The following is a 573,110-nucleotide window of genomic DNA, read 5'->3' as shown; positions in this document are numbered from 1 at the left end:
GTTCCACTCCCAGCCCTGTATTTCTTTCCTGCTTCCAGCTCTAGCTCTGCCCCTGTGTCTTAATGAGTTCCACTCCCAGCCCTGTATCTGTTCCCTGCTGAGTACCACTCCTAGCTCTGTCCCTGGTTTAGATTCATTCCTAGTTCTGCCCATCACCTGAGCGTCATTCCTATCATCTGCTGAGTACAACCTCTAGTTTGGTCTCTCGTTGAACCCTACTCCCAGCCTTGTATCTCTTCCCTGATGAGTCCCACCCCCAGTCCGTCCTTTTCTCCTGTTTCCTACTCCCAACACTGTCACCTGCTGAGCCCCGCTTTTAGCTCTTCTACTGTCACCTGCCAACTCCCAGTTCTACAACCTCAACAGTTCTTCGATCTGATTCTCTACAGATGCTCTGGAAACGCCCACCTCTCATGACCGACCTATCAAGGAACACAGCAGGTGTCTAGGGGTGGACCCGGGCCGGTCAAATGCACCAGTGGCAAGTTCCCTGGAAAATTCTAACACAGCCCACAAGAATTTCCATCCCCTTAGAGCTGAGAATAAAAGAACTCTATTAAAACTCCCATCCATTAAACAATGAACTTAAAAATGATCTTATTCCATTTGTTCCAATCACACAAATCCTTTAACTGCCTCAGACACCCCCCCCCCCCCCCAATCTCCCTACTCTATGAGTTCCTGGGGAAGAAGAGAGACAACAGCAGCAAAGGTAAAACATCTCTTTATTGACCTCTGCTGGGAGAGGCTGAGACTGCAGGAGCTGAGAGTTCCCCTACACCCAGCACTCCTGCACCATTCCCTACAGTACCTCCTGCTGGGAGAGGCTGGGATTGCAAGAGCAGTGAGCTCCCACCCCTCAATAACCAGTGCTCCTGCACCATTCCCTACAGCACCTCCTGCTGGGAGAGGGTGGGACTGCAGGAGCTATGAGCTCTCCCCATACCCAGCACCATTCCCTACAGCACCTCCTGCTGGGAGAGGGTGGGATTGCAGGAGCTGTGAGCTCTCCCCATACCCAGCACCATTCCCTGCAGCACCTCCTGCTCAGAAAGCTGGGATTGCAGGAGCTGTGAGCTCTCCCCACAGCCAGCGCTTCTGCACCATTCCCTGCAGCACCTCCTGATGGGAAAGACTGGGATTGCAGGAACTGTTAGCTCCCCCCCACAGCCAGCACTCCAGCACCATTTCCTACAGTACCTCCTGATGAGAAAGGCTGGGACTGCAGGAGATGTGAACTCCCCCACAGCCAGCGCTCCTGTAACATTCCCTACAGCACCTCATGCTGGCAGAGGCTGGGACTGCAGGAGCCGTGAGCTCCCCCCACAGCCAGTGCTCCTGTACCATTCCCTGCAGCACCTCCTGCTGGGAGAGGCTGGGATTGCAGGAGCTGTGAACCCTACACCCAATGCTTCTGCACCATTCCCTATAGCACCTCCGGCTGAGAGGGGCTGGGACTGCAGGAGCTGGGAGCTCCCCCTACAGCCAGCGCTACTGCACCATTCCCTGCAGCACCTCCTGCCGGGAGAAGCTGGGATGGCAGGAGCTGGGAGCTCCCCCCACAGCCAGCGCTACTGCACCATTCCCTGCAGCACCTCCTGCCGGGAGAAGCTGGGATGGCAGGAGCTGGGAGCTCCCCCCACAGCCAGTGTGCCTCGAAACCGTGCAGAACAGCAGAGAGTGTCTGGTGCGGCACACGCCTCGAAGGTGCAGGTGAAAGCTGCAGCTGCAGTGTGGGAGGCTTTCAGCCGATCCTTCAATGCTTTCCCCACCACAGCCCTCTGACACCTGGGAAGGACGTACTACACCACATGCACCTGGTGCTAGCACCAAATGTGATGCACTGGGAAACTTCTCTCTACATCCGACTCAGCCATGGAGGCAGTGCCCCTGGGAGTGTGCTAGCAGCCAGCAAGGCCAGAGCGGTCAGAAGGAGGAAGGCAGTGATAACACAGTGTGGAGCAGAGGTAGAGGAGGCAGCAGGCTCTCAGGTGGGTGGCTGATATCTCACCGAAAGGAGAGAACTAAAGACATTTTTAAATGATCATTCTTTTAAAATGTGCTTCATTTGAGAATACTCTCCCACCCGACCCACCCCCAACCAACCCTTCATTCTCATGAGCCATTTTTAGAGTTAATGGGGTAAATGCCGTTTTATTGTTTCTGGGGCAGGAAACCACACGGTGAATGAAGAGCCTGACCCGCTTGTCCCTTGCTTACCCAGCAAGGTGTATGGCCCCGTGGGTAGTGGCACACACGGAGGCTCGGGTTGGATGTTAGAAACATTACTGAGCAGGAGGGGTGCGGCTGTGCCCCCACAGCAGGTGGAGAAGAGGCAGCCCAAACCTCAGGAGAGCATCTGACAGTGTGGAAGGTGCTAACCACGCCGCTGTCACAGTCACACCTTGCACTTACCACAGCGCTGCTTCGGCGCAGATAGAGAAGGGGTAAGCTCCCCACCAAAGCAGAGAAACCAAAAGCAGCCTGCCCCCCCCCCCCCCCCCACCCAACACACACAAAGCTCAGCTCCTCTCTGACTGCAGGTGGCAGGGGCTACAGGGGTCCCCTGCCACATCGCACCAGAAGCGAAGGTCAGAACAGGCTGCACTATTCTAGGTCCAAAGATGGAATCAGTGGAACATAAGCCTCCCCCTGCACTCAGCTCCCCCATGCAAGCACCTAAAGATAAGGAAAGACCTGAGGAAGCCTCCGAGGGACACATAACCCCCACACACCTCCTCCCTCACGCAAGTACCTAAAGATAAGGAAAGACCTGAGGAAGCCTCCCAGGGACACATAACCCCCACACACCTCCTATCCCATGCAAGCACCTAAATATAAGGAAAGACCTGAGGAAGCCTCCCAGGGACACATAACCCCCACACACCTCCTCCCTCACGCAAGTACCTAAATATAAGGAAAGACCTGAAGAAGCCTCCCAGGGACACATAACCCCCACACACCTCCTCCCTCACGCAAGTACCTAAATATAAGGAAAGACCTGAAGAAGCCTCCCAGGGACACATAACCCCCACACACCTCCTATCCCATGCAAGCACCTAAAGATAAGGAAAGACCTGAGGAAGCCTCCCAGGGACACATAACCCCCACACACCTCCTCCCCCATGCAAGTACCTAAAGATAAGGAAAGACCTGAGGAAGCCTCCCAGGGACACATAACCCCCACACACCTCCTATCCCATGCAAGTACCTAAAGATAAGGAAAGACCTGAAGAAGCCTCCCAGGGACACATAACCCCCACACACCTCCTCCCCCATGCAAGTACCTAAAGATAAGGAAAGACCTGAGGAAGCCTCCCAGGGACACATAACCCCCACACACCTCCTATCCCATGCAAGCACCTAAATATAAGGAAAGACCTGAGGAAGCCTCCCAGGGACACATAACCCCCACACACCTCCTCCCTCACGCAAGTACCTAAAGATAAGGAAAGACCTGAGGAAGCCTCCCAGGGACACATAACCCCCACACACCTCCTATCCCATGCAAGCACCTAAATATAAGGAAAGACCTGAGGAAGCCTCCCAGGGACACATAACCCCCACACACCTCCTCCCTCACGCAAGTACCTAAAGATAAGGAAAGACCTGAGGAAGCCTCCCAGGGACACATAACCCCCACACACCTCCTATCCCATGCAAGCACCTAAATATAAGGAAAGACCTGAAGAAGCCTCCCAGGGACATATAACCCCCACACACCTCCTATCCCATGCAAGTACCTAAAGATAAGGAAAGATCTGAGGAAGCCTCCCAGGGACACATAACCCCCACACACCTCCAATCCCATGCAAGCACCTAAAGATAAGGAAAGACCTGAGGAAGCCTCCCAGGGACACATAACCCCCACACACCTCCTCCCTCACGCAAGTACCTAAATATAAGGAAAGACCTGAAGAAGCCTCCCAGGGACATATAACCCCCACACACCTCCTCCCTCACGCAAGTACCTAAATATAAGGAAAGACCTGAAGAAGCCTCCCAGGGACACATAACCCCCACACACCTCCTCTCCCATGCAAGTACCTAAAGATAAGGAAAGATCTGAGGAAGCCTCCCAGGGACACATAACCCCCACACACCTCCTATCCCATGCAAGCACCTAAAGATAAGGAAAGACCTGAGGAAGCCTCCCAGGGACACATAACCCCCACACACCTCCTATCCCATGCAAGTACCTAAATATAAGGAAAGACCTGAAGAAGCCTCCCAGGGACATATAACCCCCACACACCTCCTCCCTCACGCAAGTACCTAAATATAAGGAAAGACCTGAAGAAGCCTCCCAGGGACACATAACCCCCACACACCTCCTATCCCATGCAAGTACCTAAAGATAAGGAAAGATCTGAGGAAGCCTCCCAGGGACACATAACCCCCACACACCTCCTATCTCATGCAAGCACCTAAAGATAAGGAAAGACCTGAGGAAGCCTCCCAGGGACACATAACCCCCACACACCTCCTCTCCCATGCAAGCACCTAAAGATAAGGAAAGACCTGAGGAAGCCTCCCAGGGACACATAACCCCCACACACCTCCTATCCCATGCAAGTACCTAAATATAAGGAAAGACCTGAAGAAGCCTCCCAGGGACACATAACCCCCACACACCTCCTATCCCATGCAAGCGCCTAAAGATAAGGAAAGACCTGAGGAAGCCTCCCAGGGACATATAACCCCCACACACCTCCTCTCCCATGCAAGCGCCTAAAGATAAGGAAAGATCTGAAGAAGTCTCCCAGGGACACATAACCCCCACACACCTCCTATCCCATGCAAGCGCCTAAAGATAAGGAAAGACCTGAGGAAGCCTCCCAGGGACACATAACCCCCACACACCTCCTATCCCATGCAAGCGCCTAAAGATAAGGAAAGACCTGAGGAAGCCTCCCAGGGACACATAACCCCCACACACCTCCTATCCCATGCAAGCACCTAAAGATAAGGAAAGACCTGAGGAAGCCTCCCAGGGACACATAACCCCCACACACCTCCTATCCCATGCAAGTACCTAAATATAAGGAAAGACCTGAGGAAGCCTCCCAGGGACACATAACCCCCACACACCTCCTCTCCCATGCAAGTACCTAAATATAAGGAAAGACCTGAGGAAGCCTCCCAGGGACACATAACCCCCACACACCTCCTCTCCCATGCAAGTACCTAAATATAAGGAAAGACCTGAGGAAGCCTCCCAGGGACACATAACCCCCACACACCTCCTATCCCATGCAAGCACCTAAAGATAAGGAAAGACCTGAGGAAGCCTCCCAGGGACACATAACCCCCACACACCTCCTCTCCCATGCAAGTACCTAAATATAAGGAAAGACCTGAGGAAGCCTCCCAGGGACACATAACCCCCACACACCTCCTCTCCCATGCAAGTACCTAAATATAAGGAAAGACCTGAGGAAGCCTCCCAGGGACATATAACCCCCACACACCTCCTATCCCATGCAAGCGCCTAAAGATAAGGAAAGACCTGAGGAAGCCTCCCAGGGACACATAACCCCCACACACCTCCTATCCCATGCAAGTACCTAAATATAAGGAAAGACCTGAGGAAGGCCCCCCCCCAGGGACACATAACCCCCACACACCTCCTCCCCCATGCAAGTACCTAAATATAAGGAAAGACCTGAGGAAGCCTCCGAGGGACACATAACCCCCACACACCTCCTATCCCATGCAAGCGCCTAAAGATAAGGAAAGACCTGAGGAAGCCTCCCAGGGACACATAACCCCCACACACCTCCTCTCCCATGCAAGCACCTAAAGATAAGGAAAGACCTGAGGAAGGCCCCCCCCCAGGGACACATAACCCCCACACACCTCCTATCCCATGCAAGCACCTAAAGATCTGAAGAAGCCTCCCAGGGACATAGGCAGAGTTGGCTTACCTAATAGGCGCAATGGGCCACGTGCCTAGGGACCCCCCATAGTTAGGGGGCTCCTGTCCCTGTAAGCTGACTGTATTAAAGTCTATATAATAGTCAGCCAATGGGGATGGCATCCCTCAAAGTCTTAATCCTTAATCTGCTACTGGACACATGAATCTCCAGCTTTTCCCATTGCATTAACTCTTTACAGCTTTGTTCTCCTGGACCAGGAGTGAGGGGAAGAGGTCCCATGGGGGTTGTGATGTAGCTACCTCTCCAAGCTCCTCGCCCACATGAGCACTGACTTATGCCACAGATTAAAGCTTTAAGATTTTAAAAAGCCCACACCCTTTTTGTATTGGCCAATATTCCCAACATATATCTACTAGATATTATCTAGCAGGCAGGCCTTGATAATTTTGCATTCATGACATCAGAAGAATATTTGAAATCCAAAAAGCTGGGTCGATGGTAGCAACTGTGTGATGGGATGTGAAGTTTACATTCATCAAAAATCAGAAGACCAACTCCCTAGCTCTAGATTTTATTCTTGTCAGCAACAAATAAACCCAAGGAACACATGTTCATGGTACACACCTCACCGCAGCTGAGAAACATCTATTTAGTGAGCAAGCTGTATTTTGAGAAGCAGGAAGCTGCTGTCAACAAGTCCTCTCTCTTATAAGCTACACTGAATTTGGATTCCACAATGAGCAAAAAAAAAATATGGAAACTCCATGGTGGATCTATCATCTGCCTATGATACTATCTGGAAACACGGCTCCTCCTTCAGCCAGTTCACATCATCAAATAGTGTGAAATGTTTCCTCTGCTTAATGCTTAGTAACCAAACCTTCTGTGTACATCTCCCCGGCAGTACAAGTTGGATGAGCATGATTAAAAATGGCTTGCCCTAAGGGTCAGTATTAGCACCGATCTTACTGAACATCTTCACCAGCGACTTTCTGAAGACCAGGGCTCAGGAATGTGTTTAGGCAGACAATATCGATCTTGCTTTCCAAGGGACAGACACGAACTTAATGAAGTATTGCTCTGAAAACTGAACCCACCAAAAAAAACAACCAAAAAAACATTCTTGCTTCACCATCTCAGCAACCAAGAGGCTGCCACTCAGCAGGAACTCTGATCAAGAACAAGAAATGCCCCAAATATCTGGGTTATGTATTTTATTTATTTTAAAACTTTTCTATACTACCTATACATTATTTAGGTCTAGGTGGTTTTACACAAGTTAACATACATAATAAAGCACTGACATCAAACAAACAAATATAAAAATAATAAAAACAAAGTAAAAGTTAAAAAATAGAAATTAAAAGAAAAACATGCCTAAAATATAACTTTGAATGTAAAAAGTAGAAAAGAGCATAATTAAGCTTGAGGTTCAGTGAAAATTAATAAAAATAAATAAGATTTAATAGCCTTTTTGAATTCATTTCTGAGAAGTCGGCTATAATCAGGTAACAAATTCCGCAGGATAGGGCCTGCCACGGAAAAAATGCATTTTTCGGATAAGGTCTAGCCTAGCTATTTTGATGTTAAGTACTTGGAGTAGATGTTTATCAAGGGAACACTCACATCTTTTGTACAGACTGAATATCTACAATTTATTTAATGTTTGGGTACTTGCCAGGTACATGTAACCTGGATTGGCCATTGTTGGAAACAGGATGCTGGGCTTGATGGACACTTGGTCTGACCCAGTATGGCATGTTCTTATGTTCTTATGTTTATCAGAAGTCTCATTTCTAGGAATCGTATAAAAAAAGTGCATGTCATTAACATGAAGCCAATGGGGTGGAAGTTGGGGTGCCGACGTGGAGAGCCTTTGAATGACTGTGCGATGAGGGGGTGCTCTGGTTCTGGCTACGCGGCACCAACACCCATGGCAGGAATTGAAGATATGCAACAAAAGAAAGAGGACAAAGTGAAGGAATCAAAGCACTTTCAATGCCCTTATTCTAAGATGAGCAAAGCATCAGACAAATGGTGGTGCTTGCTATTACGCTAACCCGCCTCTCGCCTTGCAATGGATACAAAGGTGTCAGACAAAAGCACCTCAAATTCATTTGACGGGTGAATAAACTCCCTCAGTGAGGGAAATAAATGAAGATTATAGGAAAAACATGTGTCATATCAAATGAATATTAAGACTTAGCTCAATAATATCAGACAGCGCAAAGGAAAACATTTTCAAAGGCACTCGGCTCAATTGCACTATAAGACACCACCAAAACTTCTTAGGCCGTGTTTCAGTAAAAAAAAAATTGATTGCCGCAGGGGTTCAAATAATCCAGAGAATACATAAAACACAGATGCATTAAACACAAAAACATTCAAGGGTTTCCCTCCTGAATAACAAAATCCCCAGACACATACATTCCTCCGTAGCTTTCTAAAATGGCATTTAGCTGAAAATGATAAAGCCCCATTACAAATTTAAGGTTCTCTGCTCTTGATTGACAGGACATTAAGAGATCCCATATTCAGCCGCTGTGCAGATAAACCTAACTTAGCCTGTATGCTCAGCAGCATGGGTGCACCACTGAATATACCTAACTATCCTAAAGTTAGGTGGATAAGTCTATCTTTAAGACAGGCCTACGGGACGACCAGACTTATCTGGCTAACTCAGCAACTCCCAGTTACACCCTTGCCCTATGCTACTTAGCTAGCTATCTGTTTAGCTGGATAAGTAGTTATCCGGCTACGTGGCAGCCACTGATGATCCTAGGCACATCTTCAACTGTCACCACTTAACCCAACACTTATCCGGCAAAATGGCACTGAATATGGACCTCCGGATGCCCAGATTAACCGTGCTCTTCAGACAGTGACAAGCATCGGGCAACTTGTTTTATCGAGTGGGATATTAAGTTTTAATAAATTAAATGAAACCCAACCCAGTGGCTGCCTGTCTTGGCTACCATCTTGCCTACCAACCTATGCCGAGAAAATGCAACATTTAAAAAAGGCACAAATTAATATTTATTCAATTTTAACATTTAATAATACAAGATCACTCTTGATTAGGAAAAGCATTTAGGAAGCAAACATAGTTACAAATTTAAATATCAATGCAAAACAATTACATCCACAATGCTGATTCAGTCCTCAATTATAAGGAGACAATTTGAACAAGGTTTCCAAGAAAAATTAAACTTACATCAATAATGTACCTTGCAACGTACTCTATTAATTTATAGGGCTCACTGAACATATTGATCCTACGGAGACTCTAACACAGAATTCCTCACTTGTGTTTTATCACTCAGAAAGATTGATAATTGAGGAGGTGTATAAAACACAAAGGACTTACCCTTGTATCCTATACAGCATTTACAAGGATATTTAAGGCGGTAGGTAGCCCCTATTTGGAGAACCTTTGCCCTATATGAAAGAAATTGTTTCCTCCTCTTTTGTGTTGACTTTGGAAGCAAGTGGCCTACACTGTGGAACTCTGCTGATGTTTTCCCAATAAAATCCTCATTGAGGAGTCCACATGGTTTCCACCTACCAGGACAGATGTAGTGCTCCCTAAATTGTTTTAGAACCTCAGCTGGGTGTTGCACAAGTGAAAATTCAAAGCCAATCCCAAGTGTGATAGGAGTCACCCACAGTAGATGGCGGAGTACATCAGAATATGGCCACTTGCCACACTAGTACCAAGCCAGTCCAAAAGCTTGCAGATCTAACCCTTCTCATCTGATTTGCACACACTTCCCGCACACCAGAAGAAGAGGTGGGCAGGAACGCCCCCCGCCTTCCTACTGCTGAAACCTGGGGAGCAGCTCTGGCTGGAACCACCTCATATTAAACTGAGATCTGATTGGTTATGCAGTGTGTGACATCATGACCAATACTGACAAAAATGTCAGAGTCTTCTGCTGCCTCCCTCCCCGAAAAGCCCTTAGCTTGGATAAAAGTGTCCGGCACTGGGGGACTGGGGGACTGGGGCACATCCCTTTCCCTGATCTGGCATTACCTTCCTCCATGCTCTGACTTGTCCCCGGCCCTTCTGGAGAACTCAGCTGCTAGTCTTTGCGACAGAGAAATTTGATCTGTACTTAACATTGCACGGTGGAGATATTACTGCCGCTGAAGATGCTCAGACCCCAGGCACGCATCACACCAACACATGGAAATCACATCCTCTCGGGCTGAAAAACAGGTCAGGGTTACATGCTGAGCAGGTTCCCGGACCAATGTCTGAATTATGTTCCTTGTGGGTATCCTGAGAAGCTGTTTGCAAGCCTGGAGACGTGGAACCGAGCCCCCATGCCGATGGCAAGTATAAAGAGACCACCACTGAATCGCAGCAACTCCTAGGCATGGAGAGCGCTGGGTCCTGGCTGAATGTGCCATCAGCTAACATTTTCCCTGATTCAGGTGGATCCAGCATGCAGTGGGGCTAGTTTAAACCCAGAACTGGCCCATTGACCTGGAATCATACTGACCTCAAAGAAAAGGGAGAGAGGCCAGGATGGAAAGGAATGGGAGAGGCTGGGGGAGGAGGGATGGGAAGGCTTGGCTGGGAGAGATGGAGAGGCTAGGGTGGAAGGGAGCCTGGAGGAAGAGGGCTAGAGCAGCTTGGGAGGTGGGGTATGGCACAGAGAGGCGGCTTCTCTCTCGTTCAAGCTGTGTCAGCTCTTCCATGGATCTGAGTCACTGTCGGCTCACCCATGGCCACTTCTGCTCTTGCTCACTGGGGCTCAGGGAGGTATTTCCCTTATAGCAGCAGCTGAGAGTTTACTGTTAGAGGGGCATCCTGTATGCAAAACAAAACAAGCATCAAAGGAGCAAGCCCTGTCTGGGATCCATCGCTACCCAGGACTCACAGCATCTGTGCTCTCCGACATCCCTGAGCTCACAGCTGCTTGCTCTCTGACACAGTGCTGCTCCCAGCTGCCTACGCTTCGACACCCTCTTGCAGTCTGACACCCCAGTGCTCACCTCCCCCCCGTGCTCTAATGGCCCAGCACTCACTGCCCTGTCCTCCGACACCTGCCTGCACTCCAATGTGCTGGTGCTCACACCCATCCGGGTTCTGATGCCTCAGGACTCACTGATGCTACAAAGCTCACATCATCTGTGTTTTAATACCACACAGTTTGCCCCACTCAGTCCCACACCATCAGCTCTAATGCCCTAGTGCTCAGCCGAATCAGTTCTGACAGCCACCCCCGAATTACCGGAATCCAGCCCAGTTCTAGGACCTGGCTGCCAGACACTGCTGCTGATCTCTGACCCAAATTGATGTTCGGCTGACAGATGAGGGGAGGTGGGCAGGTGCAAGACAGCATGATCAGGAAGGGGAGCGACTACTGTCACATCCAGCCCTTGACAGTACCTCGCACGTCTCACTTAAATGGCAGAAGTCAGTGGGTAATAATGTACCACCTTGTGTACTTCTGCTCAGTTCTAAGAAATTCATAATGTGTCATGTGACAGCTATTGCTGACAATATAAAATAAATTGTATTTAGCTTTGGTGAAAGGCAGCAATGAAGCTTCAACACTTCTGGACACAGAACACTGGGAAAGCAGAGGGTGCTGTGGAGCAGGAATGAGGTGCATTGGTAGAGCTGTGTGTGTGGGTCTCAGTGCTGGAATCACAGGGGGTGCTGCAGAGCAGGAGTGAGGTGAATTGGCAGAGCAGTGTGTGTCTGTGTGTATGTGTGTGTGTGTGGGGGGGGTTCTTAATGCTGGAATAGATTGGGATTTGCAGGGCATGAGTGAGGTGCTTTGGCAGAGTTGTGTGTGGGGGTCTCAGTACTGGAATAGCAAAGGCTACTGAAGGGCAGGAGTGAGGGGCATTGGCAGAGCTGTGTGTGAGGATCTCAGTACTGGAATAGCAAGGGTGCTGCAGGGCAGGAGTGAGGTGCATTGCCAGAGCTGTGTGTGGGGTCTCAGTACTGGAATAGCAGGGGATGCTGCAGGGCAGGAGTGAGGTGCATTGCCAGAGCTGTGTGTGGGGTCTCAGTACTGGAATAGCAGGGGATGCTGCAGGGCAGGAGTGAGGTGCATTGGCAGAGCTGTGTGTGGGGTCTCAGTACTGGAATAGCAGGGGGTGCTGCAGGGCAGGAGTGAGGTGCATGGGCAGAGCTGTGTGTGGGGGTCTCAGTACTGGAATAGCAGGGGATGCTGCAGGGCAGGAGTGAGGTGCATTGGCAGAGCTGTGTGTGGGGGTCTCAGTACTGGAATAGCAGGGGATGCTGCAGGGCAGGAGTGAGGGGCATTGGCAGAGCTGTGTGTGAGGGTCTCAGTACTGGAATAGCAGGGGGTGCTGCAGGGCAGGAGTGAAGTGCATTGGCAGAGCTGTGTGTAGGGGGTCTCAGTACTGGAATAGCAAAGGCTGCTGCAGAGCAGGAGTGAGGTGCATTGGCAGAGCTGTGTATGGGGTCTCAGTACTATAATAGCAGAGGCTGCTGTAGGGCAGGAGTGAGGTGCATTAGCAGAGCTGTGGAGGGGGTCTCAGTACTGGAATAGCAAAGTTGCTGCAGGGCAGGAGTGAGGTGCATTGGCAGAGCCCTGTGTGCAGGGGTCTCAGTATTGGAATAGCAGGGTACAAATCCAAACCAGCACCTCACTCCTGCCCTGCAGCACCCCCTGCTATTCCAGTACTGAGACCCTCACACACAGCTCTGCCAATGCACCTCACTCCTTCCATGTGGGCACTTTCTTTTGCAGTTTTTTAGCTGTGCTGTGAAGTTTCTTATCTGAGACTAGAACTGCTGAGTGTAGCTGAAACTTTCTAAACCAGGGATGGGCAACTCTGGACCTCGAGTGCTAGCTATCCGCCCTGAATGTGAGATGTTTATGCATGCACTGGCATCTTCGTTATGGCTCATGGCACTCCTAGCCCGTTCCTGATCCTGCAGGCCTCCGGTGACTCATTGCTTGCATTTGTTGTGCCCCCGTTTGGCTCTGCCATACGTGAGATGAGCAGCCAGACTTCGGGGGTGGGGAAACATTTGATGATCAAGAACATTTAACAGCTGCATGCAAAAGTGATTAGCATCTTAGTCTGCTCCCCACTCGGCTCTAGTGATGTGGTGACATGAAGCAGACTTCCCCGGGGAGAGCGAGCTCCCAAGTCAGCCCCTGATGCTGCTTAAACCTGAGAGCTCCTTCACCTAAGAGCTGAGAACCCCTGGCCCACAGCTGTCCCCGGAGCTGCTCAGCAACTGGGGGGGGGGGGGAGTGTAAGAAATTGTCACCTCTAGGCAGTTTAGGATGCTGTGCCTCTAAAACATTCAATGAATGTAAATTAGTGCAAACACCAGTGGAGAAGAATAATGGGGAGCAGTCAGCACTAACAAGAACTGACATTAATACCACCAGGGAGGATGAACACTAGTAGTGCAGTAATACTAACAGTGCAGCCAATGCAGGGCAGGGGCCCCGGCCCCCCTGGGCACTGGATCCTGCAGGGCCCCGGCTCCAGCCTCGCCATGTGGTTCAAGAGTTTGATGCAGACTCAAAAACCTCCGGCTGGCCGTGAGCTTTATCACCATCTTCGGTCCCAATAAAAGTGTTCACAGTCTGCAGAGAGATCAAAAGCCGTTGTGAGAACAGAGAGAAACCATCCAGGAGACAGGCGGAGCAAGAGAGAGAGAGAGAGACAAGCGGCGTGAGCAAGAGACAGAGCGGGAGATGGAGCAAGACAGACAGAGTGAGTGAGAAAGAGAGCACCAAACCACTGACCTACAAACACGGATTAGTGCTGCTCCCCTAATAGTGGGTGCAGAGCAGAAACAGGCCACGCCCCCTTACTATTCCTCACCCAGAAGAGAACCTTTGGATTCTGGTTTCATCTCAGTAACAGCGAGGCAAGCTCCCTCCACCACCAGGCCCTCTGAGACTAGGCAAACCCTAGCAAAAAAAAAAACCCCAAAACACAGCTAGGCAGCACTGCACATATTACACCAGGCTCTCCAGCACCAGTACACCTCCTGTTGGGAAAAGAGAAGAAGCCAGGCTGGTTCAGATCCCTCCCCAGAAACTGCACGCTGGCAAAATCCCTCCCCCTGGTCTCAGACTCACAGAACATGGACAGACCCTTACCCGCCCACAGACTACACGACCAAACACTGGAAAGAGAATGAAATGCGCAGACAAAAAAATGAAGTGGAAATCACAAGAAGCTAGACTCTGCATGCAAGGCTCCCGCCCTGTACAAAATCCAAAGAGAGCAGAGCTATCCCATGACAATCGAAGAATTCCCACAGAAGAATGAGCAAGGGGAGCTGTGTTTATTAATCCTGGGGGAAACCAGCAGGGCTGGGGCAAGGTGTTCTCAGAAACCTGCCTCCAAGTCTTAGCTACTGGCAACAGCTCCTGTACTCATCCCACTGCCAGCGGGATGGACTCTGCTAGTGGCCCTGAGCCCGCACCCTCAGAAAAAGACCGTATGGCCTATCTAGGCTGCCCATCTACCCAACTAATTCCCATCACTGCCTCGGAGAGACCCTGTGCTTGACCCATGCTTTCTTGAGGTCAAATACTGTGCCTGTTTCTACCACCTCCACTGGGAGGCCGTTCCATGCGTCTGCCATCCTCTCTGTAAAGAACTATTTCCTCCCTATTTCAAATAAGGACTCTCCAGGACCAATCTCGCCGCTCTTTTCCTGCTGAAAAAAAAAAAAAGGAGGGGATCGGCGCCAGCCCTAGAAACAGGAGAGAGAGAGCAGCCAGAACCACAAAAGCTGTGGAACCCTGTCCCCCAGGTGACCAGGGACAATTCGGACCACTGTTATGTAGTTTTCTCCTCTTAACCACCGTGACAGCACTTTTGAATCGGTCCACATAGGGTTAGTCTCCAGAGTTTAGCCTGAATTTTCAAAGCTCTCCACAATGGTGGTGCACCCTGTCCCACTTTAGCACTAGTGAACTGGGCTAGTGCGATTAACTCCGTTGGAGTTTGTAGGCTGCTGTTTGCTTTCTCTGTGCTGAAAGAGCTGAGGCAACCAGAAAATGTCAAAAAACCAGGCAGGTGGAAACCATAATCCTCCCCAACACCGTAGCCCCTGTCTGCACCACCGCCTCCCACTGACTAGCGGTTGATGCTTGTATCCTTCTTCTGTCTAATCTTCTATCATGTGGCACTCCGTAGAAATCTCTAAAGACCCAAGATCCTTTGTGAAGCGCAAACTGCAAACATAAGCAACACTGTGACATCACCAAGAGAGCATTATGACCTAATGGAAGCAATGCTATGACATCACAAACAAGCACCAGGGCCTAAAGGAAGAAAGAATGATGTGACCCAAGAGGCAGAGAAGCTGCAGGGAGTGAGAGATTTGGGGAATTATTTTTGTCCCAATCAGTTTTTTATTTTTATTTTTTTTAAACTGTTTTGCTACCATGAGATCATCCAATACATAGGCTTGGGCTCTTTAGCTTAGAAAAGAGAGGGTTGAAAGAGGACTTGATAGAAGTTTATAAAATCATGAGTTGGGTGGAAGGGGTAAGTAGAAAACGGCTATTTACCCTTTCAAATAATATTAAAACAAGGGGACACTGGCAACCAATTCCACTGCTTGCTTGCGTGTTGAGTGAAAAATACTTTCTTCCTTTTAAAATCTGCCAGCCGTTCATTTCAAGGAGTGTCCTCTAGTCCTAGTGTTAACTGAAAAGGTAAATAACCGTCCCATCCCCACTCATGATTTTATAGGCTTCTATCATACCCCATCCTCACTGTCTCTTCTCTAAGCTTGAAGAGTCCTAACCTGCTAAGATTCCATTCCACCTCCTTTATCATCCTTTTTGTCTAATCACCAGGACTGGATGGCCTTTTTGACCGCCGCCTCAGACTGAGCTGAGGATTTCAAGGTGTTATCCACAAGGACTCGGAGCTCCTTGTCCCGGGGTGGTGACTCCTAATATGGAACCCAGCACCGTATAATTGCAGTTGGGATTTTTTTTTTTCCCCTACGTGCATTTCTTTGCATTTTCCATTTAAACGCTCATTCCCACAGTTTCACAAGGTAATTCGGCAGTTCCTCACAACACATTTGTTTTAACATCTCTGAATAATTTTACATCATTTTAGTCATTCATGAACATTTGACAATCTACCTTTTCCAAACTCGTCTCAAGGCAGATTACAATCAGATTTAAAGTCAAATCCCTCCTACAATAACATACAGTTTGCAAGAGCATCTGCAACTGTGATCACCTCACTCATCGCTTCCTTTTCCAGATCATTCATGAATATGCTAAACAGCACAGGTCACAGGGCAGACCCCTGGGGCACTCCACCACTGACTCTTCTCTTTTGGGAAAACTGACCATTTAGCCCTTCTTAATGTTTCCTGTCTTTTAAGCAGTTGCAAATCCACAATAGGACATCACCTCTTATTACGTGATTTTTTTTTCATTTCCCGAGGAGTCAATCACGTTGTCAAACGCCTTCTGAAAATCCAGAACAATCATGTAAACCAGCTCACCTTTATTAACACCTTCAAAAAATCTAATAGATTTGTAAAGCAAGACTTTACATTGTCAAATGTTGTAATCCGGAAGTGGATCCTTAGGCCGACCGTCGTTGGGAGGCGGTTGGGAGGCAGACACGCACAGCCGTGGAAAGCTCTTCGCCTGGAAACCCGTGACGCCCCCAGAGGAGCTGTGAACGCCCGGGTCGCTAGGACTTAGGTGACTTCGCCCTGGAAGTCCGAGGTCCCCCCAGGAGGAGCCCGTAGGGACCCGGACCGCTGGGACTTAGGAGAGAGGCTGGCGTGGAAGGAAACCCGGACCGGAACTGGAACAGGAGTGAAGGCAGGAGAAAAGGTGAAGACAGACTGTGATCAAGGCAGGCAGCTGGAATCAGAAGCGAGAGTCAATCCGTGGTCAAGGCAGGCAGCAGGAATCAGAAGCGGGAGACAATCCGTGGTCAAGGCAGGCAGCAGGAATCAGAAGCGAGGGACAATCCGTGGTCAAGGCAGGCAGCAGGAATCAGAAGCGAGGGACAAACCGTGGTCGAGGCAAGCAGCAGGAATCAGAACAGGAACGCTGAAACTGGCAAGCAGGAACAGGAGAACCTGGAACAGCAACTAACTCACAGAAGTGACCTCGTTGCAAGGCAAAGCAGGAAGGGCTGGAGCCGACTTAAATCCCCCGCCTGTGCTGACATCATCCAGGGGGCGGTTCAGCACATCCGGGTGCTGGACTGTCAAAAGGCCGGTCCTCGCGCGCGCGTTCCCCTCCGGGGGAGGAGTCATCTGCGGGACTCGGCGTCTCCCACGAGGCAAGACCGTCGCCATGCGGCCGGGCCGGCCCCGGATCCCGCGGCTCGCGGCAGGACCCTGGACCCCGCTGAGGAGGTAAGGACCCGGTTGCCAACGCGGCGACCGGGGCCGTAACAGTCAAATGCATATTGGTTCTTCCTTTTTGGGCCATGTCTATCCCTATAGCCAGTAATTTTGTTTTAAAAAAAATAGCATCTACCATTTTGTCCGGCACCAACATCAGGCTCACCAGGCTATAGTTTCCCAGATTACTTCTGGGACCCTTTTCAAAAATTAGCATCACATTGCTCGCTCTCCATTCGTCAGGTACTGTACCTGTTTTTAATTTTTTTTTAATTTGATTTTTATATTCTGCTTTTCAGCCACTTCAGGGCAGATTACATTCAAGTACTGTAGGTATTTCTCTGTCTCCTGAGTTACAGATTACTATAGATTATTACAGATGTACGATTTCATATCTAAGTTCTTTCAGAACTCTGGTGGGAATACCATTCAGTCCTGGTGATTTGTTACTCTTTAGTTAATCTATTTGCTCTACTACATCTTCCATTTCCATGAGGTTTGTTTCAGTTCCTCTGAATTATCGCCATCAAAGAACGTTTCCCCAACATTCTCCTCAGTAAACACAAAGAATTTGCTTTTCTACCATGGCCTTGTCATCCTTGAGTATCCCTTTTGCTAACTGACTCCCTTGCAGACTTCTTGCTTTGAATGTAATTGAAAAAGCTTTTATTAGTTTTTGCCTCTATGACAAGCTTCTTTTCAAATTCTCTGTAGTCTGCCTTCTTAATGTTTTATGTATAATTTGGCAGTGTTTATGCCCTTTCCTATTTCCTTATCTAGATCTACTTTCCATTTACTGAGAGATTTTTATTAAATGTACCTCTACCACAGTACTTTAGGTGAGTTACAGTCTCAAAGCCTTTGGGCTTTAATTGCTTTTTCACCTCATCATTTAACCATTTTGGCAGTTGCTTGGTCTTTCTTCAACCTTTTTTTAATGCATGGAATATTTATTTCTTTTGTTTACAAAACTTCTGTTCCTCCAAATGCAACATAAGTTGTTCTACATTTTATCTGGGTTTCCACTCTGGTATTTTTAAACAATGTCCATGCCTCATGCAAACCTTTAACCTTTCTAACCACTTTTTAGTCTTTTTGTCTAATTTGCTCATGATATTGTATTTATTTTTATTTTATTTATTTAAAAATATTTATATACCGTTTTTTAAAATAAAAATTTGTCAAAATGGTTCACAGAGAATTAAAACAAAAATTAAAATAAAATTTGAGAGTAAAATGTACATAAATTGATAAAAAGCTAGATACATACTAGCATTAAATAAAAGTTTACTTAAATTTTCGGTAGCAGGACCATCTCTTTGGAATTCATTACCTAACCCTCTTCGATTAACATCAAATCTTCATCAATTCAAAAAATCTCTAAAAACATACCTTTTCCAACTTGCATGCAACATTCCACCCAACCATTCTTCTTTCAAAACTGAACCCCTCATTATTTCATCTTCATCCATTTGACATATACAACTGTGATCTTTCATTCATAACCATCATATTTACTTCATCCTTAAGATACATTCATTTAACACATTCACCCCCCCATTCCCCCTTCCTAGATTCCCATCTTCACCCCCCCCCCCCTTTTTATTGATCAATTTTCACCTTCTCTTTCTACCCTCTTTCCTCCCCCCTACCCATTCCCTCTGTCAATCCCTACATTCCCCATGGCATTCTACCCTTATGTTTATTGTAATCTCCCCACTTGCTAAGAAATCTTAAGCCCGCTTCCCTTCACCATTGTCTCATCCAGGCATTAAAACTCCAGAGCTCAGCTGGCCTTTGGGGTCCTGTGCATGGAACAGGGAACATTTCTGAAAATGCAACCCTGGAGGTTCGGGATTTCAATATCCTACTTGAAAACCTAAATTTAGCTTGCAGAACCTCTCTCTATGTCATTGGCTCCTCTCCAGCATTCTAAAATCCTATCTAGGATACAATAATAATGTGTACAACATAAAATGTAATGCTCTTCCGTAGGTGCAGGGATACTGAGGGCACGGCTGTGGAATGATTCTTGCCAAATGTATGCTCTCTCCCTTGTTGGAGGCCCAGCCCCAGTCATTATTAATCTAGGTCTGGGCCTCCCCAATCTGTCCTGGTAACCCCACAGCTAGCCATGTATTCGTTATATCTACATTGAATATGCATGAGATACATTTGCATATTATAGGCCTCAAATGCATATAAATCTATCTCATACATATTCATTGTGAATATCTTAAACGGTCCTGGCTGTTGGGGTCCTCAGGACAGATTTGGGCAATCCTGCTCCAGAGTAAGGTCATTAACCCTTTCAAATAGAACTAAGACTAGAGGCCACGTCATGGAACTAGCAAGAATCAGATTTAAAACAAATCAGAGAAGGCATTTTTTGCACTCAGTGCACAATCAAGCTGTGGAATTTGCTGCCGGAGAATGTAATCAATGCATCTGGCATAGTTGGGTTTAAAAGGGATATGGACAAGTTCCTAGAGGAAAAGTCCATAAACCATTATTATCCAGGAATATTTCGGAAAATCACCGCTTATCCCTGGGATTGATCAACAATCTCTTTGGGATTTGCCAGGTACTTCCTAGTAACCTGAACTGGCCACTGTTAGAAACAGGAAGCTGGACTCTGTGGACCTTTGGTCTGACCCAGCATGAAGACCTCAGTCCTTGGGTTTATTACAAATGTCCTTACATTGAAGGTTTGTCAATGTCATTTTTGTGTCTTATCTAAGTGCATCGTGAATGTTGCAGGGCTTGGATCCTCGGTTATGCCATGTGACATCTGCATTATTAAAGGTGAATTGCTCTGGATGCTTCATGATGTCATCAGCAGTGTGAAAGCTGCTCTGCTGCCATTGGTTGGACACTTTGTGGTGACATCATAGGTTGCAAAAGTTTCAGTTTCTCTGCTGCCATTGGTTGGATGCTGCACGCACATCATTTGCAGACATTCACACTCTGGCGCTCAGTGCTACACCAGAAGCTGTGGATATTGCCCCAAAGGAATGGGTTTTGGTTCATCTTTTGACTTATTCTGTAGGTCTGGCTTCCCCTGATACATTTCTTCATAGCTACTCCCAAGACGACAAGCAATCACTGAGGTCCCATGGGATGGTGTAACAAAGCAGTCACGTTCATAAACCAGAAGGAGTAGGTCACAGACAGACACAGGGAAGGAGCAAATCATAAGCACCCCAGATGCCCCAAAAGTCATGTGCATGACAAAAAAATAAAAGCATGTGGATCTGATAACCCACACCTCTGCCCTGATGCCGCTGCTGGAATGCAGTGAGCTGTTCCAGCTAGGGTCTGCCGAGTTGATAGCTGCTCCTTTCCATGTTTGTTAATAGCAAAGCCCCTACAGGAAGCACTGCGGTGTGCAGCCTCCAGCCCTTGCACAAAAGGCTGACAGAGTACAGAGGGCTAATAGTAGCAGCTGGTGGCTCTTTAACAGATTACCTGAGGAAGGAGCTCTCCAGGATAAGATACCACTTGGTCAGATGACACATGCAGCTGGAGTTGATGCTGGTAGAAACCACAGCCTCCTCCCTATGATACCCAGCCCCTCCATCCAGCCCTCGTGCCTCCCTGCTCTTGGCCGGGCCTGTGGTCGGTCCAGGACAATAGTGATTACATAAGGAGGGCGACGGTTACTTAAATCTTGTGGCTTCCTGTCAACACTAGAATTACTAACTGAAGAGTCTGTGCAAGGCCACAAGCATGGCGAAATCAGCTCAGCTTCCTTCCTCAGTCTTGCAAAGAGACCTGGAGGAGATGCAGACCCCTGGTGTGAAAGCTCCAGCCAAAATGTCAGCTGTTCACCTGGCTTCCCTCCATCTCCAGAGCCTTGCACCCGCCCCGCCCCCCCCCAAAAAAAAAATACAGGACACAGGAATTCACCTGTATGAGGAACATGACTCACTCCAAGAGACACAAAACATATCAAAGGGCCAGATTCAGCAAGTTTTCGTCATCTGCATTCAAGTGTCTGTTCCACTTTCATCTGTGATGTCCGAGGGGCCCTGCCAACGACCCATCTGGTCAAGGAAATCACTCTGACAATGTACGTACGGCCCTTTGGCTGTCTCTGTCTCTTCTCTCCAGGACTCTCATGCCATGGCTCCAGAACACAAGCTCTCAACTCTGGTCCTTGAGGGCTACAAATAGGTCTGATTTTCAGCCCATGCAAAGCAGCTGTGTCCTCAAACTACTCACATGCAAATTTGTCTGAAGGATATTTATTGAGGCTGTCTGAGGTCCTCAGTGAGAAAAAAAACAAGTCATTCTTCTTCATTTACTCTGGGTAGTGCTGTGAGGGAAGGGCTCCATTATCATGACCTTGCCTTCTTGAGTCCTCAGTCAGCCAAACTGGCAGCGGGCAATCCTGCTATCCTCTCAGGGGCTCATCCCTGCAGTCTGCCATCATAATCCTGCCACAGACATAAAGCATCACGACAGGAGCCACGCTACAAGGGGGAGAAGTGAGGACAAGCACCCTCACCAGCAGGCTCTTCCTTGCAGGCTGAATTTCAGGAAAGCACTGAGAAAAAGAGGATACCTTTCAGGAGCAACAACGGGGCTACAATTTACATAGACACAAATACACATTCATAGAAATATAAAGAGATACAGGCAGACTTGTACACACACACACACACACAGACGTGTAGAGATGCAGGAGGGAGTGCACACATACACACACACACACAGACAAACAGAGACGCAGGCAGACGTGTATGCACACACACATATGTACTGAGACAGAGGCAGGACTGTACACATACAAACACACACACAGACATACATGATGCAGGCAGGAGTGTACACACCCACACACAGATGTACATAGACACAGGTGGGAATGTACTCACAGAGACGCAGGCAGGTGTGTACACACACACACACACACACAGACGGGTAGAGATGCAGGAGGGAGTGCACACATACACACACACACACACAGACAAACAGAGACGCAGGCAGACGTGTATGCACACACACATATGTACTGAGACAGGCAGGACTGTACACATACAAACACACACACAGACATACATTATGCAGGCAGGAGTGTACATACACACACACAGATGTACATAGACACAGGTGGGAATGTACTCACAGAGACGCAGGCAGGTGTGTACACACACACACACACAGACGTGTAGAGATGCAGGAGGGAGTGCACACATACACACACACACACACAGACAAACAGAGATGCGGGCAGACATGTATGCACACACACATATGTACTGAGACAGAGGCAGGACTGTACACATACAAACACACACACAGACATACATGATGCAGGCAGGAGTGTACACACCCACACACAGATGTACATAGACACAGGTGGGAATGTACTCACAGAGACACAGGCAGGTGGGTACATACACACACACACACACATACATATGTACAGAGACACAGGTGGAGTGCACGCACACACACATACACACACACACATAGAAGTACAGAGATGCAAGCAGGAGTGTATACATACAAATGTATACAGAAACAGGTGGGAGTGTACACACATAGATATACAGAGACACATGCAGGAGTGTACACATACACATGTACAGAGACATAGGCAGGTGTGTACATACACACACACGTGCGTACAGAGACGCAGGTGGGAGTGCATACACACACACACACACACAGACAAACAGAGACGCAGGCAGATGTGTATGCACACACACATATGTACTGAGACAGAGGCAGGACTGTACACATACAAACACACACACAGACATACATGATGCAGGCAGGAGTGTACACACCCACACACAGATGTACATAGACACAGGTGGGAATGTACTCACAGAGACACAGGCAGGTGTGTACATACACACACACACACACATACATATGTACAGAGACACAGGTGGAGTGCACGCACACACACATACACATACATACATAGAAGTACAGAGATGCAGGCAGGAGTGCATACACACAAATGTATACAGAAACAGGTGGGAGTGTACACACACACACACACACACACATGGATGTAGAGACACATGCAGGAGTGTACACACACACACATACAGAGACATAGGCAGGTGTGTACACACACACACGTGCGTACAGAGACGCAGGTGGGAGTGCACAGACACACATACACAGAGATGTACAGAGATGCAGGAAGGAATGTACACACACACACACACACACACACACATGTACAGATATGCAGGCAGATTTGTGTGCATACACACACACACACACACACACACACACACTTGTACAAAGATGCAGGCATAAGAACATAAGAATTATCATACTAGGTCAGACCAAGGGTCCATCAAGCCCATTATCCTGTTTTCAATAGTGGCCGATCCAGGTCACAAGATCCAAAAGTTGATAGATTCCATGTTGCTTATCCCAGGGATAAGAAGTGAATTTCTGCAACTCCACCTTAATAATGGTTTATAGACTTTTCTTCCAGGGACTTGTCCAAACCTTTTTTAAATGCAGCTGCAATAATAGCTTTCACCACATCCTCTGGCAATGAATTCCAGAGTTTAATTGTTCGCTGAGTGAAAAATAATTTTCTCCAGTTTGTTTCTTAATGTGTCCTAGTTTTGTATTGTTTCTTAGTATCCCATATTTTGTTTTATTTTTTGAAAGAGTAAATAATCAAAATCACAGTTATCTATTCTAGTCCTCTCATGATTTGTAGATCTCTATCATATCCTCCTTCAGTTGTCTTTTCTCCAAGCTGAACAGCCCTAACCTCTTTAGCCTTTCCTCATAGGAGAGTTGTTCCATCTCCTTTATCATTTTGGCTATCCTTCTCCAGTGCAACTATATATTTTTTAGATGTGGCGACCAGAATTATACACAGTATTCAAGGTGCAGTCTCACTATGGAGCGATACAGATGCATTATGAAATTCTCCATTTTATTTGCCATTCCCTTTTTAATAATGTTAAATTTCCTAACATTCTGTTTACTTTTTTGATCGCCACAGCAATTGAGCTGACAATTTCAATGCATTATCCACTATGATGCCCAAATCTTCCTACTATGGAATCTAACACCGTCTAACTACAGCATGGGTTATTTTTCTCTATATGCATCACTTTGCACTTGTCTACATTATATTTCATCTGTCATTTGGACACCCAATCTTCCACTCTTGCAAAGTCCTCCTGCAATTTATCATAATTTGCCTGTGATTTAACTACTCTGAATAATTTTATGTCATCTGCAAATCTGATCCGCTCACTTGTCGTTCCTTTTGTAGATCATTTACAAATTATATTAAAAAGCAGTGGTCCAAGTACAGATCCCTGAGGCTCTCCATTGTTTACCTCTCTCCATTGAGAAAATTGACAATTTAATCCTATTCTCTGTTTCCTGTCTTTTAACCAGTTTGCAATCCACAATAGGGCATCGCCTGCTCCTATCCCATGACTTTTTAATTTTCTTAGAAGCCTCTCATGAGGACTTTGTCAAATGCCTTCTGAAAATCCAAATACACTACATCTACTGGCTTACTGGCTCACCTTTGTCCACCTTTATTCACCCTTCAAAAAAATGTAGCAGATTAGTGAGACAAGACTTCTCTTGGTTAAATCCATGCTGGCTGTGTCCCATTAAACTATGCCTATCTATATGTTCTATGACTTTATTCTTTAGAATAGTTCCTATGAGTTTTCCTGCCACTAAAGTCAGGCTCACTGCTCTATAATTTCCTGGATCACTCCTGGAGCAATTTTTAAAGATCAGGTTTACAATGGCCACTCTCCAATCTTCAGGTACAATTTTAATGATAGGTTGCAAAGACATGGGCAGACACAGACTTGTACAGAGACGCAAATAGGTGTATACACTGACACATGCTCACAAACATGTAAAGAGACACAGACATATTGTACAGAGATGCAGGTAGGAGAGAACACAGACAGGTACAGAGACACAGGCAAGAGTGTACAGAGACATGTAAAGAGATGCAGGCAGGTGGGTACACAGACAGGTAAAGCAGAAGTATATTCAGCCACATGCACACAGACATACAGAGACACAGGCAGGAGTGTAGATAGACAGGTAAAGAGATGCAGGTAGGAGTGTGCACAGACTAAAGAGATGCAGGCAGGAGTTTACACAGACACATACAGAGATGCAGGCAGGAGTGTACATAGACACAACAGAGACACAGGCAGGAGAGACACAGTCACATGCACTCAGATGCACGGAGACACAAGAAGGTTTTCTCACATACAGACATGTACAGAGTTGGAGGCAGGAGTGTGCAGACAGATAAAGAGATGCGCCAGGAGTGTACACAGACACTCACAGGCAGACAAGTATAGAGACACAGGCATGACTATACACAGACACATGCATGCAGACATACAGATACACAGGCAGGAGTGTACATGGACTCATGCATCGAGTTATACTGAGACACAGGAGGGTGTTTTCACAATCAGACACCTACAGAGATGCAGGCAGGAGTGTACAGACATATGTTCTCAGATGTACAGAGACACAGGAAGGTGTTCTCACACACAGACACCTTCAGAGGCACAGGCAGGACTTTACACAGAAATATACATAAATCACATGTATACAAAGAAAACTGAATAGTAATCTATAGCTTTATCCAGGGGACAGGTGGCTTTAATGGAAACTCTGATACACTGAATGGACATTCAGAGAGAAAAGTACACGTGTGTACCCACCACAGAAACGAGGGCATGAGGGGAGACAGGTCACACGTCCCCTCTGGCCGGAAAGTCACCAAACTTTCCCATGAGCTATTGGGGACTCACAGGCTAGAGGATGTTCGCTGCTGGGAGCCAAGTGTCGCTGTCACTTTTCCCACTCAGCCTTCACTGGTTAAACATGACACGAACGGCTCGGCCTTATCTCTGCTTCCATCTCCACAACCCATGCGCACGCGAAACCCAGCGGAAAATCAACAGCTTCACTCCCTGCAGCTCGTCCTCCAGCACCACCAAAACCACTTGAAGGAGATTCAGTTATAAAAGTTTTCCTCTCGCACACCTTTTTCTATTCCGCCCCCCCCCCCCCCCCCCCCTTCTTCCCCTCTCCTAAGTCCTCTCTGGCTTGCATTCGACAGTCCCTGCAGGTTCCCAGGGCTCAAGACAGGATTTCTCCAGCACTGGGGGAGGGGGTCCCGGATCTCCAGCCCAAGTCCGGCCCAGGATCTGCTCTTCTCACCCATCCAGTCCTCCTTACAACAGTCCTTAGCTTCATCGTGCAATATATTAGGATTTTAGATATGTTTTACACACTGATGGAGAATCTGGAGTGTCGTAGGACAGGATAGGAGCTACATTTTTAATAATATTTTAATAATAATTTTAGCTGGAGAAGATTAGTTATAAGTTTTATACTGTATGTTAATTTTATAACATATGATATGTTAATTTTTACTTGTTGTGAACCGTTTCGATGGATTCTGAGCGACGGTATATAAAAGATGTTAAATAAATAAATAACATAAAATATTAAGGGGCATCCATCGCCCGAGGAAGGGACTACAGCAGTCCCAAAAGCGGAATCGTGAAACGTTTAGTAGCTGAATACAAACGTTTACAGCTCACCATATAATGACAGAAGTCTATATTCCAGCACTAGGCGGCTTGCAAAGTTAGCAGGATAAACGTACCTGGGATATTCAGTGGTGAGGCTGCCTCCCCTAAATATGTCAGCCCGATAGTTATGCGGCTAACTTTAGGACTGCTTTACAGCTGAAAATCTGCAGCTATCCAGCTAACTTATGGGCCGATACAGTACAGCTCTGTCGGAGTGCACTGTTAACCCGCCATTGGACGCGCGTTTTCCCTTACCCCTTATTCAGTAAGGGGCGGAAAATGCGCGTCCAACCTGCCAAACCTAATAGCGCCCTATTAGGTATTTGTGTGCGATTCAGAAAGTAAAATGTGCAGCCAAGCTGTGAACCGTTTCGGCACCGGGAAAGTGCACAGAAAAGCAGTAAAAAACTGCTTTTCTGTGCACCCTCTGACTTAATATCATGGCGATATTAAGTCGGAGGTCCCGAAGAGTAAAAAAAGTAAAAAAAAAATTTGAAGTCGGCCGGCGGCTGTCAGGTCGAAAACCGGATTGCCGGCGTCCGGTTTCTGAGCCCGAGAACCGACGCCGGCAAAATTGAGCGTCGGCTGTCAAACCCGCTGACAGCCCCCGCTCCTGTAAAAAAGGAGGCGCTAGGGACGTGCTAGTGTCCCTAGCGCCTCCTACTATGCTGCCAATCTTTCTGGGGAGACCTCCTGCTCCCAGCTGAGACACCCCTTCCTGCTCCCAGCTCTCCCAGGTGAGACACCCCCTGCTCCCAGCTTTCCCAGGTGAAACACCCCCTGCTCTCAGCTCTCCCGGCTGAGACACCCCCTGCTCTCCACTCTCCCAGGTGAGACACCCCCTGCTCCCAGCTCTCCCAGGTGAGACACCCCCTGCTCTCCACTCTCCCGGGTAAGACACCCCCTGCTCTCCGCTCTCCCGAGTAAGACACCCCCTGCTCCCAGCTCTCCCAGGTGAGACACCCCCTGCTCTCAGCTCTCCCGGGTGAGACACCTCCTGCTCCCAGCTCTCCCAGGTGAGACACCCCCTGCTCTCAGCTCTCCCAGGTGAGACACCCCCTGCTCCCAGCTCTCCTTGGTGACACTCCCTGCTCCCCTGATGACACACTCCTGCTCTCAGCTCTCCCTGGTGAAACATCCCCTGCTCCCAGCTCTCCCGGGTGACACAGCCCCTGCTCTCAGCTCTCCCGGGTTAGACACCCCCTGCACTCAGCGCTCCCGGGTTAGACACCTCCTGCTTTCAGCTCTCCTGAGTGAGACCACCCCCTGCTCTCAGCTCTCCCGGGTGAGACACCCCCTGCACTCAGCGCTCCCGGGTTAGACACCCCCTGCTCTCAGCGCTCCCGGGTTAGACACCCCCTGCTCTCAGATCTCCTGGGTGAGACACCCCCTGCTCCCAGCTCTCTCTGGTAAAACATCTCCTGCTCCCCCTGATGACACACTCCTGCTCTCAGCTCTCCCTGGTGAGACATCCCCTGCTCTCAGCTCTCCTGAGTAAGACACCCGTTGTTTCCAGCTCTCCCTGGTGAGACACCCCCTGCTCTCAGCTCTCCCAGGTGAGATGCCCCCCTGCTCTCAGCACTCCCTGGTGAGACACCTGCTGCTCAGTTCTCCCTGGTGAGACACCCTCTGCTCTGAGTTCTCTGGATTAAGACACCCCTTGTTCCCAGCTCTCCCTGCTGAGACACCTCCCAGCTCTACCTGCTGAGACACCCCCCTGCTCTCAGCTCTCCCTGCTGAGAGCACTCAAATGCTGCAGGCTCTCAAGAAAGAGTGCTTGTAAGGTCAGCGATCCCTGGAGGACCAGCACCCTCTGGTGAGGAAGTGCTGTGCATGCCTTGCTGGGTTCATGATTGCGATCGCTGCTGGGACTTCTCTCATCCTTTCACTTGTTATGTGTACTTTCGGTTTTAGTGCTGCTTTTTTTTTTCAAAATTAAAAAATAATTTGCTTATGTGTATGTTTAGTTTTTCTTCCTTAACCATTCAATCTAAAGCAACCACATTTTCAGGATAGATCTACATAAAAAGTAGAACACAAAATAAGGTTTTTCCCATTAAACTTATCTCTGTAACCTAAAATTGAAAAAACAAACCCAAAACAAAATAAATAGACCAGAGAATCATCAATGCTTGCATCCAACAGACCCAGTACCAGTGGCCTTCCTGCTCATAGATTGGAGCTCCTGGATATTGAGACCAAGAATGGCAGATGTTAGTGCTTTCTCTTTGATTCTAATTGTATGGTGGGTGCCGTTTCACAGGGTATGGTTAGTGTTAAAATCTGTTATTTATAACTCGCCTTGAGCTATTCAGGAAAGGTGAAAATAAATCAAACAAATTCAGGAAAGCTCTTTTGGCGTCTATCCTGGAGGCCCTAAGCCATTCAGCTCCAGCAGGGTCCCCCTGCTCCATGGGATTTTGAAGAGCAGCAGGAAAAGGGGCATTCAACTTTTCTGCCCCATCAAAGGGGAAGTAATGTTAGACATCAGAGGGCAGCACCCCCGCCACCCCAGCTCTAACTGATCCCCCGGCCTTACCCAGACTTAAATCAACTTGTCATGTTGTTATGCTTCTATGAATTGCTCTGCAATTCTTTTTCTTACTTGTCCTTTTTATCTGCCAAGTTCCTGCTAATTTTTGTTCCTGTAGTACCACAGATCAATCCAGACTCCTGGGTTTTGCCTCCCTTCCCGCAAATGGAGACAGAGAAAGTTTTGTAGGTACCGCCTCTTAACCTGGTGTGGCACCTGCAGCTCCTCATTATTACTCAGTACCCAAGCATAGAGAGTCAAAAAGGTTTCCAATACCCAACACTATCAGATTCCCCGGAACGAGCAGAGGAAAGAGTAAAATTTATAATGCAATTCAAAAACTCTATTGAAAGGATTAACGAGAAACCTGTGCAACTCTTCAGAGTTATTCAAGAACAATAAACAGATTGAGTGGACTCTTTAAAACTTCTCTAAGAACATAAGAACATAAGAAATTGCCATGCTGGGACAGACCAAGGGTCCATCAAGCCCAGCATCCTGTTTCCAACAGAGGCCAAAAACCAGGCCACAAGAACCTGGCAATTACCCAAACACTAAGAAGAACCCATGCTACTGATCTGTGGCACTACAGGAACGAAAATTAGCAGGTAAAAACCAATTTTCCTTTCCCTGTATGTACCCTGATCAGTCCAGACTCCTGGGATGTACCAAAGCTTCCCTAACCGGGGTGGGACTGTGAAGGTCCCACTCGAAGCACACTTTCACCAAAGCTGTCAATGTCCGTAGCCCAGACGTCCATTCGGTAGTGCCTGGCAAAAGTATGTAAAGACTTCCAAGTAGCCGTCCTGCAAATCTCTTGCGGTGACACCAGTTGGAATTCTGCCCAGGAGGCTGCCTGGGAACGGGTAGAATGAGCCCTTAACCCCTCTGGGATAGGATGACCATGACAGATATATGCAGACCCAATCGCCTCCTTCAAGCACTGCGCAATCATGGACTTCGACGCTTTCTGATCCTTTTTCGCACCACTCCATAGCACAAAAAGATGATCCGACAATCTAAAACTGTTAGTGACCTCCAGATACCACAACAAGGCTCTTCTGACATTCAACCGTCTTAATTCTTTTGCATGAGGCACCACAACCTCCAAATTTGTAAAGGCTGGAAAGCTCCACTGACTGACTTAAGCGGAATGCTGAAACTACCTTCAGCAGAAGAGACAGAACCATCCTCAGAGAGACCCCAAAATCCACAAAAAGGGTTCTCTATATGACAGGGCTTGAAGCTCAGACACCCTTCTGCCTGAACAAATTGCCATGAAAAACCCATCTTCAAAGTCAAATCTTTTATGGGGGCTCTCCTTAGAGGTTCAAATGGCATCTCACACATGATCTTGAGGATCAAATTAAGACTCCAAGAGGGGCACACCTGACGAACAAGGGGGTGCAGATGCTTCGCCCCTTGGAGGAAACAAACTACATCCAGATGCACAGCTAGGGCTGTTCCATGAATCTTGCCTCACAAGCAGCCCAGGGCCAACACATGCACCCTTGGGGAACTAAAGGACAAACCTTTCGTCAGGCCTCTGCAAAAAGGCCAGAATCTGTGCCACCGAAGCTCACAGAGGATCATCCCCCTGCTTCGTACACCAAGCCTCAAAAACTCTCTAAACCCTGACATGTGCCAAGGAAGTAGAAGTTTTACAAGACGCAACAGAGTAGAAATAACATCCTCAGAATAGCCTCTTTCTTTCAAAAGCCAAGACACTAGACAAAAGCAATCTGCTTGATCTGAAAATATAGGGCCCTTTCATAGAAGCTTTGGCAGATGGCCCAGTCTTAAGGGGCCGTCCACTGCTAGATTGACCAAATCTGCAAACCAAGGCCTTCGTGGCCACTCCAGAGCCATGAGAATCACCTTTTGTGGATGACCTCTATTCTCCTCACAACCTTGCCAACCAGGGGCCATGGTGAAAACACATAGATCAGAATGTCATGCGGTCAAGGAAGAACCAGGACATCGACCCCTTCTGCTCCATGCTCTCTTCTGCGGCTGAAGAAGCACGGCACTTTGGCATACCTCTGAATGATGATGTCAGGCATCCCGGATACAAAAGCCTACACTTTTTGCTAGCTAATCGAGTTAGCAAGGGACTCCTTACGGATGAGATTCGCTCTCCGTACCTAGCTAATCTGCCTCTCCAACTTTTGGACTTTATCCTAATGGGGTACCCGCTCCTCGGGGGCCTCTCTCATTTCTTGCAGGTCGCTATCAGGAACCGGTACTCGCTCCTCGAGGGCCCATGTTCCCTGACTCGCTGCCTGAACCTATCTCTTGTGCTTGGAAGAAACCGCTGCCTACATTATCAGTGAGTTACCAACTTTATTTCCTCAGAGCTGTTCCCTGGAACCAGGTACTCGCTCCTCGAGGGCCTGCCTCTATTCCAGCTTCTGTGCCACCTTCCGGGAGAAACCGCTGTGTAACCTTACCAACGAGGCTCAATACCAGAACTCTGTGTATGCTCCACTGTACTCACTATCTCAGTTTTCTCCACTACAGCACAGCCATAGATACTGGAATCGCTGTTCCAGTATCCTGAGGAACCCTAGCCCAGCCGGGCTTCATCTCTACTCACTACTGCCACCTCTAGTGGCTTATCAACTCTGTCTAATAAAAGATATAACTCTGTGTTGTGTGTCCCAAAGCTAAGTCTGACCTGTGGCCCCTCAAGGGACTTCCCCCGAGGGCGTGGTCAGCTGCCACAGTGTCCAAGGGTCCACCCCAAACCTTACAAACAATAACAGCTTGTCCTCTGGTAGCTTGTGCCCTTTATCTCCCAGATGTTTAATCAGCTGCTCCAAGTCTGGCCCAAACAGAAGTTTTCCCTTAAAAGGTAATGCTCCCAGCTGAGCCTTTGATGAAACGCCTGCTGACCAGTTTCATAACCAAAGAAGCCTCTTAGCAGAAACCGTGGACATCATGGTCCTGGAAGAAGTGCGAATGAGGTCATACAAAGCATCCGCACCATAAGCCATTGCAGCCTCCAGTCGCTCCACCTGTTTAGGCTCCTGGGGTGACATATCTCTGGCACTCTGCAACTGCTGTTCCCATCTCAATCTAGCCTGGAGCATGAAGCTGCTACACACAGCTGCATAGATGCCCAGAGCAGACACTTCGAAGATTTTTTTGGATATATCTCGAGCTTCCTGATCTGCAAATCCTTAAGAGCTGCCATACAAGCTGCCAGAATGGTGGTCCTTTTTGTAACAGCTGAGACCGAAGTATCCAACTTCGGCACCCTCAAGAGCTCCAAAGTGTTTTTGGGCAAAGGATAAAGCTTATCCATAGCCCTGCTAACCCTAAGGCCAGTCTTCGGAGTATCCCACTCCCTGACCACAACTCTAACAGACCTGTGAATAGGAAAAGTCTTGGCTGGACTGTTCAAGCCAGTCATGATTTTTTATTTATTTTATTTAAAAGTTTTTTTTTTTATACGGGTATTCGTGGGTACATCATATCGGTTTACAGAGAACTTAGTGAAATGCATAGATCAGATACTTCCTCTAGGTCAGCCTGGTCCTGTGGAATGGTTATTCCCAATTCCGCCAGGATCAGGTGCCCAAGTTTCTCCCTTTGAAACAGGCGAACCATCTTGGGATCGTCGCCTTCCATCTTCAGGACTTTTGTAGCATCCTCTTCCAGATTCTGTGGGCATCGAGAAGGATCAGCATCAGAACCATCCCCAGATAGCAATCCCTGATCAGAGTTCTCTGAGGAACCCTCCTCGGTGGCCCCTGACCCGGAAGGACCAAGGTCCCTCTGAATCCTAGTGGCCCCTGAAAATCTGGACTTCTTCCTGGGGGGAGGTTCTGCTATCCTTTGCTTAGGATAGGGCTGCTCCACGGTCTTGCAAGCTAAAAATGCCTTGTGCATCAACAGGACAAACTCAGGTGAAAAAGGAGAGGCACCATCAGAATCCTCTTCCAGAGGATCAATCTTCTCCTCCAATTGCCCCCCTGTGGGCCTCCCGGGTCTCCTCAATGCGGAACTCAGCTGGAAAAAGCTTGGGCAGGAGATCCCCTCCCCCCACTGCAGCCTTCCCCTCAGCAGCGAGCATATCCAAGATGGCCACCTTTCCAGCTGAGCACGGGAATGAATCATTGGCCCTTCGTATTGCAGCCTTCAGTCCACCAGAGTCGCGCTGCTTCTGGGCTGTTGCCACAGTCCCTTCCAATGTGCCCTTTCCACCAGAGAGGCAACAGGAACAGAGACTGGAACGAGAAAGGTGCGCAGAACTGTCACCACATGTGGTGCATCGGCATCCCTTCGACATGATCAGGCCAGGCTGCGGCCGCGCAGCAGACGCCCAAGGGAGGAAAGGCAGCAGGAGAGCCTAAAACAACATATGCGCTGCTGAAGCTGCCTCCTTCTACCATTCTACAGATTAAAGCAAACGCACCTGCTTCCCTTAATTTACTCTTGTTACTACTCTGTTTTTTATTTTAAACTTTATAAAAGATACAAAAAGAAAAATCTTATCTGAAGTGTGGCAGAGGCTTCTTCCAATCCTCCCAGAGGTGAGGGAACTGGACCACCAGCTTTCACCTCAGGCGAAATCCAGTGAGCAATCTAGGGTCCCCAATCCCTGTTCGCCCACCTCTGCGGCCAGGAGAGATGGTCCCACCAGGACCTGCCAATCTCCTAGGAGAGAAATCTTTGCTCGATCGAAACCTCTTCTTATTTTCTTATTATTATTATTATTTTTTCAGGTACAGAACTGCAGGTTTTGCACCTCCTCCATCTACTGGAGACAGAGAAATACTGAGGATCTGCAGGTGGCACACCGGGTTAAGAGGCGGTGTCTGTGAAACTTTCTCTGTCTCCATCTGCTGGAAGGGAGGCAAAACACAGGAGTCTGGACTGATCTGGGTACATACAGGGAACCTCCATCGCCTCCTGCATTCTGCTACCTGTAGCCCACTCTGTCCCCTGTACATCATAACATGTGCCACTAATGGAATACACCATGAAAATAATAAGGGGGACACAGAGGCCTCAGAATTGTAAAACAGGTTTATTTAGGAGTAAATCAGCAACATCTCCATAATGATCCGGAAGCCACCTGCTCTGGAAGGAACGCTCTAGTAGGGTGCACATGAGCAATACTGAGAAACTGAGTCAAGAGCAGCCCTGCAAGCTCTAGGGAAGCACCATATGAAAATACACCTTGTTATAAAAATAGTCAGGACTTCATTTGAGTTTCTACAACATAAAATCAGTATTTCAAAGCGGAAATGCTTAAAATGGAGATCCCAATGTGGCTCGGTCGGTGGAGAGTGTATGCGTGCGCTTCTGTCACTGGGGGCCTCTCCGTGCTATCTGGGTGTGCATGCCGTATCATCTGGGAGACCGCGTGTCTGGGGTGAGTGGACCTCTCCTTGGCACGGTGGTGGGGAGGGATTCTGTGTGCTTGTGAGTGAGAGGCACAAAGTCCCCAGGGCTGTGAGGTGTGGTGGAATATCAGGGACATGAGCAGTACAAATGGCTGCATCAGACAATACTGGAAAGGAAATCAGCAGGTCCCTTCCTGCAGAAAAGCCCTTGTTGGAAACCGCAGAAAGCTCTCTTCAGTTTGATGGTCACGTGGCTACCTATTAATGAAAAGTGGTGGCCAGATCCTGCGTGGGCAGCTGGCCTTTGCTCAGTTTCTGCAGGTTGACCTCCTTGGCAGGTTCACGAGCACTGCTCGCAGCCCCTTCAGGCAGCTGGGGGTGTTTAGGGATTCAATGGAAGAGCAGCTGAAGAACTTTCACTGTCTTGCTCCATCCTGAACTGCAAAAAGCAAGTGAGAGCAGGGCTGGCAATTTTTCTACCGGGCAATTCAGTTGCAATGTTCTTTCTCCAAAGAGCTTACAAGCAAAATTTGAGCAGAGGGAGCTTAAGCAACCTTCCAGAGGCTGCAACGTGCCAGCTGGATGGCGGAACAGACTGAAGCACCCCCCCCCCCCCCCCCCGAGCAGCCGCGCCTTCTTCAGCTCCGCCAGCTGTGGGGGAATTTGATGGCTGGAACTGGTGTCTCCAACGTCGTAGGTGGGAACGCAACACTGTACCGTGCACAGAAAAGTCATTTGGGGGGGGTTTTCTAGAATCTCTTTTTGTTTCATTTAACTGAAACAAATAACCCCATCCCCCGTACCTGCAGTCTTGCACCGAGCCACGCTGTGAACCCCAGGTTATACTGCCTTATGCCACATTCCCACTGTATGCATCTGCCCCAGGCACTCGTCTCCAACCTAACCAGCTTACCCCCCACCTTTATGAACTGCAGAAAATTGCTTCTTTTCCCCCCCATTGCAACTGGCGTGGAAAGTGGAGGTCGCTGCTGGCCCCGACCAGTACCTTTTATTTTAGAAAATGACCCCTGAGCGCAGCAGCGATTGCTGGGTACACTCTGGGAGAGCAGGCGCGGAGGTTCGAGACGTAATCACTCATTACGACCCTGCTCTCTTCTGGTGAGGCAGCAGCAAGCAGCACGGGAAGAACAACGGGGAGTGTGTCTGACATTTCCAGCTCCTTCTTGAGAAGAGTTTCATGAACTCAATTAGGCAGATCCAATTTAATAAACAAGGCTGAAAAACAGAAGAGGAAGAGGAGGTGACAAGTCTGTCCAGGAACCTCTGGGAAGAGACAAGAAGGTCCAACACCGCACCACCACCATCCCCCGCACACCCAAACGCAGGATTAACCCCCGGATACACAACTAGGATTCGGTGCCTAGCACCGCATCCCCGGCCACGTTCTCTCCGCGTGGGCCCAGCGCAGCACCTCCTGCTTTATCACGCGCGACATAGCCTGGGACAGAAAGCTGGTGAATCCTCCCACTTCTTACCGGTTGCATCTGTGTGGAATTTCTCTCCATCTACACTTCGGATCTCAGTGGTCAGGTAGACTTTGCGGCCCTCAATTTTATCCAACTTGCTCTCCACTATCACAGTGGAGCCCAGCGCGATGGGGCTGTAAATTACAGCACAGGACAGATTTATTTCAATTTCTAAGTTGCTTAATTCAAGGCTGACTCTAGGTGCCAACAAAACACAGATAACAAAGTCACTAAATATAAAACCAAAACAGTAAGCGCAATAATCATGCCCCTGCCAATAATCAACAGTTCCAAAATATGAAAACACTAAAAACAGGGAAAATCAGCTGAAAATGTCCAATTTATTTATTTTTTATTTAACTGTTCTTATATACTGATGGTCGTTGGGAACATCTCATCAGTTAACAAGAAATAAAAAGCAGCAACAGGCTTTACAATGAAGAAGAAACTCACAAATGTAACTGAAAGTATTGGGGGGTGGGGCATAAAAGCTAGATGGGGGGGGGAGACACTGAAGAGTGAACTTGGAGGATTGATTACAATGAAGAGGATTAAGTATCCGAAGGCTACAGGAAACATACAATTAAGAATCATATTTTAGCAAGGATGAGTTAATTACAATTTAGGTTACAATTGACATACACATTTCTGTTCACTTACAAAGGAGATTATTTTTGCGATGTCTATACAGGAGCAATACAACGTGGGAAGCAAGTATAAGGGGGTGAAGAAAGAGGCATAGAAAAAAACGGAGGGGGTAAGAAATGGTATTCACGTGGAGAGAAGAATACATTAAGGGGGGGTGGGTGAAGAGCGGTGTAAACATTGCCTGGACATAAATGTGGTGGAAGTGTACAGTCAGGTGTAAGCCTGCTTAAAGAGCCATGTCTTGAGGCTCTGCTTGAATTTTTTTGGGCAAGATTCTTGGCGGAGGGAAGATGGAGGATTGTTCCATAGGGCAGGACCAGCTATGGAAAATGCACGGTCTTTGGTGGAACTTAGCTTTGTGAGTTTGGGTGAGGGTGTGTGCATAGTTGCTAGATATTGGTTTCTAGTGGGTCTGGGCAGGGGTACGAAAGGTGAGATGTTCTCTAAACCAGTGCACATTTTGGTTGTGAAGAGATCTGTGGATGAGAGGGATTTGTATATGATTCGTGATGCAACGGGTAGCCAGTGCAAATGCTTGAGGACGGAGGTAAGGTGGTCGTTTTTGTGGGTATTAGTGAGGATACGAGCGGCAGCATTTTGGAGCAATTGAAGAGGTTGGATTGCACTTTTGGGTAAGCCCAGGAGCAAAGCATTGCAGTAATCAACTTTCGATAGGATGATGGCTTGGAGTATTATGCGAAAGTCATTAAGGTGTAATAGGGGTTTAAGTTTTTCTTTTTAAGGTGTGCAATTTGAAGAAACAGTCTTTTAATGCGGCGTTGATGAATTTTTTTGAGGTTAAAATGATTATCAAGGGTGATGCCGAGGCAGCGTACGAGTTGAGGAAATGTGATGTTAGAGGGGGGAGTGTTGATCAGTGGGGGAGTCGGGCTAATGTTGTGTGGTGAGATAAGGAGGAGCTCTGTTTTAGCAGTGTTGAGCGCGAGGAAGTTGTTTGATAGCAGGGTGCTGATGTCAGCGAGGGTGGATTTCCAGGTCTCAATAGCTTTGTGTAATGTGTCAGTCACAGGTATCAGGATCTGAACATCATCCGCATATATAAAATGCGGGAAGGCCTAGCTTTGAAAGGAGATGGCAGAGGGGGAGGAAGTATATATTGAAAAGTGTAGAGGAAAGGGAGGAGCCTTGTGGTACACCTTGTGTTAGATATGCAGTTTCCAAATTTGAACACTATATTGTCTATCACACAGGTAAGATTGAAGCCAGTGGAGTGCAGTACCGGCAATGCCAATAGCAATCTGGCGTTCTTTTAATATATTGTGGTTGACTTCATCAAATGTGGAAGAGATGTCAAGAAGGATCAAAATGCGTGAAAGGCCTTTGTCTAGGCTTTTTAGGATATGGTCGGAGAGGGAAATGAGTAGGGTTTCAGTGCTGTGGTGTTTGCGAAAACCGTGTTGTGAGGGTAGGAGAATAATGTGTTCGTCAAGATAGTCTGTTAGTTGTCGGTGGACTGTTTTTTTCTAAAATTTTTGCGATGAAGGGAAATTTAGGAAATACAAGGCACTTACTTAAAAGCTACAGTGAAGAATCAGGCTTTGCAGAGTTTTCTGCGTGTCCTTTGGGGGGGGGGGGGGGGGGGGGGGGGGGGGGGGGGGGGGGAGTCGGTAGAATACCAAGGAGCTTCCTTTCCAACACATCATAGCAATAAACTCCTTCTGTCCTGGGGATCCCCCATCTTGTCCGATTTTCAAGATATACATAAAGAATATGCAAGAGATATATCTGCATTCAAAAAAATGAGGCAATGCATGAAATATCCCTTGTGCATGTTCTTTCTGGCTCTCCTGAAAACCAGATTGGGCAGGAGTTTCCCCAAGGACTGGGTTGAAGGCCACAATAAAAACTGCACCTCAAGCTATAAGGAGATCCAATGGCAAAAATGTTTAGGAAATACAGGACAAAGGGATTAAGTAAAGTGAAAGCTTACATATAGTGAAGACAGCTTAAGTGGCAGAGCTGGTGGCAGTAGAGGGATTCACACTGTGGCCTTCTGGTCCTTTCCCTGCTCTCTTCCACGTAGACCCAGAGGCTGCATCGTATCTCTGGCATCCTTCATGTTCATCATTGCAAAACACAGAATAAAACCCTGAGCCTGAGGCACTCACCTCCTGTAGTTAATGTTGAGGTTTGCAGTCATCACCCGCCCAGAAGTACAGATTGCGCAGGCACCAGATGAGCTATCTATGATGGTTGCAATGGAGCCCCCATGGACAAACCTGACAAACAAGTTACAGAGATTGGCACCTGCCTGGGTCCATCCTTATTCATGCTATAATCATTGGCCTTTCTCAGCCCACTGCACACACTACTGCCAGTCAGCCTGAGGTGTGAAGGAAGTAGCAGGCCCTCAAGAGCTCAGCTGAACCAGCTTGCTGGGCTGAGCCTGAAGCACGCTGATGTGATCGTGTTTCTGTGTGTCTCACACTGTGTTGCTAAAATGTGTTTCTGCTCCTTCTGTGTGCGAGTCCTCCTTACCCGAAGGGCCCCTCCAGATAAGGGCCTGCCTGAAAGATGCACACCGTCCTCTTCTCAGCTTGGTTGTAGAACATGAAATACTCAAAGCCAAGACCTTCCACATCCATGTTCCTGGTGAAGAGACGAGTGGTCACCTTGGGCTTCGCACTGCCTGGACATATCTCTGTTAGAACAGAAGCATCAGTCCTTAAAATTCTCTCACAGCCTGCTCAGCTCGTACCCCAAGCCATGTGATTTCTGCCCGGAATTCCAGATTGAGAGCACAGGCTTGTCACTGTTACCCACTCACCCACCTTGCTCAGGCCTCCTCTCTCAGGCTCTCCCCGTTACTATTTTAGATGGGAAGGATTGATTAGCAGCCCTTTATTTCCCTGCACGCTTAACAGAATTTCTTTAGCAGATTTTTGTAGGGTATTGCAATCTCGCTTGCCTTCTGTGCACACATCCAGAACACTGTGTTTCTTCCTCTGCCATCACTAAAATCCATCCCTTTCTGAACACACTACCAGAATCCTTCTCCATGCACTCATCACTTCCTGGTTAGACTACTGCAAACGGCTCCTCACAGGTCTGCCAAGGAACCATCTCTCTCTGCTACAATCTATCTAAAATTCAGCTCCACGACTTCTCTTTCACAGAAGTGGCTACTCACGTAACCCCCTCTTCTCAAGTCACTATATTGGCTCCCTGTTTTTGCATACAGTCCAAGCTCTTCTTACTCACCCACAAAAGCTTTTTACTCGGCAGCTCATTCCCCCTCCCTACACCCCCTCCTTGTGGGCTCCGCTCATAGGACAAGTCATCCCTATCTACGCCCGTCTCCTTGCTTTCCACCCTGCCGAGACAAATGCCTGGAACAGACATCCGGAATTGGTGTGTCATGCCCCCCTTTTGAGCCTCATTCAATTCCCACCTACACACCTGCCTTTCAGAGGCTCACCCTGATCCTAGCTTTGCTGATTTTTAACGTAATACATAAGTTCCCTGAAGCATCTGATTTGTCTGTGTCCCCTGACTAAACAGTATGCTCCAGAGAGCAGGGGCTCTCGCTTATGTGTCTCTGGGTTTCGTTGCATGTACACAAACAGGATTATAAGTGCATAACGCAATGGGCAAAAACTGGCTGGAACCATTGCTAACGATGTGAGGAATACTCTTCTTAGGCTCCTTTTACCCATTATAACTTGGACACGGGGGGAGGACAAGAAAGGCTCGGTGGGCAAAATCAAGCACCATTTTGGAAGTGACCATAAAGAAATGCTGACACCTCCCCCTCCCCCCCAAACTGTCACCCGAAGCAAAGCCTATGGTAACCATTCTGTTTCTTTTAGGGTCCCTCAGCTACAGAATGAAGGAAGTGTATGACCCAAATATACACCTGCAGGACAGAGAATGATGTAAATGTTAGAAGTTGACAATAAAACACTGGGATAACCTGCATGGAGCAGAGGTTCAATCAAAAAACAATTAAATTTTTGTACTGTACTTCTAAGAAAGGCACAGGGGTAACCTGCACAGAGCGGCAGTTTGGATGGACCATTTCGGTCTCTTTTTTTTGTTTGTTTTTTATCATCACCAACATCACTGGCCACTTCCTGGGGAGAATTTACAAGTCAGGAAGTGAGGAAGAATGTGGTGGTGGTGGTGGTCTCTTCTGCCTTGCCTCCTAAATGAGTGATAGTGGAGTTGTAGGACGGGAGCCGCATCCAGTCCCCACTCTGGCTCAGGATCATGTACTTGCTGTAGAGATTCCTCATGTCCTGGCTCCAGCTGGCGTTGGGAAGGGCGTAGTCCTTGTGGTTCTGAGCATGAGGCCCTGTCACCTGAAAACCCCAAGGAGGAGAGAGAAGTGAAACCACTGCCCTGGGTCTGCAGTTCACTCCCAGCCATAGTGAGAAAGGCATGGACAGGCCAGTAGGGCCTTAGGCTCACTGACTACAGTGCTCTGGGTTAGCCCCATACACATAAATATAGAAAATGGCCGCTCCCTCCAGACACACTGTGTTTAAACAGGAGCACTGGCAAATCCAGAACTCAGAACCATGAAAATCTGTTTTTTTATGAGCATAGTGTTCCTCTTCATCCCGGCACCATCTCACTGCATTTAAAGGATGGTTTCAGTCTGCAGTCATGGGTACTGCTCATACTTTATGTGCAGCACACTATGAAAACATCTGAAATTAAAAGACCACAGAAATGCATACTAAAAGTTCACTTAAATTAAGTATGAGAAGGGTAGCCCAAATATTTCTGCACTACAAAATTATTATGTTGGCATAGTTGAGTCACTTAGATTATAAGCTCTTTGAGGAAGAAACTTATCATATCTTAATACTTATCACCATTGTACAGCACTGCATACATCCAGTAGTGCTACAACAATGTATTATTATTATTATTATAGGTGCACTGGGATACTCACCCTAAGGTCCCGGGAGGGAAGGCAAGCTGCTTGTAGGCCTGTTCTATACAAGAGGAGCGAGAGCACTGGCTGTTTCTGAAGCCAAGCAGGGCTCAATCCCCTAAATAGTCTCATACTGTACCTAAACATGCCTTTAACTAACCCTGTCCTTCAACTGAGCAGTGTCCTATAATCTTACTCCCAGAGAGGAGTTGGCCTCCTGGCACCGTGTTGGCCGTACTTCCAGAAAGGAGCCTGTGTTATGAAGCACCACCACGTCTGCTGTGAAAGTTTATCAGATCTGCTTTCAGATGTTCCCTGGAGAATGTTTCCAAGCCCAATGCATTTGGCAGCAAAGTATTTTTTGTCATAGTGCAGCTATGCTAACACTAATTAGTCAAGCACATCCAAAATCCTCAGTAGCATGACAGCCTTCTAGGTAACGCAGGAAACAGCAGCAGCAGCTACCTAACCAGTCACCAACTCCTCCGAAGATAGAGCAATGCTAGGAAGAGAAATGGAACAGAAATGAAATACAATCAAACACTGAACATCAAAACTGTCTAATCCTAGGACAAACAGCAGCAAAATATGTTCTACCCTACCACCAGGCCAGAAACACGATCAGATAAGGGCTGACAGTGACCAATATCAGAACCCAGGAATTGTCCTTGTGTTTATCATTTCTACAATTTTATTGTACTATTGTCCCTATTTTGTATTTTTAATCTACTTCCTGGAGGGAAGAAGTTTTATGGGATCACCGTGACTATTTTTTGTGTTTCATGTCTTGTCGACACTGAATTTTCAGTATATAACAGGGAATCCTGATGGATTTTTTTTTAATCTGTTACTTTACATAATCCACCTTGGGCCTACCTTTAGAAAATAGCAGAAGATCAGATGCTTCCAAATAAAGAAATGTATAGATGCAGATGCGAGTCCTCCAAGTGTGTGTGTGTGGGATGAGAGTGTGTGTGTGAGAGAGAGAATGTCGGCGGGGGGGGGGGGGGGGGGGGGAGGGGGGGGGCTTGAGCGAGCATGTGTGTGGGGGGGGGGTTGAAAGAAAGCATGTGTGTATGGGGGTTGTGAGAGAGCATGTGTGACAGAGGTGTAAGAGTATGTGTGTATAGGGTGTGTGTATGTGTGGGGTGAAGAGAACATGTGAAGGGGTGAGAGAGAGTGTGTGTGTGTATGTAGGGAATGAGAGAGCATGTGTGTGCATGGGGGGAGGGGGGGGGAGAGAGCATGTGTGTGCATGGGGGGAGGGGGGGAGAGAGCATGTGTGTGCATGGGGGGCACATAGGTGTGTAGGCTCCTTTAGTTCACCTCTTCCTTCTATGTCCCTGTCGGCTTGCTCTCCCTCAAATGCAGAAATCTTTATTGGGCTGACAATTTGTACAGGTCTTGCCAAACCGATGCCTAAAAGAAGAAATAAACAAGATTCTATTTCAGCATAAACTGTTTTTCTTTCATTTACAAAATCAGCCTCCTCCAGCCCCACTCTTCTCTCTCACACCCTCCTATGACTTCTCTCCCCTTCAAATTCAGGAAATTTTATGAACCTGACAACTTGTGCATGTATTGCCAAAATAATAAAGTGATTAAAATAAAAGGAGAAAAATAAGATAATAGTAAAATAAAATGATTAATAGAAGAGAGTAAAAGGGGCAATCCCTGGGTGGTGGCGCTGGTCACTGCTCTCCCTGGTCACCTTACGTTTCTGGCCTAGATCCCACCTTTAGCTGACACTTCTCTCGTTTCCACTAGGATTAAAGTGATTTTCGCCCTCCCGTTCCCTTTTCTCCTGTCTCGCCCCCTCCTCTCCTCATCTGCCCTCTTTCTCTCCTTTTCCATTCCTACCGTCCCTCCTACCCCTCTTCCTCAACTTATCTTCCCTTTTGTTTCTCACTCCCCCCTTACCTCCCCCGCAGATACAGCAGGGATACAGAAGTTACGAGACATCCGACTCGCGCTCCCCTTCACTCTTAAATTCTGTATGACTTTCAGAAACCACCGGCAGCAGCGTTTCCGGGGAACGTGAGGACGCCTGCGGCGAGACGTCATCACGCGCAGAGCCATATCCTCATCGTGTGACGGGAGATCCCTGTTGTCACCATGGTTACGGCAGGCGGGAACCATTCGCTCTGTGGACGCCTGGAGGTGCCCGGTAGTCCTGCTCCTTCCCTCCTCTTAACGCGAGAGGGAGCCTGAGCGTTAGGCCACTGAGCGGTAAAGAGCAGCAACCCTTCTATACGCATGAAACCCGGGACTGAGAGGGAGCAGCAGCGCAAGCTCAAATTCCCTCCTACTCCCACGCACATCTCGGGGCCTCTCCTCCCATCCCGAGCCCACTCACCGCGGGGCCTCTCCTCCAGAGCCTACGTATTCCCTCCCTTCCCCCCCCTCCCCCATTCAGAGCCCTCTCCTTCCCCCTCCAGAGCCTGCAAACCCTGGTGCTGCGCCTCACTTCTCCAAGTCCTCTCCAGAGCCTCCACCGGACTGCACCCCCTTCCCCTCTCCAAAGCATGCAGATCCCAAGCCTAGCCCTCCTTTCTGCATCCTCAGGCAGGCAACTGGACTGCAATTTAGGGACTGAAACTGTTTGTTTTTTTTTTTTTTTAATTAAATACCTAGATCCTTTATTGGAGCAATAGTTGAGTCTCTGTGCACAGGCCCTGTCTGGAAGTGTGCCCGTTTTTGTACTGTTTGGAAATATACAGGACAATGTAGCAAATCGAGCGAGTAGGAGTTAAACGCAGGGCATAGGAATGCGCTCAGACTCTGCCCCGCCTGTATCCCAACCCAAAACCTCAGGACCTCTGTGTCTCAGCAAGAATCAAAACATGGCAGCTAACCAGAGTGAATCATAGTAGAAACACTACCCTCTTATTTTCAGCAAAGCAAGAAGCCAGACTCTTCTGTTAGCTGCAAAGACGGGAGGAGCCCTTGCCTCAGTCACTTCACCTCGCCCCAGCCCTTTTCCATAGAGAGAATCTTGTCACAATGGATCCCTATCACAAAGCCTGTTCAGCCTTCATCTGATAAAGGAATTCCTGGCAGTGCCTCACTGCCCTCATATATAGGGAATCCCATCACAGGGACCCCACCCTGATGGAGGGAATCCTATTACAGTGATCTCCCCACTCCACCTTAATCCTTGCTTTTCCTGGTAGAGGGGTTCTTGTCACAGTGACCCCCCCCCCCCTTTTTTTTTTTTTTTCGTTTTCCACAGTACAGAGATCCCTGACATTCAAACCTGATGATGGGAACCTTGTTACCGTTGGACTGTTCTTTGTGTCCTTTCTCTCAGTTGCTAATGATACTATGTTACAGGAAATCTCTGTATATTTATTTAATTTATTTATAAACTTTTATACACGGTTGTTTGGAACATGCTGTCACAACGGTTTACAAGCAAGAAAAAATAAGCACAAGAAAATGAATGAACTGGAAAATAATAAAAATGAGACAAATCCATTAAAAAGATAATTATTTAAACAACAAGATCTGAATATATAACTTAAAAACGGTTAAGAAATAATTAAATAAGTAAGTACAAGCCTTCAAAAATCAAAAAACTATAACCACTAGGATAAAAATAAGAATTCTAAATACTATATGTCATAGTCTGGTTTAAAGTTTACTAGAGTTCTTTCTATTTACTAGAGTTTACTAGAGTTTACTATTTACTAGAGTTTACTAGAGTTTACTAGAGTTCTTTCTATTTAAACCCCTGCTTCTTTTCTCCGATCCAAGTTATTTTATTCCCTTGTTTTATTGTAACTGCATTCCTTAGCCTTCTCTTGTTTTATGTTTTTTACTACTATTATTATTATTATTTATTACTAAATGTTATTTTTTGACTTTGTTCCCTATCCACTTGTTAATTGTAAACTGACATGATGCGATTTTTATCGCGGATGCCGGTATAGAAAAACTTAAAATAAATAAATAAAATAAATAAACTACTCTCTGATTACAAATACAGTTCAAGCTAATAGCATTATGAAGCAGTGAGATGAAAGTTGTGTATGGCTTGTGTTGGACTCTCAAGAGAGGGAGAGCTAGAAAAGAAATGCATGATGCACGTCTCCAGTCCCTCTCTCCACGACAGTGTAATAACTTCTCCAGCCTTGTGTTAAATTACACCACAAAGTGCAGCTACTGAGACTGAGCGAGGAGGAAACAAATTCAGGAGAGACTGCTGAGGAAGACTATTTATTTATTTATTTAAAACTTTTCTATACCGACTTTCATATACAATATCAAATCGGACTACCAGTGTTTCTTCCCTCTCCCCTGAGATCTGCACCATCTTAAGCATGCAGCCTGTCCCACAGAGTGCCCTTCTTCCCTGATGTGATCTGGATGAGACAGCTCCTGCAGAAGTGGGCTTATGCTATGTAGATGAGAGAAATGGATGCACCCTTTCTGTACTGTCTAATTTAATGTATTATACTTTTTTCATCTCTTCTTTTTTTTTTTTTTTTCCCCACAGGAGGAATGTTTTCAAAGCCATGTACCTAGATAAAAAACAGTTTACACAGGTAAGATGACTTGGCTGAATATTACTGTTATCTATCTGACTAAAAGTTTGTGCGAGTTCCCTACAATGTACGTGCAACCGGATTATAAAGAGGCATTTGTGAGTGTCTTTAACAGCATGTGAAGCTGGCATTTTCAAAAGTATGCATGCTAATTTACTCTTCTCCACCCCCAGCCACCATTACAAACAGGTGAAAATTATGCAGATTTTAAAAATGTATAGTTTGGGACTGTTGGGACTGCTGATTTAGAGGGAAACAACAGTAGTCTACATTGCAGATAATGTGGGCATTCAAAATAGTCCCCTTTTATGTATTTTGTTAGCAATACACACAAATTGTTAGACCAGGATAGTCTCCTGAATGTGAATGAGCAGATGCATATATTAGCCTTTAGCAGAAGGCTTGGAGATTACTACCCTTAACCAATATACCTTGATGCTTGCTTTTTTTTTTTTTTTTAATTTAAAGTTTATTAATGTTTAGTAAAGGTCTAACATGTACAATCCTGAGTTACAAGTATTATGTAAATCAACATACAAAATAATAATGACCAAACAGTTTATCCCTTTCAGTGTTCCTTCTTCCCTCCCTACCCTTTTGATCATTCATCACCTGTTATAAAATGAAGATAAATAGTTGCCCTAATTGAGAGAAGAGAAACAAAAATTGACTATCTTGTGCGCCTTCTATAGCTGAATGATACAAGTCCATGTATCATTCAGCAGCTTTCGATACCCAGTCCTCATAAGGATGCCAGATTTTGTTGACTTTATCTGTGGTGTCCAATTTAATCGCCATCAGCTTATTTAAGTAATAGACAGAAGATGCTTTGTAATGCAACTGCTCGTACAACACACTCAAGGCATGCTACTGAGACTGATGTTAATTTAATGCAACTGCAACAGTGCTCCCCACTTAGATGGCAGGGGGGAAAAAGAGGAATTGGATTCAGACGACAACCAAGGGCCCTGACTTCCATGGTCTGGGATACTGATATGCAGATAAGGAAAAAAGCACAAGACTGCTTCTATGGCCAAGTCCTAAAGGAAATGAAGAAAGCATATATGGGGGTAACTTGCTGGTGCGGCAGTTATTACCCTTAGCAGAAGGCATGGAGATTACTACCCTGACCCAATAAGCCTTGATGCTTTTAATGCAACTGCAACACTGCTCCCCGCTTTGATGGCAGGGGGAAAAGGGGAACTGGATTCAAACAACAACCAAGAGGGCCCCGGCTTCTACTGTCTGAGGTACTGATACGCAGACATAAGGGAAAAGGCACAGGACTGCTTCTACGGTCAAGCCCATTAGCAAAGCACGTCAAGCAGCACTGTCTGAATTTTAAAGAAAGCTCATCACCCAATAAAAAATGTTGCTAGCTGCAATTTTTATGGGTTATCATAGGCTTGGGGATAACTGCATGGAGCAGCATGGCAATAACCTGCACAGAATGGCAGTTACTAGCTTATGAAGCTTGCTGGGCAGACTGGATGGACACTTGGTCCTTTTCTGCCGTCATTTCTATGTTTCTATGTTCCTTGTTACTCTGTTGTTACTATGGCCTGCATTTGTGCTTACACCAAGCATAGTTACCTACTTCCTCTTGCTCTTTGGATAGCCCCAGTATTGATGAGGTGAAGTACAGTGCATGGCACAAGCTGTGCTGAAAGGAAGGTGAGAAAGCCTCGCCCCTACTAGGATGAGTCCATAGAGATCATGTTCCCAGGCAAGTTATTGTGCCAAAGTCCAGCTGCGGACATAAATCTGCAGACTGCGCCAGCAAAAGCAGAGAAACACTTCACCCACTCTGCATTCCTCTCTCTCTCCCCCTCCCCCCTCTCTGTCTGTCTGTCTCCTCTCTCTCTCTTGTCTCTTTCACTCCCTCCCTCTGCCTTCCTCTCCCTCCCTTCTGTTTCTCTCTCTTTCTTGCTTCTTATCTTTCATATCTGTTCTCTCCTCCCTCCCTCCATCTCCCTCCCTTCCTCCATCCAACCCTTCTGTCTCTCTCTCTCCCTCTATCCACATGCGCATGTACATGTGCATACATGTTTTTATCTCTCTCTGCAGTGCTGCCCCATCTTCTGAGCAGGCTGCGGACAAGGCCAGTGCTAGACACACTGAGGCCCAGGTCAGAAACTATGTTGGCCCAGTCATTGTCAGGTGCTCTGCCTCAATATCATTCAGTTATTTATTTTATTTTTGATGATTTATATTCCACCTTTCAGCTACTTCAAAGCGGATTACATTCTAGTACTGTAGGTTTCTTGCCTGTCCCCAAAGGGCTTACAGTCTGCCAAGGGGGCCCCTCGTGGTGCTGGATTCCAGGGCAGTTGTCCTGGTTACCCCTCCCCCACTCCTAAAACCTTTCGGCCGCGGATCCTGGTTCCCTGCGCAGCACATATTGTTACTGCTGTCAGGGCCGTACTCGCAGCATAGCCGGCTTTTATGCTTTAGCCACAAGAGTGTAAGGTTAAGTACGTCTGCCTTTCTAGTTTGTTGTCTTACCCACAGGCTAGTTTTATATGTAACTATGAAAGGTGGGCATTAACCAGCATTATTGATCTGATAGCAGGGCAGATTAATTCTGTTACAGTGTCGACCGTCTGGAAAAGGCTTTCTCTTTTGTGAGGCCGAATCTCAGGCATTTCAGGAGAATAAGATGTTCACCAGCTAATTGACAAATATGAGCAGAGCTTTTACTTTTATTTTTTTATATTTTGTAATTAAATTTAAAGAAAAATTAAGTAAAACTGAAAACATCTCCTTGGCTGGAGATTGCAATACAAAGGAACTGGAGCAGGAAGGTGAATTTAAATTTCTAGGAGCAGAGGATGGTGGAAACATTCAGCATAATACTATAGGAGAGTAACGTTGATATTGAAGAGTACCTTAACAGTGCCAGCTTGCAATCCCTGCATTATCATACAGTTTTGGATTAGTAGACTAACCTAATATATATCTTGAAGAATTGGATGTAAAAGCGAGAAAGCTCCTCCGCGCCCATCAGGAAACTTATAAGAACCAGTGTATGCTGAGATTGTTCATATCTAGGGCTGAAGGTGTTATGGGTCTTATTGATATTGATTACACCTATAGAGCTACATAGTATCATCCATGGACCCAAATACTAAAATAGTTCAGAAGTACAAAAACTAGCAACCATCCTCAGTCTCAGTCTTTAAGCTAGGACAATCATTCTGGTGTATAGAGGGAATGACTAAAGATCCACAGTACACAAAGGTAAAGAAGCTACAGAATTGGCAAGACAAGAAACTCTTTTTAAAGAATTGGACCACCAAACAAGAAAGGATAGTTGGCAGAAGCATAAGTACAGTGGGAAGGTCAGAGACCTACTTCAGTAATCCCATGTGAATCAAGATTTGACCCAGCAATGGTCGAGAAGAGGTGAATTGAAACCTATGGATGAGAGACTGGTAACTATAGCACAGGATAGTAGACTGCAGACGAGATGGTTTAGCCAGCATCGAAAAGAATGATAAAATGGACTAATGCAGATTCTGCGGAGCAGAACTGGAACCAGTGACACATCTCGTTGCCGGATGTGATGTCAGAAGGCCTGTATACAGAGAGGCACAACAAAGTAGCACAGCTTATTCATTGGAAGCTGTGTAAACTTAAGACTTGGCTTTTCCTTCAAGCCTTCCCTTAGTTTTTCTAAACCGTCAATATACCTCCGAATCAGACTCCGCTTACCTGACTAGACGCCCCGCCTAGTCTCAGCGTTACGTTTTTCACACTTAGTTATGCTGTCCTTTTGTTTTCCGGCTTCCCTAGCCCCCCAAGTTCTTTCTCCTTGTTATATGTAATTTTTGCTTCTTGTTAAATGGTTTACCCCATGTTCCATGTAAACCGATTTGATATGAATCTATTCATGAATTGTCGGTATAGAAAAGTGTTAAATAAATAAATAAATAGATTTTTATTAACAGTTGTAATTCACAACAAATTATCACCAAGGTGAACATTAAGAAAATCATAACATAGCAATCATTGCTAAGCCTACCCTATTATCACACACTAAAGAAAATGACATAAATGCATAAATATTCTAACAAATTAAAATAAGTAAAATACTGAAGCAGGCAAGAATAACTATACAGCAAAAAGCCCGTCTCAAACCCTTGTATCCTGTTTTACTCCCTCCCCCACCAATCCCCAATACTTCCCCTTAATCCTCCTATTTATAAAATTTACTGCATCTCCTCACCTTTCCCAGACCCCCCCCGACCCCCAGTAACCCCCCATTCCTCAACCAGTCCACATTATTTACCCTTCCAATGGATGTAAGGTTCCCATATCTTCTCAAAATGATCTCATGTATCATTCTTCAGAGCCGTGAGTTTCCCCATATAATAAACTTGATTCTGGATTTGACCTCAGCTATTGATGGTACCGTCTGTCTACGCCACCAATAAGCGATCTCACACCTTGCGGCCATGACGATTTGAATCATCAGTCGCTGAAGCAATTCTTTTCCTATTTCAACTGGGATAAGAACATAAGAAATTGCCATGCTGGGTCAGACCAAGGGTCCATCAAGCCCAGCATCCTGTTTCCAACAGTGGCCAGTCCAGGCCACAAGTACCTGGCCAGTACCCAAACACTAAGAAGATCCCAGTTCTAACATGTATGATTCCCAAGACTTCCTCCCACACCTTACCTACCATAGGACACAACCACCGGGATGGAACAAGGTGCCCACAGCAACACACCCTTTCCAACACGTGTCGAGAACGTTTTACACAGCCTAGCTGGCGTCAGATTCCACTGGTATAACATTTTATATCCATTCTCTTTTATTATAGCTGACACTGAACTCCTACTGATACCCATAAAACAGCGATTCCATTCCCCCTTTTCCAAGTGAGCTGAAAGGCCATTTTCTTATTAAGTTCCGCATTCAGTAATGCATAAATCAGTGAGATAGGCCTTCTAAGCTTTTCAACTTTTCACAAAAGTTAACGAAGCGTGTTTTACCCTTTTTTAATTCCAAGCCAATTTTTTTCCTTGGTAAAGTAGGGTTACATTTATTTATTTTTTTTATTATTATTGGCTTTTATTGATGTATTTTGTTGGTGTCAATATATTGTACGGTTGAGTATTAATTTATGTACAGTATGTAAATGCTGGGATCCGCGTTGAACATATGGAAATGGCAGAATAGAAAATGGATTACTTAAATAAAAGAAAACTATGGAATTCAATCCCTAAAGAGTTAAGACTGATTGAAGATGTTTTAACTTTTAGAGAAATGTTTAAGCCTGGCTGTTAACACAGCGTGACCAATGTATAAAGTGTAATAATGCAGGTGGTAGTTTTGGACATTCCTTTTGGTCTTGTACGATGGTACTGTTTTGGTATAAAATATTACTTTTTATGACCCAAGTGGTGAGCTTTGATATACCAGCTACCCCGATGCTATTTTATTCGATGAGCTTTCTTGTCTTCCTGTTAAGAATAAGTACCTAAAATTATGGTTAAAGAGGGTATTTTTGTAGGGGGAGAAATAATTTTGCATCATTGGAGAGAGCCTGTCATGGAGAAGAGTAGAACCAAAGATAACTCCTTTAATAAGAAATGTGATTTTTCTGCAAGTCTGTTCTCTATAACTGCATTCTTTGTTTTATAAGTCGAGGACTGTGCTTTTCAACAAATTTTAATTGACTGTTTTTGCTCGGGCTATAGCATGTTGAGACGTTTGCTGAAAATATAACATGAAGATGGGTTTTCTGCAGTTTTCTTTGGGGTGATGGTAGGGACGAGGATTGAAAATTTGGAACATAACTATTGTTTCATTGATGTGGCAAGTACAGGACCATACATTGCTGTGTGGGCTGCCTCAGTGATATCTGGTCACACTAGTCATTTGAGAGTCCTCCACTTGGCATGACAGTCAGGGAGGTGCAATCTTACTCGACTCCACCAGCTTGGAGTCTTGAGACTATTCTTATGGGTCTGAAGATTTCTCTGATCAGAAAATGTCCACAAGCCTCCCCTCAGATCTGTCACCTCCAGAGGCAAAAGGCAGATCCCCTGAGGATCGCTTCTTTTTCAGACTGTGTGTAGGAAATAGCAAAAACCATTCCATTTGAGTTGGAGGTAGAAGGAGAGCACAGGGCATCAATGTTTGGCCTCAAAAAATACTTCAGTGCCGATGTTGATCCTTATTGTGATTTCTGAAGTTAATAAAAATCTTTTTTTTTCCCAAATCTTTTTTATTCAAGTCAAAAGAGGGCAAAACATGTCAATAGATATGCAAAATGTCAAATAAAAATACACATACAGTAATCATTGAACAATAAGAATAATAATCCCTTGTAGCTTGATGGATTTATACATTTTTGTGATCTTAGCATTACTTAGCCTCAGAAATTCAACAAAGTTAATAAAAATCTTAATGGAAAGAAAACCTTCCATGCCCCTAGATAAATGGTGACAGTGACTATTCACTAGGTCCTTCAAGATGCAAAAGAGCAGAAAAGGTGACTATGAAGAGCAGCAAACCATGGGAGGAAACTGGAACGTTTCCTCCCATGGGTTGCTCGAAGCCTAGGCAACAAAAGCCCAGATCTGCAGGCCCTGATGGTGGAGGCAGACTTGGACATTGTTGCTATTATGGTGATTTGGTTCACGGAGTCTCATGATTGGGATACGACCATCCCAGGCTATAACTTGTTAAGGAAGGACAGGGAAGAGTAGCCCTTTATATCAAAAACAATATCAACTTGGTACTGGAAAATGTTATTGACTTGCAAGGACCTTTTCAGGCAACTCAATGGCATGGAGGAATTCTTGTGTGATGTAGATGCACAGAAGAAAGGAATTTCAATTATTTATTGGGGTATCCTGCAAGTTGACTATGGGAAAGTAATACCCCTTGACATAATTACTAGATGGAATAATGATTTGGAGATTCATCTTGATGAGGAAGCATGGAAGTCGATACGGAAAGCCGATCACAGTGCCTCAATTTGGGCCATTAGAGTGGAAGTGGCGATTAAATTGTAGTATAGAAAGTATCGTACGCCAGCTTATTTTTCTAAATTGTTCCCTACATCTGATGATCTGATGCCACTTGGCTGGGATGTGGGAGTGAGGGACCTATATACATATTTGGTGGCACTGTCGAGGAGTAAAGGCTTTCTGGGGTAATGTAGCACAAGAGATTTTAGACATCATTGAATCCACGGTGCAACAGTTACTACTTTTGACAGAATGCCTGGGGGTAACTTGCACAGAATTGCAGTTACTGCAATAAGCAGATTGCTGGGCAGGCTGGATGGACCATTCAGTCTTTATCTGCCATCTTTATTATGTTGTGTTACTATGTACAGATGGCGGTCACTTCAGCCCACAAGGTCAGCTCCAGGTTCTGATGATTTATCCACCTTATATAAAATTTCATCATAATAGGGTGGTTCCATGCCCACATCGCAAGTTCCTGCTTCGAGTGGTGTTGGATTTCCTTCCCAAATCAATCAATTGTCCTTCCAATATTTTTTCCTAGGCCACATATCCACAGGGGTGAACAAACCCTGCACAGTTTGGACTGTAAGAAAGCCTTAGCCTTCTGAAGTGGACTAATGCCATAGAGTTTGTTCCTTTTGACCCTGCTAGGGCTGGGATTGCAGTAACCAAACTCAGTTTGCATATTGTTTTGTTGTGCCCAGGCAGACTTGAAGGTCATGTCAAGTCTCCTAACATTAGAGCTGTGGCAGCATCCATGGACCCCTTGAGGTCAGCCTCCGGGGAGGAGATGTAGAAGGCTGCAACTTGGAGTTCTTTCCACGCATTTATATCATCTTATTGTTAGGACGATGACTTCTGTTATTAATTTGGGTTGTCTTAAAAACAAAACAAAAAACCCCATAAAATACAAATTTGGATACTCCCAACAAAAAATGTTTGCCCATTAAATTGTTGTTCTTTCCCTTATTTTTGTTTGAAGGCACCCCATAACTAGGGATTCCTACTTGTGGGGACTGCTATCCTGCTAGTCTTTGGAGAAAGCAAAGTTACTTACCTGTAATAGGCATTCTCAGAGAACAGTAGGCTAGCAGTCCATATAAATTCATAGGACTGAAGGGGGTACCAGACAAGGGCAATGGTGTGGGAGCATGTGATAAACTCTGGAAGCTTCTGGAGCAGAGAGCCATTCCTGGCTCTGTTTATCATGTTCTTCACTTATGTGGACTGGTATTTTGCTGTCCTCGGCGAACACCTGTTATAGGTAAACAACTTTACCTAAGTAAAGGTGACTAGCATGTATGCTCTCTGCTCCAGCAGTATGGTTGCAGAGAAGGCCTGATCTCACCTGAGCTATTTTGGTAATCAGTAGACTGCAGAGAAGGCCTGATATTCAAGCGCTAGCCGGATATGAAAGTTACCTTCAAATTCCTGTGTACTGCAGTCTTGCAGTACATTTGGGAGCATGCAGTGCCCCATGTACTGGCACTTATCTTGCTATCTCCTCCCCATTTTACCTCTGCCCTGTCCACCACTTAACTGGCTCACTGCTTAGCCAGATAAGTAATTATCTGGCTAAGTGGTGGCCATTGAGCATGGCCTGATATTCAGCTATCTCTACTTAGCTAGATAAGTTAATATTTATTTGGCTAATTGGCGCTAAATATTAGGCCCAGAAGCTCCAACTCAAGGGCTTCATGTATTTGCAAGAACATGATTGTCCCTCCTCTCATATTCCTGTGCACCCTTAGCTCCTCATCGAGCTTTTGATTTTTTCCTCGAAGACAGAGGAAAGAGCCTCTGGTAATTCAGGCCCGCTCGAGATCTAGGGCAAATAAAAATTACATTAAAATAATAGTTACTCTAGCCTTCAACACACCCTGAGCAGGCCAGATCCTTTTCCTCGTTGTCATGGAAATCTCTGAAATATTTTGCAAGAGCTTTTGGAATGAATATGGCTTGGTGAGTCAGTGGTTACAGGGAGAGGAAATGCAGCTGGTTCCAATGAAAACAGAGGCGAGCACACACCGAGCAGGCAGGATTAGGCTGGGATGGCACTCTTGTGTATCTGCAGAGCCCCAGAGAAGCTTCATGTTCCTGTAGTAGGGTTAATCTGCTGCTTTCCATCTGCAGAATCTTCTCCAAAGGGACAGAGAGCCCCAGAGAAGCTTCATGTTCCTGCAGTAGGGTTAATCTGCTGCTTTCCATCTGCAGACCCTCACCAGAGGCACAAAGAGTCCTACAAGAACTTTACAATCCTGTGCACTGTAGTCTTGCCAGCTGCTCGCATTCAGTACATTTGGGACCATGCAGGGCCTCATGTATCCCCCTGCTGTGAGATTTCTCACATCACTGGCAATGATATTAAGGGTTCATTGTGAGCGAATTGGTGGGTATGGGATAAGTGAGCAGGTATGTCTGTGGTCCATAGGGTGACAGGGGGAATGATGCTTTCTGTACAGTATGGGGTAGATTTTCAAAGGGGTACGCGCGTAAGATATGTGCGTACCCCCCGAAAACCTACCCCAAACCCCCCCTGCGCGCCGCCGAGCCTATTTTGCATAGGCTCGGCGGCGCGCGCAAGCCCCGGGACGCGCGTAAGTCCCGGGGCTTGCATGGAGGGGCGTGTCAGGGGGGGCGTGTCGGGGGCTTGTGAGTGATGTGGCGTTTCGGGGGCGGCGCCGCGGGCGTGGTTTCGGCCCGGGGGCATTCCGGGGGCGTGGCCGCGGCCTCCGGACCAGCCCCCGGACCGGAACATGGAGCGCGGCAGCTGGCCCGGCGTGCGCAAAGTTACGCCTGCTTCCAGCAGGCGTAACTTTGCCGACAAAGGTAGGGGGGGGTTTAGATAGGGCCGGGGGGGTGGGTTAGGTAGGGGAAGGGAAGGGAAGGTGCGTGAACAAAAGTACGCGTGTGCGCAGATTTATAAAATCTGCCCCTATGTGTCAGTTAGAACCAGCGCTCCCATGTTTGAAGACTGCTTCCAATATATAACCCATAAGAACATAAGACTTGTCATACTGTGTCAGACCAAAGGTCCATCAAGCCCAGTATCCTGTTTCCAATCCAGGTCTCAAGTACCTGACAGGATCGCAAGGGGCAGATACATCCCAAGCTGCTTATCCAAGGAATAAGCAGTGCATTTCTGCAACTCTCCCTTAATAATTGTTAATGGACTTTTCCTCCAGGAACTTGTCCAAACCTTTTTTGAATCCAGCTACACTAACAGCTTTCACCACATCCTCTGGCAATGAATTCCAGAGATTAGTTGGCATTGAGTGAAAAAAGATTTTCTTTTATTAGTTTTAATTTAAAACATTTTATTAGCACAAAAAAACCTCTTGGGTGCACACACACAAAAAAAACTTTAACATTTTCATTATTTTCATCTTGATACCTCCCAATTCCCCCTAAGAGTCCAAACCAATTTTCTCTTATTGGTTTTAAATGTATTACTTAGTAGCTTCATTGTGTGTCCCCTGGTCTTTTTACTTTTTGAAAGGGTAAATGACTGATTAACATTTATTTGTTCCATTCCACTCATTATTTTATAAATCTCTATCATATCTCCCCCTCAGCTGTCTCTTGTAGTTGAAGAGTCCTAACCTCTTTAACCTTTCTTCATAGGGGAATTGTTCCATCCCCTTTATCGTTTTGGTTGCCCTTCTCTGTACCTTTTCTAATTCTGCTATATCTTTTTTGAGATGTGGTGACCAGAACTGCACACAAGATGAGGTTGAACCATGGAGCGATACAGAGGCATGATGATATTCTCTGTTTTATTCTCCATTTCTTTCCTAATGATCCCTAGCATTCTGTTTGCTTTCTTGACTGCTGCTGCTGCTGCACACTGAGCAGAAGATTTCAACATATAGTGGCAGGAGTGAGGGTAAATCCGCCCAATGCGCTGTGTGGGCTCCGGGCTCCAGACACTAGCAGAGTGCGCAGATCCAGCCCTCATTACACACTGCACAGCAGAAAGAAGACGAATAAACAGGCTGGGACAAGCAGACACACAGCCTTCCCATGCCAGCAGGCACGTTTCCCACCCAGCAGAGCCCACAGTGGCACCTTAAGCCAGAGTTTCTTCAAATCACGGCATTACCTCAGCACTTGGATTCCGCATGATTCTTTGGGAAGGGGAAAAACAATGCTTTCGTCAATTCATGAAAACTTTGGTCAAGCACAAAGAAGTGTTACTGGGGGGAGGGGGAGGCAAAGCCAGTGACTGGGTAGGATCTGCTGAACAGGCCTAGCGGTTGTTATATTTCCATCAGGTTCAATATTTATTACCCAGTAATCATTGTTTAACATGACTAACAGGGAGGTAAAGGGACTGCCCACTGCTGGCGGAGCATTGAGTTCCAGGGTTTTGTATCAGAGGTCGCCTGTGTGTGTTTAGTGTAAATGTTTATGTGGTTAATAGAGGCTGATAAGGGAATGTCCCATCCTGCTAGGTTACTGTCCAGGCGCAGGAAGCCATTCTGCGTAAGTGCTTGCATACAATTGGTCTTGGCAGCTCGTCCAAGGTCAAGGTGACCTTTGTCCAGAAATGCCATTGTGTCCCCTTTGTGTGTGCCTCTTGTGTTGTGAAGATGAAAAGGGTACCAGAGCAAGACGCTTTGAAAAGCACATCCCACGTGTATGGGTCAGATTATTCTTTAAAGTCAGAAGAAAACTCAGCTCCTGTAGCAGAAGAAGGAGGGGTCTCTGGGAGCACTCCGGAGCTGCCTCATGGTGAAGTGCGTGGCCTGGGTGGTGACTGACACAGTGATCTCTGACCAACTTGCATGCCCCTCAGAACCACACTATTGTTTAAGCCTATAACTTTGTACCTCTCAACCCCGCCCCTCCCCATCCCAGCAACCGGCTGACATTTGCCACAACACTTCAACACCCAGAGGCCACCAAAAGAAAAGAGTCAATAGCTAAAGAGATGAGCCAGCGCGCAGAGCGGGCGCCTCCAGAGCTAACCTCCCCCACCACTCCCAGCTGGAGTGGAAGGAAGAAGAGGTGGTGAGGCTGTGCATGGTGCTGGGCAGCCGGACTTTACTGCAGGAGGCTCATCATGGCTGGAAGAGAGCTTGCTAATAGTGAACGGCTGGGATGGGTACAGGGAAGGAGCGTCCCACCTTCCCCTCCGATTGCAGGGAAGTTGTGTCCATTGCCTTGTCCCCCTCCCTTCCATAACAGGGAGGAAGTGCCCCGCCTTCAGTTACAGGAAAGGAATGTCCATCAAGCCCCAGTTACAGGGAGGGAGGGTTTCCCCTCCCCCTATTACAGGGAGAGAATGCCCTTCCTCACCCCTGATTATAGGGAGGGAGTGTTTTTTGTCTCATTACAAGGAGACAGTGCCCCCTCTCACCCCTCCCTTACAGAGAGGAAGTGTTCATTGCTTTCTTCTCACTCTGGGCTATAGGGAGGGAGTGTGCATCATTTTCCCCTCCCTCCACCACAGGGAAGGAGTGTCTATCCTCTATCCCCCCCCTCCCCCTCCCCTGCATACAGGGAGTGACCATCACAAGTCACTGGATGGCTCTGTGCTTTTAAGCTGTGCTATCTGTCCTGCCTTTAGCTGCAAGGGAAAGAGCACACTTCCCTTTTACAGACCTAAATTATTCATGTAGCTGTATGTTCTGCTTTCCCTCCAGCAAACATTTGGGTCTGGTTTTTTTTTTTTTTCTGCTTGGGAAGCAAATCAGGGTGGGGCACTGAGCACAGTCTCCATGCAGACACAGTAGAGATGTGTCTTCGGATCCTGCTATATACTTCGGTCTTCAGCTCAGTCTCTGGGCTTTTTGGTGATGATTTTGGTGCTGTTTTGTGTGAGGCCCTGAGAATGGTCTCATGAAAATCCGATTCTGACGTAGCAAGGAGTTGGCTTGTGCTGCAGAGACCTGGGCTTCTGTTGGCACAGCTGTAGGGTGCAGTGTAGCCAGAACTCACTTAGGCTGGCATAAACACTGTGTCATGAGTGAGTGTGTGCGTGGAACAAGCCCCAGCTTGCACATTAAACACAGAAACCCAAGCAAAAGAGAACATTCCTGAGGTGAGGCCTTCCACAAACAGACATACCCCAGCTCGTCCCCTGGTGGGACACACAATATTTAGGGAGGATCAGGCCAGGTGCTGTGCTTTTTCCTGTATTTTATGCTTGATGTGCAGTTTATAGTTTACTGTGGTATGCACACACACACACTGAGAAGCTGAATACTGTTTTCCAGTAGAGATCAACCATGCATTCCTATGCAGAACCCAATAACAGGAAAGGAACCAAGAGGAATACTATAGCCTCTTCCTGAGGTGAGGGCTGTTCTGGTGCTGCTCTTCCTGGGCTTTTTGCAGCCTGTTTTTAATAGGGTGCTTACAGGACAGGCTCAAAGATTAATGTACAGGGAGTTTGTGTTTTTGTATATGGATCTTGAGTACTTGTACAGAGAGACCGGATTCTAGCTGTGAAGATGGATTGGTTATAGCTGCGGGAGGGGTATTGGGGTTCTAGCTGGAGGATAAACAATACTTTGTGTGGACAGTGTACCTGGGTCGCTGCTGGTTCTGTTATCAGAACCCTAATGTTTAAGCTCCATCCCAGGTGCTGAGCCATGTCTGCCAACACAGATGGGATTTAACATGGACAGACAGGGAGGGCTTTAGTTTTTGGATGGGAGAGATTAAGTCCCTTCAAATCTGAGCTACCTGCCCAGTTGCATGCAGTGTTGTAAACAAAACTGGGCTTCAGGCCCTGCAGTTTTATTTGATTAAACTCTTGAACAAAGTTTTATTAATGCCAGATCTGGATGCCAGCCCCCTCACTGGTGGAAAAGCAGGGGGCTGAGAACCAGGGAAGCCAGGGTTCAAATCCCACTACAGCTCTTTGTCATCTTGGGCATGGGTAGGGATACAGAAACACCTACAGTACCTGAATGTAATCTGCTTTGAAGTGCCTGTTATGCAGAATATTACTCAAATATCCCACTATCAGGCCGATACAGTACGGTGCGCTATTGGCCGTGCGTTTCCGATGCGCGTCTATTACTCCTTATACTGTTAGGGGTAATAGCATGTTGAAAATGCACGGCCAACCCACCGAAAACTAATAGTGCTCATCACATGCAAATGCATGTTGATGAGCCTATTAGTCGCCTGCCCAAGAGATAGTGATATTAAGTCGGAGGAACCAAAAATTAAAATAAATAATAATCTGCCGGTCGGTCAGCGGGTTAGAAAAACGGACGCTCAGTTTTACCGGCGTCCATTTTCTTAACCCGTGGCTGTCAGCGGGTTCGGAAACAGGCGTCAGTTGTCAGGACCCCGCCGACAGCCACCTCTTCGCCAATAAGGAGGCGCTAGGGACGTGCTATTGTCCCTAGCGCCTCCTTGTTAGTGCGCCACCTCATTTAAGTACAGAATCACGCGCCCAGGAGAAGTGGCCGGGCGTACATCGGGAGACCGGGCGTCCAAAACACGGAGCGCCCGCTCTCCCGCGATTCTTATTGTCTGCCTATCTGAACAGGGCTAGTGCAGGGGGGGGGGGGGGGCAGGGGCGTGAACTCTTTGCTAAGAGTTCAGCCATGCAGGGAAAGTAAAGGCTGCATCAGAATCTCTGAACAAATTTCATAGAATCAACTGCTGCTGCAGCTCACTAAATAAAAAAAAGCAGCTCCCCACGGCCTGAAAATAAAGAGAAACCTAGTCGTCGGCTTGTAAAATCACTTTATTTCCAGCAGCACTGAGCTCTGTGTGCTCAGGAACCACACGCTGATCTTGGCCCGTTTCAGAGAGGATCTCTGCAGCCTGCAGGGCCCAGAGGAGCAGGAAGGACCCCGACAAGCCAGGCTAGAAACAAGAAGCTGGCTGGGGATGTTAATACAAAAGGAAAGCTGCGGGGGGGGGGGGGGGGGGGGTTACAGGCTAGCTCCATCCTTCGCATTGTTCCCTGGCGTCCACGCGAGTTCTTTGCACGCACTCAGTGTTTCCTGGGTTTTTGCTTCATGTGGGATACGTAATATTCGTTGCAGGCAGAGGTCAGGCCAGCGATGAGCGAGAAGTAGCTGTGGAAGTTCACACGCCCGTCCCGGCACTGATCCAAGTCCTTCATAATTTTATCCACAGCCAGCGGGTCTTTCTGGTTCTAGGAGCAGAGAACACAGGGCCATGAGATCTGCCTCCCCTGAAGGAGGGCCAGGGACCACCCCACTTTTCTCAGGAGAGCTCTCCCATTTCACTGATTATGAGACCCCGCCCCTTCCTGCTTAGGCTCCTCCTCTTTCCTTTCATGTTTTGTTTGGAGAGTGGCCACTCTATTTCTTAAGAGTTACGGATATTTCGTGTCGAGTGTTTGGGGCGGGGTACAAAGGTAAAACGGAGGGGATAGGAGTGGGGACAGGGCTGGTTTTAATTGGAAGAGGGGAGGGGAGCAATCAGGCAATTGCCTGATGCTTCAGCACCCCAAGGGGCCTTCTTGGCTAAGCTGAATAATCTCTTAGGGTGCCTGACTCAGGCTGAGCCCACTTCCTAGTTGCTATCCTGAGCTCCCCAGTGTGTTTAACATCAACCTTGGGGGGTGGACTAAATAGGAGATGGAATGGAAGGTAGAGGGATGGGAGTGGGACAGGGAGGTAGTGAGGAAGAGAGGAGGAGGTGCAATAGGCCTGCGAGTGAAACAGAAGGTAAAGGGGGGAGAGAGGAAGGGAGCTTGGCTAAGACGTGGAGGACTCTGTATTTACCTTGATAAATTCACTGAAATGCTTGTCCATCATTCTTTTCATATCCTCCTTGTTCATGTAGCCCTTTTCCCCAGCGTGCTCATGGAAAATGAACATTATGTCTTGCATGGCTTGCTCCATCGCGGTGGGAACAACCATCTTTGCAACCGGATGAGGGGAAGTTCACGCGCACCTGCAGGAACAAAGCACACAGAAACCATGCATGTCAGACAGCTGCCTGCGGAAAGAGAATCAGGCGATGCTGTCAGTACCACACCCAGGAGGCAGGGTGGTCGTGCTGCGCCTAGAGGCAGTGCTCAGCCATCCATCGGGACCTTCGTTTTCAGTTTTTATTTTACTTTGCCCGGTAATTTCAGTGTTGGAACAAAAAATAAATCTGTGGGAAAATGAGTTTTCCACTGATTTTTCTCCTGTGTGCTACATCATCATAATTTTTCCACTGACATCTTTTGTTATAACCCTGAAATTCCCATGCAAAACAAAAAATAAACATTGAAAACAAAGGGCCCTATCCATCCAGCAATTAGGCCAAGAAGGGTGAGACTCGGTTCTGACATCCCAGACTTTGCCCAGCATCCTTCCTTGCTCCGCTCACCATCTCTACACTCAGCAAAGAGATGGAGAGTTGGTGATGTCTACACCCTGACAGACTCCAGTGTCCAAGGCCTCCCACACACTCTCACATGGAGAGAGAATTCCATTTAAATACATTGCAGGCGCTGTACCGGGCTCTCCTGTACACCTACACACTGCTTCCATACAGGGGAGGAGAGGGGCTTTTAATTTTCCAGAGCTAAAGCTGGAAGGCAGCTGTTTGGATTAGGAAGACTTCCCCCCTCCCCCCACAGGATGCAACGTGGCTCTGATTAGGGCTGCAAAAGAAAAGCAAAGAGAGAAAAAAAAGCTGACTGTCGGGTCAGGCTCTTGAGAAGTATCTGCAGCATGTTTTTATGTGGCAGTAAGGACAAGCTCACGGCTTCCTCTGCCCCTGCCCACTTCTGAAGGCAGATTTATTCTGGCGCTGCAGCTTCCAGAATCTCTCATACTAAGTAAAGAGGGGAAACCAGTGCCCTCCCAGCCTCAAGGCATGCGTCATATGATTCCCTCCAGCCCACCCAAGGCAGTGACCCTTTCCCCCACGACACAGGCCCACAAGGGTTTCAGCCGTCATCATCCTCATTCAAATGGAAAGGCCACATCTCTGACAGAAGCACAAAATCATAAACTGGGTATCTGCAAAATCCCCCCCACCTGAAAGCCATGAATACTTCACACTTCTTATTAACTACTGCGCCTGAGTCCTGTTGCAACATGCACAGCCTTCGACTCCAGGGATCCCAGCTTAGGAGAAGGTAGAGTTGTTCTTTAGAACTGAGAGCCCTGCTATAGGGCCTGAGTGAGAGCTGGAGCAGCCCCTGACTGGTGCCACTGATTCACAAAGTATAAACTGGCACAACTTACTACTGTGGCTGTTTATTCATCTTGAAACAAAGGAAAGGTTCACACCATTGTGCTGCAAGCCCTGACCACTGAGACTCACCCAGCAATGACCAGAAAATCAGACACCACACACCCTTTAGAACTGGGCCTAGTACCAGAGACTCCGTGCAAAGAGTTCCACACTACAGATGCAAGAGTCCTCACCACTGCTGTATCCAGCACTGCACACCGCACCCCTCCCCACATCCAGCACTGCATGCCACACCCTTCTCTACTCCTGCATCCAGAACTGCACACCAGCCATCTCTCTCTCACACCGCTAAAACCCTCCCGATACAAAAAAAAAAAAAAAGATGTTCACTGGAAAAACAGCAGAAAACTCTACTTTCCCTAGTATTCTCTCAGGCCCCTGCTTTGGATCCTCCATTCTGTTTTTGTGCCTTTCCTGCATGACGAGCTGCACAAATGTATGTATCTAATTCATCTGGAAAAGACACCCAGCAATAGTACTAATGCTGTGAAAATGAGACAAACACTGCCTTGTTTGTACTCTCAAAGGCCCTCTGGTTAGCTACAAAATAAACACATTTACAAACACTTAAGAACAGAAGCCCTGGCTATACCGCCTTTCTCTGCTGTGCTGTGGGGGTGGTCCTCGAGCAGCCCCTGGGCCATGCTGCCCGTGCCTCTTCTTCCAGCCCTAGTACAGTTTATTACAAACTATTTCCGACTTCTTGTTAAAGCCTGCTACAACCTAAATAGAAATACAGTAGTACCAAAATCAACTGCCAAAGTGAGAAGTCCCAGTCGGCTGGGCAGAAGAGTTAACACAAGCCATATGTGATGGGCCCTGCCTGCATTGCTGCTTGGCACACCCCCTACCTGCAGGAGAAGGTAAAATGCCCAGCTCCTAAGACTGCCAGGGATCCTGGACAGTACATCTCTCACTACGGAAAGCACGGGTGCCTTGAAGTACCCGTACGCTCCCAGGCCCGACCATCCCCCAGACCCTGCTGCTGGCCTTGGAGACTCCTGGAATAGATTCTCCCTCTGAGAGAACTACAGCCGCTCACCTGGAGAGAAAGAAAGCAGTCTAAGAGGGCAGGAGCTGCCTGTGGAGTCTGAAAGTGAGGGAGGATGAGAAATGCCTGCTGCCTTATGCAAGCCCTAAGACCAGCCCCTTGTAATCTGAAACTGATACAGGGATTGGCTGCTCTCTCGGTGCATTGCCGCCCTCTCTGGCTTGACCCATCATTCTTTTCTTTAGTTTTCCAAGTGGATATTTTTTCCCTTTCAGATGACTGTTGGAATTTTAGGGCTTCCACACCCACATCTTCCTCTTAAGATACTAAGCACTGCCAAGAATGTTCCTGCTAGTACTGCCAGGGGAGATCAGGGAGCGGCTGGCAGAGTGCAGTTCAGTGGCAGTGCGGGGAGATCAGGGAGTGGCTGGCAGAGAGCAGCTCAGTGACTGGCAGTGCGGGGAGATCAGGGAGCGGCTGGCAGAGTGCAGCTCAGTGACTGGCAGTGCAGGGAAATCAGAGAGCGGCTGGCAGCGTGCACCTCAGTAAATGTCAGTGCGGGGAGATCAGGGAGTGGCTGGCAGAGTGCAGTTCAGTGGCAGTGCGGGGAGATCAGGGAGCGGCTGGCAGAGTGCAGTTCAGTGGCAGTGCGGGGAGATCAGGGAGTGGCTGGCAGAGAGCAACTCAGTGACTGGCAGTGCGGGGAGATCAGGGAGCGGCTGGCAGAGTGCAGCTCAGTGACTGGCAGTGCAGGGAAATCAGAGAGCGGCTGGCAGCGTGCACCTCAGTAAATGTCAGTGCGGGGAGATCAGGGAGTGGCTGGCAGAGTGCAGTTCAGTGGCAGTGCGGGGAGATCAGGGAGCGGCTGGCAGAGTGCAGTTCAGTGGCAGTGCGGGGAGATCAGGGTGCGGCTGGCAGAGTGCAGCTCAGTGACAGTGTGGGGAGATCAGGGAGTGGCTGGCAGAGAGCAGCTCAGTGACTGGCAGTGCGGGGAGATCAGGGAGCGGCTGGCAGAGTGCAGCTCAGTGACTGGCAGTGCAGGGAAATCAGAGAGCGGCTGGCAGCATGCACCTCGGTAAATGTCAGTGCGGGGAGATCAGGGAGTGGCTGGCAGAGTGCAGTTCAGTGACTGGCAGTGCAGAGATTTCAGGGAGTGGCTGGCTGCGTGCGGCTCATGGACTGGCTGTACAGGAGATTAGAGAGCAGCTGAGCTAGTTCTGATTCAGTGATTGCTTACAGGATTGATGGGAGAACCAGAAAAAGGAAAGGAGAGAAGTATGTCTTATAACAAATTTTCCTGTAATCTTTTTAAGTTTTAAATCACCTCAATGTAAAGGAAGGAAATCCCAAACTCACTATCAACTCTAAATTAAAAACCTCTCAAAAGTGGTATCAGAATCATAAATGTGCCTTTAATTAGAATCTGCTGCCTTGTGTCTTGCCGTGGGCTTTAGGCAGACTCCTAAGAGGCATTTACCAGTCTTTTAAATCAATATTCTAAATGTCATCCTTTATGTATGGACAGTAAAAAATTAAAGTACGAGCTTATCTCTTGAAATCGAGCGTAGCAGCCATCCTCAGTCCGTAACACATACATTTTTCTTCCGTAGAGGGTAGATAGTGGACTTTTTATATATTTATGTTTTAAAATGTATATCCTGCACATATCCTTTGTTCACAGTGAGTTACAAATCTCACATACATAATTGTAAAAGCATCAGATGGTAACAAACAGTACAAAAGCACCAGGCTGGGTGATGAAAAAAGATCAATCACGGCTACAGAGGTAGATGAAAACTTAAAAAATAGTAAAGACAACTGTCTACAGCGGCAATGGCCATATCGGGCAAAGTGCTACCTGTAATCTAAGAATTACCAATGGCGAGGCTGAATAAGCAAATCTTCAGCTGTTTCTTAAATTGTCTTTGACAGGTAATTAACCAGAGCTGCTTGGGTGATAGGGAATGCTCTGTCTCGCGTTTCGCCAAGTTGTGCATGGAAACAAGGGATGTCAAGAAACCCAGGTTGGCAGATCATAGGGATCTACCTGGATAATAAATCCATAGAATGGGATTTAAAGGTGTGTTAGCGGATGTATTCAAAGCTGACTCCACTGTACTGGGAGTCAGTGGGAGACTGCAATACTAGGGTTATCTGTCCGTGCAGCTCAGTACCAGTTAATACATGTGCTGCTAAATTTTGAATAATGTGAAGTGGTCTAAGAACTGATGCAGGGAAGCCAAGATATAAGGGATTACAATAATCTAAACCTGTTAAAATGAGAGCTTGTAAAAGGGTCCAGAAGTCATCAGATGATAAAAAATGGCTTCTGTCGTTTTAACATTCTCAGCGGCTCTTGTCACATTATGACTATGACCACCATGCACCTGCATGGAGAAATTGGTTCGAAAATAATACCTAAATTGTATACTTGAGGACTGATTTCAATTTTACAGCCATCAAATATAAGTTCAGATGGTGGATTGACTCCCGGGAATCTGTTCAGGATTGATTGATGTTTAAAAGTAACTTCTTGTGAAGCAACCATTGTTTAACTGCAGATAAGCATATTGTCGCAAACTTTAAAGCATGATCCCAAGAATATTTGACTGGGATGAAGAACTGAATATCATCTGCATAGATTGTATAGCAGACATCTAAACTGGAGAGCAATTTAAAGAGAGGGCAATATAAATGTTGAAGAGCATTGCCGATAAGGCTAAACCCTGAGGAACTGCCTATGGACTATGCATGCCAAGAGGATGCAGTTTTTCCAACATGGATTTGTTGCATCCAGTTACCAGGAAATGGGCAAAAGCAACGAAAAACTTCCAGATATTCCAAGTTCTTGCAGACGTGCTAACAGTATGGTGTGGCTTAGAGCAGTAGTTCTCGACAGGTGTGCCAGGACACATTGGTGTCGTGAGACGACGGACCCTGCAGGAGGCTGCTCTTTCCTCAGTCTGGACAGGAGTTGGTTGATTTCTCCTTTATTGGGGATGAGGGGGAAGTGCTTCCTTCTTTACCTGACTCAGTGGGATGTTTTTCCCCTTCTTTCACCCAGATCAGAGTGAGATATCCACTTCTGTTCATATGGTCCTGGTAGGACACCGACCTTATCTTCCTCTGCCTGGCCTGGCAGTGAGGCTGCAGATGCTCTCTTCACCTCATGGGGCCTGGGCATGAAAGCAGGAGCATGAGGAAGAGAGGTGCCTACGCTATAGATCCACTGCTGCCCCTTCTTCCTCTCCTCAAGGCTTCTTGCTCTCATCTGCTGGATTGGACTGAAGGCTTATGCTGCCTGGGAACCAGGAGGGCGAAATGTGCTGGGCGGGAACATCTTGGGAGGTAGGGAGTCAGGAGTCTGCTGGGTAGGAAGGGGTGGGGGAAAGAGGGACTGGAGGCTGCTGGGCAGGGAGGAGAGATGGCGGAGATGGAGGTTTGGGGATGCTGAGCAGGAAGGGGTGGTCAGAGGTATGCTGGCTAGGGAAGGGGAGGACAGGGAGAGTTGGGCAGGGGAAAGGAGGTACAGGGAAGAGGATGCAGAGATGGGGGTGTCGGAAATGTTGGACAGGGATATGAGCATGTGAAGGGACGATTGAGTAGTTGGGGGAAGTGATGGAGGTCATGGGGGGGAGGGACGGGGTACAAGAGCCATAATACGTCTGTTTTGAGAATAGGCATTTCTTCTATCTTTGAACTTTGCTTAGTGTAGGAGGAAACATTTCTGTTCCTAGTTCTCCAGTTTTGCACAGCATGCTGGTGGTCTTCTTGGGGCTTCCATTCCAGTTTGTTACTGCATGTGTAGTCAGTGGTATTTTATTCTATATTAGGTGAAGGTAGGTCTGTCCGTATTCTGTATGCATGACAGATGAGGTACTATACTAGCAGTCTTTGTTGTATTTTCTCAATATAATATTGCACTGGTGGTGAACTGCTCCCTTTTTATTTCTTGGAGTTAGTGCTGCTGTAGTACGGCAGGTTTGATAAACATGTACAGAGTGGGGTATGTTTGGGGTTTTTTTTCCTGGTTATGTATTATTTTACAATGCACCTGGTAGTAGAGGGAGTTTGTGATGCTGTTATTGAGATATCAGAATATCTTTTTTGTATGGTGAGTTGTACAGAGAAATATCTTAGTTCTGCTCTGCACTCATTGTTAGGAAGCGGGAGATTCCTGTGGATGCAGAGTATATGTTTGTATTAAGTCCCATGATGGTCATGTGTTCAGTGTGTCACACATGTGAGCATCATTTCTCAGGTGTGTCCTGATAGAAAAAAAGGTTGAGAACCACCGGTTTAGAGGGTCAAAAGCTGAGGATTGCATCTGCTGCACTCAGCCAGTAGTAAGTCTAGCAGCTCATTATAGAAACGCCCTCCTGCACACACACACATACACCCCCAGTTATATCTACACACATCTATCTATCTGATTTTTATATTCCACTTTTCGGCACTTCAAAGCGTTTTACATTCAGGTACTGTAGGTATTTCTCTGTCCCCAGAGGCCTCCCAGTCTAAGTTTGTACCTAACCCAGGTCCACATCTAGCCATGCACATAAACACCTAGGCTGCTCACCCTGTAAAAATGTTGCCCAGCAGTAATTTTGTTATGGGTTTGACAGTTGCTTGGTTTTGATTGTTAATATTCCTAACCTTAACAGAATGCATGGGGTTAGCCTGCACGGAGCAGCAGTTACTACCATAAGAAGCTTGCTGGGCAGACTGGATGGACCAGATGGTCTTTTTCTGCCATCATTACCATATTACTATGTTAAACAAATAAAACTTCCAGACACGTACTTGTTTTCAGGGCCATTTACACCCAGACATACACATAAACACTCACATATACACCCAAGCAAGCACACATTAATACACAGCCACGTACATACAAATACACCCTCAAACACAGACATATGTACATTTGTATACACGTGTAAACACATACATATACACAAGTGTGCGCAGACACACACCCCCTCATACACAGACACACGTACATACAAATATACACATCTACTCCCTCAGACATACATACACACACACAAACATATGTACATATATATATATATATATATATATATATATACTTGTGCATACATACCCTCATACACAGACACATAGGTACATTGCTCTGGGTTCTGACTGCAAATACTTAGTTTTACCCAAGGGGCTTCTGCCTGCATGCCAGCAAGAACCCAATATAAACACACGCACAATTATTGGGATTATTCTTGGGGGGCTTGAACCCAGCAGCTTATTCCCCACACAAATACTCACACGCACACTCTGACTCAGTACATTGCTGTTCCAGGTCTTTCTGATAGGTTTATTTAACCAATAAGAGGACAGGACAGAGAATAAATAAAATCAGATAATACAGAAAAGCTGATTGCAAATAATAATTACTAAAGAGAATACCAAAATATGTACCTATATATATCTACAGCAAAGCTTACATTTCCAAAGGATCGGTCTGCTCTGACACGCCCGGGAAGCGATCTCTCTCCCCCTGTAACTATTCTCACTCTTTATACACTAAAAACTGGCAATTGCTTGGGCTGGGGCAACATCCACCCCCTCGGCGCTTCTTATAAGTTCCTGTGATGCTCTGTTTACTTTCCCATCTTGGAACTGCTGGCAATAACTAAAGTTCTCAGATTCTTGCCAGTTTGTAAGCATTTTTCAGCATTTCACAGTCCTAAATAGTAAATATGAGTTCACAAAGAGGTTTACCTGTGGCTTTCAAACTAGGCTCCATAAATTCTATTACATATATACTGTATTCACACACATGCTCACAGACACACACCCCCTCAGACAGACAGACAGACATATGTATGTATGTATGTATGTCTGTAACTGGGAACCATACATACATATGTATGGTTCCCAGTTACATTTAATTGAGTTTATGAAAGTTCTCTTTAATAGTTTTCCTGTATACTTGTGTTAATGTATTCTGCCTTGAGGCGACTGTTTTAATGTATTTCCGCCCTGGAGGCGACTGTTCAGTTCCTTGTAAACCGGTGCGATATGTATTCTTTACAGGAACATCGGTATATAAAAATTAAAAATAAATAAATAAATACACACACATCTTCACCCTCATACAGATATACTTACATAAATACACTACACCCTCATACTGACATACGTACACACATCGACATCCTCATACAGACGTACTTACATACACACGTACTTACACACGTATCTACACCCTCATACAGACATACGTACTTACATACATACATCTACACCCTCATACTGACATACATACTTACATACACACATAGACACCCTCATACAGACATACTTATATACACACTTATCTACACCCTCATACAGACATATATGCTTACATACGTACGCATCTATACCCTTATACAGACATATGTACTTACATACACACATCTACACCCTCATACAGACGTACATACATACCCATACATCTACACCCTCATACAGACATACGTACATACATACATGCACAGACATCTACACCCTCCTACACAGTGATACATACCCACACATCTACACAGTCATACATATATACATACACATAGATCTATACCCTCCTACACATACACATCTGCACCCTCATACACAGACATGTGTACATACATAAACACGTCTACACCCTCATATATAGGCAGACATACGTACATGCATACACATATATCTAGACCCTCATACATACATATGTACATACACACACCTACACCCTCATATAGACATAAATACACATCTACACCCTCATATATAGACATACGTACATGCATACACATACATCTAGACCCTCTTACATAGACATACGTACATACCTACACATCTACATCCTCATACATAGACAAACATATGTACATGCATACACATACATCTAGACCCATACATAGACATATGTACTTACATATACATGCAAACATACGTAAATACATACACACACCTACACACACAAACATACATAGACACGTGCAGACATACATGTACACAGACACACCCTCATACACATATACACAGACATATGTACATATACACATGTGCAGACATATACACAGGCAGGCATATGTACATAGATATACACGTGTGCACAGATACACTCATAGACAGACATATACACTCTTGTGCATAGACACATAGACTCTTATACACTCATACATATAATATAGTAATTGTCTACAGATAAAGACCAATTGGTCCATCCAGTCTGCCCAGAAAGTTTTATTTTTTATTTATACAAACTTCTGTTCCACTGATCTGCAAATCTCAGCGGAGTTCAAAATACAAAATAAAATCAGACAAACAATAACAATTACATAATATTGGCTCTGATAGTAATTGCCACTCTGTGCACATTTCCCTCCGTGCTTTCTGTTAAGGGTAGTAACTGCAGCGCTGTGCAGCTTTCTCCCCTACAAAAATGTTACACCTGAAGTTAATCTACTTTACCCTAGTTCTTCATTCCTATCCTCGAGCCTCTAAGGAGCCACATTTTTTTTTTCCGTGCCCTTTTTAATTCCAGTACTGTTCTCATCCTCATCACCTCTTCCCGGAGGACATTCCAGGCCTTCACCACCCTCTCTGTGAAAAAATATTTTCCGATGATGTTTCTCAGTCTACCCCTCCCTGGAATTTGAGAGTGTGACCTCTAGTTCTACGGTTTTCTTTCCAATGGAAAAGGTCTGAAGTTCATGTATCTTTAACACATTTCAGATATCTGAAGGTCCGCTTCATATCTCCCCTGCGCCTCTTCTCCTCCGAGGTATACTTGTTTACATCCTTCAGCCTCTCCGCATAGGTCTTGCGATACAGACCCCACACCATTTTGGCCACCTTTCTCTGGACCGCGTCTAACCTGTCTCTATCCTTTTGGAGATGTGATCTCCAGACCCGAACATAGTACTCCAGGTGAGGTCTCACCAAAGACCTGTACAAGGGCCTTAACACCTCTCCCCCCCCCCCCCACTGCTGGTTATTCCTCCATGCAGCCCAGCATCCTTCTGGCTTGAGCCACCACCTTATCACATCACTTCGTTGCCTTTAGATCTCCAGACACTTTCATCCCAAGGTCCCTTTTCTGATCCTTGCACATTAGTAGTTCACCCCCCAGTCTCTGTGCACAGACATGAATGCACTGATAGACGCACCCCCGTACGCAGACAGATGGACATAAACGTACATGTGTGCCCAGACATCTCACCCCAGGTCAACCGATCCAGTACTAGTTTTACCTCAGTGCATGCAGGGACTTGTAGTTCGGGGTTTCCCCATTAATTTTCCTAAGAAACAAAATCAGAGTCTTAGCTCTGCATGCAGTGGGGCAATAGCAAGACTGGCTCAGCCTGTTTGGTTGAGCTGGGATGAGGTGGTGACCTAACGCACAGCACATTTATACTCGCACAGATGTCTGCGCACACACTGAGGCATGGGATCAGGTTCCTCAGGCTTCTACTGGAGGTGGATGTTTTGGCCTCTCTCTGCACTAATCCATAAAGAAAGAAATATCCGGTGCCTGTAAATAGAAACAGATTTGATCCTATTCATTATTCATGTGCAATAATTACGAGCCGTTCCAGGAAAAGCAGTGCCTGGGAGCCCAGCACCCTCTGGTGACCAAGAGAGAGAAGCAAGCTGCCGGTTACCTGGCCTGTGCCAATCCCAAGCCTACTCAGTGTGCAGCACCTTAAAGGTATACCCCTCACCACTTTCTCCTGTGCAGCATCGCAGAGGCATCCTGGACATACTCCCCCATCACCACCCAGTACCACTCTGAAGACACTTTCCCTTCCCCACCCAGTGTTCACAACCCCAGACACAACATAGTTGCCTTGGCCATGTCCTCTGGCAACAATTCTACAACTCGATCAGGTTCCCTCCTCTTAGTACATTTGGAGCTGCTGAGTAACCTAGAGCTTAGAGCAGCAGGCTGCTTCATCATCTTCATCAGTGCTTATTTGTTTCATGCATTTCTAGCTAAAGAGTGCAAGGTATGTTGCAGATAGTTCAATAATACAGAGGAGAAACGTATTGGAGGTCAAATGAAGTCAGTGCTATGGGTATATTGAAAGAGCTTACTATGATTATTATGTGCACAAAAACTATGTTTTCTGTGCATAAAAGATGAGCTGTACGCAAAAATCACGTTTGCTGTGTGCTAACCTTGTCTTATGCACAAAGTGTGGTTTGTGTGTTTTTTTTAAACTCCCACTGCATTAGCATACCGTTAGCTTGCTCCAGCAGGAGTTAAAAAAAAATTAGTTTGTGTGTTAAACTATGCTGAATTTCAACACACAGTTTTAATGCTCAGCTTTTTGCATCAGCTGTTTAGACTGTAAGCCCTCTGCGAACAGGGAAAATACCTAGAGTACCTTTTTTTTAATGTGTGGAATACATTTTATACTGGGCTTCCAGTATGGTATTTTTAAACAATGCTTCATGCAGACTTTTAACCCTGGCAATAGTTCCTTTTAGTCTTTTTTTTTCTAATTTATGCCTTCATTTATCATAGTCCTTCTTTTTAAAATTAAGTGCTTATCTATAATGTGGCTACTTGCCCTGTGAATAGTTGGCAATATCAAAAGATCTTTTGCAGTGTGGATCCTGGGTGAGACCAGAGTTATCCTGTTTATGGGTACTGGGTGATATTAGAGACATCCTACGGTACAGATAGCAGGAGTGATAATGATATCCCTTATGGCTACCAGGTGAGGTCAGAGATAGTGGATTAGAGCAGAGCTTTGCAGTATGGATTCTGAGTAAGAATAAAGATATGCTGATGCAAGAATACTGCATAAGTTGAGTTCTCTTGTAGTGGGGATCCTGCGCAAGACCAAAGATAATCCTGCAGGATGGATACAGGTGATATTCAGAGATATTCTTTGTTGTGAATACTGGGTCAAAAGTCTCCTGCACAGTTTATCCTAGACAAGTCCACAGCTATCCTGCTATGTGGATACTGGATATCTGGAATTATGTTCAGTGCAGATAGTGAGGCAATATTAGAGATATCCTGCAGTTTGGATACCAGATGAGATCAGGGTTTTAGAGCATGTGGATATGATCAGCACCTGCAGTGCAAGTAGCCTGTTGGAAGTACACGCAAGGATTATACCTGTGTTGGGTTTGGGTGGGGGAGAGACCACCTTTGCAACCTCAGGTTTCCCTTTGATTAAGGGGTGAAGGAAGATCAGGCTATGGCATCCCATGATCTGCCCTCCTCGTGCCAGCCTCTGTATTTATTAGGGATGTGCATTCATCCTGGTTCGGGGACTCTGAAATTTCAGGAAAAGCTCGTTTTCGGGTTAGCGCGCGCTATCAGGAGTTAGTGCACACTAACCCGAAATTCAGATCCCCTCGAATTTCAAAGGCCCAAACTGTGGGAAATACGATATTTCCTGCGGCAGGCCAAAAACTATCTGTTCAGGCTTTGCACATTCCTAGTCTTTACACTCTCTGTACACTGTATTCAGCTTCCGCTTACAAAAACAGCAGCAGAGCCTGTTAGGGTGATTATAATAAGAGCCTCAGCATAGGGGATGACTCTCTCAATGCAATGACGTCACAGATTTGTTTTAAAAGATTATTGCTGGGGGAGTTCTGCACAAAATAAATGTTAAATTCTGCAAACAAAAACTTAAAATTCTGTATACTTTATAAATGGTCAAAATAACACAAGATACATGACAGTCTTAAGTAATACCCAGACACACAAATAAATCTTCACTTTGCTGTTTTTTGCAATTACTTAACCTTTCATATGGCCATCCTAACAGGCATTACTGGTGTAAAACACCTTTGTCTTACTTATCATTAGCCACTAATATCAATTTTTTGTTATTTTTTCATTTGTATGCACATAAAACTTATCTTAGAATCCTTGTGTAAGCCAAGTCCCAGGATTCCCTGACCATGGGTCCCTGTTTCGAACTTCTTCGGGGGTCGGACAGACAATATCCTAGCGTTAGCATGTTTTCTTTTTATACTGCATTAGTTATGAAATGGTTGCTTCATGCTCCACTCACTTCATTTTTTGGCACCAAAGTAGAATCTATTATGATGGCCATATGAAAGGTTAAGTAATTGCAAAAGACAGCAAAGTGAAGATTTATTTGTGTGTCAGGGGATTAGTTTTCTTCATGCATTTTAGCACCTTTCATCTAAATCACAAGTCTTTAAGAATTTAAAATGCAATTAAATACAGAAAAAAAGTGTATTACTTAAAAAGACACAGAATTTTAAATATATTGAGCAGAATTTCCCCAGAAATTCACTATAAGAGTGTCCCTTCCACTCGCTCTCCCTACTCCCCTGGCCCCTTTGCCCTCTCAGGTCCCAATGCCTCCACCTCTAGGATCAACCCCTTCCAGAGTTTGACCGCTCTCTCAGTACTGCCCCTCACACAGGCTCTCTGTCCTCCTCTCTAGTGCACATACACACCCTCTCATTCTCTTGCACACATACATGCCCTCAGACCAGGTCCCTCTCATACACATACTCCCTCACACACCCCTTCACACAGGCTCCCTCTCACAGACAAGCATCCTCACATACACAATCCCTTTTTCACACACCAGCTCCCACTCTCTCACACACAATCTCCTCACATAGGTTCCTCTCTCCAGAACCCTCACTCGTGCTCTCAGCCCCCCCCCCCAGGCTCGAAATCTCATTTGCGGCATGCTGGGGCCTTCATCTTCATTGCGAACAGGACTGTTTCGCTTGCAGCATGCAGGGGTCTCCTCCATCTTTGCTATTTTCTGCACAGAATTCCCTCCGGGACTAAAAGATGGAGAGAAGTGGTAGGCAAGAGCAAATCTGTGCATATGGGGCTGTGGTATAAGAGTCTAAGTCTTGTCTTCCCCTTGAACACAATATTCTAAATGGCTTACATTGTTGCTCAATGGTCCTATACTAATTGCTCCCCCTACGTTCCTCAATCACTGTCCCCATGGTCAATGCTCCCCAGGCTGAGCCTTCTCCCCCCCTCTGTTCTGTTGATGGGTCCTGGCCTCTCTGTCCCCTAAGCTGAGCAGTCTTCCAGATGATTATACACACTGTTCCCCCCCAGCCCCATTTGTATTGGTTAGAGATTGCTATTCTATGAAAGTGAAAATAGACATTTACTCTCCCCTCCCAGTTGGAGTCTGCCCTGACTGGTTTTACTTTTTAACAAGTTGGAGCAGATTATTTTTGTACCAATTTTATTAACACAAATTAAGCACAGACACAGCTTTACAGGCAGTTGATGTAGATGAGAGAGAGAGACATATAGGAACAGAGCAGGGATAGATAGCTTTTTACAGATAATATTACATACAAATGCAATATTATTTACAACATAAGTCAGATCATTACAAGGTCCCTGCTCAAAAGAGCTTACAATCTACAGCAGAGGACCAGGAGGTTACATGACTTGCTCAAGGTTATAGTGGCGTGATAAGAGGAATTGGAGCTGATCTCAGCCCCCTTCACCCCTTTTGAGCCAGTACTTAATGCTGGCTTCCCTGCTATAAAGGTGAATTCACTTTTTGGTTTTACCTTGATCTGCAAGAATAGATTGGTGGCAGGAGCATGAAAAGCCACCAATAAGATTCAGAAACTCCTGGAAGTCCAGCTGACCATCCTTCTGACCATCTGATGCACTGCCATCCAGTCTACTCATCATCTTCTTCAAGAGATTGGGGTCCTTCTGGTTCTGTAACAAGCGAGGAATAGAAACATGATGGTAGAAAGACCCTATGGCTTACTTAGTCTGCCCATCTACAATCCCACTCAGAGATCCTCCTTTTACCTCACATTTTCTTGCATTTAAATACTGTTCCTTTCTCTATCATCGCCACAGAGCAGCTGTTCATGCATCCATCATCCTCTCTCTAAAGCAGTATTTCCTTAGGTTACTCCTGAGCATTGTCCCTTTCACGCTCACCTCAAGAATACTGCTTCACAGCCTAGGTAGCCATTGTTTAAGCCGATTGGGCAAAGGGAGTGATGTCACAGCTGCAATCCAAGGCCCACGTTACTGGGAAATTAGCACGAGGTCAGAGCAGAGATCTCTCAATAGAAGGCCAGGGCTCCCTCTATCACATGGGCAGGAAAATGTGAGAACAATTCCCAAAGTCCTGCACCAGCAGCAGCTGAGGATTTGGGGGGGTGAATTGAATTCAAACAACCACCAACACGGACCCTGACTTTTAGGGTCTGGGCTACTGATATGCACAGGACTGCTTCTATGGCCAATGCCATAAGCAAAGCACTGTTAATTTTCAAGAACACCCATCACCCAGTAAAAATCTTAGCTAATAGTAAATCTATGGTTACTTAGGGATAACTGCAAGGAGTGGCAGTTTCTACCCTTAAGAGAAACATGGGGGTAACCGGCACAGCTGATACTACCATAAAGAAGCTTGCCGGGCAGATTGGATGGATCATTTGGTCCTTTTCTGCCATAGTTACTATATAAAGTCTAAGAAAAGGAAAGCAAGGTCTCAGTCTGGGATGTAAAATTGGACTTCAGAGCGGGCACCCTGATCCTTAAACCTTACCTATCCAGATAAGGCAACTCTCCCCTCCCAGGAGGGAAGTCTGCTACCCTGGGTTTCCACAGCTACCCCCCTATGGATGCAGATGCAAGCACTCCCCAGGCAGGGACTTCAGGATATTGGAAGCCCCACCACCTCCCTGTATCACGAGGGACAAGCGCACGCACCTGTGTGAAGGCCGCAAGCTCCATTTTCATGAAGTTCTCAAACTCCGCGAAGGACATCTTGCAGCTGTCTTTATCCTTGCCGGCGTAGCTATGGAAGAGGACGATCAGCTTCTCAATGCACCATTCTGTGTCCGTCGAATTTTTGGAGGTGAGCTGAGACTGCACAAAGGAGAAAGGGGGATAAGAGGGCTTTGAAGAGTCTCTCTCTCTCAGTATCCCCTTTAGCACAGCTCAGGAGGTTCAGCTTTTTTATGCGCTAGTCTGATCAGTTCCACTCCATGGCATCGCATGGACACGGACCTAGGGCTGCCTCAGAGGTGCAGCCGTGTGTGAGCCTTGGGGAGCTGTGCCCTCACTTTTACCTCAGTAACAGGGTCTTGTGCCTTCTGAGTCAGCTGTTTAAAGATGCAGCAGTTAGAGGCTCTGGAGGCATTGGCATCACTGCCAGGCAATGATCCCCTGTGCCTTTAAGGAGGCCAAATTGAACAGAAACCACCACTGGGCTTGGGGTAGAAAGGCAAACGTTTGTTTACTTTGGAAAGTATTTTTTTTATCCCTTCCTTCTCTGCCCCTTCAGAAATGCCTGGCCTGGGTGGAAGCCTATTTATATAATTGCTCTGCAGCAGCCTGAGGGATTAACATTTGTGTATAAAATAGGTAGATGTCTTAACCCCAGAGGGAAAAAGAAACAGCAAAGACAGGGCAAGGAGACCGTGAAGAGGTAGGAGATGCAAGGGCATGGGACAAACACAGAAGCTCCCTACTGGCTACATGCTGGAAAAGGAAGAAAAAAAAAGGGGTAACCCGTGTTAGCTGAGGTAACTTGCATGCAGCACAAGTTACAACCTCCCCGCCCCCCAAAAAAAGATCTTGCTAGGCAGACTGGATGAAGCGTTTGGGCCTTTTTCTGTTAACATTTCCCATGAGATAGTGAGTGTTGCCCGACATTAAGAGGCTTTTGTAGCCAGTGCTATGAAGACCCACACTGTATGGGGTAAGGGATGGGAGCATGGCAGGGTGAGGCTGCCACAGACATTCAGTTCTGGCTGTGCCCTCTGTCTTCTGGTAGAAACAGAGAAGGAGGGACATATCCTGTTCTCTGCAGCCCTCCTAGATAAATCTCACCGCACACTTCCTGACCAGTGAAGAATCAAACAGGAAGCAGCCATGTTGCTGTAGAAAGCAGGAACTAGCAGCTCTGCTGCACCCTGGCGCAATGCCATCCTGCACAGGGACCCCTGGGCCACTCTCTTTGGTGGCCGGGCCACTCTTTAGAGCTTTTGCCCGAGGCCTGCCTTCCAGCCCTTGCACTCGGTATCTCTGGAAAGAACTAGAGACCTGTTTGTGTGGGCAGACACTGGAGCTTGGGGATTAAGGCCCGCACCCCCGAAATTGTTCTTGAACTGTGAAAAGGCAGAAGTTACATTGTTTTAAATGAAGGCCTGGAAGAAGGTGGGTGAGGGGAGGGCTGGCTGGGCACAAAGTATTCAGAGTGGGAGAGCTGAGGGCACAGCCCGATCCCCTGCACTGGAGGGGAGGGGGGGGGGGGGGGGGAGAGCACTGTCCTGACTCCAGCAGGATCTGCCACGCCTGGGTTGGGCTTTTCCTGCTGCCTTCTTGCCCCTCCTCCTTTTCTAAAGGTACCTGGCCCTGCCCATTTCTCATTTTGCCTTTTTTGGGAGGAGAGGCAGTATGTAACCCCCCCCCCATATATCAGAAGCCTGTGACCAGGCTGAGTCACTGCCCGGATAAAGGCAGGTCCAGCCCAAGACGAGGTGCTGTCTGGAGACCCTGCCCCATCCTAATGCCCTCCCCCACCCAAGAACCTCTCTTCCTGCTGACCTACAGCCCACTCCCTGACTGCTCCTGGTCAGTACAGAGACCCTCGGGCAGCTCATCTGATTGACTGCTGTTTTGGGATGGAGTGTGGTTTGCAGCTTCAGCCTTGCCATGGTGTGGGTGTGATCAGGGTGAGGGGGGGTGAGCAATGTCTGCTGGAGTCGGGGAAGTGCTGCTGGTTTGCTTGACTACTGTAACGCTTTAAAAACAGGGCAGAGCCGCACTCTCCTCAGATTCCTACACAAAAAACATCTGCCTTCACCTGTTGCATTACTTTACCACCTGCAACCAGAGACTGGTCGCAGGAGACTGTCAAACCACCAGTGAGGTTCAGAAATTCCTGGAAGTCCAGATAACCATCTTTCTGGCCACCCGATGCACTGCCATCCAGGTTGCACATCATCCTCTTCAAGGTATTTGGGTCCTTTTGGTTCTGTAAAGGGACAGAGGAACAGAAATATAGGGACATGATGGCAGGAGACCTCTGCCCATCCACACCAAACTATTCAGATTTACAATGCCACTACTCCCACTCCTAGATCCTGTGTTTATCCCATGCTTTCTTGAATTCAGTTACTGTTCCTGTCTCCACCATGCATCCACTACCCCTCTCTGTGATGCAATATTTCCTTAGGTTACTCCTGAGTATTGTCCCTTTCACCCTCACCCCAAGAAGAGAGTGCTTTATAGTCTGGGTAGCCATTGTTGCAAGCAGATTGGCCAAAGGGAGTGGACTGGTGATGTCACAGCTGCATTACAAGGCCCACGTTGCAGTGAGCTCATGCTGCTTTCCCTGTAGAGATCTCTCAAGAGATGGCCAGTGCTCCCTCTATCACATGGGCAGGAAGATGCGAGAACAATTCCCATAACAAAAAGTCCTGCACCAGCAGCAGCAGCAGCTGAGGACAGGATGTCTTAGCAGAAGCCTAAGAAAAGGAAACCATGCTCTAATTCCGGGATGCAATATTGCACTTCAGAGCTGGCACCCGGATGCTTAGGCCTTTCCTGTCCAGATAAGACTCCCCTCCCCGGAGCTGGAAGGGCAGCCTTCCCTCCTGGCCCTGCCCTACCATTGGTTTCCACAGCTACCCCCATGGATGCAGACACAGCACTCCCCAGGCAGGGGACTTCAGGGGTTTGGAAGGGCTGCACAAGCCCCACCACCTCCCTGTATCACGAGGGACAAGCATACACACCTGTGTGAAGGCCGCAAGCTCTGTTTTCATGTAGTTCTCAAACTCCTGCATCGACATCTTGTTATCCTTGCCGGCGTACCGTTGGAAGACTGTGATGAGCTTCTCAATGCAGCGCATCGTGTCCGTTGGCTGGGTGGAGCAGGGCTGAGACTGAACAGAGGACAAAGGGACGGTGAAAGGGGAACAAATCTCTCTGCACTGCCGGCTGCCAGTCTATGAAAGCTTTTAGGGGTCTTCCAAGAAATGAGGAGTATGAGCGTCTCTCTCCAGATAGGGCTGGATTTACTATAGAAGAGGTGGTAACCACATTAGGGGTTAAACTTGACTCTTGTCATTTAATCCTCGTCTTTCCAGGCTAGATGAAAAGTCCCTTCATTACAGACTCTCTATTCTGAGACTCCAGCCCTGGCTAGATATTTCTTAGTTGCTCTGTTCCATGGCCTTCCTGTGCATGCTATTCATTGCTTACAAACTGATTAAAAAATGCAGCTGCCAAAATAATATTTGGGAAGAGAAAGTTCACTCACAGATCACTACTTTTGCCAGAGTTGCACTGGTTACCTATCGCCTCAGGAATGCAATTTAAAGTTCGTGATTCTATGCAGAGGCTCACCCTCTATCTTCCTAACAAGAGTCATTGAAGCTTCCTTCACTCGCAGATCTTTTTGAAAAGTTTTTCTTCTGCATCTTCCATTTTGGAATTTCTTGCCCTTAGTCCTAGGACTGGAAAAGCATTACTTGATATTTAAAAAAAACAATTAAATGCGTATTTTTGGGGGTTTTTTCCCCAAAAACTCAACAACTTGTGTATGTGATGTTATAGTTGCACAGGTATTAATTTAGACTATTTTTACAAATATTTGTGAGGCTTAGTATTTGTTCCCATCTCAGTGGGAGTCCAAGTGTTTCACATATTAAACAAGGTTTTAGATTTTAATTTTTTCCTCTGTATCATTCATGAAGTGGTTTAACCATTTTAAACCTGATTTTGATTTATAATTTTTACCTAGGTTATAGTGTATATTATGATATTATTTGAGAAATTGTACTATACTATTAGTTGTAAATTGATTTGATTTGTTCTACAGAAATGCAAATAAGAAAATTAAATGAACTAAACTAAAACTAACCAGTATCTCCTTAGCACAGCTCAGGAGGTTCAGCTTTTTTATGCGCTAGTCTGATCAGTTCCACTCCATGGCATCGCATGGACACGGACCTAGGGCTGCCTCAGAGGTGCAGCCGTGTGTGGGCCTTGGGGAGCTGTGCCCTCACTTTTACCTCAGTAACAGGGTCTTGTGCCTTCTGAGTCAGCTGTTTAAAGATGCAGCAGTTAGAGGCTCTGGAGGCATTGGCATCACTGCCAGGCAATGATCCCCTGTGCCTTTAAGGAGGCCAAATTGAACAGAAACCACCACTGGGCTTGGGGTAGAAAGGTAAACGTTTGTTTACTTTGGAAAGTATTTTTTTATCCCTTCCTTCTCTGCCCCTTCAGAAATGCCTGGCCTGGGTGGAAGCCTATTTACATAATTGCTCTGCAGCAGCCTGAGGGATTAACATTTGTGTATAAAGTAGGTAATTACCTTAACCCTAGAGGAAGAGAGAGACAGCAGAGAAAGGGCAGGGAGACTGAAGAGACAGAAGATGCAAGGGCAGGATGTAAGTGAAAAAGAGGGGGGTAACCCGCACAGAGCAGCACTTTCTACCCTTAACCCGGAGGGAGGCATGGAGTAACCCGCACAGAGCAGCACTTTCTACCCTTAACCCGGAGGGAGGCATGGAGTAACCCGCACAGAGCAGCACTTTCTACCCTTAACCCGGAGGGAGGCATGGAGTAACCCACACAGAGCAGCACTTACTACCCTTAACCCGGAGGGAGGCATGGAGTAACCCGCACAGAGCAGCACTTACTACCCTTAACCCGGAGGGAGGCATGGAGTAACCCGTACAGGGGTGCACTTACTACCCTTAACCCGGAGGGAGGCATGGAGTAACCCGCACAGAGCAGCACTTTCTACCCTTAACCCGGAGGGAGGCATGGAGTAACCCGCACAGAGCAGCACTTTCTACCCTTAACCCGGAGGGAGGCATGGAGTAACCCGCACAGAGGTGCACTTACTACCCTTAACCCGGAGGGAGGCATGGAGTAACCCGCACAGAGCAGCACTTACTACCCTTAACCCGGAGGGAGGCATGGAGTAACCCGCACAGAGCAGCACTTACTACCCTTAACCCGGAGGGAGGCATGGAGTAACCCGCACAGAGGTGCACTTACTACCCTTAACCCGGAGGGAGGCATGGAGTAACCCGCACAGAGGTGCACTTACTACCCTTAACCCGGAGGGAGGCATGGAGTAACCCGCACAGCGGTGCACTTACTACCCTTAACCCGGAGGGAGGCATGGAGTAACCCGCACAGAGCAGCACTTTCTACCCTTAACCCGGAGGGAGGCATGGAGTAACCCGCACAGAGGTGCACTTACTACCCTTAACCCGGAGGGAGGCATGGAGTAACCCGCACAGAGCAGCACTTACTACCCTTAACCCGGAGGGAGGCATGGAGTAACCCGCACAGAGGTGCATTTACTACCCTTAACCCGGAGGGAGGCATGGAGTAACCCGCACAGAGCAGCACTTACTACCCTTAACCCGGAGGGAGGCATGGAGTAACCCGCACAGAGCAGCACTTACTACCCTTAACCCGGAGGGAGGCATGGAGTAACCCGCACAGAGCAGCACTTACTACCCTTAACCCGGAGGGAGGCATGGAGTAACCCGCACAGAGCAGCACTTACTACCCTTAACCCGGAGGGAGGCATGGAGTAACCCGCACAGAGGTGCACTTACTACCCTTAACCCGGAGGGAGGCATGGAGTAACCCGCACAGAGGTGCACTTACTACCCTTAACCCGGAGGGAGGCATGGAGTAACCCGCACAGAGCAGCACTTACTACCCTTAACCCGGGGGCATGGAGTAACCCGCACAGAGCAGCACTTACTACCCTTACTTGAAGGCATAAGGGCAGGGCCGATGTTAGCTATTTTGCTGCCCTGTGCGAACAGTTATTGTGCTGTCCCCACCCTACATACTTCATTCAGTCTCAGCCTCAGGTCTGCCAAAAAAAAGCCCATCTGCTTCCAACAACCTAAAGTTTAAAACTGTCACCCCTCTACTCTCTGGGTCTTCACTCCCTCCCCTGGAACCCATTTCTGGTGCAAGAGTATTAGGTGCCCTAGACAAATCTTATACCCTTGCACCCTGCCTCCTGCTCTCTCCATGTACACACTTAAAAATTATGCATTTATAACAGGTTTTACATGAAAAAGAGAATAGTCAAAGTACAGTCTTCTGAGAAACAAAACAACTCAAAAAACTATCAGAAATATTTGGATGCATTTCTTTGGTGCCAATCAGAAAACCCTACAAAAAGATACCTGGAACTCATATAGCATTAGGGCTACTGTAATGCATGTTAGGTGTAGGCTTGATCCTCAAAAAGCCATGAGTAAATTACAATTAAAATGCATATATTATACCAGGCCCTAAAATACCAATACACCTCATATTAAGAAAACAAAATGAAACCCAGCTGTTATATATTCCTAAATGCTAGCAGAATACCCCTCCTCGATCACACATGCAGAACACAGGCAGACCCTCACCAAATACAGGAAAAAGAAACAAGGTATAAATAGAAACATGCAGGCAAAAGCTGAATAGGAAAACCACAACAAGTCAGACTCTATGCAATGCAACAATGGAAAAAACAGAAACTACCAATCTCCAGACATTAAATAAAATCAAGAAATATAATACATTAATCCTAATAGTATAAACATACTAAAAGAATATTTCAAAACAGCTGGTGAATGGAAGATCTAATGCATATAGGAAGATAATGCATATAATGGAATCTAATATAAATCTAATGCATATAGGAAGATAATGCATATAATGGAAGATCTGATGCATATAGGGAAAAATAACCCATGCTATAATTACACGATGTTGGGTTCCATATTAGGTGCTACAACCCAAGAAAGAGATCTAGGTGTCATAGTGGATAACACATTGAAATCGTCGGTTCAGTGTGCTGCGGCAGTCAAAAAAGCAAACAGAATGTTGGGAATTATTAGAAAAGGAATGATGAATAAAACGGAAAATGTCATAATGCCTCTGTATCGCTCCATGGTGAGACCGCACCTTGAATACTGTGTACAATTCTGGTCGCCGCATCTCAAAAATGATATAATTGCGATGGAGAAGGTACAGAGAAGGGCTACCAAAATGATAAGGGGAATGGAACAACTCCCCTATGAGGAAAGACTAAAGAGGTTAGGACTTTTCAGCTTGGAGAAGAGACGACTGAGGGGGGATATGATAGAGGTGTTTAAAATCATGAGAGGTCTAGAACGGGTAGATGTGAATCTGTTATTTACTCTTTCGGATAGTAGAAAGACTAGGGGACACTCCATGAAGTTAGCATGGGGCACATTTAAAACTAATCGGAGAAAGTTCTTTTTTACTCAACGCACAATTAAACTCTGGAATTTGTTGCCAGAGAATGTGGTTCGTGCAGTTAGTATAGCTGTGTTTAAAAAAGGATTGGATAAGTTCTTGGAGGAGAAGTCCATTACCTGCTATTAAGTTCACTTAGAGAATAGCCACTGCCATTAGCAATGGTTACATGGAATAGACTTAGTTTTTGGGTACTTGCCAGGTTCTTATGGCCTGGATTGGCCACTGTTGGAAACAGGATGCTGGGCTTGATGGACCCTTGGTCTGACCCAGTATGGCATTTTCTTATGTTCTTCTTATGTTCTTATGTTCTTAATAATTAAAAACTCAAACTATGTTTTAAATTTCTCAAACACCAATAAAATATTTCAAAACTGCATCCAAAAATTAAAACTAATAAGGATAAAATTATTCACGCTCTCCATACCTACAAACTTTTGATTTCCAGTCATTCCGAGAGTGTAGTGGATTAGTGAGTGAGGGATGCATGAACTCTCTCCTTGCTCTCATTTATTTTATTTGTTTATCGAGTTTTATATACTGTCGTTCGGTTTCGCCATCACAACGGTTTACAAAGTTTCGATGTTTAACAGAGTTTCCAAAGATTCCTGTGATTGTTAGCATGAATATTGTAGGCTTTATATATGAAGCTCAGATTTCAAACTATACAGTTTGTTATGTATTGTATTACGCGCTTGCATTGGTTCCACATGTTTGTATAGTGCCAGTAGGAGTGAAGTAATATCTGAGAGTCATTGGGTGTTTGTTTTGGTAGGCTTTGGTGAACATCCAGGTTTTTAGTTCTTTTTTTGAAGGTTTTTAAATTTTGTTGTGTTCTAAGTTCGGTTGGGAGGGTGTTCCACAGTTTGGGACTTCCTAGGGATATGGCTCTCTTCCGAGTTGAAGTAAGTTGTTTGAAACGAGTAGGTGGAATCTTTATTAGGCCTTTGTTAGCTGAGCGGAGGTTTCTTTTTGGGGAATGTAGTTTTATAGATGTCCTTAGCCAGTTTGTTTGTTTTTTGTATATTATTTTGTGTAATATGGATAGTATTTTGTATTCTATCCTAAATTTTATTGGGAGCCAGTGTAGTGAAATAAGGGTAGGGGTAATGTGATCGTGTTTTTTAGTTCCAGTGAGTATTCTGGTGGCTGTATTTGAGGATTTGGACTGGTCGGATGGTGGTGAGTGGTAAGTTGAATAGCAGGGAGTTGCAGTAGTCCAGGTTGTAAAAGATGAGTAGTTGAAGGACTGTTCTGAAGTCGTTGGGGGATAGGAAAGGTTTTAGACGGCATAGGGTTCAGGGTCTGTGATATCCGTCTGATTTTAGAAGTGATGTGGTTCTTGTCAATTATGACTCCTAGGTTGCAGGCATTAGTGACAGGTGAGATTGCAGCTTTTTAGTTCATTAAGTTGAGAAGCATTGTTCATTTGCTTTCCCCCTCATACACACACACTTTCCCTCTTACATACATTCTCAGATTTTCACACATGTTCACATCTGTTCCCTCCTACATACTCTCACAAGATCCCCCTCTCTCACATAAACATGCTCAGACACATACATGTTCAGTAGGGGTGTGCATTCGGATTGACCGCATTAGTAAAACGCAACTCATATTTTTTTTTTACTTAAAAAATTGATTCGACATAAACGATCGGATTTCCCACATATCGAACATAGATATGTTCGATATGTGGGAAATTGCGATTGTTGAGCCAAAATAAAAATATAAACCCCCTCACCCTCCTTAATCCCCCCCCCCCCGACTTACCACAACTCCCTGGTGATGGAGCGAGGAGTGAGGACGCCATTTCTGCAATCCTTGGCGAGAAGCATGTGACGTCGGCGGCACGTCGAGTGACGCCGGCGTCACGTGATTCCCGGCTCGTTCGCGCCGGATGGCTCGTTCGGCCCAAAAAGAACTTTTGGCCAGCTTGGGGGGGTCAGGAGGCCCCCCCAAGCTGGCCAAAAGTTCTTTTTGGGCCGAACGAGCCGTCCGGCGCGAACGAGCCGGGAATCACGTGACGCTGCGTCACTCGACGTGCCACCGACGTCACATGCTTCTCGCCAAGGATTGCAGAAATGACGTCCTCACTCCTCGCTCGATCACCAGGGAGTTGTGGTAAGTCTGGGGGGGGGGATTAAGGAGGGTGAGGGGGTTTAATTTTTTTTTTTGCACATATGTACATATACCCAACTCATTGGATTTTTTTTATGTCCATATTGGCCGCAAGTGGGACCCCCTTTCGGACATAAAAAATATGAACATAAAATTTTGCTCTGCACATCCCTAATGTTCAGACACACACACACACAAAGAGAACACCCTATGCTTCAATACCTCAACCTTTCCTAATACAAACTAAAGAATTTACTGCTAAAAAAACCCAAACTATTTAGACCTTTTATTCCATCATCCCTAGAGCTTGCATCTATCTGTATTCCCTCACACACACACACACATAGATGCTCAGACACACACATGCTTACACCAAGGCCTCTCCCAGCAGCCCTGGCCCTCCACTTCTGTTGTGGGACAGGTTGGGAACTGTCTTGTGGCTTTTTTTTCCATCTGTCACCTAGGAGTTTGGGAACCATATGGTCCTGCAGGCTGCAACTCCTCATCTTGGCCACGTGGCCCTGCAGCTCCTCCTTATCCTCACCGTGCGGCAGGTTAGGAATCGCTGCACGGCCAGCAGCCCTGCAACTCTATCTTTGCTGCACGGCAGGTTGCGAACCGCCACGTGGCCCTCCAGCTCCTCTTCTTCGCCACGCAGCAGGTTACGAACCACCGCACGGCCCTACGACAGCTCCTCCTTTGTCATGTGGTGGTTTGGGAACCACTGCATGGCCCTGCAACTTCCTCCTGTTCATTGCAGAGCCTTGCAGATCCTCCTTTCTTCTCCTTGCGGCAGTGCCTGCAGCTCACTTAACTCGGTGGTGGTACTCAGGCCGCTGCCCCCTTTAGGCTGCTGCCCTATGCAAATGCACGGCTTGCTCGGTGGGTTGCGCCGGTCCTGCATAGGGGTAACCTGCAGAGATCTGCACTTACTACCCTTATCTGAAGGCACGGAGTAACCTGCACAAAGCAGCATGTACTATTTTAACAGACGGTAATGGGGGTAACTTGATATAGCACAAGTTACAACTTCTTCCCCCCCCAAAAAAAATAAGATATCTTGCTGGGCAGACTGGATGAAGCATTTGGGCCTTTTTCTGTTAACATTTCCCATGAGATAGTGAGTGTTGCCCGACATTAAGAGGCTTTTGCAGCCAAGTGCTATGAAGACCCACACTGTATGGGGTAAGGGATGGGAGCATGGCAGGGTGAGGCTGCCACAGACATTCAGTTCTGGCTGTGCCCTCTGTCTTCTGGTAGAAACAGAGAAGGAGGGACATATCCTGTTCTCTGCAGCCCTCGTAGATAAATCTCACCGCACACTTCCTGACCAGTGAAGAATCAAACAGGAAGCAGCCATGTTGCTGTAGAAAGCAGGAACCTAGCAGCTCTGCTGCACCCTGGCGCAATGCCATCCTGCACACGGAGATCAGCACAGGGACCCCTGGACCACTCTCTTCGGTGGCCGGGCCACTCTTTAGAGCTTTTGCCCGAGGCCTGCCTTCCAGCCCTTGCACTCGGTATCTCTGGAAAGAACTGAAGACCTGTTTTGTGTGGGCAGACACTGGAGCTTGGGGATTAAGGCCCGCACCCCCGAAATTGTTATTGAACTGTGAAAAGGCAGAAGTTACATTGTTTTAAATGAAGGCCTGGAAGGTGGGTGAGGGGAGGGCTGGCTGGGCACAAAGTATTCAGAGTGGGAGAGCTGAGGGCACAGCCCGATCCCCTGCACTGGGGGGGGGTGAGAGACAGCAAGTCTGAAGTGAGTCAGGGAGGGAGGAAAGAACCAGATTATTAAACCAGTAATATGAATGGGGGGGGGGGGGGGGTGAGACAGCAAGTCTGAAGTGAGTCAGGGAGGGAGGAAAGAACCAGATTATTAAACCAGTAATATGAATGGGGGGGGGGGGGGGGGGAGACAGCAAGTCTGAAGTGAGTCAGGGAGGGAGGAAAGAACCAGATTAGGAAAGCAGTAATATGAATAGGGGAGGGGGGGGGGGGGGGGGGAGGAGAGCACTGTCCTGACTCCAGCAGGATCTGCCACGCCTGGGTTGGGCTTTTCCTGCCGCTCCCCCATCATCCCTGCAAGTCCCGGCCCATTTCTCATTTTGCCTTTTTTGGGAGAAGCAGCAGTCTGTACCCCCTCCCCCTCCCCCATCAGAAGCCCGTGACCAGGCTGAGTCATCTCTAGCCCCGCTAGTATCACTGCCCGGATAAAGGCGACTCCAGCCCAAACTTGGGGCGCTGTCCGGAAACCCTCGCCTATCCCGATGTCAGGGAGTGCCACTTCTCTCCAGCTCTTCTCCTCTTCCCCTCTCCCCCCACTCTCTCTGCCCCTGTCCGCTCCGGAGTCCCCCCTCAGGGCAGCTCTCCGGGATGGCTCGCAGCGCCAGACTCACCATGGTGAGCTCGGGGTGCGAGGAGCAGCGTCCGCAGTGATGGAGAGGAGGGGAGCCGTGTCCGCTACTGGCAAGAGGAGGAGTGGGGCGTCCGCTGAAGCGCTTTAAAAGGAGGCCGAGCCGAGCCCGCCCCGCTAGAGCCGCTCCCACATTCCTCTTCTGCACAAACAAGCTCTGCCCTCACCTGCCGCATTTCTGCTCTGCCCCGGAGCCCCGTCCTCTAAAAGAGAGCCAGCGGCCCTGCCCTGAGCCCCTCCCAAGGGCGCCGTCTCAGTCTGCAGATCCTGCAGGGTGCAGTTGTGCGTTTCATCATCCGAAATGCAGACTATTAGTCTGCTAGCGCAGGCTTGAGGCTGCAGCACAGACAGATGTAAAGGGACCTCGGGATAAGGTTAATCAGAAACAGGGGGGATTGCTGTTTTCACAGTTATGGGAGGGGGGCTGTGCATAAAATCCGGACATGCCACCTCTGCAGCGCTTGTGGGTAGCAAGCAAACTTTCAGATGGTTGGAAGTCCGCATGAGGTCAGAAGTACATGCACAAGTGTTTTGTAAGTGCTGTGCCCACATACTGTTACACTTTGTGGAGTCACAGAAATGAAATCGCCCTTTATTTTATTCATATTCTGCTTTTCAAGCACTTGCCTTTTGTATGCAGTTTTGGATAGTGAAGCTGGTGATTAAAAGTACACACATAAGTCTTTTTGTAAATGGAGTAGAGGGTATGTTAGAAAAGACCTGCCTCTGCACATATGTTACAGATATTTAATGCATAAAATATATACATATACCTTTATAAAACCGGTACAGAAACTCTTGCATTAAAAAAAGTGTGCATACTGACACATATGTGTGTACCTTTGGGGCAGGGATATTTGGTATTTTAGAAACCATACCACTGTTGCCATACAGTTTAGATGCAGCGGCTTATGTACATATCTGCTTAGTTACAGACACCACTGGAAGTTACCCTCCCTCTATTCACTTTCCCCTTTACTTCCTGGTGTGTTTCTTAGACTACTGAAAGCATAACACAGAAATAACACCAGCCTTTCTGATACAAAAGAATAGACAGACTCTATTTATTTATTTATTTATTTAACAGTTTTATATACCGAAATTCTTGTAAGGGTTTACAAATCAGTTCGGTTTACATTGAACAGAAACAGTGCTTCAGTAAATGAAAGCAATTACATTGAACATTGACAGAGCTTCAAATGTGAAACAATTACAAAGAACTAAAAATAAAATATCTTATTAACCAAAAACAAGCAGAATAACATTTAACATTTGTACAGAAAACAATGTCTCAAAGAGAGTAAATATAAAACATATGTGATCGCAGAGGCTTAGGTCTTGGACTAAGCTACAGAAAACTAGGGGTTGACGCTAAGGTATAGCACCAAACTGAAATCTTGGAACAGAGGGGCATAAGGGTGTCACTGTACAAATATAATAAACGGCTAGTGGAGTGAGGATTAGGTATGTGAACCGTAGTGAAGGCAACAGGAGCTAAGTAGAGGAGCAAATCTGAACATGAAATTTTTGACTAAGGAGATATAAATGAATAGGAAAAGTGTAAATACTGCTGAGGAACGGGGAGGAATTTAATTCAGAGGATTATCTGAATGGGAAAAGGCCTGATTGAACAACCAGGTTTTGAGTCTTTTCTTAAAAGTAACCGGGCAGTGTTCTAGCCGTAGGTCTGGAGGGAGAGAATTCCAGTGTTTTGGACCAGACGCTGAGAGGGCTCTCATTCCTGAAGTTGTTTTTAGAAAGGGAACTTGGAGGGTGTCTTTATATGCTGCTCTTACTGGCCTGGATGGTAAGTGCAGTCTGAGAGGGAACTTGAGATCCAAAGGTGTGATGTTGAAAATTGCTTTGTGGATGATGGTTAGAACTTTGAACAGTATTCTGAAATTGATAGGGAGCCAGTGGAGGATCTTCAGAATGGGGGTGATGTGGTCCCATTTTTTGGATCTGGTTAGAATCCTGGCAGCGGCATTTTGTACCATCTGTAATGGCTTGATAGTATTTGCAGGGAGGCCGATCAGGAGTGAGTTGCAATAGTCTATCTTTGAGAAAATGATTGCCTGAAGTACTGTATGGAAGTCTTGGAAGTGGAGGAGAGGTCTGAGTCATTTTAAAACTTGGAGTTTGAAAAAGCAGTCCTTGGTGGTGGTGTTGATGAAGCTTTTGAAGTTAAGTTGTTTATCCATGAGGACTCCTAAATTTCTGACTTCGGAGGAGAAGGAAGGAAGGGTTGCAGGAAGTGGGTTAAGCTGTGTGAAATTGCCGTCGTGTGAGATAAGTAGATATTCCATCTTTTTTGTGTTCAGGATCAAGTTAAGGCTTGATAGAAGGTTGTTTATTGACTTGAGGCAGGTGTCCCAAAACTCGAGGGTTTTGCTTAATGATTTGGTAATTGGTAAGAGAATTTGTACGTCGTCTGCGTACAGATAGAAGATTAGATTAAGACTAGTGAGGAGATGGCAGAGAGGGAGGAGGTAGATATTGAAGAGGGTTGGGGATAGCGAAGAGCCCTGGGGAACTCCCAACGTAGAGCCGACAGGTAGGGATTCTTCACTGCTGATTTTGACCTTGTAGGTCCTGTTTTGAAGGAATGACTTGAACCAGCTTAGGGCGGTCCCGACATGATCATGTTTTGAGGAGATGAGAGGTCTTGACGGTGGAGACGCCATTTGAAAGATGTGAGAGGTCCCGACGGTGGAGAAAAAAAAGTTATAAACTCCCCTGATGAAGAAAAAGGATTGTATCGAAACACGATCATGTCGGGAGACACCTGAACAAAAAAGCTAAGCTGATCGGGCGCTCTCTATACGTAGAAATAAGGGGGCGTGTAAATGAATACATAGGTGGCGCATAAAAAAACTGCGGCTGAGAAAATTAAATAACTGTTAACAAAAAATCAGAACAGAGACGCTTTAAGAGACGCTGAGCGAGCATATATATATATAAAATAAAAAAAACTGGGACTCTGAGAAGGTCAGAAGTGACTAATTGTTATGTAGAAACAGGAAACGTTGACGAGGTTAACACCTATTATAACAATTTGCTGAAGACGATGAAACATTCGAATGAACTTTGAATAATATTGAGCTTTGTTAGCCATTTTTAAACACTTTTTCACATAATTTGTTTTTCACGATTTTTTCATACAAAAACTTTTTTCAAAAAAAGATTTCAAGGTAGGATGGAGGTTGGTCTATGATTATAAAATGAAGAATTCTGTGTACAAGGCCGAGGAGGCATGCTGCAGTAATGAGTATGGGGTCTTCCTCATCTTACTAAAAACTTTTTCTATACGAATGGCAAAAATGTTTTTCCTATATGAGTGGGGCAAATCGAGAGTTTGTGGTTTGACAATTTTGACCTCACAAACAGCGGGGATTTAGTGTATATTGTCAGACCAGGCCTCTGACATAGGAATATAGCGGTACAGTGTGGCCAGTTCACTGTTACCATGGCAACACCGTGCTATAGCTGTGCCAAATCTAGGGGCCAATGCAATAACTGAGCGTAGAAAATGGGCACTGAGGGTTGAGTGCCCATTTTTCTAAAGTGCGCCCAGCCACCTCTCCTGGGTGCACAATTCAATATTTAAATGAGGGGTTGCGCTAAAAAGGCAGCGCTAGGGAAAAATGTGCGTCCCTAGCGCCTCCTCGGCTGTCAAGCGAGCTGGGAAAACAGACGCTCAATCAAAGACCTACACTGGCTCCCCATCTCCTCCCGCATCTTGTTCAAAACCCTCACCATCACACATAAAGCTATCTACAACCATAACTCCCTTTGGCTCAATTAACCTTTTCTACCGACTCAATCTGCCCGCCCCACCAGAACGAACCTCAAATGCACCCTACAAGTCCCGACACTTAAGAAAGCCCGAATCTCAGCAACAAGGACCCGTGCTCTATCCATTGAGGGCCCCACTCTTTGGAATTCCCTTCCTCCCGACCTCCGTCTCGAGCAATGCCCTTTTAAATTCCGTAAACTGATAAAAACTTGGCTTTTCCGCCAGGCCTTCCCGGATTAACATCTTGTCACCACCTCCTGCCCCCCTCCAGCCTACATAAACTAATAATTTCAGCAACCATGCTAAACCCCTTGTAATCAGTGTAAAGCAACCCTGTAGACCACGCTATCTTATTCAGCCCCAACTGTAAATTTGTAGATCAAGTAATTTTGTATAATCTGGTTAATCTTGTTACTTCTATCCCACTTCTCTCCTTCATTTAGTTTGTTCAGGGTCCGCTGTTGAAACTCTATCAGTTGTCCTCCTCCCCGCCATCCCTGTTAATTGTACTTTCCACCTTTTTTTGTTATTATGTGAACCGATATGATATGTACTTTAATGTCGGTATAGAAAAGCTGTTAAATAAATAAACAAATAAATAAATAAATAAAAAAAAAATCTTTTTTTTTCTCCCGCTACTGTTATAGACACGCACAAGATACACAGCCTGGACCATTTAACTAAATACTGCTTTATTTGGTTCCTTCTACGTAAAATTCGCCACATTGCAAGGGCTCATTGGTCGTGCAGAAAATTTATTGGATTGCGGGGATTAGCCAATAGCCTCATTTATGTGAATTTACATGTGATGAGCGCTATTAGCTATGTGGTGATTTGGATGCGCTAATCCCGTATTGGATCGGGAGTTATGGACACGCGTCCGAAACGCGCATCTAATCGCCGTGTTAAGCCGTGCGCAGCGGCTAGTGGGCGATATTGCATCGGCCTCCTATTGCTACCATAGCACACTACGCTAACCAGCAGGAAGAAGGACGTGAGAGGGCCCCTGTACAGGTCACTGATCAGGCTGGAACACTGTGTTCAGTTCTGGAGGCCGAATCTCACAAAGGATAGAGCCAGGCTAGAGGCGGTCCAGAGGAAGGTGATCAGAACTGTAAGGGGTCTGCTCGGAAAGCCATATGAGACGAGACTGAAGGACCTAGATACCCAGAGCCTAGAGAAGAGGAGAGACAGCAGGGATATGATGCAAATGTTTATATTCCTGAAAGAAGCTGATACACAAGAATCAAACCTTTGCCAGCGGAAAGGAAGCTGCAGAACAAAGTAAGGGCATGATCTGAAGCTCCAAGGGGGGGATAGACTCAGGAACACCGTTAGGGAATGAGTGTTCTCACCACAGTGTATCAGACCCAGTTATTTTTAAGCATTTGATATTTCGTCTTTTCCTAAAGGTGCACCCAAAACGGATTATGGTAACGTAGGATACCGCACAACAGTGGTGCACTGGCATGTTCAATTCAAAGTAGCATCCCTGATTGAGAAGTTACTGAATACTGACACCCTACTATGAGTTTCCAGGCAGACCAGAGCATTGTGCTCAGCAGTTAAATAGCTATTTATTTATTTAAATTTATTTATGCATTGTGCTTTCCAGATTAAAAATTGCTCAGAGCAATATAGAACCAGTACAGTAATCCAATGCACATCAAATAAACATACATAAACATAAGCAAACATAAAAGATGGTACTGCATCTCTGTATGCCTTCTCCAGATTAGCACATTTTATATCCCCATTTGTAGAGCTCATTACCTGAGTCACTTCGCACTATTCGTTTCAAAAAAGCCCTCTTTTTTTGTCAGGCGTTGATATTATTGAACATTGACCTATGTATGTTTCCAGCAGCATCAGTTAATGAACAATGAGTTTTGGACAGATATAATAGTCCTTGTCTTTTTATTTGTTACAGATGTTTTTAGTTTTAGATGTACATTTGAGTTTTCTAAGATTATTTTTAGTTAATGTGCATGTTTCTGTTTTGTGTCTCTTTTTTAAGTATGTACTATTTTTGTAATCCGCTTCAAGCATGTTTGTATGAACGAAGAATGTAAATCTTTTAAAATCAATCAATCCAAGCTGCAATTTGATGACTTTCGTTTGGTAGTACGGGCAATTAGAAATAGAAATATGGCAGAAAAAGACTGTATGGCCCATCCAGTCTGCTCATCCAACCAATTAATTTAGCGTTATAATTCCCATCACTTCCTTAGCGATCCCTTGCATTTATCCCAGGATTTCTTGAATTCAGATATCGTTTTTGTTTCCACCATCTCCACTGGGAGGCTGTTCTGTACATCCACCACCCTCTTGTAAAGAAATATTTCCTAAGACTACTCCTGAATCTACCCCCTTTCAAGCTCATCTCATGATGCCTCGTTCTAGAGCCTCCTTTCCACTGAAAAAAGCTCACCTGCACCGGACTGTTGCAACTCTGGTTTGCCCAGTGACCACTTTGAAAGCATTGCAGCTGTTGCAGAATGCTAGGGCTCAATTCATTTATGGCTGCAGCATTAGAGCTCACATTAATGCCAGCTCTGTTGGACCTCCACTGGCTCCCAGTTCAGTGGAGGGTCAAATATGAGGTGACGGTGCCCATTCACAGGCTGCTTTCTTTAGACTCCCTTCCCGTGGATGAATTCTCTGCTTAGAATATAGAATCCCACAGGATCATTGGGATCCGCACAGAGGGGGCTTCTAGACGTTGCAACCCTAGATCAGACCCAGCTGGCTAACACTAGGGAATGGCCATTCTCCACACCTCCTCCTCTCCCTTCCATACTGTTCTGTTTCTTCAGGCTGCACTTTAAGAACTAGGGAGGAGGAAAGAAAGAAAGCCTGTTTCTAACATTCCTTAGGTACAGCGGGGAGAGAAGTCTTAGATTGCAGAGGTTACTCAGAGTCCTAGAGGTTTGAAAGCAGAATTTGCCAAAGGCTGGATTTGAATGAAGTTGCTGAACCTGTTGAAACTTGTACAGGCACCAGGACATGAAATTCTTTGTCTGCTGAGTTGTCAAAAGAGCCAGAACAAGTCGACAAGAAATACATGTTAGGTGCATGTACCGTGCACATCACATAGAGCAGACATGTCACATGATCCAGACACACAGTGTGCAATCACACCATGTTGCAGATGTCATACACATTGTGCGCTGCACACATCACATATTGTAGACATGTCTCTCAGTACAGACACAGAGTGTGTATCGCACATATCACATACTGCAGATATGTCACACGATACAGACATGTGGTGTGAACCATGCACATCCATACTGCAGACAAATCACATGGAACAGCGTGCACCGCACATATCACATACTGCAGACATGTCACATGGTACAGATGCACAGTGTGCATTGCACACCTCACATACTGCAGATGTCTTATGGTACAGACACGCAATGTGCACAGCACATCACATTCTGCAGATATGTTATATGGTACAGATACATGCTGTGCACCATGCACAGCACATACTGCAGACATATCACATGGAACAGACACATAGTGTGCACCATGCACATTTCACATACTGCAAAAGTGTCACACGGTACAGCGCATAGTTGCCATTATGCACATTATATTCACGGAAAGGATGGTGGATATCTGGAATGCCCTTCCAGAAGAGGTGGTGAAGACAAAAACAGTAAAAGAATTCAGAGGGGCATGGGATAAACACTGTGGATCCCTAAAGGCTAGAGCATGGAAATGAAAAACAGAGTGCATGGCGGCAACTTGCTGGTGCAGTGGATACTACACTTAATCAATAAGCCTTGATGCTTTTGATGCAACTCCAACATTGCTCTCTGCTTCAACGTCAGGGGGAAAAGGAGAATTGGATTCAGACAGCAACCAAGGGCCCTGACTTTTATGATCCAGGGAACTGTTAAGCATAGGAGTAACCTGCACGGACCAGCAGTTACTACCCTTAGCAGAAGGATTACTACCCTTAACCAATAAGCCTTGATAATTTTGATGCAATTGAAACATCTCTCTCTGCTTTCACCGGGGGGTGGGGATGCAGGGCTGGTGGGAAAGAGGAATTGGATTCAGAGGCAGATGTGTTACACAGTACAGACATGGAAGTATGCATAGAACAGATAAGACATGTCACACGATACAGATGCACAGTGTGCACCTTGCATATCACATACTGCAGACATATCACACAGTACAGACACACAGTGTGCACAGCACATCCTATCCTGTAGTGTGTCATATGGTACAGACACACGGTGTGCACCAAGCACATATCACATGCCACACAGTACAGACACACAGTGTGCACAGCACATCCTATCCTGTAGTGTGTCATATGGTACAGACACACGGTGTGCACCAAGCACATATCACATGCCACACAGTGTGCACAGCACATCCTATCCTGTAGTGTGTCATATGGTACAGACACACGGTGTGCACCAAGCACATATCACATGCCACACAGTACAGACACACAGTGTGCATCGCTCACTTCACATACTGCAGATGTGTCACACGGTACAGACACACGGTGTGCACCAAGCACATATCACATGCCACACAGTGTGCACAGCACATCCTATCCTGTAGTGTGTCATATGGTACAGACACACGGTGTGCACCAAGCACATATCACATGCCACACAGTGCAGACACACAGTGTGCATCGCTCACTTCACATACTGCAGATGTGTCACACGGTACAGACACACGGTGTGCACCAAGCACATATCACATGCCACACAGTACAGACACACAGTGTGCACAGCACATCCTATCCTGTAGTGTGTCATATGGTACAGACACACGGTGTGCACCAAGCACATATCACATGCCACACAGTGTGCACAGCACATCCTATCCTGTAGTGTGTCACACGGTACAGACACACGGTGTGCACCAAGCACATATCACATGCCACACAGTACAGACACACAGTGTGCATCGCTCACTTCACATACTGCAGATGTGTCACACGGTACAGACGCATAGTGTCCACCATGCACAGCATGTTTACAGAGAGGATGGTGGATCCCTGGATGTCCTTCCGGAGGAGGAGGTGAAGATGAAAACAGTCAAAGAATTCAAAGGGGCATGGGATAAACACTATGGATCCCTAAAGGGTGCATGGGGGTAACTTGCTGTTGCAGGAGCTACTACCCTTAACCAAGAAGCCCTGATGTTTTTGATGCAATTACAACATTGCTCTCCATTTCAACAGTGAGGGAAAAGAGGAATTAGATTCAGACAAAAACCAATGAGCTCCCCAACTTTTATGGTCTGGGAAGTTGATAAGCATGGGGGTTATCCTGCACAGAGCAGCAGTTACTCCCCTTAACAGAAGGCATGGGATTACTACCCTTAACCAATAAACCTTGATCATTTCGATGCAACTGAAACATCGCTTTTGCAGCACAACCTACTTCTCACAATTCTGAAAGCTTCCTAAACAACGCCAGAGGGTTCTCGGTTTCCCCCTGAGCAGCTACAGCTGCCCAGCCTGTTGAAATGTATTTTCCAAACTTTCAGTTATTATGTGAACCGGTATGATGTACCCACTAATGCCGGTATATAAAAGTTTCTAAATAAATAAAATAAATAAATGTCCATGGTATACTACCAAACGTACAGGTTGGCCTGCTGTATAAAATGATAAAAGGGGTGCTGTCATGACTGCTGGTACCAATTCAGAAATAATTTCCTGATCCTCTAGGCGAGTGATATTTATTTATTTATTTAAGGTCTCTTTTATACCGACATCCGTTGACACATCGCATCGGTTTACAAAAAACAAAAACTTTTGGGCGGAGCCCTTACATATAACAGCGGAACAAGATTAACTTTTGGGCGGGGCCCTTACGTATAACCAATAGAGTACATTATGATATGAGATCGGATCCTTTCATTCCTGTTTTACGTCTCCTCAAGGGTTTTGATCGAGCACTATAGGCTGGGATCCACAGTCTACAAAAATTAATCAATCCCAAAAGTCCTCTCATTTGTTGTCATAGTTTTGGGTGCGACCGTCCTGCGGACCATTAAATCAGACAGACCTTTAACACTGCTTTGACGAGGGGTGGGAGATGGCAGGAAATAGCAATTAGATTCAGAGGCAACAACACGAGCCCTGACTTTTACAGTCTGGGGTACTGATGCAAAGACAGAAGGGAAAAAGCACAGGACTGCTTCTATGGCCAAGTCCATAAGCAAAGCACGTCAAGCAGCATTGAAGGCTCATCACACAGTAAAAATGTTGCTAGCAGTACATTCTTTTATGGATTAGCATAAGGCTTGAGGATAACTGCAAGGAGCTGCAGTTCCTACCCTTAAGAGAAACATGGGGGTAACTTGTACAGTGCGACAGATACTGCAGACATGTCATACACAACAGACATGCAGTGTGCACCATGCAGATATCACATACTACAGACATGGCACACGGTACAGATGCACAGTGTGTACCATGCATATCACATATTGCAGACTGTCACATGGAACAGATATACAGTGTGCATAAGAACATAACAACATGCCATACTGGGTCAGACCAAGGGTCCATCAAGCCCTTTATCTTGTTTCCAACAGTGGCCAATACAGGCCATAAGAACCTGGCAAGTACCCAAAAACTAAGTCTATCCCATGCTACTGTTGCTTGTAATAGCAGTGGCTATTTTCTAAGTGTCATGATCCCCTATGCTGATGGGAGGAGCAATCAGGAGTGTCAATCTGATGTATTCCGTAGGCGGACTTAGCAATCTGTTGTAATAGACTGCCAGAGATAGTAGTAAGTGGATCCTTGGGCCGGTGGCAGATGACTACGCCCCCGGGGAAAGATCCTGAGAGGGACCACTGGCTAGGCTTAGAGTATGGAGACAGACACACACTAGTTCTTTTATTAAACAGGTCTTGAAACCACCAGAGGTGGCAGTAGTGAGCTGAAGTGCCGGTAGGGCTGAAGACCCTCAGATACTGTAGCAGCGATCCCTGGAAGGCTGAGCTGTTGAGAAACTGTAGACAATGAGTAGGCAGGGTATGCAGAGTTCATGAACAGAACTAGATGACAACACTCACATATTGGTCTCAGGGAGCTCAGGAGCTGGAAAGGATAGGCCCTCGAGGAGCGAGTATCTGGTTCCAGGGAAAGCTCTAAGAGACCTCCGCACCGCCTGACTACTCCGTTGCCTCTCTCCAGACAGAGACCTCTGCATCGCCTGACTACTCCGTTGCCTCTCTCCAGACAGAGACCTCTGCATCGCCTGACTACTCCGTTGCCTCTCTCCAGACAGAGACCTCTGCATCGCCTGACTACTCCGTTGCCTCTCTCCAGACAGAGACCTCTGCATTGCCTGACTACTCCTTTGCCTCTCTCCAGACCCAGACCTCTCCATCGCTTGACTACTCCATTGCCTCTCTCCAGACCCAGACCTCTGCTTTGCCTGACTACTCCGTTGCCTCTCTCCAGACAGAGACCTCTGCATTGCCTGACTACTCCGTTGCCTCTCTCCAGACCCAGACCTCTCCATCGCTTGACTACTCCGTTGCCTCTCTCCAGACAGAGACCTCTGCATTGCCTGACTACTCCATTGCCTCTCCCCAGACCCGGACCTCTGCTTTGCCTGACTACGTTTGACTATCTCTGCGTTCAGACCTCAGCCTTGCTTGCCACTATTTCCAGATTGCTGCCAGCCCTGACTCAAGCTTGCTCTATGACGCCTCTTCAGCCTACGTCCTGGACTTGGCCTATTCAGGCTTTGGCCTGCTCTTGCTCGGACGCCCCCTGTCTGACTTTGTTCCTTTGGCGTCCGGGTCTCCGGGACGCTACCTCGTCCAGTACAAGACTGTACCATCCCTCTGCTGCTGTCTCTGGGCTGACCTCGATCCCTCCATCGACGGCGACATACGGAGGCCCTCCTAAGTCCAGCCAGCCCCTGCACCCAAAGGCTCAACCCGTGAGGAACGAGGGCTGGTGAAGTGCCAGCCGGCCTCTGTCCATCAGCCCTCTTTGCCTGCCAACGGCGGGGATCCGAAGGACCCTTCCTACAGGTTGCGTCAACCTCACCTCGGCCCAAGGGTCCACCTCCGGTGTAACAATTACAGCACATGCCCCCATAATAGGAACTTTTCCTGAGCTTCCCTTTGCTCCACATTAACTTCAGTAGAACAAGTCTCCTGTTATCTGCTTGTGTGTGCCTACCATCACCTTAAAATGATCATGGCCAAAACAGAATGTCTTGATTATCCCCCCCGACCCTGAAGCCGCTTTACTCCCTCCTCATTTCCTATCACTCTGAATAACATTATTATTCTGTCTCTGAGCACATCCAAAACCCTGCTGAAATCACAGAAAGACAGAATCCGATGGCCGACAAAGCTTGCAAGGCCCATCCAGCCTGCCCGAGTTCAGCAGGGAACAGCATCTCTGTCTCTGTACAGTGCCACACCCATCTGGTGTGGCGCTGTGCAGTCATGAGAATCAGTTCTCACACTTTTGGCAGGGGTTAGGTGGAGGCGTGGCACTTTGGAGTCACGTCTTTTCTTCTGCCACAAGATGGCGATGTTGGACCACACTTTCATCCTCCTCAACCTCTGCCATCTCATCCTGCAGGTGAGCTCCCCGCGCTGTCTCCTCCAGCATTCAGAAGTTCCCAAAACAAAGGACTGAGGAGAGAAAGGAATAAAGAGGTCACAAAGAGGCGGACAACAGCTGGCATCAAAGCAAATGGAGCCTCTTTGTTAGAAAAATAGACAAAAGGAAAAAGCGGCTGCTGAAGTTTTCTAAAGAAGCAGTTGAAAGGTTGGCGTTTATAAAGTACAAGAGAAGGCAAAAAGAGGAAGACAGGCGACAATAGCTGGAAAAGGAAATGGGAAAGGAGTCAGGAAAGTCTGAGGGCCAGTGCTTCCATTTGTTCCTGCCTCTCCCCCGTCTTCCTCATAGCAATACTTAAAGTCACAAAAAAATTATAATACAAATACAAAAGGGAACTTTTAGGAGAGTGCCACTTCTGGCTTTTTGGAAGGGGTGGGGGAAACATTTGTATCTGGACTTTTCCATTTTTCCCTCGGCCTTTGCATCTCATTGGGGCCTCCATAGCTCACACTGCCCGCCCTCTCATGTAAAGGGGGTTTATTGATGAATGGGGGCCATGCAGCCACACAGCGTGTCTACTGGGTGGTAGTGGCAAGTGAGAACCATCCAGGGGAAGAAGGTCCTGTTTTTGGCCAGCTGCTGAAGGGGGAAACAGTGGCATGGCTGAAAGTTACAGCTGCAGCGTGAAAGGCACTGGGGGAATGTAGGGGAAGGGAGACACAATGGCAGAGGAGGGCTCGGCAGAGAAGTATAGGCCCGCGCAAGCCGCACTAAAGGCTGCATGGGAAGAGGGAGCAGTGTCACTTAGGCATTCGAAGATCCACAACTTTCCCCTCTCACTCGTACACACACACATTCAATCTCTTCTACATTACCCCCAGCACTCTTCCATCTATCCTCCCCCTGGCTAGGCATGGGCACACAGCCAGAGCTGGTGCAAGAATGTTACTCAGCCGAGGACAGTCCTCTGTTTTCTTCTCCAGCCTCTCCCCTCCCCGGCAGCACACAGGGAATAGGGAGGGAAGGTAGCAGGGATGAGGCTGGAACAGGCTAAATAGCCACCCTGCTTTGTAATCCCTCACCGCAGGAATGAGTTTGGCCTGGACAGAGCAGGGTCCTGCTCCGGGATTCAGCCTCTTTCTCCCAGGCAGCCTGCAGGGAAGGAGAGAGAAGGGGGTCAGATTCCCCACACGCTCTGAGCAGCTGGAGCATGGATTAGTGGTAGTGACACTAGGGCCAGGCAGCACACTCCCACAGCCTGATGCCAGGGGGGCACGGCACCTCTCCCCACCCCCTACCACCTCCTGCCACACTCCTTGAGAAGTGCAAAGGCAGAAAAGCAGCGATGCCAGTGATACGGAGGTGAAGGAGAGGAATGCGGCGAGGCTGATCAGGGGAAAGGGGAATCGCTTAGCAAATGTTTCTGTTCACTGAGGAAGGGGCTTCCAGTGAGATAGAACTCAAACGATTTCCAGACATATAGAAACATGACGGCAGAAAAAGACCATAGGCCCCCCATCAGTCCAATTATAATTCCCAGCACTCCCTCAGAAGGATGTTGGGAGCCATAGACCAGTCAGTTCGACCTCTGTGGTGAGCAAATTAGTGGAATCGCTGCTAAAACAGAGGAAAGTGCAATTTTTGGAATCCAGCGGCTTGCAAGATCCGTGGCGGCACGGTTTTACCAGAGGTCGGACTTGTCAGATGAATCTGATTAACTTCTTTGAATCAGGGAAGTGTGCTGTATGTAGTTTACTGGGATTTCAGTAAGGCCTCTGACCCGGTTCTGCATAGGAGAAATAAACTGAGCGCCCTTGGTATGGACCCTAAAGTGACTGACTGAGAGAGAAACTGGCCGACTGGGAGGCAACAGAGGGTAGTGGTAGATGGAGTTCACTCTGAGGAAAGCGGCGTTACTGATGGTGCGCTTCAGAGAGTGATCCAGGTCAGTCTGGATCCATTTAGCTTTTTCGTACCCATATTGCAGAAGGATTTGTCTTGTTGCAGATTATATACCAAAATCTTCAACAGGTTAGACAGGAAGATGTGGAAAACAGGAGGAGGGATCTGGTGAAGCTTGAGGAACGGGCCTAGAGTTTGGTAGCTAAGATGTAAAGGTAAAAATGAAGGCTCATGCATTTGGATTGCAAAAACCTAAGGGCCCAGTAGGGGGCGGATTCCCGATGACGACCGGCCCGGGGTATTCACCGCCCCGGCCGGCCCAGGAGATGCCACGTGGCCTGCCGAGCGTGGCTCTGTCACAGCTGCGCTCGGTAGACCACGTGACTAGAGCGACCAGCCCACCGGGGGGATGCCCGATTCCCCCCCCCCCCCCCCGATAGGCCAACCCGCCCCTGGGACCAGTACAGTATAGGTATGAAGTTCTGTTGTGCACAGAACAAGAGCAGGATCTGGCAGTGATTGTATTTGATGATCTTAAAGCAGCCAAACAACAACAAAAGCTGGAAGGATGCTTGGCTACATAGGGAGAGGAATAGCCAGTGGTGAAAAAGGAGACAATACTGCCTCTCTATAAGTTATTGGTGAGACCTCGTTTACAGTACTGTGCACAATTCTGGCATCCGTATCTTCAAGACCTGTCCCCTGTCTTTAAAAGCAATCAAGGTGACTGAATACCGAAGCATATGGGGAAAGACTTAAAGGTCTAAACATATACACCCTAGAGAAAAGGCGGGTTAGGCCTCCAAGGCATACATGCCCAGGAGGCCAGCCTCTTTCATGAGAAAGGAGGATCTGGAGCAAGAGGCCATGGGATGAGGGTAAAAGGGGGCAGACTCGGGACTAATCTAAGGAAATATTTCTTTACAGAGAGGGCGCTGTGATGGCTGTGGAGAGAAGAAGAGTGTCCAAATACAAGCAATGGGAGGTCTTTGAAGAAGGGGGAAGGGATTGTAATGGAAGTAAGGATGGGCTTTAGGTTCCTTATCTGCCAGCATTTTCTATGTTTCTACCTCCAAATGCAGGGATTCAGTGCATCTCCCCTGCATCTAATGGGATAACTTGCAGGACTGTACAGTGCAGGAGGCAGTGTAACTCCCCTCTATCTAATACATATCTCGGGGAGTTCCTACAGGGTCTTACAGAATAGGAGAAAGTGTGACTTCCCTGTCTCTAATGCAGGTATTTAGGACTTCCTGCAAGAGACCCATTCATTTCCCCCTGTATGTAAGGTGAATTTCTAGATGTTGTGCTGACTCCTGCAGGAGTTCATGACACGGGGCATGATTTCATGCTGAAACCCTTGATGTACAAAAAACATTATAGCAAATGAATTGATAAATGAACCTCTGTGTTAATAGCAGAAGAAAGCTCAAGGCAGACAGCGGGTCACAGAGAAAACCATACAAAACCAAGTCTAGAAAAGTCTTTTCCATTTTTTTATTGTTAATGATTTACAGAAGCAGGTTTTTCCTCTGAAGCTGAGGGTGGAACAGAGGCAGCCATTGCATCACCGGGATGTTACATTTGGAATTCATTAAACCACATTGCATAGAGGCGTTTAGGATATCTATGAGCACAGCATGCAAGGCATTTGTGATAAAGTGCTTTTCTGTGCTTATTGCATATGCAGCCGTGGAGAGGCAGCAGAGCTGCAGGAGAGCTTTGTTCTCAGGGTACATTCAGTACTAATGACCTGAAGTAGAGTGAATCATACAAGAGAGCCTGGGGAAGACAGGAAAGCTTTGGGGTTTCCCTTCCTCTCCACAACCTATGTTCAGCTCCTCTCAATGAGCTGTTGAGATTTGCTCAGATCTGAAGTACTTGCATGCATGAGCTCACAGTTCACTGTTGTGGATTGGTTGATCCTAGGATGACATCACCCAAGCTGCCCTGCTAGGACTGAGGTGAGCAGGTGATGATGCAGACACTGAAGGTAGAGTGGGAAGCTGGGGAGGGATCTTGGGAGCAGCCTGGAGTGTCAGAAGCTTTACTGACATTAGTAAGAATAATAAGTAAAGAAATGGGCATGGGTGCATTTGAGGGGTTTTGTGTTACCACAAACAGAAAGATTTCTGAGATACAGACCACATAATCCTGAGTCTGGCTGGGACTCCTTGGGCTTTGCTGGTATTGTGTTTGTTTCCTTAGATGGTCCTGTTGTTTTTTTCTACTGGTTTTAGTTCTTTAGATGGTTTCTTTGAAATAACTGGAAAGGGAGCAGGTTTGTTGGAAGTTGAATGAAGCTTTGGTGGTGCTGGTGCCTTTGGTTTTTCTTGAACTGGTATTGGTCTCTAAAATAACTTTTTTGCTGCTGGTTCTTTAGCTGGCTCCTTTGGTTTTTCTTGAACTTGTTTTGTCTCCTGAGCCTTCACTGGTGCTTGTTCCTTTGGTTGTTGTTGTTGTACTTGTTTTGTCTCCTGAGCCTTCACTGGTGCTTGTTCCTTTGGTTGTTGTTGTACTTGTTTTGTCTCCTGAGACTTCACAGGGGCTTGTTCCTTTGGTTGTTGTTGTTGTTGTACTTGTTTTGCCTCCTGAGCCTTCACTGGTGCTTGTTCCTTTGGTTGTTGTTGTACTTGTTTTGTCTCCTGAGTCTTCACTGGTGCTTGTTCCTTTGGTTGTTGTTGTACTTGTTTTGTCTCCTGAGCTTTCACTGGTGCTTGTTCTTTTGGTTGTTGTTGTACTTGTTTTGTCTCCTGAGCCTTCACTGGTGCTTGTTCCTTTGGTTGTTGTTGTACTTGTTTTGTCTCCTGAGTCTTCACTGGTGCTTGTTCCTTTGGTTGTTGTTGTTGTACTTGTTTTGCCTCCTGAGCCTTCACTGGTGCTTGTTCCTTTGGTTGTTGTTGTACTTGTTTTGTCTCCTGAGTCTTCACTGGTGCTTGTTCCTTTGGTTGTTGTTGTACTTGTTTTGTCTCCTGAGCTTTCACTGGTGCTTGTTCTTTTGGTTGTTGTTGTACTTGTTTTGTCTCCTGAGCCTTCACTGGTGCTTGTTCCTTTGGTTTTTCTTGCACTTGTTTGGTCTCTTGAGACTTCACTGGTGCTTGTTCCTTTGTCTCCTGAGTCTTCACTGGTGCTTGTTCCTTTGGTTGTTGTTGTACTTGTTTTGTCTCCTGAGTCTTCACTGGTGCTTGTTCCTTTGGTTGTTGTTGTACTTGTTTTGTCTCCTGAGTCTTCACTGGTGCTTGTTCCTTTGGTTGTTGTTGTTGTACTTGTTTTGTCTCCTGAGTCTTCACTGGTGCTTGTTCCTTTGGTTGTTGTTGTTGTACTTGTTTTGTCTCCTGAGACTTTACTGGTGCTTGCTCCTTTGGTTTTTCTTGCACGTGTTTTGTCTCCTGAGTCTTCACTGGTGCTTGTTCCTTTGGTTGTTGTTGTTGTACTTGTTTTGTCTCCTGAGCCTTCACTGGTGCTTGTTCTTTTGGTTTTTCTTGCACTTGTTTTGTCTCTTGAGTCTTCACTGGTGCTTGTTCCTTTGGTTGTTGTTGTACTTGTTTGGTCTCCTGAGTCTTCACTGGTGCTTGTTCCTTTGGTTGTTGTTGTACTTGTTTTGTCTCCTGAGTCTTTACTGGTGCTTGTTCCTTTGGTTGTTGTTGTACTTGTTTTGTCTCCTGAGTCTTCACTGGTGCTTGCTCCTTTGGTTTTTCTTGCACGTGTTTTGTCTCCTGAGTCTTCACTGGTGCTTGCTCCTTTGGTTTTTCTTGCACTTGTTTTGTCTCCTGAGTCTTCACTGGTGCTTGTTCCTTTGGTTGTTGTTGTTGTTGTACTTGTTTTGTCTCCTGAGCCTTCACTGGTGCTTGTTCTTTTGGTTGATGTTGTACTTGTTTGGTCTCCTGAGTCTTCACTGGTGCTTGTTCTTTTGGTTGTTGTTGTACTTGTTTTGTCTCCTGAGCCTTCACTGGTGCTTGTTCCTTTGGTTGTTGTTGTTGTACTTGTTTTATCTCCTGAGCCTTCACTGGTGCTTGTTCTTTTGGTTGATGTTGCACTTGTTTTGTCTCCTGAGTCTTCACTGGTGCTTGTTCCTTTGTCTCCTGAGTCTTCACTGGTGCTTGCTCCTTTGGTTGTTGTTGTACTTGTTTTGTCTCCTGAGTCTTCACTGGTGCTTGTTCCTTTGGTTGTTGTTGTTGTACTTGTTTTGTCTCCTGAGACTTCACTGGTGCTTGTTCCTTTGGTTTTTCTTGCACTTGTTTGGTCTCTTGAGACTTCACTGGCACTTGTTCCTTTGTCTCCTGAGTCTTCACTGGTGCTTGTTCTTTTGGTTTTTCTTGCACTTGTTTTGTCTCTTGAGTTTTCACTGGTGCTTGTTCCTTTGGTTGTTGTTGTACTTGTTTTGTCTCCTGAGTCTTCACTGGTGCTTGTTCCTTTGGTTGTTGTTGCACTTGTTTTGTCTCCTGAGTCTTCACTGGTGCTTGTTCCTTTGGTTGTTGGTGTACTTGCTTGGTCTCCTGAGTCTTCACTGGTGCTTGTTCCTTTGGTTGTTGTTGTACTTGTTTTGTCTCCTGAGTCTTTACTGGTGCTTGTTCCTTTGGTTGTTGTTGTACTTGTTTTATCTCCTGAGTCTTCACTGGTGCTTGCTCCTTTGGTTTTTCTTGCACTTGTTTTGTCTCCTGAGTCTTCACTGGTGCTTGTTCCTTTGGTTGTTGTTGTTGTACTTGTTTTGTCTCCTGAGCCTTCACTGGTGCTTGTTCTTTTGGTTGATGTTGTACTTGTTTGGTCTCCTGAGTCTTCACTGGTGCTTGTTCTTTTGGTTGTTGTTGTACTTGTTTTGTCTCCTGAGCCTTCACTGGTGCTTGTTCTTTTGGTTGATGTTGCACTTGTTTTGTCTCCTGAGTCTTCACTGGTGCTTGTTCCTTTGTCTCCTGAGTCTTCACTGGTGCTTGCTCCTTTGGTTGTTGTTGTACCTGTTTTGTCTCCTGAGTCTTCACTGGTGCTTGTTCCTTTGGTTGTTGTTGTACTTGTTTTGTCTCCTGAGCCTTCACTGGTGCTTGTTCTTTTGGTTGATGTTGCACTTGTTTTGTCTCCTGAGTCTTCACTGGTGCTTGTTCCTTTATCTCCTGAGTTTTCACTGGTGCTTGCTCCTTTGGTTGTTGTTGTACCTGTTTTGTCTCCTGAGTCTTCACTGGTGCTTGTTCCTTTGTCTCCTGAGCCTTCACTGGTGCTTGTTCCTTTGGTTGTTGTTGTACTTGTTTTGTCTCCTGAGTCTTTACTGGTGCTTGTTCCTTTGGTTTTTCTTGCACTTGTTTTGTCTCCTGAGCCTTCACTGGTGCTTGTTCCTTTGTCTCCTGAGTCTTCACTGGTGCTTGTTCCTTTGGTTGTTGTTGTACTTGTTTTGTCTCCTGAGACTTCACTGGTGCTTGTTCTTTTGGTTGTTGTACTTGTTTAGTCTCCTGAGACTTCACTGGTGCTTGTTCCTTTGGTTGTTGTTGTACTTGTTTTGTCTCCTGAGTCTTCACTGGTGCTTGTTCTTTTGGTTGTTGTACTTGTTTAGTCTCCTGAGTCTTCACTGGTGCTTGTTCCTTTGGTTGTTGTTGTACTTGTTTTGTCTCCTGAGTCTTCACTGGTGCTTGATCTTTTGGTTGTTGTTGTACTTGTTTTGTATCCTGAGTCTTCACTGGTGCTTGTTCCTTTGGTTGTTGTTGCACTTGTTTTATCTCCTGAGACTTCACTGGTGCTTGTTTCTTTGTCTCCTGAGTCTTCACTGGTGCTTGCTCCTTTGGTTGTTGTTGTACTTGTTTTGTCTCCTGAGTCTTCACTGGTGCTTGTTCCTTTGTCTCCTGAGTCTTCACTGGTACTTGCTCTTTTGCTTGTTGTTGTACTTGTTTTGTCTCCTGAGTCTTCACTGGTGCTTGTTCCTTTGGTTGTTGTTGCACTTGTTTTGTCTCCTGAGCCTTCACTGGTGCTTGTTCCTTTGTCTCCTGAGTCTTCACTGGTGCTTGTTCCTTTGGTGGTTGTTGCACTTGTTTTGTCTCCTGAGCCTTCACTGGTGCTTGTTCCTTTGTCTCCTGAGTCTTCACTGGTGCTTGTTCCTTTGGTTGTTGTTGCACTTGTTTTGTCTCCTGAGCCTTCACTGGTGCTTGTTCCTTTGTCTCATGAGTCTTCACTGGTGCTTGTTCCTTTGGTTGTTGTTGTACTTGTTTTGTCTCCTGAGTCTTCACTTGTGCTTGTTCCTTTGTCTCCTGAGTCTTCACTGGTACTTGCTCTTTTGCTTGTTGTTGTACTTGCTTTGTCTCCTGAGTCTTCACTGGTGCTTGTTCCTTTGGTTGTTGTTGCACTTGTTTTGTATCCTGAGCCTTCACTGGTGCTTGTTCCTTTGTCTCCTGAGTCTTCACTGGTGCTTGTTCCTTTGGTTGTTGTTGCACTTGTTTTGTCTCCTGAGCCTTCACTGGTGCTTGTTCCTTTGTCTCCTGAGTCTTCACTGGTGCTTGTTCCTTTGGTTTTTCTTGCACTTGTTTTGTCTCCTGAGTCTTCACTGGTGCTTGTTCCTTTGGTTTTTCTTGCACTTGTTTTGTCTCCTGTGCCTTCACTGGTGCTTGTTCCTTTGTCTCCTGAGTCTTCACTGGTGCTTGTTCCTTCGTCTCCTGAGTCTTCACTGGTGCTTGTTCCTTTGTCTCCTGAGTCTTCACTGGTGTTTGTTCTTTTGGTGATTGTTGTACTTGTTTTGTCTCCTGAATCTTCACTGGTGCCTGTTCTTTTGGTTGTTGTTGTACTTGTTTTGTCTCCTGAGTCTTCACTGGTGCTTGTTCTTTTGGTTGTTGCTGTACTTGTTTTGTCTCCTGAGTCTTCACTGGTGCTTGTTCCTTTGTCTCCTGAGTCTTCACTGGTGCTTGTTCCTTTGGTTGTTGTTGCACTTGTTTTGTCTCCTGAGCCTTCACTGGTGCTTGTTCCTTTGTCTCCTGTGTCTTCACTGGTGCTTGTACCTTTGGTTGTTGTTGTACTTGTTTTGTCTCCTGAGTCTTCACTGGTGCTTGTTCCTTTGTCTCCTGAGTCTTCACTGGTACTTGCTCTTTTGCTTGTTGTTGTACTTGTTTTGTCTCCTGAGTCTTCACTGGTGCTTGTTCCTTTGGTTGTTGTTGCACTTGTTTTGTCTCCTGAGCCTTCACTGGTGCTTGTTCCTTTGTCTCCTGAGTCTTCACTGGTGCTTGTTCCTTTGGTTGTTGTTGCACTTGTTTTGTCTCCTGAGCCTTCACTGGTGCTTGTTCCTTTGTCTCCTGAGTCTTCACTGGTGCTTGTTCCTTTGGTTGTTGTTGCACTTGTTTTGTCTCCTGAGCCTTCACTGATGCTTGTTCCTTTGTCTCCTGAGTTTTCACTGGTGCTTGTTCCTTTGGTTTTTCTTGCACTTGTTTTGTCTCCTGAGTCTTCACTGGTGCTTGTTCCTTCGTCTCCTGAGTCTTCACTGGTGCTTGTTCTTTTGGTTGGTGGTGTACTTGTTTTGTCTCCTGAGTCTTCACTGGTGCTTGTTCTTTTGGTTGTTGTTGTACTTGTTTTGTCTCCTGAGTCTTCACTGGTGCTTGTTCTTTTGGTTGTTGCTGTACTTGTTTTGTCTCCTGAGTCTTCACTGGTGCTTGTTCCTTTGTCTCCTGAGTCTTCACTGGTGCTTGTTCTTTTGGTTGTTGTTGTACTTGTTTTGTCTCCTGAGTCTTCACTGGTGCTTGTTCCTTTGGTTTTTCTTGAACATGTTTTGTCTCCTGAGTCTTCACTGGTGCTTGTTCTTTTGGTTGTTGCTGTACTTGTTTTGTCTCATGAGTCTTCACTGGTGCTTGTTCCTTTGGCTCCTGGGTTTTCACTGGTGCTTGTTCTTTAGCTGATTCTTTAGGTTTTTCTTGTACTAGTTTTTGTTCTTTAGATTGCTCCTGGGGTTTCCCTGGAAGAGGAGCAAAGTTGGCGCTCTGGTGGTTGGACATTTTTCTGTTGTGTGTTTCTCACCTGCGGACAGAAAGGAAGGATATAGGATTATTGTCCCTGTTTCACGGGACTTTTCTCTTTCCTAAATTATTTTAGTAGGAAAATCCAAGATAATATTTGCATCCTTCTAAACAATTAAAAACTTGCTGAATGACTGCAGAGCAGTCATTCAGCAGTTGGTATAGAAGCAAGACAGGGGAAAGGATGGAGGGAGGAGCAAATAAAAGAAAAGATGGGAGAGAGGAAAGTTTATAGAGAAGAGAATAGAAGAAGGAAAATGAGATGTGGAAAGGGAAGAAAGAAGAAGGAATATGTGTGGGAATGAGTAGTAGATCTTTATCACTAGCGAGCCGCTCTGAGTACAGACGATCTAATCAAGTTTTCTTCCTCAATACCCAATCCCAGTTATCTCTTTGTTTAATCCCATTTCATTGGATCCAAGTTTTGTCTCCCTTTGTTTAATATAATGCATCCTTTTGCAAGGGTTATTGTTATAATGTAAACCGAGGTGATTTGTATCTTGTTACATGAACATCGGTATATAAAAGTGCCAAATAAATAAATGAATGGTGGAGGGGGAAAGTGAAGGATGGAGGGAGTTTGAGTACCATGGAAATTGGAAATAAAACCACACAAAATGTTAGCGACAAAGTGATTGAGATGACCTGGTTCTGGTTCTGTGTTTCATTGGACAGGAGATGAGAATCTGAACTATGTTTGAAAGGTGATTTTATTTAGCCCCTGCCAATGGACACAGTGCAACCTCATGTCAGGGAATAGCATAATAGTGAGGCAGGACAGCACAGCCTTATATCAGGGTATAATATAATGATGAGGCAGACAGGCCTTGTAGACACAGGAGAGCCTTATACCAGGGAATAGCACAATAGTGAAGCAGATCATCATCATAGTTTATTTCACAGTTTTCCCAACTAGAGAGCTCAAATCTTTTTCCAGTCAGTCAACATTTACTTTATGATAACTCATACAAATAAAAAGGTTCAGAGGTCATCACAAGGGAATGCCATAGATTCACCAACTCAGGGGAGATACATCAGAGAGACACATAAGATATTGCAAGAGAGTAAAAACAACAAAACTAAATTGTCCTGTCTAATCTGCCCAGTTGCGGTTTTTCCTCTTTGGGTAAATGCAATATAAATTCCCACACTTAACCCAACACCAGCTCCCCAGCACCTCGTGTCCTTTACCTGAGCTTTCAATCCCTTTCCTACCAGGACCCTCCATATCAGTCCCAAGCGTGCCCAGAATCCCCTCAGTCCTCCACTTTAGGCCATTTCAGGCCTTGTCATCATCTTCCTCTTCAAGACCAACACTAAATCTAATACCAGGTCCCCCTGCATGCCTTGTTACCAAGTTTTGTAATCCACACAGCTCCCAGAATTAACAAAGCCATTGTCCAATTCTTCCCATGCTTATTGAAGTTTTGAGTTGTAAATGTAGTTAATTATCCATGGAAGCTCGAAGCAGTCATACCACTGCTTGTAGGGTTGTAACTGCAGCTCTGTGCCGGATCCCTGATTGCTTTCTAGGGAGGCTCCTTGGAGCCATAGCACTACTGTTAGGGTTTTAACTACTGATCCATGCAGGATAACTCTTGGTTATGCCCATGGCCACCAGGTCATGCTTCCACTAAACAAAGGTAGGATAGGCTCTGTTCCTACAGCACAATCTTATATCAGAAAATAGCAGAGTTCTGAGGCACTTTAGGAACTATATCTGTCAGAGGAAATTTTAATATGGAGGCAGCTCAGCAGAGAAGAGCCTGTGGAGTACCAGTCTTCATTGTGACTTGGAGACTGGTACTCCACTAGTGGTTCTTGGGTCTTAACAAAAGTTATGTTGACTAAAAGTCGTAAAATAGAAGATGGACTTACCTGAGAGGAGCTGAAGGAAGAGCTGTCAGCTGGAATAGAGAGCCCTGGCAGTGAGGATCTTTTATACAGCCTGGGAGCCCTGTTACAGAGGTGGCCCACATTCCAGCTGTGACTTGCTCCAGGAGTATTTCCTCATAGGGCAGGGGTGAGGTCAGCACTTTGGGTTAATGGCCTTTCCATCTCAAATGAGTCATAAGACAATTTGGGAGAATAATTACTCTCATCTTCATTCTGTACAACCTAATCAGAGGTCTAGGACAAAGAACTCATCCAGACCCTGTGTCCCCACTGGCAGTCCATGGTGTCCCCAGACCCCTGGCAGTATCTGCCACACATGATCACCAGAGCAGAGGTGCCAGCTCTCCTGCTTTATAGGAGGGAGGCTGATCTTCATTTCCCCCAAAATCCAGTGCGCCGTGGGGTGTAGGCATCAGTCCCTCTTAACCTCCTCACTACTCTCTTTAAAAGTTTTGAAATGCATGGCAGAGCCAGAGGGGAGATTCAGGATCTACCCAGGATGTTCTCAGTCAAGGTAGATGTTTCCTGTCCCACATTCCCAGAGCAAATTCTGATCCATACACTCTGTCCCCTCTGCATTCAGCGCTTGCTGCTCTTCAGCTCAGAGCAAGGATGAATCTCATTTGTAGAAGTGTTTTATGCTGATACCTGGGAGAAGATGGAAGCTGTGGGGTCTGTAAGATTCAAGCACAATATCCTCTTTGGATAATTCTCCTACTGTCTGCTACAACGAGGTATCACAGCCTCAGAGAATCATGGAGACGGCTGTCGGGACTCTGATTTCTCTGAGACATTTGTATGAAATGATGTACATCTGATGAGAGATTCCCAGGGTTTTCTGGTGTATAGGCCTGGATGTCTCCCTACCAGTGGCCAGTGGATGGTACTAGTGGTGGAACACCGACCAGCGGCCAGTGGCCAGTGGTTGGTGTTCCACCTTCATGGAGCGGAAGGCTGGAGTGGCATTTACGGAGCAGGATGCCAATGGTATACCACCTTCACGGAGCGGAAGGAATGAGGGCTGCCATCTCCAAAAGAAAAGCAGAGGGGTGGGTAAGAGTATGTAAAATTACCGGTGAGGACATAGGCTATAGGTATTGCCAATTATTAGGCTTGTTCAATATTTGTTGATTGTTAATGTGGCTCGCGAGAATGAGGGCTACTACCTGGAGATATTACCCTTGTTCAATCTACATACACACGGTTAATGAGACTCCATCATTGCTCTAGGCTTCAACAGCAAGAGGAAATGTGGAAAAAAAAAAGGATTTGCATTCACAAAAAAGCGAGGTGTAGCTTGTTTGTTACGGCGGTTACTTTCCCAAAACCAAATAAGCCGATACTTTACTTTCAATACATATCCAGCATAGCTCTCTGCTTCAGTGGCAGGGGAGAAAGTCTAATACTTCACTTTCAACACATAGCTCTCTGCTTCAATGGCAGGGGGAATGTGGAAAAGAGGATCTGTATATGGACAACAACCAACAAGGTCTGAATTACATAGTCTGAGTGGACAAAGGCATGGGTGTAGCCTGCTTATTGCTGCGGTTACTACCCCTAATTAAGGTAGATATTCACTTGAATGTGGTACCGGCACTGCTCTCTACATTAATCGTGGGGGGGGAAGGGAAATGGAACTAAGGGATACTAAAAGCCAGGCGTAACAAGTATGAGAAAAAAAAAGAGTGCATGGTTTGCTGGGCAGACTGGATGGGCTGTTTGGTCTTCTGCTGGCATTTCTATGTTTCTATGTTTCAAATAATTCAGAAGAAAGAGGATGAGCCATTGGTGATGACCTGCTGCTTTTGAATCTTTCATTGGCCATTGTCCACTGGGAAGAAATTATAAGATGATGTGGAGTGGCTTAAAGGTCCTTTGACACTTTCCTGTCCCTCTGACCTTAGTGCTGTGGACCCTGTGTGTAGGGGTGTGTGTAGGGGTATGTGTGTGTGTGTGTGTGTGTGTGTGTGGGGGGGGGGGGGGGTGAGTATGTGCTTGCATTCCATCCCTGCTCAGTCAGAACATGACAAGCTCCCATCTTCCAACCAAGTAAGGAGTAATTGTTTGTGATTCATATTTAGATGTTACTTATAAATTGGAATAATTAAGTCACCAGAAGAAGTTATGGAAGTGAACAAATCTGTAACCACCCCAAGGAGCTCCTGAGTCAGGAACTCCCGGACTGTAGTGTGAGAGTACACAGGTAATGTCAAGGGAATTCAACAAGTGACAGGAAATGTCAGCTATCTAATGATTAAACTTGTGCATCCAGATCAGAACCAGAAGCTCCTGGGCATTTCTATTACTTAATCCTCCTGTATACCATGTGAACTAGCTTTTCTTGATGAGGTTTTAATTGTCCTGACCACTGTCAAAGCAAGAGGATCAAACATCCAGCGTTGGATGGCAAGGCATTATATCTTCATATTGTACATGCTCTGAATCTCAGCAAAAGGCCATGCAGAGACTGTCCTCAGCTCATGGCTCAGATCCCATATTTGGATTCTAGCCAAAAGGTTATTAACAATGAGGGTATTCTGTCAATATGCAACACTGGTATTAGTGTAACATCTCTGGGGAGAAGTGAGGGGCTCTCCCTGATTCCTCTCTTTCAGGGGAAGAGGTGAGGGGGTGACCCTGATTCCTCTCTCTCAGGGTTAGAGGTGAGGGGGTGTTCCTGATTCCTCTCTCTCAGGGTTAGAGGTGAGGGGGGTGTCCCTGATTCCTCTCTCTCAGGGTTAGAGGTGAGGGGGTGTCCCTGATTCCTCTCTCTCAGGGTTAGAGGTGAGGGGGTGTCCCTGATTCCTCTCTCTCAGGGTTAGAGGTGAGGGGGGTGTCCCTGATTCCTCTCTCTCAGGGTTAGAGATGAGGGGGTGTCCCTGATTCCTCTCTCTCAGGGTTAGAGGTGAGGGGGGTGTTCCTGATTCTCCTCTCTCAGGGTTAGAGGTGAGGGGGTGTCCCTGATTCCTCTCTCTCAGGGTTAGAGGTGAGGGGGTGTCCCTGATTCCTCTCTCTCAGGGTTAGAGATGAGGGGGGTGTCCCTGATTCCTCTGTCTCAGGGGTAGAGGTGAGGGGGTGTCCCTGATTCCTCTCTCTCAGGGTTAGAAGTGAGGGGGGTGTCCCTGATTCCTCTCTCTCAGGGTTAGAGGTGAGGGGGTGTCCCTGATTCCTCTCTCTCAGGGTTAGAGGTGAGGGGGGTGTCCCTGATTCCTCTCTCTCAGGGTTAGAGGTGAGGGGGTGTCCCTGATTCCTCTCTCTCAGGGTTAGAGGTGAGGGGGTGTCCCTGATTCCTCTCTCTCAGGGTTAGAGGTGAGGGGGTGTCCCTGATTCCTCTCTCTCAGGGTTAGAGATGAGGGGGTGTCCCTGATTCCTCTCTCTCAGGGTTAGAGGTGAGGGGGGTGTTCCTGATTCTCCTCTCTCAGGGTTAGAGGTGAGGGGGTGTCCCTGATTCCTCTCTCTCAGGGTTAGAGGTGAGGGGGTGTCCCTGATTCCTCTCTCTCAGGGTTAGAGGTGAGGGGGGGTGTCCCTGATTCCTCTGTCTCAGGGGTAGAGGTGAGGGGGTGTCCCTGATTCCTCTCTCTCAGGGTTAGAAGTGAGGGGGGTGTCCCTGATTCCTCTCTCTCAGGGTTAGAGGTGAGGGGGTGTCCCTGATTCCTCTTTCTCAGGGTTAGAGATGAGGGGGGTGTCCCTGATTCCTCTGTCTCAGGGTTAGAGATGAGGGGGTGTCCCTGATTCCTCTTTCTCAGGGTTAGAGATGAGGGGGGTGTCCCTGATTCCTCTGTCTCAGGGTTAGAGATGAGGGGGGTGTCCCTGATTCCTCTCTCTCAGGGTTAGAGGTGAGGGGGAGTCCCTGATTCCTCTCTCTCAGGATTAGAGGTGAGGGGGGTGTCCCTGATTCCTCTCTCTCAGGGTTAGAGGTGAGGGGGTGTCCCTGATTTCCTCTCTCTGAGGGGTAGAAGTGAGGGGGTGTCCCTGATTCCTCTTTCTCAGGGTTAGAGATGAGGGGGGTGTCCCTGATTCCTCTGTCTCAGGGTTAGAGATGAGGGGGGTGTCCCTGATTCTTTTCTCTCAGGGTTAGAGGTGAGGGGGTGTCCCTGATTCCTCAGTGTTAGAGATGAGGGGGGTGTCCCTGATTCCTCTCTCTCAGGGTTAGAGGTGAGGGGGTGTCCCTGATTCCTCTCTCTCAGGGTTAGAGGTGAGGGGGTGTCCCTGATTCCTCTCTCTGAGGGGTAGAAGTGAGGGGGTGTCCCTGATTCCTCTCTCTCAGGGTTAGAGGTGAGGGGGTGTCCCTGATTCCTCTCTCTCAGGGTTAGAGGTGAGGGGGTGTCCCTGATTCCTCTCTCTCAGGGTTAGAGGTGAGGGGGTGTCCCTGATTCCTCTCTCTCAGGATTAGAGGTGAGGGGGGTGTCCTTGATTCCTCTCTCTCAGGGGTAGAGGTGAGGGGGTGTCCCTGATTCCTCTCTCTCTCAGGATTAGAGGTGAGGGGGTGTCCCTGATTCCTCTCTCTCAGGGGTAGAGGTGAGGGGGGTGTCCTTGATTCCTCTCTCTCAGGATTAGAGGTGAGGGGGGTGTCCTTGATTCCTCTCTCTCAGGGGTAGAGGTGAGGGGGGGTGACCCGGATTCCTCTCTCTCAGGGGTAGAGGTGAGGGGGGTGTCCTTGATTCCTCTCTCTCAGGTTTAGAGATGAGGGGGGGTGTCCCTGATTCCTCTCTCTCAGGGTTAGAGGTGAGGGGGTGTCCCTGATTCCTCTCTCTCAGGGGTAGGGGTGGGGGGGGTGTCCCTGATTCCTCTCTCTCAGGGTTAGAGGTGAGGGGGTGTCCCTGATTCCTCTCTCTCAGGGGTAGAGGTGAGGGGGTGTCCCTTATTCCTCTCTCTCAGGATTAGAGGTGAGGGGGTGTCCCTGATTTCTCTCTCTCAGGGTTAGAGGTGAGGGGGTGTCCCTGATTCCTGTCTCTCAGGGTTAGAGGTGAGGGGGGTGTCCCTTATTCCTCTCACTCAGGATTAAAGGTGAGGGGGGTGTCCCTGATTCCTCTCTCTCAGGGTTAGAGGTGAGGGGGTGTCCCTGATTCCTGTCTCTCAGGGTTAGAGGTGAGGGGGGTGTCCCTTATTCCTCTCTCTCAGGATTAGAGGTGAGGGGGGTGTCCCTGATTCCTCTCTCTCAGGATTAGAGGTGAGGGGGGTGTCCCTGATTCCTCTCTCTCAGGGTTAGAGGTGAGGGGGTGTCCCTGATTCCTCTCTCTCAGGGTTAGAGGTGAGGGGGTGTCCCTGATTCCTCAGGGTTAGAGATGAGGGGGGTGTCCCTGATTCCTCTCTCTCAGGATTAGAGGTGAGGGGGGTGTCCCTGATTCCTCTCTCTCAGGGTTAGAGGTGAGGGGGTGTCCCTGATTCCTCTCTCTGAGGGGTAGAAGTGAGGGGGTGTCCCTGATTCCTCTGTCTCAGGGTTAGAGGTGAGGGGGTGTCCCTGATTCCTCTGTCTCAGGGTTAGAGGTGAGGGGGTGTCCCTGATTCCTCTCTCTCAGGGTTAGAGGTGAGGGGGTGTCCCTGATTCCTCTGTCTCAGGGTTAGAGGTGAGGGGGTGTCCCTGATTCCTCTCTCTCAGGATTAGAGGTGAGGGGGTGTCCCTGATTTCTCTCTCTCAGGGTTAGAGGTGAGGGGGTGTCCCTGATTCCTGTCTCTCTCAGGGTTAGAGGTGAGGAGGTGTCCCTGATTCCTCTTTCTCAGGGTTAGAGGTGAGGGGGGCTGTCCCTGATTCTTCTCTCTCAGGGGGAGGGGGACAAGTCTGTCTAGAAGTCCTTTGATGACCTTTATTTGCAGATTAATAAAGAAACCAAATGAGGTCACACTGGGAGGCTGAGTGCTATTACTAAAGGAATTTGAACAAATGAGCCTGACTAAATGAAATTCATTATTGAATCTGGGCCAGGAGGAGATCTGGTTTCTGCAGAGCCACTGTAACCTCTGTCCTGTACCTACTGGCCCCCAGGTAATGCAGTTTATAGCCAGGATTGATCAACAGTACAGTAACATAGAGACTCAGGAGAAATGGTGGCACCCAGCCGGTCTGTCCAGCTGAGATTCTTCCTCTCTGGATAGATGAGCACATAAATTCCCATGACCAAACCAACACCAGCTCCCTTCTATCTTTCCCACCCCAACCCTGCCCTCACTACTGCCTCCCACCTCTGTCCAACCCTGCCACTGTGCCAGTCTCCACCTTCTCTGCTGGTGGCTACTTCAAGCGTTGTGTAATGGGGGTTTGTCTTATTTCTTGCCACACTTAGCCAACCTCAGTTAGTAAAAGATATGGCAGGTAAAAAAGGTCATGAAGAAGGAAGATATTTTTGACACCTGCTGCAAATGCTGTTATGATTAGAGATTCTTTCTAGATGTCTCTGGGAACTATGGTTATTATTGCTTTTAAGGGCTATGCAGATGTTTATACATAAAAATGCTAGAGATCAATATTCAAAAGTCATTTAGACTGATAACATTTTTATCTGTCTACATGGCAAAATTTCAAATATTCAGACCCTTATCTTGCTAAAATCTAGCCCCCCCCCCCCAAAAAAAGGCATTCCTGGGGTGTTTCAGGGAGGAATTAAGTTATCTGGCTAGCCTCGCCAATTTTAAACTATAACTGGCTCCTTAGAGTAGGCCTAAAGTTATCCGGCTAACCTCACTGATTTTTAACTATAATTGGCTGCTCAGAGTAGGTCTAATTCAGCCTTCTGTGGCCTGATAATTTGCTGCTTCAAAAGATATCTGGGTAAGTGGCGATCCTGTAAAAAAAAAAAAGATTGTGCATTGTGGACCTCTGTGCCTGATTTCCACCCAAGCAGCTCTCATGCTTGAACCCCCTGAAATGGCAAGATTAAAAATAAAAAAGGGCAGAGATCTAACCTGGCCATTCATCCTTCTCCCCAGTTACGCCAAAACATTACTGTCCCACCACAGCCGCTAAGAGCTACACTGGAGGTGCCTTGGATCAGCATGGATTGCAATCCTGGGCCATGGTATGGTTCTTATTGGGAAGTACAGGCTGGGAAGTACTGGGGGAGGGGGCACCATATAAGGGGATGATGGACCCTTGGTCTGACCCAGCATGGCAATTTCTTATGTTCTTAAGAACAAGTAAGATGGTAGTCTTCACACATGGGTGACATCATCAGATGGAGCCTAGCATGAAAAACCTCTGTCAAAGTTTCTAGAACTTTGACTTGGCATACTGAGCATGCCCAGTATACCCTATACCACGTGCCCATGTGGGGGTCCCTCTTCAGTCTGTATTTTTCTGCGGAATCTTTGCATCACGGTGTGAGTGAGCTCTTAATTTCTTCTTTAAAAGATGTGGAAAACTTTTTTCCCCCAATTTCTTTGGGATTTTCCTGTGGGATAGGAGTTCTGCTTTCCAGGCTCGTTGGAAAACCACGTCATGGAAAGGGGAAACTCCATTGCCATCTCTAAACTGGTTTTTCCTTAACACCTACTCTTAGTATAAAGAAAATGTTTGCTCCGACCGCAGCATATGAAACAGGAAGTCAGCAGGAAACATCGTGCAAGCTTTTCTGCAGCCCCAGAATAGCTCATGACCTACTTGCTTTTCACACCTAGATAGTTTAGAACAAATGACCAGCTAATGACCTCCCCCCTCCCTGCCTGGACTGACCGCTTGCACCTACTGCCCACTTGCACCCACGTAGTAAAAGGTCAGCATAAACACTGATGGTGGAAAACATTGTAGCAGGAAAATATGTGACGTATGTATCATATGAAATGCTATGTGATCATTTTATAATAAAAGAGCAGCCTTCCCAAAAGCCGGGAGGAGCACGCTTCACCCTGAATCCCGTGTGAGGTGTCTTCATTACCGTTGCTACATGTGGTGAGCCCGACGTGATGTAAGTCTTGATCCAAGGAGTGACCCGAGACGTGACAACTCCCTGCTCATTCGGCTGGACAGAAAGCCTAGATGCGCATCGTAAAACAGCAAAACTCGCTCCTGCAAACGTAAGTATTTTTTTCTCAGCGAGTTTGCTCCCTACAACAGACCCGTCGTAAGTATTTATTCAGCGAGTTTGTTCCCAAACATTCGTGAGTATGGGAGATAGCATTTCAATTCAGCATAGAAGTCATGTGGAAGAATTGAAAATATTAGTGAAGAATCATTATTTAGTCACCAAGGGAGAAAGGGTACATATCAAATTGGGGGATATGGAAAAATTGATGAAAGAAATAGTTTGTCGTTGTCCCTGGTACCCCGAATCAGGAACTCTAAATGTAGAAGATTGGATCCAGATAGGTAATAGTCTGCATACATATCCACGAGCTCCTTTAAAGCAGTTATTGCTCTGGAAAAAATGTACAGAGACTTTAGAACACATCAGGACTAAAAATCTCAAGCCACCACTTTTAGTTCATGCGTCCTTAGACACAGACAGTAAAGAAACAGACAGACTGTCCGTCAACACAGCTAGTACACACACTCATCCCTTACCAGATTTGCAAAAACCCTCAGGAACAGCAACTTCGCTGTATCCTCAGCTTCCCATGCCAGAACCCATGACGCAGTCCATTCAGACTTCCCAGTTTGATTCAGAAAAACAGCTCCTAGGCACAATTGAACCACAACCTGGCCAGTGTGGTCTAATTTGCAAAGAAAATCTTACAGGAGAAGAATTATTAGAAGGACTTCAAGTCTTTCTCATTAGAGAAAGGACTAATGAACTAGGAAGGACAGAATATGAATCCATAGAACATCTGGGAACACACACTCACAAGACACAGTCCCCAACCACGGCTCCCGTGGTTTCCTCTGCGTTCATCTCAGAGAAAAAACCTCAGGAAGCTAAAGACACTGAAATCAGAGAAGCTAGTCTCTCTCCGCCTTACCCTAAAGCTCTTTCACCACCCATAAATTCCCTGTATCCTGAGCTGTCACTGCCTAACTTCGCACAAGCATCAAGGAGACAGGGTTTCCCTGACCTTCCTGAATTATCACTGATTGAACCTCTTGACCTGTCACCTAACCCTTGCCTCCAATCCATGCCTATTTTCCTTGAGAATAATGAGGAAGGCACGGACAGTAGTGAGGAAGTTGAAAAAGTCATTGTACCTTCGCCTGTCGCTGGTCCTCCAGCAGCACAAGTTGCCAAATTAGAACGTTCATTTTTTTATGTCACCATTTGGGTTGATTCATTTCATGGATGGACGCTTGCCTTAAGCCCACAAAAAAGAGTCTGTCCTCTGGAAGGATCTCTGACAGCATTTGAATTGAACACCGCCCGGAGTGCCGTACGCAGTAAAAATGCTCCCAGGTCTTCCAAGAAATTAGCCAGGTACTTGGGCCAGGTACTCCTAATATCGCAGCAGCGATATAAGCAAGAACGGTTCCAACGTGAGAGAAATGAGTTAATAAGACAGTACAATGCTCTATTGGAAACCAGAATAAACAAAACATACGTATTTAAAGCACATTTCCCTACAGGAAATGATAGGGGCCCCTCGCACATCAAAAAAGATTCAATGTATGTTACAACTGTGTTGAAATTTGGCCAAGACACTATAAATTTCATGTGAAATGTTTCCCTTTTCACAAAGTTAAATCGGACCAAAATTAAATTGACCTCGTGATTCTGAACCTTATATTTCATAGCTATTGATTACATTAATAGTGCACAGAATTAGTTTTTAGAATAAAGTAGATTAGGATAAAATCTGACTATTGATTCATTGAATGGAGTTTTTTCCTCTGTTTCTTTTTCTCTTGAGAAACACTGTTCCTCCCACACACTGTCTTTCTGTTGTTAACTCGTGTGGGGGAGGGAGAACTTTTGAAAATAAAAAAACTGAACTTAGTACTGCAGTTTATCTCTCTAATTTTGTATTTGTATATATCTGATACATTTCTTTAACTGTGCGCTGAAGCTCAGATCTTCTGCTGATCCAAATCTATTTTCCCTCAAGCTTCAAAACTACAACTTTTTAATGCTTTCAAACTGTGTTAATACTGAATTGAGGTTACTGACAATCTGAAAGGACATTTTAACCACAGAGTTAAACTGTCTCTTAGGGAAGCAAAAGTTGCTTTACCGTAAAAGCACTGTTCTAGGAAACTGTTTCTGTCAGTTCAGTGCTGAGCAAAGAAAAAAAAAAGACAAAGAGGAAGTACGTTTTGTGGTGACAGGCACAGCACTGCTTATAGAAGTATTCTTGTCAGTGACTTGTGCGGCGAACGGAAATAAGAAAAAAACGGTTACTTTTGTTTAAATGGAGCATATTCAAGCTCTACTCATTTGATAATTAACTGATGTTTAAGTTCTAATTATTCTAATTACTTAGTATTGCACATTATACTTCAGCTCAGAATCTTATTGCTTAAATTTATTCTAGGTTAACATCTATAAAGTGATGATAGTGCATCCACTAGGAGGCACTGTGTTATTCTACCAAATGTTACTACCAGATATACCATATTGTTTTTTTGTTATCTTAATAATTCTTTGAATACTAGTTTTATTTCAAGAAACTTCAGTTTTATTTTCTTTTTCTAAATTTTATTCAGAATTCTGAACCTTTATTTTTTACTCATGGAGGTTGCTACATCTAAACCAATCCCTCCCAAGTCTTTTCTTGCAAATCCAAATTGATTTTATTAAATGGTATAATAGAATTAATTCTCCAAGGTTAAAAATGTAACAATTTCACTTTAATCATTGCCTTAATAATTTTTGCTGAGTGCTAGATTTTAATATTTTCCAGATTGACAGTCTTCCTGTCATGAGACATGTGAAGATGAACGCTTTACTTTGCAGCTTCTTTTAACAATTTTTTCAAACATTTCTTACACATCCTTTTGATTTTTGATCTTTGATCTAATTTATTTCTGTTACATCTTGCTATGACACTTAAGCTGATGCTTCATTGTTTTTACTCATAAAGTGGAAAAACATTATATAAGATTAGTAATAGTAGAATTATAGCCATAATGAAATGTCATTAATTAATCTGAATTTCAGTTTTTTCCCTATATTAGGTAACCGACGCTACAAGAAACACATATCACAATTTAAGCCTTGATGAATGAAAAATTGATACACCTTGCTGTACGATTGCCTATGACATCATTAAATTTTATTAATCTTGCTGCAGCAGTCAGCGCAAAAAGCAGAACTAGCTGCAGTCATTCTACCCTTGCAATTTTTATCACTGCTACTTTAAACATTATTTCTGATAGCCAGTATGTTTGTACTGTTGCTTCTTCTCTTCCTGGAGCATAAACACAAACAAACAGAAAGCGGGAAATGCCATGCCATTGGACTTTGCCATTGGTCTTCCCCCCAAAACACTTTAAATCATCTAAATACATCAAATTCCAATCAGACCACAGTCGCGGATAATCATTATGGGACTAAAGTTAGTCACCCACAACCGTCAGTTTTGTATTGCCTAATACTGTCTGGCATGGTCCCGTTCCCGGGCATGCTACTGTGCTTTCTTTTACAGGTCCAATTTGGGTGCCAAACCATTGTATGAAGCCGTGGAAAGATGGAAAGGTGTCCGGATCCACAAAACCCGATCCCAAACTTCTCCCTGAGCCTCCACAACCCACAGACGGTCAGAGACCGGACTCCCCGCAAAAAGCAGCCCCTGATGACCTGGAGATAGATCAAAGCCCTATCCCACCAATCTGCACAACTCCTGGAACAGCAAGGCTTTGAGAAAACTCCAGAGAACTTCTTATTAGCTGCCTTTTCTTGCCTGAATGCCAACTCATTAACAATTATGTTCTGTATACTCATATTTAGCTTCATCTCTCCTGCCATTGCGATGTCTGAACAAGAACTATTGACAATCCAATATGTACATTACCGATGCACAGACTTTATCACAACTATTGAAAAAACAGATTGCTGGGTTTTGCATACACATGCCAACCCATTCCAGAGAAGGACTATTGATGCATGCAGTTTTTAACCTATCAAGATGGACTAATTACCCATGGACTTACACAAGGGTCCTTTATAAATTCACCAGTCAATTACACAGTAATGTATTTGGATAGTAGGGTACAAATGAATGCTGTTTTTGTTGGAATATAATAATTACAGTATCACAGGGCTCAGGGTAAGGGAAATACTCATATTGCAATCAAACCTTCATTCTGCACCACATCATATCTAGAAAATACTCCTTCCCTAATGCAACCATCACTGACCACATGCACAATTTCACAAACATTTCCTGGCTCCAGGTCTCAGAAAGACTATTCTCATTACTGTATATATATATATCAGATTATAAAGCAAATCTTACACATACCATAGAGCAGATAGAGACCATGATTGCAGAAGAGCCACCCTCAGATAGTACACCAGCATCCCCCTGGGACTGGCTATGGTCCTGGTTTCCTAATATCGGTGGTATCACACGACTCATTCCTGTTGTATTCTTGATAATAGGTTTCCTTCTTTGTTTGGCTTGCTGCCTTCAGTGCATACCCCATCTCGTATCCATTCTAAAACCCCAATCTCGGCCTGGATACAGAGACGTTCTGTATGCTGCCTAAAAATAAAAAAGGAAAGACGAGATGTGGGATAGGAGTTCTGCTTTCCAGGCTCGTTGGAAAACCACGTCATGGAAAGGGGAAACTCCATTGCCATCTCTAAACTGGTTTTTCCTTAACACCTACTCTTAGTATAAAGAAAATGTTTGCTCCGACCGCAGCATATGAAACAGGAAGTCAGCAGGAAACATCGTGCAAGCTTTTCTGCAGCCCCAGAATAGCTCATGACCTACTTGCTTTTCACACCTAGATAGTTTAGAACAAATGACCAGCTAATGACCTCCCCCCTCCCTGCCTGGACTGACCGCTTGCACCTACTGCCCACTTGCACCCACGTAGTAAAAGGTCAGCATAAACACTGATGGTGGAAAACATTGTAGCAGGAAAATATGTGACGTATGTATCATATGAAATGCTATGTGATCATTTTATAATAAAAGAGCAGCCTTCCCAAAAGCCGGGAGGAGCACGCTTCACCCTGAATCCCGTGTGAGGTGTCTTCATTACCGTTGCTACATTTTCCTAACTTTCCATTGATGCCGGGTCCCTCTTGGTCCCTCCCATAGCCTTCTTAGATAGGTTTCTTGGCATTTTCTGGTACGTTTTCTTTTGTTTTGACCTCCCCCGGGGCAATGGTACCTCAGTGCCCCTGGTCATTATTGCCTGCCGCCATCGTTGTTGTTTTGCATCCTGCTTTGTTTGCTTCCATAATGGCCACTACCAGTTTTCATTAATACCCCAGGTGCCCAATGGCCATATCTATCACGGACCCCCATGATATATTGTTCTCTGCCTGGGGGCATCACATGACGTCCGGGATTGTTGCAAGTGCAAATCACTGAAAGGGATTTCGCGCCTGACTCGACAAGATGGAGAAACTCTTCACATCGGGGAAGTCCGAGCCATTGACTTCGGCATCGGCGGCGGTGGCACTACTGGACCTTGGAGCTACACCAAAGGGCACCACGCCTTCACATCAGCAGGACCATTGGTTCCGCTGATGCCACTGATGGATAGGGGTGCCGGAGACTGGCCACGCTTAGTCTCCTCCAGGTCAAGGAAGTTGGGTTCCTCATTTTCGACTTGGTACTGGGTAAAGATTGGGCTGAGCACTGAGGGAAGGTGGGAAAGCATTGGCACCAGTCACCGTCAATGTATTGTGCCGGGCATGAGGATGCACCGGCTCATGCCATGATGCCGTGAACTGACCTCAGGGTGAGGAGCACCCATCCTCCATTGATGCCTGGGGTCCGCAATGGTCTCCATCAGTCACGGTGATAGTTGACAATCCACCTCAGGGATCTGAGGAAGATGTGGCCACCCCTCCTTCCTCCCAGTCAGAGTGTTGGCTACAGCAACTTTCGAAGAGGAGCTGGAGCAGCGCGTCCAGCTGACAGGGCATTGGTCTAGTGGTATCGATGGCACCAGTGCAGCTCCTGTCAACTTTGGAATCACTGCTGACACAGCTCAATGTGCTCATCGGGTGTTACTGACCCGCCCGGTGTTGGTTCCTGGGAGGCCATCAGTACCTTGCAGGACACCGATGCTTCTTTCCCCAACCTTTGGTGATCGTTCCCGGTTCCTCCAAGGAGGAAGCTCCGCCTAGGCAGGCAGAGACACCACGGCCTGCTGCCCCCCCCCCCCCCTCGACCAGCTTTGCCAGGGCCTGCACCGGGTTTGCCAGTGACTGCGCCACTGGATGAAGGCTGAGCACCCAGGGCCCCATCCCCTTTTGATTACAGTGAGGATTGTTAATTCATCTTCTTAAGTAAACAATCCAGGCAGTCTTTATCGAAAGAAAAACAAACTTTATTCACAGGAGGAGTGAAGAAGCAGCTCAGAAAGAAACAAGACACAGGTTTCTGAGGGCTGGAGATCTGCCTGCTATGCTGTCCAAAGGTAGCAAAAACAGATGTCAGTCGATTTGTCCTTTGTTTCTGCAATATTGTTTTTTTCTGCTGACCACTACATTTCCTGAATACACATCTACCACAGTGTTTGATCTATGCATGTTGCCTGGCACGTAACCGGAGGACACTAAGTGGCTGCATCTAGAATTTTCTAAAAATAAATATTAATATTCCTATTTTCACTCTTGAAACCTCGCGTGCAACGCACTCAGAAGTTTCACCATATCCTCTTGTCACTGTACATATCCCAGGTGAGAAGCCTCTATCTTAGGTTCAGTCAGTCAGGTAGGGACTAAGTCACTGATCCACTATCTCCAACCTGTTACCCGTCATTGAGCTTCCTTCTCTCTTCTCTGCTCAGGAGTAGAGAGGAATTACCACTCAGAATTCTGGGCGAATAACAGAGTGGTACTGTTAATTTGATAATTTGAAATAAAATTGGTAAAGAGATGATGAAACAAAGAACACATACAAGGCAGGCAACAAGTGAACAATAATAATATGCAAAAGAAAACAATTGAAAATCCTAATATCCCTTGTAATCCTTCTTTAAAATCACTCACATGTAATTTAACCAAAGATAGAATTCTCTGTTTCACCACATGAGCTTCCTCAGGGGATATTTACCTCTGCCAAAACGCAGTGCCATCTAATGGCAACTCTGCCAGAACATGTTGTAATCGGACACACAGCTAAAACTGCATTGAGACGTTTTGTGCCACACCGCGTTACATCCTCCGTTCTAAACAATCCATGAGCTAGAGATAGTCAGGGAGAGATCATTTTCACTCCCAAATATTTTTTGAATATGTTGTCATGACTATAAAAAGCACCCAAAACAATAGATGTCAGATGTGCTGGGCAATTCTTTCTACAGTTTTGCCTTAATTTGATATTGCCTGAAAATTGCACCATAATCTAAGCCTGGTTGATAAATATCTCCTGAGGAAGCCCATGTATTGAAACAAAGAGAATTATATCTCTGTTGGGATGTAATTCATCAGTCTGTAACAGTGGGAGTAATTCATCTACTTGAAACACTCGGAGGTGGGATGCAATTTATCAGCTGCAAACATTGAGATGTGATTTACCCAATTAGGACATCTATTTCCAATCTGGCATTGAGTTTTTTTTGTAGCATTGTAAAATAGGCAATATGTTTAAACATTTTACAATTTGTTGCACCTTTTGTTTCTTGATGTTTAATCACATTATATTCTAGTGAAACATTGTTATATTTAATTGAAGTGATACAATTGTTTTCTTTTCTGAAATAGAAGTTCTACTTTGAGCTTTTTGCTGTTTGTTCAATATTCATATGTTTTCACAGTAAGGTGTAACTCTCATATTGTACTTTGTAGCAGTGTTTGCAAGTACGAATGCATGTGTGTGAATGATTTTTTATAATAGAGTTAGTTCTCCGATGTTTGTGTCAGATGACAATATATGTATTAAGTTCAATTTCACCCCATACGCATGGCCCAGGATGCATTACTATACACTTGAGTGCCTTTAATCCAGTAGCGCAAGAACCAAGTGCTCTGGATTTCACCTCATGTAACGGGTTGATGTGAATGGGGAGGGCCGGGACAGGGACAGTTTACCTGAAAATAGTGATCCTTGGGGAATCTTTTTTTTTGGATCTCCATGCTGTTCTCTTTTCTATATTATGATTAAGGCGCTGCACGGTTTGAATGTGACTTTGTGTTATTTGTATTTGGTATCACTTAATAAAATATATTGAACATAAGTTCAATTTCACTGTACATTTGATATTACATTTTTGTGATACATTTTAATAAGTTTGTTTTCATTAATTGTTTATTGAATTTAGAAGATGAATTTGTTATATTGTAATGATTCCCTCAAGTAATAGGTGACATAAATTTTGGGAGTCAAATTTTTCCTTTTGTGATTTAACCAAAGAGACAATTTTTTCCATAGCATTTTTTTACAATAGCAGAACGGTTAACTACAATAGTACATCATTCACTACTGTTAAGCAAAGTACATAATCCTTCTTCTTTGGCAAAAATATAATCAAGTCCTTGTCTATTATATTTGGAAACTATGGCTAGTTCATTAATTTGCAGTTGAAGTGCCTCTACTGCCTTATTCATTTCAAGTGTCATAACATGGAATAATGATTGAAATTGGCAAATAGCTCTTCCAAGCTCGGCAGTGATGGCTGGTGGCTGTAATATGGGCATCCAAGAGATCGAAGACATCGAATCCAGTCGAACCTTAGTTAACGGATATGTTGAATTTATATATTCAAAGGACTTCCCAATTGCTTCTTCCTCAGGCATCACAGATGGGACGCTTCTACGATCACGGTGTTGATTATGGGAAATTGTCTGTAAAGGTACAATCTTAGAAAATAATTTAAAGTTTTCAATACACAGAAACCAAAAGTCTTAAGTAAGAAAGTGTATTAAAAATGGTCACGTAACCAATAATGGCCTACATATAGGTTCGTGAAATTAGATAACACCGAGACTTTGCCTGTATAAGGACCATAAGTAAAAGGAGATACATATGTACCAGCTTTAAGGCAGTTAGAGTAATTTGTAATGGGAAAGGAGGAACAAACACCTCAAGTTACTGAAAAAGTAATAAGATGGGAATAAGTTATATTAGAAATCCTCCTAAGGAAAACCTTTCACTCCGTAGAGAACCTAAACAGGATAAAAATTCATAAGCCCTCTCTTGCCTTTCTTGCAATGCCTTTAGGAGGTACTGCCTCAACTTATAATATGATAACTGCTCTCCATCTTCAGATACAAAGCCCCTCTTGTTCCACTTCCTAAGGTGGTGATGTATAGATGAAAAAAACATAGTCTGAATCAGTATATATAGTTAAAGTATGGTACAAATCTCTGCTGCAAACATGACATACAGCAGCTAGTTCAGCATACTGTGTTATTTCCTCTAATACTTCTTCCTCATCTGAAAATAGTATGGCTGCAAAGGCAGCAGTGCCACTTTTTACAGGATCCGTCAGTAAACCACATTAAAGAATTCTGTATCTCCAAATTCTTTTTGTAATTTTGAATAATGAGATTTAAAACTGTCCAGGAAATATTTCTGTATGATTAACTACAAACACTTAGAAAACTGGAGTGAGATACATCAGGCATCATTAGGATATGACATAATTTTAATTAACAAATACTTTAGCATTGAATATCTGTTTAATTATTAACGCGGATGACATTCAGATCCTCATCCTGATAATGGAATCCCTCCACAAAACGTGGTCTTACTGGAACAGCTGCCTTTCAGCAATCAAAAACATGCTAACAAGCCTCAACCTCGTGCTAAATACTAGCAAAACTGAAATCCTCATAATAGCTCCAGACAAGTGCTCTCTATTCAACCCAACTAGTTCCACCCAACTCTCCTTCACATCAATCGACCACACGCCACAAGTAAGAGATCTTGGTGTACTTCTGGACAACCAACTCAACTTCACCAAGTTCATAAACAATACTACCAAAGACTGCTTCTTCAAATTGCAAGTCTTAAAAAAATTAAAACCTCTTCTACACTTCCGAGACTTCCGCTTGGTACTACAATCTATCATCCTCCCTAATCTGGACTATTGCAACTCACTCCTCCTGGGCCTGCCAGCCAACACCATCAAACCACTTCAGATGGTCCAGAACGCGACGGCCAGAATTCTCACTAACACCAAAAAATGGGATCATATCACCCCTATCCTCCAAAATCTTCACTGGCTGCCTATAAAATTTAGGATACAATTTAAATCCCTCATGATGATTCACAAGGCTCTTCACAACATCTCCCCCCTCAACCTATCCTTCCAACTACAGCAACACATCTCCAATAGACCAATCAGAAGTGCATACCAGAACATGCTTCACACCCAGCCAACAAAAACCTCATTGAGGAAACGAGCTCTGTCCACTGCAGGTCCCCATCTTTGGAACCTGCTCCCACCGGACCTCCGCCAAGAACCATGCCTTCCAACATTCAAAAAGAAGCTAAAGACTTGGCTATTCACTCAAGCTTTCCCTGAGAGCTAAAATCTGGTGAAGCAACAGATGATATACCTACCTCTGTACATATGTTCCTGATTTATGGTTCCCAGTTACATTTAATTGAGTTTATGAAAGTTCTCTTTAATAGTTTTCCTGTATACTTGTGTTAATGTATTCTGCCTTGAGGCGACTGTTTTAATGTATTTCCGCCCTGGAGGTGACTGTTCAGTTCCTTGTAAACCGGTGCGATATGTATTCTTTACAGGAACATTGGTATATAAAAATTAAAAATAAATAAATAATTAAATACTTCTTATCTTTAGTCTATTTTTCTTCCTTGTACATTATCATGCCATAACTCCATCAGTTACTCTTTCTCGCACCTTCAAATAACTTACAATTGTAAACCCCTGCTCAAATAAAACTCTTTCCAAAAAGGACGAGCTCATTCAATTCCTCTTTGAAGAGAAAAAAACAGTCATCATAACAATGTCTTTCAAAATATATCAAACAGTTCATTTTAAAGCTTGTATGAATATGTTAAGATGTCTGATAAATAGTTTGGGGTAGATCTTAAAAAAATACGCGCGCGCGTACTTTTGTTCGCGCAACCGGTGTGAACAAAAGTAAGCCAGATTTTAAAAGATACGCGTGTTGCCCTGCGTATCTTTTAAAATCCAGGGTCGGCGCGCGCAAGGCTGCGCAAAATCGGCAGCCTGCACGCGCTGAGCCGCGCAGCCTGCCTCCGTTCCCTCCAAGGTCGCTCCGAAATCGGAGCGGCCTCGGAGGGAACTTTCCTTCCACATCCCCCCACCTTCCCCTCCCTTCCCCTATCTAACCCACCCCCCAGCCCTACCTAAATCCCCCCCCCTACCTTTGTTGTACAAGTTACGCCTGCTTGAAGCAGGCGTAACTTGTGCGCGCTGCCTCGTCAGCCCCCCGGCACAGGCCGCAGTGCCGGGGGACTTGGGACCGCCCTCCCGGCCCGCCCCCGAAGCCTTGCCACGCCCCCGAACCCGCCTCGGACCACCCCCTGACCCTGGGCACGCCCCAGGACACGCCCCCGGTCTTCGGACACGCCCTTACATGCCCGTCCCGCCCCTTTTACGAAGCCCCGGGACTTACGTGCGTCCTGGGGCTTTACGCACGCCGGCGGCCTATGCAAAATAGGTGCGCCGGCGCGCAGTGCTTTTAAAATCCGCCCCTTTGTGTTTTGCAATATGAAGTTAATTAAAACAAATTGTTACTGGATAGGATAACAAATAATAATTTCAAATGGATGCATTTTAATTTTCATCAGAATAAAGCAATTTCCCTATTCAGCTTTTTTTTTCCTGCAAAGATGAGGGTGGGGCTACTTTAGATTCAGCTTAGTCTTATATAAACCAAAAGCATATTTTTAAATGATCAAAAAGAGAGAAAACCTTTTTCTTTCAGAAGTAATAAGATTATTCATAATACTCATAGCCTTTGTAAAGCTAATTGTCGTATGAAAACTGTTGCAGATGAGCACACTTTTGCAAAAACATTCCTCACAATTCTATAGTCCAGAGCAGGAAGTGGGAATGCCGATATAGTATCCAAAATAAAAGTAGACAGTAAAAATAAACCTTCTTACCGCAGAAGCAACTCTAGAGCTTCAAATAGATAAAAAATATTTCACTTTACACTTCAATCATTAGTTTGTTTATTGGCACAACACTTTCCTAATTGATATGTAAAAGGTTGGCACTGGCTGGCAGCAGCTCCTGGAGAGTCAGACTTCTTTATGCTGAGAGTGTAGTCGCTGTGGGAAGAAGGGAGATCGGGGGTATACATTAGCTTGGTATGCAGGGTCATCTAAGATATCCTGCAATATAATAAACACCTTTTCCCTTTATACAGGAGCTGTCCCCAGTGCGGAGATTGTACAGGAACCTTCTAACAGTAAAAACTCTTAACTGTCACAGCTTTTTGAAAATACCTTCAGCTGAAAATATTTCCTGAGTGGCTTGATGCCATTCCAACATATACTGTACTGTTGCTAGTCCATAATTCTTCCACATATAGAGAGCGGGGGTCTCTGAGATCTCTTTACTGGGTAGGACCCCTTTTGTATCACAGACACACACACACACACACACACACTGCATCCAAGGGGTAAGTTGGCATGCTCAGAAAGGATCTCTCTGTATCTAAAAAAAATTGCCAAACTAAGAAATTTTACTGCGTATGCACCTTTCTGATTGCCATATTGTCTGCCCTGGGTAGTTGCCAAAGGTGACCTTGATTAGACCAGAAAAAGAGAAGAAAATCTGTGGGTGAAGAAGGAGGAAGTTATAAAATAAGGGTCCCGCATGCACATGCGGGCTGGATTTTAACATCCGCGTACACATGTGCGTGCGACTCACGCATGCAGGGGTAAGAATTTTGTAAAGTACGTATGGCGACGTAATCAGGCCTTTGCCCAGTTCCCTTCCTGTCTGCCCTAATTAAGGAGCGGACTGGGAGGGAAATTTCCTATAACCCTACCTACTCTTCCTCTCTTTGCCCCTCTCCTCCTCGACTCCTAAACTAAACCTAAGTATCCCCTATTTTATTGTTTTCATACTTACTGCTCCTCCGGAGCAGAAGTATCTTCTGCTGCCAGGATGCAGGCGCGCACTTCACCAGGACAGGGCCTAATGGCCGCTATCCCGGCCGGCCTCTGCCCCGCCCCCCCGGCTTGCCCCTTTTAGTTGGCCCAGCACTTTGGTGTGTATCGGGGGTTATGCACATGGCCGGGCCAGTTCTAAAATGCACACAGCATGCACAAGGCCTAGTCACGCAAGTAACTTCCGATTTTAACGTGCGCGGGCCTTTTAAAATTTGCCCATAAGGAGATATTGCTGCTCTGGTGTGCTGTCTCTCCCACGCTGTGCTTTGTCCACCGTTGAGCCTGTGGTATTGATTTTGTTTGAAAGTTTGATTCTGTGCCTTGTAAATAAATGGGCATCATGGAATCACCATCCCATGCTCGTGGACTAAGATTTATCTTTGCAGGGTTTGGGTGTGTAAGAAATAATAAGAAGGAGAAGATTATTGCCATCCATATTCTTATTGCCATCCAATATTCTTGTTATATTTATTACCATGTTATAATGTAAAATATTCTTATATCTATTTAATACCATGTTATAATGTAAAATAGGGCTGTTATCACCCTATTCCTTTAGTTATCTGGAAACCGATGTGATATCTCGATCGAATGTCGGTATACAAAAGAAATAAATAAATAAAATAAATCCAGGCTTTCTTCTTGAGTGGGCGAGAGAAGAAGAGCATTGTCCAGTGACAGAGGGATGAGTTTAACCCTATCCAGTGTGTGTTTCACCTTACGTCAGATCACCTACAACAATTTTTGGCTTGAAGCAGTAACCAGGGAGTAGTTTGAAACCTACCTACCACCCTAATGTTAGATATAGAATTTCCCTAATCATCCCACAATAACTAGGTATGTACAGTATATATTTCCCAATATGGTTGAGTTGGTAAAAGCAAGTTTGCTTACCGTAAACGGTGTTTCCGTAGATAGCAGGATGAATTAGCCATGCTGTCATGAGATCTGTCCATCAGACCGGTAGGCGGAGCTTGTGTAGTAGAATACAGAATTTTGCTCTGTGCATCTGCGCATGCCTTCCCGCACAGCAGAACATATTCTCCTCGGTCTATGATTAAGTAGAAAAACTGTGCTTTGGACTAGCCAGGGAGGTGGGAGGGTCCACATGGCTAATTCATCCTGCTATCTACGGAAACACCGTTTATGGTAAGCAAACTTGCTTTTTCCCGTTGATAGCAGGGCTGAATTAGCCATGCTGTCATGGGAGTCCCAAGATCCCGATCACGCAGTAGAGAGACCTCATGTGTATTACACCAATGAAACCTCATCTTTTTTTTTTTTTTTTTGCATGATCTATTCTAAGCAGTGGATTGTCCCCATGGGAACCTAAGAGGTCAGAGAGTATAAGACAGCTGTTCCTAATTTGGTGTTGTCTTGTGTTTGTTGATCTAAGCAATAATGTGATGTGAAAGTATGTAAAGATGACCACGTAACTGCTTTACAAATACCCACTGGTGGTACATGGCGAAGATGCGCTATGGAGGTCACCATTGCCCGTACCTGGTGGGCATTTGGAGTAGAAATCAAAGGTACCTTTCTCTTCTGGTAACAGAATTGAATGCATTGTGCAAGTCAACTGAGATCGTTCGCTTAGCAACTGGAAGGTTCGGCATATCAGGGTTAAAAGACAGGAATAGTCGTGACAGTCTGGATGTAGAGTGCGTTCATGACTTGTAGTACACCAACGCTCTTTTACAGTCCAAGGTATGCAATACTCTTTCTCGGTCATTTTGATGAGGTTTGGGAAACAAAATGGGTAGCTCTATGGACTGGTTTAAATGAAACTGCGAAATCACCTTCGGAAGGAAGGAAGGATGAGTTTGAAGTACAAGTTTATCATGATAGAACTGTAGATAAGGCTCATAACGAACCAATGCTTGTAGCTCACTTACTCTGCGAGCGGAGGTTACCGCAACCAGGAATAATACTTTCCACGTGAGGTACTTTATATGTACCCCGGCCACGCGTTGATGTGGCTCAGACTGGTTAAATGGAAAAGAAAGAAAAGAGAAAGCGCACGTTTCGAATATGGTTAATTTCACAATGCTTGTGGGTATACAATATTTTTTGTTGTTCCATTGTCTGTGCAGATATAGAGATTGTCTGGTTTGCTGACTCTAGAACACTCAACATATAATTGTCCATGTGAGAAGCAATCCATGTCTAGATGTAAACCACATAATTCTAGAAATGAAAAAGAATGAAAAAAGAAAAAACATAAACTATACTCACTAAGGGGCGGATTTTAAGAGCCCTGCTCGCGTAAATCCGCCCGGATTTACGCGAGCAGGGCCCTGCGCGCCGGTAAGCCTATTTTACATAGGCCTACCGGCGCGCGCAGACCCCGGGACTCGCGTACGTCCCGGGGTTTTCGGAGGGGGGCGTGTCGGGGGGCGGGCCCAGTCGTCGCGGCGTTTCGGGGGCGTGTCGGGAGCGTTTTGGGGGCGGGTACGGGGGCGTGGCTACGGCCCGGGGCGGTCCGGGGGCGTGGCCGCGCCCTCCGTACCCGCCCCCAGGTCGCGGCCCGGCGCGCAGGAGGCCCGCTGGCGCGCGGGGATTTACGTCTCCCTCCGGGAGGCGTAAATCCCCCGACAAAGGTAAGGGGGGGGTTTAGACAGGGCCGGGCGGGTGGGTTAGGTAGGGGAAGGGAGGGGAAGGTGAGGGGAGGGCAAAGGAAAGTTCCCTCCGAGGCCGCTCCGATTTTGGAGCGGCCTTGGAGGGAACGGGTTAGGCAGCGCGGCTCGGCGCGCGCCGGCTATACAAAATCAATAGCCTTGCGCGCGCCGATCCAGGGATTTTAGTGGATACGCGCGGCTCCGCGCGTATCTACTAAAATCCAGCGTACTTTTGCTTGAGTCTGATGCGCAAGCAAAAGTAGGCTGATCGCGCTTCTTTTAAAATCTACCCCTAAATGAACGGTATGGTAAATGACACAGCTCAATTCCAACGCAATGTCACACGAAATAATTAAATCAAAATGAAATAAATCAAAATCTACGAAAATTCAATTTAACAATGCAATCGGAAACATTGAAATGGAATCGTAAAATATTTAGTCCAAGCCGTTAAGCCCATTAAAATGGGCGAGATTTTTGTCCCCTCTCCTCCTACATCTTTGCTCTGCTCCGCTCCCTCCCCCCCCAGCACCATGAAGGGCCAGAGGCAGCGGCGGTGGTAGGAGCTGCAGCGGTGGCCGAGGGGGATCTCGCGAGGCATAATGGTCCTGCCATCCCAACTCCCTCCCCCCTTCCCCGGTGGTGGAGGGACAGGCTCAGACCCCTTTCACTCTACCTTACAGGCCCCAACTCCTTTGCTCTCCCATTCCCCTCTACACTGAACCTATAAGTGGAGAGCTGGGGGGGGGGGGGATAGAGAATCTCTCTCTCATACAGCCTCCTACAAAGGCTTCCTCTCTCTCTCTCTCTCTCTTGCACATACACTCTCCCTCTGTCCCTCACACATGCACGCCCAATCCCTCTCACACACATACACAATCCCTCACGTAGTCTCCCTCTCTCTCTGGCACTCACACTCGCCTTCAGTGCACATTACCACACTTCTCTCTCACACAGTTAAAACGGGTGGGATTTTTGTCCCCTCCCCACCTAAGTCTTTGCTCTGCACTCGCAAGAGCTTGCAAAGTTCCCATGCCAGGTGTGTCTGGGAGAGAGAGGAAAACACTCTGCTCCCCCCCCCTCGCAAAGGGCAGGTGGCAGGCACTGCAACAGATTTTGGACATGTTGCCTAGCTTACTTTGCTCTTTCTGGCAGACCTGTGCCTTTAAGAAATCCGATAGGGGGCTTGAGAAGGAGGAGGGAGCAGGGCTCTGGCTTTCACTTTCGTCACGGTGCTTTGCTGGGAGTGGGGGTGGAGCGATGCCCATGTAAACTCTTCCCGTGGTGGCTGAGACCCACAGGTGGGCTGACAGCGCTGCCTTCCCCCTCCCCCCCCCCCCCCCCCGCAGTTGCAGGGCTTTTTGCGCTTTGGCTGCTGCAGGCTGCAGCTGCTTGTGATCTCTTCACAGCCGCTTCTTCTACTGCATTTGCTCTGCTCCGGTCATCCCAACTCCCTCCCCTCCCTTGCCCAGCGGTGGACAGACTGGCTTGGCGACTCTTCTAACTCTTTCCTCCCTGTGTGTAACTGTCCGACAGTCCTTACTCCCTTCCCCCTTCCCCAGCAGGGGAGGAACGGGCTGAGCCATTTCTCAGAGCGGCGACTCGTCTGCCCTTTCCTCCTCCCTCTGTGGCAACCCAGCACGTAGCGCAGAGCTCAAGGTCCGCACATGCGCGGTAGAGCTGCTCTCTACTGTGCATTTGCGGGCCGTGGGTCAGGGCCCATTTATATTGTAGATAGCGTGTGTTGCTTGTACGTCCAACAGATGGCACTGTTTTTCCAAAAAAGCATGTTTTTACCTGTTACAGGTGTGACATCTATATAATATGGGTATATAAAAACACGAGCGTATTCGAATGCAACGTTGTGTCAAAAATTCAAAGCAATCAGTGAAGAACTTTCGGAGATTTAAGATTTTGAACAAATGAAAATTTATAGTTTTATTTATATAGATTGGTTCGAACTGAGACAACATGAGTTGTTCCAGAACAACATTGAGATTCCATGGAATAGGAGGTTTAGTCACTGTAGGCCACAAATGAAGAATCCCTCTGAGGAACTTTGACACTAGTGGGTGAATCGAGATCGGTTGGCCCTGGTGAGGTCTATGATACCCAGCAATAGCGCTGAGGTGGACTCTAATCGATGACGTTGCTAGACCTGCAACATACAATGTATGAAGATAGTCTAACAACAATTCAGTGAACAGTCCAAGGGGTTTAAAGTCCTTGGAGGCACACCAGGTTGAGTATCTTTTCCATTTAAAACCGTAGTTTCTATGTATAGATGGTTTTCTTGACTGTAGAAGGATTTGTTGTGCTTCTATTGAGATAGCAGCTTCTGACAATAAGAGCCATTCAGCCTCCATGCTGTCAAGTGAAGGGAGGCATCCATCGGGTGAAGAAGGGTTCCTCCTTCTTGAGCTAGAAGTCCTACCCGGTTTGGTAACATGATGGGTTTCTTCTGTTGACAAGATGGAGAAGATAGGTGTACCAGGGTTGTCTGGGGCCATGCTGGTGCTATGAGAAAGAGTTGTGCTGCATCCTGGATATACTTTTGGATAGTCTTTGTGATGAGAGGGATCAGAGGGAACGCATACATCAAAGGTTCCGTCCATGGGATTAGGAACGCAGCTTGTGCTACTCTCCAGTGACTGTTCCAAAGTGAGCAGAAGTGAGGAACTTGAGCATTGTGTTCTGTTGCGAAGAGGTCAATCGTTGGCCATCTCCACGTGTTGAATATGGGATGTGCCACTTCCTGATTTAACACCCATTCGTGAGGGTGAAAAACCCTGCTTAATTTGTCTGCCCGAGTGTTGACCACTCCCGGCAGGTAGGATGCCTGTATTGTGATGCAGTTGCAAGAAGCATGCTCCAGAATTTGAATCGCTTCCTTGCATAAGGTCCAAGAACAGGACCTCCTTGCTTGTTTATGTAGAACATAGCCACCTGGTTGTCGGTGTATACCATTACTCGATGGCCCCGGAGGTGAGACAGGAATGTATGTATTGCGAGTTTTATCGCCCGTAGTTCTAACAGATTGATCTGAAGATTATGCTCCGTGGAGGACCATAAACCCTGTGTTTGTAACTGGTCCAAGTGCATTCCCCAGCCCTTGTGAGAGGCATCGGTGTGAATAGGATGTTGTGCGATGGTGGATTGAACAATGCTCCCTTGGTGAGCGTTTTCTTTTGGAGCCACCAGTCTCTATCCTTCTTCATCTCTCAGAGGTGAGGGTCAACCTGTTTGAACTGTGGTTTGATGCTGTATCCATTGTCATTTTAAGACCCACTGTAGACGTTGCATGTGCAGTCTTGTATTTGCACGGTGAATATGGCCACTGCCATATGTCCCAGGATTGTGAGGACTTGACGTGCCATGGGGGTCGGAGTGTGACGTAGGGGAACGCAAGAGGCGGTGCATCTCCGCAGCTCTGTCCCTTGGTAAGAAGGCCCTGGACTGTCGGGTATCTAGGTGAGCCCTGATGAACTGCAGGACCTGTGTGGGTATGAAAGTCGACTTGGTATAGTTGATTATCAGTCCCAAACAATCCAAACACTGAATGATTTGATTCAGTTGCCGGTGGAGTATCTCTGGGCTGGATGCTACCAGGAACCAATCGTCCAGATATGGAAAGATACGAATGCCCAGTTTTCACAAGTGGGCCACCACCACTGCCATGCATTTTGTGAACACTCTGGGGGCTGCCGACAGCCCGAAAGGGAGCACCTGGAAACAATCACTGGAGAGTAGCACAAGCTGCGTTCCTAATCCCATGGACGCAACCCTTGATGTATGCATTCCCTTCGATCCCTCTATTCACAAAGACTATCCAAAAGTGTATCCAGGATGCAGCACAACTCTTTCTCATAGCACCAGTGGGAGCACTGAGAGGAGAGGATCACCTTGCTGGTGGCTGAAAGGAATCAGTAAGTTTTTGCTTGGGACATTGTCTTTTTCAAACATATTGGGGCAAAGTTAACTATTTGGGAATATTATTTAGTGTGTTTGTGCTTTTAATAGTCAGTAAGGCAGCGAATAAACAAGTTAGACTGTTTGTATTTTTAAATGGTCAGTCAGTAAGGCAGCTAGTAAGCAGTAGTTAGTGTGTTTATTTTTAAAAGTCTGTAAGGCAACTAGTAAGCAGAAACTGAGTGTTTGTATTAAAAAAAAAAAAAAAAAAAAAATTTAGCCAGAAGCTAGAAATAAGCTAGGAGTAGTGTATACCTAAGTAAAAAGGTTGAAACGTTCAGTTCAGTTACTCACCTTGGAAAGGTGTTGAGGTAGTGTGATTTGGTTTGATTAGGTACCAACATTTGATAATCAAGAGAGCAGTGAGTCACCTCTGGCTGACTAACTGAAGTTAGACTGTTTGGATTTCACAACCCTCCCACCCCTCGCCCACCCACCCCTAGCTCATCCTTTAATTTATAGGCAGTTGCCACTTTCACAAAAACAAATTTGAGAGTTTGATCAGTCCCTTGTAGGCCACTACCAGACATATAGTGAATTCACTAATACATTTAAAAGGACATTATTAGACACATTCCTACTCCCATAGCAACCTAAAACTTAACTAGGAACTGAACAAAATTGAGATGAAGGCAGCAGCAAGAGGGGGGCTTCCCAGTCTTTTGCATCAAGTGTCACATGTATGATTTTTTACCCGCCGGTGAGAAGTTGTACGTGTGCGTGTGATGCAAAGAGCTTCTGGCTCTCGGAGAACGAGTCCGATCTCTGGAGGCTAGAGTGGCAGACCTGGATGAGCTGAGGCAGACAGAGAGGTATATAGATGAGACCTTCAGGGACATAGTAGCCAAGTCCCAACTTCAGACTGGCAGCCCTGGTGCTGCCTTGGAGGAAGAAGGTCTCATGAATGGAGAGCATCAACCGGATGCAGCAGGAAAGGATCCTGTAGCAAGGACCTGCTCTCCAGGTGATGCATTGTCCTTTCTCACCGAGGATATCTTCCCAAGGCCTACTGCCCAGGAGGGAAGGGTTAGGTCGGCCGTCATAGTTGGTGATTCGATTATTAGGAATGTAGATAGCTGGGTGGCTGGTGGGCATGAGGATCGCCTGGTAACATGCCTACCTGGTGCGAAGGTGGCGGACCTCACGCGTCACCTAGATAGGATTTTAGACAGTGCTGGGGAGGAGCCAGCTGTTGTGGTACATTGGGCACCAACGGCATAGGAAAATGTGGGAGGGAGGTTCTGAAGCCAATTTAGGCTCTTAGGTAGAAAGCTTAAATCCAGAACCTCCAGGGTAGCATTCTCTGAAATGTTCCCTGTTCCACGCACAGGTCACCAGAGGCAGGCAGAGCTCCAGAGTCTCAATGTGTGGATGAAACAATGGTGCAAGGAAGAGGGATTCAGTTTTGTTAGGAACTGGGGAACCTTTTGGGGAAGGGGGAGTCTCTTCCAAAGGGATGGGCTCCACCTTAACCAAGGTGGAAACCAGACTGCTGGCGCTAACCTTTAAAAAGGAGATAGAGCAGCTTTAAACTAGAACAAAGGGGAAAGCTGACAGTCGCTCAGCAGCACATGGTTCGGAGAGAGGTATCTTCAAAGAATACTAATGATGCATTAGAATTAGGGGCATCCCAACAGTGAGGTTCCAATACTAAGAAAAGTAGTCCAAGTGCATGTAACTAAAAACTCATCTGAGCTAAAAAATTCTAACTTATCCCTATCAATTAAAAAGCAGAATGAAAATACAAACAAAAAAACAAACTTTGAAATGTTTGTATGCTAATGCCAGAAGTCTAAGAAGTAAGATGGGAGAATTAGAATATATAGCAGTGAATGATGAGATAGACTTAATTGGCATCTCAGAGACATGGTGGAAGGAGGACAACCAATGGGACAGTGCTATACCGGGGTACAAATTATATCGCAATGACAGAGAGGAGCACCCGGGAGGTGGTGTGGCGCTTTATGTCCAGGATGGCATAGAGTCCAACAGGATAAACATCCTGCATGAGACTAAATACAAAACTGAATCTTTATGGGTAGAAATCCCTTGTGTGTCGGGGAAGACTATAGTGATAGGGGTATAGTACCGTCCACCTGGTCAAGATGGTGAGACAGGGGCCATGGGGGATGACGTCACCCGAAGCGGAAGCCTGATCGCGAGCTCCGCGATCCCTGCTCCCCGTATCTCCTACCATCGCCGCGAAACCTGGCCCATAACTATCTTTTTGACCTCAGCCGGCATTGCTGATCTCTGGTGCACCGGATCGCGCCGTTCCCCGGGATTTTTGGGGGTGCCAGAGGCCTGTGCCTCCTAGAACTGGTCCGTATGCAGTCTTGGTTTGTATGGGTGTGTGTGGGGAATGTTTGTGTATGGCTGTGGGGGAGGGGGGAAGTACTGGTTGGGGACGGGGGGGGGGGGGGAGTCTGGGGGATTTGTGCATTACAGAGGCTCTTGTTGAGTTGGCACTGGTTTTTGTTCTCTCAGAATATGGTGCCCCATCTCATTTGATCCCGGTGGCTCAGGCTTGGGAGCTGCGGGTGTCCCAATTCCACATTTTCCTGTATTACTCTCGGGGTGGTTTGGGCCCTCCCTAATCTTTCAACAATGACTACAATTAAATTTTACTTCGCTTAACGTAGATGGGATTCACTCTCCCATTAAACGGAAAAAGCGATTGGGATCCCAATCGTATTTCTCCAGGAAACACACCTAACCATGGGGGAACATGCTAAGCTACAAAGAGAATGGGTGGGGCAATGCTTCTCTTCTTCGTATTCCTCCCGGAAAAGGGGGGTAGCTATTCTAATTCATAAGCAGGTGCCCTTTCAGGCAGACAAGGTGTGGCGTGATGTGGAAGAGCGCTACGTTATCGTTCAGGAGGACATTGCTGCCAGCAACAAGTGGCTCTCTGCAATGTGTACGCACCAAAACGTATACTCCCATGATTTTTTCACCCACCTGACGGGGGTTTGTGGCCGAGCTTTCCTTCCTCCTGCGCCGTGGTCATGGGAGGGGATTTTAACGTAGTACCCAATAAGCAAGAAGATTGTAAACCCCTGAAGCCAATTGCACATACTGATTACCGAATGGGCGCTAATTTTGTCTGCCAGGAGCTGGGCCTCATGGATGTTTGGAGGGCCTTGCACCCGGGAGAGCAAGATTATACTTTCTTTTCCCACCCTCATGGCACTTACTCCCTGCTGGACTATTTTCTGCTTTCTGATTTCCTGTTTCCCAGGGTGACTGCAGCCACTATAGGCACCATTGCTTTGTCCGATCATGCACCGGTGGTCGGTTAGTGTCACGCTGGGAACGTTTCCTAAACCGCCCTTCTCATGGCGCATGCCCCTGGGCTTAGGTTAGAGAAACAGTTTCACTGATATTTACTGGAACCTGGGACGAATACGTGCGCATTAATAAACAGCCAGAGATGTCACCCACAGTCTTATGGGAGGCGGGCTAGGCGGTTATGCGGGGCGCAGTGATAGCCTATGTGGCAACACAAAATAAGAAACGGAATGCGGACATTTTGCGCCTGACGGCAGAGTTAAAACATGCACAATTGCAACATATGCAAACACTGTCGGAATCCAGTAAGAGGGAGGTAGCTCATATACGGGAGACTCTAAATACCCTTTTACATCAGCGGGCCGCCAAGTCTCTTAGATATTACTAATTACAACTATATAAACAACGGCAATAGGCCGAGTAAATTGCTTGCCAATTTAGTCCGGGCACGGAGACCAAAATCCCTTATCACTAGCATTAAGGACAGACAGGGGAACCACCAATCTGCGACTGATGCAGTTGCGGCCCGTTTTTTAGAGTATTAGGACTAGGCTTCTCCCCGGGAGAAGCCTAGTCCGTCAGAGGGCCGCAACGGCAATTTTTCCAGGGTCTCCTTTGACCGAAGTTGCCTCAATTGCAGCTGGAGATGCTGAATTCCCTTCTTAAAGATTGTGAAGTCTATGCTATCATACATACCCTAAAAATTGGGAAGGCAGCTGGGCCCGATGGCCTCGTCCCGGAGTTTAAATAAAATCCTGAAATTTCTGATATTGCCAGTCCTGACCCCCTACTTTAATAACTTGCTTCGGGAATGGTCTATAAGCGACCTTGAGAATCAATCTACTATTGTACTTCTCCCTAAACCGGGGAAGGACCCTCATGAAGTAGGCTCTTATTGCCCTATTTCATTGATAAATAGCGACTTAAAAATTTTTGCGGCTGTGCTGGCGGCTCGGCTGGCCGTTATACTCCCAACAGTGATTCATCCAGACCAGACAGGTTTTGTCAAGGGTAGGCAGGGGGTGAAAAATATCCGCCGGCTAATTGGCGGCACTCAGGTTTCATCATCGTCAAACGGATGCCCTTATCTTGAGCTTAGATGCCGAGAAGGGCCTTTGATTCTCTATCCTGGGGCTATCTGTTTTGGAGTTTACAATCAATATGGCATTGCAGGTAATTTTCTTACATGGCTAGAGGTATTGTATAGTAACCCCAGCGCACACCTCCTATTGATGGTGCGCTGACGGACTCTTTCTCTCTACACTGTGGGGTGCGCCAGGGTTGTCCTTTGTCCCCCCCTACTGTTTGTGTTGGCAATAGAACCCCTTGCCATTAAACTTCGCTTGGACCCTGAGTTTATAGGACTCCGCATAGGGCGACATCAGCTGAAATTAGCGCTGTTTGCAGATGATATCCTGCTATTTGTAGGACGGCCCAAACATAGCATCCCGGTGATTGTCCAGCAGTTCTCCCTCTTTAAGGAGATTGCGGGCCTCACTATTAACTATGCTAAATCTGAAGCCTTGGCGCTTACTCCTAGTGCTGCTCAGGCATGGAGTGATGAGTTTCCCTTTGCTTGGGCTCCGGACAAGTTAAAGTACTTGGGGGTGTGGATACCTAGAAATTTGAATGATCTTTATGCCCTTAATATTAAGACTACCATGTCTGCTCTGGGGGCTCAATTGACCGCTTGGCACACCCTGCCGCTGTCTCTCTCTGGGCGCTGTGCCCTGATTAAGATGATATTGGTTCCAAAATTATTATACAAACTCCATATGTTGCCTTGCTGGCTTTCACGCGCAGATATCCTGTGGCTACAACAGCGCTCCTTTCAGCGATTCTTGTGGGCAGGGAGGAGAGCTCGGTTAACGTACTCTGTGTTGTTACATTCTAAGGAAACTGGGGGGGCTTGGTATGCCTGATTTTTCGTCTGTATAATGCGTCCTGTCAGCTTCATTTTGTGGGTGAATGGATCTTAGACCAATACTCTTACTGTGAGGATGGATTACTTATTAGTATGACGGCTCCCTGGTCTCCGGTGTATTTGGTACAAGCTGACGCAGTTACCTATTGCAATCTGCATATCCCTAAGGAACTCCTTCAGCCATGCTGGCAGGCGTGGTTTGGCTTCGTCAGCAGGGGGGCCTAGATGTCCCCTTTTTCTCCAATCCTTGAGTAGGCAAAGCTGCCTTCAGGATAAGTGCATCTGCACCTTGCGATGGATGTTCCTGCAGATGTAAGTCCTGGGTAATCTTCTGTCTCTTAACAAGTGGGTTCTTGCAAATGTCTTCCGAACGTCTGCGACGTGATGCAGATGAAAGATCTGAGAACACCCTGCCCGATGCGAACAACGATTCGGAAGAAGTGTGTGAATGAATTTTAATCTAATCATCCTCCGAATGATTGTCGATCACTGAAAGGGGATTGACCGTAACTGGAAGGGTCTGGTGACGTATCTCGTGTCGTTCTACTGGAAGTGCGAGATGATTTGTGGGAGCTTTGTGAATCCCGACTAGAAAAATGAGATTCGTGTGGCCGAGAATCCAGTCGTTTCCCTTCCAAGACATTTTGCGGCACTCCCAACGGTTTATGCGTTGCTCTGTGTGTTATTTGAGTCGATGTCAGTGGGTCCCTGCACTGATCTAAGCCGCGCTATGTGATCTGGGCCCCTTATTGGATGCCCTCGAGTCACCTTGCATCGATCTGGACGACTCATGCGTCGACTTGACGTTTCGTGGGTCAATTTTGATGCTCTGTGTGCCGTCTTCGATGCTCCGTGCGTCGTTTTTTATGCTTTGGTGCGCCGTCTTCGATATCTCGTGCTTCGCTGTCGACGCTTTATGCTTCTCTGCTGATGATCCATGCATCACTTTCGACGCTGCGTGTGTCCGGCGTCGACGTCGATGCCCCAGTTTTTGGACTTTGGCGCTCTATGAAGCTATCTCGACACCTCCTGCAAACCCTTTTTTGCCAACCGTCCCCGCCCGTTTTTGCTGCCACCTGCATCGCTCCTAAGCATTACTACTACTTGGCTGCTCCGTTGTATCCCGCGTCCTGGTTCGGCGTGATATGCGCGTCCTCCGACTCCTGCTGCGTAGCCGCCGGCATTAGCCGCGCCACTCTCAGCACTCCTTTTGCTTCCAGTGTGCCTTGCACCTCATCTGGCACGTCTTCCGGCGCTTTATTCGCTCCGGCTGAAATCGAAGCCGCCGGAGGCGGGGGGAACGATGTCCAGACGGTAGAGGATGAAGGTTTGCGGCGATGCGCCCCTTCTACAATGCCCCCGTGCTGGGATTGTGATGGCTCCACTGAGGCTGCCCTTCTTACCTTCGGGGCCTTGTTCTTTCTAGGCCCTGGCGAGGAATGGGCTTCCGAGGGGGGAGCATACTGTCCTCCTGCTGTGACCTGGAGCTGCTGGATCTTTACCGCTCTCTGCCTTCTAGCCCGAGGGGACATACAGCCGCAGTGGGGACAAGAGGCCAGTTCATGCTCGGCGCCCAAGCATCGATAATAAAAATCAATGTCCATCGGTTATGGACATGATTTTCCCGCATGAACAGGGCTTGAAGCCCGGCGGCCTCGGATCTAAACTTTTTTGACATTTTAAAGAAATCATTTGTTCACTAAGGAGAACTACAAAGCCCCGAGTGCGATCCCGCGAGCGGAAAGAGCAGACTGAGGGGAATCTGTTCTGCTGCGTGGGAAGGCACGTGCAGGGGCACAGAGCAAAGCTCTGTATTCTACTAGACAAGCTCCGCCTACCAGGCCTGATGGAGAGATCCCATGACAGCATGGCTAATTCAGCCCTGCTATCAATGGGGAAATGCTGAATTCCTGCTCTTTGTTATCATTTGCAGATGAGGAATCTATATATCCCAGGGTTAGAGGGGACTAATGTGGTAAGAATGAATTGAGGCTTCACTTTGCCAGCTGGAAGCAGTAGGAAGCAAAAGGATAGGATTAGCAGCTGTATCTGTAATGGTAAGATGAGCATAGCTGGAAGGTACTAGCAGCCAGGGGGTCAGGTCAACGTACCTACGTAAGCCAAAAATGGCTTGGTCACACAGGCTGAATGCAACTAGAGATTTTTTTTTGGGGGGGGGGAGGGTGAGAAGCAGGAGCGGTGGCGGCAGTGACACCAGCAGGCAACCCAAAGGGAACAGGTACAAAGGTGCGGCAGCAATATGTGAGAGCAGAGAGAGAGAGTAATGGTGGTGGTGTTGGGAGTGTACTTTTACATGCCTGAACAACGGCGTTGTAGGAGAGGGTGGGAATAGAGTTGGCATTTGGGCGCATACTCTTTGATTTAAAACACGTGAGAGTGATGCCCTCTGAGGAGAAGGTGTAACTTTCTGCCAGTGAATGTGTGCCAATGCTCAGCCAGTTGCCTGGGTTTGCTTTCCATTTTCTCAGTAAAGTCTGCGTGTTCAGTGTGTGCTGTTGGAAAATTCCCTCTCTACAAAATATAGACAACAAATTCACAAGAAACCTCTGTGTTAGTAGCAGAACAAAGTCAATGCAGACAGCAGATCACAGAGAAAAATATGGGAAAACCAAGTCTCGAAATGTCTTTTCCAATTTTTATTGTTAATGATTTACAAAAGTGGATTTTTCCTCTGAAGTTGAGGGTGGAACAGAAGCAGCCATTGCATCACAGGGATGTTACATTTGGAATTAATTAAACAACATTGCATAGGATATCTATGAGCACAGCATGCAAGGTATTTGTGATAAAGTGCTTTTCTGTGCTTATTGCAAATGCAGCCGTGGAGAAGCAGCAGAAGTGCAGGTGAGCTTTGTTCTCAGGGTACATTTAGTAATAATGACCTGATGTAACAGTGAATCATACAAGAGAGCCTGGGGAAAGACAGGAAAGCTTTGGGTTTTCCCTTCCTCTCCACAACCTATGTTCAGCTCCTCTCAATGAGCTGTTGAGATTTGCTCAGATCTGAAGTACTTGCATGCATGAGCTCACAGTTCACTGTTGTGGATTGGTTGATCCTAGGATGACATCACCCAAGCTGCCCTGCTAGGACTGAGGTGAGCAGGTGATGATGCAGACACTGAAGGTAGAGTGGGAAGCTGGGGAGGGATCTTGGGAGCAGCCTGGAGTGTCAGACGCTTTACTGACATTAGTAAGAATAATAAGTAAAGAAATGGGCAGGGGTGCATTTGAGGGGATTTGTGTTACCACAAACGGAAAGATTTCTGAGATACAGTCCACATAATCCTGAGGCTGGCTGGGGCTCCTTGGACTTTCTGGGGTTGGTTTCATTTCCTTAGATATTTCTATTGACTTTTTCTACTGATTGTGGTTCTTTACATGGTTTCTTTGACTTCACTGGAAAGGCAGCAGGTTTCTTGCAGGTTGAATGAGGCTTTGGTGGTGCTGGTTCCTTTGGTTTTTATTCTACTGTTTTGGTCTCTAAAATGACTTCTTTGATGCTGGTTCTTTAGCTGGTTCCTTTGGTTGTTGTTGCACTTGTTTTGTCTCCTGAGTCTTCACTGGTGCTTGTTCTTTTGGTTGTTGTTGTTGTACTTGTTTTGTCTCCTGAGCCTTCACTGGTGCTTGTTCTTTTGGTTGTTGTTGTTGTACTTGTTTTGTCTCCTGAGCCTTCACTGGCGCTTGTTCCTTTGGTTGTTGTTGTACTTGTTTTGTCTCTTGAGTCTTCACTGGTGCTTGTTCCTTTGGTTGTTGTACTTGTTTTGTCTCTTGAGTCTTCACTGGTGCTTGTTCCTTTGGTTGTTGTTGTACTTGTTTTGTCTCTTGAGCTTTCACTGGTGCTTGTTCCTTTGGTTGTTGTACTTGTTTTGTCTCTTGAGTCTTCACTGGTGCTTGTTCCTTTGGTTTTTCTTGCACTTGTTTTGTCTCCTGAGCCTTCACGGGTGCTTGTTCTTTTGGTTGTTGTTGTTGTACTTGTTTTGTCTCCTGAGCCTTCACTGGTGCTTGTTCCTTTGGTTGTTGTTGTTGTACTTGTTTTGTCTCCTGAGCCTTCACTGGTGCTTGTTCCTTTGGTTGTTGTACTTGTTTTGTCTCCTGAGCCTTCACTGGTGCTTGTTCCTTTGGTTGTTGTTGTACTTGTTTTGTTTCCTGAGCCTTCACTGGTGCTTGTTCCTTTGGTTGTTGTACTTGTTTTGTCTCCTGAGCCTTCACTGGTGCTTGTTCCTTTGGTTGTTGTTGTTGTACTTGTTTTGTCTCCTGAGCCTTCACTGGTGCTTGTTCCTTTGGTTTGTTGTTGTACTTGTTTTGGTCTCCTGAGCCTTCACTGGTGCTTGTTCCTCTTTGGTTGTTGTACTTGTTTTGTCTCCTGAGCCTTCACTGGTGCTTGTTCCTTTGGTTGTTGTTGTACTTGTTTTGTCTCCTGAGCCTTCACTGGTGCTTGTTCCTTTGGTTGTTGTTGTACTTGTTTTGTCTCCTGGGCCTTCACTGGTGCTTGTTCCTTTGGTTGTTGTTGTACTTGTTTTGTCTCCTGAGCCTTCACAGGTGCTTGTTTCCTTTGGTTGTTGTTGTTGTACTTGTTTTGTCTCCTGAGCCTTCACAGGTGCTTGTTCCTTTGGTTGTTGTTGTTGTACTTGTTTTGTCTCCTGAGCCTTCACTGGTGCTTGTTCCTTTGGTTGTTGTTGTTGTACTTGTTTTGTCTCCTGAGCCTTCACTGGGTGCTTGTTCCTTTGGTTGTTGTTGTACTTGTTTTGTCCTCCTGAGCCTTCACTGGTGCTTGTTCCTTTGGTTGTTGTTGTTTGTACTTGTTTTGTCTCCTGAGCCTTCACTGGTGCTTGTTCCTTTGGTTTGTTGTTGTACTTGTTTTTGTCTCCTGAGCCTTCACTGGTGCTTGTTCCTTTGGTTGTTGTACTTGTTTTGTCTCCTGAGCCTTCACTGGTGCTTGTTCCTTTGGTTGTTGTTGTTGAACTTGTTTTGTCTCCTGAGCCTTCACTGGTGCTTGTTCCTTTGGCTGTTGTTGTTGAACTTGTTTTGGTCTCCTGAGCCTTCACTGGTGCTTGTTCCTTTGGCTGTTGTTGTTGAACTTGTTTTGTCTCCTGAGCCTTCACTGGTGCTTGTTCCTTTGGCTGTGTTTGTTGAACTTGTTTTGTCTCCTGAGCCTTCACTGGTGCTTGTTCCTTTGGCTGTTGTTGTTGAACTTGTTTTGTCTCCTGAGCCTTCACAGGTGCTTGTTCCTTTGGTTGTTGTTGTTGTACTTGTTTTGTCTCCTGAGCCTTCACTGGTGCTTGTTCCTTTGGTTGTTGTTGTTCTTGTTTTGTCTCCTGGGCCTTCACTGGTGCTTGTTCCTTTGGTTGTTGTTGTACTTGTTTTGTCTCCTGAGCCTTCACAGGTGCTTGTTCCTTTGGTTGTTGTACTTGTTTTGTCTCCTGAGCCTTCACTGGTGCTTGTTCCTTTGGTTGTTGTTGTTGAACTTGTTTTGTCTCCTGAGCCTTCACTGGTGCTTGTTCCTTTGGCTGTTGTTGTTGAACTTGTTTTGTCTCCTGAGCCTTCACTGGTGCTTGTTCCTTTGGCTGTTGTTGTTGAACTTGTTTTGTCTCCCTGAGCCTTCACTGGTGCTTGTTCCTTTGGCTGTTGTTGTTGAACTTGTTTTGTCTCCTGAGCCTTCACTGGTGCTTGTTCCTTTGGCTGTTGTTGTTGAACTTGCTTTGTCTCCTGAGCCTTCACAGGTGCTTGTTCCTTTGGTTGTTGTTGTTGTACTTGTTTTGTCTCCTGAGCCTTCACTGGTGCTTGTTCCTTTGGTTGTTGTTGTACTTGTTTTGTCTCCTGGGCCTTCACTGGTGCTTGTTCCTTTGGTTGTTGTTGTACTTGTTTTGTCTCCTGAGCCTTCACAGGTGCTTGTTCCTTTGGTTGTTGTTGTTGTACTTGTTTTGTCTCCTGAGCCTTCACTGGTGCTTGTTCCTTTGGTTGTTGTTGTACTTGTTTTGTCTCCTGAGCCTTCACTGGTGCTTGTTCCTTTGGTTGTTGTTGTACTTGTTTTGTCTCCTGAGCCTTCACTGGTGCTTGTTCCTTTGGTTGTTGTACTTGTTTTGTCTCCTGAGCCTTCACAGGTGCTTGTTCCTTTGGTTGTTGTACTTGTTTTGTCTCCTGAGCCTTCACTGGTGCTTGTTCCTTTGGTTGTTGTACTTGTTTTGTCTCCTGAGCCTTCATTGGTGCTTGTTCCTTTGGCTGTTGTTGTTGAACTTGTTTTGTCTCCTGAGCCTTCACTGGTGCTTGTTCCTTTGGCTGTTGTTGTTGAACTTGTTTTGTCTCCTGAGCCTTCACTGGTGCTTGTTCCTTTGGCTGTTGTTGTTGAACTTGTTTTGTCTCCTGAGCCTTCACAGGTGCTTGTTCCTTTGGTTGTTGTTGCTGTACTTGTTTTGTCTCCTGAGCCTTCACTGGTGCTTGTTCCTTTGGCTGTTGTTGTTGAACTTGTTTTGTCTCCTGAGCCTTCACTGGTGCTTGTTCCTTTGGCTGTTGTTGTTGAACTTGTTTTGTCTCCTGAGCCTTCACTGGTGCTTGTTCCTTTGGTTGTTGTTGTACTTGTTTTGTCTCCTGAGCCTTCACTGGTGCTTGTTCCTTTGGTTGTTGTTGTACTTGTTTTGTCTCCTGAGCCTTCACTGGTGCTTGTTCCTTTGGTTGTTGTTGTTGTTGAACTTGTTTTGTCTCCTGAGCCTTCACTGGTGCTTGTTCCTTTGGCTGTTGTTGTTGAACTTGTTTTGTCTCCTGAGCCTTCACTGGTGCTTGTTCCTTTGGTTGTTGTTGTTGTACTTGTTTTGTCTCCTGAGCCTTCACTGGTGCTTGTTCCTTTGGTAGTTGTTGTACTTGTTTTGTCTCCTGAGCCTTCACTGGTGCTTGTTCCTTTGTTTGTTGTTGTTGAACTTGTTTTGTCTCCTGAGCTTTCACTGGTGCTTGTTCCTTTGGCTGTTGTTGTTGAACTTGTTTTGTCTCCTGAGCCTTCACTGGTGCTTGTTCCTTTGGTTGTTGTTGTACTTGTTTTGTCTCCTGAGCCTTCACTGGTGCTTCTTCCTTTGGTTGTTGTTGTTGTACTTGTTTTGTCTCCTGAGCCTTCACTGGTGCTTGTTCCTTTGGTTGTTGTTGTTGTACTTGTTTTGTCTCCTGAGCCTTCACTGGTGCTTGTTCCTTTGGTTGTTGTTGTTGTACCTGTTTTGTCTCCTGAGCCTTCACTGGTGCTTGTTCCTTTGGTTGTTGTTGTTGTACCTGTTTTGTCTCTTGAGTCTTCACTGGTGCTTGTTCCTTTGGTTGTTGTTGTACTTGTTTTGTCTCCTGAGCCTTCACTGGTGCTTGTTCTTTTGGTTGTTGCTGTACTTGTTTTGTCTCCTGAGTCTTCACTGGTGCTTGTTCCTTTGGCTCCTGAGTTTTCACTGGTGCTTGTTCTTTAACTGATTCTTTAGGTTTTTCTTGTACTAGTTTTTGTTCCTTAGATTGCTCCTGGGGTTTCCCTGGAAGAGGAGCAAAGTTGGCACTCTGGTGGTTGGACATTTTTCTGTTGTCTGTTTCTCACCTGCAGATTGAAAGAAAGGAAGGATATAGGATTAGTGTCCCTGTTTCACGGGACTTTGCTCATTCCTGAATTAATTTAGTAGGAAAAACCAAGTCAATGCTTGCCATCCTTCGAAACATTAAAAACTTGCTGAATGACTGCAGAGCATCAAGATGGTATGGAAGGAGGACAGGGGAAAGGATGGAGGGAGGAGGAAAGAAAACAAAGGAATGTGACGAGGACAAGTTATCGCCGACGCGTCCTGCCGGCACCTGCGCTTTGGCCCGGGCCGCCCGGCGCCCGCATATGTGTGGGCGGGCAGCCCCGGTGCCGGGGCCCGTGCACGGCTGGGCGGGCGGTTGCGTACCATTGAAATTGGAAAATAAAATATTACAAAGTGATTGGAGATGGCCTGGTTCTGGTTCTGTGTTTCATTGGACAGGAGAATGAGAATCTGCACTATGTTTGAAAGGCGATTGTACTTAGCCTCTGCCAATGGACAGGTTCTGTGTACCCAGCACAGCCTAATATCAAGAAATAGCATAATAGTGAGGCAGGACAGCACAGCCTTATATTAGGGTATAATATAATGATGAGGCAGACAGGCCTTGTAGACACAGGAGAGCCTTATACCAGGGAATAGAACAGTAGTGAGGCAGATCATCATCATAGTTTATTTCACAGTTTTCCAACTAGAGAGCTCAAATCTTTTTCCAGTCAGTCAACATTTACTTTATGATAACTCATACAAATAAAAAGGTTCAGAGGTCATCACATGGGAATGCTATAGATTCACCAACTGAGGGGAGATACATCAGAGAGACACATAAGGTATTGCAAGGAGAGTAAAAACAACAAAACTAAGTTGTCCTGTCTAATCTGCCCAGTTGCGGTTTTTCCTCTTTGGGTAAATGCAATATAAATTCCCACACTTAACCCAACACCAGCTCCCCAGCACCTCGTGTCCTTTACCTGAGCTTTCAATCCCTTTCCTACCAGGACCCTCCATATCAGTCCCAAGTGTACCCAGAATCCCCTCAGTCCTCCACTTTAGGCCATTTCAGGCCTTGTCATCATCTTCCTCTTACAAGATCAACACTAAATCTAATATTAGGTCCCCCTGCATGCCTTGTTACCAAGTTTTGTAATCCACACAGCTCCCAGAATTAACAAAGCCATTGTCCAATTCTTCCCATGCTTATTGAAGTTTTGAGTTGTAAATGTAGTTAATTATCCATGGAAGCTCGAAGCAGTCATACCACTTCTGTTAGGGTTGTAATCGCAGCTCTGTGCCGGATCCCTGATTGCTTTCTAGGGAGGCTCCTTGGAGCCATACCACTACTGTTAGCGTTTTAACTACTGATCCATGCAGGATAACTCTTGGTTATGCCCATGGCCACCAGGTCATGCTTCCACTAAACTAAGGTAGGATAGGCTCTGTTCCTACAGCACAATCTTATATCAGAAAATAGCACAGTACTGAGGCACTTTAGGAACTATATCTGTCAGAGGAAATTTTAATATGGAGGCAGCTCAGCAGAGAAGAGCCTGTGGAGTACCAGTCTTCATTGTGACATGGAGACTGGTACTCCACAGGGTCTTAACAAAAGTTATGAGGACAAAAAGTCGTAAAATAGAAGATGGACTTACCTGAGAGGAGCTGAAGGAAGAGCTGTCAGCTGGAATAGAGAGCCCTGGCAGTGAGGATCTTTTATACAGCCTGGGAGCCCAGTTACAGAGGTGGCCCACATTCCAGCTGTGACTTGTTCCAGGAGTATTTCCTCATAGGGCAGGGGTGAGGTCAGCAGTTTGGGTTAATGGCCTTTCCATCTCAAATGAGTCATAAGACAATTTGGGAGAATAATTACTCTCATCTTCATTCTGTACAACCTAATCAGAGGTCTGGGACAAAGAACTCATCCAGACCCTGTGTCCCCACTGGCAGTCCATGGTGTCCCCAGACCCCTGGCAGTATCTGCCACACATGATCACCAGAGCGGAAGTGCCAGCTCTCCTGCTTTATAGGAGGGAGGCTCATCTTCATTTCCCCCAAATCCAGTGCGCCGTGGGGTGTAGGCATCTGTCCCTCTTGACCTCCTCACTACTCTCTTTAAAAGTTTCGAAATGCATGACAGAGCCAGAGGGGAGACTCAGGATCTACCCAGGATGTTCTTATTGAAGGTAGATGTTTCCTGTCCCACATTCCCAGAGCAAATTCTGATCCATACACTCTGTCCCCTCTGCATTCAGCGCTTGCTGCTCTTCAGCTCAGAGCAAGGATGAATCTCATTTGTAGAAGTGTTTTATGCTGATACCTGGGAGAAGATGGAAGCTGTGGAGTCTGTAAGATTCAAGCACAAGATCCTCTTTGGATAATTCTCCTACTGTCTGCTACAACGAGGTATCACAGCCTCAAAGAATCCTGGAGACGGCTGTCGGGACTCTGATTTCTCTGAGACATGATGTACATCTGATGAGAGATTCCCCGGGTTTTCTGGGGTACAGGCCTGGATGTCTCCCTAATACACTGGGTTTTCTTTACTTTTCTCCCTTTGATAGCAGAGATGGAATTCCTAATTCTGGATTCCAGAGATGCATCCCTTGGTTTCCACATATTAAAAAGAATTGAATCCAGACCTCTTATCTTTCAATGTCTGCTACAGCTGTCCATGCTGTAATCATGCATCACCGGTATCAGCACGATTGGTGCATGAAGGGTGCAGATTCTGATGATACTCAGCACTGTAGCACCCCCATTTTATCTACATTCATATTGGAAGGATGATTTAAGAAGAAATAATTTCATGCATTTTAAACACTATAATATTCTTATAATTAAAAGAGAAATAAGAATAAACTGTAGGGCTTACTGTGATTTTAACTAATAAGTGATGTAAGTAAAACTATTGAGCTAGTACCATCCAAATAATTCAGAATGAAGAGGATGAGCCATTGGTGTTGACCTGCTGGTTTTGAATCTTTCCTTGGCCATTGTCCACTGGGAAGAAATTATAAGATGATGTGGAGTGGCTTAAAGGTCCTTTGACACTTTCCTGTCCCTCTGACCTGAGTGCTGTGGACCCTGTGTGTAGGGGTGTTTGTAGGGGTATGTGTGTGTGTGTGTGTGTTTGGGGGGGGGGGGGGTGAGTATGTGCTTGCATTCCATCCTTGCTCAATCAGAACATGACAAGCTTCCATCTTCCGACCAGGTAAGGAGTAACTGTTTGTGATTCATATTTAGATGTTACTTATAAATTGGAATAATTAAGTCACCAGAAGAGGTTTTGGAAGTGAACAAATCTGTAACCATCCCAAGGAGCTCCTGAGTCAGGAACTCCCGGACTGTAGTGTGAGAGTACACAGGTAATGTCAAGGGAATTCAACAAGTGACAGGAAATGTCAGTTTTCTAATGATTAAACTTGTGCATCCAGATCAGAACCAGAAGCTCCTGGGCATTTCTAGCATTAATCCTCCTTTATGCCATGTGACTTAGCTTTTCTCAATGAGGTTTTAATTGTCCTGACTATTATCAAAGTGGGAGGATCAAACATCCAGCGTTGGATTGCAAGGCATTATATCTCCATATTGTACATGCTATGAATCTCAGCAAAAGGCCATGCAGAGACTGTCCTTAGCTCATGGCTCAGATCCCTTATTTGGATTCTATCCAAAAGGCTATTAACATTGTTACAGTTTATTCAATGCGTAGAGATGTGCGGCCTGAGGGTACTCTGTCAATATGCAACACTGATATTAGTGTAATGTCTCTGGGGAGAAGTAAGGGGCTCTCCCTGATTCCTCTCTCTCGGGGTTAGAGGTGAGGGGGTGTCCCTGATTCCTGTCTCTCAGGGTTAGAGGTGAGGGGGATGTCCCTGATTCTCCTCTCTCAGGGTTAGAGGTGAGGGGGTGTCCCTTATTCCTGACTCTCAGGGATAGAGGTGAGGGGGTGTCCCTGATCCCCTCTCTCATGGGTAGAGGTGAGGGGGTGTCCCTGATTCCTCTCTTTCAGGATTAGAGGTGAGGGGGTGTCTCTGATCCCCTCTCTCAGGGGTAGAGGTGAGGGGCTGTCCCTGATTCCTCTCTCTCAGGGTTAGAGGTGAGGGGGTGTCCTGATTCCTCTCTCTCAGGGTTAGAGGTGAGGGGGGTGTCCCTGATTCCTCTCTCTCAGGGTTAGAGGTGAGGGGGGTGTCACTGATTCCTCTCTCTCAGGGGTAGAGGTGAGGGGGGTGTCCCTGATTCCTCTCTTTCAGGATTAGAGGTGAGGGGGTGTCTCTGATCCCCTCTCTCAGGGGTAGAGGTGAGGGGGGTGTCCCTGATTCCTCTCTCTCAGGCTTAGAGGTGAGGGGGGTGTCCCTGATTCTCCTCTCTCAGGGGTAGAGGTGAGGAGGTGTCCCTGATTCCTCTCTCTCAGGGGTAGAGGTGAGGGGGTGTCCCTGATTCCTCTCTCTCAGGCTTAGAGGTGAGGGGGGTGTCCCTGATTCCTCTCTCTCAGGCTTAGAGGTGAGGGGGGTGTCCCTGATTCCTCTCTCTCAGGGTTAGAGGTGAGGGGGTGTCCCTGATTCCTCTCTCTCAGGCTTAGAGGTGAGGGGGGTGTCCCTGATTCCTCTCTCTCAGGCTTAGAGGTGAGGGGGGTGTCCCTGATTCTTCTCCCTCAGGGTTAGAGGTGAGGGGATGTCCCTGATTCCTCCCTCTGAGGGGTAGAGGTGAGGGGGGTGTCCCTGATTCCTCTCTCTCAGGGTTAGAGGTGAGGGGGGTGTCCCTGATTCCTCTCTCTCAGGGTTAGAGGTGAGGGGGGTGTCCCTGATTCCTCTCTCTCAGGGTTAGAGGTGAGGGGGGATTCCCTGATCTCTCTCTCTCTCAGGGTTAGAGGTGAGGGGGTGTCCTTGATTCCTCTCTCTCAGGGTTAGAGGTGAGGGGGGATTCCCTGATCTCTCTCTCTCTCAGGGTTAGAGGTGAGGGGGGTGTCCCTGATTCCTCTCTCTCAGGGTTAGAGGGTGAGGGGGGTGTCCCTGATTCCTCTCTCTCAGGGTTAGAGGTGAGGGGGGTATTCCTGATTCCTCTCTCTCAGGCATAGAGGTGATGGGGTGTTCCTGATTCCTCTCTCTCAGGCTTAGAGGTGAGGGGGGATGTCCCTGATTCCTCTCTCTCAGGGTTAGAGGTGAGGGGGAGTCCCTGATTCCTCTCTCTCAGGCTTAGAGGTGAGGGGGTGTCCCTGATTCCTCTCTCTCAGGCTTAGAGGTGAGGGGGTGTCCCTGATTCCTCTCTCTCAGGGTTAGAGGTGAGGGGGAGTCCCTGATTCTTCTCTCTCAGGGTTAGAGGTGAGGGGGGTGTCCCTGATTCCTCTCTCTCAGGCTTAGAGGTGAGGGGGTGTCCCTGATTCCTCTCTCTCAGGGGTAGAGGTGAGGGGGTGTCCCTGATTCCTCTCTCTCAGGGTTAGAGGTGAGGGGGTGTCCCTGATTCCTCTCTCTCAGGGTTAGAGGTGAGGGGGTGTCCCTGATTCCTCTCTCTCAGGGTTAGAGGTGAGGGGGGTGTCCCTGATTCCTCTCTCTCAGGGTTAGAGGTGAGGGGGGATCCCTGATCTCTCTCTCTCAGTGTTAGAGGTGAGGGGGTGTCCCTGATTCCTCTCTCTCAGGCTTAGAGGTGAGGGGGTGTCCCTGATTCCTCTCTCTCAGGGGTAGAGGTGAGGGGGTGTCCCTGATTCCTCTCTCTCAGGCTTAGAGGTGAGGTGGGTGTCCCTGATTCCTTTCTCTCAGGGTTAGAGGTGAGGGGGTGTCCCTGATTCCTCTCTCTCAGGGGTAGAGTGAGGGGGTGTCCCTGATTCCTCTCTCTCAGGGGTAGAGGTGAGGGGGTGTCCCTGATTCCTCTCTCTCAGGGTTAGAGGTGAGGGGGGGTGTCCCTGATTCCTCTCTCTCAGGGGTAGAGGTGAGGTTGTGTCCCTGATTCCTCTCTCTCAGGGTTAGAGGTGAGGGGGTGTCCCTGATTCCTCCCTCTCAGGGGTAGAGGTGAGGGGGGTGTCCCTGATTCCTCTCTCTCAGGGTTAGAGGTGAGGTTGTGTCCCTGATTCCTCTCTCTCAGGGTTAGAGGTGAGGGGGGTGTCCCTGATTCTCCTCTCTCAGGGTTAGAGGTGAGGGGGGGTGTCCGTGATTCCTCTCTCTCAGGCTTAGAGGTGAGGGCGTGTCCCTGATTCCTCTCTCTCAGGGTTAGAGGTCAGGGGGGTGTCCCTGATTCCTCTCTCTCAGCGTTAGAGGTCAGGGGGGTGTTCCTGATTCCTCTCTCTCAGGGTTAGAGGTCAGGGGGGTATCACTAATTTCTCACTTTCAGGGGTAGAAGTGAGGGGGGTGTTCCTGTCTCTCAGGTGGAGGGGGACAGGTCTATGTTGGTCTCATCTAGAAGTCCTTTGATGACCTTTATTTGCAGGTTAATAAAAAATCAAATGAGGTCACACTGGGAGGCTGAGTGCTATTACTAAAAGAATTTGGACAAATGAGCCTGACTAAATGAAATTCATTATTGAATCTGGGCCAGGAGGAGATCTGGTTTCTGCAGAGCCACTGTAACCTCTGTCCTGTACCTATTGGCCCCCAGGTAATGCAGTTTATAGCCAGGTTTGATCAACAGTACAGTAACATAGAGACTCAGGAGAAATGGTGACACCCAGCTGGTCTGACCTGCTGAGATTCTTCCTCTCTGGATAGATGAGCACATAAATTCCCATGACCAAACCAACACCAGCTCCCTTCCATCTCTCCCACCTCAACTCTGCCCTCACTATTGCCTCCCACCTCTGTCCAACCCTGCCACTGTGCCAGTCTCCAGCTTCTCTGCTGGTGGCTGCTTTAAGCCTTGTGTAATGGAGGTTTGTCTTATTTCTTGCCACACTTAGCCAACCTCAGTTAATAAAAGATATGGCAGGTAAAAAAAGGTCATGGAGAAGAAAGATGTTTTTGACTCCTGCTGCAAATGCTGTTATAATTAGATATTCTTTTTAGATGTCTCTGGGAACTATGGTTATTATTGCTTCTAAGGGCTATGCAGATGTTTATACAAAAAAATGCTAAGAGATCAAAATTCAAAAGTAATTTAGACAGATAATAATCACCAGTTGCCCAGATATCTTTTGAAGATATTCAGATTGCTTGGGCCCATTTCAACTTTCATTATAAATGAAAATTTTGCTATCTTTATATGTATCTTTTAATACTTTTCTAAGTGTTATTATTATTGGCTTGCAATCAACCTCTGGTGCTTGCTGTTATTCATCTTTTGTGTTACTATCTTTTTGCCTAGGAAGTCCTCAAATAAACTTACATCAATATCTGGATCCTGGTGTACTGACTCAGTGTATGTGATAAATTGCAGGAAGACCTTGTGAGACTGGAAAATTGGGCATCCAAATGGCAGATGAAATTTAATGTGGATAAGTGCAAGGTGATGCATATAGGGAAAAATAACCCATGCTATAATTACACAATGTTGGGTTCCATAATAGGTGCTACAACCCAAGAAAGAGATCTAGGCGTCATAGTGGATAACACATTGAAATCGTCAGTTCAGTGTGCTGCGGCAGTCAAAAAAGCAAACAGAATGTTGGGAATTATTAGAAGGGAATGGTGAATAAAACGGAAAATGTCATAATGCCTCTGTATCGCTCCATGGTGAGACCGCACCTTGAATACTGTGAACAATTCTGGTCGCCGCATCTCAAAAAAGATATAATTGCAATAGAGAAGGTACAGAGAAGGGCTACCAAAATGATAAGGGGAATGGAACAGCTCCCCTATGAGGAAAGACTAAAGAGGTTAGGACTTTTCAGCTTGGAGAAGAGACGGCTGAGGGGGGATATGATAGAGATGTTTAAAATCATGAGAGGTCTTGAACGGGTTGATGTGAATCGGTTATTTACTCTTTCGGATAGTAGAAAGACTAGAGGGCACTCCATGAAGTTAGCATGGGGCACATTTAAAACTAATCGGAGAAAGTTCTTTTTTACTCAACGCACAGTTAAACTCTGGAATTTGTTGCCAGAGGATGTGGTTAGTACAGTTAGTATAGCTGTGTTTAAAAAAGGATTGGATAAGTTCTTGGAGGAGAAGTCCATTACCTGCTATTAAGTTCACTTAGGGGCGGATTTTAAGAGCCCTGCTCGCCGGTGAGCCTATTTTACATAGGCCTACCGGCACGCGCAGAGCCCCGGGACTCGCGTAAGTCCCGGGGTTTCTGAGGGGGGCGTGTCGGGGGCGGGCCCGAACCGCACGGCGTTTTCGGGGCTTGTCGGGAGCGGTCCGGGGCGTGGCCGTGCCCTCCGGACCCGCCCCCAGGTCGCGTCCCGGCACGCGGGGATTTACGTCTCCCTCCGGGAGGCGTAAATCCCCCGACAAAGGTAAGGGGGGGGTTTAGACAGGGGCCGGGCGGGGGGGTTAGGTAGGGGAAGGGAGGGGAGGGTGGGGGGAGGGCAAAAGAAAGTTCCCTCCGAGGCCGCTCCGATTTCGGAGCGGCCTCGGAGGGAACGGGGGTAGGCTGCGCGGTTCGGCGCGCGCCGGCTATACGGAATTGATAGCCTTGCGCGCGCCGATCCAGGATTTTAGCGGATATGCGCGGCTACGCGTGTATCTACTAAAATCCCGCGTACTTTTGCTGGCGCCTGATGCGCCAGCAAAAGTACGCCAAATCGCGCGGTTTGAAAATCTACCCCTAAGAGAATAGCTACTGCCATTAGCAATGGTAACATGGAATAGACTTAGTTTTTGGGTACTTGCCAGGTTCTTATGGCCTGGATTGGCCACTGTTGGAAACAGGATGCTGGGCTTGATGGACCCTTGGCCTGACCCAGTATGGCATTTTCTTATGTTCTTATGTGTGCATGTTTGTATGTTGGAGAAGTCCTGAGGTATAGAAGCTCCTTGGATTTCCCTTGTTCCTGAGAATAAGCCCCAAGGTAGGCCTTTGGGAGTACATGCAGAGCCTGTGTGTGTGTGTGTGTATGTGTGTGTGTGTGTGTGTGCGCGGCCTGAGCCCAGAACACTTTGACAGTTTCTCCAAGAACAGGATGGTAGTCTTCACACATGGGTGACAGCATCCGATGGAGCCTGGCACGGAAAACTTCTGTCAGAGTTTCTAGAACTTTGACTTGGCATACTGTCCCGTATTCCCTATACCAATGCTTCCATGTGGGGTCCCTCTTCAGTCTGTTTTTTTCCATGGATTTTTCACATCATGTTGTGAGTGAGCTCTTAATTTCTTCTTTAAAAGATGTGGAAAACTTTTTTCCCCGATTTTCTTGGGGTTTTCTAAGCTTTCTATTGATGCTGGGTCCCTCTCGGTCCCTCCCATAGCCTCCTTACATAGGTTTCTTGGCATTTTCTGGTGTTTTCTTTGGTTTCGTCCCAGCCATTGACTTCAGCATCGGCGGCATCGGTATTACTAGACCTTGGATCCACACCAATGGGCACTACGCCTTATACATTGGCAGGACCGTTGGTTCTTCTGATACCACCAGTGGATAGGGGCACCGGAAACTGGCCACGCTCAGTCTTCTCCAAGTCAAGGAAGTCAAGTTCTTCATTTTTGACTTGTCACCAGATAAAGATCGGGCCAAGCACCGAGGGAAGCTGAGGAAGCATCAGCATCAGTCGCTGCCGATGCTCGGTGCTGGGCATGGGGATGCGCCGGCTCATGCCGTGATTCCCCAAAGTGACCTCACAGCGAGATGCGCCCATCTTCCAACAATGCCTGGGTCTGCAATGGTCTCCACCAGTCGTGGTGCTAGTTGACGATCCTCGTCAGGGATGCGAGGAAGATTTGGCCACCCCTTCTTCCTCGCAGTCAGTGTGGCTTCAGCAACTTTTGAGGAGGAGCTGGAGCAACGCGTCCAGCTGGTGGGCTTCTGTTCACTTTGGAACTGCTGCTGAAACAGCACAATGTGCTCATCGGGTGTTACCGGCCCACCTGGTGTTGGTTCCTGGGAGGCCATCAATGCCCAGTGGGGCACCAATGCTTCTTCCCCAACCTATGGTGGTCATTCCCAGTTTCTCCGAGGAGGAAGCTCCGCCTAGGCCGGCAGAGATACCACGACCTGCTGCTCCTCATCCAGCTTTGCCAGGGCTTGCACCGGGTTTGCCAGTGACTGCACCTCTGGATGAAGGCTGAGCACCCAGGGCCCCATCCCTTGTTGATTACAGTGAGGATGAGGGTCCCTATGACCCCTCGGGGGATGATACTACGGAGCCCTCCTCTAAGGGCTCAGAGGGTCTTCACTCAGAACTGTCTCCTCCAGAAGAGTGAAGAAGGTCCCCGCTGGAGGTTTTGTCCTTCCCAGGTTTTGTGCGGGTAGTGGCGGAAGCCATTCTGTTTCAGGTGTTATTGCAGGAAGATGCCAGACACAAGATGCTGCAGATCCTCCAGTCTGTGGAGCCTCCTAAGGAAATCGTGGCAGACCCAGTGCAGCATGATATCCTTAAGGAGTTGCTGTTGAGAATATGGATACCTCCTCACAGTACCTCCCATTAACAGGAAGGCAGACAGGTTCTTCTTTGTCCAGAAGGCTATCAGATTCGATAAGTATCAGCTCCCCCACTAATCAATGGTCGAAGAATCCACCCTCAAGAGGATCAAGAACTCTCAGACTCATTCCTTGGTGCCCCCAGGGAAGGTCCACAGGGCATTTGATGCTCTTGGGAAGAAAGTGCTTGAGGCAGCCATGTTTATTGCCTGCATTGCCTCCAACCAGCTCTACACAAACCAGTACTTGTGGGATCTCTGGAAGCAGGTGCAGGAGACAGCTGAGCAGCTGCCTCAACAGCAGCAGGACTCCCTCCTGTTGCTGGTGCAGAAGGGCCTGGAGTGTGGAAAACACAAGGTCTGGGTGACCCACAATGTTTTTGAAACTGCAGTGAAGACCTCTACATTGGGAATCGGTACCCGCAGAATGGCATTGCTGGAAGCTTCAGATCTTAGTCCAGAGGTTCAGGAATGGCTCACTGGTGTGCCATGTATTGGGGAGAATCTCTTTGGAGATAGGGTGAGGGACACGGTGGCCCAGTTGTGGGTCCACCATGAGACCCTCCAACAGCTCTCCACTGGCACTCCGGACCTGTCCTCCTCATCCAGGAGGTCGGCGAGGCATGGGCAGAGGGAAGTCTTTCTATCGCCAGAGGAGGTACTATCCACCACTTCGCTCCTTTCAGCAGCATGTGAGCTCAGAGGCCACCCCAGGCAGCAGAGAGCTCCCAATCCCCAGCCAGCACATTGGACAACTCCCAGGATGGAATTTTGACTAATCGGAGGGAGCATAAGCCAGTTTGCCTGTACCAGTCGGGGGTAGGCTGCGGTTCTTTGTGAATCAGTGGCCCAGTATACCCACAGACCAGTGGGTTCTGTCCATCATCCGTTAAGGATACCAATTAAACATATTGGGTGTCCTGCCAAATCGCTCTCCATGCCCGTTTTGGGGGCCGGTAGTGCATCAGGAAGTACTGCTTGTGGAGCTCTCCGCCCTTTTAACAGCCAGGGCAGCTGAGCCTGTTCCACCAAGGCAGAGAGGGCGGGGATTCTACTCTAGATATTTCCTGATTCCAAAGAGAATAGGAGGATTCCATCCCATCCTAGACCTAAGGCCTTTGAGCAAGTTTCTAAAAAAGGAAAAGTTCAAGATTGTTCTTATGTTCATGGGCACCTTGATCCCCCTTCTGCAAAGCGGGGACTGGCTATGCTTCTTCAATCTAAAGGACGCGTACACCCAGGTCATAGGAAATATATCTGTTTTGTGTTGGGGAAACAGCACTTCCCTTTCAGAGTGTTGCTGTTCAGGCCAGCGTCGGCCCCATGTGAAAACCTGGCTGTTCACCAAAGCCTACCAGGACACACAATGAGAAACATACACCCGCCTCACAACATACCTCCTGAATGGACCTCACTATACTCACATGATACCTTTTTTACTTACTCTTATCAAATCTGACCATAACTGTACCCCTCCAACCTGAATGTTATCTTATTTTTACTGTGACCTCTGTATTACTTCACAATAATGTTCCCTCCAACCTTCTTAATAATGTACCCCTCCAACCTTAAATGTTATCTTACTTTTACTATGACCTCTGTACTACTTCATAATAATGTTCTGCTCAAATCGAAACTTGTAAACCATTATGATGGTGAAACCGAATGACAGTATATAAAATTCGATAAACAAATAAATAAATAAATGTGTCTTCACAAAATGTCTGGCCGTAGTGGCGGTGCACCTCCACAGGCTGGAAGTACATATCTTCCCCTAGCTGGACGATTGGCTGGTCAGGAGCACATCTCAGGCAGGGGCCATTTGGTCCATGAGCTTGACCATCCAGGTGTTGGAGTTACTAGGAGCCCTGCTAGACAAGACTCAGGCAAAAGCTTTCCTGCCCAATTCATGGGCCACCATCCTGGCTTCCATTGTAGCAGAGATCCAGGGGAGCCAGCAGGTGTCAGATGGCACATGTTGAAGTTGTTGGACCACATATCACTCTCTTGGCATGCTTACACATGTGCAGAGCCCAATGAACCCTAAGGTTGCAGTAGCACCATGCCACGCAGAGCCTACAGACTTGCATCCAAATCAATCCATCTCTCCGGAACTCTTTCTCCTGATGGCGGGTACTCCATTCTGGCATGGGGGATCTCTTTCCAGGATCCTCGTACACAAATTGTCCTGACTATGGATGCATCCACCTTGGGCTGAGGAGCTCATGTAGAGGTGCTCCACACCCAGGGCCTCTGGTCCACTCAGGAAAGCTGTTGCCACATCAACTTCCTGGTATGCGATCAGGTATAAGCTATGGGCTTTCAGAGATCGGCTGTTCAACAAAGTTGTCCTGATCCAAACAGAGAACCAGGTAGCGATGTGGTATGTCAACAAGCAGGTAGGTATGGGATCGTACCTTCTATGTCAAGAAGTGGTCCAGATTTGGTCATGGGTCCTGTCCCATGGGATGATACTCAGGGCAACGTATCTGGCAGGTACGGAAAATGTGGTGACAGACAGACTGAGTCGTGCTTTCAGACCCCATGAATGGTCCTTGATCCAGGAGGTGGTGAATCGGATTTTTCTGCCTCCGGGGGAGTCCAGACATAGATCTGTTTGTGTTCCCTGGAACAGGAAGGTAACTTGGTTCTGCTCCCTGTACAGGATGGACGGCAAACCAGCCTCGGATTTCCTGGCCGTCAGTGGGGCAAGGGTCTTCTGTACACATATCCTCAATTCCTTTGCTGGCGAAGACTGTCTTGAAACTTTGCGAGGACAAAGGGGCTATGATCCTCATAACCCCTCGTTAGCCGAGACAGGTCTGGTTTCCACTCCTACAGGAGTTATATCCAGAGACTGATCAGTTGGGGACTTCCCCCAGATCACATCATGCAGAATCGGGGGAGGTTGTGGCATTCTAACCTCCAGGCCCTGTCGCTTACAGCCTGGATATTGAGAGGTTAATCCTGCAATCACTCAATCTCTCAGAGATTGTGTCTTGAGTCCTGGTGGCTTCCACAAAGCCTTCCATTAGAAGGTGCTATGGACTGAAGTGGAGGAGGTTTTCCATGTGGTGTGAACAGAAGGCCCTAGATCCATTCTCCTACCTCACAAAAAAACTGCTTGATTACCTTCTGCACCTATCTACTGGCTTGAAAACCATCTCCGTTAGGGTCCATCTGAGTGCAGTTGGCGCATACCACCATGGTGTAGATGGAATGCCCATTTTTGTACAGCCTACATTTGTACATTTTATGTGAGGCCTGCTTCAGTTGAAGCCTCCCCTAAGGCCTCCTGCTGTATCTTGGGACCTCAACATGGTACTAGCTCAGCTGATTAAAGCTCCTTTTAAGCCACTGTGCCTAGGGTTGGTGACAGATTTCCATCTTAACCAATCTATCGTCCGGCCAACTTTCTTGTGCACCAAGGCAAATGAGCACTGCACAGTTTGGACTGTAAGTGAACCTTAGCCTTTCATCTGGAGCAGACAGAAGCTCATTGACAGTCCACCCACCTTTTTATTTCTTTTGATAAGAATAGGTTGGGCTTTGCCATTGCCAAACAGACACTAAACACTTGGCTAGCAGATTGCATCTCCTTCTGTTATGCCCAGGTGGGACTGCATCTTGAGGGTCATGTCTAAGCTCATTCTGTCAGAGCCATGGCAACGCTGGTGGCCCAGTTGCAAGCAGTTCCTGTGGTGGTGATCTGCAAGGCTGCGACATGGAATTCTCTCCACACATTCACATCCCATTACTGTCTGGATAGGGATGGCCGATGCATTAGTAGGTTTGGCCAGTCTGTCCTCAGGAACCTGTTGGAGGTGTAGAACACAACTCTCCCTGCCTAGGGCCTGTTGTTTGGGTTCAGGTTGTCTCACCCTCTGTTACCAACAGCACCATTGTTGTTGTGCCCATTGGCACCTGGTTAGGTGTCTATTGGTTCCCTTTTGTGTTTGGGAACAGCCTATAGCTAGGGATTCTTCCATATGTGAGGACTTCCATCCTGCTTATCCTAAGAGAAAGCAGAGTTGCTTACCTGAAATAGGTGTTTTCCAAGGACAGCAGAATATTAGTCCTCACAAAACCCACCTGCCACCCCGCGGAGTTGGGTTTCTCCTTTTTTTTTTTTGTTTTATTTTTATCATAATTCTGTGTTACGAAACTGAAGAGGGACCCCGCGTGGACTCGAGGTATAGGGCATGCTGGGCATGCTCAGTGTGCCAAGTCAAAGTTTCTAGAAATTTTGACATAGGTTTTCTGCATCGTGCTCCATTTGATGATGTTATTCATTGTACCTGAAGACTGGAGGGTGGCTAATGCAACCTCAATATTTAAAAGGGCTTCAGGGTGATCTGGGAAACTACAGACCAGTTAGCCTGACTTCAGTGCCAGGAAAAAGGGAATGGTTAATAAAACGGAAAATGTCATAATGCCTCTGTATCGCTGCATGGTGAGACCGCACCTGGAATACTGTGTACAATTCTGGTCGCCGCATCTCAAAAAAGATATAATTGCGATGGAGAAGGTACAGAGAAGGGCAACCAAAATGATAAAAGGGATGGAAACAGCTCCCCTATGAGGAAAGGCTGAAGAGGTTAGGGCTGTTCAGCCTGGAGAAGAGACGGTTGAGGGGGGATATGATAGAGGTCTTTAAGATCATGAGAGGTCTTGAACAAGTAGATGTGAATTGGTTATTTACACTTTCGAATAATAGAAGGACTAGGGGGCATTCTATGAAGTTAGCAAGTAGCACATTTAAGACTAATCGGAGAAAATTCTTTTTCACTCAATGCACAATTAAGCTCTGGAATTTGTTGCCAGAGGATGTGGTTAGTGCAGTTAGTGTAGCTGGGTTCAAAAAAGGTTTGGATAAGTTCTTGGAGAAGTCCATTAACTGCTATTAATCAAATTTACTTAGGGAGTAGCCACTGATATTAATTGCATCAGTGTCATGGGATCTTCTTAGTGTTTGGGTAATTGCCAGGTTCTTGTGGCCTGGTTTGGCATCTGTTGGAAACAGGATGCTGGGCTTAATGGACCCTTGGTCTGACCCAGCATGGCAATTTCTTATGTTCTTATGTTCATAAAGTAGTGGAAAGTGTTCTAAATATCAAAATCACAGAACAAATAGAAAGACATGGTTTAATGGAACAAAGTCAGCATGGCTTTTCTAATTCACTTTTTTGAAGGAGTTAATAAACATGTGGATAAAGGTGAACCGGTAGATGTAGTGTATTTGGATTTTCAGAAGGCGTTTGACAAAGTTCCTCATGAGAGGCTTCTAGGAAAAGTAAAAAGTCATGGGATAGGTGGCAATGTCCTTTCGTGGATTACAAACTGGCTAAAAGACAGGAAACAGAGAGTAGGATTAATGGACAATTTTCCCAGTGGAAGGGAGTGGGCAGTGGAGTGCCTCAGGGATCTGTATTGGGACCCTTACTTTTCAATATATTTATAATGATCTGGAAAGAAATACGATGAGTGAGGTAATCAAATTTGCAGATGATACAAAATTGTTCAGAGTAGTTAAATCACAAGCAGATTGTGATAAATTGCAGGAAGATCTTGTGAGACTGGAAAATTGGCATTGAAATGGCAGATGAAATTTAATGTGATTAAGTGCAAGGTGATGCATTGTGGGGTAGATTTTCAAAAACGGCGCGTTCGTGTACTTTTGTTGGTGCTCCAGGCGCAAACCAAAAGTATGCGGGATTTTAGTAGATACGCGCGTAGCCGCTAAAATCCTGGATCGGCGCGCGCAAGGCTGCCTATTCCGTGTAGCCGGCGTGCGCCGAGCCACGCAGCCTGCCGCCGTTCCCTCCAAGGCCGCTCCGAAATCAAAGTGGCCTCGGAGGGAATTCGCTAACGCCCTCCCCTCACCTTCCCCTCCCTTCCTCTACCTAACCCAGTCCCCCGGCCCCTGTCTAAACCCCCCCCCACACCTTTGTTGGGGGATTAAGCCTCCTAGAGGGAGAAGTAAATCCCCGAGCGCCAGCGAGCCGCTGGCGCGCCTAGACGCAACCCGGGGGCGGTTCCGGAGGGCGTGGCCATGCCCCCGGACCGCCCCGGGCCGAAACCACGCCCCCGGGCCCACCCCCAAAATGGTGCGCCGCTCGGCCCCCGCCCCCGACAAGCCCCCGACACACCCCCCGACACCCACCCGGGACTTATGCGAGTCCGGGGCTCTGCGCGCGCCGGTAGGCCTATTGAACATAGGCCACCGGCGCCCAGGGCCCTGCTCGCGTAAATCCGGGCGGATTTACGCGAGCAGGGCTCTTAAAATCCGCCCCATAGGGAAAAAATAACCCATGCTATAGTTACACAATGTTAGGTTCCCATATTAGGAGCTATTTATTTATTTATTTTATGTACCGACATTCATTGGACAATATCACATCGGTTTACATTTTAACTCTTGAAAACTACCGTAGTAAGACTAAGGTGTCTTAGCGTTGATACTTGTAACATAGATAACATTTTAACTTAAGGCTAAGGTGCCATATTATTAATAGATTGCAGCATTGACACAAACATTATAACATGATAACTAATTTTACAGGAATATAATTACATCAAGCATTATTAAGCTACCACCCAAGAAAGAGATCTAGGTGTCATAGTGGATAACACATTGAAATCGTCGGTTCAGTGTGCTGCGGCAGTCAAAAAAGCAAACAGAATGTTGGGAATTATTAGAAAGGGAATGGTGAATAAAACGGAAAATGTCATAATGCCTCTGTATCGCTCCATGGTGAGACCGCACCTTGAATACTGTGTACAATTCTGGTCGCCGCATCTCAAAAAAGATATAATTGCGATGGAGAAGGTACAGAGAAGGGCTACCAAAATGATAAGGGGAATGGAACAGCTCCCCTATGAGGAAAGACTAAAGAGGTTAGGACTTTTCAGCTTGGAGAAGAGACGACTGAGGGGGGATATGATAGAGGTGTTTAAAATCATTAGAGGTCTAGAACGGGTAGATGTGAATCGGTTATTTACTCTTTCGGATAATAGAAAGACTAGGGGGCACTCCATGAAGTTAGCATGGGGCACATTTAAAACTAATCGGAGAAAGTTCTTTTTTACTCAACGCACAATTAAACTCTGGAATTTGTTGCCAGAGGATGTGGTTCGTGCAGTTAGTATAGCGGTGTTTAAAAAAGGATTGGATAAGTTCTTGGAGGAGAAGTCCATTACCTGCTATTAAGTTCACCTAGAGAATAGCCACTGCCATTAGCAATGGTTACATGGAATAGACTTAGTTTTTGGGTACTTGCCAGGTTCTTATGCCTGGATTGGCCACTGTTGGAAACAGGATGCTGGGCTTGATGGACCCTTAAGTCTGACCCAGTATGGCATGGTCCTTATGTTTTATCCTGTTATCCACGGTTAACACCTGTTACAGGTAAGTAATTCTGCTTTACCTTCTATAGCTGTGCAGTAGAACAACATACACAAGCACCTTCCCTCCCTACCTACCCCTTGGGATCCTGCCCGGTACTTGTGCCCTGGCTTGACCATTGTTGGAAACAGAAAACTGGGCTTGTTGGACTCTTGGACTGACCCAGTACAGCAAGCCTTATGTTCTTATGTTCCCTTGATGTTCCCAAGACTTTTATTCCTCTGTTTCTCTGTAGCCTTCAGATTATGGAATGTAAGTAGGGACGCTCTTGAAGTCAGACCTCTTGATGTCCAAGGGTTGGACACTCCTAGCCAGAGCCATTCCTAGACTCTTGGTGGTTGCGGGCAAAAGTTAGTATTGACAACCCCCCCCCCCCCCAGTGGGCCCCTTCCCAAGTCAATCCTGATTCACAAGCCCTGCGCTGACTTTCCTTCCCATTTCTCCTGATCAGCCACTAGGCAGCCATCCAGGTAACCCATGCATGTGTCTAGCATTGCATCTAGATGATGTCACAGCCCATAGGCTCCAGTCTGCATCTGGTAGACTGAAGTGCCTACAAGTAGGCGCACCATCCAAAGGTAGCTCTTACTATGTCTAAATCCACTCTTTTGCCTGAGTTTGAGGTCTTTATAATACTCCCATGTACATATGCAGCCCAGTCACACAAAGGGTGATCTTTAGCTATAAAATCAGGAGTACATACGTAGTTGATTTGTACTTATTACATGCCTTTTTCAATAAGAAATTCACCCAAGGCGGGGTACAGTCACAAGCCAGTAACATTTTTAGTCTCAAGAAGGCGGACAATAAAGACCAAATTTGACAAATAAATAAATAAAGTCTCGGCTAAAGAGCAGATTGCAGCAGCACATTCAGTTATGCAGCATGCTGCCAGGCAGTTTAGTTCTCATGCATGTGGGGGAGCAGGTCCAGCTGCTTTCTGGGCTGGGGGAAGGGCCAGGCTTTTACCTGCTTCCTGAAGTGGGAGTAGTCATGCATTTGGCAGAGCTCTTCTGGGAGAGAGTTCTGTAGGACCGAAATATTGTTGACGGGTGTCTATTTTGTGGTTATCTTGTGTTGACGGAATTATTATGGAGGCTCCAAATAAGAGAGGTTTAGAGGGCATGAACAAGGGCAGCCTTTCTCTCAAGTAAATAGGTCCGTTTCCTCTTAAACCTTGAAAACCAGCATCAAGGTATTGAATTTGGTTCTGCAGGGGACAGATGTGTCATGTGGCTGTGCAGCCTGTATCCTTCTGTCAGTCGTGCAGTGGAGTTATGCATTCGCTGGAGTTAGACGCTTATACAGTGCGTTAGGATAATCCAGTCGTGTGCTTTCTGTGAGTAGGTTTGTCTTCTCAATTTTTGTAGGTTACTTAGTTCAAGGAGGCAACTGTACTGCTGTCTAGATTTATGGGAGTGTAGTTCTGAGGCTTTACAACTGTCTTTTTAGAGGGAGCTTAATGACTCCAAATGGGATTTGTCTATTCGTATTTGTATCCAGAGATTCTCTGTTTGGTTGGGATTCAGATGGAGTTTCTTATTTTTAGTCTATCCGTGTGTGGCTGTGAGACATTGTTGTAGTCATTTTTGGTTATGTATGTACAGGTTACGCCATATGTATTCAGAGTTCTCACCCAGACACAGACTAATTTGAGGTCTACATGCCAACCTCTGATGGACCTCATATTTACTGTTTTGCTATGTGAAATGTTTACGAACTGGCAAGAGTCTGTTTATTTTAGTTATTCCAGTAGGTCTATGATGAGAAAGCAAGCGATTAACTTATACTAAAGCCTGAGAGAGAATGAAGGCCACACAGCTACACTTGAGATTGATAAGAACTCAGAGGGAGGGAGCATTGCTGCTTTTCCAAGCATTTAATGTATAAGGAGAAATAACAGAGAGAGAGAGGGGGAGAGTGCGCTTCTTGACATTATAGCACAGGCTGATCCTTTGGAAACATGTAAGCTTTTTATATATACATGTAGCAATTGTTATTATCTACCATTACTTCTTCTGTATGATCTGATTTTATTTGTTCTATCCTCTTATAGCTCAAATAAACTTACTTTCCTAAGTACCTGGAACCGTGTTGTTCTAGGTCAAGGTTTATGTGTGTGGCTATTTGTGCAGTAAAATAAACTCCTGGGTTCCAGTCCCCAGGTATAATCCCAGTAATTGTGTGTGTTTATATTGGGTAAGCTCCCAAGGTAATCCTGGGTATACGCAGACGATAAACTCCTCAGGTAGTCCCCAGTGTACACCTCAGTGAGATTAGCCCCGCAGGTCAGAGCCCCTGGGCAGAATGCCAGTGTGCATGGTCTGAACCCGGAACAGACATGTTCTTAGATTTTTTTTTATAGCTAGGGACGGGTCCATTGCTAGTATGAGCTGGACATCATCTCATAATGGCACCCTTGAAATAAATCTGGTGAGGCTTATGATGGAAGCAGAGAGTCTCTTAGCAGTGTTTCCTTCAGAATGGTGTGCAGTGAAATCACAGTTCACCTCATGGAGAACAACTACTTACTCCACTCCCAAAACAAATGGCCTTCCAACATAGCCCCTAGAAGGATTATGGGGATGATAACGTAACCCTGCTTTACTGGGAGAATGGAGTAAGTGTCTGTGTTTCTTGTGTGGAAAAGAGAGACTGGTTGTTCCAGAAATTATTCTTATTCATAAGGGGTCGATTTTAAAAGGTCCACGCTTGCGTCCATGTGCGCATGGTTCCCAGCGCATGCACATGGACACGGCTATTTTATAACATGCATTTGTTGGCACACGCATGTTATAAAATATGGGTCCCATGCGCGCAGGATTTTAACATCCACGCGGGCATCTGTGGGCGGCCCATGACTCACGCATGCAGGGGAAAGAATGTTCTAAAGTACGCGCGGCGACGCGATCTTGCCTTTGCCCAGTTCCCTCCCAGTCTGCCCCAATTAAGGAGCGGACTGGGAGGGAACTTTCCTATAACCATTCCTCTCTTTGCCCCTCTCCTCCCCGACTCCTAAACTAAACCTAAGTATCCCCTATTTTCTTGTTTTCATTCTTACTCCTCCTCCGGAGCAGAAGTATCTTCTGCTGCCAGGATGCAGGCGCGCACTTCACCAGGACAGGGCCTAATGGCCGCTATCCCGGCCGGCCTCTGCCCCGCCCCCCCGGCTTGCCCCTTTTAGTTGGCCCAGCACTTTGGTGTGTATCGGGGGTTATGCACATGGCCGGGCCAGTTCTAAAATGCACACAGCATGCACAAGGCCTAATCACGCACGTAACTTCCGATTTTACGTGCGCGGGCCTTTTAAAATTTGCCCATAAGGAGATATTGCTGCTCTGGTGTGCTGTCTCTCCCACGCTGTGCTTTGTCCACCGTTGAGCCTGTGGTATTGATTTTGTTTGAAAGTTTGATTCTGTGCCTTGTAAATAAATGGACATCATGGAATCACCATCCCATGCTCGTGGACTAAGATTTATCTTTGCAAGGTTTGGGTGTGTAAGAAATAATAAGAAGGAGAAGATTATTGCCATCCAGGCTTTCTACTCGAGTGGGCAAGAGAAGAAGAGCATTGTCCATTGACAGAGGGATGAGTTTAACCCTATCCAGTGTGTGTTTCACCTTACAACAGATCACCTACAACAATTTTTGGCTTGAAGCAGTAACCAGGGAGGGGTTTGAAACCTACCTACCACCCTAATGTTAGATATAGAATTTCTCATAGGCATCCTACAATAACTAGGTATGTACAGTATATATTTCCTGATATATAGAAACATAGAAATGACGGCAGAAGAAGACCAATCCAGTCTGCCCAGTAAGTTTTGCACTTTTTTTTTTTCTCATACTTCTGTTAGTCTTGGCTCTTAGTAACCTTTTGGTTCTATTTCCCTTCTACCCCCACCATTAATGTAGAGAGCAGTGTTGGAACTGCAGCTAAGTGAATATCTAGCTTAATTAGTTAGGGGTAGTAACCGCTGCAAAAAGCAAGCTACACCCATGCTAATTTTTTTACCCAGACTATGTAATTCAGTCCTTGTTGGTTGTTGTCTGTATATAGATCCACTTTTCTTCATTCCCCCTGCCGTTGTAGCAGAGAGCTATGCTGGATATCTATTGAAAGTGAAGTATCAGGCTTATTTGGTTTGGGGTAGTAACCGCCGTAACAAGCAAGTTACTCCCTGCTTTTTGTGAATGCAAATCTTTTTCCACATTTCCTCTTGTCGTTGAAGCTTAGAGCATTGTTGGAGTCGCATTAACTATGTGTATGTTTATTGAATAAGGATATTATCTCCAGGCAGTAGCCGTCATTCCCGCAAGCCACCCACTCTTCATTCATGTCCTCTAGACTTTATGGATCCACGATGTTTATCCCACACCCCTTTGAAGTCCTTCACGGTTCTGGTCTTCACCACTTCCTCCGGAAGGGCATTCCAGGCATCCACCACCCTCTCCATGAAGAAATACTTCCTGACATTGGTTCTGAGTCTTCCTCCCTGGAGTTTCAAATCGTGACCCCTGGTTCTGCTGATTTTTTTCTGACAGAAAAGGTTTGTCGTTGTCTTTGGATCATTATGGTTGAGTTGGTAATGCTGAATTCCTGCTCTTTGTTATCAGTTGCAGATGAGGAATCTGTATATCCCTGGGTTAGAGGGGACTAATGTGGTAAGAATGAATTGAGGCTTCACTTTACCGGCTGGAAGCAGTAGGAAGCACGAGGATAGGATCAGCAGCTGTATCTGTAGTGGTAAGATGAGCATAGCTGGAAGGTACTGCAGCCAGGGGGTCAGGTCAACGTACCTACATAAGCCAAAAATGGCTTGGTCACACAGGCTGAATGCAACTGGAGAATTTTTTTTGGGGGGGGGGGTGGGATGGGAAGCAGGAATGGTGGCGGCAGTGATACCAGCAGCAACCCAAAGGGAACAGGTACAAAGGTGCGGCAGCAATACGTGAGAGCAGAGAGAGAGTAATGGAGGTGGTGTTAGGAGTGTACTTTTACATGCACTGAACAACGGCGTTCTAGGAGAGGGTGGGAATAGAGTTGGCACTTGGGCACATACTCTTTGATTTTAAAAAGCCGGCACCTAAGTAAACACATGAGAGTGATGCCCTCTGAGGAGAAGGTGTAACTTTCTGCCAGTGAATGTGTGCCATTGTTCAGCCAGTTGCCTGGGTTTTGCTTTCCATTTTTTCAGTAAAGTCTGCGTGTTCAGTGTGTGCTGTTTGAACATTCCCTCTCTACAAAATATAGACAACAAATTCACAAGAAACCTCTGTGTTAGTAGCAGAACAAAGTCAATGCAGACAGCAGATCACAGAGAAAAACATGGGAAACCAAGTCTCGAAATGCCTTTTCCATTTTTTATTCTTAATAATTTACAAAAGTGGGTTTTTCCTCTGAAGTTGAGGGTGGAACAGAAGCAGCCATTGCATCACAGGGATGTTACATTTGGAATTAATTAAACAATATTGCATAGAGGCGTTTAGGATATCTATGAGCACAGCATGCAAGGTATTTGTGATAAAGTGCTTTTCTGTGCTTGTAGCATATGCAGCCATGGAGAGGAAGCAGAGGTTTCAGCTCAGGGTACATTCAGTACTAATGACCTGATGTAACAGTGAATCATACAAGAGAGCTTGGGGAAAGACAGGAAAGCTTTGGGTTTTCCCTTCCTCTCCACAACCTATGTTCAGCTCCTCTCAATGAGCTGTTGAGATTTGCTCAGATCTGAAGTACTTGCATGCATGAGCTCACAGTTCACTGTTGTGGATTGGTTGATCCTAGGATGACATCACCCAAGCTGCCCTGCTAGGACTGAGGTGAGCAGGTGATGATGCAGACACTGAAGGTAGAGTGGGAAGCTGGGGAGGGATCTTGGGAGCAGCCTGGAGTGTCAGAAGCTTTACTGACATTAGTAAGAATAATAAGTAAAGAAATGGACAGGGGTGCATTTGAGGGGATTTGTGTTACCACAAACGGAAAGATTTCTGAGATACAGTCCACATAATCCTGAGGCTGGCTGGGGCACCTTGGGCTTTGCTGGTGTTAGTTTTGTTTCCTTAGATAGTTCTGTTGGTTTTCTTCTTCTGCTTTTAGTTCTTTACATGGTTTCTTTGCCTTCACTGGAAAGGGAGCAGGTTTGTTGCAGATCGAATGAAGCTTTGGTGGTGCTAGTCCGTTGTACTGGTTTTGGTCTCTAAAATGACTTCTTTGGTGCTGGTTCTTTAGCTGGTTCCTTTGGTTTTTCTTGTACTTGTTTTGTCGCCTGAGTCTTCACTGGTGCTTGTTCCTTTGGTTGTTGTTGTACCTGTTTTGTCTCCTGAATCTTCACTGGTGCTTGTTCTTTTGGTTGTTGTTGTACTTGTTTTGTCTCCTGAGTCTTCACTGGTGCTTGTTCCTTAGGTTGTTGTTGTACCTGTTTTGTCTCCTGAGTCTTCACTGATGCTTGTTCCTTTGGTTGTTGTTGTACTTGTTTTGTTTCCTGAGTCTTCACTGGTGCTTGTTCCTTTGGTGGTTGTACCTGTTTTGTCTCCTGAGTCTTCACTGGTGCTTGTTCCTTTGGTTGTTGTTGTGCTTGTTTTGTCTCCTGAGCCTTCACTGGTGCTTGTTCCTTTGGTTGTTGTTGTTGTACTTGTTTTGTCTCCTGAGCCTTCACTGGTGCTTGTTCCTTTGGTGGTTGTTGTTGTACTTGTTTTGTCTCCTGAGCCTTCACTGGTGCTTGTTCCTTTGGTTGTTGTTGTTGTACTTGTTTTATCTCCTGAGCCTTCACTGGTGCTTGTTCCTTTGGTTGTTGTTGTTGTACTTGTTTCGTCTCCTGAGCCTTCACTGGTGCTTGTTCCTTTGGTTGTTGTTGTACTTGTTTTGTCTCCTGAGCCTTCACTGGTGCTTGTTCCTTTGGCTGTTGTTGTACTTGTTTTGTCTCCTGAGCCTTGACTGGTGCTTGTTCTTTTGGTTGTTGTTGTACTTGTTTTGTCTCCTGAGCCTTCACTGGTGCTTGTTCCTTTGGTTGTTGTTGTTGTACTTGTTTTGTCTCCTGAGCCTTCACTGGTGCTTGTTCCTTTGGTTGTTGTTGTTGTACTTGTTTTGTCTCCTGAGCCTTCACTGGTGCTTGTTCCTTTGGTGGTTGTTGTTGTACTTGTTTTGTCTCCTGAGCCTTCACTGGTGCTTGTTCCTTTGGTTGTTGTTGAACCTGTTTTGTCTCCTGAGTCTTCACGGGTGCTTGTTCCTTTGGTTTTTCTTGCACTTGTTTTGTCTCCTGAGCCTTCACTGGTGCTTGTTCCTTTGGTTGTTGTTGTACTTGTTTTGTCTCCTGAGCCTTCACTGGTGCTTGTTCCTTTGGTTGTTGTTGTACTTGTTTTGTCTCCTGAGCCTTCACTGGTGCTTGTTCCTTTGGTTGTTGTTGAACCTGTTTTGTCTCCTGAGCCTTCACTGGTGCTTGTTCCTTAGGTTGTTGTTGTACTTGTTTTGTCTCCTGAGCCTTCACTGGTGCTTGTTCCTTTGGTTGTTGTTGTACTTGTTTTGTCTCCTGAGCCTTCACTGGTGCTTGTTCCTTTGGTTGTTGTTGTACTTGTTTTGTCTCCTGAGCCTTCACTGGTGCTTGTTCCTTTGGTTGTTGTTGTACTTGTTTCGTCTCCTGAGCCTTCACTGGTGCTTGTTCCTTTGGTTGTTGTTGTACTTGTTTTGTCTCCTGAGCCTTCACTGGTGCTTGTTCCTTTGGCTGTTGTTGTACTTGTTTTGTCTCCTGAGACTTGACTGGTGCTTGTTCTTTTGGTTGTTGTTGTACTTGTTTTGACTCCTGAGCCTTCACTGGTGCTTGTTCCTTTGGTTGTTGTTGTTGTACTTGTTTTGTCTCCTGAGCCTTCACTGGTGCTTGTTCCTTTGGTTGTTGTTGTTGTACTTGTTTTGTCTCCTGAGCCTTCACTGGTGCTTGTTCCTTTGGTTGTTGTTGTACTTGTTTTGTCTCCTGAGCCTTCACTGGTGCTTGTTCCTTTGGTTGTTGTTGCACCTGTTTTGTCTCCTGAGTCTTCACGGGTGCTTGTTCCTTTGGTTTTTCTTGCATTTGTTTTGTCTCCTGAGCCTTCACTGGTGCTTGTTCCTTTGGTTGTTGTTGTACTTGTTTTGTCTCCTGAGCCTTCACTGGTGCTTGTTCCTTTGGTTGTTGTTGTACTTGTTTTGTCTCCTGAGCCTTCACTGGTGCTTGTTCCTTTGGTTGTTGTTGAACCTGTTTTGTCTCAGCCTTCACTGGTGCTTGTTCCTTAGGTTGTTGTTGTACTTGTTTTGTCTCCTGAGCCTTCACTGGTGCTTGTTCTTTTGGTTGTTGGTGTACTTGTTTTTGTCTCCTGAGCCTTCACTGGTGCTTGTTCCTTTGTTGTTGTTGTTGTACTTGTTTTGTCTCCTGAGCCTTCACTGGTGCTTGTTCCTTTGGTTGTTGTTGTACTTGTTTTGTCTCCTGAGCCTTCACTGGTGCTTGTTCCTTTGGTTGTTGTTGTTGTACTTGTTTTGTCTCCTGAGCCTTCACTGGTGCTTGTTCCTTTGGTTGTTGTTGTACTTGTTTTGTCTCCTGAGCCTTCACTGGTGCTTGTTCCTTTGGTTGTTGTAGTACTTGTTTTGTCTCCTGAGCCTTTACTGGTGCTTGTTCCTTTGGCTCCTGAGTTTTCACTGGTGCTTGTTGCTTAGCTGGTTCTTTAGGTTTTTCTTGTACTAGTTTTTGTTCCTTAGATTGTTCCTGGGGTTTCCCTGGAAGAGGAACAAGGTTGGCGCTCTGGTGGTTGGACATTTTTCTTTTGTGTGTTTCTCACCTGCAGACAGAAAGGAAGGATATAGGATTATTGTCCCTATTTCAAAGGACTTTGCTCATTCCAGGGTTATTTTACTAGGAAAAACCAGGATAATGTTTGCATCCTTCAATCAATTAAAAAGTTCCTGAATGGCTGCCGAGTATCAGGATGGTATAGAAAGAGGACAGGGGAAAGGATGGAGGAAGGAGCGAAGAAAGGAAGGGATGAGAGAGAGGAAAGTTTATAGAGAAGAGAGTAGAAGAAGGAAAATGAGATGTGGAAGGGGAAGAAAGGAGACAGAATATATGTGGGAAGGAGACATGGTGGAGGGGGGGAGTGAAGGATGGAGGGAGGTTGAGTACCATGGAAATTGGAAATAAAACCATCCAAAAAGTTACAGACAAAGTGATTGAGATGACTTGCTTCTGGTTCTATGTTTCATTGGACAGGAGATGAGAATCTGAACTATGTTTGAAAGGTGATTTTAATTAGCCACTGTCAATGGACACAGTGCAACCTAATGTCAGGCAACAGCATAATAGTGAGGCAGGACAGCACAGCCTTATATTTATTTATTTATTTATTTATTTATGGCTTTTCTATACCGATGTTCGAAGTCCATCACATCGGTTTACATGTAACAGGTAGAAAATACATTACATAAAATAGTAACTGAGGAGAACATAAGATGAAACATAAAGCATAACAAGGTGATAAGGAACAGAATGAAATATAACATCATAACATTATGATCATGAATTTACAGTGTCAATAAATGCAGATTGGTAATTGAGGTGTGGTAGGCTAGGGCAGGGAGGGGGGGGAGTATTATGTGAAGGCTTGTTTGAAAAGCCAGGTTTTTAGTTTTCTTTCAAATTTGTGGGAGCAGGATTACAGCCGCAGGACAGGAGGCATATCATTCCAGTTTGAGGACCCTGCTAATGATAGTGCTCTTTCTTTTGTGGTCGTAAGGCAGGAGGATTTAGTGAGTGGTATGTGTAATGGCCCATTGTATGCGGATCTGGTGGTTCTATTGTACGTGTGGAAGTGTAGGGAGTCGTTGAGCCAGTGTATGTTATGGTTATGTAGTGTCTTGTGTATGATAGTGAGATTCTTGTAGTGGATTCTGAAGGAGATTGGGAGCCAGTGGAGGTCTTTAAGCACGGGGGTGATGTAGTCCTTTCTGTGAGTGTTAGTAAGAATTCTAGCAGCTGCATTTTGTAGCAATTGGAGTGGTTTGATAGTAGATGAGGGGGAGGGGGAGGCCTTACAGGAGGGAGTTGCAGTAATCTAATTTGGAGAATATTATGGCCTGTAGGACAGTGCGGAAGTCATGAAAGTAAAGGATGGGTTTGAGCTTTTTTGAGGACATAAAGTTTGTGGAAGCATTCTTTCAAGGTAGTGCTTATGAACTTTTTGAAGCTTAGTTGGCTATCCAGGATAACGCCAAGGTCTCGTACGTATTGTGAGATAGTGATTGAGGGGGGAAGGGAGTTGATGTTAGTGGTGGTCAAGGTGTTGGGATTGCGTGATATAATAAGGAGTTCAGTTCTGGAGGCGTTGAGGGAGAGGTTCAGGTTGGAGAGGAGGTGTGTGATTGAAGCTAGGCAGGTTTCCCATATATATATATATCAGGTCATAACATAATAGTGAGACAGGGCCGGCCTTGTAGACACAGCAGAGCCTTATATCAGGGAATAATACAATAGTGAGGGAGGACAGGCATTGAATACACAGCATAGTCTTATATTAGGGACTAGCATAATAGTGAGGCAGATCATCATCATAGTTTATTTCATGCATTTCCAATTAGCTCAAAGCATTTTCCAGTAGATAAACATTTACTTTATGATAACTCATATAAATAAAAAGGTTCAGCGGTCATCACAAGGGTACACCATATGTTCCCCAACTCAGGGGAAATACAACAGAGAAGCACTTAATGTATTGCAAGGAGAGTAAAAGAAATACAACCAAATTGTCCTATCCAGTCTACTCAGTTGCGTGTTTTTCTCTTTGGGTAAATGCAATATAAATTTCCACACTCAACCCAACACTAGCTCCCCACCATCTCATGTCTTTTACCTGAGCTTTCAATCCCTTTCCTACCACGGCCCTCCATATCAGTTCCAAGCGTACCCAGAATCCTCTCGTTCTTCCACTTGTAGGCCATTTCAGGCCTTGTCATTATCTTCCTCTAAGATTCTTACAAGATCAACACTAAATCTAATACTAGGTCCCCTTGCATGTCTTGTTTTCAAGTTTCCTAGTCCACACAGCTCCCAGAACTAACAAAGCCATTGTCCAATTCATCTAGGTTTCCCATGCTTATTGAAGTTTGAGTTGTAAATGTAGTCAGTTTTCCATGAAAGCTCATAGAAGTCATACATACCACTGCTGTTAGGGTTGTAACCACAGCTCTGTGCAGGATTCCTGATTGCTTTCTTGAAATCTCATTGGAGCCATATCCCTACTGTTAGGGTTTAACTACTGATCTATGCAGGATAAGTCTTGGTTACGCTCATGGCCACCGGATCATGCTTCCACTATCCAAAGTTAAGATGGGCTCTCTATCTACAGCACAGTCTTCTATGAGGAACTAGCATAATACTGAGGCACTTTAGGAACTATATGTATCAGAGGAAAGCTTAATATGGAGGCAGCACAGCAGAGAAGAGCCTGTGGAGTACCAGTCTTCATTGTGACAGACTCCACTAGTGGTTTATGGGTCTTAACAAAAGTTATGAGGACTAAAAGTCCTAAAATGGAAGATGCACTTACCTGAGAGGAGCTGAAGGAAGAGCTGTCAGCTGGAATAGAAAGCCCTGGCAGTGAGGATCTTTTATACAGCCTGGGAGCCCTGTTACAGAGGTGGCCCACATTCCAGCTGTGACTAGCTCCAGGAGTATTTCCTCATAGGGCAGGGGTGAGTTCAGCACTTTGGGTAAATGGCCTTTCCATCTCAAATGAGTCATAAGGCAGTTTTGGAGAATAATTACTCTCATCTTCATTCTCTAAAACCTAATCAGAGGCCTAGGACAATAAACTTATCCAGACCCTGTGACCCCACTGGCAGTCTGTGGAGTCCCCAGACCCTTGGCAGTATCTGCCACACATGATCACCAGAGCAGAGGTGTCAGCTCTCCCGCTTTATATGAGGGAGGCTGATCCTTTTTTTCCCCTAAAATCCTTAAATCCCAGGGCACTTCTCCTCATTGCCGTCTTTAAAAATTTCCAAATACATTACAGAGCCAGCGGGAACACTCAGGATCTACCCATGGCCTTTGCAGTGAAAGGCAAAATTGTTCTGTCCCTCAATCCGAAAGCCAGTCCTGATCCATACACTCTGTCCCGTCAGCATTCACTGCTTGCTGCTGTTCAGTTCAGAGCAAGGATAAATCTTATTTGTAGAAAAGTTTTCCATACTGATACCTGGGAGAAGAAGGAAGCTGTGGGTCTGGAAGATTCAAGCACAATATCTTCGTTGGGTAATTCTCCCATTGTCTGCTACAACGAGGTATCACAGCCTCAGAGAATCCTGGAGACGGCTGCCGGGACTCTGATCTCTCTAAGACATTTGTATGAAATGATGTACATCTGATGAAAGATTCTCAGAGTTTTCTGGGGTACAGGCCTGGATGTTTCCCTAATACACTGGGGTTACTTTTCTTTTATCCCTTTGATAGCAGAGATGGAATTCCTAAGGCTGATTTCTAGAGATGCTGCACTATCTGTTTATGCTTGTACCTTTCTCTCCCTGGATTATCTTTCCATCTTCCTAAGTTATCTTTCTGACTTTTTTGTGATGAGTTTTATTCTTTATTGTTCCACATATTTAAAAAAGTTGTGCCTTAGGCACTTACAGGGATATCGCAAAGTAAATTGGGCTCCCTTTGACAAAACCTCGGATTTCATAGACAGAAATAATTTCCTATGATCTTTAGTTAACCTGGTTAATAACAGGATAAATCCACAATTTCTGACCATAGAACATATGTAATCTATTTCGAAGAAAATATCTAAACAGGAGGGACTGACGTCATTGGCTGAAGCAAATGCCTAGTTGCTGAGCTCCTGCTCTGACCCCACCAAATCCGACATCTAGCCTGGCCATCCATTCCCCATTTGGCTTGTCTGGAGTATATTTAGCCTTAATACCGAAAGTTATGGCCACAAAACGAAAAACAACAGATTTGCGGCAGTTTTCATATAATAAAAACGCTTCAGATCCTACTGAAGAAAATGGCGACCAGGCCGCGGAGCCCTTGGAAACCCTGATAGAAGGAAATGTCCCGTCTGCTATGTCGCATGGGCTAGAGACATCAGACCTGCCCTCCCGAGATGAGATGCGAGGCTGGTTCATAGAATCGAGAGCTTATATGAAACAATTTAAGTAAGAACTCCTGGCCTCGATATCTGAGGTAAGAGAGGACATGACTGCCTTGGGCTCGCCGGTAGACAATTTAGACACGCACCTGGATAGAGAGACAGATTCGATAACCTCACTAACAGATCAGCAGAAATCTCTACAAACCAAACAAGCTACTTTAGAAGAAAAAATTGGAGGATTTAGAAAATCACTCCCGACACTGCAATTTGCAGGTTCGGGGCATTCCGGAATTACCGGACTTTGCTGATGCACACCAAGTCGCAAAACAAATATGTGAGATGTTGCTGCATGCAGATATGGAAGAAAGTATGTCGGATGCCTCAGCTACCACGGACATCGCGATCAAAAGTGCGCATCGGGCCCTCGGCCCACGACAAGAAAGTCATGCCAGGGACATCATTTTTTGCCTGCATAGCTATGCCCTTAAGATGTGGCTGTATACATTGGCCCGAAAGAAGCAAGTGTAGCAGTGGGAAGGCCACACAATTTATATCTACAGTGATCTAGCCCCTACTATGTTGTGTAAGCGATTTGAACTTAAGGAAGTCACCGCAGCCCTGAGGGCTGAGACCTTTCGATGTAGGTGGACCTTCCCTTTCAGTCCTCAGTTTTCGAGGATTGGGGTATCTTACAAGCTTAAAACCTTAACAGAGGCTGCAGAAGTCTTTCAGCGGGCAAATCTCAGTATCACGTTTGTGGTACCAAAGCCAGCATGAGGAGACCAGAAAATGGATGCCTTGCCAAGAAGGAGGACGCGCTGGGAAGGGTGGAAAAAGGTCGACGCGCCAGTCGGAGGAATCGCGCTCCAACATTTCGGATCAAGGCTGATGTCATTTTGAACTTGACTAGCTGAAGGAAAATTTATTATAGCTCAGGATTTGATCTTTAGACATTATAACAGGGAAGGATTAATCTGAAATAGTGAAATATCGCAGTTATTATGTTCTACTTGTTTGTTAAGGGGCTTGGAAAGTTTATTTCTTTTATAGCTGGGATGGCTACAGCAGGGTGAGACTATGTTTCATAGAAACATCGATGGGGGGGTGGGCGACTGGGCCTTCTTTCATGCCTGATTTCCAGCACCCTCTTAGGGAGGAGAGATCTACTGGAGGGTTTGGTAGATCATGCTTGATTGGGAGGGGACTACTATTAAAATGTTGTAGCTATGGCACTGTCTTATTTCATGCATGGTGGATATGGTGGCTTGGGGAGGTATCTCTGGAGAATGCTTTGACATTGATATTAGTGTTTGTAGTGGCTGAGAGACACACTATATTTTTTCTTTCTTTTATACATTGCTGCTATGGTGGTCAGGATATTATCCATTAATGTGAAGGGCCTTAACGCCCATAGGAAGCGTAACCTTCTTTTTTGTGAGCTCTCTTATTTAAGCGTTTCTTTTGCATTAATTCAAGAGACTCATATTCGGAAAGACTTTTACTCTCTAAAGATTTCCCAAGTCAATATTTAGCGGCAAGCACCAGGAGGGGGAAGGTATGCGGGAGTGGGGATTTTGATTTCCCCGACACCTAACCTATGATTTGATCTCTCAGATGCCTGACCCCTGGGGGAGATTTCCTTTCATTAAAATCAGAATTGGGAGGGAAATTTTTACTACAGTGAATCTTTATGCATCAGACACTGAGCAAATAGCTTTTTTTGGGAACAGTAGAGAAACTATTGTTGACATATGCGGAGGGATTTTTGATTGGGAGGGGGGGGATTTTAACTTCTCCAGGAATGCGAAGTTAGACTCTTCTAGTCAGGCTAGTTTACCTCTGAAAAGGGTGAGGAATATACTTTCTTTGGTCATGTCTCAGTGGGGTCTTGTGGATATTTGGAGACAGAGACACCCTACTAATAGAGTCTACACCTTTTATTCTTCTCCGTACAGTTCTTATTCACGCATAGACTATTTTCTAATAGATAAACTTTTTCAGAATGGAGTAGCACTGGCTGAAATTGTTAATTTAACATGGTCAGACTGTGCACCCATATGGTTTGACGTGTCCCTTCTTGAAACAGATGTCGGCCAAAGATACTGGCGATTAAATGAAAGTCTGTTTAAAGATTATACCTTCTGTAGTACTATACAGGAACGGCTCCAAGAATACTTTTCCCTTAATTCTACACCATTTGTATCTAGAGAGGCCCTCTGGAAATGCTTTAAAGCGGTTATTCAGGGGTAATCATTTCACAAGCTGCTTTTTGTAAGAGAGAAAAAGAGAAAAAAATGGGTTCAACTGATCGATCAAATCTCAGAGTTAGCCCAGTCACATATGTTGTCTCAGTCTAGAGCTACCGATCACCAACTATCCATAGCTCAATCTGAAGTGCAAGCCCTAGATGATGACTGCTTGGCACAAAGTCTAGATCTTATTAGGTAGGTCCATTTTGAAGGGGGCAATAAGATGGGATGACTAATGGCTTGGAGATTAAGGGCATAGATAGCTCAGGGATCTATTGCTAAGATCAAAAATTTGAACGGGGAAGTCGTGACTTCTCATGAAATACGACAGTGTTTCTCTCAGTTTTATGCCACCTTGTATTCCAGAAATGGAGCTATAAGGAACTCTGATATTGACCTATATCTAGAACAGACACCTCTGCCTAGTCTTTCCCCTGAGCAGCAACAGCTACTGGATAGCCCTATTAGTACTTCAGAAGTGTTACAATTAATCAAACCATTTAAATCTGGGAAGTCCCTGGGACTGGATGGCTATTTCAGTATTATAAGAAGTTTTCACATCTTAAAGTAGCGCCTCTGATGGAGATGTTTAATTCTCTGCGAGAAAGTGAATCATTACCTGCTAATACTAATATAGCCTGCATCACTATTATTGCAAAACCGGGAAGGGATCCAGCCTTGTGTAGTTAGCTCCATCTCATTAATTAATTTAGATCTTAAAATTCTGGCTAAGGTAATGGCTGAAAGGCTGATTAAAATTATCCATGATCTAGTGCTTATGAATCAAGTTGGATTTATTCCATGCACCATGGCAGCAGATAATGTCCACAAAATTGTGGATCTTCTATGGTGGGTTAATGGGACACATACACCCTCAATGCTATTATCAATAGATGCCGAGAAGGCATTTGACTTGGTTCATTGGCCTTTTCTTTTCAAGTTGTTGGAAAGGATGGGCTTTAGTCCTTCTTTCATGCAATGTCTATGGGGGGCTGTGTGAAACACCGAAGGCCACTGTGAAGGTCAATGGGGGATTTGGTACCCAGTTTGTAGTGGGGAGGGGTACACAACAGGGCTGCCCCTTGTCTCTTTTATAATTCACATTATTCCTGGAACCCTTCACTATTAGGGTGCACCTCTCCTCTTGGATTGTAGGAGTATCAGTTGGAGAAAAGCAGTATAAGTTGTCTCTTTTCGCAGATGACATTATGTTTACACTTGCAAACCTGAATTGTCGTTGAGTGGTGTAGAAGATGAAATTCGACAATTTAGTAAAGTATCTGGATTAAAGGTAAATTTTGAGAAATACGAGATCTTAAATGTCAGTCTTTCAAGTGTGGAGTTAATACCCTTATGGGCGGATTTTAAAAGCCCTGCTCACGTAAATCCGCCCGGATTTACGCGAGCAGGGCCTTGTGCGCCGGCGCGCCTATTTTGCATAGGCCGCCGGCGCGCGCAGAGCCCCGGGACGCGCGTAGGTCCCGGGGTTTTCTGAAGGGGGCATGTTGGGGCGGGGCCGAACTACGCGGCGTTTTGGGGGCGGGACACGGCGTTTCGGGGGAGGGCCCGGGGGCGTGGTTTCGGCCCGGGGCATTTCGGGGGCGTGGCCGCGCCCTCCGGAACCGCCCCCGGGTCGAGTCTCAGCGCGCCAGCAGCCCACTGGCGCGCGTGGATTTACGTCTCCCTCTGGGAGGCTTAAATCCGTGGATAAAGGTAGGGGGGGGTTTTAGATAGGGCCGGGGGGGGGGGTTAGGTAGGAGAAGGGAGGGGAAGGTGAGGGGAGGGCAAAAGAAAGTTCCCTCCGAGGCCGCTCCGATTTCGGAGCGGCCTCGGAGGGAACAGTGACAGGCTGCGCGGCTTGGCGTGTGCCGGCTGCCCAAAATCGGCAGCCTTGCGCGCGCCGATCCAGGATTTTAGAAGATACGCGCGGCTACGCGTGTATCTTATAAAATCCAGCGTACTTTTGTTTGTGCCTGGTGCGCAAACAAAAGTACACGAGCGCGCTTTTTAAAAAAAATCTACCCCTTAAGATGCAGTTCCCATTTAAATGGACTGAGAAGTCCATTAAATATCTAGGGGTGCATATAAACTCCAATGTTTCTGAACTTTTTTCCTTGAATTATACTTCGCTATTATCTGCAATAAGCAAAGACCTGGAGAAATGGCATTGAGAACATTTTTCATGGTTAGGGTGCATTGCTATTATAAAAATTAATATTTTACCTCGCTTTTTGTATTCTTTACCACATTGCCTATTTTTATCTCTGAGACCCTACTACACATTTGGCAAAAAAAGATATTCTCTTTCATTTAAAGCGACACCCACCTAGGATATCCTGATTAGTTTTATATCAGCCTAAAGACAGAGGAAGGTTGGGTTCAAATTTAACAGGATATGGTAGGAACTATGCCTCTTTCTGCATTACCTTGGCAACATAGATCTACATAGTGCCCATTGTATAATTTTCCACCCACTTTAATGGCTATATTGAAAGTATGGGATAAGTGGAAGACTTTAGTGGTGGGGCAAGGCAACTATTTTTATTTTAACGCATCTATTTCACAATATATCGTTCCCTACATGCTCGGCCAAAAGGACTTATGACTCCTGGAAGAAACAGGGTATTTCTTGTATGGAGCACCTTCTGTCCGAAGGTTTCATTGTTTCATTGTTTTTAGGGACTTAGCAGATAAATATGGTCTTTGTTCCTCAGAGTTTTTAGCATACGCCCAGATACAACATTTTATCCTGGCTCAGAAAGCTACTTCTTTGTGAGCGAAGGGCAAGACTATATTTGAATGTTTTTTGCGACCAAACAGACAAACTTAAGGGCTCGATATCTAAGCTGTATTGTTTACTTAATAAGGAAATATCTGTACCTTTTCCACACATGCATGCTTGGGAGAAAGACCTTGGGATGTCATTGAGTGCATCTGATTGGGATTTGGTGTTTTTGAATGCCAGCAAAAGTTCTGTATCTTCACCTTTACAGGAGAACTGTTATAACATGTTATACCAGTGGTACTTGGCTCCAGTTTGACTGCATGCAATGTATCCTTTGAGAGAGGATATATGCTGGCTGGGTTATGGGTATCAGGGATCCTTTTTCCATATATGGTGGTCTTGCGAGCTGATAAGGGTATTCTCGCAACAAATTCTGGGGTGGGTATTCTCTGTTTTGGGAACTGTGGTTGTCCCAAATGCTAGTGTAGTTTTACTCAACATCCCAACCACAGGCTTAAATAAATTTCAACACCGATTTTGCCGTCAGGTCTATATTGCAGGCCATTGCGAAGTGGCTTTGTACTGGCAACAAACTACCGTCCCCTCTCTACAGTCTGTGTTAACGCGCTTGCACTTCTATTACCGTATGGCCTACATCACAGCCTCTCGTAATCAGCAGTTGTCCACCTTCCAAAAGATATGGCATCCCTATGTTGACTGGCGTTCGCCTTAGCTATCTTATATGCTGGGAGTTTTTTTCCTCACTCATTATTTTCTTTTATTTGCCAAGCATAAGTAAGAAAAGGTTTGTTTGGATGTTATGCGTCTCAGACGGGTTCATTTGGGTGCCCACATTATCTTTTCTTATTTATTCTATCTTACTGATTGGATTGGATTAAGTGCGTTCTCTTTTCAGCCATCTATTATTTGTTACTCTAAGCCTTTAAATGGTTCCGTGGTTATTTGTGATCTATACCATATATCTTTATTTCTATATATTTGCTACAATTGGGATTAGGTGCGGGGGGGGAAATTGTTAGTAGTACGTGTCTGATTGGTGCGCTTTTCATTTTGCTAAATTTTTTGTTGATTGTCAGTCAATAAAATTTTAATTAAAAAAAAAAAAAGAAAAAGAAAGAAAATACCTAAACACAGTATTCCTATCTATCAGGAAAGCAAAATTATGTGTTTTTTTAAACCTTCACAGCTCCAGGCTGTCTTGGATTCCCATACCTAGAGGAAACTCTTTGCAGAATCGGCTAATTTGATATATATATACTGCTGATTGTTTTCTCATTATATTTTTTTCTCTTTTTCATGGTTTTGGTTTTGTTTTTTTTTTTGCTCCCTTTTCTTTCTTGGTCTCCCCTCCTTTCCTTTTATATTCAGGGGATTGTGTGGATGCAATACATTCTTTTTTTAATGTTATACTCTTTACATGTCCCCTTTTTCTGTAACAAGAAATTCTTGTGTTATTATGAAATTACAGAAAAATAAATTTAAAAATTTAAAAAATTGTGCCCAGACCTCTTTTCTTTCAAAATTTCCTTTCCTGAACTTGCTAGAGACTTTGCAAGCATATTTGATGAACCTATGGTCATTCATCCCTCTCCCCCCTGCCCAAACTCAAACTACTGGTTGCAGTGGCTCCAGCACAACGATCTCTTCTTTTACGGTTCTGGCTGTGGTACAGCACCCCTCTGGACATACTATTTATCAGATTTTATATTCTGCTAACTCCACGTTATGTTTGGCAGGATTTTACCGCTCCCAAAATCTTGATGCTCAGTACGACTGCCCAGTTTGCTTAATGGAAGTATTTGTCCTGCATGCCATGTTCATGTATCACCAGTGTCAGCATGCTTGCTTTATAGAGGGGGAAGATTCTGATCATGCTCAGCACTGTAGCACCCCCAATTTACCTAGCTTCATAGTGGTGGTATGATGTAAGGACGAAGGAAGAGTTTTCAAGCATTTTAAACACTATATAATCCTCAGGAATAAAATAGAAATAAGAATAAACCACAGGGCTCAGACTGATTTTAATTAATAAGTGACATAAATAAAACTATTCGGTTAGCACTATCCAAATAATTCAGAAGGAAGAGGATGAGCTATTGGAGATGACCTACTAGTTTTTGAATCTCTCCTTGGCCATTTCCACTGGGAAGAAATTATAAAAATGATTTCCCTGTCCCTCTGAACGGAGCGCTGTGGACACTGTGTGTAGGGGCGTGGCGGGGGTGTGAGTATGTGCTTGCATTCCATCCTTAATCAGACCGTGACAAACGCCCATCTCCCGACCAGGTAAGAATTAATTGTTTGTGATTCATATTTAGTTGTTACTAATCAATTAGAATAATTATGTCAAGTCACCAGAAGAGGTTTTGGTCGTGAACAAATCTGTGTTACCACCCCAAGGTGCTCCTGAGGCAGGTTCTCCAGGTGTGAAGCATTAGAGCAAACAGCTCATGTCAAAGGAATTCAAAAAGTGACAGTACATGCCACCTTTCTAATGATTATACTGCACTCGGATCAGAACCAGAAGCTCCTGTGCTTTCCTAGTGCCTGAAACCACCAGCATGCTATGTGATTAGCTTTTTTTTTTAATGAAGTTTTTAATTATCCTGACGATTGTCAAAGGGGAGGATCAAATCTTTAGCGTTGAACGGTGGGGCATTAACCCTCTATATTGTACATGCGCTGAATCTCAGCAAAAAGGCCAAGAGACTATCCTGAACTCCAATCCCATGTTTGGATTTCAGCTGAAAAGCCAGGAGCAATTCTCCAGTTTATTTATTTGCAGAGAATTGATGGGGATCTCCCTGATTCCTCTGTCTCTGTGAAATGTGAGTGGGTTCTTAATTCATCTCTCTCAGGTTCAGAGGTGAGGGGGGTGTCCCTGATTCCTCTCTCTCAGGGGTAGAGGTGAGGGGGGTGTCCCTGATTCCTCTCTCTCAGGGTTAGAGGTGAGGGGGTGTCCCTGATTCCTCTCTCTCAGGGGTAGAGGTGAGGGGGTGTCCCTGATTCCTCTCTCTCAGGGGTAGAGGTGAGGGGGGTGTCCCTGATTCCTCTCTCTCAGGGTTAGAGGTGAGGGGGTGTCCCTGATTCCTCTCTCTCAGGGGTAGAGGTGAGGGGGTGTCCCTGATTTCTCTCTCTCAGGGGTAGAGGTGAGGGGGGTGTCCCTGATTCCTCTCTCTCAGGGTTAGAAGTGAGGGGGTGTCCCTGATTCCTCTCTCTCAGGTTAGAGGTGAGGGGGGGTGTCCCTGATTCCTCTCTCTCAGGGTTAGAGGTGAGGGGGGTGTCCCTGATTCTCTCTCTCAGGGTTAGAGGTGAGGGGGTGTCCCTGATTCCTCTCTCTCAGGGTTAGAGGTGAGGGGGGTGTCCCTGATTCCTCTCTCTCAGGGGTAGAGGTGAGGGGGTGTCCCTGATTCCTCTCTCTCAGGGTTAGAGGTGAGGGGGATTCCCTGATTCCTCTCTCTCAGGGTTAGAGGTGAGGGGGATTCCCTGATTCCTATCTCTCAGGGTTAGAGGTGAGGGGGGGTCCCTGATTCCTCTCTCTCAGGATTAGAGGGTGAGGGGGATTCCCTGATTCCTCTCTCTCAGGGTTAGAGGTGGGGGGATTCCCTGATTCCTATCTCTCAGGGTTAGAGGTGAGGGGGTGTCCCTGATTCCTCTCTCTCAGGATTAGAGGTGAGGGGGTGTCCCTGATTCCTATCTCTCAGGGTTAGAGGTGAGGGGGTGTCCCTGATTCCTCTCTCTCAGGGTTAGAGGTGAGGGGGGTGTCCCTGATTCCTCTCTCTCAGGGTTAGAGGTGAGGGGGTGTCCCTGATTCCTCTCTCTCAGGGGTAGAGGTGAGGGGGGTGTCCCTGATTCCTCTCTCTCAGGGGTAGAGGTGAGGGGGGTGTCCCTGATTCCTCTCTCTCAGGGTTAGAGGTGAGGGGGTGTCCCTGATTCCTCTCTCTCAGGGTTAGAGGTGAGGGGGGTGTCCCTGATTCCTCTATCTCAGGGTTAGAGGTGGGGGGGGGGTGTCCCTGATTCCTCTCTCTCAGGGTTAGAGGTGAGGGGGGTGTCCCTGATTCCTTTCTCTCAGGGTTAGAGGTGTGGAGTTGTCCCTGATTCCTCTCAATTGAAATATATAGGTGTAGTTCAGTATGAATCAATCTGTAATTATGTGAATTTCCTGATAATTCCCCACATATAAGTCATACCAAGGAAGGAACCCTCCTATTGATTGATATTAATGGTTTGTTTCTAAAATTCTTTTGTAAAAGAAAGCTATGGAAATTAGTTGTCTTTTATTATGACCATGTGTTTCTGTATACAAATAATATGATTAAATGTATTATTTGAAAAGTTATAAATAAAGAATTAAAAAAAAAAATAGCCTCTTTCACCTCATCTTTTAACCATGCTAGTAATTGTTTTGCCTTCCTTCCCTCTTTCTTTATGCATGGAATACATTTGGACTGTGCTTCTAAGATTGTATTTTTAAACAATGTCCACCCTTTTATACAATTTTAACATTTTGCAGTTGCATCTTTCAGTTTTTTTTCTTTTTTTCCTCATTTTATCATATTTACATATTGTTCTCCTTCCAGTCTTCAGTTCAGATTTGATCATGTTATGATCACTATTGCCAAGTGGCCCTACCACCGTTACCTCTCTTGCCAAATCCTGCATTCCACTAAGAATTAAATCTAAAATAGCTCACTCCCTCATTGGTAAAAATAACTCTGGAATGAATAAACAGTAATACTGCATCCTTCTTCCGTCCTTCCTTTCTATTAGCAGGTGAAAAACACACACCAGAAAAATGTCCAACCACCAGGGTGCAAAATCTTCTCCTATTCCAGCTAAGCACTAGGAGCTATACAAGGAGCAAACACCAGCGTCAGAGAAACCTAATGGGACATGTAGTAGCCCTGCCCCTACTCCAAGGAAATCCCAGGAGACATCTAAGGAACCAATACAAGTACAAGAAGCACCAAAAGAACCAGCAAAGGAAACAGTACCAACGAAGTCAAAGGAACTATCTCAGGAGCCAAAACAAATACAAGAAAAAAACAAAGGAACAAACACCAGTGAAGACTCAGGAGACAAAACAAGTACAACCACAACCAAAAGAACAAGCACCAGTGAAGACTCAGGAGACAAAACAGGTACAACAACAACCAAAGGAACAAGCACCAGTGAAGACTCAGGAGACAAAACAGGTACAACAACCAAAAGAACAAGCACCAGTGAAGACTCAGGAGACAAAACAAGTACAACAATAACCAAAAGAACAAGCATCAGTGAAGTCTCAGGAGACAAAACAGGTACAACAACAACCAAAAGAACAAGCACCAGTGAAGACTCAGGAGACAAAACAGGTACAACAACAACAACCTAAAGAACAAGCACCAGTGAAGCCTCAGGAGACAAAACAAGTACTACAACAACCAAAAGAACAAGCACCAGTGAAGGCTCAGGAGACAAAACAAGTACAACAACCAAAAGAACAAGCACCAGTGAAGCCTCAGGAGACAAAATAAGTACAACAACAACCAAAACAACAAGCACCAGTGAAGACTCAGGAGACAAAACAAATACAACAACAACCAAAGGAACAAGCACCAGTGAAGAGTCAGGAGACAAAACAAGTACAACAACAACAACCAAAGGAACAAGCACCAGTGAAGCCTCAGGAGACAAAACAAGTATAACAATAACCAAAAGAACAAGCACCAGTGAAGGCTCAGGAGACAAAACAAGTACAACAACCAAAAGAACAAGCACCAGTGAAGACTCAGGAGACAAAACAAGTACAACAACAACCAAAGGAACAAGCACCAGTGAAGACTCAGGAGACAAAACAAGTACAACAACAACCAAAAGAACAAGCACCAGTGAAGGCTCAGGAGACAAAACAAGTACAACAACAACCAAAAGAACAAGCACCAGTGAAGGCTCAGGAGACAAAACAAGTACAACAACAACCAAAAGAACAAGCACCAGTGAAGGATCAGGAGACAAACAAGTACAACAACAACCAAAGAACAAGCACCAGTGAAGGCTCAGGAGACAAAACAAGTACAAGAAAAACCATAGCAAAGGACCCAGCACCAGAGAAGTCCAAAGGGAAAATGCAGCTGCCCTGTACTTACTCCAGGGAAACTCAAGGAACCATCTAAGGAACCAAAACCAGTACAAGAAAAAACAAAAGAACTAGTTTAGGAACCGGCACCAGAAAAGCCCAAAGGACATGAAGCAGCTCTATCCCTACTGCAGGGAAATCTCAAGAGTCATCTAAGGAATCCAGTACAGGAAATACCAAAAAAACAGCAAAGGAACGGAAACTAGCACCAGCAATGCCCCCAAGTAGGCCCAGCCAGGCTCAGGATCTTGTGGTCTGTAACTGAGAAATCTTTGCTGCATGTGGTAAAACAAAATCCCTCAAAAGCACCCCTGCCCATTTCTTTACTTATTATTCTTACTAATGTCAATAAAGCTTTGGTACATTCAATCCCCTTTCTCTCCAGGCTGCTTCCAAGATCTCATCCCAGCATCATCGCCTGCTCACGTCAGTCCTAGCAAAGCAGCTTGGGCGATGTCATCCTAGGATCAACCAATCCACACCAGTGAACTGTGAGCCCATGCATGCAGGTACTTCAGATCTGAGGGAAATCACAACAGCTCATTGGGACCAATGTAATAAGACCCATGCTGAAATCCGCACTGATTTTTATGTGCAGATATTCTTTGGCTCATGCGGCAAAAAAAACAGTGATGTAATAATGGCCGCATATCCTAATTAGATATGTGCATAAAATACACGCACATCAAACTTATGTGCCATAACGTGTGCAGTAACACTGCTAAGGGCCCTATGTACTAAAATGCACAGACATCCACACGGAAACCTGCGCGGCCACCCATCAACTTGTGAACACTTACAATTGATTCTTGGGTTGAAAGCCTTTCTTTTAAAAAAAAAAAATAAAAATGAATAAATTAATGGTCCAGATGTTGATGTGAAGGTTGATAGAGCAATATCTAACCCCTTCTAGGTCAGACTCCGACTGCGGCGAGAGTGTGAAATGCAGATCGGTGATTCTGCCTCATTGAGAAGCCTTTTCTCTACACGTTCTGTCTGCCACTTGGCTGACCAGCAAAAGCATCAAAAAACCAGTCTCCACACTGATGTTTTCATTCAGTTCCTGCCCTGACCTAGGCACTAAAAATCTGCATTAAGAAACCGGCGCTAACCCGATCTCCCTGCTAGCACGGCTTGCTGCATTGCCCATGAATAGATAATCACCTCCTTTGCAATGCCATTAGCATGCACTCGCACAGAAAGACCGCAGGTCTATTGTGCGCATTGTGTTTTCCTGTGCACAAAACCCTTATTACATACCAGTAAGGGCTTTGCATGGGAAAATGCACATAGAACCCTGCAACAGCTTCAGTGCACCTTATTACATCGGCCCCATTGAGAGGAGCTGAATGCAGGATGTGGATAGGAAGAAAAACCCAAGAGCTGTCCTATCTCCCCAGGCTCTCTTGCACAATTCACTGCTAAAGCCAGAGAACACATCAGGTCTCTAGTACTAAAAGTACCCAGAGCTGAAACCTCTGCTGCCTCTCCATGGCTGCATATGCAGTAAGCACAGGAAAGCACTTTATCACAAATACCTTGCATACTGTACTCATAGATAACCTAAATGCCTCTATGCAATTATGTTTAATTAATTCCAACTGTAATATCCCTGTGATGCAATGGCTGCTTCTGATCCACCCTCAACTTCAGAGGAAAACCCGCTTCTGTAAATCATTAACAATGAGCTAGCGTAAGTTGCACACGCCGGCACAGCAGCAAATGGCCGCTGTACCGGCAACCTCCAGCCCCGCCCCCTAGACTACTCCTCCCCACCCCTTTGCTGAGGCCCAGCTCTTATGCGCATTACAGGGGTTATGCACGCGGCCGGGCCCCTTCTAAAATGCACGCAGCGCGCACAAGACCCAGCCACACGCAAACCCCATATTTTACACGAGCGGGCGATTTAAAATCTGCCCACAAGGGTTCAGCATGAAATCATGCTCTGTGACATGAACTCCTGTAGGAGTCAGCACAACATCTAGAAATTCATCCTAAATACAGGGGAAATGCATTTTCTCCTGCGCTGTGATATTCTGCAGAAACTCCCAGAGATTAGACCCAGGGTAAAAATTCCAATTCTCAGAGAAGGAGATTAGTAAACTGAATTACTGTGGGGTTGCCATGAGAAATTCTATGTACATGGGACTATTATAGAGACATTCAGAGCAAGGGAAGGAGAGAGATACAGATTTCAATGTGCTGAACATGCCCCTCACAGCTCTGTTAAACTTATCATTGAAGAAGGAGGAGGTTCCAAGAAACTGAGAGTGAATGTGATCTCACTACAGGACTGTGGAGACAGGGTAGGAGGCAGGCAACTGCAGACCCTTTAACATCAGGGATAGCAACAAATGTATTTAGTCTACCTGGCTAATGTGTTATGAACTTTTCCTCCAGGAATTTGTCCAAACCTCTTTTAAACCCTGCTATGCTACTCAAAAGAGGGTACATATTTTTAAGAATATTGAGTAGTTTTTGTTAACAACTTATTGGGTGAACAAAGTTCCACTAGCATGCCTGTAACTGTAAGTTTCTTGGTCTGATCACTTTTTGGTCAGGCTTTGCTATACCAATTGTTAATAGTCAGCCTTTAAAAGAAACCTCAGATGACCCCTTAATAAAGAGAGTCATTTCTAGATTAGCTGAGATCGAATTAGCAGCTTTCTATTCGAAAAGGATCAAACATGCTGTATCTTCTTACTATAGGTGTTATTCTTGTTCAATTTGACCCTCTAAAACCAATAGGTATGAACCATAAAAGATATCAGCTATGAATTGTTACAGCAATGAAGTATCTGCCTTGACGCAGCAAGCGAAAAAGACGTAAACAACGTTCATTTCAATCTTTACATGAGTATAAAGAAATGCTCGACTAATATATGGTCAATAATGGCAAGAAGAATGTTTTCTCATGACATATCCACATAGTTGGTTACAACCCTAGAGAACTGTTCAGTATCGCTAAAATGTTCACCAGATCTTCTCAATGAGGAAGCTCAGACGAAACTACATCCAATCTTCTGAGCTGCAGTGATTTGCTGAACTTTTTTACCACCTAGATCAACAAACTGATTGATACATTTAAGATGGTTCCTAATTAGCTTCTCAATACAACACCAAAGACTGTGTCCTGCTGGGAATCCTTTGAAACTGTATCCGTAGTTGAAACAAAGCAGATAATTTCTAAACTCAGTCCATTTTATTGCCACTAAAGATCTGTGGTGTGGCAATGTTAAAAGTAGCCAGAGAAACCTTAGCACCTTCATTTGCTTTGATCATAAATGCCTCATTGGCTGAAGGTATTATGCCAGCTACTCTCAAAAGAGCTGCTAAAGAAAGCAAGGTCTCTGTGTTTCTGAGTTTTCAAAACTTTAGACCAATTTCCTCTCTTCCATTCATGACAAAATTATTAGAGAACACTATATTTGATTTGATATTGTAACCAATTTGATTTGATATTGTATCAAGAATATTGGTATATAAAAATTCTAAATAAATAAATAAATTATGCCAGCTTTCAAGTTTGTGGAGGAAACTCAAATATTAGATTCGTACCAACTCAGTTTCAGGAAATCACTAAGCTTGGAACTTCTGACGGTGTCACTGCTGGACACATTTAGAAGAGGCCTAAATAATGGTTACAGCTATTTGCTTGTTTCTCTAGATATTTTGACCATGTTCAACCAGTCAATCACAACATTTTACTGTTCCAGTTAAGGGAATGTGGCATCACCAGGACAGTACTAGCATGATTTGAGTCTTTCTAGCCATATGCTCACTATAGATCAGAATCAGAAACCATATTTGCAATGGGCTTCAAAGTATATGGGTGTCCCACAGGGTCTGCATTATCGTAATTACTTTTTAATATCTACTTAATCCCAATATGTAAGATCCTAGCCAGCCTGTGCAAAGGATATAAAATTTATGCCGATAACATCCCGTTTTTTGTCCGCGTTCTGGCTATATGAGCTGCTACTGAAAACCATTTATGAATCTGCCTTTCCACTGTAAGAAAATGGCTATTTCACAACAAAATGGCATTAAATATATGGACAAAACAGATTGTATTCTGATACAAAGAGAATACTCAAATTTCCATCCTTTGTCTGCCATATTGATAACATCTTGTTTCTGATCCACTCCTGTAAAAAAAAAAAAGCCTCAAGAATTTGGCTAGATTCAAGCCTGTCTTTTCATCCCCTCATTAAATCCATCATACGGACAGATTTTTTACAAGCTTTGTATCCCTTGTCTGAGGTCGGGATCCCCATTGTCGGTTTTTGCCGAGGAAGCGACAAGCAGCCGGCGGCGAAAGCGCTTCCAGCAGTCCCGCCGGCGAAGGTGCATGAACGCACGTCCAATTTGGGCGCTCAAGCAGCGAAGGCGCATGAGCTCACGCCGTGACCTCGGAGGTCCATCCGGGCGCTCAGGTCACGGCGTGCGCTCATGCGCCTTCGCTGCTTGAGCTCCCAGATTGGACGTGCGTTCATGCACCTTCGCCAGCTGGGCTGCTGGAAGGCCGCTTTCACCGCCAGCTGCCCCGGGAGGCAGGGGAGCCGCGGTGGGAGCCTCGGGAGGAGGGGAGAGAGGACTGGGGTTGCTGGAAGCATGCAGTAAGTTTACTTTTGTTACAATTTCTATTTGCTTTAATAACGTGTCGAGTCAATTTTCGCCCTGTGCCTTGCTTCGGGAGGGGGGAAAGAGGACTGGCAATCCCCGATGCCCGAGCGTAGGAGAACCAGGCCACACCATGTTACTTGCTTGCTCCAACCCACCCACTTATTTGACCGGAGCCTGCCTATTGCTGTCACATCCCTCTAACGCCAGGGTCAGGGTAGGCGGTAAATTAGCGGGTTAAAGACGCAGCAAAACAGTTGGTTAAAAAGGCGATAATAGGGCCGCACATTACTGTATGGGAGGGAATAGCTAATCCAATCGTTTACATATCATATACATGCCACGGGCGGAAAGGGATACGCGTCGATTTAAAGAAGCGGTAAAGATCGGTAAAAATGGATAGTGAATCCCGGGTTAGACTTACGCGGCCAAATTGTGGGTAGAAAGCGGGTTAGAAACAGGGTAACAGCGGACCGCGCTTTTACTGTATCGGCCTGTGTATCGGGTGGGACTAACCAATAGGCTCATGTTGATGAGCGTGGGCCCTCATTTGCATACTGAATCGCGCACCCAGGAGAGTGGCCTGGGCGCGCGTTGGGAGAGCGGGCACTCGCCTCGAAGCGCCGGCTCTCCCGCGCAATTTACTGAATCAGCCTGTAAGAAAACTGAAAATCAAGGGAAAGTGGAGAGAAATAATGAGAGATATGAAGAAAAAAAAAAAAGAAATTCAAAGGAATTTTCCACGCGCTATTACCCCTTACTGTATAATAGCGCGTCAAAAACGCGCATCCAAAAACGGGGGCTAACAGTGCGCTTGGCCTGTACGTTTTGTGGATGTATATCATGTTTCTTTTATTTTTGTTTCTCGTCTTCATTGTTTCTCTGACAGAGTTTATTTGCTTTGTTAAAAAAAAATTTAGGCAGTGCTGTTTGTAACTGATATGCTCAAATACTTTACACTTCCAGCCAGTTGGCAGTCCATTTGTGAATTGAAGTGGTGTGTGTGTGTGTGTATGAGGTAGTTGTCTGAGAGGTATATTATTTTTTTTAGTATATCTTCATGATTTTATTTGTACTGTATGTTTTAGTCTTCACTTTTTAAGCTTCTTTACATAAACTAAATTATGTATGTCATGAATTACATATCACTTATGGCAAATTTTCAAAGGCCTATGCAGTAAACCCCCAGTAAACGCACAAGTGCCAGGCCCTGAGAAAGGTATGGGTGGGGAGGAGTGGGGATGGGGCACCGGCCGGGACAGAGGCCATTAGCCGCATTTCCGGGAAGTGAGCGCTGGCAGCCGGCCAGTGGCGTGTAACTTGCTTCTGCTCTAGAGGAGCAGTAAGTAGAGAAATAACAACATTTAGGGTAGATAGGTAGGGGTTGGGTTGGAGAGGGGAAAGGGGAAGAGGGGTAGGAAGTTCCCTCCCAGTCCGTTCCTTAATTGGACTGGGAGGGAACTGGGGGAGGCCCGATTGCGTCGCTGTACGTAATTAGCACAAATCCGCGCCCCCCCCCGCGCATGCCATCCGCACATGCCTGCGCGGCCATCAGATTTTATAACATGTACATACCGGCGCGTGCATGTTATAAAATGGGCGTGTCCATGTGTGCATGCTGGGAACCACACGCACACACTCCTTTTGAAATCAACCCCTATGTGCCTCGCTGCATAAGCGATTAATATATTTTAATAAAGATAAAGAGTTCACAAGTCTGAAAACTAATTACACTTATAGACTAAGAAAAGTTAAAGTAATAGATAAAAAAAACAGAGGGAGGCCAATAGCGCAAGAGTTCGGAGGTCTGAAAACTTATTACATCTGTAGACCATAAAGAAGCTTAACAAAACCAGAGAATGGGAGGCAGTGATTGGGGTGGGAGAGATGGAGGGGAGCTGGTGTTGGTTTGGTCATGGGAATTTATGTGCTCATCTATCCAGAGAGGAAGAATCTCAGCAGGACAGACCGGCTGGGTGCCACCATTTCTCCTGAGTCTCTATGTTACTGTACTGTTGATCAAACCTGGCTATAAACTGCATTACCTGGGGCCAGCAGGTACAGGAGAGAGGTTACAGTGGCTCTGCAGAAACCAGATCTCCTCCTGGCCCAGATTCAATAATGAATTTCATTTAGTCAGGCTCATCCTGTCCAAACTCTTTAGTAATAGCACTCAGCCTCTTTGTGTGCTTTGTAGAAATATTATCGCTGACGTACTATCTGGAACGTTGGCCCCTGCTTTCCACCTTCTGCAGCATTTAAAATCACCAAAAGGACCAGATTCAAAGGATACGCCCCTCCCCTGGCCCTGTCAATCATTTGACCTATGGTTTGCCTAGGAGATGAGGGAGGGAAGTGCCATCTCATCTCTCACCTCAGGCTGCAGATTACTGCCCCTGGACCTTAGAGTTGCCCAGCACGACAATTCTTTTTTTTTCTTACGTTTCATCTGACCACACTACCCAAGGTGCAATCTCACTGGTGACCTCTCAAGGGCAATATTACCTCCTTTTCTTGCTGGTGATACTTCTAGTAATGCCCCCAAGCATACTGTGAGCTCTCCCTGCTGCTCTGTTATATTGATTGCCAAACTTCAGGTCATCTGAGATGCTTACTCCTGGAACTCTTGCCTGTTTCAGTTTCCAGTTCTTGAACTTCTATCTGATAACTGACTGATGGATTTTTACATCCCAAATTCATTATTTTATACCTTTTCACACTGAAGCTCATTCGCCAAGCCTTTGTCCACTGTTCCAGTTTTTCTCAGAGGACAAGCAGGATGGTAGTCCTCACATATGGGTGACATCATCAGGATGGAACCCAATCACGGAAAACTTTTGTCAAAGTTTCTAGAACTTGACTGGCACCTACTGGGCATGCCAGCATAGCAACAACCCTGCATCCAGCAGGGGTCCCCCTTCAGTCTTCTTTTTTCCACGCAGCAGTAGCCACGTGGGTTAAGGAGCTCTTCAGATATTCCTGATAGGAATTTTCCTCATGGAACTTCTTCAAGAAAATTTCAAAATTTTTACCCCACAGGGGTCCCCCTATCTATAACTTTACTCTGCGGTTGAACGGTAAGTTTTTTACCTGCTTGCGGTTGATTCCCATTGAGTTTTTCCCTCGTGGCCTACCGGCCATCGACCACACCGCGGCTAAATTTTGTCGAGACCATGGCATCGGGTTTCCGTCGGTGCCCCGACTGCACTCGAACAATATCCTTCACTGACCCTCATTCGGTCTGCATGATGTGTTTGGGGTCCGACCATGATGTCCTAACTTGCACCAAATGTGCCCAAATGACACCAAAAGGTCGCAAGGCTCGGCTGGAGAAGTTGGAACTTCTCTTTCGGTCTAAAACCCCGACTCCATCGATAGCTTCAACGTCGTCCTAACCAGTGCCGTCTACTTCACGCCAGCACTGTGAAATCGCTGCTGCCTGACCAGCTTCGACGACTCCGCGGTTGTCGACTCCTTCTGTCTCTCCGCAGGAAAAAGACAGAGGAGAGCACCGTGAAAAACGTCGACACCGCCATCGAAAAGCTCAGGCCACCGATACAGGCAAGCTCTTGGCATCGATGTCATCTGAGTCACCAACAAAGAAATCCTGCAGAAAAGACCCCGTCCTCTTCTATGTCTGGGTCACCGAGGCCTTCCCCACCTGGACAGGTGCCGGGAGCCGCGACTCCACTGTCACCGGTGGACCCTCTGGCTACGCCAGTACTGCCTCCTACTCCGTAACCAGGGCTCCACGCTCCAGGTTTCCACAAGGAATTGGATCGGATGATCCAAGAGGTCATCGGAAAAGCACTCCAGGGGTTCAGACCTCCATCGATACTGATGCCGGTTCCTGTGCTGGTCACTGACCCAATACCCATGGCTCTTGCACCACTACTGGCCAGAATGGATGCTTTAATCGGTGCCTTTCACCGGTGGATCCAAGGGAACCGGTGGCCCCTGATTCCTTCCACACCGATACCCTTATCGTCAGATGAAGAAGAAACACTGATCTCCATTCCGCCTTCCAGAGTGCTGCCACTGACGCATCCATTGATGTCACCGATTCCATCGATGCCTCCGTCAATGCCTACGATGCCTCCATCAATGCCATTGCCTTCGGTGCCACCTATGATTCCTTCGATGCCTTCAGTGCCACCTCCAATACCATCGATACCCTCGGTGCCTAGGCCTGGACCTTCAGGATTAGCACCATTTCTCCCATTTGATGATCCCATGGGAGCTGGTGACGAGCCTTATGATCCCTGGACTGATGACACTTCCCAGGACACTGATGATCTACCTTCACAGCCCTCTCCTCCTGATGAAAGAAGACATTCTCCTCCAGAGGACTTGTCTTTCATTAATTTTATAAAGGAAATGTCTGAAACAAATCCATTTCAGCTTCAGACAGAAGAGGACTCCAGGCACAAAATGCTGGAAGTACTCCAGTTCACTGATGCTCCTAAGGAAATCATGTCTATTCCAGTACATGAGATCCTTATCTATTGAAAAGAAATTGGGAGCATCCAGGTTCTGTACCACCTGTCAGTCGCAAGACAGTTGCTACTTACTTGGTTCAGTCTGCGCCTGGTTTTCAACAATCTCAGCTAGATCATCACTCAGTGGTTGTGGAGTCAGCCCAGAAAATAGCAAGACGTCCAAACCTCATTCTTCTATACTTCCAGGAAAAGAACAAAAGTCCCTGGATGCATTGGGCAGACATGTTTTTCATGGTTCAATGCTAATTTCTCGCATTGCTTCCTACCAATTGTACATGACTCGGTACAATAGGGACCTGTTCAAAAAGGTTCAAGATTTTTCTGAATCTCTACTGGAACAGTTTCAAGACCAGCTTCAAACCCTTGCTCAAAAAGGTCAAGATGCTGGCAAGCATGAGGACCGTGCTGCATACAACATCTTCGACACTGCCTCTAGAGTCTCTGCAGCAGGAATAAGTGCAAGAAGATGGGCCTGGCTCAAGTCTTCAGACCTCAGACCAGAAGTACAGGATAGGTTAGCTGACTTACCCTGGGCTGGTGATAATCTTTTCGGAGAAAAGATTCAAGAAACAGTGGCGCAGCTCAAGGACCATCATGAGACTCTCCGCCAACTCTCCTTGGTACCTTCTGATTACTCTTCCTCTTCCAAGAGATCTTGCAGAAGAGACTCCAAGCGACCTGCATACAAACCAAGTTGATATTACCCTCCGGCTTCCAGAGGTCGTCTCTCCAGGCCTTACCAAAAAGGCCAATCCAGACAACCTCGGACCCAAAAGACACAGCCAGCCCCTCAGCTGGGCCCGGCGCCAGATTTTGACTCCTTCCTGGAGAGCAGTGCCCAACCTCTGCTTCCTTCCATACCTGTAAGAGGTTGATTGTGCCACTTCACCAGCATGTGGCACACGATCATGACAGATCAGTGGGTACTAGCTGTAGTGACTCAAGGTTACCACCTCAACTTCCTCACCATTCCACCAGATTTCTCACCTCGGCTGACGTGGGGAACATCTGACCACTCTCTCCTTCTCGATCATGAAGTTTCCATCCTCCTCGAGTCCCGGGCAATAGAACCAGTACCCTTCTCCCAAGCAGGGCCAGGGATTCTATTCCTGGTAATTTCTAATCCCAAAAAGTCAGGTGGCGTTTGCCCAATACTGGACCTTCGCGCCTCTAAACAAATACCTGCAAAGAGAGAAGTTCAAGATGGTGACCTTGGGTTCTCTACTTCCCCTTCTGCAAAGGGAAGACTGGCTCTGCTCTCTAGACCTTCAGGACGCTTACACGCATATCTCAATTACTCCGTCACATCGCAGATTCCTGCGTTCCTAGTAGACCCAAAGCACTTCCAGTATTGAGTGTTGCCATTCGGCCTAGCATCTGCCCCACGAGTCTTCACCAAGTGTCTCGTCATGGTAGCAGATTATCTCAGGACTCAAAGTGTCCACGTCTACCCCTATCTCGAAGATTGGTTGATCAGGGCTCCCACTCATCAAACTGCACTGACGTCCCTACGTCTCACTTTGCATACCCTGATCTCCCTAGGGTTCCTCATAAACTATCCGAAATCCAGGCTAGTTCCATCCCAAACCCTATCGTTCATAGGGTTTGGGATGGACTTGGACACTTTAAAGCGAAAGCCTTCCTACCCCAGGATCGGGATCTCGCTCTCGCTTCTCTGGCCCATCAACTGCAGTCTCGACAACACTCAACTGCACGTCACTTTCTGATCTTACTGGGTCATATGGCCTCCTTGGTGCATGTCACTCCAATGGCTCATCTTGCCATGAGAGTAATGCAGTGGACTCTAAAATCGCAGTGGATTCAGTCTTCTCAACCAATTTCCACCATTGTCCACATCCCCAACCAGCTCCGCTTATCACTGGCTTGGTGTATAAACCAATCCAGTCTCTTCAAGGCCTTCCATTTCAGGTTGCAGAACCTCAAATAACCTCACAACAGATGCCTCTAACCTCGGCTGGGGTTGCACATGTTGCAAACCTGCAAATTCAGAGCATCTGGTCTGCAGAGGAAGCCAAACACCAGATAAATTTCTTAGAGCTTCGGGCAATCAGATATGCTCAGGGTTTTTCAGGATTACCTCACCAATAAGGTCATCCTGATTCAAACCGACAACCAGGTGGCCATGTGGTACATCAACAAGCAAGGGGCAATGAGCTCCTACCTCCTGTGTCAGGAAGCTGCACAGATATGGGCGGAGGCCCTTTCCACTCGATGTGCTTCAGGGCCACCTACTCGCCGGGGAGTGAATAATGTGTTGGCAGACAAGCTGAGTCGCACTTTTCAACCGCACGAATGGTGCCTCAACCCCACAGTAGTGGACTCAATATTCCAACGCTGAGGTTACCCTCATATAGACCTCTCTGCGTCAATCCACAACCGCAAAGTAGAAAAATTCTGCTCTCTCACTCGCAGCCAACACTTGCAGCCAAGAGATGCTTTCTTCCTCTCGTGGACCAGTGGTCTTTTTATGCATACCTCCACTCCCACTCATTTCGAAGACTCTCGTGAAGTTGCGAAAGGACAGGGGATTGATGATTCTGATAGCCCCTCACTGGCCACACCAGGTGTGGTTTCCAATACTTCAGGACCTATCAATTCGCCAGCACATTCCTCTGGGGAAGGATCCACTTCTGATCACTCAGAACGACAGATGCCTACGTCACCCCAACCTCCAGGCCCTATCTCTGACTGCCTGGATGTAGAAGGGTTAGTACTGCAACCTCTTAACCTTTCTGAGCTGGTTTCCCATGTCCTGGTAGCTTCTCGAAAGCCTTCCACAAGAAAGTCTTATGTAACAGGTTTATGGTATGGTGTACTTGCATGTCCTTCGACCCCTTCACTTGTTCCACAGCGAAGTTTCTTGACTATCTCTGGCACCTGTCAGTCAGGCCTGAAAACTTCCTCTATCAGGGTGCATGTCAGTGCGGTGGCCGCCTTCCATAAAGGTGTCGGGGATGTCTCCATATCGGTCCAACCCCTGGTAATACGCTTTTTGAGGGGCTTGTGGCACCTAAAACCTCCATTGTGCCCTCCGGTCCCTTCTTGGGACCTTAACGTGGTTTTGGGGCGGCTCATGAAACCGTCGTTTGAGCCTCTGCAATCCTGTAACCTCTGCTATCTCACCTGGAAGGTAATTTTTCTTCTGGCGATCACATCCGCTCGCAGAGTTAGTGAGTTACAGGCCTTAGTCACCTACCCATCTTACACTAAATTTCTGCATGACAGGGTAGTACTCCGCACTCACCCTAAGTTTTTGCCTAAGGTAGTATCAGAGTTTTATATTAATCAATAGAGATGTGTATCGTGTGATCGATCGTCTTAATGATCGATTTCGGCTGGGGGGGGAGGGAATCGAATCGTCGCGGTTTTGTTTTTGTAAATATTGTGTAAATCGTACATCGGGGAGGGCGGGAAAACCGGCACACTAAAACATCCCTAAAACCCACCCCGACCCTTTAAAATAAATCCCCCACCCTCCCGAACTCCCCCCAAATGTCTTAAATTACAAGTCTTGTGGGGGTCAGGAGGCCCCCCCAAGCTGGCCAAAAGTCCCTGGGGGTCCAGCGGGGGGGTCCCATTGTGATCTTCCACTCTCGGGCTACGGGTGCGTTGATAGAAAATGGCGCCGGCGCTACCTTTGCCCTGTCATATGACAATATGACAGGGCAAAGGTAGCGCCGGCGCCATTTTGGTTCCTAACCCCCGACGTCACGAGCGTAGGAGATCGCTCCCGGACCCCCGCTGGACCCCCAGGGACTTTTGGCCAGCTTGGGGGGGCCTCCTGACCCCCACAAGACTTGCCAAAAGTCCAGCGGGGGTCCGGGAACGACCTCCTGCACTCGAATCGTGTTGCCGTACGGCCGGCGCCATTTTGGATTTTATAAGATACGCGCATATCTTATAAAATCCGGCATACTTTTGTTTGCGCCTGGTGCGCGAACAAAAGTACGCGCAGGCGTACATTTATAAAATCTACCCCTTGGTGTATGAAAACCAATATAGACAATAGATTGACAAAAAAACTCTGTGTTATTAGAAAACTACTCAGTGCAAACAGCAGGTCAGAAAACTATGGGAAACCAAGACTAGAAAAGTCTCTTCCATTTTTTATTGTTAATGATGATTCACAGAAGCGGATTTTTCCTCTGAAGTTGAGGGTGGAACAGAAGCAGCCGTTGCATCACAGGGATGTTACATTTGGAATTAATTAAACAACATTGCATAGAGGCGTTTAGGATATCTATGAGCACAGCATGCAAGGCATTTGTGATAAAGTGCTTTTCTGTGCTTATTGCATATGCAGCCGTGGAGAGGCAGCAGAGCTGCAGGAGAGGTATCAGCTCTGGGTACCTTTCTGGCTTTAGCAGTGAATTGTGCAAGAGAGCCTGGGGACAGATAGGACAACTCTTGGGTTTCCCTTCCTCTCCACAACCTACATTCAACCCCTTTCAATGAGCTGTTGAGATTTATTTATTTATTTTTATTTATTTAAAAACTTTTTTATACCGGCATTCGTAGGACACATCATGTCGGTTTACAAAAAACTGAGAAGGAAAGGAAATTACAAAGAACAGGGTAGGGGGTAACTGGGTGAATATACAAGTATAAGAGAGTAAAGTTAAAAGGCAGCGATACAACTATTTGCATTCGATTCGGATTAGATATGCAAAAGAACTAATATACAATGTTACATGGCATGTGCATTTGATACATTTAGCATATGGAACTTATTTACAGTGCAACATGGCATGTGTACTTGATATACAGTAATGGTTGCGGGGTGGGGGGTGAGGGGGGGAGGGGGCAGGGGGGGTGGGGAGGGTTGAAGAGAATAAGGTAAGAGGATATAGGGTAGGGTGGGATTGGGGTGAATCAAGGAAAAATCTGTTAGGATTGGGTGGAATTAGGGTATGCTTGTTTAAAGAGCCATGTCTTGATTCCTTTTTTGAAATGGCTCAGGGACGGTTCTAAGCGGAGATTGACGGGTAGGGAGTTCCAGAGGGTGGGGCCCGCAATGGAGAAGGCTCTATTCCTAGTGGCGGTGAGGTGCCCAATTTTAAGTGAGGGGGTTTGGAGAGTACCCGCAAGGGAGTTTCTAGTGGGACGGTTAGCTTGACGGAATTGTGGCATGTCTTCAAGCCAGGGTGAATTGTTGTTGTGTAGCGTGTTGTGGAGAATGGTAAGTGTTTTATATTGGGAACGGAAGGTGATGGGGAGCCAATGGAGGTCTTGGAGTATGGGAGTGATGTGGTCAGTTTTTCTAGTGTTTGTTAAAATTCTTGCCATGGCATTTTGGAGGATTTGGAGTGGTTTCATGGTAGAGGATGGGAGTCCTAAGAGGAGGGAGTTGCAATAGTCGAGTTTGGTAAGTATGGTGGTTTGCATAACCGTGCGGAAGTCATGGGCGTGGAGAAGGGGCTTCAGTTTTTTGAGGATTTGTAGTTTGTAGAAGCCCCCTTTTAGAAGGGATTTAATGTGAGATTTGAAGCAGAGTTGATTGTCAAGGGTTACTCCTAAGTCTCTGACACTAGGCGATAGTGTGTGAGATTGCGAGGCGTTGAGGATCATTTGGTGGATTGAGTTGAGGGGTTGGTTAGCTAGGATGAGGATTTCGGTTTTCAAGGTGTTAAGTGCGAGATGGAGATTGGAGAGGAGAGAATTAATGGATGTCAAGCATGTTTCCCAGTATTGTAGGGTTTCGCTGATGGATTTTTGAATTGGAATAAGTATTTGTACGTCGTCAGCGTACAGGAAGAATTTTAGTCCAAGTTTAGAGAGGAGGTGGCAGAGAGGGAGTAAGTATATATTGAAGAGGGTGGAGGATAGAGAGGAGCCTTGGGGTACCCCTTGTGTGAGGGGAATGTGTGTGGATTCAAAATTGTCAAGCTTGACTAAGTATTTGCGGTGGTCTAGGTATGAGGAGAACCAGGATAAGGCTGTGTTTGCGATGCCTATCTCTGCTAATCGTGATAACAGGATTTGATGATTCACGGTATCGAATGCGGCTGAGATATCGAGAAGGGCGAGTAGATATGATTGGCCGTGGTCCATGCCTTTGAGAATGGTGTCCGTTAATGCGAGTAGGAGTTTTTCGGTGCTGCGGTCTTTACGAAAACCATATTGGGTGGGGTGTAGGATATTGTTTTCTTCTAGGAAATCGGAGAGTTGCGTGTTAACCACTTTCTCCATGATTTTAGATATGAAGGGCAGATTAGAGATGGGTCTGTAATTTGCAGGGTCATTGTGGTCAAGGGTAGGTTTCTTTAGTAGTGGCTTCACGATGGCGAGTTTAAGTGGGTCGGGGACTTTCCCGGAAATGATGGAGCAGTTTATGATATCTGTTATAGGTTTTGCAATGGCAGAGGGAATGGAGAGTAGGATTTTTGATGGGATGGTGTCTGCGCTATGCGTGGATGGTCGCATCTTTTTTAGTATGGATTCCACTTCCATGACAGAGGTAGTGTCAAGGGAGGTGAGGTTAGTGTTGTTGTCCATCGGTAGTGGGTCTGTGGGTGCGGGGTTAGGGGGTAGGCGTGTTAGAATTTTGGAGATTTTATTTTGGAAGTAATCGGCTAGATTCTCGCATTTCTCTATGCTGTTTAATTCTTGTGAGGAGGGAAAGGGGGACTTTGTGAGTTCCGTGACAAGACAAAATAAGGCGTTTGGGTTGAATTTATAACTGTGGATTTTTGCTGCGTAGAAGTCGCGTTTGGCGTGGATGGTTGCTTGTCGGTATGAATGCAGTGTGTGTTTGTAGGCCATTTTGTGTGTGGGTGTAGGCTGTTTACGCCAGGTACATTCTTTGGTTCTGAGGTCCTGTTTTAGTTTTCTTAGTTCAGCGGTGTACCATGGCTTTCTCACAGTACGTGTGGGGGTTATAGTTTTATGGATGATGGGGCAAAGATCATTGGCTATGTTGGATATGGACTTATTCCAAGATAGAAGAGCAGTGTCTGGGTTGGTTAAGTCGAGGTTTTCACTTACTTTGCTGAATGCTATGGAGAGTTCATCCGAGGAGCATTGTTTACGGAGGGAAATTGTTTTTTTATGTGAGCTTGCGATTGGAGTATCAGTGTTGATGGTGAGGTGTGCATTGATGAGAAAATGGTCTGACCAGGGGACGGGGGTGGTGGTGGGTGTTTGGGGTACTGTAATGCATGTGTTTACAAAGAGGAGGTCGAGGGTGTGGCCAGCTTTGTGTGTGGGCTCGGAGATTAGCTGTCTGAAGCCCAGGGCTTTGAGGGTGAGAAGTAGGGTTTCACAAGAAGGTGTGTTGGGGTGGGTGTCTACATGGAGATTGAAGTCTCCGAGAATCACTGCGGGTGTGTCTGACTTTATGTTGTCGGTGATGTATTCAATGAATGGCGATGGGTCCTGTTCAAGTGTGCCGGGAGGGGCGTAGATGAGGCAGACTTGCAGGGATTTAGATTTAAAAAGACCAATTTCAAGTTTTGGGGGGGGGGAGCTGAGATTTGCTCAGATCTGAAGTACTTGCATGCATGAGCTCACAGTTCACTGTTGTGGATTGGTTGATCCTAGGATGACATCACCCAAGCTTCCCTGCTAGGACTGACGTGAGCAGGTGATGATGCAGACACTGAAGGTAGAGTGGGAAGCTGGGGAGGGATTTTGGGAGCAGCCTGGAGTGACAGGAGATTAAATGCACAGAAGCTTTACTGTCATTAGTAAGAATAATAAGCAAAGAAATTGACACAAGAGGGTTGCATTTGAGGGGTTTTATTTTACCACATGTGGCAAAGATTTCTGAGATACAGATCACGTGATCCTGAGCCTGGCTAGGGCTTCTGGGGTTTTGTTGGTGATGGTTTTGCTTCCTTAGCTGGTTCTTTTGGTTTTTCTTGTACTTGTTTTGGTTCTTTAGATGGTTCCTTTGATTTCTCCTGTGCTGGTTCCTTAGGTTTTTCTTGTACTGGTTTTGGTTCTTTAGATGGTTCCTTTGACTTCTGTGATGCTGGTTCTTTAGGTTTTTCTTGTACTGGTTTTGGTTCCTTAGATGGCTCTTGGGATTTCCCTTGAGTAGGCCCAGGGCTGCTACATGTCCCTTTGGGCTTCTCTGGAGCTGATTTTGGCTCCTTGTATGGCTCCTGGTGCTTGTCTGGAACAGGTTTGGTACTCTGGTGGCTGGACATTTTTCTGTGTTTCTCACCTGCAGTGAGAAAAGGAGGAGGGAGGGGGAGGATACAGGATTATTGTCTATACTCATTCTATGGTTATTTTATTAGAAAAAAAAACCAACCCAAAATTTCTCTTTATTTATATATTTGATTTATTATGTACTCGACCATGCAGGCTCAAGGCAGAGAATATATGCTCATCATTCAATACAATCATAAAAATATAAATATAATATCAAAAGACTGAACAATAAAGAAATAAGATAGCATACAACAATAATAATATAAAAACATAACACTACTAGAATAGAAGACTTGCCATACTGAGTCAGACAAAAGTTCTATCAAGCCCAGTATCCTGGACCATAAAGAGAGAGAGGATTACATTATTATGTAGCGTGCTGAAATAATGAAGTTTTGAGAACATGAAAATATGAACAGAGTATGGAATATAGAAGAGGGACTCTAAAAAGTGGGATGAAATTAAACATGTAAAATATATATACAAATTGTTAATAAATATGTACGGGTGCTATATGTTTTTAAATGGCATGAATGCAGTATGTTTGGGATAGTTAGATTTTAATTGTCTAGATAGGTTTTGATATGCATGTATTGCTTAAATAAATATTTGTAAAAATAATATTGAAATTCATATATCCCAGGGATAAGACATGCATTTCTGCACTTCCGCCTTAATAATGGTTAATGGACTTTTCCTCCAGGAACTTGTCCAAACCTTTTTTAAACGCAGCTACACTAAGATCTTTCAAAGGCAACAATTCCAGAGCTTAATTATGCATTGAGTAAAAAAACATTTTCTCTTATTAGTTTTAAATATACAGTTTAGTAACTTCATTCAGTTTCCTCTAGTATTTGTACTTTTTGAAAGAGTAAACAGTTGATTCATGTTCACTCCACTCTGTATTTTATAGACCTCTATCATATCTCTCCTCAGCCGTCTCTTCTCCAAGCTGAAGAGTCCTAACCTCTTTAGCTTTTCCTCATAGGGGAGTTCTTCCATCCTCTTTATAATTTTGATTGCCCTTCTCCTTACCTTTTCTAATTCTGTTATATCTTTCTTGAGATGTGGTGACCAGAACGGCTCACAACACTCAAGATGAGGTCGCACCACTGTGTGATACAGAGGCATTATGATATTCTCTGTTTTATTCTCCATTCCTTTCCTAATAATCCCTAGCATTCTATTTGCTTTTTGGCTGCTATTGCACACTGAAGATTTCAACATATTTTCAATAATGATGCCTAGATCCTTTTCCTGAATGATGACTTCTAATGTTGAACCTTGCATTGTGTAACTATAGTTTGAGTTGCTCTTCCCTAAGTGCATCACTTTGCACTTGTCCACATTAAATTTCATTTCCCATTTACATTCCCAGTCTCCCAGTTTTGCAAGGTCCTCTTGCAGTTTCCCGCAATCTTTTTGTGATTTAATAACTTTGAATAATTTTTTGTCATTGGCAATTGTAATCACCCCACCTTGTTGTCCCCATTTCCAGGTCGTTTATAAATATATTTAAAAGCAGCGGTCCCAGAATGGATCCCTGGGGCGCTCCACTATTCACCTTTCTCCATTGAGAAAGTTTATCATTTAGCCCTACTCTCTGTTTTCTATTTTTTAACCAGTTCCCAATCCACAATAGGACACTCTATCCTGTTCCATGACTTTTTAATTTCCTAAGAAGTCTCTCAAGAGGGACTTTGTTGAATTCTTTCTGGAGATCCAGATACACAATATCAACTTTCTCACCTTTATCCACGTTTATTTACGCCCTCAAAAAATGTAGCAGATTGGTGAGGCAAGACTTCCTTTGGCTAAATCCATTTTGGCTTTGCCCTATTAAACTATGCCTATCTATGGGGATTATTTTCTAACCCTATCGCATGCGAAAAGGGACTTTTCGCGTGCGATACCTAGATCGGGGCAGAGTCGGGGCGGCGTCAGCACTGGAAGAGGAGGAGTTGTGGTGGCGTCAGGGCGGACGCTGCGGAAACTTCGCTGATGGCGAAAAGGTAAGGCCCCTTATCGCCGCCAGTAGCACGCCCAATAGCACCACCTTTTACGATGGCGCTATTGGATGCGAAAGCCAGCAGCAGTAACACTGCAGTGGTGCGATCGCTGCCGGCTTTCGCAGGCTCACCCCCTGCTTCACCCCCCGTTAGTGCTGGGATTCACAAACCGGTGCGAAGAAAGAAAATCCAGGCCTATATATTCAGCAATTTTGTTCTTTATTATAGTTTCTACCTTTTAGCCTGGCACAGACATCAGACACACTGGTCTGTAGTTTCAATGATCACCCCTGGATCCCTTTTTGAAATTTGGCAACCCCCCAGTCTTCAGGTACCACAGACTATTTTAATGATAGTTTACAAATTTCCAATAGCAAGTCTGCAATTTCATTTTTCAGTTCTTTCAGCACTCTGGGATGTATACCATCTGGTCCAGGTGATTTGATACTCTTTAGTTTGTCAGTTTGCCCTATTATATCTTCTAGGTTCACTGAGATTTGTTTCATTTCCTCTGAATCATCATCTTTGAATACCACGTCTGGCATGGGTATTTGCCTCATAAAATAAAAAACAAAAAGAGGTGACCAAATGTAAAGCACATCGTGTTAGTATTAATCACTTTTCTCAAGTATTAAAATGTTTATTATACTAATGGACTCAGCATCAGATATTGTGCACAAAATGTCTAATTTACTGCCTCTTGCCTTGCAGAGGGCCTCAAGCAGTATAAAAAAAATGCACTTGACCTCATTCATTCGCTTGTTTTACAACCAGCGAATCTGCTTTTCATCTTCCTTAGTGAAGACTGAAGCAAAGAATTAATATAGTCTCTCTGCTATGGCCTTATCATCCCTAATTGCCCCTTTTATTCCTTGATTTCTAATGATCCAACTGACTCCCTCACAGTCTTTTTACTTGAATGTACCTGAAAAAAAGTTTTTATTATGAATTTTTCTTCCACGGCAAGCTTCTTTTCAAATTCTTTCTTTGCCTTCCTTATCAATACTTTGCTTCTAACTTGCCGGTGCTTATGCTGTCTCCTATTTTCTTCATTTGGATCCCTTTTGCATTTCTTGAAAGATGTACTTTTAGCTATTATAGCCTCTCTCACCTCATCTTTTCATCATGCTAGTAGTCATTTAGCCTTCCTTGCACCGTTCCTAATGTATGGAATACATCTGATCCGGGCTTCCAAGATGGTATTTTTAAACAAAGTCCATGCCTGTTGTAAACTTTTAAACTTAGCAGCTGCTCCTTTCAGTTTTTTCCTAACCATTTTCCTCATTTTATCGCAGTCACCCTTTTGAAAGTTAAATGATATCGCAGTAGATTTATTTAGGGTCCTCTCTCCAGTTATTAAGTCAAATTTGATCATTTGTGATCACTATTGCCAAGTGGCTCCAACATTTTAACCTCTTGCACCAAATCCTGTATTCCACTAAGAACTAGATCTAAAATAGTTTCCCCTCTTATTGGTTCTTGTACCAGCTGCTCCATGACGCAGTCGTGTATTTCATCCAGGAACTTTACCTCTCCAGCATGTGCTGAATGAGACATTCCCCCAGTCAATATTGGAATAATTGAAATCACCCATTATTGCTGTGCTGCTGATTTTGTTAGCTTTTCTAATTTCTTTTAGCATTTCATTGTTTGTTAGTTCATTCTGGCCAGCTGGATGGTAATACACTCCCACTACCATTTTATTCCCTTTTTCACCAGGAATTTCTATCCATAAAGATTCAATGTTGCATTTTGTTTCCTGCAGAACTTTTATCCTGTTGCCTCAATGCTCTCTTTCACATATAGGGCCACCCCATCCATCAATTTGATCCATCCTATCCTTGGAATATAATTTGTACCCTGGAAGCACAGTGTCCTATTGATTATCCTCCTTCCACCAGGTCTCTGAGATGCCAGTTCTATCTTCCTCTTCATCCAGTGCTATACACTCTAACTCTCCCATTTTATTTTTTAGACTTCTAGAACTTGTGTACAGACATTTCAAAGTATGTTTCTTGTTTGTATTAACAACCTGTGTATCTGTTGACAGGGATAATTTGGAATCTTTTTGCACTTTACTTAAAGACACCTGGTCCACTTTAGCATTTTTTTTTTTTGCAACCTATCTACTGGGATGCCCTAATTTCCTTGTTCTTTTAATTTCTCACAGGACAAGCAGGATGGTTGTCCTCACAAATGGGTGACATCGAGGATGGAGCCCACCACGGAAAACTTCTGTCAAAGTTTAAACAGAACTTTGACTGGCCCCTACTGGGCATGCCCAGCAAGGCACTGACCCTGCAGCCAGCAGGGGCCTCCCTTCAGTCTTCTTTTTTCCGCGCAGCAGTTGCCACGCGGTGAAAGGAGCTCTCTTACCACGTTCCTGACAGGAATTCGGTATTTTTCTTTCCGAAGAAAATTTGCCCCTCAGGGGTCTCCCTTCGACAAATTTTTGTCACCTCCGCGGAAACCGGTAAGTTTTTTGCCTTTTTTCTTCGACTACCGTTGAATTTGGCCCTTGAGGCCTGTTGGCAATTACCGAGCCCGCGACTAAATTTGGCCTTAAGCCATGGCGACGGGGTTCCGTCGATGCCCGGATTGTACCCGGACTATGTCAATCACAGACCCCCATAGGGTTTGTGTTTTGTGTTTGGGTAGTGAGCATGATGTCCTGACTTGCACCAAATGTGCCCTAATGACACCTAAGGGTCGCAAGGCCAGGATGGAGAAGATGGGGCTCCTCTTCCATGCACCCACCCCAACGCCATTGATAGCATCGACGTCATCGGAACCGGCACCGTCGAAGTTGCACCACCATCGTCAACCCTCCGGTGACCGTCCACCATCGATGACTTCTCGGCCGTCGACTCCTGTCCCCTCCCCGGATGGGCGAGGAGACCGGAAGGACAAGCATCGCCATCGACGGCACAAGTCTCGGCCTGTCGAGGATCCACAGTCATCGACCTCTGAACAAGCCGAGCCACCGACTAAGAGGCCTCGATCAGACTTGGCACCGTCCACGTCTCGTTCGCAGGCATCGAGGAAACCCTCACCCTCTAGGGGTGTGGGAGCCGTGATCCCACCGGTTACGGTGGTCCCTCCGGCTCTGCCTCAGCCTCCCTCTCCCATCGAGCAGGGTATTGTTACCCCTGGTCTCCGGGCAGAACTGGACCGGCTGGTCCAGGAGGCCATCGAGAAAGCGATGCAAAGATTCCAACCTCCATTGGCACCGTCTCCGGCACCGATTCCGGCACCGCCACCGGCATCGACCCCGGCACCAACTCCGCCACCGAGGAAGGAACCGACCACCGAACCTTTGGTGGAAGCGCTGGCACCGCTACTACAACGTATGGAGGCACTTGTACATGCCCTTCCATCGATGATTCCAGTAGTACCGACAGCGCCATCGTCTCCGACTGGATTTTCATCGGCGGGAGAAACACCGTTCCTGATTCCCCCTTCCGGGGTGGTCCCATCGGTGCCTTCTCGAATATCTCCACCGATTTATCCTTTGGCTCCATCGGTTCCAAGACCGGCACCGACTCCATCGGCAGCACCGAAACCCTCGATGCCGTTCCCAGTACCGATTGTACCACCGGTTCCTCCAAGGTTTCCTTCGATGCCTTCGGATCCTCAACCAGGTCCATCGGGGCTTCAACCCCCAAGTGATCCCTATGATACCTGGGGTGATGATACATCTTCTGACACAGATTTACCATCACTGCCTTCTCCTACAGAGAGTAGAAAAAGATCTCCTCCAGAGGATCTCTCCTTTATTAATTTTGTAAAGGAGATGTCCGAAATTGTACCTTTTCAGCTGCAATCTGAGACCGATGACAGACACCAGATGATGGAACTGCTTCAATTTTTGGATGCTCCAAAAATCATCGCTTCCATCCCCATTCACCAGGTGTTTCTCGATCTCTTAAAGAAAAACTGGGAATCTCCTTCATCTGTATCACCAGTTAACAAAAAGGCTGACTCCACATACCTCGTCCAGTCAGCACCAGGCTTTCAAAAGCCTCAACTGGATCATCGCTCTGTTGTGGTTGAGTCTGCACAAAGAAAGGCCAAGCGTCTAAAGCCACACTCCTCCGCTCCACCGGTCAAGGACAATAAATTCCTGGACAGTGTGGGACGGAAAGTGTACCATGGAGCTATGCTGATTTCTCGCATAGCCTCATATCAACTCTACATGACGCAATATAACAGAGCCATCCTAAAACAGATGCAAGATTTTGCTGACACATTACCTGACCAATATCAGCCACAGCTTCAGGCCCTTCTTAACAAAGGGTTTGAAGCGGGGAAGCACGAGATCAGAACGGCTTATGACATCTTCGATGCCTCCACGAAGGTTTCAGCTACTGCCATCTCGGCCAGACGTTGGGCTTGGTTAAAGTCATCCAACCTTCGCCCAGAGGTCCAGGATCGTTTAGCGGATTTACCCTGCTTAGGGGACAATTTGTTTGGAGAACAAATTCAGCAAATAGTAGCTGAATTGAAAGATCACCACGAGACGTTGAAACAACTTTCTTCTGTTCCGTCTGAGGTTTCCTCCAAACAACCACTTAAGAAGGACTCTAAGAAGTCGTTCTTTCGGCCACGCCGTTACTACCCTCCATCGGCCAGGCCTCGTCCAGCTCGATCCTCTACTAGGCCTCAGCCGCGTCAGCCTAGGAAACAAAGGCCTACTGTAGCCCCTCCTCCTGGGCCTGCGGCTGGCCTTTGACTCCCTGGTAGGGAACACATGCCAAACCCCTCTTCCAGACATTCCTATAGGAGGTCGACTGTACCATTTTCTACAACCTTGGTTGCAGATCACCTCAGATCAGTGGGTGCTAACAATTATCGCACAGGGTTACCACCTCAACTTCATAACTCTTCCGGCAGACTCCCCGCCTCTTCAAGCGTGGAGTCTATCCACCCATTTGGCTCAATTACAACAGGAAGTATCTCTTCTTCTGCAATCAAATGCTATAGAACCCGTTCCTCCCTCTCAACGAGGCAAGGGATTCTATTCCAGATACTTCCTAATACCAAAGAAATCAGGGGGACTACGTCCCATTTTGGACCTTCGAGCCCTCAACAAATACCTTCAAAAAGAGAAGTTCAAAATGGTAACCCTAGGCGCGCTGCTCCCTCTGCTACAAAGAGGGGATTGGCTGTGCTCTCTCGACCTCAAGGACGCTTATACCCACATTGCGATCACACATTCCCATCGCAAATATCTGCGGTTTCTAGTAGGCCACGACCATTATCAATACCGTGTCCTACCTTTCGGTCTGGCTTCTGCCCCACGAGTCTTTACAAAATGTCTCGTAGTGGTAGCAGCATTCCTAAGGAAGGAAGGTGTCCACGTCTACCCCTACCTGGACGATTGGCTTATCAGGGCCTCCACCCAACAGATAGCTCAATCCTCCCTAAAATTGACAATTCAAACACTCCTTTCCTTAGGGTTTCTTGTCAATTACGAGAAATCTTGCTTAGTCCCGTCTCAAACCTTATCCTTCATTGGGGCAGACTTGGACACCTTACAGGCAAAGGCTTACCTTCCTCTTCAGAGGGTCCACACCCTAATATCCCTGGCTCGCCAGCTCCAGTCTCAGAACACTGCCACGGCTCGCCAGTTCCTCATTCTCCTAGGACACATGGCATCCTCGGTTCAAGTCACTCCCATGACCCGTCTAGCCATGAGAGTAACACAATGGACTCTACGACATCAATGGACTCAAGCTTTTCAGCCTCTGTCCTCCATAGTCACAGTCACACAAGCGCTGCGCCTATCCTTAACCTGGTGGACGACTCAGGTCAACCTCCTTCAGGGCTTACCTTTTCTTCCACCGGATCCGCAAGTAATCCTAACCACCGACGCTTCTCACATCGGTTGGGGAGCCCATGTGGACGACTTTCAAACCCAAGGGTTATGGTCCAAACAGGAAGCCGAACACCAGATCAATTTCCTGGAACTTCGAGCAATCCGCTATGCGCTCCGAACTTTCAAAGATCATCTATTTCATCAGACAATCTTAATCCAGACGGACAACCAAGTGGCCATGTGGTACATAAACAAGCAGGGAGGCACAGGCTCCTTCCTTCTGTGTCAGGAAGCTGCGCAGATCTGGGCGGAAGCCCTCTCCCACTCCATGTACCTCAGGGCCACTTACCTGCCGGGAGTAGACAATGTATTGGCAGACCAGCTGAGCCGTGTCTTCCAACCACACAAGTGGTCACTCGATCCTCTGGTAGCGACCTCTCTGTTTCACAAGTGGGGTTCTCCCCGCATAGACCTCTTTGCGTCCCCTCAGAACCACAAAGTGGACGATTACTGCTCTCTCATTCGGAGCCAGCACTCTCGGCCGAGAGATGCATTCTCCCTCAAGTGGACAACAGGTCTGCTCTATGCATTCCCTCCACTCCCTCTTGTGTCAAAGACTCTCGTGAAGCTACGCCAGGACGGAGGAACCATGATCCTGATAGCACCTTACTGGCCACGCCAAGTATGGTTTCCAATACTCCAGGATCTCTCCATCCGCAGGCACATTCCTCTGGGAAAGGACCCGCATCTGCTCACTCAAAACGACGGATGCCTCCTCCATCCCAACCTCCAAGCCTTGTCCCTGACGGCATGGATGTTGAAAGGTTAGTCCTTCAACCATTTAACCTTTCAGATTCCGTTTCTCGGGTCCTGATAGCTTCACGAAAGCCTTCCACAAGAAAGTCTTACTCATACAAATGGAAAAGGTACACTTCATGGTGCACTTCTCAGTCCCTTGATCCCCTTTCCTGTCCAATCTCCAAATTCTTGGACTATTTTTGGCATCTCTCTGAATCAGGTCTTAAAACCTCTTCTATCAGAATGCATGTCAGTGCGGTAGCCGCCTTCCATAAGGGTATTGGGGGTAATCCTATTTCAGTACAACCCCTAGTAACACGCTTTCTTAAGGGCTTACTCCATCTAAAGCCACCCTTGCGTCCTCCGGCCCCATCCTGGGACCTTAACCTGGTTCTTGGTCGTCTAATGAAACCTCCTTTCGAACCTCTGCACTCCTGTGACTTGAAATATCTCACTTGGAAAGTGTTATTCCTTTTGGCTGTTACTTCAGCTCGCAGGGTTAGTGAATTACAGGCCCTAGTTACCTATCCGCCTTACACTAAGCTCCTGCAGGACCGGGCGGTACTCCGCACTCACCCTAAATTTTTACCTAAGGTAGTTTCGGAGTTTCATATCAATCAATCTATCGTACTACCTATCTTTTTTCCCAGGCCCCACTCCAACTCTGGTGAGCAGACCCTGCATACCCTAGACTGTAAACGGGCTCTAGCTTTTACCTAGACCGTACAGTTTCCCACAGGAAGAGCACTCAATTATTCGTCTCTTTCCATCCTAATAAGTTGGGACAACCTGTGGGTAAGCAGGCTCTTTCTTCCTGGTTGGCGGACTGCATTTCTTTTTGCTATGAGCAAGCTGGCATTCCTTTTCAAGACCGTGTTAAAGCACACTCTGTGAGGGCCATGGCGACGTCAGTGGCACACCTTCGATCGGTGCCGCTTCCTGACATCTGCAAAGCTGCAACCTGGAGTTCTCTCCATACTTTTGCAGCCCATTATTGTTTGGACAAGGCTGGAAGACAGGACTCCATCTTCGGCCAGTCTGTCTTGCGTAACCTTTTTCCAACCTGATGTACCAACACCCTTCCACCTCCCGGTAGGGTGCGGATGCCCTTTCCCAAATTTCTCCTCAGTTGTTGTGCCTGCTGCACGCCGTTGGGTACATTTGGTGCAAGTCGGGACATCCTCAGCTCGGTACTCACCCATTTGTGAGGACAACCATCCTGCTTGTCCTGTGAGAAAGCAAATGTTGCTTACCTGATGTAACAGGTGTTCTCACAGGACAGCAGGATGTTAGTCCTCACGAAACCCGCCCGCCTCCCCGCGGTGTTGGGTTCGTTTTATTTTTACTTTCTAGGCACTGCCTGTAGCTTTGAAAATCAGACTGAAGGGAGGCCCCTGCTGGCTGCAGGGCCAGTGCCTTGCTGGGCATGCCCAGTAGGGGCCAGTCAAAGTTCTGTTTAAACTTTGACAGAAGTTTTCCGTGGTGGGCTCCATCCTCGATGTCACCCATTTGTGAGGACTAACATCCTGCTGTCCTGTGAGAACACCTGTTACATCAGGTAAGCAACATTTGCTATCCTTCAAAGATACATCATTCTGATCCATGTCCTCTTGAGCAACTGTCTGCTTTCCCCCATCATCTAGTTTAAAAGCTGCCCTATCTCCTTTTTAGAGACAGCAAGCTGCTGATCTGTGAGAGAGAAATGAGATGCACTTACCTGAGAGGAGCTGAAGGAAGAGCTGTCAGCTGGAATAGAGAGCCCTGGCAGTGAGGATCTTTTATACAGCCTGGGAGCCCTGTTACAGAGGTGGCCCACATTCCAGCTGTGACTAGCTCCAGGAGTATGTCCTCACAGGGCAGGGTGAGGTCAGCAGTTTGGATAAATGGCCTTTCCATCTCAAATGAGCCTTAAGACAATTTGGGAGAATAATTACTCTCATCTTCATTCTGTGCAACCTAATCAGAGGCCTGGGACAAAGAACTCATCCAGACCCTGTGACCCCACTGGCAGTCCATGGTGTCCCCAGACCCCTGGCAGTATCTGTCACACATGATCACCAGAGCAGAGGTGCCAGCTCTCCTGCTTTAGGAGGGAGGTTGATCCTTATTTCCCCTAAAATCCCAGTGCACTTCTTCTCAATGCCCTCTTTAAAAGTTTCCAAATACATGACAGAGCCAGCGGGGAGACTCTGGGTCTACCCAAGACCTTTTCAGTGAAAGGCAAAATTGTGCTGTCCCTCGATCCCAGAGCCATTCCTGATCCATACACTCTGTCCCCTCTGCATTCACTGCTTGCTGCTCTTCAACTCACTCAATTCACTGCTAATCTCTCTGAGGACATTTGTAAGAAATCCTCAGTTGACATACTGCCAATGAGGAGAGATTCCCAGTGTTTTCTGGGGTATAGGCCTGGATGTCTCACTACTACACTGGGTTTTCTTTACTTTTCTCCCTTTGATAGCAGAGATGGAATTCCTAATTCTGGATTCCAGAGATGCATCCCTTGGTTTCCACATATTAAAAAGAATTGAATCCAGACCTCTTACCTTTCAATGTCTGCTACAGCTGTCCATGCTGTATTCATGCATCACCAGTATCAGCACGATTGGTGCATGGAGGGGGAAAATCCTGATGATCCTCAGCACCATAGCACCCCCAATTTATCTAATTTCATAGTGGAAGGATGATGTAAGAAAAAAAAGGTTTCATGCATCTTAAATACTAATATATGCTTAGAATCAAAAGAGAAATAAGAATAAACTGTAGGGCTTACTGTGATTTTAACTAATAAGTGATGTAAGTAAAACTATTGAGCTAGTACCATCTAAATAATTCAGAAGGAAGAGGATGAGCCATTGGTGATGACCTGCTGGTTTTCAATCTCTCCTTGGCCATTGTCCACTGGGAAGAAATTATAAGATGATGTGGAGTGGCTTAAAGGTCCTTTGACACTTTCCTGTCCCTCTGACCTGAGTGCTGTGGACCCTGTGTGTAGGGGTCTGTGTAGGGGTATGTGTGTGTGTGTCTGTGTGTGTGTGTGTGGGGGGGGGGGTGAGTATGTGCTTGCATTCCATCCCTGCTCAATCAGAACATGACAAGCTCCCATCTTCCAACCAGGTAAGGAGTAATTGTGATTATATTTAGATGTCAATGATAAATTAAAATAATTAAGGCACCAGAAGATGTTGTGGCAGTGAAGAAATCTGTGTTTCCACCCCAAGGAGCTCCCAAGACAGATCCTCAAGGTGCGTGAGAGCACATAGCTCATGTCAAAGGGAATCAAGGAGTGACGGGAAGCGCCACCTTTGTAATGGTCAGGTGTGTGTGCCCAGATCAGTAGCAGAACCAGAAGTTCTTGGGCTTTTCTAGTACCTGAGCCACCTGTATAATATGGGATTTAGTTTTTCAAAGTGGGTGTAATCCTTCTGACCATTGTAGAGCAGGAGGATTAACCCCCCCAGCTGTGGGTGTAGGGGCATTATTAAGGGTAATTTTAAAGGGAGTTACATGAGTAAATGTAACATACTGTCATAGCAATTTAAAAAAGCCATTTACACACAAAGTGCACTTACATGTGAATATCCTATGGACGTTTCCATGGAATATATTGTAGTAATTTTCAGAAGCCCATGTACAAAGGTAAAACCCAATTATAAGTGTGCAAATGCTTTTTAAAATCAGACCCATATTATACAGGTTCTGAATCTCAGTCAAAAGGCCAAGAGACCAACCTGAGCTCATGGCTCAGACCCCATACTTGGATTCCAGCCAAAAGGTCAAGTGCAATGCTCCAGTTTATTCAATGTGCAGAGGTACAGTCTGACATCCCTCTGTAAATATGCAGCATCGATATCAGTGAAATGTCTCTGAGGAGAAGGGATGGGGATTTTACTGATTCCTCTGTCTCTGTGGGGAGGTGATGGGGTGTTCCTGATTCCTCTCAGGAATAGAGGTGAGGGTTCGGTCCTGGATTCCTGTCTCGGGTAAAAGTGAGGGGGTATCCTAGATTTGTCTCTCAGGGGTAGAGGTGAGGGGAGGGGGTGTCCCTTATTCCTCTCTCTCGGGGGAGGGGGATGGGTCTTGTCTAGGTCTCATCTAGAACTCCTTTGATGACCTTTATTTGCAGGTTAATAAAAAACCAAATGAGGTCACACTGGAAGGCTGAGTGCAATTACTAAATGATGAACCTGTCTAAATGAAATTCATTATTGAATCTGGGCCAGGAGGAGATCTGGTTTCTGCAGAGCCACTGTAACCTCTGACCTGTACCTGCTGGCCCCCAGGTAATGCAGTCTAAAGCCAGGATTGATCAACAGTACAGTAACCTAGTGACTCGGGAGAAGATTTACAATTTATTTACATTGTTAATGGTAATGGCAGGCCTGGGACCTGGAAGCAAACTTTAGAGGAATTGAGGGGTGGCACATGCAAGGCCGTCAGGGCCTCATCTTTATTTATGGGAAGGGATTGAGAGAAACGGGGCACAGCCCCCATTATATATGGCTTTTTTAAAGTGAGTTATCTGGCTGGTGTATTCAACAGGACGTTTATACCGCTGAATATATATGACAAGTTATCCGGCTGACTTGTCCACTACCCAGCCTATTGAATATGGAGCTCTGTGTCTGATGTCTGATATTCCCATAGTGGATTTCTATAATGTGATGTATGATTTTCTCATGTATGTTTGAGAGTCTATGGTTGATTTCTGTACTGTTCTTCTGTCTATCAGGCCGATTCAGTAAAGTCCACGGGAGAGCGGGCTTTTGCCCGCTCTCCCGGCACGCGCACAGGCCACTCGCCTGTGTGCGCGATTCAATATTTAAATTAGGCCCAGTGCTAGGGACACTAGCGCGTCCCTAGCGCCTCCTTTTGGCACGGAGCGGCAGCTGTCAGTGGGTTTGACAGCCGAAGCTCAATTTTGCCTGCGTCGGTTCTCAAGCCCGCAGACAGCCACGGGCTCAGAAACCGGTCGCCGGCAAAATTGAGCATCCGGTTTTCGACCCGACAGCTGCCGGCCCATTTAAAAAAAAAATTTTCTTTTTTTTTTACTTTTTTTACCCTTCGGGACCTCCGACTTAATATCGCCATGATATTAAGTTGGAGGGTGCACAGAAAAGCAGTTTTTACTGCTTTTCTGTGCACTTTCCCGGTGCCTGAAGAAATTAACGCCTACCTTTGGGTCGGCGCTAATTTCTGAAAGCAAAATGTGCGGCTTGGCTGCACATTTTGTTTTCTGAATCGCACGGGAATACCTAATAGGGCCATACATATGCATGTGCATGTTGAGGGCGCTATTAGGTTCGGCGGGTTGGACGCGAGTTTTCGGCCCCTTACTGAATAAGGGGTAAGGGAAAACGCGCGTCCAATGGCGGGTTAACAGTGCGCTCCGTTGGAGCGCACTGTACCGTCTCAGCCCGTATGTGATGTGTGATTTTCTCATCTATTATGTCTGATAGTCCCATGGTGGATTTCTATACTGTTCTTCTGTCTATGTGATGTGTGATTTTCTCATGTATTATGTCTGATAGTCCCATGGTGGATTTCTATACTGTTCTTCTGTCTGTGTGATGTATGATTTTCTCAGGTATAATGTCTGATAATCCCATGATGGATTTCTAAATAGTTTTTCTGTCTATATGATGTATGATTTTCTCATGTATAATGTCTTATGTGACCCAGTCTTGTGGTTTTGTTCTTGAGCTGTAGAACTGATCTGCTCAGGAACAAGCTGAGTGCTGTGGTGTACACTTTCAGTAGACACATGTGGATTATTTGAAAGCTGCGATAACCTTTGGGGAGTGTAGGGGACAAGATCTAACCCTTGTAACAGTTTTGTAGCAATTTGTGACTTCTCGAGGCATAGGGGCTGTGAATCTATGGAAATTTGTTCTATTCTTACACCATTGTAGTAACATAGGGAAACTTGGTATCTGGCAGAGGGACATGTGGTCCTGTGCATCACCGTGACCCGAAAAGGTGAACCCAAAGTTCACTACGGAAACTGTGCATGGGAACACCGGAGGGAAAACAGATGTGGGGGGTATGGAAAGTTAAGCTATTTGTAGAATAAAGGTGTCAGGAGCTGACTACTGCCTGCATGCAGAATGTCAGAGGTGAGACAGAGAAAAGCTGTATATAAGGAGTGGTTGGAATTCTGGATATTTGGAGAAGGCTAGGACTCTGTCAGAGTGCACATTGCCTTGTACCCTTCTCCCCAGGAAGACAACCAGTATTATAGTTATACTGGAACAGTTTATAAAATTCTTACAACCTATTTACATATAATGAAACATGTGCTTGCTGTAATGATTCAATACTAATAAAAGACAAATTATAACTGTAAAATTCTAAAAAGAAAAAGTCTTCCTGTGTCTTTTCTGAGACATATATTACAGAAAAGGGATCCGGGAGAGAAGCTCCCCCTCCCGAAGGTTTAGCCACAGCAAGGAGTCTAATCTAAAAATCAAGAAAACTAATTAGGGAACTGAAACCCTTTGGAAAAAGGAAACGGTAAGGCAAATTTTTCTACCCTTTGACCCTGTGTAAAACGCTCCACTGAAAAATGCCCCCCCCCCCCCCCTTCTACTCCACAGCACAGTGCAGGTACCTTTTACCTGCATCCCAAAAAGGGCGTTGTTAGTTCAGGGGAGGGAAGATATGCAAATGTGTGCAGGTAGTAAGTAGCTGCTGTCTCCCTGCTGGCCAGATTTTGACTTGGGGCTCCTTTGGGAAATCTGCTTTGGCCAGACTTGTCTGATGTAGCGGGTTAAAAGACTATATAAATGAATAAATCTGCTTGTCATACAGGACTGCAACCTCTGGGCTTCCTAAAGGACCAACAAAAAAAGCAGTTGTAGTCCATGAGCTTTCAAGACTTCATAGGTCCTTTTTTCAGATGTCTCAGCAGGTATTTGTGGGATTTTTACTAACTCCAGTTGTGATTAATTTTCTAATCCCAAGAGTTGAGTTTCTGGGCCTCTACATTTCGATTTCCTATGACTAATGTACATTTTAAGAGCAGCAATTGTTAATTGTATACTTCCTGCAATTTAATGACCTCTGGTTTGCCCATCATACCTTTTTGTTCTAAATATTTTCAAGCATAGATCTGGCACCAAGGAGGTCAACATAAATCCCCAAACAGTTACCTTGGTTTCCTGGCCACACTTTCTGTGGCTGTGTATTCTGAAACCTGTTGGAGAGGAACAGAGAGACTTGCATTATGTTCTCAAATGTAGATGTTTAGGAGAGCTGATGGGGCTGTGATGGAGCCTGGTCTTTTCCTTGTGACAAATTCAGAAAAGATCTTGTGCAGCCTTCCTGACTCCCAGAGGTTTGCTGTGGCGAGCGCAGGCACAAATGACCTCCTGCACCTTTTCATGGGCTAATGGCAGCATGTGAGGCTGAGTTAGGGGCTTCATCTCTCTCTCCTTCATTTCTGTTCGTTCTTTGGTGACTTGAGACAGCATTGCGCCAACCTCCCAGCCCGTTCTGCAGGAAGAACCGATCCTGTCCAGGACTGAGAACTTTTTTCCCCTCCCGTTATGTATGTAATAATCTGTGACTTTTGACAGTCTACGCCCAGAAGGTCCCTAGCCACGAAGAAGAAAAGGAAAGTCTGAGATCAAGGCATGCAGCAGGAAATAAGAATATAAGAAGTGCCGTGCTGGGTCAGGCCAAAGGTCCATCGAGCCCAGCATCCTGTCTCCAACAATGGCCAGTCCCAATGAGTAGATTTCCTGTTGCTCATTCCTAGGGATAAGTGGTGGGTTACCCAGAATCACCTGGCTAATAATGTGTTATAGATTTTTCCTCCAGGAGCTTGTCCAAACCTCTTTTAAACACCACTATGCTTGACCAAATCCTCTAACAACAGAATCCACAGCTTGATAGTGCACTGAGTGAAAAACTACTTGCTACGATTTGTTTTGAACCTGCCACCTGTTAGTTTGAAGCAGTGTGCACTATATGAAAGGATACATAGCCATCCCCTATTTACCTGTTCCACCCCAGTCATGATTTTATAACCCTCTGTCATAATAATCATTGGGACAGACTAGAAGGACCTTATCTGCTGTCAGATTTTCATCCCTGCAAAGTTGCTGTGATCATATCTGGAATTGGAGAAAGAGGGAAACATCTCAGTCTCTGCTAGGATTTTCCTGCCTCTTGGGTAACCTCCATTTATTCATGAGTCATTCATCACCAGAGGCAGGTAGCAAAGATGCTCTTGTTTGGTCTGGAAGAGCTAGGTAGGAATGCCAGGACTGTGAATTTTTTAATTGATTCATTGTTATCTTTGATTTTTGTTGTGATTCCAGCTCTGAGACTCCATTGGGCTGTTACCCATCTACAACTCCTAGGAATGACCACAGCAGGGGGCAAGGGAGAGGACCATATTCCCCAACTTCTAGGAGATATCCAAGGCTTTGTCTGTTTTTTTCTTAAAGCTGCGGTGTCACCTATGCTCAGCAAAATTATACAACTGCAGTATGGGAAGACAAGTCAGGTTCTATTTTTAAAATGTTTGAAAAAGTATAATTAAATGGGAGAAGGCAACCCCTCAGTCTCCCTCTCCTGCCTCCTTTCCATTTGTCATGTTCTGGAACCTTCTGAAGTAACATCCATTCCTTGCTCAGCAAGACCACGAGACAGAAGACCTGCTAGCCATTTTCTCAGTTCCTAGTTAATTATAACAGCATTTCGTTAAAATCAGCAGAATTGTTTTGAAAAAAGCTATTTTTCTAGGGTTTTTTTGCCTTTGGTATAATTAATGAGTTTCCTGCCTAAATTTTAGTTTTACTGTGCTAGGATAACTCCCAACAAACCAAGTCAACTCAGTTATAAAAATTACTCTCCACAAGCTTTGACCCAGGTCACATCCATCTCAACAGTGTTCCTGCCACATTTCACAGTTTTAGTCAATGAAATTCCAGCCATTAGTGATAAAGCAGTCCTTCAGGCAAGCATCATGTATTTTCATCATTCTTTCCTAATATGTATATACTATTATTTAATATTTGTAAATACATGGTATGGCTCTGCTTTTCAGTGGTATATCCCTAGCGTTACCATGTGTGATAACCTTAGTTATGTAACAAAGATCCTGATTGATTGATATCTATTTGTACTGCTTACATAAATGTTAGGCCCTTTCCATTGACCGTTAGTGTATGACAAGGATGAATAGCTCCTGGTCTGCAAATGAGTCTACTTTTCAGCTTTTTTTTTATAAGAATATTTGTATTCCTATCTATAACTGTTATTGGGAGTGTGTTTCAGAGTAACCAACTATCTCAACTACCCATCCTTGAAAGGATGGAAGGCTTGCTCAGCCTAGCATCAGTATAGTTTCATTAAGCAATTCCTGTTTTTTTCTCATTAGAGCAGAAGAAGCTCAGCCTGTCACTCAGGAGGGAGCAGTGACTTTTGGAGGCAATAGAGCCCTTCAGTTGGGAAAATAAAATCCTTTGCTGGGTCGTATTGGACACTGTTTCTTTTGTACAGGATAATGGGAGTCAATGTTTGTCAACTGTGCACTGTGTTTGTTGTAGATGTTGATATGAGCAATAACTTTGGAAGAAAGCAACTGACTCATTTCTGCAGTAGATATGCTGAATTACGAACCTAAAGCAGAATTCCTACACTACCTGCAAAACATACAGAAACAAAAAGCTGAAAAGAAGAACTCAATGTAAGTCATTAGCAGAGCTCAGCATATGGAAACATTTTAAATAATTGCTTTATTGAGACACTACAAAGATCTTGATAACTCATTTGCATTTTTTTTCTATTCTTGTTTTGCTGTAGGATTAATATATTCATTATCTTTAATTAACAAGTAATTCCAATGTTTGGTTCCAAGCAGTAGAATCTTCCACCAAAATGTTGGAATTGTGAGTTAAAGTTTTTCTATATTATTTAATTGGAGTGCTGAATCTCTAGATTCTTATTTGTAACATAATGGTCTTTGTGAGCTCCTCCATTATTGATTCAGATCACCCACACAATTTTTCATCTTAATGCCTTCTTGCTTATGTTAAATCCTGAGCATCACATGCTTCATTTGTTATTAATTATTTTTGCCATGGGAATCTGCACTGGTTTGGCGACCAAAGGTACTGATACTGATAATGGACTTGCTGTTGCCGATGTTGGGATGGTACGTGTTGTGCAACAGGATGAGGTTCTTCTTGGGGTGGGTCATGAGTGTGATCAGTTTGTTTACGTAAGTGATATTCATATTTGGAATAGGAATGCTGTTCCTCTTCTTTGGATGGATCTTGTTGTCCTGGACTCTGTTGAGTTTTATCTAGCTCTTCTTGATTTTTCCATGGAGTTTGTTGAGGTGGATCTTTGTTATCTTGACCTGATTTAATAGATTCTTGTTGCTGAAGGTGATCTTGTTTTGGGGGAACTAATTGCTGAGGTGGTTCATATTTACCTTGATGATAAGATGGATCAGATTGAGAAGGATCCTGTTTTGGTGGGACTACCTGTTTTGGTGGTTCATATTTACCTTGATGATAAGATGAATCTGATTGAGAGGGATCTTGTTTTGGGGGAACTAATTGCTGAGGTGGTTCATATTTACCTTGATGATAAGATGAATCTGATTGAGAGGGATCTTGTTTTGGGGGAACTAATTGCTGAGGTGGTTCATATTTACCTTGATGATAAGATGGATCAGATTGAGAAGGATCCTGTTTTGGTGGGACTACCTGTTTTGGTGGTTCATATTTACCTTGATGATAAGATGAATCTGATTGAGAGGGATCTTGTTTTGGGGGAACTAATTGCTGAGGTGGTTCATATTTACCTTGATGATAAGATGGATCAGATTGAGAAGGATCCTGTTTTGGTGGGACTACCTGTTTTGGTGGTTCATATTTACCTTGATGATAAGATGAATCTGATTGAGAGGGATCTTGTTTTGGGGGAACTAATTGCTGAGGTGGTTCATATTTACCTTGATGATAAGATGGATCAGATTGAGAAGGATCCTGTTTTGGTGGGACTACCTGTTTTGGTGGTTCATATTTACCTTGATGATAAGATGAATCTGATTGAGAGGGATCTTGTTTTGGGGGAACTAATTGCTGAGGTGGTTCATATTTACCTTGATGATAAGATGAATCTGATTGAGAGGGATCTTGTTTTGGGGGAACTAATTGCTGAGGTGGTTCATATTTACCTTGATGATAAGATGGATCAGATTGAGAAGGATCCTGTTTTGGTGGGACTACCTGTTTTGGTGGTTCATATTTACCTTGATGATAAGATGAATCTGATTGAGAGGGATCTTGTTTTGGGGGAACTAATTGCTGAGGTGGTTCATATTTACCTTGATGATAAGATGAATCTGATTGAGAGGGATCTTGTTTTGGGGGAACTAATTGCTGAGGTGGTTCATATTTACCTTGATGATAAGATGGATCAGATTGAGAAGGATCCTGTTTTGGTGGGACTACCTGTTTTGGTGGTTCATATTTACCTTGATGATAAGATGAATCTGATTGAGAGGGATCTTGTTTTGGGGGAACTAATTGCTGAGGTGGTTCATATTTACCTTGATGATAAGATGGATCAGATTGAGAAGGATCCTGTTTTGGTGGGACTACCTGTTTTGGTGGTTCATATTTACCTTGATGATAAGATGAATCTGATTGAGAGGGATCTTGTTTTGGGGGGAACTAATTGCTGAGGTGGTTCATATTTACCTTGATGATAAGATGGATCAGATTGAGAAGGATCCTGTTTTGGTGGGACTACCTGTTTTAGTGGTTCATATTTACCTTGATGATAAGATGAATCTGATTGAGAGGGATCTTGTTTTGGGGGAACTAATTGCTGAGGTGGTTCATATTTACCTTGATGATAAGATGAATCTGATTGAGAGGGATCTTGTTTTGGGGGAACTAATTGCTGAGGTGGTTCATATTTACCTTGATGATAAGATGGATCAGATTGAGAAGGATCCTGTTTTGGTGGGACTACCTGTTTTGGTGGTTCATATTTACCTTGATGATAAGATGAATCTGATTGAGAGGGATCTTGTTTTGGGGGAACTAATTGCTGAGGTGGTTCATATTTACCTTGATGATAAGATGAATCTGATTGAGAGGGATCTTGTTTTGGTGGAACTAATTGCTGAGGTGGTTCATATTTACCTTGATGATAAGATGGATCAGATTGAGAAGGATCCTGTTTTGGTGGGACTACCTGTTTTGGTGGTTCATATTTACCTTGATGATAAGATGAATCTGATTGAGAGGGATCTTGTTTTGGGGGAACTAATTGCTGAGGTGGTTCATATTTACCTTGATGATAAGATGCATCTGGTTGAGAAGGATCTTGTTTTGGTGGGACTACCTGTTTTGGTGGTTCATTTTTACCTTGATGATAAGATGAATCTGATTGGGAGGGATCTTGTTTTGGTGGGACTACCTGTTTTGGTGATTCATATTTACCTTGATGATAAGATGGATCTGGTTGAGAGGGAACCTCTTTTGAAGGGACTAGTTGCTGTGGTTGTTCATGTTTATACTGATGTTGAGGTGGTTTCTGTTCTAGTTGATCTGCTTTAATATATGGACCTTGTTCACATTTATCTTGTTGAGTTGATTTCTGGTTTGTCGACTCCTTTTTGGACTGATCTTTTTGCTCAGTAAATGGTTGGTTTTGTTGTCCAGGTTTTGTTTGTTGCTGTTGGCAAGTGTCTTGTGATTGCTCCATGTGAAAAGTATTATAGTAGGCCTTGATTATTTTACACATTAGATCCGTGAACTCATTAAAGTCAACTCCTCCATCCTGATTGTCATCCAAGATTTTCATCACAGTCTCCACAGTCTGGGGATCATTTGGGTTCTGTAGGAAAAGATAATGCGCTTTAAGTCTGATGATATCACTTTCAGAGTGCTTGTCTTGACATCTTATGCTTTCATAAATTATGCTGGAGCTTTACCTTGTACAGAGAATAAACTCTCTCTGCCTCACTTTTGCTCCCTGTCTGACACAGGATGTTCTCACCTTACTTCACCAGTAGACTCAAATTCAGTTATGATTCCTTTCACCTCAGTCCTACTGGCACAATTTGTCTCTTAAATGTCAATCAACTTGTTGCTACCAAATAATGCAATTACAAATGAAGCCACACTCCCCCAAAATGTCACTGACACCGACTCTATTTATGTGATGAGGTGCGTTAGCACACCAGTAGTGCAACAAATTAGCAGAGACAGGTATAATCACAATCTCTAGCTCTCTGTGTACACAGGATGGTGAACATTCTGACAAGCCAAACTGAATTCCACAGCCAGAATTGTACAGTTGTGACTTTTCTGTGGCATGTCTGCAGTGTTCTCATTTTGCCTTCTGAATAGTGAAAATTTGCTGTGTAGAAACGGAAAATGTTTGATTTCCTAATTGGTTATTTCATTTATTTAACTAACATCATTAAACCTCCTATACATACTGCCCCTGCTTTAATGGAGTTAGTCGGGGAAGGCTGTTTAACATTTTATCTACATGCAAAAGCTAACCACAGAAAAATGACCAGGTCACTGCTAATCAGTATTAAATAAATATTCATAAGGCATACACGTTAAACAACATTTAATTTTAAATTCTGTGTCCCTTCATGTAATTACTTTGATTTTGTAACAAAATGTTTTTTACACTTGCTTAAGGTGATCATAGTTCATATGGCTGCTCAGCCTGAGGCTGCTCTATAGTTGTTAAATTAATTGCTGCAAATGACTGCTTTGAACTGTGAACCACCTGCAGACATTTTCTTTCATTTCAGTCAATTATTAATGTAAAAACATTGTTTTCTAAAAGGAAAATGTTAAAAAGAGATATTCTGTAGCAGGGAACAAATCTGCAGCAAATTCCTCATTTGCAGAAAATCAAAACCTATGGATATAGTAGTCTGGTTGCCAGCTAGACTTCTAATGAGAGATTTAGAAGTCCATGGAAGTGACTTAGCATTAACTAGCTAGTGTCTTCAGAGACCTTACAATCTCTCCATGGCAAATTCATGGGACACAACATAATTCTGCTGCACTTTGGTTTAGAGCCATGCTTAAAGAAGAGGAAAATCAGAGGTTAAAAGAGGAAATGTCAGAAAAGCAACTCAGCATGCAGTGTGTCCACTATGAGCTCAGATGTACACACATGCATACCATCTGTGGCTCAGACGCACACGCATGCGTTTTAGGTTAGGGAAGAGGGGGCGTGAAGGTTTTTAGATGTACGCGTTAAGGACAAATAGCCCAGATTTGTGTGAAAGCATGATCAGTAGTCAGTGATGTAAGATGGCTGAACAGGATGTCAGTGAAAAGAACAACTCTGACTCAATTACAGAGATACATTGCCAGTGCATAATGATAGAAGTAGTTGACATTTAGATGCAGGTGCAGAGTAGAAATCTTCAAAGGTGAGAAACTAACCACAAGCTTAACATACTGGGTCAGACCAGAGGTCCATTAAGCTCAGAATCCTGTTTCCAACAGTGGCCAAGCCGAGTTACAAATACCTGGCAGGATCCCAAGGGGTAGACAGATTCCAAGCTGCTTATCTCAAGAATAAGCAGTGGATTTCTGCAACTCTACTTTAGTAATGATTCATGAACTTTTCCTCCAGGAACTTGTCCAAACCTTTTTTAAACACAGCTACACTAATAGCTTTCATCACATCCTCTGGCAACAAATTCCAGAGCTTAATTATGCATTGAGTAAAAAAATATTTACTCTTATTAGTTTTAAATGTATTACCTAGTAACTTCATTGTGGGTCCCCTGGTCTTTGTACTTTTCAAAAGAGTAAACAACTGATTAACGTTTACTTGTTCCATTCCACTCTATCTTATCTCCCTTCAGCGGTCTCTTCTCCAAGCTGAAGAGTCCTAACCTCTTTAGCCTTTCTTCATAGGGGAATTCTTCCATCCCCTTTATCATTTTGGTCGCCCTTCTCCTTACTTTTTCTAATTCTGCTATATCTTTCTTGAGATGTGGTGACCAGAACTGCACACAATACTCAAGATGAGATCGCACTATGGAGCGATACAGAGTAATTGTTTTATTCTCCATTCCTTTCCTAATAATCCCTAGCATTTTATTTGCTTTCTTGGCTGCTGCTGCCCACTGAGCTGAAGACTTCAGCATATTTTCAATGATGACACCTAGATCCTTTTCCTGAGTGGTGACTCCTAATGTGGAACCTTGCATTGTGTAGCTATAATTTGGGTTTCTCTTCCCTAAGTCTATCACTTTGCACTTGTCTGCATTAAATTTCATTTGCCATTTGCATGCCCAGTATCCCAGTTTTGCAATGTCCTCTTGCAATTTCTCATAATCCTCTTGTTATTTAACAACTTTGAATAATTTTGTGTCATCTGTCACTTGTTCCCATTTCCAGGTTGTTAATAAATATATTAAAAGCAGTGGTCCCAGAACAATCCCTAGGGCACTCCACTATTCACCTTTTTCCAGTGGGAAAATTTACCATTTAGCCCTACTCTCAGTTTTTTATCTTTTAACCAGTTGGCAATCCACAATAGGACACTCCCCCCTATCCCATGCTTTTTAATTTCCTAAGAAGTCTCTCATGAGGGACTCTGTCAAATGCTATCTGGAATTCCAGATACCCTACATCAACTGGCTCACCTTTATCCACATGTTTATTTACGCCCTCAAAAATATGTAGCAAATTTGTGAGGTAGTACTTCTCTTGGCTAAATCCAAAAGCTTCAAAGACAAGCTTCAAAGAGAAATATAGGAAACTAGAATAGCTAGTATGCATGCACCAGAAATGCAAGTCTGAGTGCTTAACAGAAGAACACACAAGATATTAGATGGATTCCCTGCCGAGAGCTGAACCTGATCAGAAACCAAAATGGTCAACATGTGACACTCACCAGATGAGAAAGGATCCCCGGTACCGTTCCAGGTTGGTTTGTTATATTCCACTTTTGCAAATAATAATAATATAGCTGCTTACTTATAGATATCATTAAGTAGTCAGGAGTCATTTCCTTTGAGGAACTTGGGTTATTCCTGTTGTGATTGTCCACCCTCTTAGGATTTATGATTTATTAACATTTGATACCACAACATCATAAATTTTGTAGCAGTTTACAATAAAAATGTACATAATCACTCATAACCTCATTCATAACAAGTTTCCTCTGCACTTGTTAAATGTACTAAGTTATTGCACCTCCTGTTATCTGTAAACCGGCATGATATGATTGTATCATGAATGCCGGTATAGAAAAGCTCTAAATAAATAAATAAAATAAATAAATAACCGCACCACTCGGCTCCTAAGACAGCATGCTCTTTGTGGCTGAGACCCACACATGCGCCCTCTGTGGCTCAGACACACGCACGCGCTCTCTCTAGCTCAGATATGGACTCAAGTATCTACATATATTTCTCTGTTTGTCAAAGCTTGTAAACATGCCGGAGCAGAGGGGAATGTTTCTGTTGATGTCGTATGTGCCATGAGTATAGGCAGAGAGCTATGAAGTGAAACAGAATGTGATCTGCAAATTACTGTCTTTATTTTTTTTGTGTGTTTTGTGATGATGTTTGGGCTGTAAGCAGTTACCTTTATCACATTTGCAAGCTCTTTCTGCAGCAGTGATTTCAGCTCATCCTTGTTCAGGAGCTTGCACTGCTCTTTGGAATAGCTGTGGAAGACGTCGATGAGGTCTTGGATGGCACCGATAATAGATGGCATCCTTCAGCTTTTCTTTCAGCTCTGCAGAGATATGAGAAGAGACAGCACTCAGACCTTCTTATTGCCAGAGATAAAATGCTTGTAGTTTTATAGAGGGGCCATACAGAGAGACTCAGCATGTGTCCTCTCCAGTAAATCAGAAGGAACCAGGGGATGTTCCATCAATCAGAGTACATTATCAGTGAGCGCACCTCCCCTGTCTCCTCCATGCTTCTGATGCTCATACACTGGATGGACCGCTGGACTGGTTGTGCTGCAGCTAGCTGGGCAGTTATTTCTACCTTTTTTAAAATATTATAAAACCCCAGGTGGAAACTTGTAGGGGCTTTCTTTCTTTATAATTTTCTATATTTTGTTTAATGGTTTTTATCATCATTGTAGTATACAACATCAACAAAACGTGCAAAGAATGACAGCAGTCACATTATCTTCCACTGAACTGGATTGCTTAGTTAAACCCCTAAGGAAGCATAAACTGCGAAGAGTTGAGCTTGGGCTTGTGGATTAGAGACAGGGACTGTCTACAAATAATTTTTTAAGAGCATAAACAAAAAATATTTTACAAGGTGAATGAATGAGTTGACCAGGTGCCTGTGATTTTATGGCACACTGACAGGCTTGCTGACACCTTGCTAAACTTTATATTGGGAATTTGCTTTTGGTTTCCCTTCTTACATTTGGTTGATATACAGTGTTCTCCCATCCTCAGCCCACTTTAGGAGCTTTCTAATAAAGTCTTGTGAGAGTTCCCTCTTACTTGCAGATTTGACCCTATTCACCTCCCTGCAACCTTGTGATCTTGTGATCACTCTTAAATGATAAATGTAAGCTCTCGCAAACACAGTAAGTAATATATTAGCTGCTGCTACAGAACCAGATGAAAGAGCTGCTTCATGCAGACAGTGCCATTCCCGTCACCTTCTGTTCCTCTTATGCACATCTGGGCAATGCAGCAGCCTTGTCTGATAGCACAAAAGCACAGCCACACTAGAGCAAGCTACACACACACATATCACCACAGAACAGATATAGTCCTAGCAGCAGGAGTGCAAGCTACACACACTCCACCATAGAACAGGTACAGCATTGAATACAGGAGTACAAGCCGCACATCCCTCATCACAAAACAGGTTTAGCACAGGCAACAGACGTGCAAGCTACATACACAAGTGCACATACACACTCTACCATAGAAAAGGTACAGCATTGGCCACAGGAGTGCAAGCTCCACACACACACACACCACCACCACCACAGAACAGGTACAACGCTGGCCACAGGAGTACAAACTGCACACATCCCATCAAAGAACAGGTACAGCACGGGCAGCAGAAGTGCAACCTCCACACACAAACGCACATACACACCCCGCCATAGAACAGGTACAGCACTGGCCACAGGAGTGCAAGCTCCACACACAGACCACCACCACCACAGAACAGGTATAATGCTGGCCACAGGAGTGTAAGCTGCACACACCCCATCACAGAACAAGGACAGCATGGGCAGTAGAAGTGCAAGCCACACACACAAATGCACATACACACCCCGCCATAGAACAGGTACGGCACTGGCCACAGGAGTGCAAGCTCCACACACAGACCACCACCACCACCACCACAGAACAGGTATAATGCTGACCACAGGAGTGTAAGCTGCACACACCCCATCACAGAACAGGTACAGCACGGGCAGCAGAAGTGCAAGCTACACACACAAATGCACATACACACCCCGCCATAGAACAGGTACAGCACTGGCCACAGGAGTGCAAGCTCCACACACACACACCACCACCACCACAGAACAGATACAATGCTGGCCAAAGGAGTGTAAGCTGCACACATCCCATCACAGAACAGGTACAGCACGGGCAACAGAAGTGCAAGCTACACACACAAACGCACATACACACCCCGCCATAGAACAGGTACAGCACTGGCCACAGGAGTGCAAGCTCCACACACACACCACCACCACCACCACCACCACAGAACAGATACAATGCTGGCCAAAGGAGTATAAGCTGCACACACCCCATCACAGAACAGGTACAGCACGGGCAGCAGAAGTGCAAGCTACACACACAAACGCACATACCCCATCACAGAACAGGTATAGCATGGGCAGTGGTAGTGCAATCTTACACCCCCCCAACGCACACACATACACACTGCCCCTCCACAAAGTAGATACAGCATGGGCAGCAACCACAATGTAAGTTCCCTCACTCACTCTCCTTCACTACCACTATCTCTGCTGGTAGTCTACCCTCTGCAATGACTGTGACTAATACCATGAGTTTCCTTCCCCCTGCTTAGGATATCTCAGCCCAGCTTTGAAAGCTTCAGCTTTCAGGCCAGAAGTGAGTTTCCGTCTTCCTACTCAGCCTCCCAACAGTGGCCAGACCCAATTTTAATGGTAGTATTTTGGGAACTGGCCTAAGGCACCCAACTCGTTTCCTGTAGATAACCCTATGACAGAGATGACCAGGAAGATTTCATGCACTGGCTGCATGAAGCCAGAATTAGGATTAAAAAAGCCCACTTCTAATGGTGAATAATCAGCAAAGAACAGGGCCTCAGTTCTTAACAAACCAAATACAAGCAAAAAAAGATGCACAGTATAAAAAAATAAAAGCCTTACCTAATTCACTAGAGAGAGAGGCAGTAATAGCACAGCAGGCAGAATGGCTGGCTGGAGCGCCCTGACAAATGAGACCTTTTATACTCATCTATAGCCCAGTTTCTTCACTTGAGCCTCCCTTCTGTTATGTATCATCCTAATTGTCTTCCCAGCCTAGACCAGTTTCATGTCAAGGTGCAGTCACCTCCTGCTGTTGTGTCACAGGGAACCTGCCTCCTGGGGCAGCCCCTGCCACGCCCAGGCACCGGGCCCTCTAGAGTTGTTGTGCAGCCCGTGGGGTTTGAGTTCCTCACTGGTGTCAGTGCTCGCTGGGCTGCTTCTGTTTATTGCTGAGGAGATCAGATCATGGCAAAGGACCTCGAGCTGATGTCTGCGTGCACGTCATAGGCATAGTTTGGGAGGGATCTTGGGGGTGGTGCCCTCCCTCCCCTTTCCCCCCCCCCCCCCCCCAAATGCTTCAGGTGCTAGTGCTGTGTCAGATTCTTCTTCCTCCCACCAATTTGCCCTCCTTACCCCTTGCCTCACAAGCTAAGTGGGCAGACTACGCTTCCGGTGCACGCTGTGGAATCTGGCTGCATCTCGGCATCTTCCACTCTCGATCCCTCATTTCTTGCTGCGTTTCTTCTCCTAGTCTCAGATGTCGGGAGAAAGGGCAAGGGGGAGGTTTGGTTCCCCTTCTTTTTTTAGTTTGAGTTAGAATGCTGCCAAATTGCCCCAATGTGAATTGCATTAGAGATAACAACAGAGAGCATCAGAGCCAATACTAGGTCCCTCGGACAAGGTTCACCTCCCTAGCTTTTCCATTTAATGTGGTTTAGCCTGCCTTCTTCTCCTAGCAGTCTCAAATTTTGGCATGGGGCACCTTTTTTGAAGGAGTACATACTACAGTGCACCAACTTGCTGGTCACATGGTACATGGAGTTGATGCCGAAAGGCTAATGCTATCAAGGGGGGAAATCTAGAGGAGGAAAGTGGGAGGACCAGTGGGATTCAGGGAACTCTGAGGAGGGAGGAAGTGGGAAACAATCACATTTTCTGGCAGTAAACAGAGACAGATTATCTGCAGAAACTTTCTGTGCTAGAACTTTCATGGACAGAGGGAGCTATGCAAGGTGCACACCATGAGTGGAAGGAGAAAGGGCGCGGATGAGAAGGGCTACTTGGAACAATATATAATTGCCATTTCCACACATACTTGGCAAACTACAGACAACTATTAGGAATGAAATAATTTAATTACAGGTTTACTCTGCATTTTTGTTCTTAATTTGTCAATAGGTGGTGTACATAGAATGCAAATGGCAAAGGGTGGATAATCTGCAAATGTCCCAGATGTGCTACAGCTTTAGTTCACACAGGCTAAAGGTCCCTTCCCACAGATGGAAAGGAGCCAAGTGGAGTGTGACTTAGCAGCAGGTTCTCGTTTCTTTTCTCAGGAATCCTAGTTTTGCCTCCTAGGGTCGCTGGGATACAAAGTACTTACGTTTTGAGCATTTGGGAGAGAAAATGTTAGGGAAGGATTTACAATAGTGCTACTTACGCACAGCACATAGAATTAGGGAGCTGAATGGTGGAAGTATTAGGACATTTCAGTGCAGGAGGCAGACACGAGAGACTTTGCTCATCTGTTTGTATCTGTCTACATCAACCCAAATAAGTTAGGACAGTGGACGGGGATGTTATTGGTTGGTGGTTCAGTTAGAACCAGCTTCTGTTGGGCTATAGTGCTATAAGCTTTCCCCTTATTTCACTCAGCTTAGTCATTGCAACAACAGTTCTCAGCTAGCAGCTACACACCAGGGGTCCTTCTGGAACTCTCTATTCATGGGCCCAACCACTAGATGTCCTCATTATACAATGACTATGGCTACCTCCCCAGTAGCTGTGAATTCTGCCTCTGCTGCCTGCTTGGCCTTGGTTCACCTGGGGAGTGGAAGAGAGAGATGAGAATTGAACCCATTTCTCTCCTCTTGGCAGTGCCCAGTTCTGTCAAAGAGCCACTAGGTCAGCTCCTACTCGATGCTTTTTGACTCTTAGCCTCGGAGTCTGTGATCCACATTACAAGCTAAATCCAGCTACATAAAACATAAGCCAAACCATTATATAGAGCCTAAACCCATCTAGAATAGGGCTTGGCTTGAATCCAGAAATAATAGAATCAATATCTAGGCAAGTTAGACTGCAAATCTGTCTGAATCCAGCTATAATAATGTCCCAAACCCAATCAAGGTAGAACTCAAAACCAATCACAATATAATCAAAATTCAGTGGTAAAAGGACCAACATCAACTGTGACAAAGCTCAGTCCATCATATATTAAAACTTGAACTCAGCTAAGGCAGAACTAGAATCTAACTAACAAATAAAAATCAAACCCCCAACACAGCCTTCATCAAACTAAAATAAATCTTGCGGTTCAACATGGTAGAGCCTGCTGTTGACAGAACCCCCAACCAAATGACTGTACTCTAGAACAGGGTGCACCCCTGCATTAGACCTTAAGCATATTGATCTATTGCTATTAGTCAAATTAACTTTTTGCATTGTAAACCGATATGATGGTAATAACCAAATACCGGTATAAAAAACCTTTTCAAATAAATAAATAAGACAGGACACACGGTAGTGGCCACGTTCAAACACTTAAACTGGACACCTTGGCTATAGGCAGCCATGGTACACAACAAGAGATAGGAAAGGGCCGCACATGTTAGTGACAGCATCTTGGTGAGGCATGAACCACTGCCCCCTTGGGCATACATTACTCTTGATGGTGTAAAAATGCTTGGCTCAGTTTTCCAAGGGCAGGCTCCTTTACAAAGCAGCTCTGCCTCGGAGCCTAATGATCAAAAAATGTTTGAAGTGAATCCAACCAAAAGGCAGCATCTTGCTTGATGGCTTCTCTTCCCACATCTGTGATGGGAGTAAATATTCTTTCATTTCTGACATTGTCTTGTCATTGGATGGAAAGGCGCTCAACATATAGTGGGCACATGGCTGGAAGTCGCAGGCAGATGTAAGCAGTATCACCATCGTCCAAGCTTCAGCCGCTCACTCACCTCTCTTGGGCTCTGAGCACCCACCTTTGACTCATGGCCATCGGGGCTAAGGCGGTGAGATAGAGATTCTTCTGAAGATTCAGCGAGATGTTTTGGGGTTTGGGCAGAATTGTGCCAAGGAAGGAAAGGAAAGACCAATAGATGAAGAGAATATGATGATAGAGCAGGACCTTAAAGCTTATCCGGTCTGCTCAGTGTCCTCCCCAGAGTTGGTCCCTGGCTTTCCCCTCACTTCTGTGCCATTAAGGACCCCCTCCCCCCCCCCCCCCCGTGCTTATCCCGGGCTTTCTGTTCACCCCCTCCCTAGGAGGCCATTCCAGGCATCCACAACATCTTCGGTGCAGAAATATTTTATGATGTTGCTCCTGAGTAAGGATGTGCATTTGTTTGAAACTAGACGGGAAATTTGAACAAAATTTCCCCATTTTGTTTCCATTCATTTTTAAAACAAAAGACAAACAAATTGTGTTTGTTTTTGTTCCTTTCATTTTAAAAAAGTTTGCTGCCAAACTCTCCCCCCCCCCCCCCACTCCTGGGCCCCTCCTCCCGATTTCCCCCACACCCAAGCCCTCTTTCCAGGCTGATATTCTTCACAGAATAGGAGGGCTCTCCCTGGTCATTCCTGCCCCCCCAGTACTACAATTAAGAATGGCATTAGTGGTCCCAGGCAGACCCCGTTTTTCATTTCTTCCCTACAAAATGGCGCCAGGCTGGGCCTTGGCTATATATTTATTTGTTTCAGAAACATTTGTTAATCGCCATTCTCTAGATCATGACGGCTTACAATAATAACAGCATCTGTCAGCATCAGGCCCCGGCAGGTGCCATTTTGTAGGGAAGACCGCCTATTGCAGCACCGATGGGGTTGGAGCGACTGGGTGATTTTGGAGGTGGGCCAGGGAATGGTGTTGTTTTTAACTTTTTTATTTATTGAGAAGCAGCGCAACACTTACGAGAAACGGGCAACACGTTTCCAAAAAGTATCAAGATACCCACCACCAGAAAACAAGAATCATAAGGAGTTAACCCCTCCAGCAGCACAACCTAACAATAAATGAAAAGGAACACCCTGCCCAGAGTCGTCATTGCCAGCCCTTTAAGGCCACTTATCCCAGTATTCCCAGCAACATTTCCAGATCTTGTCACATAGTACAGATCCTTATCTTTCCACTTATAGGTCAGTTTTTCAATCGGTGCCATCCACACTCCCACAGCGGGGCCTTGCTTCCACAACAATTTATTTTATTTATTTGAGTTTTTTCTATACCGGCATTCGCGATGGGATCGCATCATGCCGGTTTACAATAAACAAGGTGTGCAGAAAGGGAAAATAATAATAACATTAACAGGTGCAACAGAAAAGTAGCAGTTACAATATAACAGGGACGTAATACAACTTGGAACAGTGAAGAGATGATAGTAATTTAACAGAAGAACGAAAACTGCCCAAACCTGGCAAAGTTTTTGATTAACCTGTTGGGTGGTCATAGTTGATTAAGGTGAATTAAGATTCAGATGGTTTCTGGAAATGCTTTCATAACAATGGCATTACAATGCCAGCGTGTGTCTCTCCGCATGTATTAACTAAGTCTGCTAATGTTCGTTTCACCGCTGGAAGGGGCCATGCTCTCCCACAACCCCAGGAAGCATATTTCTGGGGCGAGATCCAGCCCGATCCCTAGTATCCTCGAAATCACCCCAGCCAGGCCCCTCCAGAAAGCTGCCACCATAGGAGAAGTGCGCCACATGTGTAAGAAGGAGCCCTCCATCCCCTCCAGCACAGGTGAGAAGAACCAGGTAAGAAAACAGCATAATAAAGGGGGGGGAGGGGGTACCTGTAGGTGCGACGCAGCCATTTATTCATCAGCACCGCTCGCTTACAGCAAATTAAAATTCTGTGGGCTTGTTGCCAAATTATTTTCTAAACGTCATCCCCAAGACATGACAGGGGCGGGTCCTCTGATAGCAAGCTTCTCAGGATAACCTTAGAGAGGAGCGCTGTACATTTTCTTCTGGGCACGTCTTCCCCTGTGAAGGATCTCTCAATTGGAGAAGCCAAAGCCAGAAGCCAACTTCTGCGAGAAGAGGCGCCAGCACCCTGTGCGCCCGGTCAGTTTTAATCAGCCCATTCTTGCAGTCCAAGTGTAATAAAGTGGGGAGCCATTTGGTTAAAAAGCCCTGCTGGCTCACCGCCTTCAGTTTGCTCTGGAAGGCGCTAATTCTGGGTTCAGGCCACACACACACAGAATGTATTGAAGCCTACCTCAGGGCGAATTCTCAGGAAAAAAGGAGATACCTCGGGGCTTCTCCGCTACACAAACAAAGATGCACACATACACTGAGGTCAGTGCGCCAGCATCCAGGGATCGAGGTAAATTTATTTGAGCACTTGCTGAGCAAAAGGATAACAGCACAAAAGATGAATAACAGCAAGCACTAGAGAGTTGATTGCAAGCAAATAAATAAAAATAATAACTACTAGAAAAGTATTAAAAGATCCATATAAAGATAGCAAATCTTAACGTTCCTAATGAAAGTTGCAATGGGCCCAAGGAATCCGTCTGCCGTCTCAGCTCCGGAAGTCTGACAAGTGACAAGGATGCTGAGATTCTTACAGCTTTGCTCGTTTTTATAGGACTTTTCTTACACTGCTTGGAACAGGAGTGAGTCTCCCCTCCCGCCCATTGTTCTTAGCACAGTTCGGCACATCTGCTTCTTGAATCTTGGTTCTATTTGGTGTTTGCTTCCGTGCCCTAGTACTCCGCTTTCTTGTCTGACCTTGACTAACAGTTCTCATGGGTTCAGCGCCTTAGCATTTTTTAGTATAAACATCTGCCTAGCCCTTAGAAGCAATAATGACCATAGTTCCCAGAGACATCTAGAAAGAGTCTCTGATCATAACAGCCTTTGCAGCAGGTGTCACAAACATCTTCCTTCTCTGCAACCTTTCTTTTTACCTGACAGTTCTTGTACTAACTGAGGTGGGATAAGTGTGGCCAGCAATTAGACAAATCCCTATTGGGCCCACAATGCTCAGGTTATTTTAGTGATGTCTGTTCTCTATCGGATACGTTTCTAAAGTCCGGCGCGTACAGAAACCGGGAGATATGTGCGCGGCCGAACCGAGCACATTTTCAAAACGGCCCGGCCGCGCACATATCTCCCGGTATGCGCGGAAGTGAAGGGCGGGCTGGGGGTGGGGCAGGGGGCCAGCCGAGACAGCGCCATTTTGCGCTGTCCTGGTGAAGCACGTGCTGGCTGGTTGCCGGCGCGCACAACTTACTTCTGCTCAAAGGAGCAGGTAAGTTGAAAAACAAAAAAAAATGAGGGTAGGGTGGGTTTAGGGGTTGGGAAGGAGAGGGGGAAAGGGAAAGGCCTGATTGTGTCGCCGCACGTGAGTTAGAAAATTCCCCTTCCCCTGCGCGCACAAGTGGGCACCCGCGTGCAGATGCGCGCGCCGATACAAAATCAGGCACACATGTGCACGTGGGTATTGGATTTTGTAACATGCGCACGGCAACGTGCGCATTTTATAAAATCGGTGTGTCCATGTGCGCGCGCCGGTCACTGCCCGTGTGCGCCTTTAAAAATGTACCTTCTAGCTTCTCTGCTGTGCTTTTTTCCAGCACTTCCAAATGCTGTGTGGTCGAGGTGAGGAAGAATTCCATATCCGCTACACGCTCTTCTATATCATCTACCCATGCCGTCACCTCCCCCACCATTGACACAAGCTGACCCACCCGATTCCCCACTGTCTCAAGCATCGCATCCAAGCATCACCAGCGGCATTGCAAATCGTCTCTGTCCACTAATAACGAAAGAGATCAGCGTGGATAAGAAAGATAAAAAACCATGGTACACCACAGATCTTAGAAATATGAAACGCGAACTCCGTAAACTGGAAAAGAGAAGGCGTAGAAACCAAGATCCAACTTATCTACAAAAATTCAAAGCTCTACTCCATAAGTATAGTAGAACAACAGAAGAAGCTAAGAAAAACTTCTACACAGCAAAAATTCATCAGTATCAGTTCAACCCCCGTGCTTGTTCCAATATGTAGCTAACATAATTACCCCACCATCAAACATCAAACCAGAAGATGAGGATAAAAATAAATGTGAGAAACTAGCTTCCTATTTCCATGAAAAGGTTTCTAATATCATGGCGCGCTTTACCTCACCTTCTCCACCGGTATCACTAATACCCTCAAGTACCATGATCTCTTCACCATCCCTCACTAACTTCGAAACCACGACCCAATCAGAAATTGAAGCAATTCTAAAAAATATCAAACTTGCTTTACACCTCATTGATATTATGCCTACTAAAACACTCCTTTCCATGCCGACAAGGATTGCCCTTCCCATCTCCAACATCATCAACAAATCCATAACGTCTGGTGTTTTTCCTACACAGCTCAAGCATGCAATAATAAAGCCCACTCTCAAAAAATCGGACCTGGATCCTTCTGAGCCTGCCAATTATCGCCCAGTCTCGAATCTTCCATTTATGTCAAAAATCATTGAAAAAGTCATCAACAAACAACTCACGGACTATCTAGACGATAATCGATTACTCTTCCCATCACAATATGGTTTCCGTAAGAACCATAGCACGGAAACGCTGCTACTATCCCTATCAGACTCTATACTAAAAACCCTAGATTCTGGTCATTCTTACATACTTGCTCTACTAGATATCTCTTCCGCATTCGACACTGTCAACCACAATACCCTGCTTGCCCTCCTCTCACAAATTGGCATCACTGGCACTGCTATACTCTGGATCCAATCTTTCCTGAAAGACAGGTCATACAGTGTCAAGATGGGACGCCAAATATCGAAACCCAGAAACCTTTTACAAGGTGTACCCCAAGGTTCTTCGCTTTCTTCGACGCTGTTCAACATTTACCTATCTCCTTTATGTAGACTTCTCGCAAAACTGAATCTCCGTCATTTCATATACGCTGATGATGTCCAGATTCTCATCCCCATCAACAATTCCCTCTCTAATGCCCTGAAAACATGGGAATCAGCCCTGGCTGAAATAAAAAATCTACTCACAGAAAACTTCCTAGCAATTAACACCTCCAAGACAGAACTCCTCATCATCTCTCCACACAATAACATCTCTGTTAACACCACCCACCCATCAATTACAAACCCACCCCAATTGCAGCAGTCCGCAGTCTTGGCATAATAATTGACAACCATTTTTCTCTTAAGAAATTCATCTCGGACACAATCAAAAAAGGTTTCTTCAAGCTACACACTATAAAAAGAATTAAACCACTTCTACACCCACAATACTTCCGGATAGTTTTGCAAGCTATAATACTACTGAAACTCGACTACTGTAACGCATTACTTCTAGGGCTCCCTAAAAACTCAATTCAACCATTACAAATGCTACAGAACGCCGCTGCACGATTAATCACCAACACTCGTCACCATGAACACATCACACCAGCTCTCATGTTCCTGCATTGGCTCCCTGTAGCATCAAGAATTATTTTTAAAGTTCTCTCACTTATTCATAAATCTGTCCACAACCAAGAAATGCAATGGTTCTCTGAGCAGTTTGTTTTCCATACCTCTAAGAGACCAATAAGAAATTTTCACCAAGCTAAACTTGCCTCTGCGCCAATTAAACACATCAAACTCGTGGCCACAAGAGACCGCGCTTTATCCATTGCTGGAATTCACTTCTGGAACAAAATGCCCCCCCGACCTGCGTCTCGAACCCTGCCATCAGAAATTCAAACAAAGTCTCAAAACGTGGTTGTTTGAACAAGCTTTCACTCAATGATCTCCTCTTAATCTGAAATGCAGTTTAATGATCTCTTAATCTGAAATGCAGTCTAATGATTTCCTTCCCCCTAGCTCCCTGCTCCTCAGCCCATTAACCTCTTTCTGCCACTTCATACCCGCACCCCTACCCTCCTACCCGCTCCCTGTTTTTGAGCTTTAAATTGATGTTAAAGAAAAGAATAAGCATTATAACAATTATCTACCTGTTTATATCCTCATCTCCCTCATTGAGTTATATTACCCTTTTGTTTGATAGTTCATAGACTATTTATATTACTTTTATATGGAAAGCCTGTTACAATGTTTTCGTTACTGTCTGCAAAGCCTGTTCTCTGTAAAGCCTGTTGCTAAATTATTGTTCCCTGTAAACCGAGGTGATGTATCTTCTTACGTGCCGCGGTATATAAAAACCGCTAAATAAATAAATAAATAGAGTGAATTTTATGCGTCAGTTGCCGCATTACAGCACGCATAGCGTCCACCATCTTGTTTGGCAGCTCATGAGCTGATAAGGCCTCCTCCAATTCCCCCTCCTCTGGTGCCATTGATTTATCTACCAATGTGATTTTCTGCCGAGCTAATCGACCGTGAGGCTTGATTCCCCCCCCCCCCCCCAAAGCAAAGGAATCGATGGCTTTCCTCCTTTTTCAGCCATTGCTGGCCGGGATCTAAACTGTGGAGAGGTTTAAAATATAAAAATAAATTGGGACGGGGCTACTGCAACCTCACATGATGTCCAAGTGGTGGGCTTTGGTTGGGTTTTTTTTTGGAACAGAGCTAACATATTTTTATTTCATTTGTTTGGGGGTTTTTTTCCCATTTTACATAAAAAGAAACAAAAGGAAAAAAATTCCGTGCACAACCTTACTCCTCAGTCGGCCCCCTTGGAGCCTCCTACAATGAATGACCTTTCCTCTTAAATAAGATTTACTTCTTATACCTTATTTATACCTTTGCGGTGTTTTGAATGACGTGGCCATATCATCCCGTCTCTCCTCTCCTATACATACACATATTGAGTTCCTTAAGGCTTCTCCTACAGCTTTTGGTGCAGACCCTGAGCCATTTGAGTCACCTTTCTCCAGACCACCTCTAGTAGTCCAGAACTAAGGTCAATGAGGTAGCCAGCTTTGGGAGAAGGGCTGGAAGAATTTGAAGAGCCTTGGATTCTGCTGCAGCTCTCCGGAGGCCTTGATGGGACTCTGGGAGAATCCTGTGGAGTTTAGTCCCAGATTTTGGCCCTCACTCACCGGTTTTGCCATACGATTCTCTGATCCAGGTGAGCTTAGGGCCAGGCTCCACAGTCACCTTGACCCATTGCCATGGAGCACAAGGACAGAAATGTGCACAACTGCTAATTAGGGGGGGGGGAGGGCCAGTGCATTCCTCTCTTCTCCCTGCACAGGGCACGTAGGCCACTTGAATCCCAGAAAATGCTTAAGTGTATCCCTGGGCTGAGTTCAGGTAATAATTGCTCCTGTACGTGATTTCGCTGGGCGGTTCTCAGAAAAGTCCAGGCAGCTTTGACATACAGTAACCACCTGAATGAGGCTCTTGTGCTCCTCAGTGCAGAGGCAAGATGGGCCATCTTCACCTGCCAGCCCAGGAAACAAAGACAAAGGCTCTTCATAGAAATTCTGCTTTCCTTCCTTATTACCAGATGTAATCCTGCTGCTGCTCCTCTCTCTCTTCTCCTCCCCTTCTTGTTCTATTATATGTGCAAACAACATTAGATGTAAAGGCTGAAAGGACACCGAGTCCCATCACTGCCCTCTGCTCCACCTCCCCATGCCAATCCTTCCACATTAAAACTCCCTATCAGCTTTGAAAACAAATGCAACCTGTAACCGAGGTGTATGGTCAGGCAACCTCAGTTCTCCAGTTCATCCTGCACCCACCTGATGAAAGGAGCAGAACCCTTGAAAAGCTCGTCACACCTGTCCAGTAAAAAAAAAAAATGTCTCATCTGCAACTTGTTTTCAATGCTTGCTTAGAGTCTGGAGTAGTTCCGGAGGCCTGGAAAAGGGCGCATGTGGTTCCTCTTTATAAAAGTAGAAGTAAGGAGGAGACCGGGAGCTGCAGTCCAGTCAGTCCGACCTCTGTGGCAAGCAAATTAATGGAATCGCTGCTAAAACAGAGGATGGTGCAGTTTCTGGAATCCAATGGATTTCGAGATCTGGGGCGGCAGGGTTTTACCAGAGCTAGGTCTTGTCAGACGAATCTGATCAGTTTTTTTGACTTAGATGGGCCAGAGAGCTGGATCAGGGGGACTTATGAGCCAATTTTCCAAGGGGTGGCACATGAAAAATTAGCATATATGCACAGAAGTAGCCTGTATTTGCAGAGACATTATTTTATAATGCATAGTTTTGGTTTTCCGCATAGGTTACCTGTGCAAAAACGGGAGGCTTTCCAGGGTGGGGGTGGGGGGCCAAGAAGTATGCGCAGAAAATGTTATTTTATAAGCAATTTAGGTGAATACGTTAGCCAACATTTTTGCGGACTTTTACGCCCGCTAATTGACTGGCGCAATTGATATCGGAGTTTCTGGGTGGGAGATCGGAGTGAACAGGTGGGAGTTCAGGATGGCCTGGATGAACTGGCAATCTGGCATGCATACGTTAAAATATACCTACCTCCGCACATAGATCGGGGTTTTTCGTGTGTAAAAGATACGTACGCATGCTTATAAAATAGGTAGAGAAAGGGTACGCTTTCCTTACATTGAAAGTCTTCACACGTGCTGAGACATTCTACATAACTTTCAGAGCAGAACTCTCTGGTATTTTCTAAAATTGTGCAGCTCCCACACAGTTTCTAAATCTCCACACATCCACTTAACCTGCGTAAATACTCTACCGTGAGTGGTTTTGAAAGTCATCCTCTTAGATTTCAGTAAGGCCTTTGCCACGGTTCTGCATGGGCGACTTATGAATAAATTGAGTGCCCTTAGTATGGGCCCTAAAGTGACTGACCGGATTAGAAACTGATTGAGTGGGAAGCGATAAAGAGTCGTGAAAAATGGAGTTCACACCAAAGAGAGGGAGGTTACTAGCGATGTGCCATAGAGATCGGTCCTGGGATCAGTTCTTTTCAACATTTTCTTAAGTGATATTGTAGAAGGATTATTGGGAAAAGTTGTCTTTTTGCCGATGATACCAAAATCTGCAACAAGGTAGCTAGGCAGGAAGGTGTGGAGAACATGAGGTGCGATCTAGCAAAGCTTGAGGAATGGTCTAGAATCTGGCAGTTAAGATTTAATGCTCAAAAATGCAGACTCATGCATTTGCGCTGCAAAAACCCAAGGGTGCAGTACAGTATAGAGGGTGAAATGTTAAGCACGAAACAAGACTGGGATCTGGGGGTGATCGTATCTGATGATCTTAAGGTGGCAGCAAAAGCCAGAAAGATGCTTGGGTGCATAGGGAGAGGAATGGTCAGCGTCAAAAGGGAGGTTATATTGCCCCTGTATAGGTCCCTGGTGAGACCTCACTTGAAATACTGTGCACAGTTCTGGAGACCTCACCTTCAGAAGGATATAAACGGGATGGAGTCGTTCCAGAGGAAGGCTACTGAAATGGTCAGTGACATTCATTCTGAAGCATATGGGGACAGACTTAAATGTCTAAACATGTGCATCCAGAGGTTCCCAAATCTGTCCTGGAGAACCCCCAGCCAGTCATTTTTTCAGGATATCCATAATGAATATGCATGAGATAACTGAGTTTCCATGGTATGTGAATTTATCTCCTGCATATTCATTGTGGATATCCTGAATCTTGACTAGCTGGGGGCCCTCCAGGACAGATTTGGGAACCAGTGCCCTAGAGGAAAGGTGAGATAGGGGCGATATGAGACAGGCATTTAAATACCTCATCGATATTAATGCTTAGGAAGTGAGTCTCTTTCAATGGACAGGAGGCTCTGGAATGAGGAGTCATGGGATGAGGGTGAAAGGGGGCAGACTTAGGAAATATTTCTGTACAGAGAGGGTGGTGGATGCGTGGAACAGCCTCCCCATGGAGGTGGTGGAGATAAGGACAGTGTCTGAATTCAAGAAAGCATGGGACAAGCACCAGGGATCTCTGAGGGAGGGATTGTAGAGCTGAATAGTTGATGTGGATGGGCAGACCAGATAAGCTATGTTGGTCTTTTTCTGTTTCTTTCGTCTCCAGACAGTTACTGCTTCTGGCTTCTGCTTTGGGCCTTTCACAGTCTCCTCAGTGTTGCATGAGAGGTGAAGAAGCTTCCTCTTACAGTGTGACGTGCCACATGGCGCAGCCAGACTCTCTCCCCATCAGTGCACCAGTGCATATCATACTTCCAGGCCCCCAGCGCCTCTCCTTCCTCACAGCTTCAGCCCCTTCGTCTTTTGACTCTTCTGAGGTCCTCTGCTCAGCCTGTGTCCTTCTTTACTTCTGACCCTGCTGTGACATGATCACATTCCTCTGGCCTCAGCCCTCCTTCTCTATATAAAAGCCCCTTTCATCTCCCTGATTTAAGTCCTTTTAGTCCCTTCCTCCCTGACTTTCACTTTACATTATAATTTCCAACAACCTCTTCTGTTACGAGTTTCACTTGATTAATTAGTAGCTTGCATTTAAGTTAGCAAAAAATAGCAGCAATCAGAAGTTTAATGATGGCCTTCCTATTACCCATAATTAAAATGTGTTCTCGGTTTACAGGTTCATCCCCCCTCTCCTCCTTTGGTTATTTAGGTGACTACAGACCCTGGGTGGCACCCACATACATTAAATTTCTTTCTGCGTAGCCACATGCTCCTGCAGCTTTTATGCAGGGAACACCTCTGAACCACACCTTCCAAAATAAATTGTATGGCTGACCCATCACCCTAAATTATAAGGCCCCCCCTCCCCTTCCTATATATCTTTATGAAGTGCTGTGGGAAGGAGGGAGCCTTCAATGCATATGCCAGCAGGTGAAGGGGCATTATGTGCAGGACAGGGGAGAGTAAAGCCCAATCAACCAGTCACATAGGAGGTGTGGGACCATCCCCTAACCATAATAATAAAAATAGCAAGATACTCGTTAAAAGGAGAATTCTTGTCTGGTTAGCTTCCTCCCTCTGCCTGAAAGTCCTAATATAGCATGGCAGCTCCCCTCTCTGTACTGACATAGTCCCAGCTCTGGGGCAAATTCCAAACTCCATCCAAGCCATCAGCTTCCAATATAGCAGGAAATGGGATTTCAGGAGATTGGGGGGGGGGGGGGGGGTGCTTGTTATCCCTGATGCAGACTGCGCCCTTATCTGAGGGCAGGCCCTTAAAGCGGCCCTTGGAATAGGACAAGTCACTGTGTATCGGGGATACTTATGTCCAATTTTAAGGTATTTTGAGGTACCTGTAGTTATGGCTACTTGTGTTGTGAGCATTAATATCCATTTTGATTAAAAATTTTGATATTTATTATGGCTTCAAACCTTAAAACTGACACAATTTTGGTAGAAGAAGGACAGCAATATAAGAGTTGTCCATTAACAACTAACAGGCTATGTAAACCAAGCCTTAATTGAGATTAATTGCAAGCAAATGAAGGCCTCTGAGAAAGATAATAATACTCCCTCTTTTTTATGATTTAAAAAAACCCAAAAACCATAATTCTAGATTCTATAGTTTAAAAATATATGCTGTTCCCAATCCAGTCAAATCATGTAATCTGTTTTTTATAAATACACTTTGTGATTTAGGCTTCCAGCAATGGGTGGATTTGCCCTCTCTCAAGGTTTTTACAGCAGGAAATCTCAAACTTAAGAAAGATTATTTTAAAATACAGTCTTTTCTTTGCACTAAGCACTCATTAATGACATTTAATTCAGATATCCATGATGTAAGGATAAACAGATTGATTTTTTTGATTGGGTGACTAGAGAATTGGATCAAGGAAGAGCGCTCAATGTGATCCATTTGGATTTCAGCAAAGCTTTTGATACGGTCCCACATAGGAGGCTTGTGAATAAAATGAGAAGCTTGGGAGTGAGCACCAAGATGGTGGCATGGATTACAAACTGGATGACCGATAGGAGACCAGTTCTATTCAATATCTTTGTGAGCGTCATTGCAGAAGGGATAGATGGTAAAGTTTGTCTATTTGCAGATGATACTAAGATCTGCAGCAGAGTGGACACCCCTGAAGGAGTAGAAAGAATGAGACATGATTTAAGGAAGCTGGAAGAGTGGTCGAAGATGTGGCAGCTGGGATTCAATGGCAAGAAGTGCAGAGTCCTGCATCTGGGGTGTGAAAATCCAAAAGAGCTGTATGTGATGGGGAAAGGGGGGGGGGGGGGTGAAGGGCTGATGCGCACAGACCAAAAGAGAGGGACCTTGGGGTGATAGTGTCTAGCGATCTGAAGATGGCGAAGCAATGTGACAAGGTGATAGCTAAAGCCAGAAGAATGCTGGGCTGCATAGAGAGAGGAATAACCAGTAAGAAAAAGGAGGTGATAATGCCTTTTTACAAGGTCCTTGGTGAGGCCTCACCTGGAGTTCTGTGTTCAGTGCAGGAGACCGTATCTGAAAAAGGATAGAGACAGGATGGAGGCAGTCCAGAGAAAGGGTGACCAAAATGGTGTGGAGTCGGTATTGGAAGACTTATAAGGAGAGGCTGAAGGATCTGAATATGTACACCCTGGAAGAGAGGAGGTGTACGGAAGATATGATACAGACCTTCAGATACCTGAAAGATTTTATTTCAGTGCAGGAGACCGTATCTGAAAAAGGATAGAGACAGGATGGAGGCAGTCCAGAGAAAGGGTGACCAAAATGGTGTGGAGTCGGTATTGGAAGACTTATAAGGAGAGGCTGAAGGATCTGAATATGTACACCCTGGAAGAGAGGAGGTGTACGGAAGATATGATACAGACCTTCAGATACCTGAAAGATTTTATTGATGGATGAACTTCAAATCTGTTCCATTGGAAAGATATCATTAGAACAGGAGATCACGAAATGAAACTCCAAGAGGGACAACTTAGAACCAACACCAGAAAATATTTTCACGGAGAGGGTGGTGAATGCCTGGAATGCCCTTCCAGAGGAGGTGGTGAAGATGAAAACAGTCAAAGAATTCAAGTGGCGTGGGACAAAGACTGTAGATCCATAAAGGCTAGAGGATGAAGAAAAGGATGCGTGGGGGTAACCTGTGCGGGATGGCAGTTACTACCAAAAGAAGCTTGCTGGCCAGACTGGATTGACCGTGTGGTCCTTTTCTGCCGTCATTACTATGTTATATTGCCATTATGTTTGTTTTAAATGTTTTCACACTGTACTTTGTTTTTCTGTGTAATTCGCTTTGAATGACTTTGTCAAACAAGTGGAATATAAGTATTTTAAATAAATAAAAAAATAAATCAAGAACTACCCTTTCCCAGGCTGCAGCTGTACCAGGGGAATTGCCATCACCTTACATCTTTTCAGATTTTCGTTTGTACTTTCTCTGTGTACCTGCATGGGCTACTGCTGTCTCCATGCAATGACATCATCTTAAATTTGTCCAATAAAAAGGTATCACCTTAGATATGTATTATTTGTTTTTATTTGTAAACCTTTTATTTCTGTGCATTCAAGTGGATTAATACAGCAGCCAAGCTGCATCATGCAGCTGATGAGTGATGTCACTGATGACATCAATATTCCAGTCCCATAGCAGAATTGATCCTGGTATACCAGCTGAATGAGATTTAAGGAGCACGTTGACAAGGAGATACTGGGAACAGACAGGACTTCTTCAACTGGGGGTGGACCAGGTGGTCTTTTCCTACCTATTATTCTCTTGTTGGAAATGGTGACTGTTGCCTGTAAGCAGCCTTGGATGTATACTTCCGGCTGCCCTTAGGCTGTTCTCCTCTCTCCCCCACCCCCTCCTTCCAAAATGCTGTTTAGCCCAATGGTCCTGCAGACAAGTATAGTCAGAACGAAAAAGCTACTGGATGCTGCTGTACTTCAACAGGGCCCCTACAGTTTAGAGCGTGCCAAGGAAGAAGAACAGCCAGAGCAGTGCAAAATCACACAGGTAGGGTGGCTACCCATAGGCACTTACCTATTGGTAAATCCGCCCCATCTATAAGAGCTGATAGCCTTTCAGGAAGAAGCTGAGTTGTCGTCTACAGTCTTATCAAGGCAAACCCAAACAACCTTCGTTATAGCGCAGCCACCAGGAAAACAAATGTCTTTGTTGTAACTGCAATCTCTGCCAGAGATCCTCCACTGTAAAGAATTTTAACTTTATTCATAGGAATGCATTAACATTTATCTGGCCACTAAATGCTTTTTTCTTTTAACTTACCTTTGGCTAGTAGTGATGCTGTTTCTTCTCATTGCAATTGAAACGTTATTCATACTGAAGCAGGTAGTGAACCTGCTACAATACTTCTAACATTTTCGATAAAAAAAACATGTTTATGACCTAAGAAATAGTCTGAAATATGAGGGGACAATTTTTCTACATCTCTGGCCGTGTCTGTACCTGTGGAGCACAGGTGAGATGAGATCACACTGCAGAGCTGAAATGAGAGGTGAAGCATAAAGAAATAAAGTGATGTGTCCAAGGTCCTACAGACAACGAGTGGCAGAGCCATGATTAGAACCCAGAAGTTTCCAGCTTCCGGTGGCACGCTGCAGGTTTGAGGCCAGAGCTCTCGTTTACAGTCCTGCTCTGTCTTCACATTTTGACTCCTGTTAGTGGTTAGTGCAAGTTTGTGCTGGTGGATGATTCAGTATTCTTCTGAACCCCTGAACTTGACCCAAAAACATACCATCGAAGAAGGCAAGTCCAGAATACTGACTCTGAGAGTAATTTTCAACCACGTACGTAAGTCAGATGTCTGAATTTACAGCAGTCTATCAATTACTGTGTATCTCCACCCTAAAGTACACCTGTTTCTCTCTTTTATTGCATACATTTTATATCTATTTTAGAAACATACACCTACATATTTTCCACGCAAAATAATTGTAACATGCAGTTTATACACGGAGGCAGGTATTTTATAAAGTATGCATGGAAATACTTCCTTGTGCATGTACTTGTAAACCCCAGTTCACCAATACCTCCAGCACCTCAGCCAGACCTTCCCTCCCCCCCCCCCCCCCCCCACCACTACCACTTAACACAAACCTTCTACCCAAAAACTGCAGACAAAAGACAAACGTGATTTCAGTACTGTGAGTCAGTTTGCAGGTGGAAAAATGTCCAGACAAGTTAAGCCCGGAAATGCCGCTAAAGCACCCCTCTTTTTCCTCTAACATTCACATACAGCATTGCTAGTACATGCATGATGCCAGCCATCACAAAATACTACTTGCACGTGGAACCTGAAACCTTTTGAAAAGTACTCCATGTGAGAGCAAATCAAATGCTAATGTATGCATTTATATTCAATATTTATTTACATTGTATGTGAGTACAGAGTACAAGTTCATGCACAGAGATTACACAAATCCCAGAGAGTGAATAAATCCCTAATGACTGCCCAGAATCCCTCCTAGAAGATGATTATTCACAGCAAGAAGTCTCCCATCCTATTGTTGGCTGAGTCCAAGCAAAGAGAGGCTGGATAAGCACAATGCATCAAGACTGCCAGGGCTTACAGGAGAGGGGGAGGGCGGTTTATTGTAAGGTGCTCAATGATTTATTGAATTAAAGGAACCCTCAACCCTTCCACGGTTACTGCTGTTCTCTGGAGCATACCCTTATGGGTTTATGCATTGCTAAATATATTTCCCATAGAAGCAAAATGAGGAAAACTCTCTGGTACATCTGAATCTAAGTGAGGGAAAACATACCCAGTAGTCCAGATCTGGGGAAATAATTCTGCTCTTCCCTCCATTATGGATTCTATTTATAACATTCAACCCATGCCAGTCAGATTGACTTGTTTGAGATGAGATGAACATCAGTTTACCAGGACATGTTTGGGTAAGGTTGTAGTTTAAGGCAGCATAAAAGTAGTGTGGATGTGGAATAGTTTAGTGGGATGATTTCCTAGAGCTGCTGAAATTTTGCAGTCTGTTTCTCATCTGATACCTTTCTTACTTCTCTGGCATTTAAATATTTTAAACATTGTATTGCTGTGGTTAACAGGTGTGGTCCTGCAGTGCCATAGACGGCACAGCAGTATTCCCTGAAGCACTGGGAGGCAAAATCATTACTCTTGTCCAGAGCCTCCATGGTCAAGCATACTATTTCTTCATAGCAACATTGGGCTAAAGCTAAAGCGGATTTTGAATATCATGAACCACAAAAGCTTAAGTAATGCACAACAAAGTCAGGAAGCCTTTCTGTTCAGCCACGTCATTGGTTTTAGGCCGAAGGATCTTTGCTTCACTATTTTACAATTGCCATGGCCATCGGAAATGTTTGGTGGGCGGTTTCTCTGCCTGCTGTTGCTGCTGAGATGGGGTTTCTTGGGCGGATGTATGCTGTGAAGATGCTGTCTGCTTCTGAGGGGGTTGGGGAGGATTCGGTTTCTTAGGCTGAGCTTCTCCTTCTGACTGGCTCCAGGGTTGTTGAGGAGGCCCTGCCTGTGCAGACTGATGTTGCGGCAGGAAAGGTAACCCTGCTTGTTGTGCAGCTGGGAACTGTGGGTGCTGTTGCCCTGGCCATGCTTGGTCTGGCTGGGTTGCACCATGTTTCTGGGATGCATCTTGTTTTGAATGTGAAAATACGTGTTGCCATCCCCATGTCTGTGAAAGTTGCTGTTGCTGGGGTTCATCTTTGTGGTATGAGTAAAAAAATGACTGGTGTTCTTGCTGCTCAAGATATATACCATGCTTTTGTTGGTGTGTTTGATCTTGTTGTGAAGTTGGAAATATGTGTTGCCATATACTTGGCTGTGGCTGTAATGGTGCATCCTGCTTTTGATCTGGGACATGGGATTCTTTGGATGGGTCTTGTGGTGAAAATTGCTGATGTGATAGTGTATCTTTTTTCAGTAGATCCTTCTGCATAGGAAGATCCTGTCTCTGTGAAGATTCCCAGTATGCTGGTGGATCATTTGGGGTAAAGGAGTACGGTTGCTTCAATGAGTCTTGCTTTTGGAATGAACATTCTTTCCATGCTTCTTGCTGGCTCTGTGATAGGTCAGACTGCTTGGAGAGTAGATCGCCTTTAAATAGACTAGGCTCTTTCAAAGGATCTGGTTTTAATGACAAATCATGTTCTTGGTTTGTATCTTGCTTCTTTGGTGACAAATCTTGTTTCAGGGATTCTATAGTCTGGGGATCTGGTTTCTGGAAAAGAGACTGTGGTTGTGGTGGATCTTGTTTCTTAGAAGCATCTTGTTTCTGGACTGGATCTTTTTCTTGGGAAGAGCATTGTAGATGAAGTGGATCTTGTATCCTTGATGAATCCACTTTCTGGGATGGGGATTGCAGGTGAGATGGATCTTGTTTCTGAGAAGGAGATAATGGCTGGGATGGATCATGTTTCTTAGATGGGTCTTGTTTCTGAAAAGGATCCTGCTTTTGGGAAGGGGATTGTGGTTGGGGTGGATCTTTTTTCTTTAATGGGTCTTGCAGCTGCAAAGGATCTTGTTTTATGGGGGAAGGGGATTGTTGCTGCAAGGAATCTTGTTTCTTTATTGGATCTTGTTTCTGCAGTGTTTCTAGCATTTGGGAAGGGGATTTTGGTTGTGATGGCTTTTGTTTCTTTAATGGGTCTTGTTTCTGGAAATGATCCTGTTTTTGGGAAGGGGATTGTGGTTGGCATGGATGTTTCTTTAATGGGTCTTGTTGCTGGAAAGTATCTTGTTTTTGTGAAGGGGATTGTGGTTGGAATGGATCTTGTTTCTTAGATGGGTCTTCCTTATGGATAGATTCTTGCTTTTGGGAAGGGGATATTGGTTGTGATGGCTCTTGTTTCTTTAATGGGTCTTGTTTCTGGAAATGTTCTTGATTTTGGGAAGGGGATTGTGGTTGGCATGGCTGTTTCTTTAATGGGTCTTGTTTCTGGAAATGATCCTGTTTTTGTGAAGGGGATTGTGGTTGGAATGGATCTTGTTTCTTAGATGGGTCTTCCTTATGGATAGAGTCTTGCTTTTGGGAAGGGGATTTTGGTTGGGATGAGTCTTGTTTCTTTAATGGGTCTTGTTGTTGCAAAGTTTCCTGTTTCTGTGAAGTTGATTGTGGTTGAGATAGTTCTTGTTTCTTTGATATATCCTGTTTCTGGGGAAGAGATTGGAGTAGAGTAGATTCTTGTGTCAGGGACTGATCATGTTTTTTTAATGGCAGTCCTTTCTTAGATGGGTCTTGTTTCTGGCATGAATCTTTTGTGGAAGCGGATTGTTGCTGAGATGAATCCTGTTTCTCTATTGGATCTTGTTGCTGGATAGGATCTTGTTTAAGGGAAGGGGATTGTGTTTGGGATGGATCTTGTTTCTTTAATGGGTCTTGTTTCTGGAAATGATCCTGTTTTTGAGAAGGGGAATGTGGTTGAGGTGAATCTTGTTTCTGGAAAGGTTCTTGTTTTTGGGAAGGGGATTCTGGTTTGGATGGCTCTTGTTTCTGGAAATGTTCCTGTTTTTGGGAAGGGGATTGTGGTGGGCATGGATGTTTCTTTAATGGGTCTTGTTGCTGGAAAGTATCTTGTTTTTGTGAAGGGGATTGTGGTTGGAATGGATCTTGTTTCTTACATGGGTCTTCCTTATGGATAGATTCTTGCTTTTGGGAAGGGGATTTTGGTTGTGATGGCTCTTGTTTTTTTAATGGGTCTTGTTTCTGGAAATGATCCTGTTTTTGGGAAGGGGATTGTGGTTGGCATGGATGTTTCTTTAATGGGTCTTGTTGCTGGAAAGTATCTTGTTTTTGTGAGGGGGATTGTGGTTGGAATGGATCTTGTTTCTTAGCTGGGTCTTCCTTATGGATAGATTCTTGCTTTTGGGAAGGGGATTTTGGTTGTGATGGCTCTTGTTTCTTTAATGGGTCTTGTTTCTGGAGATGATCCTGTTTTTGGGAAGGAGATTGTGGTTGAGAATGATCTTCCTTCTGGAAATGTTCTTGTTTTTGGGAAGGGGATTGTGGTTGGCATGGATGTTTCTTTAATGGGTCTTGTTGCGGGAAAGTATCTTGTTTTTGTGAAGGGGATTGTGGATGGAATGGATCGTGTTTCTTAGATGGGTCTTCCTTATGGATAGATTCTTGCTTTTGGGAAGGGGATTTTGGTTGTGATGGCTCTTGTTTCTTTAATGGGTCTTGTTTCTGGAGATGATCCTGTTTTTGGGAAGGAGATTGTGGTTGAGATTGATCTTCCTTCTGGAAATGTTCTTGTTTTTGGGAAGGGGATTGTGGTTGGCATGGATGTTTCTTTAATGGGTCTTGTTGTGGGAAAGTATCTTGTTTTTGTGAAGGGGATTGTGGATGGAATGGATCGTGTTTCTTAGATGGGTCTTCCTTATGGATAGATTCTTGCTTTTGGGAAGGGGATTTTGGTTCTGATGGCTCTTGTTTCTTTAATGGGTCTTCTTTCTGGAAATGATCCTTGTTTTGGGAAGGAGATTGTGGTTTAGATAGATCTTCCTTCTGGAAATGATCTTGTTTTTGGGAAGGGGATTGTGGTTGACATGGTTGTTTCTTTAATGGGTCTTGTTGCTGTAAAGTATCTTGTTTTTGTGAAGGGGAGTGTGGTTGGAATGGATCTTGTTTCTTAGATGGGTCTTCCTTATGGATAGATTCTTGCTTTTGGGAAGGGGATTTTGGTTGTGATGACTCTTGTTTCTTTAATGGGTCTTGTTTATGGAAATGATCCTGTTTTTGTGAAGGAGATTGTGGTTGAGATAGATCTTCCTTCTGGAAATGTTCTTGTTTTTGGGAAGGGGCTTGTGGTTGGCATGGATGTTTCTTTATTGGGTCTTGTTGCTGGAAAGTATCTTGTTTTTGTGAAGGGGATTGTGGTTGGAATGGATCTTGTTTCTTAGATGGGTCTTCCTTATGGATAGAGTCTTGCTTTTGGGAAGGGGATTTTGGTTGGGATGAGTCTTGTTTCTTTAATGGGTCTTGTTGTTGCAAAGTTTCCTGTTTCTGTGAAGTTGATTGTGGTTGAGATAGTTCTTGTTTCTTTGATATATCCTGTTTCTGGGATGGGTATTGTGCCTGAGATGGATCTTGTTTCTGGGGAAGACATTGGAGTAGAGGAGATTCTTGTGTCAGGGTCACTTCATGTTTTTTTAATGGCTGTCCTTTCTTAGATGGGTCTTGTTTCTGGCATGAATCTTTTGTGGAAGGGGATTGTTGCTGAGATGAATCTTGTTTCTCTATTGGACCTTGTTGCTGGATAGGATCTTGTTTAAGGGAAGGGGATTGTGTTTGGGATGGATTTTGTTTCTTTAATGGGTCTTGTTTCTCGAAATGATCCTCTTTTTGAGAAGGGGAATGTGGTTGAGGTGAATCTTGTTTCTTGAAAGGTTCTTCTTTTTGGGAAGGAGATTGTGGTTTAGATAGATCTTCCTTCTGGAAATGATCTTGTTTTTGGGAAGGGGATTGTGGTTGGCCTGGATGTTTCTTTAATGGGTCTTGTTGCTGGAAAGTATCTTGTTTTTGTGAAGGGGATTGTGGTTGGTATGGATCTTGTTTCTTAGATGGGTCTTCCTTATGGATAGATTCTTGCTTTTGGGAAGGGGATTTTGGTTGTGATGGCTCTTGTTTCTTTAATGGGTCTTGTTTCTCGAAATGATCCTGTTTTTGAGAAGGGGAATGTGGTTGAGGTGAATCTTGTTTCTTGAAAGGTTCTTGTTTTTGGGAAGGGGATTGTGGTTGGCATGGATGTTTCTTTAATGGGTCTTGTTGCTGTAAAGTATCTTGTTTTTGTGAAGGGAATTGTGGTTGGAATGGATCTTGTTTCTTAGATGGGTCTTCCTTATGGATAGATTCTTGCTTTTGGGAAGGGGATTTTGGTTGTGATGGCTCTTGTTTCTTTAATGGGTCTTGTTTCTCGAAATGATCCTGTTTTTGAGAAGGGGAATGTGGTTGAGGTGAATCTTGTTTCTTGAAAGGTTCTTGTTTTTGGGAAGGGGATTGTGGTTGGCATGGATGTTTCTTTAATGGGTCTTGTTGCTGTAAAGTATCTTGTTTTTGTGAAGGGAATTGTGGTTGGAATGGATCTTGTTTCTTAGATGGGTCTTCCTTATGTATAGATTCTTGCTTTTGGGAAGGGGATTTTGGTTGTGATGGCTCTTGTTTCTTTAATGGGTCTTGTTTCTGGAAATGATCCTGTTTTTGGGAAGGAGATTGTGGTTTAGATAGATCTTCCTTCTGGAAATGTTCTTGTTTTTGGGAAGGGGATTGTGGTTGGCATGGATGTTTCTTTAATGGGTCTTGTTGCTGTAAAGTATCTTGTTTTTCTGATGGGGAGTGTGGTTGGAATGCATCTTGTTTCTTAGATGGGTCTTCCTTATGGATAGATTCTTGCTTTTGGGAAGGGGATTTTGGTTGTGATGGCTCTTGTTTCTTTAATGGGTCTTGTTTCTGGAGATGATCCTGTTTTTGGGAAGGAGATTGTGGTTGAGATTGATCTTCCTTCTGGAAATGTTCTTGTTTTTGGGAAGGGGATTGTGGTTGGCATGGATGTTTCTTTAATGGGTCTTGTTGCTGGAAAGTATCTTGTTTTTGTGAAGGGGATTGTGGTTGGTATGGATCTTGTTTCTTAGATGGGTCTTCCTTATGGATAGATTCTTGCTTTTGGGAAGGGGATTTTGGTTGTGATGGCTCTTGTTTCTTTAATGGGTCTTGTTTCTCGAAATGATCCTGTTTTTGGGAAGGGGATTGTGGTTGGCATGGATGTTTCTTTAATGGGTCTTGTTGATGGAAAGTATCTTGTTTTTGGGAAGGGGATTGTGGTTGGAATGGATCTTGTTTCTTAGATGGGTCTTCCTTATGGATAGATTCTTGTTTTTGGGAAGGGAATTTTGGTTTTGATGGCTCTTGTTTCTTTAATGGGTCTTGTTTCTGGGAATGATCCTCTTTTTGTGAAGGAGATTGTGGTTGAGATAGATCTTCCTTCTGGAAATGTTCTTGTTTTTGGGAAGGGGATTGTGGTTGACATGGATGTTTCTTTAATGGGTCTTGTTGCTGTAAAGTATCTTGTTTTTGTGATGGGGAGTGTGGTTGGAATGGATCTTGTTTCTTAGATGGGTCTTCCTTATGGATAGATTCTTGCTTTTGGGAAGGGGAGTTTGGTTGTGATGGCTCTTGTTTCTTTAATGGGTCTTGTTTCTGGAGAGGATCCTGTTTTTGGGAAGGAGATTGTGGTTTAGATAGATCTTCCTTCTGGAAATGTTCTTGTTTTTGGGAAGGGGATTGTGGTTGGCTTGGATGTTTCTTTAATGGGTCTTGTTGCTGGAAAGTATCTTGTTTTTGTGAAGGGGATTGTGGTTGGAATGGATCTTGTTTCTTAGATGGGTCTTCCTTATGGATAGATTCTTGCTTTTGGGAAGGGCATTTTGGTTGTGATGGCTCTTGTTTCTTTAATGGGTCTTGTTTCTGGAAATGATCCTGTTTTTGGGAAGGGGATTGTGGTTGGCATGGATGTTTCTTTAATGGGTCTTGTTGATGGAAAGTATCTTGTTTTTGTGAAGGGGATTGTGGTTGGAATGGATCTTGTTTCTTAGATGGGTCTTCCTTATGGATAGATTCTTGTTTTTGGGAAGGGGATTTTGGTTCTGATGGCTCTTGTTTCTTTAATGGGTCTTGTTTCTGGAAATGATCCTGTTTTTGTGAAGGAGATTGTGGTTGAGATAGATCTTCCTTCTGGAAATGTTCTTGTTTTTGGGAAGGGGATTGTGGTTGACATGGATGTTTCTTTAATGGGTCTTGTTGCTGGAAAGTATCTTGTTTTTGTGATGGGGAGTGTGGTTGGAATGGATCTTGTTTCTTAGATGGGTCTTCCTTATGGATAGATTCTTGCTTTGGGAAGGGGATTTTGGTTGTGATGACTCTTGTTTCTTAGATGGGTCTTGTTTCTGGAAATGATCCTGTTTTTGGGAAGGAGATTGTGGTTTAGATAGATCTTCCTTCTGGAAATGATCTTGTTTTTGGGAAGGGGATTGTGGTTGACATGGATGTTTCTTTAATGGGTCTTGTTGCTGTAAAGTATCTTGTTTTTGTGAAGGGGATTGTGGTTGGAATGGATCTTGTTTCTTAGATGGGTCTTCCTTATGGATAGATTCTTGCTTTTGGGAAGGGGATTTTGGTTGTGATGGCTCTTGTTTCTTTAATGGGTCTTGTTTCTGGAAATGATCCTGTTTTTGGGAAGGAGATTGTGGTTTAGATAGATCTTCCTTCTGGAAATGATCTTGTTTTTGGGAAGGGGATTGTGGTTGACATGGATGTTTCTTTAATGGGTCTTGTTGCTGTAAAGTATCTTGTTTTTGTGAAGGGGAGTGTGGTTGGAATGGATCTTGTTTCTTAGATTGGTCTTCCTTATGGATAGATTCTTGCTTTTGGGAAGGGGATTTTGGTTGTGATGGCTCTTGTTTCTTTAATGGGTCTTGTTTCTGGAAATGATCCTGTTTTTGGGAAGGAGAGTGTGGTTTAGATAGATCTTCCTTCTGGAAATGATCTTGTTTTTGGGAAGGGGATTGTGGTTGACATGGATGTTTCTTTAATGGGTCTTGTTGCTGTAAAGTATCTTGTTTTTGTGAAGGGGAGTGTGGTTGGAATGGATCTTGTTTCTTAGATGGGTCTTCCTTATGGATAGATTCTTGCTTTTGGGAAGGGGATTTTGGTTGTGATGATTCTTGTTTCTTTAATGGGTCTTGTTTCTGGAAATGATCCTGTTTTTGTGAAGGAGATTGTGGTTGAGATAGATCTTCCTTCTGGAAATGTTCTTGTTTTTGGGAAGGGGATTGTGGTTGGCATGGATGTTTCTTTAATGGGTCTTGTTCCTGTAAAGTATCTTGTTTTTGTGATGGGGAGTGTGGTTGGAATGGATCTTGTTTCTTAGATGGGTCTTCCTTATGGATAGATTCTTGCTTTTGGGAAGGGGATTTTGGTTGTGATGGCTCTTGTTTCTTTAATGGGTCTTGTTTCTGGAGATGATCCTGTTTTTGGGAAGGAGATTGTGGTTGAGATTGATCTTCCTTCTGGAAATGTTCTTGTTTTTGGGAAGGGGATTGTGGTTGGCATGGATGTTTCTTTAATGGGTCTTGTTGCTGTAAAGTATCTTGTTTTTGTGAAGGGGAGTGTGGTTGGAATGGATCTTGTTTCTTAGATGGGTCTTCCTTATGGATAGATTCTTGCTTTTGGGAAGGGGATTTTGGTTTGTGATGACTCTTGTTTCTTTAATGGGTCTTGTTTATGGAAATGATCCTGTTTTTGGGAAGGGGATTGTGGTTGGCATGGATGTTTCTTTAATGGGTCTTGTTGATGGAAAGTATCTTGTTTTTGTGAAGGGGATTGTGGTTGGAATGGATCTTGTTTCTTAGATGGGTCTTCCTTATGGATAGATTCTTGCTTTTGGGAAGGGGATTTTGGTTGTGATGGCTCTTGTTTCTTTAATGGGTCTTGTTTCTGGAGATGATCCTGTTTTTGGGAAGGAGATTGTGGTTTAGATAGATCTTCCTTCTGGAAATGTTCTTGTTTTTGGGAAGGGGATTGTGGTTGACATGGATGTTTCTTTAATGGGTCTTGTTGCTGTAAAGTATCTTGTTTTTGTGAAGGGGATTGTGGTTGGAATGGATCTTGTTTCTTAGATGGGTCTTCCTTATGGATAGATTCTTGCTTTTGGGAAGGGGATTTTGGTTGTGATGGCTCTTGTTTCTTTAATGGGTCTTGTTTCTGGAGATGATCCTGTTTTTGGGAAGGAGATTGTGGTTGAGATTGATCTTCCTTCTGGAAATGTTCTTGTTTTTGGGAAGGGGATTGTGGTTGGCATGGATGTTTCTTTAATGGGTCTTGTTGCTGTAAAGTATCTTGTTTTTGTGAAGGGGAGTGTGGTTGGAATGGATCTTGTTTCTTAGATGGGTCTTCCTTATGGATAGATTCTTGCTTTTGGGAAGGGGATTTTGGTTGTGATGACTCTTGTTTCTTTAATGGGTCTTGTTTATGGAAATGATCCTGTTTTTGTGAAGGAGATTGTGGTTGAGATAGATCTTCCTTCTGGAAATGTTCTTGTTTTTGGGAAGGGGCTTGTGGTTGGCATGGATGTTTCTTTAATGGGTCTTGTTGCTGGAAAGTATCTTGTTTTTGTGAAGGGGATTGTGGTTGGAATGGATCTTGTTTCTTAGATGGGTCTTCCTTATGGATAGATTCTTGCTTTTGGGAAGGGGATTTTGGTTGTGATGGCTCTTGTTTCTTTAATGGGTCTTGTTTCTGGAAATGATCCTGTTTTTGGGAAGGGGATTGTGGTTGGCATGGATGTTTCTTTAATGGGTCTTGTTGATGGAAAGTATCTTGTTTTTGTGAAGGGGATTGTGGTTGGAATGGATCTTGTTTCTTAGATGGGTCTTCCTTATGGATAGATTCTTGCTTTTGGGAAGGGGATTTTGGTTGTGATGGCTCTTGTTTCTTTAATGGGTCTTGTTTCTGGAGATGATCCTGTTTTTGGGAAGGAGATTGTGGTTTAGATAGATCTTCCTTCTGGAAATGTTCTTGTTTTTGGGAAGGGGATTGTGGTTGACATGGATGTTTCTTTAATGGGTCTTGTTGCTGTAAAGTATCTTGTTTTTGTGAAGGGGAGTGTGGTTGGAATGGATCTTGTTTCTTAGATGGGTCTTCCTTATGGATAGATTCTTGCTTTTGGGAAGGGGATTTTGGTTGTGATGACTCTTGTTTCTTTAATGGGTCTTGTTTATGGAAATGATCCTGTTTTTGTGAAGGAGATTGTGGTTGAGATAGATCTTCCTTCTGGAAATGTTCTTGTTTTTGGGAAGGGGCTTGTGGTTGGCATGGATGTTTCTTTAATGGGTCTTGTTGCTGGAAAGTATCTTGTTTTTGTGAAGGGGATTGTGGTTGGAATGGATCTTGTTTCTTAGATGGGTCTTCCTTATGGATAGATTCTTGCTTTTGGGAAGGGGATTTTGGTTGTGATGGCTCTTGTTTCTTTAATGGGTCTTGTTTCTGGAAATGATCCTGTTTTTGGGAAGGGGATTGTGGTTGGCATGGATGTTTCTTTAATGGGTCTTGTTGATGGAAAGTATCTTGTTTTTGTGAAGGGGATTGTGGTTGGAATGGATCTTGTTTCTTAGATGGGTCTTCCTTATGGATAGATTCTTGCTTTTGGGAAGGGGATTTTGGTTGTGATGGCTCTTGTTTCTTTAATGGGTCTTGTTTCTGGAGATGATCCTGTTTTTGGGAAGGAGATTGTGGTTTAGATAGATCTTCCTTCTGGAAATGTTCTTGTTTTTGGGAAGGGGATTGTGGTTGACATGGATGTTTCTTTAATGGGTCTTGTTGCTGTAAAGTATCTTGTTTTTGTGAAGGGGATTGTGGTTGGAATGGATCTTGTTTCTTAGATGGGTCTTCCTTATGGATAGATTCTTGCTTTTGGGAAGGGGATTTTGGTTGTGATGGCTCTTGTTTCTTTAATGGGTCTTGTTTCTGGAAATGATCCTGTTTTTGGGAAGGAGATTGTGGTTTAGATAGATCTTCCTTCTGGAAATGATCTTGTTTTTGGGAAGGGGATTGTGGTTGACATGGATGTTTCTTTAATGGGTCTTGTTGCTGTAAAGTATCTTGTTTTTGTGAAGGGGAGTGTGGTTGGAATGGATCTTGTTTCTTAGATGGGTCTTCCTTATGGATAGATTCTTGCTTTTGTGAAGGGGATTTTGGTTGTGATGGCTCTTGTTTCTTTAATGGGTCTTGTTTCTGGAAATGATCCTGTTTTTGGGAAGGAGATTGTGGTTTAGATAGATCTTCCTTCTGGAAATGATCTTGTTTTTGGGAAGGGGATTGTGGTTGACATGGATGTTTCTTTAATGGGTCTTGTTGCTGTAAAGTATCTTGTTTTTGTGAAGGGGAGTGTGGTTGGAATGGATCTTGTTTCTTAGATGGGTCTTCCTTATGGATAGATTCTTGCTTTTGGGAAGGGGATTTTGGTTGTGATGATTCTTGTTTCTTTAATGGGTCTTGTTTCTGGAAATGATCCTGTTTTTGTGAAGGAGATTGTGGTTGAGATAGATCTTCCTTCTGGAAATGTTCTTGTTTTTGGGAAGGGGATTGTGGTTGGCATGGATGTTTCTTTACTGGGTCTTGCTCCTGTAAAGTATCTTGTTTTTGTGATGGGGAGTGTGGTTGGAATGGATCTTGTTTCTTAGATGGGTCTTCCTTATGGATAGATTCTTGCTTTTGGGAAGGGGATTTTGGTTGTGATGGCTCTTGTTTCTTTAATGGGTCTTGTTTCTGGAGATGATCCTGTTTTTGGGAAGGAGATTGTGGTTGAGATTGATCTTCCTTCTGGAAATGTTCTTGTTTTTGGGAAGGGGATTGTGGTTGGCATGGATGTTTCTTTAATGGGTCTTGTTGCTGTAAAGTATCTTGTTTTTGTGAAGGGGAGTGTGGTTGGAATGGATCTTGTTTCTTAGATGGGTCTTCCTTATGGATAGATTCTTGCTTTTGGGAAGGGGATTTTGGTTGTGATGGCTCTTGTTTCTTTAATGGGTCTTCTTTCTGGAAATGATCCTTGTTTTGGGAAGGAGATTGTGGTTTAGATAGATCTTCCTTCTGGAAATGATCTTGTTTTTGGGAAGGGGATTGTGGTTGACATGGTTGTTTCTTTAATGGGTCTTGTTGCTGTAAAGTATCTTGTTTTTGTGAAGGGGAGTGTGGTTGGAATGGATCTTGTTTCTTAGATGGGTCTTCCTTATGGATAGATTCTTGCTTTTGGGAAGGGGATTTTGGTTGTGATGACTCTTGTTTCTTTAATGGGTCTTGTTTATGGAAATGATCCTGTTTTTGTGAAGGAGATTGTGGTTGAGATAGATCTTCCTTCTGGAAATGTTCTTGTTTTTGGGAAGGGGATTGTGGTTGGCATGGATGTTTCTTTATTGGGTCTTGTTGCTGGAAAGTATCTTGTTTTTGTGAAGGGGATTGTGGTTGGAATGGATCTTGTTTCTTAGATGGGTCTTCCTTATGGATAGATTCTTGCTTTTGGGAAGGGGATTTTGGTTGTGATGGCTCTTGTTTCTTTAATGGGTCTTGTTTCTGGAAATGATCCTGTTTTTGGGAAGGAGATTGTGGTTTAGATAGATCTTCCTTCTGGAAATGATCTTGTTTTTGGGAAGGGGATTGTGGTTGGCATGGATGTTTCTTTAATGGGTCTTGTTGCTGGAAAGTATCTTGTTTTTGTGAAGGGGATTGTGGTTGGAATGGATCTTGTTTCTTAGATGGGTCTTCCTTATGGATAGATTCTTGCTTTTGGGAAGGTGATTTTGGTTGTGATGGCTCTTGTTTCTTTAATGGGTCTTGTTTCTGGAGATGATCCTGTTTTTGGGAAGGAGATTGTGGTTGAGATAGTTCTTCTTTCTTTGATATATCCTGTTTCTGGGGAAGAGATTGGAGTAGAGGAGATTCTTGTGTCTGGGACTGATCATGTTTTTTTAATGGCTGTCCTTTCTTAGATGGGTCTTGTTTCTGGCATGAATCTTTTGTGGAAGGGGATTGTTGCTGAGATGAATCCTGTTTCTCTATTGGATCTTGTTGCTGGATAGGATCTTGTTTAAGGGAGGGGGATTGTGTTTGGGATGGATCTTGTTTCTTTAATGGGTCTTGTTTCTGGAAATGATCCTGTTTTTGTGAAGGGGAATGTGATTGAGGTGAATCTTGTTTCTGGAAAGGTTCTTGTTTTTGGGAAGGGGATTCTGGTTTGGATGGCTCTTGTTTCTTAGATGGGTCTTCCTTATGGATAGATTCTTGCTTTTGGGAAGGGGATTTTGGTTGTGATGGCTCTTGTTTCTTTACTGGGTCTTGTTTCTGGACATGATCCTGTTTTTGAGAAGGAGATTGTGGTTTAGATAGATCTTCCTTCTGGAAAGTATCTTGTTTTTGTGAAGGGGATTGTGGTTGGAATGGATCTTGTTTCTTAGATGTATCTTCCTTATGGATAGATTCTTGCTTTTGGGAATCGGATTTTGGTTGTGATGGTTCTTGTTTCTTTAATGGGTCTTGTTTCTGGAAATGATCCTGTTTTGGGGAAGGGGATTGTGGCTTAGATAGTTCTTCTTTCTTTGATATATCCTGTTTCTTTGATGGAAATTGTGTCTGAGATGGATCTTGTTTCTGGGGAAGAGATTGGAGTAGGGGAGATTCTTGTGTTAGGGTCTCATCATGTTTTTTTAATGATTGTCCTTTCTTAGGTGGGTCTTGTTTCTTGCATGAATCTTTTGTGGAAGGGGATTGTTGCTGAGATGAATCTTGTTTCTGTATTTGATCCTGTTTTTTGGAAGGGGATTGTGGTTGGGATGGTTCTTTTTTCTTTAATGGGTCTTGTTTCTGGACAGGATCCTGTTTTTGGGAAGGGGATTGTGGTTGAGATGGATCTTTTTTCTTAGATGGGTCTTGTTTCTTTAAACTTTCTAGCTTTTGGGAAGGTGATTGTTTTTTGGATGGATCTTGTTTCTTTGATTGGTCTTGCTCCTGAATAGGTTCCTGTTTTTGGGATGGGGCTTGTGGCTGAGATGGATCTTGTTTCTGGGGAAGAGATTGGAGTAGAGGAGATTCTTGTGTGAAGGACTGATCTTGAATTTTTAATGGCTCTGCTTTCTTAGAAGGATCTTTTTTCTGGAAAGGATCCTGTTTTTGGGAATGAGATTGTGGTTGGGATGGATCTTCTTTCTTGGAAGGAAATAGTGGCAGAGATGGATCTTGTTTCTTAGATGAACCTTGTTTTGTGGAAGGAGATAGTGGCTGGGATGAATCATGTGGCTTACAGGGATCCTCTTTCTGTGAAAGAGCTTGTGGCTGGGATGGATCTTGTTGCTTAGATGCATCTTGTTTTGGGGGAGAAGATTTTAGTAGAGGCAATTCTTGCATCTGGGATGCATCCTGTTTCTTAGCTGGTTCTTTTGCCGTAGAAATATCTTGTTTCTTGAAAGGAGATTTTGCCAGGGCTGGTTCTGATTTCTTAGATATATCTTGTTTCTGGGTTGGAGATTGTGGCTGAGATGGATCTTGTTTCTGGTTAGGAGATTGCTGTTGGAATGGATCTATTTTTTTAGAAGGAGATTTTGGCTGAGCTGGTTCTGGTTTCTTAGATATATCTTGTTTCTGGGTTGGAGATTGTGGCTGAGATGGATCTTGTTTCTGGGTAGGAGATTGTTGCTGGAATGGATCTATTTTTTTGGCAGGACATTTTGGTTGGGATAGTTCTGGTTTCTTAGAAAGATCGTGTTGCTGAGAAAGAGACTGTGGCTTAGATAAGTCATGTTTCTCAGATATGTCTTTTTTCTGGAGTGGATCTTGTTTGTGTGAAGGAGATTTTAGCTGGGGAGCGTCTTGTTTTTGAGGTGAAGACTCTACTAGTGGTTTGTTTTTTGTCTGGCATGGTTCTTGTTTCTGTGTTGAGTCTTGTTTCTGTGACATACCCTGCTTTTGAATTGAATCATGTTTCTGGTAAGAAAATTGTGGCTGAGAAGGATCTTGTTTCTGGGATGTCTCTGGTTTCTGGGAAAGAGACTGAGATGAAGATTTTGATTGGGCTGGCTTTTGTTTCTGAGATGGATCTTTTTCCTGGGAAAAAGGTTGTGGATGAGATGTATCTTGTTTCTGGGGAGGAGTTTGTTGTAGAGATGGATCTTGTTTTGGAGTAGTTTTTGGCTCTGTTTCATGTTTTTTGGATGAATCTTGTTCAGATGATTTTTGTTGTTTTGAGTCTGAACCTGATGATTGTTGACATTTTTCTTGCTTTTTCTGTTTATACAATGCTAAAGCTTCACAGTATGCTACAGCCACTTTGAAAAAGAGATCAAGAAACTCTTTAAAATCAACTTCTCCATCATTATTTTCATCCAGAGCCTGCATTATTGCTGCAATTGTCTCGGGCTTCTCTGAATCCTACAATAGAAGAACAATATTATATTGTTTTAAAAAGTCCATAAAAGTTACACTCAAAACAAAGATAAAAGACTAGGTGTGCTGGGCCTTCAGTAGAGCAATGTTTCCCAACAAGTGTGCCTTCAGACCTGATCAGGTGTGCCACGAAAATGTCACCACTGATTGATTCTCAGATCCAGACCAGCATGTCAGAGCATTAAGAGACACCAGCTAAAAGATGTAGAAACTCCCTTCTTAGAACATGTATAGTCACATATGCTTCCCCTTCCTAGCTATAGCATGAGCTCTGGAGTAGGGAAATTAATAAGTACCATGCAAAGTATGGATAGCCGAGTCCTACTTTGTTCAGTACACATATCTTCCCCTTCAGGGATTCCTCCTTTGAGTCCTTCCAGCCTCCGTCTTATCCCTAGGCTTAATAAGACAGTCAGAATATGCACCAAGCACCGGATGTGACTTATTCCGAGTGCTGGGAGAAGCAACAGTAGAGAAGCTTTGGCAGCCACTTGCTGCAGCCAAGGTAACTAACTGAGCTGGCTGCCTTTGCCACACTGACTTCGCTTTTCTCTTGCACTTGTATGTAGAGAGAACTGGTCCTTGGTGATGGGATCATGTGTGTCTTGGCCCCTCCTCCATTTATTATAAAATTTCAAAGAGAGACTGGCAGGTCTTTCAGTGATTCCCTAGCTCTTCTTCTGGCCATATGAATCCTCTCCATGTCTGCATTTCCTGCTCCACGGAGGTTGGTGTGCCACACAAAATTTTTGTTAATATAGGTGTGCCTTGGCCTTGAAAAGGTTGCGAAACAATGCACTAGAGAATGGTACATAAGAACATAAGAAATTGCCATGCTGGGTCAGACCAAGGGTCCATCAAGCCCAGCATCCTGTTTCCAATAGAGGCCAAACCAGGCCACAAGATCCTGGCAATTACCCAGACACTAAGAAGATCCCATGCTACTGATGCCAGTAATAGCATAGGCCATTGCCTAAGTCAACTTTAGTTAATAGCAGTTAATGGACTTCTCCTCCAAGAACTTATCCAAACCTTTTTTGAACCCAGCTACTCTAACTGCACTAACCACCTCCTCTGCAACAAATTCCAGAGCTTAATTTGTGCACTGAGTGAAAAAGAATTTTCTCTGATTAATCTTAAATGTGATACTTACTAACTTCATGGAGTGCCCCCTGGTCCTTCTATTATCCAAAAGTGTAAATAACCGATTCACATCTACTCGTTCAAGATCTCTCATAATTTTAAAGACCTCTATCATATTCTTCTTCCCCCCCCCCCCCCCAGCCATCTCTTCTCCAAGCTGAACAGCCCTTTACACTTCAGCCTTTCCTCATAGGGGAGTTGTTCCATCCCCTTTATCATTTTGGTTGTCCTTCTCTGTACCTTCTCCATCGCAACTATTTCTTTTTTTGAGATGCAGCGACCAGAATTGTACACAGTATTCAAGGTGTAGTCTCACCATGGAGCGATACAGAGGCATTATGACATTTTCCGTTTTGTTAACCATTCCCTTCCTAATAATTCCTAACATTCTGTTTGCTTTCTTGACTGCTGCAGCACACTGAGCCAACGATTTCAAAGTATTATCCACTATGATGCCTAGATCTTTTTCCTGGGTGGTAGCTCCTAATATGGAACCTAACATCGTGTAACTACAACAAGGATTATTTTTCCTTTTATGCAACACCTTGCACTTGTCCACATTAAATTTTATCTGCTATTTGGATGCCCAATCTTCCAGTCTCGCAAGGTCCTCCTGTAATGTATCACAATCCACTTGTGATTCATCTACTCTGAATACATTTGTATCATCTGCAAATTTGAGAATCTTACTCGTCGTACTCCTTTCCAGATCATTTATAAATATAAAGTACAGTCCAAGTCCAAGTACAGATCCCTGAGGCACTCCACTGTTTACCCTTTTCCACTGGGAAAATTGACCATTTAATCCTACTCTCTGTTTCCTGTCTTTTAACCAGTTTGTAATCCACGAAAGGACGTCACCTCCTATTCCATGACTTTTTTAGTTTTCTTAGAAGCCTCTTATGAGGGACTTTGTCAAATGCCTTCTGAAAATCCAAATACACTACATTTACTGGTTCACCTTTATCCACATGTTTATTAACCCCCATCAAAAAAATTAAGTAGATTTGTTAGAAAAGACTTCCCTTGGGTAAATCCATGTTGACTGTGTTCCATTAAACCATGTCTTTCTATATGCTCCACGATTTTGATCTTTAGAATAGTTTACTCTATTTTTCCCAGCACTGAAGTTAGGCTCACTGGTCTATAGTTTCCCGGATCGCCCCTGGAGCCCTTTTTAAATATTGGGGTTACATTGGCCACCCTCCAGTCTTCTGGTACAATAGATGATTTTAATGATAGGTTACAAATTTTAACAAATAGATCAGAAATTTCATTTTTTAGTTCCTTCAGTACCCTGGGATGCATACCATCCGGTCTAGGTGATTTGCTACTCTTTAATTTGTCAATCTGGCCTACCACATCTTCCGAGTTCAGTTAATCTGTCTCATCACCCTTGAAAACCATCTCCGAAACTGGTATCTCCCCAACATCCTCATTAGTAAACACGGAAGCAAAGAATTCATTTAGTCTTTCTGCAATGGCCTTATCTTCCCTAAGAGCCCCTTTAACACCTCGGTCATCTAATGGTCCAACCGACTCCTTTATAGGTTTCTTGCTTCGGATATATTTTTTAACGTTTTTATTATGAGTTTTTGCCTCCACGGCCAACTTCATTTCAAATTCTCTCTTCGCCTTTCTTATCAATGTTTTACACTTAACTTGATATTGCTTATGCTTTATCCTATTTTCTTCAGATGGATCCTTCTTCCAATTTTTAAAGGATGTTTTTTTGGCTAAAATAGCCTCTTTCACCTCACCTTTTAACCATACCGGTAATCGTTTTGCCTTCCTTAATGCGTGGAATACATCTGGACTGCGCATCTAGGATTGTATTTTTAAACAATGTCCATGTCTGTTGAACACTTTTAACCTTTGCAGCTGCACCTTTCAGTTTTTTTCTAACTATTTTCCTCATTTTATCAAAGTTTCCCTTTTGAAAATGTAGTGTTACAGCTAAAGATTTACTTATTGTCTCCCTTCTAGTTATTAGTTTAAATATGATCATGTTATGAGCACTATTGCCAAGTGGCCCCACCACTGTTACCTCTCAACAATAATTATTTCTTTTTATCTTTGAGTTCTTTATGAACATCCATATAGCTCTTCCAAATGGTACAACATCTCAGATGAATGACCAAAAGAGAGTCTACTCATCTCAATTTAGGGAATAGGAATATGTATTAAATTTACACATTCTTTGGTGTAGGGAGTGTATTCTTGTCACATAGAAATCTCTGTTCTTTCCATGCAAAGTTTCCTCAGTTTACAACAGCCAAGGTTGAAGCCTTGGTGACTGGCACTACTGTTCACATATGTCAAATATGTGCTACGTCCATGCCCTTTTTTGTGTCAGTTTCCATGTGGTCCAGTATATGCCTCTATCTACTTCACGATTGAGCGTCCACTCTCCTAACACGCGCTGATCGACCTCCCTGGGGTCGCCCGTTGCTGCGGTAAAAAGGAGGTGCTAGGGGAAATTGCATGCCCATAGCGCCTCCTCGGCATTGGGCACCCGGGAGAGTTGACTGTCGGCGGATTAGGAAAAGGGACGCTCAGTTTTACGAGCACAGACACAGGGCACTCCATTAACCTAACCTGGCCGCAGGCACACTATTTTTTTTTTTTTTACCTAACTTTTTTTTTCAGTTCCTCCAGCTTGATATTAAGTTGGAAAAAGAAATACAGAAAAGAAGTATTTTCTGCTTTTCTGTCAACTTTAGGGGCTTCTCATACCTTAACACCTGCTCTGGGGCAGGCATTCATTTTTGAGTAAAAATGTGCGCGTCTGGCACACATATTTACGTGTGATGAGTGCTATTAGCTTCGGGGGGGAGGGGGGTTGGACGCGTGTTTTGGATGCGATGATCCCCTTTTTGAATAAGAGGTCGTGGATGCGCGTGCAACCACAGGTTAACCAGTGCGCTCAGCTGAGCACGCTGTATTGCATCGGCCTGAGCGAGGAGCCTGAAGAAATAATCCGTGTGCCGTAATCCAGCACATGCAGAAACTCGCCCAGGCTCCACACCTTGTCCTGCTTTCCTCCTTGCAGAAAACATTGCAGGCAGCCTTCTGTAGCATGGCTGATATTTATTTTTTTTTTGGATTTCATTATCCGCCTTTACAAGGCGGAGAACAATGAATGTAATATAATTACAGTAATAGTGCAATCCTGTGGCTTTCAGTTTATGGCCCTGTAAGAACCCTGGGGAGGGGGTTGTATTAGAGCCTAATCATTAAAGTTACTGGTCCCTGCCAAACAGGTGGCAAAGACTACTGCACAGACAGCCTGCACCACTGGGATTGTACAGTGGTGGTGAGAAATAAACTTATACCACATATTATAGCGGAGGGTCCCCTCTGCCAACTAAGGGGTAGATTTTCAAACAAGGCGCGTTGGCGTACTTTTGTTGGCGCTCCAGGCGCAAACAAAAGTACGCGGGATTTTAGCAGATACGCGCGGAGCCGCGCGTATCTGCTAAAAACCTGGATCGGCGCGCGCAAGGCTATTGATTTTGTATAGCCGGCGCGCGCAGAGCCGCGCAGCCTACCCCCGTTCCCTCCAAGGCCGCTCCGAAATCGGAGCGGCCTTGGAGGGAATCCTCTAACGCCCTCCCCTCACCTTCCCCTCCCTTCCTCTACCTAACCCACCCGCCCGGCCCTGTCTACACCCCCCCCTTTACCTTTCTCCGGGGATTTACGCCTCCCGGAGGGAGAAGTAAATCCCCGCGCGCCAGCGGGCCTGTTGTGCGCCGGGACGCGACCTCGGGGCGGGTACGGAGGGCGCGGCCACGCCCCCGGACCGCCCCGGGCCGTAGCCACGCCCCTGGGCCCGCCCCCGGAACGCTCCCGACACGCCCCGAAAACGCCGTGCAGTTCGGGCCCGCCCCCGACACGCCCCCCTCCGAAAACCCCGGGACTTACGCGAGTCCCGGGGCTCTGCGCGCGCCGGTAGGCCTATGTAAAATAGGCTCACCGGCACGCAGGGCCCTGCTCGCCTAAATCCGCCCGGTTTTGGGCGGATTTAGGCGAGCAGGGCTCTTAAAATCCGCCCCTAAGTGGTGGATTAATAACTTTGAACTCACTTAAGGAGGATGTTATTGCTTCGCTTCACAGATTTACATTTGCTAAAAAATAAGTCGATGTTATTATAGTATTATGCTGCACTGAATTGCTGTATCATGTATGGTCTGAACAGTAAAGGAGCCATTCCAGATAGAAACATGACGGCAGAAAAGGACCATATGGCCCATCCAGTCTGCTCATCTGTCCAATTAATTTCGCATTATAATTCTCATCACTTCTTCAGAGATCCCCTGTATTTATCCCATGCTTTTTTCAGTTCAGATACTGTTTTTGACTCCACCACCTCCAGTGGGAGGATGTCCCATGCATTCCCCACCCTCTCTGTAAAGAGATATTTCCTAAGATTACTCTTGAATCGACCCCCTTTCACCCTCAACTCATGACCCCCTTGTTCTAGAGCCTCCTTTCCATTAAAAAAGGCTCATCTCGCTTTCATGAAAACCTTTGCGATATTTGAATGTCTCTATCATATCTCCCTTATCTTGCCTTTCTTCTAGGGTGTACATGTTTAAGACTCTCCCCATAAGCTTTAGAATGAAGACCACTGACCATTTTAGTAGCCACCCCCTGGACTGACTCCATCCTGTTTATATCCTTTTGAAAGTGCGGTCTCTAGAATTGTACACAGTATTCCCAGTGAGGTCTCACCAGGGACCTATACAGGAGGATTTATCACCTCCCATTTTCTGCTGACCATTCCTGTCCCTATGCAGCCAAGCATCTTTCTGGCTTTTACCATTGCTTTATCCACCTGTTTGGTGGATCATCAAAAACAATTACCTCAAGATCCTGCTCTTCCTTTGTGCTTAGAAGAATTTCACCTCCAATACTGTACCTCTCCCTTAGGTTTTTGCATCCTAAATGCATTAATCTGCATTTTTTTTTAGCATTAAATCTTAGCTGCCAGATCTTAGACCATTCTGCAAAGTTCACTAGATCCTACCTCATGTTTTACACTCCTTCCTAGCTATCCACCTTGTTGCAGACTTTAGTATCATCAGCTAAAAGACAAACCTTTCCCGACAACCCTTCCATTATGTCACTCACAAAGATGTTGAAAAGAACTGGTCCAAGGACCAATCCCTGAGGCATACTGCTAGTAAGATCTTCTCCTCAGAGAAAACTCCATGTACCAGTACCCTTTGTCACCTCCCACTCAGCCAGTTTCTAACCCAGTCAGTCACTCTAGGATCCATACCAAGGGTGCACAATTTATTTATAAGTTTTCTGTGCGGAATCGTGTCAAAGGCCTTGGTGAAATCCAAGTACACTACGTCTAGCACTCTCCCTTGATCCAACTCTCTGGTCACCCAATCAAAGAAATTGATCAGATTCATCTGACAAGATTTACCTCTGGTAAAAGCATGCTGCGTCAGATCTAGTAAGCCAATGGATTCCAAAAATTGTTTTAGCAGTGATTCCATTAGTTTGCTCACCACAGAGGTCGGACTAACTGGCCTGTAGCTCCCAGCCTCCTCCTTACTTCCATTTTTATGAATAGGAACCACATCTGCCCTTTTCAAGTCCAACAGGACTACTCCAGACTCTACAGCATTGAAAAGATCAGCCAGCGGAGCTGCCAGGATATCTCTAAGTTCCCTTAATACCCTCTGATGTATCCCATCTGGCCCCATCGCCTTATTTACTTTAAGTTTAGTTAGCTCCTCACAAACACACTGTTCTGAAAATCAATTGAGGTTTACTTCACTTCCAATCTTATTTGTGCTTGTTGTATGGGGTCCTGCTCCAGGTCCTTCCACAGTGGACACCGAACAGAAATATTTGTTAAGCAATTTTGCACATTTTCTGTTCATGAGTTTTCTTAACTATAAACACTGAGGTGCTGTAAATGCCTGTTTTGACTCGCTCTGGCTTCAAGCCCATCACACTCAGTGAAGTGTTGCAGAGCTGGGAGATTTCCTGTAGCTCCTCTGACTCCACCCGGCCCCTCCTAAGGGCGTCACTGCATTGTGGTAAATCCTAACTATAACTCAACCCTGTACTGTGTGGACTTACAAACAGGGCCATTCAAAGGATCTGCTGCAGCAAACAGGTCTAGCATGCATAGTGGAGACTGGCCAGCACTGTAACTAGAGCGACAGACAGCTAAATAAACCATGTTTCATTACTTGGAAAGTTTTCTAGTAGGTAATTGTTAAGCTGTCTAACTTTTTAAATTAACATATTTACTATTAAAGGCTTCTGTGACCCCATCTAATGGCTCTGTTCCTTTTGAATATCTGATCCATGTTACATATAGAGTTGCAAAAGAAGGTGGCTGCTCAGACAACAAAATGTCTATACAACAAAATTTACCGTTTCTTGTTTATATACATATAGAATTGCCACATTGCTCCATTTCTGCTGTATGGGCTCATCCAGCCTGCAGTTTTGTTCCATTGTATGCATGGATTAGCAGTTCTGATTTGCTTAGGAAAATCAATCAGATTATCAGAGCTACAAATCCCTGCATGCATTGAGACAAAACCAGGCATGTACCCGCCTTTTCAGCAGACCTTTTCAGCAGACCGCTCTTTGCGTGCTGCTGCTAGGTGCATGAGACATCAGCCTCCACACTATTTTTTTACATCCTTCCCCAGACCATCCTTACCATGATCTGAGTAAACACTAGAATCTTGTCATTGATAACTGACCAGGTCCCTCCCACCAAAGCTATCCCATGCTCAAATGGTGCCGCCTACCCCCTTCTTGGCCTTTTCTATATCTCCAAGGACCCCCTGCTGCTCATCAAGGAATTGGCCGGTTCAAACTGGACAGGATGGCCAGGATACTTGCTAGCCCTCCCCTTCTCTTGCCCTCCACCTGTCCCAGCTCGCCTTTGCCCAAACCTCCACTCCCAGACGACAGTCCTGGTTACATGGCCCACACTCTCTATGCAGGCTCTGCCTTCTTAACTTTACTTTTCATTTTCATTGACTTCATCTTTTCAGTTCCCAATCTGGTAAGCCCTGAGAATCTGCCCAGGATCAGATATGCAAGAGATGGTGGAAAGCAAAGTGCATGAAAAAGAAAGCAGTAATCTGACTTGTTAAAACAACAGTTAGAATGCCAAAGCCTCATCAATATAATTGAAAAAACATACAGACCCCCAAACCCTGACATAAGATTCTCCTCAGAAGCATCATTCATGGACTACGGACCATGTGCTATGAAATCCATGAGTAAGTGTTGTCACCATTTACTTCTCCACATGTTGATTTGTTTTTAGTTAATTGTATTGGGGAGATGGGCAAGTTGTTGGCCAACCTGTTCCACATCTCTGTTTAAGAATAAGCCAGGTAAGAAAGTATCCAGAAACTAAATGATGGAACATCAAAGAGCCTTGGGGACTATTGCACCTACATCCCTCAATCCCCTCTTCAGAAAATCATTGCAAAGAAAGTTACCTCAATAATATCTGCAAATTCATTTTGGATGAGCAAATTGAAAGCCTCCTTGTTGAGTTTGCCATGGAGATCTTCTTTATTGCAGTAACTGTAGAAGGTGTTAATAATATCTTTGATAATTGTGAGTAGCTGTGGCATCTTCCTCAGATTCCGTCAGTCCTAGAATAATAGAAAGGATATCATTTACCGGGCAAGACAGAAGGACACCTCATCCTTGCCATCAAAAGGACATATTCACCATCTTTGTGTACTGGCCAACTGGCAGCATAGAAGTGCAACATGGATTGCACAAAGGCTTCCAAGGCAAGAAGGAACAAGATCATCATCATCATCATCATCGTCAACAAAGAGAGAAAGGTCCATATGCAACCCTTTTTGACCAGCTAAGTTTGGATGTAGCCAGACAAATGGGGGTGTTTCAATATCCATAGGGACCTTCGTTTTCCATTTTTTAGTTTATTTTTCCCAGGAATTTATCAGCATTTATTATTTACCCATAAAAATGACGAGTCATTTATTTCCACTGATTTCTCCCATTTTTTGTTCTTGGTATAATAAATTCCTGGGAAAAATAAAATAAAGACTGAACAGGAAGGTCCCTAAATATCCAATCATGCTCGCCACCCTGGCCTTAGCCAGCTAACTTTTTAGCAGCTAAACAATTAGCTGGATAGGTCCAGGGCTGGGCTGTTCTGGGCAGCATCAACTATCCAGTTAGATAAATACAGATTTTCAGCATTTCAGCATAATTTTAGCCGGCTAATTTTAGCAGTCCTAAATTTAGCCTGCTAAAATTTTCTGACTAACTTTGACATAGCCGGGGATATTCAGTGGTGCACTTGTGCCACCTAATATCCCTGCAAAATTAGTCGGATACATTTATCTGGCTAACTACACTAATCAGCCAGTGACTGAATATGGACCTCAAAGTAACTTGCTCTGGGTCACACAGAGAGCCAGTGGCAACGTTGCACTGGGAATGGCATGGAGGTTAGGGGGCAAATTTCAAAAGCTTTGTTGAGACTTGCATGCATAAAAATAAGGAATTAGATACATATGTTCTTTCATGGATTTTTAATCACTTAGATTTAGGTGCATAAGTTCACAAAGTACGTAAATCTGGCCACATACAAATGAGGTATTTCAGGGGCGTGTTCTGAATTCATGCACATAACTTACATTTTCAGAATTTTTGCAAGTACCTTCTGCAGGGCTCACCTTAGGATCAACAATGCCCCTGTTTGTATGCCAAAAATGGACACCTCCCTCCTCTCCCTGGTCTGCAATGAAGCCTGAAGCCCCCTACTGCCTGTCGCCATCACAATCTTCTCTTCCTTCCCATCCCTCTCCCCCAGCATGATCCTCTCCTACTGGCAAGAAGAAAGCACAGTGCTGCTTACCTGTGACTGCTGGCTTCACTATGAAATTTCAAATGTGTGGATCAGTGAGTCCTTGTAGGACCCTGTGTGCTTCAGATTTCATAATGAAGTCAAGCGAGGAGGCAGAGGTCCCTAAGAAGTACAGGTTCTCCTCCTGCTGGCAGAAGGTGATCATAGTGGGGGTACAGTGGGTCAGCGGTTAGGAGAAGCACAGAGAGTGTGGAAGATAGCCAAATAGCTAAGCCCTATCAGAGAGAGCTGAACCCTGCTGAGGGGAGTCAGAGTCCCGAACCCTACCAGTAATATCAGAAACAGGCGAATGGTTGGCACAGGTGCAGGGCCGGATTTAAGATTATGGACTGCTACTGGGGGTGTTTTGCCCTCAGAAATCTAAGAGCAGCAGGGAAAGTCCCATTTTTTTTTCACAGCTTCAGAAATTTGTTCCCTAGGCATATTTATATGGTGCCTGTGCCTGAATCTGGCCCTGCACATTTTGGCCGGAGAGATGAGGCCAACTGGAAGCAGAATCCTATTGCAACCTGAAACCATAAGTTCACTCAAAGAGCAAAAAGAAAAACATTAAGGGGTATACAAATGTAACAAATATATTTATATACCTCTTTATGTTTTGCTTTTTGCTGTCTGAGAAGCCTATTGCAGCCATGTTTGATATGAGCAGAGGCCCTTCCCACCCGTCCCAGGATGTCTCCTGCTCCTCGCAAGTCTGATGCCAGAAGGCTCTCGAGATGCCCCTGGAGTGGGGCTGTGAGATGGAGCAGATCATGGGCTCCTACTGCTGAGGTGGAGAAAAAACAACGCTAATGAAAGTAAGGCTAGGAGTGGAGAGAGAGAAGAGACTGCTGATGCCACTGCGGGGTCACCGTGTGGTAGCACACCCCAAAAGCAGGCCCGGACCTTGCTTTTGAAAACTGGGTTTTGTGCATGCTTAAAATCACATACAGAACTATGCTGTTAGGTTCCCACAGAGAATCAGTGGCAGGGTTGGGATTAGAACTGAGGCACAGGGATGTAAAGTGACGCCCCCTTCCCAGGTTCACCGAACGTCAGTGGCAGAGCCGGGATCTAAAAAAAAAAAGGGATGTAAACTGGCTTCTTGGGAGTTCTCCTGGTTAGCACACCTGGCTCCCATAGGGCGGGGTCCTTCTCTCCGAAGCTTTCCTCTCTGCATGGCTGCCTTGTACAAAGTAACGATCCACAGCTTCTCAGCAATCATATCATATACAGAAAGGAAGCACGGTATCGCTGCGTGTTCAGAACATCTGTACCTGCAGGCTTGCACATTTTTAACACTTGAGACGACATGTTAAACTTTCTGTCTCAGTGTCTAAACAGAAAATATATATCTTGTTGTATGTGTGATTTTAAGTAAAAAAACCAAAACAAACCATTGAGGCATTGAGCCTCATTCCTTCCAAGGACTGCCCCTGATACCTGGGATATGAAACAGGGAGATCGGGCAGTTGAGGCTGATATTTCAGGTACTTGATCCCATTGATAGCAGTCCTGGTAACAGGGTAGTAATGTAGAGGTAGAAAGTGCAGGGAGCCCTGGTAATGCGTTTGTCACCTGCCATGCCTGTGTGGATGGGGGGTGGGCGAGGAGAGTGCTTCCACGTTCCAGTCTTTCTGTCATGGGGTTAACATGTTGAATAGATTTGGCTGACAGTGCGGGGAGCTGGAGCCTGGCTCTGATGGGTCTGGGTTGCCTTTCCTCTCTTTAACATGGTTTACCAGGGAGGCAGTGGGCCCATCCTTACCTTGGACTCTCTAACTTTTCAAAAAAACTTTGTAAGTCCCTATCGTTGAAATACATCTTATTAATTGTGATTACAGCTAGCTGATACACTATGACCAAGTTCTGGCTCCTGTTTTGGGACAATCAGCAGGGCTCATTTACCAAGCTCAGAGATTAGCAAGGCTGAGAAAGGTGCGGCTCCAAAGTCCAAATACAGAGAGAAAAGACCCTGAGAATTCATTTTTGCCCTCCTGAGCAGCAGTGAAAGCTCTTTGCAGCTGGTGTAGGCTTGCAATGTGCCAGAGACCTCACTGCGGTCAGCTCTAGGGAGAAAGGGCTGTGCAACTGCTTCCAGAGAGGGAGAAGTCCCCCGCACAATCAGAAAGAAGCTGGCATGAGAAGGCTAAACTGATCTGCACAAGGTGACACAGAGTCCGGAACAGACCTGTTCCAGCCTGATACAGTGCAATCCAGAGGGCAATCAGACAATATAGCACTAAATCTTGTGCGTTATAATAAAATATATAATACTTTTCTGCTGGCTTTCACTTAATAATTTTGGATGCTACAAAATTCAGTTTAACATTATGAGTGTGCAAGTGCTGTGTGGTGCAGGGAGAACCTGCTGACACTTACCCTATTCCAGCAGTGACGTTTGGATCTGGTGTCTGCAGGAGAGGGGTGAGAAAGTTCCTTTATACTCAGTGCGCTCAGTCTCAGGCAGGAGACACCCTTCCAACATTTGGACCCGTTTTATCCCAACCCAAACCAGTTCCATCCCTGTCCCATTGGTTTATCCTGGAGCCTCCCTTATTGGCTCAGCCGGTGTTTGCGAAGCAGCTTGTTCCTTCTGGCACTAGCCACACCTGGGGCCAAGGCTTCCACCCAGAAATCTCCCAGCACTGAGACGCAGAGATGTGGAAATCAGGAGGTGGGCTCAAATCAGGGGATGGCAACCCTCTGACAGGGGGGCGGAGGGGCACAGTAATACACACCCAGGCTCCTCCTGCCTCCACTAAGACAGCATTCAGTCCTTTTGCTTTCTATATGCTGTGGATTCCAGTATTAAATAAGGGACTGTTTTCCATTGTGTTCAAAATTAATCCTGGATTTAACTCCAAAACTTCATTCACAAATATTGAATCCGGTATTAGATACTCCTGAAATGAAACCAGCTCCTCACTGGCCAGTCCCCTGCCAATGTGCACACAAGCAGAAGTGAGTAGGTGTGAATGTGAAAATGGCTGCAGAGTCATACCAGTACCCTCACCTCAGGAATTGCCTCTGATTTCATACATCTTTCACATTTTTAAACCTATCATTTTATGGTTTTTATGTTGTTTTACTGTGTAATGTGTTTTCATTTTTTGTAGTTGTATGTTTTGTATTGTAAACTGCTTTGCTTATTTCTGAGAGGCAGTATAACAAATTAATAACCTAATCTAGGAGCTGTCCAGCTGAGGTGATCACACATACACCTTGCAAAGAATGCACAGAAATAAAGGCAAACGAATAAGAACAGCAAACATTAGATACGGTGATAACTTTTTATTGGACTAACTTAATACATTTCTTAATGAGTTTTCTAGAGTAAATACGCTCTTCCTCAGATCAGAACAGAATCACAGCACATGCAACCTCACTGCTTTATTGCAGACTATGCAGAATTTTCTGGAAAGAGAGAAGATAAGATGACAGAGAGAGGGAAGGATAGCATAGAGGAAGAGACCCCTGACAGAAAAACAGGGTCCCAGGACACAAAGATAATTATACAACAGGAAAGACTTGTTTGCAAGCTGTGGTTAAGGAATCCATCATGTCTTTTTCATGGGTGTGTTAAATGTTTGGTAATATTAGAAAACATGCCTCAGCCCAACATTTATAAACCCACGGGGCAGACTGACTGACAGTATCATTTCTCACTGTGTAACAACTGATATCTCTAATAGTGGAGGAATGTCACCGAAGCCTTTACAATGGCAAGTTAGAAACCAGTTCCCCAGCTATGGAACTGAAAGAGGTGTGCAGTGCCTGCAAAATTTAACAAAATTTAACAGGATGCATTAGAAGAGCCACCAAGCATGCATTATCTTGCAGGTTGCATTAGAAGAGCAACAGTGCCTGCATTATCTCACAGGTTGCATTAGAAGAGCCACCATGCTTGCAGTATCTCGCAGGTTGCAATAGAAATCCACAGTACTTGCAGTATCTCACAGGTTGCATTAGTGGTGCAATGCCTATAACAATGGATTGGCTGCTGTAAACAAGGCACAGAGCATGCAGTATCTCACTTTGCATTAGAAGATAGTAGAAAGACTAGGGGGCACTCCATGAAGTTAGCATGAGGCACATTTAAAACTAATCGGAGAAAGTTCTTTTTTACTCAACGCACAATTAAACTCTGGAATTTGTTGCCAGAGAATGTGGTTCGTTCAGTTAGTATAGCTGTGTTTAAAAAAGGATTGGATAAGTTCTTGGAGGAGAAGTCCATTGCCTGCTATTAAGTTCACTTAGAGAATAGCCACTGCCATTAGCAATGGTTACATGGAATAGACTTAGTTTTTGGGTACTTGCCAGGTTCTTCTGGCCTGGATTGGGCACTGTTGGAAACAGGATGCTGGGCTTGATGGACCCTTGGTCTGACCCAGTATGGCATGTTCTTATGTTCTTATGTGTATGCATCAATAGCCAGGCTGCATTAGAAGAGGTGAAGTGCCTGTAGCATCTCATAGGTTTCATTAAAAGAGCCACCATGCCTGCAATATCTCACAGGTTGCATTAGAAGATACACCATCCCTGCAGTATTTAACAGGTTGCATTAGAAGAGTCACAGTGCCTGCAGTATTTCACAAGTTCCTTTTGAAGAACCACTGTGCCTGCAGTATCTCACAGGTTGCATTAGAAGAGCCACCATGCCTACAGTATCTCCCAGGTTGCATTAGAAGAGCACAATACCTGCAGTATCTCCCAGGTTGCATTAGAAGATACACCATCCCTGCAGTATTTAACAGGTTGCATTAGAAGAACCACAGTGCCTGCAGTATTTCACAAGTTCCTTTTGAAGAACCACTGTGCCTGCAGTATCTCACAGGTTGCATTAGAAGAGCCACCATGCCTACAGTATCCCGCAGGTTCCATTAGAAAAAGCATGCCTGCAGTATATCACAGGTTGCATTAGTGGTGCAATGCCTGTAACAATGGATTGGCTGCTGTAAACAAGGCACAGAGCATGCAGTATCTCACTTTGCATTAGAAGATGTGCAGTGTATGCATCAATAGCCAGGCTGCATTAGAAGAGGTGAAGTGCCTGTAGCATCTCATAGGTTTCATTAAAAGAGCCATCATGCCTGCAATATCTCACAGGTTGCATTAGAAGATCCACCATCCCTGCAGTATTTAACAGGTTGCATTAGAAGAGCCACAGTGCCTGCAGTATTTCACAAGTTCCTTTTGAAGAGCCACAGTGCCTGCAGTATTTCACAAGTTCCTTTTGAAGAACCACTGTGCCTGCAGTATCTCACAGGTTGTATTAGAAGAGCCACAATGTCTGCAGTATCTCACGGATTGCATTAGAAGAGCCACCATGCCTACAGTATCTCCCAGGATGCATTAGAAGAGCACAATACCTGCAGTATCTCACAGGTTGCATTAAAAGAGCCACTGTATCTACAGTATCCCGCAGGTTCCATTAGAAAAAGCATGCCTGCAGTATATCACAGGTTGCATTAGAAGAACCACAGTTCCTGCAGAATCTCTCAGGTTGCTTTAGAAGAGCCACCATGCCCGCAATATCTCACAGGTTGCATTATAAAAGACACCATGGCTGCAGTATCTCAAAGGCTGCATTAGAAGAGTCACCATGCTCGCAGCATCTCACAGATTGCATTAGAAGAGCCACAGTTTCTGCAGTATCTTGCAAGTTGCTTTAGAGGAGCCACCATGCCTATGGAATCTCACAGGTTGCATTAGAAGAGCCACTGTGCATGCAGTATCTCACAGGTTGCATTATAAGTGCCACAATGTCTGCAGTATCTCAGAAGTTGCATTACAAGAGCCACGATACCTGCAGTATCTCACAGATTGCATTAGAAGAGCAACCATGCCTGTAGTATCTGTCAGGTTGCATTAAAGATGCAATGCCTTTATCATTGGACAGGCTGCATTAAATGAGGCATAGAACATGCAGTATCTGACAAGTTGCATTAGAAGATGTGCAGTGTATGCATCAATAGACAAGCTGTATTAGAAGAGATGCCGTGCATGCAGCATATCACAAGTTGTGTTAAAAATCAGGTGGTCAAATTTGTAGATAGCCCAAAATTATTCAAAGTAGTCAAAGTGCAAGCTGACTGTGAGGAATATCAGGTGGACTTTGTCAGACTGGGGAATTGGACTTCTAAATAGCAGATTTAGTTTATTTTGGACAAGTGCAAAGTGATACATATAGGTATACAATATTGGGTTCCATATTAGGAGTTATCACTCAGGAAATGGCTCGTGAAGAAATTGTGGGCAATACTTTGAAATCATTAACTCACAGACCATAAAAAAGCAAATAGAATGTCAGGAATTATTTGGAAAGGAATCGAGAACAAAACTGAGACTATCATAATGCCCTTGTATAGATCTATGGTACGACTGCATTTTGATTATTATGTGCAGTTCTGGTCACCCCATCTCCAAAGGTGCAAAGGAGAGTGACAAAAATGATAGAGTATGGACATCTCTCCTATGATGAGAGGCTGCGCAGGTGAGGGTTTTTCAGCTTGGAGAAGAGATGGCTGAGAGGGATATGATAGAGGTTTATAAAATCATGAGTGCGGTCTAACAGATAAATATGGGACAGTTACCATTTTAAACAATGCAATCCAGAAAACTAACAGATTGATTGTTGTACCCCGCTAAGGGTGTTTTTTGTTTGTTTTAATAAATTAAGCAGGCTATAAATTTAATAAATAATAAGCTAGTAGAAGATTTAAAACAATTTTGGGGAGTATTTTCTCAGGGAATACATAATTAAATTATGGAATTTGCTGCAAGAGAATGTGCTGAAGGCTAATAGTAAAGCTGTGATTAAGTTTCTAGGACAGGTTCATCAACCATTACTTAGACAGATAACCTCAGATGTCTCCATCTTCAGCTTCAGGGAATGGACTTTCCTATTAGGATCTGCTGGCTACTTTCAGATAACACAGAATGGCCACTGTCAGGGACAGAAGTCTGGGCTTGGTGGACTTTTGACTGACCCAGCCTGACACTTCTTATGTTTGAAGTGCCTGCATCATCAGACAGTCTGTAATTTTCGACCTGCACCACTGGACAGGTGCAGTGCCTGTAGTATCATGCAGGTTGCAGTAGTAGAGGTGTAGTAACTATACTGTGACAAGTTGCATAATCCATTTAGTCTGCATAGCAAGATTTTTTTTTTTTCTTTTGAGATAGTAACTGCCGATCCATGCAGGTTACCCTCATGTTTTCTGTTATGAGTAGTAACTGCCACTCTGTGCAGGTTACCCCATGCCTTCTGTTAAGGGTAGTAACTGCCGCTCCATGCAGTTACCCCCTTGCCTTCTTTTAAGGAAGTAACTGCTGCTCCATGCAGGTTACCTGCATGCCTTCTGTTAAGGGTAGTAACTGCCGCTCCGTGCGGGTTACCCCCTTGCCTTCTTTTAAGGAAGTAACTGCTGCTCCATGCAGGTTACCCCCATACTTTATGTTAAGGGTAGCAACTGCCGCTCCGTGCAGGTTACCCCAAGCCTTCTGTGAAGGGTAGTAACTGCCACTCCGTGCAGGTTATCCCAAGCCTTCTGTTAAGGGTAGTAACTGCCGCTCCGTGCAGGTTATCCCAAGCCTTCTGTTAAGGGTAGTAACTGCCACTCCGTGCAGGTTATCTCAAGCCTTCTGTTAAGGGTAGTAACTGGTGCTCCATGTAGGTTACCCCCATACTTTCTGTTAAGGGCAGTAACTGCCGCTCCGTGCAGGTTATCCCAAGCCTTCTGTTAAGGGTAGTAACTGCCACTCCGTGCAGGTTATCCCAAGCCTTCTGTTAAGGGTAGTAACTGCCACTCCGTGCAGGTTATCCCAAGCCTTCTGTTAAGGGTAGTAACTGCCGCTCCGTGCAGGTTATCCCAAGCCTTCTGTTAAGGGTAGTAACTGCCGCTCCGTGCAGGTTATCCCAAGCCTTCTGTTAAGGGTAGTAACTGCCACTCCGTGCAGGTTATCCCAAGCCTTCTGTTAAGGGTAGTAACTGGTGCTCCATGTAGGTTACCCCCATACTTTCTGTTAAGGGTAGTAACTTCTGTTCCATGCAGGTGACCCCATGCTTTCTGCTAAGAGTAGTAATTGCCGCTCCGTGCAGGTTATCCCAAGCCTTCTGTTAAGGGTAGTAACTGCCACTCCGTGCAGGTTATCCCAAGCCTTCTGTTAAGGGTAGTAACTGGTGCTCCATGTAGGTTACCCCCATACTTTCTGTTAAGGGTAGTAACTGCCGCTCCATTCAGGTGACCCCATGCTTTCTGTTAAGGGTAGTAACTGCTGCTCCATGCAGTTACCCCTTGCCTTCTTTTAAGGAAGTAACTGCTGCTCCATGCAGGTTACCTGCATGCCTTCTGTTAAGGGTAGCAACTGCCACTCCATGCAGGTTACCCCAAGCCTTCTGTTAAGGGTAGCAACTGCCACTCCATGCAGGTTACCCCAAGCCTTCTGTGAAGGGTAGTAACTGCTGCTCCATTCAGGTGACCCCATGCCTTCTGTTAAGGGTAGTAACTGCTGCTCCATGCAGTTACCCCTTGCCTTCTTTTAAGGAAGTAACTGCCACTCCATGCAGGTTACCCCAAGCCTTCTGTTAAGGGTAGTAACTGGTGCTCCATGTAGGTTACCCCATGCTTTCTGTTAAGGGCAGTAACTGCTGCTCCATGCAAGTTATCCCAAGCCTTCTGTTAAGGGCAGTAACTGCTGCTCCATGCAGATGACCCCACGCTTTCTGTTAAGGGTAGTAACTGCTGCTCTATGCAGGTTACCCCCATACCTTCTGTTAAAGATAGTAACTTCTGTTCCATGCAGGTGACCCCATGCTTCCTGTTAAGGGTAGTAACTGCCGCTCCATGCAGGTTACCCCCATGCCTTCTGTTAAGGGAAGTAACTGCCGCTCCATGCAGGTTACCCCCATGCCTTCTGTTAAGGGTAGTAACTGCTGCTCCGTGCAGGTTACTCCAGCTAACTTAGGTTACCTCTTTTCTTTATTTCTGTCCTTTAGCCACTAGGGATCTTCTGTGTTTATCCCATGCCTTTTTTAATTCCCTTACCATTACCTCTTCCAGGAAGGCATTCCAGGTATACATTACTCTTTCTGTGAAGAAATATTTCCTGACATCGTTCCTGAGTCTTTTTCCCCTTTGAGTTTCATCATCATGGCCCCCCCTCGTTCTAAGATTTCTTTCCACCGGAAAAGGTTTGATTCTTGTGCATCATGAATTTTGCTCAGGTTTTTGAAGTCTGTATATCTCTCTCCTCCAAGGATTACATATTTAGATCCTCCAGGCTTTTCTCATAAGCCTCCCTGTGCAGATCCCACGCCTATTGATGTAGCAGCTCGAAGGTTTGTGAAAATAAAGATCTGGCATTCTGTGGCCAGAAGGTTGGAGGGTTCCCTGCATCTGTGAAACCCTCATTGTCATAGGAAGCAGGATGGGAGCCTCCTTTTTCCTTAAGTACCCATCCAAGTGTCTCCTGTCTTATCAGAGAAAGCAGTTTGTGTTTTTGGATCCTCTTCCTTTAAAGATAAGGCTGTGGATAATTTAGGAATGGGATATATTCCTCCTGTTATTGTTTGTTCTAGTTTATTTCTTGATCTTGCCTTCATGCCCCTCATTATATGTGGACTTGTGCCTCAGAATGAAGATTTTATGCTTAATGCATTTTCCTTTATTCTTTTCTGGGTTGTGGGCCATTGTTAGTTTTCATTCTGATTTAATTCTAATGGAAATTGAATAAAGAATAAATTGAAAAAAAAAGAAAAGGTGCAATGTCTGCAGTATCTCACAGATTGTATTAGAAGGTCAGTACCTGCAGTATCACATAGGCAGCGATAGAAAAGGTGCATTGCCTGCAATATCGTACAGGCTACATTAGAAGAGGTGCAGTGCCTGCAGCATCACACAGGCTGCACTAGAAGAGAGGAAGGGGCCTGCAGTATTTCACAGGTTGCATTAGAAGAGGTGCAGTGCCTGCATTATCTGACAGGTTGCTTTAAAAGAGGTGCAGTGCCTGCAGTATCACAGGGGCAGCGTTAGAAGATGTGAAGCGCCTGCAGTATTATACAGGTTGCATTAGAAGAGATGCAGTGCCTGCAGTATCTCACAGATTGCATTAGAAGAGATGCAGTATCTGCAGAATCAGACAAGCAATGTTAGAAGAGATGTAGTGCCTGCAATATCTTACAGACTGCATTAGAAGAGGCACAGTGCCTGCAGTATCTCACAGACTGCATTAGAAGAGGTGCAGTGCCTGCAGTATCACACAGGCAATGTTAGAAGAGGTGCAGTATCTGCAGAATCTGACAAGCAATGTTAGAAGAGATGTAGTGCCTGCAATATCTCACAGACTGCATTAGAAGAGGCACAGTGCCTGCAGTATCTCACAGACTGCATTAGAAGAGGCACAGTGCCTGCAATATCACACAGACAATGTTAGAAGAGTGCAGTATCCATGGTATTATACATGTTGCATTAGAAGAGGTGCAGTGCCTGCAGTATCTCACAGACTGCATTAGAAGAGATGCAGTATCTGCAGAATCAGACAGGCAATGTTAGAAGAGATGTAGTGTCTGCAGTATCTCACAGACTACATCAGAAGAGGTGCAGTGTCTGATTATCACAAAGTCAGTGTTAGAAGATGAAAAGTGCCTGCAGTATTATACAGTTTGCATTAGAAGAGGCGCAGTGCCTGCAGTATCACATAGGCAATGTTAGAAGAATGCAGTATCCATGGTTTTATACAGGTTGCATTAGAAGAGGCGCAGTGCGGTGCCTGCAGTATCTCACAGACTGCATTAGAAGAGATGCAGTCTGCAGAATCAGACAGGCAATATTAGTAGAGATGTAGTGTCTGCAGTATCTCACAGACTGCATTAGAAGAGATGCAGTATCTGCAGTATCACACAGACTGCATTAGAAGAGATGTAGTGTCTGCAGTATCTCACAGACTGCATTAGAAGAGATGTAGTGTCTGCAGTATCTCACAGACAGGCCGATTCAGAAAAAAGCGCTGGAGAGCCCGCTCTCCTGGCGCGCGCACAGGCCACTCTCCTGGGCGCGCGATTCAGGAGGGTGGCCTATGCAAATTAGGGCCCGCGGTAAAAGGAGGCGCTAGGGACACTAGCTCGTCCCTAGCGCCTCCTTTTTGACAGGAGCGGTGACTGGCATCGAGTTTGACAGCCGACGCTCAATTTTGCCGGCGTCGGTTCTCAAACCTGCTGACGGCCATGGGTTCGTAAAACGGATGCCGGCATAATTGAACATCTGTCTTCCAACCCGCGGGCCGGTTTTTAATTTTTACTTTTTTTTAACTTTTGGGGCCTCCGACTTAATATCACCATGATATTAAGTCGGAGGGTGTACAGAAAAGCAGTTTTTTCTGCTTTTCTGTGCACTTTCCCGGTGCCTGCAGAAATTACCGCCAGCCTTTGGGCAGGCATTAATTTCTGAAAGTAAAATGTGCGGCTTGGCTGCACATTTTACTTTCTGTATCGCGCAGGAATAACTAATAGGGCCATCAACATGCATTTGCATGTTGCGGGCACTATTAGTTTGGGGGGGGTTGGACGCACATTTTTGACGCGCTAGCTTTACCCCTTATTCAGTAAAGGGTACTAGCGCATCGAAAACGCGGGGCTGGTGGAGCTGGTGGAGCGCACTGTACTGTATTGGCCTGAGACTGCATTAGAAGAGACGCAGTGTCTGAGTATCACAAAGGCAGCGTTAGAAGAGGAGAAGTGCCTGCAGTATTGTACAGGTGCAGGGCCTGCAGTATCTCGCAGATTGCTTTAAAAGAGGCGCATTGCCTGCAGCTTAGTGCAAGTTGCATTAGAGATGCAAAGCCTAATGAAAAGGACAGTTACACAGTTTAGAGGGTTGGGTGTGAGAAAAATATGAGAGCAACAAGGCAACACTGTCCCTGGCTTTGCCAAACTACTTTGGCAATATTGGAACAGCAATTAGCAACATGACATCTAATAATCTGGGACAGAGCCGAGATTAATGATTCTAATGATTTCTTGCCGGTGCTGGAATGAGGCTCCGTTGCAGATTTCCATATCAGGAGTGAGCACCACTCCCTCCCCCTCCCCCCCGCTGGGGGGGTGACTGTCACAGCAGACTGCATTGTAGGGTGATAGGAGTATTAAGGGAAGCAGAAAATGACTACAGCGGGTGGCTAAAAGTGAGGCCAGCCGTGGAGCTGAACCAAGAGGGCAGAGCTGGGTTGCAGGCATTGAATTTGGGGGCTTATGAATTTGGGGGCTTATGTGGAAGAGTGTGACACCAGTCTTCAGCCCCCAGCCACGCTTTTCTTTTATTCATATGCAGAGTTCGCTTACCCTCAATACGTTCAACTCAAAACTATTTATGAAAAGTGAAATCTTCCAGGTGGTCCAATAAGAAGAACTGGGCCGAGTGGGCCCGAGCTCCTGCTGGGCTCCCAACGAATGCCCCGGTCTGTGGAGAAAGGGGGCCTGCAGGGTAAGGAGTCGGGGGGAGTGAGGGAAGAATTGAACACTGCCACAGATTCTGCCTCTAGCCCCATTCCCCTTCCCAAGGAAATGGCCAATTCTTGCTCATTCCAGCTCTTTGTGCATGTGCTACCCTGCCTCCAGTATGTGCACGCTTACTTTTCTGAACACATTGACTGAAATAGCTTGTAGCTGTCCTCTTGAACAGGCACCCAGGAAAGTGTCAGGGATGCTCTGAAACAGGCGGAATAATGAATGGTCTTCTCTTCACCATCCCAAGCAGAAGCTTACACAGATGGAGAAACTGCAAAATGTCTCCCAGGCAACAGTAACAGAAAGCTAATCTTGACTCGCCCGGTAAAGGTCTTTGCCTGGGAAAACCCTCTTCATGGCTGTGAGTCACCGGCCCAAATCCAGAGGTGGCGGAGTAGGTCAGTGAAAAGGCCATGGGGCTCCCAGTAATAATCTCACATCAGCTCCCTGGGGAAGAGAGCCTGCCCCCCCCCCCCCCCCCCCCCACCCAACCCATCCTCTGTCTTCCTTGTCCAGCACTCAACCTGGCACCTTTCACCTCTCCACCCAGTAGCAATAGGACACAACGTCTTGTGAGCCGGACCCAAAGGCGTCCGCCGAGTCCAGTGCCCTGAAGTAGGTCAGAGAGCAGCAATCACAGAGAGAACTTAAGGGGGAGGATATGCAAATAGCAGTAGCTGTCCTCAAGATGAGATGGAGACCCCAGGAAGTTCAGTGATGCTGGCAGACTTATGTTATTTATTGATTGGTTTATTTGGATTTATTATCTGTTTTGTTTTTTTAAATATGCGATTCGCCGAAAGTGGCTTAAAGTACATGGGAATAGCAGCCTATGAACAAAGGTCAATAGCAATTTGCACGCATGCAGCTGTTTAAAATAGTAGCAAAATCTCATTTAACTTTTCAAGGAAAGGTGCATTTTAGGGCTACATTTTATATAAGTAAGTTGTATGTTAGATAAAGTAAGAAATGATTTTTTAATTATATCACATTTGTGGAGTCATTGGGAAAGTAGGAGGCACAGAGAGCTTACTGGGGGGAGGGGGGCTCTGGGGAAGTGAGAGGGCAGGCGATATAAACAGCTGATCCCTCTAATATTCCCTCCCCCTCCATTCTCCTCTACACCCTCCCTCCCCCCCCCCCCCCCTCTTAAATCCCTTATGTTACAGGATTCCCCTCTAAACTCGCTTTCCCATCAATCCCGTCCCTCCATCTCCCTGACCTTACTCTTTCTCCCCCACCCCATCCATTTTTTTTATTTAAACACCTGTGTTTCCATTTCCACTGCATTTACTAAAACCTTTTTTCACTGTAAATTCTTAATCCTTCCTGCTCAAACCTCCCCCTTCTCCCTGACCCCCTCTCATCTCCCCCACCCCTCCACACTTCATTAGGAAAACATCCAGATTCCACTAAAAACGTACATTGTATAGACCCAAACCCTATTTACCCTGTAAATATTCTTACATTGTGTATACTAAACCTTTTTTACCCTGTACAATGTTAATTTTTTCCCTTGTTTGCAAACACCGTGCGGAGCCATTGTTGAAACTCCTTGTTCTAAAACCCTTGTTATACTCTGTTCTAAAGTTCTCATTTCCCTGTAAAGCCTTCTCGGCTGCATTCATGTTTGATGTAAACCGATGTGATGTTCCCAACTAACCTTGGTATATAAAAAAAAAAAAAAAAAAAAAAAGTTAAATAAATAAATAATACTGCAGGACTTCCTCCTGCCCTACTACTGAGTCTCTCTCCTTCACTTTCCCCATCACTTGGCCTCCTCGGAAAAGAAAAAGGAAGAGATGCAATGCGGGGTTGGGCGCAGCTGCTTTTCTGCAGATGAAGGTGGGGCCTTGCAAGCAGATCCAGCAAAGCCCGGCCACCGGAATTACCAGAAATTCCAGCACCACCTGCTCCAGGCCTCTTCAAAGGGCACCAAATACTTGGCTCTGCTTTCCTGCAGGGATCCTGCCCTTTGTCTCTGAAAGGCAAGGAATGCCGGACTCAGCTTTTACATCATCTTTGCTCCTTCTTTCTCACGCCCTTGCTTGTGTGTCGTCCCAGCAGCAGCAGCAGCTTGTAGGAAGGAATGTAAAGATTTGCACAAGTGCCACTTGGTTGGTTTCTGGGAGCTGACGTTGGCTGCCCCATGGTCTGTAGTAAGGCCCAAGGTCCCTGCTTCCTTTATCAAACCCCCCCCATTTGCATATCTGGGGGGGGGGGAATCATTTGCAATATTGCCACTTCCTAACTGTGTACTCCGCTTAGCATGTGCCATTTTTTTTTTTTTTTTTTTTATTTTAAATATATAATTTTTTATTGACAACATGATAATAAACAATGGTAGTACAATGCCTTTGTGAATAACAGTTACAGCATCCATAATGTGTACAGCATATTAACAAGCTCTATAAGGAAGATGAGGCAAATAAAAGCATGTGCCATTTTAAGCAGAATACAAATATTCAAATATCACCATACTCCGTGAAAGAGGGACATTTTCAAACTTGCCTGCACTGGGACAAAGTTAGTGGGTACTTTGTAGCTGCAGACATTTGCACTTGTATTCTTCCTGTTTTGAAAAATGCACAATCTCCCCCTATTGTTTTCCTTCCCCTGGGAGCGCCTCCTCTAAGTGTAGGACACTGCATCTACTTTTAGCCTTAAGGAGGGAGGGCATTTATCAGATGACCGATTTATGGCCATAGATCACAGTTTCCCAGGTGAATGTCTTTGAGCATCGCCCTGCCCATATCTCTCGATTCTCCTTGAATTCTGTTGCAGTTTCAGCCGTCATCACGTGGCTATTCCAGGCAGCCACCACCCTCTCAGTCAAGAAATATTTGCTCCTGCTTCCTCTGAACCTTGCAAATTCATATCATGAACCCCCCTTGCTTTTCTGTGCAACATTTATTTACTTCAACAGCATTGGTGAATCGCTTTACAGATAGAAACTATCGCCCAAAGCGATGAACAAAAACAACAAATGAAACAAAATACAAAATTCACATATTTAAAACAATTTTATTTACTTATTTTAACTTTTTTCTATACCGTCGTTCAGTGGATATCGTCACAACGGTTTACAGTAAGGCACATAAAAATGATGCTAAAATATATCAAGTTACACAGGTGCCATTAAGGTTCGGTAACATAGTTTGTAAACAATATTAATTGGTAAGTGTAATAAATCATGTCCATTTCTCATTATATCAGTTTTGGATACGAGATTAGCTTTATCATTGTACTTTTGTCCTTTATTGATGAATGAAAAAAATGAGGCTTAAACTAAAATAGCAAATAAAAATTACACACATACTGATTTTGGTTATGTGTATGGTTGTTCAATTGTTTGTACCTTGCATTCCCCTGGGTACTATTCTCCTTTCTCTTTTTGATAAGCTTGTTTAAAGAGCCAGGTTTTTAAATTTTTTCTAAAGGTTTTGCTGTCACTTTGTAATCTTAACTCCAAGGGCATGGTGTTCCATAGTATGGGTCCTGCCAAGGATAGTGTTCTCTCTCTTACTTGTGTTAGTCTTGCTGTTTTGATTGATGGAATAGTAAGAAGTGCTTTGTTGGCTGATCTCAGGTTTCTGTTTGGGATGTGTACGCAGAGGGCTGTGTTCAGCCAATCTGCTTTTTCATTATGTATTATTTTATGTATGGTGCATACTGTTTTGTACTGAATTCTTTGTTCAGTGGGTAGCCAGTGTAATTCCTCCAAGGTCTCTGTGATGTGTTCTCTTTTGCTTTTACCGGTCAAGATTCTAGCGGCTGTGTTTTGTAATATTTGAAGTAGTCTTAGCGAAGTGTATGGTAGACCTAGTAGAAGGGCTACAATATCATTAAAAATGTAACAAACCTTTTTTGTCCATACAGGACAATAAAGATTTCCCGGCAGAAGACCAGGTTAAGACTTTTTTTTTTAGTTGGGTCAAATTGGGGATTGCACAGATACAACACCTGTTAGGACCCAAGGATGGGATTTTGACATTTCAACAATTAAAGGACAGTTACGCTTTCACTCAGATTGACTACTTTGCTTATTTACAACTGAGACATTACATAGGAACTATAAAGAGGTCTTAATTTGATCCCAGTCTCTTCTGTAAATTTGAGCAATTGTTGTTGGTGGAGGAGATGAATAGGGTCTCTCTATCCAAAACTTCAAAAAGCTTTTCAGAACATAGACGATTTGACGGTAACATGGAACAGAGAATTGCCATTCATCCTGCCAGCATTGAAGGAAACAGCGTCCTACATTCAAGACAATCCAGGTACAGAAAAGGCTATAGCATGGAAACAGCACTAGCGGCCCTTGGCAATGAGGTTAGTTTGCTCCTTGATGAAGGTAAAGCAGCTCTTCTCACATGTCTAGACCTGAGTGCCACATTCAACACAGTTGACCGTCAACTTTTTTTGAGCCGGTTACATGATGTTGGGATACCCAATCATTCTCTGAACTGATTTAGGTCTTTTTTGGAAAATAGATTTTTATCAAGTAGTTTGGAACTACAGAACGTCCTTTCCACAACTTTTAGATTGTGGTGCTCCTTAGGATTCTGTGTTTTCTCCCATTCTTTTTAATTTATGTCTCACACCTTTGGCATCACTATTACAGACCCTTGATTTTACAAGTTACTTTTATGTAGACGATATTCAGATTGTTGCAAGTTTCGAGGCTGAATCTTCAGATTCTTTAACTAGGTTTAACCACTGTATGACAGAAATAGCAAATTGGCTTAATATGTCTAAACGCAGAGTTAACCCTAGCAAGTCGGAGGCTATGTGGTTTGTCAGGATGCAGGTTCCTAGCCCACTCCCAGTACCAACATGTTTGGCAATCCCATCCAGATTAAAGAGGTTATTTTAACATTGAGTGTAAATCTAAACATAAAAACATAGAAATGTCGGCAGAAGAAGACCAAACGGCCCATCCAGTCTGCCCAGCAAGCTTCCACACTTATTTTTTTCTCATACTTATCTGTTACTCTTGACCCTTATTAGTAACTTTTTGGTTCTAGTTACCTTCCACCCCCACCATTGATGTAGAGAGCAGTGCTGGAGCTGCATCTAAGTGAAGTATCAAGCTTAATTGGTTAGGGATAGTAACCGCCACAATAAGCAAGCTACTCCCACGCTTATTTGTTTACCCAGCCTGTGCAATTCAGTCCTTGTTGGTTGTTGTCTGAATAAAAATCTTCTTTTCTTCATTCCCCCTACCACTGAAGCAGTGAGTTGCGCTGGATATGTATTCTAAGTGAAGTATCAGGCTTAATTGATTCGGGGTAGTAATTGCCGTAACAAGTAAGCTACATCCATGCTTATTTGTTTACCCAGACTATGCAATTCAGTCCTTGTTGGTTATTGTCTGAATGTAAATCCTCTATCTTCATTCCCCCTTGCCGTTGAAGCAGAGAGCTACGCTGGATATGCATTGAAAGTGAAGTATCAGGCTTATTTGGTTTGGGGTAGTAACCGCCGCAACAAGCAAGCTACTCCCCAGATTTTTTGTGAATGCAAATCCTTTTTTCCACATTTCCTCTTGCCGTTGAAGCATAGAGCAATGCTGGAGTCTCATTAACCGTGTGTATGTATATTGAATAAGGGTATTAATCACCAGGTAGCAGCTGTCGTTCCAGCAAGCCCCCCTATGCCTCTTCTCTTCATTCACATCCTCTAGACTTTATGGATCCACAGTGTTTATCCCACGCCCCTTTGAAATCTTTCACAGTTTTGGTTTTCACCACTTCCTCCGGAAGGGCGTTCCAGGCATCCACCACCCTCTCCGTGAAGAAATACTTCCTGACATTGGTTCTGAGTCTTCCTCCCTGGAGTTTTAAATCGTGACCCCTGGTTCTGCTGATTTTTTTCCAAAAGAAAAGGTTTGTCGTTGACTTTGTGATATGATACAGACTCTGAAAGACTGTATCATATCACCCCTGTTCCTCCTTTCCTCCAGGGTGTACATATTTAGATTCTTCAATCTCTCCTCATAAGTCATTCGATGAAGACCTTCCACCTTTTTGGTCGCCCTTCTCTGGACCACCTCCATCCTTTCTCTGTCCCTTCGGAGATATGGTCTCCAGAACTGAACACAGTACTCCAGGTGAGGCCTCACCAAGGACCTGTACAAGGGAATAATCTCTTCCCTTTTCTTACTCGATATTCCTCTCTCTATACAACCCAGCATTCTTCTGGCTTTAGCTATTGCCTTGTCACATTATTTTGCCGACTTCAGATCATTAGACACTATCACCCCAAGGTTTCTCTCCTGTTCCGTGCACATCAGCCCTTCACCCCCCATCGAATACAGTTCTTTCAGATTTCCGCATCCCATATGCATGACTCTGCACTTCTTGGCATTGAATCTCAGCAGCTTTATCTTTGACCCCTCTTCCAGCTTCCTTAAATCCCGTCTCATTCTCTCCACTCCTTTCGGCGTGTCCAATCTGTTGCAGATCTTAGTATCATCCGCAAAAAGACAAACCTTACCTTCTATCCCGTCCGCAATGTCGCTCACAAAGATATTGAACAGGACCGGTTCCAACAAACACCGATCCTGCATCAGTTGTGACTTTCACATCTGATGCAGATGTTATATTTTTTTCTTCAATTCATATCCTTTTTTAGACTCGTTTGATTTAAAATGTCTTACTCGTTCTCTCATCTTGAGCCATTTGGATTACTGCAGTTCTCTATTTCATGGTCTGTCTTCATATCAGATCAGAAGGCTTCAAATGGTTCAAAATGCAGCAGCTAAGGTAGTTGTCTGCAAAACGAAATGTGACCATGTCACTCCTCTTTTACAGGATTTACGCTGGCTCTCGGTTTCGTTACGACGTCAAGCCTTTAAGGCTTGCAGTGGGGGACTCCCCATATTTAGCTTGCCTGCTTGTTCCCTGCCACCCCACACTTTCTCTTCCTTTCTCCCTCCCGGCAAGGTATTTGGTTTTTACCTTCAGCCAGAAAGAACAAGAGAAATCATTTTTTCCTATCCCAACCTGTGGAATTTCTTCACTTGTATTTATTTAAAAGTATTTGTAAGTCACTGCTCCATAGCTTACGCTCCCAGCGCTGCCGATGTTGGAGCAGTGCTGGGAGGCGGGGCAGCGGGCCCCTCGCTCCCGGCACAGATAGACTAGATGTTAGCAGGGATGGGGGAGGGTTGAGTGGTTGTGGGGAACAGCCAAACCGCATATTTCATGATTGGGGCTGGGCCTGGCCTACAATGCTGGGCACTAACTCCTATTTTAGAAAGTTTTTTTGGAAAGCGGGGGTGAGGGCAAGGCTTGAGGATCACACTTTGGGGAGGGGGTTGGTTGCCTTCCAGTCTGAACCTTTACTTTGTAGGGTAATGACAGCGCTGCTTAGCCGTATATCTTTTAAAGATATCCAGTTAAGTAGCATGCTCTCCAGCCACACAAGGCCGGCTAACTTTAGAACTGCTCAGAAGCAGGTCTGATGTTATCCAGCTAATGCACCCCATATTCAGCTAAGTTAGCTGGATATTTCAACCCTTCTCCAGAACGCCCCTGAAATGCCCCTTTTTTATTCAGCTAAATTCTAGTTTCTCAGCTAGAATTTAGCCGGATAAGGGCTAAGTATAGCCAGGTAAACCATTTAGATGGATAACTATTACATTATCCGTCTAAATGGCTTTTGAATATGGACTTCGATATGTCAGTTTTAAATGTTTAATTATACATCACTTTGGTTTATGATTGTAAGAAATGTGATCAATCAAGAAGTAAACTAAACTAAGTATGGGTAATCAGAGGCTCACGCTATGGATGGGTCATTAGAAGCTTATACTCTAGCCAGGTCATTGGAGGTTTATACTGAGACTGGGCAGGGCCGAATTTAAGATTATGGTGCCCATAGGAATGGACTGGCATGGTAGAGTTTACCCCCAAAAATAAAAAATCAGTAGAGGGAATCCCAGATTTTGGGCGCCTTCAAAATTTGGCACCCAAGACACAAGCCTGTGTTGCCTATTCTTAAATCCAACCTTGTAACTGTGTCACTGGAGGCTTATACTGTGGCTGGTTCATCGGTGGCTCATACTGTGGGTTGGCCATTGCAAGTTCGTACTTTGGATGGGTTATCAGAGGCTTATACTGTGGATGAGTCATTGGAGGCTTCCACAGTGGATGTCATTGGAAGTTCTTAATGTGGATGGATCAGTGGAGGTTCATATTGTGGCTGGGTTATCAGAGGCTCCTACTGTGACTGGATCACTGGAGGCTCCTACTGTGGATGGATCACTGGAGGTTCATACTCAGGCCAGATCATCAAAGGTGCACACCCCCCGCAATTTTTAGGTTGGAATGATTTATAGTGCTGAAGGAGGTATCTGGGTGTGAGATGGAAGAGTTAAACAGCTCCACCTTACATTATAATTAAACTATTGGACTGCTCCCAGATTTTTTCCTGCTATTAATGATAACTAGGTCAATTTCTACTCCAAACTGCTTTAAAATTAATTTACTCTGGGCAGAAAAAGCAATATCTCAGTACTGAAGAAGGGGTGCCTGGTTCTATTGGAAGGTGCTACCTGAATAATCCAGGCAGTGACCCCAGAATGTCAACGTGAAGTCTTCCATTGCACAGAACGGGTCATCAGGCTGAAAAAAATAACAGCAAAACCCTCCCTAGAATAAAGCAAAATTGGGAGTCTCTTGAAATCAGGTTCTGACATTACATAAAGTTACAAGAGAGGCAGATTGGGCAGGGTCAGGGAAGCAGGACAGAAGAAAATGCGGCTCCTCTCATCAAGTAATCAACTCTTCAAACACTGGGAAGGGAAGAGCAGAGGGTGCTTTGGAATTTTCTTGTCTTACTATTACATCATTTTTTTCTCCTTTTCTTTTAATCACAACTTTTGGGGGTAATTGTCTAACTCTCTGCAGAGGCCGCAGGCCTGCAAGCTGGCTCAAAGGGAACCCCCTCACTGCGTTTCCTTTGGAAATCCGACCTGCCAGATCCACGGCACAAAAGTGCCCACAGACTTTGTGCCTGCTACAAGTGTGGCTTGGCTACTTGGAGAAAAATCCAAATCTCTGTCCATAGCCTCACAGACACCCCCCCCCCCCCCCACGGCAGGTAAATGTACACACTCGGAAACAATGCCTGTCCTTCTGTTCACACAGGGATTGGGCGATTATGGGTTTACTTGTGTAAAATGCCTTGCAAATCACCCTTCCTATGTATTAGTTTGGCAACCTATACAGAATGTCAAATCAAGAACATTTCTTGTATGTGAGAGTCAGAGAGAGAGAGGGAAGGGGACAGAGAAAGAAAGGTAGCAGGCAGAGTAGGAAGGGGACAGAGGGTGCAGGGATGAGACGGGGGTGGCAGGGAGAAAGAAAGGGAAGACACAAGCTGAGAAGAGGCAGAAAAGGAGCTTGGACAGGGCCGGATGCAGTTAACCCTCACTAGGATTTATGGTGTAGACGAAGGTTTTCAGAGCCACCTACACAGATAAATAGTGATTTACACATGTAGGCTGGTGTGTGTGCAGTGTGCCAGCGTAAACGGATGTTTCACTGCATTCAGGGAGGAATCCCAGGGGCATGTTCTGGGTGGGATCGAGGAGTCTGTGTTCGTCACAGGGGAACAATCTGGGGTTTCTATCTTACAGTAAGGCGAGGGGGCAGGCATTTTCCATCGAAGGATATGAACCGTGGAACAGCTTGCCAAGTGATCCAAGATTTTTACAGGATTATTCCATTGTTTGTAAAGCTGTACAGCCATGGCTGTTTCAGCAAGCATTTTACTGATTTTGATTTGCAATGACTTGAGAATGTGTTTTCCTATTTATGCAGTGGGGTCGGTACTAACCATAGGAGTGGGATGGAGTGTTGGATAGCAGTTACATTTTATGCTGTTTAGGCTTTGCTTTATATATTATTTCAGTATATTATTATTTACTTTATTGTACTGTAATTGTGTATTTTTAGAATGATTTGTATAAATAAAATATTACTAATTGTATTGTTAAATTAATGTTGATTATACTTGCTAATAGTAGTTAATGAGAAATGTAAAATATAAGTAAATAAAATGCACATAGATTGTATTTTCAAGTCTATGCGTGTTATTTTTTTTTGCAGAAAATCTACCTACAGAAAAACAGGTGGCAATGTCCCAGATGCAAAGTACTGTACACTCCACCTTCACTTTGCAATGTGTATACAGCGCATGAGTGATAAGAAAAGTTATCTGTGTACCAGTGCAAACACTCAGAAAATGACTCTCCTCAATTTAAGATTCCAGAACAGTGCATGCTCTGTACCACCCATGAAGAACCACACCTACACACAGACACACATAAACATGAAAACACACATCCATAGAAACAGATGCACACATACTTCCATAGAAACAGATATATACACACACACACACACATACAAAAAGGTGCAAACACATATCCATAGAAACAGATAGACACACACATCCATAAAGGTGCAAACACACATCCATAGAAACAGATAGACACACACACATACATAAAGGTGCAAACACATATCCATAGAAACAGATAGACACACACATACATAAAGGTGCAAACACACATCCATAGAAACAGATAGACACATACGCACATACACACACACACACACATACATAAAAGTACAAACACACATCCATAGCAACAGATACACATACATAAAGGTGCAAACACACATCCATAGAAACATATACACACACACACATACATACATAAAGCTGCAAACACACATCCATAGAAACAGATACACATACATAAAAGTGCAAACACACATTGATAGAAACAGAATTACACACACACACATACATAAAGATGCATGCACACATCCACAGAAGCAGATATACACACACACATATAAAGGTGCAAACACACATCTACAGAAACAGAGACACATACATAAAGGTGCAAACACACATCCATAGAAACATATACATACACACACATACATACATAAAGCTGCAAACACTCATCCATAGAAACATATACACACACACACATTCATACATAAAGCTGCAAACACACATCCATAGAAACAGATACACATACATAAAGGTGCAAACACACATTGATAGAAACAGAATTACACACACACACATACATAAAGATGCATGCACACATCCACAGAAGCAGATATACACACACACATATAAAGGTGCAAACACACATCTACAGAAACAGAGACACATACATAAAGGTGCAAACACACATCCATAGAAACATATACATACACACACATACATACATAAAGCTGCAAACACTCATCCATAGAAACATATACACACACACACATTCATACATAAAGCTGCAAACACACATCCATAGAAACAGATACACATACATAAAGGTGCAAACACACATTGATAGAAACAGAATTACACACACACACATACATAAAGATGCATGCACACATCCACAGAAGCAGATATACACACACACATATAAAGGTGCAAACACACATCTACAGAAACAGAAATTCACATACACACTTAAAGTTTCAAACACACATCCATAGAAACAGATATATACACACACACACAAACAAAAACATATAGGTATAAACACACATCCATAGAACAGATATACACACACACATTAAAAAAAGAGCAAGCACACATCAATAGAAGCAGATACACAAACACACAAAGGGGCAAACACACATTCATAGAAACAGATATACACACACACAGACACATAATGTTGCAAATACACATCCATAGAAACAGATATACTCACATACATACATAAAGGAATAAGCACACATTCTTAGAAACAGATATATGTTACGGCGTCATCCGCAGCAGACCCGCAGCATGGCCCCCTCACCTCTCTTCAATGACTCCGATGCCTGGTCCCTCGTCTCTGGCGGTGGTGGGCTGCAGGCTCCATCCTCGGGCCACCCCTGGTGCCTCTGGTTCAGCTACAGACCCTGGTGTCTCCAGTCCAGCTACCGCTCCAGTTGTCCAGCCTCGGGTCTCTCCACGTGGCCCGCAGAGAGATGCCGCCATTCGGCGCCGTGCCCCTCCCTAGGTGCGCGCTTCACTGCTCCTTAAGAATGGCCTGCGGCGGGAACCAGGCTGCGGCCCCGGATGATGACGTCAGCGGAGCACCGGAACATAAGCCCGGGCTCCGCTCCCTAGCTTTGCCTTTGCAACAGGTCTCCTCACTTGTCGAGTACTCGTTGCCTCCTGAGGGTTCTCCCCTCGTTCCAGTGTTCCTGTTCCTCGAGTGTTCCTTGTTCCTGGTTTCCTCATTCCTGCGTTTCTACTATTCAGCCTTGCTTTGATTGACTACACGGACTTTGACTCTGCTTTGCCTGATCACGTTATTGCCTCTCTCCAGATCCAGACCTCTGCATTGCCTGACTACTCTGTTGCCTCTCTCCAGTCCCGGACCTCTGCATCGCCTGACTACGATCACCTGTCTCCTCACTTGGACTTCAGCTTCGCTTGCTACCGCTTCCAGATTGCCGCCAACCCCAACTCAAGCTTGCCTCGTGACACCTCTTCAGTCCTTGTCCTGGACCTGGCCTATTCAGGCTTCGGCCTGCCTTTGCTCGGACGCCCCTTGTCTGACTGTGTTCCTTTGGCGCCTGGGTCTCCGGGACCCTACCTCATCCAGTAAAGACTGTATCTATCCCCTGTTGCTGTCTCTGGACTGTCTCCAACTCTTTCATCTACGACAACATACAGAGGCCCACCTAAGTCCAGCTGGCCCCGGCACCCAAAGGCTCAACCCGCGGGGAACGTGGGCTGGTATTGGTGAAGCGCCAGCCGGCCTCCGTCCATCAGCCCACTCCGCCTGCCAACAGTGGGGACCAGTAGGATCCTTCCTACGGGTTGTGTCAACCCCACCTCGGCCCAAACGTCCACCTCCGGTGCAACAATATACACACACATATACGTAAATGGGCAAATACACATTCATAGAAACAGATATACATACACTCAAACATACATAAAGGTGCAAACACATATCCACAGAAACAGATAAACACACATACACATTAAAGTGCAAACACACATTCATAGAAACAGATATACAAACCCACAGAAACAGATACACAATTACACATACGTGAAGGTTCAATCTTAACTTCTGTAAGTTTCTTCCTCTACAAAGAGTTACCAGCATTCTGTCTGTTCTGCCCGGTGACCGTCCTTTAAGCCTGGTATGGTCTTGGAGCTTGGATCTCTTGAGCTCTCAATGCTTTTTACCCCACTGATTTTGTATACATACTTACCTCTGTGCTTTATGCATTCTTGCACAAGTAGTTATGATTATGTTTGCATATGTCTGTATATTGGTACTTTTTTCATACTTCCTTGTCCATTTTTGAATGTTATTGTACATTTTTGTATATTTCTGTTACCCTCAATTTATTATTGTCTATAAATGTCTGATAATCACAGATTACAGATAACTGCTAATTCCAGGTAGTGAGGGGGGGGGGGGGAGGGAGGGGATGAGATACAACATGTTTAGGGTTTCAAATATTTGGCAATGACAGATCTATTACACTCTGTTAAGTTTTACGATTATATCCATGATATGCTGTATTGTACCTGTTTGCGGTTTTTTGTATTGCAATGTTTTTTGGGTATTGCCAATAAAAAAAAAAAGATTACATACAAAAAAAAACAAACATACATTCATAGAAATATATACACACAGACATACGCAAAGGTGAAAACACACATTCATAGAAACATACACACACATAAAGCTGCAAACATATATCCATAAAAAGAAATATACACACACATATATATACTTAAAGGTGCAAACACACATTTATAAAAACATATACATACACACTCACACACATATATAAAGGTGCAAATATGCATCCATAGAAACAGATACACAAACACACATAATTTTGCAAACACACATCCAAAGAAACAGATACACACACACACAGGTGCAAAACCGCATCCCTAGAAACAAATATATATATATATATATATATATATATATATATATATAGACACATAAACACATACACACATAAAGGTGCAAACACACATCTAAAGAAACTGATACACACATACACAGATAAACATGCAAACAGACATCCATAGAAACAGTTATGCACACACACACACATACATACAGGTGCAAACACACATTCATGGAAACAGTTATATATACAACACAAGTTCAAATACACATTCATAGAAACAGATAACACACACACATACATAAAAGTGCAAACAGAGATCCATAGAAACAGATACACTCACACACAGGTGCAAACACACATTCATACAAACAAATACTGTTGGTGTTTGAGGTAGTTTTGGGTGGATCCTTGGGCCGGTGGCAGATGACCACGCCCCCGGGGGAAGATCCCGAGAGTGACCACAGGTCAGGCTCAGAGTATTGAGACAGACACACACTAGTTCTTTTATTAGACAGTATATGGAACCACCAGAGGTGGCAGTAGTGAGCTGGAACGCCCGGCTGGGCTGTAGTCCCTCAGATACTGGAACAGCGATCCTGGATGACTGAGCTGTAGAGAACTGAATATAGTGAGTAGGCAGGGAATGCAGAGTTCAGGAACAGAACTTTGATGGAACACTCACACAATAGTCCCTTGGAAGCAGCCCAGGAGCAGGAAAGAAGTAGGCCCTCGAGGAGCGAGTACCTGGTTCCAGGGAATGCACTGAGAGAGAGATGGTAACTCACTGGTGTTGTAGGCAGCGATGACTTCCTGGCAGAAGTGGTATTCAGTAGTTTGTCCGGGTACGAGAGCCCTCGAGGAGCGAGAACCGGTTCCAGACTGCGATCTGAAAAGCAAAGAGAATGAGGCCCCCGAGGAGCGGGTACCCCTGGTAAGTCCGAGGAGGCAGAGTAGCTAGGAGCGTAAGAAAACCATTCCGATCCAACTCCCCTCCGTTGGAATCCAACTCCTTGCTAACTCGATTAGTTAGCGATTTCTGAGACCTTAAATATCTGGTGGAGATGACGTCACCTCAGGGGGACGCCCCTGAGGTTCGCGCCACTGCTGGTACTTGAGTCGGGGCCGCACCGTGCGCGTGCCCTTAGGCTGCTGGGAAACATGGTGGAGTGCGGCGTCTAGCCGCACTCCGGGGACGCCGGAGGAGAACGGCATGATGACACCACGGCAGCCAAACTTCCAACAGGCAAAGAGGGAGTCGCCAAAGAGGTAAGGTGGGCGTAGTGGAGACGTCGGGCAGCGACGGTCGCAACAGTACCCCCCTTCAAAGGGCGATTTCCTCTTCGGGTACCAGGTTGGTTTTGAAGGATGCGCAAGGTGGAACTGACAAAGCATCTCTTTGTCCAGAATATTGGTCCGAGGCTCCCAAGGGTCTTCTTTGGGACCGAACCCTTCCCGCTTCAGAAGGTATTCAAAAGTATTGCCTCTTTTACGAACATCCAGGACCTCTTTGACTTTGTATTCTAAGTCGTCTTCTGCATTGATGACAGGTGGATCTTGAGGTTTGGAAGAAAATTCGCTGAGAATGAGTGGTTTCAGAAGTGAAACGTGGAAAGCGTTATGAATATCAGCAGCAGTGGATAGAGCTGCTGGGACGTCATTGAGCTTCAGTGGAAGTGGCGATGTTGGGGAACGTCCATAGCCCACTTCAAATGATGACACAGTAGTGGATCTTTCAGCTTGATGAGGAGACTCCTTACGTCTTCCACTAGACGTCTGAGAATGAAGTTGCCTTCTGCCCCTGAGTCAATCGGGGCAGGAGTCTGAACTGTGACCGGTCCATAAGTCAAAGAGACTGGAAGAGCAAGCGGATGAGAGGGCACAGTATGGCCTAAGAACAGTCCTCCTGCAGGACGTAGGCCCATCCGTTTTCCAGACGAATGGGACATGCAGAGACATTATGGCCAGGCTGACCACAGTACATGCAAAGGCCACGCTTTTTCCAAAGTCTTCTTTCTTTGGAAGTTAGATGTCCATGACCAAATTGCATCGGTTCATCTTTATCAGTAGCAAGAATTAATGAAACCATCCAAGGTGCGGATATAGGACTAGCCTGTTTCAACCCAGTTAACACCTTAGGCCGGAGTTCCTTCACCTTGTCCCGGAGCCGGTGATCAATCCGAGTAGCCAAGGCTACTAATTCGTCCAGCAAATCAGGTGTTTCGCGAGCAGCCAGCTCGTCCTTTAAACGGATATCCAGGCCTCTGCAAAAGAGTGTCTTGAGACATTTGGGGTCCCAGCGAAGTTCTGCCGCAAGAGTTTTGAACTCGATGGCAAATTCAGCCAATGATCTGCTGCCTTGCTTCAATTCCACCAAAGCAGAACCGGCTACAGCAGTTCGAGCAGGGTCATTGAAGACGGATTTAAACAAGTCCATAAATCCTTCTATATCCTGCAATATGGGGTCCTTGTGCTCTCACAAGGTAAATGCCCAAGACAAGGCCCTGCCATCCAGGTATGAAAGGATGTAGGTGGTCTTGGAAAGGGCCGTAGGAAATAAAGATGGTTGTAAGGCACAGTACATGCAGCACCAGTTTAAGAATCCCCGGGCCTTCTGATTTTCACCGGAAAAACAGATTGGAGCCGCCAGTGGTACAGCAGTTTTTAAAGTTATCTCCTGTAACTGACCTTCTTGGTTGGAAACTGTGCCTTGAACCTTCTGTATGTGTAGCTGATGAAACGCTGAAGTAAGTTTCTCCAAGGCGTCTTGCTGCTCCACAATGCGCTGGGCCAGGCCTGGTATGGCCTGCAAGGCATTAAGTTGTGCCGGATCCATGGAGTTAGCAATCTGTTGGTGTTTGAGGTAGTTGTGGGTGGATCCTTGGGCCGGTGGCAGATGACCATGCCCCCGGGGGAAGATCCCGAGAGGGACCACCGGTCAGGCTCAGAGTATGGAGACACACACACTAGTTCTTTTATTAGACAGTATATGGAACCACCAGAGGTGGCAGTAGTGAGCTGGAATGCCCAGCTGGGTTGTAGTCCGTCAGATACTGGAACAGCGATCCTGGATGACTGAGCTGTAGAGAACTGAATATAGTGAGTAGGCAGGGTATGCAGAGTTCAGGAACAGAACCTTGATGGAACACTCACACAGTAATCTCTTAAAAGCAGCCTAGGAGCAGGAAAGAAGTAGGCCCTCGAGGAGCGAGTGCCTGGTTCCAGGGAACGCTCTGAGAGAGAGATGGTAACTCATTGGTGTTGTAGGCAGCGATGACTTCCTGGCAGAAGTGGTATTCAGTAGCAAGTCCGGGTACGAGGGCCCTCGAGGAGCGAGTACTGGTTCCAGACTGCGATCTGAAAAGCAAAGAGAATGAGGTCCCCGAGGAGCGAGTACCCCTGGTAAGTCCGACGAGGCAGAGTAGCTAGGAGCGTAAGAAAACCATTCCGATCCAACTCCCATCCGTTAGGAATCCAATTCCTTGCTAACTCGATTAGTTAGCGATTTTTGAGACCTTAAATATCCGGTGGAGATGACATTACCTCAGGGGGATGCCTCTGAGGTTTGCGCCACTGCTGGTACTTGAGTCGGGGCCGCACCGCACGCGCGCCCTTAGGCTGCTGGGAAACATGGCGGAGTGCAGCATCTAGCCGGTCTGGGGATGCCGGAGGAGAATGGCACGATGACACTGCGGCAGCCAAACTTCCAACAGGCAAAGAGGGAGTCGCCAAACAGGTAAGGTGGGCGTAGTGGAGACGTCGGGCAGCGACATTCGCAACAAATACACATACACATAAAGATTCAAACACATATTCATAGAAACAAATATATATATATATATATATATATATACACACACACATTTATTTATTTATTTTTAGATTTTTATATACCGGTGTTCCTGTATGAAATACAAATCACATCGGTTTACATTGAAACTGAACATAAATTTTGCCAATAGGCATTACATAGAACAATACATGCACATACACACATACATATAAAGGTGCAAACACACATTCATAGAAACAGATATACATACACACGCATACAAGTGCAAACACACATCCATAGAAATAGATACACACACACACATACATAAAGGTGCAAACACATATCCATTGAAACAGATACACACAGGTGCAAACACACATCCATAGAAACACACACACACAGCTGCAAACACACATTCATAGAAAGAGATACACACACACATATATAAAGAGCAAACACATATTGATAGCAACAGATTCACACACACCCAAACATAAAGGTGCAAACACACATTCATAGAAACAGATACACACACACCAACACATACATAAAGGTGCAAACTCACATTTATAGAAATAGATATACACACACACACACAGGTGCAAACATATATTCATAGAAACAGATATACACACACAGAGGTTCATACACACATTCATAGAAAAAGATACACACACACAGATGCATACACACATTCATAGAAAGAGATATACATGAACACTCATACATTTATTTATTTATTTGCTCTTATATACCGACATTTGTTTTCACATCACATCGGTTTACAGAATAACAATTAGAAAAAGAGAGGAAATTACATCTGAACAATTTTCTTAACTACTGATCGGTAATACATACACACATTCATAGAAAGAGATATATACACACACATACATAAAGATGCAAACACACATCGATAGAAACAGATATACACACACACATACATACATAGAGGTACAAACAGACATTCATAGAAACAGATTCACACCCACACAGGTGCAAATACACATTCAAAGAAACATATATAAACACAAACACACACACTCGCACACAGGTGCAAACACACATCCATAGAAACAGATACACACACACACACACACACAGGTGCAGATACAAATTCATAGAAACAGATACACACACACACACAGGTGCAAATACAAATTCATAGAAACAGATACACACAGGCTCTGCAGTGCTTTGCCATTGAGTGAAAGGCATAGGTAACCTTCTGTCTCCTCCCACAGCTTTCAAACTGCTGAAAGCTTTTTGGAAATAGAACTCAGAATCGGAGCTCTGGGCAGCCCCTTTCTCAGATACGCTCAGCCCTGGAGCGTTGAACGTCCACTATATTACAACACCAAGGTGCCCTCTGCTGGTGAAAGGGAGGACAGCAGCCCCTCCTCCAGCTAGGGGCCTTGTTTCTCCTGCTTTATAGTAACTTCACTCAACAATTCAAAGGCTCAGTGTAGTTATTAATCTGTTTTGATTGATTGATTTGTGTTAGTTGCCTCATTTCGTAAGAGCTCTAGACAACATAGGAACTTTGACGTCACTGTTGCTAATAATCTATGAAAACACACATACAAACTGTTGGCAGATCTTTTCTCAAGTAATGCCTGCTGAAGCGGCTCCATCCATTTCTTAACCCTCAAGGTTTCTCGCAGCGTACATCCAGTTCCTCATCTTAACAGGCCTCGATAACTATACTGCCTTTCATCTTGGGCTTCCAGGGAATATACTGTGTGGGCACTCCCTGCCCCGGCTGCCAGTCCAGTCTGGTATTTTCTCTAAGGCGGCATCATGAATACACAGATTTGCACATGATGTCATGTGTGAAGTCTTTTAAAAAATACATGAAAAACGTTATCTATTCTGTAAAGCCTTCAGTGATATTGTTCCAGACTAATGTTGCTTTATTACACCACTGCTTCAACCTTTATCTTAGATCCTAATCTTTCCACCTTCATATCATCTGAGGCTTCTGTGTAAGACCAGTATGCTGATTGCTGACTTTATTCTTTAGCCGATACAGCATTAAACGCGATACTGTAATTCTGTGTGGCCCATGTTGCTCTCGTTTTATTTTGTCTTTTACCTGTCTTTAAAATTCTGTTTGTTTAAACATTGTGAGTCGCCTTGAGGGATAATTATGAATGCAGGTTATAAGTAAATAAATAAGTAAAACATTAATACAGACAAATAAAACAGTAAAGAAATAATAAACTTAAAAGCATTAAAAAAACACAAGATTGCATCAATAATAATACTTACTTCTCTATAAGCATTTGCTATTCCGCCTTTTCCTAAAGGTAGCCCTGAGGCAGATTACGTAAAATAAGGAGGCTTTAAAGATGAGAGGTAGATTGCCAGTATTTATTTATTTAAAAGAATTTCACAGTTCCAGGTGAGTCACATAGGAAACACTCAGAGGAAAACATAAACTGAAGGATATAAATAAATAAGAAGTAGGTACATTAGGTAGGAATAAGGAAGTGGGTGAGTTAGGTATAAATTGCTTACATTTTGTTAAGAAGTAAGTTTATTTATAGAAACATAGAAATGACGGCAGAAGAAGACCAAACGGCCCATCCAGTCTGCCCAGCAAGCTTCACATTTTTTTCTCATACTTATCTGTTTCTCTTAGCTCTTTGGTTCTATTTCCCTTCCACCCCCACCATTAATGTAGAGAGCAGTGATGGAGCTGCAACCAAGTGAAATATCAAGCTTGATTAGTTATGGGTAGTAGGGGAAGTAACCGCCGCAATAAGCAAGCTACACCCATGCTTATTTGTTTTACCCAGACTGTGTTATTCAGCCCTTATTGGTTGTTTTTCTTCTCCCCTGCCGTTGAAGCAGGGAGCTATGCTGGATATGCTTGTAGTATCAGTTTTTCTTCTCCCCTGCCGTTGAAGCAGAGAGCTATGCTGGATATGCGTGAAGTATCAGTTTTTCTTCTCCCCTGCCGTTGAAGCAGGATATGCATTGAAAGTGAAGTATCAGGCTTATTTGGTTTGGGGTAGTAACCGCCGTAACAAGCCAGCTACTCCCCGCTTTGTGAGTGCGAATCCTTTTTTCTTCTCCCCTGCCGTTGAAGCAGAGAGCTATGCTGGATATGCGTGAAGTATCAGTTTTTCTTCTCCCCTGCCGTTGAAGCAGAGAGCTATGCTGGATATGCGTGAAGTATCAGTTTTTCTTCTCCCCTGCCGTTGAAGCAGAGAGCTATGCTGGATATGCGTGAAGTATCAGTTTTTCTTCTCCCCTGCCGTTGAAGCAGGGAGCTATGCTGGATATGCTGGATATTTATATTCCGCTTTGCAGTGCAACTTTGAGTACTGGAGGTATTTCCCTATCCCCAGAGGGTTTGCAATCTAAGGGGTTCATTTATCAACGTGCTATATGGTGTTTTTGCATGCAAACTGGGCTCACGATTTTGCGAAGAGAGAGAGAGAGACCCACCTTGTAACTCGAGATGAGGTTTAGGTCTTAGTGTAGGGGTTAGGGGCCACTTTGACATTCAAAGTGAGACGTAAGAACAGAACAGTGCTCTCATGTGAAGATTTGATGACCTTTGGAGAGAGTCCATCAAGTTAGATTGAGAGAACATTGCACAAATCTCATCTCATCTCTCTCTCCTTAAACATGGTCCCCCCAGTGGTCGTATGTAGGAAATACATCAATTCTGGCACATTGCAAAGTGCAAAAAAGTTATTGCAATTTGCGCTAAGATAGCGCTTGCATAGGTATTAATGCAAATTGCGATAAACTGCCTATTACCATAAAACACACCCCTTTTCCTATCACATGCGATATTTAGTGCATTTTGATAAATCCAGGCCTAAGCTTGTACCTGAGGCAACAGAGGGTAAAATTAAACACTATGGCAGGGGTGACCAATGCCAGTCCTAGAGTGGTTTACAGGATATTCACAATGAATATGCATGTGATAGATTTGCATGCACCGCCTCCAGGATATTCTTTGTGGATATCCTGTGAACCTGACCTGTTTGTGGCTCTCGAGGACCGGTGTTGACCAGTCCTGCACTATGGGGTGAATTTTCAAAGAATTGTGGGCATAAAAATAGGCAGATGCGTGCGTAAATAGCTTATCCCTGCATAAGCACTATTTTATAAACATCAAACACGCATATTTCCACTATCCCCTGCACATCTATATGCTTTAAAAAAGGCTGTCTAGGGGTGTTCTGGGACAGAGCTATTTTAGAAGAGATTTACGCGAGTACATATAGGGGCCGATATTTGGCCGTGGAGTGGTTAGTTAAGTTAGCCAGATACACCTATCCGGCTAACTTGACGAGGATATTCTGTGGCTCGGCAACCCCACCGAATATTCCCAGCATTCTTAAAGTTAGCTGGATAAGTAATTCATGCGGCTACATTCAAGACACGTAACTCATTATGCAGCTAGAATGTAACCACATACGGCGATAAGTATCGCCGTTTTGCCATTTAGACGGATAACTTTTCATTTATCCATCTAAATGGCTTTTGAATATTGACCTCATGGCAACTTACTCATGCAATTTTACACCTGCTAATTATCTCATGCAATAGGTATCAGACAGGTCCTGTTGTCAGGTATTGGCTGGGTGGGAAGTCTGGGTGAACTGGGAGGAGTTGAGGCTGAAGAACTAGGGAGGGTCTCCATGACTTGGAGAAGGACTGGGTGAACTGGTGGAAGAATCGTAAAACTGATACTTCATTACATGTGCAAGTTTTAAAATATACCGACTTTCGTTACTCGAGGTTTTATGCATGCAAGTCATTGCATGTACAATAAACAGGTTGGAAAACTCTGTGCGTTCAGTGCATTGAGATTCGCTCTTTCAGTGCAATGTAGGTATTTGCGAGTAAGCATTCATAATTTCCTCTATGTCTGTCTCGAACAGATTGGGCTTTCTGGTATGGTGCTGGGATGATTCATATCTTACATGTCTGAGCAGACTCAGTTAAGAGCGCTGTGGCTCGTGAGTTTCCAATTGGCATCTGCTAAAGACTGGAGCTCCTCAGGGATCATCGCTGTCGGTAGTGCGATTTAACGTTTACATAAGGCCGATATGCAAATTATTATCAGGGTTAGGCCTCCATTACTGTCTCTGTGCAGAATATGTGCAGTTTTCCCATTGATAGCAGGGCTGAATTAGCCATGCTGTCATGGGAACTGTCATTCAGGGCCCAGGAGATGGAGCTTTACCAAGCAGAGGCTAGAGCTTTGCTCTCTGCGGCTGCGCATAAGTTCCCGCGCGGGAAAGTAACAGATTCTCCTCAATCTGTTCTTTCCGCGTGCGGGATCGCACACGGAGCTTATTTCTCCTCACCATATATTTTTTCTGTATGGATAAGATGTCTAAAAAACAGTCAGGGTTTAAACCCTGTAGATATGGCAAAGTAATGTTGGTCATGGATGGTCACGAATTGTGTTACCAATGCCTCGGTCCAAAACACAATCAAAAAGACTGCGAATTCTCGCCAAAATGTCGCCGAAGGCCCAAAAACAACGGGCCTATAAAATAAGAGAACTCCAAGACCTTTTGGCACCTTCAGAGGCACATTCATCTCCGAGGCCTTCCAAAAGCCCGACCCCAATACTGAAAAGGGCCGCATCGTGGGATCCAAGACCTTCCAGGCCTGGAGGTAGGGATGAACCACAGCGTCCTCGACTTGCTTTGGATCAGGGATCTGATCCAATAAAATCGGTCAAGACTTCGGCCTTGATGACAAAAGTGGTGCCGTCCTCGAAACATCGTGTATCGGCGCCGAAAGCGAAGACTGCGCCATTAGCGAAACGCAGCAAATTAGCGACTTCGGCGCAGAAGCCGAAAAGTACGACGCTGGAATATACTACATCACATGCGACGCACACGGCGCCAAAGCCACCTATGGCGCCGAAGGATACGGCACAGGAGCTGACTATGATGCCGAAGCGGCACATGGCTCCGAAAGATATGGCACCGAGACAGCGCACGGCGCCGAGGGACATGGAGCCGAAAGACATGAAGCTGAGAGACACGGTGCCGAGAGCTGAAACTAGCGACGCAAAAGTCGAAACATGCGACGCAAAGATCAATGCATGCAACGCAAAGGTTAAAGCATACGATGCAACAACCGGCGTGAACGGGGCATATGCCATTCTCTACATCTAAGGATTCGACACCAGCCCATTCCTACGGTTCATGGTCATCAAAATCCAGACCTTCGGAACACGAATCAAAACTTAGGAAACTTTCATCAACAGAAAGAGAAATCCGTAACAAAAATATGGAACAACCTCTACCAGCCATCACCATGGATACTCCCGCCACCATGGAAGGCATATGTCAGCGAGCTGGAAAGATAAGAATTGGGACATCAGTCCTTCGGCTTCTACTTCTTCTCATACAAGAAGTTCGAAATCCCTTTGGACTATCGGCTGCACCCAGAGTGTTCACCAAATGCATGGTGGTGGTGGTGGCTCATCTCAGACAGCAAGGTATGACAATCTTTCCATATCTGGACGACTGGTTGATAATAGCCTCGACTCCAGACGTTTTGTTAAACCACCTCCGACGGGTGATACAGTGCTTACAGACATTGAGAATGGTGACAAATTTCCAGAAATCGCATCTTCAGCCAACACAAACTCTACAATTCATTGGAGCTTGTCTAAACATGACACGGAATCGAGCATACTTTCCGAAAGACAGAACGGTTCAACTGCGGCAACTACTCCATTCGTTGAACCTCACACAACAACCTTCGGCGAGACAAGTCTTAGTTGTGTTAGGTCACATGGCAGCAGCCCTCTTCAAGGTTCCAAACACCAGACTACATATGCGTCGTCTGCAGTGGGGCTTAAAACGTCAATGGAAACAACACTCACAACCATTGACACAACAACTATCATTAACAAACAAGATGAGAAAGGACATAACGTGGTGGCTCCTGGACTCCACTCTTTCCAAGGGAGCATTATTCAGCACCCCTCCTCACAATGCAGTATTAACCTCCAATGTGTCCCGCAAGAGTTGGGGAGCACATCTTGAAATTTACGAAACTCAAGGTTTATGGACAAGGTCAGAGCAGACCTTGCAGATCAATTTATTGGAACTCAGAGCAATTCGAAATGCACTCCAGGTTTTTCAAGACCACTTGAAGGGCCGCAGAGTCATGATCTACATGGACAATCAAATGGCAATGTTTTACATCAACAAACAAGGAAGGTCCGGTTCATGGTCCCTATGCAAGGAGACCCTGATGATCTTCGAACACGCTCACCTACAAGCAACTTACCTTCCGGGAGTAGCAAATACAAGGGCGGACAGGCTAAGTCGCATCTTTCATCCGCATGAATGGACACTCAATCCAGACATAACCCACCAAATCTTCATACGATGGGGAACTCCCTCGATAGATCTCTTTGCAACGGAACTCAATGCTCGGGTTTCCAGTTTCTGCTCAATAAGACGCAGCCCGCTCAGGATGCTTTCCTCATTCCTTGGACAAAAGGCCTCCTATATGCCTTTCCTCCCATACCACTCATTACCAGGATAATTCAAAAGTGCATTACAGACAAAGCTCAACTGATACTAATAGCCCCAGCCTGGCCCAGACAGCCGTGGTACAGTTTCCTTCTACGGCTATCCATCAAAGACCCAATTCGACTTCCCAATCAGCCAGATCTACTGTTCCAAGAACAATGGACTCTTCTGCATCCGCTGCACTCGTCCCTCCGTTTGACAGCATGGAGATTGAACGGCTACTCTTAACGGAACAAGGAGTTTCCACTTCAGCACAATTTGTCTTGTTAGAATCCAGAAAACTATCAACTAGAAAGAATTACAACTATAAATGGAAGCGCTACTCTGCCTGGTGCATTTCCAAAGGCATAACACCATTGGACTGTTCACCTGAGCTGCTTATGGATTACCTTCATACGCTATACACTGCTGGTCTAGCGACATCATCCATTAGGATTCATCTTGGTGCCATCGGGGCCTGTCATAGACCAGTGAACAACACTCCTATAGCAAATCACCCTTTGCTCTCTCATTTCATCAAAGGGCTAACTCACCTTCATCCCCCGGTCGCAAAACCCCCAGTTCCATGGAACCTCAACATAGTTCTAGAACAGCTCGTGCTTTCTCCGTTTGAACCTATGGACTCGGCACACATGAAATACTTTACATGGAAAGTAGTTTTCCTAGTAGCAGTTACATCTGCACGCCGAGTCAGTGAATTACAGGCGTTAGTCCACTAAGCGCCATATTTACAGTTTTATCACCAAAAGGTAGTTCTCAAGACTCATCCATCCTTCCTCCCAAAGGTGGTTTCTCAATTCCATCTCAATCAAACTATAGAACTATCCATTTTTCCCGAAACCTCATTCTAATGACAGGGAAAAACTACTGCACACACTGAACTGAAAAGAGCGTTAGCATACTATAAAGAAAGAACACATTCGGATTCTCGTACGTCTCAGTTGTTCGTCTCCTTTGACCCAAAATCCCCTGGTCTGCCAGTAGCTAAACACACCATCTCAAGCTGGATAGCACAGTGCATCCAGTTGTGTTACAGAAACAGAAACTACATCTGCATTCTGTTCCAAAAGCGCATCAAGTCAGGGCAGTGCAACCTATAGACATTTGCAAGGCAGCTACATGGTCATCGCTATATACCTTCACTTCCAACTACTGCCTAGATAAACAAGCAGCCACTGATCCAAAGATAGGGCAAGCAATCCTGCAATCTCTATCCTCTCTCCACAGTGTCTGCCACACTAGATAGATCATGCAAACTTTTACACATCATGGACTGCGTGATCGGGAGCTTTGGACTCCTATGACAGCATGGCTAATTCAGCCCTGCTATCGACGGGAAAAAGCAAGTTTGCTTACCGTAAACGGTGTTTCCATAGATAGCAGGATGAATTAGCCATGCTGACCTACCCACCTCCCTGGCAGTCGACCGCCTACTACACTACGTTAAAGCTTAATTACGGACTGAGGAGAATCTGTTACTTTCCTGCACAGGAACTCACGCGCAGCCACAGAGAGCAAAGCTCTAGCCTCTGCTTGGTAAAGCTCTGCCTCCTGGGCCCTGAATGACAGTTCCCATGACAACATGGCTAATTCATCCTGCTACAGAAACACCGTTTATGGTAAGTAAACTTGCTTTTTTCTTTCCCATTTAATCAGCTGTAAACACTATTATGGGACTGATTTCAATCTAACTCTCAGCGATTAAAAGTCTGCTTGTCTGCCATCGTCCTTGGATTCGTCGTCCGGAGACCTGCGCCTAAGTCCAGCCAGCCCTGGTAACCATGGGCAGGGAACGAGTGCTGGTATTGGTGAAGGTCCTGTTGGGTCTCCGTATCACCTGTACCACCTGCCAGTGACTAGGACCTGCAGGGGGGGATCTCCTTCTGCAGGTGGCGTCAACCTCGTCTCGGTCCAAGGGTCCACCCCCGCAACAGTCTCTTTATTCTGTATTTGGTCTGGGTCTTTCTGTGTTATGCATGTGTGACCAAGGTGTGGTATTTTGCTGTCATGTAGTTTCTGTGTAGGATCTATTACAGTCCGATTTGTTTTGTTTTCCTAATAGGAGGTATATTGGTATTCTAGGGCCTGGTGTAATATGTGCAGTATTGCCATTTCATAGATAAGATTGTTAATGTTTGTATGCTGGTAGATAGGATTGTTTTGGAAACAAGGTTTCCTATATTACTATATTGTTATGGTAATTCCTTTTATTCATGACTTTCTGAGGGCCAAGCCCAAACCCAACATGCAGTACAAAAGTTCTAATTCCATGAGTTCCAAGTGTCTTTTTTGCAGAGTTTTCTGGTTGGCACCATAGCAGAGCAAATAAATATAATGGGCCCGATATTGAGAGGTGGCTGATTAAGTAACTGAATATCTGTATATATCATGCTACTTAGCCCGATAAGTTCTATGCAGCTAAATTAGACCAGCGCTATGGCTGGTCTAACTTATCCAATTAACTTAACTGGATAAGAGCGAATATCGCTGTTTATCCAGTTAAGTTAACCGAATAAGTAGCACTGCTCTGCTCTGCCCACAAAAGATAGCTGGATAAGTGACTTATCCGGCTATCTAGCAGCTGCTGATTTTCAGTGGCCCACTAGATAGCCCGATACGTCCTATTTAATCAGCTATCGAGCGCTGAATGCACTTTCAATATTGGGTCCCATATCTATGTGGTAAGTGATATTTTTGCCTCAGAAGACTGTACTTTTGAATGATGTTTTTCATGTAAAATCTGTTATAAATGCATAATTTGTGTGTGTGCGTCTGTAGAGGGGGGGGGAGGCGAGCATGTGTGCAAGGCTGTAAGGTTTGCCTGGGGTACTTAATACCCTTCCACTGCCCATGGGCTCCTTGTGGGGGCAGCGGCAGGTGTCAGTTTTTAAAAATATAGATTACTGGAGGGAGCTGGGCTTTTCTTGACAGGCCCAGGACAGAGACTGAATGAATCGGCCCAGGGGAGAGGCGGGGGCAGCGCAGTAATTGTTCGCACAGGGCAGCAAAAAAAGCCTAGCACCGGCCCTGTTAGCAGTAAGAGACTTTCCCTGAATTGAGCAAAATCAGAAATCATCAGGACTCAGCTGCTGGCCTCCTTCTGGATGCTCGTTTGCCATCCTTAAGGAGGCGTGAAACTAGGGGGGGGGGGAGTGGGTCATATCTGACTCCGAGCTCACATTAGAACAGCAGTCGGAAATTCTCTTTGGAGATTAGAGATGCTGCGTAAGTTAAAATCGTATCTGTCTGCTGGAGGACTTCCAGGCAGTATTACAACCATTAGTTATATCTGCACCTGATTACTGTAATACCGCATACTTGGGTCCTACCGCAGTGCACTCTCAAAGTGCTGCGGGTGCTCCAAAATTCTGCAGGGCAAATTTTAACTGGCACCACTCATCATGAGCCCCTCACCACCAGTTTTGCATTTCCTTCCCTGGATGCCCTAGATATAAAACCATTGCTGATTTCATTGCCCTCTAAGACAACTATGGACACTGGATGTAAATAATTGCCGAGTTAAAAAAAAGTTGCTCTTTGTTTTCATCCACTGTCTTGTCAAAGCAAAATGCATGAAGGCTTGCGTGTAATGTAATTTTGTGTAATGCTACTGTTTGGGCCTAACCATTCATTATGTAATCTGCCTTGAAGTGCCGAATCAGCCATGAAAGGCAGAATAAAAATACTAAATTAAATTACATTAAACCGCAACCAATGTCCTAACCCTAATCATTAGCCTCAACCTGTTACCTTAGATCTAACCCTAACCTTAACTAAACCCCTAATCAAGTCTTAACCCTACTTCTAACCTTAACCCCAGCCCAAAGCTTAACTTTAAGCTTAACCCTAACCAATGTCCTAACCCTAATCATTAGCCTCCATCCATTATCTTAGATCTAACTCTACATAGAAACATAGAAATGACGGCAGAAGAAGACCAAACGGCCCATCCAGTCTGCCCAGCAAGCTATGCACTTTTTTTTTTCCTCTTACTTGTTACGCTTGGCTCTTAGTACCTTTTAGTTCTATTTCCCTTCCACCCCACCATTAATGTAGAGAACAGTGTTGGAATTGCATCTAATTGAATATTTAGCTTAGTTAGGGGTAGTAACCGCCTCAATAAGCAAGCTACACCCATGCTCTTGTTTACTCGACTATGTAATTCAGTCCTTGTTGGTTGTTGTCTATATATAGATCCTCTTTTCTACATTGCCCCTGCCGTTGAAGCAGAGAGCTATGCTGGATATGTGTTGAAAGTGAAGTATCAGACTTTCTCCCCTGCCGTTGAAGCAGAGAGCTATGCTGGATATGCGTTGAAGTGAAGTATCAGACTTTCTCCCCTGCCGTTGAAGCAGAGAGCTATGCGTTGAAAGTGAAGTAACAGACTTTCTCCCCTGCCGTTGAAGCAGAGAGCTATGCGTTGAAAGTGAAGTAACAGACTTTCTCCCCTGCCGTTGAAGCAGAGAGCTATGCTGGCTATGCGTTGAAAGTGAAGTAACAGACTTTCTCCCCTGCCGTTGAAGCAGAGAGCTATGCGTTGAAAGTGAAGTAACAGACTTTCCCCCCTGCCGTTGAAGCAGAGAGCTATGCGTTGAAAGTGAAGTAACAGACTTTCTCCCCTGCCATTGAAGCAGAGAGCTATGCTGGCTATGTGTTGAAAGTGAAGTATCAGACTTTCTTCCCTGCCGTTGAAGCAGAGAGCTATGCTGGCTATGCGTTGAAAGTGAAGTATCAGACTTTCTCCCCTGCCGTTGAAGCAGAGAGCTATGCTGGCTATGTGTTGAAAGTGAAGTATCAGACTTTCTCCCCTGCTGTTGAAGCAGAGAGCTATGCTGGCTATGCGTTGAAAGTGAAGTATCAGACTTTCTCCCTTGCCGTTGAAGCAGAGAGCTATGCTGGCTATGCGTTGAAAGTAAAGTATCAGACTTTCTCCCCTGCCGTTGAAGCAGAGAGCTATGCTGGCTATGCGTTGAAAGTAAAGTATCAGACTTTCTCCCCTGCCGTTGAAGCAGAGAGCTATGCTGGCTATGCGTTGAAAGTGAAGTAACAGACTTTCTCCCCTGCCGTTGAAGCAGAGAGCTATGCTGGCTATGCGTTGAAAGTGAAGTATCAGACTTTCTCCCCTGCCATTGAAGCAGAGAGCTATGCTGGATATGCGTTGAAAGTGAAGTATCAGACTTTCTCCCCTGCCGTTGAAGCAGAGAGCTATGCTGGCTATGCGTTGGAAGTGAAGTATCAGACTTTAATATTTAAGACTCTAATATTAACTAAACTCCTAACCAAGCCTTAACCCTACTTCTAACCTTAACCCCAGCCCAAACCTTAAATCTAACCCTAACCAATGTCCTAAACCTAATCCCTAGCCCCTACCCCTAACATTAGCTCTAACCCTAGCCCCATCCTTAACTCTAAACTTAACAGTAATCCCTAGCCACCATCCCTACCCTTAACCCAGAGTTTACCCGTAACCTAAAACTTACAACTAATCCTAACCACGTCCCCTGTCACTAACTTCAGCCACAATTTAAAGTTAACCCTAACCCCAACCCTGATCCCTACCATTGCCCTGACTTGCCTGCTACCACAGGCTGTCCTCACCACCCTTAATCTTTTATTATTTTTATCTCTTCTTTTGACCTGGCAGTTTCTTCCTGCCCTTTTATTTTACAACTCGGTTGGAACCACAGTTGCAGCAGGAGAGTTCAGTCACAAATATCCACTATTTGTAATCCTTTTCCAACTCACTCAGACCATGCATCAGGGCTCCTTCCAGAACTGCAATCGTATGCCCTGCATCCAGCCACTAGATGTCACCATTACACTTTCATTGATTCCCTCACACTGCCATGAGACACCCCCCCACCCCCCTCTGCAGCATCCCCAAACCCTGCCAACTACATGGAGCAGAACCCAACCGTTGGGCTGTCCCTTTAAGCCTTTTCATGCCCAGCTCAGACCTTGCAGTGGAGAGTGAGGATTACTTTATCCACTGGCGACCCGGGTCAGCTCTGTCCAGGTGTTACTACAAATGGAAGGAACGGATACAGCTTTCTCGGGTTCAGTTTCAGCCCAGTGGAACTGCCTAACTCTCAGCGTCCACTCGGAACTTGGCTTGGTGAGGCAGCTGACAAGAAGCCCCCAGCCCCAGCACCTAGGAGATGTGCAGCAGTCAGTTCTATGGCTGTACCGCTGCAATCTTTCCCCAGCCTTACCCAAATGAAACCCAGAAAACTGCCTCACACCTTACTCCTTCAGACTATGTGACAAAGCAGCATTGTTCTGTCAGCTAAAATTTCCTTCCAACTTCCTTTATCACTGGCACGGAGCAGAACTGCTCTCAGCCCTCTGCATCTTACCCAGTCATCTCCTTAAGCCTCTCTTGATATACACAGAACTGCTCCTAATTCTAAACCTAACCCTAAACCTTAATCCTACCTTTAACCCTAACCCAAAACCTTAACCTTATAAGTTTAAACCCTATCTCCTTACTGATACTTCTACCTCATTCTGTGTTCCAAATATTACCCGTTTTGTTTTTTTTACCTCCAGGGACAGGTCCTAACTTTGCTTTCCACTGATCTGTATGAGAAATGCTTCTAGGCTCCTCGGTGAAGCTGAGCTGACTGAAATACACTTGTGTTGGAAGAGTGCGCAATAAATAAACCATGATGAACATAAAAAGCTGAGATTGTAAAAGGTGCTTTAACCAGGGGCATCCCGTGTTTTCCAGTACTTCATGTGCATGGGACAGAAAGACATTTGCAGCGCTTTGGTAGGAAAGAGTCTGTAAATGTATTCTCTTTCTCACATCTTGATTTCTCTGTATTTCCCTTGAAGATGTAGGAGAGATTCTCAGCTGCTCTGTGTGCACAGTTCTGAACGGAGGGAGATAACAAACCCTTGCAGTAAGCCCCTCTTACGGGCCCCAGTGATGAGGTTTCCTCAGCATGCCGACTGCACAGTTTAAGCCTCAGTTCGGGGCACATTTTTCTGTGCAAACTTTACTGCCAATGCAGTGAAGGGTTTTGTGCATAGAACAATGTGTGTACAGGTTAGCACCCTCTCATGCAAATCCCAGGCAAGTGATGGCCTTAGCTAGCACTCCCAATGCAGAGAGGGGCGCTGGCTTTACCTCGTGTTTTCTTAGCTATCACATCCCAATGCAGAGAGGCGCTGGCTTTACCTTGTGTTTTCTTAGCTATCACCCCCAATGCAGAGAGGGGCGCTGGCTTTACCTCGTGTTTTCTTAGCTATCACCTCCAATGCAGAGAGGCGCTGGCTTTACCTCATGTTTTCTTAGCTATCACCCCAATGCAGAGAGGCGCTGGCTTTACCTCGTGTTTTCTTAGCTATCACCCCCAATGCAGAGAGGCGCTGGCTTTACCTCGTGTTTTCTTAGCTATCACCCCCAGTGCAGAGAGGCGCTGGCTTTACCTCATGTTTTCTTAGCTATCACCCCGAATGCAGAGAGACGCTGGCTTTACCTCGTATTTTCTTAGCTATCACATCCCAATGCAGAGAGGCGCTGGCTTTACCTCGCGTTTTCTTAGCTATCACATCCCAATGCAGAGAGGCGCTGGCTTTACCTCGTGTTTTCTTAGCTATCACCCCCAATGCAGAGAGGCGCTGGCTTTACCTCGTGTTTTCTTAGCTATCACCCCCAATGCAGAGAGGTGCTGCCTTTATCTCGTGTTTTCTTAGCTATCACTCCCAATGCAGAGAGGCGCTGGATTTACCTCGTGTTTTCTTAGCTATCACCCCCGATGCAGAGAGGTGCGCTGGCTTTACCTCGTGTTTTCTTAGCTATCAACCCCAATGCAGAGAGGCGCTGGCTTTACCTCGTGTTTTCTTAGCTATCACCCCCAATGCAGAGAGGCGCTGGCTTTACCTCGTGTTTTCTTAGCTATCACATCCCAATGCAGAGAGGCGCTGGCTTTACCTCGTGTTTTCTTAGCTATCACCCCGAATGCAGAGAGACGCTGGCTTTACCTCGTGTTTTCTTAGCTATCACCCCCAATGCAGAGAGGCGCAGGCTTTACCTCGTGTTTTCTTAGCTATCACCCCCAATGCAGAGAGGCGCTGGCTGTACCTCGTGTTTTCTTAGTTATCACCCCCAATGCAGAGAGGCGCAGGCTTTACCTCGTGTTTTCTTAGCTATCACCCCCAATGCAGAGAGGTGCTGGCTTTACCTCGTGTTTTCTTAGCTATCACCCCCAATGCAGAGAGGCGTGGCTGTACCTCGTGTTTTCTTAGCTATCACCCCCCAATGCAGAGAGGCGCTGGCTTTACCTCGTGTTTTCTTAGCTATCACCCCCAGTGCAGAGAGGCGCTGGCTTTACCTCGTGTTTTCTTAGCTATCACCCCCAATGCAGAGAGGCGTGGCTGTACCTCGTGTTTTCTTAGCTATCACCCCCCAATGCAGAGAGGCGCTGGCTTTACCTCGTGTTTTCTTAGCTATCACCCCCAGTGCAGAGAGGCGCTGGCTTTACCTCGTGTTTTCTTAGCTATCACCCCCAATGCAGAGAGGCGCTGGCTTTACCTCGTGTTTTCTTAGCTATCACCCCCAATGCAGAGAGGCGCTGGCTTTACCTCGTGTTTTCTTAGCTATCACCCCCAATGCAGGGAGGCGTGGCTGTACCCTCGTGTTTTCTTAGCTATCACCCCCCAATGCAGAGAGGCGCTGGCTTTACCTCGTGTTTTCTTAGCTATCACCCCCCAATGCAGAGAGGCGCTGGCTTTACCTCGTGTTTTCTTAGCTATCACCCCCAGTGCAGAGAGGCGCTGGCTTTACCTCGTGTTTTCTTAGCTATCACCCCCAATGCAGAGAGGCGCTGGCTTTACCTCGTGTTTTCTTAGCTATCACCCCCAATGCAGAGAGGCGCTGGCTTTATCTCGTGTTTTCTTAGCTATCACATCCCAATGCAGAGAGGCGCTGGCTTTACCTCGTGTTTTCTTAGCTATCACCCCCAAAGCAGAGAGAGGCGCTGGCTTTACCTCGTGTTTTCTTAGCTATCACCCCCAATGCAGAGAGGCGCTGGCTTTACCTCGTGTTTTCTTAGCTATCACCCCCAATGCAGAGAGAGGCGCAGGCTTTACCTCGTGTTTCCTTAGCTATCACATCCCAATGCAGAGAGGCGCTGGCTTTACCTCGTGTTTTCTTAGCTATCACCCCGAATGCAGAGAGGCGCTGGCTTTACCTCGTGTTTTCTTAGCTATCACCCCCAATGCGGAGAGGCGCTGGCTTTACCTCGTGTTTTCTTAGCTATCACATCCCAATGCAGAGAGGCGCTGGCTTTACCTCGTGTTTTCTTAGCTATCACCCCCAATGCAGAGAGGCGCTGGCTTTACCTCGTGTTTTCTTAGCTATCACCCCCAATGCAGAGAGACGCGCTGGCTTTACCTCGTGTTTTCTTAGCTATCACCCCCAATGCAGAGAGGCGCTGGCTTTACCTCGTGTTTTCTTAGTTATCACCCCCAATGCAGAGAGGCGCTGGCTTTACCTTGTGTTTTCTTAGCTATCACCCCCAATGCAGAGAGGTGCTGGCTTTACCTCGTGTTTTCTTAGCTATCACCCCCAATGCAGAGAGGCGTGGCTGTACCTCGTGTTTTCTTAGCTATCACCCCCCAATGCAGAGAGGCGCTGGCTTTACCTCGTGTTTTCTTAGCTATCACCCCCAGTGCAGAGAGGCGCTGGCTTTACCTCGTGTTTTCTTAGCTATCACCCCCAATGCAGAGAGGCGTGGCTGTACCTCGTGTTTTCTTAGCTATCACCCCCCAATGCAGAGAGGCGCTGGCTTTACCTCGTGTTTTCTTAGCTATCACCCCCAGTGCAGAGAGGCGCTGGCTTTACCTCGTGTTTTCTTAGCTATCACCCCCAATGCAGAGAGGCGCTGGCTTTACCTCGTGTTTTCTTAGCTATCACCCCCAATGCAGAGAGGCGCTGGCTTTACCTCGTGTTTTCTTAGCTATCACCCCCAATGCAGGGAGGCGTGGCTGTACCTCGTGTTTTCTTAGCTATCACCCCCCAATGCAGAGAGGCGCTGGCTTTACCTCGTGTTTTCTTAGCTATCACCCCCCAATGCAGAGAGGCGCTGGCTTTACCTCGTGTTTTCTTAGCTATCACCCCCAGTGCAGAGAGGCGCTGGCTTTACCTCGTGTTTTCTTAGCTATCACCCCCAATGCAGAGAGGCGCTGGCTTTACCTCGTGTTTTCTTAGCTATCACCCCCAATGCAGAGAGGCGCTGGCTTTATCTCGTGTTTTCTTAGCTATCACATCCCAATGCAGAGAGGCGCTGGCTTTACCTCGTGTTTTCTTAGCTATCACCCCCAAAGCAGAGAGAGGCGCTGGCTTTACCTCGTGTTTTCTTAGCTATCACCCCCAATGCAGAGAGGCGCTGGCTTTACCTCGTGTTTTCTTAGCTATCACCCCCAATGCAGAGAGAGGCGCAGGCTTTACCTCGTGTTTCCTTAGCTATCACATCCCAATGCAGAGAGGCGCTGGCTTTACCTCGTGTTTTCTTAGCTATCACCCCGAATGCAGAGAGGCGCTGGCTTTACCTCGTGTTTTCTTAGCTATCACCCCCAATGCGGAGAGGCGCTGGCTTTACCTCGTGTTTTCTTAGCTATCACATCCCAATGCAGAGAGGCGCTGGCTTTACCTCGTGTTTTCTTAGCTATCACCCCCAATGCAGAGAGGCGCTGGCTTTACCTCGTGTTTTCTTAGCTATCACCCCCAATGCAGAGAGACGCGCTGGCTTTACCTCGTGTTTTCTTAGCTATCACCCCCAATGCAGAGAGGCGCTGGCTTTACCTCGTGTTTTCTTAGTTATCACCCCCAATGCAGAGAGGCGCTGGCTTTACCTTGTGTTTTCTTAGCTATCACATCCCAATGCAGAGAAAGGCGCTGGCTTTACCTCATGTTTTCTTAGCTATCACCCCCAATGCAGAGAGGCGCGCAGGCTTTACCTCGTGTTTTCTTAGCTATCAACCCCAATGCAGAGAGGCGCCGGCTTTACCTCGTGTTTTCTTAGCTACCACCCCAATGTAGAGAGGCGCTGGCTTTACCTCGTGTTTTCTTAGCTGTCACCCCCAATGCAGAGAGGCGCTGGCTTTACCTCGTGTTTTCTTAGCTATCACCCCCAATGCAGAGAGGCGCTGGCTTTACCTCGTGTTTTCTTAGCTATCACATCCCAATGCAGAGAGGCACTGGCTTTACCTCGTGTTTTCTTAGCTATCACCCACAATGCAGAGAGGCGCTGGCTTTACCTCGTGTTTTCTTAGCTATCACCCCCAATGCAGAGAGGCGCTGGCTTTACCTCGTGTTTTCTTAGTTATCACCCCCAATGCAGAGAGGCACAGGCTTTACCTCGTGTTTTCTTAGCTATCACATCCCAATGCAGAGAGGCGCCGGCTTTACCTCGTGTTTTCTTAGCTACCACCCCAATGTAGAGAGGCGCTGGCTTTACCTCGTGTTTTCTTAGCTATCACCCCCAATGCAGAGAGGCGCTGGCTTTACCTCGTGTTTTCTTAGCTATCACCCCCAATGCAGAGAGGCGCTGGCTTTACCTCGTGTTTTCTTAGCTATCACCCACAATGCAGAGAGGCGCTGGCTTTACCTCGTGTTTTCTTAGCTATCACCCCCAATGCAGAGAGGCGCTGGCTTTACCTCGTGTTTTCTTAGCTATCACCCCCAATGCAGAGAGGCGCTGGCTTTACCTCGTGTTTTCTTAGCTATCACCCCCAATGCAGGGAGGCGTGGCTGTACCTCGTGTTTTCTTAGCTATCACCCCCCAATGCAGAGAGGCGCTGGCTTTACCTCGTGTTTTCTTAGCTATCACCCCCCAATGCAGAGAGGCGCTGGCTTTACCTCGTGTTTTCTTAGCTATCACCCCCAGTGCAGAGAGGCGCTGGCTTTACCTCGTGTTTTCTTAGCTATCACCCCCAATGCAGAGAGGCGCTGGCTTTACCTCGTGTTTTCTTAGCTATCACCCCCAATGCAGAGAGGCGCTGGCTTTACCTCGTGTTTTCTTAGCTATCACCCCCAATGCAGGGAGGCGCTGGCTTTACCTCGTGTTTTCTTAGCTATCACCCCCAGTGCAGAGAGGCGCTGGCTTTACCTCGTGTTTTCTTAGCTATCACCCCCAATGCAGAGAGGCGCTGGCTTTACCTCGTGTTTTCTTAGCTATCACCCCCAATGCAGAGAGGCGCTGGCTTTATCTCGTGTTTTCTTAGCTATCACATCCCAATGCAGAGAGGCGCTGGCTTTACCTCGTGTTTTCTTAGCTATCACCCCCAATGCAGAGAGACGCGCTGGCTTTACCTCGTGTTTTCTTAGCTATCACCCCCAATGCAGAGAGGCGCTGGCTTTACCTCGTGTTTTCTTAGTTATCACCCCCAATGCAGAGAGGCGCTGGCTTTACCTTGTGTTTTCTTAGCTATCACATCCCAATGCAGAGAAAGGCGCTGGCTTTACCTCGTGTTTTCTTAGCTATCACCCCCAATGCAGAGAGGCGCGCAGGCTTTACCTCGTGTTTTCTTAGCTATCAACCCCAATGCAGAGAGGCGCCGGCTTTACCTCGTGTTTTCTTAGCTACCACCCCAATGTAGAGAGGCGCTGGCTTTACCTCGTGTTTTCTTAGCTATCACCCCCAATGCAGAGAGGCGCTGGCTTTACCTCGTGTTTTCTTAGCTATCACCCCCAATGCAGAGAGGCGCTGGCTTTACCTCGTGTTTTCTTAGCTATCACATCCCAATGCAGAGAGGCACTGGCTTTACCTCGTGTTTTCTTAGCTATCACCCACAATGCAGAGAGGCGCTGGCTTTACCTCGTGTTTTCTTAGCTATCACCCCCAATGCAGAGAGGCGCTGGCTTTACCTCGTGTTTTCTTAGTTATCACCCCCAATGCAGAGAGGCACAGGCTTTACCTCGTGTTTTCTTAGCTATCACATCCCAATGCAGAGAGGCGCCGGCTTTACCTCGTGTTTTCTTAGCTACCACCCCAATGTAGAGAGGCGCTGGCTTTACCTCGTGTTTTCTTAGCTATCACCCCCAATGCAGAGAGGCGCTGGCTTTACCTCGTGTTTTCTTAGCTATCACCCCCAATGCAGAGAGGCGCTGGCTTTACCTCGTGTTTTCTTAGCTATCACCCACAATGCAGAGAGGCGCTGGCTTTACCTCGTGTTTTCTTAGCTATCACCCCCAATGCAGAGAGGCGCTGGCTTTACCTCGTGTTTTCTTAGTTATCACCCCCAATGCAGAGAGGCACAGGCTTTACCTCGTGTTTTCTTAGCTATCACATCCCAATGCAGAGAGGCGCTGGATTTACCTCGTGTTTTCTTAGCTATCACCCCAGAGCAGAGACGCGCTGGCTTTACCTCGTGTTTTCTTAGTTATCACCCCCAATGCAGAGAGGCGCAGGCTTTACCTCGTGTTTTCTTAGCTATCACATCTCAAGGCAGAGAGGCATTGGCTTTACCTCGTGTTTTCTTAGCTATCTCCCCCAATGCAGAGAGGCGCTGGCTTAACCTCGTGTTTTCTTAGCTATCACATCCCAATGCAGAGAGGCGCTGGCTTTACCTTGTGTTTTCTTAGCTATCACATCCCAATGCAGAGAGGCGCTGGCTTTACCTCGCGTTTTCTTAGCTATCACTCCCAATGCAGAGAGGCGCTGGCTTTACCTCGTGTTTTCTTAGCTATCACCCCCAATGCAGAGAGGCGCTAGCTTTATCTCGTGTTTTCTTAGCTATCACCCCCAATGCAGATACGCGCTGGCTTTACCTCGCGTTTTCTTAGCTATCACTCCCAATGCAGAGAGGCGCTGGCTTTACCTCGTGTTTTCTTAGCTATCACCCCCAATGCAGAGAGGCGCTGGCTTTACCTCGTGTTTTCTTAGCTATCACCCCCAATGCAGAGAGGTGCTGGCATTACCTCGTGTTTTCTTAGCTATCAACCCCAATGCAGAGATGCGCTGGCTTTACCTCGTGTTTTCTTAGCTATTACCCCCAATGCAGAGAGGCGCTGGCTTTACCTCGTGTTTTCTTAGCTATCACCCCCAATGCAGAGAGGCGCTGGCTTAACCTCGTGTTTTCTTAGCTATCACCCCCAATGCAGAGAGGCGCTGGCTTTACCTCGTGTTTTCTTAGCTATCACATCCCAATGCAGAGAGGCGCTGGCTTTACCTCGTGTTTTCTTAGCTATCACCCCCAATGCAGAGAGGGGCGCTGGCTTTACCTTGTGCTTTCTTAGCTATCACCCCCAGTGCAGAGAGGGGCGCTGCTTTTACCTCATGTTTTCTTAGCACAAGAAATGTAATTTCTAGTCCAGGTGGAGTTTATTTTTCAGTTTTAAAGTCAGGGACTAGTACATGGAATTTTATGCACAGAAAACATGATTTGTGCAGATAAACCTTGATATGTATATAAATCATGTCTTTTATGCACTAAGTCTCTGCACACTTTTTGTGATTTGTGTACACTTTTAGCTCCTGATGCATTGCCATACCCTTAGCTTACTACATGAGAAGTTAGAAAACTGTTAGCCTGCAGATTTAGAAACTACACTGAATTTCAGCAGTTGTAATGCTCAGCTAATTAAACTGACCCCTTACTCTGCTGAGCAGCATTATTTAGGATTCAGGAAATGGGGAGGCACTGAAATCATCTCCCAAGGGAGACCCTTTAATAACAGGAGGACAGAGACCGTTTGAGAATTCATGGAGTGCTACAGAAATGTTAAGTAGTAGTAGTAGTAGTAGTAGTGGTAGTAATTAGCATCTTCATGTGCAGACTCCCTGCTATTTCTGCAATCCATGCAGCAAGTCAGCCATTTCTCCTGCTCCGCTGATAGCAAGCCATCTCGGTACCCAGCTATGTCCAGGGCTTTCACGCGAGATGTGGATGGGCCTGGACCAAGAGTACAACCCATGGCCGTGCATGTGTCCAAGTCTCTCACCCTAGCTATGTCCAGGGCAGTGCCCAGGGCTTCCTCTGTGGATATGGCAGTACCTAGGTCTTCTCCTTTTATTATCAGGAGCATTTTTCTGGGACTCCATGGGCCAGGAAGCACATGAACTACTAAAATCCACCTGGGAATTCTGGTCTTTAAGCTCCTGAAGTATTTGCCATATGAGACATCAGCACACTATGTGAAACTAAAACCGTATCTGAGATTGGTCCAGCCGTGTCCTGGTCTAGGAAAGCTTCACTGCCTGAGGTCACTGAATCCCATGCACACCCCGTCCCCTCTTTCACTCCATTCCCCCTCCTCCCTCACACACTCCCAGCTCCTGCCTCACCTCATTCCCCCCCTTCACGTCTCCTTCTCCACACCTTACACACTCCCTCCCCTTTGCTTCCTCCCTTCATTTCTCTCCTCCTCACTCATACCTCACTCTCCCCTTGTTTGCTCCATACTCCTCACTCACATTTCACATCCTCCCAGCCCCTCCTTCACTCATTCTCACCTCACCCACTCCCAGGCCTGCCTCACCTCATTCCCCCTTCATCTCTCTTCCTCCACACCATAAACATTCCCTTTCCTCCTTCACTCCATCCCTTCATCTCTCATACCTCAACACTCCCAACCCCTCTATCACTTCCTCCCCTTCATCTCTTCCTCGCTCACACCTTACACACTCCTTCTTCTCACACAATCTTCCCTTCATCTCCCTCTTCTTCCTTCACTTCACACACCCCCAACCCCTCCATCACTCCCTCACCCCTTCAATTTTCATCCTTCTCCCTCATTCACTCCTTCCCCTCCCCATCCCTTAATCTCACCTCACACACTCCCTTCCCCTCCATCTCTCCTCCTCTCTCACATACTCCCAACTCTTCCATAATGCTAGTTCTGTACTCAAAACTGATTTTGAGAGTTTTGGACATGATTTATTACATTTACCAATTAATATTGATTACAAACTATGTTACCGAACCTTATGGCACCTATGTAAACTGATAAGATTTTAGTATCAGAACTTTTATGTGCCTTACTGTAAACCGTTGTGACAGTATCTATCTTAATGACAGTTATAGAAAAGATTTAAAATAAATAAAAATAAAATAACGCCCTCCTCCCTCACACTTCATACACTCCCTTCCCCTCCCTTGCTTCCTCTCTCCTACTCCATCCCACCCACTTCCTCTCTCCTACTCCATCCCACTCACTCTGTTTGTGAGAGTAGTCAGGGCCTGTGGAATTCTACAATAGGGACCAGAATTTTTTGAACCTTGCTCCACCATCACCGGAGACCAAGGCAAGGACAGGGGGCAGGCCCAACCTTCGGAGTAACCTCTCCTCACTGCCCCCTGCAGAAGAGACCAGCAGTCCTGTCATTCTGTACTCCCACTCAATCGCTGCAGGGTAAAACTAAGGCAGTCAGTCCCTGTTCTGCTAGGACAACAGACACAATGGGACTCCTGCCTGAAATCTAATTTGAAGGAGGAGGGGTAAAGCCTTTCCACTTTCTCCAACATGTTTCTCCTATAATGAGCACATCTTTTCCCTTCCTACCAAAGTAAGTTTCCAGCTAAAAAAAAGAATTCGGCCAAGAACATAGTTATCCCCTCTTTGGGCATCTTACTGGGAAGAGTGCACTGGAAGTCAGGCTGAGGTGCGGGAGCAAGCTGGACGCGAGGACAAAGGTCCCAGAGATTCCTGGGTGCAAGAACAGGCCGCTGACCAGCTCCCATCTGCTTTCTGGCTGCAGCTTGGATTCTGAATAGCTGAATAAAGAATAAAATACGGGTAGAAGTTGCTACACTCAACCTCAGCTTATCTCATTCCTCTCTTGAGAAATATATAATATATATATTTTTAAAAATATTCCACCATTTATGACACTTCGAAGTAGATTCCATGCAGGTACACTCTGTTCCCAGAGGATGTAGGGATCTCATGTTCTAAGCATTTTTCCCCCCCATAGACAACAAATGGGAGAAAAGTCTTAGTAAATCAGGCCCTAAGTTTACGGCTGAGACCATGAACAGTGAAGTGACTTGCCAAAGGTTGCAAGGAACACCAGTGGGAGAAGGAGGATTTGAACCCTGGATTCCTCATCCACTGCTCTAACCCCTGGGCGACTCCTCTTCTCCCCATAGATGAGAAATTATAATCACTCAGATCATTCAAGCCAAATCCTAAAGGATGGCGCACCTGTACCCCAGTGGAGCCCTCAGTACTTCAGGCTGGGACACGATTGGTCTGGGCGCATCACAGGGTCCTGCGGGTGGGGGAGGTAATCACTAGGCACCCTCTGATGTGTTTTTTCATGAAATTCCGGATCCCCTGAAATGTTCCCCCACCGTCCAGCTGCGCACAGAAAGCTCCTCAGTCTCAAAAATCTGTGTCAGCCCCTAAACTCATTCATAGCTTTAGTTCTTTCTGATTTGGGGAGCACATGATGGTTACCTTCTACCCAGTCTGAATTCCCAACGCAGACCCTGCCGGTCCCGCGGTGCAAAGCTGAGGCCCGGTCCGATGGGGGTTTGCTGCAGAGTGAGGCTTTGGAAGAGAGCGGGGGTGGGGGGGGGGGGTGCTGGTCACACATGGGAGAGGCTGGCTAGGGATATTTCAAAGCTGTCGGCCACACATGTTTGACTGCCTGCAGAAGACCATTCCACCTCCTTTTTGCCCTTAGCTGGGGAGAGCAGCCCATGCTAAGAAATCTACCATTATCGACCTGAGCCTGCCTTCCGTGGACACTCGCTTCTCTCTCCTTTCCACTTAAGTCCAGAAGTAAGCAGAACATACAACACCAGAAAAAAAAGAGAACCTTTTATTTAGATATAACCTCAGCCCGATGGACAGCCAGCCGGCACAGGGAGGTGGGGAATCTGCAGCCGATTCATTTCTTCTCGCTCTTGATTTCCTTTATTGCCATAGTCAGGAAACAGAGGAAAAGCACAAATTCCTTGAAGGTCACTTCCTTGTCCCCATCTAGGTCCATGTCCCCCAGGATTCCTGTCAGGATGGCCTCAGACTTGGTATCTTTCTGTGAGAGGGTCAGGAGAGAGAGACACACAACAGAGCAGCTTATGAGAAGAAACCCAGAGGGAAGCTAAAAACAGTCATCAGCTGTTGGCGCTGAGCTAGCCTTTGTGGTATTAAAGACATGGACAGCAAGTGGAGCTGTAAAAATCTAAGGCCCCTCTGGTCTTAAGATTTTGGGCAGCACCACTAGACACCGGATGGGCCCTCACCACCTCTCCTGTCTTGCGTGGGTCCCGTGGATTTTCCTCTTCCTGGTTTCTGGAGTTTAGGATTACGCTTTCTTAGGTATGGAAACAGTCTGTGTGGAATGCTAACCTTGACTTTGTGTTTATCACCTCCATCACCCCCAGCTGTCTGTCATATGAACCTCACCAGGAGGAGAGCATCATTTGCCACATATGCATGGGATATGCCCTTGGAGACAGGCACCCGGACCACAGACTTCTCTTTTAATCTACAGTCTTTATTTATTAATCATACTTATAACCCGCCCTATAACGGTCAGGCTAAAAGCAAAGACAGTCATTCTCTGGCAGGAAGGGCTGCTGATTGGACGTGTGCTGGGCCTACTTACGCAGAGGCTGGGGAACTCATTCCTGGCCAGGGCGCAGAGTTCATTGGGGCTCAGGGTCCCCTTGTCACCCTCGCTCCGAGCATATTTGTCGAATGTCTGTATCAAGTTGTTGATCACCGTTTCCAGGTTACAGGAGGCCATATTGTGAGGGGTTTAGACCTGGAAAGTAGAGAAGCGGGAAAGAGAAAAACACAGGTATTGTATCCACATGGTACAAAGAATAAGGAGGAATTTGGGAGTGGGCCGGCTTGTCCTTGCTGAATGCTGTCTCCATTCTCTCCCCACAGCCCCAGGGTCTATGCAAGCAGGTTCTGCAGGTTCTATTTTTTTTTTTTTTTTACAACTAATTTGATTCTGATGGAACAAAAGAAAACCTCATCCTGCCCCTGGGGTGGGGCGTATGTTTCCTTTGTTCAGAGCCAGCTCCTGAAATGCATCAAGCCAATGTCAGGACAGTGCCAGGACTCTCACTAGCTACGGACAGACCACCCCGCACAACCCATCACTGTCCAGCTGAACTTAGAGCATCAAAAAAATCCATATTTTGTCTTTGATTCTAGAAACATCATTCATAAGGCAAATTAAAAAAGGCCAGTGGTTAAAAAATATTGACACTTTACAACAGCAAGCTCAGAATCAGAAAGTTTCTGGCCTTGGACCCTCTGCAGCAGTTTAAGATAAAATTTCATTTGAATAGATTCTACTTTGTCGTAATTTGGTGAAGCACTGACAACACAGGGCAAAAACATGCAGAAAGCCTGAGACTCAGTGTCAAGCGGTTGCCCACGAATTTTACATTCCAGGACAGGGCTATTTCTTCCATTAGGAAAATACGAGCACAGCAATTCTGGGGACGGCACCAGGGACCTCCTCGGGCGTGCGTAAACAGAGCTTTCCCCATGACTCTCTCTGGTTAGTTTCACAACAAATCTTCCCTCCTGCAACTATTTAAATAATCGCCATCATAATAGGCCCTACCGGTGGTTAACCTTCATGGCCTTTTCAATAACCCATATAGCGTTTTTATATACACCAGGGTGAGGGTTTTTTTGTATAATTAAAACTTCTCAATATGAAGCCCAAGACCCGTCATTGATTGATAAGGCAATGAAGGTTAACAAGTAGTACTTATGGCAATTATTTAAACTGTTGCATGAGGGAAGGTTTGTTGTGAAACATGGATTCTTTCTTCCTTCACGCTCGTTTGCCTGTCTTGTTATTTTGGGTATCTATTTGGTTAGGGCCAGAATCTTGAGCAGAACAGTCCTTTGCTACCTGCTTCAGTTCTTCCCCTGCCATGCAGACAAGAGCATAGAACAGAGCAAGGAAGAGCCACTCTGCTCCCCATGTCAACTCTTCCTACCGGTCACCAATTTCCATTTAGATTTAGAAAATATTTTAGTATGGAGTTAATTCTGTTGACAAAGTGTGGACACTATCAGGAGAGGGCTTGATCTTGGGGCAGAAAATGCAAAGGTGCTACTCGATGTGACAGTGGCTTTTGATGCGCTGAACCATTCGATTTTGTTATCACGCCTGAATCAGATTGGAATCTCAATAACAGATCTTAGTTTGTCCTTTTTTTTGTTTGATTGGTGTCAATGATTATCCGTCACCTCAAATCACTCAGACTGGCACAGCGTGCTGAACGGACCATCACAGAGATCAACCTTATCGTCAGTTCTATTCAACATCTACACATCCCCATTGTGCACACGCTGTTGCTCAATCTGGGTGGTCAGTACAACAAACATGGCTGTCACACAATTGGCTGGCTCTGAACGTGGAGTAACTCTGGGTACAGATCTACTCATCATTCATGCAAATAACACCGGCTTGTTAGGAGTGACATCACAACTTTACAATCCTCAGCGAACACTAAGATCTCAAAATAAAGGACTACTGACTCTTCCCACAACAAGGAGTACACATCTAAGGCTTTGCCAGGTTCTTATGGTCTGGATTGGCCACTGTTGGAAATAGGATGCTGAGCTTGATGGACCTTTGGTCTGACCCGGTATGGCATTTTCTTATGGCAAATAAGAGATCGAGTGTTTTCCATAGTGGGCTCTGGAATTCAATGCCCGAGACATTACGTATTTTACCAGATTGAAAGAGATTTAAATGTTAATATGGAAGAGAAATTTTGACTTGATAGATAAATACCTGCCTCTGCACGCCGTCTCTGTAACCAATCCCTTTTGTCTATTCGTTGGAGTACCATTATAAATGTCACTTTGTAAACCGTTGTGATCTATAAATGGAACGGCGGTATTTAAAAAGCCTAAATAAATAAATCTATGAAACCTCATGTAAAATCAGTAGTAAAGGCTTCACTTTTCAAATTACAGATGTTGCAAAGATAGAGGCCTTTACTCCCAGATGAGGGATTCTGCTCGGCGCTTCAGGCGCTGATATTGACAAGTATGGATTACAGCAATTCGCTACTGCCTGGTCTCCTCACAGCGATGATCTGAGCCCTACAAAACGGGGCAGCAAAGATACTCACAGGTGCAACCCCAGCGCTTAAAGCTACCAGCACAGTGGAGAGGGAAATATAATTCAGAAATTATTAAATAATGGCACGCAATACAATTACCAATGGACACAGATGTATTATGGTTTGACAATATGCGGGGGGGGGGGGGGTGGCTTTAGGTAAAGAGATTTATGCGGCTTTGGATTTGGAAGATCTTATTATTGGCTAAAAACTCTATTTTACAGCAATGAGTGGGAAAGGACTCCCCGTCTGTAATGCAATGGAAAAATCAAATCCATCTTGAGAAGAGACGGCTGAGGGGGGATAAGATAGAGGTGTTTAAAATCATGAGAGGGCTAGAACAGGTAGATGTGAATCGGTTATTTACTCTTTCGGATAATAGATTAGGAGGCACTCCATGAAGTTAGCATGGGGCACATTTAAAACTAATCGGAGAAGTTCTTTTTTACTCAACGCACAATTAAACTCTGGAATTTGTTGCCAGAGGATGTGGTTAGTGCAGTTAGAATAGCTGTGTTTAAAAAAGGATTGGATAAGTTCTTGGAGGAGAAGTCCATTACCTGCTATTAAGTTCACTTAGAGAATAGCCACTGCCATTAGCAATGGTTACATGGAATAGACTTAGTTTTTGGGTACTTGCCAGGTTCTTATGGCCTGGATTGGCCACTGTTGGAAACAGGATGCTGGGCTTGATGGACCCTTGGTCTGACCCAGTATGGCATGTTCTTATGTGTGAATGAGAAATACGTAGAAAAAACGGACGCCACCGGAAAGCATAGCTCCTTTCTGTTAATATGGGATGCTTACTTGCAGTGTAGTCACATCAAGCCAGGAGCCTCATTTTGAATGACTTCTGATTACGGTCACCATATATGGGCTAAAAAGATGTTGGATGGGGGGGGGGGGTAAGGGGAGGAGGGAGGGTGACAAGGTGGGGGCACGCTACGGTACATGTTACTTTACGCGGGCACTGGAAAGCATCCAATGAATCCCATCCTGCTTCTGTGATTATTTTTTTCTTTATGACTTGTACCTGTTTCTGAAATAAATAAGAAATGCAAACAAACAACGGCGTGCACGTTCCATGGTTAAGGGATCAGGTGCGATCAAAGGGGCAGACTACTCCTAGAGGTGCCACTGCTTGGATGCGCATAAACTGCACCTTCTCGGTGGCAGGGCCATCATTCTGGAAACACGCTGCCAAAGTTTGTACAAAACTAAGCGATTTAAGAATGCCTTAAAAACACTTCTTTTTAAGGAAACTTTTGGGGAAGGATTAATAAGGGAAATGTACAGATGCAGGAGGGATGATAATGTGTGCTTAACATGCATTGTTTATGCTATCGTGAGTTATGTGATTATTTGATTTGTTTTATGTTGTTTTTATAGTATTATGTTGTGTATTTGTCGCTGATGTTGGTAACTTGTCTTTTAATATACTTTTATTTTTATTTATTTATTTATTTCTTTTATATACCGACATTCAATCGAGATATCACATCGGTTTCCAGATAACCAAGAGAATAGGGCGTAGTCCGCCCTATTTTACATTATAACATGGTAACCAAAAAAAAAAAAAAAAAAAAAAAACAATCATAACATATATTTTAATTCATGCTGGCACTATGTAGGTTGTTGTTTAGAATGTCTTATGAATATTTTAATGTAATCCGCAGTGAACTGTGCAACAAGCAGAATATAAATCAAATAAATAAATATCATTCAGGGACAGAAAGGGAGGGGTGAGCCTGCAGCAGACACTGCAAAGCATAGAATAGTCACTTTGTTCTCAAATCCAACCCCTCTCCTCTGATCTGCAGGGAAGAGGATCAGGCTGGCGGTTCAGTTTTTGTCTGCATATTTCTATTTTGAGTTTGTGGTCATTTAACCTAAATTTGCTGAGGGTCTTTCTGTGTTCTACATGTCTGACTGACTGCTGATTTGTAGTTTCTGAATAGGAATCTGTAGCAGTCTGGCTTTTCCGTTTAGGGCAAGGTGGAATATTTCCATTGTTGCCTTTTCATACAGGCCGATACAGTATAGTGCGCTCCAGTCCCAAAAGTTAAAAATAGTTTAAAATTTTTTTAAATCTGCTCGTGGGTTGAAAACCAGACGCTCAATTTTGCCGGCGTCCGGTTTCCGAACCTGTGGCTGTCAGTGGGTTTGAGGACAGGCGCCGGCAAAATTGAGCGTCGGCTGTCAAATTCGCTGACAGGCGCCGCTGTCAAAAAAGAAGCGCTAGGGACGCACTAGTGTCCCTGTTGCCTCTTTTTACCGCAGGCCCTAATTTGAATTTTTTTTTTTTACTGAATCACGCGCACAGGAGAGTGGGCGCTCGCCCACTCTCCCGTGACTTTTACTGTATCGGCCTGATAGGTAGGGTTACTGCTGTTTGAGTTCTGAGCGTTAGGACCGTTTTGATATGCCAAGTTTGCTACATAGGTTCTGTATGATTTTTTTCTAGAGGGTTTTGTGTTACTTTATGAAATGTTTAGTAATGGTGGAAATTTGTGTCCCTATTATTGAGATGACCACAGAATTGTAATTTTTTGTGTGTGTTGTGAATTGTAAGGGGAAGCATCTTAGTTCAGGCCAGCCAAACATTTCAGAGAATTTTCTTTTTTTTTTTTTTGCAGTCTGCCCCCAAAAATCAGATGATACATTCATCAGACACTGGGACATGATTTCTGAAATGTATTTGGAGTGTGTGTAGATAGATAAACATAGTAAATTAAAGCAAATAAGGACCAAAATACTAAAATAGTCCATCCAGTCTGCCCAGCAAGGTTGTAATTTCTACTCTGTGCAGGTTACCTTAAGGGTAGGGAGGCCCCATCCAAGCCATAAAAGCAGGTGACGGCCAGACCTCTCCCTCCCAGTATTACTTGCTCCCTTTTTTTTTTTTTGTGTGATGCAGAGGGCATGCTGTGGCCATCAAAGCACAGGAGTGGACTGCCCCTACCCTACCCGCCATCAAGAGAGAACTTGAATCAGACTTTGTTGGGATAATGTAAACAGCCATGTGTTTCCTTGTAAGATCTGCCCAGATGGAGCTCATGAATGCTCATGGTTGGTTGTAACTGCTGTTCCGTGCAGGTTACCTTCCTGCAGAAATGTTTCACCAAAAGTTATCTCAGGTTACCCCGCTTCTTCATTTCCATCTTCTAGCCACTACCCTACTGCCTTTTGAATATTGCGTGTGTGTGTGTGTGTGTGTGTGATATTTACAAGTATGAGAAACTGATTGTACATATGTATACAAAAGCCAATTTTCAAAGGATTTAGGGTCCTAAATTTTGGAGCTAGGATTCTAAATTGGTCCTAATGAAAATGTACTAGGGCTGAGTGTGTAACTTCAGGCTCGTAGTTTCATTTGGCTCCTAAATTTAGGCACCTAAGAAGTGGGTGGCTACAGGGACAGAAACAAAGCTGGGAGCTTAGCACTGATTTTCAGAACTAGGAACCGAAATTAGAATCCTAAAGCTAGGCAAATGGATCCTAAATGCATGTGAATTTTCAGCTGAAAACATAGGCACCTAAGTTTGGATCCTAACTGTAGGGGCTCAGGTTTTTGGGGGTTTTTTGCCTATGGGCCTCATAGAAGTACCACAGATGCATCTGAAACAAGGTTTGGAGTATGATGTTTTTACAGGGGGTGCGGTGAGGTCATCCTGACTGTTTAATTATGGAAATCTGAGGGGGAGGCAGAAGGTTCAGAGGAAATCTCAGGTGAGCAGGAAGGCTGTGTGGAGCCTTAACCCCACTTTTCCATTCTAAGTACTGCAGCGCTGTGCAGGAGCGTCTCTCTTGCACCTTCTTCTCTGTTCATGTTTCCCTGCCTGAAGGTGCAGGAAATGTAATCCATTTGAAAACGCTGCACCTACACACTGACCTGTCAGCTTTTGGTACAATTTTTGCCGGAGGTACAGCTAGTTAGTTACAAAGGAAATCAGAGCTGCAAGTCCATGCAAGCAAGGACAAGAGTAGAAAATTCCCGGGCACTAGATTGCCTAGAATGGCATCTTGTGCCTGCTGCAGCCTGGGGTCGCTCTCTACCTACCTACCTGCCTGGAAGAAAAACTGAAGGAAAGAGAAAAATTTAAAAAAATAATAATAATGATAATAAATACAAGAAGAAAAATCTAAGCCCCAAAACCAAAGTGTCCAGCCCCAGAAGTAAGGGAGCCTGCTCTCCGGGAGGCAGCCATGCCCGCAGATGCGGACATCTTAGGACCCCCAACCGGAAAGTGATCCGGGACTCGGGCGCAGAAAAGAGCAAGAGGCAGGGGGCTACCAGTGCTGGAAAGCGCTTTCCGCCCCTGCAGCGGGATAGGGCAGGGCGTGGCCCCTGGCGGAGGGCTGTGGCTGGAGAAGGGATCGGCGCGCCCTTCTTCAGGTCAGACGAGGAACGCTGCTCCAGACCCGTAATAAAAGGCGCACCTTAGGGCAGGGGGGGTTTATTTAACCTTCGATGCCGGGGTGCCGCGCAGAGGGAACAGGAGCTGGAACGCTGCCCCCCTGCGGCTCAGGCGAAGACTCGCAGCTGGTTTAAGGCGGAAAGAGCGGCTGCATGTCCCATCCCCTTCTGTCTGCTTAAACCCCCAACGCCAGAAAGAAAGCAAGGGAAACTTACCAGGAGCAGGAGCAAAGCCGCGGTGGGAGGGCCAGGGCCCGCGCTCCTTCACTTATAGCCTCCGGCAGCCCCGGCCCTCCCCCTCCTGGCCCTAGCCCAGGACTGAACGGCGAGGGAAAGGCTCGGAACGTCGTCAGAGCTAACGAGGGATCTGCTTTCCCGGAGTCTGCAGGGACCGGGGCTTGGGGGCGGTCCTGCAGATCGGGGGCACCTGCACGGGGGGAGAGGATGGAAACTTGCAAAGGGGAAAGATTCCAGGACTTTGTCCGGCTACATTCGGCGTCCCCACCCTCTTCTCTCTTTCTGCGGCTACGTGCCAAAGTTTGAGGTTATCTGGATAATGTTCGGAAACGGCTAAATGTATCTGCCATGGGCTAATTATTACATAATACCCGGCTAACCTCACACCCTCCCTAGCCTCTGCTCGACTACGGTATTTCTCACAGGACAAGCAGGATGGTAGTCCTCACAAATGGGTGACATCGAGGATGGAGCCCTGTACGGAAAACCTTTCTGTCAAAGTTTCAACAAGCTTTGACTGACACTGGCACACTGGGTGCACTGAGCATGCCCAGCCTGCAATTATCCCTGTGAGCCACAGGTGTCTCCCTCAGTCTTCTTTTTTCCGCTCTGCAGTCAGCATAGCGGTTGGAGCTCTGTGAGGATTTTTTAACTAATTACCTCATGGAAACACTTAACTTTTCACTTCAAAAAACACTTTTCCCTGCACAGGTCTCCCTCCGCGTACGTTTTTACGACGCTCGGTGAGTACTAATTCTTATTTTTCGGTCGGTTCCTGTCACTATCTTAAGGCTGTTAACTGACTGAAGCCTTCCCTTCCCCCATTTTTCAGTTAGCTTTAAACAGCTTGCGAGTGTCTCTGTGACACTCTGCTTGCTTATGCTAGTGGGGTAGGGATTTTTTCCTTAACTTTAGGACCTCTGTAGCTTCAAGTCCTTCGTTCCCTGGTACCCTCACGCAGTCGATACCCTATCGCTACACCGGGACCCTCCTAAACCGCCCTGGGCTTTTATATGTCATCAGCGCCCCTCCCCCCACGGTGCCCTGATGCCTTTATCCATGTTTTTTGCTTTTCAGTGCTACCAGGCTTTTTCCTCCTACGCACTGTTTTTTTTTTCCTTGGGCTTCCTCGGTGCCGTCCCTACCCGGATGCATGCCATTGACGCACACGCTGTTAGTCACTGCCATGCATACTCGGGTCGCCGCCACCGCTGCCCGAGACACTTTTTAACGATCCCAGGGTCACTTCATCGATGCCACCCCCCCCCCTTTTGGGGATGCCATCGATGCCCCATCCTCCCCACCGATGTCCAGCCCTTTCCATCGGGGGGCATCGGTGCCACATCGATTCGTCGGTGGGCATCGATGCCGGATGGTCCCCATCGGTGGACATCGGTGCCGGATGGTCCCCATCGGTGGACATCGGTGCCGGATGGCTTGTCCGTCGATGGCATTGGTGCCGGATGGCCGTCCGTCGATGGCATCGGTGCCGGGTCCTTTTGCATCGATGGACACCGATGCCCAGGTGTTTCATCCATGGGCATCTATGTTAGAATGCATCCATCGAGGGCAGTCGATGCCAGGCTGCTCCCATCGGTGAAATTCGATGCCCAGGTGGATCCCATCGGTGGATATCCATGCCGGCTCGATTCCATGGATGGGCGTTGATGCCAATGCCAGCCTTATGGCTGGCATCGATGCCCATGCCGATTCCAGGACTGGCGTTGATGCCGGGATGGAATTCATCGACTGGGAGATCCATGCCATCGATTCCATACGTGTCCATATCGATGCCACCGACACACGTGTCTGGGGCACCGATGCCATGTACACTTGGAAATCTGAGTCTGTCCAAATCGATACCGTCAACGTCTGTGGCCCTATAGTTGATGCCCGTGGCCATGCCACAAACGGCATAAATGCCCGCCTCCATGCATCGATGCCCTCGACACCTCCGTTTTCCTTCGGTGTCCTTGACGCCCTATTGATTCGACTCAGTCGATGCCAGTATCTTTTTCAATAACGGCAATGTTTTTCGATTATTCGATTCCACATCGTTTCAAAGATACCTATGCCACTGCTGTCAGTGCCCGTCACTGTCATCATTCTCCTGGCCAGTCATCGACGATTTTTCATACCCATTTTGATGATATCCTCGAAGCCCCTTAGGTTGCCTTCAATATCGTCAATACCGACATAGCACCGCCACATAATACCCTCGCCTCCTCACATTGCTCCACGCTTTGGGTTCTTTTTTAAGCCCCGTATTAGCTTAAGACACTCCATTGTGTCAGGAGCAGAGCAGGCGTGCTGACAGTTCGTCATCGATCGCCTTCCAGGACGACGAGGGCTTCCATCTCGGCGCTGGGGAAAGACCGGGCCGAGCACCGTGGCACCCATCATCGCCGACATCGTGATCGTCCGCCGCTGACGCCATCCAGCACATCGGTGCCATCCTTCTCCAGGCTGGACAACGCTCGGGCAGAGCGACATCACCACTGCCATCAGCACTGTTCCTACAGTTTTGGCAGTCCTTGGTGATCCAGAACTTCCGGATCCAGGTCCGACAGCTTCTGCATTGGCGTCACGACACATCGAGCCGCTGTGACGAGGGAGGGAACATGAGTTCCGTTAGGGCTCCTCTGTTCCTGGCGTGCCCCACCGTCAAGTGGTGTGGGACTATGGCCATCTGTTACACTTAGCAGTCTAAACGCCACTCACGCCTGGCCTGTCTCCTCTGTACCTGTGCCACCATACCGGGTTTCAGAGCGAGATGGACGTTTACGTCCCCGGCCTTACCCTCGAGGACTCCGGAGACCGTCGGGGTCAACAATCTTCACCGGCTCGTCTTGCGGCGATCCACGTCGGATGGTAAGTACCCGCTTCGGCGGCATTCCCATAGAGTTGTGTTCTCCCATTCGGACCGTGGTTCGAAAAGTTCTGGGTCATGTGCCTTTTAGAACTGTATTAGTGTCACATATCACTATGTTAGCTATGTTAGCCACAATATCAGGAGAACCCCTCTATCTTCTTGGGATTGCAGCAGGGCTTCTTCTCTTGTCAGTAACAAGTCCCTGTGCCGACCAATGCTCTGACTCTTGGTTCCCTCCCAACCAAGGTCCAGCTGCATTGGCTGATCTGCTAAACATGAGATTCAGCAACCATTGCCCCATGTACAAGTCCACCTTGAGGCCTGGCCACAGGTCTCAGTGTCTCCTTGTACAGCATACAGAAATGCGGGTACCACTTACCGCTCACACACCTGCAGGAGCCTACATGATATCCTCCATTGGGACACCTCTTGGTCTCCCATCTGGTCAGATATCAGAGCGGCCACCCCACCTTGTACCAAAGTCCCGGTACACTCCCCCAGGCGCTACGAAGTGCAGAGGGGAGAAGGGAGGGGGGTTGGGGAGTTTTAATTGCACTATTCTTTCTTTTAACAGAAAATAGTTACTCTCCGCACATCCTGGACCTAAGAAAATCCAACTTTCTTTAGACGTCACAGGTACAATGGTATCTTTGGTTACCATCACTCCATACTGCAGTAAGTACATTATTTTAATGTTTCTATGTGCTTTATGGTGAGTCAACATTACAACCCCAAGCTCTGCCGCCGGCACCAGCTTCGGTAAGTGAACTGTCTCTTGCATCACTGTTGGTGAATGCTGTTTTCTCTGCGGAGTGTAACATCATTCACTTTCCTTTCAGTACATGCAAGGAGCTCTCACTTTTTTCAGGACTCACTATACATTTACTAACTGGGATTACTGTCACTGCCATAAATCCCTTCTGTAACACTTCTGGACACCACAGTCTTAAGACCCTCTTGTCCAGCATGCGCACAGACATTCTGATACATTGTTATATGTCCCTGCGCATATTTTCCATAACCTCAACCTTTCAACTTTTCATGGTTGGGCTATGGGGTTTCTTCCCACTATGCATTTTTTCTCATAATTCAAAACTGCTATGGGTTATATTCAGTGACATTCTATACTCAATGGACCTAAGTGGTTTCATTGCTTTCGTCCCTGATTCTTATCCCAGTTCGAACTAGGACCTAGTCTCCTTCGACTCATGCTCGCAATTCCTTAGGGTTATAAAGTTTCTCCTGAAAGCTGTCAACCCATTATGCATCTATTGCACTCCAGCATAGTTTCTCATAAACTTCCTGGACGTTGCACCCATGAGTTATGCCCTTATGCCTTCCAATACTGCTTTTGCAACAATTCTTTGTGCATACAGACAGACAGCATAGGGACAATGTGCTTTCCAACTCATAAGCACGCACAACCTCTTAGCTGCTCTGCTAGACAGCTGCGCAGCTCTACCCTTGGCCCTTGTTCACTTCATGCGTCTTTGGGCCACATATCTAAGAGATTTAATGAACGCTCTATCTGACCTTCTCCACGTAGGTTCTATCCTCTCGAATGGTCTCAATTACATGTGTACAGGGCAAATCTTTTAACGCTGAGTTTAACTAAACTTTCCTCTGCGTCTGCATCATTCCATACGATGCACAGGTTCTGCTCCCTGCACATGTTTCCTATGCGTTCCCTTAGATGCCTTTTCTTCCATCAAAGGCCTCTTCAATATATCTCTTCTGCTGCCTCTTGTAGCCAGCATTCTTCTAATGTTGAACTGGGATGGGGTTCAGTATTCTTTTCCCCACTCCCTGACTGAGATCAGTATGCTTCCCATACTTCTCAATCCATCATATCAGTAACCTTTTATTCCCTCACCAGTCAGTCCCAAATCATAGACTTACTGATGTTCTTAGGTTCTGGTAGCGTCACAAAACCTTCTAAACATAAATCTTGCCGTTTAATATGGCAGGCTTTACCTCCTGACGCTAAAAAAAAAAAAAAAAAAAAGAGGTATTACCCCTTTTACTTTTCCACCATTTTTTCTTACTCCCTCGGATTCTGTTCTCCAGACATCCTCCACATAGATACACCTTTCTCTTAGGAGGTGTATCGTTTTGGGAGTTGGGTTCCCGTTTTCGGTAATCCTCTCTGAGTCGGCTTACCATGGATTATCCACTGATCAAGCCGCCTCTATTTCTCTAATCACGGAATGAACATATATATTCTCCTTATAAGTCTCATACATTCTACGTTTGAGCCTTTCCATTCCTCTCTTCCACAGTTTGGCAAGGGAACTTCTTTCCCTCTTAATGTCATTCCTGCCAGCAGGGTCCGTGAGTTATGCACTCTTTCCATACTCACCTGACTCCGTTCCTCTGCCACTGAGTAGTTCTACGCATTCAACTTTCTATCCTTTTCAGGTAGATGTTGTATCTCCGTTCCTCAGGAAATACTCTATTAATTTTTCCTAACCTCTCTCTCTCGCCCTAGGGAGAGACTGGGTTTTCCACATTCATGGACAGTAATGCTGCGCTTACATTCTATCTACATTGCACTGCATTCCATGTGAATTCCACTTGACTCTTTCCTTCATGCAAGGGTCAAGCTGCTACTTCCAGTGGCCACACAGACCTAATCCTTCTGATTAAGTGGTCTATATTTCCTTTCCTACCAACAAGCAGACATTTCACTACAACACTGTGGGTATCCACATACTGTTGTGTCCAGTCTTAGCCTTAACAGCTTCCCTTTGGTTACTGCTGCTTGTACTTTTTTATCAGGTTGCAGCCTGGAGTCCTCTCCATACCTTCGCAGCCTATTATTGCTTACATTTGACTAGCCGGCATGCTCCATGTTTGGCCAGTCCGCCTACTCTTACTTTTTTCAATTCACTACCCAACATCCTTCCACGAACCCATTATGGTGTTGCGGATGCCCTCCGTTCCCATTTCCACCTCAGTCGTTACGCCTTTGCGCATCTGCGGTGTATCTGGTGCATTCCCGGGCATCCTCAGCTCGGTACTCACCCATTTGTGAGGACTACCATCCTGCTTGTCCTGTGAGAAAGCAAATGTTGCTTACCTGATGTAACAGGTGTTCTCACAGGACAGCAGGATGTTAGTCCTCACGAAACCCGCCCGCCACCCCGCGGAGTTGGGTCTGTATACTTTTATTTTAGTTTCGCTTGCGCTTTTTAGCTATAAGACGAGACTGAGGGAGACACCTGTGGCTCACAGGGATAATTGCAGGCTGGGCATGCTCAGTGCACCCAGTGTGCCAGTGTCAGTCAAAGCTTGTTGAAACTTTGACAGAAAAGTTTTCCGTACAGGGCTCCATCCTCGATGTCACCCATTTGTGAGGACTAACATCCTGCTGTCCTGTGAGAACACCTGTTACATCAGGTAAGCAACATTTGCTATATCCGGCTAACTTGACACCAAACCTCCCTTCCCCCAGTCGCTGATAAGTTATTTGGCCAACCATGCCGGTCCAAGTAGCCTGCTAGTCACTATATAATCCCGCCTCTTGTCCGGCTAAATCCCGCTATAGCCGGATAGCAGCTGATCCTCTCCCTGCACGTGGTTTGTTTTTTTTGGGGGGGGAGGGGGGTCTCTACAGGAGCTGCTCCTGCTTTCTTGTGGGTGAAGTGAGAGATCCCAGAGACAGGGCACTGAAGACTGCTATCCGGCACCTTCCTGGGACTCAAAGAAAAACCAGCAAAGAATATGGCAAATAAAAACTCTTTATTGAAGCAAAGTGAGAAGGAGCAGGCCCTCCCCTTACTGAGTGACTTTATCCATCGGCATACCGTGAACAAGTGCGGTGATTTTTACAAAGAAGATCATGAATTCCATAAAATCCACCTCGGTGTCTTTGTTGGTGTTCATCACATCCATGATAGTTTGCAACTTCTTTGGATCTACATTTTTCTGTTGGGAAGAAACATGAAATCAAAGTGTTAAAAATCTGAGAGAGACTCTAGACAGAATCTGGAGAAGGGAGAGGAAGAAAAAGCAAGGTAGATAGGGAGGGCCAGGGAGAGAGAAGGAGGAGGGAATTCCATAAACGAGAGGGAACCAGGGCTGAGCTTGTCCTTAGAGGAGCTGCAGGCCTCCTCTGCGCCCTAACTCACTGCAGGTTTTGCCTGCAAGACCTTGTGCCCGAGTTGCTAAGCCTTTTCTATCCCGTTCTCAGACCCATGCAATATCAGGCGCGTAAAAACGGCGGTCAAACTGGGCACCCGTCTTTCCAACGTGCACATCCGCAGCTTCTGAGCAGCGCGGGATGCAATATTCTAATGAGCTGCCTGGCTGAAAAGGACGCCCTGGAGATAGATTGTGCGTCCCTAGCGCTCAAAAGCATCAGGGGCCCGGGAGACGTGGCTGTGCGCGGGTTAGGAAAATGGCTGCTCAATGCGAGGGTCCGTTTTATCCTGCCGCAGCCAACATTCGTACACTGGAGAGTATATTATCTGCCCCCCCCCCCCTTTTTTTTTCGTTGGGAAATTCATTTTTTAATAATTTTTAGTTATTGCAAGGAGTAGATCTTAGATTCGCAACAATACTAAGTAGGAGGAACCACAGAAAAGCTGTATTTTTTTGTTTTTTTAGTTGAGATCTTGATCTGTAGCAAGACTTAATGCCAGCCCCAGGGCTGGTATTAAGTTTGATGTGTTAAAAAGTGTACATTAGGTGCACGGCAATGTTTTGCATCGGGGGGGGGGGGGGGGGGATAATAGCTAATAGCCTCACTTACATGGCATTTACATGTGATGAGCGCTATTAACTACGCGTTTGGATGCGCTAAACACCTTATTGCATCGGGGGTTAGTCTAGCGCATCCAAAACGCACGTCCGGCTGCGGGTTAACCTGTACTCCTGCGCCTGAGCGCACGATATTGCATCGGGCCCGTCTGTGGAGAAAAAAGTTCAGTAAACCCGGCCCTTCCTGGAAACAAGAGGAGGTTGGACTTTGATTGCCCCCCCTTAAATAGATTGTAAATTCCTTTCATTTTTCTCCCTGCCACCTCCTCACAGGTGCACTTCAAGTCTGACTGAGGCCTAATCTCAAGACGGAGCTCCTTACATCGCAGAGCCCGGTCATCCGCTCCTGGATGAGCTGCATGCACTCAGACTTGCTCAGGGTGGCTGGATTCCCGTCTTTCGAACTGTACTCCGTGAAGATGTCGTTCAGGAATATGGCGACGTGCATCAGGCCGATCTCCGAACACTCCTTGCCCTTCTGTGCACCTCCCTTGCTCATCTTGCCCTTTTCTGGAACCTGGGAAGTAGGAAAAAAAAAAAAAAAGGAAAGGAACAGAACAGAAACATGAGGTATGCGTTAGCAAGACCTCCCTGGGATCTTGTTTTTTATCATCTGCGTTTTTGAAAATAAACTCCCTCCCCCCCCCCCCAAACCGGTACACAGGTGTTAAAGCCACTAATAACATCTTTCATAAAAGTGCGGGTGAGAACAGAGAGCAGGACTGAGAGCGATTAAATCGTAGAAAGATCCCTAGAGTCTCCTCTTGCAACCTTCCGGTTCTAACGTACAGGCGGATACGGTAAAACCCGCGGGAGAGCCAGCGCTCCGAGGCGAGCATTCACTCTCCCCCGACGTGTGCACAGGCCACTCTCCTGTGCGCGCGATTTAGTATGCAAATGAGGGCCCGCGGTAAAAAGAGGCGCTGGGGACATTAGCGTGTCCCTAGCCCCTCCTTTTTGGACAGGAGCGACGGCCGTCAGCGAGTTTGACAGCCGACGCTCAATTTTGCCGGCGTCTGCTCTCGAACCCGCTGACAGACACAGGTTCGGAAAATGGACGCCATTAAAATTGAGCGTCCGTCTTCTGACCCGCGGGCCGATTTAAAATTATTTTTTTTTAATTTTGGGGCCTCCGACTTAATATCGCCATGATATTAAGTCGGAGGGTGTACAGAAAAGCAGTTTGTTCTGCTTTTCTGTGCACTTTCCTGGCGCCGGCAGAAACTAATGCCAGCCTTTGGGCAGGCGTTAATTTTTGAAAGTAAAATGTGCTGCTTTGCTGCACATTTTGCTTTCTGGATCGTGCAGGAATAGCTAATAGCGCCTGCAACATGCAATTGCATGTTGCAGGCGCTATTAGTTTCGGAGGGGTTGGCCGCGCATTTTCGACGAGCTATTACCCCTTACTGGATAAGGGGTAAGAGGTAAAGCTAGCGCTAGAGTCTCAAGTCCTCTTGCAACCTTCCAGTTCTAACGTACAGGTGGATACGGTAAAACCCGCGGGAGAGCCGGAGCTCCGAGGCGAGCACTCACTCTCCCCCGACTCTAGCGCGTCGAAAATGCATGTCCAAACTCGGGCTAACAGTGCGCTCTACCGGTGCACACTGTACTGTATCGGTCTGATAGTAATGACTGAGGAAAACGAGCAAATAGTCCATCCAGTCTGCCCAGCACATTTCCTATGGGTGCAGGTTACCCCCAAGCTTTCTTTTAAGGGCAGTAACTGCTGCTCCGTGCAGATTACCCCCAAGCTTTCTATTAAGGGCAGTAACTGCCGCTCCGTGCAGGTTACCCCCATGTTTTTATTAAAGGTAGTAACTGCTGCTACTTGTAAGTTACCTCCATGTTTCTGTTGAGGGCAGTAACTGCCGCTCTGTGCCGCTTACCCCCATGTTTCTGTTAAGAACCATGTTCTGGGCACATCTAATCCGTGGTGGTGTTGGGAAGTACATTGCCTGTCTCTGAGCAGGGCCCTATTTGTGACAGGACACTGCAGGGGTTTTACTGTTGCCTTCTGTAGCTCAGAACTCTTGGTCTTGCCTGGTGGCCTCCCATTCTTGGTTTCCAAATCCAGCAGGGTTTGGGCAGTGTTACTGAGGGCCTTGGTACTATTTATTTATTTATTTATTATTTATTATTTACTAGCGCGGCAGTTCTCAACCCAGTCCTTGGGGCACACCTAGCCAGCCAAGTTTTCACAATGAATATGCATGAGATAGATCTGCATGCACCGCCTCCATTGTAGGCAGACATATCTCATGCATATTCATTGCGGATATCCTGAAAACCTGGCCTGTTTGAGGTACTGCAGGACCGGAATTCGGTAGCCCTGCCACGGGAGATAATCCCCATGCTTACACTGGGCCGTTCCCCAGATAGGGTCACAGAAGCAGGCATTGGAAAGAGCCTTTAATGAAAGGCAATCACCTCTCCTCTTCAGGTTCTCTCTCACTGCCCTCTACACGTCCCTGAATGTCTGAAAGTCTCCTGAGTGGCAAAAGGAATCTCAGCAGCTGCTAATGCAGAACTCCTCACACCTGCTGTGGTGTCAAGGGTCTGCCAGTGAGCCCTAGACCTGCTTCTTCTCTGTTAGGTTTCCCTGCTCCTGGGAGTCAAACAAACAGCATTGAGGCTGAAGACCGTGTGATTGATCCCATTCCATCATTCAAGGTGTCACACGCAGCTCAACCAAAGGCAGAAGGGCAGTGATAGGGGCAAGGTCAGGTTGGCTCCATTTTGAGAAATGGCATAGACCAGGCCGGGCCCCGTTGCGGGACCTTCTTCTATTTTGTTAAGGTTCGGGGGATGCGGGAGGGGGGGTCGAGTTGCCTGAGGGGGGGCACTATACCCCCAGTTTAATTTAATGTTGCAGTGGGGGGCTTACACAGAACCCCAGTGCAATTTTATTTTAACCTGGGGGGGGGGGCGTCGCCACACGTGAACGGGGAAATTTTTTTTTTTTTATCTTCAAGGAGTCGGGGCCACCTTGAGTGGTGGTCCTGGGTTGAGCCAGCCATGTTAGGGTCCCAGGGCTCTAACGTTACACTTATCGAAATCCCAGGAGGTGGTGTTTTATCGCGGCTGACTACTTTCTCGGTTGGCTGTGATCAAATGTTAACATCAAATAGCCTAGTAATGAGCTGCTTTGCATGCACTTGCTTTCGTGCATGTAAATCGCATGAAAAGCAGTTCATTGTAATAGGGGAGGCAACCTGGGCATTGCATGATATCACGTACATCACCTGACAGACGCTGTTTCGCACTCGTCAGAGCACTGCCGCAGCTTGATACCCCTCCCAGTTGCAGGCCGATGCAAAAAGACAGGTGGTGAAACGGGCGCTCGTATTGAGCACCCGTTTTCCTAACACGTGCACATCCACCTCTCCTGGGTGCTTGATGCTGTATTTAAATGATCTGCCGCGTTGAAAAGGGCGTGCTAGGCAAAATTGTGCGTCCCTAGCACTCCAGTGCACCGAAACGATATTAAGTAGGAGGAACCACAAAGAGCAGAATTTATTTTTTTTTTTTTTTTCCCATGAGTCCTTGGCTCACGTTATGTCTTAATTCCAGTTCCAGGGCTGCTGTTAAATTTGCTACATTAAAAAGGGTGCATTGGGCGACCGGTGATTTTCTGCATCGGGGGTAATAGCTAATAGTCTCATCTACATGGAATTTACGTGTGATGAGCGCTACTGACTTCGTGTTTGGGTGCATGTTTTGTTCACGCTAATGTCCTTATTGCATCGGGGTTAGCCTAGCACGTCCAAAGCGTGCACCCAGGCGCGCATTAACCCATGCGCTACACTGAGCGCGTTTTATTGCACCAGCCCCTTAGATGGTAAGCCTTCTAGGGAGAGGGAAATACCTGAAAGTGATCCCCCTTGAAGTGCAGAATATAAATCAAATAAATGCAGGATGATATTTTTAAATTTATTTTTCATTTAGACATTTTTATATACCGCGGTTCCATTTATAGATCACAACGGTTTACAAATTGCCATTCATAGTCCTAACTCAGCAGACATACCATGATTGGTTACATAAAGCAAAGAGAACAGAAAATTAGAACTGAGTGGTATGAGATATGCCAGATCAGCAGATGGGTGTCCCCCAGGCCAGCTGGCAGAAAGAGGACGAGGAGGACAATGATTCTCCCCCCTTCCTCGGGACAGGCAGCAGATACAAATTGGTGAGGGCTATGGCTAGTACCCTATTCCCCAGCTCAAGAGAAAGTAAGGAAACACAAGTAAGTTACAGATCTTCAGAGGGATAGCCGTGTTAGTCTGTTGTGGCAAAAATGACCTTATGTGCCTCATCTGACAAGCAACCCTTGCTATAAGATGGGAGCGCGTTGCTTGCACGTAGGAGGGAGCAACCAGAGAGCACCACTGCCCGGCACTATAGAGGGGATCTGCAGTGAAAGAGCAGTGAGGCTTAGCTGCTCCGAGAGAGAAGCACTCTAGAAGGGAGCGGCAGAGCCCGGAGACCCGGAGTGACCGTGCACGACGCACCGTCTGCTGTTAGCAGATCTTCCTTTCTGAATCTATCGCCGGAGAGGCACAAGCTGTCAGGCCAGCAGATACCCCCAGAACTCTGCTTTTCTGTCGTACTTATGACAGGAATAAATACCGGTCTTTTCTCTCAAGTACTTTACAACAACAACAAAAAACACACCACCACTAAAAACTTACCAACAGGACCCAACAGAACCAGCAGCAGCTGCAAGAGGGGAGGACAGGAATGAGACCAGGGAAATCTCTCAGCCCTATTTATAGTCTTCCATTATGACAATGCCCTGCAAAATGTCAGTTTGCTAGAGGGTTTTATTTATTTTTATTTATTTTTTACAATCCTCGTATCTAGTTACCAGCAGAGAATTTGCCCCCAGGACTTTTTTCTTTATTGACTCCCCTGTGACTCTGCAGCCATTGGATCGGGCTTCTCCCACACCCTTCATACCTGGCTTTTCTTCACCCACCGACTGCTCCCTGAGGCTGTGGGATGGGAAGGCAGAAGGCACTCCCTTCTTGAAAAGAATTCTTCCATTTTCTGCCTTTTAGCAAAATGTCAGCTGCAGACTACAATGCTGTGCTACCCAGGCAGAAGCACCTGGGTTAGGAAACTAGAGAGGAAGACCAGAAAAGCTGCTCTGATAAGGAGCAATATGCTACCAGCACTCAAGCGTCTGTGGCTGGTACCCGGGATAGATCCTTGCAATGTGGACAGCAAGGAAGTGCATTCATGTGAAACGAATGAGGCCATTTTCAGTTCATTCTGAATGGAGTGAATCGACTAGACAGGGCCTCCAAAATGAAGGAAAAGTTGAGATTGGTTCATTTTTGGCAATTTCTGCACACAGCTGCAAACTGAAACATAGAAACATAGAAATGACGGCAGAAGAAGACCAAACGGCCCATCCAGTCTGCCCAGCAAGCTTCACATTTTTTTCTCACACTTATCTGTTTCTCTTAGCTCTTTGGTTCTATTTCCCTTCCACCCCCACCATTAATGTAGAGAGCAGTGATGGAGCTGCAACCAAGTGAAATATCAAGCTTGATTAGTTATGGGTAGTAGGGGAAGTAACCGCCGCAATAAGCAAGCTACACCCATGCTTATTTGTTTTACCCAGACTGTGTTATTCAGCCCTTATTGGTTGTTTTTCTTCTCCCCTGCTGTTGAAGCAGGGAGCTATGCTGGATATGCTTGTAGTATCAGTTTTTCTTCTCCCCTGCCGTTGAAGCAGGATATGCATTGAAAGTGAAGTATCAGGCTTATTTGGTTTGGGGTAGTAACCGCCGTAACAAGCCAGCTACTCCCCACTTTGTGAGTGCAAATCCTTTTTTCCACATTTCCTCTTGCTGTTGTAGCTTAGAGCGATGTTGGAGTCACAGTAACCATGTGTATGTTTATTGAATAAGGGTATTGTCTCCAGGCAGTAGCCGTCATTCTGGCTAGCCACCCACTCTTTATTGACGGCATCTTGATTTTATTGTTTCCTTGTGCACTGCATGCACAAGGAAACAAAGGAGAAACCAGACATGAAAATTCCCACCAAAATGAAAATCTTTGGCCTGTACATCCCCAGTGGAGAGGAATAACTGTGCAGTTTGGATGGACCGCTTGGTCTTCTTCTGCCATCCTCTACCATATTATGTATGAGGTCATTATCCAGGTCATTGGCATGGCAGGCACTGCCCTCAGATGGTTCAAAGTTTTCCTGTCGAACGGATCTCAATCTGTTCTATGGGCCTACAAATCTTCCACTGCTAAGATCCTCATTTGTGCCATCAGGCTTGGTTCTTTCCCTCATTCTTTTTAACATCTGTGTAAGATTCGTGGACTCTTGTGCTCTGGTAAGGTTGGCTCAACCTACAGGGAAGGCCCCGAAGTTCCTTACTGACAGCTGGCATATCTACGCTGGGAAGAGACGGATGAGGAGCTTCAACTCTTGAAACATAGAAATGAAGGCAGAGAAGGACCAACGGTCCATCCAGTCTGCCCAGCAAGCTCATGGAAGTTTCTGCCGCCTCATACAAGTCACCCCCATACATATCAGTTTCCCAGACTGTCAGAGTCAAGGCCCTTATTGCTTGCTGTTTGAGTCCAATTCCCCCTTACCTTCTGCCGTACAAGCAGAGAGCAATGTTAGAGTTGCATCTAGAGTTTCAGGCTTATTGGTTAAGAGTAGTAACAGCCACATCAGCAAGTTACACCTATGTTTATTTGTTTTCCCAGACCGCCAAATTCAATATCTTTGTTGCTTGCTGTCTGAATCTAATTCCCCTTTTTCCTCTTTTCCCCCTGCTGTTGAAGCAGAGAACAATGATGGCGTTGCATTCTCAGTATGAAGGCTTATTGGTTAAGGGTAGTAACCGCCACACTAGCAAGTTACCCCCATTCACTCATTTCTTCATTTCCAACCTCTAGCTTTTAGGGATCCACAGTGTTTATCCCATGCTCCTTTGAAATCTTTCACAGTTTTTGACTTCACCACCTCCTCTAGAAGGGCATTCCAGGCATCCACCACCCTCTCCTTGAAGAAGTATTTCCTGATGTTGGTTCTGAGTCTTCCTCCCTAGAGTTTCATTTCGTGACCTCAAGTTCTACTGATTTCTTTCCCATGGAAAAGGTTTTTGTTGATTGTGTATCACACCTCTCAGGTATCTGAAGGGCTGTATCCTATCTCCCCTGCATCTCCTCTCCTCCAGGGTATACAAATTTAGGTCCTTCAACCTCTCCTCATAATTTATTTGATGGAGACCACCCACCATTTTGGTCACCCTTCTCTGGACCGCCTCCATCCTGTCCCTGTTGCTTTTGAGTTGCAGTCTCCAGAACTGAACACAGTACTCCAGGTGAGGCCTCACCAAGGACCTGTACAAGGGGAGTATCACTTCCTTTTTTTTTTTTTACTAGTTATTCCTCTCTCTAAGCAGCCCAGCATTCTTTTGGCTTTAGCTATCGCCTTGTCACATTGCTTTGCCGTCTTCAGATCACTAGACACAATCACCCCAAGGTCCCTCTCTTGCTCCATGCACCACAGCCCTTCACCTCCCCCTCCCCAATCACATAAAGCTCTTTTGGATTACCGCATCCCAGATGCAGGACTCTACACGTCTTGCCATTGAATCCCAGCCGCCATATCTTCAACCACTGTTCAAGCTTCCTTAAATCACGTCTCATTCTTTTTACTCCCTCCGACGTATCCACTCTGTTGCAGATCTTAGTATCATCCATAAATAGACAAACTTTACCTTCTATCCCTTCCACAATGTCGCTCACAAACATATTGAACAGAATCGGTCCCAACACCGATCCTTGTGGCACTCTGCTTAACACTGCTCTCTCATCAGAGTAGGTTCCATTTACCATCACATGCTGTCTTCTGTCCGTCAACCAGTTTGCAATCCAGGCCACCACCTTGGCGCTCACTCCCAAACTTCTCATTTTATTCACAAGCCTCCTATGTGGGACCGTGTCAGAAGCTTTGCTGAAATCCAAGTAGATCACATTGAGTGCTCTTCCTCAATCCAATTCTTTAGTTACTCAATCAAAAAAATCAATCAGATTTGTCTGGGACCTTCTCCTAGTGAATCCATGTTGTCTCCGGTGCAGCAGTTCTCCTACTGTAGATACTTCACTATCCTTTCCTTCAGCAGAATCTCCATTAATTTACCCATCACTGAGGTGAGGCTAACCAGTCTCCTCTCTGCTCCCACTCTTGTGGAGCAGGACCACCACTGCTCTTTTCCAATCACTCGACACCACTCCCGTTTCCAGGGATCTATTGGTATGAGGAGAAAAGGGGTTGGTATAGTTCAGATTGAGCCCTCAAGGTCCAGGGGCTGGCAGGTCTTAGGCAAGAGTCTATAAGGAGGAGGTAAGGGCATAGAGCCAGTATCAGACTAGGATCAGAGGCAGGTGGTAGATTAGGGTTAGTGTCCAGATAAGGGTCAGGGTCAGGTGGCAGGCAAGAATGATCAGTATCTATGGAAGGGTCAAAGGCAGGCTGCAGGCAAGAATGGTTGAAGTCCAGGCAAAAGTCAGATCCAGAAATTAGTCCGAGAACTGATGTTAGAGATAAGAAGAAGGACCAACACAGAAGGGCAGGAAGGAAGGCAAGGGCAGGATAAGACAAAACAGGCTGGACTGGAGAGACGAGGCAAGCACAGGAACAGGAAGCAGGAAGAAGCAGCAACTCACACTACACACATGATTTAGGCAGCCTGTTGCTGAGACGTCTGTTTGTTGCATGGCTGGGGTTTAAATAAACCAGCTGCGTGACGTATCTCCAAGCGCCAGTAGCAGAAGCTCCTGTGCTGGGCCTTTAGGAGTAGGTGCATGCACCTAAAGGGAATCCCGGGGGCAGCATGATGACAGCATTCTTGTCGCCGCACAGAGGGGTGCGGCGTTGGAGGGTCCTGAGGCGAGTGCTCCAGCTCATAGGGATGTCCTGCGAGCTGGAAATCAAAATAATCTGTGCTGGTCTAATTTGTGACCTTTTTCAAAGCTTCAACATCAAATGCCAACTATTTGCTGACGACATCCAACTTAGCATCAACATAGGATCTGACCAAGCCATCCCCATCACTGACTCAAGGCGGTAGCACAATGGCTTTTTAACCACGAGCTCAAACTTAACCCTTCCAAATCTGAACTCCTCTACTGAGCCACCTTGGTCACACCCTGCTTGTTGAACCATCCTACCAGAACCTCTGTCCAGAGCCTAGGGGTCCAACTGGACCCCAATCTGTGTTGATGACCTCTCATATCTCCAAATTAGTGTGATCTTTCTTCCTTCATCTCTGCTGTATCTGACAACTGCGCAAATACCTTGATCAGCACAATCTGGCCTCCTGCATTCACACTCTTATCACTAGTCACTTGGACTATTGCAACTCACTGCTAAATGGGATCTCCAAGACGAACCTGAAACAGTTACAACTTGTCCAAAGCACAGCGACCAGACTCTTGGTAGGTGCCAAAATCTCAGATCGCATTTCGCCCATCCATAAAATTCAAAGTCTTCTATTTCACCTACAATTGCATCAAACAGACCCCAAAGTATCTCTCAGCTCTTCTTACTCCCTACATCCCAGCAAGAGAACTCCAGTCATCACACAGGGCCTTTCTTGCCTTCCGTGCTCTGATGTCCGCTAAACTAACCTGGACAAGAAAGAAAGGCCTTCAGTTGCTTTGCCTCCAGTTTCTAAAATAAGGTGCTGCTTCCCATCTGCCTTGAACCATGCTACCTCGCTTTCAGAAAGAAACCCAAGGCATGGTTCTTTGACCAGACCTCCTCTGATTCTGTCTGCTAACTGACCATGTCCCACCTCCCATGAGCACTAACCAGGAAGGACAAGCAGAACCATTATTCTAGACTCTGCTCCCGGTCAGTTTGAAGATATTGCTTTCTCAGTTTGCTTTGTTAAATTATGTAAGTTACACCACCCATGAGCACTTGCCTTGGGGAACTATAGAGTAGTTAAGTTTCTGGTTCTGGTAATGACCTTTTTACGTATGTTAAATGAATTTGATCTGGTACCATTTCAGTGTTTGTCCTTTTTACTGTGTATTGAGTTAAATGAATTAGTCCTGATACTGTTTGTCAAGTTCTAGAACTTGCTCCATTCTAATTGTATTATAATCTGTTTTGAGACCAGTCTGGAAAAAAAAGTGGAGTATCAAATGTTTGGAAGTAAAGAAATAAATAGATATATATGACTATGTTATACTGTATATCAGACTTCAGAAGTGGAGAGAGAGAGAGCACAGATGGGTGTGGGGGAGGGCAGCGATGCTCCTGGGTTTTTCCATTCACTGTACCCCTAAGTTCCCAGTTGAAGGTCCCTCTCACCTATACCGTGCTTTTAAAGGGTGGCACGAACATGACAAAAATAAATGTAGTAAGTAACTGGGATATTTCGCATTGTGCGTCCTGCATATAAGGAAGCGTGAGCTGGGGGGGAGTCTCTTCCTCTCCCCCGGCTTTCTCTTTATCAGATTCAGGACTCTTTATTGGCATGACAGTTCATATTGTGCCAAAGTAAATCATGAAGTGGATAAAATAAAAGGAGAAAGAAAGAAAAAACTTACATAGTACGCTCTCTCCCTCTCCTCATTGTCTGTCTGTTTCTGTCTCTTTCCCTTTTCTCCCACCTCTGTATCTCTCTTCCCCCCCTTCCGTACACTAGAGGAGTCGAGAGCGGAAAACCCTGTAGTTGTTTAGTGTGTTTCAGGCTGTATGTACCTGTAACAAGAGTGCATTTTAAAAAGTAGAGAAATGAAGGATTTTATGAGAACTCTGAGCTGCCTTGCAGTATACGGGCATCCGAGACTGCAAACGTTCTATGAAATACAAGTTTATAGCTGATAGAAAGCATTCTCTGACCCTAAGTTAAAGGCAGGGCTGGTACAAGAGTATTAATAGCTGCCCTAGCTGAATCTCCCACCCCCCTCCCCCCATTAACTTTCAGGTGTGTCTGCCTGCAGTGGGGTGGGGTAGCTTAGATCCCATTTCCAAGAATTTAGGAAATCCTCCATTCATAGGACCACTCCAAGACCCGCACTGGAGTCATCCAGGTTGGATAGTTATAGGCCAGGCTCCACTTATATTGTATGCAAATCTATCTCATGCATATTCATTGTGGATAGCCTGACAGTCAGGCTTGATTGTGGCTCTTGAGGACCAGAATTGGCCATCCCTAATGTATGCTCTTGGGTTCACAGCTTGATAGTGGCTATGATTCTCTCTTATACAGCAGCCTTTGATACATTGGACCACAGGATCTTACTGGATTGTCTTTTTGACTTAGGAATTGCAGACAGGGCCTATGATTGGTTTGAGTCCTTTCTTACAGAGAGGGGTGGGAAATAGTACATCTGCCTCCTGGAAGGTAAAGTGTGATGAGGCTCTGTCTCTCATTCTATTTAACATTTATGTTTATCTGGCCGCTGGCACTACTTTTGCATGCTCTGGATGTGCATTATTTTATGTTTGCAGATGACATCCAACTGTTGGTTCCATTGTTTCCTACTGATTCATTCCCAATCAACAAAGCCGACATGTGTCATACATAAACTTTAGAGTAGGCTCAGAATAACCCCCCAGAAAACAGAAGTGCTGTATGGCATCATAGATTAGCTGAAAAAGAAAAGAGCTTGGATGTGATTTTAGATTCCTCCCTGAACTTGGAAGATCAGATAGCAGCAATAGCAATGGGTTCCATGCCTGAGCCAATGGTGACCCATTCGTCAGTTACATCTTTATTTATCAATGACCAGCTTACTTATAGTGGTCTGCATTTAGGTTTGTTCTCACTGAGACTACGGTAACTCTCTTCACATTGGGGTCTGTCACAAAAACGTCTGTTTAGGCTTTAGCTGCTGGAGAGCTCAGCCACTCGTCTTATTGCACAGTGTGATCCTAAAGCCCACGAAATGCCCACTTGGGCTTGTATTGGCTTCCTGTACATTGGTTTTAAGTTCATTGTTCTCACTCTCGTGATCTTAAAGTCAGGACCATAGGATTGGGCTACTTGCTTAGTAAGATATGTTCTCTGAGGAGAGCAGGATGTTAGTCCTCACACATGGGTGACATCATCAGATGGAGCCTGGACCGGAACTTTGACAGGATGGATAGCCCTGCCCTTGACAGGGTGCGGTGTGGGTGAGCTTCAGGCCTAACTTATCTCCCTGCTTGGAGGTTTGGGCTAGTGTTCCCATTCAGGGATTGCCTTTCATACCCTGAAACTCTTGATGCTGTTCTGCATGGTCAGCTATGTCTGGTGCTTTGGCTCTTGGGATCTGTCACAGACCCTGCAGTTGTTGCTGATTATTCTTCCAAGCATTGCTTGGGTTTTCTGCCCATTGTGCCTGTCAGCCAAACATGGGGTACACTTCTGCAGGTGCATTGTGTCCTTCAGATGTCAGTGGACCGCAATTTCTTTCTCGGGAACTCTTTGGCCCCAGCTGGGTTTTCGGTTGTCTTGTAACACCGAAGGAAACTGCGGTCTTCATCTAATTGTCCTTCTATTGTTTACAGCTCTAGACTTTTTCTGTATCCAGGAGGTTCTAGACCCTCTGTCGTTGACAGGGTTTCCCGATCTGAAACCCTGCTTGTAATGTTTTCCGTGATGCAGAGTATATTTCTTGTTGGTACTCTTATCATTCCTCTGCCTTAGGCACCCCTGCTATGCATGGGGATTTAGTGTCTCTAACGTTTCTATGGTTTTCTCTTTGTAGAACCCAAATCTTTTCCCGCCTAGACCCCTTTGTGGCTCATCTGCCTCCCAGGCAAAAGGGAGAATGGTAGTGCTTTCAGCACGGTGCAGTTTCCCACTTTGTCCTGCTCGGACAGCTTATAGCTAGGGATTCACCCATGTGTAAGGTTTACCATCCTGTTTGTCCTTGGAGAAAGCAGAGTTGCTTACCTGTAACATATGTTCTCCAAGGACAGCAGGATTTTAGGACACCAGCCTCCCCTGGGAGTTGGTTTCACCATGTATGAGCTATATCATGGACCGAGGGACTCTGCCTAGGGGGCAGGGTGATGACTACAGCTGCACATGCTCGGTAAGGCATGTTTCATATTGGTTACAATCTTCATGAAGTGCAGTGTGCATGGGGGGGGAGGGAGGTGCTGGAGTGTGGGTTAAATGTTATATGGTGTTTAAATGATTGTATTATCTTGTTCTTTGAAATGTACTTTTCTCATGATTAATACCAATAAAACCGTTTATGCAAAAAAAAAAAAGAAAATAGCCACTGCTATTACTAGCAACGGTAACATGGAATAGACTTAGTTTTTGGGTACTTGCCAGATTCTTATGCCTGGATTGGCCACTGTTGGAAGCAGGATGCTGGGCTTGGTCTGACCCAGTATGGCATGTTCTTATGTCCTTAACTTCTTATCTGGCTGGCTTTAGGAAGTTATTGAAAATGTGGTTTGCCGTAGCATATAATTAGGAACCTTCGTTTTCCATTTTTAATTTATCAGTGGTTGTTGCAACAAGAACAAAAAAGGTATTTACCCATAAAAATGCCAAAGACTTTTGTTGTTCTTGTTGCAATAAACACTGATAAATTCCTGGGAGAAATAAATAAAAGCTGAAAAGGAGAGTTAATTGCTGCCTGGGGCTTTAGATTTTCCTGGATGTGTCATCCTTTCAGTTAGATTGTATTGTAATCTAGGCGTATACTATACGAGGGCTGGGTTTCTACGGGGCTAGGCTTTCAGGTGCTTCATGCATTTCATTTCTTGTATCTATAGAAACATAGAAATGACAGCAGAAGAAGACCAAACGGCCCGTCCAGTCTGCCCAGCAAGCTTTCGCACTTTTTTTTTTCTCTCACATACTTATCTGTTTCTCTTGGCTCTTAGTAACCTTTTTTTATTCTATTTCCCTTCCACCCCCGCCATTAATGTAGAGAGCAGTATTGGAACTGCATCTAAGTGAAATATCTAGCTTAATTTAGTTAGGGGTATTAACCACCGCAATAAGCAAGCTACGCCCATGCTTATCTGTTTATTCAGGCTATGTAATTCAGTCCTTGTTGATTGTTGCCTGAATATAGATCCACCTTTCTTCATTCCCCCTGCCGTTGAAGCAGAGGGGAATGTGTACTGCACTCTGAGTTTTGGAAAAGCAAATATATAAATGGAATAAAGGAATTATTGAATAACCTACTGGCGTAGGTTAGGATGACTGCCTGGGAATGCCTCTAGCTCCTGCTGCCATTCAGGGCGGCACCTGCATCTTCCTGTGCAACCCTGGCACCAGCACTGGGATTTTGGGATTCAGGAGGGGCGGCCGCTTTAAGAGTTTTGCCGAACTTGCATTTATGGAAGTGCAAGGTCCCCAGGCCGCTCTCACGCTGAAGCAGAGACGCACCACCATGGCAGATGGAAGCAAGAGCCGAGGAGAAGTAAGAGGCAGCAGCTTGGCATTGATCAAGATGGGGTTTCCTGCAGGGCTGCCTCCTGCCAGCCCTTTCCCCATTCTCCTCTTGGCCTTCCAGCTTCCCCTAGGCTGGCATCCTCTGGCTGGGAGTGTCATATTATATCCTGGTCAAGGAGAGGAAGATACCGCGTACACAGAGACGGGGGAAGGGTGTCAGGAGCAGGGCGCCATCTTCTCCCCGGCCTGCCTCCCATGTCAATTGATTTTCTAAAAGTTGTCAAACCAGAATCCTGGCTTCAGGGAGTGGTTGGCACACCCTAAAACCTCCAAATTCCAGGATCATGGTGGGGGAACAGGGGGGAGCTAGAATCCTCTGCTCAGCCTCTGTGCTTGAAAGGTGGTTCTCTTGTCAGCAGAAGTCCTTTCAGTACTGTAGCTGTCAAGCAGATGTAATATGAATCCAGCAGTTGAGTTCCTGCAGTCTAATGAACAATCTCTGCAGCAGTGTTCTGTTTTCTTTCACTTTGCAGGAGGTAAAGTGATTTCATGTTAGTCCCATCCGGCTTCCAACTTGCCAGATATTTTTGGACAGAATTTTAACCAAACCTTTAGAATCTTATTTCTTGAAGACACAGGATCCTGCAGAGTAGGGCTTTGATGGTTGGTTGGACTCAGGTTTACTTATTTTTATTTATTTAAAAATGTTTTACATACTGCTTTTACAATAGAAAATTAATCAAAACGGTTTACATACCGAACATACATAATAAAATATAAAATCTCAAACAATATGGTATAAAAACTAAAAAACAACAAAAACATATGAAAAATAAAACTACTAAAAACTAAAAAATATCTAATCTAGTATTCAAGCACCAAACCACATAAGTGTATTAAAGTAAAGTATCTGGGGAGTGAAGGAGGATGAGAGTCGATGGTGATTAGGTGTGTTCTGATGCAGGAATATTAAAAGCTAATTGAAATAAGTAAGTTTTTAATGATTTCTTGAATTGTTGCGAGTTTGAAATTTGTCGAAGAGAGTTTGGTAGAGAATTCCAAATGGATGGACCAGCAACAGAGAAGGCTCTTCTTCATGTAATGTCCAGCCTTGCAAGATGGACTGACAGAATATCCAATAAGGTTTTAGTTAAAGATCTTAAGTGTCGTGTTGGTTTATAAATTCGCAGAATGGAGCATAACCAAGTTGAAGATGGGTTATGTATAAGTGAGTGGATAATGGACAACGTTTTATATTAGATCCTGAATTTAATGGGAAGCCAGTGGAAAGAACAGAGTGTTAGAGATATATGATTTTTTTAAAGAAGTACTGGATAGTATATGAGCAGCAGCATTCTGAACTAATTGGAGGGGACGGATAGCTGAATCAGGTAAACCCAGATAGAGAGTGCGTTCTGAGAAGTCAAGGGATTGAATGACTATGCGAAAATCTTGATAAAAAAGCAGGGGACGAAGGCGCTTTTACAGAGATAGTTTGAAAAATGATTTTTTTTGTTACAGCAGAGATGTTGTGTCCATCTTAGCACCAAGTCATTCTGAGATGTTCCTGGATTTCCATCATTTCTCACAGACCCTAGAAATGGAAGAGGCTTGGTGGGAGTAGGTGCCTGCCAAGTCTCGTTCACACTAGGAAAGAAAACTGGAAGTCCTAATAGCTCTTGTTCAGGCAAAGGTCTGGCTCAGCACTGGGGACAGTATCATTAGATAACTAGTTTGGTTGAAAAAGTAGTGTACAGAGTCCGACCTTCCGAGTGCCTGGCAGCTCACCCTACAGCGTAATCCGGGAGGAGAGGAAGCAAATTCTGCATCTGTGGTCTCTTCTCTTCCTTCCTGACCCCCAGGGCCAGAGCTTCCATTAGGCAAACTAGGCTGTGGCTTGGGGTGGCAGAATGCATCCAATGCTGTGCCACCAGCGAAGGGAGCACTGTGTGGAAGCCACTGCTGCTACTAGGTGCATGACAGGTTTGCCTAGGGCACCGAATATTCTTGCACTGGCCCTGCTGAGCCCCGCAGATCTGAAGATCAGCTCTGAAGCACTGGATCAACACTTTTTACACCCATCGATATCTATTTTTTTCTTCTAAAATTTACTTTAGAATTAATCTTGTTTTAGCCAGAACGTCTCCTGGCAAAAGTTCCGTAATTTCACCTCTGAATACAAAACCATGAGAGGACTTGAACAGGTAAATGTGAATCGGTTGTTTACTTTTTCAGATAATAGATGGGGGCACTTCATGAAGTTTGCAAGTAGCACATTTAAAACAAATCTGGGAAAAAAATTTACTTTTTCACTCCGTGCACAGTTAAGCTCTGGAATTCATTGCCAGAGGATGTGGTTAGCTTACCTGGGTTTAAAAAAGGTTTGGACAAGTTCCTGGAGGAGAAGTCCATAAACTGCTATTAGTCAACTAAACTTAGGAAATAACCATTATTTATCCCTGGACATGGGATCTATTTACTGTTTAGGATCCTGCCAGGTACTTGTATCCTGGATTGGCCACTGTTGGAAACAGGATACTGGGCTTAATGGACCCAGTATGGCAACTTCTTATGTTAACAAATCTTTCAGCCTATGTAAGTGCCTGTGTGGGAAGGTTTCTTGGGTTTTCTATTAATGGTTTCCTTTCCATGACTGTATTTTTATCTGAACACCTATGTGCCTTTCTTGAGCTCAATGATCCTTGTCTCTATCTTTTTCTGACATTTGGAGATCCTTTCTTGAGGATGGACACCCTAAACTGACTCCCCCTATTCCACATGTGGTCTGACAAACGCCTTGTACCTTGGGGGGGGGGATGAGATCCTTGTTCCTCGTGTCTACGCCTCCCTATCCCTCCATTTAATACCCACTAACATGACCCCAGCTTTGCAGCTGCTGGGCTTTGCTCACTCGTTCCCAACTTGAAATGAACTGATATTCCAAGGTTGTTATCCTGCTTAGTGGTACCAGGTAGCAGGTATTGGGTCCTTTCATGAGTATATTACACCTGCCTCTTCTTGTGCTCCATATGCGTCACCGTAATGTTCGTCACACTAAAACTTCATCTGCTTCTTCTCCTAAAGAATCTATTGCAGAATCTCTGAGCCCTGCTGTGGATTTCCAGTGTCCTTTGGTGTGTAAGGAGTGCGCGAGCTTGGGGACTGCCTGTTGCGTGTGTTTATCTTGTGTCTGCGTGCAGTGTTCTTTCCATGTCATCTACCCCTAGACTGAGCCAGTATTTTCAGCCCCGCAGTCACTCGGCAGATGGATAGGAGAGCGGAGGGAGAGGGTCTGAGAGATTTTGGGGTCGGTTGCATGGAAAGCCAGGAAGAGACTGAGCTCAGGCCACTAGTCGTATGTCTTCTCTCTCACGAATCTTGGCCCTTGGCTTCGTTCCTCTGCCCTCATCTCATGGTTTGTTTTCGTTCTGGATTCTCTTCCTTTCCTGTACCCGGAGCAGCGAGACTGGTACGGAATCCAAGTGTCCTGGCTGGCAGAGGCACGAGGCTCAGCTGCTGGTCAGACAAGGGAAAGGGGGAACAGAGGCTACCGGCACCAGGAAGGGGGCAGAAGGAACACAAGAGCCCAAGAGAGGTGTAAGAAGGTAACAGGAACCCAAAGTGTCAAAGCACAAGGAGAGGTGAAGGAGGATGAGCCCTGGAGAAAGTGATTCATTTGCAAATCCACTTCATGAGGCAAGAGACTGCAGAGATGGGAATTCCCAGATCTGGTCTCCCTTTCTGGGAGCGAGCGGTGCCTGGAAGCCATGAGCAAGTGAGCTGATTTAGCCATGACGGTTGGATGCTGGTCCCACACATGCTAATGTTCTGAACACCAGCAGCTGGCTGCCAGCACCTCCGCCCACACCACCCTGCAGCCCTGGAGCACGAGACAGCCTTCCTTTCATCTTTCTCCTTTCCCGCTCCCTCTCCTAGTCTCCAGGATGGCAACTGAAGGCTTACACAAACATGTTCCTAGTCAGATCGATCAGGGTTGTTTGGCTGTGTTTTGATGTTTGCTTTTTCTTGTCTTCCGATATTCTCTTTTATTATATCGGACTAAACTCCCTATTTTGCAAGATCACCGGGCAGCCTCTGTACACAGGCCGTGCTTTGTTTGTGTAGGTTCTTATGTGTGTGTGTTGTGCTGTAGTCAGAAAGCCCTGAGCGGGCCACACCCAACCCACATTGTGCTGTGAGTCACACACTGAGGCTTGTGCCAAGTTCTGCTCTTATTAATCCAGAAAAGCCCCTTTCTAACGTGAAAACCTCAGCTCCCCCTTCCCTCATTGTCAGAGAGGTGGGTGACCGCTCCTTAGAGTGGCACGCGAGTCAGCATGGCATCACGCCGCTGGCACGGGGGGGGGGGGAACAGGGAGCCTTTGCTGTCAGGCTGCTGCTGTCTGTGAATCGGGGCCTAGCAGTGTGGCACTCGCCGAGCTGCAAGAGGAGCTCGCTGTGTCGTCTCGGGCAAGTTTCTTAACCCCCTTGTGTTTCATTGGCATGCCTGTCTGAGCCGGTTTATCACGTACGGTGCCGTGTACACCCACGGGGAGGACAGTTTTCAAAAGCAAGTTACACAATTCATGGGCTGTATGGAAACTTCCCTCCCTCCGTGAGGCTAACGGTCCAATATTAGCCACACGTTCAGGTCCATAGTTAGGTGGGGGGAGGAAACCTACGTGCTTAGATTTTTTTTGCATTTTCTAATCTTTTTCCGCGCGCTTTTCCGGGGAAAATTCCACCCACGTGACCGTGGGTATTGTGTACATTTATCTGCCAGTGAGGGTGGGACCCCCGTTATACCGGCTCATTGCTTTCCTGTGAAGTCCAAAGCCCTTTGCCAGGGTGAAATGGTTTGGCTGAGGCTTGGCGCAGAGCAAGTGCCAGGGACTTTTAGCAGATCCCCAGTAAGCGCTCCTGGAGGGAGGGAGGGAAGCAGCGCGTGTGCCTTCGGTTTTTTACCCGTACGAGTGCTGTTTTACCACCTTCCACCCTCACAGAAGCAGCAGGGCACGTTTCATGCGACCAAACAATGCGCACGGGGCATTCAGAATTCCCCCCCCCCACAATGTTTTGGGGAGTTCATATGCTGCCCTTGGATGTTAATTGATTTATTTCCATTTGGTCTAACCGTGCCTGAAGGACGACGGCTCCAGCCCAGGCGTTCACGGGCTTGTGGTCTGGCTGGGGATGGGCAGGAAGAGATCGCAAACCTTTAAAGGAGAAACCTAGCCCCAGTGTTTGTTACCTGCTCAGGTAATTAATTCAGCTCAGTGCCTCGCTGTCTGGGAGCCCAGCAGCTCCTGGGAAATCACCCGAAGCAGAATTTATAGGGGAGAGGAAAGTGGGGTGAGAGACAAAAGGACAAAACCAGGAGCTAACCCGCGTCAGACGAAAGGAAGTTCTAGAGCGAGGGGGCGATCTCGGGAGTAACCCAAGGAAAGGGTTTTGTCACGGAACAGCCCCCCCCCCCCCCCCCCAGGAGAAACGCAGGAAAAGAATTAAAGAGAACCTGGGACAAGCCTAGAGGATCCCTAACTGTAAAAGAAGTGGGGGGGCAAAGTGTCATCGACCAGCCCAGGGGGGCTTTCCTGTCTTTTTCTGCCATCATGGTCCATGTGCCCTGCGGCGGGACCCGGGGCTCCTGCGGGGGACTTGGCCGTTCCTGTACATCTCTATAGGGAATGGTCTGTGATGGGGAGTTGAAGAGGCGCTGCTGCGAGTGATGCGCAGGAGCGGGGCGAGAATGTGGTTCTGGGCTCTTTAGGTCTGCTCTGTCCTTGCGGAGACTCAGCTAGTGCGGGTCAGAAAATAAAAATGGCAGATCAGGTCCTTCCCCTGTCATTCCTCGGGTCACTGTCACAGGAGTGCAGAACCCAAGCCACGCCCACAAAAAAAACAAACTTAAGAAATAGATCGCAGCTAACATCGTCGGGATGGTCCCTTCCTGCTGTCCTGCACTGGGCCTTCTTTTCGGTATTTGGGCATTCAGGTGGCACGATCGGTCGAGGGAACTTTATGACCTTAATATTGACTCAGCCTTAAGTAGTATTAAGGCCTTATTGCAGAGATGGAAGGTCCTCTCTCTTTCTGTTCTGGGCCGATGTGCCTTGGTGACGATGGTTGTCCTCCTCAAGCTCCTTTTACCCCTTGCAAATGCTGCCGGTGTGGCTCAGGTCCTCGGCTGTCTGGGCTTATCGCTCCATGGTGGGATCTTTTATCTGGCATAATCGACGAGCAAGGGTGGGCCTTAACGCCCAGAGGTTAACCAGGGTTGCCCTCCCTGACTTGCGTATTTATAACGTTGCATGTCTTCTCTGTCGTTTACAAGAGTGGGTGCCCTACTGTCCTAAATTTTGATTTGGAGGACTTGATGGCTAATTGGACGACCCCTTATTCCTCGATCGACTTGGTTCCTGTAAGTTCCGGTAGATTGCTCTCTCTGAAAATTTCTGCATCCTGGCTCACAGCTTTACGTAAAGCTTGGGTATGGTGGGAGGGGGGTTGATGGGTCGGAATGCGTCGGTCTCACCCTTTTTTGCAAATCATTTGCAATCAGGATTTTTTTACCTGGCCTGGCTGGCTCCATTTTTCAGGATTGGTCCGCCAAGGGGATTCATAGTCTGGCTCATCTGGTGAACTCTGTCTTTACTCGGTTGAACAGTTGCGAGAGGAGTGGGATATATCGAGACACAAATTTTTTTTTTGCTTATCTACAGGCCCGTCATTACTGCCTCAGTGTCCACAAAAACGATATATCACTCATCACCCTAACGGATGCTGAGGAAAGGTTTTTGGAGACTCCGCCCAGGTTTAATAAAATTGCTGTTTGGGTGAGACTGCTCCTCTCTGACTTGCCTGCTCCACAGTCGACCCGTTTTAGCTGGGAAATGGAGTATGGATCTTGGTATTGAGATTTCACCAGAGCTGATGTCTCGTGCTTTTCAGCTGGTCCATAGGCATTATTTAGCTGCCTCTATGAGGGGAAATTCAGTTTAAATTATTACATAGAACTTATTACTAGGGTTCGAGGAGCCCTGATGAAATAGTGGGACTTAGATATTTGTCTGAAATGCAAAGCTGCTCCAGGCGACCTTTGTCACATGTTCATGGGGTGCCTCTAAATGACAGCCTTTCTGGAAACCGAATGATGACTTATTTTGATAAGTCACTGGGTTGTAATATTTCTTGGTCTGGGGAATCGGTGTATCTGTGCTTCTGGGATAAAGGGTGTCTGTTACCGCAGGGGGGTAGGAAATTCCTTGCGGTCGCCACCCTCCTCGCTAAAAACCCTATTTTGACAAATTGGAAATCAGAGGAGACGCCGTCATTTGCTCGGTGGAAAGAACAGATGCATCACACAGCGCGACTGGAATTATTTCGGAAAAGAGACCTGGCAACCCAGAAGGCTCTTCTCTTCCTGAAAGGCTGTTTTATAGCAGTGTCAGTTGTGTCTGGACGCATGTGCTGCTTGGTACCTTTTTAATATGATGTGAGCTGTACTCGGTGTGTCTGTGGCTGCCAATGGATCCATAATTGTTGGTGTTTGTTTGGGCTGGGAGGGGTAACTCTAAAAGTTGGGTCATTATTGTTGTATTGTGAGCCAATGAAACTGTTTTTGGCTGCTTGTGGTTGTATTTTGGTTTGAATCAAAGACGAATTAAAAAAAAAGAGATAGACCACAGCTTCCCTCGCCAAGACTTGGCACATACTCAGCTTTTCTCTTTCTTGCCTGTTTAGTCCTGCCTACAGGTGCATAGTCCTGAAATTTATACTTGGGCAATGTTTTTCCTGTAGTATGTTTTTCCCCTTCCAGAAGCTGCAGGAAATTCAGTCCTGGGAAAAAATGATGCATGATTTAAAAAAAAAAAAAAAAAAAAAGGGCAGCAAATTTATTTGCTGGGGGTTTTTTTTCTACTTGTATTGCCTGTCTATGTGCCTTATAATGAGCTGAGCTGATGCTGAACAGGAGAGCACCACCCACAGTCTCCCTGTGTGTTTTGTATGATTTATTATTGTTTAATAAACAAGTTTACACATAATAAGCAGGCTAATACTCAGGGAAGAACTGAGTGAGTGCTGAGTAGAGTAAAGTGATCGGAGGACTGCTGGGGCAGGTGAGGGGGAGAAGAACTGGCAGGGTGCTGGGACGGGTAAGGTGAGAGGGTTCAGAAGGGGTGCTAGGGTCTGTTCCTGTTTCTGCCCCTGTTCTTGCCAGCATTAACCACGCTGTAGAGCAGGCAGTTGATTACTAAGAACAGACACACCCAATGCACAAATGAGACACACACAGCTCTTGGATTCTATTTATTTGCCAGTGACTCACTGAAGCTCTTTGTTTCCAAATGCAGCCTGGGCCAGTGCACTGAAACCGGCAACATGGAGGAAAAGGACATTAAGGATCTGCTAAGAGCTCAATGTTTGTCTTCGGCATGTTAAGGCTAGGGCTCCTGGTAGTCCCTGTACATACAATCGTTATTCAGGCATGCCCGGGGATTACAGTATTGTTAGAAAAGGAATGAGTCACCAGAACGGCCCCTGCCCTTGTGCTAGAAGGATGATTTCTGTCAAGAAAGAAAAGAGAGCAAATAAAGAGCAAACCTGAAATCTGGACCTGTTTGACAAGTTGTTCTGCAGGGCCAGTGCAAGGGTATTAGGTGCCCTAGGCAAACTTCAATTTCATGCCCTCCCCCTTACACACCCAACTCTGTCACAGCAACCCCCTTTCTCACCCCACTCCACTTACCAGGAATGAGAGCCCTGCCCTTGTGGGCGTGGACCCTGAGGCTGTCTGATTTAGTAGGAATGAGCTGACTTGGGACCAGCACCGAGTGTGCCCCAGAACGAGGGCTGGATAGAAGAGGCCCTCGCGCAAGACACTTCTGCTGGTCCAACAGCCCTTCCGAGGTCGTCTCCAGTGAGGGGAAAACTGCTCAACCAGACCGGATTCCCCATCTGCGCCAGGTTGCCGGTCAGGCCACGGCCTCCTGACACATCTGTCCACCCGGGTGCCTTGCGTCAAGCCCCCAACTGCCCCTTGCACTCTTGGGCTCAACCAAGAGCACAAGCCAAGGGAATGGGCGTAGCATCGGGTGAAGACCCTGCCCCAGGCGCCTCGCGTCGGGTCTGGACCGCCTCGCTGGATGCGGCTGTTATCTCCTTCCCACTGGAGTTGGACTTCGTGACATCGCTCTCCTGTCACCCTCTGCCAAGTCCTGACCCCTCCCCCCCCTCTCTTTGTCCCCTGTCCAGCATCTCTCTTCTCCTCCCCCAGCGCCCTCCTCTCTCCCCTTCACTCCCTGCTCAGCATAGCAGCATCACTCCAATATTTTTGCCCCCTTTTTAGAAGTTCCTAGCATCCTCTGTCTCCATATTCATGCTTTATTTATTTATAGCCCCGCTTGTTAGTGGAACCGCTGTACTAAGCGGATTTCATCAGATACGTGGTTAAAAAAGAATACAGGATGTCCATTCTTGAGCTAAAACATAAACCCAAATAAGAACACTTAACAATCAGACTGTGAGCACTTTACATCTAAATCAATAAAAAAAAAAAAAATCTACCCAATAGCTTCCTGGAACAAACATGCTGTGTCACCTGTTTCCGAAATAATTTGATATCGTCGAGTGCAAAGAATTCCAGACTGCGGGTCCCACTGTAGAAGATGCCCGGCTTCTCGTCTCCTTTGAACGGGCTTTCCTAATTGATGGACTTTCTACGCAGCCCATTTCTGAGAGCGCAAGGTTCTTACGGGAGCATAGGGTTCCAAAAGCCCAGATAAATAAGTGCCACTGGCCACTTTCGCCGCTGTAAAGGTTAAGGCTAACATTTTAAAGCAAATTCACTGTTGAGAGGGTAGCCAGTGCAGCTCCCGTAAAAGGGGGCTGACAGAATCCTCTCTCTCCAGCCCACCCTCTCTCTGTCTCTCTCCACAACTCCCCCCCACCCACCCACCCAATTTCCTCTCGTTCTTCACCCTCAAAATCTACCATGGCTTTGTGAGGGGGCTGCAGTGATCAGTGGTCCCCCAACCCCCTGAGTAGGCCACGTCAGAAGGAGGCAACGGCATTGCTTTTCTTCTTTTTTTTTGGCCCTGCAGCCGTATCAGGGGAGGCCTGTGGCCTGATGGCGTGGAGTCCCAGTCACCCCACCTCTATCCCGCATGGCGCTTCAGGCCATGGGGCTGGAACTTTGATGCCAGGGGGGGCGGCACCATGGTGGGGGTGCAATGCCGTTGCCTCGATTTGGCCCTGGCTTAAGGATGGCCCTACCTCACCTTCCCACAATCCGCTCTCAAAGGCCCGCCTCTTGCCGTAGGCAGCAGGACCTTTTGCTGCAGCATGGGGTAGTCTCGCGGTACGAACTGTGAGAAGCCGCACGGCTCGTACAGGGAAACTGGAACCTCGCAGCAGTGGAAGGTGTGAGGCAGGATTTAGTGCGCTGTTCTTGCAGGCTGCCTGCCTGTTGGCTAGGACAGGGAAGAGGGAGACAGGAACCAGGAGGTCAGGGCAGCAAGGCACCAGTAAATTGGGTAGGCATTTGGATTGCCCCAACAAGGCCACAGAAGATGGGCAGGTTTGTGAAACTGATATGATAAAACAGTGGAAAGCCATCTTTTTTTCTTTCGGGGGGGGGGTTACTTGCCACCCCATAACAACATATATTTTGAGTGGTAAGCCTTTTTGTATGGTTTGTTTCACAGGCCTTGCATCACTGTAGTAGTCCTCCTCTGAACCACTCCCTTCTTCTCAATGCCCTTACAGAGGTGCAGACTTCAGAACTGACCACAATACTCCAGCTGTGGTCTCACTAGTGACCTACACAAGGGCAATATTACGTCCTTTTCCTGCTGGTGGTACTTTTGTTAATGCCCTTTAGCATGCTGTCTGCTCTCCTTGCTGCTCTGTTACACTGATGGCTGCCTTCAGGTCATCTGAGATAATTACTCCTGGATCTCATTCATGTTTGGCAGTTTCTAGTTTTTGTTCTTCTAACTGATAAGTTGGTTAATGGAGTTTTACGTCCAAAATTCAGGATTTTACACCTTTTCATACTAAAACTCATTCTCCAAACCTTTGACCATGCTCCCAGTTTTTCCAAGTCCCCTCTCATTTTTTTCCATCCCTCCTGGTATTTATGTATTTATTTTAAAAGATTTCTTACCTGGCCTTCCTATGCTCAGGGCGGGGTACAATATAACATCCATGGTTAGTTTAACATAACAAAAATATTAAAACATATCAATAGCTATAATGCAAAATTTAAAAGTACATAAATAAAAGAACAGAAAAAACAGAATATACCCTGATAGTTAACCTGAGAAAGTTGTCTGGGAGGGGATTAGTGACAGGGAAGAATCTGAGGAGGGAATTAAATACAGAAGATCCAGGGAGACCCAGGGAGAGGTTGAGAGGCAAAGGAAGGTAGATGAGGACTGGGGAGGGCTTGAGTACAGAGAATGGAATGGGAGACAAGGGTGGAATGGGGAGGGGATGAGAGTGTTACATGGAAAACTGGAAGATAAGTGAGAGATGTAAACTGGGAGATAGAGGACTGGAGGGTGAGAGAAGGAGAGGATGAATGTAATCTAGCTAGGAGGGGATAGTGAAGCAGAAAGGAGAGAAATGGAGAAGAATGATGAAAAGAAAAATCAATGTCAGACAGATGGGGAGAAGAAATGGAAAATGGAAAGGAGACCCTGAAAAATGATTTAGGTAAAGATCAACAATAGGACAATGGAAAAGAACCTACAGGCCGATACAGTAAAGTGCTCTCTGGTGGAGCGCACTGTTAACCCACGTTTGGCCGCGTGTTTTCAACGCACTATTTTTACACCTTATACAGTAACAGGTAATAGCGCGTCGAAAATGCGCGGCCAACCCCCCCGAAACTAATAGTGCCCGCAACATGCAAATGCGTGTTGATGGCCCTATTAGTTATACCCACGCGATACAGAAAGTAAAATGTGCAGCCAAGCCGCACATTTTACTTTCAGAAATTAATGCCTGCCCAAAGGCTGGTGTTAATTTCTGCTGGCACCGGGAAGTGTACAGAAAAGCAGAAAAAACTGCTTTTCTGTACACCCTCTGACTTAATATCATAGCGATATTAAGTTGGAGGCCCCAAAATTTTAAAAAAATCAAAAATTAAAAAAAAATGTTTTTAAATTGGCCGGCGGCCCGCGGGTCGGAAGACGAACGCTCAATTATGCCGGCGTCTGTTTTCTGAACCCATGGCTGTCAGCGGGTTTGAGAACAGACGCCAGTAAAATTGAGTTGGCTGTCAAACCCGCTGACAGCCGCTGCTCCTGTCAAAAGGGAGATGCTAGGGACGCGCTAGTGTCCCTAGCGCTTCCTTTTGCCGCGGGCCCTCATTTGCATACTCGATCGCGCGCCCAGGAGAGTGGCCTGGGTGCGCGTTGGGAGAGCGGGCGCTCGCCTCGGAGTGCCGGCTGTCCCGCAAATTTTACTGTATCGGCCCGCTAATTAGATAAATTCCCAGAAAACAAAAGTAGAAAAAAAAAATCAATTTTCATTTTTTAGTGATTGTGAATATGCATTTCTGTTTCTCCAGTGTGGCATTACATACATAGTCTCATTGTTTCCATTTCAGTTTTTATGTGTGGCCTTGTTCTTCTAATTTGTCTGGTCCCTTATTCTGTATTAGGTGAGAGTCAGTCTGTGTTATGTGTGTATGACCAAACTGAAGGGTGTTACTTGTGTTAGTTTCTGTATAGGCAATCACATACATAAACAACCTAGCTGTTAAATTTAAAGCCAGCCTCCCACAGAATTAATCAATTTATCCCACAATCTGTCTTCTCTCCCAAGCTTCAAGTCACAAAATTTCCCTGCAAAGCAATACTCACAAGTGGTGTTCACGTAGTACTCCCTCAGGATTGAGGGCAATTAAGCTCTTGTCCTGCTGTAATAATGCACTTCTTTCACACCTTCTCAAAGCAAAGTATCCTTGAGGAAGGGTTAAACAGGTTAGGGCTTTTCAACCTGGAGGAAAGAAGGGAAGGGGATGTTGTAGAAAAACTGAAATACTTGTCAGCCTTCAGAAAAATGCAGGGAGGAGAGATTTTCCATTGAAAAGGCAATTGAAAGGAAGAGAAATCATGGTGTCAAGGTTCAGAAGAAACAAGCGGGCGGCATCGACAGAGGTGCGACAGCTGGAACCGTGAAGGACTTTAAGCATTCTTGGGAAAGATGCAGACCACAATAGAAAGGGAGGTGGGGGGATTACAGGTAGAAGAGATGAGGGAGGGGGCTTGAATGTTCGCTCAGTTATATGGAACTATAGAAGGCTAAACCGGGAGAATATATATAAGTAGGGCTTCTGGATTTTGGTTTTAACTGATGAACACCAATAAAACACCCATGCTGGGAAAAAAAAAAGCAATCAGTGTTTATTGAATAAATCCTGGAAAACCAATGATGCTTCCCTACCCCCAGTATTTTCTCAGCCAGGCTGCTTGCTGCGCTGAATTGCTAAAAAATCAAAAGCCATGTACGTGTACCTAATTTTAAGTCTCTTTAGAACAGGAGAAGGAATAAACCTTTTATTTTGGAGTAAATTAGATTAGACAGTGTTGCATGTTCCAACTTTACAAGACCAGCATGGAATTTGGGAGTGACTTTCAATCGACAGCTTTCACTCCGCCCTCCCATCAAAGCGGCCCGGGCCCTCTCTTTCTGAGATTAGGATGTTGCGTCATTTGAAGCCTTGTTCCTCGCCTGAAGATTTTCGTACCGCGCTGCAAATGCAGATTTTTTTTCCCTCGCTGGGATTACCGTTCCGAGAGCGCTTCAGACGGCCCCTGCTAACCGGGACGCGTACCGTTCCGAGAGCGCTTCAGACGGCACCTGCTAACCGGGACGCGTACCGTTCCGAGAGCGCTTCAGACGGCACCTGCTAACCGGGACGCGTACCGTTCCGAGAGCGCTTCAGACGGCACCTGCTAACCGGGACGCGTACCGTTCCGAGAGCGCTTCAGACGGCACCTGCTAACCGGGACGCGTACCGTTCCGAGAGCGCTTCAGACGGCACCTGCTAACCGGGACGCGTACCGTTCCGAGAGCGCTTCAGACGGTACCTGCTAACCGGGACGTGTACCGTTCCGAGAGCGCTTCAGACGGTACCTGCTAACCGGGACGCGTACCGTTCCGAGAGCGCTTCAGACGGTACCTGCTAACTGGGACATGTCACGCCGGTTCTCCAGGCCCCTCCACTGGCTCCCTGTTCAGCGGAGAATCAACGTTAAGATTGCCACTCTTGTTCATAAATGATTGAACGGTGTTTAACTCCCCATCCCATGGATCTATGGACTTCCAAGAACCTTAAGCTCCTCACACCAAGGGGGAAAAAATGCTCAGGAAAGGGTCCTTTCTGTCACAGTATTCGACTCACGTTGCTTTCAAAAAGCTTTAAAGACTTTTTTTTTCTTTTTGAAAATCCGTTTGGCCCATCAGGTTTTCCTCTAACCATTGGTTTTAATGCATCCAACAGCTTCTTCCAGCTCACCGGTTTTGTTCTTTTATTGTGTTTGTCTTATGGCGTTATATAATTGTATGCATGTTCCACTGTACTCTGCCCCAAACTAATTAGGATGAGAGCTAGAAATCTTTTAAAATAAAATTAATTCATAAATGAGAAGCCTGGTATTTGAATGAACTGCAAAAGGTGGCCGCAGCATGAAAATACCCATGAACACCAATGCTTATATCCTCAAAGAACCCCTCATTAGCTGGAAAATAAAAATCTACATTTGCAATCTATAAACGCCTAACAATGGAGGCCCCAACTACAGGCCACTGGGCAGAGGGTGGCAGGAAGGTTACAGCACTAACATCCGCTTCAGGCTTTCAAGCAGGCTGGGCTTTATTATTTATTCATGTCTTTCATTTATCAGTCGCCCCGTTGCCAAAGACTTGAGGCGGCGATGCCTGCCTAGAACAGCCATGGCTACAACCCTAACATTAGCCGTACAGCCGCATTAGGTTTCCAGGAAGGGGATGGGGTAATGTGCAAGGAATGGCCATGGCCGCAGTCCTAACCACAGCAGTACGGCTGCATTAGGCTTCCAAGAAGGTCGGGCTAACTGGGCATGGAGAGGCTAGAGTTACCAACCTTGGCATCAATGAGCATGTGGTGGCTGGGTGTTTTGGACAACAGTCCGTGGAGATTACTGGTAATAAGGCACGGAAGGGGGCCGGGGTGGTGGCCTAATTACTGGTCTTGTAAGAATCAAAGATGAAGGTGACGAGCGACATGGTGGAACCCAGTACGGTGGCAGATTTTGGGCATGCTTGGGACAGAGGTGGAGGGCATAGTAGCATAGTAATGATGGCAGAAAAGGACCAAATGGTCCATCCAGTCTGCCCAGCAAGCTTCTTAGTTAATAACTGCCACTCTGTGCAGGCTACCCCCATGTTTCTCTTAAGAATCGTAACTGCCACTCCATGTAGTTATCCCCAAGCCTTATGATAACCCATAAAAATTGCAGCTAGCAATGTTTTGTACTGGGTGATGAGCTTTCTTGAAAATTCAGACAGTGCTGCTTGAGGTGCTTTGCTCATGGACTTGGCCAGAGAAGCAGCCCTGTGCTTTTCCCCTTATGTCTGCGTATCACTACCCCAGACTGTAGAAGCCGGGGCCCTTTTGCTTGAATTCAAATCAAATGGTTTGAATCCGTCAAAGTGGGGAGCAATGTTGCAGTTACTTTAAAAGCTTCAAGGTTTATTGGCTAAGGGTAGTAATCTCCATGCCTTCTGCTCAGGGTAGGCACTAGGGCTCATGATATGAAACTCCAGCAAGAACGACTAAGAACCAAGATCGGGAAATATTTCATCGCAGAGAAAGTGGTGATTGCCTGGAATGCCCTGCCAGAGGGAGGTGGTGAAGGCGAGAACAGTTCATGAATTCAAAAGAGCATGGGACAAACACTGTGGATCCCTAAAGACTTAAAGAAAGAGATGGTATTACATTTCTGCATGGGGGTAACCTCCACAGAGCAGTAGTTACTGCCCTTATCAGAAGGCATGGGGGTAATCTGCACAGAGTGGCAATTACTACCATTAACAGAAGGCATGGAGCAACCAGAATGGAGCAGCAGTTACTGCCCCTAACAGAAGGCATGGGGCAACCAGAACGGAGCAGCAGTTACTACCCTTAGCAGAAGGCATGGGGGTAATCTGCACAGAGCGGCAATTACTACCATTAACAGAAGACATGGGGCAACCAGAACAGAGCAGCAGTTACTGCCCCTAACAGAAGGCATGGGGCAACCAGAACAGAGCAGCAGTTACTGCCCCTAACAGAAGGCATGGGGCAACCAGAACGGAGCGGCAGTTACTACCAAAAGCAAATTGCTGGGCAGACTGGATGGATCATTTGGTCTTTTTGTGCTGTCATTACTGTGTTACTACGTATATAACTGCCGCACCAGCAAGTTACCCCCATGCACGTTTTCTTCATTTCCTTTAGGACCTGGCCGTAGAAGCAGTCCTGTGCCTTTTCCCTTATGTCTGCGTGTCAGTATCCCAGACCATGGAAGCCGGGGCCCTCTTGATTGTTGTCTGAATCCAATTCTCCTTTTCCCCCTGCCATCAAAGCGGGGAGTAATGTTGCAGTTGCATTAAAAGCATCAAGGCTTATTGGGTCAGGGTAGTAATCTCCATGCCTTCTGCTAAGGGCAGTAACCGCCGCACCAGCAAGTTACCCCCACGCACCCTTTTCTTCCTTTCCAGTGTTAATCCCACGCCCCTTTCACCTTTTTCCTCTTCACCACCTCCTCTGGAAGGGCATTCCAGGCATCCACCACCCTCTCCATGAGAAAGCAGAAGTTTGGGGCTTGGGTTGAGCACTGGCTTTTATTTGCATCTACCCAAAGTGAATACATGTAAATAGCGCAGACTGGATGGGCCGATCTGTTGTCTTTATTTGCCGTCGTGGCGGTTTATGAGTCATATTTTATCTGGATCAGGGAATTCACAGGGGCGCAGATCCCTCTCGGCAGTTTTCTAAAATCAAGGGATTAAGCTTCCATAAGTAATGTTTCACTTTGGGAGACTGCATGAGATTTCTCTTCTGTTTGTTTGCACTGTTTCAGTAACGTTTTTCTGGGTGTTTTTTTTTCCCCTTTTTGTCTTTTTCTTTCTCTCTCTCTCTTGTTAATCCCTCAGTGATTTCTGCCGCCCTCTTTTTGGCTGGAATCCAAGTGCAGGCTCTGAGCCTTGAGCGGAGGGTGGGCTCTTCTTGCCCTCTTGGCTGAGACTGAGTACCCGTACAATATTGGGGGTTAACATCCCGCCACCCGACTCCATTGGGGGACACAATGATTTAGCCACTGTCATCAAAGCAGGAGGATTAAACAAGCAAACTTGTGTTTGCTCTGTTGGGATCCTCTCGCATCACTGCTGTAACATTCCTCTCCAGCATTTTTTTTATCTTAATAAAACAGACACTGGTTTGTGAAACTCTGGCGTAGGTAGAAATCATCAACAGCTGTGTTACTTAAGCTTGTAATTGCAGAAAAATGGCATTTTTCAGGACGCCAACACACACTGCCGACTGCTCCCTGAGGGATCTGCACTCAGCCTGCTGGTGCCTGCCGCTGCCCAGAGATAGCAGGCTGTGAGGAACACACACACACACACCTTCCCCCTACATAAACATGCACACTCGCACATAATCATACACAAACATGCATATATACACCCCACACAATCATGCACACACCCATGTAGATATACACAAGCAAAAGCACACAGAGAGGGCGGAGTAAGCAGCACACACAGAGAGAGAAGATACGACTTAGTTAACGTGCGGCAAACATAATTCACTGCTCAGTACATATTGACGAAATACTTTTATTGTAAATACAGCCACATCAGTGGTACACGCTCATAAAAGAAAATGTGGACCGTGAGCGTATACCACTGATGTGGCTGTATTTACAATAAAAGTATTTCGTCAATATGTATTGAGCAGTGAGTCGCATATACACAAGAAGACATGCATGCACCCTAAACACACACACCCTACACAAACATGCACATATCACGTACAAAAGAATACACACACAAACCCCCCCACATGGACATGCCATGCACTCACATACTCCTACAAAAAACATGCATACACCCACCCTCACAACCATATGCACCCACATGCACACCGCTCCACAAACATGCACACACTCGCATAGAGATCCACAAATATATACACACCCATAGACTCCTATTCACATACCCTATACATAGTCACAGCCCACACATACACGCATACAGCCACACCCAAACTCACTCATTCCCCACAGGTACCCTCAGCGATCACTAATCCCTGGGGGAAAAAATCCTGTATGGAGTTTGAAAACATAATCGGAGATGCCACAATCATCCAGGAAGCATCGGTCTGTGGGAAGAGAACCAGCAGCTATGAAACGGGGACTAAATTCCACCCACCAGTCAGCATTAGCACTAGGGATAATCTTGCTGGGTTTTTGGGGAAGTTTTTCAGTAGTGTCAGACTTGTCAAAAAGGCAATTAGTGATGTAGGTGTTGCATAGGATGAGGGGCGGAGGCAGTGTGGAGTCCGCATAGGATTGGGGGGGGGGGGGGGGTGCACTTGGATCCCAGCGTTCATAGGACATATGGGGAGGGGGAGCACAGAGTGTGTGCTGGGGGAGGAAAGGTCTGGGACATGCCTCTGATATTCTAAATGTACTGGACCACAGACAAGGCTCTGCCTCCTGGACCCTACCCTCCGCTCTCGAGTATTCCACGGCCTCCCCTTTATGTTTGTAACTTAGTAACCAGTGACCCAGTTTGGTTTCCTGTGGAAAGTTTCTGATGGTTGTTTGCTTGGCTGCGGGCCCCTCCCTGCTACGTTACACAGCTCTGCCCGGGATTAATGTGGTATTTCAGCACCACCCAGTGGAGGCAATGCAGCTCTGCAGGAGGCAGCTCACCTACCCCGCCCCCCTCGCCTGAAGGTTCTCGTTTCAGCTCTGAGGTCGGGTCCAAGAAAAGACGTCACCGGCTGCCAAGAGTCCACAAGTGTCTCCGGAGATGTCAGGGGCTTCATTTTCTAAAGCCTCATCAGTCCTTAGGTGGTAAATCTGAACATTTGGCATTGAAGGAATCTCCCAAAGCCAGTTTCTGTACACCTCAGTTCACTGGAAGCCTATCCCTGAGCACCCAGCTAAAAATTAGGTAGGTCAGAGGCCTGGTTTTAGTTTAAACACAGCTGCACTCATTTTCAATATGTTTTTGAAGTGGTGTACTGTGCCTGGTATCCAGACATCCGAGACACCCAGTCTGATTTTCAGATGGAGATTTAAATGTTTAATATGAACTGAAAATCTATTCCCTACCATTGATTAGGAGGTCCGTATTCAGGAAGCCGGAGCGTGGATAAGTTAGCCGGAAAACTTGTCACAGATGTTCAGTGGACTAAGCCTCCCACTGAATATACTCGACCAAAGTTTTGTGGAAAACTTTCACCGTGGCCCTGAGTGTGTCCAGCAGAAGTTATCTGGGTAGGTTTACCTGGATACCTGAGAGCTTAACTGCCTTTATTAAACACATACAGGCCGATACATTACAGTGTGCTCAGCAGAGGGCACTGTTTAACCTGTGGTTTTACGTGCAATCCACAACTCCTTTTACCATAAGGGGTTTAGCGCATCCAAAACACGCGACCACCCCACCCCCTGGAAACTAATAGCGCTCATCACATGCAAATGCATGTGATGAGCGCTATTTGCAGCCAGATACAGAAAAAAAAAAATGTGCGTCCGACCCGCCCATTTTAACACTCAGAAATTAACTCCAGCCCAGAGCAGGCGTTCATTTCTGAGCAGCCCAAAAACGTGTGCAGAAAATACTGCTTTTTCTGTACTTCCTCCGACTTAATATCATGGCGATATTTAGTGGGGGAAACCAAAAGGTTAAAAAAAAAAAAAAAAAAGTGTGCCAGCGGTCAGGTTAGGAATGCTCAATTAACGAGCGTCCATTTTCCTAACGTGCGCCCAGCCACCTCTCCTGGGCGCCCGCTGCCGAGGAGGCGCTAGGGGACACACTGTTGTCTCTAGCAGCTCCTTTTTAGCGCGACCCCCTCATTTAAATATTGTAGCGCGCGCCCAGGAGGGGTGGCTGAGCGCCTGTTTTCCGTGGGTCTTTACTGTATCGGCCTGATAAGACATTTAAGACAAAACTAAATAAATAAATAAACCTCAGATAGTAAGCCCTTCCCCCACCCACCCCTCCATCCCCCAAAAGAATGAAGCGCCGGTGGGACCATAGCGCCCTATCCTGCTTCTCCCCATCCCAGAAAAATGTAACCGCCGTGAGCCACAACGACCCAGTTTTCTCCTCTCTCCCACCTCACAAGCAGTTAAAACTGAAAAAATAGCTCTGGGACTCCTTTTCCCATCACACACACCACCCCCCCCCTCCTCCTCCTCCTCCTGCCACCCTCCCCCAAACCCCTGAAGCTATGCTCGTAGCCTGTAGCGCCTCCTGCAGCTTCTTCCAATGCTTTAACAGCACCGCTGGCAGAGTAGCAGATCAAACCTGGTTTACAAGTCACTTTCCTATTGCAGACAAAACTGGAGCCTTGTACGGTCGGACTGAATGGGGAAAACCAGAATGATCCTTGATCTTTTCCCATTAAAGACAAAATATCCACCGTACAGAGAGAAATAAATCATAAAAACCAAAGGGACTGAATAGGGCCGAGAGGATGGGATGCCGTGTGCGGATCCAGGAAAAATTTATTTATTGAAACAACATTCGCAAACTTAGCCCCCATTCATCTCTCCACCCTGTCCTCATCTTCTTCTCCAGCCGATCCTCCATCCTTCACACACTCCCACCAACGGGACACCTTCAGAGAAAACAAACTGTGGAAAATCACTGTGGAAAGAAAATCAAGGGGGCTGCAAAATGCTTTTTTTTTTTTTTTTTTTTATTGGCTACTAAAAAAGAGCCAGGAGCAGGAATCGGAGTTGTGCCTGGACAGGGAATTTTGGCCCAGTTCCATTGTCTTTTTTTTGCAGTACATCTTACATGGTAGCCTCAATCTAGAACAGCAAAAATAACAATTTTGGTTTACATGACTAATCCTCAATGCTTGTCTTTGTGGCCTGCAAACGGTTGTCAGCATATGTTTCAGAAGTAGGTACAAATATATTTGTACACACTTGGTTGAAGAATTGGGTAATTTGCATCTTGGTTACCTTGAGGAGAAAGTCCTGGCTACTACATAACAGTGACACCTAGTGGCCAGATTCAGGGTGCATGCATACCCTCGCCAAGGACTACCACTGCCATGGCTGGCCAAGGAGGGAGGCAGGTGAGTCCTAAGAGTGGAGAAAAATCCTTGGGTAGGTGGGAGTGAAGGTTTGTGGTGACATAGCATAGCCCAACAAAGATCAGCTCCAACCAGGGCCAGTGCAAGGGGATTAGGCGCCCTAGGCACCTTCTGCCCGCCACCCCCATTAGGGGGCGCGAGCAGCGGTGCCAAAGAGGAGTGGAGATTGCGGCCAGGCCTACATGGCTCGCATTCCCTAATGGTCGGCGCCCTAGGCCCAGTTTGCTTAGTGGTTCCGCTTGCCCTGGCTCCCACTGAGCAGGAGGAAACTGCTAGGCTAGGTGTGACTAACTCTGGTCCTCAAGAGGTACAAACAGGCCTGGCTTTCAAAGTATCCACCATGAATATGCATGAGAGAGATTGGCATGCATTGCCTCCATCATATGCCACAGCAGGCCAAAGGATTGCTGGCATGGTTAAAAGGCGATGCGAAAGAGGCTATTTTAAGCAAAAGAATTTCCTTCAAAAATTGGAAGAAGGATCCAACAGAGGAAAATAGGAACAAGCATAAACATTGGCAAATTAAAAGTAAAAGCATTGATAAGACAGGCTAAGAGATTTGAAAAGAAGTTGGCTGGAGAGGCAGAAACTCATAAAAAAAACAAAAAAAAGTTTAATATATCCAAAAGAGAAAACCTGTGAGGGACTCGGTAAGACCGTTAGATGATAGAGAGTTTAAAGGGGCACTTAGGGAAGATAAGGCCATTGTGGAAAGCCTAAATGAATTCTTTGCTTTGGTGTTTACTGAGGATGTTGGGGAGGTACCAGTTCCAGAGATGGTTTTTAAGGGTGATGATTCAGATGAACTGAACCAAATCACAGTGAACCTGGAAGATGCAGTAGCCCAGATTGACAAACTGAAAAGTAGCAAATCACCTGTGCCAGATGGTATACACCCCAGGGTTCTGAAAGAATTAAAAAATGAAATGTCAGACATCATTAAAATCTTTCATTGTACCTGAAGAACTGGAGGGTGGCCAATATAACCTCAATATTTAAAAATGTGTTATGCCCATCGGTCGTAGACGGCTGCGATCGCATGTACTGACCTCCTGCACTGCTCTCCTGCCCTCCCCGAGGCTGCTCGTGGCTCGGGCCAGTGTTCACCGCCGCGTTCCTCTGGACTCCTCATGGCGGCCTGGACGCTGCCGCCATCCTCCTCGACTTTGGGCCTTCCTAGGCGTGCGCGCCACCGGGCCCTTCTTTTAAGCCTCTTCGGCAGGAACCTCAGGGGCGTCTCCAGTTGATGACATCATCAGACTGTTATATTTAAACTCCACCTTTGCCCTCTGCTAGCTGACTTGGCAACAAGTTCCATACATCTTCGACTACTGCCTATGTGTTCCTGAGAATCGCCCGTGCCTTGGACTTGGACCCTGTCTGGCACTTGCTCCTCGGGGGCCAGTGCACACATTGGGGACTCGCTCTCCTCGCCTACCCTGCTCCTCGGGCTGGCTCGGCGTCTCTTGGGTTCTACCTGCAAGGCCTCCCATTCCTGGGGACTATCTCTGGGACATCTCAGCTATCCGTGAGTTCTAGAGGGACTCCCCGGCTCCTCGCGGTAGCGCCCGCAACCTGAACTAGAATGCGCTTCCCGCTCCTTGGGACTGCGCTTACATTGTACAAGTCCTGCCAGGGCTTCCCCCGCTCCTCAGGGCTGTGCCCTCCGGCTTCCCTGGGACTTACTCGCTTCCCTGCTCCTCAGGGGTCGCACCTATGTATCTCATCGAAACTGCCAACATCTCCCTGCTCCTTGGGGCGGTGCAGCGTCATCACCAGAGGCTCAGCTCAGGCTGCCCTGTGGATTGGCCCACGGTGTTACATCATCATTCTACGTTGTGCAGCTCCTCCCCTCGGGATTGCCCTCCGGAGTACCTCCTGATCAGCCAAGCCTCATGCTCCCCCGTTCTGCGGTCCGTCTGGCACTCCTCTCCTCGGGGTCCCTGCCCAGGTATTGCCTCCAATCTACTCTACACGGAGGTCCTCTCCTGTGCCTCACCCAGAGCTCTCCGCTGTCTCTGACCTCGGCTCCTGACTGTGCAGACCTGTGGGGGTCCTTCTCACAGGGCCCACATACCTACAAACCATAATAAAAGGGCTCCAAGGGTGATCCAGAAAACTCTAGACTGGTGAGCCTGACTTCAGCATCAGGAAAAATCATGGAAACTATTCTAAAGAACAAAATCGCAGAACATATAGACAGACATGATTTAATGGGACACTGCCAGCATGGATTTACCCAAGGCAAGTCTTGCCTCACAAATCTGCTATATTTTTTTGAAGGGGTTAATAAACATGAATAAAAGGGAACTGGTAGATGTAGTGTATTTGGATTTTCAGAAGGCATTTGACAAAGTCCCTCATGAAAGGCTTCTAAGAAAAACTAAAAAGTCATGGGATAGGAGGCGATGTCCTTTGGAGGATTACAACTGGTTAAAAGACAGTAGGATTAAATGGTTAGTTTTTCTTAGTGGAGTCCCTCAGGGATCTGTACTTGACCGGTGCTTTTTAAAATATTTATAAATGATCTGGAAAGGAATACGACGAGTGAGGTGATCAAATTTGCAGATGACACAAAATTATTTAGAGACGTTAAATCACAAGCATCTTGTAATAAATTGCAGGAGGACCTTGCAAGGCTGGAAGATTGGGCATCCAAATGGCAGATGAAATTTAATGTGGACAAGTGCAAGGTGTTGCATATAGGGAAAAATAACCCTTGCTGTAGTTACACGATGTTAGATTCCATATTAGGTGCTACAACCCAAGAAAGAGATCTAGGTGTCATAGTGGATAACACATTGAAATCGTCGGCTCAGTGTGCTTCGGCAGTCAAAAAAGCAAACAAAATGTTAGGAATGATTAGGAAGGGAATGGTGAATAAAACGGAAAATGTCATAATGCCTCTGTATCGCTCCATGGTGAGACTGCACCTTGAATACTGTGTGCAATTCTGGTCGCTGCGTCTCAAAAAAGATATAGTTGCGATGGAGAAGGTACAGAGAAGGGCAACCAAAATGATAAAGGGGATCGAACAGCTCCCCTGTGAGGAAAGGCTGAAGAGGTTAGGGCTGTTCAGCTTGGAGAAGAGATGGCTGAGGGGGGATATGATAGAGGTCTTTAAAATCATGAAAAGCCATGAACAGGTAAATGTGAATCGGTTATTTATTCTTTCAGATAATAGAAGGACTAGGGGGCACTCCATGAAGTCAGCAAGTAGCTCATTTTAAACAAATCAGAGAAAATTATTTTTCACTCAACGTATAAATAAGCGCTGCAGTTCATTGTCCAAAGATGTGGTAAAGGCATTTAGTGTAGCTGGCTTTAAAAACGGTTTGGATAAGTTCCTGGAGGCAAAGTCCATTAACTGCTATTAATCAAGCTGACTTAAGGAATAGCCACTGCTTATCACTGGCATCAGTAGCATGGGGTCTATTTAATGTTTTGGGTACTTGCCAGGTACTTGTAGCCTTGATTGGCCAGTGTTGGAAACGGGATGCTGGACTTGATGGACCCCGGTCCAACTTCTTTTGTTCTTATCCATCTCATACATATTCATTGAGGGTATACTGAAAACCAGATCGATTTGTAACTCTTGGGGACTGGAGTTGATCACTCCTGCACTAGGCTATAGAAGAAATGTAGGTGCAGTTGCTTCTAGGGTGCAGATCTCAGCACTGCGCAGTGACAGCAAGCTCCAATGCGTGGGAGAGAAATCAAAAGACGTAATTTTGTTCATAATGGAGAAAGAATCGCACCCAAAGCACTGGAACGGAATATCTCAGCTCGCACTCTTCCAGTCCTGCATTCTTGCAAAGTAGAAAAGGCCTGAAGCCTGAATACAAATTATTCAAAATAAAAAAAACTCCTCCTGGTTCTGTATGTTTCTTGGCTCATTTTAATACTTATAAATCAACTCTGGCCCCTCGGACACTTTGACATGAGTACAGGCTGATAATACGATGAAAGCCTTGGTGTGCTAAGAATGAATGAGACCCCCCCCTCTCTTAACAGTGTAAGTGTGCGCCTCTCTGCACCTCCCTAATTGTATCAGTCAGGTGGGTCGGATGCACATCACACTTCCTCATGTAAATGACAGAAATAAAGCTTCAACCCTGGACACCTTGCACTCAGAGGACTCTGTGAACAGACACACCCTGTGAGTAACAGTACCCAGCACTCACTAGGACTCTGTACAGATACACCCTGTGAGTAACAGTACCCGGCGCACAGGCTTCATGAGTATAGACACACCTTTTGAGTAACAGTATTTGTCACTTAGAGGATTCACGTGTAGACACACCTTGCGAGTCTACACGTGAGTACTTGGCATTTAGAGGACTCGAATGTACGGATGCAGCCTGGAACAGTACCCAGCACTCAGAGGATTCACATGTACAGACGCACCCTGTAAGTAACAGTACCCGGCACTCAGAAGAACTCTGTACAGATACCCCCTTGAGAAACAGTACTTGACACTCAGAGGACTCGTGTGTACAGACACACCCTGTGAGTAACAGTACCCCACACTCAGAGGATTCACATGTACAGACGCACCCTGTGAGTAACAGTACCCCGCACTCAGAATACTCTATACAAATACACACAAATTTGGAGAACTCTGTATACAGAATCACCAATAACAGTACCCAGGTCCTGAAGGATATTAATTTGCTTTCACACAGGTTTGTGGCTTTCAGTCATTTACATGGTGAGCACTATGACCACAGCATGTGGTCCCTGCATTTTACAAGCAGGAATTAAAGGTCACTAATACAAGAGCAGGGAACAGTGAGAGAAAGTGGAGACCAGTCGCAGCCATCTCCCAGTGCACTTTGGGGCCTGTAGTCCATGTTTTCTCCTTCCATCTCCTGCAGTAACTCTGGACTACAGGCCCCAGAAGGCTCTGGGTGACACATTGTAAACAAGAGCCTCTCCCTTTAGACTCTTACCCTGGAGAGTGCCCACTCCAGCCTTCATCTGACTACACCAAGCTGAACTCAAGCAGAGCTCAAAGAGCTGCCACCCACAAGTCCGGCATCAGGCCTGTGAGGTTTTACAGGAAAGGCAGACCCTTCAAGAGTGGAAGGTTTCTCTGGTCAGGCTGAGGCCAGAAGAGGTGAGCAGCGTTCTTGATGCACTATTTGCCAGGACCCTGGCTCTGAGATGGCTCCTGGCTCTGCAGGGAGATTTGCTGGCTCAGTTTCTTAGCAATTTCTCCTATCAAAGTCCAGTATTCATCAAAGCTGATCTTGCCATCCTCGTCCGCATCCAAGGACTTGATCAGCTTGTCGGCGCCTTCTTTGCTTTGTGTGTTCTGAGGACAGGAAAAAGAGATTCTCAGCTTGGAAAGGGTTACAGGAAAACAGTCAGAATGCCAGGAACCGAGGGACGGATTTCTGAGCCCTTCCTCCCCACCAGGAAAGGCTAAAGAGGTTAAGGCTGTTCAGCTTGGAGAAGAGAGGGCTGAGGGGGGACTATGAGAGAAGTCTTTAAAAACTAATCGGAGAAAATTATTTTTCACTCAGTGGACAATAAAGCTGTGGAATTTGTTGCCAGAGAGGATGTGGTTAGTGCAGTTAGTGTAGCTGGGTTTAAAAAAGGTTTGGATAAGGTCTTGGGGGAGAAGTCCATTAACTGCTATTAATTAAGTTTACTTAGGGAATAGCCACTGCTATTAATTGCATCAGTAGCGTGGGATCTTCTAGGTGTTTGGGTACTTGCCAGGTTCTTATGGCCTGGATTGGCCACTGTTGGAAACAGGATGCTGGGCTTGATGGACCCTTGGTCTGACCCAGTATGGCATGTTTCTTAGGTTCTAAAGAAATAGGTCAAGAGTGGACACGAAGGTTACAGGACTGACATACAAGAGGGGGATGAGTGAATACAGGGATGTGTTAGAGCCCTGAGATACACAGTGACACAGTAATTGATGGCAAATAAATAGCATAATGGTCCATCCAGTCTGCCCAGCAAGGTGTTTAGGGTAGTCACTTCCACTCCTTGCAGAAATGTTACAACAAAATTACCACCGGTTAACTCTGTTCTTCATTTCCCTGCTTTAGGGATCAGTGTTTACCCCATGCCCTTTAGAATTCTGTTACCCTGCTTGTCCTCACCACCTCCTCAGAGACGTCACTGCATGCATCCACACCCTTTCCATGAAAACATGTCTCCTGACTCTATTTCTGAGTCTCCCGCCCCCTTCCCCCATTTGCAACTTCATATCATGAGCCCTCATTCTTCAGCTTCCTGCTTTTCAGAAAAGGTTGGATTCCTGTGCATTATTAATATCTTTTTGGTATTTAGAAGTCTGTATCATAGCTCCCTGCCTCTCCTCTCCTCTAAGGTATACATATTTAGGTCCCTGAGACTCATCTCGAGTCCTTTAGTGCACTCTGAACCAGTTTGGTCACCTTTCTCTGGTCCACTCCCATCCTGTCTCTGTCCTTCTTGAGATAACAGGCTCCAGAGGTGAGCAGAATTTTCCAGATGAACCCCCACCAACGATCTCTACAGGGGCAACATCTCCTTTTTCCTGCTGGCTATGTCTCTCCAAACACAGCCTATAGAGAGAGGCACCACTGGCAGGAAAAAGGCAGCGAGAAATGTCCTATCCATGTCGTTGGTGAGTCCTCACCTGGACTTCTGCCACTGTGTTCAGCTCTGGAGGCCAGATGTCAAAAAGGATACAGAAAGAAGGGGTAAACGGATACAGGGTTGTATTAGAGTCCAGAGATACAGGAGGGGAAGAATGGATAGGGAGATGTGCTAGATTCCTAATATAGCGGATAGGGCAAGTGGACATGGGGCTGTGTTACAGCCCTGAGATTTAGGATGGAGTCAGTGGACATGGGGCTGTGTTACAGCCCTGAGATGGGATGGGGTGAGTGGACTTGGGAATGTGTTACAGCCCTGAGATTTAGGATGGGGTGAGTGGAAAAGGAAAATTAGGTTCTTACCTGATAATTTTCGTTCCTGTAGTACCAAGGATCAGTCCAGACTGCTGTGTTATGCCTCCCCTCCAGCAGATGGAGTCAGAGAGAAAACTGAAAGCACCCCCTAGATATACTGGTGTGCCACCTGCAATCCTTCAGTATAATCGATATCAAAGCAGAAGGAATGTAATACAACCCCTCCGCTAAAGTAGCCAATCATTAACTGTGGCAACTGACTAGATCAAGTAGTAAAATTCTTTAAAATTAAGTCTTAACATTCTGCAAATAGTCAAATACTAACATTCTGCAAATAATTAACCAAACCCAACCTGAAAAGAAATGGGTAACCACTTACCGGACCAAAATACCGGATACCTTATAGAGCGAAAAAACTGGTAAGAAAGGAGTTCGAGCGGACTCTCCTGAAACATAGTCTCGGGCGGGCGTCTGGACTGATCCTTGGTACTACAGGAACAAAAATTATCAGGTAAGAACCTAATTTTCCTTTCCCTGTACGTACCAGGATCAGTCCAAACTGCTGGGATGTACCCGAGCCGACTTAAATGGGGTGGGATCCAGAGAGTCCCGCTCGAATTACACTGCTTCCAAAAGAGTCAGCTGACGGCCCTCGAACATCGAGCCGATAATGTCGAGCAAAGGTATGCAACGACTTCCACGTGGCCGCCCTGCAAATCTCTTGGCTAGAAACCAGCTGACTTTCCGCCCACGAAGTCGCCTGAGAACGCAGGGAATGGGCCTTGAGCCCCTCAGGAACAGACTTACCACAACCAATGTACGTGGATGCGATCGAGCTCTTCAACCAACAGGCAATAGTTGCCTTGGACGCCTGCAGCCCCTTCTTGGGGCCCTGCCACAAAACAAACAGGTGATCCGACCTCCGAAAGTCATTGGTGACCTCCAAATATCTCAGGAGTACTCGACGGACATCCAAACGCCTCAAATCTGAACCTTGAGAAAGAAGGCAATTCCACCGTCTGATTAACATTAACATGAAAAGCCGATACCACCTTAGGTAAGAAGGAAGGTACCGTACACAAAGACACACCGGACTCCGAAATACGCAAGAACGGTTCTCTGCATGAAAGAGCCTGTAGCTCCGATACACGACGAGCGGACGCGATGGCAACTAGAAAAACCGCCTTGAGTGTTAAATCCTTTAAGGAGGCTCGCCTAAGAGGCTCAAAGGGGGCCGCGTTGTGGCCTCTGAGAACTAAGTTCAAATTCCAAGAAGGACAAGGAATCCTCAGAGGAGGACGCAAGTTCCGAACGCCTGGTAAAAATCGGGCTACATCTGGGTGACACGCGAGAGAGGACCCTTCAACCTTACCCCTCAAACAACCCAGAGCCGCCACCTGAACCCTCAGAGAACAGTAGGCCAAACCCTTCTTCAATCCATCCTGCAAAAACGTAAGGATATGACCTACAGAAGCCCGACGTGGCGATATTTCAGAGGCACCGCACCAGGAGTCAAACACTTTCCACACTCTGGTGTAAGTAAGCGTAGTCGAGGGCCTACGAACACGAAGAAGTGTGGAGATGACAGGTTCTGAGTATCCTTTCTTCCTCAACTGCCTCCTCTCATAAGCCAAGCCGCCAGACAAAAGCGATCCGCCAGATCGAAAAATACCGGCCCCCTGTCAAAGGAGGTTCGGAAGATTTTTACCAGACGTAAGGGCCCGTCCATTGCGAGATTGACGAGATCCGCGAGCCATGGCCGTCTCGGCCACTCTGGCGCCACTAGAATCACCCGACCGCGATGGGATTCTATGCGCCTTAACACCTTGCCTACTAGGGGCCACGGAGGAAACACATAGAGGAGGATGTGACGAGGCCATGGAAGCACGAGTGCATCTACTCCTTCCGATCCGTGTTCTCACCTTCGGCTGAAGAAACGCGCTGCCTTTGCATTTAGCCGAGTCGCCATCAGGTCCAGACGCGGAACCCCCCAACGCAGGGTGATGAGACTCATCGCCTCGGCCGATAGCTCCCACTCTCCGGGGTCCAAGTGTTGTCGACTGAGAAAATCCGCCTGAATGTTGTCTACGCCTGCAATGTGGGTGGCCGCGATGCGGGATAGATGACGCTCCACCCAGGTCATTAACAACGATGCTTTGACCACCACCGGCCGACTTCTTGTGCTGCCCTGGCGATTTATATATGCTACCGTGGTCGCGTTGTCCGACAGAATTCGTACCGCCCGACCTTGTACCATCGGGAGAAGGTGGCGCAAGGCTAGACGTACCGCTCTGGTCTCCAGACGGTTGATGGACCATGAGGCTTGGCGAGGAGTCCACGTCCCCTGCACTGCACTGGATTGACAGACCGCTTCCCAGCCTGACAGACTGGCATCCGTAGTCACGACAACCCACGGAGGAGGATCTAGGTCCACTCCCTGCAAGAGATGGTCCGGGATCAACCACCAGGCTAGGCTTGACCGTGCCAGCTCCATCAGTGGCAACTCCATGCCGTAATCCCCGGACCTCTGGTCCCAGCAAGAAAGAAGAGCCGTTTGCAAAGGATGCATATGCGCAAAAGCCCATGGCACCATCTCCAGAGTAGAAACCATATGCCCAATGACTTGCAAATAATCCCAGGCCGTAGGAAACGGGAGATCCAGTAGGTTCTGCACCTGAACCATCAGGTTTTCCATTCTCTGCTGAGTCAGGAATACCTTGCCCACCAAAGTATCGAATCGGGCTCCCAAAAACTCCAAATGCTGACTCGGAACCAGCTGGCTCTTTGCAAAACTGACTACCCAACCTAGTGACTGAAGTTGATTCACCACCAACTGGACCGCCCGCCTGCAGAAGTCCTCCGACTTCGCCCAGATGAGCCAATCGTCGAGGTAGTGATGGCACCAGTATTCTTTGACGGCGCAGAAAAGCTGCGACTACTACTAGAACTTTGGTAAACACCCTCGGAACCGTGGCCAACCCGAACGGGAGGGCGCAAAACTGGAAGTGTTCCCCCAACACCATGAACCTCAGGTACCTCTGATGACGTTCCCTGATTCCGATGTGAAGATACGCCTCGGCTAGATCCAAAGAAGCCAAAAATTCTCCCTTGTGGACGGCCGCAATAACAGACCGTAGTGTCTCCATGCGAAACCGAGCAACGCGCAAAGCCTTGTTTACTCGTTTCAAATCCAAAATTGGCCGGAATGTGCCTTCCTTCTTTGGGACTACGAAGTAAATGGAATACCGGCCCGTCCTGGTCTCGGCCGGTGGAACGGGCAACACCGCCCCCAGGGTCCGTAACCGGTCCACAGTTTGGGCCATAACCAGTTGCTTTTCCCGAGGACCGCAAGGAGATATCATAAAAAGGTCCCGGAGGGGCCTAGCAAACTCGTAACGTCGAGGACCCACTGGTCTGAAGTGACTTTGACCCATTCCTCCCAAAACAGGGACAACCGACCTCCGATGCGCGGAAAGGAGGAATGGGCCTGCGCGCCTTCATTGCGAAGGTTTGCCGGCGGCAAAATTCTGCGAGGATCCCAATCGCTGAGGCCGCCTGCCTCAAAAGGAAGGAGTCCAAGGTTGAGACCTGGGCCCCTGCTGTTTCTGGGGAAAGGGACCTCCCCTTCCCATGCGAAACCAGCGTTGCCCTCGAAACCGAGTCCATGAATTTCCGAAGGAACGAAACTGACGGGGCTTGTCCTCCGGCAACTTATACACTTTATTATCTCCCGAGTCTTTGATGAGTTGATCCAACTCCTCACCAAACAACAACTTCCCCTTGAAGGGAAAGGAGGCTAGACGCGATTTGGAAGAGGCATCCGCCGACCAACGACGGAGCCAAAGTAAACGCCTAGCTGCAACCGCCGATAACATAGTGCGGGCCGAGGTTCGCAGCAAATCATACAAGGCGTCCGCAGTGTAAGCGACTGCCGCTTCCACACAGTTGGCCTGTTCTGCTTCATCCGGCGGAAGCTCCTGTGTGGTAAGTAATTGTTGAATCCAGTGAAGAGTGGCCCTCTGGACCAGACTGCTACAAGCCGCTGCCCGGACCCCTAATGCCGCTATCTCAAAGATGCGCTTCAATAAGATCTCTAACTTTCGGTCCTGGAGATCTTTCAAGGCTACCCCTCCTGTGACGGGAATGGTAGTATGCTTAACCACAGCTGTGACTGCCGAATCCACCGAAGGGACCTTGAGGATCTCCAAAGACTCCGATGGCAGGGGATATAACTTATTCAACGCCCTGCTAACGCGCAAGGATGCTTCCGGAACGTCCCATTCCTTAGAGACGATCTGTAACACCTTGGGATGTAAAGGAAAGGTTTGTGGAGGGGCCCTCAGACCCGCCATCGCTACATCCCCCGTGGAAGTATCCGCCTCCTGCTGCGGTGCCGGGATTTCTAACTCCTTCAAAACATGAAGGATCAAAATGTTAAGCTCATCTTTACCAAACAGGCGCAAAACCAGGGGGTCGTCCCCTTCGAGAGACCCCTGAGCGTCTGAGACCTCCGTCCCTGCGCCATCCGGCAAGCCCTGGGTGAGATCCGGGTCCACCGGACCACCTGTACCCCCCAGCGAACGAGCTCCGGCCTTTTCTGGAGCCCCGGCCTTCTCCTGAGCCCCGGTTTTCTCCTGAACAGGAGCCACCTTAGGAACCTTTGCAGGTGGGGGTTCATCTGGCTCCCAACCTGCCTCTGCCTCTAAAAAAGCCCTGTGCATTAAAAGCACAAATTTTGAAGAAAAAGGTACTGGCTGTTTAAATGAGCCCCCCGCGGGTCGTGCCAGAGGGGGGGGGGCTCGAGGAGCTTCCAAGTCGGAGCCACTGCGCGAGCTTAATGCAGGCGGTGAGAGAGGAGTAGAATCCTCCTCTTCCGACGCTGAATCGGAAGGCTGCCGCGTGTCAAAGATGGCCGCCGGCTCACTTTCACTGGGAGGCGGGGCCGACGATCGAGCTGCAGCCAGCCTCCCCAGCCGCGCCGAAGAGGACACAGACGGGCCGCTGCGGGCAGCGCTTGGCCCCCGAGAGGGTCCCTCGCCCCCGGGAAAGCAGCGGGAGCAGAGACCCTCTCGGGAGAGTCGCACCCCCGCCCTCCCGCAGGCAGTGCAGGCCGAAGAACACGGCATCCAGACGCAGGAAAGAAAAGCGAGCCAAAAGTGAGTAGCGCTGGGTGAAATCGGCCACCCCCTCCGGAGTCCCTGATCAGTGTATAACAAGCGCGGCAGGCTGGGGCTGAAAGTCAGAGCACTGCCTGCTACCAACAGGACTTAAGTGTCCCTCACAGATGTGAACCCAATTAATAATTTTCTTTCTTTCTTTTTTTTTTTTTAACAAACAAAAAGAAAAGCCCCCTTCAGAGTAAATACTCCAGTATAATCGTAATGGGGGTGGGGAGGGTGACCGGCCCACCGGTAAGCTCTCCCCCAGGACCAAAAGGAACACACTAATTCTGGGAAAATCAGTGAGAGCAGTGCTCTCAACGCCTGCCTGTACGCTGCGCTTGACCAAACAGAACAACCACTAATCAAAAATCTACTGTACTTTTTTTTTTTTTTTTTTTAACTAAGAAAGAAAAAAAGAAGGAAACCAGTTGATCTAGTCAGCATAATAATAAAGAACACCTGAAATGTATTTAGTCAGGACAGACAGGACCGCAGGTTATGCCTCTCAATCTGCTGGAGTCAGAGGAAATACTGAAGGATTGCAGGTGGCACACCGGTATATCTAGGGGGTGCTTTCAGTTTTCTCTCTTCCATCTGCTGGAGGGGGGGCATAACCCAGCAGTCTGGACTGATCCTGGTACGTACAGGGAATGGGATGGTGGACGTGGAGCTGTGTTACAGCCCTGAGATTTAGGATGGGGTGAGTGGACTTGGGGCTGTTTTACAGCCCTGAGATTTAGGATGGGGTGAGTGGACATGGAGATGTGTTACAGCCCTGAGATTTAGAATGCAGTGAGTGGACATAGGGCTGTTTTACAGCCCTGAGATTTAGGATGGGGTGAGTGGACTTGGGGCTGTTTTACAGCCCTGAGATTTAGGATGGGGTGAGTGGACATGGAGATGTGTTACAGCCCTGAGATTTAGAATGCAGTGAGTGGACATAGGGCTGTTTTACAGCCCTGAGATTTAGGATGGGGTGAGTGGACTTGGGGCTGTTTTACAGCCCTGAGATTTAGGATGGGGTGAGTGGACATGGAGATGTGTTACAGCCCTGAGATTTAGAATGCAGTGAGTGGACATAGGGCTGTTTTACAGCCCTGAGATTTAGGATGGGGTGAGTGGACTTGGGGCTGTTTTACAGCCCTGAGATTTAGGATGGGGTGAGTGGACATGGGGCTGTTTTACAGCCCTGAGATTTAGGATGGGGTGAGTGGACATGGGGATGGGTTACAGCCCTTTGATTTAGAATGGGGTGAGTGGAGATGGGATGGGGTGAGTGGACATGGGGCTGTTTTACAGCCCTGAGATTTAGAATGGGGTGAGTGGACATGGGATGGGGTGAGTGGACATGGGGCTGTTTTACAGCCCTGAGATTTAGGATGGGGTGAGTGGACATGGGGATGGGTTACAGCCCTTTGATTTAGAATGGGGTGAGTGGAGATGGGATGGGGCGAGTGGACATGGGGCTGTTTTACAGCCCTGAGATTTAGAATGCAGGGAGTGGACATGGGATGGAGTGAGTGGACATGGGGCTGTGTTACAGCCCTGAGATTTAGGATGGGGTGAGTGGACATAGGGCTGTTTTACAGCCCTTTGATTTAGAATGGGGTGAGTGGACATGGGATGGGGTGAGTGGACATTGGGATGTATTACAACCCTGAGATTTAGGATGGGGTGAGTGGACGTGGAGATGTGTTACAGCCCTTTGATTTAGGATGGGGTGAGTGGAGATGGGATGGGGTGAGTGGACGTGGGGATGTGTTACAACCCTGAGATTTAGGATGGGGTGAGAGGACACAGGGATGTATTACGTTATAGTGCTAATGGGATGCTGTAGAACAGAGGTTCTCCATGTGTTCCCTACACCAGGAGAAGTTTCATGAAAGAGCTGCTTATTCAGATGCTCTTATGTATCTCATGTTAAGCTTGTGGCATCTCGGGCACCAGGAAGTCTTGTAGCTTTTCAGTAATGGTTTGGTGGTTTGGTGGCCCCCAAATACATGAGTTTGGCTCATTCAGATGGAATTTACCCAGCCCAAGAGCTTTGTAACCACAGCTTAATGCTTAAAGAGTCCAGAATAGACTTCACTGTAGCTGTGTCTGGCCCATTGCCAAGAAATCTGATTCAGTTCACAGTGTGCCGCACCCCCTTAACACAACCCTATCCACCTGGTCCCCTGCATGATGCTCCTTTGGATGTCTTGCCCCATAGGCTCTCAACCTCCCTGTATTGTGGACTCTAAGCTTTCAAGTCCCCTAGCCCTGTGAGCCCTCAGTCATTAGCCATCATGCCCTCTGCCCAGTGGTCTCCTGCCCCTTGTCATTCGGGCTCTTACCGTCAGGATGTGGTTGAGCTCAGAGCTCACCATCTTGCGAAACTCCTTTTTGGTCATCTTGTCTTTTTTGCCCTTCCTTTCTGCATACTTGTAGAAGTTCCTAACCAGCACCTCAATGGACTTCTCCAGCTCGCTGCAGCTCGATGCCATCTCAAGATGTGGCCTTCAGCCTGACAAAGAGAAGGAGCAGGTCAGGAGGAATGGAACAGGCCCAGACCTCCCCAGCCACCAACGTCCCGTCCCAGCAAGGCCAACGACCTCTTTTTATCAGCCCAATAAAGCCCCTTTTGGGCTGCCAAAAGTTAGCAGTGAATGATCCTACTGCTTCTATATAACAAGTTGGGAACTAAAACTGATGAAAGATGTACAAGCAAGCTTACCACACATCACCTCCCATTACATAAATCCTTACTGATTAAATAAGTGATTCTCCCAGAATCTGATACGCGACTTATGATTTATTTCTCGGATTACGTTGTATGCCTATCGATCTTGTACTTTGACTCGGCTATTTATGTACTTATCTTTTGTATATAGTTTTGATGATATGTATATAGTGATTTTGCTGTTCTCAATTTTATGTAAGGGCCCTGCCCAAAAGTTAACCTGTTTGCAATGTTATATGTAAGGGTTCTGCCCAATGGTTCCTGTTTAACTGTAAACCGATACGATGTGTGAACGGCTATCGGTATAAAAAAGACATTAAATAAATAAATAAATAAATGTATGGTTGTCTCCTGCCCTCTGCTATTTACTGAGAGCAAAAAGTTCACCTAAATAAAGTAATTTCATTTCAGATTACTCACACCTTTTTTTCTGCAGGCAAAGACCACATTCAACGCATATTACAATGAGCCCAATATAACATAACTTAACGTGCATACATATACAGTAGCAATATAAATATTGATGTTATTTAAAAGATTTATATACCACATAACCAGTAAAAATTACATTCTAAAATCTAACTATAATACAGAGGGAACTTGGCCTGGACCTACTTAGCCGGTATACAAATTGAGCTCTGCCCCTCTCCCTCCCTGTACACTCTTCAGCTCTGCCCCTCTTTCTGTATGGGAATTGAGCTCCACCCCTCCTTACTGTTCAGCTCTGCTTCACTCTGGCTCTGCCCCTCTCCAATCCACTCTTTGCTACCACATATACAGGTCGATACAGTTATGCCGCGTTAGAAAGAGTGCAGCAGTGCCAGGCGCACCCTCGTTCCCCGCACGCACAGTTCTCTTCACCTACCGCTCGATACTCTCTTCAAATTGCATGCAAATGCATGCCGCGTCTGCGAAGCGTTAGGCAAGCGTTAGGCCCGCGCAACCCATTTTACTGTATAGGCGCTAATACAGCGCCTATACAGTATCCTGGGTGCGCTGGTACCTGTCATTTCAAATGTCATTTCAAATGACATTTGAAATGACAGGCACCAGGAAGTGGATGGTTCCCCCCCTCCCGAAGCAAGGCACAGGGCGAAAATTAAAACGGGAATAAAGTGTAAAAAATGGGGGTAAAACCAAAGGGAGTAAAGTGTAAAAAACCATGGACGACCTCCATATTAACATTGCAGCGTAAGTTGTTTATATATATGTATAAATAACTGTCACTTTCCTGTCACTTTCCGAATCCCCCAGGCGTGCGGTCATTGAGGCGGCGGCGGGAGGGCGCCCGTTCATCCAGGCGGCGGCGGCGGTGGGAGCCGGCGGGCGGGTAGGCACGCGTTGGATCCAGGCGGTGGCGGGAGCCGGCGGGCGGGTGGGCACGCGTTGGATCCAGGCGGCAGCGGGAGCCGGCGGGCGGGTGGGCGCCCGTTCATCCAGGCGGCGGCGGCGGGAGCCGGCGGGCGCGCGTTCGATCCAGGCGGCGGTGGGAGCCGGCGGGCGGGTGAGCGCGTGTTCGATCCAGGCCGCGGCCGTTTTAATTTTCGAACACCACACTAACACCAAGTAGAGGGTAGGCGGTAAACTAACAGGTTAAGGATGCGGCAAAATAGCGGCAAAATAGACCTGCTTCAGTGTGCACTCATTCCTGATCCCAGCTCTTGGCCACAGGTCCAGCTTCCTACTCGGACCTGCTTCGGAGTGCACTCATTCCTGATCCCAGCTCCTGGTCGCAGGTCCAGCTTCCTACTCAAACGTGCTTCAGTGTGCCGCTTGTTCCTGATTTAAGCCTTCGGCCTAGAACCCCAGCTTCTGCTCAAGCCTGCTTCTGTGTGAATCTATTCCTGACTCCAGGCAACTGCAGCTTTACTACTCCAGTCTGCTACTCTTCCCGCTTTCCATCCACCGGATCCCTGAGCTGCTCCCAGTCTGTCCTAGACTCTGCCCAAGCTTAGTCCTGCCTGAGCCTGTAAGTAATCAGAGAGCGGGAACCTGACATCCGGGCCTCCTGCACAGGATCACATGATCCAGAACCACTGGGCCAGCCCCAGCTGCAGGATCCGGACTGAGGAATGGAACCTACCCCTGGGCTGTGGGCTGACCTGAGAATTATTTGCTCAGGAGCAGAGTGCTTGGCTCCTTTTCATTCTTTGTAGCCTTGAAAGTTTTAGCCAAAGCCATCATAATAGTGTAGAAACACGGGTAAGGCAGTATTAACCTCCTGCAGAACCAGACATATGCGTAAATGGTAGAGTGACAGGCGATCACCATGGTACAGAAACCTGATGCAAAGCGAGGAGCTAACGCGTGACAGTAAAGCAGCTGCAGCACTGGGACCGGCCAGGAGGCCCATGTAACAAGAGATCTCCCCTGCAATGTATCAGCACCCCCCCCCCCCTCCCCGAAATCCCTCAGCACAGGGTCAGGACACCGCTAGGAAGAGCTGAGACAGGCCATGCAGTCAGGACTTTGCTACTGTGTCGAGACACACACAACCACAACAGCAGTCAGCTGGCAAGCGCACCTCCATCGTCATGGAGATCACCCCAGAGGCTTTCCCTCCTCAGCTGAGGATGGGCCTTTCTCTCCCCCACCCCAACCTCACTGGAGACCCGACCGGTAACAGCCATTACCAAACCAGGAGGAGTAAAATCTCCTCTTAAACATTTGTTGAAGTAATGCAGATCTTGCCTGCAACATCTGAGTTGTCAGAAACTCTGGATTGTGAAGGATCCGCTGTACGGTACATCAGAAACCAAAGCACTGGGATAAAGCGAATGGGAACAGGAATAACAGGATGTGCATGCCAGGCATCCAGGAAGTAAAGGTCGGCAAAACATCTTAGAAGCTGCTACCTTCTTCTTGGAGTAACATCACACATTTCTGGACTACATCCCCTTCCTCTGCTCCAAACAGAACGAGCAGGTCCAAAGAAAGGCTGAGGCTGCCACATTATCGTGGTGGTGGGAGAGGAGACATTTTGTGTGTTAGCAGAGTCACGTCAATGAGGCAGAGAGGCACGAAATTATGTCTGGCAGCGAGTTAAATGCTTTTCTGTTCGTACTGAATTGCTTGACCATGTTTATCGTCCAGCGTCTCGGGTGCTGGGTGGTTCTGAAGTTCCTTCCCTGCGACCTGATCAGGAGGTCACGCTCTGGCCCCTGGAAGATGTGGCCCCTTGGAGGTGCCCCCTGCTCTTCTTTGTGATGTGGGGTTTTGTGTCTCTGTGAGAGTCTTCTTGTCCTGCACTTCCGGCGGGTTTTTGCAAGGCAGGATGCTACATCTGAAGTTAAAATGATCAAACAATTGGATATGAAGATAAAGCGGGCAATCTCGCCCAGCAATGCAGCTGGGTAGAAGGGCCCTTCCTCTTCCCTGTTCCACAGTGTGTGGATTTTATCACCAGGTTTGGGTCAGGAAAGGAGAATAATACATGTAGATTGTACTTTCTCATCCATGAGAGTAAGCAGGTGTAGGCGATGGCCCACGCTTCTTCCCAGCTACCTGTAAAACGTGGACGTGGCAGCAGTGCAGAGAGTCCCCCAGAAAGGACTAGAGAGAGACTTTGGGGCTCTTTAACTCAGTACCAGAAATAATTCTGCTGTTACCTTCTTCTCATTTCAACATATCCTTGCCTTTCCCCTTCCCACCACCACCATTCATTTTGTTATAAACCTTGAAACTTACCCCGCCTGGTTTCCTCCCCAGAGAGGACAAACAGCCTTTCAGTTTCAAAACATAACATTTATTAAGTAGCTTAGAGATCTTATAATGGGAGGAGAAATAGCCTAGTGTTTAGAGCAGTGCACTATGAACCAGGAGACCAGGGTTCAAATCCCGCTGGCGCTCCTTGTGAACTTGGGCAAGTCACTTTACCCTCCATTGCCTCAGGTACAAACTTAGATTGTAAGCCCTCTGGGGATAGAGAAATACCTACAGTACCTGAATGTAAACCGGTGTGATATCTCAATTGAGATGAATGTCGGTATATAAAAAATAATAAATAAATAAATAAATTTGCATTACCCTCTTATAGACTGTTAAACATGGCTCACATATGTTTTTACTTATATGTAAAAAGACTAAAACTGTGAAGGACTTCAAAGGGGCATGGGATAAACACTGTGGATCCATAAAGTCTAGAGGATGTGAAGGAAGAGAGGGAGGCTTGCGGGAATGACGGCTACTACCTGCAGATAATACCCTTATTCAATAGACATACACATGGTAAATGCGACTCTGACAGTGCTCTATGCTTCAACGGCAAGAGAAAATATGGAAAAGAAGGATTTGCATTCACAAAAAATGCGGGGAGTAGCTTGCTTATTACGGCGGTTACTACCCCAAACCAAACAAGCCTGATGCTTCAATTTCAATGCACATCCAGTGTTGCTCTCTGCTTCAACAGCAGGGGGAATGAAGAAAAGATGATTTTCAATGCATATCCAGTGTTGCTCTCTGCTTCAAGGCAGGGGGGATGAAGAAAATATTATTTTATATTCCGACAACAACCAACAAGGACTGAATTCCACAGTCTGGGTAAACAAATAAGCATGGGGGTAGCTTGCTTGCTATGGCGGTTACTACCCCGAATCAATTAAGCCTGATACTTCACTTCAATGCATATCCAGAGAAGCTCCCTACTTCAACGGTAGGAGGAAATGAAGAAAAGTGGATTTATATTCATATAACAACCAACAAGGACTGAATTGCACAGGCTTGGTAAACAAATAAGCATGAGAGTAGCTTGCTTATTGCGGCGGTTACTACCCCTAACCAATTAAGCTAGATACTTCACTTAGAAGCACTCAAGCACTGTTCTCTACATTAATGGCGGGGGTGGAAAGGAAATAGAACCAAAAGGTGGGGGTGGAAGGGAAATAGAACCAAAAGATTGTATTAATGGCGGGGGTGGAAGGGAAATAGAACCAAAAGATTACATTAATGGCGGGGTGGAAGGGAAATAGAACCAAAAGGTTACATTAATGGCGGGGGTGGAAGGGAAATAGAACCAAAAGGTTACATTAATGGCGGGGGTGGAAGGGAAATAGAACCAAAAGGTTACATTAATAGCGGGGGTGGAAGGGAAATAGAAAGGTAATTAACAAAAAAATATAAGCTGCTACCTTTTTATCGGACTAGTAGCGATATAAATTTCTGTACATCCCCTTCTTCCACTCCACACAGAATGAGCAGGACTGAAGAAAAGATGAAGTTTCCTGTTTATATAACTGTTTATGCTGCAAACCTGAAAGACACTGACCTGTTGGATTTTACACGCTGATCATGATAAAGAATGATACAAGTTGGAATCAGGAGAGCTGCACTATACACATTAACCAGAGCTGAAAAGAGGAAAGTTGCATGTACACAGAACCAGACTGAAGAAATAAGTTACATAGAAACATAGAAATGACGGCAGAAGATGACCAAATGGCCTATCCAGTCAGCCCAGCAAGCTTTCACACTTTTTTTTTCCCTCTCTCACTCTCAATCTTATCTGTTACTCTTGGCCTTTAGTAACCTTTTGGATCTATTTCCCTTCCACCCCTGCTATTAATGTAACCTTTTGGTTATCTCTGCATACTCCAATGGACCAAAACGGCAACCACGCTGCTTTAGCCAAATGTTAGATGGACACTGGAGCCAGGGGCCTCCCCTTTAGGACCATGTGAAGCTCCGTCACCAATTGTCAGAAATCCAACCTTATAATCACCATTCCCCCCCACCCCCCGCCATAGCACTTTGTGTGAGCCCAAACCCCTCAGATCTGAGAAGTTAGGCAAGGTCAGGCCTGGCTAGTACCTGCATGGAGACCACTGGGGAAGACCTGGAGCTCTGGGCTGCAGAAGGCAGTGGTAAAGCCCCTGCAGTGTCCTGCCACAAATGTCACAGCCACATGATGGGGCCCATGATGGTCAAAGACTGCGAGAGATGAACAAGATTCTCAAGCACCAGCACTCACTCCTGGTTTCTTGACCCTGTGACTGCCCCTTTGCATTACGTGCAGTGATGAAGCCCCAGAGCTCGATGGACAGCGCCTGAATCACATTTGGATGCTTCTCAGGCCCTGGCTGCAGGCTCACTGGCTGGCAGCAATGTATTAAGTGATGCAGGAGGCTGAAGCTGAACAGCATTGCCTAACGGCAGTCTGGGAAATGAGTGGGGACCTGCTGAGGAGTTACAGGAGAAAAAGACAAGCCTGCCCCTGACATTACTGCAGTCTTCAATGTACGAGGGAAATTTTGCACTCCTCAAACGGGGCAGCTCAAGGCAGAAATGGTCCCTAAGGATGCGCAGCAGTGACCAGAAGCCCTCAACAAAAAAAGAAAAGAAATCCTAAGCTGCCAGCTGCATCTTCTGACACACGGGTGTTCGGCTGGGCTGCAGAGCCAGGAATCTTCAGGAGAGAAGGGGCATTTCTCTTCGCCAATTGTTTTACTGCCTTCCTTCTAACCCAGTCATTATAGCCTTCCCTGCACTAGCCAGGCCACGGATCAGAAGCTGAACTTGGGAATCAGACCTGGGCATCCTGCACGGGGGTCGCAGAGGACTGACTCCGAGTCCCAGTCCAGTGCAAGGAGCAGGAGCTGGGCTCGGGAATTAGACCTGGGATCACACAGAGCCACTGGACCTGCAACATCTGAGTTGTCAGAAGCTCTGGATTGTGAAGGATCCGCTGTACGGTACATCAGAAACCAAAGCACTGGGATAAAGCAAATGGGAACAGGAATAACAGGATGTGCATGCCAGGCATCCAGGAAGGACTGCAAGAGGAAGGCAGCAGGCGTGTATGTGTGTGTGTGTGTGTGTGTGTGTGTAGGAGAGCTGACACCTCCACATTTACTCACATTACACAGCCATGAGCTAGGGACTTGGCAACCAAACATTCAACTGCACAGAAAGTAAAGGTCGGCAAAACATCTTAGAAGCTGCTACCTTCTTCTTGGAGTAACATCACACATTTCTGGACTACATCCCCTTCCTCTGCTCCAAACAGAACGAGCAGGTCCAAAGAAAGGCTGAGGCTGCCACATTATCGTGGTGGTGGGAAAGGGGAGACATTTTGTGTGTTAGCAGAGTCACTTCAACGAGGCAGAGAGGCGTGAAATTATGTCTGGCAGCGAGTTAAATGCTTTTCTGTTCGTACTGAATTGCTTGACCATGTTTATCGCCCAGTGTCTAGGGTGCTGGGTGGTTCTGAAGTTCCTTCCCTGCGACCTGATCAGGAGGTCACAGTCTGGCCCCTGGAAGATGTTGGCCCCATGGAGGTGCCCCCTGCTCTTCTTTGTGATATGGGATTTTGTGTCTCTGTGAGAGTCTTCTTGTCCTGCACTTCCGGCGGGTTTTTGCAAGGCAGGATGCTACGTCTGAAGTTAAAATGATCAAACAATTGGATATGAAGATAAAGCGGGCAATCTCGCCCAGCAATGCAGCTGGGTAGAAGGGCCCTTCCTCTTCCCTGTTCCACAGTGTGTTGATTTTATCACCAGGTTTGGGTCAGGAAAGGAGAATAATACATGTAGATTGTACTTTCACATCCATGAGAGTAAGCAGGTGTAGGCGGTGTCCCAGTCTTCTTCCCAGCTACCTGTAAAACGTGGACGTGGCAGCAGTGCAGAGGGTCCCCCATAAGAACATGCCATACTGGGTCAGACCAAGGACCCATCAAGCCCAGCATCTTGTTTCCAACAGTGGCCAATCCAGGCCATAAGAACCTGGCAAGTACCCAAAAACTAAGCCTATTCCATGTTACCATTGCTAATGGCAGTGGCTATTCTCTAAGTCAACTCAATTAATAGCAGGTAAAGGACTTCTCCTCCAAGAACTTATCCAATCCTTTTTTAAACACAGCTATACTAACTGCACTGACCACATCCTCTGGCAACAAATTCCAGAGTTTAATTGTGCGTTGAGTGAAAAAGAACTTTCTCCGATTAGTTTTAAATGTGCCCCATGCTAACTTCATGGAGTGCCCCCTAGTCTTTCTATTATCCGAAAGAGTAAATAACCGATTCACATCTACCCATTCTAGACCTCTCATGATCTTAAAGACCTCTATCATATCCCCCCTCAGCTGTCTCTTCTCCAAGCTGAAGAGTCCTAACCTCTCTAGCCTTTCCTCATAGGGGAGCTGTTCCATCCCCTTTATCATTTTGGTTGCCCTTCTCTGTACCTTCTCCATCGCAATTATATCTTTTTTGAGACGCAGCGACCAGAATTGTACACAGTATTCAAGGTGCGGTCTCACCATGGAGCGATACAGAGGCATTATGACATTTTCCGTTTTATTCACCATTCCCTTTCTAATAATTCCCAACATTCTGTTTGCTTTTTTGACTGCCACAGCACACTGAACCGACGATTTCAATGTGTTATCCACTATGACACCTCTTTCTTGGGTGATAGCACCTAATATGGACTAGAGAGAGACTTTGGGGCTCTTTAACTCAGTACCAGAAATAATTCTGCTGTTACCTTCTTCTCATTTCAACACATCCTTGCCTTTCCCCTTCCCACCACCACCATTCATTTGTATGTTCAGGAAACTTCATCTTTTCTTCAGATCTGCTCATTCTGTTTGGAGTGGAGGAAGGGGATGTACAGAAATGTATATCGCTAGTCCGATAAAAAGGTAGCAGCTTATATTTTTTTGTTAATTACTTTTATCTCTGCATACTCCAGTGGACCAAAACGGCAACCACGCTGCTTTAGCCAAAAGTTAGATGGACACTGGAGCCAGGGGCCTGCCCTTTGGGACCATGTGAAGCTCCGTCACCAGTTGTCAGAAATCCAACCTTGTAGTCGCCGTTCCCCCCACCCCCACCCCCACCCCGGCCATAAACCCCTCAGATCTGAGAAGTTAGGCAAGGTCAGGCCTGGCTAGTACCTGCAGGGAGCTCTGGGCTGCAGAAGGCAATGGTAAAACTCCTGCAGTGTCCTGCCACAAATGTCACAGCCACGTGATGGGGCCCATGATGGTCAAAGACTGCGAGAGATGAACAAGATTCTCAAGCACCAGCACTCACTCCTGGTTTCTTGACCCTGTGACTGCCCCTTTGCATTACGTGCAGTGATGAAGCCCCAGAGCTCGATGGACAGCGCCTGAATCACATTTGGATGCTTCTCAGGCCCTGGCTGCAGGCTCACTGGCTGGCAGCAATGTATTAAGTGATGCAGGAGGCTGAAGCTGAACAGCATTGCCTAACGGCAGTCTGGGAAATGAGTGGGGACCTGCTGAGGAGTTACAGGAGAAAAAGACAAGCCTGCCCCTGACATTACTGCAGTCTTCAATGTACGAGGGAAATTTTGCACTCCTCAAACGGGGCAGCTCAAGGCAGAAATGGTCCCTAAGGATGCGCAGCAGTGACCAGAAGCCCTCAACAAAAAAAGAAAAGAAATCCTAAGCTGCCAGCTGCATCTTCTGACACACGGGTGTTCGGCTGGGCTGCAGAGCCAGGAATCTTCAGGAGAGAAGGGGCATTTCTCTTCGCCAATTGTTTTACTGCCTTCCTTCTAACCCAGTCATTATAGCCTTCCCTGCACTAGCCAGGCCACGGATCAGAAGCTGAACTTGGGAATCAGACCTGGGCATCCTGCACGGGGGTCGCAGAGGACTGACTCCGAGTCCCAGTCCAGTGCAAGGAGCAGGAGCTGGGCTCGGGAATTAGACCTGGGTATCCTGCCTGGGATCACACAGAGCCACTGGACCAGTGCAAGCAGCTGGACTCGGGAATCAGAGCTGGGTGTGCTGCACAGGACCACACAACACTGACACAGAGCCACCAGACCATCCCAAGGTGCAGAATGTGGACTCAGGAATCGCAGGGTAGCAGAACCACTGGCATGCTGACAAGCAGGCGGCCCAGGGCTGCATCAGTCCCCTGCATCCGTCACAACTCTGTAATGATTAATGGCAGCGAGGAAAAGGATTCGTCTTGTGCTGGAAAGCTCCTGCCTCATTAAACCCGTTCATCTGTGAACTCTCCTAGACTGACAGGCCTGGCCTCCCCCAAGAAGCTAGCACAGCTCCTCTCTGCTAAGATAAGGACAGACCAAGGTGAGGACCAGGTGCTAAGAGGAAAACCCAGAAGGAAGATCCCTGCACCCCCCTCCCCAGGGTGAAAGTGCGACTGGGCAGGTAACCACAAGCAGGAAAAGATGGACTTTACCCTGAGTTGAGCCTGCTGGCATGTGGACTGGCCCCACCACCGTCTCTGTGACTGCCAGGAGCTAACACGAACCAACCTGCAAGCGCAAAAAGGAAGCAGTTAATGCAGCCACCTCCAGAGAGCAGCCTGCTGCTGGTCTCTCTCTCTTCGAGCTCCATGCATACCTCCAGCACGCCAGAGAACAAAACCAGGACTGGATCAGTCTGTGCTGAACATATGCAGCCATCTGCTAACCAGGACGCCCCCCCCCCAGTGGAAGACTAACCATGCATGCGGTATTCCCCTGTACCTGCATCCTCAGCCCCAGGAACAGATCCGCCCTCTGGTCACCGTCCATGAGAGCGCTGAGTGGCAAACACCGAAGGGAGAAGGTGGAAAGAGAAAGCTTGGCAGAGTCCCGTCCTCCCAGCTTCCTCCTCCCTCCCTCAGCTCCTCCCAGCCCCAGCTCCTCCTGCGATAGTGAACGTGCAGGAAGGAATCTCAGCCCGGCTCACGTCCCTGCCATGTTCTTTCCCTAACCTGGCGCTTTTAGTTTCTAATGCCTTTTCCCTAGTTTATTCGTTCTCTGTATTTTGTCAGCTCATGTAAAATGGTCACGCCAGTGAAATTATCTGAATCACAAACCTGCTTTTAAGCCCTGGAGACAAGCCCCCTAACCCTCACTCTGGATGAAACCATTTATAATCCTATTTTTTTTGCCCCCAGAAACCAAGGTTAGTTGTGGCTGCTTACAGACCAGTAAGGCTGGGGGACCTAGGGGGTCGGATGTTAGGGCCACAGCCTCACTCAGTTTTGTTTTGGGTTTTTTTTAATGGAAAAATGTATTGACCACAATAAAAAATACAGTGCAGAATACAAGAATATCCAAGAGTGGAAATATGGTCGTGAACATTTCAAGTCTAGTTCAACTCCCTCCCCCTCCAACACAGCGAGAAAAACTAGGCCTGTACAAGTATCAACAAAGCAATTTATAGAAAAGATGATTGTAGAAACAAACCTATGGGCTCACAAGGTCAGGGGTTCAATGCGTGAGTGATTATCTATCCTTACGGGGTCAAACAAATATTGTGTCGGGCGACAAGTCCAGATAATCAGTGGTATAGCACTAAAAATACATCAGTGAGACCATAAAGGGAAGAAAGAATAGGGGGCACTCCATGAAGTTAGCATGGGGCACATTTAAAACTAATTGGAGAAAGTTCTTTTTCACTCAACGCACAATTAAACTCTGGAATTTGTTGCCAGAGGATGTGGTTAGTGCAGTTAGTATAGCTGTGTTTAAAAAAGGATTGGATAAGTTCTTGGAGGAGAAGTCCATTACCTGCTATTAAGTTCACTTAGAGAATAGCCACTGCCATTAGCCATGGTAACATGGAATAGACTTAGTGTTTGGGAACTTGTCAGGTTCTTATGACCTGGATTGGCCACTGTTGGAAACAGGATGCTGGGCTTGATGGACCCTTGGTCTGACCCAGTATGGTAAATCTAGTTTTAATAAAGCTTCCCCCCCCCCCAGGTCAGACATCCTTTTTCTGGACCTCTAGCCAAACTGTAAATGGTTCCCAGGTACATTTAAACGAAGGTAAATGATCCTTTTCAAAGCTGTAAGATGAGCTTAAACGATAATGGTCATAAAGGTGGTGGTGTGTGGGGCTGTTTCCATACCCTGGCTAGTTCACAGCGAGCAGCTGTGTACACCTGGAGGCAGAAACGTTGATTGTACTCATTGAGCCCTTCTACTGGCATGTTCAATAGAATATACCTGGGGTCTATCACGTCCTCAACAATTAGGGATAACCAATAAACAATTTGCTCCGCCACCAAACATGGAAGTAAGTGCCCTGTTGGCCACAATTTCTCCAGCATTTATCTGATTATAGAGGAAAAGATCCTTTTAAGCTTCATGGGGAGTCAAGTGCCATCTATATACAACACCTTGTAACAATGTTCTTGGAGGTTGGCAGAAACAGAACATTTTGCTGTCCTGTTACACACTACGGTCCCAGTCGTCTTCACTCAGTGATACGCCCAAGTCTTGGTACCACTCTGTAGTATAGCGATAAGTATCAGCAGGTCGTTTATTGAGGATACTATAAATTTTGGAGATTAAGCCTCACATTTTATCAGACTGCTCACAAAAGTTTTCAAAAAGCGATTTAGTTGGGCAAATGGCTCCAGCTCTAAAAGGTGAGTTCAAGAAATGGCGAATCTGAGCATAAGCGAGAAAGATCCCAGGGCTTAAGTTATATTTTTCATTTAAGGTCTCCCAATCTGTGCCATTCCAGAGTAGGTGGCCAATACAGATAATACCTTGGGTAACCGAAAACGACTGGGACATCATATCAGCAGGAAAAGTAGCGTTATGAAATAAGTGCAAGAGATAAAAAAAATAAGGGGTATTGCCCACTAAAGAAGATTTCCACTGATCCCAAATTCGTATTGTATTCTGAAGGGAAGCAGGGAAAAAAAGAGAGAGGTCACCAAGTGGATGGAGGCTGCTCTGACTCATGTAGTTTTGGTAGCCGGTCAGATGATTATTTATTTATTTAAGGCTTTTTATATACCGGCATTCGTAGGACACATCATGTCGGTTTACAGGTAACTGTGAAAGGAAATTACAATGAACGAAGATAGCAGGTAAACTAGATAACACATGAGGTACATTTTTGTAGAGGGCAAAAGAGCAAAAAGTTTGGTTGAACTACTTGGAATTATAGATTATCCATATTAAAATTAAAATTAAATAAACATAGGAACTTATAAACAATATCAGGTAGATATATTACCAAGCTCCATGGCATGGGAGGATGAAGTGTGGGGACTTTGTATGCTCATCTGTCCAGGATGCTAGAGAACTAAGAGGGGAAGATGAGAAAAGCTGTGCTGGGTAAGAAACAATATCCTAAAGGCCCTGAAGCTGCTACAGCTGGCAGCTGGGATAGGTCCTTGCAAGTGTGGCCGGACTAACTGGATAGAGTGGAGGGGCTGCTTGGTCCCTTTCTACCATCATTTACTGTGCAAGAAGAGTTCTTGCAGCAACAGTATCTAAAGCAACAAGATAAAGCAGAAACAAGGCAACAGACTCCCAAACAATGTAAAATGCTTTTATTAGTAATTGTGTGCATGGAAAAGCTCTGTGTTGGGGCTACCGGGCACTGACTATGTTATCTGCATCTTGGAGGTGTTGAAGCCTCTGGGCTGCCCATGCCTCTGACTCCTTCGCGTCTCTCACTTTTTCTTGCCATAGTTCTCTTTCTTTATGTCCCTGGCCAGCAATCCAATGAGCCTCCAGTATTCTGAAAACGTTAGTTCCTGATCTTGATTGACATCGAAAGCTTTCATCTTCTCGTCCAGAGGCCCAGCGTCCTAACACAAGTGTGGGAGGGAGAAGAAGATTAGTTTCCATTTTCTGTAATCGGGGAGAAAATCTGGCAATGCTGAGCCACGTGTCTGCTGCAGTAGGATCTCTCATTAGAAACCTTCATGGCATCACAACATATTGAGCCATCCCCTACTCTAAGGTAATCACTCCACCCCACGCGGGCCCATCAACTGGTTTAGTTCATGCAGAAAGTTTCTGCACAGTCGCTGCTGTATCATGGCAGATAGGGCTTTGTAGAAGGCCTGAGTGCTCCTATATCCAGACATACAGAAGCACGCAATCCTTCTGCCCAATCTGTTTTCCCACAGCAGAAAGAATGGTAACATGAATTACCAGTTGTGGCAGCAGAGTTGATCATATCTTGAATAAGCTCTGCTTACATCCTCTTCCCTTCATGAGTTTGGCATGCATGGGAAAGCAAGGCTCCCTCTTCCCGTTTTACCTTCACGAGGTAAGCATTTATAAGCTTCTCTTTCCTATAGGATAAGGTCTGATCCCCCGATTCTGCCTTCTTTACATTCAGGGGTTGGCGCCTGTAATAAATTCTATTCCTTTTCATGAGTTGGGGCATGACAAACTCTGACCCCCCACTCCCCCTTACATTAATGAGTTAAGACATGGGATAAGCTCTGAAACACCCCCCCCCCCCCATTTACATTCACAAGTTGGGTCATGGGATAGGTTCTGACCCTCCCCCTTTTGCACTCATGAGTTAGGACATGGGATAAGCTCTGAAACCCCCCCTCCCATTACATTCATGAGTTGACATGGGATAAGCTTTGACCCCCACCTACCCCTTTACCTTCATGAGTTGGGCATGGGATATGCTCTTACCCCTCACTTATTTTACAGTCATGAGTTTTGGGGCATAGGATAAGATCTGACCCCCCCCCCTTACATTCATGAGTTAGGACATGGGATAAGCTCTGACTTCCCCTTCCCCCTTACATTCATGAATTGGGGCATGAGCTAGCTCTGATCCTTTGATCCCCCCTTCCTTTACCTTCATGAGTTGAGGCCTGGAATAAGTTCAGATCCCTCTTTACCTTCATGAATTGGGGCATAGGATAAGCTCTTCTGCCACCCTCCACCTTCCCCAGCCTCCTCCTTACCTTCATGATATTGGGCAGCTCCTGGTTCACCATCTTTGTGAACTCAGTTAGTGTCAGAGTGTTTTCCTTCCCTTCCTCTTGTGAATACGTAAAGAAAGTATAGACGATGACTTTGATTCCATTCTCCAGTTCAGTAGCGTTTGCAGCCATCTTACACTTTTTAGAAGTTGCAACCCTAAGACATACAGAAATGGGGTAAAACCAGTTACTAAGGCTTCTTTCTTGGCTGCTTTAGACTGGAATGGCGGGCGAGCTCATTCTTCATCAGCCATAATGGAATCCAGATACCAGGGGAGTACCTTTCTACACTATCTGACATGCCTTCATCCTTCCTATCTTCTGCAAATCTCTCTTTTTTTTTCCCCCACTTGGAATTTCAGCTCTTTGAGGCATGACCTTTACCTGCTTATCTGAGCCGTTATCCCATAATGTGGTTGCCTCCAGCTTTTCAGATTCTTCATCCCTGGCAGGCCAATGCAATACCTGTGCGGGGAAAACGGATGCTCATGACTGAGCGCCCACTTTCCTAACGTGCACCCATCCACCTCTCCCAGGCGCCAAATTGTGCGCCCCTAGCGCCTCCCTCGGCATCGGGCGCCCAGGAGAAGTTGCTGGGTGCAGATTAGGAAAACAGACGCTCAATTTTACGTCCGTCCTTTTCCCTAACCTGACCGCCTTCAAGACATTTTTTTTTAATTTTATTGTTCACGTTGCTGCTTTTATGTGGTTCCTCCGATTTAATATCGCCACGATATTAAGTCGGAGGAACCACAAAAAAGCAGTATGATCGGCTTTTCTTTTAAACTTTTGGGGCTTCTCAAGACTTATTGCTAGCTCTGAGGCTGGCGTTAAGTTTTGAGGGTTAAAATGTGCACGTCGGGCACACGGTTATTTTTTTACATAAGGGGGTACTAGCTAATAACCCAACAAAGGTGGTATTTACATGCGATGAGCACTATTAACCACGCGCTGGTTTCGACGCGCGTTTTGGACTCACTGATCTCCTTATCGCATCAGGGGTTATGGAGGCACGTTCAAAAAAAGCGGGTCGAACCACGGGTCAACCTGTGCGCTAGCCTGAGCGTGTGACTCGGTGAGTCAAACATCTAATTCAACATTTGCTAAATCTAGGTTATAATAAAGTTACTGAACATTACTTTGGTTGGGAGTAGAGTTACCTGGGAGGAGGGCAGGGGGAGAAGAACCTTCCAGAACAATTTACAAATAGTGTAGATTGAGCATGGTTTGTGAGGACTGAAAAGAAATCAACCAGGTGCGGTGTCCAGACTGGGCTGGGGTTTCTTTCTGGGTAGTGCAGATCATAACTTAGGTGTTCTAATGTCTCTCCCTCCACTCCAATCCCAAGCCCTCTTTCCCTCTCTTCCTACAGGATCCAGTGTAAACAGGTGCACGGCAAAACTGCAGGCTGAGGTTTAGTGCACAGTCTTAACCCACGCAGTAAACAAAATGCTGTCTCCTGATGTGGGAAGCAAACGGATGCTAATGCATCAGGAGTTTAACAAGAGCGCAAACCCAGCGCTCAGCTTTTTACATAGACAGCGCACATTTTAGTTCAGACAGTGGGGGAGAGGAGTCTTCAGCCACCCATACATGCCCAAACCCTCAAGCCTATACAGTAAGGCCAGCTCCGGCTGCCAGCCAAGTCCCTGCCTAGGTAGGGAGCAAGATCTGGCTTCCAGCACTGCAGTAAAAAAAAAGGGCAGAGAAGGGGCAAAGGAACGGTCACTTGCCCCTCCCAGTTCCTTGCACAGAAAACAACCCTTATGTGCACATACATCTGGAATTCAGCTCCCGGCATTGGAACTGCAGCTTTCACCTTCGACTACGAGTTAAGTTTCCAGTGGTAAAAAACATGCGTTAAAGCCAGTGCGCCTCTCTGCATTGGGGGTGATAGCTAAGAAAACACGAGGTAAAGCCAGCGCGTATCTGCATTGGGGGTGATAGCTAAGAAAACACGAGGTAAAGCCAGCGCCTCTCTGCATTGGGGGTGATAGCTAAGAAAACACGAGGTAAAGCCAGCGCCTCTCTGCATTGGGGGTGATAGCTAAGAAAACACGAGGTAAAGCCAGCGCCTCTCTGCATTGGGGGTGATAGCTAAGAAAACACGAGGTAAAGCCAGCGCCTCTCTGCATTGGGGGTGATAGCTAAGAAAACACGAGGTAAAGCCAGCGCCTCTCTGCATTGGGGGTGATAGCTAAGAAAACACGAGGTAAAGCCAGTGCCTCTCTGCATTGGGGTGATAGCTAAGAAAACACGAGGTAAAGCCAGCGTCTCTCTGCATTGGGGGTGATAGCTAAGAAAACACGAGGTAAAGCCAGCGCCTCTCTGCATTGGGATGTGATAGCTAAGAAAACGAGGTAAAGCCAGCGTCTCTCTGCATTGGGATGTGATAGCTAAGAAAACACGAGGTAAAGCCAGCGCCTCTCTGCATTTGGATGTGATAGCTAAGAAAACACGAGGTAAAGCCAGCGCCTCTCTCTGCATTGGGGGTGATAGCTAAGAAAACACGAGGTAAAGCCAGCGCCTCTCTGCATTGGGGGTGATAGCTAAGAAAACACGAGTTAAGCCAGCGCCTCTCTGCATTGGGGGTGATAGCTAAGAAAACACGAGGTAAAGCCAGCGCCTCTCTCTGCATTGGGGGTGATAGCTAAGAAAACACGAGGTAAAGCCAGCGCACCTCTCTGCATTGGGGGTGATAGCTAAGAAAACACGAGGTAAAGCCAGCGCCTCTCTGCATTGGGATGTGATAGCTAAGAAAACGAGGTAAAGCCAGCGTCTCTCTGCATTGGGATGTGATAGCTAAGAAAACACGAGGTAAAGCCAGCGCCTCTCTGCATTTGGATGTGATAGCTAAGAAAACACGAGGTAAAGCCAGCGCCTCTCTCTGCATTGGGGGTGATAGCTAAGAAAACACGAGGTAAAGCCAGCGCCTCTCTGCATTGGGGGTGATAGCTAAGAAAACACGAGTTAAGCCAGCGCCTCTCTGCATTGGGGGTGATAGCTAAGAAAACACGAGGTAAAGCCAGCGCCTCTCTCTGCATTGGGGGTGATAGCTAAGAAAACACGAGGTAAAGCCAGCGCACCTCTCTGCATTGGGAGTGATAGCTAAGAAAACACGAGGTAAAGCCAGCGCCTCTCTGCATTGGGAGTGATAGCTAAGAAAACACGAGGTAAAGCCAGCGCCTCTCTGCATTGGGGGTGATAGCTAAGAAAACACGAGGTAAAGCCAGCGCCTCTCTGCATTGGGGGTGATAGCTAAGAAAACACGAGGTAAAGCCAGTGCCTCTCTGCATTGGGGGTGATAGCTAAGAAAACACGAGGTAAAGCCAGCGTCTCTCTGCATTGGGGGGTGATAGCTAAGAAAACACGAGGTAAAGCCAGCGCCTCTCTGCATTGGGATGTGATAGCTAAGAAAACACGAGGTAAAGCCAGCGCCTCTCTGCATTGGGGGTGATAGCTAAGAAAACACGAGGTAAAGCCAGCGTCTCTCTGCATTGGGGGTGATAGCTAAGAAAACACGAGGTAAAGCCAGCGTCTCTCTGCATTGGGATGTGGTAGCTAAGAAAACACGAGGTAAAGCCAGCGCCTCTCTGCATTTGGATGTGATAGCTAAGAAAACACGAGGTAAAGCCAGCGCCTCTCTCTGCATTGGGGGTGATAGCTAAGAAAACACGAGGTAAAGCCAGCGCCTCTCTGCATTTGGGGTGATAGCTAAGAAAACACGAGTTAAGCCAGCGCCTCTCTGCATTGGGGGTGATAGCTAAGAAAACACGAGGTAAAGCCAGCGCCTCTCTCTGCATTGGGGGTGATAGCTAAGAAAACACGAGGTAAAGCCAGCGCACCTCTCTGCATTGGGAGTGATAGCTAAGAAAACACGAGGTAAAGCCAGCGCCTCTCTGCATTGGGAGTGATAGCTAAGAAAACACGAGGTAAAGCCAGCGCCTCTCTGCATTGGGAGTGATAGCTAAGAAAACACGAGGTAAAGCCAGCGCCTCTCTGCATTGGGAGTGATAGCTAAGAAAACACGAGGTAAAGCCAGCGCCTCTCTGCATTGGGGGTGATAGCTAAGAAAACACGAGGTAAAGCCAGCGCCTCTCTGCACTGTGTGTGATAGCTAAGAAAACACGAGGTAAAGCCAGCGCGCCTCTCTGCATTGGGAGTGATAGCTAAGAAAACACGAGGTAAAGCCAGCGCCTCTCTGCATTGGGGGTGATAGCTAAGAAAACACGAGGGTAAAGCCAGCGCCTCTCTGCATTGGGGGTGATAGCTAAGAAAACACGAGGTAAAGCCAGCGCCTCTCTGCATTGGGGGTGATAGCTAAGAAAACACGAGGTAAAGCCAGCGCCTCTCTGCATTGGGGGTGATAGCTAAGAAAACACGAGGTAAAGCCAGCGCCTCTCTGCATTGGGGGTGATAGCTAAGAAAACACGAGGGTAAAGCCAGCGCCTCTCTGCATTGGGGGTGATAGCTAAGAAAACACGAGGTAAAGCCAGCGCCTCTCTGCATTGGGGGTGATAGCTAAGAAAACACGAGGTAAAGCCAGCGCCTCTCTGCATTGGGGGTGATAGCTAAGAAAACACGAGGTAAAGCCAGCGCCTCTCTGCATTGGGGGTGATAGCTAAGAAAACACGAGGTAAAGCCAGTGCCTCTCTGCATTGGGGGTGATAGCTAAGAAAACACGAGGTAAAGCCAGCGTCTCTCTGCATTGGGGGTGATAGCTAAGAAAACACGAGGTAAAGCCAGCGCCTCTCTGCATTGGGATGTGATAGCTAAGAAAACGAGGTAAAGCCAGCGTCTCTCTGCATTGGGATGTGATAGCTAAGAAAACACGAGGTAAAGCCAGCGCCTCTCTGCATTTGGATGTGATAGCTAAGAAAACACGAGGTAAAGCCAGCGCCTCTCTCTGCATTGGGGGTGATAGCTAAGAAAACACGAGGTAAAGCCAGCGCCTCTCTGCATTGGGGGTGATAGCTAAGAAAACACGAGTTAAGCCAGCGCCTCTCTGCATTGGGGGTGATAGCTAAGAAAACACGAGGTAAAGCCAGCGCCTCTCTCTGCATTGGGGGTGATAGCTAAGAAAACACGAGGTAAAGCCAGCGCACCTCTCTGCATTGGGAGTGATAGCTAAGAAAACACGAGGTAAAGCCAGCGCCTCTCTGCATTGGGAGTGATAGCTAAGAAAACACGAGGTAAAGCCAGCGCCTCTCTGCATTGGGGGTGATAGCTAAGAAAACACGAGGTAAAGCCAGCGCCTCTCTGCATTGGGGGTGATAGCTAAGAAAACACGAGGTAAAGCCAGTGCCTCTCTGCATTGGGGGTGATAGCTAAGAAAACACGAGGTAAAGCCAGCGTCTCTCTGCATTGGGGGTGATAGCTAAGAAAACACGAGGTAAAGCCAGCGCCTCTCTGCATTGGGATGTGATAGCTAAGAAAACACGAGGTAAAGCCAGCGCCTCTCTGCATTGGGGGTGATAGCTAAGAAAATACGAGGTAAAGCCAGTGCCTCTCTGCATTGGGGGTGATAGCTAAGAAAACACGAGGTAAAGCCAGCGTCTCTCTGCATTGGGGGTGATAGCTAAGAAAACACGAGGTAAAGCCAGCGTCTCTCTGCATTGGGATGTGATAGCTAAGAAAACACGAGGTAAAGCCAGCGCCTCTCTGCATTTGGATGTGATAGCTAAGAAAACACGAGGTAAAGCCAGCGCCTCTCTCTGCATTGGGGGTGATAGCTAAGAAAACACGAGGTAAAGCCAGCGCCTCTCTGCATTGGGGGTGATAGCTAAGAAAACACGAGTTAAGCCAGCGCCTCTCTGCATTGGGGGTGATAGCTAAGAAAACACGAGGTAAAGCCAGCGCCTCTCTCTGCATTGGGGGTGATAGCTAAGAAAACACGAGGTAAAGCCAGCGCACCTCTCTGCATTGGGAGTGATAGCTAAGAAAACACGAGGTAAAGCCAGCGCCTCTCTGCATTGGGAGTGATAGCTAAGAAAACACGAGGTAAAGCCAGCGCCTCTCTGCATTGGGAGTGATAGCTAAGAAAACACGAGGTAAAGCCAGCGCCTCTCTGCATTGGGGGTGATAGCTAAGAAAACACGAGGTAAAGCCAGCGCGCCTCTCTGCATTGGGAGTGATAGCTAAGAAAACACGAGGTAAAGCCAGCGCCTCTCTGCATTGGGGATGATAGCTAAGAAAACACGAGGGTAAAGCCAGCGCCTCTCTGCATTGGGGGTGATAGCTAAGAAAACACGAGGTAAAGCCAGCGCCTCTCTGCACTGTGTGTGATAGCTAAGAAAACACGAGGTAAAGCCAGCGCGCCTCTCTGCATTGGGAGTGATAGCTAAGAAAACACGAGGTAAAGCCAGCGCCTCTCTGCATTGGGGATGATAGCTAAGAAAACACGAGGGTAAAGCCAGTGCCTCTCTGCATTGGGGGTGATAGCTAAGAAAACACGAGGTAAAGCCAGCGCCTCTCTGCATTGGGGGTGATAGCTAAGAAAACAGGAGGTAAAGCCTGCGCCTCTCTGCATTGGGGGTGATAGCTAAGAAAACACGAGGTAAAGCCAGCGCCTCTCTGCATTGGGAGTGATAGCTAAGAAAACACGAGGTAAAGCCAGCGCCTCTCTGCATTGGGGATGATAGCTAAGAAAACACGAGGGTAAAGCCAGCGCCTCTCTGCATTGGGGGTGATAGCTAAGAAAACACGAGGTAAAGCCAGCGCCTCTCTGCATTGGGGGTGATAGCTAAGAAAACAGGAGGTAAAGCCTGCGCCTCTCTGCATTGGGGGTGATAGCTAAGAAAACACGAGGTAAAGCCAGCGCCTCCCTGCATTGGGGGTGATAGCTAAGAAAACACGAGGTAAAGCCAGCGCCTCTCTGCATTGGGGGTGATAGCTAAGAAAACACGAGTTAAGCCAGCGCCTCTCTGCATTGGGATGTGATAGCTAAGAAAACACGAGGTAAAGCCAGCGCACCTCTCTGCATTGGGGGTGATAGCTAAGAAAACACGAGGTAAAGCCAGCGCCTCTCTGCATTGGGATGTGATAGCTAAGAAAACACGAGGTAAAGCCAGCGCCTCTCTGCATTGGGATGTGATAGCTAAGAAAACACGAGGTAAAGCCAGCGTCTCTCTGCATTGGGGGTGATAGCTAAGAAAACACGAGGTAAAGCCAGCGCCTCTCTGCATTGGGATGTGATAGCTAAGAAAACACGAGGTAAAGCCAGCGCCTCTGTGCATTGGGGGTGATAGCTAAGAAAACACGAGGTAAAGCCAGCGCCTCTCTGCATTGGGAGTGCTAGCTAAGGCCATCACTTGCCTGGGATTTGCATGAGAGGGTGCTAACCTGTACATTGTTCTACGCTCAAAACCCCTCACTGCATTGGCAGTAAAGTTTTCACACAAAAAAATGTGCCCAGAACTGAGGGTTAAAGTGGGCAGTCTGCAGAGCGCACCTTAGGGGTGCCGAGAGGCAGGCCTGGATTTAGGCACAAGCAACATGGGCAACTGCCTAGGACACCAAATTTTGAAGTCGTCCAATTTTCAGGCCAAAGGCGATCCTACTTCTGCTCGTTCTAAGGCCAAGTCCTGGCACAGCCTGACGTGTGCCAATGTGATACTGGTGCCTGCGGGTGCCCAAATGTTAAATCTGTCCCTGCTAGGAGGAGAGCTGCACTCTTCCTGGCTTTTCATCTGTTTCAGTCAATTTTTTCTTTATGCCCTAGGCAGCTGTCCTGGATGACTGCCCTGCCCTTGTGCAGGAGGAGTCTGTATGCCACCCACGTTTCTGGAGGGGGGCTACTCCCACCCCCATAACACACTCTCCTTTGGTACTACCAAGGGGGCAGCCTCTCTGGATTTTCATTGTCAGTGGAGTGCTTCCCTTTGCTGCTCTTTCTGGCTTTTCAGAGGGCAGCACCACCCCAGAAACCCCCCTCCTCCGCCTTTTGGACTACTTTGTATTTCTTGAGGCTACAAACCCCTTTTCATTTTTGTCCACAAGGGCTGCGCGTAGGCCGAGGCTCAGAGCAGCTCTAGAAGACAGAGAGAACAGAAAGCGGCTGTAGGGACCTTGCTGGGGGAGCCTGGAAAGGGGAAAGAGGGTACAGCAGCAGGTTGGGGGGGGGGGGGGGGGGAGTCTGGGAGAGGGAACGGCAGCAGGGTGGGAGGGGAGGTAAGGGCAGGCTGTGTCTTTGGCAAGTGGGTGCCGAGTGGCAGGGCTTGTTCACAGGTTTCCCCTGTCCAGGGAGTTCCTCTCTGTCCCAGGCTGGTGTCTGCTGTCCTGCACTGGTGGCAGGAGAAAGAGCGGTTCAGTCTAAGGACTGCATTGTTATTAATATATATAGATATAGATATATATATATATATATATATAATCCTGCTCTTCCAGCTCTTACTGGAGAGATTCAGTGACCCCAGTGAAGCTGGTGGCTGGATGCAAGTGTGAGATGATCCTACAGCGAGCTGCAGACAGAGAGGGGGAGGGAGAGGCCCCACAGAGCCACAGCTCTCTGAGGAGACTGCCCCAAAGAGAAGGAGGTAAGGAGGGGGCAGTCTGAGACTGCCTTGGTGAGATACAAGGAGGGAGGGCTGGCATGAGACAGACAGGGGGCGGGAGTGGTTTGAGATTGCCCTAGTGAAATAAGAGGAGAGGGGCTGTTGAGTATCCCAGGGAAGAGGGAGGGGGGGAGGATCGATTTGAGACTCCCAGGGAGGTTTTTGAACTTTTCTGCAGGGAGTGGGTGTTAAGTGGTGAACCCGAGACTCTCCCAGGCAGGTCTTAGCACTTTCCTGCAGTGAGAGACAGGGAAGAGCAGTCTCAGACTGTCTCAGGGAGGTCCCTTTCACTTTCCTTCTGGGAGAGACAGGAAGAAGTGGTTTGACCCCGGGAGTTCCTAGCACTTTCCTGCAGGGAGAGACGGGGAGGGGAGGACTAAGACTGTCCCAGGCAGGTCTTAGCACTTCCCTGCAGTGAGATATGGGGAGAGGCCGTCCGAGACTGTCCCGGGGTGATCCTTGCACTTTCCTACAGAGAGAGATGGAGAGGGGCAGTCCGAGACTGTCCTGGGGAGGTCCTTCCACTTTCCTGCAGAGAAAGAGGTGTGTCTCTTACCTGGTAACTGCAGCTGTCGGACAGACACCTTGTACTCTTCCAGCCTCTTTTATACGGTATGGGCTAGGGGAGTGTCACCGAAAGCCATCAAGAAATTCTCCGGAAAGGAGTATGAAAAGTTTCTTGTTCGAGACACTGGAGCTGCTGAGTCTGAGTCCCTCCCACCCAGCCCAGCCAGCAGTGAGCAACAGCCCAGAATGTGTTCCCCCCCTCCAAGAAATACCACAGAGGGCAGGGCGTGCAGCAGCAGGTATGACTTATGTCCAGGGCATCCTGAGCCCCAGCCCCTTCCGAAGAGCTCAGGCTGTGTTCTGCCCCTGCAGCCTTACTGCAGGGTGCAGGCCCCTTGCTCCAGTGACTAACCGGAGGATGTTTTCCTCTTCTGGGCCAGAGGACATACAAGCAATGGAAACTCGGGGATTGGTCTGGCTTCTTCCAGAAAAGAAGGTGTGTGAGCCCAGAGCAGACCGATGGGGGGGGGGGGGGCCTGCTGGCCGTGCGGGCACTGGAACAAACTCCTGGGTTCAAATCCCCCTTTGCCACAGAAAGTGGTGGTTGAGCAGCAGGGCACAGCGTGCGTGGTCGGTGGAATCCACGCTGGTGCAGACAAAGTTTATCTGCAGGGTACCCCAGGACTCAGTGCTGGAAGCAGTTCTTTTCAGCATCTTTCCAGAGAGACCGGAGGGAAACATATACTCCTTTGCACACGATCCAAAAATGTGCAACAGGGTAAACATAGCAGATGGCATGGAAAAAATGAGAGGTGAGCTAAAAGCACTGGGGAAAGGTTTGGAAAGTGAGTTTGAATGCTAAAAAGAGTAAAGTCATCAAAACTGAACATGAGGCAGATAAGGACCCGAGGCCCATCCAGGCTGCCCACCGTGAACACCTAACTGCTCCTGCCCAGCCCCTGACAGACCTTGGCTGACAACTTTCTCACGTCTGCATGCAAAACTGGATCTATAGATGTTCCTTAATATCAGATTGTATATGCACGCCTAGGTCAAATATTTTCCCTCTTGCACCTTTAATGCTTGTGTGAACTTCGGAACATGGCACTTTCCTCCCTGGAAACAGTGACCCCCCCCCCAACAAGCCACTCTGTACTGGCAGATTGCATTGCTGCATTAGTCCTTTGTACAACGCTTGGAAAAGCAGGCAACAAATAAATGATGATGATGATGCTGGTGTAATGCCAATCCCCAGCCACCCCTTCTTCTCACCCACTAGGGATCCTCTCCCACTAGGAGTGGAGGTGTAGACTAGTGATTAGCACAGTGGGCTACAAGCCAGGGAATCCAGGGTTCAAATCCCACTGTTGCTCCTTGTGACCTTGGGGAAGTCACTGCACCCTCCATTGCTTCTGAGGCCCTCTGGGGACAGGGAAGCACCTACAGTCCCGGAAAGTAATCAACTGAGGTCTCTTGAAAGGCAGAGTATGAATAAATAAATGCCACTCTCCCAGGCTTTCTGTTACTCTTTTGGTTTTCATCATTTATTTATTTTATTTATTTAAAAGTATTTATATACCGCTTTTTAAAATAAAATTTTATCAAAACGGTTTACAAGTTAAAATAAAATGAAATAAAATATAAATTAAATTAAATTAAAAAGTACATAAATTTAGCTAAATAGCTAGATAATTGCTAGCTTAAAACAAAATTATTAAATGTCCTCTGCGGTACATCCCCTTGGCGATGATGTACCGCAGAGGAACTTACGGTCAGCCAATAAAGGACTATTAACAGTACCAACAATTAGATCGGCAAAACTTTGTCAAGTTCGCAAAAGGGCAATATCGATTTCAAGCCCAAAACTATGGAACTCTCTGCCTGAAGAAATTAGACTGCAAGCAGATGTCAAGAAATTTAAGGCAGATCTTAAAACATGGCTTTTTAAATGTGCTTACTTGAAATCACAGTGACAACTGAACACGGCATTATTTCAGCACCTTTCTTTTATCCTATTTTATCTTATTATCTTTTTGTTTTAATTGATTAACTTAAGTTTATTTTAGTATTTCTGTTTTACTGATTATTAAGTTTTATATGATTTGGTTATATATTGTATTTTCTTACTTTAATTTATTGTTCACCGTTATGATGGTTCCACTGAAATGACGGTATAAAAATAAATAAACCTTAAACTTTGGAGTCCGTTCCCTGAATCCAGTACGGTTCCTGAGAAGAAATTGTTTATAAGGTTCCTCCTGAATGTAGACCCCCGGAGTTTCATCTCAGGTACCTGAGGTGCAAAAAAATCCATTAAAGTCACTTATCAGTTAGGAGGACAAGACCTGGAAACTGTGAAACGGGAAAGAGATCCAGGAGTAATCATCTCAGAAGACCTGAAGTTAGGCAGCAGGGAGAGCTCACAGTATGCTCAGGGGCATTATTAGAAGGAGCACCAGCAAGAAGAGGAGGTAATATTGCCCTTGAGAGGTCACCTGTGTAAGGACTTTGAGAGGGTGGGGGGTGGTTCACAGAAGGGCGTCTACAATGATTACAAGGCCTGTGAAACAAACTGTGCACAGGGGCGAAAGATGCTTAAAATGGACTTTGCAGAGGAGAAAAGGGAAAGGGGGGTGGATGTGATAGAAACATTCAGGTATTTGGCAGGTGCCTTTTTCCACAGAAAACTTCAGGAGAAGGGGTCATGATATGAAGTTGGAGGGAGGGCTACCTGGAATAACCTCCCAGCAGAGGGGGGACAGATATAGGGGCAGTGCTTAGAACATGGGGTAAAAGACATTGGGGTGTTGAGGGGAACCTGACTCTTGCAGGTGGGTCAGGGCTGACAACTGGAAGATGGCCCGTAGCCAGCGCAGTGGACTGGGTAGGCAGTTAGTCTGTCATCTGCTATGTTACTGTGCTAGGGTAGAGGAAGCCAGTATGATGCATTCTTATCAAGGGCAAGATCAGCCATTGCAGGGCTCCCTGGGGCCACAGGTTCAGAGGCTCCCACCTTCACCGGCATTGTGAGTTATTACTGTGCTGTCTCACCAAGCAAAATCACAGCCCAATCCCCATTGACTAGTGACCACGGTACCAGCATGTTTATTTGTAAGTCGCCTCGGGCATCTCATGCAGAGCACAGGATAGAAGCCTTTTCAAATGAATGTCACAGTCAGTGAACCCTTGGACTGAGGCGTGATCAACTCAACCTAACAGGCAAACCCACTAGGCCCATGCCGTCAGGAGGCACACACGCTCAGGGACTGGGTCTAGTCTTCACTCTTACCAACACCTTTCCCTGCAGGTTGAGCCCTTAGGTTCAGTGGCCGGCAGGACTTAGGCAAGGACCCAAGGAGGGTCCGAGGACAGGCCAATGGTCAGAGTTGACATTAATGTGCACGGGCAACATATCTAGATGTGCTAGAAGTTCTTTTTAATCAGGCCTGTGGCACCCAATGCAATTGGAACAATTTTTGTATCTTTCTGCCATATATTCTTGGTCTCTGATTGCATCATTTGGTACTTACAGGTCTTCTCTCCAAACTATGGAATATTTGCTTGGTACTGACACTTCTGCTGGTGGGATCTGTTGATGTCTGTTTGTGGAAGGTGCACTGGGATCAGCCAGAGTCTGTATCTGGGAGGGTGCACTGGGATCTGCTGGCATCTGTATTTGTGGAGGGTAAAGTGGGATATGCCAACGTCTGTATTTGTTGAGGATGCATTGGGATCAGCTTTGTCTGTATTTGTGGAGGGTGAAGTGGGATCTGCCGGTGTCTGTATTTGTGGAGGGTGAAGTGGGATCTGCCAGTGTCTGTAATTGTGGAGGGTGAAGTGGGATTTGCCGGTGTCTGTATTTGTGGAGGGTGAAGTGGGATCTGCCGGTGTCTGTATTTGTGGAGGGTGTGGTGGGATCTGCCGGTGTCTGTATTTGTGGAGGGTGAAGTGGGATCTGCCGGTGTCTGTATTTGTGGAGGGTGCGGTGGGATCTGCCGGTGTCTGTATTTGAGGAGGGTGCGGTGGGATCTGCTCGTATCTGTATTGGTGGAGAGAACAGTGGGATCTGCCAGTGTCTTTATTTGTGGAGGATACACTGGGATCTGCCAGTGTCCATGTGTAGGTCCACAGAAAGTGCCCCCAGATCTGCCTGTTCTTCCCTTCGCTTGCTTTTGAACTGCCCTGGTCAGTGTGACTGTAAGCCTGATACTGGACCAAACCATTGCTGTTTCCCTGCCTGCAGGAACCTAGTCACAGCCGAGACACAGCTTGCAGGATACAGAGTTTACAGGAGAGATTAAAGGGCCCTAGAAGAAGTTGTCTGCAGTGGGACACAGGGCCTACTCTCTTTGATTTCCTCCTCCTGTCATTGTAATCCTGCCATCTGTATTTGTGGAGGATGCACTGGAATTTATTTATTATGTAATCCTGTCCTGGGAATATTGCAAAGCAGACTCTGGCCCTGGCATAGACACACATTTTACACACCAAACTCCTTTTAGGAGGTTTTAAATATTATGTTTATTTAGAAGTCGCTTGCTCTACTTGGATGGTTTGTCTTGATTCATTTATTCCATGACTCTGGTGCAGGGTAAGAGTAACTCTCTCAGTCTTGGGGAAGACAGGCCTCTGCAGGACCAAGGTAAAAATTGTCCAGAGATAGCACAGATTTCTGGTCTGTCTGATTATAAATGTTTTAAAATAACTAACTAACTAACTAAATATGCAGGAGTTTTGCAGACCTCTGGACATCTCTCACAAGGTGTTGCAGGCTTCAGAGTCCTGTATCCCTCTCATGTCTCTCTCAGCTTTCCTGTGGGATCACTGGCAGTGCTCTGTAAATATTAAAAACATATTACAGCAGACTCTTTCTTCAGTAATAGATTACCTCTGTTCATCTCTGTGTATAACTGTCTGCATGTTGTGTGTGTGTGTGTGTGTATGTGTGTGTGTGTGTGTGTATGTGTGTGTGTGCTGGGGAGCAGTGAGAGGAATGGCTAAAGTGACATATGATCCATTCTGGCTGAAATTACAGAGGACCGTGGGGGGCTAAGTGGTGTCCTTTTACAGTATTTAATGTTCCTGTCCACCTGTTCTCATTCTAAATTGTTCAGGAGCTGTGCAGGTGGCAACCAGGTCTGTTTCTACCTTGCTTTCGATCCAGCTATGCCTTTGCCTGCTCTGCATGCAGCTGTTTCCCCCTTCTGCATCCTGCTCTGCCTCTGGATGCATCTGTGCTTTCTTCTTTGTCTCACTTTTGGATCTCCTTCTCCGTCCTCAGCTGTGATGTGACTGTGATGTTAAGAGATCAGATGTAACTTCCCATTGTGTATCTGCTGTTTCAGTGTTCTGAGACACATTGATGTAAAGGTGCATTGAGAATGAGTTGGAATCAGTAATGGGTCGAGTATCAGCATCTTAAAACAGAGAGAGAGAGAGAGAGAGAGAGAGAAATCTGTAGAGAAGGCTCAGCACAGAAAGCATGTGAATCGCAATCTGGACAAATATGTTACCACTAAGTACTTGTGGGAAGAGGGCAGCTGCTAGACAAAGCAGCGTCCAGAATAAGGGTTACTTTTGGCATTCCTCCTCCCCTCCCCATCTCTTTGGGACTCGGGTGTTCACAGACTCACAAGGACGGCATGGTGCCTCCGTGGCTTGGCACCCTGCTTGCTCACCCCCGTAGGAGCCTGGGTAGCAGTCCTGTGTTTATAGTGCGAGCGTCAGAAGGCTTGGATATGTGTGGGCCTGTGATAGTGGGGAGAGAACAGAGAGCAAGTGAGCCAAGGATTACATAGGTAAAGGATCAGGGAGAGGGAGCGAAGAAGCAGGAGAATACGTTACCTGAGAGAGTATCACCTAAGAGATCAGATATTGCCTGAGGGCGGATTATCGCAAATGGACATTGCCTGAGGGAATATTAACTAGAAGGTTGGGCATTACGCAACGGAGTAACATCTAGAAGACTGAACATCCTGTTGTATAAAATGTAATAGAAATCTTAAATAAATAAATAACTGAGGGGGTATTACCTGGGGAGACTGGTTAGCTCCTGGGGGAGTATTACTTAGGAGTCAGGATAACACCCGAAAGAGTATTACTTGGGATACTGGACATAACCTGGGAGAGTATTACTCAGGACTGAATACTACTGAGGAAGCGTGGCCACCCCTCATAATTAGGGAAGCAAACCCTAAACTGTGTAAAATTAAACCCTTTATCATAAGCAGAAAGGACGAGGCAGTTGGAAGAGAGCTGGGGGAGCGGTGAGGCTTCTGCTGGCCGTGGTGCTGGGGGTGGGAGCGGGGAAGGCACTGCTTTTTATAACAAGCCTGCAGGGGTCCTCACTTTTCGTAGCCTTCTTTTCCCACATCATCGAACTTCTGCTTGATACCAAGTGGCTGAGCTTGCAGACCTCCTTGGCGAGAGCCAGCTTGTGAGGCGCTGAAAGGCCAGGCCTGAGGACGGCTTCTGGTCGTCTCTATTTCCAGCCGCTGACTGCTCATTGAGGCACACTATATCATGTCCTCTTCTGGCATCGTCTGCTCTGCCTCCAGGCACGTTATTGGATAACTGCAAGTGGACCTTCTAATTGGGGGTCAGAGGCAGTGTCCAAATAATTCTCCAAGAAACAAGAGATCAGCTCAGCCTGAGTACAATCACATTTTTTTTGTTTTTTTGCTTTCATTGTTAACTGTTTTTCCCCCAATTTACTGTAAACCGGTACGATAAGACCTTGTCTTGAGCATCGGTATATTAAAAGAATTTAAATAAAAATAAATAAATACATAAATAAATAAATTTCTGCCGATCGATCTAGATACATGTATGAAGCAATTAGCATTTTCATGGCCCCCTTAACATGGGTAGCCCTCAGAATACACAAAGGTACAACGAAACCCCATCCTGAAGCAGTCACAGTCTCCAGGGTGTCTGCAGGGAGTGCTTCAGCTGCTGGCGTCCTGTTTGGGACACTACTGGCGCCCCACACTACCTCTCTGGTGGCAGGGCCTGTGCACAGAAGCCCCACTCTGTGCTCCCCAGACAGGGACAGGTTGAGCCCCATTGTATGCATGAGGAGGGATGAAGTGGGCCAAATCAGGATGGGATTAGCTTCTCTCCTATGATATGCACGTTTTGGCCACCCTCTACTTGACCAAAGATGCATTTCCACTTTTGGCTTTTCTGCTCATCGTAGACGCCCCGCCCCCCTCCAAGATCTGAAGGATGGCTTCACAGCTGGAAACTGCCATGGAGTCCCTGATCACTGTCTTCCACACCTACTCTGGCAAAGAAGGAGATAAGAGCAAGCTAAGCAGGAAGGAGCTCAAGGAACTGCTGCAGAATGAGCTGGGAAGTTTCCTGGAGGTAGGTTTAGCTCTGGAGAGTCACTTTGGTGAAATCAAACTGCTTCATAATTTCTTTAGCCCAGGGCTGGACTCAGCCTGTTCTTCTCTCTCACTCCTTGTCTCTGTTCAGGGTCAGCACAGGCAGCAGCAGCAGTGCAAGCTTCCCTCACACACTGCCCCACCACAGAACAAGGGCAGCAGTGCAAGCTTCCCTCACACACTGCCCCACCACAGAACAAGGGCAGCAGTGCAAGCTTCCCTCACACACTGCCCCACCACAGAACAAGGGCAGCTGTGCAAGCTTCCCTCACACACTGCCCCACCACAGAACAAGGGCAGCAGTGCAAGCTTCCCTCGCACACTGCCCCACCACAGAACAAGGGCAGCAGTGCAAGCTTCCCTCACACACTGCCCCACCATAGAACAAGGGCAGCAGTGCAAGCTTCCCTCACACACTGCCCCACCACAGAACAGGTGCGGCAGCAGTGCAAGCTTCCCTCGCACACTGCCCCACCACAGAACAAGGGCAGCAGCTGTGCAAGCTTCCCTCACACACTGCCCCACCACAGAACAAGGGCAGCAGTGCAAGCTTCCCTCGCACACTGCCCCACCACAGAACAAGGGCAGCAGTGCAAGCTTCCCTCGCACACTGCCCCACCACAGAACAAGGGCAGCAGTGCAAGCTTCCCTCGCACACTGCCCCACCACAGAACAACTTCGGCAGCAGTGCAAGCTTCCCTCACACACTGCCCCACCACAGAACAAGGGCAGCAGCAGTGCAAGCTTCCCTCGCACACTGCCCCACCACAGAACAAGGGCAGCAGTGCAAGCTTCCCTCGCACACTGCCCCACCACAGAACAAGGGCAGCAGTGCAAGCTTCCCTCGCACACTGCCCCACCACAGAACAAGGGCAGCAGTGCAAGCTTCCCTCGCACACTGCCCCACCACAGAACAAGGGCAGCAGCTGTGCAAGCTTCCCTCGCACACTGCCCCACCACAGAACAAGGGCAGCAGCGGTGCAAGCTTCCCTCACACACTGCCCCACCACAGAACAAGGGCAGCAGTGCAAGCTTCCCTCACACACTGCCCCACCTCAGAACAAGGGCAGCAGCTGTGCAAGCTTCCCTCACACACTGCCCCACCACAGAACAAGGGCAGTAGCGGTGCAAGCTTCCCTCACACACTGCCCCATCACAGAACAAGGGCAGCAGCGGTGCAAGCTTCCCTCACACACTGCCCCACCACAGAACAAGGGCGGCAGCGGTGCAAGCTTCCCTCACACACTGCCCCACCACAGAACAAGGGCGGCAGCGGTGCAAGCTTCCCTCACACACTGCCCCACCACAGAACAAGGGCGGCAGCGGTGCAAGCTTCCCTCACACACTTCCCCACCACAGAACAAGGGCGGCAGCGGTGCAAGCTTCCCTTACACACTGCCCCACCACAGAACAAGGGCAGCAGCGGTGCAAGCTTCCCTCACACACTGCCCCACCACAGAAGTTGCACCACAGAACAGGGACAACACAGGTAGCTGTAGTATGAGCTTCCCCTTCTTTATCCTGCTCGTGTACCTCAGCCTTGATCTGGAGGGCCACCTCTAAAGGTGAGAGCTACCTGGGACTCTCTCTGTGCGGTCCTTGAGTTGTGACAGTTATTCTTTCTTCCAGGACCAGAAGGATTCCAGCTCTGTGGACAGCATCATGAAGGACCTGGATGAGGATGGAGACGGGGAGGTGGACTTCCAGGAGTTTGTGACGCTGGTGGCATCCCTCACCGTGTCCTGTAACACTTTCTTCTGGGAGAACACCTGAGTGCAGCTGATGCCAGAGGGGCGAGGTGTGGAGGGGAGCGCCCTCAGCCTTGAGACTTCACAGAGAACTAACCACAGCTAGAGCAAGCCTGTGCCTCCAAGCCCACTCCTAGCTCCTGACCCAGGGCAATTAGCATTATCAACCTGCACCATTCAGTAATAACCCAGTAAAGCCTCAACATCACAAGGGCTTCTTCTCTTTATTGTGTTTTTACTCAGAAATCACAATGTTCCTCAGGACTTCAGTTAGTGTCCTCTCTAATCTCCTCACTACCTTTCCAATCTTATTGCTCCCCTTACAGACAGGAAAAAATTGTCTAAAATAGACATGTACTAGCCTCTCCCATGGTGGAAGAGAGATGGGATGGATATCTTTCCCTTATTTAAACTACCTTATTTATTTGGCAACAAGTTGTCATGCTGAAAGTTTGCTGAAGTCAATAAGAGACGGGTAGAGAGAATTGTTATGGCCTGGGCTCCTGGAGATATTCACATCTCATGTTCTCTCTCTTGGGCTTCGGTGTTGGCTCCTAGGTTTGGCTCCCAAGGCACAAGGATGAGAGCAAGTCAGAAATGACCCTTTCACCCATGCCTCAAGCCTGGACCTACTGCTAATTAAGGGAAAAGGGACACCGGACATGTCGGAGAACGGTGGTGATCTGACCAACCAGTGCTGTAGAATGCAGGCAAGTTTCTGCTGGATGACCGAATAGAAATTCAGCTGTGGCTCTCTTTATATACATGGGGGGGGGGGGGGGGGGGGGGGGCGTTGTTCCCCACACACATCACCCTTTGGACTATGTTGAACAAAGCCAGGAGTGTGAACTCAACACAATCAATATCTTCCCTAGAGGAAGGGGTTAAGGCCTGGCATGCTAGAGTTTAGTCCTTAGTGACACAGCTTAAATAAGACTCCTTTTACTTAAATAACCAAACCTACAATGACTTTCTGCCATTTACGCAAAAATACTTGTATTGCAACTAAATAAGATTAGGCTGTTACAATTGTCATTGGACATTTGCCATATAAGCTGACATCCACCTGTTTTAATACAAAAATAGTTATTGACAGTGCTGAGCACCTTCCTTCTTAAGGCAGAAGCATGTTTCTTTAATATAACCCCCTTCCACCCCCCCTCACTTGTTGTCACCTCTTAAAGAAGAAAGTACGGTTGTCACAAACTTCTCACCCTAAAAGGCAACTAGTTTGGCATCCAAGTTCACTTACAGCTCTTTATGACTGAGAAAGAAAAGCTTCAGCTTTTTTGGTAGTTTCAGAAAGCCTTCCCAACTCTACTAGCAAGGGAGGGCTAAACCAGATCTCCGGAAATCTGATGCAAAGATGGAGGAGGCTGATGGTGAGAGAGACTCAGTGCAGGAGAAACAAAGTGGAACTATTTAGTAAAGACACACAATTATGCAACACTTTCTTCTCTTGTCAGTTAAAATGAATAAGCTATTCCATGTCACATTTTTTTTTGGAAGGTTGTTTCCATAGGTTATGACCTTTTACAAGTGAAAAAGGCCAGTGAGTGAAGGTGCAAATTCCACTTCCCAAGCAGACAGGGGAAGTCTTGGTGCTGCTGTGATTTTCCTTTCCTGTATTCCCCTACCTCAAAGGCCATTTCTGAGTTCTATGTAAAGGAAAGATTGCCTTTGGTTCACCCCGTTCTTTGATTCTGATCAAAAGGAGCTCAGATGGAGCTGCCGAAGTCCTGAAGTGGCCAAGTCGCCTCTCATGTTTATAAATCTGCGCCCAAAAAGCACATTCAATTCATTTTATTGATTTAGCTCAATCCTCTGCCCTCCTACCCAGCCTGCAGCTCCTGACTCCTGGTACTTTACTATATGAGATATACCCATGCCAGAAATGATATTCAAAGGTGATGATTCAAAGGAACTGAAACAAATCTCAGTGAATCTGGAAGATGTACTAGGCCAAATTGACAAACTAAAGAGTAGCAAATTACCTGGACCAGATGGGAGACATCCCAGAGTGCTGAAAGAACTTGAGAAATGAAAATGCGGACCTGCTATTGGGAATTTGAAAACTATCAATAACATCATCTATAATATCTGAAGACTAGAGGGTTGCCAATATAACACATTTTTTTAAAGAGGGATCAAGGGGTAATCCAGGAAACTACAGACCAGTGAGTCTGTCTGTGCCAGGCAAAATGGTAGAAACTATCATAAAGAACAAAATTGCTGAACATATAGTTAGGCATAGTTTAATGGGACAAACCTAACACGGATTTAGGCAAGGGAAGTCTTGCCTCACAAATTTGCTACATTTTTTGAGGGTGTAAATAAACGTGGATAAAGGTGATCCAGTTGATATAGTGTATTTGGATTTCGAGAAAGCATTTGACAAAGTCCTTCTTGAGAGACTTCTTAGGAAATTAAAAAGTCATGGGATAGGTGGCAGTGCCCTATTGTGGATTGCCAAATGGTTAAAAGATAGAAAACATAGAGTAGGGCTAAATGATAAATTTTCCCAATGGAAAAAGGTGAATAGTGGAGCGACCCAGGGACCTGTTCTGGGACCACTGCTTTTTAATATGTTTATAAACGACCTGGAAATGGGAACAACAAGTGAGGTGTTCGAATTTGCAGATGACAGAAAATTATTCAAAGTTATTAAATCTCAAGAGGATTGTGAGAAATTGCAAGAGGACATTGCAAAACTGGGAGACTGGGCATGCAAATGGCAAATTAAATTTAATGTAGACAAGTGCAAAGTGATGCACTTAGGGAAGAGAAGCTCAAATTATAGCTACACAATGCAAGGTTCCACATTAGGAGTCACCATTCAGGAAAAGGATCTAGGTGTCATTGTTGAAAATACATTGAAATGTTCTGCAGCACCAGCCAAGAAAGCAAATAGAATTCCAGGGATTATTAGGAAAGGAATGGAGAATAAAACAGAGAATATAATGAATCTGTATCCCTCCATGGTGCAACCTCATCATGAATATTGTGTGCAGTTCTGGTCACCACATCTCAAAAAAGATATAGCAGAATTAGAAAAGGTATAGAGAAGGGTGACCAAAACGATAAAATAGATGGAACAATTCCCCTATGAAGAAAGATTAAAGAGGTTAGGACTCTTCAGCTAGAAGAGATGGCAGAGGGGAGATATGAGAGAGGTCTATAAAATGAGTGGAATGGAACGAGTAAACGTTAATCAGTTTACTCTTTCGAAAAGTTCAAAGACCAGAGGATACACAAAACAGTTATTAGGAAATACATTTAAAACTGGTAAGAGAAAATATTTTTTTTACTCAACATATTTATTTATTTATTTATTTAGTGATTTTTTTTTTATATACCGCGGCACGTTAATAACATCACCTCGGTTTACAATAAAACAAAAAATTAGCAACAAGCTTTACAGACAATATGGAATAAGGTGAACAAATTATATATCAATTAAGAAAAAAATTAATACAAAGAACGATTAAACTAATGATAATAATATTCCAATGTTCATGGCCATTTTGAAAATAAATGGGCGGTAGGAGTCCGATAAAGTCAAGTTTAGCAGCAGGATAAAATAAATAGACGAGTGGTAAAATAAATAGTTGAGTGATAATGGGTCAGAAAAACAGGGATAAGTAATTGGCGTTTCAGAAACGGAAGATCATTGGGTGAAAGCTTGTTCAAACAGCCAGGTTTTAAGGTTCTGCTTGAATTTCTTATGGCAGGGTTCTAGACGCAGGTCTGTGGGCATTTTGTTCCAGATGTTAGTTCCGGCAATGGTGAATGAGCGGTCTCTAGTGGCAACGTGTTTGATGTGTTTAAGTGAAGATGAGGCGAGTTTGGCTTGGTGCATTTTCCTTATTGGTCTCTTTGATGTGTGGAAGATAAAATGATCGGAGAACCATTGCATATCTTGGTTGTAAATCGACTTAAGAATGAGGGTAAGAACTTTGAATAAAATTCTAGATGCTACAGGAAGCCAGTGCAGGAACATGAGAGCAGGAGTAATGTGTTCATGGCGGTGCATGTTAGTGAGTAAACGTGCTGCAGCATTTTGTAGCATCTGTAGTGGTTGTATGGTGTTTTTCGGGAGACCAAGTAGTATGGCATTGCAGTAATCTAGTTTTGACAATATTGTAGCTTGTAAAACTGTCCGGAAGTCATGTGGATGTAGAAGCGGTTTGATTCTTTTTAGAGTATGTAGCTTGAAAAATCCGTTTTTGATTGTAGCCGTGATGAATTTCTTTAATGAGAAATGACTGTCAATGATAACGCCAAGGCTGCGGACTTGCTGTAACTTGAGAGAATCCGGAAGTGAATGTTGAGTAGGGTTAGAGGAGATGTTATTGTGGGATGTGATGAAGAGGAGCTCCATCTTGGTAGTGTTTATTGCCAGGAAGTTTTCAGTAAGTAGATTTTTGATTTCTACTAGGGCAGTATCCCAGATTTTTAGAGCATTAGATAGGGAATTGTTGATGGGGATAAGGATCTGTACATCATCTGCGTATATAAAATGTGGGAGATCCATTTTCACCAGGAGTTGACAGAGAGGAGATAGGTATATGTTAAAAAGTGTAGATGAAAGAGCAGATCCTTGTGGGACACCTTGTGTTAATTTTCTGGGTTTTGAAATATGGCAGTCTATTTTAACACTGTATATTCTGTCCTTCAGGAAAGATTGGAGCCAGGATAGAGCAGTGCCTGCAATGCCAATTTGTGAGAGGCGGGAAATTAAGCTCTGGAATTCATTGCCAAAGGATGTGGTGAAAGCTATTAGTGTAGCTGGGCTTAAAAAGGGTTGGATAAATTCCTGTAGAAAATGTCCATAAACATTGGGGAAATCCACTGCTTATTCTTGGGATAAGCAGCTTGGAATCTGCCTACCCCTTGGGATCCTGCCAGGTACTTATGACCTGGCTTGACCACTGTTGGAGACAGGATACTGGGCCAGATGGACTTTTGGTCTAACCCAGTATGACAAGTCTTATGAACGCTTCACCCACAATCATGTGCAGCAATAATACAAACTCCGGGCCGTCCTGTGGGGAGAGGGGGCACAAGGAATGCGAGTAGAAAAGTCATTTTAGTGCATACAAAACCCTTCACTGCGGCTACATGCCAGCAGTAATGCAAACGCCAGTCACAGACAGGAGCTCATCTGCACAAGCTCAGCTGATACATTCCTACTTTTGTCGCAATATGTGCAGAGATTTCTAATTCTGCTGTCAATGGGATAAAATGAGAACTACAAGTCCCTGCAGGCAATGGGAGAGCCCGGAACCTGATTGCCGAGTGAGCTGCTGACGCGCGGACTGGAGGTGAGACGGGACGCGCCAGAACTCCTGACTCTGCCTTTCCGTCAGCTGCAGTCACGTGCACACACGGCAGGAGGTGACATCAGCGCGCAGAGCGCCGCTCACCTAAAGCCGGCTCCATTTTGAGGCTGTGGAAAGTGGTGTCGCCATTTTGTGGCGGGGTGTGAGGTGAGGTGAGGAGAGAGCGTGGCCGCGGCCTGAGGCAGACCAGAGCCACCCCCGCCTGGGAGAGCGGCGGTGAGTGCCGGGCCTGGGTACAGGGAGTGGGTGCGGAAGGAACGGTGGAGCGGGTGTGTCTTGTGCATAGCAAGGCTGGAATGAAGCTCACCCTTAGGCCTGGGGTTGCTGGGCTCCAGTTCAGTGTCTGCTTTACGGCTAGTGCTATTCTAGTGCCCGCCCTGTGCCGAAGAGCTTGCCTTTGCCCCCGTGCTAGCCCCTTCACCAACCCCAATGACTTGTCCCAGGACGCGCTAAGCCTGCTGGGAGTGCCCTCCCCATTCGCTTTAATTAGCGTTTCAGGGTCTCGGACGCCAACGGAAGGTGTGAGAAGTGGGCCGGGGGAGGGACATTTCTTTACTCGTATATTTATTTATATGAATGTTTCCTACTGCGCTGTTTTTCCAAGAATAGGCTTAAGGTGCATTGCAGTCAAACTGCACTAGTGAACCAGGCCAGCTTCCAGTGAGCAGGGCTTGGGTATAGAGCAGAGGTAATAATAACATAAGTGTTTATCCAGGCTGCCCCCGCAAGTTGTTGAGGATAACGACTGCTGCTCCATGCAAGTTACCCCTTATCTTCCTCTCCATCCTTTAGCCATAAGGGATCCTCTGTGTTTTATCCCAAGCCCTTCTGACTTCCATTACTGTTCTTCACCTCCTCTTCCAGGAGGGCACACCGTGCATCCAGCGCTCTCACCATGAAGAAATAATCTTCCCCCCCACCCGGGAGTTTCATATCATGGCTCCTCATTCTAGTTTCCTTTCCATTGGAAAATATTTGATTCTTGTGCATCATTAATTCTCTGCAGGTATTTGAAAGTCTGTATCATATCTCCCCTGTCTCTCCTCTCCTCCAGGTTATGCATATTTAGGTCCTTCAGACTCCTAAGTCTTCTGGTGCAGACCCCATCCCATTTCCGTTGCCTTTCTCTGGACCGCTTTCATCCTGTCTATTCTTTTTGCAATACGGACTCCAGAAGTGAACACTGTACTCCAGGTGAGGCCTCATTAAGGACCTGTCAAGGGGTATGATCTTCTTTTTCCTGCTGATTGTGTCTCTGTGCAGCCCAGCATCCCTCAAGCCTTAGCTGCCACTTTCAGATCAGACTCTTATCACCCTGAGGTTTCTTTCCCAGTCCATGCATATCATTCTTTCACCCAATCACTTAGACCCCCTTTACATTTTTGCACCCCAGATGTGGGACACTGCATTTCTTGGCATTAAATCCCAGCTACCAAACCTTATTTAAAAAAGGTTCTAAACTGCACGTATCACCATAGTTCACAGCGGTTTACATGAATATCACAGATTGTGTGACCAAAATAGACAAAAAGCCACACGTTATCAGGCCGATACAGTAAAGGCTGTTAGCCTGTGTTTGGCCGTGTGTTTTCGATGCGCTATTTTTACCCCTTATACAGTAAGGGGTAATAGTGCCTGGAAAACGTGACACCCCCCCCACCCCCCCCACCCCCCCCACCCCGGAAACTAATAGCGCCCGCAACATGCAAATGCATGTTGATGGGCCTATTAATTATTCCCGAGCAATTCAGAAAGTAAAATGTGCAGCCAAGCTGCATATTTTAATTTTGGCCAGCACCAGGGAAGTGTACGGAAAAGCAGAAAAAAACTGCTTTTCTGTACACCCTCCAACTTAATATCATAGTGATATTAAGTTGGAGGCCCCAAAATTAAAAAAAAAAAAAAAAAAAAAAAAAAAAAACTGCCCGTGGCCTGCTGGTTGGAAGACGGACACTCTATTATGCTGGTGTCCGTTTTCCGAACCCGTGGCTGTCAGCGGGTTCGAGAACAGATGCTGATAAAATTGAGCGTTGGCTGTCAAACCTGCTGATAGCCACCGCTTCTGTCAAAAAGGAGGCGCTAGGGATGCGCTAGTGCCCCTAGTGCCTCCTTTTACCGCGGGCCCTCATTTGCATTTTTTGTTTTTCTGAATCGCGCACCCGGGAGAGCGGGCGCTCGCCTGCTCTCCCGTGGGTTTTTCTGTATCGGCCCATATGTAAGGAAGTTAAATACCCATTATTACTGAAAAGCAAGCCTAAACAATTGAGTTTTTAATCCCTCTTTAAAAGAGGCACACGTAGGAGCATTGCTGAAAGTCTCTAGTAAGTCATTCCAGAGGCGAGGACCAACAACTGAGACCATTCCTTGAGCTTTCTTACATCACTTTTCATTCTCCCTACTTCAGGTATTTGCACTCTGTTACAGATAATTGAGTTCCTTACAACTCTAGACACAGTTCGTGGTAGCAGTGTTAGTTTTAGATTGATGTGTGGTGTCTGGGATAGGCGAAATGGCTCCAGGGCCTGGAACAAGAGAGCAGCATGCAGGTGGTGGATAGGTTGGGCTGGAAATGAATCTGAGCTCCCGTGGGTGTGGTCACCTGTGGATTTTTTAAATACATATAACACATAAAAATCTCAAACTTCTTCCACCTCAAAATGCCTTGCAGTGACAGTTCTTGACTAGAGGCCATACACTTGGGTGCAGCTTTTGTAATAGCTCTGGTGTGTGTTCCTTGTATAGTTCTAATAGTTGGACTTCTCTTTAGGAAAGAGATGACTGGTAGGCGTGCATTTGTTTTATTTATGCACGTAAATCACTGACTTTATAATACACGCATAATGGATAGTATGTTTGTGCTATTAACTCATTATGTGCACACCATTTTTATGCGTGTACTATAAAGTCCATGAGTTACATGCATAAACATGGAAACAAATGAAACAAACACACATCCCTAAAGACCAATGCTTTGTTTCTATCTGGGTAGAAAGGCCTTCTCTAAGGCTCCTTTAGACGATCGTTTGGCACTTTTGTGACAACTATAAGACTGTTTCAGTTTCTGCTGAGACCTTTCTGAGTGTTTATGCATTCTACTTTGCAGGTTAGCAGGACTTGAAGATGGCAGCTCAGTCCACATCCAAAGTTGTGCTAAAAAGCACCACCAAGATGTCTCTCAACGAGCGGTGAGGAAGCCAGCAGCAACTTCAGCTCATAAATAAGAAATTATATGCATAAGAAATTTAATATGCCCTCTAGCTGATGGTTTGTATGTACCCTTCAGTCATGGCTGAGGAGGTGCATATGTTTTAACAGGGCATATAGATCAAAGGATTGTCGGTAGTGCTTAATATGAACATATTTGAAACAATGTGGTGGGACGTGCCTTGAAAGCCTCACACCCTCCCTTTTTCTTCCACATGTTTTACATTTTCTGAGTTGCAACTGCAGTGTGGTAGCATGTTACCAGATCTGCAGAAGGCTTGCTGCTGTGTCCAAGACAGACACATGCAATGTGTGGTCTAGTCTGTAAGAGGCACGCCACAGGCCATCACACCAGTCCAAAGGCCCTCTGGCCATGCTCTTGGGCCTTGTAAGAGGCGAATGCCATGCTTCATCTTAACTTGTCTTGCTTGTGTAACTCCCCTTCTGTATAGAGCTTTTGAATCCCACTGTCCTGCATTGTGTAATGTGGGATGCTTCATCTTCATGTGTTTTGCTGCTGTTTTCCATACTGCTTTTGTAAGTCCCATCTGTGTTAAGCTCCTGCAGTTCTGCTTTGTCATGGGTAGCCGCTCTGTTGTATTGTAGAAGTGTAGTGATTAAACTAATGGAAAGCTTGTCATCTTAGTACTGGTTTTTAGTTTTGTGTAAGAATTACCAGAATGGATGAGATGTTCTTGATTTGTCAGTATTCGTGCACTCTATGGGTTCCAGGGCTGACTGGCACCATTAATATCACAGAGCACGATTAGATGCTAGGTGGAGAGAACCCAAAAAATGCAGAATACATTTTGGTGAACTTGTCAAATTCTCCCTTTCTTGTGCGCCAGGCAACATAACATGTAAGAGCCAGTATGGCAGGCAGTAATTAATGTGAGCTCAGTGTGGAGCTTATTTCAGAGTTACTTGTTGCTGCACTGTTTTGTTTTTTTTTTCTCAGTTGTTGGCAGCATAAAGGAAATGTGTTTAAGAAACTACTTTGATACTGACTTTCCATTTACATAGTGTAAGTATTTTCTTGTTACTTGTGACATTGCTGCTTGGTGCATGGCAAAAGGAGATTTTGTTACCTTGTTGAGCCTTTCAACTCTTCACTTTCTAACCCTTATCGTCCATATCTTCTACTTGTTTTCATACTTTCATGTGAAGTACCTTGAAAGCAGTAACTTGCAAGTCGTCTTGCCTTATCTTTTGTGCTATACATACTCATTCCAAAGTCTTTTGTTCTTGCATATGTGTGGAAAATGGGGAACACACAGCCCACATCTGGCATGATCAAAATATTCCTTTTTATGTGACCTTGGTGGCGTCTGGCCCTCCAGTCATGAGCCATACGATGTCAGTTAATGTTTCTGGTAAAACCTTCATTTAAACATCCATTTTATTCGACCTTGAAGCTTTACTAATATGCTGAAGAACAAACAGCCGATGCCAGTGAATATTCGGGCTACCATGCAGCAGCAGCAGCTAGCCAGTGCCAGAAACAGAAGACTGGCCCAGCAGATGGAGAACAGGCCTTCTGTCCAGGCAGCACTAAAGCTGAAACAGGTGAGAGAGAGGGTCACATCCAGTGTGTGGGTATTCCCATTGCTAACACTGGTCCTTTATTGGCCCTTTTGTACCAACTTGGGTATTTCACATCTGCATTTAAGGTGAAAGGTCATTCCCCATTTGAGAGAAACATTTTTTATATTGCCTTGTATATACCCTCACAACAATGCAGTGGATTATGACTTTCATCAGGGTTGAAGAAGACATGTTGGGAATGATCAGTTCCCTGTACGTACCAGGATCAGTCCAGACAGTGGGTTATGTCCCCCATCCAGCAGATGGAGTCAGAGCAAACTTCGGAGGGTGCTGGCATATAAGCTGGTGCACCCTCCCCAGAACCTCAGTATCTCTCTGACTCCAGCAGATACGAGTAGGGGAATTCGGTGCTTCCCCTGTTAGGTGGACATTACCCACATTCACTCTATTATTTTCCTCAGGTTGGATCAAGCTAGGTACAGCACTAGTCACAGTGTTAGTTAAAAATAAATAAATAAAAGACAAATTTTTTGGTATTCTGTCGGGCTCCTCGGAGCTCCGTCTCCTTGCCAGCAGGGCTGTTTCATCAGTCTTTCCCTCCTCTCCCTTCTGTCTCCGGGGGTAAGTTGCTGCTGTTATCCTGTGGGGTTTGCTCCTGTACAGGTCTTCTTTCGCTGGTGGGGCCGGCCCCTTGCTGCGGTTTAGTCCCCCACCACCTCTGCCCCGCGACGTGACATTCCCCAGGGCTGACGCAGTAGGGAAGTGGCATTCCCCTGCTGCTCTCGACGGGGGGGCTTCAGAGTTGAGCAGAGGCGTTCCATTCCCGCTCCTCCCTCGGCGCCTAATTTTCCCGGGCTCACGTCATGCAGTGCCCCACCTGCTGCTCTTCCTGCGGCGGCCCGGGGCCGGGAGGATCGTGGGAGGGGCTCTGCCGTAGGTGTCTCCCTGGAGGGAAGAGCAGCCCCGCGCTCCAGGCGACCTCACCGCCGCGAACCTCGGGGAACGGCCCCGCCCCCTCCGGCGGCGGCGGCCATCTTGGAACTGGAAGACAGCACGTTTTCGGACACAGAGGGAGCTCCGGAGGATCTTGCGGGCTCGTCACCGCCGGCCCTTAATCAGGGTCTCGCTCTGCTCTCCCTGGACCCTCCAAGGGATCCCCCCATGCGCCCCCTGCGTTCTTGGCCGAGTTTGTTGTGCTCATGCACAAAGCTTATTTACAGACCATTCAGCTCCAAACAGAAGATTGGCCCAGCAGATGGAGAACAGGCCTTCTGTCCAGGCAGCACTAAAGCTGAAACAGGTGAGAGAGAGGGTCACATCCAGTGTGGGTATTCCCATTGCTAACACTGGTCCTTTATTGGCCCTTTTGTACCAACTTGGGTATTTCACATCTGCATTTAAGGTGAAAGGTCATTCCCCATTTGAGAAAAACATTTTTTATATTGCCTTGTATACACCCTCACAACAGTGCAGTAGATTATGACTTTCATCAGGGTTGAAGAAGACATGTTGGGAATGATCAGATTGGTGAGGGGTGGCACTATATGTTAGAAAGCATTGAGTTAAACAGGGTAAAAGTTCTGCAGGAAACAAAATACAATATTGAATCTTTGATAGAAATTCCAGGTGAAAAGGGGAATAAAATAGCAGTGGGGGTGTATTAATGTCCACCTGGCTAGAATGAACAGAACATGAAATGCTAAAAGAAATTAGTGAAGCTCCTGTTCATACCCTAGATCGGTTCAAACTACTGGGTTTTGCCTCCCTGCCAGCAGAGGGAGACAGAAAACAGTTTCACTGACCTTGCCATATAGCAGGGGTGGCAAACTCCGGTCCTCAAGGGCCACAAACAAGCCAGGTTTTCAGGATAACCACAACAAATATGCATGTGAGAGTTTTGCATCCTTTGCCTCCAATCTCATGCATATTCGTTGTGGTTATTCTGAAAACTTGGCCTGTTTGTGGCTCTCGAGAACCGGAGCTTGCCACCCCTGCCATATAGCCTAGTGTGCCACCTGCAGTCCCTCAGTTTTTGTTTCCAGCAGATGGTATAGGTATAAAACCTGCAGTTTGGAGTATATAAAAAAAAAAAGAATAATGTAATAGCCTTTCAAGCATTCCTCCAAGTGGTTGTTAGGTCCAGGGGGGGCATCTCCCCTAGTTTGAGGTGGATGAGCAGGGGATTTGTAACCCTTGAAGGAGGCTCAGCCCTTGACTCCACGGTAATTGTACAACTTACCCCAGAAGAACCCTTTGGTTCCTGCATCAGCTCTGCAGCATTATCGGACCAATAGCTTAAGGAAAGTACTTTGTTACCTTAATGGCCTGTGTATGTATAAATTGTTATTGGGGAGGGGGGGGGGGGGCTGAAGTTTAGCTAATCGGGGCACAGTCAGCCAGAGCAGGACCTGGGCTCTGACTGTCTCTGATTGCAGAGCCAAGTATCTAGCGCTAGCTAGAGGGCCTGGCGAGAAGGTGACCGCCATTACGCATGGAGAAGATGGCTTGCGGCAAAAGCTGCTGCTCCTGTGGTAAGCCACGTTCATGCCCATCTAGAACCAGCTTGTGCACACGGTTTCTGGGGGGGGGGGGGGGGGAGGCAACTTGGGTGAGACTGGATTTGAAGCGATAAACGAGAGTGCCGATGGCATCAGCGTAAGATCCAGATGTTTTCCCCGTCAGTGCAGGAACAGCAACCATTTTGACTTCAGCGGCAGCAGGGGATTCCCCATCTCCTGCAGTAGGACCACAGGAGGGACAGGAGCCTCTGAAGCAGAGGAAGACCTGTTGGAGGAGGATTCTGAGATTCTCCTGCTTTTTCTTTGGATTTTGAATTGCTACTGAACAGAGCATATGTGGTCAGGAAAGCAGAGGGGGAGAAGACCTGGGCCCAGGGTCAGCCTACAGGTGGGTCCCGGCTTGCAAAGAGACCCAGAAGTATTGGAAAAGCGGTCTGCGAGCGTCCGAAGGATTCTGACTGTTGGCTCCCCAGAAGGGACACTGACTAATTGGAGGATTTCGATGCTTTGGCAGATGATTCTGCATGAGCAGGGTCTGCTTAGCATTTGTTGGAATCTGATGGACCGGAAGAGGTGCTGGTGGCCGAAGGGGACGACCTAAAGTGGTGCGACTTTTTCTGAAGGAGCTGTGGCCCTTGATTACTCATCCTTAAAGAGCTAGGCATCAAGGTTCTGCCGAAAGGGATGGACCCTGTCATCGATGATTTGAGGGGTCTATTGAAGGCTCTACCTTTCCACAAGTCTGAAGAAACTGGTGATCAGGGAGTGGGATACCCCTAAGACCGGCCTGAAAGTTGACAGAACAGTGGCTAAACAATACCTGTTACCTGAGGAGACGCTCGTGCTTTTGATGCTTCTGTTTCAGCGGTAACCAAGACTACCACCATTCTGGGTTTTGCCTCCCTTCCAACAGATGGAAACAGAAGCTTTGACGGACTCTGCCATAAATACCAGGATGCCACCTACAGTCTGTCAGTATTACTCTGACTCCAGCAGATGGCGGATGCAAAACCTACAGTCTAAAATTAATTAGTGTTGGCTTAGGATTCATGCTAGCATAGACAGTGTTAAGGTTTACTGAGGTATTTACTTTTCAGTATAAAAAAAAATAATTTTTGGGTCTACAGGAGACAGTCTTCCGCCTCCCAGAGGGTTGCTAGGTCCTGAGGGGACCATCCTCTCTGGTTTTAGAGGCTGCTGCAGGGTTGAGAACACTATTTCCAGCTACACACATTACTGGGGGTGATACCAGGGAGCCTGGCTCACTCCCCCCAGTAGTATCGGGACCAGGAGGCTTGGTAGCAAGTAAAAAAAAATAAAAAATAAATTAAATTTTCAAAGTTTGTCTTTCCTGCCATTTGGTGGGCTCTCCTTTTCCTCCGATCGCGTCGGGCTTTCCTTGCTCCGTTTCGCCACGTTGTCGGGTGGTGCTGAAAGGAAGTTTGGGGGTTGGAGTATTCAGCACTGCCGAGGAGAGCCAAGTGTAAGGCTTGCGGCGCCGTGCACGCGCGGCTGTCCCAAGGAAGGCCTTTGTTCCTCTTGCCTCTCAGGAGGAGAGGGAGCCTCTGTGACCCTACTGAGGGTCGTGATACGGGTCCAGACTGTCTCCGGTGCCTTCAGGGACCTGCCGGCCCCGAATTTCAGCCCATTCCCGCTGAGTGCGGGAACGGGCACCATTTTGGATTAGCTCACGGCAGCAAGTGCAGCAGCAAATGCAGCAGTGGGGGAAGGGAATCTCCCACCGCGATTATCCATGCAAAAGATAGCCCCTGAGGGGGGCGCATCAGGGGGGCCTGACCCACATGACTTGGGGATGTCCCGGCAGGGGATACTGACAATCCTTCCTCAGATTCGTCGTTTACATCTGACTTTGCTGTTGATGCACAGAGCCTTCAAAGCCAGAAAAGCAGGCAAGAAGGGGAAGAGATGACTCTGGATTGTCGGACCCTGTGGCCAGGCCACAGAAAAAGGCTAAGCTCGTGGCGGAGATGGGTTGCCCGCAGTTGCAGAGACCTTTAAGGTTTGATGCATCTCAGGATGTCTTTGATACTACTTCAGATTCAGAGGATCTGCAGATACCCTCCCAGCCGCCGAGAGGGGTTGAAGGGGAGACAGATCCAACGCAGGGAGATCTGCGTGGGTCTCATGGGATGGGTGGCGATGAACCTAAAGTCGTCAGGCTTTTTCGTAGGGATGAATTGGGTCCTCTCATCCCTGTCATTTTACGAGAACTGGGTATTGAGACTCCCCAGGAAGAGTCCCGGCTAGGAGCTACTGACCCGGTTGTGTTGGGCTTGCAGGGGCCACCTTCCTCTCTTCCTTCTCACTTTTCCACCACAGATTTACTCTTTCGGGAATGGGATACCCCGGATTTAGGGCTGAAGGTAGCCAAAGCTATGGATAAACTGTATCCTCTACCAGAGGAGGCCTTAGAGCTTCTTTGGCTTCCCAAGGTGGATTTGGCAGTTTCGGCTGTCACAAAAAAGATCACCATTCAGGTTATCGGCGTGACGGCCCTCAAGGACTTGCAGGATCGAAAGCTGGAACTTCAATTTAAGAAAATTTTCGAAGTCTCAGCGCTGGGGGTCTGCGCGGCTATGTGTAGCAATTTTGCTTTGTGGGCGGGACTTCACTGGGTCCAGCAGTTGCTAGTTAACGAGGCATTGTCTGGAGGATGAAACCCTCCCGACGGGATGTCTTGAGGCGCTCATTGCTTATAGCGCCGATGCCTTTCATGATTTGCTTCGCACTTCAGCCAGGACCATGATTTCCGCTGTTTCGGCGCGCCGTCTGTTGTGGTTGCGAAATTGGGTGGCAGATGTATCTTCCAAATCCCAGCTGGGGTCTCTGCCTTTAAAAGGCAAACTGCTCTTTGGCAAGGAGTTGGAGGATCTGATACAGTCACTCTGAGAGAATAAGGTATACCGCTTGCCTGAGGACAGGCCGAAGACTAGAGGGTCCTTTGGTTCCAGATCTGTTTCATGGGGGTCGAAAATCTCTGACATCCCGACCACCCGCTTCCTCATTCCGCCAAAACTCCAACAGACACCAGTCATGGTCTCAGTCCTTTCGGGGATGTCTGTTTGATAGACCTGGTAACTCCCAGTCCACTACTGGAGGAAAGCCTTTACAATGATGGGTGGCCGGCCCACTCCTCGGTACCAGTGGTCGGGGGCTGACTGTCTCTGTTTTACGAGGAGTGGGCCAAACTCACGACAGACCAGTGGGTCCTATCTGTGATAAGACACGGCTACGCTTTAGATTTTGCTCGGCAGCCCCGCCATCAATTTCTGGTCTCTCCCTGCGGGTGTGCAACAAAGCGCTGGGTGGTCCGGGAGACTCTTCAGTACCTTCTAGACCTTGGCGCAATTATTCCCGTTCCTCCGGCAGAACGTCGACAAGGTCGCTACTCCATTTACTTCATGGTTCCAAAAAAGGAGGGAACCTTCCGGCCCATTCTCGATTTTAAAGAATGTCAACAAATGTCTTCGGATACCCTGCTTCTGCATGGAGACATTGCTGTCGGTGATTGCTTCAGTACAGCAGGGGGAATTTCTAGCGTCCCTGGATCTAACTGAGGTGTATCTACATGTCTGGATCAGAGCCGACCACCAGAGTTTCTTCAGTTTTCCATTCTGGGACAGCATTACCAGTTTCAGGCTCTGCCTTTCGGCCTTGCCACCGCTCCCTGCGCAGGGAAGGATTTTTGGTGCATCCATATTTGGATGATTAGTTGATTCGGGCGAAGTTGGAGGTACTGTACCAGGAGGTGATACACCGCGTACTTCAGTTACTGTGTGCCCTCGGATGGGTGATCAATCTGTCCAAGAGTCATCTGATTCCCTCCCAGTCCTTGGAGTTTTTGAGAGCTTTGTTAGACACTCATCTGGGCAGAGTTTTCCTCACGGCGGACCGCATTGCCAAATTGCAAGGACAGGTGAGAGCCTTCTTGACCAAACATCCGTTGATGGTCTGGGATTACTTACAGGTTTTGGGATCCATGACCTCGACCCTGGAGCTGGTCCCTTGGGCCTTCGCCCACATGCAGCCGTTGCAATCGGCCTTGCTTTCTCGCTGGAATCTGGTTTCCGAACAATTTCATATGCTGTTGTCTCTGCCGGACACAGCATGAGCCAGTTTGGACTGGTGGCTCCTTTCGGACAACCTGTGCTGTGGAGTTCCCTTGGTGGTTCCAGAATGGACAGTAGTGACTATGGATGCCAGTCTCTCCGGGTGGGGAGCGGTTTGTCTACAGAAGTTGGTGCAGGGGCAGTGGTCTCAGGAGGGGTCACAATGGTCCATCAGTCGCCTGGAGACCAGAGCAGTACACCTGGTGTTGCAGGCATTTCTCCCACTTATCAGGAGGAAATCGGTCAGAGTTCTGTCTGACAATGTGACCACAATGGCCTATATCAATCGGCAGGGCGGAACCAAGAGTCAGCCGGTGGCGGAGGCTCGATGCTGATCAACTGGGCGGAACAATACCTGGTCAGTATAGCGGCGTCCCACATAGCGGGGGTCGACGATGTTCACGCGAATTTTCCAAGTCGACATTGTCTCTATCTCGGGGATTGGGAACTGGCCAGGGAAGCCTTTCAACTCATTTGCGACATGTGGGGCACGCCCTGCATGGATCTGATGGCAACATTCCGCAGAGAAACGGGGGCAGAAGGCGTAGACGCTCTGGTACTTACCTGGCCAACGGATGTGTTACTGTGTTTTCCCGCCTTGGCCTCTAATCGGGAAGGTGCTCAGAAGAATAGAGCTCCACCCGTCCGAAGTAATCCAAGTGGCTCCTGAGTGGCCGCGTCGTCCATGGCTTGCGGATCTAGTCAATCTCGCAGTGCAGGGTCCTCTGAGGTTTCCAGATCTCCCAAACCTGCTTCATCAAGGGCCTGTATGTTTCGACCAGGTCAATCGCTTTTGTCTAGCGGCATGGCTTTTCAGAGGCAGCATCTGAAGAGCAAAGGATATTCAGATGTGGTAGTGTCTACGCTCTTGAGATCACGTCTCTCTTATGTACGTGTATGGAAGGTGTTTGAGGCTTGGTGCGTTGACAGGGAAATTCTGCCTACTGTGCCGTGCCGGATATCTTGTGTTTTCTTCAAGTTGGCTTAACAAAGGGATTATCGTGTAGTTCCTTGCGGGTACAGGCAGCAGCGCTTGGGTGTTTATACAGTAACATTCAGGGAGTTCCATTAGCAACGCACCCAGATGTTTCTCTTTTTTCCTTCATGGAGCAAAGCATTTGCGGCCACCGGTGTCACGTCCTTGTCCATCCTGGAATTTAAATTTTGTTCTTTGTGTCTTGTGCGCTGCTCCGTTTGAACCTTTAAAAAGAGCAATGTTGAAAGATCTCATGTTGAAAGTGGTGTTTTTGGTATCAATCTCTTCCGCTCTGCGGTTGTCTGAGCTTCAGGCTTTGTCATGCAGGGAACCATTCCTGAGAATTTCGGATACGGGGATATCCTTGAGGGACGGTTCCTTCCTTCCTGCCGAAGGTAGTCTCCTCTCTCTTCATTTGAATCTGTCGGTGGAGCTTCCTTCTTTTTCAAACCTGGACTGTTCCGACCCTCTCTTTAGGGATTTAAAGAAATTGGATGTTCGTAGGGCACTGCTGCATTATCTTGAGGTTACCAATGGTTTTCGGGTCTCTGATCATCTCTTTGAGCTCTGGAGTGGTCCTAAAAGAGGTAACTTAGCGTCCAAGGCTACTATCGCTCGATGGTTGAAGGAGGCTATCAGTTCTGCTTACTTGCTGAAAGGCAAGTCTTTGCCTAAAGGGCTTCGGGCACATTCTACTCATGCTCAACCTACATCATGGGTGGAATGTCAGCATATTTCACCACAGGAGATTTGCAGAACGGCTACCTGGAAATCGTTACATCCAGGCACTACTGCCTGGATGTTCAGGACCCAGGTGCGGGGGGGGTTTGGAGCAGGTGTGCTGAGAGCGGGCCTCTCCAGATCTCAGCCCAGGTAAGAGAGCTCTGGTACATCCCAGGAGTCTGGACTGATCCGGGTACGTACAGGGAAAAAAAAATTTGGTTCTTACCTGATAATTTTCGTTCCTGTAGTACCACAGATCAGTCCAGAGTCCCGCCCATTTGGCGTTCGCAGGTAATCGAAAGTCCGCTCATTCAGTTTTTCTTTGGTTTATTCGGCAGATCTTTGTTTACTGTGTCTCACGGGTTCTGTTCCCACTTGGGGGTTAGTGAACCAGTTTAGGTTGTTAGGTTACTATATATAGTTTGGTTTCATACCATTCTGCTTTGTGACTGAGCAATACTGATGGACTGTAGGTGGCATCCTGGTATTTATGGCAGAGTACATCAAAACTTCTGTCTCCATCTGCTGGAGGGGAGGCAAAACCCAGGAGTCTGGACTGATCTGTGGTACTACAGGAACGAAAATTATCAGGTAAGAACTAATTTTCCTTTCTCTTGGAGGAGAAAGTGCTAAAACTGAAGGGCAGGTTCATTGTCTGTTGGGGCTTTTGGTACCCAGAGTCTGCGATTTACTGGTCCTGGTTGCATGGGCATGTGCTGACATGCAGCCCCTTCAGAGAGTGCTAGTCTCCCATTGTATTCAGTTATCAGGTTCATCTTTTGCTTCCTCTCAAGGGAGGATCTAGGTCGAGTCTTTCATGGTGGCTTGGTTGAGCCAATCTGTCGAGTAATTGGAAGTCCCAAATTAGGTGATAGTGACCACCAATGCCAGCCTCTCTGGTTGGAGAGCTGTGTGTTAAGGTCAGTCTGCACAAGGCCAATGGTCAAAGGGAGGAGGCATCATGGTGTATTAATTGTTAGACTAGAGCGGTGCATTTCACGTTGCTTACCTTTCTGCCATGGTTACATGGTTGTCTGTATGTTCTTTTGGACAATGCGATGACAGCATATATCAACGACATAATCTGTCTTGTCTGGCGACATCTCATATAGCCAGGGTGGAAAATGTCCAGGTTGATTTTCTTAGACAGAAAAGGGTAGACCCCGGAGAGTGGGAGTTATTGGAGGAAGCAATGTGCCTCATTCAGTTCAGATGAGGAATGCCCCATATGGACTTAATGGTGTCGTGACAGAACACCATGGCGCCTCATCTTTAAAGTTGCCGGCGAGAGCACAGGGCAGAAGGAAATCTATGCTTTGGTTCTACCATGGCCTCTGGGAGTTCTTCTTTACGTGTTTCCTCCATGGCCACTTGTGGGCAAGGTGCTTTGGCAGAGAAACATCCAGGCATGGTAATTCTGCTGGCTCTGGAATGGCCATGTCGACCATGGTTTGCGGATTTGGTCAACATGGCAGTGAATGGGCCATTAAGGTTGTCACCTGCCAGGGCTGCTTCATCAGGGTCCAGTATTTTCAGGACAGGTGGCTCACTTCTGTCTCATGGCTTGGCTCTTGAGACTAAACGTTTGAGATGAGTTATAATGAGTATGTTATCACCTTACTGCAGGCCAGAAGACCATCCACATCCTTGGCCTAAGTGAGGATTTGGAGGGTTTTTGAGTCCTGCTATACCAACCAGGGAATGCAGCCTATTCATGCTTTAGTTTAGAATTTTGTCTTCTCTACCGAATGGTCTGGTTAAAGGACTAGTTTTAACTCCCTTTAGCTGCAGGTAGCAGCTTTAGGCTGTCTTCAGGATAAGGTCCAGAATTGTCTCAGGCCTCACATTTGGATGTAAATCGTTTGTGGATTGAAGCATTTGCAACCTCCGGTACAAAGGATATATCCCTCTTTGAATTTTAATTTGATTTTGAGAGGCTCTGTTTTGAACCAATGAAAGGCAACTATTAAAGATTTAATCCTGAAGGTGTTTTGTTTTGTTTTTTTTCTTTTTGTGGCAATTTGTTCAGCTGAAAAGATTTTGGAATTTCAGGTGTTGCAGAGATCCTTTTCTACAGATTTCAGAGTCTGGGGTCTCTTTGTGCATGGTATCCTCTTTTTCTACTGAAGGTTCAATGCAGAAACAACATTAGACAAACAATGGAGCTTCCAGCTTTTCCGTATTTGGGTTCATCGCACCTCATGTGGAAACTTCACGTACATACAGGGAAAAGAAAATTTGGTTCTTACCTGCTAATTTTCGTTCCTGTAGTACCACAGATCAGTCCAGACGCCCACCCGGGGGGGGGGAGAAACTGAGAGTCCACTCGATGTATGTCTGGCATGTATGTCTGGCATTGATTAGGTATCTCAAGGTTGCGAATGGCTTCCGGAAGTCTGATCATCCTTTGTTCTTTGGAATGGGCCAGGGAAGGGTTGCAAGTATGATTGCGAATGGCTATGATTGTGTGTTGGCTGAAGGAGGCTATTAGTTGTGTATATTTGTAAGGGTCACCCACTACCAGTGGGTCGGAGGGCTCAGTCTACTATGTCTCAGGCGAGATTCTGGGCCGAGTGTCAACAGGTGAATCCACAAGAAATTTGTAGGGCAGCTACTTGGAAATTTATATTTTTGCCAGACATTGGTTGAATGTCCGGGCTCTGGATTCCATAGGCTTTGGTGAGCGTGATCTACGAGTGGGGTATGAACAGGAAAGGAAAACTGGTTCTTCTAATTTTCATTCCTGCAATATCAAAGATCAGTCCAGAGACCCACCTGCTTAACAGGCCGATACAGTGCGCTCCGATGGAGCGCACTGTTAGCCTGCTATTGGACGCGCGTTTTCCCTTACCCCTTATTCAGTAAGGGGAGGAAAACGCGCGTCCAACCCGCGGCACCTAATAGCGCCCTCAACATGCAAATGCATGTTGATGGCCCTATTAAGATATGCGCACGGGATACAGAAAGTAAAATGTGCAGCCAAGCCGCACATTTTATTTTCAGAAATTAGCGCCGACCCAAAGGTCGGCGCTAATTTCTTCCGGCACCGGGAAAGTACACAGAAAAGCAGTAAAAACTGCTTTTCTGTGCACCCTCCGATTTAATATCATAGCGATGTTAAGTCGGAGGTCCTGAAGAGTAAAAATAAATAAAATAAAATAAAAATTTGAATTCAGCCTGCGGCTGTCGGACCGAAAACCGGACGCTCAATTTTGCCAGCGTCCAGTTTCCGAGCCTGTGGCTGTCAGCTGTCAGCGCCTCCTTTTACCTGGATCTACCGTCAGACCTAATTTAAATACTGAATCGCGCACCCCGGCAAGTAGCCGGTGCGTGCGCCGGGAGAGCGGGCATTCGCCTGCTCTCCCGCAGACTTTACTGTATCGGCCCATAAGTGAGTTCACTCGTGTTGGCAATATGTTGTCAGTATGTATATGATGCAGTTTGAGGGATTCAGTTAGGAAGGTTCTACTTTGTTGTTGGAATGAGTTCCGTTTTTTGAGGCTTCAACTTCCTCCTGCTCATTGAGAGGCATTTGGAGTTTGTTTTAGTGTTTAGTTATCTTGGCAGGTACAGGTCAATACTGAAGGACTGCAAGAGACATACTAGGTTATATGACAGGGTCAGTGAAACTTTTTCCTCTCTCCATCTGCTGGACTGCTCTGTGGTATTTCAGGAATGAAAATTATCAGGAAAGAACCAATTTTTTCTCTTAACAAGCGCAACATAATCAACACAGTAATAATGGGTGACTTCAATTACCCCAGTAATGACTGGGTGAATGTCATATCAGGACATGCTAGAAAGTTAGTTTGTAGATTAAATGTGACAGCTTCATGGAGCAACTGGTACAAGAACCAACGAGTGGAAACTATTGGACTTAATCCTTAGTGAAACAGAAGATTTGGTGCAGGAGGTGAGTGTTGGTGCAATTTGGCAATAATAACGATGGGATCAAATTTTACTTAACTGGAGGGAACTAAATAACGCTACCATGACGGCACTTAACTTTCAGAAGGGTGACTATAATAAAATGCTTAGGAAAAAAAGGAGCAATTTCAAGAGAATTTGAAAAGAAGCTTGCTGTGGAATCAAAAACTCAGAATAAAAATTTTCAGGTACATTTCAAGTAAGTTTGAGGGATTCAGTTGGACCATTAGATGATCAAGGAGTAAAAGGGGCAGTTGGGGATGACTAAGCCATAGCAGAGAGACAAAATGTAATTCTTTGCTTTGGTATTCACTGAGGAAGATGTAAGAGAGATACCTATGTACACAAATAGGTGGTAAAGTCCAACCACAGAGTGGATGGCAGTATAGGAGGTCAAGAAACAAAAGTTAAGTCCACCAGTTTATGCTGTTCTCAAGAAGTTTTATTATAGTTGCATGACAATAAAAGCAAAGCATTAACGGTCCCCTGACTTGGACCGCGTTTCGACAAACTGCATCAGGAGGGACTAGGTCTATAAAGAAAAATATATAGAAAATCATAAAGTGGACAAACGCACAACAGATGAAACATAATTGGGTAAAGGAATCTCAACAAATAGTTGTTTTGCACACTGAATTTAGTAATGAAGCACTTTTTTTTTGGGGGGGGGAAGCAAGCAGAAGAATATTAAACATAATTACACAGACATGTAGGAAGAAAATCAGCATTTTAGAAATCTTGCCAAGGATTTGTACACACGCACTTGCAAAGCGGAGCTTATCTAAGGAAAAGCAAAAGGTGATGGATAACAATGAGCAAGAACAGGGTCATACATAAACAAGTAAAAATTGTCAAGCTGAATCACCAAATGTCTACAAGCAGCTGTATTAGGGAAAAGTGTAGTTGCAAGCCTAGGTAAACTGAATTTAAATAAGTCAGAAGGTGCCAAATAGAAGTCATAGAACTTAAGCTGTCAGTCATAGCTACATCAGGAGGGGTATGGGGAAGTATGTCAGGAAGTTCCCTGTATGTATCCGGATCAGTCCAGGCAGCTGGGTTTTGCATCCCCTCCAGCAGATGAAGACAGATTTCGCAGACTCTGTCCTATACCTCTGAGGTGCCACTTAGTGTCTGCCAGTATTTTTCTGTCTCCAGCAGATGGTGGAGGTGCAAAGCCTAGTGTCGGTTAGTTGTTTGGAATTGACTGACTTTGGTTTTATTGGTTGTGGTTACTTTGCAGTGAAAAGTTTAGGTCAGGATCCCTTTAAATTAAAAAAAAAAAAAAAAAAAGGGGGGGGATAATTGAATTAGCCTCCCAGGGGGTTGGCAGGTCCTGGTGGGACCATCACCCCTTGTACTTGAGGCTGGAGAGCAGAGGGTTGGGAACCCTGGAACTGCCACGGCTGGGGGTGATACCAGGGATCCTGGCTCACTCACCCTCAGCGAGACTGATCCTGGCCAGGTAAATGTAAATTTTTTTTTTTTAAAGTGGTGTTTTTCTTGCCTGGGGCTCTCCGGCCCAGCGACCGCTCCATTTTCGCCATTTTCGCGGTCCGATTTTTGCCTGGGAAATCTCTGCCTTTGCCGTGGTTCTTTTTTCGGGTAGGCTGATAAATTGAGGCCGGGGATATGCCTCGTGGCGCGGCCTGCTCTGCTTGTGGCAGTGCGCGGCTTTCCCACGCTGGCATGTGCACCGGCTGTCTGTCAGGCGGGAAGGGCCCGTCTCGGAGGCTTCAGCACAAGGCTGACAAGGACAGCGCCAGGCTGCTTTGGGAGCCTGGAAGGCCCGATCGGCAGCAGAGCTCAGATCCCTTCCTGCTCAGTGCAGGGATGGAGGCTTTATTGCAGACAGTGAGGAATCGGGAACGAGCAGCGCAGGAAGAGGAGTCCTCTCCTCCATTGCTTTCGCCGAGGCCGGCTGCCCTTTGGGGGGGGGGGGGTTGATGCTCAGGGTGATTTTTCGGAGGAGGGGCATAACGACTCAGATGGGTCTTCCTCCTCGTTCTCCTCCAAATTTGTCATAGTGATGCATAAGTTCTTCAAGGCCCGCAAGGCGGCGAATGGATCGCATCCTAAGTTGCCCCGGCAACCTTCTGCACCCACGGGAGCTGGGAGGGGGTCCTCTTCACACAAATGCTCCATGTCGTTTGAGGGCAGAGATGGTCTCAAGGCAACGAGCCCTCTCCGGTCCCATCCGGCGGATACTTCTCAAACGGACATGTCAGATGAGGATCAGTCTCCTCCACAAGCTCTGGGAGAGGGGCAGGATACAGATCTGGATCTTCACCTTCAGACCATGGTGGAGGGCGATGATCCAAAGGTGGTGCTCCTGTTCCGGAGGGACGAACTGGGGCCTCTGATAGCAGCCATTCTGGAGAAGCTACTATTGAAGTTCCTCCTGAGGATTCCAGGTCCGGAGCTATGGATCTGGTCATGGTGGGCTTCCGGGGTCAGGCATGATCCTTTCCGATTCATATGTCTGTCACGGATCTCTTGTTAAGGAGTGGGACACTCCAGACCTTGGATTGAAAGTGGTAAGAGCTATGGACAAATTGTACCTGCTTCCGGAGGAGACCTTGGATCTCCTTAAGATTCCCAAGGTGGATGCTGCTGTTTCAGTGGTCACAAGACAACCATTCCTGTCATGGGGGCCACTGCGCTGAAGGATTTACAGGACTGTAAGTTAGAGCTGCAGCTAAAGAAGATTTTTGAGGTTTCGGTCCTGGGGGTCTGGGCTGATATGTGCAACAGTTTTGCACAGCGGGCTTGTTTCTGCTGGATTCAGGATTGGCAGGAAGAGGCATCTCTCTCAGACATGGTGGCGCTGCGTGCTAGCCGGCTGAGGCAGTGGTGGCATATAGCGCAGATGCCCTGTATGATCTTCTGCGGACTTTGGGCAGGACAATGGTCACAGCGGTTTCTGCCCGCAGGCTCCTCTGGCTCAGGAATTGGTCAGTAGATGTTTCATATAAAGCACAAGTGAGTTCGTTACCATTCAAGGGGAAGCTACTCTTTGGGCAACAGCTGGAGGACATGATAAAGTCTTTGGGAGAGAATAAGGTCCACAGGTTGCCGGAGGATAGGCCTAGATCCAGAGGTTCCTTCCCTCAGAGGGCGAGATTTTGGGGAAATCGTTTCTGCTCCTCAAGGTCTGCTGGTTTGTCCTTTCACCAGGGTACCAGCCACCAAGCTTCTTGGAATCAGTCCTTTCGGGGCCGCTGGCCTGCCAGAGAGGGTGCTCCACAGTCCCGTGGGGATTCCAAAACCATACAATGAAGCGAGGCTGGTCCACCCTTCCGTTCCAAGGATCGGGGAAAGGTTATCCCTTTTCCAGGAGGCATGGACCAATTTGACCTTCGACCAGTGGGTCCTAAGCATCATAGAGCACGGCTACGCCTTAGATCTTGTTCGGCCGATCAAGGAGCATTACATAGTGTCCCCTTGCATGTACCACCAAAAGCGTCGAGTGGGGCAAGGCACTTTATAGCGCTTGCAGGATACCAGTGCCATAGTTCCAGTGCCCGAAGGACAGCTAAGGCGAGGGCACTACTCCATCTACTTCGTGGTACCAAAGGAGGGCACCTTCCCGTCCCATCCTCGATTTGAAGTGGGTGAACCGCACTCTGAAGTTACCTCATTTTCGGATGGAAACTCTTCACTCCGTCATAGCAACAGTGCACAAGAGAGAGTTCTTGGCATCTCTGGACCTGATGGAAGAGTACCTGCACATACTGATATGGTCGGACCATCAGAAATATCTGCGTTTTGCGATCCTCGGGTGCCATTTTCAATTTTGCGCTCTTCCTTTCGGGCTCGCGACTGCGCCCTGGGTTTTCACCAAGGTGATGGTTGTGGTCGCGGCCACCTTGTGACGGGAAGGGATACTGGTGCATCCCTATCTGGACGATAGGCTTTCTGACTTTGCTCGAATTAGCCAATGTAGAGCCGCAGTGGCATGGGTGCACTGGATGTTGGACTCGTTGGGATGGGTGGTCAACCCCAAGAAGAGTCATCTGATTCCCTCACAGACTTTGGAGTTTCTGGGGGCTCGCTTCGACACGGCCTTGGGAAAGGTTTTTCTGATGGAAGAGAGGATTTCCAAGCCCGCGTCACAGGTGGAGTCCTTGCACTCTCTACCTCGACCCAGGGTCTGGGGATACTTGCAGGTCCTGGGCTCAGTAGCTTAAACAATCGATCTGGTACCTTGGGCCTTTGCGCATATGTGTCCACTTCAATTAGCCTTGCTTTCCCGCTGGAATCCCCTTGCGCAGCGTTTCCATCTTGTCCTGCCCCTGATGGACGGGGCACGTTCCAGTCTTCTGTGGTGGCTTTCGCAGAACAATTTGCACCAGGGGGTGGATTTGGAGATTCCCTGTTATGTTGTGGTGACCACAGACGCCAGTCTCTCCGGCTAGGGAGCGGTTTGTCGAGATACGGTAGTCCAGGGCCAATGGACCAAAACGGAAGCCTCCTGGTCGATCAACCGCTTGGAAACCAGAGTGGTCCGGTTAGCACTTCAAGCTCTCCGACAATGCGAAGACGGTGGCCTACATCAACCGGCAGGGTGGCACCCAGAACTGTCCGGTGGCGGTGGAGGCTCAGCTCTTAATCCACTGGGTGGAGGACCATCTTTACCGAATAGCGGCCTCGCGTAGACTATGTCCAGGCGGATTTTCTCAGCAGTCAACAGTTGGATCCGGGGGAGTGGGAGCTCTCAGCATTTCATCTGCTGTGCGACCGGTGGTCCAGGCCGGCCATGGACCTGATGGCGACGTACATCAATGCCAAAGCTCCCCTGGTTCTTCAGCCAGCGGCGGGAACCAGGGGGCAGAAGGGGTAGACGTGCTGGTCCTCCCCTGGCCAAAGGACATCTTGCTGTTTGTTTTCCCACCGTGGCCATTGGTCGGAAAGGTTCTACGCCGCATCGAGGTGCACGCAGGCAGGGTGATTCTTGTGGTACTGGAATGGTCGAGGCGCCCATGGTTTGTGGACCTCTTGAATCTGGCGCTGGACGGTCCACTGAGGTTTAATCCGTCTCCAACTATTGCGTCAGGGCCCTGTTTATTTTGTAGAGGCAGATCGCTTTTGTCTAGCAGCATGGCTTATGACCAGGCATAGGTTGAGGAGTAAGGGTTACTCGAATGCGGTGGTGACCACGCTTTTACATTCCCGAAAATCTTCTACCTCTATGGCATATGTTAGTTTGGGAAGTGTTTGAGTCCTGGTGCATAGACCATCATGTACAGCCGTCCTGGATTTTTTACAGGCAGGCTTAGCCAAGGGGTTGGCATTCAATTATCTGCGTGTGCAGGTGGCGGCCCTTGGCTGTTTTCGATTAAAGGTGCAGGGGGTTGCGCTGGCCTCTCATTCGGACATGGCCAGTCTTTTTTTTTTTTTTTTTTGAGTTGCTAAGCATCTGTGTCCTCCGGTCCGGAGCCCTTGTCCCTCATGGAAGTTGAATTTGGTGCTGTGGGCGCTTGGTACTGCCCCTTTTGAGCAGTTGAAATGAGCGACTCTGACGGATCTGACTTTGAAGACAGTTTTTCTGGTGGCTATTTCTTCTGCGAGGCGGGTTTCCGAGCTACAGGCCTTATCCTGCCAGGAACCTTTCTTGAGGATTTCTGAGGCAGGAATGTCATTGAGAACAGTTCCCTCCTTTCTTCTGCAGGTCGTACCTCCTTTCATTTGAACCAATCCGTGGAACTCCCTTCCTTCGCAGGTTTAGATTCTTCATCCCCAGAGTCTAGGGATTTGCAGAAGTTGGATGTAAAGAGTTGCGTTACTTGGAGGTGATGAACAGTTTCCGATTCTCAGATCATCTTTGTGCTGTGGAGTGGACCCAGAAAGGGGCAGAAGGCTTCCAGGGCCACGATTGCACAATGGTTGAAGGAGGCTATATTGTCTGCTTACCTGATTCAGGGTCGTCTGATTTCGTCTGGTGTTAAGGCTCACTCTACTCGGTCACAGGTGGCTTCTTGGGCTGACTGTCAGCAGGTGTCGCCACAGGAAATTTGCAGGGCGGCTACCTGGAAGTCTCCGCATACCTTTGCCAGACATTATCGACTGGATGTCCGGGCTCCAGAGCCCAGTTCTTTTGGAGCCAGTGTACTCTGAGCGGGACTCTCTGTCCCACCCTGGTTATGAAAGCTTTGGTACATCCCAGCTGTCCTGGACTGATCTGGGTACATACAGGGAAAAGAAAATTTGGTTCTTACCTGCTAATTTTCGTTCCTGTAGTACCACAGATCAGTCCAGACGCCCACCCGGGGGGGGGGGGAGAAACTGAGAGTCCACTCGACCGTTTAGATCCATATTTCTGCAAGTTTTACTGACTGCCCCCCTTTTCAGGGAAAGGTTTTTGGACATGTTTTGTTCATTAATTGAGTTTCAGGTTGTTTTCATCTCCTCTGCTCTTCAGGGGGAAGTGTTTATGGTTGCCGTTATGGTTTATATAATTTTCTGCTTGGGTACAGTATAATACTGGCAGACACTAGGTGGCACCTCGGGTATATTTATTTTTTTATTTATTTAAATTTCTTATATACCGGCATTCGTGATGGGAGTCGCATCATGCCGGTTTACAAATAACAAGGTGTGACAACAGAATAAATACTTAATAACTTAAAAACATTAACATGTGATAGAGTCCAAAGTCTTTTTCTGTCTCCATCTGCTGTAGGGGAGGCAATGTAAACCGATGTGATATATAAAAACCCAGCTGTCCTGGACTGATCCATGGTACTACAGGAACGAGAATTAGCAGGTAAGAACCAATTTTCCTTTGTTACACAGGCTATCCAAAACAAGAGTAAGCACCTCTGAGTCCTTAAAAGGAGTAATAAAACTGTCATAGCACCATCAGCAAGGGTGTTTCAGCAAAGTGTCAAGTGTCAGGAGCTATCAAAAAGACAGAATAAATGCTGCAGAGTTGATAAAAGGTGGCAAGTTTATCAAGCATATGTGGGGAGTTAAATGGATTACAGTAAACAAATAGAGCTTGTGTGTAAATGGAAGCAGAGAGGGGAAGGGAGGGTAGGTGGGAGGGGAAAAAAGAGGGATTCAGCCAGTTAGACAGAAGTGTTAACTTAGAAGAAAACTGACCAGTCCAGGTCAACATTGAGCCCATGCAGGGATAGAGATTTAAGAATATATATCCATCTAATTTTGCATTGGACTATCCATGAGTGGTCATCCCTTCAATTAGAGTGAGGAATTTTCTCTAATGAAAAAGCATAAATCCTCTTAATAAATGGTGAGCCTCATCCCAATGCTGTATAAGCAGAGCATTTTCACGTGAGTGACAGACATGAAAAAAGTTCATAAATCAAAGTGCAGACTACGCAGGAAGTTTTTTATACAGCAAATTACATAGATGACATCTATAGAACTACAATCTGAAGAAAATCTTAAATATAAGGGTTTATGCAAAGAAGGATGCATGAAAATAGAAATTCCTAGTGTGTAGACAGATGGACTCAGGACCCAGTGGGTTATGCTCCCCTACCAGCAGATGGGAGACTGAGCAAGCTGATATCACAGTATATATACTCCTGCAGTGATCCCAGCCTGCCAGTCTGTCTCCAGCAGATGGTGGACATGCATCTCCCTAGAGGGATTGCTTCAGATTTTGGAAGGAGAATTTTAAATTGAATAAAGGAAAGCCCCACTCTCTCCTGCAGTGATACCAAGTGGTCCCTCCCCAGTTGAGAATTCCTGAGGTGATTTCTGTGATCCCTCAGATGTGTCCCTTGGTCCGGTAGCTGGGTTTTCTCAACATGGACTTAGCTGATTGTACAGCTTAAAGGCAGCAGGTGCAGGAAGCTGAGCATGGTAGTGATGGCAGATGCCCCCCCCCACCTGCAGCTGGAGACTCTACTAAGCTGGTAAGCGCTGAGCTCAGGTAAGTTTTTAAAACAAAAAAATAACATTTTTACCTCTCAAAACAGTCGGGTTTTAGGACTTCCTCCAGTCTCCGTACTCTGCGTGCCATTCCGACGTTTGTTCCCACACCTGTTGGTTAGGGGAACTGGGCAGCTGGCGGGTTGAGCAGTCCATTGGGCTAGGTCCTGCAGTTAGGCTTTTTGCCTGCGTGCCACGTGATGGGCTGTGGTGGCATTTTCCGCATGCTTCTGTGTGCTTTCAAGCCCTCTACAGGACATCTATGTGTGCGGTGCATCAGTTCTGTGCACACGTTGTGCACTCAGTTTGGGCGTGCTTTTTGTGCATAAATTTAGTGTGGTGATGTTCTCAAGACTTGGCGCACAAGTTGTGTGTGTGTTTTGGCGGTGCTTAATTGTAAGGCGCCTAATTCTTTTTTGCATATAAATCTTTGAGCTGATGGTGCCGGTGAACAAGAAGCCTAAGTGCCTTTCTGTGTTGCCTGTTATATTCAGCCTTCTCAGCCTGACCTGTCCTCTTAACATGCTTCAATGCTGTTTTGGATGCTGAGGGGGAGTTGTCTTCCTCTGATTTTGCTAAGCCTGGATCCTCCCATCCTGATTTGGTTACAGCTTTGTCCAGAAGAACACCAGACCTTGGTACTCCCTTGATTGGCTCCTCCCAGGAGATGGCAGTTCTGTGGGTCCTGCTCCAGTTCCCTCTGGGTTTGAACTGGATCTGGCTGCCTCTTCTTGGGTGGAGTTTTTTCAAGGCTTACTAGCCTTTCTTCAGGCGCAGTCCTCTGCTTTGCCCAGTCCTGTCAGGTTGGACCCTCAGACGGTGGCTTCTCCCTCTTCCAGTCCTATGGTTAGGTGCTGGGGCTTACCTTGGTTCGGCAGGTATCCCAGACAGGAACCCAGATGGCACTGAGGCAGATCCTGATTCCCTAGAAGATGGGGAAATTCCTCCGGGACTGGAACTGTATCTGACCGTGCTATGGTTCTTTCATAAAGATGAACTGCCGGCCCTGTTTTCCCAAACCTTGAAGTGGGTATTCCTAGTATGAATGCCTTGTCAGAGCCGAAGAAACAGCCTTGAAGGATGTGCATGATAGGAGTGTTGAGGTTATCCTTAAGCAAGCCTTTGAGGTGGTGATGGCTTTACAGATAGTTTCCTGTTGGGGCCCCAGTGGCATGATCTTGTTTACTTCTTTCTCAGGGGGTTGATTCTGGAGTGAATTCCAGAGTGGTTATGGAACCTGCTGCCACCATTTTAGCAGATGCAGGCTGCAATTTGGTCCATACTTCTGCCAGAGGGAGTGGCTTTGGTGATAGCAGCCATGTATCAACTATGATTGCGAAATTGCTTAGCTGACACGGCCTCAAAGCTAATTTAACGAAAATGCCTTTTAAAGGCTCACTTCTGTTTGGGAGCAAGTTGGAGAAACTGGCCAGTAAGTAGGGCGAATCTCTGGTTCCTTGGTTGCCAGAGGATAAGAAGTAATTGCAGCACCCCTTTGGTATGAGGGCTTGTCTCTGGTATTCAAAGTGGTTTTGTCCCTATATAGGGTTGATATTTCAGAGGACTTGGCCTTTCGGTAGGTCCCAGGCCTTCCATTCCAGACAGCCCAAGAGAGGAGTAGGCTCAGGTGGCAGTTCTTCCCAAGCTTCGCAATGAAGGTTTACCTACTCACCTTCAGGAAAAAGAGAGAGGGGGGGCTGCCTCTCCTTTTATCAGAGGTGGGTCGAGATCACATTGGACCATTGGGTCCTGGATGTGGTACGAGAAGGATATGCGCTGGAATTACAGTGATCCTCGGGACGTGTTCGTGATGTCTCCTTGCCATTCCCAACAGAAGAAGCAGGCAGTGGAGTCTTTGCTTCAAAGGCTCCTCAGGCTGAGGGCTGTGGTTCCGGCATCCACGTCTCAAAGTATGGGGTGATATTCCATTTATTTTATTGTGCCCAAGAAGGTTCCTTTTGTCCCATCCTGGATCTCAAGTGATAACTGTCATTTATTTGAAGGTGACTTATTTTCAAATGAAACCTTAGCTCTGTGATAATGGCTGTGCAGTTGGGGGAATTTCTGACCTATCAGAGGCCCACCTTCATATTCCCATCCATTTGGAACACTGTTTTCTTTGTTTTGCGGTGTTGGGGCACCACCCCAGAACGTTTTCCAAAGTTATGGTGGTAGTAGTAGTGCCATTGATAAGAGAAGGGATCCTGATGAACCCATACTTGGATGACTGGCTGATTCAAGCCAAGTCTCAGGAAGAGAGCTGCCTGGTGATGCACAAGGTGATCTCCTTGTTGCAAGAGCTCGGTTGGGTGGTGATCCTGGCCAAGAGCAATTTTGAGCCCTCAGTTGGAGTATCTGGGGGTTCGGTTTGACATGGGGCAGGACAAAGTTTTCCTGCCAGAAGTTTGGAATGGCTTAGATGTATTGTGAAGGCTTTTCCCTTCCACCTGTTGATCAAGAAGCTAGTCGTCAGGGCGTGGGACACTGGGTTGAAGGTCTGCAGAGTGATGGCAAAGCTATACTTGCTGCCGGAGTATGCTTTGCAGCTCCGGAAGCTTCCTGAGGTGGATGCTTTAGTCTCAGCAATGACTAAGAGGCAACCATTCTGGTGGTGGGGTCAGTTGCCCTGAAGGATGCTTAGGATTGGAAATAGATCTCAAGATTTTCGAGGTCTCAGCACTGGCATACAAGTAGCTAGCTGTATGCAGTAGCTTCAGGGTACATGTATGTTTGTGCTGGGTGTAGCAGTATCAGGTGCCGGGTCTTCAATCTCTGACAACCAGGCAGAGCGATTGGAGGCTGGAATGGCCTATTTTGCGGATGTCCTGTATGACCACACATTGGCCCGGAATATTGTCTCCAGTTTCATCCAGATGACTCCTCTGGTTGTATAATTGGTTGGCTGATACCTGGTCCATGTCACAACCGGACTATCTTCCAATGATGCCGTGGGGAGGAGAACCCGCCTCTTCAGTCATCTGTTCTTGATATTTTGACCCACTTGCAAAGCTGGTTAGTGAAAGGGCTCCCATTCTGTTCTGAGTCTAGGTGCCTGTTTCAGAGGCAAGATGAAGGGGGTGGACCCTTGTTTTGCATCTAGATAAGGTTCATTTTTATGAAGGAACTGATGCTTTTGCAGCCAGTGAGGTGCGTTTCCTTCATGGAACTTTAATTTGGTGTTGCAGGTTCTATGGTCCTCTGTTTGAGCTGCTAAGGAAAGCATTACTGAATGATCTTACGCTGAAGGTGGTCTTTCTGGTGGTGATTTGTTCCAGAAGAATTTTTTACATTGTCGTGTAAAGATTCTTTCTCCAAATGTTTTGAGTATGGAGTGTCCTTACACAAGGTGCCTTTTTTTTTTTTTAAATTCTTTATTTCTCACTTTTCTAATACAATTTGTATCACAAAGTTTTTTAAAGGAAACATGTTACATAACATTAGATTGAAATTCTTTCATTCCAACTACAATAATTATCAGGAAAATACAAATTTCTAATGAGTAACCAACTCTCATTTAATTAACCAGGGAGGGGGAACACTTTTAAGGAGAAGAGAAAGGAAAAAAGATTATTTCCACTAGGGCTTAACCTGAATGGGAGCTCTTTATATCTATTCCCCTGGAGTTATGGCGTTCTCAGAGGGGGTCTGTAAATCTAAATAAAGCTTCAACTGCTCAGGGGAAAAAAAGATAAGAGTATCTGCTTCTTTTTTAATACATTTGCAGGGGTATCTTAAGAGAAAAGTAGCCCCCAGAGATATCACTGCTTGTCGCATAGACAGAAACCCTTTCCGTCGTTCCTGGGTTATTTTGGAAATATCCGGAAACATGCGGACCTTACTACCATGGAACAATGTATTAAGATTTTTAAAGTAAGAGATCATTAACCTACTAACATCCTGCTCCATTACCAAAGAAACTAATAAAGTGGAAAAATCTATAATTTCAATTGCAGAAGATTCTAGGAAATTAGTTAAATTTTGTAGGTCCATAGTCGGTGCCGCTTGTTGCTCTGAGCGGTTTGGTCCTGGAAGAAAATATGCCTTGTTAATCATAGGAAATTGTGTTTCAGGCAATAAGAGAACTTCTGCGAAGTATCTTTTTAAAGTTGATGTAGGCATTTCCCCCAAGACTCTCGGAAAATTAATCAGTCTTAAATTTAAACGTCTATTCCAATTCTCCAATAGCTCCAGTCTTCTGGATAGAGCTGTTCTGTCCCGTATAGTGGCAATATTAAATTCCTTTATTTGAGAAACCTCCGTTTCTACTTTGCCCACTGATAATTGAAGTTGAGAGAGGGAATTCTCTTGAGCGGTTATTCTGTCATTCGTTTGAGAAGCAAATAAATCCAATTTAGCATTACAATCTCTAACTGCAAGAGTTAACCCCACTGAGAGTTCCCATAAGTTTTCCAGGGTGACGACCACTGGCCTTACCAGAGGGTCGGGTCTAGCCCCCGCTGTCGAGGGGGTCGCGTCGGAGCTTGTTGATGGTACTACTGGTTCAGCTTGGGTTGAAACACCTTCCCTCGCTGAACTTTCTCCGTTCCCCGACTCTCCTCCGACACTTGGCGTGTGTTCTCCCGGCAGCTCTCTCGTTGTGACCTCATCGGTCCTCGACGGCTGCTGCACGTCCGGGGTCGGAGTTCGTCTGGTTGCCGGAGGGCACGTCTCGGGGGGGCTGAGGGAAATCTCTGTCCCTGGTGAGCTCGCCTCTCCTCTAGGCGAATTCACAGCAGGACTCACCGCCTCGAATGTTTGAGCTCCCTGGGCGAGGAAAGTTGTGATTAGAGCTTGCTCCGTTAATTGGGTAGGTATAGAGGGAAAAACCCTCACCCTCCCTTTTCTTTTCGGCGGCATAGTAGAAGGAAACAGCGAAAGGCAGGAGCAGCTCTATCCCATACACCCGTTCAGGACGCCATCTTGCCCCCCAAGGTGCCTTTTTTTTTGGTCAAAGGTGATAGCTTCCTTCCACCTGAGTCAGTGGAGCTTCCTCCTTTTTGGAATTTGGACTTGTCCGCTCTGCATGTGAGGGAGTTTCACTTGTTAAATGTGAGTCTGATACTGTTGCGCTATTTGAAAGTAAACAATTTTCAAAGGTCCTATCTATTCATTCTATTCGGGTGTATCCAAAGAGAACAAAGCCTCTAAGGGGTGTCTATTGTGCAATGGTTAAAGGAGGCCATTGAATCATCCTAAATTTGCAGGGGCTGCTCCAACCCAGGGGTCCATAAACTCATTCTATAAGGGCACAGGTGGTGTCCTGGAATGAATGTCAGATAGTTTCCCCGCAGAAGATCTGCAGAGTAGCATCCCAGTCTTCTCTACAAACTTCCACAAAGCACTATCAGATAGATGTCAAGGTGCTGGAAGAGTCTGGCTTTGGGGAAGTGTGTGCTGGGAGCAGGTCTTGTGGATTCCTGCCCAGTTTAGAGGACTTGGGTACATCAAAAAAGAGTCCAAAAGCTCCCAAAATACAATGAAACAACCGAAAAGCAAGAGATGGGATTTAAACAAAACTGTAATAACTCTGGTCAAAATATGCACAACTTATAAAAGATGTCAGCAAGCCTAATGGCGTGTCATGCACATTAGTTGTTTGAACTTGGATACATCCCATGCATATGGACTGATCTGGGGTATGAACAGGAAAGGAAAATTTTTCTTACCTGCAAATTTTCATTCCTAAGGGAAGTCTTGCCTAATCAATCTGCTACACTTTTGAGGGCATAAATAAATGTGGATAAAGGTGAGCCAGTTAAGTGTATCTGGATTTCCGGAAAGCATTTGACAGTCCTATATGAGCCGTGACTTAGGAAATTAAAAAGTCATGGATAGGGAGCAGCATCCTACTGTGGATTGGGAACTGGCTAAAAGATAGAAAACTAAAAGTAGGGCTAAATGGTAAATTTTCCCAATAGAGAGGTGAAAACTGAAGTGCCATAGGGATCTGTACTAGGACCACTGCTTTTTAATATATTTTGTAAATTACCTGGAAATGGGAACAGTGAGTGAGGTGATCAAATTTGCTGATAAGACAGTTATTCAAAGTTAAATCACAAGAGTATTATGATAAATTGTGAGAGGATATTGCAAAACTGGGAGACCTGGCATGCAAATAAAATTTAATGTGGACAAGTGCAAAGTGATGCACTTAGGGACGAGTATCCCAAATTATAACTACACAATGCATTAGGAGTCACTACTCAATAAAAGGATCTAGGTGTTATTGAAAATATGTTGATCTTCTGCTCAGTGTGCAGCAGCAGCCAAGAAAGCAAATAGAATGCTAAGGAATGGAGTAAAAAACAGAATATCATAATGCCTCTGTATCGCTCAGTGGTGCGACCTCATCTTGAATATTGCGTGCAGTTCTGGTCACCACACCAAGAGACCAGGGTTCAAAACCCACTGTCGCTCCTTGTGACCTTGGGCAAGTCACTTTACCCTCCATTGTCTCAGGTACAAACTTAGATTGTAAGCCCTCTGGGAATAGGGAAATACCTACAGTACCTGAATGTAATCCACTTTGAAGTGCTGCAAAAAGTGGAATATAAAAATCTAAATTAAAAAAAAAATTAGAAAAGGTATAGAGAAGGGTGATCAAAATTATATAGGAGGAGAGGCTAAAGAGGTTAGGACTCTTCAGCTTGGAGAAGACGACAGAGGGGAGATATTTTATAGTTCTATAAACTGAGTGAGTGGCGTGAGTAAATGTTAATCAATTTACTCTTTTGAGAAGTGCAAAGACCAGGGGGGACATAATGGAGTTACTAGGCAATAATATTTTCTCTTATTAGCTTTAAATATTTTTTTTACTCAATGCATAATTAAGCTCTGGAACTTATTACCAAAGGATGTGGTGAAAGATCTAAGAACATAAGAAATTGCCATAATGGGTCAGACCAAGGGTCCATCAAGCCCATTGTCCTGTTTCCAACAGTGGCCAATCCAAGCTACAAGTGCCTGGAAAGTACCCAAAAACTAAGTAGATCCCAAGCTACTGATGCCAGTAATAACAGTGGCTATTCCCTAAGTCATATTGATTAATAGCAGTTAATGGACTTCTCCTCCAAGAACTTCTCCAAACCTTTTTCCTAGCATGTAGCCAGATGGACTCAGGACCAATGGGTTATGCTCCCCTGCCAGCACATGGAGACAGGCTTCAAAGCTGACATCACCCTATATACACCACTGCAGTAACCTCAGCCCTTTAGTATTTCTCAGTCTCCAGCAGATGGTGGATGTGCTTTCCCTATGGGGATTGCTGTACTTTTTGGAAGAAGAAATTCTACTTTTAAATTGGAGAGAAAAATTGAGCTCCACTCTCCCAGTTGAGAATTCCTGAGCTTATTTCCGAGATCCCTCAGAGGTATGCCTTGATCCAGTAGTCTGTTCCTGGCATGGATTTTGCTGTTTAAGCAGTTGAAAGTCAGCAGGTGCAGGAAACTGAGCATGGCGGAGACGACCAAAGCCTCCCCCCGCCCCCCGCAGCTGAGTAAAAAATAATTTTCCCAGACTAGTTTTAAATGTGCTACTTGCTAACTTCATGGAGTGCCCCCTAGTCCTTCTATTATCCAAAAGAATAAATAATCTGTTCACATTTACCTGTTCTAGACCTCTCATGATTTTAAAGATCTGTCATATCCCCCCTCAGCTGTCTCTTCTCCAAACTGAACAGCTCTAACCTCTTTATCCTTTCCTCATAGGGGAGCCATTCCATTCCCTTTATAGTTTTGGTCACCCTTCTCTGTACCTTCTCCAGTGTAGCTGAGTTAAAAAAAAATAAATAAATTTATGAACTTTTCCTACAAAAACTTGTTCAAACTATTGAGTTGGAGAAAGCCACTTCTTATTCCTGGGATAAGCAGCTTAGGATCCTGCCAGGTTCTTGTAACCTGGCTTGGCCTCACTGTTAGAAACAGGATACTGGTCTTGATGTACCTTTTGGTCTAACCCAGTATGGCAAGTCATATGTATTTATGTGTGCCCTGTAATTGTGTAGCTCTGAGTTTGTCTGGAAGTCTGCATTCTAATGCAGGACTTATTGCTGTGGCTCTGGGATCCTTCCATAAGCTGTGATTTCTGGGAAGGGCTGGTGCCCAGCCCATGTTTCTACATACAGTGCACCAAAGATTCTCTGTCCTAAATTGTCTTCCTACCGCACGAATTTCCTTCTGCACCCTTAATCTTTACTTTGTTCCAGAAGAGCCTGAAACAGCGTCTGGGTAAGAGTAATATCCAGGCACGGTTAGGGCGGCCTGTGGGAGTCCTTCCCCGTGGAGCTGTGGGAGGAAGAGGAGTGTTGCTGGGCCCCAGGGGCTCCCCAAGGGGCATGCGTGCTGGCCGTGGAGGAAGAGGGCTGGCCAGAGGAGGAATGCTTCTTAGAGGTTAGTGATGTAGATCTAAAGTGGGAGGGATAGTCTTTCCCCGCTCCCCCCTTTCACCCTTCCAATAGCAAACCAGATTTGGAATAAGTGGCAGCATGGATGTCTTCTGCTGACATGTTACTGCCTTGGTGCCATTTTGGTTTTGCTGCTGCTTAGCTCATCTCTTTAGCATATTAAAGCAGTTCATGGTTTTGTGTTTTTTTTTTCATGTCTCCTTGTCATCCCTATGCTCACCAAACAGCTCTGGAAGTTGGGATTTCATGACAGCATCTTATCTGAGTTGCTGACTAGGTTTGGGAGACATCTTACTGCAAACTTTATTTTGTCAGGTCAAAATATGAATCGGGGGCGTGGTGGCATTTCTCGAATGGGAATGCGCAGAGGTGTTCGGGGCCGGGGGGGCCCTGGAAGAGGCCTTGGCAGAGGCAGCCCCATCGGCCGGGGAGGAATTGGCATTAGAGGTTAGTTTTAATCTTGTGATTCCATTATGGAAATGGGTAGGAAAAAGATAACTTTAATACATTTCTAGACTAGTGTTTGGGAGCTACACATGATTCCTCTGCTCCAAACAGAATGAGTGAGTCAGAACAAAAGATGATGTTGCCTGAACTTAAAAATGAATTGTGGGAAGGGGAAAGGTGTGGAGCAGGTGGTGTGTTCAAGTGAGAAGAAAACAATTGAATTATCTGGTGCTGAGTTAAAGAACCCCAAGTCTGTTAAATTTCATGTTGGTTTGAAGTGTATGATCATTTTAATCTCAAATATCTCATGTTCTTGGCTAGTTTCCATTTCCTGATCAAAAGGATGCAGTTTAACTTTATTTCTGCACATTCATGTGGACTAGCATGGCAACCAGACTACTTGATTATAGAAATGGGCAATTGTCTAGCTGCATATTAATTTTACTTCTCTTGATGTACAAGGTCGCGGTGGTATGACAGGACGAGGGCGAGGGGGTTTCGGCGGTCGTGGCAGAGGCCGGGGACGAGCACGAGGATCAACACGGCCTGCACTGACCAGAGAGCAACTAGACAACCAGTTGGATGCTTACATGTCAAAAACCAAGGGGCACCTGGATGCAGAGCTGGATGCATACATGGCTCAGGCAGATCCTGAAGCCAATGACTGAAGACTTGTGTTCTTGGAGCATATTTGACGGACCTGAACACTTCTGGTGCAGGCAGCAAGGAGCTGCAGGCAAGAACAAGATTCCAGCAGAGTTTGGATTTTAGTGTTACTTTTACCTTTTTTTGATACTGTCTGTTGTATGAAACATTTTTTGATAAACATTTCTCATCTACATCTATGAAAGTGAACTGGGCCTTATTGCAGATTTACCACATGATCCTGCTTATGCCCTGCTGCTCCCTCTGAATCCATGTCTGCATAGGACTCTGCTGGGATGCTACGTGTGAAACTTGCTGGTACTGAACAGGCATTATGGCCAGGAGATGCATTTTTGTGCCTGTTTTTTTTCCAGATCTAGTTTGAACCTTTTGATTGTTTGGCCATGTTTTTATAAACTTGTTTTGGTTTAGAAACTCATTTAAATACTCAATGTTGGCAAAGCAGTTGCCTGCCATCCCTTATACCCTGTAAAAGGAGTAAGCCTCTACTAACTTTAAGGAGATTCCTTGTTGCTGAAAGGAGGGCCTGGGTCCTATGCTGGAGGCTTCCTATGGGTGGGGCCTTTATATCAGACTTGCATACCGTAGGGATGGAGTGGGAGGGCATGCCAGAGATCTGATAATTGCAATTCAAAACCTTGAAGTTGGAAAAATTGTGAATAAAATCATGGTAGAAAGGCAGATATAGAATTGGGGGGGGGGGGGAGGGAGAAGAGCTCTGAGCTTTGTGTTAGAGGGTGCCTGAGACATGTTCTCATCACCCAGTGCAGGTACAGTGGAATTCCTCTGTGCCTGCTTAACGTTTTCAACATTCTGTAAACTGTTAACATTTCTACAGTCCTGTTTCTGCTTTGTTGTAACAAGAAAACTTATAAAAACAATGTTGTGTAATCCTTTCTTTTCTTGAAATTGATAGTTTTAACTTGTATGAGCTTTGACAGGAACAACCTTCTCGTGGAGGAGAGAAAAGGAGATTCTAACTGGTTTAAGCTGCAGCTCTCTGTAGAATTTTGTCTAGAACTATTAAGAGGTGCAGTAGCCTTTAAAGATGAGCTTATAGCTATGACTGGAGAAGGTCCTGTTCCTTAATGTGCCTTCTTGTGTGCTGGTATTACTTATAGCAATGCTGGGCCTGAACCTGAAATTTCACCTCCCAAGCCTTTTGCTGCCACTCTGTATTGAAAGGGAGTATTGCTAGCCTTTCCTACTAGGCTGTCATGGCTGTTGACCTGTTTACATTTGTTGTTAGTGCAGCATTTACAATTTTCTCTTCATACAGGTACTGATGACTTTGTCTCTTTTCTGTCTTCTCCACTTTTAGACAGTAATACTGGGCTTTATGAACCATTGGTCTGAAGCAGCAAGGCCCTTCTGTACTAGTGTAAAACTTTTTTCCCCTTGTGCTTTCCTTCTGTGTTGCTGCTGTGTAATAAGTTGTACAGCTGTACTAATGTTATGCTACTTTCAACAGTTGTGAATAACACAGTGAGTTTGTGGGAAATATCTTAATTTCCTTGTATGTACCTGGATCAGTCCAGGATAGCTGGGTTTTGCCTCCCCTCTAGCAGATAGAGACAGAAAAAGACTTCACGGACTCTGTCCTATACCCCTGAGGTGCCACCTAGTGTCTGTCAATATTTTTCTGTCTCTAGCAGATGGTGGAGGTGCAAAGCCTAGTGTCTGGTGTTAAGTTTAAATTTCTCTGATTTTGGTTTGGTTGGCACAGGTATTTTTCAGAGGAAGGTTTAGGTTACTGTCCCTTTATCTTTAAATTAGTTTAAAAAAAAAAAAAAGTTTGTTCAGAGATTGTGGCATTTAGCCTCCCAGGTCCTGGTGGGACCATCTCCCCTGGTATTTGAGGCTGGAGAGCAGATGGTTAGAAACCCTGAACCTGCCGTGGCTGAGGGTGATTCTGGGGTCCTAGCTCACTCACCCTCAGCAGGACCCATCCTGACCAGGTAGAAAATTTAAAAGTTGTATATTCTTGTCTTGGGTGCTCTGGCCTAGTGTCCGCTCCCTGCCGCTGTTTTTCGTTGCTTTCCTGGCCTGTTTTTTGATTGGGAAATTGCCTCAGTCGCTGCGGTTCTTTCTTTTTTCGCGTACTGATTTAAATCGAGGCTGGGGCAATGCCTCATGGCGCAGCCTGCAAGGCCCATCACAGAGAAATCAGCACAAGGCTGACAGGGACAGTGCCAGGCCACGTTGGGAGCCTGAGAGGCCCGATTGGAGAAGATAAGGCTCTGATCGCTTACTGCAGGGTCGGAGGCTCTACTGCAAACCATGAGGAATCAGGAGCGAGCAGTGCTGGTGGCTCTAGGGGAGGAGCCCTCTCCGCCACCACTTTCCCTGAGGCTGGCTGCCCGCCCCTGGAGAGGGCACAGTTCCAGCTGTGCAGGAGGCTTCCTCGGAAGAGGAGCAGGACAAAGATTCAGATGGGGGGGTCTTCCTTGTTCTGACGAATTTTGTCAGAATACTGCAAAGGTTCTTCAAGTCCCGCAGAGAAGAGGTCACGTACTAAGTTGCCCTGGGCACCCTTGTTGACATCGGAGCGGGGAGAGGGTCCTCTTCACGCAAATGCTCTAGGTCATCTGGTGGCAGAGATGATCCCAAGGCAAAGCGCCCTCTCCGCTCTCGGTCCCATCTGGTGGAGACTTCTCAGATGGACATGTCAGATAAGGATCAGTCTCCTCCACCAGCTCCGGGTGACGGACAGAATACCGATCCGGATCTTCGCCCTCAGCTGGCCAAACCGGATAGGGTCCCGGTGGTGGAGGGTGATGATCCAAAGGTGGGTCCGACTGTTCCGGAGAGACGAATTGGGACCACTGATACCAGTCATTCTGGAAGAGCTCGCTATTGAAGTTCCGCCTGAGGATTCCAGATTCAGAACTATGGATCCGGTCATGGTGGGCCTCCGGGGTCTGGCTCGATTCTTTGTTTCATATGTCCATCATGGAGCTTTTGTTTAAGGAGTGGGATGCTCCAGACCTTGGCTTGAAGGTGGGTCGAGCTATGGACAAATTGTATCCGCTTGCGGAGGAAGCTTTGGATCTGCTCAGAGTTCCTAAGGTGGATGCCATGGTTTCTGCGATCATGAAAAAGACCACCATTCCCGTCACGGGCGGCCACTTGCGGTGAGACTTGCAGGACCGCAAGCTGGAGCTGCAGCTGAAGAAACTTTTTGAGGTTTTGGCCCTCAGGGGCCGGGCAGCTATGGGTAGCAGGCTTGTCTTTGCTGGGTTCAGGATTGGCAGGCGAAAGCTTCCCTCTTGGACGCGGCAGAACTGCATGCTAGCCGTCTGGAGGGGGCGGTGGCCTATAGCGCGGATGCCCTGTATGATCTTCTGCGGACTTTGGGCAGGACAATGATTGCAGCTGTTTCTGCCTGCAGGCTCCTCTGGCTCCGAAACTGGTTGGCTGATGGGTCCTCCACATCGCAGCTGAGTTCTTTACCAGGTAAGGGGAAGCTCCTCTTTGAGCAACAGCTGGAGGACATGATAAAGTCTCTGGGAGAGAACAAAGTCCACAGGTTGCTGGGGGGATATGCCTTTATCCAAAGGTTCCTTTCCTCAGTGGGTGAGATTTCGGGGAAATCGTTTCCGCTCTTCAAGATCCACCGCGTTGTCATTTTGCCAGGGCACCGGCTGTCAGGCTTCTTGGAACTAGTCCTTTCGGGGCCATTGACCTGCCAGAGCCAGTGCGCCGCAGTCCCATGGGGGCTCCAAGACCGTGCAATGAAGTGAGGCGGGTCCACCCTTTTGTGCCAAGAATCTGGGGAAGGTTATCCCTTTTCTGGGAGGCATGGACCAAATTGACCTCCTACCAATGAGTCCTAAGCATCATAGAACACGGCTATGCCTTAGATTTTGCCCGGCTGGTTAAGGAGCATTACATAGTGTCCCCTTGTGTGACCCACCTAAAGCGAAGGGCAGTGTGGGACACTCTACAGTGCCTGCAGGATCTGGGTGCCATAGTTCCAGTGCCCAAAGGGCAGCTAAGGCGTGGGCGCTACTCCATCTACTTCGTGGTACCAAAGAAGGAGGGTGGAGGGTACCTTCCGTCCCATCCTCGATGTGAAGCGCACGCTGAAGGTATCCTGTTTTCGGATGGAAACTCTTCGCTCTGTCATAGCGTCAGTGCACAAGAAAGAGTTTTTGGCATCTCTGGACCTAACTGAAGCGTACCTGCACATCTCGATACTCTCAGACCATCAGAAATATCTGTGTTTTGCGATCCACGGGTGCCACTTTCAATTTTGCGCTCTTCTATTCGGGCTCATGATGGCGCCCTGGGTTTTCACCAAGGTGATGGTTGTGGTTGTGGCTGCCTTGCGACGGGAAGGGATACTGGTGCATACCTATCTGGATGATTGGCTAATTCGAGCAAAGTCAGAAAGCCTATGTAGAGCCGCAGTGGCGTGGGTGCTCTGAGTGTTGGGATGGGTGGTCAACCCCGACAAGAGTCATCTGATTCCCTCAGACTTTGGAGTTTCTGGGGGCTCGCTTTGACACAGCCTTGGGAAAGGATTGCCAAGCTCGCGTCACAGGTGGAGTCCTTGCGCTCTCTATCTCGACCCAGGGTCTGGCGTTACTTGCAGGTCCTGGGCTCAGTAGCTTAAACAATCGATCTGGTACCTTGGGCCTTTGCGTATATGTGTCCTCTTCAATCAGCCTTGCTCTCCCGATGGAATCCCCTCACGCAGCGTTTCCATCTTGTCCTGCCCCTGATGGACGGGGCACGTTACAGTCTTCGGTGGTGGCGTTCGCAGCACAGTTTGCACCAGGGCATGAATTTAGAGATTCCCTGTTGGGTCGTGGTAACCACAGATGCCAGTTTCTCCGGGTGGGAAGCGGTTTGTTGGGATACAGCAGTCCAGGGCCAATGGACCACGACAGAGACATCCTGATCCATCACTCGCTTGGAGACCAAAGCTGGTGGAGGGGGCAGGCTGATGAGGGTGCTCTCTACCAATGCAACAACAGTGGCCTACATCAATTGTCAGGGTGGAACCAGGAGCCATCCAGTGGCAACGGAGGCTTGTTCTACCCAGTGTATCAAGAGCCAACATCTTTACGGGATAGCTGCCTCTCACATAGCCGGAGTGGACAATGTCCAGGTGGATTTCCTCAGCTGGCACCAGTTGGATCCGGGTGAGTGGGAACTCTCAGACTCCTTTCATCTTCTGTGTGCCCGGTGGTCCAGACCAGCCATGGAGCTGATGGCGACATCTGACCATGTCAAAGCTTCCCGGTTCTTCAGCAGGTGGAGGGAACAGGGGACAGAAGGGGTAGAGGCGTTGGTCCTACCCTGGCCAAAGGACATTCTGTGGTATGTCTTCCCACCGTGGCTGTTGGTCTGAAAGGTTCTACGCTGCATCAAGGGGCATGCAGGCAGGGTGATTCTGGGGGCTCTGGAGTGGCCACAGTGCCCGTGGTTTGTGGACCTCTTGAATTTATTTATTTTGTTTTTTATTTTTCATTTTTATATACTGATGTTCCTGTATAGAATACATATCGCCCCGGTTTACAGAGAACTGAACTGTCGCCTCAGGGGTGGATACATTGGAACAAGGTTGAAACTGAAACTTAGAACCATGGAATGCAATTCAAAACATGATTAGCAAAATAAAGTACAATTCAAAACATACAAATTCCAATTCAGAACATATTTACAGTGGGATTGGTGGATCTGTGTCTAAAAAGCTCAATTCATCGGCTCTTGGCTCTCAGGGAATGCTTGGCTAAATAGCCAAGCGTCCCTGAGAGCTTGTCCTCTGAGGTTTCATCTGTCTCCCACTCTATTGCGTCAGGGCCCCGTTTTATTTTGCAGAGACTGATCGCGTTTGTCTAGCGACATGGCTTATGAGAGGTGTAGGTTGAGGAGTAAGGGTTACTCGAATGCGGGTGGTGACCACGCTCTTATGTTCCCGTAAAACTTCTATGTGTATGGCGAACGGTAGAGTTTGGGGAGTGTTTGCATCCTGGTGCATAGACCACCACATACAGCCGTCCAGGGCATCAGTGCTGGAGGTCCTGGATTTCTTAAAGGCAGGCTTAGCCAAAGGATTGGCCTTTGATTCTCTGTGGGTGTAGGTGGCGGCCCTTGGCTGTTTTTGAGGAAAGGTGCAAAGGGTTGCTTTAGCCTCTCATCTGGATGTGGCACTTTTTTAAGAGGAGCTAAGCATCTATGTCCTCTGGTTAAGAGCCCTTGTCCCTCGTGGAAGTTGAATTTGGTGCTGAGGGCACTTTGTAATGCCCCTTTTGAGCCTTTGAAGCAAGTACCACTGAAGGATCTGACCTTGATGACAGTTTTTCTGGTGGCTATATCATCCGTGAGGTGGGTGTCCAAACTACAGGCCTTGTCCTGCAGGGAACCTTTCTTGAGGATCTCTGCCGCAGGAGTTTCCTTGAGAACAGTTCCCTCCTTTCTTCTGAAGGTCGTATCCTCTTTTCATTTGAACCAGTCCATGGAACTCCCTTCATGTGCAGGTTTAAATTCTTCCTCTGCAGAGTCTAAGAGTTTGTGGAAGTTGGAGGTGAAGAGAGTGTTGTTGTGTTACTTGGAGGTGACCAACAGTTTCTGGCTCTCGGATCATCCTTTTGTGCTGTGGCGTGGACCCAGAAAGGGGCAGAAGGCTTCCAGGGCCACCATTGCATGGTGGTTGAAGGAGGCTATAGTGTCGGCTCATCTGGTTCAGGGTTGCCTGTTTCCATCTGGTCTTAAGGCTCACTCTACTCGGTCATAGGTGCCTTCTTGGGCTGAATGTCAGTAGGTGTCGCCACAGGAAATTTGCAGGGTGGCTACCTGGAAGTCTCCGCCTACCTTTGCCAGTCATTACGGACTGGACGTCGGGCCCTAGAGCCTGGTTCTTTTGGAGCCAGTGTACTCCGAGCGGGACTCTCTCAGTCTTACCCTGGTACATCCCAGCTGTCCTGGACTGATCTGGGTACGGATAGAGAAAGGAAAATTAGTTCTTACCTGCTAACTTTCATTCCTGTAGTACCACGGATCACTCCAGATGCCCGCCTGGGGGGGAAATGGAGAGTCCGCTCGGCCGGTAGCTGATCAATTTTTCTGTCAGTTTTTACTGACTGCCCCCCTTTTTAGGGAAAGGATTTGGGCATGTTTTCATTCATTCAGAAAGTTTCAGGTATTTTCATTTCCTCTGCTTTGAGGGGGAAGTGGTTTTGTGGTTGCTGTTATGGTTTATATAATTTCTGCTTGGGTACAGAATAATACTGATAGGCACTAGGTGGCACCTCAGGGGGTACAGGACAGAGTCTGCAAAGTCTTTTTCTGTCTCTATCTGCTGGAGGGGAGGCAAAACCCAGCTGTCCTGGACTGATCCGTGGTACTACAGGAACAAAAATTAGTAGGTAAGAACCAATTTTCCTTTGTATTCCCTGTATGTACCCAGATCAGTCCAGACTACTGGGTTGCTTTCATTAGTAGTGACTGGTCTAGCCACACTCCTAAGCTCTCCAAAAAAGCTTGGCAGAGCCTTCAATAATCACTGGCCATCTTCTGCTAATGTACAGCAATTCTCTGCTGCCTCTGCATTCAGGTAGGCCATTCCACCCCTGTATGATATACACTCCTATCAGAAGCTGGAGTAAAGCTGACTTACTTACATCACTCACAAAGCCCTGCCTTGACATCAGCCTGCTCCTATTTTTTTTATCTCCAGTAGAGGGTGGATATGTCTCTCCCTTGTATGGATTGCTTGTGGTTTAAAAAAAACCAAAGAAAAACTAGGAGAAGATTGATGCACTGCTTGAACGGCTGTGGTGACACTCAGTTTGTCCTTCCCTTAGTTGTGTGCTTTGGCTGGAAGCCTGACCAGGTGTAGACTTTAAACAAAAAGTGCTCGGCCGTGAAGTCTTGGGTTGCCCCCCCCCCCCCCCCCCCTTGTGTAGTTGATGCCCTGATCATGCTCCCAACCAGGGAAGGCAAAAAAGTAGGGAAGTTCTAGGCCCCTCTCTTTCCTTGCAGTGTCCTCCTTCCCTCTGCATTTTCTTCTCTTTTCCCTCTCACATCTCTGATGAATTAGCAATTTGATATGGAGCAGGGCAGAGTGATTTTGGTGCAGTTACATTCAGAAGTTAGTTACTAGAGTTCAGGCCCTGAGCTGGACTATTCACCTGTTGATATGATCTTACCTCTGCAGATCCTGGGATCGAGGGCAGCCCCATTTGACATAGTTCCTGGGCAAGGGTGCATGTACAGCCCCTTTCAGTACACATTGTTCTCCCCATGGAATCCTCAGTCACAGGAGTACACAGACTCCACTTCCCATTTGGGGTGAATGACCGGTTGCAGTGGTGGTTACAAGCGGATCATCTCAGGAAGGGGGTTTCCTTGGAGACACCAGATTAGTTAGTGCTTATGACAGATGTGTGCCTTCTGGGTTGGGGGCCTCACTGTTGAGTTGGTGGATCAAGGTTGATGAAATGCTGAGGAGTGGTGATGGACCATCAATTGGGTGGAAATGTGTGCAGTTCGATTGGCATGCTTGTGGTTTTCTGAGCAGCTGGAAGCTCGAGAGGTAAGAATGTCAGGCAATGCCACAACAGTGGCCCACATCAGTCAAGGGTGAACCAGAAGCCCTCAGGTTGTTGGAGGTAGATGTGCGCCTGGTGTGGGCAGAACATCATCTCCAGGACATATGTCTCCCATATTACTAGGAAGGCAATGTAAGGGGCTGACTTCCATAGCAGGCAGGTCTTGGCCCCAGGAAAATGGGAGTTAGTAGATGAGCTCTTTCAACTCATAGTGATTTGTTGGGGTTGCCTGTATGTGAATTTATGGGTGAGCTCCAATAAGGTGAAGGTACAGTTGGTCTTCAGTTGCAAAAGGAATCTGAGAATGCTGGGCATCAATGCTCTCAGGTTTGGCCACAGCGTGGGGTGTTATGCCTTCCCACTATGGCCAATGATATGGTCGATTGAAAGCTTGTGAGTCAGATTAAAACTGTACTTGTTGTGGCTCTGCATTGGCCCTGGAGGACCTGGTCTGCTGATCTTCAGACTACCATTCAGGCAGAATATATTGTAGTGGGCTCATACTACCCAACAATCTGGGTAAGCTTTGTCTTAGTTTGGCCCTTGAGAGGGCTTTGTTGCTGAAGTGTGATTATTGTTCTGCAGTGATTTCCACTTTTTGCTCTGGGCCAGGACATTTTCTACATCTCTAGCTTATGTTAGGGTTTGGAGAGAGTTCGAGAGCTGGTGTGAGGAGCAAAGTTCTCGCCCTCAAAGTTGAAATTCCATTTGTATTGGAATTTTTGCAGATAGGTTAAAGGCTTGGCAGGTAGCAGCTCTCCCTTGCTAGAGGGGCTGGATCAATGGGGGGAGCCTTGTCTTTTCATCCAGATGTGTCCAGATTTTTGAAGGGAGTTAAGCATCTAGAGCCTCCCTTGCAGCTACCAGTACCTCTTTGGGACATTAATCTGGTCTTGTTTTTTGGCGGGTACTACGTTTCGGCCACAGCATGCTCATTCATTGCGGATGCTTACCTTGAATACAGTTTTTTGGGTAGCATTCTGTTTGGAAGAGTGAGTCTGAGTGTCAAGCTCTTTCTTAGCGTGAGCCCTTTCTATGAATGCTGCCGGGGGCAGTACAGCTTAGGACCGTACCTTCCTTTTTTGTTGAAAGTGGTTTCGGAATTTCATTTGAATCAGTTTGTTTTCCTGCTCATGCTGGATAGGGATAGAGATGAGTGAGATTATTGACTGTTGCGTGCCTTGGATAGCAAGGAGCATTGGTCCAGTACTTGACGATTACCTCCACCATGGACCACAAACAGTCTATCAGACTTCCTGAAAGAGTAAACTAGGAGAGGTGGTGATGCATATAACTGTAACCCGTTGCATGAAAGAAGTCATCACTGTCTGTGGCATGCAGCTGTCTCATTACCTAGACAGATGGGTGCATTCCATGAGAGGTCAGGTGCTATTGTGGGTTGAGCTTCAGTTATTTCCTGTGGATTTGCCAAGCAGCAATGTGGTCCCCTTTGCACACTTTCGCCAAGCATTACCCCTTAGACCAAAGCTTTCCAAAGTGTGTGTCGGGACACATTAGTGTGTCGCCTGTAGTGTGGAGGTGTGTCACCCGGTCCACAGGGCCGGCGGAAGCAGGGAACTATAGCAGGAAGATCAGCGGGCAGTGGTGGAGCTTACATCACCACGGCCCGAAGAAAAGGGTCACGTTCACTCCTCCTCCTTCCTGCCTGTGCAGCCCTGGAAGAAAAACGTTGCCGGAGCTGCGTGGGCAGGAAGGAGGAGGAACATCTGCTGCGTACAGAAGAAGAGCAGCATTAATGGGCCGTTGCGGATCCCACGTCGCGACGGCCCGAGAAGAGAAGGAAACCCGATAGCAGGGCCGCTGCGGATCCCACGTCGCGGCAGCCCGAGAAGAGGAGAAAACCCGATAGCAGGGCCGCTGCAGATCCCATGTCACGGCCAGGGAAGATCAGGGCCTCTGAAGAGCCCATCCTTCGGCAACCCGTGCAGAGGGACAGCATGTGCCAGTGAGAGCCTGTGCTTGAGCAAGAGAGCATGTAGGAGTGAGAGAGCCTGTGTGTGTGAGAGTGAGACAGCATGTGCACGAGAGAGACAGTATGTATGAGAGAGAGGCATGTGAGAGTGAGAGCTGTGGATGTGTGAGATTGCATGTGAGTGAGAGCCTGTGTGTGTGAGAATGTGTGAGATAGCGTGTGAGAATGAGAACCTGATTGTGTGTTTGAGGGAAGACATGGAGAGAAAAGAAATAGAAAAAAAGACCCTGTAAAAGGAATTGGCAAAAAAACAAGAAAGGAAAGGTGGAAAAAAAAGCCTGTGACCAACCGATTAGAAAACTAAGATCAGACAGCAAAGGTAAAAAAAAAAAATTACTTTTTAGTGACTGGCACATGTAATCTTTGGGAATGTGCAAGAGTAGCACTTTCTCTATGCCGATCTCACAATGTACGAGATCAGCATGGAGGAAGTGGAAGCCTGCAAATATTTATTATGAGATAGGTTGTGTTGTGAAACATTTTATTTATTTATATATTTAAGGAAACATACATAAATTGTTGAAATACATTTCGTTCGTTTAACCTCTAGTTTGCTAGTAGACTGAATTACTGTGTCATGAAATTATGTTTGTCTAAAAAGTGTGTCACCAACATGAAAAGTTTGGAAAGCTCTGCCTTAGACATTAGGGCTCAAGAAGACGCAGTTTTTGTGCCTGTGGTGTTGTGGGACTATGGGCAGCCTCCCGCTCTTTTCGGGGGTAGATTTGGTTTTCCTCTATGTACCCAGATTAGTCCAGACTCCTAGGTTTTGCCTCCCCTCCAACAGATGGAGACAGAGAAAGTTTTACTGACACTGACAACATGAGGTGCTACCTGCAGTCCCTCAGTATTTCTGTCTCCAGCAGATGTTGGAGGTGCAAAATCTGCAGTCTGAGATTAAAAAAAACAAACCTCAAACATTGAGGTTTGCTTGCTTCCCAGAGGCTTGTTAGGTCCTGGTGGGGGTTTGGAGACCCTTTGTTGCTTGGTCCTTTGTTGCCAGACAGGGTAGAAAGCTGAGGTTCCAGTTCCCTCAGCCTGAAGGAGGAACAGAGCCTGCTGCTGGTCTTTTCAAGGAAAGTGTTAATTTTTCTTTGATTCCCTGTTTAAAGTTTGTTAAAAAAAAAAGAAAAAAAAGACTAAGGAATGGAAGTGTTGCCATGGGCTGGCAGTTTCTTTGCTCAGGATAGTGGAATAGTAGTCTTCCACCAAGCACTAGATACAGGTGCTGCTCTTTCCACTCTGCCCTGCTATGCTGATATTGCAAGCAATTTGAGAGATACTGTAAGCCAGAGATTGGGTATGGGCCTGTTTGGTGATAGTCCATGTTTGGGAGGCCTAAGAATTTTTATGCTCTGGTTGTGAAATTACCTACATGATGGTAGGTGCATTTAGTCTCATTCTGCATGAGACTAAATGCACAATTGAATCTTTATGGGTAGAAATCCCTTGTGTGTTGGGGAAGACTATATTGATAGGAGTATACTACCGTCCACCTGGTCAAGATGGTGAGACTGACAGTGAAATGCTAAGAGAAATTAGGGAAGCTAACCAAATTGGTAGTGCGGTAATAATGGGAGAGACTTCACTTACCCCAATATTGACTGGGTAAATGTATCATCGGGATACGCTACAGAGATAAAGTTCCTGGATGGAATAAATGATAGCTTTATGGAGCAATTGGTTCAGGAAAAGACGAGAGAGGGAGCAATTTTAGATCTAATTCTCAGTGGAGCAAAGGATTTGGTGAGAGAGGTAACGGTGGTGGGGCCGCTTGGCAATAGTGATCATAATATGATACAATTTGAATTAACGACTGGAAGGGGGACAGTAAGAAAATCCACGGCTTTCAAAAGGGAAACTTTGATAAAATGAGAAAAATAGAAAAAAACTGAAAGGATCAGCTACAAAAGTAAAAAGTGTGTAAGAGGCGTGGTCATTGTTAAAAAAATACCATCCTAGAAGCACAATCCAGATGTATTCCACACATTAAGAAAGGTGGAAAGCAGGCAAAACGATTACTGGCATGGTTAAAAGGGGAGGTGAAAGAAGCTATTTTAGCCAAAAGATCTTCATTCAAAAATTGGAAGAAGGATCCAACAGAGGAAAATAGGAAAATGTATAAACGTTGGCAAGTTAAATGTAAGACATTGATAAGACAAGCTAAGAGAGAATTTGAAAAGAAGTTGACCATAGAGGCAAAAACTCACAGTAAAAACTTTTTTAAAGGTTCTACACGTACCTGACCTACTAAACACTGAGGTTCTACACGTACCTGACCTACTAAACGTTGAGGTTCTACACGTACCTGACCTACTAAACGCTGGGTTCATGCTAATTGGCTTACCGCATAAAGAATTGACCAAGCACCAAGCCTTATTATGTCAACAGGTTTTTATTGCTACACGGATGGTTATCGCACAACATTGGAAGCAGCCAGTGCTCCCTGCACTTACACGGGTACAGCAAAAGGTACATTATCTATGCCGGATGGCGGCAATCACAGCGGAATTGCACAGAACTTTACCCCTATTTCGGGATACTTGGACACCCTTTCTGGACTGGGAAAAATCGGCTACTGATTAGTCATGTCCACTTGCGATGTCTACCCTCTTCGACATCAGAGACCTAACAGAGTAACTGTCCATCCATCAGCAGCGGTATGCTGCATGTGGAACTTGCTTATATGTCCTTTTACTGGAACTCATGGTGGGGGGGTGGGCGGCTTTGGGAACGGGGGGGGGCGGGGTTGGGTGGGGAATTGGGGTGAGGGATGTTTATTACGTTTGAAAATGTTGAAGGACATTATGTTTGACATTTGCTGTTCTGTTGTTCACATTTGCTTGTCTTTATTTATTTCAACACAATAAAATATAACTTTAAAAAAAACAAAAAACTTTTTAAAATATATCCGAAGCAGAAAGCCTGTGAGGGAGTCAGTTGGACCGTTAGATGATCGAGGGGTTAAAGGGGCACTTAGAGAAGATAAGGCCATTGCGGAAAGATTAAATGATTTCTTCGGTGTTTACTGAAGAGGATGTTGGGGAGGTACCCGTACTGGAGAAGGTTTTCACGGGTAATGATTCAGATGGACAACCAAATCACGGTGAACCTAGAAGATGTGGTAGACCTGATTGATAAACTGAAGAGTAGTAAATCACCTGGACTGGATGGTATACACCCCAGAGTTCTGAAGGAACTAAAAATGAAATTTCAGACCTATTAGTAAAAATTTGTAACCTATCATTAAAATCATCCATTGTACCTGAATACTGGAGGATAGCTAATGTAACCCCCATATTTAAAAAGGGCTCCAGGGGAGATCTGGGAAATTACAGACCGGTTAAGCCTGACTTCAGTGCCAGGAAAAATAGTGGAAAGTGTTCTAAACATCAAAATCACAGAACATATAGAAAGACATGGTTTAATGGAACAAAGTCACAAGTCAAGTCTTGCCTCACAAATCTGCTTCACTTTTTTGAAGGAGTTAATAAACATGTGGATAAAGGTGAACCGGTAGATATAGTATACTTGGATTTTCAGAAGGCGTTTGACAAAGTTCCTCATGAGAGGCTTCTAGGAAAAGTAAAAAGTCATGGGATAGGTGGCGATGTCCTTTCGTGGATTACAAACTGGCTAAAAGACAGGAAACAGAGAGTAGGATTAAATGGACAATTTTCTCAGTGGAAGGGAGTGGGCAGTGGCGTGCCTCAGGGATCTCTACTGGGACCCCTACTTTTCAATATATTTATAAATGATCTGGAAAGAAATACAACGAATGAGGTAATCAAATTTGCAGATGATACAAAATTGTTCAGAGTAGTTAAATCACAAGCAGATTGTGATAAATTGCAGAAAGACCTTGTGAGGCTGGAAAACTGGGCATCTAAATGGCAGATGAAATTTAATGTGGACAAGTGCTAGGTGATGCATATAGGGAAAAATAACCTATATGCTGTCGGCTAACGTCACCCACAACAATTTTGTGGGTGACGTTAGCCGACGTCACTTCCGAGGAAACCGTCATGATAGTTTGAGCATGCAGGCTGGCTGATGTGGCAAAAAATTTTTCTTCAAGAGAAAGTGCAAGCGTATAATAAACCGAAGTACGTATGCCACAGGAACAGCATTTTGAATTATCGAGCCTAATTGACAATATTCTTTAAAGATATGTTGCAACATTTGGGAGTCTGAATTCGGTTTCAGTGAATATAATACAGCAATTGCATGACTGCAAGTATAAAGTTATAAATATAGTCCCTGAGGAAGCCTCTACACAATAGAGGCGAAACGAAGATATCTTTTGTCGGACTCATTATATACGGATTCTGAATTCATGAATGGGGTTAAATTACTAAATGTGTGATCAGTGATTATCACATATTTAGTTTTTTGAAAATCTATGGAGTAACAATCTTGTGTAAATTTATTAATTAGCACATGTTTGTATTTGAAGAACTGGATGTATAATTACATTTATGATAAAAAAAACATTGGTTTATTAACATCTCAAACTTCATGCAAATTTTTATTGTGTTGTATGAGTATGAATGCGCTAGCTTAGTTTTAATTTGTCTATGTAGGGTTATGGGGGGTTTTCTATACTAATAAATATAATATTGATGCTATTTAATGTCTCGCTATTTTGTTATATGTTGATGACAGTGATATAGGGAGTAGTACTTTAAATTGCCCTTTGTGTTGTTATACCTATTTTTTTTTGTTATACCAGATTACCATGGCTGCAAATTTGATGCAGCTAACAGGCGGTGGTGTGTATGCCTGCATAGGTTTACCTGTAGGGAGGGAGGCCAGGCAATTTATTCTATTTCTTTCAAAATATATGATGCACTTTACAAGCGAGGTACAGGCACCAATAACATGGCAAACAGGAACCACCAGTGCAAAGGCAAAAGAGACAAAACACCACAAACTAGGTAGAAACACAACAGTAGCACATGAGGACAGGCTGCCAATATATAATAACATAAAAGCAGAATTCTCTATAATGAAACATGAATAATGAGTACAAAATTATAATTTATATCCTATTTAAAGAAGGTAATTTGCTAATATAATAAATAATTTAAAAAAAAGGGCACACCAGAAGTATAGGTAAAGACTCAATTTAATTATCCATATTATAATAATACAGATAAACGCATAGAAAGGCTGCACTCCCAGGCCTCTGCTTATCGTAGCGGGCAGCCCCGGAGCTACAATCCATTGCCTTCTTGCACATTACACGTCCCACATTCCACCCCCGCCCCAGCAGACTCTCTCCGGGACACGCACGCTGCAGCCCTTTCAAGGGAAGTCCTGCAGGCGGCGCCACTCTCCATGTAAAGGCAAGAAAAGCAAACCAAGGCAGCTTTCGCTACGTCAAGCAATTGTGTACATGAGAAGCGGAGCGCTGGCCGCGCGGCAAAGCTGGACGCCGGCGCGTGCTCGGGGCGCGCGCATCCCTCCCACGGAAGGAGATGCGCCGGCCGGGGAGGGCGCGCATGCACACAGCCTTCCGATTGGCTGCCTCTCCCCTCAGCGCTTCACGCGCTCCGGCTCTCCCCTTTGTTTTTGTAGCAAACTAGTTTCAGAAGAGAAGGGAAGGAACGGGGGGGAAGAGGGCGAGAGGAAAAGCTGCAGATTCGAAGAGCAGCAAAAGACTAGAGTTTGGGGGCAACTCGAGGAGGGGAGGAGACCCACGGGATCAACAGGAGGAAGAGGGACTAGAGGGGAGGGCAACTGCAAGAAGAGAGACCTGGGGGAGAGTTTCTGTGCAGGGACATAGGGAGCGGAGCCTGGAGCCCCCTGCAGGATGAAGGGAAGGTGGCAGCTCTGCACCAGAAGAGGGGCTGAGCTCAGAAGGTGAGTACTGGGGCCGAGCTCAGAAGGTGAGTACTGGGGCCTTGCTCACAGCAGGCTGACAGCAGGCCTCCCTTGTGCATACTGCCCCTTGAACCCCTCCCCCAATCTGCACCTGTGACGGGGAGGGCTGCATACTGCCCTCTGTCTCCCAGCACTGCAAGTGGGGGTGTGCATGCTGCTGCCCTGACCCTCCATCTGCACCCATGGGGAGAACGCATACTACTCCCTCTCCATCTGCACACCCTGACGCTCTCCTTTACTGCACCTGTGCAGGATACTGCTCCCTGCTCCCCTTCCCGATTAGTTAACATTGGCATGGGAGAGGGGTAGCACACCTGAGGGAGGTTCATTCTGTTTTTTTCGAAAGAATATTACACTTAAATAAAGGACATGTTTGGAAGAAGTGGCAGTGATTTGTAATCTAATTGTCTTTCTTTCTGTAGAACTATTTTCACTGGGGTTTGAGTTGTACATACTGCGTTGGAATTTATCTGGGATACCATTAAGCGATTTAGACCCTAGGAGAAGCGCCATACAGATTTTTAAAATAAATAAAATAAAAATGTTAATATTTGCAAAATGTGCACTTTAATATTTAGAAAATAACTGAGACCTTGACTTAAGTGGCCATTCAAAGGTGGGCCCCCTAGCAACATAGCTGCCCCTAACCTTGTGCTGAGGCATTGGGTCGAGGGACAAGTGCTCTTTCATATCATGGGACAGGGTCAGTGGAAGAAGGAAGCTGATGATGCATTTGTACAGGTTTCCAATGCATCTTCATCTGGAATATTGTGTCCAGTTCTGGAAATCATACATTCGTGCCCAGGGTGATGGGTCACCCCGTAGCATAAGGCTAGGGATAACCTGCACAGAGCAACAGTTACTACCCTTAAAAGAAACATGTGAGTATTCAACACGGTGAGGCGGTTACTACCCTTAACAGAAACTTGGGGGTAGCCTGCATAGAGTGGCAGTTATACCCTTAACAGAAACATGGGGATATCCTGCACGGAGTAGCAATTAACTACCCTTAACTGAAACATGGGGGTATCTTGCACAGAGAGGCAGTTACTACCATAACAAACTTTCTGGGAAGACTGGATGGACTATTTGGTTTTGTTTTTTTTACTGCCGACGTTTCTTTGTTACTATGATTGGATGCATGGAACAGCCTTCCAGAGATGCTGGAGACAGAGTAAAAAAGTAGGGGATAAACACAGAAGGTCCCTAGCCATAAAGATGAGCCGGGGTGTGTGGCATGCAACGGGAGGAGGTTTGGGAAGTGTGGTTGGACCTTGCTGTCCTTATCTGCTATCATATTCTGTTTACTTGCTGGGACATAAGGTCAATACTGGCTTGGAGGGGAGAGTGACTGCTAGCACCATACTGGGCCACTGGGTCAGTGCTGGCTCAGAGGGGAGAGTGTCCCCTCTCATGATGCTGAGACACTGGGTCAGTGCTGGGTCAGAGGGAGGGAGTGTCCCTAACACCATGCTGGGACACTGGGTCAGTGCTGGGTCAATGATAAACCTGAACTGGCATCGTGGATTTAACATGTCATTAAATGGTATTTGTCTCTGTAGTTTGATTCTCTGCAGAGCAAATTTCTTTCCATTTTGGAGGACGTAAACTGCAGCCTTCTAGCATTATGCACCTTTGATTAGCATTTCAACGGCACTGGTTTTCTGAGTAAAACCATTTTGCTTTTAACTCTTGACTCCCATAGTGACATTGGCAAGTTCTTTCTTCTGTGGTGAATAGAGTATGGCTCTTGATTAGACAGATGCTTTCATTGCTAGGCCTGGTGGGGCTCAAGGGGCAATGTGAGGGTTAAAGGATTGTTGTGTCTACTGAGATATCACACGCATGAGCACTCATGCCCGCCCACACACACACACATATGTGCATACACACAATGCTTCCATGCGCATATATGTATATGCATACACATAAATACATATGGATACACACAAGCTGATGCCTGCACACAAATACACACACACACACACCCTAAGTGATTATCAGAGCATTTGTAGGATGACAAGAAAATCCAATTCTGACTATAAATATAACACATGACAAGAAACTGTTCCCCCCATTCCTGGATTCTTTTAGTCATAGTGCATTCTATATGTGTGTGTCGGAGAAAAACTCTCAGAAAAAAAAATAAAAATCAGTTATAGTAGCAGAGATTATGCAGGTAGGACTGTGATGGTTCACAACAGATACTAAATTTAACACCTAGCAAACAGATTTCATAACATATTAAACAGCTATAAAGAAGGACTGCGGATAGTATAAGCTGCTTATGCTGATGCTTGAGCAGGACTTATGAGAGATGGTTTCTGGGGGAAATGTGTGTTTAAAACTTGCAAAAGAAACAGAAGGTTAAAATTTATTCTGCATGTCTATAAAGTATATTAAAGAAAACAGAAGGTTGAAATCATTCTTTGTGTATTAACAGCTCACAAAAGTTAATTATTTAGCTGTGGGAAGGTGTGAGAGCTGTTTTCTAGAGACACAATCAGTGATGTTTAATTTTCCCAACCACTCACTCAACTCCATAAGATTTACCCCAATTGGGAAGTTTGTATTGGAGACAATGTAGAGGGATGGGATCCTTTTTTTAATGTTTGATGGGAGCGTCCCAAAATCCTTAATTGGGGTATGGTGAGCACTTTTTGAGATGACACAATATGTAAGATGTGAAAGACCTTACAACCTTTTTTGGGGGGGATTTCAAATTCAAATATTCCTTCTAGAACAATGAAGTTTATTATTGAAGTAATTACTGGAGCAAGATGTGAGGTTGCTGTTCATTGGAAAAGTGCTATTTTACTGAACTTTGCTTCATTACAATGTCATTTATGAAGGGTATGTTATGTGAGCAAACTGACTATAAAGAATAATTCTGCTGCTGATTTTCAGGAAGTATAGAAATCCTTTGAACAATGGTATGATATGTGACTTTCATATTCTGAGTCCTGGGATTTTTCTTCCTCTGACTAATGTTTGGTATTGGTTGAGGAATGGGATTGGGGGGGGGGGGGGGGCAGGGATGAAGGATGGGGTTGGTTTCTCTCCATCCCTTGTAACAAAAGTTTAATACATGTTATCTAAATTAAAAAGTTATAGGGAAACATTATCCTTTATAGGAGAAAATTATTGATAATCATACATATGGCATTCGGTACAAAAGATTAGATAGCCCTCATCTCACTGCTGGACTGCCATCCGCTTCTTAATGTTTGTTGAGTTATTAAAGTTATTTAAAATTGTATAAAAGTTGGGGATGCTTAATCCAATTTAAAATACCCTAAGAAATTTAAAGCACTTTACTTTAATCCATAATTGATCTGCAGTAGCACTTCAGTTAATTAATTGCTAAAGTTAAGATAATTATTCACTCGTTGATGTAAATCTATCAGTTGGTGAGGGATTGTGTGTGTGCACCTGGGGTAAAGAGAATGAGTCTGATTTCTGGAGACTAGAGTAGCAGAGCTGGAGGAGCTGAGGCAGACAGAAAGGTATATTGTCTTCGGGGACATAGTAGAGTGGCTCCGCCTCCAGGTTGTTAGCCCCAGGGCTGCTTTGGAGAACCAAGGTCACCTGGCAGGAGAGCATCACCTTGGTGTGGCAGGACGTGATCCTGTAGGTAGGTGATGCTTTACCCTCTTGCACTGAGAATGTGTCTCCAGGAAGGAATAGCGATTCAATCACCAGGATTATAGATAGCTGGGAGACCGGTGGGCGTGAGGATCAATGGGTAATTTGCGTTTGCGGTGTGAAGATAGTGGACCTTGTGCATCACCTAGGTAGGATTTTAGAGAGCATTGGGAAGAAACCTCCTGTGAATGGCGTGTGCGGGTACCGACATCATTAAGAAGGTGCAGGAGAGGGGTTCGGGAAACCAAATTTAGGCTTTCCGGTAGGAAATTGAAATCCAGAACCTCCAGGGTTGCATTTTCAGAAACGCTCCCTGTTCCGTGCACAGAAACCCCAAATCCGGCTGAACGCTAGAGTTTTAGTGCATGCATGATACGATGGTGAAGGGAAGTGGGCTTTAGGTTTGTTAGCAAGTTGGTTTTTTTTTGGGGGGGGGGGGGGCATTTTGGGAAAAGGGTAGCCTATTCCAATGGAATGGGCTCCACCTTAATCAGTGTACAACCCAGCTGTTGGTGCTAGCATTGAAAAGGGAGATAATGATAGGGGAAAGCCGATAGTCACTAGGCATCTTCAAAGGATCCTGGCATTGCAGGGAAGTCAGAATATCCCAACAGAGAGATTGTAGTAAAGGCTGAGGCAGCCCAGGAGGAATTAAATAAAGGACAGACACAAATGAAAAATTCCAAACTACCTATGTTAACTGCTAATAAGCTGCGAAGAAAAAAAAAAAAATCCTCTAAATTGTCAGTATGTGAGTGCCAGAAGATTACTGTCCGGCTGGCCAGGATGAAGAATCGGACAGTAACCTGCTGGTAGAAATTAGAAAGGCAAATAAAATGGGTATCACAACAGTAATGGGAGACTTCGCTTGTCCTGATATTGATGGGTAAATGTCTGTCTCATCAGGACATATGTTAGGGAGGTAGAGTTTCTGGTTACCTTAAGTGACCGCTTCATAGAGCGGATGGTCCCAGAACTTAACGGGGAGCTGTTTTGGATCTAGACCTCGGTGCAATGCAGGGCCTGGCACAAGGGGTAATGGCGGTGGAGCTGCTTTGCAGCAGTGATTTTAACACAGTCAAATTTGATACAATCACTGGCGAAAGGATATTCATCAGTAAGACTACTGCAGGAGCATTTAACTTTAAAAAGGGAGACTACCATAAAGTGAGGAAATTCCGTGGAAACAGAGAACATGACGGCAGATAAAGACCTATGTGGCTCATCCGCATTTCCTATTCAGCTTTATAGTCCCATCAGAGAATCCCATGTTTATCCCATATTTTCTTGAATTTTGACGCGGTCCTTATCTCCACCACCTACACAGGGGGGGGCTGTTCCATGCATCCACAACTCTTTCCAGAGTCTTTTAATTGAAAGAGGCCTGCCTCTTGTGTATTTATTCTGAGGAGGTATTTAAATATCTCTATCATTTCACTCTTTACTCTTCTTTCCTCCAGGGTATAAATGATTAGAGCTTTAAGTCTATCCTGTGCTTTATGACAAAGATCGTTGACCATTTAATTTTGCCATATGTAGCTGCCTTCTGGTCCGACTCTGGAAAAAAAAAACTAAAAGACGTATTTATACAGATTGAAAGTTTGCATGAGGTGTGGTTTTTTAAAATACCATATCGGAAGCCCAGAGAAAATGTATTCCACACATTTAACAAAGATCGCAACAAGACCAAACAGCTGCCAGCATGGTTAAATGGTAAAGTGAAAAAGGCAGTTAAAGCCAAAAGGACATCTCTCAAAAAATGGGAAGCAGAACCAAATGAGGGAAACAGGAAAGAGCATAAGCACTAGCAAGTTAGAAGTAAAATACTGAAAGGTAGATTTTAAAAGCCCTGCGTACGTCAAAAGCAGGAGATATGCACACAAGCTGTGCCGGTGCGCACCGAGCAGATTTTATAAGCCACCAATGGACACCCTTATCTCCCACTCTGCACACAAGTGAAAAAGCTTTTAAAAAAGGGGTGGAGTGTAGGCATTGTGTGGGCGTGTTGGGGCCCGGCCAAAAAAATGGGCACGTAAATACTTACGTGTATAGGCGCGCGCTGGGGTCCCTTGACGTGTAAATTTACTTCTGCTATGGAGGACGTGTAAGTAGTAAAATAAAATTTAGGCCAAGCAGTGGAGTTTTAAGGGTCATGGCTAACAGAGGGGAAGAGTGGCTATAAAATTAGGGGGGTTTGCAAGTCCTATCCCTAAACTGGGCGAACTGGGAATGAACTGAGAAAACTACCTATGGCGTCAGCGCATGACCTTTGTAAAATTTCCCCGACTAACGTGGTACGTGCGGGATTTGCGCACACATGCGTGCATCCATTGAAAACTGTATGCATGTTCTGCCTGTTTTATAAAATGGCTGCATCCTTTGGTTTCAAGCCGGCATAAGCGTGTATATGTGCACCTGCATGGCTTTTTAAAAGTTACCATCTAAGACGGCAGGCCAGTACAGAATTTGAGAAGAATCTTGTCATAGAGGCAAAAACTAATAACAAAAACCTTTTCAAGTACAAAAGCCTGAGAGGAAGTCAGTTCGACCGCTAGATGATCAAGGGGTAAAAGGGGCACTCAGGAATTACAAAGCCATAGCAGAAAAACTAAATGAATTCTTTGCCTTGATGGTGATGATTTGGAGGAACCGAAGCAAATTACTGTGAAAATGGAAGCAGTAATAGAGAAAATTGATAAACTAAAGAGGAACATATCACCGGGACCAGATGGTAGGCATCCCAGAGTTCTGAAAGAACTCAAAAGTGAAATTGCAGACCTTTTACTAGTATAAATTAAATTAAAAAAAAATGTTACAAATTAGCATTAAAATTAACCACTGTGACTGGAGGGTGGGCAATGTAACGCCAAATTTAAAACAAAAAACGTGCAGAGGTGATTCAGGAAAGCATAGACCAGTGAGCATGAGGTTGATGTTGGACAAAATGGTAGAAGCTATTCTTGAAAACAAAATTACTGGCCACATGAATAGAACTGGCCTCATGGAGCAGAGCCAACATGAGTTTAGCAACGGGAATTCTTGCTTTACTAAGCTACTGAATTTTCTTTTTAAGGCGTTAATAAGCATGTGGCTAAAGGTAAGCTGGTCAATATATAGTTTATCTGGATTTTCAGAAGGCCATGGGACAGGATTGCGGATTACAAGACAGGACACAAAGGGCAGGACTAAACTGTCAGTTTCCCCCATGGAGAAAGGTAACTAGTGAGGTGGAACAGGAACCGAATCTGGGACCGGCGCTGTTTTAATATATTTAAAACTAATCTGGAAAAGGGAACAACGAGCAAGCTCACCAGGTCTGCAGATGAGACAAAATTATTCAAAGGTCTTAAAACAGCAGTGGATCACAAGGAGCTGCAGAAGGACCTCAGGGAGACTGGGAGCCTGGGCTTCTGAACGGCAGAAGGATACAGTTTAATGTGGATGTGCAGAGACGCGCACAGAGGGAAAAATTATCCCAACTACGGGTGCACAGTGCTGGGTTATGAATTGGGAGTCTCCACCCAGGAAAAGGACCTTGACAGTACTTTGAAAGCCTTGGCTTAGTGTGTGGTGGTGGTCAAAATTGCAAAGAGGACTGATCTGAAAAGCAAGAGAATAAAACAGAAAATATCATTTTACCTCTATCGATCCAGGGTGGAGTGAGGGGTGTGGAGCAAGCTGGGTGGGGTGAGATAGAGCAGAGTGGGTGGGAGTGTGCCTCAGTGTGCATGTACTGATGGTGAGCTCTGCTCTCATGCTTTTCTGATGTAGTTCCCGTGGGTTGGGGGTGAGATAGAGCAGAGTGGGTGGGAGTGTGCCTCAGTGTGCATGTACTGATGGTGAGCTCTGCTCTCATGCTTTTCTGATGTAGTTCCCGTGGGTTGGGGGTGAGATAGAGCAGAGTGGGTGGGAGTGTGCCTCAGTGTGCATGTACTGATGGTGAGCTCTGCTCTCTTGCTTTCCTGCTGCAGTTCCTGTGGGAGTGAGTTGGGTGGGTGGTTTGGGATGAAATTTAGCAGGGCAAGGTGGGTGGGAATGTGCATGTACTGATAATAAGTTGTGCTCTCATGCTTTTCTGATGTAGTTCCTGTGGGATGGGGTAAGAGGGCAGGGTTAGTGTGAGAGTGCCTCAGTGTGCATGTACTGATGGTGAGCTCTGCTCTCTTGCTTTTCTGCTGTAGTTCCTGTGGGAATAAGTTGGGTGGATGGTTTGGGATGGGATTTGTCAGGGCAGGGTGAGTGGGAGTGTGCCTCAGTGTGCATGTACTGATGGTGAGCTCTGCTCTCTTGTAACCTGCTCTCTTGTAACCTATCATTAAAATCATCCATTGTACCTGAAGACTGGAGGATAGCAAATGTAACCCCAATATTTAAAAAGGGCTCCACGGGCGATCCGGGAAACTACAGACCGGTTAGCCTGACTTCAGTGCCAGGAAAAATAGTGGAAAGTGTTCCAAACATCAAAATCACAGAACATATAGAAAGACATGGTTTAATGGAACAAAGTCAGCATGGCTTTACCCAGGGCAAGTCTTGCCTCACAAATCTGCTTCACTTTTTTGAAGGAGTTAATAAACATGTGGATAAAGGTGAACTAGTAGATATAGTATACTTGGATTTTCAGAAGGCGTTTGACAAAGTTCCTCATGAGAGACTTCTAGGAAAAGTAAAAAGTCATGGGATAGGAGGTGATGTCCTTTCGTGGATTGCAAACTGGCTAAAAGACAGGAAACAGAGAGTAGGATTAAATGGACAATTTTCTCAGTGGAAGGGAGTGGACAGTGGAGTGCCTCAGGGATCTGTATTGGGACCCTTAATTTTCAATATATTTATAAATGATCTGGAAAGAAATACGACGAGTGAGATAATCAAATTTGCAGATGACACAAAATTGTTCAGAGTAGTTAAATCACAAGCAGATTGTGATAAATTGCAGGAAGACCTTGTAAGACTGGAAAATTGGGCATCCAAATGGCAGATGAAATTTAATGTGGATAAGTGCAAGGTGATGCATATAGGGAAAAATAACCCATGCTATAATTACACAATGTTGGGTTCCATATTAGGTGCTACAACCCAAAAAAGAGATCTAGGTGTCATAGTGGATAACACATTGAAATCGTCGGGGTTAGTGTGCTGCGGCAGTCAAAAAAGCAAACAGAATGTTGGGAATTATTAGAAAGGGAATGGTGAATAAAACAGAAAATGTCATAATGCCTCTGTATCGCTCCATGGTGAGACCGCACCTTGAATACTGTGTACAATTCTGGTCGCTGCATCTCAAAAAAGATATAATTGCGATGGAGAAGGTACAGAGAAGGGCTACCAAAATGATAAGGGGAATGGAACAGCTCCCCTATGAGGAAAGACTAAAGAGGTTGGGACTTTTCAGCTTGGAGAAGAGACGACTGAGGGGGGATATGATAGAGATGTTTAAAATCATGAGAGGTCTAGAACGGGTAGATGTGAATCGGTTATTTACTCTTTCGGATAGTAGAAAGACTAGGGGGCACTCCATGAAGTTAGCATGGGGCACATTTAAAACTAATCGGAGAAAGTTCTTTTTTACTCAACGCACAATTAAACTCTGGAATTTGTTGCCAGAGGATGTGGTTAGTGCAGTTAGTATAGCTGTGTTTAAAAAAGGATTGAATAAGTTCTTGAAGGAGAAGTCCATTACCTGCTATTAATTGAGTTGACTTAGAAAATAGCCACTGCTATTACTAGCAACGGTAACATGGAATAGACTTAGTTTTTGGGTACTTGCCAGGTTCTTATGGCCTGGATTGGCCACTGTTGGAAACAGGATGCTGGGCTTGATGGACCCTTGGTCTGAGCCAGTATGGCATTTTCTTATGTTCTTATGCTTTTCTGCTGTAGTTCCTGTGGGAATAAGTTGGGTGGATGGTTTGGGATGGGATTTGGCAGGGCAGGGTTAGTGTGAGAGTGCCTCAGTGTGCATGTACTGATGGTGAGCTCTGCTCTCTTGCTTTTCTGCTGTAGTTCCTGTGGGAATAAGTTGGGTGGGTGGTTTGGGATGGGATTTGTCAGGGCAGGGTGGATGGGAGTGTGTCTTAGCGCGCATGTACTGATGCTGAACCCTGGTTTCTTGCTGGCAGGTGAAGCCGCACCATGTCTGTTAACCCTCCTAGCAGCAGTGACGCGTGCCTGAGCATCGTGCACAGCCTAATGTGTCACCGGCAGGGTGGCGAGAACGAATCCTTTGCCAAGAGAGCAATTGAGAGCCTGGTGAAGAAGCTGAAAGAGAAAAAGGAGGAGCTGGACTCCCTCATCACTGCCATCACCACCAATGGAGCGCACCCCAGCAAGTGTGTCACGATCCAGCGGACCCTGGATGGGAGACTGCAGGTAACTGCACCCCGCCCTCCTCTCCTAGCTGCCTTACAGGAGAAAGGCAGCTTTCAAAATGTAAAGAGGAACACAGAATGTGTCTGCAGGCACTGTGAGAACCTCCTGAGAGAGTTCCCTGGGCGTGTCCAGCAACCGTCATGGCTGTGCCACACAGGCCATGTTTGCAGTGTCTCAGTGCTGGCATTCAGCTTCCTCGGCTGCAGACTCAGGATCCTGTCTCTGAGCTGGGTGCAGGCAGAGCTTTAGATGAAAGTCCCGGGGTACACATGGAGTGTGTTCCCCCCACTGTCTCTGGCGGACTGACTAAAAGCTTTTTCCCAGCTCGGGTCCAGGATGAAATCTTGGTTTCTTGGTTTATCTGTCTCTCTTTCTCTCTCTTATACTCGCACTCTCTTTTCTGTCTTTTTCAGTTTGATTAAAACGTGAAGGATTCTTACAGGCGTGACAGATTGCACACGTGTTGCTAAAGTCTGAACAGCAGCTTGTAGAAGGAAACATGGAAAGAGAGCCAAGAGCTAGGAGAGAGAACAGGAACGAGTTTCTGCTTCTCTTGCCCCCTCTCGTTCTCTCTCTCCCCATCTTTCTCCCCCCATCCTCTCCCTCTTTCCATTCCTTCCCCTTCCCTGATCTCTTCCTTGACTTTCTCTTCCTGCCCTCTGTCTCTCATCTTTCCCATTCTCCCCTCTCTGTTTCCCATCTCTTCACAGTCTCCTCCCTGTCTCTCTCTTTCTCTCCATCTCTTTTTCTCTTCCTTCCTCCTCCCTCCTGCAGTCTCATTCTTGTCTCTCCCATCCTCCTTTCTCTGATGAATTGGAGTAGTGCAGGCTGTGTTGTGGTCGCTTACAGTACGGATGTGAGTGGGCGGTGGGGAGGGGGGGGAGTGGTGGTGAGCGCGCCTGGATGTTTGCTAGCGCTGTTGTTGCTGGGGAGCAGAAAGTGAGTCATACTGTTGGACTTGTTTTGTCTGGGAAGAGTTGAATCATTCCAAGTGTCTGGCGACTGGGAGGGAGCCCGGCTTCAATTGACTTCTCTGAAGAAAAGGGGGAAAGAATGAAATGTTATTAGCTCCCCTGTAAATGATCCCAGCTTTTCTGTTGAATGAGGAAGAAAGCTGCCAGAATTCAGAGCAGAGATTATTGTAATAAGGGGTATATATTACCTCATGTCACTGGTTGTGCTCTCAAGCTCTGCATGGGATAACTGTTATCTTTACAAAGGCCCTGTCCTAAAGGGCTCACAGGAATTATGTTTCCACACTGTATAGGACTGGAAGCTGGGTCTGTGGGTGACACTGCTCTCAATACTAGGTTACATAGATTGGTGTAAGTAGTGGGATTGGAAGCTGGGTCTGCGGGTGTCACAGTTCTGTGCTGTCAGTGTCAGCGGTGGGATTGGAAGCTGGGTCTGCGGGTGTCACAGTTCTGTGCTGTCAGTGTCAGCGGTGGGATTGGAAGCTGGGTCTGCGGGTGTCACAGTTCTGTGCTGTCAGTGTCAGCGGTGGGATTGGAAGCTGGGTCTGCGGGTGTCACAGTTCTGTGCTGTCAGTGTCAGGGTGGGATTGGAAGCTGGGTCTGCGGGTGTCACAGTTCTGTGCTGTCAGTGTCAGCGGTGGGATTGGAAGCTGGGTCTGTGGGTGCTCTCAGTGTCAGTGGTGGGATTGGAATCTATGGCTGCAGGTGTCACAGCCAGATTATGTTGCCAGGGTGAGTGCATACATATTTGCATTCCATCACAATAGGATAAACAAAGTGAGGATCACTGGGTCAGGTTTTGGGACTTGGCCTAGTGGAATTTAGCAGGGAAGAGGGTTCAGCAAATGGCTGTTTATCCCCTGTGCTCTCACACGGCTGACCGTGTGTCATTCCTAACCCGTCCTGGCCTGCCAGGAGAGGATCTGATTACCTTACAGAGACAGGGTGTGTTCCTGGTGGACTGTGCTCGGTTTCTGTTTCCTACACTGTGCCTTTGATGGCTGAGGCTGGGTTCAGGGAAAAGCTGGCTTTCCTGCCCGGGTCTGCAACATTGTTCCCGTGTGTCTGGCAAAAGCGCGTGGCACGCGCAGACGCTGGCGCTGAAGGATTGTGATGCACAGGGACGCAGATCTCTGGGAGGGACAGTCCTGTCTGGCCCATCCCAGAGGTTAATTCTTCTCACCTCTTCCATGTTAACGATGATCACCTTTGCCCCTGAGGGGATTAGGAATGGGATGGGCCCAGGCAGGCTTGGGCCCTCCCCCCCGTTGTGACAGTTGCCCCACACTCTCACCTTTTTGGTTTTGGCTTAAAACAAGGGAACTCCATTCTGAAGTATCAGATCACAAAGTGACTTTTACGTTGAGTGAGGCTGGAAGTTCAGGCTGCCGTCTCTGTACGGGTTTCCCAGCCCTGGAGTTGGCTCTTGGATGCTGTGGAGCGCAGATTTCTATCTGCAAGTTGCCCGCTCCGGCTCCCACGGGGGTCCAGGCCGCACCGCAGCCCGGTGCCGGCCGATGCCGCAAGTAGTCGGACAGACACAGCAGCGCTCCCAAGGCATCACATCCAGCGAGGGGGGGGCTCGTGGCCAGAAGCCCTCTCACCTTAGCCACCGGCAGAGCTCGATGACATCACCAGCAGGGCAAAACTTTAAATTCCACACGAAATCGAAGGGAAAAGCGCAACCCGGGCATTGGGAAGCAGCCTCGGCCCTCTGTCCCCCATGAGAGCGTGTCAGCTGCTTCGTGAGGTCAACCCCACTTTTTTTTTTTTTTTAAAGCTGCTTGCCGATTGGCTGGCGAGAGAGTAGTGGGCGAGGTTATTTATTTATTTTTACAGGAAGACATTGCGATCTCAGATGAATAAAAGATGAATAAATACGGACCCTGCCTTTTGTGCCTCTCTTTACGTGTGTTTTGCTCTGGTCAGGTGGCGGGCAGGAAGGGGTTTCCACATGTCATCTACGCTCGCCTCTGGCGCTGGCCCGACCTGCACAAGAACGAGCTGAAGCACATCAAGTTCTGCCAGTTTGCGTTCGACCTGAAGTACGACAGCGTGTGCGTGAATCCGTACCACTACGAGCGGGTGGTGTCGCCCGGCATAGGTGAGGAGGCCCCGCTGCCGCCACTGGGGGTCTGATTGAGATTCCCCTGTCCTCGGAGTGTAAGGGAAAGCGTCCTGGAGAGCCAGAATTGCTCAGGTGGCTTCTGGGTGGGGATTTCTTTGCTGCTTTCCTGTTCGTACCCCAGATCAGCCCTGACAAGTGGTTTGTTTGTTTTTTTTTGCCTCGCTGCCAGCAGATGGAGGCAGAGAGCAAAAACCTTGAAGCACTGATACATAACCGAGAGTGCCCCCTGCAGTCCCTCAGGAATTTCTCTGTCTCCAGCAGATGGTAAGAGACCTGCAGTCTGAGTTAAAAAAAAAAAAAGAAAAAGATTAGTGAGACAAGAAAATTTTTGGATTCGGAGCTTCCTCATGGACCATCCCTCAGGTGGAGACGGGCGACAGGGGGGGTGGGGTTTGGGAACCTCTGGCTGGTTTAGTCCGTTGGTGTCCGGAGGTCCTGATAGCCAGGGGACTGGCTCCCTCGTGACCCCTGAGGTCTCCGCCTGCAGCCTGTCGGTCCCTGAAGAAAAGTATCCTTGTTTGTTCCTATTTGTATTAAGTTTTGTTTGAAAAAAAAACAAAAAACAAACAAAAAGTAGAAGAGAGGTTTTTTTTATTGACAAAGCAGGAACTTCAGTTAGGCTCGACAGTCAGGGCGCCGTTGAGTGCGGTGCTTTTTCAGTGTAAATAAGTTGAGTTTTTTTTTGTTATCAGACTGTTTTTTTTTGGTCACTGGAAGTGTCAGTGGCCCCAGTTCAGGGGGGTTTCAGCTCCAGGTTTCCTGTTCGCCCTGTTCGGGGGTTTTGAAGGGACATTATCTGGCTTGGGTACTGGTCAATAGTGAGGGACTGCAGGCGGCACTCTCGGTTATGTAGCAGTACCCGAAAAGCTTTTGTTCTCTGTCTCCACCTGCTGGCAGGGAGGCAAAACCCACTTGTCTGGACTGATCTGTGGTACTCCAGGAACGAAAATTAGCAGGTAAGAACCAATTTTCCTTCCCCCCCCCTCCCCCCGCAGTTCATTATTGCTTTTCATGATGCAGGGGTGGGGGGTAATGAACAGGGTGACTGCACTGGAGAGCTGAGTGAAGGAGAGGAGCGAGAGACCTCATGGGAGAGAGAAGATGGGTCAGGGGAGGAGGAGTCCCTGTAGGCGTTTGGGGGGAGGTGAGAATGGAAGGGAGGTGAGGGATAACAGAAGTGTCAGCTCTTCCTCTGCAGGGAACGGGTATGTCAGGGGATTAGGAATTAACCCCTTAGTAATCTTGGGGCACTGGGTTAGGTCAGGTACCATCACTTTCTGTTAAGTGCTTTCCTTTTTCTTTCTTTGCAGGTCTAAGCATTCAGAATACAGGTAAGGTTATTGCAGGGCATCTGGGCCCCGCCGTGTGCAGAGTGTAGGGGCATCTGGGCACCTGGGCCTTTCTGTGTGTCATGCAGAGTGTCTGGGCACCCGGGCCCCGCTGAGTGAAGAGTGCAGGGCTGAGTGCAGGGTGTCTGGGCTTCGCTGAGAGCAGGGCGCCCGGTCACCTGGGCCTCGCTGTCTGCCGCGTGCAAGGCGGGATAAAGGAGAGATGGAGGGGGGGGGGTGGGGGTGGGGGTGAAGAGACAAAAAGATTAAAGGTGGACTGGAACAAGAAAACGAAGGGAGAGAGCAGTCACTTTCTACTTCATGCAGAGAAGTCCCCCCCCCCCCCTGTGACGGCACTGAGTAAGGTGTCTGACCGTCTCTCCCCTCTTCAGCGCCACCGACTCGCCTGGTGAAGGAGGAGTTCGTCCATGACTGTGTGCAGCTGGAGGTGCCTTCGGTATTGACCTCTGCCCCCTGTGATCTCTCGCAGGGGGTGAAGCACCTTTCCCGGGCTGTCCCGCCTTCAGAATCGTACAGACAGCCTCTACCTCCGTTACAGCTGCCAGAGACCCCCGGGTCGGCTGTCGGTATCTACTCAAACATTCCCCTGTCTCCTGCTGGTGAGTGCTTGGCAGGACACGTGGAGGCGGCTGTTTTCTGTTCTCTCTCTCTTGCACAGTCAGTAGGCCTCTCTAGTCCCTCTTATGGCTCTGTCCTGTGAGATGAGACTTAGAAATCCAAAGTTGCCCACCCTAGCGTAGTGTTTCTCAGTCCTTGCTCCATGGACCGGCGCTGGTCCCCGGCAGCATTTCTGCTGCTCCGTGGAACTTGCAGGAGGATGAGGAGGAAGCAAAGGTTGACCCCCCCCTCCCCCACCCACCCCCCAAGTCTTCACCTATCCTGCATCCATAGTGACTGGAGAGAAGAGGGTAATGCTGGACCCCTGGTGCCCTGTCCTAGGATGCAGACTGGGACAGTGAGAGGTTTGGTAGTATATTTTGGAGGGGGGGGGTGGATGAGGCTGTTCATTTCCTTGTATTGAGGTGGGGGGGGAGCATTCAGAGGGATCCAGGCTGCAGGAGGAAATGTGAGGTGTTCCTGCTAAGCCCCTTCATCCTCTTCCCGTCTCTCGCAGCTACGGGAGGGCCCATAACGCACGGCGAAGGACTGCTACAAATCGCCCCCCCACACCACACCATGACGACGACTCCTCCCCCCTCCACGCCCAGCCAGCCACCCCAGCAGAACGGGTTCCCGGTTCCACCAAAGCAGCCGTACCACGGTGAGTAATAACTCTTAACTGTATCCTTGGTTTTATGGTGAGAATATCAGATCTGTGTCTGACCTGGAGTGACAGCGTATCGGGTGCTGGGGCAGAGCTGGGGCAATCGTACAGCAGTGAGGGATACCGTGTGCTGCCTCGGTACTCTGGCCTGCCCAAACCCGTGCAGCTTCATAATATGCCAGTGACCCATGCACCGCAGCACAAGAGAAGAAATAACTATTGAGGACAAATCGACATGCACTGAGGAGCTTTTGCTTATTGCAGTACAAAGCGGCTTTGCATCGACCCGGCTAAGACGTAAGTGATGGTCTTTCGCTCCTTCCATTGAGAAACTCCACTGGCTGATCGCCGGAGCCCTGTCTCTTTCGGGGAGGGGGGGGTGACGTTGAGCCAAACGCTTTCCTTCAAAGCGGAAAGGAGAAATCCCATGCCTGTGGTGGCATCCTCTGAAAGTTGTTCACGACAGGTTAAGGAAGCAGCCCTCGGCTATTCTGCAAAACCATAGCCAAGGGCTTGTGCCGCTCCACGGCACAGTATGCATTACCCCAGTGTGGGAACAATCCGTCCATGCCAAGAAACTGGATCCTGTTCTAAATGACAGCATACGTAAAACCAGCCCCCAGAGGCCCCGGCATTGTAGCAGGCCAAAGGGAATGATCACGGCATGTGAGAGACCCAAGGTATCCACTCCGTGGTCGCAGAGGAGTGTAACAACATGCCGTAGTCGGTAAAGAGTTTTATGACCAGTGTTGTGCCTTTAGCAAAGGATAGCTGGTAGGTCGCAACTGAGGTAACGGGACGAAATTCCCTGCGTGATCCGACAAACTGAAATAGACCTGGAACCCAGGAGGACCTTCCTGGAGAGGCCAGTACAGACTGGTCAACGTGGCAATGCCAGAAGCACCTGTGCACCTAAACCAGCAGATCAAAGATCATCATGAGCCAGTGGGGCCCTCTAATGATGAAGTGTGATGAAGTGCAGGTCATGGATGCCTTGGGGGAAGACCTGTGGTTCAGGAAAAACTGAGAAGAAGGAGCTCTTGGTATTTAGAGAGGGATGGTGTTATGGGATTATTTTGCTTGAATCTGATTATTGATGAACTCTGAGCCACACACAGACAGAATGTACATAGGCATATAAAAAACTGTTCCTGTTCACGCCCTGGATCAGCCCAGAGAAGTGCGTTTATGCAACCCTACCAGCAGATGGAGACAGAGAACAAAACTTTGAGGCACTGCTACATGACTGAGAGTGCCACCTGCAGTCCCTCAGTATTTCGCTGTCTCCAGCAGATGGTAGAGGTGCAAACCTGCAGTCTGGAGTTAAAAAAAAAAATCTGCTCCCCAAGGTGTTAGATTCCTTCTTGGGCCATCCCTCGGGAGGAGCAGGGCGAGCGGGAGGGGGGGGGGGGTAACCACTGTCTTGACTCGGCCCTCCTTGGCAGGGGGTGTTGATAGCCAGGCGACCTGGTTCCTTCGCCCCCTCTGGGCTCTTCACTTCCTCTGTCTCCTCAGTGGGCGGCCTGTTGCGTGTGCCGGCCACGGCAGGCCCGCGGCCAGGCCCTCTTACCCTCTGCAGCTTATTCCAGCATCTGGCTCCACTTCCCTCGCGGCTGTGGGCCGCCGTCTCCGTACTCTGGCCGTCCCCCACGCTCCTGTTTCTACGACGGACTCCTGTGTGCCGCGGCGGGCTTTCCGCCTGGTCCGCAGAGAGACGCCGCCATCCCGCGCCGCTCCCCTCCCATCTCTGTTCCTTTTGAAGGGCCTGCGGGGGAAACTTGGCCGCGACCCCGGATGATGAGGTCATTGAAGTTCCAGTATATAAGGCCGGGCTCAGCTCCTGTTAGTCGCCTTTGCAACAGGTCTCCACGCTGGCCGTGCACTTCGTTGCCTCCTGGTGATTCCTTCGTGTTCCTGTTCCTGGTTTGTCTTCTTCGTTCCTGTGCTTCGTGCTACTCAGCTTCCCTATGGATTGATCTGGACCCGACCACTGCTTTGTCTGACCACGCTACAGATCATTTATTTATTTATTTATTTATTTATTTATTTTAAAACTCTTCTATACCGTCGTTAAGTTAGACAACCACCACAACTGTTTACAGCAAGGCACGATAATGAAAGAATGAGTGGTATAGGTTACAACTTAATCATGTGCCATCACAATACGGTAACAATCATCTCCTAGTCCAGACCTCCAGTCAGCCCACTCCGCCTGCCGACGGTGGGGACCCGTAGGATCCCCTCCTATGGATAGCGTCAACCCCACCTCGGCCCAAGGGTCCACCTCCTGTACAACACGGCCTCCAGAAGCAGGGAAGTACTTCTGTTCGCTTTCCCTTTCTGTCCTTGCCAGAACGGGTATGTGTCTTTAAAAAAAAAAAAGGAGCAAGAGAGAGGCAGGACTGAGGTAACGGGTAAGTGCCTTTTTTTTATGCCGGGAAGCAGACAGGAGGGAGCAGGCTGAAGTGCCTTTGTTTGTCGGGGCCGGGTGCTGAGAATTTCAGCACCGGACAGTGTCGGGGAGGGATCACGTCAGCAGCGGCTATTATTAGGCCTGACTGCATGTGCAGGCCTGACTGAGCCAGCATGCCGCTCCCGCACAGCGAGACAAAGTTTTGTCACAGCTGTGGTTTGAGGCAAGCTCGCCTCAATTCGGCCTCGGTTTGCAGCAATTGTGCCTCGGGGAGGGGCGGCAAAAATGTGAAGGTGGCTGGACCGGTTCTGGGGGCCCACGGGGGGGGGGGGGGGGGGTGGGGGGGTTAGAGGAGCCAGTGGCCGGTTTGGTAGCCCATGCTGAGGTGCAGGCTGCCATTTCTGAGCCCCAGGACTCCCCTCCCATGCTTTTTCCCCATAGGAAAGGACCCTGCTGGTGGCAGGGGACGGGGAGGGGCTCAAGACGTAGCAGATCAGGACTCTTCCTCCTCTGATCCGGAGGCGTTTTCCACAGGTTTTGTTCTTCTCCTCCATAAGGCTTATTTGGCCAGAAAGGAGTTAAGGGCAAGGAAACCCTTACCCAAGACGTCCCAGACAGCCAAGAAGACTAGATGGCCGATGGAGTCAAGAGGGATCCTGAGCATGTTGGGAATCAGATGGGCCCCGGAGGAGGAAGATTTGTCCCAGCTGCCAGGGGGTCTGGTGGGGCCAGATAAGGACCATGTTGGTGCCCTGGGGGATCCAATACAGGATCCAGACCAGGATCCAGTGGATGCGTTGGGGGTCCAATGCAGGATCCAGATGTCAAGACCTGGATGCGATTCCGGTAGCAGAAGGTGATGACCCGCAAGTGGTCCATCTGCTCCGAAGGGAGGAACTAGGTCCGCTGATTGCTCAGGTGCTCGAGGAGCTCGGGATTAAAGTCGCCTAGGAGGAGTCTGATAAGGAAGGGGGAGATATTGCATGGACCCCCTACAGCATTTTCATTGCCGAAGCAGGTGAAGAAGTTGGTAGATCAGGAGTGGGAATCTCCCGAGGCGGGCCTGAAGGTAACGAGGGCTATGGGGAAGCTGACACATCTGTTGCTGGAAGTATTTCCAACGTGACCCCCGGTAGACTGAGTGTTGCGGTGCATCGATCTTCATCCGGGCAGGGTGATTCTGGTGGCACCTGAGTGGCTGCATCGGCCGTGGTTTGCAGACCTCCTTCATCTGACGGTGGACGGTCCCAATTGCTTGTCTCATCTCTCAGGGTTGCTACAGCAGGGATGTGTATTTTCAGATCGGGAGGATTACTTCTGTCTAGCGGCTTGGCTTTTGAGAGGCAGCAAAGGAAAATTAGTTTCTTACCTGATAATTTTCGTTCCTGTAGTACCAAGGATCAGTCCAGGACACCTGGGTTGTGACTCCGCACCAGTAGATGGAGACAGACTAAAACTTGTGGGCGGAGCCATATATGCCCCTGTGCCAGTCACAGCCCCTCAGTCTTACGGAATGTCAAAGTAGAACACAACCAGAGAAGTGAACAAAACTAGATACCGCTAACTAACGGGGAAGAAACACCCCTTCTGGAACCGGGCTCTCCAACCGAGAGAGCGAACAAGCGAAACAGAGCAAATCAAAAACACAGAGCGGACTCTCCGTTACTTCAGCGCAGCACTGCGGGCGGGATCCTGGACTGATCCTTGGTACTACAGGAACGAAAATTATCAGGTAAGAAACTAATTTTCCTTTCCCTGTACGTACCAGGATCAGTCCAGGACACCTGGGATGTACCAGAGCAACCTACTGAGGGTGGGAAGCAGAGAGTCCCGCTCGGAGAACCCTCTCTCCAAAACCCCCGGAATCGGTAGCCCGGACATCCAGCCGGTAATGCCGGATAAAAGTATGCAACGACTTCCAGGTGGCCGCCCTACAAATCTCTTGAGGCGACACCTGAGAGGCTTCCGCCCAGGACGCTGCTTGAGATCGAGTCGAGTGAGCCCGCAGCCCCACAGGAAGAGGTTTTCCCCTCACCAAGTACGCTGAACCAATGGCCTCCTTGAGCCAACGAGCGATCGTTGTGCGGGACGCTGCAGCTCCTTTCTTTGGACCAGAGAAGAGGACAAACAGATGATCTGTGACCCGAAACGGATTAGTGACCTCCAGATATCGGAGAAGGGATCTCCGCACGTCAAGCTTCCGTAACTCCCTCTCCTCTGTAACAGAGGAGCCTCCGCACGCAAAAGCGGGCAACTCCACCGATAAAATCAAATTGAAGAAAGCAAAGTCGCGCGAACGGCCTCCCCCCTGTCAGCGGCGCCCCCCCCCGAGAGCGGCGACGCAAGGAGCAGCTTCCCCCCTGTCAGCGGCGCCCCCCCCGAGAGCGGCGACACAAGGAACAGAGAGCCGGAAAAAAAAAAAAACAGACAAACTTTTTTTTTTTTTTTTTTACAAAAAACAAGGCCTGTCGCTGTCCGCGGTCCTGGAGCCCTAGTCCAGCAGGGGTGAGTGAACCGGGCTCCCCGGTGTCACCCCTGACACTGCTAAATGGCAAACCGGGTCCTCGACCCTAGCAGTGGCCTCAACCGGGGGGGGGTAGTCCCCTCAGGACCTCTCAACCCCCCTGGGAGGCAGGGCAAACGGACGTCAGTGACAATTTGGCAAAAAATTCCAATTACAACACCAAAAGCCTAACCTGGCCTAACCCAAAGGAAAGAAAAACCAACCCTGACGGAGTACCAGAATCAGGGCAGGGAGGAGCTGTGACCGGACCTGCACCATCTACTGGAGACAGAGTAAGACTGAGGGGCTGTGACTGGCACAGGGGCATATATGGCTCCGCCCACAAGTTTTAGTCTGTCTCCATCTACTGGTGCGGAGTCACAACCCAGGTGTCCTGGACTGATCCTGGTACGTACAGGGAACTCCGTTTGAAAGGTTTTTCGGAGCCCGTGATTGCTTCAGGTGAGGAAACCTTCCATTTCAATGGCTTATGTCTGGGTATGGAGAGCTTTCGAATCTTGGTGTTTGCAGAACAGGGTACGGCCTTTAAAAGTGGACATTCCACAGATCCTGGCCTGTTTGCAGAGCAGTTTGGCTAAGGGGTTAGCCTATAATTCCCTTTGGGTCCAGGTGGCAGCCTTGGATTCCCTTCAAGTAGGATTCAGGGAAGACCGCTGGCGTCTCATCCGGATGTGGTTCGTTTCCTAAAAGGGGCAAAACATCTGCGTCCTCTGGAGCAGAAGATCTGTTTAGCATGGAATCTGAATTTGGTTCTTCAGGTACTGTGTGGCCCTCCCTTCGAACCAATGCGGAAGACTCTTTTCCTGGTAGCCATATGTTTGGCTAGGTGAATATCTGAGCTACAAACCTTGTCGTGTAGGGACCCTTTCCTGCGCTTTTCAGAGGATGGGGTCTCTTTACTGTTGGAAACGGGATGCTGGGTTTGATGGATCCTTGGGTCTGACCCAGTATGATATGTTCTTATGTCCTTTTTTTCCGAAGGTGATGTCCTCTTTTTGCACTTTAATCAGGTGGTCGAACTTCCAGCTTTTCCGAACTTCACAGTTGATACTCCGATGGCTAGGGAGCTTCATTTATTGGATGCGTGTCAAGTTCTTTTGCAATATCTCAAGTTGACAAATACCTTTCGGAAATCTGATCATCTGTTTGTCCTGTTCAGTGAAGCATAGAAGGGAAATAAGGCTTCCAAGGGCTCGATGGTTAAAAGAGACGATAGCTTTGGCTTTCATCTGTAAGGACCAGTCTTTGCCGGAGGGGTTGAGAGCGCATTCCACTAGGGTGCAGGTGACCTCATGGGCGGAGTGTCAGCTGCTTTCTATGCAGGAGATTTGTCGTGCGGCAACGTGGTCTTCTCTTCGCACTTTTGCTAAGCAATACCGCTTAGATGTCGAGCCCCAGAAGAGGCAACCTTTGGGGAGAGTGTATTGCGTGCAGGTCTTTCGAGTTCCCGCCCAGAATAGAGAGGGGCTTGGGTACATCCCACTTGTCTGAACTGATCTGGAGTACGAACAGGAAAAGAAAATTGGTTCTTACCTGCTAATTTTTGTTCCTGAAGTACCACAGATCAGTCCAGAGACCTGTCCCCATCTGTTGAAAGACTTCCTTGCTTCTGGATTTAGCTGAGCTGGCATATCATATGCTCAGAGTAATAGGAAGTATACATAGTTTGTTATATGTTTTGTGCTAAAGTCAAGGAGACCTAGTTTGCAGGAGGCTTCAGTTTAAGTCTCTGTTCACCCAAGGTTTATTGGGGATTTGTTAAGTTAGACATCTTGGCTTGGGTACAGGTCAATACTGAGGGACTGCAGGCGGCACTCTTGGTTATGTAGCAGTGCCTCAAAGTTTTGTTCTCTACCTCCATCTGCTGGTAGGGATGCAAAACCCACTTGTCTGGATTGATCCTTGGTACTACAGGAACAAATTTAGCAGGTAGGAAACAATTTTCCTATTCTGGGCCTGGCCAGCTCAGACCCGGTGAACTTACTTTACACACGTGCAGGCACACAGAACTGTCCGTGACATTTACTCCCCCAAATAATTACTGCTTGCATATATTGCAGTGCCTGCATAATTACTTACTGTTTCACATCCCCAAACAATTGCTTTAAAGTCTTTGCTAATGTTACAGCAGAAGGGAAGCGTCTCTCACATATAGAGATGTCACAGGGCCCAAGCACAGAGGCCTGATGTGCTTTACTGTGGCACCAGGACTGATAAGATCACAGAGAAGGAGGGGGACCCCTCCTGCCTCAGGCAATGTTTGATTTCTCACAGATGTAAAGCTTACTCTGTGCTTATGGCCAGGGACACAAGAACACTTAGACTCAGTAAAAAGTATAATGTCTTTTTATTAGTCAATATAAGTGTTCTCGGGAGATGCTGGGTACTGGGTGCCCTTCGTCTTACAATCTGACACAAACTATGTACAAGTGAACACAGCCTTAATGGAATCAACATCTACACAGAGCCCAGAGATGGCAGCACAGACAGATCTCTTGAGCCCTTGTGGCTAGGAACGTAAGCTCTGTATCTTTCTATGTACTGTACATATGTGTGTGTATTTGGGTATTCTTTGTGATAGTTGTTATTGTCTGCACTCAGCCATTTAGTGTTATTTGTAAACTATTCCTATAAGCCTATAATAAATCCACTGTTACTTTCATCTGTCACCAAGGTGTTTTAGTAAATTTAAGGTTCGCCTTGTCAGATACTGATGCAAAAAGTGAGTGACTGGTCTGAACCCGGAACAAAGGAAGGAGAGGACTATGGCGCTCGTGGATGCTTTGGGGGTCTTATCAATGCTGTTTTGCTTTCTTCCAGCGACGTGGACTGGAAGCAACACTGCTGTGTACGCACCGAGCCATGTGCCTCAGAATGGGCGCAGCCACCCGCAGGCTCCTCTCCATCACCCCAATAACTACTGTAAGTCTCGTGCCAAATCCTCTTCCCCCCCCCAACCCGATAACTTCTCCTCATCTGTCCACAGCCCTCTCCCCACAGCTACCCAATCCCACATGCGTTCGGCTGTTTATAAGAGCACTGCAATCGTGTCGCAGGCAGCAGTAAAAGTAGTATGAATGCCTTTTTCTTGCCTTAAACATTGTGTTGGCTTTTCCGGCAGGAGAGTTCAGGCAAGGTTACTTACAGACACAGCGTACGGATAGAATAGCCGGCACAGTGCATTGCATTAAGTAGATACAGCAGTGCTTAAAAAAAAAAAAAAAGAAGTACGTTTTGGTGTGCATTAGTTCTAGTAGAGTTTGCGTGGCAAGATGTTTTTCCCTTTTAAAGCCATGTTGCCTCCTGGTTCTGTAGCACCTCTGTCTTCATGGTGTGGCACTTTTCTGTCCTTCGGTGAGTGCTTCTGTTACTTTATCCGTCACAGATATTAAACCAACAGGTCTGCTGTTTCCTGCTTCCTCCTCCCCCGCCCCCATCCTGATGGTGCGCTGCTACATCTGCTCTTCTCCAGTCACTTGAAGCATCTTCGGTTTCTCGTGATAAGTTCAGCAGAGCTGTGAGGGGGGGGGGGGGGGTGTGTACAGTCAGCAACTCCTTTAGCACCTTCTCTATTCTGGGATGATGTGCTCCATCAGCTTCTGTTGTATTGATTATTTTCAGCTGAAATGGATCTGTGAGGGGCCCAGGGTATCTCTGTGGGAGGCACGAATAGCCTCAGCGTTCTCATGCTGATTGGGGAGAAGAGGGACTGTGGCAGATCTGGGGGGGGGGGGTCGGGATAGTAAACCGATCTCATTCTTGAACTAGGCCAGGAGGTCTCGCCACAGAGATTTCATTTGAATTATTTTCGTTCCTCCAGGGCCTTCTCATCATAACTCAACCCAGTATCAGCAGCCAGTCTCCAGTCATCCTGGTGAGGGAGGTGCCGCTGACCAATGTTTTCATGTGTTCCCCAGTGATGAGAGTGTTGCTGCCTGATATGTGTGGGTTTCCCAGGGAAGGGTTTGCTGCTGCCTGGTGTGTGTGTGTGTGTGTTTCCCAGTAACAAATGATGCTGCTGCCTGCTGTGTGTGTGTGTGTGTTTCCCAGTAACAAATGATGCTGCTGCCTGGTGTGTGTGTGTGTGTTTCCCAGTAACAAATGATGCTGCTGCCTGGTGTGTGTGTGTGTGTGTTTCCCAGTAACAAATGATGCTGCTGCCTGGTGTGTGTGTGTGTGTGTGTGTGTGTTTCCCAGTAACAAATGATGCTGCTGCCTGGTGTGTGTGTGTGTGTGTGTGTGTGTGTGTGTGTGTGTGTGTTTCCCAGTAACAAATGCTGCTGCTGCCTGGTGTGTGTTTCCCAGTAACAGAGAGTGCTGCTGCCTGGTATGTGTGGGAGGGGTTGCTGCTAGCCAGTGTGAATTCCCCTGTTTCCCTCCCCAGTGGTGCATGCATTGGAAGGTTGGGGTTGAGATTTAAGATTTGGAAGATGCGCTCCTCACTGACCTTGTCTTCTAGCAGGCCCTGAGTTCTGGTGTTCCATTGCTTACTTTGAGATGGATGTTCAAGTGGGTGAGATCTTCAAAGTGCCCTCCAGTTGCCCGGTGGTGACTGTGGATGGCTATGTGGACCCTTCTGGTGGCGACCGCTTCTGTTTGGGGCAGCTTTCCAATGTCCATCGAACAGATGCCAGTGAAAGAGCCAGGTAAGAAAGATGCAGCATCATAGTGCCTGCTATGGCAGTCTCAGAGGTTTCTTTATAGATATGCGTGAGACTTTGCCTGCAGAAGCATCCACAGAGGGCAATCAGCTCTGACGTAGGATACTGATAGATGTCATTATCAGGATGTAGGATTGATGTTGCACTTTGTGTGTATGTAACACGGTATTGGAGTGCAGGACTGACACTATGCCATATGTGTATGTTACATGTCAATATCAGGGTGCAGGACTGACACTATGCCATGTGTGTATCTTACATGTCCGTATCGGGGTGCAGGACTGACACTGCACTGTGTGTGTTTGTTACATGTCAGTATCAGGGTGCAGGACTGACACTGCACTGTGTGTGTATGTTACATGTCAATATCAGGGTGCAGGACTGACACTATGCCATGTGTGTATGTTACATGTCAATATCAGGGTGCAGGACTGACACTATGCCATGTGTGTATCTTACATGTCCGTATCGGGGTGCAGGACTGACACTGCGCTGTGTGTGTTTGTTACATGTCAGTATCGGGGTGTAAGGCTGACACAGTACTGTGTGTGGGTTACACTTCTGTATCATGGTGTCCCTGCAGAGCTGACACTGCACCCTACCTCCAGGTTACACATCGGTAAAGGGGTACAGCTGGAATGTCGAGGCGAGGGTGACGTTTGGATGAGGTGTCTCAGTGACCATGCAGTCTTCGTTCAGAGCTATTACCTGGACAGGGAGGCGGGGCGAGCTCCAGGAGATGCGGTGCACAAAATTTACCCCGGGGCATACATTAAGGTAAGAGCCCCACCTGTTGAGATACGGTGCAGCTGCCCATAAAGCGCTGTGGGATGCAGCTTGTGTGAAAGGTGCTTCCTCTTCATCCAGGCCAAGCCAGTCCACCCCAGGGGGTTTGTGCACTCCAGCCAGCAGATGGAGACAGAGAACAGAGACTCGCTGACTTCGTCCTCCTCTAGCTCTGCTCAGGCACCGACCAGCCAGTTTTTCTCCGTCTCCAGCAGGTGGTGGGACCTGCATGCGTGCTTGTGGATCTGGGCCTGCCTGGATTGAACAGGCCAGTTTGACGACCTGTGGTGAAAGCAGTCGCTCCCTCCCCTCACTTGAGTGTCTGAGAACCAATATCAGGAGGCAAGAAAAAATTTTAAAAAAAGGACAGGAGTGAGGTGTGAAGGCTGTGGCCCTAGCTCTTCTCCTGGCAGCAGAATAAATCCAGTAGGGTAAGGAGGCCTTGAGTTCAGCCCTGCTGCGTAGTCCTCTTCTCTGCCTGGCCCTGCTTTCTATCCTCTTCTCTCTCCCTGTCTTTCTTTCTTGCCGGTTTTGTCTGTGGAAAGCTTATTTTGGGGCGGGGGGGGAAGCAGGCGCGTCGAGCAGTGCTGGGAGCAGGTGCCGGCGCAATCTTTTGCAGGCCGAGCAGCAGACAGCCACGCGATCCAGGAGGGCTGCGGGGCTAATTTTAGAACCGGCAGAGTTTCAGCGTCAAGCCCGCGCGCGGCAGGCGCCATTTTGATCGGCGGGAACCGCTGAGGCACGCGGTGGGACGCGTTGCCTCAGCTTTTAGAGGAAGAGAAGAAGGGGAGTGTGACGTGACATCGGGGGGGGGAGCAGCGCGGGAAGAAGCTTTGCATCTGCTCGGCCTGCCCCATGAGGGTCTTTAGTCCCAGGAGGGCCCTCACTGTGTGTCAGAGGTGTGTGGCAGCCCAGGGGGATGTCACCGCAGGGGAGTTTGTTCCTGCTGGGGCTCTCAGAGGCTCCCGATTTACAGGCAGAGGTTGTGGCGGCGAGGAGTCTTCCCTGCCCCCTCTCCTGCCAATCCCCTCAGGAATGGGCTCCGAGAGGGTTTTTTTTGCCTACCCCGGGGATGGATCTTTCAGCCATTTCGTGGGTGGGAATTTTTTTTTTAAGGGTCTCCAGGCCTTCTCTCAGGGGCAAGGAGCTTTCCCCAGGAAAAGGCCGGGGATCGCCTGCTTCAGAAGTCTCCTTCCCTAGGACCTAGAAAGCATTCCAGGGAGTCCTTGTCTCCTTCCAGGAGGAAGAAGAGAAGAGGGCAGTCGGAGGGAGAAGAAGGCGAGGACAGGGATCCTTCAGGAGACTCGGAAGGGGAGTCTGAATCCTCGGGGGGGAGGGGATGGATCTCCATGGTCCATTATTGGAAGAGGGGGAGATTCCCCCACATGCTGAGCCTCATAGAACCATGCCACAGCTTTTTCACAGGGACGAGATATACAGTTCAGTTTTACAAACCTTGAAAGCCCTTGGGTGTGAGGAGATCTTGCCAGCAGCGGCCAAAGATCCTGTGATCATCAGCTTGCGCAAGGCATCCTGTTTTTTCCCTCTGCACGAAGCTGTCCAGGAGGTGATAGATTTGGAATGGAGCGCACCTGAGGATAATTTTAAAGGAGGTCGCTCCTTAGCGGGATTGTGAAGGTGAACGCATTAGTCTGTGCTGTGAAGAAGCGGGTGACCATTCTGGTGGAAGGGTGTGCGGCCTTAAAAAGACGCTCAGGAGCAGAAGATTGAGGCTATTTTGAAGCAGGCCTTTGCAGTGATGGCCACGAATCTCCAAATCTCCGCTTGCTGTTATATGGTGGCCAGGACCAGGTTACGGTTAGCCCAGGAAGCACTGGGAGAGGTCAGCCCATACCTGGAGCCAGGAGCTGCCTTCCTGGCATATGCTGGCTATGATTTGGCATGCATGGCGGCTTGAGGAGTGGCTTTGGTGATTGCAGCCTGAAGGCTCCTGTGGCTACGGAACTGGTCTGCTGATACCATTTCAAAATCAAACCTTACAAAATTACCTTTTAAGGGGCACTTGTTATTTGGGAGGAGTTAGAGAAGATGGTGGATCGATGGGGAGAGTCAAAATCTCCTCGGTTACCGGAGGATAAGAAGTCAACTTCCCAGTTTTCTCAATTCAAGGGGTAATTTTGGAGCTCTTGGCGTTTTCGCTCCTCCAAAGGTTCGAGTAGTCAGAGGTCTCAGACATTTGGAAGATCTCAGTCCTTTCGGCCAAAGAAGCCAGGCAAAGATAGCGCCTCCGGCTCCGGAACCCCGCATTCCTCCCAATGAAGTTTTGGGGGTCCATCTTCCAGTGCCGGAGATAGACGGTAACCTATCTCAATTTTATCGGAGGTGGACCCACATCACTTCCGACCAGTGGATTTTGGAACTGATGCATGACTATTATACTTCGGAACTTATCCGTCCTCTATCAGATGCTTTTATGCTTTCCCCCTTCAACTCTGTATAAAAGAAGTCAGCAGTCCACTGCACGCTGCAATGGTTGCTCACCCTAAAGGCAGTAGTTATAGTTCCAAAGGATCAGGAGGGCACAGGGCGCTATTCCATTTACTTCGTGGTTCCCAAGACGGAGGGTTCGTTTCCACCTTTTCTGGATCTTAAGGGAGTCAGTTGGGCCTCCGGGTTACCCATTTTTGGATGGAAACATTAAGGTCAGTGATCATGGAGGTGAAAAAGGGAGAATTTCTCACTTCTTTGGACCTATTGGAAGCTTACCTTCATATTCCAATTCACAAGGAGCATCAGTGATATCTGCGCTTTGCAGTGTTAGGTCAGCACTACCAGTTCCAAGGGTTGTCCTTCGGTTTGACCATGGCACCCAGGACTTTTTCCAAGGTGATGGGAGTCATGGGCACAGCTCTCAGAAAGGAGGTTCATCCAAACTCAGACGACTGGTTAATCAGAGCTGAGTAATTGGCAAAGAGCCGAGTAGTGACCACCAGAGTGGTTCAGTTATTGCAGCACCTGGAATGGATAGTAAACTTAGCCAAGAGCAACCGGCAGCCATTTCAGGTCCTGGAGTATCTGGGCGTCCGGTTTGACACGGTGCAAGGCAAGGTGTTTCTTCTGGAGTCTCACATTCAGAAGATCTGGGGTCCGGTCCAGGCCCTGCATGTGGCGATCGGCCCATCAGCCTGGTCATACCTGCAGATGTTGGGATTTATGGCCATGCCAAGAGGTTGTACTTTGGGTGCGTGCTCATATTCGTCCTCTGCAGTGGTCTCTCTTTTTCAATGGAATCTCCAGTCTCAGGAGTATGATGCGACGCTGACTTTGCTGCCGGAGGTGAGGTTGAAGCTTCTGTGGTGGTTGAGAAGAGAGCATCTAGAAAAAGGTATGGATTTGGAGATTCCCAACTGAATGCGATTCTCCAGGACTGGGGAGCACACTGTAAGAAGTTGGTGGTGCAAGGGCAGTGGACTCTCAAAAGGCGACTTGGTTCATCAGTTGACTGAAGGCAAGGGCGATTCGACTAGCCTTCCTTCAGTTCACAGAATGGTTAGAAGGAAAGGCGCTGAAAATTCAGTCAGACAATGTGACTGCGGTGGCGAACATAAATCACCAAGGAGGGACTCTACATGGATAAGTCTCTCTAGAAATGGATGTCCTTCTGCCGTGGGCAGAACTTAATTTACAGGCACTGTCAGCCTCCCATATAGCAGGAGTAGGCAATGTGCAGGCGAATTATCGCAGTCATCACAAGTTGGATCCGAGAGAATGGGAACTGGCTCCTGAAGTGTTTTGTCTTATCATGGATTGCTGGGGGTGTCCCTTCCTGGATCTAATGGCGCCTAGCAAGAATGTGAAAGTGGAAAGATTTTACAGTCTGACAAGGGATGTTCAGGCTCTCAGAGTGGATGTCCTAGTCCAGGCGTGGCTAAAAGAAAAGTTACTGCCATGGCCCATGATCGGTCCTTTGTTGCAGAAGATAGCGCAACATTCAGTCATGGTGCTTCTGGTGGCCAGGATTGGCCATGCAGGCCTGGTACGTGGATCTGCGTTGTCTTCTATGGGAGACCCTTGGCAACTCCCTTTTCTCGGGAGGGTTGATATGGCAAGGACCAATTTTTCACGACAATCCGAGTTAGTTTTGTCTTATGGTTTGACCCTTGAGAGGTCTAGGCTCTTAAATCAAGGTTACGCAGGGGCAGTGGTGGAAACATTTTTGAGAGCGTGCAAGTTTTCCACTTCCTTGGCATATATTCGCGTTTGGTGAGTGTTTGAGCATTGGTGTCAGCATCACGCTTCTTTGCCCACTTTGGCACCTTTTCCCTTAATCTTAGAAATTTTACAAGAAGGTCTGAGTAAGGGATTAGTCTAATACGCTCAAGATGCAGGTGGCTGCTATAGCGTGTTATCGGGGCCATGTGCAGGAGAAACCGCTCTCTTTTCACTCAGACATAGCTAGGTTCTTAAAGGGAGTAAAACACCTTAGACCTCCCTTACGTTCCCCAGTACCCTTGTGGGATTTGAATCTGATTCTCTCCTTTCTGGCGAGTCCAGTCTTTCATCCTCTCCAGAGTATTTTCTTATGGTTACTGACTCTGAAGATGGTGTTTTTGGTCGCTGTTTGTCTGCAAGAAGGATTTCGGAATTGCAATTCTTGTCATGCAGAGATACTTCTGGTGATTCTACTCTGGGTAAGGTGCAGAATTGGACAGTACCTGCCTTTCTTCCAAAGGTAGCTTTGGAGTTTCACTTGAACCAGTCTGTTGTGTTACCATCCTTGGATAAGGGTATGGATGATCGGGAACACAGGAAATTGTGGCCGTTGGACGTGCAGCAGCACTTATTGCATTATCTGGAAATTACAAACGAGTTTTGGAAATCGGATAGGCTTTTTGTTCTTCACCAGGGAGTGAATAGGAGGGAGGCGGCTTCTCAGGTACACAGTGGCTCATTGGATTAAGGAAGTAGTGTCAGCAGTCTATGTGGATTCCTGGAAGCCTCTTCCGAGACAAGTCAGAGTGCATTCGACCTGGGCTCAGGCGGTTTTCTAAGCAGAACTGAGTTTGCTATCTCCGGCAGAGATTTGTAGAGCAGCGACGCTGAGTCTTTTTGCATACGTTTGCCAGGTATTACCGACTGGATGTGGTGCCGCGGGAGGATTCGGCCCTTGCTAGGGCAGTGCTGCTTGGGCCTCAGGCAGCCTCCCACCTTCTGGGGGGAGTAGCTTTGGTACATCCCACTAGTGTGGACTGGATTGCCTGGATGAAGAAGGAGGTGAAATTACTCCTTACCTGATAATTTCCTTTCCTTGAAGTAAGGCAAGCCAGTCCACCTTCCTGCTCTGGGCTGCCTTGAGGTGGCCAACTTTCTTCTGTGTTGCTAGAGCCTTGTCCAGAAAAGAATGAGGTTCCAGGATCTTTCATGCAGCTGGAGTCCCACAGATTGGGTGAATTCTGTTCTTCTTCTAAGATACTCTGATTATCCTAAGGGACTATTGTTAGCGGAGCTGAGTCCAGTGTTTTCATTGTTAAAAAAGAAAAGAATCCACAAGGTTAAGTTGAATAGTGTTTATAGGATGCGATATTATTGTTAATGTTTAGTGGTTAGTGTCCACAGTTTGCTTTTGGAGAAATACTGGCTGGCTGGTGCCTGAGCAGAGACATAGGAGGGTGACGTCAGCGAGTCTTTGTTCTCCGTCTCCACCTGCTGGTTGGAGTGCACAGCCCCCTGGTGGTGGACTGGCTTGCTTTACGTCAAGGAAAGGAAATTATCAGGTAAGAAGTAATTTCACCTTCCCTTCCCTCTTTCTCCAGGTGTTTGACCTGCGTCAGTGTCACCGCCAGATGCAGCAGCAGGCAGTGACTGCACAGGCAGCGGCTGCAGCACAGGCAGCGGCTGTAGCAGGAAGCATTCCAGGGCCAGGATCCGTAGGAGGTATCGCTCCCGCCGTGGGTGAGTACACACCTGGGGAAGAACGACGTGACTGCTGCTGTCAGGGGGGCAGAGGGACATGGCTCCTGCTGTCAGTGAGTCTGCACTTTGGGGAGAAGGGCGCGACTCCTGCTGTCGGTGAGTACATACTGCGGGAGAGGGGCATAGCTCCCGCTGTTCACATCCGAGGGGACCATTGTTCCCACAAGTACACATCCTGTAGAGGTGATTTGGGTGGGGGGGGCATTGCTCCAGCTCTTTGTGTCAGTGGAGTGAGCATTGGGTCGTGACTGCGGTGCTTTCTCTGTCTCTCAGGACTCTCTGCAGCTGCGGGCATCGGTGTGGATGATCTCAGGCGTCTCTGTATCCTGCGGCTGAGTTTTGTGAAGGGTTGGGGCCCCGATTATCCCCGGCAAAGCATCAAGCACACGCCGTGCTGGATCGAAGTGCACCTGCATCGCGCCCTGCAGCTGCTGGATGAAGTGTTGCACGCTATGCCAATGGCTGACCCGGGGCCCATGAACTAGCCCAGCCCAGCACATAACCTGTGAGAGGACAGGAGGGCTGGGCGCTGCCCATAGAAAGGCCAGACCATCCGGAAGGCGGGGGGGGGGGAGGGTCGGTCCACAAAAGAGGGGGCTGGGCTGATATAGCCAAGCGGACAGGTCTGGTGGGCTCTCCTTCCCCTACTCCAGCAGAAGAAGTGAGGTTGGGGAGACCACATCGAAGCAGAAAACCTTGCTGCTGCTTACTGAAGGCTTTTGTCATCAGGGCTGCCTGGTCACAGACGCTGGCTGGAAGATCTACACCAGAAGCAGGATCCTGGTTCCGTAATCAACAAACACTGGCATCTGTACCCCAGGTTCTCTCTGCTGATGAGTCGTTGCAGTTTGAAAGGCCCTGAAAAAAAAAAAAAAAAGCCAAAAACCTTTGAAAGGAAAGAAAGCTACCTTTGAAGCAATCCAAAGAGCCAAAGTCTGCAGGAACGCAGTAAAAACACGAAAAAGGTTCTCCCCTGTGCACTACAGGCCTGGGGTGAGCCCTTGGGAGCCTCTGCACCTCCTCATGGGGGTGGGGAGGTCACCTGCCATGCCAGTAGATCACATCACATCACCCTGACCAGCAGAAAACAGTGGAACTGATTGTAGGAGTGGGAAATGGGATCTGAAAGGTTCTGTAACTCTGTGCCCTGAATATCGACTGCAGAAGTGGTGTGTAGTGAGTGTGCATCGCACTGTCACCATGGTGATTGCAACAACCGTGTATCAGGCTTCCGTGAGTGTGCATCGATCTCAGCATGTCTGTGTTTCATGCCGTGCGAATATGCCTCAGACTCTCACGGCTGTGTGTGACAGAGTGTGCAGCAAGCGTGCACATCAGACTCTCATTACCACGTGACAGTGTGCATCACACATTCAGTCCCCTCGCAAGTTAGAAATAACAGGGTAATTTATGTACTGAGGTACGGTGGTAGGGGGTAAAGCCATGAAAATTGCTGCCCATGAGTATTCACACTGGTCCCAGACACTTGAGTCCTTTGGTATTTTAATGATTTCTTTGCTGTCGCTCTTTTGAGCTGTCTTTTAATTCTGCCAGTTACGCACAGGGAGATTGGAATAATGTGCTGGTCTCAAATCAGCTCCGACGAGTCACTTCCTCTCCCTGTCCTGTGCCCTGGCAAGTCGCTTTCTCCATGGACCAGCAGGACATTTTAAAGAGCTGCTCAAGTGCCACGACATCATTCAGTGGCACCAAGGTGGAAAAATCTCTTTCCCAGAGCTTAGAAAAGACCAAGAAGCTCTTTGTGATCATGTGCGGGGGTGACCGTGCCGTTGCTGCCCCACGAATCTCCTCACTCTCTTTTTAAGCTGCCAGTGGTTTTTTTTCTAAGTAGACTTTTCTTTAATTTTCTAAGTATTTTAGCATTTTTCTTTTATGTTTTCAGTTGCAAGTCTCTACCAAAAAAAAAACCCCAAAACATTTAATATTTTTAATTTTCTCCATCAGAATTGAATTTGGCTTCAAAAGGTGCCTTGGCTGTGCCTACAAAATGACCATCACAACTATATATCAGATGTTTTTGTTTTGTTTTTTTAATTATTTTCCAATTTTTGAAAATTATACCAAGATGATAAACTCTTATACAGAAAATTGATGTCTTTAACACAGATGAGTTCAAACTTAAAAGAAATATATCAGATGTTTAGGCCCTTCCTAGGACGTGTCTAATTGTGCTGCCTTGCTCAGATGTCTCCAAGGGCCATTAAATCCAATGGCTACAAACTGAAAAAATTGCATAACCCTCTGATTCACAAAAGAGAGAGCCATCTTCAGTTGAGGGACCTGCACTTAAATCAACGAGGGCAGAGTCCTCTCAAGCTGTGAGCCATGAAATGAATAGGTCTCTGCACAGCCGCAATTCACCCTCTTCAAAAGAGGAAGAGAGAAGTTGGGCTCCAGGTACAAGGTCTACTGGTGCCAAAAAAATCATTGCCACAAAAGGAAGCGTTATTGGCAACTATTGCTCTTTGGCACGGGGTCACCGGTGTCATCCAATAAGCAAAGCAACTTCTCAGTGCCGACAAGAAAATACAGCAACAATCAGCCAATGTCTGCGGTTGCAGTTGGAGCCAGAAGGTTAGCGTGGTTGATGGTCTTCACGAAAACGTTTAGAAAAAAATTGCAGATGTTCTGTGCGCAGGGGATAATCTCTTTTGAGAAAAAGAAGCAGTGGGAGTTTAAAAGTCAGTGCTACACTTTCCTTACCTTGTCAACACTATCAGCTATACCTGAACAACCATCTGTAATCAGGAAAAGTGAACCTCAACAGTGCAGAACCACAGTACTACATTCCAAAAAGATGATTGCAAGCCTGTTCCTTTCAACGATCTCACCAGCAGCAGCCCAGGCCACATCTTAGAGAGAGCCCAAGCCACTCCAGCAGTCTCAACAAAAGGCTCACTCTGCCTTTTCAGTCCAACACAAGGATAAGCCAGTACGATTGAAAGAGCCTTCAACACTTCAGCTGCTTATGGTTTCTAATAATCGCAGGCTGATGGGCGTTGAAGATTATACAAAGGGGATATTGTTTGAATTTCAAGAACAAACTACCAAAGAATCACTGCATGATGATTGAGCAGCTACATCTCCTTCAGCAAGAACGGACAGGTTTTCATTGAAACGAATGCAGCAGAACCAGTTCCGGTAATACAAAGGAACACAGGATTTTATTCCAAATATTTCCTCATTCCAAAGAACACAGGTGGTCTCCACCCCATTTTAGATCTCTGAGACCTCAGCTAGCACCTTAAGAAAAAAAAAGTTCAAAATGAACTGGTTGCCCACTGTCCTACCTCGTTTAGAGATCAACAATTGGCTGAATCTTCTAGTTCTCAAGGATGTCTCTACTCCTATCCTGAGTCACACAAGTCGCAGGAGATTTCTACAGTTCACCTTAGCCAATGAACATGGATCAGTATTGCATCCTCCCAGTGGTTGCTGCTCATTTAAGAAACACACAGTGTGTTTGAATGACTGGCTCGACAGCCAGTAAAGCTCATGCCTCCACAATTTGTACAATGAACACCACAAACATTACAGTTCATCATCAATCTCCCACAATCCAGTTTGTAGCTGACTCATATAACAGATTTCCTAGGAGCCTGCCTAGATAAGATAGGAGATGTTTCTCCCCTAATCAAACAAATTAACCAAGATAATTATAATAACCCTTTCACAACAAAAACAGGTTTTTTTGCCTGCTTTTTCATGAAAAGGTTGGGACACATGTTAGCAACAGTCCATGTTACCCCTTCAGTGGGGTTTCGGTATGAGACAACCCTATAGGGAGCTGGGTGAGAATGTGTGGCTGATTTGACCTGTCATAGGTAAGCAACTTTGCTTTCTCCGTGGACAGGACAATAATCAACCACACAAGTGGGGACTCTCAAGCTGAGGGTTACGTATGAGTATGTTTTCTTTATCTAGAAAGAACATGTAAGCTGTGCTATATTAGTGATTGGAGGGAGAGTTGAAGGGCTTAATTAAACAGGCTTTTCAGCACTGCTTGCCCATAACTGCTGTCTTGACACAAGGTATTCTCTAGGTGGTAATGATCTGTGAAGGTGTGGATAGAAGATCATGTGGCAGCTTTGCAGATACCTTCTGTGGATGCAGAGCAAAGATGAGCTAAGGAAACCGTGGTAGCTCTTAGTCTTGGGCTTTTATTCTATTTTGAAGTTGTTAACATAGTAATGACGGCAGAAAAGGACCAAATGGTCCATCCAGTCTGCCCAGCAAGCTTCTTATGGAAGTATCTGCTGTGCCATGCAGTTTATCCCCATGTTTCTCTTAAGGGCAGCAACTGCTGCTTCATGCAGTTATCCCCAAACCTTATGATAACCCATAAATAATTTACTACTAGCAGCATTTTTTACTAAGTGATGAGCCTTCATGAAGATTCAGACAGTGCTGATGTGTTTTTCTTATGCACTTGATCTTAGAATCAGTTCTGTACATTTTCACTTATGTCTGTGTATCTATACCCCAAACCGTAAAAATCAGGGCCCATGTTGGTTGTCATGTGAATCAAATTTCTCTTACGCACACACACAAACACACACCCCCCCCCCACCCGTCAAAGCAGAGAGCAATGTTTTAGTTGGGTCAAAAGCATCAAGGCTTATTGGTTAAGGGTAGTAATCCCATGCCTTCTGTTAAGGGCAGTAACTGCTGCTCTGTGCAAGTTATCCCCCTGCTTAGCAGTTCCCAGACCGTAAATGTTGGGACCCTCGTTGGTTGTTGTCTGAATCAAATTCCCCCTGTCCCCCTGCCATTGAAGCAGAGAGCAATGTTTGAGTTGAATCAATAGCATCAAGGCTTATTGGTTAAGGGTAGTAACCGCCACACCAGCAAGTTACCCCTATGCACCATGTTCTTCATTTCCATCCTCTAGCCTTTAGCGATCCACGGTGTTGTCCTGACTGAGCATAGTAATAAGAAATGCAATCTGATGTTGGGTTGAAAATTTCTAAAACTGGAAGAAGGCAGGTTTACAATTGTACATGCTTGGTCAATATGCGTCCGAAGTATCGGAATGAACTGCTTGTTAGCAGATCACAGTTCTCTATGCTGTTCAGTAACACAATGTTATATGGCCTTGTACCCATGTCAGATTATGGATGATTTAAAGAGTAAGATCATTTTGCTTAATATCCAGGGTATAGCTTCACCTATCAAACAAAAGAAGTGTTTCAGGTTTTCAGGAAACATGGAGCCCATATTGCTTTGCTCCGGGAACCTCATTGTCAGGAATCGTGGGCCGCACGACTTAGGAAAGGCCTGGCCCTCCAATATGGCAAGACGCACACGGACTCGCGTACAACGAGGAACCAGCAATGGATGTCACACGCCCAACTGCGCGCCTTGGCAGGGAAACCACTGTAGGCGCCACCCGATGATGTCACCCACCTTGGATATTTAAACTTGGCTATGACCAGTGTTCCTTGCCTCAGCCATAGGTCTCCTGCTTCTCAAGGTGTGTTGCTTGTTCTTGTCTCCTGCCTCTGCACTTTCCTCTCCTGATCCTGTGTTCCAGATCCTTGGTTTTCCAGTATTTGCCTCTTCTCCTGTCTCTCATCATTTTGTGTGTCCTGCCCCTGTTCCCTCTCTTCTTGCTTCTTCGGATTGCCTTCCTGGTTTGACCTCAGCTTGGTTTCAGACTCCCCTGACTTTGGCTACTGCTTGCTTGCTGCCTGTCCTGGCCCTGGTTCGTCTTTTGGATTCTGTCTGCTGCCAGCCCCTTACTTGGTTTATGCCCTGGACTTCATTGTTTGCCGCCTGCCCTGATCCTCACTTGGACCTGGACCTAGACTTTTGCCTTGCCTCTGGGACCTTGCTAAGTCCTGCTGGCCGTCTGCACTAAGGGCTCAACCTGCGGGAACGACGGACGGTATAGGTGAAGCTCCATCTAGTTCCACCCTGGCACTTTCGCCAGCAATTGGTGTAGACCATACGGATTTTCCCTCTTGGTTGCATGAACTGCACCACCGCACAGGGGTCACCACCCACCATTCATCTTATAGATTCTGAGCATTTGAAACTTAAATCCAAGTGGGTTGGGCAGATGCACTTCTCCTTTTATATCTGGAAAAGTCATGGCGTCATTACTTTGATTCATGAGGCGCTACCTATCTCAATTTGAGAGAAGATGCAAGATCCTGAGGGACAATAGCTAATTTTGGTCTGTGAGTTTTTCCACTTGCTTTGTGTTGATCAACATTTATGGGCCAAATGAAGGTCAGTCTGGTTTGTTTTTTTTTTTAATCTTAATCAAGCTCAGCAATTAGTCAGATACTATGATTTGCTGCTAATTTTCTGGGGGTATTGGAACTCCCGCTAGATGTCTCTAAGGACAGGTTTTCAGGCAAGTCTTGTACATGCAACCGGAATAGAAACTTATTGAGTCTTCTGTAAGTGCCACCTACAGGATGTTTGGAGAACGCAGAGTCTGTCAGGCAGAGATTATACCTGCCACTCGGCACCATCCCAGTCTTCTAGCAGGATTGATTATTTTGCTTGTGCCACATCTTTGCTAGATAAGATCCAGCATTGTGACATTTTGCCCAGCACAGTCTCGGACCATCGCTGTATAGCTTTATTTCAGGTTCCGGCCCCTAGGGGTTTTGGAGGCTTAACCCTTCATTGATGGGCAGCCCGAGTTTCATGACCTTATGGCTTTTTCCATCTCAGTGTTATCAAATGACGTCACCTCACTTGTGTGACTGACTGTCCCGCTGTTTAAGGAGAAGCCACCTGTCACAGGTAAGCCACTTTGCTTGTGCCTTCGTTCTAATTCCACTATGCCACTGACTGTGACCTTGGAGTAGGTCACCTCATCTCCTTCTGCCACTGATTCTCTGTGGCTCTAGTCAGATCCCCTTAATCTCCCTGCGCCTCAGCTTACTCAACTCACGTTTGGTGGGAATCTTGCTACTAGAATAAGGCTTAGCCTGTCTGAAGTGTTAGAAACATTTCTTTTAAAAAAATATGTGTGCCGAGATGCCAAGGGGCTGACCTGGGGCTGTATCCGAGTGATGCATTGTACCCGAGGTGGCTTGCATAGTCGGGAGTTGAGGCTGATTTAATAAGTCAGGCGAAGCACATACTAGCACGGGTGGCACTCGCACACCAGTGGGACTTGCACAGGAGGAGTGCAGCTGAAACCAGACAATAATTGCAGACTCTCCACCAAGAAATCATCTTTGCTAAGGGGGCAATAATGAAAGCTTTTTACGGAAGTAAACCCATTTTGATTATTGCTCATGCATTATTTTCCAAGATTTGTTCTGTTTGAGGTGCGATGCCTAGACCTGAAGAGCACCATTTTTGTCTCATTTTATCAACTTATTAACACAAAACATGCATTCCTGCTAGTGTGATTTATATTGTGTCATAGAAGGAGACTTCAAACAGAACTGCTGCTTACTGGAGATGTTTTGGAAAAACCTTATTTACATAGAAACATGGTAGCAGAAAACTACCTTATAGCTTAATTAGTCTGCTCATTCACACCACTTCTTCAGAGATCCCCTGCTTTCTTGAATTCAGATAGTGCTTTTGTCTCCACCACCTGCGCCGGGAGTCTGTTCTGTGCATCCACCACACTTTCTTTAAAAAAAAATAATTCCTTAGATTACTCCTGTCTGCCCCCTTTCACTCTCCTCCCATGACCCCTCATTTCAGAGTCACCTTTTTGATGAAAGAGGCTCACCTCCTGTACATGGAATCCTTGGTGGTCTTTAACTAACTCTGTTGCATCTCCCCTATTTCGCCTTTCCTCTAGGATGCACATCTTTGTCTGCCCCCATATGCTTCATAATGAAGACCACTGCCCATTTTAGTAGCCAGTCTCTGGACTGACTCTCTCTGGTTTACATCCTATTGAAGGTGTGGTCTCTAGAATTGAACACAGTATTCCAAATGAAGTCTTATCAGACTTGTACAGAGGCAGTATCACTTCCTGTTTCTACCATCCCTCTCCGGATGCACCCAAGCATCTTCCTTGCTTTTGCCATTGTTTTATCTACCTGTTTGGCCACCCAAAGCGAAGCTGCATTTTTTTTTTTATTTATTGCATTTTTTTAGCACTAAAATCTTAGCTCCCAGACTGCAGACCATTCCTCCAGCTTCGCTAAATCCCGCCTCATGTTTTCCACACTTTCCTGGCTGTTTACCCTGTTTCAGATTTTGGTATCACTCACAAAAAGACAAACTTTTTGTGAGTGATACCAATGGTTAAGCTTCACGCAACTTCCTAACTCATTCCACTACTGTGCACGACATACTCTAATCTCCTCGAATGTTCTCCTCCACCTCCTCTCTCACCTTTCATTCAATCACCTTTCAGTCTCGGTCATCAACACACCTTGTCCCATCCCTCACAACAGTCACACCGATACACAAAAGACTACACGTACCCCTTGCCCAAAGATGAACTCACCTTATGATCTTCCACCCTTTAAAAATGGTTAATTCGTATGTTACAAAAAATGTTCGTTTCCAGTATGTAATTTGTTGTAAATTTTTAAACCTCTGACACTAATATTTTTCTTACTATAATAAGTTGTTCCAATGTGATTAAATGGTATTAAGTTGTTCTCATGTAAACCGGAGTGAAGGCAGACTGCTATACTTCGGTATATAAAAGACTTGAAATAAATAAATAAATAAACTTTTCCTGATAGTCCTTCCACAATATTGCTTATGAAAATGTTGACGAGAACATGACCGAGGACTGACCCCTATGCCACACCACTAGTAATAATCCCCTTTTCCTCGAAGTAAACTCTTGTTTACCATTACTCTTTATCACTCAACCAGTTTCTAACCCAGTCAGTCCCTTTAGGGCCCGTGCCAAGGGTGCTCAGTTTGTTTATAGGTCACCTATGCAGAATCTAGGCAAAGGCTGTGCTGAAATCTAACGTTCACCTCTGATCCAACTCTCCGGTCACCCAGTCAAAGAAATGAATTGGCTTTACCATGCTGCCTCAAATATCCTTTGGGTTCCATAAACTGCACTATCCTTTTGTTTTGGCAGCGATTCCATTAATGTACTCTCCATCGAGGTCAGACTAAGCAGCTTGTACTTCCCAATCCCCTCCTTACTTCCACTTTTGTGAAGAAGAACCACAACTGCCTGTCTCTAGTCCTCCGGAACTACTCCCGACTCTAAAAGAAACGTTGAAAAGGGTCAGCCAGCAGAGCTGCCAGGATTTCTCCAAGGTCCCCTCGGGTGTATTCTGTCTGACCCCAGTGCTTTATGTACTGAAAAACAGTCTTTTGAAAATTGCTTGAGGTTTTCCTCACTTTCAGTCCTATGTATGCTTGTTTTATGTGGTCCTACTCCTCAGTGAACACTGAACAGAAATATCTGTTAAGCAATTCTGATTTTTTCATATCAGCCTCTACATATACCTCTCCTTCACCTTTGAATCTCACAATGCTACTTGTGCACTTCCTCCTATCACTAACATCTGAAAAAAAAAATCTTGTCCTGTGATTTACCATGTAAACTATTTTTTCTTTCATTTGCACTTTCGCTGTCCTGTTTTCCCAGTTTCTCTTAGCTTTTCCAGATATTGTTGCCGATCTTCCTCTTTCTGCGATCCTACTTAACATAAGAACATGCCATACTGGGTCAGACCAAGGGTCCATCAAGCCCAGCATCCTGTTTCCAATCCAGGCCATAAGAACCTGGCAAGAACCCAAAAACTAAGTCTATGCCATGTTACTATTGCTAGTAATAGCAGTGGCTATTTTCTAAGTCAACTCAATTAATAGCAGGAAATGGACTTCTTTTATAGTGCTATACATAACATATGCAGCTCTGTTTCCCTTCTCAGTAGAGCTTACAATCTAATAAGACAAACATACAGGAGAAGAGGTTTGGCGTATTTCATAAAGCAAGACAATGGTTAAAGAAAGTTAATGAGGCTAAAAGCAAACAATCGGGTCTAAGATTTATAAGCAGCTTCAAAAAGGTGGGTCTTTAGATGAGATTTAAACACAGCACTAACCTTTTCAGCTACTTCTTTAGAAAACCATAGCGATCTCTTTCCTTTTCCCCTTTATTTACTTTCCTAACAAAAAGATTAGTTGCCCTTGTAATATTTCCTTTCAATTTTGCCTGCTGCTCTTCTACGCTCCTAGATTTTCTCAGCTGAGGCAATGATGTACGCCCTCATTTTAACAAATGAAGACCCTTGCCTTTGAATGAATTTTCAACTCCTGCACTCTTAATACTCAACCACCCAGTTGATCATCCGCTACAACATCAGAAATACGGTCCCCATGGCTTAAGCACCAGGTCCAGTATCATCCCCCTCGCATGTGGGCTCCGTTTTCAGTTGCCAGAACAGTTTCTCTTTGCAGAGAATCCAAGATCTCCCTGCTTCTAACACTGCAGCTGGGATGTCCCAACCAACATCTGGAAGATTGAAATCCCCTAGCAGCAGCAGCACCTGCCCTTTCATAGCAGCTCTGTGAACACCCTCCATTAAATCTCTATCCATTTTTATCTGTTTAGAAATGTTTCCAAAAATGTGGGGTTTTGCTTGTTTTATGTTTTGTGTGCTTTGGATTCTCTGATAGGGATGAGTTTCTTTGCTGTGCCATGTTCATCTCCCCATATTTTAATGTAAAAAAAAATGTACTTTTTGTGTTTTACTATCAATATATTTTCCATGACTACCAAAGCAAATAAAGAGCAGTTTTGATATATATTTGAAGAGATGTTTTTATGTCTTTAGCAGTTTTCGCTCTCTTCCCCTTTGTTAGTTTATTCTCAGAGGGAAAGAAAAATTACGAGATCACTTTTCCAAAAAAGACAACAGGGACAATTAGAAGAGGTACAGAGAAGGGCAATCAAAATGATAAAGGGGGTGGAACGATGCCCTTATGAAGAAAAGCTAAAGGGCTCTCAGCTTGGAGAAGAGGGGGCTGAGAGGAGATATGATATAGGTCTTAAAATCTTGAGTAGGGAAGAACAGTTATTTCCTTACCGTCTTTATTTATTTATTTATTTATTTATTTAAATTCTTTTAATATACCGATGCTCAAGACCAGGTCCTATCGTACCGGTTTACATAAAACTAGGGGGAACCAATTAACAGAGCAAACAAAAACAAAAGTTACATTATAACAGGGAATGTGGAACTAGGCTGTTAGAGAAAAGATAGTTTAAACATTCTAACTGGAGAGAAGGGCAAAAGCAGGAGAGGGTGCTTACAGTATAAGAATTATGTACAAATTTACATAGTGTGTATGAATTAAGCAAGTTATAAAATAATGCAGTTATTCGGACAACAACAATAGTTCCTTTGCGTTGCGGAAATGGACGCATCCATGGGGTAAGACTGAATCTTACCCCATGGATGCGTCTTCTCACCCTCCGTCTTCTTACCCTCCGTCTTCTCAGATCAATCCAGTACACCTGAGATTAGCCCCTCTGCCGGCAGAAAGAAGATTCTGATTTTTCTGACATCACCCCTTCCTTATAGGGCACTATGAAGCCTACAGCACTTCGGCATTTCTCTGTCTCCAGCAGAGAGCTGAGGTGTTGAATCCTGCAGTGTAGATTCTTAGGAGATAAATTGCTCCCAGGAAGTTTCGCCTTACTGTGCTGACTGCTTGAGTAGGGATGAGCAGAGCGGATAATGTTGGCCTTTTTTTCTAACCTGGCCCTAGTCTTAGGATGGGAATTGAAAGTCAGTGATGCTGGCTCCCTTCTTTGGGGGTTTGACGTTGCATCTGAGCTGTGCAGTCAAAGGGTCCAGGGTGGGTGAGTTAAATGTGATCATTGCTTTGATACAGTTATACTGAAATGCTGTAGGCTTCACTATACCCTATGAAGGATGATGTCAGTGCATCACGATCCTCTCTCTGTCTGCTGGTAGGGGTGCTAAACCCAGGCTGGTCTAATAAGATCCAAGGAAAGAAAATTGGTAGGTAATAAACGTACTTTTTCCTTCCCTTACCAATAGTAATAGGACTAGTTGACATTCCTTGAAGCTAATAGGCAGCAGATGTAAAACAAATTGGAGAAAGTAATTTTTTTTCACTCTGCCCAATTAAACTATAGAATTTGTCAGAGGATGTGGTGGAAGCGGAATAGCTGAGTTTAAAAAGATTTTAAACAAGTTCCTAGACCTAGAATGAATTAATAGGAACTAAATTAGATAGGAACTACTATGGTATCCTTGAAAATGCTTAACTATGAACTAAAATTTGTATACGTTACTGAATTAGAAGGGTGAACTCAAACACAAAGCGTATGTTCGTTGACCATGAATACGAATGCTAATACTGTAAACAGTTGTGATCTTTTAAAATGACAGAATGTAAAACGCCTAAATAAATAAAAGTTTCCATGGAGGAAAAATCCATAAACCATTATTAGCCATATAGAATTTGGAAGGTCACTGCTTAGCCCTGATAAAGAGCAAGAAGGAGGGATCTATTACTTGGGATCCTGTTCAGTACATATAACTGTGACTGGCGGCAGAGATAGGATCCCAGAGTCAATGGACCTTTAGTATGAGGGTGCAGTTTACATTCACCCTCCAATCCGTATACGCTACATTTACTCTCCCCTCATCCGTGGATGTTGGCAGATTGATTTCTCTTTCAACATTTTTATTGAACAACAACAAATTCCAACACATTTTCAGTAAGCTATAATTATTTGGACAGGAGCTTTGTGCATGCTTAGCACTGCAGGCACAAACCAGGATAACTATCAGGCCTATACAGTACAGTTAGCCTGCTCTTGGACGCGCGTTTTCCCTTACCCCTTATTCAGTAAGGGGAGGAAAACGCGCATCCAACCTGCGGCACCTAATAGCGCCCTCAACATGCCCTATTAGGTATGGCCCTATTAGGTATGCGCGCCCTCAACATGCAAATGCATGTTGAGGGCCCTATTAGGTATGCACGCGGGATACAGAAAGTAAAATGTGCAGTCAAGTCGCACATTTTACTTTCAGAAATTGGCGCTAATTTCTTCCGGCACCGGGAAAGTGCACAGAAAAGCAGTTTTTACTGCTTTTCTGTGCACCCTCCGACTTAATATCATGGCGATATTAAGTCGGAGGTCCCGAAGAGTAAAAAAAAGTTAAAAAAAAATTTGAATTCAGTCCGCTGATGTGGGGTCGAAAAACGGACGCTCAATTTTGCCGGCTTCTGGTTTCCGAGCCCGTGGCTGTCAGCGGGCTCGAGAACCGACAACGCACAAAATTGAGCGTTGGCTGTCAAACTTGCTAACAGCCGCCGCTCCTTTTGCCCGTTTTTACCGCCGGGCCTAATTTAAATACTGAATCGCGCGCAAACGGCGTTCGCCTGCTCTCCCGTGTGTTCTTAGCACGTTGAACTACATTTCGTGGGCTTTGCGTGTGACGTCTTTCATTCGTTGAACTACATTTCCCAGCACTGATGCTACGTGTTTGTCACTCCAGGCTGTATCCTCCATTCGTTGAATTACATTTCCCGGCTGTGCGTGTAATGCATGACGTTATCCATTCCTTGAACTACATTTCGGGACCCTGTGAGCTGTGCGTTTGACGCATGACGCCTTCAGCACGTTGAACTACATGTCCCAATGCTACATGTGTGTCACGTCAGGCTGCGTCCTCCATTCGTTGAATTGCGTTTCCCGGCGCTGTGACGTCACGCGTTCTGCGCAGGAGTGGGAAGCAGAGGGCGGACGGTGATGGCAGTGGCGCAGAGCTCGGCGGCTGGGACCCCAGCGGGGCGGGACGTGTTCTCCGAAGGGCTGCTGGAGCTGCTCCGGCCGGCCGTGCAGCAGCTGGACTCGCATGTGCACGCCGTCAGGTAGTGGGGGTGAGGGAAGGCCGGGCTGTCCGGTGCAGTGAGCGCAAACGCTCTCTCCCCGCGGCTGCTAGGCTGCCCTCGGTGCATTCTGGGGCTTGTAGGCTTGCATTCTCCGGGGGCGCGGAGTGATCAGGCCTAATTCCCGAGCAACGAAGGGACATGCATGTACCGGGGTAAGGCCGGGCGTCGGTCAGCCCGATGCCTCTCACTCCGCCCGTTTGGGTAGGAGCGAAAGCCCTGCGCTAGCAGCACTGTACAAGAGACATATTTTTCATCCGGGGTCTGAGAAAGTGACGTCTTCCTGCTCAGAGGGACGGGGATTCCCTACAGCTTGAGGAGCCCTGGCCACTTGCTGTAGCTTGTGCACTCCTTCATCTTCCCTGAGACATTGCCCTTTGTAGATGTGCGGTGTAAACGGGGATATGATAGAGATCTTTAAAATCATGAGAGGTATTGAATGAGTAGATGTGAATCGGTTATTTACACTTTCAAATAATAGAAGGACTAGGGGGTATTCCCTGAAGTTAGCAATCAGAGAAAATTATTTTTCACTCAAGGCACAATTAAACTCTGGAATTTGTTGCAGAGGATGTGGTTAGTGCAGTTAGTGTAGCTGGGTTTAAAAAAAGGTTTGGCTAAGTTCTTGGAGGAGAAGTCCATTAGCTGCTATTAATCAAGTTGACTTAGGGAATGGCCTCTGCTATTACTGGCATCAGTAGCATGAGATTTACTTAATGTTTGGGTCCTTGCAGGTACTTGTAGCCTGGATTGGTCACTGTTGTAAACAGGATCCTGGGCTTGATGGACCCTTAATCTGACCCAGCATGGCAATTTCTTATGTTCTTATTTCTTCCTTCTTTTTTTTTTTTTTTTTTTTTAAAGAGAAAGCCAAGTAGACCTGCGAGAGCACATAGATAACTTAGCAGCAGGTAAGTTGTTCCTGTGTAAGATCTTTCCCCGCTAATATTTTTAGGACTGTGGCAAAAATAAATAAGTTGAGCTATGCTATTTAATTCAATTTAATACAATTATGAAAATTTGTGTGTGTTTTCTGTAAACCGTTTTGATTAATTCCTTGAATTGGAAAGGTGATATATAAACATTAAACATTAATTGATGTGTAAGCCATTTATGGGGAGTGGGAGGTGGGATGAAGAAGGGTTAAAAAAAGGTATTTTAGTGATGGATGCATAAGGAATACCCTCTATGACTTTCTGATCAAAAGTACATATATCCAGGCCTTGTAAGCTGTGATTGCAGGGAGGGATGGGGATAATGAAGGATAGGACTATAAAAGATAAAAAAAGATTAACGTTTTTATGACTATTGAAATTTGGCAATTGTATTGTAATCTATTGAACTTGTTTTATAATCTGTTATTGTTTAATAAAGATGTTGAAAATAAATATGTGCCCATACTTTGTGCTGCTTATGCAGCAGGTGCACCTGGCAACCCAGTTCCTGTGCTGGTTATACAACTGGAGATTCAGGAGCCCATTCCCATCTTTGCCAGGCATCTAAAATTATAATCGTTTGTTCCTGATTGGAACTTGGGCTCTAAACCATCCTTTCTCTGGCACTAAATTATGTTTCCTCTCCAACCAGAGCTGTGCCGCATAAATGAGGATCAGAAGGTGGCAATCGACCTGGATCCCTATGTGAAGAAGTTGCTGAATGCAAGGCGGAGGGTCGTCCTTGTGAATAACATTTTACAGAATGCACAGGTGAGGGTAGGGTAGGAGGTGTTTCAAGCTTCAGAACCAGCACAGAGCCTTCTAGTACTGATATTTATCATTTTAATGTGGTATTGCACGTAAGCAGTATCGTACAGACACATATGATAGACAGACAAACCCTGCGTTATGGAGTTTACAGTCTAGTTAGGATAAACATACTTGACAAATGAGTCTATGAAAAGTGTATTTATTGTAAAGAAGTGGTTAGGATTTGAAAGTTGCCTTAGAAGATTGAATTCTTAGATTAGATGTTACCTTGTCAGCCATACTATAGGAATGGAAGGAGCATGGCTCCCTCCTATCTTGCATAGAAGATGTTAGTTTATAAAGACCATACGGCCCATCCAGTCTGTCCATTCACATCTCGTGCTCTTCTCCCACAGAGATCCCCTGTACTCGCCTCAGGCTTTCTTGAATTCTGATTCTGTCCTCTTTTTGACTGTATCTACAGGGAGGCTATTCCATGTGCCCAACACTCCCTGCAAGCAAATAATTCCTTAAATTACTCTTGAGTTTATTCACATTCACTCTTCTCCCATGACCCTTCATCCCAGAAGCCTGTCTCCTGTGCATATCTTCCCTTTCCTTGTACGTACCCGGATCAGCCCAGACTCCTGGGTTTATTCATCCCTGCCAGCAGATGGAGACAGAGAAAATAAAGCTGACACTGCTTCATATACCCTGGTGCAACCTGCAGTTCCTCTGTATTTCTCTGTCTCCAGCAGTTGGTGGCTGGTACATAAACCTGCAGTTTCTTTAGTCTGCCCAGTATTTTTTTTTTTTAACTTTTTATTCTTTATGCCTTCCTCTGTAGGTTTGGGGTTCCTAGTGAGGAATCCCTACACTGATTGGTACAGGCGGACAGGATGGGGGTTGGCGATCCTTTTGTACACCCAATCCAGGGTTAGCCTTGGGGTGCACACCTGGTGGTCCAGATCCCTCCCCGTCACGAGGTCAATTAGGTGACTTTTCATTTGGCTCACTTAGCTGCTCTCCATTTGTCTTTTCCCTCTCTTTTTCTTAATTTTGCTGAGTTGAGCTGGACAGCTCTCTTCATTGTTAGGAGCAGGGAACTTCAGTGAGACTGATTAAAGTTAAAAAACAAAACAAAACCAAAAAACCTTTATTTACTTTCTTAATTTAAAAAAAAAAAAAAAGTTGGTTGAACTTACGAAATCTCTGCTGCTCTTCTGCCTCCCCTACCTTAATCCCTTCCCGTTTAATGATTGCTTGAGGTAGTTCCCCCATTGTAGTTTTCTTGTCGTCCTGGACCGTCACTGCCTGCGCTCTAGTACTGAACTTCACCATCCTATGATCCCCTCCCCCCACCATGACATCGAAATCAGTCACACTGTTTGAACATAGCAGATCCAGTATTGCTTCTGTTACCCCATTCCAGAACAGTTCTCCCTGCCTCTAGCTAACAGCCACAATTTCCCCATTAACATCTGGCAGATTGAAATGGATGGCACTAGCACCTGCCCTTTCATAACATTTTTGTGAATGTTTCAGTGCTGCTGCTGCTGCTGCTCTTGCTTTTCTCTCTCCAGTTTGTGTGTGTGTGTGACCTCAGAAGGTTCTGAGCAGATAGTGAAGCTTCTGCCTGCTACGATCCCTCTGAATATGATGGCCAGGGCAGTAGTGTTCTTTCACCTAGTCTGAATGTAGTCTGATGTGCATATGGCTTCTGGCCATCTGCTGTAACGCACACTCTGCCTTTAAGCTTTCTAAATTGTCCTAAGACATTCCCTGCATACTCTTGCCAGGCAAAGCGTCCTACAATGTGATCTTAAAGTCCAAAGACATTCCTGTCATATGATTTCATGTTCTGTGCTCTTAGCTCTTCTGTGTGCCTCGTCCTATCCAGGTCCTGGCCTCTCGAGTCTCCTCTTTTTCCTGTTTGTAGAGTTGTATTCTGTTTGGTGTAAGGTCTCGCCTGTGCTACTGCTTCCAGATAGGTTGGTTTTGCAGGAATGAACCTCACTCTTAGGCCAGGATATGCTGGGTATGATCTCAGACTCTAAAATTTATCTTAATACTTGCATTGAGCCAAAGAGCACTTCTTTTGGAGCTCGTAGGATGTAATATGCACAGGCAACAAGCAACAGAGCAAGGTGTGCTTGGAAGTTCTTTCAGCTACTCGGCAAGTTATGGCAGGAGAAATGTGCTCTTTAGTTCTCCCCCCTCACACCTCTGTAGGAATTTACCTGCTGTGGGGGATTCCCATGTTGTTCTGATCTATAATATATTTTGGAGTAAAGCTGGGGCCGGCTGCCTTGGTTTGGTGTCTCTGTAGAATCAGAAGATGTGCTTGGATACTGCCTTTCCAGGACTGGGTCTGGGTGAAGTAACTGCCCGAGGGAGCTGTTAGCAGGCACATTGGCCTGAAAGGTGCAGATAAAAATACCATTCTCTGGTGGAAGGAGACAGTCTCATTTGTCCAGTTTTTTTCAGTTGCAATATCACAACCTCCACCTGAGCTCTAGCTTTACCTTCACTTCTTTGAGCGTGCACCTTCTGTTTTATTACAGGAGCGCCTAAGGAGGCTAAACCACAGCGTGGCTAAGGAGACGGCACGGCGCAAGGCCCTGTTGGAGTCGACAGGAGGGTGCCCACCCACTAACTGAAGCTGGCCCACCGTGGGCTGAGTCCCAGGAGCCTGCTGCAAGCTTTACCTTACCAGATATCTGTTGCTGTCACATGATTGTGATTCCAGGGTCCTGTCTGCGGTGCTCCATGTTACATGACCAACTCATCTTGTGCCACTGGCTCCCATCCTGCATTGTTAGAAATTATCTCCTCGGTCCCAACGGAAACTCCCTCTCTGCAGTGCAGAGCACATGGGTGACCTGATGGAATCTTATAATGATAATTTCAGAGACCAACTACCGCCTATTCATTTTTTCCTTAAATATGGTTCTGGCTGCCAAACGTCTGTGTTTTAGGCTGGGATGGAGCTGTGTGAGACTGCACTGATGGGTGATCTGGTGCCCTAACCTTGGGATAGAGCAGTATGTGAGATTGCAGCTTTGAGGGTGCTGCTGTCCAATTTAAAGAAGGGATGGCAGAACAAGTCTAAATGGCCTGGCATTCCTGTCCTCTCTGTAAAGATATATCTCTATTGCCCACTATGGAGTGTGACTTCCTTCTCCAGGGCAGTTTCCTGGGTAGGTGAGCATGCAAGATTTCCCCCCCCCCCCATCCCATATGCTTATAACTTCCCTACTTCCATCTACATATTTCTCTTTTAGGTTCACTTTCTGTTGCTGATACACAAATGTCCCTCCTGTACAGAGCCATACTTGCAGTCTGAAAATAAGTTAGAGCATTTTAGGAGGAAAAATCATCTTTAATTAAAACTGCATAACACAATATAGGCCTTCAAACCTGTCTAAAAGTTGCTTATTCGAGATGTAGAGCTGGACAGAGCAGAGCTGGTGGAGTAACAGATATAACATCTCTGATGCCACAGTCTAGTGTGTTTTTCCATCCTCACCTCTATCCTCCTTATAAAGCTTCAGGAAGACCAGTGCTTATACAAGGGAGAACAGGATTGGATCATATGTTATGATGGAATGTGATAGGTACTATACCAGAATACAGGGCCCATGTTGGGTACTATACCAGAATACAGGGGCCCATAAGCCTACAATATGTGCTCAGAAACAAACAAGATTTATGTGCAGTGCGTATCGAAAGCCAATCTATAAATTATCTCAAATCAAGTCTCGCTAGCTAGCAATCTAAGATGAGTCCAAGGTACAAAAATGTATATAGTAAGCTGTAAGTGTCTGCAGTATTGGGCCTTTTTACTGTTAGAAACCACAGGAATAGATTGTACAGCCCAGGAAATGATTACTTGTGCAGGGATGGTGTCCTATGCTCACCTTGGGATGTCTCTACATAAAATTGCATATATGTTGATAATTAAAAAAGCTGTCATTTCTCTGCTTTTAGGCCAGAGATCGCACAAGGATTAACCCTGCTTCAACTCCACCACTGTCCTCTCTCCTGCTTCATATATGTGCTGATAGTTTTGTCCAGGGAATTTGGGGAAGGTGGCTTTCCCTTCTGGGAGATATAATATTGGTGTGATCCCAGTTCTGACACATGGCAGCTCTGAAGAACTGGCAGCTGTCTTCTTCCCCTGCCTGCTCATGTATCCTCCCAGGACTATTGTAGTAGTAGTAGTAGTAGTAGTAACCAAGAAAGCTGGGGAGGGAGGGATATGCCTGTTCCTGGAGTGTGGAGGGGTTTGTCATTTGTTTGTTTGCACGAGAGGCCCTTACCCCTTCCCATCTAGCAGACCTAGTCTCCTTACAGCTTGTGCTGTACTTCCCCTTGCTGTAGCCTGTGTACTTTGAATCCTAGTCGGTCACTGACTCTTGGTATTTTACTGAAATTGAGTGTGAAATTGAACATGGTCAATAAAGTTTCATGTAATAAACATATAATTGGCAGTCTGTTTTTTTTGTTTTTGTTTTTTTCATTTGTGCTGCTGTATCCTTGCTGGTTGAGTCTTTCAGCCAGGAGTCAATGATGTCTGTGGCTGCCAGGCCTAGCAGGCAGTGCTAGGAGTGGCAGGCCCCTAGCGAGGGGTGTGCAAGGATAGGTAAGAGTTGCTCAGAGCTTAAGTTGAAAGGTAGGAGATTTTTCAGTTTCGCATGGAGTTTAGGCATAGCCCCTGAGGCTAGTTACAGTAAGATTAGTATAGTCTAAATCTTTCTGATTAATTTCAAGGGGACAGACTGACTAGAATTGATCCAATTGCTTAGTAAATAACTACATTGTGATTAAAGGAACTTAAAAAAAACAACATTGCACAGTTTGAGTTCCTGCCACCTTGGTGCATTTGAATGGGTTGCTATATTAATGCAGCGCCAGGAACCAGTGAAAACATAGTATTGTCTGGATATAGGAAGTAAAATCCAAGGTATGTTTTTGAGGCACCCATGGTTGGGGCATGTGTAAAAAAAACAAACCATTGTGCTCTTTGGGGCCTATGACAAACATTTTAATCATCTTACGATAGCTGGTCTATGTTAGTGGAATTTAAGACATTATTAATTAAATATATTGTTTAAGCAAGATTAAGGGACAATTTTTGCTGTGATACCAAGCCTAGCTCAATCTAAATCAGTTGTTACATCATATGTAAATGTACAAATATAGCAAATATAAAACTGATGTTCAGGGTCTAAAAAGTACATTTTAACAAATTCTAAATCTTAAAATTTTTTTATATATGGTTTTATTTATTCCTAGATAAATGTTTTGATATTTGTTAAAGCGAAAAAAAAAAACTTAGCAGAGGATGGTTTCGATCCATCGACCTCTGGGTTATGGGCCCAGCACGCTTCCGCTGCGCCACTCTGCTCTGTTCAATAGTCTGTCTTTTTTCTCTTTCTGTACCAAAGCTGGGCCACCATGTGAGCTTTTACCCACCTTCTTTAATATACGTGGCCAATCATCGTCTTGCCGCATTCAGCCGGGAAGGAACTACGCGCCCGCCAAGGTGAAATCAATGGTTGATTGGCTGTCGTTCCTAATACCTCTTCTTCTATTGGTTCCTCAGAGCCGTTGGCCGGTTGGAGTCAGTACCGACAACGCTGATTGGCTACTTTCGGAGCATCCTCTCCTAGCCAATAGTGAGGGTGTTTGGTAGGTAGTCTCTTTTTTGTGGTGCCTGCGGTGTGGTGGTTGCCATTGTTTGAGTCTCACTGGGTGTCTTTTCGACGGCGACATGAGGTGAGAGGGGTCAGGTGGAAGGGGGTGAGGGAGAACCGGGACAGGGTTGGCAAGAGGGAGCTCGCTGGGATGGCCGCTGAATGGATGAGTAATGCGGCAGGTCGGCTCGCGGAGGCTGGAGTAGGCCTCTCTCCTTCTGTGTGCTTGGGCCGGGTGCTGCCGTCCCCCGTTGCCGTACACATCCGCTAACCTCCTGACTTTTCTCCGCAGGGGCGAACGAGGACGTGGCCGCGGCGGACGCTTTGGCTCCAGGGGCGGCCTGGCTACTGGGTGAGTTGGGGAGGGGGGGATATTTTTGATGAGAGGCTCAGAGGAGTGGTGGATGGCCTGGGACGGAGAGAGCAGTGCCTGCGAGCGCTGCTTTTTCATTTTAGTAAGGCGATGGGTCGGATTGTACAACCAGTTCCACGAGACTTCTGTCTGACGGGTGAGAGAGCCAACGTCTTAAGTCCTTTTTTTTATTTTGGTCATATTCATTTCAAATGAAGAAAAGGACTTTGGCTTTCTCGCCCAGTATCAGATATAGACTTCTGGAAACTAGAATGTTACTGTCACGTGTGCCAAGCCTTCCCACCCTTTTTTTTTTTTACTGAGCTGCAATTTTAAAATAAAATGCAACTTCTAACATGTGCAGACGGCCTTATGCCCAGCTGATGCTGCTATTTAAACCCAGTGCAATATATTGCCGTCTCTTCACTCATTTGGTGAAGAGGACCTGTTTCAAAATAGGAAAAACAACCGCAGTCCCTGTAACAAAAATTTCATTTTAAAATGAGCTGTCAGGTGAATACTTTGCCAACAGCCAAATTCTCAGGTGACTTCCCACCCAAAACAAAACACACAGGACTAAATCCCTTGACACTCAACAACAACAACAACAACAAAATCACATGAGCAAAATAGACAAAACTGTGCCCCCATCCCCCCAATAAAAAGGTGGAAAGAGCAAAGCAGATTCAAGGACATCAAAAAGTTTGGGGCAAACCAATTCTTTGCCTTCCCCTTTCTCCCCCACTACTCCCTGTTGCTGGTTTTTTTGCCTTCACTGCCACACTGAGATTTTTCCATGAACCCACCACTCTTTCTGAGAAGACATTTCCTTATGTTATGCCTGAACCAACCCCATTTTCAGTCTTGTACTTGATCCTTTTTTCAGTACTTTTTTTTTTTTTCCACAGAAAAATGCCTCTTGTACATTCAGTGCCTTTGAGACATTTAGTGTTCCCTTTCTTTCCTCTGGAAGATACATATTTAGATCTTTGTCTCACTCATAACATGAATATTGAAGGTATTTCACCACTTTGTGATCTGAGTGAACCCAAAGATTTCTGAATGTGTGAAGTCTTTTCCAAAGCTTAGAAATGCTTTTGTCTTTTTTTATAAATTGGTTCATTGCTGCTGTTAGGGTCGGTGGCAAAATCCAATAAAGGGGAATTTTGGGGTTCCTGTTCATACCCCAGATCAGTCCAGAAAAGTGGGTTTATGCATCCCTACCAGCAAATGGAGGCAGAAATCAAAAACTTTGAGGCACTGTTACATAACTGAGAGTGCCACCTGCAGTCCCTCAGTATTTCTGTCTCCAGCAGATAGCAGAGGTGCAAACCTGCAGTCTGAAGTTTGTTTAAAAAAACAAAAACAGATTCCTGGAAGGCTCCCCGAGGTGTTAGATTCCTTCGTGAGCCATCCCTTGGTTTGAGCAGGACAATCGAAGGGTTGGTGATCTCTGAGCTAGCTCAGCCTTTATTGATTAGAGGAGGTGAAAGCCAGGGGTCCTGGTTCCTTCATCGCCTCCAGAGTCTGCTCTCTCTGCATCCAGAAGCAGGGAAGTAACCCTTTTCTTTGTGCTTTTCTTATTTGCTGTTTATTTCCTTTATTCGGTGCCTGCACCTTAAAAAAAAAAAACCAAAAAAAAAACCAAACCCGCTGTGAAGGGAGCTGCTCAGGTGCTGATTGGCTGAGCTGCCGGGAGGCAGGGCCAGGTGAGTGAAGGCAAAAACATCCCAACCGCCAGGCTGGGGGCTCATTTAGCATTGGGGATGTGCCGCCAACGGTGTTTGTTCAGTGGTAGAGGCTATTTTTAGGCAGAAGGGAGGTTGGATCGGAGGGCATTGACACTCTTATTCTTCTGTGGCCAACACACCTATTTCTCTTTGTTTCCATCGCAGCCTCTCATAGGTTGAGTGCTGCGGCTTATCGAGCTTCATTTGGGCAGGGTGATTCTGGTGGCTTTCGAGTGGCCACGCCAGCTGTGGTTTGTGGACCACCTTCTGTCAGTGGATGGTCCCGTTCGCTTCACCTATCTGTCAGGGCTGTTGTGGCAGGGACCTGTATTTTCAGACCAGGAGGATCAATTCTGTCTAGCAGCTTGGCCTTTGAGAGACAATGGCTTCGCTTGAAAGGTTATTTGGAGCCCGTGATTGTGACTTTGTTTCAGGCAAGGCGACCTTCCATGTCTTTGGCTTATGTCTAAAGTGTGGAGAGTCTTTGAATCCTGGTATTTGCAGAACAAGTAACAGGCAAAATATTTGCATCCTCCCGTTGGAAGATTTGTCCAGCATGGAATCTGAGCCTAGTTCTTTGGGTACTGTCAGGGTTAGGTCTTCTCTAAAGGACTTAACCCTGAAGGCTGTTCTCCTGTTGTCTATCTGTTCAGCTAGAAGGACTTTTGAACTGCATGTTTTGTCCTGTAGAGACCTGTCCTGTGATTTCGGAGAGAGGTTTCTTTATGTTCGGTTCCTTCTTTTTTTGCCTAAGGTGGTTTCCTCCTTCCATCTTAACCAGGTGATCAAGTTACCGGCCTTGCCATATTTGTCTGCGGATGCTCCTCTGGTGAGGAAGTTTCATTAGTTGGATGGGCGCAGAATTCTTTGTGATATCTTAAGGCGACAAATGTCTTTTGGAGATCTGATCATCTTTTTGTCCTGTGCAGTGGCACTAAGAAGGGAAATAAGATGTCCAAGGGCAGTATTGCATGATGGCTGAAAGAGATGATAGCTTCAGCTTACATCTGTAACGGCCGGTCTGTCCTAAGAGGGGCTGAGAGCGCATTCCACTAGGGCGCAAGCAACTTCGAGGACGGCGTCTCAACTGCTTTCTATGCAGGAGATTTGTTGTGCGGCAACGTGGTCTTCATTTCTCAGTTTTACCAAACATTACCACTTGGATGTGTGGGCACCGGAGGAGGTGTCTTTTGGGGAAAGTGTGTTGTGTGCAGGTCTTTTGAGTTCCCTTCCAGAATAGAGGGGCTTGGGTACGTCCCACTTATCTGGATTGATCCAGGGTAAGAACAGGAAAGGAAAAACTTTGTTCCTGAAGTACCACAGACCAGACCAGAGACCCGTCCCACTGGCCGAAAGACTTCCTCACTTCTGGATGTTGCTGAGCTGATATGGGATCTATTCAGAGTAATGAGAAGTGTACGTAGTTTCAGATGTGCATTCTGTCGGGTTAAGAGGGCTAGCTTGTTTTTCAGGGGGCTCTAATGTTTCAATATGTGTTCCCCCAGGCTTATTGGAGTTTAAGGTAGACATCTTGGCTTGGGTACAGGTCAATACTGAAGGACTGCTGGTGGCACTCTCGGGTTTGTAGCCCTGCCTCCATCTGCTGGTAGGGATGTATAAACCCTCTTGCCTGGACTGATCTGTGGTACTTGAAAATTAGCAGGTAAGAACCAATTTTCTTGTAGTTTGTCAGATAAAAAACTTGTGTGTGTTCTTGATTTTAATTTTCCTTATTACTAGGTTCAGGCCTTTTGTTCCACACATCCCATTTGACTTCTATGTGGTGAGTGCTGTGGCTAATTTATAATTTGGTGTGATCTTTTGGGGAAGGGTTTAAGTTAATACATCTAGGCAAGTTAAACTCCCCTTAGAGATGGGTTGCCACAGAGGGTAGAAAATGTAATCTTAATGAATTTGTTTTTGTTTTTTACCATATTTACTTTTTCTGAGTTTTAACATAGTTTTGCTATAATGAAATTTTACCTAGCTTCACAGTCCATGGTATGGGGTGCAAGTCTGGATGCTGACTAAAACATAGCATTGCATTTGTGACTTTCTTTCAGTGTGAGATGGCCTTCCCTCGTGTGAAGACTGCTCCAGACGAGACTACTTTTAGTGAAGCCTTGCTCAAGAGAAACCAGGATTTAGCACCAACTTCTACAGAGCAGGTTATTAATATAGAAACATATATAGAAACATAGAAATGACGGCAGAAGAAGACCAAACGGCCCATCCAGTCTGCCCAGCAAGCTTCACACATTTTTTTCTCATACTTATCTGTTTCTCTTAGCTCTTTGGTTCTATTTCCCTTCCACCCCCACCATTAATGTAGAGAGCAGTGATGGAGCTGCATCCAAGTGAAATATCTAGCTTGATTAGTTAGGGGTAGTAGGGGAAGTAACCGCCGCAATAAGCAAGCTACACCCATGCTTATTTGTTTTACCCAGACTATGTTATTCAGCCCTTATTGGCTGTTTTTCTTCTCCCCTGCTGTTGAAGCAGGGAGCTATGCTGGATATGCGTGAAGTATCAGTTTTTCTTCTCCCCTGCTGTTGAAGCAGGGAGCTATGCTGGATATGCGTGAAGTATCAGTTTTTCTTCTCCCCTGCCATTGAAGCAGAGCGCTATGCTGGATATGGGTTGAAAGTGAAGTATCAGGCTTATTTGGTTTGGGGTATGCAGTGTTAGAATACATTAGGGAAGTTCATATTTTTGCAAATGTTGGACAGATCGTATTCCTGTCACAGCACAGCTTCTCCCAGTTCATTTCACCCCTATCAAAAGCTCAGGTCTATTTATGTGATCCCTTCATTTGTAGGCATCCATCCTTTCCCTGGTGACTAAAATTAACAACGTGATTGACAATTTGATTGTGGCTCCAGGAACATTTGAAGTGGTAAGTGGTGTGTTTCTGGCATCTTTATCAAGTTAGGAATGTTAACTGTTAGGATCTTTGGAGGATGGGGGAAGCAGAAGTTACTTAGGAGAAATCCTTCCCAATTATCAAAATAAGAGAATTTTTCTTTAGAAGAAATTTCTATAGCTAAAAGCAGCTTTAGAGTAGATCTGTGTAAACAGGATTCTTTCTTGGCTTGCAGCCGGTATCTGTCACATGTTACAGTGGCAGCAGCCACAGGGCCTGTCACCTGCAATTTAGTGACTAATAACTTGTGCCCCTCTGAAACTACAGACCAAATAGTCATGTCTGCATCATATTTTAAGGAGTAATTTTGTTCCTGGCTTTGGCAGCAGGCTTAACTTTTTTTTTTTTTTTTTTTTTCCCTTTTCTGATCCAGCAAATTGAAGAAGTTCGTCAGGTGGGCTCCTATAAGAAGGGCACCATGACCACAGGACACAATGTTGCTGATCTGGTTGTGATCCTGAAGATCTTGCCGACATGTAGGTGCTCTTATCTTCTGAATGCTGTATATAGAGAGTGGGTGGTACAGTGGAAGCCTCCCTCACATGCTCTTTTGTCTTTCCAGTGGAAGCTGTGGCTGCATTGGGGAATAAAGTGGTGGAGACCTTAAGAACCCAGGAGCCATCAGAAGGTCAGCTTGCAACTGATGTGAACATCCTCACCAGAATGGAGAGGGTCTTGTCGTTGCCTTGTGCTATAGTGTTCTAACGGCGTCTGGCATTATGCTGGCTCTTATAGCAATCTGAGGGGGGCTTCATCTAATCCAGGAAGTCCCCTAGATGAGAGATTCCATAGCAACTATCTATGAAACAAGTCCCAAAAGTACTTTTTGGGTAGGATCTGATGTAAGCCATGTCTTCTGATCTGCAGGCTGAGTCTTGGCCCCTGCTCTGGTGTAGGTGTAATGTAACGCTTTTGGTGCTACTCAGTATCACTTTTATAATACTGTTCACTTTCTCTGAAACACAAACTCTGAGATGTTGCTAAGAAGTTTTAAGGTTATTGCAGTTCACTTGGCTCCTCCCATAATGGATAGTTTGTTTTTATTTTTATTGCAGTCTTGACCATGCTGACTAATGAGACTGGCTTTGAGATTAGCTCTGCTGATGCTACAGTTAAGATCCTCATCACCACTGTCCCTCCCAATCTCCGCAAACTTGATCCCGAGCTACACTGTGAGTAATCCTGTGCAGAGAAAATGAGATTGGGTGGTGGGGAGGAAGCTTTAGACAGTAAAGATTGTTCATGTGCTGTTTGTCATTAAGTGAAGGACTGCATCTTCAAATGTTAGTTTCCTGTACGTACCTGGATCAGTCCAGACTCCTGGGTTTATTCTTCCCTGCCAGCAGATGGAGACAGTTTCACTGACACTGCTTCCTAATCCCTGGTGCCACCTGCAGTTCCGCAGTATTTCTTTGTCTCCAGCAGATGGTGGCTGGTGCATAAACCTGCAGGTCTGGTTAATTTTTTTTTTTTTCTTTTTTTGGGTGTGAGACTTTCCTCCCAGGGGATGTTTGGATCCTTCCCTGTTTGGTTGAAGTGGATGAGCTGGAGGTCGGTTACCTTTTTGTATGTTTGCTTCGTTAGTCTGAGGGGGGGGTAAATCTGGTGGTCCAGATCCTTCCCCTTCATGAGGCTGCTCAGGTGGCTGTGGGCTCAGGGCAGCTGGTGTATTTTTTTTTTTTTTCTTTCATCTGCTTGCCTTTCTTTAAATTTCTGATTTCAGTGTCTCATTTCTTTTTGCCTTTTGCTGAACCCAAGCTGGACAGCTCCGTGTTCTCTGCAGAGGAGAGGCTGACTAGTTTTAAAGTTTAAAAAAAAAAGCTTTCTCACGGGCTGCGCTCTCCTTCCGGTCCCTGTTTATAGCAGATGTGCAGGCTCCGTTTTTTTTGCTCCCTTTCATATGTTTGTTCGGGGCTCGGCAGGGTGGCTTACCTGCCAGTTTCAGCATGGTTCACTGCTCTGTTTGCCGCACATGTGGTGCCGGATCAGCGTGGTACAGCCGCTTATGTGCAGCCTGCATTTTGTTGGGAGAAGGGTCCGTTGGAGGCTCTGGTGACCACGAGAGGCAGGAACTGTTCGGGCTCTCCCCTGAGGGTTTCTGTGGACCATGGGAAGCCTCCGATTTCCTCAGACTCAGGAACTGTGGCTATTTTGCTCCCCTGGCAGTGCGGTCTGTTCAGATGGATGATGGGGGAGTTTTGCCTCATCTTTCTCTGGTCTACCTGACCACGGTAGAGGGTCTTGGGATGGGGGGGGGGTGTGGATGAGGCAGTGTGCTTGCATGTGCCAGCATCTGCGGAGACTGCACCCTCACAGTTCTCTGGCTCCTCTAGCCTTTTCTGCTGATTTTTGTTTTCCTGCTGCATGAGGCATATTTAGCTCAGCAGATAGGTTTGGGTAGCCAGCCTCACCCTCTAGGGGGTCAGAGAGGGAGTTCCTGGCTTCTTTGGATCTGACAGAGGCCTACCTACATATCCCTAGTGGGTCCTGAGGTTCATGGTACTGTCAGCATTTCCAGTATCAGGCTGGCCACGGCACCCTGCACATTCACCAAGGTAATGGTGGTGGCAGCGGCGCAAGGGGGTCCTGGTGCACCTTGATTTAGGCAATTGACTTATCAGAGCAAAGTTAAATTGCTTGTCATGCAGCGGTGCAGAAGGTAAACGCCACCCTAGAATCTCTAGGCTGGGTGGTGAATTTGGCAAAGAGCCAGCTGGTCCTGTCTTGGACCCTAGACTACTTGGGGGCTCGGTTTGACACGCTGAAGGGCAAGGTGACCTCTCTGAGGAGAGAGCCTGCAAGTTACAGACACAAGGCCGGCATCTGTTGGCGTTGCAGGTTCTCAGTGTGATGGCCTCAACGCTGGAATTGGTGCCGTGGGCTTTTGTGCATAGCTCTCTGGCACAGTGCAGTCTGTTGTCTGAGGAGTTTCATATGCCCGTCTGGCTTGGTGGCTGCAGTCCAATCTGGTCCGTGGGGTCGCTCTGGAGACTCCGGATTGGGTAACTCTTACTACCGATGCCACTCGTTCTGGTTGGGGAGCAGTATGCCAGCGACCATTGGCCCAGAGCGTTTGATAGACCAAGAGGCTTCTTCCGCTGACCAATCGCTTAGAGACCAGAGCAGTGTAGTTGGCATTGCTTGTTTTTCTACCTTTGCCAGGACCCTCACCGAGCAGCCTTGAACCAGACAATGCGATGACCGTGGCATATAACGATTGGGAGGGAGGAACCAAGAGTCATGCAGTGGCCAAGGAGGCTCAGGAGTTGATTCTTTGGGCAGAACAGCACTTGATTCAGATAGCGTCTCGTATCACAGGGGTTGCAAACGTCCAAGCGGATTTTCTGACACAATGCTAGATCAGGGGAGTGGGAGTTGTCCGAGGCAACAATGCAACTTATCCAAGAGAGGTGGGTCTGTCCCCATGTGGATCTAATGGCGACTTGTCTCTATGCAAAGGCATCTCATTTTTTCAATCGAAGACTGGAGAACAGGGCCAAAGGGTGTCGACACTGATAATACCCTGGCCTCAGGGGCGGGGGGGGTTCTTTACACATTTACACATTTCCCCTTTGGCCTCTGATAGGCAAAGTGTTGGGTCGGATAGAGAAACATCCGGGTAATCCTGGAGTGACCTGGTCCTCCATGGTTCATGGATCTGGTCAACATGGCAGTGGATGGACTGTTAAGTTTGTCGTCTTCCTCTGCAGGGCCCCATATTTTCAGACCAGGCAGATCGCTTTTGTCTAGTGGCCTGGCTTTTGAGAGGCGGTGTTTGAGACGAAGAGAGTACCCAGAGGCCATCATTCGTTGTCGTATGTCCAGAGTGGAAGGTCTTTGGGGCAAGGTGTATAACTAGCTGGGTACAGGCCTTAGTCTTGGGTGTCTCGGGTTTTATCTTTCCATCAAGAAGGTTTGATCAAAGACCTAGCTTGTCTACAAGATAAGAGTTGAGGGTCACGCATTGTCCTCTCTTCCCGATATGGTTTTTTGTTTTTTTTTCCTTCAGGGGGGTTAAGAATTTGCGCCCTCTGGTTAGGAGAGTTTGTCCATCTTGGAATCTTAATCTCGTCATCCGAGGTTTGTGTGAGCCACCTTTTGAACCTCTCTGCAGAGTGACTCCTAAGGATTTGACCTTGAAAGTTGTTTTCCTGGTAGCCATTTGTTCTGTGTGGAGAATCTGAGTTGCAGGCTCTATCTTGCAGCGATCCATTCCTTCAGATCTCTGACTCAGGAGTGTCTTTGCGGATGCTTCCCTCGTTTCTACTCAGGGTGGTAATAGCTTTTCATGTTAATCAAATGGTGGATCTTCTGGCTTTTTTGGAATTGGATGCTTCTGCGCCTCATGCGCGGAAGCTTAGGCTGTTGGATGTCCGTAGGACTTTGCTGAGGTATCTCAAGGTAACTAATGATTTTAGGAGATTTGATCTGTTCATTTTATGGAGTGGTTCAAAGAAAAGTACCCAGACTTCCAAAGCTACCATTGCGAGGTGTCTTAAGGAGGCTGTTGGGTCTGCATACATTCTCAAAGGTCATCGGGTGCCTGAAGGTTTAAGGGCCCACTCTACACGTTCTCAGGCAGCCTCGTGGGCAGAGACCCAATTGGTTTCACCACAGGAAATCTATAGGGTGGAGAACTGGAAGTCACTGCATACTTTTGCAAGGCACTACCATATAGATGTAGGGGATCCGGTGTCTTGGTCTTTTGGCGAGAATGTCTTGCGAGTGGGTCTCTTCGGGTCCCACCTTAAGTAGGGAGGTTTGGTACATCCCATGACTCTGGACAGATCCGGGTATATTCAGGGAAAGGAAAATTGGTTCTTATCTGCTAATTTTCGTTCCTGTAGTCCCACGGATTAATCCAGAACCCACCCAATCTATGGAGGTGGAGAGTCATCCACTCAGCTGTAATCTTCTTTTTTTTTTTTTTTTGTACTAACTTAGTTATGGAATACAGACTCACTGGAAGAATTTTTTTTCCAAGGTTTTTAAAAGTTTTACAATTTCTGCAAGTGTTTTGTGCTTGGGTACAGATCAATATTGAGGAATTGCAAGTGGCACCAGGGATTATGAAGCGGTGTCAGTGCAACTTTTCTCTGACTCCATCTGCTGGCAGGGATGTAACAAACCCAGGAGTCTGGACTGCTCCGTGGTACTACAGGAATGAAAATTTAGTAGGTATGAACCAATTTTCCCATGGGGCTGTGTTTGTGAGGGTTGCAAATGTTGCTGATAACTCTGGTAGAATTGAGCCCTGTTGGTACTCTTTCTTCTTTCAGTGGACATTAAAGTTCTGCAGAGTGCTCTGGCTGCCATCAGACATGCACGCTGGTTTGAGGAGAATGCGTCCCAGTCTACGTAAGTATTAGTGAGGATACTGTTCTTCTGATCGGCTTCTGGGCCACCAGACATTACTGTCTTCCTTTAGTTCTTGTACAGTGAAACTGGTAATTGCAGTAAATCTCAGTGGGTTTTTTTTATATAGCCTATGGACCCAAAAGATGGGATTATTAATCCACAGAAATTATTTGTGCTTAGAAAACACTGATGGATACAATTGCAGAGCAACTGCTTCAGCCACTCATGCTGAGAAACTAGGAAGAGTGAAACACATTAACTGATGCTCTGGGGTTACGTTGGTGCAATAAAAACTCAATATGCTGCTGTGTTCCCTTATTTCCTCTCCACAGAGTGAAAGTGTTAATCCGCTTGTTGAAGGATTTAAGCAGCAGATTTCCTGGCTTTGAGCCTCTCACACCTTGGATTTTGGACCTTTTGGTATGTGAATGAGAGGGCTTTCTGTGTTTCAGGGATGTTTTTGATTCTGAACTTGACAGTAATTTCTCTTCTTTGTCTAAGGGACATTATGCGGTGATGAACAATCCATCCAGGCAGCCCCTTGCTCTCAATGTCGCTTACAGGTAAATTGTAGCCACAGGCTCACTAGAACAAAATGTGCATGTGTACATGGTGAAGCGTGCTGGTGGAACACTGGAAACTCCTGATGTTCCTGTTCATACCCCAGATCGGTCCAGATAGGTGGGTTTTGCATCCCTATCAGCAGATGGAGGCAGAGAAGAAAACCTTTTTCAGGCACTGCTACGTAACTGAGAGTGCCACCTGTTCTGGCTCAGCCCTCAGCTTCCAGTAGGAGCGAAAGCCAGGGGTCCTAGTTCCCTCACTCCCTCTGAGGCCTTCTCTCACACTTCCGTCAGCCAGAAACAGGAAAGTATGTCTCTATTTTTTCTGGGGACTGCTTAGTTGCTGGAGGGTTATTTTTTGTTTTTTGTTTGTTTTTTTTAAAAGAAACAATTGAAGAAAGGTGCTTGGCAGGGCTGTGCAGCCAGCTGTTTTTCGGCGGGGAGACCGTTGCTGAGGGTGAGAGGGGACACACAATTTGCCTTCAGCACCCGTGCTTGGGGCAGGATCTGCAGCAGCGTTTGGACTCTGGGATTATTTTTGCTGTGGACCGTGGCACAAGCATGGTGCCTTCTGGGGAGTGTGGTAAACAGTCAGGCCTGCGGGGTGAGGAAATCGTGCCCCGATGGTGCTCCTTTTGGGTGCTGCCTGTGCCTCCAAAAAAGCAGGAACCTCCACGGAGGCTTCAGGCAGCGCTTGTCGCACAAGGTCTGCAGGCCCATTTCTGGAGACCTGGGGTGGGGGAGCGGAGGAGACAGCGGCCGTGTTGTCTCTTCATGGCAGAAAGCATGCTGTTACTGGGGAGTTTTAGGGACTCCTGTCTCCTGCTCTCTTTAGTGGATATTGGTGCTCTAGGAGATAGAAAGGGACAGGCGAGCCAGAGGACACGGTGGAAAAGAGATCCAGTGGTCTGAAGAATTTTCCCTGGATTTTGTTTGCTGCTCCATAAGACCTACCTGACAAAAAGGAGGCAGCGAGTAAGCAGATCAGAAGTCCCATCATTCGCCTAAGAAGCCTAGGACAGGTGAGCAGCCCAGATATGGAGGGATTCTTTGGCTCCTGGGTCTGGGACATTCGGGGGAAGATGGAAAGACCTCTGAGGATGCAAAGGGTCAAGATTTTCAGGTGGACCTGCGAGATATCCAGGGGTGGATCCTGGGAGTGCTCTGGCAGGTAGTGATCCTGATTTGGGGGAGGTTCCAGTTGCAGAAGGAGATTACCCGAGGAATCTCCTTCCGCAAGGAGGAACTTCGGCCCCTCCTTTCCCATGTTTTGGAGGAACTGGGATCACGGTCTCGCAGGAGGATTCAAACAATGAAGCGGTACACTCTGTTAGCAGCATGTGTGAACCACCAAAGGCTTTTCCTTTGAAAAAGTTGATGGACCAGGAGTAGGCATCTCCTGAGGCAGGACTATGGCTTAAATTGTATCTGCTGCCGGAAGAGACCCTGGAATTTTGGAAAGTGCCAAAGATGGATATGGCAGTGTCTGCTGTCATCCAGGTGTCCAGGCTCGGAAGCTGTCTGTGCTAGTCTGAGGCAGAGGTCTTGTTTGTGCTGTATCCAGAAGACGCAGGAGCAGAGGTCAGGGACTCTTCTGCTCCCAACCAGTCATCTCAGTTGGAGGGCGTGAGTGGCCTATATGGCAGATGCCTTGTACAATATGGTCTGAACGTCAGCCAGGAATACAGTGTCAGCGGTTGTGGCTCAGACACTCCTATGGCTGCGCAATTGGGCGGCGAATGTGTGGTCGAAAGCTCAGCTGTGTAATCTCCCGTTTTAAAGGGAAGCCATTTGGAGAAGATCTGGAACAGTTGAAGCATTTGGGGGAGTAGACAGGGAACAAGTTACCAGAGGACAAGAAGCCCGTCGAGCTTTCCGCCATGCTTGTGCTTTTGAGAGCTGAGGAAGTTTCGTTCCAATAGGAATTCTTCTGCCTCGACGCAGAAACAAGGCGCTGGAAGGCAGCGGGCGTTTTGGGCTTCTCGAAGGCCTTCCAGAGATCCAGCCAGGGTGGCCGTAGGAAGTAAAATCTCCCAGTGAAGGGGGGCTGGTCCACTCTTCCCTGGAATCAGTCTGAGGGAGGTTAACCCTTTTTTTACCAGGAGTGGACCAAGATCCTGTCTGATCGATGGGTCTTGGAGGTGATATGACGTTACGCCTTAGAATTTTCGTGTCACTGTGGCTGCAGCAATTGGAGGCCATTGTTCCAGTTCACCCAGGGGAGCAGGAACTAGGAAGATATTCAGTTCACGTCATAGTTCCCAAGAAGAAGGGCATCTTTCGGCCCATCCTCAAACTGCAAATGGGCAGTGCAGCACTGCAGGTACCATGTTTCTGTATGGAGATGCTATGGCTGGTGACAGTGGTGCGAAAGGGGAGAGTTTCTTGCCTTCATTGGATCTAATGGAGGCATACCTGCATATCCCTTAAGACCAGACCATCAGATTTCTACGATTCACGGTGCTCAGAGAGCATTTTCAGTTTCAAGCCTTACTCTTTGTGTTAGCGACAGCACCAAAGAATTTCACAAAGGTGGTGTGGTGGCAGCCCTCAGAAAGGAAGGGATTCTGGTACATCCGTACCTGGACGATTTGGCTCACACTTTTTTTTTCTGCCTCCATCTGTTGGTAGGGATGCAAAACCTACTTGTCTGGACTGATCTGTGGTATTCCAGGAACGAAAACTAGCAGATAACTCATTTTATCTTTACCAGCTTAATGGGGAAATGGAATTATTGACTATGCAAAGGCCTGTGCCTGCAAATGGTCATGCTTGATCTAAGTTGATAGAGATTTAGGGAAAGTGGCTTCTTGCCGTATAGCTGCTAGAATTGCTGTTCTATGTCCAATATATTGTAGCACCTTCATTCACATCACATGATCATGAACAACTCAGTGTTATGGTGGAACTGTGGGTAGGGTTCTTTCTTTAATCCTTCAAATCTGCCTCCACCCCCTCCAGGCGTTGTCTGCAGATCCTTGCAGCTGGACTCTTCCTGCCAGGATCTGTTGGTATCACAGACCCTTGTGAGAGCGGAAACTTCCGAGTTCACACAGTCATGACTCTAGAGCAACAGGTAAGCAGGACTTCTTCGTCCACCAGAGCTGTTAACTGTAGGTATCACAAATGCTTTGTTTCAGGGTAATATTGTAGTCAATTGCAGAAAAAGACACGTTGGCCTATCTGCTCTGTCCATGCCTCTGTGGCTCTGTGTGCTGGAGATAGGGCCTGCTGCTGTTTTATCTCTGGATGCCCAGAAGGATTTAGTTCCTGAATGTGTGTTCTTGTATTTTTCAGGATATGGTTTGCTACACTGCTCAGACACTCGTCAGAATCCTCTCCCATGGCGGCTTCAGAAAGATCCTTGGGCAGGAAGGAGATGCGAGTTGTAAGTAACTTGCTTAGCTGCCTTTCACTGACCTTTTAGCTTTTTCCATAGCAGAATGAAGCTGACGTGGTGTCTGCTTACACTGTTTGTGCTTCTTAGATCTAGCTTCAGAAATGTCCACTTGGGATGGAGTAATAGTAACACCATCAGAAAAAGCCTATGAGAAGCCTCCAGAGAAGAAAGAGGGTGAGGAAGAGGAGGAGAATGTAGAGGAAGCAGGTGGAGAGGAGGAGGAGAACATGGAGACCCAAGAATAAATCAGGTAACTTAAGCATTTGCTATAAACTGAGATCTTAATCTCTTGCGCTCTTCCCCTGCCCCAAGCTACTGTAGATCTATTGCTTGTAGTGTTTTGTTGTTTTTTCCCCCGCCCCCTTACAATTTCCTCTGTTAGGAGAAACAATTTCTATGATGCACTTTTTAATGTTTTCTGTCCCATTTTCAGCTTAATGTGTACTTTGCTGCCCATACTGTCTGTGCTACTTACATATAACCTCAGCACTGTGTCCTGCTTCTGCCTTTTGCAGGTGAACCTTTTTAATTGCTGGCTGAAAGCTCCATCTTGTCTCTTCACAGGTGACTGTGCCTCCTTTTTTCCTCAGATGTCTCAGGCATACCCAGATGTCCTAATAGGTCTTGGACCAAAACCCAAGTCCCACATGAAGTTTGTTTTTATTTTGAGTTGTTGTGATCTGTGTTAATGTTTTGTAGCTTTTATAGAGAACAAAATAAATGTTTTTCCCTTTTATGGCTTTTGTGATCTGCAGCTTTTATCTAATGTCCCTGAATTCTAAAGCACCTGAGACTTGGAGAGAGAAGGTATTGAAACATAGCTTTAAAATCTGTGAAACTTTGGCCTGGCCTGCTCTACTTCTTTAGTAGTGAATGTGGGGCCTCCTGTATGAGCTTCAGTACTGCCTACAGTATCCACACACATTCTGTGGCTGTTACAAATGTTTCCGCATGCTTCCTTCTGTAGGAAGGATCTACTGAAATCCCTGCCTGTACCTGATCCCATATATTGTATGAAGTTTACATACTGATTTTTTTTTATCTTGGAATTTCTCATAGTCCTGGGCTATCTCTGTAAACCTGGCGGCTTTCCTTGTAGTGATTCTCCTCTGGGAATTGGAAATAATAGTGCATGTATGCCAGGTTAGGGAGGCCACAGCTATAAACATGGATAATCTCCATCTGAAGAATCCTGTAAGGAAGTTAGTGGTTCCTCCACAGTTAGTGTGTAGAGAGAGTAATGTTTTAAGGCTTGTGCTGTCATGGCCGCTTGTGCCATTCATATGCTGGAGGAGCAGTGCTTGGAGGCTACTACAGAGGGACAGTACTTTAAAATGAACAGCATTTAATGGTTTTGTGCTACATAAAATTCTTAATCTGAAAGGAAGGCAGGATATTACATTTAACAAGATGAAATTTTGCCTGTATGAATTGGTTATCTATTACTTTGGAGCAGGACTGTAATCAAGACTGTACCAGCAGTGAGATGGTAAATCCTTTTTACATTTAAATACTGCTAAAAAGATGTAGTCTGCATCATAAGTGCTATAAATTGACTTATGGTCTTACATTTGTACCCCCTGGAGAAGACAAATACCGTACAGGAAAATAATTTTTTAGTGGAAAGGAAGTTCCGGAAGAGAAGCTCATGATATAGGGCTTTAAGGGATCAGTATTGGAAACGGTCTTCCTGGGAAAACAAAACCACAATAGATGTTGAGAGCCTGGTCTTGGTCACAGTGAAGAGAAGGTGGAGCCTGGCCTTGCCATGATGTCTCCTTAATTATAAAGGCGTGACACAGAAGATAAATATCAAGCTGGGGTTAAGCCAATGCAAGAGGAATTCATTTACATAAGACTGCTATACTGGGTCAGACAAAGGTCCATCAAGTCCAGTATCCTATTTCCAACAGAGGCCAATCCCGATCACAAGTACTTGGCAGGGTAGATGGGCCTTGCACTCCTTATCCCATCTTTTGAGCTGTTTAATACCGTAAAAGTTTTTTCAGTCCATGGCAAAAACTAGCCATTTTATGCTAATTCAGCAACAGTGAGGAAGCAGTTAATTTTAGATGGGCTTTTGCCTATTAATTGAAATAACTCACTTTCTTATAAGAATGTGTGGGGGAAAATCAATCCTGTCCAGTTTCTCTTCTCAGCAGTGCTGGTAGGAGGTTTGTGATGACCGTTGCATTGCCAAATGCTGCTGAAGAGAAGAGTATTTCAAGACCTCCCCTTAAGAGCAGTACCGAATGTTTAGCCTGATCCACCTTAAGGCACAGCCCAGAAGGAAATGCTGGTCCCAGGTTGTTCCCCTGAGTGGGGGCAAGAGAGCAGGCCCTGGGGATAAGGTAGCTCCCAAAACAAGACTATCCGTTGTAACTTATTGATTTGACAGCTTGAAGTAAGCAGACCTTCCTGTTCTTACTCCAGATCACTCCAGACTCCTGGGTTTTGTCTCCTTGCCAGCAGATAGATAAGTTTCACGGACACTGTCATAACTTAAGGTGCCACATGCAGTCCCCGTCTCCAACAAATGGTAGTGGTTGTAAAACCTGCACTCTGGAGTATAGAGAAAAAAATGTTTTCAGTTCCTCCAAGGGGATTGTTAGATCCTGATGGGGCCTTCTCCCCTGGTTTGAGGTGATGAGCAGAGGTCCTGGATTCCATGGGGGTGTACATCTGGTGCTCCAGTTCCCTTATCCTCCCCGAGGCAGCATTGATTTGCACTGGCAGCTCTGCACATGAACATCCTGGCTAAGCAAGGAAACATTTCCTTTGTTTTTGTTAAACTGTTGCCACTAGCACTGTTATATATAAAAAAAAAAAAAGCTCAATGAAATCGCGGCACCTGGGCTCTGGTCTGGATGATAGCAGGGTGCAGAGCTGTTCACTAACTTTCATCTCAGCCAGGTATTTCTTTAATCTTCTCTTGGAAAAGAAAAAAACTCCATTGACAGATTCTATCACTTCCCAAGGAAACTTGCTGCAATGCTTGACTTTTGTTAGAAAGCTCTTAATGTCTGATCTAAATCTTTACTGTTGTAATGTGATTTCATCATAGTCTCCACTGAGGAATGAAGAAGGGGAGCAACTGCTCATGCTCCTGATTGCAACCTTCCATGCCTTGATGTTTTTGGGTCCTCCTCAGTCTGTTTCTAGGCCAAATAATCCTAGTTTCCTAGCGTGGACTCGGGACCAATGGGTATTGTGCTCTTCTGATAGCGGATGGGAGGAGTCAGATTTCAAAGCTGACGTCAGCCTACATATACCTGTGCAGCATGCTTTAGTTCTTTGGTATTTGTCTCCATAGCAGATGCGGACACTATGCCAAACGAGAGTAGTGTAATATTTACAAGAGAGAAAATGTACCTTTAAGAAGAGAGCCCCGCTTCTCCTGCGGTGAAACCTAACTGTCCCTCCCTGAGGTGATTCGATATCCCTCAGAGGTGAGCCTTAGTCTGCTGGCCGATTCCCGGCATGGACGTAGCCCCCAGGGTGGCTGAAAGGCAGCGGGTGCAGATTTGAGTACGGTGGTGAAGGTATTTCCTTCTCCCCCCACAGCTGGAGACCGTCTGGCACGCGACCGGTAAGCGCAGAGACCAGGTAAAGTAGAAACCTTTATTTCTAAGTCTCTGGTCTCCAAGGCTAGAACAGCCGTACCGTCCTTCCTCAGAGGTTTAAATCTGGTTGGGCAGGCCCTGATTCGGTGTGAGGGTCCACACACTCGGAGACCCTCCTCCACCTTGCCTTCGGGTCGTCGGTGCCATTTTCCACCTCCGACTGGCGGTACGCGCAGGGCAGGCGGGAGGCCCAAGCGCCTAACTTAAGTGCTTAACTACAGTTTGAGCACACAGCAGCGCGCGCATCTAGGTTGTGCACACAGCAATGCGCGCACAAACTCCATTGCCCGCACGCACAACTTGTGCGGACTTCGTGCGCATAACTTATGCGCATCCGCCCACAACTAACTGAACAAATAATGGCACCGCCATCCAAAAAAGCCAAGGGACCTTTCCTTTGCCCAGCCTGCCACTTAACAGCCACACAGCCTAGATTGGAATCCCTCCTGTGCCAACAGTGTGAACAGAACCAGGGATAACCAAATCAAGACCCTCTATAGCCAGGAGAGGGATCCAGAACCACGGAAGATGGCATCCCAGACTTAAGTATCTCCAACTTGCCACCCCAGCAGGAAAATCCCTCCGGGGCTGCCACTACAACTCCTCCTGGGATCAACATGGATCCAGGAACCTTCTGGGTGGAATTTTTCAAAGGGCTGCAAACCTTTGTCCAGGCACAACCAGCCCCCGCTGTCCACCAGACTCAAACCCAGCCGGAAGCACAAGTCCTTCCCAGCACCTCCCGGGCTTCTCGAAACATGCCTCTCCTAACAAAGAGTCTCTCTGGGTATCCAGATACCTCAGAGGATGAAACAGACTCCCTGGAAGAAGGAGAAATTCTCCCAGGGATGGTTCCATATCTGACCATGCTCAGATTCTTCCACAAGGACAAATTACCAACTCTAGTGACCCAGACTATGAAGATACTGGGTCTCCCAGGCACGGAGTCCACAGCGGAACCAAAGAAGAATCCCATGCTGGTATACCTCCGTAAGATCTCATGCTATTTCCCTATGTTGGAGCCCATTAAGGAACTGATTGACCTGGAATGGAATGCTACAGAAGCCACTTTCAAAGGGGGGAGGGCTCTAGAAGCCCTATACCTGCTGGAACCCATGGCTAAGGAACTTCTACGTTTCCCCAAAGTGGATGCTATGATCTGTGTTGTCTCAAAACGCACTGCGATACTAGTGGAGGGAGGAGCGGCACTGAAGGATGCCCAGGATAGAAGGCTGGGAGCCATCCTTAAGCAGACCTTTGTATCATCAATGACGCTACAAATTGCTTCCTGCTGCGCATTAGTGGCACGTTCTTGTTTGATCCTCGCCAGAGGCGCAATCACGCCTGGAGAAGCGATGAAGCCTGCGGTCTCCTTCCTCACCGATGCTACCGTAGACCTCGTGCGCACCTCATCCAGCGGTGTCGCTGCCGCAGTGGCGGCAAGAAGACAATTAAGGCTCTGGAATTGGTCGGCTGACGCGACTTCCAAAGCAGACCTCACAAAAATGCCCTTTAAAGGATCCCTCCTGTTCAGGAGTGAACTGGAGAAATTAGCCAACAAATGGGGTGAATCTCCAGTACTCTGATTACCTGAGGACAGGAACAAAAACATATCAGAGCTCCTCTCCCAGAAGAACCAAGGGTAGAGGATCGCAGCGCTTTTAAGCCTTACAAGAATACACAGTACCAAGCATCTTGTCCTTCAGGAAGGTCTCAGTCTTTTCGGAACAGGCACATTAAGAGAGGCGCAAGCTCAGGGGCAGGCCCCAGCCATACCCCACAATATGAAGATGCAGACCCATCCACATGAAGACATAGGGGGCAGACTTACCCTCTTCTACCAAAGATGGGTCGAACTTCGTACAAGTGGGTCCTAACCATCATTAGAGAGGGGGACTCACTGGAATTCCAAAGCATTCCTTCAGACAAATTTTATGAAATCGCCATGCTGCTCCCACTCCAAGAGATTGGCAGTGGAAACCACGCTAGCAAGACTACTCAGTCTGAGGGCAATAGCCCCAGTGCCCACGCTTCAACAAAATACTGGTCCCTATTCATCTATTTTATCGTTCACAAGAAAGAAGGAACATTCTGGCCTATCCTGGACCTCAAGGCCGTCAACATTACCTGAAGGTTCCACACTTACGCATGGAAACCCTATGATCCGTTATAATGGCGGTACAACTGGGAGAATTCTTAACCTACCTGGACCTATCAGAGGCCTACCTTCGCATCTCGGTCCATCAGAACCACTAGCACTTCCTGCAATTTGCGATTCTGGGCCATCATTGTTAATTCCAAGGGCTACCCTTCGGACTAGCTACTGCCCCCAGAACCTTCATCAAAATCATGGTGGTAGTGGCGGCAGCACTGAGGAAAGGAGTCCTGGTGCATTCTTACTTGGACGATTGGCTGATCAGGGCAAAGTCTCCAGAGGAGAGTCGCCATGCAACCACCAGAGTCAAGAATCTATTACAAGAATTCGGGTGGGTCGTGAACACAACCAAGAGTTGTCTACAGCCCTCCCAGTCACTAGAATACCTGGGAGTCCAGTTCGATACCAAACAGAGCAAGGTCTACCTTATCTCCCCCCCCCCCCCCCCCCCCCCCAATCAAACCTTGGTCTGCCCCAAGGTATGGGACTACCTTCAAGTCTTCTGCCTCATGACATCAACTCTGGATGTTGTTCCGTGGGCGAGGGCACATATGCGGCTGCTACAACATTCCCTACTATCACAATGGAATTCAGTGTCCCAGAACTATTCAATTTGCCTTCAGCTACCGACAGGTTCGGGAGCAGCTTCAGTGGTGGCTACAGGAAGAACACCTAAGCAGTGGCGTAAACCTATCCGCTCCAAAATGGATCTTGCTGACTAAGGACGCAAGCCTGTGAGGATGGGGAGCCCACTGTCAGGAACTGATGGCCCATGGACAATGGAACCAGGAAGAGGCGGGATGGAACATAAACTGCCTGGAAGCACAAGCAGCCAGACTAGCCTGCCTACAATTCAGCCACAGACTCCGAGGTGAGTCAGTCAGTCATGTCGGACAACGCAATGACCGTTGCTTACATCGACAGGGAGGAACCAAGAGCCAACAGGTGTCTCCTAGAAATAGACCCCCTCATGGAGTGGGCAGAAATAAATCTACAAGAGAATTCAGCCTCCCACAGCGTGGGAAAAGACATCTCTGCGGACTATCTCAGCAGAGAAAGCCTAGACCTGGGGGAGCAGGTCGCTGGTGGACACAGCCTTCCAGCTGACTGTAAATCGATGGGGTCTCCCAGCATGGACCTACTAGCCGCAGATGAGAACCACAATCTCAGGGACTCGACGCTGTCATCCAGAACTGGCCAGAGGAAAGCCTACTGTACACCTTCCCACCCTGGCCACTACTGGGCAGAGTCATCCACAAGATAGAACACCACAGGGGACTAGTCCTACTAGTCGCCCTGGATTGGCCAAGAAGACCATGGTACACGGACATGTGAAGACTATTGGCGGGGAATCCTCTGTCTACCGTCATGCAGGTACCGATCTCCCACGAAGACCTGGCTCTATTCTCTCTTACGGTGTGGCTCTTGAGAGGACTAGCCTAAAGAAGCTCGGCTACTCAAAAGCCATGATTGACACCCTGCTTCGCGCATGCAAGTTCTCCACATCTGTCTTACATACGGACCTGGAGAGTATTTGAAGCTTGGTGTGAAGACCTTGGTCTCCTTCCGAGGAAAGTCTAGAATTCCTACAGGATGGCATGCAGAAGGGGTACTCCCTCAAGGTCCAAGTCTCAGCACTGTCCTGTTTCAGGTCCAAAGTGGACGGCATCAGACTCATCCTGATGTGTCCCGCTTCCTGAAAGGAGTTAAACTCTGACCACCTCTAAAGTGGCCAGTGCTTCTATGGAACCTTAACCTAGTACTAGACTTCCTAGCAGGGGAATCCTTCAGACCAACAAGTGTCCTGTCTCTATGTTCCTTGACCTTAACGACAGTGTTCTTGATAGCAATATGCTCAGCCCGGCGCATCTCCGACCTTCAAGCATTATCCTGCCGGGAACAGTTCCTTAAGTTCACCCCGGGCACCATACAGCTATGTACGGTACCATCCTTCTGAAAGTGGTTTCCCAGTTCTATATGAACCAGACTATATCCTTACCATCACTAGATGAGCACAGGGATTCGGAAGACTTGTGCCTCCTCCGCCACCTGAATGTCGGCAGAATCATAGGCAGATACCTGACTAGATCGGAATCCTTGCACAAAACTGACCACCTGTTTGTTCTTCACAGCAGGAAGAAGCAAGGGGGAAGTGCCATCGTGGGCCACCATAGCCTGCTGGATCAAAGAAGTAATTAATGCTTCCTACATAGAAGCAGGAAAACCATTACCTCTACAGGTCAAGGCACATTCTACAAGGGCCCAGGCAATCTCCTGGGCTGAAACCAAGCTGCTGTCGCTAGCTGAAATCTGTCAAGTGGTGACATGGTCCTCCCTACACACCACCTTCAAGTTTTACCGCCTGGATGTTCAGGCCAGGGAGGATACAGCCTTCGCAAGGGTAGCACTAAGTGGACCACAGGCAGCCTCCCACTCAGTAGGGGAGTAGCTTTTGTATATCCCATTGGTCCTGAGTCTATTTGGCTACACACTAGGAAATGGAGAAGTTACTTACCTGATAATTTTTGTTTTCCTTAGTGTAGACAGATGGACTCAGCATCCTGCCCACAGCAGCTCCAGAAATCGAAAACCTCTCTCAAATCTCTAGACCGAGCAAGTACGGGTAAGCCATGGCTTACCTCTAATTCAAGACACCTGCAGTTACCCAGGTGCTGGCATTTGTTTGAGTGGACTGGAGACCGCCAGTGCAAAG

The 573,110-nt window shown here is 46.3% G+C and overlaps 16 protein-coding genes, 1 long non-coding RNA gene and 1 other non-coding gene across 55 annotated transcripts; 5 read left to right on the top strand and 13 right to left on the bottom strand.

Annotated features, from left to right (window-relative positions):
* Positions 1 to 34,380: 34,380 nt before the first annotated feature.
* LOC115077156 (acyl-coenzyme A thioesterase THEM4-like) lies at positions 34,381 to 43,827 on the bottom strand. 5 transcript variants are annotated; one of them, XR_003852966.1, is made up of 9 exons: positions 43,674 to 43,827; positions 43,080 to 43,172; positions 41,772 to 42,255; positions 41,013 to 41,172; positions 39,350 to 39,512; positions 38,802 to 38,924; positions 36,212 to 36,336; positions 35,722 to 35,951; positions 34,381 to 35,154 (listed from the first exon to the last, which is right to left on the bottom strand). XR_003852966.1 is itself a non-coding variant. In XM_029579393.1 (8 exons), the coding sequence occupies exons 3-8, from the start codon at positions 41,898 to 41,900 to the stop codon at positions 35,920 to 35,922; spliced, it is 732 nt and encodes a 243-aa protein (XP_029435253.1). In that variant the 5' UTR covers positions 41,901 to 42,255; positions 43,080 to 43,172; positions 43,674 to 43,827; the 3' UTR covers positions 34,381 to 35,919. The 5 variants fall into 5 exon arrangements, 4 of the variants coding, with proteins under 4 accessions (XP_029435253.1, XP_029435256.1, XP_029435254.1 ...); XM_029579393.1 differs by having other exon boundaries at positions 34,381 to 35,951; XM_029579396.1 differs by lacking the exon at positions 38,802 to 38,924 and adding an exon at positions 38,980 to 39,090 and having other exon boundaries at positions 34,381 to 35,951; positions 43,674 to 43,823.
* Positions 43,828 to 60,980: 17,153 nt separating this feature from the next.
* On the bottom strand, positions 60,981 to 64,672 carry S100A10 (S100 calcium binding protein A10). The gene is made up of 3 exons (XM_029579403.1): positions 64,524 to 64,672; positions 62,011 to 62,182; positions 60,981 to 61,415 (listed from the first exon to the last, which is right to left on the bottom strand). Exons 2-3 carry the CDS (start codon positions 62,146 to 62,148, stop codon positions 61,251 to 61,253), a joined length of 303 nt encoding a protein of 100 aa, XP_029435263.1. The 5' UTR covers positions 62,149 to 62,182; positions 64,524 to 64,672; the 3' UTR covers positions 60,981 to 61,250.
* An 11,989-nt stretch (positions 64,673 to 76,661) lies between these two features.
* Positions 76,662 to 90,435, bottom strand: S100A11 (S100 calcium binding protein A11). Its single transcript, XM_029579415.1, has 5 exons — positions 90,258 to 90,435; positions 81,219 to 81,368; positions 80,285 to 80,455; positions 78,184 to 78,342; positions 76,662 to 77,172 (listed from the first exon to the last, which is right to left on the bottom strand). The coding sequence occupies exons 1-5, from the start codon at positions 90,258 to 90,260 to the stop codon at positions 76,999 to 77,001; spliced, it is 657 nt and encodes a 218-aa protein (XP_029435275.1). The 5' UTR covers positions 90,261 to 90,435; the 3' UTR covers positions 76,662 to 76,998.
* A 12,895-nt stretch (positions 90,436 to 103,330) lies between these two features.
* LOC115077479 (probable serine/threonine-protein kinase kinX) lies at positions 103,331 to 112,354 on the bottom strand. The gene is made up of 7 exons (XM_029579769.1): positions 112,336 to 112,354; positions 111,531 to 111,748; positions 110,858 to 111,182; positions 110,015 to 110,542; positions 108,570 to 109,291; positions 103,743 to 103,812; positions 103,331 to 103,437 (listed from the first exon to the last, which is right to left on the bottom strand). Exons 1-7 carry the CDS (start codon positions 112,352 to 112,354, stop codon positions 103,331 to 103,333), a joined length of 1,989 nt encoding a protein of 662 aa, XP_029435629.1.
* A 37,639-nt stretch (positions 112,355 to 149,993) lies between these two features.
* On the top strand, positions 149,994 to 441,010 carry S100A1 (S100 calcium binding protein A1). Of its 8 annotated transcripts, XM_029579407.1 has the most exons (4): positions 149,994 to 150,209; positions 232,508 to 232,647; positions 438,843 to 439,012; positions 440,662 to 441,010. In XM_029579407.1, exons 3-4 carry the CDS (start codon positions 438,872 to 438,874, stop codon positions 440,803 to 440,805), a joined length of 285 nt encoding a protein of 94 aa, XP_029435267.1. In that variant the 5' UTR covers positions 149,994 to 150,209; positions 232,508 to 232,647; positions 438,843 to 438,871; the 3' UTR covers positions 440,806 to 441,010. The 8 variants fall into 8 exon arrangements, with proteins under 8 accessions (XP_029435267.1, XP_029435273.1, XP_029435274.1 ...); XM_029579413.1 differs by lacking the exons at positions 149,994 to 150,209; positions 232,508 to 232,647 and adding an exon at positions 431,044 to 431,119; XM_029579414.1 differs by lacking the exons at positions 149,994 to 150,209; positions 232,508 to 232,647 and adding an exon at positions 431,567 to 431,680.
* LOC115077478 lies at positions 213,709 to 226,691 on the bottom strand. The gene is made up of 3 exons (XM_029579768.1): positions 226,682 to 226,691; positions 224,668 to 224,798; positions 213,709 to 214,335 (listed from the first exon to the last, which is right to left on the bottom strand). The coding sequence occupies exons 1-3, from the start codon at positions 226,689 to 226,691 to the stop codon at positions 213,715 to 213,717; spliced, it is 762 nt and encodes a 253-aa protein (XP_029435628.1). The 3' UTR covers positions 213,709 to 213,714.
* On the bottom strand, positions 232,678 to 242,439 carry LOC115077153 (early nodulin-75-like). 12 transcript variants are annotated; one of them, XM_029579383.1, is made up of 5 exons: positions 242,342 to 242,435; positions 239,564 to 239,716; positions 234,824 to 235,820; positions 233,473 to 234,597; positions 232,678 to 233,397 (listed from the first exon to the last, which is right to left on the bottom strand). In XM_029579383.1, the coding sequence occupies exons 2-5, from the start codon at positions 239,693 to 239,695 to the stop codon at positions 233,030 to 233,032; spliced, it is 2,622 nt and encodes an 873-aa protein (XP_029435243.1). In that variant the 5' UTR covers positions 239,696 to 239,716; positions 242,342 to 242,435; the 3' UTR covers positions 232,678 to 233,029. The 12 variants fall into 12 exon arrangements, with proteins under 12 accessions (XP_029435243.1, XP_029435244.1, XP_029435242.1 ...); XM_029579384.1 differs by having other exon boundaries at positions 232,678 to 233,472; positions 233,548 to 234,597; XM_029579382.1 differs by having other exon boundaries at positions 232,678 to 233,622; positions 233,698 to 234,597.
* On the bottom strand, positions 260,592 to 288,711 carry LOC115077151 (putative mediator of RNA polymerase II transcription subunit 12). 8 transcript variants are annotated; one of them, XM_029579371.1, is made up of 6 exons: positions 288,624 to 288,710; positions 284,854 to 285,012; positions 269,525 to 276,202; positions 268,456 to 268,722; positions 265,289 to 267,709; positions 260,592 to 263,383 (listed from the first exon to the last, which is right to left on the bottom strand). In XM_029579371.1, the coding sequence occupies exons 2-6, from the start codon at positions 284,989 to 284,991 to the stop codon at positions 261,557 to 261,559; spliced, it is 11,331 nt and encodes a 3,776-aa protein (XP_029435231.1). In that variant the 5' UTR covers positions 284,992 to 285,012; positions 288,624 to 288,710; the 3' UTR covers positions 260,592 to 261,556. The 8 variants fall into 8 exon arrangements, with proteins under 8 accessions (XP_029435231.1, XP_029435229.1, XP_029435230.1 ...); XM_029579369.1 differs by having other exon boundaries at positions 260,592 to 267,709; positions 269,525 to 270,538; positions 270,752 to 276,202; XM_029579370.1 differs by having other exon boundaries at positions 260,592 to 267,709; positions 269,525 to 271,285; positions 271,499 to 276,202.
* Positions 341,729 to 349,823, bottom strand: LOC115077161 (protein S100-G-like). Its single transcript, XM_029579404.1, has 3 exons — positions 349,669 to 349,823; positions 342,536 to 342,694; positions 341,729 to 341,962 (listed from the first exon to the last, which is right to left on the bottom strand). The coding sequence occupies exons 2-3, from the start codon at positions 342,674 to 342,676 to the stop codon at positions 341,816 to 341,818; spliced, it is 288 nt and encodes a 95-aa protein (XP_029435264.1). The 5' UTR covers positions 342,677 to 342,694; positions 349,669 to 349,823; the 3' UTR covers positions 341,729 to 341,815.
* On the bottom strand, positions 356,290 to 362,057 carry LOC115077159 (protein S100-P-like). Its single transcript, XM_029579401.1, has 3 exons — positions 362,014 to 362,057; positions 357,645 to 357,839; positions 356,290 to 356,488 (listed from the first exon to the last, which is right to left on the bottom strand). The coding sequence occupies exons 2-3, from the start codon at positions 357,819 to 357,821 to the stop codon at positions 356,339 to 356,341; spliced, it is 327 nt and encodes a 108-aa protein (XP_029435261.1). The 5' UTR covers positions 357,822 to 357,839; positions 362,014 to 362,057; the 3' UTR covers positions 356,290 to 356,338.
* S100A16 (S100 calcium binding protein A16) lies at positions 396,975 to 418,522 on the bottom strand. 4 transcript variants are annotated; one of them, XM_029579399.1, is made up of 5 exons: positions 418,363 to 418,522; positions 418,074 to 418,149; positions 413,028 to 413,099; positions 407,516 to 407,685; positions 396,975 to 398,420 (listed from the first exon to the last, which is right to left on the bottom strand). In XM_029579399.1, the coding sequence occupies exons 4-5, from the start codon at positions 407,663 to 407,665 to the stop codon at positions 398,244 to 398,246; spliced, it is 327 nt and encodes a 108-aa protein (XP_029435259.1). In that variant the 5' UTR covers positions 407,666 to 407,685; positions 413,028 to 413,099; positions 418,074 to 418,149; positions 418,363 to 418,522; the 3' UTR covers positions 396,975 to 398,243. The 4 variants fall into 4 exon arrangements, with proteins under 4 accessions (XP_029435259.1, XP_029435260.1, XP_029435257.1 ...); XM_029579400.1 differs by having other exon boundaries at positions 418,339 to 418,463; XM_029579397.1 differs by lacking the exon at positions 413,028 to 413,099 and having other exon boundaries at positions 418,363 to 418,521.
* Positions 421,162 to 431,832, bottom strand: LOC115077162 (protein S100-A13-like). Its single transcript, XM_029579405.1, has 3 exons — positions 431,694 to 431,832; positions 422,568 to 422,742; positions 421,162 to 421,439 (listed from the first exon to the last, which is right to left on the bottom strand). The coding sequence occupies exons 2-3, from the start codon at positions 422,715 to 422,717 to the stop codon at positions 421,302 to 421,304; spliced, it is 288 nt and encodes a 95-aa protein (XP_029435265.1). The 5' UTR covers positions 422,718 to 422,742; positions 431,694 to 431,832; the 3' UTR covers positions 421,162 to 421,301.
* LOC115077165 lies at positions 436,169 to 446,547 on the bottom strand. 2 transcript variants are annotated; one of them, XR_003852968.1, is made up of 3 exons: positions 446,430 to 446,547; positions 436,793 to 436,936; positions 436,169 to 436,479 (listed from the first exon to the last, which is right to left on the bottom strand). It is a non-coding gene; the product is annotated as an uncharacterized LOC115077165 (long non-coding RNA). The 2 variants fall into 2 exon arrangements; XR_003852969.1 differs by having other exon boundaries at positions 436,793 to 437,061; positions 446,430 to 446,538.
* On the top strand, positions 446,165 to 482,958 carry CHTOP (chromatin target of PRMT1). 3 transcript variants are annotated; one of them, XM_029579392.1, is made up of 8 exons: positions 446,165 to 446,338; positions 447,177 to 447,316; positions 449,226 to 449,307; positions 450,285 to 450,350; positions 450,742 to 450,892; positions 479,249 to 479,432; positions 479,762 to 479,893; positions 480,356 to 482,958. In XM_029579392.1, the coding sequence occupies exons 5-8, from the start codon at positions 450,752 to 450,754 to the stop codon at positions 480,559 to 480,561; spliced, it is 663 nt and encodes a 220-aa protein (XP_029435252.1). In that variant the 5' UTR covers positions 446,165 to 446,338; positions 447,177 to 447,316; positions 449,226 to 449,307; positions 450,285 to 450,350; positions 450,742 to 450,751; the 3' UTR covers positions 480,562 to 482,958. The 3 variants fall into 3 exon arrangements, with proteins under 3 accessions (XP_029435252.1, XP_029435250.1, XP_029435251.1); XM_029579390.1 differs by lacking the exon at positions 450,285 to 450,350 and having other exon boundaries at positions 446,167 to 446,338; positions 480,356 to 481,440; XM_029579391.1 differs by lacking the exon at positions 450,285 to 450,350 and having other exon boundaries at positions 446,170 to 446,338; positions 479,252 to 479,432; positions 480,356 to 481,440.
* Positions 482,959 to 496,522: 13,564 nt separating this feature from the next.
* On the top strand, positions 496,523 to 529,961 carry LOC115077904 (mothers against decapentaplegic homolog 4-like). 3 transcript variants are annotated; one of them, XM_029580318.1, is made up of 12 exons: positions 496,524 to 496,978; positions 506,764 to 507,013; positions 509,917 to 510,091; positions 511,426 to 511,446; positions 511,836 to 512,063; positions 512,579 to 512,725; positions 520,486 to 520,587; positions 521,486 to 521,539; positions 522,128 to 522,311; positions 522,935 to 523,103; positions 528,887 to 529,025; positions 529,320 to 529,961. In XM_029580318.1, exons 2-12 carry the CDS (start codon positions 506,777 to 506,779, stop codon positions 529,529 to 529,531), a joined length of 1,668 nt encoding a protein of 555 aa, XP_029436178.1. In that variant the 5' UTR covers positions 496,524 to 496,978; positions 506,764 to 506,776; the 3' UTR covers positions 529,532 to 529,961. The 3 variants fall into 3 exon arrangements, with proteins under 3 accessions (XP_029436179.1, XP_029436178.1, XP_029436177.1); XM_029580317.1 differs by having other exon boundaries at positions 522,125 to 522,311; XM_029580319.1 differs by lacking the exon at positions 511,426 to 511,446 and having other exon boundaries at positions 496,523 to 496,978; positions 522,125 to 522,311.
* A 12,756-nt stretch (positions 529,962 to 542,717) lies between these two features.
* Positions 542,718 to 549,081, top strand: SNAPIN (SNAP associated protein). Its single transcript, XM_029581237.1, has 4 exons — positions 542,718 to 542,891; positions 543,774 to 543,820; positions 544,497 to 544,615; positions 547,159 to 549,081. The coding sequence occupies exons 1-4, from the start codon at positions 542,770 to 542,772 to the stop codon at positions 547,252 to 547,254; spliced, it is 384 nt and encodes a 127-aa protein (XP_029437097.1). The 5' UTR covers positions 542,718 to 542,769; the 3' UTR covers positions 547,255 to 549,081.
* An 851-nt stretch (positions 549,082 to 549,932) lies between these two features.
* TRNAM-CAU lies at positions 549,933 to 550,004 on the bottom strand. Its single transcript has one exon. It is a non-coding gene; the product is annotated as a tRNA-Met (tRNA).
* A 237-nt stretch (positions 550,005 to 550,241) lies between these two features.
* ILF2 (interleukin enhancer binding factor 2) lies at positions 550,242 to 565,355 on the top strand. The gene is made up of 15 exons (XM_029580979.1): positions 550,242 to 550,375; positions 550,586 to 550,645; positions 554,116 to 554,158; positions 554,439 to 554,543; positions 555,194 to 555,271; positions 555,672 to 555,774; positions 555,861 to 555,926; positions 556,354 to 556,470; positions 560,578 to 560,656; positions 560,989 to 561,076; positions 561,158 to 561,219; positions 564,181 to 564,295; positions 564,517 to 564,607; positions 564,707 to 564,869; positions 565,184 to 565,355. The coding sequence occupies exons 1-14, from the start codon at positions 550,371 to 550,373 to the stop codon at positions 564,862 to 564,864; spliced, it is 1,170 nt and encodes a 389-aa protein (XP_029436839.1). The 5' UTR covers positions 550,242 to 550,370; the 3' UTR covers positions 564,865 to 564,869; positions 565,184 to 565,355.
* Positions 565,356 to 573,110: the final 7,755 nt, after the last annotated feature.

Source organism: Rhinatrema bivittatum, chromosome 16 (assembly GCF_901001135.1).
Source record: "Rhinatrema bivittatum chromosome 16, aRhiBiv1.1, whole genome shotgun sequence".
Lineage (NCBI taxonomy): Eukaryota > Metazoa > Chordata > Amphibia > Gymnophiona > Rhinatrematidae > Rhinatrema > Rhinatrema bivittatum.
The sequence above is the reverse complement of the archived record's forward strand: the minus strand, read 5'-3'. Positions and strand labels throughout refer to the sequence as shown.

Coding starts and splice junctions, on each gene's coding strand:
- LOC115077161 (XM_029579404.1), bottom strand. CDS start 342,676: ATGGCCTCCTGTAACCTGGAAACGGTGATCAACAACTTGATACAGACA. Junction 341,963..342,535: donor ATGAGTTCCCCAGCCTCTGC/GTAAGTAGGCCC, acceptor ACCCTCTCACAG/AAAGATACCAAGTCTGAGGC.
- S100A11 (XM_029579415.1), bottom strand. Junction 80,456..81,218: donor AGCTTGCGGCCTTCACACAG/GTGTGTATGCTT, acceptor GTCCCTTTACAG/AACCAAAAGGACCCAAATAC. Junction 77,173..78,183: donor AGCTTGCGGCCTTCACACAG/GTGCGTGCGCTT, acceptor CGCTTGTTACAG/AACCAGAAGGACCCCAATCT.
- LOC115077478 (XM_029579768.1), bottom strand. Junction 214,336..224,667: donor CTTCCTTCAGCTCCTCTCAG/GTAAGTGCATCT, acceptor TTCTCACTGCAG/GTGAGAAACACAGAAAAATG.
- LOC115077162 (XM_029579405.1), bottom strand. CDS start 422,717: ATGGCTGCAAACGCTACTGAACTGGAGAATGGAATCAAAGTCATCGTC. Junction 421,440..422,567: donor AGCTGCCCAATATCATGAAG/GTAAGGAGGAGG, acceptor CACTTGTGTTAG/GACGCTGGGCCTCTGGACGA.
- S100A1 (XM_029579407.1), top strand. CDS start 438,872: ATGGCTTCACAGCTGGAAACTGCCATGGAGTCCCTGATCACTGTCTTC. Junction 439,013..440,661: donor AGCTGGGAAGTTTCCTGGAG/GTAGGTTTAGCT, acceptor TCTTTCTTCCAG/GACCAGAAGGATTCCAGCTC.
- LOC115077153 (XM_029579377.1), bottom strand. CDS start 239,695: ATGCCATCTATTATCGGTGCCATCCAAGACCTCATCGACGTCTTCCAC. Junction 235,821..239,563: donor AGCTTGCAAATGTGATAAAG/GTAACTGCTTAC, acceptor CTTTTCCTACAG/AACCCAAATGATCCCCAGAC. Junction 234,598..234,823: donor AGATTCATCTTATCATCAAG/GTAAATATGAAC, acceptor CTTATCATCAAG/GTAAATATGAACCACCAAAA.
- LOC115077151 (XM_029579368.1), bottom strand. CDS start 284,991: ATGCCACAGCTACTCACAATTATCAAAGATATTATTAACACCTTCTAC. Junction 276,203..284,853: donor AATTTGCAGATATTATTGAG/GTAACTTTCTTT, acceptor CTTCTATTGTAG/GATTCAGAGAAGCCCGAGAC. Junction 267,710..268,455: donor AATCTCCTTCCCAAAAACAG/GATCATTTCCAG, acceptor TCCCAAAAACAG/GATCATTTCCAGAAACAAGA.
- LOC115077159 (XM_029579401.1), bottom strand. CDS start 357,821: ATGAGCAAGGGAGGTGCACAGAAGGGCAAGGAGTGTTCGGAGATCGGC. Junction 356,489..357,644: donor GGATGACCGGGCTCTGCGAT/GTAAGGAGCTCC, acceptor TCTTCCCAACAG/AAAAATGTAGATCCAAAGAA.
- LOC115077479 (XM_029579769.1), bottom strand. Junction 110,543..110,857: donor ACAACCAAAGGAACAAGCAC/CAGTGAAGACTC, acceptor AGGAACAAGCAC/CAGTGAAGACTCAGGAGACA. Junction 109,292..110,014: donor ACAACCAAAGGAACAAGCAC/CAGTGAAGTCTC, acceptor AAGAACAAGCAC/CAGTGAAGGCTCAGGAGACA.
- LOC115077904 (XM_029580317.1), top strand. CDS start 506,777: ATGTCTGTTAACCCTCCTAGCAGCAGTGACGCGTGCCTGAGCATCGTG. Junction 512,064..512,578: donor CATTCCCCTGTCTCCTGCTG/GTGAGTGCTTGG, acceptor CGTCTCTCGCAG/CTACGGGAGGGCCCATAACG. Junction 523,104..528,886: donor ACCCCGGGGCATACATTAAG/GTAAGAGCCCCA, acceptor CTCTTTCTCCAG/GTGTTTGACCTGCGTCAGTG.
- ILF2 (XM_029580979.1), top strand. Junction 554,159..554,438: donor TCCCATTTGACTTCTATGTG/GTGAGTGCTGTG, acceptor ACTTTCTTTCAG/TGTGAGATGGCCTTCCCTCG. Junction 561,077..561,157: donor CTTGGATTTTGGACCTTTTG/GTATGTGAATGA, acceptor TCTTTGTCTAAG/GGACATTATGCGGTGATGAA.
- CHTOP (XM_029579390.1), top strand. CDS start 449,243: ATGGCAGCTCAGTCCACATCCAAAGTTGTGCTAAAAAGCACCACCAAG. Junction 450,893..479,248: donor CAGCACTAAAGCTGAAACAG/GTGAGAGAGAGG, acceptor ACTTTGTTCCAG/AAGAGCCTGAAACAGCGTCT. Junction 479,433..479,761: donor AGGAGGAATGCTTCTTAGAG/GTTAGTGATGTA, acceptor TTATTTTGTCAG/GTCAAAATATGAATCGGGGG.
- SNAPIN (XM_029581237.1), top strand. CDS start 542,770: ATGGCAGTGGCGCAGAGCTCGGCGGCTGGGACCCCAGCGGGGCGGGAC. Junction 542,892..543,773: donor TCGCATGTGCACGCCGTCAG/GTAGTGGGGGTG, acceptor TTTTTTTTAAAG/AGAAAGCCAAGTAGACCTGC. Junction 543,821..544,496: donor CATAGATAACTTAGCAGCAG/GTAAGTTGTTCC, acceptor CTCTCCAACCAG/AGCTGTGCCGCATAAATGAG.
- LOC115077156 (XM_029579393.1), bottom strand. CDS start 41,900: ATGTTTAGGTACAGTATGAGACTATTTAGGGGATTGAGCCCTGCTTGG. Junction 41,173..41,771: donor TTCCCTCCCGGGACCTTAGG/GTGAGTATCCCA, acceptor TGGGGTTTTCAG/GTGACAGGGCCTCATGCTCA. Junction 35,952..36,211: donor ATTCCACACAGATGCAACCG/GTAAGAAGTGGG, acceptor TCTGTTTTTCAG/CCTTGTTTATTAAATTGGAT.
- S100A16 (XM_029579399.1), bottom strand. CDS start 407,665: ATGGCATCGAGCTGCAGCGAGCTGGAGAAGTCCATTGAGGTGCTGGTT. Junction 398,421..407,515: donor AGCTCAACCACATCCTGACG/GTAAGAGCCCGA, acceptor TCCTGTCCTCAG/AACACACAAAGCAAAGAAGG.
- S100A10 (XM_029579403.1), bottom strand. CDS start 62,148: ATGGTTGTTCCCACCGCGATGGAGCAAGCCATGCAAGACATAATGTTC. Junction 61,416..62,010: donor ATTTCAGTGAATTTATCAAG/GTAAATACAGAG, acceptor CTCTGCTCCTAG/AACCAGAAAGACCCGCTGGC.